At 39.9% G+C, this 576716-nt stretch overlaps 1 protein-coding gene across 7 annotated transcripts; it reads left to right on the forward strand.

The window, feature by feature from the left end:
- The first annotated feature begins 7610 nt into the window (after positions 1-7610).
- On the forward strand, positions 7611-482771 carry SORCS1 (sortilin related VPS10 domain containing receptor 1). 7 transcript variants are annotated; one of them, XM_014844792.3, is made up of 27 exons: positions 7611-8587; positions 183950-184017; positions 262936-263035; positions 305036-305194; positions 321861-321934; positions 349068-349132; positions 364330-364448; positions 366901-366990; positions 373210-373389; positions 383443-383589; positions 391340-391442; positions 391705-391781; positions 393869-393960; positions 395263-395370; positions 396868-396985; positions 398494-398624; positions 401733-401846; positions 415208-415379; positions 434852-435038; positions 443207-443340; positions 445500-445623; positions 450697-450809; positions 455492-455623; positions 464783-464882; positions 477304-477409; positions 477532-477692; positions 479181-479582. In XM_014844792.3, exons 1-27 carry the CDS (start codon positions 8030-8032, stop codon positions 479186-479188), a joined length of 3540 nt encoding a protein of 1179 aa, XP_014700278.3. In that variant the 5' UTR covers positions 7611-8029; the 3' UTR covers positions 479189-479582. The 7 variants fall into 7 exon arrangements, with proteins under 7 accessions (XP_014700278.3, XP_044607098.2, XP_044607096.2 ...); XM_044751163.2 differs by having other exon boundaries at positions 7701-8587; positions 479451-479582; XM_044751161.2 differs by lacking the exon at positions 479181-479582 and adding an exon at positions 482495-482771 and having other exon boundaries at positions 7890-8587.
- Positions 482772-576716: the final 93945 nt, after the last annotated feature.

Raw genomic sequence — 576716 nt, forward strand, 5'->3', positions numbered from 1 at the left:
ATGTCTACTCTGAGCCTGCATTGGGTCAGGTCCTAAGGCAAGGAAATAAGTACATAAGACATACAGGACTCCTTCAGGACTTTGCAGTCTAATGGCGGTGATGGATGAGTAAGAGAGATAATTATAATAATAAAAGTACAGTGTCAGAATAGATACAGAGTGTCAAGAGAATATAAAAAAAGAGATGCTGGTTACCTACTTAGCACCAGAACAACAGCACTGAAATACATATTGTAAGATAATTCACATAATAAGAACTCTTAAAAGTCTATGGGTAAATTCCAAACATTCCCTAATGAAATGTCAAGATGTAGGGAGTGATGCCATAGGCATCAGGCAGAACCAAGAACTAGGCTACAAAGGATGGCTGTTAGGCATCAATTCAGGGTTAAATCCATGGTCAGCAGATATCAGGAAAACAGAAGTAGATGGTGTAAGTCTAAGTAGGTAAGAGAACCAAATTCTAGAAATGTTACGGAGTTGGAGTAGGAGATAGAGAAATGGAATAAAAGGCTTTGGCACAGGGCCCCTGCAGAAGTCCAGCATTGGGATAGCAGGCATGTAGCACCAGCTTCACAATGAACCAATTGCCTTCCTAGATAGGGATTCATGAGACCACCACCCCTCGGACAACAACTGACTGTAGAAAACGGACAGGCCTCAGCCCACAGTGTGACTCAGTCATACCCTTGATAGTAACTAAGCAGGTAAAGGTAGCTGAGCACCTTTACCATCCATTGGAAACAACTGTGGATCCACATCTAGGCATTTATCTAAGTTTATTCATGTCTTCAGACTTTACAATATCTCTGCGTGATAAATTGTATGTATTTACTACATGATGTATTAATAAGGGATTTTCTTTGACCCTTTCCATAGTTAATTTTTTACATTGCAAAGAATAATTCCAGTACCTCGTCAAAGGTTCATTATACCATCCAATCTAGTGTTGACCTCCTAGACGCTTGTGAAGCTCAGGTGCTGATTCCTTGTGGTACGATACACACAGAATACTGGCTTGACAAGAACTAAAAAGATAGCAGTCTTTTCCACCCTTTCAATTTGCTTCCAGAGCAAAACTTTTGAGTTTCAACTCCTGTTTCTATTCCTCTTATTATAGCTTATGGGGTAAGGTAGCCTTCAAATTTTGTTTTATTTCTAAAAGGAAATAATTTTATTTTTGAAAAGTTGCCTGGATTTTCACTTCTCGTCTTTCATCTAAGCAAGCATGTTGGAGAACAGTGTCAAGTTAAAGTTGGTATTTGAAGTGTGAAATAACTTTAAAAACAGCTAATGTGTATTGAGCATTTGCTCTGTGCCATACAGAGCAGCCTTACATGAGAAAGGTGATGCAATTTCCATTTTGCAGATTAGGCAACAGAGATTCAGAAATGATATTGTACAGTTAGAGGGTGGCATACATACTATTTAACACTAGGATTTTGACTTCAAAGTTTAGGACTTCAAGCCCCACACTATACTGCCTCCAAGCACCAGAAGCAGATAGACACAATAAGCTTTGGGCTTTCATCACTTCTCTTCCTTTCCTCTTCACTGTACTTCTGTTTCGCCAGCACTGATTAACATATGGTTGGACACTTGAGGGCTGGAGTGTATCTATTCTTTGTTCAGATCAAGCAGAGAAATGGGAAGCAGCACAAGGTAGTTAATGTCTGCCCAACTGTGCTACTTATTCTTTGATTTGTTTCTCCTTTTTTTTTGCAAGCTATTCTTGTGCCCTGAGAGGTATGAAATTAATAAAAGAAACCTCAACTAGAGTTGGGAGGGCCTCTAGGGGGAGCTCTCATGCCCTATCACATGTCGTCAATTACTCCAAGCAGGAAAAGTAGACCAGCGCTTGCATCTCCCACAGGAAGGTGTTTTGTACCTTACTACCCAGCAGGAGGAAGGAGGATTTCTCTCCCATCTATCAAAAGCCCAGCCAATGAGAGATTGTAGCAACCCAGCCAATGAGAAGCCTCTGTACTCTGGACTCCCAGTTTGTTCCAACGGACTTTTTATTACAGGCCCGCCCAACTCCCCCTTTTCTTTATAAAAGCAAGCTCCCTTTGTTCTCCAGATTTGCCTCTGGTCTGCTATATAGACTGACTATCCTAGATTGCAATTCTTTTGCTTGTTCCTGAATTGCTCTTTTTGCTTGTAAAACAACTGGCCAGTTTACTTTTTAATTTGACAGAGAGAAGTCCCAAAGATCTTATTTTTCAATGGCTACTGTACATTTTATAGACTTGTATTCTGCTGGAATATTACACCCTAGAAATCTGCTGAATTTGGCTTCAATGTTAACCTCATTCATCTTTGGATCACTTTTCTGGAAAGAAGACAAAAATAACCAAAGCCTTCTTCTTGTGCTATGGGAGCTTTTGGTTGTCATCTCTGTGGCCTGTAAAGAATTTGGAGGATAGCTTTCTGTTTCTCTTGTCTTCTCTCCTAAAGAGAGAAGTAGTCTAAGGAAACAGAAGTGAAATGTAGCTCCGACTGAGTTCATTTCTTCCTATGTGTACTTTCAAGGAGACTGAAATCGAAACAGTATTATAGAGTTGGTTTCATGATTTACTACGTCAAAGCCTATTTATGTTGGACTAACAGACTAGAGGAGGACAGGAAAGAAAAATGATAGAAGTTACTTTTTACAGTTTCTGTATCATTTTAAGACTATAATGAATTTTTTAATGCATTCTAAGACTTTTTGGTAAAGGCATATTTTTAAAAGTCTAATAATACCTCTAGATAAACTTACTTAGTCATAGTGCACATTTTATCTATTTCACATTAAGTATGACTATTTAAATGGTAAGAATATATATGCATATATGAGTTCACACAATGACAATGATATTACTACATGAGTCTCTCTTCTTATTTAATTGTATAAACTCTCTTTTGAAACCTGAAATGGTTGTGTAATCAATGCATAATAGCTAAACAAAAATAATGTGGCATTTTAATTCACATATGTACAAATTGAGGGTGGATTTCGATGAGATGAAGGGAAAAAGGATAACAAAATTCAAGTCTAAGATTTTTTCTCTAACTCTATGACCTTGGATAAATTTCTATTCTGTAAGATGCAGGCAAAAACTGCCCCCTACCTATCTTTTGGAGCTGCTGCAAGATTTATTAAACTAGGGGAAAAAAACCCAAAAACTGTTTAGAGGACTGATGAGATCCAAATTACATAAATACAGCACAGTACTGTTATCTCCAAGAGGTATGTGAAGTTGAATTAACTTTTACAACATCCTTATGAGTCAGGTAGATAATCTTAGACCCATTTTTACAGATAAGAGGGCTTAAGCCCTTCTGTTAAAGCCACTTAGCTTGGGTGTATGAGAAGAAAAAAATTACTGGATTCAGACCTAGCCCAGTATTTGTTGATATCTGAAAGTAGTTTAAAGGGCAGCTTTAAAAAAACATCCGCTCATCCCCTTGGCAGGCAATGAGAAAAGTCTGCATATTATTCTCCCCAGTTTTCCTTCTGAGGTTCTTCATGAAATTGATCTGAAATGCAAGACACCTTGTCTCAATGGTATCCAAGGGGAGCCAAGTATTTTGAGAGCTATTAAAAGACATTGTTCTAATGATGAGACATATAATGTGATTTAGTGCAGCTGAAGCCAAGATATCCATCAGCTATAGAGAGACCTGGGAGAAAAGGAAGAAGAAAAACCAATGTGACAGCTACTGTATTTTGTGCAGTAAGGTTATGCGTGTGATGAATACACCACTCTCTTTAACGTTACCCCACCCCCACCAATACAAGAAAATATAAATTGGAGAATACAAATTTTTCCTTCAGCTTAAACAAACTTGCTCACCTGTCCAAAACTGCTTGCTCAAAGTTACTAAAAATGATTCAAAGTGCTAATTGGAGTGCCTGGCACATAGTAAATTGTCAATAAATGTTATCTGTTATTAGTTAGATTGGAACAGAAACAGTATTACATAAAGTCAAGAACATATTAGGGATAAGATGCCTGGGTTGAAGCCTTGCCTCTTGCACTAAGTTGCCATGTGACTCTGGGGAGTTTGTGATCTGTTAGGACACATGATAAAGTGAGGACAATGATAGCACTTAGTTGAGAGAAATTGTGTAAAAAAACGAATGAGCTGGTAGGTGTAAAATCCTTGGCATGGTTTCTGGCACATGTCTACATCTGTTTTACAAAGCGTTAGCTACCAGAAGTTGTGCAGGTAAGGCTGCTACACGAGTGCTGCTCAGCCAGCCAAGTGTTATTTATTGAGCACTTACCTTGAGCCAGGCACTGAAGGGGAGACAGGTCCTTATGCACATGTAGCTTTTTTGAGGAGTATTAACAAAAAACATTCAAATAAAATAATTGAAGGCTATAACATATGCTGGAAGAAACTAATAAGGGACTGACACAGAAAATGTGAAAGGAGTTTCTTCTTAGGTAGGGAGTCAGGGAAAGTCTCTCTAAGGAAGTACATTTAAAGAGAAGATCTCAAAGAAGATGAGTCAACCATGTGAGGTGGAGATGGTGTTGGGCATTCCAGGCAGGTGGAACAGCATATGCAAAGGTTATCAGTTGGAAAAAAAAACTTGGCACATCGGAGGAAGGGATTGCCTAGAGTGGCTGGAATATATGGGAGAGGACAGAGACTGCTGCCAAATGCGATTGAGGACCGAGCAGGGCCCAGCTCATGCAGGCTTGTTTGGCCACGGTGAGGAGTGTGGATTTTCTCCTGTTTACAATAGTAACTCAGCGAAAGATTTTAAACAGTGGCAAGGAATGATATTTTTTATGCTTTTGAAAGACCACTTTTGCTGCTGTGTAGGGCAAGGCATCTGACAAGACATATATATATATTATTATATATATATTATATAATAATATATATAACATATATGTGTTGATCAGTAATTAAATGTTAACAAGGCTATTGTTCTCTTCCTGCACACAAATGAATCATCTTGTGGTACCCTTTGGGTACTTGTACCCCAGTTTGGAGATGACTATTCTAAAGAAAGGATGGAGCAGAGCAATGTGGAGTAGGGAGCGCGGGAAGGAGGCTGTTGTGCTAGTCTAGGTGAGAAGTGATGGTAACTTAGACGGGGAGGTGACATATTTTTCATATACATAACAAAATGTCTCCTTATTGGATTATAGATCTCTCTACTGGCCTTTGATATCAACTATGTTCCTAATTAATGCACTACATTAATAGAACCTATTGGGTTGCTTAGTGGGTTGTTGGATTAAGAACACCTTGAAATAGTCTAGCCCGATTTCCCCTCTGATTAGCTTATTTCTTGAAGTCTTCTGGAACAGGAGCATGGTTTAGGGAATTACTGGTACTTTCCCTTTCTGCTGGTTGACAAAATTCAATGGGGATCAGAGCCATAAGAAAAAAAATGAATTTATAAAAACAACAACAATACTTGGAGCTAATTTCATCTCCATCTGTGTAATTTTTTTCTCAAATGAATAACGAAAATCAGGCATTAGAAAAGTGCCTGCCCTTTACGAATTCTTGGCAAATAGCCTGCAAATGCTTTCACTTTAAAGAGATCATTGTAACAGGTGTGTTTTAAAAGATGGGAGTGGTAAACTCTTTGGGGAGGAAAAATCAGTTCTACTTGTACCAGTTCTTCAGGAAGAGCTTCATTTTGAAACCAAAACAATCTAAATTTTGGTAGGGCAATAATAGACTAAGACGAGAAAATTTGAATCCATTAATTTCTTCTTTTCCATTCTGCCTTTTCCAGTCCTAGATCTGGATAGGAATTTATATGGGTTCTGACTTTTTTATATGGGTTTTCCTCTCTTGGAGAATTCTCGCACACTTATTCAGACTGGAAAGGAGGTGAGCAGGGCATAGAAAGAAGGCATTAAGCAAATGAACCTACAAAGCTCAAAACCTTGCTGAGGAGAGGAAAACAGGTGCCCTGGGCTGTGACAAAGGACATTTGTAATTCTGGGAAGAGCGAGGACCCCTGGCTCTCCTCTCTTCCACCCAGAAGCCACAATCTGCCGGACAGTGTTCCTTTCTCTGGAGGATTCAGGCCCGGGGAGTAAACGTGCTTTTGGGAGAACAGTCTGTGTCTCCTTTAATGACAAACATGACACTCTTTTGTCCTTTTAATTATTCAGTTTAGGGCTGAGAAGCCTGCCCTCCTTGCATTTGCACATTTCTTGGATTGGTCTTAAGAACAACAATTTAAATTAACGTTTTGTAACACAACTCTGGGTTGAACTGATTTAAGAGAAAGTCCTCTTGGACAGGCATCAAAAGGGGTGTCATTAATTGAAGAGTAATCCTCATCACTGTTACTTTCAAGTTGGTTCCATCACAAACTCAGCATTCAGAGTATTCAGTGAGGTTACCTCTGCAAGTGTTGAAATGAACAAAAATGTAATTAGAAACTGGAAATTGTACTATTGTGTTGTGGCATTCATTTATTCAATCAGCAAACATTCATTAAATAATTTAACAGTTAACAGGTGATAAGGCAGTATTATTAAGCACATGAAGAGTACAAAGAAATCTGAAGGTATTTCAACCCTTAGAAGCAAACTTTCTATTTGAAAAAGGCTTCGGTTTTGAGAAGTTCTTTGTAATTTTCAAAGCCCATTCACCTACTATAAATCTTCATCTGAACTTTTGAACAGTAGCAGGGGAGCTGGGCTGGGCGGCCATTATAATCATACAATTATAGAATTGTGGGATTGGAAGGGATTTTAAAGGTCATCTAATGCAACCACTTAATTTTAAAGTGTAGGAAGCTGAGAGATCGCCGCTTGTCTGAGGTCCCACAGCAAACTAGTGGCAGAGCACCCAGCATAGACTTGAAGTTGGCTAATAAGAGTCTTAAGGCATGTGTTAGTAGCTCTGGGCTGGGCACAAATGACACGGAATAAATACAGCACCATGCCTCCTTTCCTGTATTTATTTGCATTTGGATACAGAATAGACTCACAATAAATATTTATGGAATTAACGACTGGCAGATTTCCTATCAGGTAGGGCCCTATGTCAAGCACTGGGGACAAAATGGCAAACAAAATAAGTTGGTCGCTTCTTCCAGGATGCTCCCAATTTGGTCTTCCTGTCCTCAGAGAGTTTGTAGTCTCTCAGGAAGCCAAGATAGAGGCCCACAAAATTCAGGAAGATCGAATTCAGACAAAGTGGGTGATTTAGGAGGTCAGGAAAGGAGTCTAAGCAGATAATTGATGGAAAAATCCCCCCAAACTACACACACACACACACACACACACACACACACACACACACGCGATCATTTAATTACATCATTCTCTGCTGCAGCCTTTTCGGGATCTCCCCCAGGCCGGACACTCAGACTCTGCTCGAGGTAAGATCCAGATGCCAACTCACCGAGACTAAGAAGGGAAAGAGCAGGAGCTCACCCATCCCTACCTTCTAAACTGGAAAAGACCCAGGGAAAGAGAAACAGCAACAGAGACTGATAGAAACAATAAAACAGGAATAGGAAATCCCCGACACAGTGACCACTCCGCGAGCTCCGGGCTGGCCGCCCCCGCGGGAGGGGCGCGCGGGCTCATCTCGGAGACCCGCGGCCGCGCGGGCGCAGAGCGGGAGGCGGCGAGCAGCGGGCGGAGGCAGCGCCGGCGAGCGCAAGGGGAGGGTCGGCGGCGCCTCGGGTGCCCGCAGCCACCAGCTCGCAGCGCAGCTCCGGAGCGGGACGCGGCGCCGGGAGCCCCGGCAGCGCCAGCCCTCCCTCCCGCGTCGCCTGCCAGCGCGCCAGCGCCCGCTCCGCCCGTGATTTCAGTTCAGCTCCACCCCCGCGTGGCGGCGGCTCGCTCGGTCCGAACCGGCGCTCGGCACCAGCCCAGCCTGGACAAGCGGCAGCCACCTGCCCCGCGCCGTCTCCGTCTGCCCCCGCCGCGGCCCAACTTGGATGGAGTTGGGGTCCTGAGCGCCTGCCCCCACAGCCGGCCAGCGGAGAGCCCCGCGCCGCCGCCTCCGTTCCGGGACCTTCTCTCCACTCCTCTCCGCTCCTGCGATGGGAAAAGTTGGCGCGGCCGGCGGCTCCCCAGCCGGGCTGAGCGCGCTCCTCGCCGGCGCAGGGCTCTTGGTCTTCTGCGCCCCGGGCGCCTGCGGCGGCGGCTCTTGCTGTCCCCCGCTGCACCCCAGCCCGAACCAGCGCTGGGCTCCGACCCCAGGGGGCTTTCCTCACCAGGGAGCGCGAGGCAGGGCTCCTGCCACGCCCCTGCCCCTCCTTGGGCGCCCCCTGTTCGCAGTGGCCCCGGGAGACCGAGCGCTGTTCCTGGAGCGGGCCCCCGGCCCCGGGGGGTCAATGGTGGTTGCTCCCCGCTCTGGCCGGAGGAGACGGAGTGGATCGGATCAGGAGAAGGCACAAAGGGGAGACGGCGCGAGTAGAAGCCCCCGGGGAGTGCTAAGGGACGGAGGGCAGCAGGAGCCTGGGACTCCGGAGCGGGATCCGGACAAAGCAACTCGCTTCCGGATGGAGGAGCTGAGACTGACCAGCACCACGTTCGCGCTGACAGGCGACTCAGCACACAACCAAGCCATGGTCCACTGGTCTGGCCACAACAGCAGCGTGAGTAGAATGAGACTGAGGGCAAAGGAATGAGAGATGGAAAGGGTTAAAGTGGGCTCTGTGATCTGAGGGAGAACTTGGGGAAATGGGCTTTCTGGACTTGAAAGATGCTGCAAACTAAAGTCTTGCTTGCTCACCTCCCCTAGAAGTTAATGTTACCTATTAGATGACCAAACACCCCCAGCCCCCAGCACCATCAGAGTCCTCTCCAAACCCGAATAAAGCTTGTAATGGGGCAGGTGAATCTCTATTTCCTGTTTCTTTGGTCTCCTAGGTGTAGTATGGATCTGAAGACCAGGCAAGCAGAGGGGGGTTAAAGTATTCTGAATGCAGAGGTGAAAGGGTTAAATTTCCAGGCTGGCTGACATTCTCTCAAGTGACTTTCCCTTTACTTGCTAGACTTAATGGATGAGCTCAAGTAAAATCCAGAAGGCTTTATTTGTAGGCTTTTAATTTTATTTTTATGCAGAGCTCCTAACCTCCTCTTACCCATAAGGGAAGAGAGATGCAATGCACAGTGGAGGCTAAGGTGCCCTTAGTGTATTCTGTGTTTCTGGGGACCAAGTGGATGCAAGTTTCAGGACGGGAACTCTCCAGCATCTTCTAACGGCACAAGCCAGTGTGTTTTGAGAGCTGGGGCTTTCCAGCCTGTGAATGAGTGGTTGTTCTCTGGCATGATCCGTCCCAGGAAGATCAGATATATCCCAGTGACAACAACTCCCTGTTCTCCCCCACTGCCTGACCTCCTCTAGTGAAGAGCACAAATAAAGGCTTAGCTCTCCCTTTCTGAGGGGACGAGAGGGATTGCTGGATTCCAGGAGGCTGACGCTGGGGAGAGTGTGTGCAAGTCCGTGAGCTTTGGCCACGGCAGGAAAGCTTTTAGATTTTTGGAAAAGCCTGCATGTCTGGAATCTTAGGTAGCTATTCTAGTTTAAAGTGCACCTGGAAACTTCAATGAGCTGAAATAGTAAAGAACAAGCTTTGGTGATGATAGCAGAAGGCTATTTAAAACTGTGGAAACTTCTCCTGGCTTCCATGAAGCAGTCAAGAAAAACATAAAAACCAAGGATGGGTTAAATGAAAAAAAAATTGAAGTTCAGCTTCTCTGACGTTATTAAGATTGTAGTATTGGTAATATGCACCGTCTATACAACCTGGTACCTTTCAAAATGTTTTCGGTTGTGATGTAATTGCCAGAAACCTTGCTAAGGCAAGTGCCACTTCAGTGAGTTGTGTTCGCTGTCAGCTTTTTAATGAAAGTCGTGAACATTTAAATATAATACTCTGTCATTATGCATTTCATGGGTGCATAGTTATAAACTGTGTTAAGGCAAATCGTAATAAGTAGTGTTTTGTATTATGTCTCTGTCTTGAGAACATCGGCAGGAGTTTTCCTACAATTCAGCCTTCGTGACTGAGGCTGTGGTTTTATATGGTTCTTAGGAGCGGTTTAATCAAATAATTGAAGTCGAAATTCTTTTTATTCAAGTTCTGGAGACTCCTGTCCTCACGCCTTACCTTAACTATCGTCTCTTTTATATCATAACCACTAAAATTAATCCCGCAATTTGAACTTGAATCTTCTTAAACTGATTGCATAACTTTTGCACTGCTTTCAGTGATTAACTTGAAGCTTCTGGCTTTAAGGGGAGATTTCAAATACATCAAACATATTAGATCTTATTGTATCAAAAAGTAAAGGACTTTGGACTCAAAATATTTCTGGCTTTTAACGTAATTCAAGCTGTAAAATATCACTCACCCATTAGACCCCTACTTTAGTTCATCTCTTGAAAGAGCTTGGAAAGAGCGAGAAAAGGAGAGTACATTTTTGGCAAATTTGAAACTTCATTTAAGATATGGCCCCAAACACTGCCAGCCTTTTTTTTTTTCCTGCATGTTGCTTATAAACCCAGTAGGGCTTATTAGGGTCACCGCTTGCATAGGCGACGTGCAGGGGAGTCTGAGATAATGTAGGAAATAATCAAGGCATGTTAAAGGTTTGAGCACTCAAATCATGTTGCTAATGAGATTTCTATCCCCTGAAGTCCCATCTTCTGTAAGGACGCCTCTGCCCGCCATCCTGCTGCCTACACACACATTGGGTTTTTTTTAGTATATACGTATCAATGGTAGAGAGAAAGCAGTAGTCTTTATCCAGGTCCTCCAAAACAAAGCTGGCCCAGATTCCTAGGAGGGACAAAGTTTAAAATATTTTTTAAAGGGAAAGAAGGCAGAAAGAAACTTTTCTGGGCAACTTTGTCACATGAAAAGCAGAGTGGAGATCTGAGTTCTAGTTCTGCTTATTTGTGGTTTGATCTTGGCAAGTTAATTGCACTCCGAGTATGAATTTCCTCGTCTCTGAAATGGGGGCAATGCCTGTCGGATTCATTACAGAGAATTGTGTGCCAGATAGACATAGAGGGCATTGTGACTGTAAAGGGCCATACGCCTGTGTGGAACTCTCCTCTCACAGCACTTCACTTTCCCCCAGACTGAGAGATCTGCTATCCCACACCTGAGGACAGGACTGGGGGCTCTCATTTTTTTCACGTTTTGATTTCATCCCCCATAAATCCTCCCTCAACCCATTCAGGGCCACAGACAATAGGGAACTGAACTTGTCTCACCTTTAGCTAAAAAGCCTTTGCTAAGTATGGCTCCTGATTCCAATAACACCTGCATTAACAGTGTAAATGTATGGTAATTATAGGCTGCCTGTCAAACTTGTGAGAAATTCTGATGTTTCTCTCACCCCCTTCCCTCCTCCTTCCTGTCCCTCCGCCGTTGGACTTGTGCAGTTGTGTAAAGACATGACTGCTTTGCCTTCTCCATGGGTGTGACGTGATTGCTTCATCCTGCAGTCTAGCTTGATGGAAACTGTTGCCAGAGTTGGTGGAACACCTGGGGGGATCTTTTGGCATGAAAGGTGCTGGGTATGAATCATTTGTCATGAGCTTGGTGTCATAAGCAAGAACATATTGTTCCTACCCTACTCATCAGAGGCATGCTGTGCCCTGATCTAAATTTATATAGTAATCCTTAGTTTGTTAAAAATATATATTTGTCTATATATGTGTGTGTGTGATGGGACATGTGTTTATTCCTTATTTCCAAGGAGTTTCAAAGTGCCACACTCATTAAACCTTATAAAATCCTTGTTAGGGAATAGGTAGGTGGCAAGTGTTAATATCTCTTTTTCATATTTCTATGCCGGAGTCAATTTGAATATTTCAGTTCACCACCTTGTCCCTTTCTCACTGGAAATAGTATTATAAGATTTGCTAACAGAGGTTTTTGCTTGACATATTTTGCCATTATGATACCTTTACTGCAGCATTTATCATAGAGCATGATGGTCTGGTTGATTTCCATATACTTCTTTGCTTTAGCTGTTCTGTGACTTGACATGGACCATCCAACCTTAGTGAATAAACTGAGTCCCAACCTGGGTCAGGTTTTTTGGTAGATGCCACCATCTCACTTAATTTTCACAAAAATATTGTCAGTAGATGTTATTATTCCCATTACATAGAGAAGGAAATTGAGGCTTTGGAAAGCTAAATGACTTGCCAAGAGGGTGCAACAGTTGAGTGGTGAAGCAGAGACTGGGGGATCTGCCCTCTAAATCCCACAGAATCGCTTGTCTTAGACACTTTAATGTAGGCCAGAGAAACTCAGACTTTTGGAATCTGTACTATAAATAATCCTATCTTGGGTGGATTTCAGATGATGATGGAGGAGGGCATAGTCTTATCTGGAAGCTCCATCTCTTTGTAGAAAAGCAAGGACTGTCACATGTGCCTGTCACGTTGTTCTCTTTCCCTTAAGGAGTGATTTGTTGTTCTCTTATCTGCCCACCTCTTCATCTTTTGTGAGACATGGAATCTGCACCTGGTGATTCATTGAGCACGAGGTACCTTGCCATCATTCAGCTTTCGGATCTGGTGTTCTTCAGGCATAGATTCCTTTTCTAAGTTAGTTACAAATCTGCTTTTATAGCGAGGTTGGATATGAACACTTCATTGGCTATACATTTTGAAATATTTTTTTTACCTTTTTTTTTAAGCAAAATGGTGAAAGATTTAGCTTTCTGTAGCAAGCCCACATAATTCCTTCTCTGATCAGTGCTTTGTGCTATTAATGGATGTTAATGTGGTATGACATGGAAGGCAGTGGGTTTGGAAGCAGACAAGTTTGAGTTTGAATGTTAGTTCTGCTTACCAGCACTTTGCCTTGAGCCAAACACTTCAAGTCTTTGAACTTCAGTTTCCTCAACTAAAATATGGGGAGAGTATATCTTTTGCAGGCTTTTCCCTGAAGATTTGACGTCATGTATGTGAAGTGGCTGGTACACAGTAAGTGCTTAATAAATGCTACTTCTTATTGTAGTTGAAGAAATGATTTTCTGCTGGGTTGAGAGTCCTTGGTTATAGTCCTGGCTGAATACAAAAATTAGATATGTAGTCATAGCCTGTTAAAATTTTGTGGCCTCAATTTTTGTCGTCTGCAAAATGACACTAATAGACTAGAGCACCATTGAAATCCCTTACAGGCTGAAATTAATTTAATAGGTTGTTCAACCTGTAGGTGTTATGCACCTACTACATTTAAATCAAATGCCCTGGGAGAGTTGGAGATGCAGAAATGGCACAGTGACCTATACCTTTGACCTGTAAATGAACAGCCTTTTATTTCACATTCTTCCTTTTTCCATGGTTCATGTTTTTATTTCTATTCATATCTAGGAAATCAAGACATTTGTGATCCAAGCAGGCATTCTTTTCAGTGTGGATTTGCAGCAAAAATAGTCTATTAGGTTTATTATATCACATCTTCATGTTAGAGAATTTCGTTTCTTTGGGCAAAAGATTGCTTAGTATGAAATTGGAAAGTAAAGATCTCTTAAAATATTTAGTGAGATTTTCTAGAGTAAATTAACGTGAATCTTGACTCTGGGAACTGCATCCGGATCCTTTTAAAGAGAGACCCCAGAAACTCATAGACTAGGGCACAAAAGCTGATGGAATTATCTAATTTATTTAAGAGAATAATAAATGCTCACATTTAAGGAGAAATTGCCATGTGGCAGCATTATGCTAAGAATCTTATATAAAGCATGTTTACTTTTAATTCCACAAATATGTACTGAGTCCTACTATTTGTCAGGCACTGATAACGGGATTATATGTGGAACGATGCACAAAGATGAAAAGAAGTAATACTGGCCCTCAGAGTGCTTTCAGCCTTGTACCCATAGAATCATCTGAAGAGGCAGTGGGAGATGTGTCCTATGAGGGCATGTCATGCTGTAGGATTTCAGAGGAGGGATGGACATCTGGCTGGGAAGGTCTTTAAGCTTTATTGCAGAGAAAGTGCTTCAGCTGAACCTTGAAATGGAGAGAAAATTTTAATCAAGAGATGGAGATTATTACAAGGATATTTTAAGATGAATGAGTGGTGTGAATAAAGGTCGAGAGATGTAAAAATTCCTGTCTATATCCAGGAAATTAGCCTACATCAAATGTAAACTATGTTTAACTAAAGTTTTAATCTTACAAATAGTTTTTAAAATATGATATTTAAGCAAAAAATATACACATCCATCTTCTAATGAGTTTGGGTATGTTCCATGCCCCCAAAGAAAATAAAAACCTGTAGGTCACTTAAAGGCATGGCTGGCCTTATTTGCACATTAAATCCCAGCTGGAGTCATCATTGTTTCGTTTTTACCTTAACATTTTCAACACACAGTTTTCTCAAAAGGATTTTCTTTTGTTAAAGTTCTTGGTTAGAAATATCACTGGCCAGGCTGCCTGGTGGGTAAATTAATTTGGCTCCCTGCCAGCTTATGTTAAGTCACTAAACCTATGTAAAATATTTGTCTTGTCTTTGTGTATGTCTCAATTACTGCCCTATATCTCTGGCTAGAAAGGGAGGAGAATGTGTCTGTGTGTCCTAGAGGGGAAAATAGCCAAGCAGTGTGCTGCAGTGGCCGAAGGGGACAGCAGAGAAGAGGGGATGGTGGTCAGTGTGAGGTGGAGCAGGCTCTGTGGAGGCGTAATGGTTACTCTTGAGGAGCGTGCTGTCTTCTCAGATGGGATGGATGGAATAGTCAAACAGTTGGCGGGAAACAAAAGTAGAATCTTAGTGTGTAAGGTTTATATGGAAAGAACAGAGCCTATTCTAAACTGTAAGTAGGGAAAAAAAGAACGTGAGTGCTCTGTAGGGAATCCCACATGAAATTTTACACGTGTGTAAAAGATATTGTGTCTATTTCTATAGCACTCCTGAATGTTGTTATACCACGTTAGATTGGTTATAGCCCCTTTTCCTTTGTAAAATGCTTCAGTTTTCAAAGACTGGAACATTACTTCAGTTTAATTCTCCCAACAGTCCTGAGACAGGAAAGACAAATATCATCTACGTTTTTCAAATAGGGAAACCAAGGCATTGATTAGAGTTAAGCAGGTCAATTAGTGGAAGAAGAGGGTCAAAGACGTTTTGTCACAGTGTACAACTGATTCTTGGGTTAGCCCACTGCTGGCTTTCCACAGGCAAGAGTTAGAACAGCTGCATCCTAGCCTCATGGTTTGCCTGAAGCCTGTGCACCTGTGTCCATAATGTTTGCCATTTGGGGAAAAAGTATGGATATTGGCCCTGGAGCTCCTGAGTTCTAGGCTCAGCTATTCAAGGCATCTGTTCTGGGCTTTGGAGCAAGTGGCCTCATCAAAAGTCATGCTCTTGGCATTGGTTAAACCTTTAAAAAGGGACCTTAAAGAGAAATGGTGGGACTTTCTGCAAGGGAGGTCTCCAGCAACAAACTAGCCACTGTATGTGTTCCCCTGCTAATGGACTTCGGAGATAAGATTACTTATGACTGGGTTTATGGTGGCAGGGAGTTGAGGGAGAAAAGGGAGATAGCCACCCCTTCTGCTCTTTCACTGTTAACAGATGAAATCTAGTTGAAAATAATATTAAGTATGGTCTCAGTCGAGGGAACTAGAGTGTCAGTGTTTGGGAGCCACTGTAGTCAAACTGAAGGGGTCCCGTTTGATACCAATGGGTTTTATTTGCTCAAGATTATAATTGAATTACCAGCTATTGACTTTTCTACTTCTTCTGACTTTTGGGAGTAGGGTTGGGGCTGGGCATGGGGAAGGAAAGTTTGCTGAAGACTAGGGACAGCTCTCTGTAGCAAGATAAGATATGTTGATTATAACAGAAGTCCCTCTTAACAATAATAACAGAAATAACCACAAATTTAGTAAACAGCTTCCCTGGAAGTACATTCTAGAGCATCACCACATTATTCACTTCATCCTCACACCAGCCTTACGAACTAGGTATCATTATCCTCATTCTAAAACTGTGAAAGTCAAAGCTTAACGAACTTGCCTAAGGTCACCCAGGTAGAAGGTGGCAGAGCTGGAATATGATTTTTGCCCTTTCTGCCTCCAAAGCTTTTTCTTTTTGATAGCATTGTCCCTTGGTGAGGGTTTATTTCTGACTTTCTTTAGAGAGAACACCACAGGTCAGTGCAGAGGGCTGGCAGGGGAACTCTTGGCGTGAGCATCCCATTGTAGGGCTTTCCCTTTCACATCGCAATGATCTCCGGTAACTCACCTGATACACCTTACTTGGTAATAAGCTGCTCCAAGACGCATCTTGATCAGAGCCCTAATGTCCGTCCCTCCCCATGAGTGGCTCACCTGGGGTTATTAATGTGTGTCGTCTTGGTCTTGTTATCCCCGCAAGAAGCGTGGGGTATGCTGGTTGGTTTCTCTCTGCTGGCTAATGACCCTAGAGTGACAGTGTAGAACAACTTGTACACTTTTTAAAGAAAGTGCTAATAAGAATCATGTTATCAGACAACCAACTAATCATGTTGTGCCCTGCAGCTAATGGATTGAGGCCTCTAGTCATCTTCTCCTAACCAGAGTGGCAGGGTTTATTGAGATACAAAATAGTGGGCCATCCATCCTTCTGCTCCAGGGCCTGTGTATGTGTGTGGGGAGTTAAAAGTAAAAGGTCTTCCCCTTATGGCAGCATTTCCCACACACACTCTTGATTAGAATCCTTAAAGGGGAGAAAAGGCTATTTTAGACATGGTTATCACCCTGCTTAGAAACCTATTTGCAGCCCTCTTTACCATAACTTGCATTTTGCTGAATTGATGGAAGAATGTTTACCTGGGCAGCCATGGGCTTTCTCCTTGGGCACCTGGGGCAGTGTTTCTCAGAGTTTGTCCTCATGGGACCTTCTTTTGAATCTGCTGATGGGGACTAGGAATCTTTATGTTTTCTAAACTCTCTAGGAGATTGTTAGGAACACAAAAGTTTGAATATCATTTCCTTAAGATTCGTGTGTGAATTTGGGATCCACGAGCCCCTTCCATTATCTACACAATCTTGTGTCAATATATTTTGTTTTTTCCCATGGAGAGCTGAAGCACACAGCTTTTATCAGCTTCTCAATAGAAACTTTGACCCCAGTGGTGAAAACCTGTGGAAGGCTCTGTGGGAGAGTGAGAGATGATTACATGGGACAGCACACATTCCCCTGGGCAGAAGAAGATTATGCCTTCCTGCAAGATGGTGATATTTCTATCACTGAATGTATTCTAGACAATTATCCTTCCTGGCTGTCCATATGACCATGGGAAAGACATGTCTTAATTGGCTAAAAGAGCACTTATTTTAAATATAACATAATGTTTAGTGATTGGTTTGAATTCCCATTCCACAATTTACTAGATATGTGAACTTGGGCAATTAACTTTATAACTTTGTACCTTTGTTTCCTCATCTGTAAAATGGAAATAAAAATGGTATACTCTTTTTATGCTTTCTTATTTTTAAAGATTTTATTTTTTTCCTTTTTCTCCGCAAAGCCCCCCGGTTCATAGTTGTGTATTCTTAGTTGTGGGTCCCTCTAGTTGTGGCATGTGGGATGCCACCTCAGTGTGGCTCCATGAAGGGTGCCATGTCCGCGCCCAGGATTCGAACCCACGAAACACTGGGCTGCCTGCAGCAGAGCACGCGAACTTAACCATTCGGCCACGGGGCCTGCCCCTTTATATACTTTATTGATGGTTAAAGGAGACAATAGATATAACAATGCTTAAAGTGAGACCTGGCATATACTAAGCAATCAATGAGGGTTAGCTATTATTATTATTGTTATTATCACCATTATTTTGTTAGTATTAGTACTGGTACTAATAATGTTCAAGCATGGCCTACTAAAAGATATTTGTAATACATTGCTCATGATATTGCTTCTGTTTCTGCATTTATGTTCTTTTACTCCAGTTCCATTTTCTTATAATGAGAGTCAGAACCCTGTCTTACTCTTTCTGGCATTCCTCTCAACATCTTTAGCTTTTGCATATAATACTTGTAATACGGTTCTGGACCCAGTTTCTGTTGTGTGTGCGGGTGGGGAGGGGTACTGAGGCAGTTTCCCCACACCAGCAAGCAATTCTCAGACACCAGCGGGTTGTGCTACAATTCAACTCAATTCTGACACTGTCTACCTGACTCCACAGGTTAAGAGCTCAGTCCCACAAACTGGGACTGAGTTCAGACGCCAGTTTTAAGCCCAGGTTGTCACCTGTGCCTCTGACTCGCTTGCTATAGAGAGGAGGTTCCCCAGCCCACTCTTTGGGCTCAATTAATTTGCTAGAGAGGTCCACAGAACTCAGAGAAACATTTTACTTACTAGATTATTGGTTTATTATAAAAGGGTATATCAGGAACAGCCAAATGGAAAAGATATCCAGGGCAAGGTATGAGGAAGAGGCAGAGAGGAGCTTCTATGCCCTCTTGGAGCTGGGCGTGTGTGCTCTTCTTCCAAATCTTCATGTGTTTACCAACCCTGAAGCCCTCCAAATCCTGTCCTTTGGGTTTCTTATGGAGGCTTCATTACATTGGCATGATGTATTGAATCATTGGCCATTGACAATCAATTTAACCTCCAGCCCCTCTCCCCTCCCTGGAGGTCCAGGGGGGTGGCACTGGAAATTCCAACCCTCTAATCACATGACTGGTTCTTCTGGCAACCAGCCCCATCCTTAGTTGTCTAAAAGTCACCTCATTAACATAACAAAGGACACCTTTATCACTCTCTTTACAGGAAATTCCAAGGGTTTTAGGAGCTCTGTGGCAGAAATGGGGACAAAGACCAAATATATCTTTCTTATTATAAATCACAGTATCACAAGTGCTTACTAAATATTTGCTATTTTATTTGCTATTTCCATGGGGAAAACTGGCTTTTCACATAGGACGAACAACCCTTGACCTTGCCCATGAGTGTTGTAGAATATTCATCCATTAAAAGATTGCTTAAGTAAATATGTATAGCATATTGAGTTGGGAAACCTTCCACAAAATACCAGAAAGGGAGAAAAAACACACTAAAAAATAGTACAATTGCAAGCCCCATGAAGTCAGGGTTGTTTTTGCCTATGTTCTTCCCTTATATATCCCAAGTCCCTAAAAATATACCTAGAAATAGTAGGAGCTCAATATTTCAGAAAAAATTTATTGTGTACTATAAAATTCCACTTTCGTAAAAAAAAATACAAGAAGGGTACGATTCAAAATGTTTGCCTATGATTATGATGAATGTTGGGATTACAGGTGATATTTTTTGTTTGTAGTTTTTGCTGTTGTTTCTCGATAAACACGCATTGTTTGAGTTCTTTTCAAAAGCTATCTGAAAAATGAAAAACAAACAAACAAAACAAGAGAGAGCAAGCAAGTTTGTGAACTTGGCCTCATTAGAACTGAATTCCAGGCAACTGAAGTAGACAAAGAGCCCATGTTCAAGTTGCCTGATTTGCTTCCAATCACTTTTGTTGGGAGAGAGCTCGTGCCCAGGGTTTTTGCAAAGCAGCAAGATCACTCTGTGTCTCTCTCTTCAGGGTGTGCAGCAGCAGGGGCCACCAGGCCTTTCGTTAATCATCCCCTGTGCTGATGCGAGAGAGAGAGCTGGAGGTAATTTCACCAACCTGACTAAACCTCCCGGAAATTCTAGTAGCCTCCAGTCCCCAGGAAAAGAGCATGTATTTCAGTTTAAATCTCAGTCTGTGTCTTGATCTTGGTATCCTTCTCTACATCATATATGTACATTTGAGTGCATACATAATAGATGTGTGCATCCTTGTGCTTCTCCGTACATTCACAGCAACTTAAGCACTGATGTACAACCTTTAACTCTCCACTCTTGAAAGTAAAATACTAGATAGTGTTGTGGGGCCATGGTGAGGGTGTTTACTGATTGTGAGAGCTGAGTGAAAAGGATCTCCAGAACGAGGAGAGAGAAAGAAACCAGGAGCAAGAGGCAGAGAGACAGTGGAAGCAGAGATGGAGAGAAAGAAAGAATAAGAGGGAGAAGGAGAGAGAATATGAGAGCATGACAGAGGCAGAGAGAGACAGAGTGAGACAGAGACAGCAGAGGTGGATTAAGAAAGAGGGGGATAGGGGCTGGCCCCGTGGCCGAGTGGTTGGGTTCGCGTGCTCCGCTGCAGGCGGCCCAGTGTTTCGTCGGTTCGAATCCTGGGCGTGGACATGGCACTGCTCGTCAGACCACGCTGAGGCAGCGTCCCACATGCCACAACTAGAGGAACCCACAACGAAGAATACACAACTATGTACCGGGGGGCTTTGGGGAGAAAAAGGAAAAAATAAAATCTTTTAAAAAAAAAAGAAAGAGGGGGATAAAGAGAAGATGAGAGACAAAGAGACAGAGAGACCGTGAACAGAGAAAGGCAGATTGAGAGACAAAGAAAGAGTTGTAACAGCACCATGAAGATGTGACATAAATCACAGAAAGAAAGTGAAAGATGAAAACGAGAGGAGAAGTGTCAGTGAGTGGAAAGAACTTGTTATCAACTCATAAAAAGTGCAGAGTAAAACTGATTCCTAATCTTTCGGTACCCTTCCTACTATAGTGACAGCACTTCTCTGCCTTTTTCTCTGGGGCAGGGTGGGGCGGTTTGCACCCAGCCAGGTCATGCTGCTGGCAGAGGCAGCCAGTGTTGCATGTATGACAGCTTTGAGAACCATATATGTTGGTGGCTGGGAGTGGGGTGGAGGGGTGCGTGTAGTATTTACGCATTTTTAAGAATCTCTTGAGTGATTTCCTTTGCGAAATGGGACTGATGGTCTAGATGGTGGAAAGGCAACTGTTAACCTTTCTTTTTATACTAGTCTGCGCTGTTTTGAATTTTTAACATGGACGTGCATTACTTTAATAATAAAAATACTAAAACATCTTTTAAGTGGCTGTTGTGTCAGCACTATGCTGAGCGCTGAGAATGCAAAGATGAATAAGACCTGATCTTTACCCTTGAGGGTGCATATTCGAGTGGAAATAGACAGACACATCAACAGATAAATTGCAATTTAGTGTGGTAAGTGCGTAATAGCTGTAATAGAGTTTTGTGCAAAGTGCTACTGGAGCAAAGATGAGTGAGGGACAACTAATTTTGCTTGAGAGCAGGAGGCAAGGCTTTAAAGGGAAGTGACAGTTAAGCTGGGACTTTATATAAAATTAGGAATTTGGCAGACAGAATAGGGCTGGCCAGGAGGCAGGGCCACTCCTGCCCATGTTAAACTCCCCTAATCTCAGGTCTTGGATTCATTCTAGGTTGTTAGCACAGTCAATAAAGCTGTGACTGGGACTGTCTTTCTTCATTATCTCTGTGACCAACATATTTGAAACCAAGGCTCACAGTGTGTTTACATTATCGGATTATACTCCCCAGTTTAAAATATCCTATTAAGTACTTGGCTTCAAATTGGCCAAAGGAATCTGATTTTCCCAAAGGGATAAATTGTTCCCTTGAATCTTTACACCCCTGTGTGTGTTCACACAAACATACACCCATGTGCACAGATGCACAAAACAATTTTAAAGTATTGCTATCTTCTCTATTCACAGTAAAATTTGATTAAGGAGTGATGGGATTTTTCCTTGGATATTTGATTTTTTTGATTTTAAAGAGTTAAAGGTGGATGTTTATGTCATTTTCTTGGACATGCTTCCCAAATCGCTGTGGGGAACTGAGTACGTTAGGCTGAGTTGGATGGTCGCCACTTAGGACTGCAGTATGATTGTTGAAGGCAGTAAGAGAATGCAATAGAGTGTTCCTCATCACTGTTATCCATGCTTAAGTAGTTATGCTTTGCAAACAGGAGTCAGAGTGTACATATATTAAATGTGTAGAAAATTTCCAAAGAACACCTTTAGCTTTCAGTTGGTTGGCCTCTTTTCCTCCCTCTTGTCTGCCTTCTGGATTAAAAGAAAAAACAATGAGGGTAGTAGGTGAGGAAAGGCATGGTTAGAGACAGAGGGAGCATGTGCTCTCAGAATTGGCTGACGAGCCCATGAGTGGTTGAAGAGACACTTCTGTGGCTATTGAGTTCCACCCTTTACATGCATGTGACTCACACAGACTATGGTTTGAGATGATGTTACAAGGTCTAGATCTGGCTTCGAGGTACCATGACTTAGGAAATTTCACGTAGCATTTTGTGCTACTATGGTACAGTCATGTACCACGTAACAATGTTTCTGTCAACGACAGAGCACATATATGATGGTGGTCTCAGAAGATTAGAATCATACAGCCTTGTTGTGTAGTAGACTATACAATCTAGGTTTGTATAAGTGCACTCCATGATGTTCACAAATGACGAAATCATCTCATGGCGTGGTTTCTCAGAATGTGTTCCATTGTTAAGTGATGCACTGCTGTAGATTAGACGACTCAGGAATTTTGTCATTTTGTAATAGAAATGACTTGAGAATGAACTTTTCAGCTGAAAATAAATATGCCCTGACATATAAATGAATGCCAGTAAAGACCAAGATGAGCTTTGCTGTGGTCTGAATGTTTGTGTCCCCCGCAACCCCTACAATTCATATATTGAAACCTAACCCCCACAGTGATGGCATTAGGAGGCTGGGCCTTTGGGAGGTGTTTAGGGCATGAGGATGGAGTCCTCATGAGTGGGGTTAGTGCCCTTATAAAAGCAGCCTAAGAGACTCCCATCCCCCTTCCACCATGTGAGGACACAGTGAGAAGCACTGTCTGTGAACCAGGAAGTGGGCCCTGGCCAGACACTGAGTCTGACTGGGTGCTGATCTGAGACTTCCTAGACTCCAGAACTGTGAGAAATAAATGTGTGTAGTTTATAAGCCACCCAGTCTGTGGTATTTTATTTATAGCAGCCTGAATGGACTGAGAAGAGCTCTCTTCCAGTCACCTAAGCCCTGGGTTATTTCCTATATGAGATTCCCTTTGGTATTCACTTAACTTAGATTAAAATCTTAGGAAAAAGACAAGGAGAAAATAATATTTGCCTTAAAAGCTTACCAACTTTAAAAATACCCTGGTATCTCTCACTCAACCTAAATGTAGATCTTGAAAATATCTGTAAAGAAGTAACATTACATTTCCCATTGCAGGGAAAGACATTAATTTATCTTTCTCTTGCAGGTGGGCTTTGAGGCAGTTTACTTAGGGCGGGGGTAGGCAAACTATGGCGCGTGGGCCAAATCTGGCCTACCACCTGTTTTTGCATATCCTTCAAGCTAAGAATGGTTTTTACCACTTTTTAGTGGCTGAGAAAAATAAAAAGAAGAGTGGTATGTTGTGACACATGAAAATGATTGATAATAAACTTTTATTGAAACACAGCCACACTCATTTGTTTACGTATCTTCTGTGGCTCCTTTTGTACTACAATGACAAAAATGAGTGGTTGTGACAGAGACTGTATAGATTATAAACTCTGAAATATTTATCTTTCTTTCTTTTTTTTCAAGGAAGATTGGCCCTGAGCTAACATCTGTGCCCATCTTCTTCTGTTTTTTATATGCGGGATGCCTGCCACAGCATGGCTTGCCAAACTGGTGTGCAGGTCTACGCCCAGGATCCTAACTGGCGAATCCTGCGCGACCGAAGTGCAACATGCAAACTTAACTGCTATGCCACCGGGCCAGCCCCCAAATTTAAAATATTTATCCTCTAGTCCTTTACAGGAAAAGTTCACCACCCCCTGATTTAGGAGATTGGAGAGAATGTAAGCAGTGAGGCACAGGAAGATGCCGCAGTTGTCATCTGCATGCTAATTTGAGGGTGGTCCTTTGACCTTGGTTTTCTTACCTCAAGGGCATACATACTCCTAGCCATTGCAAATTCCTAGTCACACATGGGCCTTTCATTCTCTGTTCCTGTCCCTTTGCTTATACTACTTCCTCTGCTTAGAAACTTAATCAGCCATGTCTCTGCCCAGTTAAATCCATTTCATTCTTTAAGTCCTCACTTGGATAGCACCTCCTTTCTGAGAATTTCTCCAAGACTTCCAAGAAGAAGAGATACCTGAATCTTAGGAGAAGAAATCTTATCCTATGTGCCAGGTCACTCTCTTTATGCCTCTCTCTAAGCACTGAGCATCATCAGGTTTGTATTCCAATTAATAGTGAGCTCCTTGAGGGCAAGGCTCTATTTCATTCATTTTTTTTTAATATAGGTAATTTTTTTTTAATGAGGAAGATTAGCCCTGAGCTAACATCCATTGCCAATCCTCCTCTTCTTTGCTGAGGAAGATTGGCCCTGAGCCAACATCTGTGCCTATCTTCCTCTATTTCACATGTGGGACGCCTGCCACAGCATGGCTTGATAAGTGGTGGCAGGTCCATGCCTGGGATCTGAACCAGCAAACCCTGGGCCGCTGAAGTGGAGTATGTGAACCTAACTGCTATGCCAATGGGATGGCTCCTCATTCATTTTTAAATACAAGTATTTGGCACATAGGAGATGCTGAGCATATTTTAAAAAATCAGAATACTAAAGCAGTATAGGATCCTCTTATTGGCCTTTCTTGCTAAGGAAGGGAAATGGTCAGCATGGAGACCCCATAATGATAGGCTGCCTGGATATTTTTCACTGTCCTGATTCATGAAGTATGAATTATCTGGAGTTCCTCATCCATATTGTTCTGGAAAAATGGCCTAAAGTTCAACAGAGAGAGAGACAGAGACAGAGACAGAGACACAGAGAGAGAAAGAGACAGAGAGAGAGAGGGAGGGAGAGACAGAGAGTGGAAGCATAGATTCAAACCAAATAAATCCAACTGCATTGAAGTCACAGCTTCCTTATAGCAGTAAGGGTAGGGATGTGTCTTAATGAAGTCTGATGTTCCAGCTGCCAGGATGCACTGATGGCTGGTAGGGGCTAGCATTGCCTCAGGGCTGAGGGAGAAAATAACTTCATTTTAAGGAGCTGGATTGAGAACCAGCCCCGATGATGCAAAAGTCCAAGCAGGGCCAGAACATTTGAGAAACTGTGAGGACTCTTGCATTGCGAGAGAGAAAATTGCATTTGTGATAATTGACTGAACTGAGAGCACCATGGCAATGAGAAAAGAATAATGGGTTAAAACTACATGTTCTTTCAGGCACGTTTACCTGAAAAGGTAACTCGACAGTTGCTGGCTTTTCCAAGTGAGTTTGGACATCCTAGGCTTTCAGTTAAAGGTGAGTAAGGACTGCTATTTATTGAGGGATCAGTGATAGTTAATATAATAACCAGCACTTTTTGGGTGTTTACAATGTGCCAGGTACTATTCTTGGTAATAAACACATCAGCGGCTATAGAAAGTAGGTACTCTCATTATTCTCATTTTAGAAATAAGGAACTGAAAAATGGGAGGTTAAGAAACTCATCCAAGGTCACAGGGACAGCAGAATGTAGAACTGAGATTCAAACCCAGACAGTTGTGGTCTAAAAAGCTCAGCTCTTAGCCATTATATTCTACTGCATTTGGAACACTATGGCTTTTCTTCTTCAAGGAACCTCAAGTTATTCATGTCTTCAACCATTATTTGTCAGATGCCTAATATATGTCAGGCATATGCGAGGCACTAGAGATTTATTTATTCATGGTCAAAACCAGTAATAGTCCTGACCCTCCATGAGCTTAGAACTTGATGGTCCATCCACTGACTCTCTGTAGGGCTTGAGAGGTTATGATCAGGACTCATTTTGAGAGGTAGAATTTTCAGAACCCCCAAAGCGTAATCATTTCTTAGGAGTTAATTGAAAAAAAATGTGAGGAAACATTTTTTGGAGTGAGATGAACATTGTTAGTCAACAGGTAGAGTGGTGGTTCTCGTGGTTAAAATCATGTAAAAGTATATTCACAGAAATCATTGTTAATCAACAGGTAGAGTGGTGGTTGTCGTGTTTAAAATCATGTAAAAGTATATTCACAGAAATCTCTATCTAAAGAAACGTAAACACTCGGGGTTCTCTTTATCATCGACATTGGCAAATTAGTGTGTGTGTTTGTGTGTGTGTGTGTGTGTTTATGAAGGACATTTATTTATACACACACATCTCTGCTTCTGCCTCTGTATCTGTATCATCAGCCATACTTATACCTATAGCTGGATAATCTCATTCAATGTCTGTGCTTTGTTTTCAACTTTTGATGCAAATTCTATAATATAAGGATATAATGAAACTGTAGGGCTGCTTTTCTATGAAAACCAAAATGCTTGACCCAGTTGTATGATTAAGCAAACATTTTATGTGTAGATGAAAAACATGATTAAACTATTTCAAAGCCAGTAGTGGCTATAGCACTGAATTAAAAATAGAGCTAAAGTGACAGGTATTTAGCAAAGAATTTGGGCTCCTTCCTTCTTGCAGTAGTTCCTTGTCTCACTTGGAAAATGCTCCTTTCTGTTTAAGGAGTCCTTGGTTTCTTTTTCCAAATCAAGGACTCTTTAAGCTAGATAGTGTTGTGTGCAGCTTGCTGTATTTCACCCTAACAGCTAAGTTGCTTTAATTCACTCATAACAAATCTGAATGGTCTGATCTTTATTTAATATTAAAACTATCCTGTAGCAACCTTGCTCGTATTTTTGATGGACTTTCTTATTTTTAGGCCAGCTTACATTTTATTTATGTTAAATTGCTTGCAAAATCATAGGTGTATAATTAGGACATATTCTCTTTCTTTGTTAAAACGCTTAGTGCATGCTGGTTAATTTTCTTGCACAGTTTCTTAAAATGCCATATTAGTACTGTGGTTGAGACAGAAAACCAGGATAGTAAATGGGTTTTGCATTCTTTAGACAAGACCCTTTCTGCAGTCTGCCCATCTGGGATGACTGGCAAAATGTTTCATTCCCAGAAGTTGCTGGTCTCTGGCCTTTCTCCAGTCTCCTCATTTTCTTTTTCAGATGATTCAATTCAGCAACCTTCCCTTCACTATTCCTGGTAGTTCAAATAACTGGTAGCATCAGGAAATGCCTAATGTGTTTGCCCAAGATTTTCCTACCAAATGACCTGCTGTATTCATTGCTTGCCCATGTTTTAACACCACCCACCACTCACATCAGTGTTTGTCACATTGTTTGCTGATGGACATGAACAGGGAAATCAGAATGCTTTCTCACACCTCTCCCTTCATCCAGTGGAAGATAGAGATTATTGCTACCTTGCTGAAGAGGGAGCTAGATTAAATAGCACCACACACCCTGATAACTTAATTCTTTAAGAGAGACACTACAGAAAGCCTTGGCATATTGACATAACAATTCCTTTTTCTTCCTTTCCGAGAGGATATTGGTCACACATATATCCTTATAATCCTCTACAAAATGCAGGCAAGTGGCTGAATGCAAAATGCCTCTCTGTTCCCTCTGTGATGCTATCATTTCTCAAAAATTGTGACCATTCCTTCACTTGTTAGAAGAAAACTGCTGAAGGGGATAAGGAATATCACGGACTTCAGCAGGTGGAGCTGTTCCCTGTGAGACAGTGCTGAACCTGGCTCCTGTGTTGGCCTCAGCTGCTCAGTGTTGAGTGCCGACTAGGGCAAGGCCATGGGCTTTTATTTGTTTGGCAGAGACAAGCTAGCTGCAGGATCATGCTCTGTCTTTAAATTCCAGCAGTGTTCCACATAGATATGTCCTTTTAAATGATGAGATGGGGTCAATGTGTGCCTTGTTCTGTGGCTGACCATTCTGATACTCAGGAACATCATCTATGGTCAATAAAGACTTATTAGAAGGAAGGAGAGGGTAATAGTTAAAAATATGGACTGTGGTGCCTCATAGTTTTGTTTTCTATTTACTAACTCTATGACTTTTGTTGTAGCATCAGTAAACCCTACCATGTGCTTAACTTTTTGGTAGGGTTGAGAATACAGAAATAGTACTCCCCTCAAGTGGTTCACAGTCCAAGGGGAAAAGAAATAGCTAAAATACAGTTTGGTAGGCGCAATGCCCAGGTATTTACAGAGGAAAAGACTCTGGCACACAGGGGTAAAGTGAGGAGATGATGTCAGTGAAGACTTCCAAAAATAGGTAACATATGATATCCTTGGTAAATAAAAAGGAATACTAGTAATTTTCATTGAAGAAGTGGAGAAAACACCCTCCACATGGAAGGATTGGCACATGTGGCAGCTCACAGGCATGAGAGGGAACAGCTGATGAAAGGAAGCACAGGTTGGAGGGTGAGGGAGGGAAATGAGGCTAAAGAGGCAAAATACCATCATGTCACAAAGGGCCTTGGAAACCAGACTGAAGAGCTTGGACTTCATTCTGAAGGTACTAGGGAGGGACGTGATCAGCATTTCAGTTTGGAAGCAAAAATATGGCAACAACAAATTGGATGGATGAAATATTGGAGAAGGAGAGACTGGTTAGAAAGCTACTTGTAGAATTCATTCATCCATTGAGCCCATTTTGGAGGCATTGTGTGAGTAGCTGAGTGCCTGACCGTGGATGCTGATGGGGTTTTGTGATTTTTACACATACTTTTTCAAGATAACACTACAGAGGGCAGGGCCCATGCGCACAGTCTGTCACAGAATGAGTGTAATCAATAGTGATATTTTTTGTGTGTTATGCCCTTCATCCTTTGCCTTTGGAAGCATAAACATACATTACCTCAGCAATGCTGGAAGCCAGCTGGAGGGAGGCCTGTGCTAGGAGTCAGGATGCCTGGGCGTGGGCCCAGTTCCACCACAAATTTCCCGTGTGCCTAACGAAAGTCATTTTAGTTCTCTGGACTTATTTCTTCCATTCCAAAATGAAACTGCCAGTCTGGACAATAGCGAAGGTCTCATCCATTCTATAAACCTGTAAATGTGATCCTGTCTATGATCTAGTGATGAGAAGGATTTGAAATAGTTTGTAAGGAGAGCTGGGAGAAAAGCCACAGCTGAAACTTGACGTTGGACTGAAGTGCTAATGATTGAGAGGGCTTCATAGGGATAGAGTGTATGGATTTGAACCATGCTAAGACATTTTAATATAGATCACCACACAAATAGCATGTAAATATAGGCTACAGGTAAATCTACTAAACCCACAGATGTGTTTAATAAATATTCAAATTAGTTTTGAGCAGCTTTAAGGAGCAGATGACATCTATCTTCCTCTAGTCACCATGCCTAGCACAGTGCCCTTCTCACATTAGTGCCTGAGAAATGTCAGTTGATAAAGATGACTTAAAATGTCTTCTTCTGAGCATAGTTGAACATTTATGTAAGAAGAGCACTTGTGGTTTCAACTGCTTTTCGCAGTGCTGGTTTTCTGTGCCACAAATCCAAGCTCCCACCACAGTCCCCAGTAGGATTAATAGATTCAGTCCCCCATAGGAACTTCCTACAATCCTTATCTCTTGGGCTCACATTTTAATATCTTTCCTCCTCCCAAACCTCTGCTTTGTTTGGACACCACAAGAAAATGGATAGCGGTCCCTGGGAGGCAGCAAACGAGAGGGCTACCCCAGGATCCATTTTTCCCAGAATCGCACAGGAAAACTTTGGAAGACTAAAGCAATTGAATTGTTTGGGGAGGATAATATAAGATACCCAATCTCTTGTTCCTCCTCCACCATCTTTTCCCACTCCTTAAAGTGAAGGAGCTTTAAATGTTTAAGTCATTAAGAACTGTTTTCCCCATAGTGCTGCAAGTCAGGGGGAAACAATGAGGCTATTCTGTAGGAAGGTGAATACTGGTGTTTTTGATTGTGCTGTATTCAGGGAAGTGAGAGATGGTGCCGAAGACAGAAAATGACACTGCTGCCTCAGCATAGTTCCCTCAGCGCAGGACCTGCCGCTGGGACTGTGCTGGGGAAGCTCCTGTGTTCAGCATGAAGCCAGGCAGCTGGGGAGTTGTGATCAAAGGCAAAAACTCCCCTTTGCTACAGCCAGCCTTTAAAATAGACCCAATTAGGCCCTTAACTAGGATCCCAAGGGACTCCTCTGCCCCATGCCGTCACCACTCCACACTACCTAGGACTTCTGCATGCACACAGACAAGAAACAGTAATAATAACTTCTTTGTATTGCATGATAAAGAGCTAGGAACAATTTCGAGTCAATGATCTGAGTGCTGCCCCAAAGCAAGTCTGCATTACATAGCTACTACTTTCTTGAAAAATAGTCCAATAATCCCTGTTGGGCACACTGCGACTTTCTCAGCTTATTCAGCCTGGAGAATAGTAATAGTGCTAACAATTGGCCCAGGGAGGAAATGCTGAAGTTTATGTTTTTACCTAGAGGAGAGAGTAATAATTTTAATTTGTTTTCATGTTAGATAATGTGTGTTTCCCCCACCCCTCCATAGTGTCCCTCTCTGGAAACGTAGCCAGGATAAAACTTTGCCTGAGGGATGCTCAGTGCAGAGTCTTTTGAACTCAATTTGAGTACACATGGGGATTTTGCTGATACTTTCATTTCTTGTTTTTCCATCAATCTGATTTTGGTCATTGAGTGTTGTTAACTGTTGGGTCCCTTACGAAGCAGAAAGATCTCTGAGGTCATTCCCTCCAGTGCCCTCATTTTACAGATGAGCAATCTGAGGACTGTAGAGACTGAACTAAATATGTTGTGAAGGACTTCCAAGTGTAGATGCCCTTGATTTTTGAAAAGAGTTCAAAACACTGGCACTGTAATATGACACTTCAAGACCCGATTTGGATTCTTGGTTCTGCTTTTTACTAGTCGGGCAACACTGGACGTGTCATTTAATTTCTCCAAGACAGTTTCTTCATCCATAAAATGAAACTAATATTGCACCCACCGAACAGGGCTAACCTGAATATTACCAGAAATCATGTATGTAAAGCATTTTGGCTAATGCCCCGTCCAAATTAAGTAGTATGTATGTTAGATGTTGGGATATTGAAAGACGTTTTGAGAGGATGTGGCTATAGATGTTTTGAAAACATTTTTTTACAGGAATATGCATACATGTGTTATATATATATTTTTTTCCTTATCACAAAGGTTGATAAGACAGCAGACCTTCATAGCATAATAATTTTCTACTAAAAGCAGGTTGTAGAATGCATTTCACTTAAAAAGCAGCATTATAGGCATTCACTGAGAACATTCAGAGCTTTAGCTCAGTCTATGACAACATGGTCCAATAAGAACGAATGTGTGTTCATTTATTTGAAAACTCAGCGCTTAAAAGTCAACCACAAAGAAACAAACCACAAAAATGATAGTGTGAAATTATTGCCGACAGTAAAACTGCATATGTCATGAAATTAGAAGTTTGAATTTTAACAGCTTTTATCATAGCACACTTTTTAAAAGCTTTTTGAAACCCTGTGTTGCTGGAATCGATATGTATGAAAGAATTGTGATGGTGGTGGTAAACTCAACTTAATAGGTCTTGCAAGGCACTTTTGGTCGGCCGAGCATGAGATATTTACCATATGTTCAGATAAACATAACTGTGCACTTATTTTGTTTTTGAGTGGTAGGCAGATGAAAATAATGAATGATTGTGACATCGATATTGAGACTGTTTTATTACTGGATTTAATTTGAGTGTTGCTTCAACATTCCTTTTGTTCATATGAAGGAATGGAATGTAATGGTTAAAAGAATGACTAGAGGTCACAAACATAGGTTTGCATCTTGTCTGCACTTTTCACCAGCCAGGTGACTTTAAACAAATTATTTACACATTCTAGACCTCAATTTCTTCAGATTCAAAGTGGGGTTCTTAATGGTACTCACAGCCATGTTGTGAGAGGCAAATGAGAACATACATAAAGTACCTTTTGTTTGGTTAGGTGCTTGGAGGTTCTGGAGACCAGCTGTTATTATTATTGGCTTTATGTCTGGGCCATTATTATTATGTCTTGGTGACTACAGGTTTCTTAGAAAGGACTATGCAATCACTAGAAATAGTTCAAAGAAGAGCCTGCCAAAAGACTAGTCCACAAGGATTGGTTATGTTTTGTCTTGTGGAGTATGGATTGCATCAAAGCAGTCATTTGGCGACAGAACTGCCTAGTATAAACAGGCTTCACTCATCGCTAAGTCTTGGTGTACATGTATGAAGGCCTGACTGTACCTTTAAGGATCTACTTTCCGTTTTTTCCTATGTCTTCTCTTTTCTCTTTCTCTCCCTCTCCCTCTTTCTTGCCCCTCTCCTTTATGTCCTCTGGACACAGGGTCCAGGTGGCAGTGTCCTTATTTCATTTGGAAAGATTTTAGAAGGATAAACAATAACGGAAATTGTGTTTTGTTTTAGCTCCCCCCCGCCTCTCCGCGCGAAGACTTTCCAAATAAGCTAGTCTTCCATCAGCAAGCCTAAAACTCAGTGTACACCTCTGCCTGTTTCCAACTTGGTTTCTAATTTTGAAAATTGTATTCATATGTGTCTTTCCAAAACCAGTGACTTAAATGTCCTTTTTTCTACCTGGAATTTCTTTTTAATAAAGAAAGACTATCTCGATGATTTAGGCAAATGAGAATTTAATTCATCAGATTTAATCTTATTTCTGTGCTTAGATTCATGGCTTTAATCTGTAAACAAGCACATCATTAGGGAGATAGGTAATTACACAAATTAGATTGGAGAAACTTTGCCAGGGGAGATGGATTTTGTTTACCCTCATGTGTTTGGCACCAAAGGAATTTCTCTTTCACACAAAACTGCATCTTGTGTGGCTGGAGAAGGGAAAAAGAGTAGAAAGTCTAGGAAAGGAACACTTTTGTCTCTAGGACTAAATCTTGTAGCAAAGAGCTCTTGTCCAGCCTCTTCACAGGGGTCAGTCTGAAGTGAAGGGTAGCAGAGATTTTGGAGCAAATAGAGGCACTAAGGTTTTCACTTCCCAGGAGCCTGGCACGTATTTGTTGCTCAAAATATGTTCTTTTGACTTAAATGAAAAGTCTTCTAAAATTTTAAGATGTGCTCTACTCATGTTGAAGTACACCCATGAAGAATCAGTCAAATTGCCCTGGGGATCTTTACTCTTAAAAAGAATTTCCAAGATTTAAAAAAGATATGTTGTTCGCAGAGTGTGCATAGTCTATGTGAGAAGTAAAATGTAAATATGAATTAATGTCTCAGTCTGTTTGCTCATTTTCAAAGGAGGGACTGGTAAGAGCTTGATGAGTGGTGTAGACCATCAACCCTGGAAGACGTTTGCAGGCAGATATGATTACTAAGGGTTGAGACAGGCAAGGAAGGATAGGAGGGAGGAAATAAATTCTCTTTGGACAGGTGGATCCTGATGAAAAGTAATAAACATTTTCAAAGATAGTTTGGGTCCTGGACACCAAGTATTGTGTTTCTCTTAGGGGCTTTAGGGAGCAAATAAACACTGTAAGTAAAAAGGGGCCTAAAGAATGTTGCATTAAAGTAAGACTGATCAGGTATGAAGTTCAGAAAGGCTTGGAGGAATAGAGAGATCATTTCGAAGATAAAGCATTCATTCTTTTATTTGAAAAATATTAATTGAGCACCTACTATGCATTAGGCACACACTAGGAACAATAGATTTAACAGTAACAGAACTATGAATTTTACCCCTCAAATTTTCAGAAATCAAGAACTGAGAGAAATTATTATAGCTTTGATGATTTTGGTGATAATGAGACTAGAAAGGAAACTGTTCATCCACCCCTTCAAAAATCTCACTGGACATGCACATGTAGAAAGCTTATTATATTCCAGGAAGATAATAATAGGACACAGAGGTCCTGTGATGAACAGGATACACATGGGCCCTGTTCCCTTGGAAATCAAAATTTAGTAGGTAGAGAAAGATATCAAATACAGAACAGTATTGGTTTTTTTTCTTGGTAAAAAATTGTTGAAGTATAGCATACACAAATCATAAACGGTACATTTTTACATGGTTAAACACTGTGTAGCTAGCACCTAGAGTAGGAAATAGAATATTATTAGCACCCAGAAATACCCTTGTGCTCTCTCTCCCAGTCGCTACTCACCAGGGGTAATCACTGTCTTGCTTTTAAAGGCAAAAAATTAATGTTGCCTATTTTTGAACTTTATATAAATGGAACCATACTATACATGCTGTTTGTAACTGGCCTTTTTTGGTGAGATTCACCAACATTATTCCATATAGTAATAGTTTGTTCATTCTTGTTGCTGCATAGTATTCCGTAGTGTGAATATACACCAGTTTATCTATCCATTCTCCCAATAATGTGCACTTGAGTAGTTTCCAGTTTGGGGCTAAATACTGCTACTAGGAACATTCTTATAAAGAGCAATATTGCAACAATTGTGCTACATTCTGTGAAAGGATGTGTCAGGAGGAGTTAATCTAATCTGGTGGGGCAGAAGAAACTTTCTGAGGAAGTGAAATTTGAGTTGGGGGAATGCAATTCAAGGCAGAAGGGATGGTATATGCTCACATGTGGACGTCCAAGACAGGAAGCAGATTTGATTCAAGAGGTCCTCGAGGGGAAGAGTGAGTGGGGGCTGGGTGGGAATGGTACAGTGAGCCTCACTCAGGGTGCCCCAGAACCTGCGTAAATTACTGTCCATGCAATACCCAAAGTCTGCTCCACCCCCTCTGCCATTCCCACCTCCCAAGCCTATCCTGTATCTGGCTCCCATGCTGGAGGAATGATGGCTGAGGCCCCTGGCTGGGAACTACAGAATGCAGGGATTTCCTGGTGGGAGACAACAGATGAGAGGGGCAGAGGGGAGCTACATGACCACAAGTTCCCAGATTCTTCTGTTGATGAGACACTTCCTTTCCAAAATGGAACCCTGGGCATGCTTTTGCATTAGGAGAGTGGCTAGACCATGGTTTTGGACCTGTCTGGTGGAGTGATTTGAAGGGACTGTGTTCACAAATAGAGTTAGATAGGGCTGATCGGTTCTTCCGGGTTTGTTTTTGCAAATGGGAGAAAGGGAATTAGGAGAAGCTCAGTGGAGTGTAGGGAAGCAGTGGGTGTGCAGTGGGTTAGAGGAAGTGTGGAAAGGCCAAGAGAATAATAGTATTTTATTAGACACTTGACCTGGCATATTTTTCAGTATTGGTGCAGGGCAAGGACAAATGTCTGAATGGCTTACTTAGTCGATACCAGTTCCTGATGAGAGGCAGTGTTGCAAAGAGTCTAAGAAAATGAACCCTCAGATCAGGTGGCCTGCACTTGAATCCGACCTGTGTGTTTACTAACGCGCTGATCTTGAGCATGATGCTTAACCTCTTTGTGTCTCCGTTTCCTCATATTTAACATGGACATCATAATAAATGTAGTTGTGAGGATTAAATGATTATATCCAAGGCATTTAGAACAGTGTCTGCTATATCTCAGCATCGTGTAAGTGTTAGTTATTATTAATTGGGCTTCATCACTCACCAGCTGTGACTTCGGACAAGTCACATTCCCTCTCTGAGCCTCAATTTCTTCATCTACAACCAAACTCTGAGATCTCCAAGGCTTCTTCTGATGGTAGCATCTATGATTCTCCAAAACTAAAATGGTATGATCACACAGCTTGGTGCTGAAGTATGTTTTGTATGCTCTCGATGTTGACAATTACAGCCCCAAATTTGTCCAGCAGAACCCACTGCTTTCAAGCTTTGATGACCTGCAGTCTGAACTTGGTGCATTTTATTTGCACTGCAGGTTGTGTGGAACCCTAGTTTGGATCAGAAAAAGTAAAAGTTTATTGTGTGTGTTCTATTCTCTTACTCCCTTCGGTTTTTAAGATTTCAACAGATCATTTACATGGGGAGAAGCCAGGCGTCTTTGCCCTCTCCCTTGCATGTGGGTTCACAAGCCACTCCAGTGAAAAGTCTGTGATGAAAAATGCCTGATAAGTTTTGCATACATAGATTGCTGGGTTCTGTCTTCTTGATTTCAAGTCATCTTTTCCTTTCAGCCCTTTTTTGTTTCTTTGTTTTTTATTTTCCCCTAGGACTTCAGAATCTTTACTACTAAACAGGATCCACAGTTTACTTTCGTCCTGATGAACGACTTAAAAGGAAAACCAGAGGTTGTGTATCTGAAAACAGGATCATGGTGAAGGGTGGGAAAAAATGAGAGGGAGATCAGGATACGCTTTCAGTTGCTATAACAACCATATATAATATCTGTGTTTTCTTCCCTCTTCGCTTTTAGTAGCTTATCTAATCTATCTTCTTGTTTCTGATTCTAAAAATCATTTTATGAAAGGACATGTGATTTTTAACAACACCTTAACAATACCTTGAAAAAGAAATGCAAATGCAACAATGGCTATCAAATTGTATGGATCTCCCACCTGCCAGGCACTTCACTCAGTGTTTAATATATGTCATTTCATCCTAATTTTCTCTTTTTTATAGAACACTGTAAAAGATATATTGCTTTCTGGAGAATACAGTGTTAACCTGATACACTCATAGCTGGAGTCATTAGGAAACTCCCAATGCGTGTTCAGTGTCTGATCTTCTAGAAGGAGCACCTGTATGGATTGGCAGGTGTTGGATGGGGAGGGTAGTTTGATCAGTGTCCTTTTAAGATTTGTCCAGCAACTCTTATTCGTTTCATACAGTTGAAGTTGTATGTGGTCACAAAATTGTCTGGGTATCTTTCTCATTTGTTGAAGGGAATTCTGATCTGTGTGTATGACACGGTTGCCCCCTGAATGCTTAATTAGAAGAGAATACAGACCATGATTACACTTCAGTGCATCCAACTTTGCACCTACTCTGCAGCCTTCTGGAATTCATATTCCAATAGGGGAGAGACTCACATATGTGAATAATACAAATAATCTTACAGTTGTGGTAAGTCCTAGAAGAGATATACAATGATTAAAGAGGCTGAAGACTTTGCTTACTTCAGAATAAATTTGCCGTAGTGAAGACTTAGCTGTCGTTGTATACTAGTTCCTTCTTACACCCCCCCACCCCCCTTTTGGGCTATTTGAATTCAATTCACAAATATTCAGGGAGCACCTATGCTGTGTTATCTCTGTATTCTGCACAGAATTTACAGTGGTAAACAGGACAGGATCCTCAGTCAAAGATATATTTGTACATATTTACATGTGGACTAGTGTGAGTGTGATTTCCAAAGCAACTTCACCTCTTTTCCAAATTTCCATTGTGTTGTATGTTCTTTATCTGAAGCAAAACCAATCATCCAACTAATGGCCCAAGACATAAATCTAAGCAGCCAGAATTAGGTTTTCAAAGATAAATTTGATATTGTCACTCCCCTTAAAATCTTACTGGGTTCCCTACAGCATATCTGGGAACAATAATGATCTGTCCTCTGCTGACCTTTCCATGGCCCACTCCACCCACCCTTCACATTGTGGTCCAGCTACATTAAACTTCTGTGGAATGATGGAATGTAGATCTTAAATGGTCAACTCTAGTCAGAGGTGGAGGGAGGAAAGGCTGTTCGGTCGGAGTTAGTAGTATAAAGTTTAAAAGTTATAAACTATTTTTAGTAAAATGACAGTTATTTCTTTATGGAATGAACTGTATCCACGTGATTTCTTTTCTTTCTTCCTCATATCTCTTATCCACTCCACTGCTCACTCCTGTTAGAATGCAAGGATGCCACTTACTTTGCCCAGGGCCAGGGAGACCCTCTGACCCCTTTATTATTTTCAGGAGTACCAGTAGCAGCAGCAGTACCCAGGGAGAAGAATCTCAATGACTCACACAGAAATTGTAGCAATTTGTGGCAAAGGTTGTTGGAATCTATAGTTCTTTATACTCTTCCTTCTTTCAGAAGCCCTGTCTCACTCAGTGTGAAAGAGTGCTGGAGGAAGCTTCTCATGTTTGTTAGAGTGATAGAAACAGACAGGAGAAGAAAAGCATTTAACTGGAATCAAAATCTGAGCATCCATTTAGGATTTCCATTCCTTTCGAGGATGTAGCTAGACCCTATTTTGGTTTGCAGATTTCTGGAGTTCTGATTATTAGCGATTTTCAAAAGTTGTGGTTGTATTCAAGGGCCAAGAGCAGTGAAAGAGACACAGAGAAGTATGTGAGAAAAGCAGCAGGACTGAGTTGAAGGGCTCTTCCTACAAAGTCCTTCCTGCCGTCTAGATTTCTAACTCCTTTAAAGACATCTTATATTCCTGACAAGGGAAAAGCAAAACAAAACTGCTCGAAGACTCTTCCAAAAATGTGACTATTTTTTCAAAGCAAAGAAAAAATCTGTGTGTGTATGCTGAGGTAAGCTGTGCAAGAACGCATTTTTCTCGATTTTTTTCTTAAATTATATAGGAGAGAGGAAATAATAACCGAAATATGGTTATGCACATGAAGTAAGAACAGGGCTGTTGACGATGGTAATCTTAGTGAATCTTGTTAATGCTTTAACAAACAGACAATTATCACAATCAGCACATTGATTCTTTGAATGGAAGCAGCCACGGAAGTGTTGCTTAAAATAGTGTGTTGATTTTCACATTAAAGTAGGCCAAACTCTCTCTGTTTACAGTATTAATTTGCTTAGCAAGCCTTTTATTTCATTGACAGTAAGGAGATAAGCTTCAGCCCAGCTGTGACTGAATTTTCAATCAAGCAACAAGTATTTGTTGTCTACTATCTGTGTGCTAAAGATTGCTTGGCATCATGGTGGATACACAATATAAATGATATATAATATCTCCAGTTTTTAAAGGAGATTGAGTCTAAAACTAAGGAGTCTATGTTAACCTATTTAAAAATTAAGTGCTACCTTGTGGAAATGAGCGTATAGTATAGGAAGTGAGAGGAGAGAAGGTGGTATAGTGCTTTCTAGAATAAAGCAGGGTTCTCATTGGGTGTTTAAGGATAGGTAGTTTGGTTAGGAAAAATGTGAAATTTTCCATAAGTGGGTAAAGGCTTGGATATAGGAATAAATAATGAGATTTCCTGGAGTTTGTAGAAACTTGACTCTGTGTTGTAGAGGTGTGGATGAGGGGTGGGGATGATGAAGGAGAGGAGAGAGGGAGAGAGAGACAGGGAGAGGGAAGAGAGGGGGATGGGTAGGGGGAGAGGAGAAGGAGGGAGACTGTCCGGTAAGGAAGTCTTTAGGTGCTAGGCAAAAGAGAATGATCATAAATTCCAACTCACTTGAGTCTGAGAGGTTTAATTTTTGAGGTTTTATTTTACTACTTTCTTCTTCTTAAAGAAAGAAACACTGATGGAAAACAAATTTTCTCTTTTTTGGTCAGTAGCAGATTGTGCTGGGGACGAGTGACAAGGAGGGAGTGGACAAGGAAGATAAAGGATTTTCTCAACTGTGATTGTGCCTCAGCTGCCCAGTTTGTAAAATGGATGGGAGATAACTCAGTCACAAAGAATTGTCATGGTAGTGTCCTTTGTGTAGTATAGACTCCGCTTAGGAATATTCTAAATGATAAATGAGTGAGGTACCTTTTCCAAGGTACCGCAACATCCTGGAGAGGCCTGAAGCTGGACCAGGGGGAGCAGCAGTTTTTGAAGGAGACTCTGCAGTTGTTAGAAGAGGGAAGTGAAACTTGGAGGAGCTGGAATTTGGTCAGAGCATAAAGCAGAGATGTGATCTGAGAGATCGCAGTAAGTAGACCCAGGGAAGGAGGGCATGCCAATGATAGTGGCTATGGCAATAATAATGGCTATGCCAACACCAGTGGACAGACATAAAAAAAGATCCAAATGTGAGATAGTTAGCTCGGAATTAGGATAGATAGTGTAAGGAACAGGAAAGAGTACACAGGGCCTAGCAACTTGTGTGTGCTGTTTGCAACAAGGAAGCATTGAAAGTGAGTTCAACTTCTAGCCCTTTGCACTTCAGGGGGATACCTAGAATAGGAAAATTCTCAGAGACAGAAGGTAAAACTGAGGTTACCAGGGGTTGGGGGGAGGAGCGAATGGGGGGTTATTGTTTTATGGGTCCAGAGTTTCTGTTTGGGATAACGGTAACATTCTGGAAATAGATAGTGGTGATGGTTATACAACACTGTGAATGTACTTAATGCTAGTGAATTGCACTTAAAAATGGATGAAATGGTGAATGCTATGTTGTGTATATTTTACCATAATAAAAAAAAAATCCAGCCCTTTCAGGGTTAGCAGAATAACTGCCTGCTTAGAAGGAAGTCTGGGGCTCAAAGTCTATGAGGAAATCTGTTCACCTTCAAGTTGCGTAAAGGCCAAAAGTGGGAGCAGAGGTTAATATTAGACGGTTCCTAAGTCTTAAGATCTCTGTAACTTTGTGCTCCTCTCATTGTGTGCTGCACAAAACCTCCTCTCAGTCATGCAAAGCTACCATTATGATGTTGAATGACTTGCAACTCTAAATACATTGTTCCAAGCCTTTGCTCCTCTGGGTAGATTTTGGAAGGTTTCTGGTTAATCATTTATAATACAATTTCTCTCTTAAAATTATTTAACACTGTTACTGCTTGGAGAATATTTTACATTTCCCATTTTAGAGATATTTGAAATATCGAGCTTCATTTCAAGAAATGCTGATAATTTGTCGCTATGCAGTCTGTAACTCTATAGCAGAGTCAACTTCTTCCCTCTGCAAATAAAAGCAGCCATAAGACGGAGTATCCCATTCTTTTGAAAAACTTACTCTGCCCCAAAGGGCCCTTGAGCGGCTAGATTTTCCAGATTCCCTCAGTATTGTTGGTTCTACTGAGAGTGTTTGGGTTCTCTTAACTCACAATAAAGTCTCAATTTCAGGACTGCAAAACAGTGATTCCTTCCAGTCGGACAGTCCGTTATTGCATGTGAAGCTCATACTGTGACAGTTTGGTCTTTTTTCTCTGGAATATATAGAAAACTTGGGCCTATCTGAAGACATTATTAAGTTCACTTCAGATATAGAGGATGGAATCTTCTCTGTGATGCAGGACAACATAATTCCATCTCCAGTAAATACACTGACGTTGACACCCACAGAAACTCCCACTTGAGCAGGGCAGAGCTTTTGTGAATTTCAGAGAGTGACCAATGGTCTCTCCTGTAGAACCCAACAATAGCAATCATGCTAGTGATGGGGAAACCAAAATCAATAAAGAAAAGAGATTTCAGCCAAGGCGTCAAAGAGGTTATTAGGGCAATGAGAAAGGAGAAGTAGGAGAGAAGTTGAAAAGGATCTTAAAGATCTCCCTTTGAAGAGGTTTATTCAGAGAAGCCTCTTGTATGTAAGATGATGGTGTCTGCCCTCCCATTTTCAAATTAAATGGCAAGTTGTGAAAAGTGGATAAAATATAAAAACTTAAATCGTGCTCATGTGAAACATTTTCCTAATTAATAAGTTAATCCATTCACCTGGTTTCTCCCTAATGAACCGTGGCAGTTGTATTATTGTTCTGGCTCGTGTGGAGCCTTTGATAACAACAGAGTTATTTGTACATTCTTTTTCCTCCCTCCTTTTTATGCCAGTGAGCAATTGGGCCCAATCATTGTATTTCTTTTAATGTTGAAGGAACTGGCAGCTCCTGCTTGAGCCTGACTGATTTATTCCATGTTCTTTCGTCCCACGGCAACTAAATTCTAGTTAAATTTATTTTTGAACAAAGGTAGTCAGCCTCTCCAAGAGATTCTCTTTTGAATGAATGACAGCAGACAGTTGCAAGACCATTCATTTGCTTATATCTATTTGCTGTATCTAGACAGCTATTATCATGCATGTGGTACTTCAGAGCAATTTCACCCAGTCTGCTGTCAGTAGCAACCAGCTGGAGGAGCCTGCTCCAGCCGGACTTGTGCTTGGCATCTTGAATCTGAGCTCAAACTTTCGATATTGCCTTAATATTTGTACAAGTTCATGCTGGAAGACAGGTGTTGGGAAAGAGCATCCTTATTTGCAAATAATTTATTGGTTAAAGGGAGCTTTAAATGTGCATTATGTGTTTTTCGGCAACCATCTTATAAACAAGTTTGCACAAATGAAATGTGTTCCTTCTCGGAGCCTGGTCACTACCTGGGAGTAAAACCCAGGAAACCTTATCAGATACTGAGCTGATAGCTAAAGGGCAGTAAGGAGAAACGCCAAAGAACTAATGTTAATCAGTGTTATGAAGCATCAGCATTATGAAGCAAGGAGAAGACTAGGGGAAATGCTCCATGTCCAAGTTAAAGGGATGTTAGAATTGATGTTAGAATTGATGAAGTTCCAGCTAGGAAAATGTGTCCTGGAAAAATAATGTTGGCAATTATTTGGTAATCCCCTATGTTGTGGTTAGGATTTTTGTTTGTTTGCTTGTTTGTTTTTGCTAAGCACATTATATGGATTTCATCATTAGATTTAATCCTCACAAGGCACTCTTGTTCCTTCCATTTTACAGAAGAGAATACTGAGGTTCAGTGAGATTCAGAAACTTGTCCAAAGCAAAACAGATGGTAGATGGCAGAGAAGAAGTCAAACACTTACAGACCTGATGGTTCCCAAATCTTAGCTACACTGACCATTTTGCCTTTCCTTCTTGTCCATGCTAGTGAAAGTTCACTCTTGCTTTTTGCAGGCTTCCTAACTGTGAAAGGAGAATGGAGGATAGTGCCAGCCCTATATCTTCTTTTCCCAAAGGACACTTTAGTCTCTTGTTGCTTTTGTGTAAATTCTTTCTCACGTAGGGCATGGTTTAAGCTAAATTTTTCTGTATCTGAAAGAAGGGATTAACACTCCTGAGCAGAAATGTAAATGTTGTGGAATTTGTTTCATGCCTACAAAGATTTGTAAGACCTTTTGCTTACCTTGAAGAGCTTGTGATCTAGTAGAAACATTGGAAGGAAAGTAAAGTAACGTGTTCAGAACCTCCTGAGTTCCAATTGCTTTCATAGCTATTTTGCAGACTACTTTTATTCAATCCTTGAAACAACTGAAGACACTATTAGTGTCCCCATGTTACAATGAGAAAAGATGATGCATTATTGGCCCAAAGTCACACAGCTGGTAAATGACAGAGGCAAGATTTAAACCCAGGTGTGCATGACTCTAAAACCAGTCTTATTGCCATATTCACCCAATCTCCTATTATGTATGACTGTGGGCCATCAAATTCATAGGTGGAAGTGGGTTCTATATACCAGTTGGAAGAAATCAGGGGAGTCTGTATGGCTTTGAACAAAGCCATATGGAACGGCAGAGTCTGAGCATGAGGGCAGAAGGGGAGAGCCAATCTATGCAGGAAGAAAGCATAAGTGAGGTGATACAGAATGAGAAAGGTGTAGGATGCATACAGAAGACATGATTAGAGCTTGTTCTGTTCTTTAAGCTCCTCTGCTATCTTTAGGAAAATGATCCCATCTTTGTACTATCTTGAAAATTAGCCAGACGGTAGGTAAGGTTATGCCATGTGGGAAAGATGCACAAAGAGGACACATGAACATTTAAGAAAATGAACTAAAAGACATGCCAGTTACGTAGAAATCCCAACAAATAACATGTATTCTAAGGAGGTCAAAGTACTGGTGGGGTAAGGACCTGGATAGGGTCAAGCTGATATATCCTGGAGAATTAGAATTTGAAGCATGGTGCTGAAACAAAAAGAGCTGTATTCAACTGAAAGTACCTTCCTTGGTCCAAACAACATAAGAAAAAGAAATGCCCTAACTGGCAACACAGAATCCCAGACCAGTTAGTTTCTCTTACCTGGCAAGATCTGGCTCATTATCGGCAAACTTCCTTGAAGAGCCAATGTACCATGGGCATTTTTTGCAATTACATATCTCCTCTGAATAATCAGCCTGTCACGAACAGGATTGAGGTTGGCATCTCATTTCCTGCCGAAGCCACCAAAGATCTGTAAATCATGTTAACCACTGCTGGGCTCAAATGAGCAGGTGAGTGGGAGGAAAGGCTGCTTGCCCATGGCGCTAAGTTGTGCACTATTCCCTTGCTGTTGTTATTTATGGCAAGCAGAGTGCTTACAAGTATTCTCCCAATTTGCTCATTAGCTCCTAGCAAATCTTTTTAGACTCTTTTTCCTGTCATGGACAGACTGTGTCTCTTCTGCTTGGAATTGATTCATTAATACAATTATGTTGAGGTCACAGATCCTCCTTCATAACTGGGATACAGGAAAATGCCCACAATTAGAGGAGATAAACTCCACATCCATCAAAAGAAGTGCTCTGGCAATGAGCAGAACTGTTGTGTCCCCTCTCCTTGGCGTTTCATAATGAGCCTAGAGGCCTGGAGACAGGCTCTCCACAGACGGGCAGGGAAAGGGTCCTGAGAAAGATTTCTGACTTCATCCCAGAGGCTGAAAAAGGTTTAGATCAAATTATTGGAATGCAAAAGATCACAGGGGTTCTTCTCTTGTAAAGGTCAATAGGAGGTCATATTATTTTTGTTTCTCATTAAAATTTGAGTACAGTCTAGAGTCCAAGAATTTTAATAAGGCAGATACCTGTCTATCTAAGATTTTTCTTCTTTATGACCGTAGTATTCTGAGTGGCACAGGGAAATTTTCAAAGATTCTGACCATATGTCCTAGAAGTCCTCAGAAGTCAGCTTTTTCTAGGCTGATGATCTAAGTGTTTTATCTAATTGCAATTTTTAAATTTAGGAGCAGCCATTGGAGGATGTTTTTGTTGTATTGCTTGTTTGTTTGTTTGTTTTAGACAGGGTGAAGTGATTGCTAGTTTCCTTGGGGGAGGTCAGGCTTAAAGTGAGCTTAAAATGAAAAGGAATTCTGTGGCCCAAGGGGCTCTTCCAGAGCAAAGACATAAACAAGAAGGAAAGAAAAGGGACAAGTAGGTCAAAGAGGAGATAATAAAGTCAAGCAGAGATAAATGTGACCCTAAATAGGTATTTAATCAGATTGAATCATGTTTAATCATTTGCTATAGACATTTGCCGACATGTTAGTTTATTGGCAAATCACCTTAGGGACGAAGGAAGGAAGAACATTCCAATTTAGACGCGTTGGTAGCATTTCTTCTGGGACCTGAAGCATTTCCCATAATGATGGTTTAATACAATCTTGGTCAATTACCTTTCTGTGAGAGCTGGGGATGTGTGCCACCTTGCTGGAAATGTTAAAATCCCATTAAACTTCAGTTATTAGTAGCAAAGAAAAAAGAAAAAACTGAGTGATTCAATTAAGACACAAGCGACCAGATGTCTGTGGCACTGAATTAGTTTTCCTGTTATGACCAAGAAATACTGATTTTCAAGTTGGCTGAAAGGCTATTTTCCCCCTTATTTGCCAATATTATTAGGTTCCAAGCTTTCTGATGCTCCCTCCATTGCCAGATTTTCAGAGATTTAGCCCATATCCAAACACATTAAGCATTATTTTCTGAATGCACAGGTGACATATAGCCACCACCAAGAAGGCAGGTGAGCAGTGATGAAGACTGAGTATCCACACTCCCTCCATTGCTTTCTTTCCAGAGAATGGATGGGGAGATGTTGCAAGGGTTTGGGATATTGCCTCTTGGGACTAGGGAACTGAATCGAGCTACCTGACTTATGTGTAGGGCACATTTCTGTATAGTTCATTAGCAATTTCTAAGAAACAAACAAATCGTGTGTATCTTCAATCCTTTCGCAAAATAAGCCACAAATTGCAGTGTCTATTGGGGAAGGGAGAAAATCACCTCCGAAGAATGTTGGGTTTTAGGTCCAGCTTTACTAATATTCAGTGGTGGGTAAAGTGCTTAATCCTGGAGGATACCTATTTTTTTTTCTTCTATAAATTGAGGAAAGGGTTCTACGTGATTTCTAAGGATCCTTCCAGCAACTGTGTTACATAATCTTGTGAAATGGTTCTATGAACACCAGGAAAGACCAAAACAAACAAATAAACAAACAATAACAACAAAAAACTCTACACAAAAATCTTAGAATCTGCATGTTAGAATCCAGTGGATTTTCCCATAATGATCATTTTTATATTGAATCTCTTATGTCATTGTGTGTGTCTGTAAGTCCCTTAACTATTAATTTTGGAGGAAATCCAGCTTGATTTTAATCATGTTTTGATACTCAGGGACATTGGGTGAATAGAATTATTCTAGTTAGTCATTAGTTTATAATTGATTAATATTACATTGGTAACATAAAATCAGGCTGATCCAGTAAGCGTGAATGAAGCTCACTATCTCTGTCTGTGTAACATATAAGAAGGAGATCCAGAGAGGCAGGCTTTCTTGTCTGACATTTCTAGGGAAGCCCTTCTAGTGAGAGAAGGTACAGCCAGGTGGGATGCTTTAAGTTGGTCCCAAGTTCTAATGGCCAAGACGATTTTTGTGTTGAAGTGGCTAAGTATCACTATAATCCTTGCAAATTTCTGGCTGAGCAAATTGGTGAAGCTTCCAGACCTTTCTGGAAATAAAGAAAAATGAGCATTTTTGTTTTGAGAAAGCTGAGAGGAGTGGGCAGTGAGGGAGAATTCAGCTCTCAGTAATTGCATTTTGTTGACCAAAAGGCTGACAGTTCCCTTGGTCAGGTTGGAGAAATGCTGTCTGCTTTGTGAGTTTTGTAAAGAGAAAATTACACATTTCATACACAGCCTGGCTGGTTATTTACCAGGTTGGGATGTTTTTTTCTCTTGTCTTTTCTTCTTCTTCTTTTTGGTTTTGCTATTAGATGATTCCTCAAGTTGCTGGATCGCTGACTCATAGACTGGATTACCTCTCTTTTTTTTTTGTACTTCCCACCACTAGTAATTACACTAGTGCTCAGATCAAATTGGTTACCAGTTCCCAGGAAAAGGAAGACAAGGAAGAGTTGATGCTATTAATGATACATTTACCTTCCTTTTCAGTTTTCTGTGCTCAGTTATGAATACTTTGGAGTTAACTTAAGTAGTCACTAGTTTGGGAGAAAAACAGATTTCCAAACTGACCAGCCTTGTTTCTATTTTATGTTAGCTGTCTGACAGGTTTCCTTTTATATACTTGATCTTAACGTTCAAATCAGACTGGCAGAGGGAGTATGACAGGAACATCTGATACAGCTTATCTCCACTGCAGACAGTGGTCAAAATTGGGAACTCTAGTGTTGGAATATGTCACGCACATTGGGGCCAATTGCACACATCCCCTCTCTTTTTGAGGCTGCTTTGCTCAACAAGAACAATAACAACACACATTCCCTAAGCACACAAACACTCAGGCATGGTGCAAAGGAGTTTTCATTCATTTTCTTGCTTAATCCTCACATTAATCTTCATTGGTAAATTTTAGTGTAGTTTCCATTTTGCAGATGAGGAAACTGAGGCTTAGAAAGGGTAATGTGCTCACGACATCCAGCTAATAAGTGGTAAAACACAGATTTAAACCATTATTTGTTGTCTCCAGGGCCCCCAAACTTAAACACTTAGCTATATCTTGTAGGTAAAAGAAGATTCTGACATTTTAAGTTAAATATTCTAAAAATTATCCAGTGATAGTATCATTTTCAGCTCTGGACCATCCTCAGATTCTTGTTTATAATCTTGACATTAGTTTATGATATGTCAAGTTTACTGAGTGTGTCTCATGTGCTAGGTTCTGGGCTAATTCCTGGAGTACAGAAAAGAATTTAGATGTATTTCATATTCCCTGCTGTCAAAGTTTTCTGTCTTGTGACTTTCCGTCTATTCACTTCAAGGTTCTCTGGTTGAACGTGCTTTCAAGAATTAACATTCAAATAGTTCTAGGCCATTTTAGTTCCCATTTTACTGTTTATTGAACAGCATGGTCTTCTGCCATATCACTTCATTACCATATGTACATTATTTTATCTATTCTAAGCATTCAACATCATTTATGGGCAAAACTGTGAATGTAGGTGCCAATTATGTCACTTTTCAGTAGGGAGCTGCAATTTCATTTAGAACTTTCTACCATGTACCCACTTCTAAGTTGGAATTGCTTTGCCTCTTTAATTAAACACTTTGGGCCTCATTTAGTTTGTTTGCTTGTTTTCTTACCTTTTTTTTGTGTGAGATTGTCTCTGTCCCATAATTTTTACAAGCTAGAAGAAAGTGAAAAAGAGAGAGGGGAAATTGTGCATGTAAAGGAATATATTGTCTTGTCTTGCATGTGAGTGTAACCATCCCTCGGAAAGCAGTAACAATGAACAGAAGGGGCTTGTCAAAAGGACTGATATTGTCTGGTCATCTCTAACAATGTCTAGAATGACATCAACAACTCTGAGGATTTACTTATCATTATTCCAACTTCAGTTTTCTTTCCTGCTCCTCTTCATGCCCAACTCATAGCTTATCTCCAGCTGCAAATTCAGGCTGGAAGACAAGTGCTAAATTGGTGCCTCACTTTGGACCATGAAACGAGATTTTTCCCCTTTTTGTTTAGCTAGTGAAGAGATGATGGACATTTTATAATGACACTGAGGTTTTCTGGAAGCTGCCAGCATGCTATTGTGCCACCAATATCAAAACTAAAAACAATCAACTTAAAAAGCTTTTTTCTCTGATAAAAAATAACTAAATACTACAGCTATTGATTTATGAATCATTTAAGATTGGGGTCTTGGTTCTTTCCTTCTTCAGATTCACACACACACACACACACACACAAAATCAAATGCCCTATTTTTACCTATAATTAATTTGAGTAGCTTCTTCCCCAACTTTTCTGGTTCAGCGATCAGAGAAGCAGAAGCCTGACATTAGAGCAGAACTCCTGCTACTTTCTGCTCAGCAGTTCTCTTCCTGAATGGAAAAAAAAAAAAGGAAGGAAATGAAAAACAGACTTTTGATGGTTTTACTTGAAGAGAAAAAAACACGGAGGAAATATCAGGGTTGACCAAGGTCAGAAAAGGCAGGCACTTGGGTGTATTGGGCTTAGGGGTGAGAAAGAGAGAAGGAAATAAGGATGTAATTTATAAAGGATGTTTTCCCTTATGCAGTGACCTCTTTGTGCCCTTTGGAGTCGATGAGGCCAGAACCAGGCTCCATAGCACTTCTCTAGCCTGGCACTAAGTACAGACTGCACATCTGCATTCACAGAAGCACCCAGTGGCTGAGCTCCTCCCCTTGGGTCATGCCCTATCCACCAGCCACTTTCTGCATGCACATGCTCTTGCCTTCGTTTCTTTTTCTCCTTTTTTTTTTGTTATACAGTTAATACATGGCAAACTTTCATTGTGAAAGATAAAAACAATCAACAAAAATATTGGTTTCCTCTGGTCCCCTCTCCCTGTGCCCAAACCACAGTTGTTTTGCCAAAGGGAACCACTGTGCATTTTTTCAGATAGTTTATATTTGTTATGTTTATACAAGGAAATAAAAATGCATTGAAAAATTTTCTTTCATAACTAGTTTCAGACTGTATGTACTGTTATGCAAGTTTTGTCTTTTCTCTACATGCTGTTTCTTGGGCAATTGCCATGATGTTACTTAAAGGATACTGTATGATTTTTACTGTAGACTGGTGTTTTATAATGTGGTTAAATCACAGTTAGCCATTTTACTATTAATGTATTTGATAATAAGGTGATAATAGGCACGTGTGTCTAGCCTCCTCTGTTTTGCTTTTCTTGAAACAACTGAAAAGCTAGATGGGATGGTCCCAAACTCATCTTTGTATGAATTTTGCACTGTGAAAGCCTGACTCTTGAAGAGCAGGGAGAATGCTTATGTTCCTACGGTCAGCTCAGCTCTGAACTCCTGTTCTGCTTAAATCAGTGCATTTTATGGGTCTCCTCAACATTGCACACTTTTTTTTTAATCAAAAATGTCTCTGAGAAGAGCCATAAAGGAACTATATTTTACTGAGCTCTTACTGTATGTGTCAGACATGCTAATGAGTGACCTCATGTCATCCTATGGCAATTCTGAGGAATAGGTGATTCTGAACCCAGTTTATAAGGAAATTGAAGCTCAGAGAAATGAAGTAACTTGCCTGAGATTACACATATTCAGTAAGTGGTGCATTATAAAGTTAAATACTCTTGCCCCGAAGACATTAGTGATTTCCACTCTGCCATGTTACCTTCTAACTTGAACTTCATTTTGAAAATACAAAAGATAATAAGAAAATACTATGAAAAGCTATACGCCAACAAATTGGATAATCTAGAGGAGATGGATAAATTCTTAGAAACATACAACCTTCCAAAGCTAGACCAAGAAGATGTAGAAAATTTGAATAGACTGATCACCAGTAAGGAGATTGAAACCGCAATTAAAAACCTCCCAAAAAATAAAAGTCCAGGACCAGATGGCTTCCCTGGTGAATTCTACCAAACACTCAAAGAAGACCTAATACCTATCCTTCTCAAACTCTTCCAAAAAATTGAAGAGGAGGGGAGGCTTCCTAACTCCTTCTACGAAGCAAACATTATCCTGATACCAAAACCAGACAAGGACAACACAAAAAAAGAAAATTACAGGCCAATGTCACTGATGAACATTGATGCAAAAATCCTCAACAAAATACTAGCAAATCGAATACAACAATACATTAAAAAGATCATATATCATGACCAAGTGGGTTTCCTTCCGGGGATGCAGGGATGGTTCAACATCCACAAATCTATCAACGTGGTACACCACATTAACAAAATGAAGAATAAAAATCATATGATCATCTCAAGAGATGCAGAGAAAGCATTTGACAAGATACAGCATCCATTTATGATAAAAACTCTAAATAAAATGGATATAGAAGGAAAATACCTCAACATAATAAAGGCCATATATGACAAACCCACAGGAAATATCATTCTCAATGGAGAAAAACTGAAAGCTATCCCTCTAAGAACAGGAACCAGACAAGGATGCCCACTATCACCACTCTTATTTAACATAGTATTGAAAGTCCTAGCCAGAGCAATCAGGCAAGAAAAAGAAATAAAAGGGATCCACATTGGAAAAGAAGAAGTGAAACTATCACTCTTTGCAGATGACATGATTTTATATCTAGAAAACCCTAAAGAGTCCAGTAAAAAACTTTTAGAAATAATAAAGGATTACAGTCAAGTTGCGGGATACAAAATCAATGTACAAAAATCGGTTGCGTTTCTATACACTAGCAACGAAGTAGCAGAAAGAGAAATTAAGAATACAATCCCACGTACAATTGCAACAAAAAGAATAAAATACCTAGGAATAAACTTAACAAAAGAGGTGAAAGATCTGTACACTGAAAACTGTAAGACATTGTTGAAAGAAATTGAAGAAGACCCAAAGAAATGGAAAGATATTCCGTGCTCTTGGATTGGAAGAATTAACATTGTTAAAATGTCCATACTTCCTAAAGCAATCTATAGATTCAACACAATCCCTATCAAAGTTCTAACAACAGTTTTTACACAACTAGAACAAAGAATCCTAAAATTTATATGGAACAACAAAAGAACCCGAATAGCCAAATGATTCCCGAGAAAAAAGAACAAAGCTGGAGGTATCACACTCCCTGATTTCAAATTATACTACAAAGCCATAGTAACCAAAACAGCATGGTACTGGCACAAAAACAGATACACAGATCAATGGAAGAAAATTGAGAGCCCAGAAGTAAACCCACACGTTTATGGACAGCTAATATTCAACAAGGGAGCCAAGAGCATATGATGGAGAAAAGAGAGTCTCTTCAATAAATGGTGTTGGGAAAACTGGACAGCCACATGCAAAAGAATGAAAGTAGACCATTCCCTTACACCATGCACAAAAATCAACTCAAAATGGATTAAAGACTTGAATGTAAGACCCGAAACCATGAGACTTGTAGAAGAAAACATAGGCAGTACGCTCTATGACATTGGTCTGAGCAGCATATTTTCAAGTCCCATGTCTGACTGGGCAAGGGAAACAAAAGAAAAAATGAACAAATGGGACTACATCAAACTAAAAAGTTTCTGCACAGCAAAGGAAACCATCAACAAAACGAAAAGACAACCTAACAATTGGGAGAAGATATTTGCAAACCACATATCAGATAAGGGGTTAATATCCAAAATATACAAAGAACTCATACAACTCAACAACAAAAAAACCAACAATCCAATTAGAAAATGGGCAAAAGATCTGAACAGAGATTTCTCCAAAGAAGATATACAGATGGCCAACAGGCATATGAAAACATGCTCAACATCATTAGCTATCAGGGAAATGCAAATCAAAACTCCAATGAGGTGTCACCTCACTCTGGTCAGAATGGCCATAATTAACAAGACCGGAAACAACAAATGTTGGAGAGGGTGTGGAGAGAAGGGAACCCTTGTTCACTGCTGGTGGGAGTGCAAACTGGTGCAGCCACTATGGAAAGCAGTTTGGAGTATCCTCAGAAAATTAAGGATAGATCTACCATATGATCCAGCCTATTCCACTGCTGGGTATTTATCCAAAGAACTTGGAAACACAAAGGCATAAAGAAACTTGCACCCCTATGTTCATTGCAGCATTATACACAATAGCCAAGACTTGGAAGCAACCTAGGTGCCCATCAAGGGATGAATGGATAAAGAAGATGTGGTATTTATACACGATGGACTACTACTCAGCCATAGGAAATGATGAAATCTGGCCATTTGTGACAACATGGATGGACCTTGAGGGTATTATGCTGAGTGAAATAAGTCAGAGGGAGAAAGTCAAATACCATATGATCTCACTCATAAGTAGAAGATAAAAACGACACACACAAAAAAACCCCACATAGCATTGGAGATTGGACTGGTGGTTACCATTGGGGAAGGGGGCAGGGCAAAAGGGGTCATTAGGGTCACATGGGAGGGGATGCACTATAATTAGTGTTCAGGTGGTGAACATGATGTAATGTATCCAGAATTTGAAATATGATGTACATCCGAAAAAAATAAAAATTAAAAAAAACAACCCCCCCCAAAAACAAACAAACAAAACAAAACAAAACAAAACAAAAAAGAAAGTGCTGGTTATTTTGCTTTTTGTCCTTTTCGTTTCTCCATATAGACCCTAAGCAAAGCTGTTGTAGCCCCATCTTCTGCCACTCCTCTGCATAGATCAGTGCTTGCTGCTTTTTACATTTGAGGCTTGAAATATGAAACCTAGAGATTTTCTTGCTGTAGTCTCCCCTACAAGGAGCATGTTGCAAGAAGGGATGTTCTATGGAAATTAAATGGGTTTTCTTGAATGTGGTTAGCCTGCTTTCGGTATTTTCAGTTGTAGCAATTTGATGCCACTGATGCATGGCTGCTTTAAGCAATCGTGCTTTGCCTCTCAAGTTCGTCATCTGTGATTTCATGGGAAGAATCCTCCCTTAGAGAAATAACAGGTGGGAAAGATCTATTAGGTTATCCTGTGCGTTATGAGATTGCTTACTGCTGTGAATTTGTTGGGTCTTTGCTTTATCCCTATTTCAAGTGACCCATGTTATAAGTCTTTGGTCTCTTTCTATAAACTAATAAGTATCACTGTTGTGATTTGCTTAGTCTGAATGTCCTCTTACTTATTTTGAATCTGCCAGTCTAAATCAGACTCTTACCGTCTGAGAATAGCATAATATAGTACTATGCAGTACTCTCTTCCAGGCATTTGGCTACAGGTAGGTGAATTTCTTTTATCGGTTTGTTTTGTTATTCATAGACTTATTTATTCAGTCAGCAAATAAAAATTAAGTGCCTGCTACATGCATGACACTATAAGAGAATACCTTGTTGTTAGTGACATAGAGTCGATTCTGACTCCTATTGACCCTGTGTATAGCAGAGCAGAACTCTGCCTGGTCTTTTGTTGTCATCCTCTTACCTTCTGGCACTCTATAGACAATGCTGCGTGGCTATTCACTGGGTTTTCCTGGCTAATTTTCAGTCTGGAAGCTCCACTGAAACCTGTCCATCGTGAGTGACCCTGCTGGTGTTTGAAATACCAGTGGCATAGCTTTCAGCATCATAGCAACATGCAGCCACCGCAGTATGACAAGGGACAGATGGGTGGTGTGGTTACCTGACCAGGAAACAAACCCGGGTCATGGCGTTGAGAGCACTTAATTTTAACCACTAAACCACCAGAGCTGGCTAAGAGATACCTTATGACCTATCAATCTGTGATGTATTTTATGATGTATGATGATGCAAGGTAGTTAACATCCAATACCTACCCTCAAAGAGTTTGGCTTCTAATTATTTCTGATGTTGAATCTATTCACTTGCAAAGGTAATGCCAACATGAAGTAGGATTAAGAACAATGGTAATAGCATAGGAGATATGTTGTAAAGCAGGCCATCCATGATTAAAAGCCTGGTATTCATCCCAGATGTCATGTGCTTTGTGCTTAGAAAAGGTAGACCTCAGAATGAACCGGAAGAGGCCATGAACGGCTCTACTGAATGAGTGGCAGGTTTCGGATGGCTGTGATTGGTCTTGGCTCTAAATGGATAACTCCACATGCGGAGACTCTCCAGCCTCCTTCATTTGCCACAACTGCGTTGTTTTATGATCAACACACATATTATTTTATCTATCTGAAAATTATTTTGACTGAATCTGTTACAGATCTACTTGTTTGGTCCTTGGGAAATATAAAACTATCCAGCACCCATGAGGAATCACAGCATGTTTTTCTTAACTCTACTGACCAGCTCTGGGGTATGGACAACTAGGTTAACCTTTTTGTGGATTAGCCTTCATTTGTAAAAGAAAAAGGTTGAAGGGTTTTCTAACAATTGTTGTTTTTTTTCTTGGCTGAGGATTTATTTGGATTATTTGATTGTCTCAGCCATGCCATAAGAGGCACAATACTCTCTATTTTATTAATAAAACAGAAATCAAGATTAAGCCAGACTCTGTAACTTTTTCAAGGCTGCAGACATAGTAAGGTATTTTTGATTCCAAATCCTGTGCTTTATAATTCCCGTGACGGGTTACATGGGATTACTGCTAGGGAATCTTGAAATGCAGATCTTACACAAACATATCCTTTTTTTAAAGAAAAACTATATACCTCAGCTGAGTGCATGAAATGTACAAAGCAACAAGATTCTGTAGGTAAACAATAACAGCATTTCTAATATTTCTTTGCTCTATCTGTCCATCCTAGTAACTTTTGTCTTTCATCTCCAAACCCTTCCCAATTCTTCTATACAATTTTGAAAGCATACTTCAAAATCTACAATGAAACATTGATATTTTGCCTTCTCCTTTCACTTCCTGTACTAGAAGGTTTGGCTACTTTGGAAGATTGTCTACTATCTTCATTTGACTTGCACTTCACTGCATTTCATTAGGGGATATAGCAGTCAGGATAGGTTATCTCATGCTGCAGTAACAAATAGCTCCTAATTAGGGGCTTAAAATAGGAAATGTTGGTATTTTATTGATACTGTATGAGCAGTGTGAATCACTTGGGGGCTCTGCTCTACATAGTTATTACTCTTGGACCCAGGCATTGAGGAGTCTACCATCTGTAACTTTGCTAGTTGTTGAGGCTGGAGACAAGAGCCGTGGAAAATCTCACTTTATAATTGAATGTTCTGATCTCGAACGTGTCAATTATACATGTCACCACTTCTTTTTCTTTTTTTTCCTTTTTTTTTTTTTTTGCTGAGGACAATTGACCCTCAACTGACATCTGTTTCCAGTCTTCCTCTACTTTGTATGTGGGTCGCTGCCCCAGAATGGCCACGAGTGGTAGAGGTCTGCTCCTGGGAACTGAAGCTGGGACACTGAAGCAGAGCATGCCAAACTTAACCACCATGCCCCTGGGGCTGGCCCCCTACATGTCGGTTCTTTTCACTGCCCATTGCCCAAATCTACTCACATGTCCCCATGGTGCCTAGAAATGGAACAATCAAGATTCTGATGTACGCAATATATCTTTATTTTTACAAAAGAAAAATATGCTTAATGTTGCAGGTATCCTAGAAAACTAAAAGGAAGTGGAGGTAGACAAGGGCATACAAACCTGAATAGGTATTATTTACCTGGTTAGCAATTCCTGTGTATAGTCATCCATTGGTCTGTTTATCCTTTTATATTATATAAACTTTATAAAGTTTCTTACAAGCTTATGGAATGAGATAGGTATATTATTTAAATCAAAGGGCCTTGGATATTAAGTAAAATCAGTGGAGGAAACTAATAAAGTCCAAGGATAAATCTGTTCTTGAGCATATACAGATGAGATGGTCTTATTCAATTGATGGATTATTCCCCAGATTTATTCCAAACTTTCTAGTAGCTAAAGCAAAAAATAAACACATGTATTTATAAGATTAATAATGTTCATTTAATTTAAAAATGTGGTTAAGGAAAAGCATCTTTATTCCTGATACTGAGAGCTGATTGCGATTTTTCTTTGGGACTCTACAGAAGCCATCCTCTCAAGATGTACAGCAGCTCTTTTTTTATAATCACATTCAATATTTAGATGCATGGCTTGTGGAAGAGTGGCACTTCTTTGGGAGCTAAATAAATGCAGAATATGTAGGTAGTTCTCAGGTCTGGTTTGATCCCAGTAAAAGATGTTTTATACTCATCTGTCTATAACATCCATTCAACAAATATTTATTGAGCTTGTGAGATGCTGGGCACTGTGCTAGATTTGGGGAATACCAAGTTAGGTGCTCACTATGTACCTGGGTTGATTGACCTAATGCATAATGACTGATGGGGAAAAGCATCTTGCTCTGGTCAAATGTGGAATAAAGGCAGAGTTTGTCCAGCATAAAATTATCTGAAGAGTGTGTCCTGTTTATACACCTGAATGTACACAGTAATAGGAGAGCACATTTGGTGAAGAGATCCTAATACGACTTATCATCATCTTCATCCAATAGCAGAGGCATAACTGCCTCTTGCTTTGATTAGCCCTGGGGATCCAAGGACATCTAAATACAGCACAGGTTGTTAATGTTACTTTGTCTACTGTTCTAACCTTCTGGCCCTTTTATACTCTGCCCGCCCCTCTTTCTGCCCTTTTCATGCAGTACTCCAGCCATCAAAAAGTACTCTCTCCTCCCTGATCTCTGCATTCTCAGACCTGCCACAGGCCTGTGTATACACTGTGTTCGTTTTCTAGATCAACCTCCCTCTACACCCTGCCTTTTACGTGTCCTTCAGATCTTAACTGAGATGTCAGCTCCTGTCCTAATACTTACCTGTTCCCCAAATAGTTAAATTTGAGCCACTTCTATTTTCACGTCCAGAACTTGATTCCTCATTAAGGTTAGATATGCTAAGCACAGTGTTTGATCCATAGTATTCACTCAATACATGTTTACTGCTTATCAATCTTATTATTATACTTTCAAAATATGTGTTGATTACTGAGAAATAAAATTAAACTTTCTCTCCAGCATTTCTTTTCCATGTTGGTTCTTCTGGAAACACTATTGGCGTTCAGGTCATTCTTGGCTCTTCTAGCTCTGCTCCTCCTGATTCTATCTCCCACACAACTGAGATGTTTCACACTTACCAGCTCACTTTTTCTTAGGTCTGGCCATTAACTCCTGACCTGCCCTTTCCTGCAACCTAGAGCTAGATCTGACTTTTAAAAGGTAACCAATGCCTATGTATCCAGATGGAACTTCCCTGGACTCCTAAGAGAATTTGGTGAACGAGACCTGAGCAAAGGAAAGGGCTCTTCCATACTAGCATCAGATGAGGTTAAGTATTATTCCCAAATGCCAAATCATGGAAGGTCTTTTGGGCTTCTCTCTCTGGAGTGGAAATCTTTGGGTTTTGGCCTATTAAATGTGCTTTTCTTCTGGAAACATCATGCTGATGTTCCCTTACACTTCCCCACTATGTGGTTGCACTAGAGCAGATCCCACACTCCAGATGCTGAATGGACTCGTGACTTTGGTCTGTCAATGAGGGTATAGCATCCTTCTTAACCAAAACATTGATTCAAGAAAAGGAGATGACCAAAGCCAGACTTTTCAAGCCAAAGAGACTCAATTTCTAGACTTTTTCTGAAATTAATGGATAATAGGAACAATTTCGTGTTAGGGTTACTGAGCAGATGAGATATAAACCTAGTGCAAGAAGATGACAAACTGGTGAGAATTTGCTTGAGTATAATCCAACAGTAAGGAAAGCTGAGCTGAGAGGTGGGGAGAGGTTGATTCCTGACAGCATTTGAGCGCCTGGAGGCAACCATACCTGAGATCTACTCCTTGAACTTCTCAGTTGCATGGGAAATACATCATCTTTGTTGTTTAAGCTTGATAGAGTTAAGTTTCTGTCATTTGTGCCTAAAAGAGTTCTGACAGAGGAAATTAAGATTGAGGAAAAACCATGGCTGCAATATTTTTCCCAAATAGAGGAGTGGACTGTGAGTCAACTCACAATGAAATTATGGCGTGTTTAGAGCTTGAGTTTGACCCACTCTAAAATGTTGCCCATGGCAGTGGCCACAGGTGGGCAGGAGGATTTGGTGTTTGAGTCACGCATGAAGGAACATAAAGGGGCATTATATGGCTAATAGATTCCTCTTTGGGATTCCCTTCTCTGCTTCCTACTGAAATGTAAAAGCTTACACAATGCAGATGGCATATTTCATTAATACAAACAGAAGTCCAGGCAACAGATGCTTCTGGGACTGAGGGGAAAGGAGATCTCTATATTTCTCCAACAGCAACAACTCTGATGACAAATTTCTCCCACTGAGCATATTGAACCAAGAGCAAAGAAACATGTAGTTTTCAAGCCTTAGGCACTCTATGGTATTTAAAAGTAGGAAGATCAAAATCAGTATTTTTGGACAAAGAGTGTTTATGCAGAGGAAGCTGTGGTGAAAAGGAATGAGCAAGAAAAGTAAGGCATGCTCTGTGAATTTCTAAGGATGGGCAGGACTTCTAGTGTTCTGTGTCTCTCTGGAGATCATATCTTAATAAACCTTAGTCGGGGCCACTGCCCTCCACAGTGACAAAAGCCAAGACAGGCTGATTATTTGCTCATCAAGGGCTGGGTTAGGATGGCTCTTGTTCCTTTGTTTCTTATATTGTTTTATGGAAAATGTAATGCAGAAATGATTAATTGCAGAGCAGACCCAATTCTCTTTCTGTTTGTGAGCAGGTTAAATCAAAATGCCCAAGTATAAATTATGAAACTATGTCAAGGTGTAGTGATTAAAGAATTATAAAAATTACACAATACTTTCTGATCATATTCCCCTGAGCTCACTGTGACTTTGGACAGCTGCCCAGACAGAAGTGTGAAAAAGAGAGAGGTATGGGGATAGAGAGAATAAGTTAGACACAAAATGCTTCTGCACCATTTTGGTGCTGTTTCACCAAAGAGGGGTTGATAGTAAGCATTTGGAGGCAATATTGTGGCGATTTTTGTGACCCCTCAATAGGGTGGGCATAATGCTAATAAAATATTGTGGACAGTGATCACAGAACATTTTCTACTCACAAAATGTAAAGATTTTACATTACTCTTTATGTACATACATATATATTCCTTAAAATACTTGCCCCTCTAATTGTGTGTGCATTTTTAGCCTATTCAGTTGTCAGAGTAGAAAAGGCTGTGTTAGGCTGAAGAACCACACTTCATAGCTTTGAATCTCATAGGTTTTGCAAGGCTTTTTCTTTCTTTTTTCTTTTTAGTCCTGAAGTAAAACCCTAATGAAATGCCTGCTGAGATGTAGGAAGCAAAATAAAACACCTTTAAGAAATCCCAGTTAGAGTCCCTTTTTATGTGTAATTCAAAAGAAGTGATACCATTAAAAGTATAAGGCACTCATGGTTTGATACCATGCTGCTGCTGGATACCAGTCTTTACTTGGTAGGACTTAACTGCTCCTACTGTCCTGGCCCATATCCCTAATACCTTATCATTTGCCTTGACTTCCCTGAATTCACAGGTCTCCTCAAATCTAGCTCTAGGAAGGTGACCAATGCAGCTTGTTTTGCATGAGAAAGGCCACAAGTTTTTCTTTCTATACTGTAAATATTCGCAAGTCCACACTGCTTGAATGAATAGTAAAATAAAACAATGAAGGCTCAATAATGAGAAGGGCTTAAACTGCAATGATTGTTATCGTTCATTCTTTACTTATTGATGTAACAAATACAAGTTATGCGATGCGTTGTGCTAGTCATAAGGGGAAAATGGTAAACAAGATAGATATAGTCTCTTAAGGTCTAGGAAGGAAAGCTCTCTTTCTGTCTTGTCTAATCCATATTGAAAATGCACATTGAATATTCCATAGCAAGGAAAAAGATAATAAATAGAGTCATTGTAAATCAAGAATTGCATACTCAAAAGACTAAATGGACCAGGTAGGTTACATATATGTACAAATTGGGTCAGCTGAGAGTTGATAGGTCATGATGGAACTTGCAGTTGACTGGAGAATGTCATGCTTGAAGATATTCAGGTTATTTTAAAGACTCTTGAGTCAACTTTCCCTAAATATAAACACACACACACACACACATGCACATTTAATCCATGGAAGACTTGTTTCTGGAAACATGTTATTTAACATTCTCAAATTTGAGGTTATTGCTTTTCATTCAAGAACACGTCTATTTTTTCTCAGCAGACAGATATTTTTTTAACGAGGGGGAATTTTGAAGTAACTAAGAATCTTGGCAGTTAAAGTTTTGCTCTTATATAGGTATTTCCTTTTCTTTCTTCTGAATCCTTTGTAGGAGTTGATCTTAAAGCAATGTTGGGAGAGAATAATCAAGATCCAGCCCACTAACTGCCAAAGTTGTGGGTTAGAACTAGTGCCCGCTCCTCTGAGTAATATTCAGGTTGAATAATTGAAGATAAGAACTGTTCCCCCTCCACTAGGATGACTTAAACCAACCCAACCAAAGGCTATTTTTCAAGCTCTTTTTTTAAGATTCTTACTAAATGCTGTTTTCTCTTGTCCCTAGACATGAGATAGCTTTGACTCTATCATGAAGGCTACTTATTTACTTACCTATTATTACAGTTTGCAAAATTCACCCATGTTTAAAAAACTCTTATTTGAATCTATGTGAGGTAAAAACACTAAAATGCTTGTTAATAAACCCACACTTCAAAAACTTACAGAAATTTCTGGAAGAAAACTTTCCTTTAGGGGCCAGCCCTGTGGCCATGTGGTTAAGTTCACAAGTTCTGCTTTGGTGGCCCAGGGTTCACTGGTTTGGATCCTGGGCATGGACTTATACATTGCTTATGAAGCCATGCTGTGGTGGCATCCCACATAGAAGAATTAGAATGACTTACAGCGAAGATATACAACTACGTACTGGGGCTTTTGGGAGAAAAAAAAAAAGAGGGAGATTGGCAACAGATTTAGCTCAGGGACAGTCTTCCTCACCAAAAATCATACCTTAAAAACGAAATTAAAAAGAAACCAAGAAAACAAAAAACTTCCCTTTAGTTGGCAGGGGGTTTATGTGACTCAGACAGATTCTAACCTCTCAAGAGACAAAAATGTCTGCTCCTCTTTGCATGTGCAAATGTAAGAGAGTTGTCATTTTTTGTTGTGATTACAACAAAATTGGAGGTAGGAGTAAATAATCACGTTCTATTGAAATTACATATTTTATTGTTTGTATTTTCTCTAGGTTTTAAAATGAACAAGTTCAGGAGTCATATCTATTTTGTCCATTATATCTCCAACTACAAGTATAATGCCTGGCATATGGTAGGCACTTAATTCATATTTGTTAAATCCATACAGAACAAATAAATGAATCTAGATTACTTTCAGCTATAACATCTTTATGATTTTCTATTTTATGCTTTTATTATATGAACCTGTGGTTCTTTGGTTCAAAAATTTTAAGGAAATTGTATTTCAAAGATATACGAGTACTATTCGATGGAAGTTTCCACAAGGATAGAAATGTTCTATACATGCTCTTTTCAATATGGTACCCATTAGCCACATGTGGCTCTTAGCAGTTTAAGTGTGACTAGTCTGACTGAGAAACTGAATTTTTTATTTAAGTTTAGTTTTACTTGATTTAAATTGAAATAGTCACGTATGGCTAGTGGCCGCCATATCACACAGTGTATCGACCGTTCCTCAACTTCAGGGAATGTTCATTGATTAGGGGCTCAGTGTTTGGACATCCTTATGGAAAGGGTCACAGTTTAGGAGATGGATGTGTAGAATTCTTGTATTTTCTAGTTGTCCCTCCCTCAAAAAAATTCTCAATCAAAAGTAGATGGGATTTGAACCTGAGTTAAAATGTAGAGAGATGCGTTATGTAACGTATAGTTAATAGAGGAAGAAAACAGACATTTCCTCTGAAGAACTTGTATCTGCCAGTCAAGACCGAACCTATTACTCCTCTGTGGAGCCTTCCTTCCCTGCTTCCTCTGGAGCTCCACAGAACTTTGTGAATACCTCTAACACTGTATATGCCTCTGCTCTGGATTGTTTTCAAGGCAACTAAAACTTCTTTAATTGAATGGATACTGTATCTTATTTATTTTTTGTGCAGAAGCTCATACCGGGCCTAATTCAGTACTTCACATATGGTTGATCTTTCATGAATAGTTACTGAAGAAAGAAGAATGAAGTTTGGAGTCAAAAGATCTTAGTTCTAGTCCTATCTCTGGCATTTCCTTAGTGATCTTGGGTCTAACACTTAACACCTCTAAGTTTCAGTTTTCTTATTTTTGAAACAGCAATATTAATACATGCTTCTCAAGGATAATGCATGAAGATCACGTGGGAGAAAGCATACATTTGCAAAGGTTATCACATGTAGATCTAGTTGTTGTCAGTATGGGACTTCATATTGATATCTCCAAGGAACTGATTTCAGTTCCAGGAAAAGCCCTTCCAAAAATGTTGGGAGTTATGCCACATGCATTAGTTACATTCCTTCATTCCTTATAAAATGGTGACATCTCTAAAAACAAGGTGTTAGGTAAGCCCCAGCAGAGAACAGTTAATTTCCTAATTTGACATATCTCCCTGCCATATGATACACTCTCATATGCCAGGTCCTTTATTTTTATAACAGATGAAGGTAGCTTAAATACCTCATGGGGGAAAAAACAAAACATACAATTATTGATTTAGACCATAGGTACAGCTCCCCAGACCACATTAGGAAAACTGGCTAGTTCTTTAGAATGGCAAGCAGCTCTTGGAAAGCATTGCTTGTTTCTGGGCCCCTCATTATCTGCTGAATGACATTCTAGATGTTCAGAGAAGAGCCACAGGATTAAGGGGCTGGGATGGATTGACTTGGGAGGAAAGATGAAAAGAACTAAATATAGACAAGTTGGCAAAGAAAAACGTAATGAGAAATATCATACCCACCTGCCAATAGTTGTCTAAAATAATATACAGAACAACCTGGATAGTATGCCAGAAAAAAAAAGAGACAGAAATTACAAAATTGGCCTCTGAGCAGCTGACCTAATGATTGTCTGCATACAACTAAGATGTGACCTGTGCAGGGAAGAATCCTTTCACAACAGTGCTTTGCAGAAAATGCTGTTTCGTACGTAGGATTTAACAGATATTTATCGATCACCTTACTGTGTAACAGACACAAAATGGAGCATTTTCACTTATTTTAAATTATTTTAAAAATGTTTCAATGATGTAGACTGTGTATGACCCGATCCTGGCAGCAAAGAGATGTCACAGTCAAATGGAGATAAAGGAGAGTTTAATGAAGGGACTATTCAACGGTTGTTGTCAGAGTTAGCGGAAACCAGTAAGCAATGAGGAAGCACCCAAGCACTAGTAAAAGTGTGCAGTTATCACCTCTGGTCCTGAAAAGACAAAGAGAGAATGTGGGGACCAGAGTTGAGAGGGAGCCATAGCAGAGGATAGGCAGACAGTGGGAGAGCTGCAGGCACAGATAGCATAGAGGAATGTGGCCGTTGCTAATCAGTGGCCTGATAGAGAGGCAGATGGAAAGGAGAGAGAGATAGAAACTTTGCTCTCTCTTTCTAGCCTTGGAACTCCTGCCAGTTCATCCCATTGGCCCAACGAAAGCAGGGCAAGGGGGCCCAGCTGATATAGCCCCAGATGTCAGCATCCTATGGCGCACGTATGGGGAAGGAGGGTAGGAAAGGATCTGGAGGGGCAAAGGAAAATTGTCCAACCAATGTTTTGCCTTTATTTTGCAAATGAGGACATTGAGGCACAGAATAAATAAATCATTTGAGTAATGTCGTGCAACAGAGGAATCAAACCAGAGATTTCTGATTCCAGAAATTTTGTTTTTTAAGTTCTCCATTCTGGTTCACTTCTTTAAAATAAAGTATAAATTGAACTTGGTTCCTGAATGTCATCCCCTGAGCACACACGGTTTCAGTCAGTTCCTTGATTAAAGACTATGTCCTAACACTGCCAGTCATTTTCCAGAAATTTACATTTATTAAAAGTGGATATGGTGAGAGTGAGTGTGTGTTTTCTTATCTTTAAGCAAAGATCTCAATGCTGAGAGAGGTTATTCTCTTTAAAATACATTAACTGTTTAATTGCTTTGGGGTGTTGGGGAAAATTAGAGTTGGGATAGCATAGAAAAATGAATGGGCAAAGGGAGATGGGAGATTTAAGAAGGAATTGGGGGAAAAAATTTGTGGACAAATTCTTGGGTTAAAAGCGAGTGTTGGTCTATTGGTTATGTTAGGAATTTGGCCTTTAAAAACGTTGATAATTTTAGCAAACCTTTACTGAGTGCACATGATATGGCAAGCTGTGTGCTAAAGCTCATTCTTTATGTACATAATCTCTGTGTTCCCTATACTTAGCTATTTAATCACTTACAGGCGAGAAAATGGAGGCATTTAAGAAGTTGAATGTCATACCAATAGTATATGGTAAACAGGATTTGAACCTAGTCATCTAGCTCACCTCAAAGCCAGTCCCTTTGACCTTTTAACGCTTATTGAAGCAAAGTGCAAAGCTTTCAAGATCTTATTCCTCATTAAATATAAGTTAAAAAATAACTTCATCTGTTCTTCCTTCTGCAGTACAATAACTTAGCCATATATTATCTGCCTTTCAGGTGACTACAAACACTGGATACGATGTAATTCATCTATTAGCAAATATTAGTAGCTGTGTTAATTTAGTATTTATAATGGAGATGGTTGTTTCGAGTTGGATGGAAATGGGGAATAGGCATTGAGGGTTTCATAAATACAAGAAGAAAATTCCTGGGCAAGTTGTGAAGTGTGTCTTTATTCTTGGGTTTTTATGCAAATTGAATCCCACACACCACTTGGAAATAGCTGTGTTGGGGTTATATGGTTTATTGTAAGAAGGGGACATACTATTTTTCATATTTGGTGTTATAATATTTTAGCTGAATCACTTTGACCATGCTTTCTTGGATGAGAGGTAACTTTTTTTTTTTAATTCCTCATGATTTCTGCCCTATACTTAGCCATTTGGTAACTTTCTAAAATTTTATTTTACTGTAAAACTCAGCACTGATAAATCACTGGCCTTACATATAGAGCGGATTTAAAATTTATACACTGTGACTCAGGCGGGTAGAAATATAACTTTATTTCTTCATAACTGAATATTGCTTGCTCATTTCTGCCTGAGGAAGGAAAACTCATATGCCACTTGAATTTATCTCACTCACTTCCGGTTTAAGTCTATGGCTTTTGAGTTAAATCCAGCCCTCTGAGGAAGATGTTTACCTTTTCAGAGTTTTTTCCTCTTCCTTCTCTTTCTCTTTCACCTGGGTTCATGGGGACTATGAGCCCAAGGGCCGGATGTAGCATGATGAAGTGGGGAAGAGGCATCTGGTCAATGTGTACCCTCTGGTTCTTGTGGAATTCTGCTGAAGAATGTCACCCCATTTGTCTTTCCTGTTGACTCTGGCTCTGATGCACTTGTAGATAAGATAAAGTGTTTTCTGTTTCCTTTTATGTGTTCCACTTTGAGATCACTCCCCTGGGAAAGTAGGCTTCCATCTTAACACTTACTTGTGCAACATTTTCCCTAAGACTGACTATGACTGCCATTTCCTCACTAGCTTGGGCCCTCTACTATAACTCTTTCTTCACTCACTTTGCCTCTTGCCTAATGACCAGCCAGTGCCCTTGGGAAACGTCTGTGTCCTACACTAGGACAGGAGGAATTTCCGTATCTCTCCACACCATGGGGTTATTCCATGTTGATGTGAGACACTCTGAAAGACTGCACTCTCCCATGTTCCAGAAAGAAATCAGATGAGTCTCTCCTAACCACAGATCATCAAACCCATCTATGAGACTTGTATTATTTCCCCAACTGAAGATTTTCTCTCCAAAAGGTACAGGGCTGGCTGTGCCAGGGACCACACTTGCTAACCATGTTTCTTCTCTAGTTCTCAGGGTTCCTCCCTCCAGGTCAAATGCTTCTCTCATATTTTGGCTGGCAAACTGCTCCTGTATCTTTCCATGCTCAATGCTTATTCTACCCTCTGATTCTACCAACCATTGATATATGGAGACTTTTAAAAAATTCCAGAACAAAAATTACTTCTCTATTTCTCGTATCTAACTATTGCAAGTCAGAAAGTGTTGGGCTCTAAGTCTCTTGTATAGGCTCTGGCTTTGGAAAAAGAACAACTGTTTTTTGGAAGATGCAGTTAAATGTGAATTTATTTCTCTAGTCTATATCTGTTGCCTCCTCTTTTGAGACTATATGCCTTACCCTCCTGGTCTATTCTTAATGAGGAGGACTGCTTAAAGGAAGAAACTGCCAAGAAGTAATCATATAATTTGAGTAATATTTAGAGACATTAGCTAACTTTAGTAATAGATTGGAGCTGCTTAATGTCAATTTGGAAGAATACTTAATAGAAAGGATTTCCCAGTGAGTTAAGATTCTCTTTAAGGTTGACAGATGTCCATTAGACTATTAAGGCTATGTATTATGCACTCTATGACAAGTATTTTCCATGCATCACTGTCTGAGGGCTGAGGATGTAGCAGAAAAAAGAGAAACAAAAACACCTGCCCTCTTAGAGTTGATATTCTAGAGAAGAAACAGAAAATGTACACATGAGAAAAATATGAAGGACATTACACCGTTGTCAGTGTTATGGAGAAAATAAAGTAAGGAAGAATGATAGGAAGTCTGGGAGTAGAAGGGTTTTTTCAGTTTTAAGTAGAGTGATGAAAGTTAACATCTTGAAGAGGTGAGGGAGCGAGCCATGTGTACATCTCAATAATAGTGGTCTAGGCAGAGGCAAGAGGAAAGTTTCTGAGGTAGGAATGACACTGCTGTGTTAAATAAAGGGCAAGGAGACACAGTAGCTGGAGCAGAGTGAGTGACAGAGACAATAGAAAGGGATGAGGTCAGAGAGGTCAGGGAGGAAGAGATAGTGACAGGCAGATTGTGTAAGGCCTTGCAGGTCATCATAAGGAACGTGGCTTTTATTTTGAGGGAGACAGGGATCCAATGGAAGGTTTTAAACAAGGAGTGACATGAAAGGCTCACTTTTTAACAGAGTTGCTCTAGTTGAGAATAGACTAGAGTGAAGGGTAGAATGAAGACATTCCATTCAGGAGGCTGTATCAGAAACTGAAGCAAGTGATAGAGCTGGTTCAGGCCAGGGATGCAGCACTGTAGGTGGAGAAAAGTGGGCACGTGTTGGATGTATATGTGGAAATCACTCATACATTTTGGGAGCCAGTACTGCGTTACGGTTTAAAAAAATGGGCTCTGTGTGAAGGCTGCTTGAGTTCAAGTTGTAGTTCAAGGGCTTACTAACTATGGAATCTTGGAAAATTCCACTAAAGCCTAAGCCACATGGGCTTTTATAAGGATTAGATGAGAAATGGCATGAAAAGCAACATAAACAGTACCTGCTCATAAAGCTCAAGCCATTACCTGGCATTATTATTGTCATGGTTACTTTTATCATTGAACTTGAGAAAAGTGAAGTTGGAAACACAAAGTATTTAGGGTTTTTTTTTTTTTTTTTTCTTCATGGTTTGCTTTCAGCCCATGAATCTGGGAATATTTTCCAAAAAGCTTTCAGCACTTTCAGGATCTGTCTGGTATAGGTGCTTAGAAGTAAAATATAGAGCCTTCTGTTTCTTGAGTCCTGCACTTGGTTCTCAAGTTGAAAGCCACAAAAAGATGCAGTTGGCATCTTAGGGTTATTGAGAAAAGAGGGTGTAAAAATAGAATTGTGATAGGTCTCTCACATCAAGTTACTAAATTCTCAAGCCTGTTCTTTGCTGATATGTAGTATACATTTGGTTCCTGAATGGAGACTCAGTAGGAAGAATGAAGCATATTAAGAGCCATTTGGCTGCTAAGCATATTGGATTGCGTTTTGGATCCTTTACGTGTCCAAGGTGGGGAGAATGATACCATTGAGAGTCAACATTAATAGGTGTCATGCATTTAGCACTTAGTGTGTGCCAAGCCCTGTGCTACATCCATTAACTCTTATCCTGCAATAAATACCACTGATATCATTCCTGCTTTCCAGATAAGTGAGGCTCAACACCATTCAGTTTCCATAGATCTAAACAGCCATCTCCTAAAGAATCCTTGTCTTATGTTCTGGGTTTTTAGAGTTAGCTTACCTCAATCTCAGACAAAATAAGCTCTTGAATTGTTCTTGGCTTCTTACTGTTTAACAGAGGATATATCTAACAGTCAGTGAATCTCCCTCTTTTCTGAGCTCACACTTTTCAGTTTCGCTTAACATGGCTTCCAATCCTCCTGTGAAGGAGCATATCTGAACTTCAGGTGTACGCATGTTCTCCCTTTACCACATTTCTGTAGTTGGCTTAAGTAAGAGATCTTCTCATCTTCCTTTATAAATCGATATACAATTCTCTTAAATTCTGTTTGCAGCTCTTCTTGGAATTCTCTTGGATTAACTGGCATCTTCTGGTCGTGTAGGTGCTCCCGTGTGTACTAAGGTGCAGTGTTGTGCACTCTGATGGTCTCACTGAGGAGCCCACTTGTACACAAAGACAAGATAATCAGAAAGTGAGTGATAGGTCATGAAATCATGTGGCAGCTACTTGGCTGTTGAGGAATACTAAGATTTTTCCATTTCACCATCCAGAAAAGTGAAAGGAGTTGAGGAAATTAAAACGTAGCCATATGGACCATTTAGGCTTTGAGGAAACAGAGTCCAGCTGTTAGAGACAGGTGGGGATCTCTGGTGGTTACTATAACTTTAGCGTTCAAAAGTTTTTAGGCAAGGGGCCCTGAGGTAAGCATTACTGTAGAAGGTGATTGAATCTCAGTGACTTATTCTTCACCTGGCACCTTAATGTAGCAGCAGATGAACTCAGTCAGTCTCTAGAGTTTCAAGCCCATGCCTATGCATAAACTGTTAAAGATGACTTTAAAAAAAGACACTCCATTCATCTTCCCGAGTTTACAGGACTGTCGGAAGGCCAGAGGCATAGGTTTAGAAACGTCAGAAGAGTTATCCTGCCGGAAATGGAAATTAACATCCCATCTTAACTTCACACATTCCCCTCCTGTTTATGTGATCCCACTAAAGGATGAAAGAATGGATTTTCATCATCAGAAAGCTGATTCCATGAAAAAGGAGTGGGAGCAGTATTCGCTTCAAATCCTAAGGCATCAATCATGATTGATGCTGGGGACTCATAAACAAGTGGTGAGGATTATGGGATTTATCAGAGAAGGCTCAAATGGGACTACTCACCAGCTCCATTGCACAGGCAGGAAGGGATTAGTACAGGAGTTATGTCAGTAGCAGCCGCAGGACAAGGTTGGTGACAAAATATAGTAAAGGATGGGTGTATTAACTAGTTTTTTGGTGTTTTCCCAGGTTGCACCATACCAGAGGGCTTGAGTCACCCATGCTTTTTTCCTCCAGGAAGTCCATGGAGGAGATAGTTTTTTTCCCATATGATTGCTCTCTTTTAGGACACTGGCTATCTCTCCTTTCATTTCACTCACCAGATTTGTGTGTGTGTGTTGTGTGTGTGTGTGTGTGTGTGTGTGTGTGTACATTAGAAGAGATTTCTGGTCATGTTGTTTTGGCTAATCAATCCTAGATCAGGGATTCTCCTGACAGTGTCTTTCCATATCGTTTCATCTGTGAGATCTTGGTGTAGAGAAGGGCAGGAGAACACAGAATGAAAAACTGGCTTGTACGTCCCACAGACTTGGGCTCTGCATCCCAGCTCAGCATCTTACTGGCCAAACTTTCTGGAACTCTCCTTCATCAAAATAAAGGCTTTCAGCCAAATTAAATGTGCAGTCAATGAGGCTATTATTATTTATCATTTTACCATCTCTCCCTTGCCTAGAATTTCCCAATCCAGCTAAGCATCCAGGTTTAGTGTTCATTCCACACAGTTGGAAAAGAATAACTAACAGCTACCCACTGCTTTAAATTTTATAAAGTAATTGCATACTCTCATTTAATATCTTAACAAATATTGGAAGATAGAAAGTATTATTGTTATCAGTCATCATCATCATCATTACTGCTACCATCATTTTATGTATGAGAAAGAGGAGGTCGGTGAAGCAGTGATGCAGCCCAAATTACAAATCCAAAGCACTCTGTGCTCTCTTCCTGTGGGGACAGTGCTAAAAAAAAGATTAGTGACAAAAGGAAACACGTAATTTCTCCCAAACTCACATGGTAATTGGAAGCGGATGCCTCCCATTCCGTTTTCTCTCCTACTCTACTTTCTCCCTCAGAGTGCCCAATTGGGCTCATGCTTCCATAGAGTTCTCTCTAGGGATGGACAGACAGTGACAGGCTACTGGTGGGGAAAGTACTCTTGGGGCTCTTCTTTCCCTTTCAAGGAGTTGTGAGTGAGAGGGAAGGAGATCGAGAAGACTTATTCATCCCAGAGAGAGTCCTGAGCCCCTGTGCGTGGAATCCATCCAGGCTCTCCACCTCTTTTCACTCTATAATGCCGCTCTGTCATTGTCGTCTGAGTTATGAAGTGAAATAAACACAGACTTAAGGGATTTGGTGGGTCTGTGGATAATTCTTTTTTCCTAGTTTCCTATTCAAGATTTTACGTCTGAAAAGAGCTTTCAGCAATCTTAGAGTCCTTTAAAACATTGTAAGGATGGACGGAATAAGTATTGCTAGGCTTTGGTGGGTTTATTTTAAGACTATAAGAACTTAGAGGAACTTGAATCTAGTTTTGTGCCATTTTTCTGAGTTCAGTGCTTTCGGTGGATAAAGATGGAGTTTGAGAAGGTGTGCAGGTAACTGCGTTGCATCCATTTTACACTTGGGAGCACTGGTTTGCCTTTCCCTGACAGCATCAGACTTGAATCCTGTTGTCTTTTGGTTGGGTTATTTTACTTCTCTACATCATTCATTTATTTTTTTCATTAATTTCATTTCATTTCTTTAATTTAATAATTGGTTTAATTATTAATTTAATTATTTTAATTATACGATAGCCAGTTTGAGAACTCTGTGCTTAGTGATGGGGACACAGCAGTGAGAAGGACACACATTTTCTGACTCTTCAGAGTTGGGTAGACAAATATGTGTTAGATGATATTAAAGCATATGAATATATGTTTTAGTTTCTGCAGACTTTTCAAGACAAGATAGATTTTCATGTGCCTGGATTAATTTAGACTGGTCTTTCCTGAAGCTCAGAGGAATAAACTATGTACAATATTTGTATTACCAGGGTAAAAATCACATAAAAACTAGAAAAACTGTGCCACTTTTGTGTTTACCCCACTAAACATTCTTAGTTTATGTCAAGTAAGATCAACTTTATTATTTATCAGTTTATTTTATGAAAACTCTGGTTTTAGCTTTTATTTTATTTTAGCAAAGATGCCAACAAAATTAACAAGTAAAATGCTCAAAAAATTGACAAACTTTCTCATATACTTGCATGAAAAATAAAGGAATTTGATTTAGGTGATTATACCTGTTGATGTTTTAGAGGTTAGCCATTGTTTAGTATAGTCTATTTTTTAAGAGTGACTTTTGCATATCATGAGATTCTAAGTCAGATTCTTACTGCAATTTGAGTACAGTTAATAGCAGCAATTAATATTAGTAATAGTAATAAATTATAGTAAAATTAATAGAAATTGTCTCAAGTCAGCTTGATAAACGGGACATTAATTAGGAAGGACATAGATGTCTCTCCTATAATCCAAGGAAAAGCTGAACAGGAAGGTTCCAGGCAAAGGAGGAACCATGACAACTGCAGTAGAAAGGGTGCAGTAGAAGTTGTTCATGAACTTTTATTCTAAGGCCCTACCATTTGTGTTACTTAAACTCTGCATCTCAATTACAAATGACTAGGAGAGTTGCTCTAATTGTCCAGGTTTGCTTCAACTGCCTATGAACTGTGCCCAGAGGGATAGAGGCAAAAAGCTACTAATCACCCAGTACGGGCTGTTAGGGCTGACTTTCCAAGAAGAGGTGAGTCAGACAATCACCAAAACACGTCCTTCATTATGCCTTTGGGCCTGCTGTATCAATTTACACTAGTCTCCCTATGTGTTGAACATACCCCAGCTTCCCACGATCCACTTATCACAGACAAGCAGAATGGCAGTCATCCCATACCAACCAGGGAAAAATTAAGTCCCAACCAGAGGCTGCATCCAGATGCAGTGCAGTGAGCCACCTTAAAGGCTGCTTGTGAGTCACTGAGATTCCTAGGTTTTGTGCTTGCCTTCATAATGTTTATCTCCACCTTGACTCACAGTTCTGAGATCTGTGGATAAAATAGTGAATTTAACTATCACCAGTGCAACCTATATACAATATTTAGAGAAAAGAGTGGGGAATAAAACAGAGTTAAACCATTTTAAAAAATAAAAAATTCAGTTGCTGAAATAATTACCCAACCCATAGCAACTGAGAAACTTTAGGAACTGAAAGAGAAACAGGTAGAGGCTATAAGGAAGGTTTCTGCACACAGAAATCCTTCACTAATATTTATTTTTTTCCCTTCTCTACTCTTCATTCCATCTTTGACATGTCTTCAAGATGAATGAAATGTTTATTCCTCAAACATTTGACTGCTTGGTGGCCCTGCCTATATAAGGTTCTAGTGATCTTCCAGTTAATCCTTATTGCTTGTCATCGTCTTCATTATCACCGCTACTATGTACTGAGCACCCACCAGGTGCTAGGAATCAGGCTTGGTAAAAAATATATATATAGTTCAGTCTTTACAACAATTCAAGAGATCATCATTATTATTATTTAATGGCTATCCAGATACATTAAAAATTTGCCTAATATTACAGCTAGGAAGTAATAGAACCAATCTATTTAAGTCTTTCAGGATCTTTCCATTATACTATGTTGCCTTTTATTCATAAAATGAAAATGTTTTTCTCCAGGAAAACTGAACATATGGAACAAGGATTAAGCTGCTTAATAAAATCAGACTGGCTAGTGCCACTGTGGAGTTTTCCAGCAACAAACGGATTGTTCTCAGCTGCTGATAACGCTCCACACTTGAGATGCCAGCCAGCCTCATAGTGGCAGGTTAAATTCAGCGGGCTTCTTGAATTTCATAGAGGACAAATGTTTGTCCTTACTAAGAACAACACCAAGACTGACAAAGTAAAAGAGGCGATGTCACAGAGGAAGAAAAAAGAAAATCTAAATTTTGTAACTCTCAGTCTAGTGCTTTTTCTATTACTGGTAATATTTTCTAGGTGGAATTAGTGTGACTAACAGTGTTCTATTTACAAACCATGCTGAGAAGTCACTTAATCCATCTAATAATTATAATATACATGTTATTTCTATAGCTTTTTGCTTTTTTTTTTTTTTACAATGAGAAACAAAAAATCCAAGTGGTTAGTTTGCCTAAAGTCCCACAGCTATAAGTGACAAGGTCAAAATGTTGAATCTAGACCTACCTGGCTCCTAATTCATGATCTTTCCACTCTGACATATTATTTATAGTTTCATAAATTTATTATTTGAAGAGATAAAAAATCTAGGATAAAAATTTCAGACTGTCTCAACATTTTAAGCTATTCTATATTAACTTTTCTTAATTATTAAAACTGTAGTCTCTTAATGAGTTTAGACATCCCCACTCACTCCCCTCAAAATAATCCATCTGTGTCATTAAATGCATCATTTGCTCACACTGGAGTTTGAGAATGGATTAATGCAAAATTACTGTATATTCACATTTTGGACTTTCTATGGTCGTGGCTGGGTTTTACTGTAACATACAATGGATTAGGGCTTCCGTGTGAATTGCGAAACTATTAAATGATTATACGTCTCTAGAAAGCAGTGAGCCCTCTAGGTATTGTTCTTATATGAGAGTACTCAGATGCTTCTTCAGTGCCTGAATTCTCTTGACTGGGAAAGCAAGCTTTGCAAATCTTTATTTTGACAGCATCTGTGGAAGTTCTTTAAACCCCAAGTCACTTCCAGGCTTTGGACTTCTTTATTCGGTCACATTCTTCTTTTGAACAATACGGCTTAGAAATTTGTTTGGTAATGGGAAAAAGGCCTTGGTTTGTTTTATTGTCAAATTCCAATTGCTTTGTGAGTGATTGTAAAATGCAGAGCTGGTGTCTGTAATGCAATTGCTTCGACATAATACAAAATGCTCATTGTCAGCTCCTCCTGAGAAAAACATTGTACGGCTGTTAAAGAGGATTCTGCTTCCACTTCTACAATGTTCAGCCAAGTAGGATCTTTAAGATGCATCTTCAACGTGGGACATACATTTGGGTGTCACCAAACTTCTGTATTTTCTGAGTTGGGAAATGAAGTAAATGCTCTCGGGAACTTGATTTACTTGCCCTGTTTCTCTTCATAAGAGCCCCAGGCGCTTTTTCTCCCATACTTTCCCCCATGGTCGCATTGTGTCTCCCTTATTGCAGTCTCTAATTAGGATGCTATTTGATGGAAAATAAATTATTTAAGAGTTTAATAAAATAAAACACGATGTTAGTTGTCCATAAAAGACAAACTGTAAAATGAGCTTTAATCATGTTTCTGTGTTTTGGAAGTAAATTTCTCATTTGTTTGCAGAAGGCTAACCAGTAAACTCTGTAATTAGTCACTCCAGTTGAGAAGACCCATATTAAGTCAGTTTAGATGTTGTATGTTGATGCTCTAGCCAGATTTTGTTTGTTGTTGTGTTTAAATGGGATTACCTAAGGACCATCAGGCTTTCCTAAAAATCAGTGTAGTTTTCAGAGCTCCTTAAGGTTTGATTCAGAAAAGCCTAGATTCAAAAGCGAACTTGAGTGACATCTCTTTCTATGTGCCTATCTCTATCTCTGCCTGTCTCCCTCACTCTGTCTCTCTCTTCAAATGTGAATAAGCTAAAGGACTTGCCTCTCGTGTCCCTAAGATTTTATGTATCTGGAACATGAGATCTCTTCAGTAAAACAGAGGCTTTGGGGCTTCATTCTGCTCTCACCTTTCAGCAAGTCCCCATATTGGTGTTGAGAGATGAGCACAGTTTCAGAAGCTGAGATTTTGAAAATTTGCATGCCCTTGAGTTTATATCGATGGGTCATCAATATTTTAATAGGTTGTCATGAGGATCTCATGAACCATGCTCCCAGTGTTTTTCAGGAAATGGAATAGATTAGAGCCCAAAATAATTTTGGAAACTGTATTCTTTTTAGACAAATTCACAATGTCTTTTGAATAATTTGTCTTTATGGTTTTGTAGCATTTACTTAGTCTCATTATGGGGCAGGAAGTTAGTTGAGAAATATAGCAAAGAATGCGTTTTTGTACTTCTATTTATCTTTCAGATGAAGAAGCCAAAGAGTGCATTCAGTTAGCTTGCACTTGTAACTCTAGTGTAGACCATTATTGACCATTAATAGATGAAATTACATTTCAATTTTCCAAGTCCTATTTTTTACACCAGAAAATTCAATTCAATATTTTCATTCTCTCTCTCTGCCTCTTGCTCTCCTCTCTCTTCTCTTCTCTCTCCATATACATACATACACACACACTAACATCTGTGCCCATTATATGAACTGTGTCTTAAATGAAGGTTTGGCTTCTAACAGTAGGAAATAGTAGAGTTCTTGTTCATTTACAACTTTTTCCCCCTTCTGTAGACATTCACATTAGCTTTAGGAACTATTCCTTACAGTTATAGATGTATACACTTTAAGAAGTTCTTTTAGCTAGAATATGGAATGATATATCATATTCATACACTCAGGATGAATATCCAGCACCTTTCCGCACGTGATATCCTTAATAGCAGGGCAAAAGGCCACAGGCTGGAGCCTGAGTATCATGTGCAAACCCTTAATATGACCTGTTTGCAGTCAGAATTTAAGTGAAATGCCATGGGTGGCCCTGTCACCAACAAATGTTTCCTGTTAGAGCACTCATATACAATTCTAACAATTTCTTTTAAAGATGTAAATTCCTTGTGAAGACGAAAGGCTTTCACTAGAGTAGTTCTGACTCATTTTGAAGACTAGGGGTAGGGTAAGAATCTTCTGAAGATGCGTCCCATTTCCTAGAATTGGAGAGGTCCTTGGTTTGAAGGATTACTGGAGTTCACAAAATGGTTATGAACACCACTAAAACTTCTGCCGGTAAGGATAAAGAAAAAGTATGACCTGTGACACTCTTGTACTTTAAATGGCTTGGGCATGAAGGGAGTTAATTAAAAAGCATGTGAAATGGGATTGGAATAATAATATGAGAAAAAAATACAAACTGATAATAGAAATAAAATCATTTGAAAGTCTAATGGAAAAAAACAGAACACGAGAAAACCAGAAGTCTATTTTGAAATATATGAGTTATAAGATTGACAGTCCTCCAAGATTTTATGTCATAGGATGTTGCTTTAGACTTAAATATTCTCCTCTTCAAATATGCTCATCAAAATTCCAAGTTCCCCTTAGTGATGTGGGAATGAGCATTTCCTTGAATAATATTAGACCTTTTCAGATATTCGAGCATCTGACTCGCATAGATCCTGTCTCACATTAGGAAATCCAGCTCTTAGATTTTAAGAATCTTATTTATTAAAAAAAAATTACTTCTTGGTGTAGTAAAAAAAAAACTGTTTATCTTTGAACAGAACTGTATCTAAAGTGAAAATAAATGAGAAGACCTACCTCAAAACTGTTTAAAAAGTAAAATAAAAGCCCTCTTAAAGAGTAGTGAAATAAAGTTTTAAACATTTGAGCCATTTCACTTCCCCCTCAGAGCCCCTGTTCTGACAGCTGGGAAACCGTGCTTTGATGACAGGGTAATCTTTGCTCTGAGAGTTTCTGGACGTGCAGGTGTGATTCAAAATCAAACAAACCCTGAAATTAAAATGATGCAAAACTGTGCAGTTCCACAACAAATTGGACAATTTAGAAATGGTGCTGTTGCTTCAAACGTGCCAAATGGGAAAGTGCTGCTGTCTCTTTGTGGGATCTCTTTTTATCAGCTTTAAACTGATTTTTTTTTCTTCACAAACATGGAACACAACCATGTACGTTTTATGTGTTGTGAGTTGAAAGACAACAAGAGGCTTTTTCTAACACTTTCCCATTGGTCTGGGTAGCTCACAGCGATGTTTTACTTTGTGAATTCTTCTCTTTGGTTTTCTGGATCAAATTAATAACGCATTACCTGGGTAGCTACAAAAGGGGCCACTCTTGCTTTTTTGCTTATTGATGTTATTCATGTTCCTTCTTATTCTGTTTTTCTTCCCGTCATACATTTGTTTTTTTTTTTTTTCCTTTCTCTTTGTGTTTGTGTATATTTACTAGCTCTGAAAACTTGCTACCTCTGGAAATAGGCTAAGTGATAGCCATGAGCAGGCAATACCTAAAATGTGATTAACTTTTTCTGAAAAGGACAAGATGCAGTTGTTACAGAATGCAGAGAGAGAAAGCAGCACTGAGGGAACCTGGTTCTCAAGTCTTTTACCCACAGGAGGCCAACGTGGGGTGGAGGTCGCTGAGAACAATTCTCAAAAAGGCAGATCTTGTGGCTCAACATTACAATGGTTTAGTACGGTGGTAGGCATGTCCCAGAATTTACACTCTGTTCCCATCAAAAGCGATCAAGTCAACTCTCTCTGTTTCAATGAGTTATAGAAAATTCCCTGTGAAGAAATGCATGATGATTTCCTCTTAGATCATTTTATTTGGGGTCAGCCTGTGACTTGGTGACCTAAGATTTGTTTCACGAGATGTTTTCTTACTTTGGCATGGTCCACTGAGGTGTAAAGTTGTGACCAGATTGGACTCCTGTCGAACAGGGAGGGAAAGATTAAAGAGGTGGCTTAGCAGAGTGCTTAGGGGTGCAGCTTTTAGAATCAGACAGACCTCAAACTGAATTGTGTGTACAGTACTTACTAGCTTTGTGACCAAGTTGACTGACCTCTCAGAATCTCTGTGGATTCATTTCTAAAATGAGAATATTGATAATACTTCCTAGTATGGTTGTGAGACTTAAACGAGATGATGAGTGTAATGCATTTAACACAATATCTCTTACGGATTATATAAGCTATAATTGTGAAAGATAGAAAGGGGGCAATAGAGAGAAGTCTCTAGGTGTGCAATAGCAACCTGGGGACCAACAGTGCCTTTTGAATTTTCTATAACATTTTATTTGAAATATAATATTTTTTAAGCCATTGAGATCAGTCAGTATCTTCAAGTTACAATTAATATAGGAGATTGTGTACTATTTTTATTGCTTTAATAAATGAGTTTAAGGATGAATAAAGAGAAGAACTTGTTAAAATCTGCTTTTCTAGTTATCATAGCAGTAGGGCAATTTTTAGTTCTTGCATGCAAAGCACTTCTGATGGAAGTGCAATACTTAATATTTTGATTACAGAACAGCCAAATGTCCTTCCTGTGCAAAGCTCTTTATAAAATTTGCTCTATTTGATTGAAGACAATCTTATCAATAAGTATGTTGTTACCAGACAGAGGGTCTTGTAGAAAGGATTGTGGGTGGTTGCTCAAAGAGCATGTGATTTTTTTTTTTTTTGGTAAGGAAGTAAGATCCTTAGTGGTGTTCAAGATCCTTTCTTTCTAGTGCTGAAATGACATGGTTTTCATGGAGAGCGGCTCAGTTTACTAGTTGCCTGTAGGTTGCAGAAGATATCTCAGTGAGAGATTCAGTGCCAAGGAACCTTACAGAAAGCTCTTACTTGGCAGGGCGAAGACTAAATACTGAAAAACCATGTTATTGTTTAGTGTCAGCCACTCAGAAAAAGGCCTAGGGCTTTTGTCATTCATTGGAAGACTTTGAGGGTGCTAATAAAATACGTTAGAAGAAGGTTATTCAAAATGGTTCTAAAAATGGAAAAGAACCCAAATGTTTATTGCAGCAATTTTATTGCCGAAACATGGGCTTTATGACCAGTGTTTGTGATATATTCACTTGGGTCTCTGAGGAATTTTAGCCTGAGAATTATTTGGATTGCATGAGCATAATTATGTTACAATTTGAGAGCTAAATCTCCCTTTGTTTTTATCATACATTTTATTTTATTAATCTTTTAGATGAGAGCAGCTCATGAGGAAAATTGTAAGCCAGCCAAAGGCAGGAGCTGGGGTCCATCCAAGATACCTTCACTATTGGCCAGTAAATCCAGGTTTTTTGTCAGCGCAGAGTTCTCCCTTTGGCAATGTTTGTGTGGCATCTGTGCTGACTTCCACCGAGTTGTCGCTCCATGAAGGGTACTAGTCAGATGGAATGTGTTTCTCACACGGGACCTTCCTGATTTGTTTCTGGAGAATCTCTTGCTTCCAATTTTTATTATCCATTTTCCAGAACTGAAGGGCAAAGTTTCTTTGGAGGGTTAGTTAGCTGATATTGCAGCTTGCTCTTTACCTTACACTAAAAGATGTAGCAATAAAAATCTTTGGTAATGGTGGTTACTGGAGCAAGTGGTGATCGTTCACTTCTTTGACATCTACTCCTTCAGGAATAAGTGCTAAGATCACGTGAGGTCAAAGCCAACCCTCCAGTCTAACCAAAGTTATAGAATGTGGCTATTTAAAGATATGTAGTCTCAGTTGCTTCACACCAGTGATCCAATTCCAGGTAGAATCTGTGTTGGCACACCTTTAGAACTCTTCCAAAATTTGGTGAAAATTCTCTATATAGGGAGAGAGATCATCTTCAGAGTATCACCTTATGATCTCACCAGTATGTTTAGTCAATTAACTTCTTGAGTGCCTTTTATATATTTCATAAGGGACACAGTGAAGCAAAATGTGGCTCCCGGGCTTGGCGAATTTAAGGCTAGTTGCAGAGAATACTTTACATAAGTGCAACCACTGTGAAACAACAAATGACCTTACTATTGTTCAGTGCTAAATTTCATGAGATATGGGATGTTGTTGCTTTAGAAGCTCAGAAGAGAGGGATGATGATTAGTCAAACTTAGCGGTGGTCCTGGAAGGATGATCAGGTACAAGGGTTTAGCTAATTCAAAACGTGAGGAGTTCCCTAAACACGATGGAGAAAAATGCAGAGAGCAGCTTGTGCAAGAAGATTGGGTGCTGAGTGAGCGCTAGGGAACTGGGTTGAATGGGAGAGGTATCTCCAGACCAAAGTCATTCATTATTTTTGGAATTGTTTTCATCACCAGAGAACACTTCAGTCTGGGATCTGAGCAAGAATGTGATGCAGAAGGAGTTCACATGCAAAGTTCCTATCCCATAATTCAATGTCAAAGACAAGCTCCCCTCCCTTGGGTGATAAATTACCTTCTCCTTTCTAATCTTGTTTTGAATTCTCTGCAAGCTGAGCTAGAACTAGATTGAATTAAATGAGTATTTTTTATCCCAAATAATTCTATGACTCTAGGGTGGAATCCCCTTTTACTAGCTGTAAGTTATTTAACGCAATGGCCTCCTCAGGAAAGTTATGATTGTTACATTGTTGATCAGTTAATGAAATAGAACCACAGTCCCAAAGCCTCTTATTTAAGGTTGTACATCACATAGGAAAGACATTGCAAAACTAATATTGGGCTTCCTCTAAAATTTTCTAATTCCCTTTTACCCATATAACACTTTATTAATTTATTAATTGTTATATCCATTGATAAAATGGATATAATAATGGCACCTACATAAAACATCGCTGTGAAGATTAAATGATGTATGGCATGTGAAATGCTTAATACAATGCTTGCTTTGTAACATTCGATAAACTTCAGTTACTAATACACTATATAAAAATAAAATAAACACCTAAAATTCATCCTGCATTTCCTTTCATGTGAGCATCCAGAAAATACCACAGTAACATTGTGCCTGTTAATTTATAAATTTGACAATAACTAGTGGTAGATATGTAGTAACAGTTTATAAGAATGGGATGATTTTATAGTATGTATTTTTTAAACATTTTGAGACTGAGTTTAGAATTTATAGAACAGGTAACATTCATTGTGTCACCTAATTTGAGCTTAAAATGTTTATATAAATGGTGTTCAATTTTGAGAATTTAATTACCTAATTATATGTGTACGTATTTTAAAAACTGGAAACATGGCTAAACCACATACAAGACCTCAGAGACCATAGGAGAAACACTAGCAGAACATCAGAGGGGAAAATGAAACAGGAACACATGAAGCTCTAGGTCAGTGGAGACAGAAAGTATGAAGGAAGAGAGGCATGATTGAAATGAAAAAATAGAGCGAATCCCTCTGAGGTAGAGTCATTAGGAGTAACAGATGCACATAATCAACAAGCTACTTTCATCTTGAAAAAGCATAACACATAAAGGATGCATGTCACATGTGAAGGCTGCAATGTAAGATTTTTCACAAAGGAGTTGAATATGTTGAATAAACATACTAACTCTTCTCATGATGAAAATAGTTCATTCATCCCAATGTCCCAGACATCTGTAGTATTGTGAGTATTGCATTAAGGGGTACGAGTGGAATAACAGCCACCGCTAGAACAGTCAAAAAATAAACTCCAGGGAACACCTAGAAGAGTCCACCTCACCATGATGTTCAGCTCAATGGGAGCCCAAATGAAATATTTACCTCTATTTCCTCAAAAATAGCTCTCTGTTTTTTTCTCAAACGTTCCATCTCTGGGCTCATTAAAGGTTGACTCTGAGAATGGGACAGTGAATTATGCTTAGACTGAACCAAGTGAATAAACGACTTCCTTTACAGATTACTAATTATTAGTAAATATTTCTTGGATGAATGGACTAAACCTTGTTCAAACATTGCGTGTTATGCTGGGCACAGCTGGTTTTGTGCTCAATTGGGTACTGTGCTTATTGTTTAGAGGAGATTGCTACAAGGATTATCAGTGCTACAGGTTATTAATGTGTGTTAACGAGATTGTTAGAAAGCCTTCCATAGTCAAATATGTTTGGGAAACGCTGGCTTATGCAATATTAAGAAGATTTCTTGACTGGACGGCTTGAGAAACGTTAATATGCAAGTGTGCACTGTGAATCACCAAGAAGGCTGTATTGCTAGGCTTATTTTCCTACAGCGTGTTTTCTAGAGTATCTCACAGTCCTGCTGTTCTGCTAAACACATGCCAAAAACTTAGCAACAGATTTTGATATTCACAATGTCACTAACTTGTGGGCTGCCCTCAGAAGCCTGTGATCTGAGATAATTTGTCCAAGTTAGTACTTGAATTTCAGGCGCTGTACAGACAGTCACTTAGTTAATTAGTGAGTCTAGCTATTTCCCACATTCTCAATTTTTCTTCCTGGAGGTGTCACCCTTTTGAAGTGAAAAAGCTTTGTTTCTTTATGAAAAAAGGCATCAAAGAAAGTCAGAAGACATGGCTGGTGACAATAATAAAGTGAATGTGAAACCCTCTAAGAAAATCTTAGCCAGCGAAAGGAAACTGTAGAGATATTGAGTGAAAAATTGTGTTCAGCTGTGGCTTCTCTTGATAGGAACGTGTCTACCATGTGATTTGAATGGAAACAAGAATGATTCAAGAGCAGACGTTACTAAGTTCTCTGGCTAGCGCAAAAATTGCCCTACATATACATATAAAAATTGCCCTACATATAACAAATAGAACTTCTCAGAAAGATAAAGAGGTAGATAATGTGTGTGTAAAGCTGTGCATAAGAAGTGCATGACTTTAGAGACATATGAATGGAGAAATTCAGGATTCTGAAGACTGTTCTGTATTTGTGAATCTGGGGATTTCTGACAATCTTTTGGATTTATCCTGTGAGAGTATTAACAGTCTCGCGTCTGTAGGGTGGTAATGTTTATCCAGTTCTCTGTGCTGTCTTCTGAGCCAAGAACATTTACTCTAAAGGAGGTATTGATTTCCACTTTGCAGATAAGGAAACTGAGCTCCGGGGAGGTCAGGCGCTTACATTTCATCACTCAAGGCTGGGATTCAAAGCAAAGCCTGCCTACTTCCGAACTCTCCCCACTGCATCATGCTGTTTTCTAATAAGGAAATGGCTTCTTAAATTAGGGTTAATTGAGGAGTCACTATTTCTGGCTTGTGTTAGCAGAACTTCAAACCCTATATTTTAACATATAAAATTCAATATATTCTGATTAGTTATACAACTGAACTGCCCAGTTTATAAAATCCCCAGTAATTATTTTGAAGATTTCTTCCAGGTGAATGTACTTAATGAGGCTGATTTTTATAGCTGTATACTATCCCATTTTTGAATAGCTATGCCTTGAATATCTGTTGCCTAATGAATAGGAAACATTTGATAAATGTGAGTTATCACTACTGGTGAAAGCCGTCATAGAATGCATCTTATTTAAAAGATATCCAAGCCCAGATTAAATATTATCTTTCTCCATGTCCTCTTCTCTGGTCTCCCAACTAAGAACGTACTTCTCCAGTCCCTCTGTGTCTGTAGTGACATACGACATTTAGCATTTCTCTGTTGTTATTATAAGAGGCATATGGCCCAGGTAAGCACAGGATTTGGAGTCAGAATACATACCTGGGATTAAATGCTGCCTCTACCGTTTATTAGCTATGTGACTTGGGCAAAATAGCTTAAATTCTCTGTGCTTGTTTCCTTATCTGTAAAATGTGGGTAGCAAGACTATCAGCCTTATAAGTTGTTGAGAGTGTTTAATGAGTTAGTACATATTAGACACTTTGAACAGTGACTGACAGGTATTAGTACTAAACAAATGGTAGTTGTTATTGAATTTATGTCCCTTCCCTCAACTGGACTGCAAGCTCTTGAGGACAATGGCCATAGCTGATTCATCTCTGTTGGCAAACTGTGGGCCCTGGATTAGTATTTTCATTGAATGAATGCCTACGGAGATATTTCTCATAGTTTTGCTGTATTTTTCATGTATTTTTAAAGAACCGTAAACATGAGGTGAATGTTCCTTAGGAAATTAGTTGCATCTCTTTACCGTTTTATTCATGGCCTTTCTATCTTGGCTGATCCCATCTCTCCAAATCTTTTTCTCTGTTTAAAGCAGTGTCCTTAGGGAAGAATTATATAAGACTAGCTGTGCTACATGTAATTGAAACTGTAGCTCATTGTAATTAAAAGTAATTGAGACCATACAGTGAATGGGTTTAGGAGGAACACAGCAGGCATCAGCTAGACAGAGTATCCCCGTGCTTTCCTAGCCCACTGAACTCCAGTAACCCCGCGGCATTGGGGCACAATGGGCCTTTGTGTCAGTATCACCGAAGATCACTGAGCACCCTACTGGGGAAGTGGCCTTTCAGACAGAAATCTGGTGTGTCCCTTGCTGGCATTGGATAGTGGTATAGATGGAGTAGTTAGGAGCACTGGGTTGAGGGTCAGGTCTGCATGTGGCTTCTGGGGCAAATATTCAAACTTTCCCCATCTTGCTAGTTCCTTTTTTATTTTGTTTTGTTTAGAAATGAGTATTATACCAGCTGTCTCAAGTTTATCCAAATAATGCATGTGCTCTCATTTTCTTTCTCTCTCTTTCTTTATACAATATTAAGTGTTCTCACTTTTTTCTCTTTTTTGCTCTCTACACATATATCTATATATGTATCTATGAATATATGTATGTTTATATTATATATAGAGAGAGAAAGAAAGGGAGGGAAATTCATGTTATAGAGATTAAATGAAATAATACAGAATAAAATAACTAAATCATGACACTCTTTAGCATGTAACAAGTGCTCAATGCATGTTGTTAGTCTGATTAGGTGTTATAAGGCCTCTGTATGGGTTAGGTAGATAGACACTTGTTTAATTGCTGATTTGAAAATTTTTAGGGGCCACCTGGTGTCATAGTGGCTATGTTCTTACGCTCCACTTCAGTGGCCTGGGGTTCACCAGTTCAGATCCTGGGTGTAGACCTACACACTGCTCATCAAGCCGTGCTGTGGCTGCATCCCACATAGAAGAACTAGAAGGACTTACAGCTAGGATATACAACTATGTACTGGGGCTTTGGGAAGAAAAAAAAAAACAAAAGAGGAGGATTGGCAACAGGTGTTAGCTCAGAGCCAATCTTCCTCAAAAAGAAAAAAAATAACAAAGGAAAAAGAAAATTTAAAAAAATCTTGGGACTCTGAGAGAACTTGGCTTGCCAGTTATAGCTCCAAACCCACCCCTCTGTTCTTTGCTTTTGCAAGCTGAAGCTGGGCCTGGGCTAACTGCCTTTCTGCTTTCTCTGGGGCTCCATGTTAGGCTCTGCCCATAGATGGCGCTAGACAAAAACTGCAAGTGTGGAGGGGCTGTAAGGACTCCCCGCTTCTTTGTTTCCTTCGGGCTCCCTGTCTTCCTGTTACCGTGAGCATCACCCTAGCAATGCTTCTTCACCTGGGCAGCAGGAGTGCTTCCCTGTAGCTGCAACAGAATGCAGTTTTTTTGCATTTCTCCAGTGCTCCAAGACCCAGCTTCATCGTGCCCCTCAGAGATGCCTCAGGAGCCAAGCTGCAGCCCCTTCTCACTGGTAGGAGTTTCGGTCAGAGTTTCTAAGTTTTCGTAATTCCAACCTCTCCCCATTTCCCCTTCAGCTTTCTGCAATTACTACCTCCATGATATCTTTAAGTTCTCTTTGTACACTGTCCGTTACCGAGTTAACAATTTTATACCTAGCTAATAACTCTTCATTTTAAGTTCCCTCTGTTGAAATAAGTGGTGTGGTTTCTGGGTGGTGACTGGACTGACTGTGTTTTAGGACCAGTCTTTGTTAATAGTGCCAGAGTGAGTGCCAGGTGGCAACATGCTAGTTGGGTTGTGGCTCGCCAAGTATAGTTCTTAGATTCAAGGAAGTGGATTAATATGGAGGGATGATTTTCTAGGGTTCTGACACCCTCAATGCTACTTAAAGAAATATCACATTTATCATCCGAAACTAGTGATTATGATCTAGCGATTATAGAGGACATTCTCTTCCACAGAGCAAGTACTAAAAAGGTGAATGACTCGTCCTAAGGCAGGTATCCCTGAGGGGTTTCTTGGGTTGCTTCCAAAGTGTTCACTTAATCTCTTGCAATTGTGTGCAAAAGTGGAGGGCACCAACAGTTTTTTGAAGGAAAAGCTTTCTTTCAGTAGGCTTTTCATGGAGCCCTGACCCATAGAAACTTCACAAACACTGTTGCAGTGGGATTATTTGGAAAGAAAATAACATGGATTTTTTTTTTTAAGCTTAAGAATTATTTTGGGAATGAACATAAGTAAAAATAATTACTTAAAAAATCTACCAGGATATTTCCTGCCCTTGAGGCTGATGCTGGGGAGGACAACTCCTCTTCCCTGCCAAGTTGCGTGCTCCCTCTTTTGGCAGCATGACTCTGAGCCAGATGGACTGGGATTCTGAGTCATGCTGGTCATTCTCATATGCACGACCTCAGACTGGATAGAGCCAAGGCGAATGTTTACATTTTGCATCTTTCCCTTATTCAGTCTTAACACTTAGTAGATGCCAAGTGGAAGCTTCCTGGTCACTTGACTCAGATCAATTGCAAGTCTCATTTATGGGACTTTTTTGGTTTTTTTCTTTTTTGAGATATCTTACCTTCTCTTAAAATGATCATGGGGAGATTTATGTCACTCTCCTTATATAGCATGTATATTCACAAGATAAATATATATATGTGTGTATGTGTCTATATGAATTAGATTATCCAAAATATTCAGTAACATAATCATTAAATAAATAATGATAATTTTTATTTTGAGAATTTTCCAACAATCCATACAGTCATTACAAACTATGTATTATTTGTCTGTATTACTCATGCCCCATGAGAGTTGGTAGAGTGGATTTAAAAAGGAATTAAAAAAATGACAAGGGGAAAGTAAATTATTTGTCTTTCTTGAGTCTCTGATTTTGCAACCACCAAATGTGAACACAGTAGGAAGCCTAGGAAAAGATTCTTTAAATCGAGGATAAGTGTTCAAAACTGAGTTTTTAAATTCTGAGATTCTGCTCTGCTATTTTTCGTTAACTCTTGATTCTTTCAGAGTGAGGAAAAAGGCAGTGAAATGGGAGTGCAAAATGGTTCAGCCACTGTAGGAAACAGTTGGCAGTTCCTCAAAAAGTTAAGCATAGAGTTACAATATGACCCACAATTCTACTCCTAGCTATATACCCAAAAGAATTGAAAACATACATACACACAGAAAACATTGTATATGGATGTTCATACAGCATTATTCCTACTAGCTAAAATGTAGAAACAACCCAAGTGTCAATCAACTGATAAATGGATAAACAAAATATAGTCTAGCCATACTTTGGAATATTATGCAGCCATAAAAAAGAATGATGTACTGATTCGTGCTTCAGTCTGAATGAACCTTGAAACATTATGCTAAGTGAAAGAAGCCAGATACAAAAGGTTACATAGTAAACTATTTCATTTACATAAAATCTCCAGAATAGGCAATTCCATAGAGAATAGAGATAGAAAATAAATTAGTGGCTTGGGGGAGGAGAGAATGGGGAGTCACTGATAAGGGGGATGGGGTTTCTTTTGGAGTGATGAAAATGTTCTGGAATTAGATAGTGATGATGGCTGCACCACTCTGTGAATAAAACCTATTGAATTGCATGCTTTAAAATGGTGAATTTTAGGGTATGAGAATTATATCTCCTTTAAAAAATGTTTTTAAAACAGGCAGTTGATAAAAATTGATTTTTTGCATTGAAGGAGAGAATTTTTGAGTAAGATGTTTGAATTCTGTACTCCTTCCTCTTCCAAACAAAGACTGATTATCTAATTCAAAAGAGATTTTTAGGGATAAGTACATGATTTTTCTTTTTTTTAAAGATTGGCACCTGAGCTAACAACTGTTGCCAATCCTTTTTTTTTTTTTTTTAATGCTTTATCTCCCCAAATCCCCCCTGGTACATAATTGTATATCTTAGTTGCAGGTCTTTCTAGTTGTGGCATGTGGGACACTGCCTCAACGTGGCCTGACGAGCGGTGCCATGTCCGGGCCCAGGATCCGAACCAGCAAAACCCTGGGCCACCGCAGCGGAGCACGCGAACTCAACCACTCGGCCACGGGGCCGGCCCCCAAAGTACATGATTGTTAAAATTTAATCTGCAATTGGATTCCGGAAACCTGAAAATGATAGAGATGCAGACAGGTTTAGTATGAACGTCTTGCAGTTTTGACCATATCCCCTTCCCCAGGTCAGGTCCCTCCATGCTGCTAGTGGAGAATGCTCTCAGCTGGAGAACGCTGAGCTCATCCAGAGGTGCTTATTCGTTCAGTAGCTACACCTACAATATCAAACCAAATTCAAGACACTCTTTAGATTGAGAACTCAGTTTTCAGTCAGAAAGACAGATGAAATAATCAATACCCACAACAAAGTAGCAAGTATGTGCCTTAGGGACTACTGGGAATCTGCTAGTAGTGTGTTCTCTCACCAGCTAGATTTCATATGTACTTAATTATTCTTGTACTTGGATGATGCCCCCCCGCCTCAAGATCATAGTGAGCTTTCTAAGGGAAAAAAACACCCCTCAATCTTTAGAGTCAGACTGACTTCTCCCTAAAGTAATTCTTGTTCAAATTATTTACGAGTCAGGTAGCCTTTAGAAGAGTACTAAGCACGTTAGTACCCAGTTCTTCATGGTTTGTCATAAGATTTAGCAGATATAATGCATCTGTGGCCTGATAATATCTTGAGCAGTTAACCTGTCATCCCTCCTTGTTACCTTCTGCTTCACCAAATTCAAGCAGATAGTATGCTTGCTGCTCAATTGCCTCAGTCAGGAAGTTGGTAGGAAAAACGATGGTTGAGGTTTATAGGTATTCCCGGCCTTCTTTCTAAAAGCTCAAGCCCAGAGTGGACTCAGGATTTGTAGGTAACAGAACAGATTAGAAAGAGATTCCTCCAAGCTTGGGCGGGGAGGAGGATTACAATTACCAAAAACAAGGCAGACCTTGCCTTGTTTCCCAGCAATGCCATTGTGATAGTGGCAAGACCATGGAGAGGGGATGTGGGATGGGGTCTTAAGAGGGCTAGCAAAGTTATTCTGTACCAAGCTTGCCATGGATGCAGCAGAGAGCTAACTTTTCTTCTTTTTCCTTCCTTTTCTTTCTCTTGAAAGCTTTGTGGGATAGGGGTTTAGAATCATCATCATCATCATCGTCGTCGTCGTCGTCATCATAGCCAACACTTAAGGTAGTACTCTTAATGTGCCAGGCATTTTCTAAGCACTTTACATATATTGCTTTATTTAACCCTCTGAACAACTCTATGACATAGATACTCTTTATTATCTTCATTTTGCTAATGAGAAAATTGAGTGAGGATCACAGAGGTACAGTGAAGTGTCCAACATAATACAGCTAATAACTGAAAGAACAGCATTTGAACCCAGAAAGTCTGATTCCAGTTGCTTTTAGGCACCATCTTATATGCCTCTCTTAATGATAAATTAAATCTTGTTGTATAAAATAAGGAAAATAATAGTTCCTAAAAAACTGTATTTATGGAGCAAACTTCACACCTGCTTTGCCTGAAAAGCACACTGCATTCCATCAATCTTATTTATATACTTATATACATACAAAAATTATTCTAAGATGTTTTGGAGTGCTGGACTAATTGATAGCCCATTCCAAAGGAAATGTTCTTGACTGATGCCTTGCAGAAGAGATGAGTCTAGGAGGCCTCTGTGACCTTCCTCTCAGACCACCGGGCAAGGATGAGAAGATGATCATCCACATGGGCATCCAGAGACTGGCCAGCAACTTGTTGCCTGGGAAGAAAAGTGGAACCAACTAACACTTTTCTTCCCAGGATTTGGATCTGGATCCAGGAAAAGTTTGTCAGTTGGTTGTAGGAGAGAAATCAGGCTACATTAGAGAGCAGATGAGTCCATGAATGGCAGAAGCCAAGAGGAATGACGTCAAAATCTCACGGCTGAAATTCCTGGAACTGCTTCATCTCCAGAAGGATTTTGAGTTCCAGCCAAGCCCCTGTGAAACCATGCTGCGCTATCAACTCTTTGTAGTTTTGCCATACCCTACCCACATTCCCCATTTTTAAAATTTTATTTATTTATTTTTGAGGAAGATTAGCCCTGAATTAACTGCTGCCAATCCTCCTCTTTTTGCTGAGGAAGACTGGCCCTAAGCTAACATCCATGCCCATCTTCCTCTGCTTTATATGTGGGATGCCCACCACAGCATGGCTTTTGCCAAGCAGTGCCATGTCTGCACCCAGGATCCGAACCGGCGAACCCCAGGCCACTGAGAAGCGTAACATGTGAGCTTAACCGCTGCGCCACCAGGCCGGCCCCTCACCATTTTTTCATCCTTGAGTTGTTTGAGTTTCTTAGCCTAGCAAAGAGCTGTGTCTAATGCAGTAGGTGTTAGAACTTCTCTGTGTTAACCCCACATTTTTAGTATTAGTGTTGGATAATTGGGTAAGTAAGATCGTATTACAACGGACCCAACTACCACGAGAAACAGGATTTTTCGTATCCCAATGGCAATAAGTCAACATCTATCATTTCTCCTTTTCCTTCACTTACATGGTTGGGAACACACTATTTATTCTCACTCCTTTCATCTCTCTTAATCTTTAGTAGAGGACCCAGTTCTGTTTTGAATTTCTTCCCTAGAAAAATTTCTATAGTGTTCAGAAAATAATAATAGAAATGATTAAATTATTCTAACAAATTAGGCATTTTGAATCTTATGATGTAAGAGTCACGGCTTAATCAGTGTTAACTAAATGATTCTTCATCATTGAAGTTCATTTCCCTGTAGCCTTGGGTCTCCAGTGTCTAGGGCGATAGATTCATTTGTGGAGCCTTATAGCAGATAGCTGGCTTCTCACTTTCAGAAAGCTAATATCTTGAAAAGGAAGATTAAAGAGACTAAGTAATATTTCCAGATTTCTTTATGGTTTGCGTAACACATTCTCATTTCACTCAAAAACAGTTTTATTTGATAAAGCAATTGAAGCATAATGAAAATGGTAGGAACTCACAGACTAGTTTTCTGCCTGAAGGAATCTAAGGCTCTTGAAGCACAGGGTCCAGAGCCAACTCCAGAGTGAAGTGTCAGGGCTGTCTCTTGGCTAAATGGCAATTGGAAAGAGCTCATGATGCTCGGAAGCCCAGTGGTGGCCTCAGAGCTACAAACATCCTCTCAGTTTCAGACAAAATGAGAAGGGGAGCCATCTACATCGATTTGATGTAACCATTAAGACTCGGGGAAAAGTCATAAAAATATTAATATCATTAACATTTCCACTTTTCCTCAAAGATGCAGTCTCCCTGGAGACTGAGAACTTCCTTGATGAGGGTTCAGAAATATGTTTTCATTATAATGAGGAGGTGGTGGTAAAGGTATGGGTTCTAGAATCAAACAGGTTGAATTTGAATCCTGTCTCTACAACTTTTCAGGCTTGGGAGCTTGAGCTTCAGGTGTTTTATTTGTAAAATGAGGGAAATAATAGTATCCATCCTTAGAGTTTCTGACACGTTTAAATGAAATTGTGTATGAGAGTGTTCAGCATAGTATTAGAAGCTTGGAGCACTCACTAAATGTTAACTATTGATCTTTGTGTTATTGTCTTTTGCCACATTCTCATATTGGTTAGGAATGCTGACTATATGCAGAGCTTCTTAGGATTTGTGGTATTGGTAGGGGAGGAGAATACTCTTTCAAATTACAGACATTTCCAGGATTTCAAAAGAAAGTGGTGTTGCCTTTGAGTTCTGTACTCTGCTTTGCCACTATTTAGGTGATGTCCTTAGGCAAGAAGTCTGAGACTCACTTTCTTCTTCTCTTAAATGGGAGTCACAGTAAGTGACACTTCATGGTTGTTTTGAATATGGATGGAGATCATTGTGGTGGAAGCTATTTACAAAAATAGTACTATAGAAATATTACTTTCTGTAATCTGTACTAAGACCCCGGGGGGGTGTATAATAAAGTCTTGTGGACAGAGTTTACAGAGACGGTATAATTACACAAAAAAATAACACAGTGCATCACCAATAAAACAGATTGCTGTCAGCAAGAGAAGAGGCAAGAATTCATGTCTGCTGAGGGATGGGTAGGATCGGGATGGTAGATCCTACTTCTGGATAGATCATCAATAAACACATCTTCAAAGGGATTTCGTATGAATAAAATTCAAGCAGATGAGGTGCAGGTCAATGTGCAGCAGGCTATTTACATAAACTGGAGCTTGCTAGGAGGCAGGCGAGGGGGAAGTCTTCAGAGGAGTCATTTTACTGGTTATTGCTTCTTGCCCTGTGCGCTGTTTCCTTGGGAACAGCTGATAACCATGAGCCGCAGTGGATCTGCTTCTCCTATTTCTCTCCCTCAGGTGGAAAGAGTATAGTTTTGAGTGACAGGCTGTTGATGACCTAAAATTAATCAAGCCAAATGTATGAGTTGATTGTGGGGGTCGGGGGAGACAGGAGTAGTACAGGCAAGTCTAAATAATTTCTAACGTTCCTTCCAGTTCACAGTTGAGGATTTCAAGATGGTAGACCCAACTGCTGGTACCTTATTCAATCTTTTCTATTCTTAGCCAAGATAATTATTTAAAAATGAAAATAGAAATGAATTGAACTACTTGAGAACTTTAAAGCCATAGGTAGCTGCCTAAAAGAATTTTAAACATTTGTGAGCAAAAATTATTAGTGGAGGGAATGGTGGTAGAGTGGGGATTTAATAAAGAAAGTTGGTTAATGTCTTTCAACTCAATGAGGTTTAGCAAGTATTAAACTTCTACTGACCATTTTAAGCCTGGTATCTACTGTTCTGCCCATTCTCCATTTATTTCAAGTATTTTAGAATTCACTCAGATTTCATTGCAACTAAAGAGTTACTGTCATGAGCTTGTACAAGACCCCAGTGAGCTTGCATTTTTAATTGGGAGTCTGGAGAACTGAGGAAAAGGTTTCAAATTCATTCAGGTACTTAACTGTGATATGAGAAAGCTAAGGATTTATGTCAAAATCTTTCCATCTGCGTTCGTATATGTTTATAATATGTGAGTTGATAAATGTATAAAGCCAAGCTTCTTTCATTAAGTATGCAAAGAAGAAATCTCAAATAACCAGGCTTACTTTAGACTCATGGTCAATGAGAACTTCTGTTTATTATTATGACTGTGAAGCACCATGAGGTTTTGGATTGCCTTTCAAATTACCAAAAAGGTATTAAATCATGTTAAGCATCTTTGAGTGTCACACATCCTAGTGTCTGAGAATTGATTTTCTGCATATGGTACACATGGTTACTTTTTATTAACCAGAACTCAAAAAGCTGCTAGCTTTTTAAATGGACTTAAATAGTTTGTTCTGCAGAAATGTGTCAGCTGATTATAATGTCGGAGTGTTCTCCTTTCAGAGAAATAATCATCTAAAGTGTTTAAGTATCCTGATTTCCTCAAAAAGCTTTTTTGTACAGTTTTATTATAAAACTACTACCTACTCATTTTAGAAAACATGAAATAGAGAATTGTATAGAGAACACAAAAGCACCCATTTTCCTGCTAATAAGAAATAAGTCATAATATGTTGGTGCATTACCTTACGTACCCTTACATATTTACATAAATCTATACATATATAAAACATGTGTGTGTGAACATATGTAAGAGTAATTATACATGCACACATACACGCACACACAGACACACACCTTCCAGTCAACTTTCTTGTGTCTAGCGGTCGTTCATCTGGGAAGCTGCATATAGTTCAAGGAAAGGTCATCCACTTCTACTGTCTGATTGTCTGATTTTATGGAAGCATATTTATTCCTGTGTAAAATGAAACAAGCAATATGGAATTTTCCCTTGGCAGAAAGAATTATTTGAAAAAACAAAACATGACACTGAACCATGGTAAAACTCTTATGTCTTCACACAACCTTACCACCAACTTCACGTTTCAAGATGCAGTATCTCTGACCTTGTTGAATTTATGGGAACTGGAGAGAGCGGAGGTACTAACGTAAGGAGAAAGGAAGTGATAAAGGCATGGCATAAATCCAGGTGTTTTGCACATCAGTTCCCACTCGCCTGTGGAGCAACCACATTTCCTTTTGTGGTAGTCTCTCTGGGGTGTTTGAACAACTAATTTCTATTCTTTTCACCCTGAAATTCAGACCTAGTGTCTCAGCCAGACTGTATTAATTACTCTTGAGCTATGGCAGGTAGGTTATCAATAGTTTTAGCATCCTATGGTCTTTTAACATTACATCTCCTGATTTCCATGAGTATTTTAATGCAAAAAGTGCCTTTAGGTAGCTCTAATTATAGTAACCTAAATGTGCCCCCCCCCAGATTAACTTCACCTACTTCACTTATCTGTAATATTGTGATTGAAATAATAGAAAACAATACTATTGAGGTGTTAATAAATTTAGAAATGTTAATATTAATAAATACGTGGTGAAGATTAAAATGATGACTTTTGATTTTTCCATAAACTTCAGAAGAAATTAAATATTCATTCCTTTTATGAATATTAGTGTTATGAATATAAGCTCTTTCAAGTTAAGAAAATAGCCCTGCATTTAAAATCATGTGCAGGTAGCCTGCAAGCTGTGTGGTTTTAGAGAGATCACTTAACTTCTCTGTGCCTCAGGTTCCTCACTGATAGATGAGAAGCTGGGGACTGCTGAACGCGCCTTGTAGGGTTGTTGTGAGGATTCATTCATAGGGTAAAATGTGAAGTACACTTAACAGTGTCTGATGCACAGTAAAAGCTCAGTAAAGGTTAGCGACTAGTAGTATTATCCACACAAATTAGCTTCTAATGTTTGTTTCACATTTATCATCGACTTAACCTTATTCTGTTAATGTATTTCTCTATTGCAATGTAATCAACATATTTGCAATTTTTAATCATTCATGATTTATTATGCCCTGCTTATTTCCAAAATAGTTTTGAGATATTTTCATTACATGATACAGATAAAACGGAACCATATGTTATATGAATGAAATAAAACACCAAACTATTAAAGGGGTGAAACAATAAGTACATCAGAATGTAGGTTCAGAAAGCTTCCCTACTGGAACCCTGGATTTTGCTCTCAACTGCCCACCAAAAGGCAAAAAGGAAAACAGTGAATTATGGAGCTTTTACTATCTTATAAAGGGAAGCATGATGATTTTTCAGTTTTTTCTCTTGTGCTGCGGTCTGAATGGAATGTGTTGCATTGGCCTTTAAGTAAGGGAGGTTGAAAGACCTAACAGTGGGTGTCTCCAGTATCAGTTTTACTATTAAAAGAGATCGTGAATAATCTTCAAGTTGTGTTCTTTGCTTTGCCTTATAAAAGCTGGAAATAAGCATTTTAATTAAATGCTGTATCAATGTAGTATTTTTTTAGGATGTTATGGTGGTATTTGTTTGGAATACTACTTATTTGATTTATTTTCTGTCTGTAACATTATGGATGTTTTTGAACAAGTAATTTTTTCTTTTATCTTTTGACTACTGATTTGTAGGCATTCTTCTCTGAGATAGATTATATTAAGTGGTAAAAATTCTCGTTGAGTACCATTAGAGTACTTGGTAGAGAGTCTGAACTGGTTCATTTTTCTGTCTAATTTTTCTTAAAGTTGTCTTTCGTTTTTCTTGATGGACTACATCCCTGGCATAGCTCTTAGACTTGTCAGACAAGATTACTGTTAGTTTTTACTCATAGATGTATCTGTTGGAATAGAGACAGAAGATAAATTTTCTTGACGTAACTTGGAAAGAGAAAGAGAACGTGTATTTGAAAATGTGAGTACTTGATTCACTATACATTTGTTGAGCCTTTTTAAGGCATTGGTTGAGGTGCTAGTGGTTAGATAAGATTAACTAAAAGATGATTGTTTTAAGCTCCTTAAAAATGTTGTCAAAAAGAAAAGCCAGCCAAACATAATACAAGGCAATAAAGAGAATGCTAAAAGAAGTGGCATTCAGTTATTTTTTTCATGTAAAAAAGACATTGTGTAAGTTAGGGGACACATAAGTACAAGAATCAAGTCAGAGAGAAGAAAATTTTGAACTGGGGGCTTGTGGTCCTAATTATGACAAAGTAAAGGAAGAGGGTTGTTGGCAAAGACACTAAATTGGGCAGCTCACTTTCCTGATCCCATGGGGATGCCTTTGATCAGAGGGGGGTGCTTGGGGGCCAACCGCATGGCTGAGTGGTTAAGTTCCCTCAATCTGCTTTATTGGCCCGGAGTTTCACCGGTTTGGATCCTGGATGTGGACCTACATACCACTCATCAAGCCATGCTGTGGTGGCATCCCACATAGCAGAATTAGAATGACTTACAACTAGGCTAGACAACTATGTACTGGGGCTTTGAGGAGAAAAAAACAAAGAGGATGATTGGCAACAGATGTTAGCTCAGGGCCAATCTTCCTCACCAAAAAGAGTATACCTTTAAAAAAATAAAAGAAGGAAGTGCTTGAGGGCTGAGGGCATGTTGGGGAAGATAAGGATGGAACAGTACTGTGTGAGCAGAGGGCAGGACAGGTCTGGCAGCCTCCGTTTGCAGGTTTGGGACATCTGAGACCTCACTAAGTAAATGACAATAAAAACTATAGCAAAGAGACTTACTTCAGTGTCCACTTCATTATCTTCAAAGGCCTTTCACATCTATTCACTAATTTTAACCTCACAAGAACCCTCCTCAGTCCCGTTATCCCAGTTTCACAGATGAGGAAGAAAAAGAGGTTGGATGGGTTATAAATTATTGAGAGTCCGATAGATAAAAAGCACTGAAGACAGGGGTAGAACTCGGATTTTCTAAATCCTTATTGCCACTTCTATCTTTCTCTCTACATCCTAATACGGCAGTGTCCATGTGTACACGTGTGCTTGGGTACGCATGTGTATGATGGGGCCTGGCAGGGGATTTGTCCTCTACGGGAGAGTTGTGCGCTGTCACGGATAAGGATTCTGTGTATGAGGACAAATGATAAATTAAACATCACCGTGTCTTTGCATTCTTTGACCCTCATGATAATCAAATCTCTGGCATTCTGATGGACTTCGTAATTGAATTTTATTTCATTTGGTAGAACATCTACTGTCAAGTCTGTGAGTAGATTACTGAGTTTTTTTAATTTACCTTTTTTTGTGTGTGACGTCCAAAAATGTAAAATAAAGCAAGATCTCCACTGTCTGGGCTTGTGGAGCATAAGCCCACTTGGTGGCGGGAAGGTGGACTTCTGAGGTCCCTTTCATTTTATAGAATTCATTATGGTTTCATCTCCTATTGCTCCGAAGTTCCTTTCACATTAAAGCTCATAGTCAAAGCACTAAACAGGCCCATCCTTTATACAGAATCCCTGGATTCTTTACAACAGCAGGACCTCAGGTCCTTGAATCTGACATCCACAGCGTTTCTGCGACTTTTTCTTTCATTGTTCGTTATGACCTCGCAGGAATCTGGGCTTCTTGTTTTCCTGAGATGTGAAACATCTCTTCTGCCGTCTGAGCAGTGACCAGGCAGCAGAGGGGCTTTGTCTCAACTGGAGATAATGCCTTTAAATGATGTAAAAGATACCAAAGTAATTGCTTTTGTTTTAAGACCTTTATCTTGGAATAGAAAACATTGAAAACTAAGATTGTGTGGAAAACTATAGCCATGTCATGTCACAGGTTCAGCGAAACTAGAGTGTTTGCATTTGTCACTTTTGCCGAAAGAGTGTCTTTATGATGTGTGCGTGGGATTTGCTTTCGGCCTCGTTGTAGGAGCTGGCTCTGTGGAGGGAAGTCTCTTGTTTTGAGCTTATTGGCTGGCCTGCATGTAACCCTAGGCTCCAATAAAAAAAGAACAGAGAAGGTTTTATGTTCTGTGTTAGAGATGACTTAGATTATGCTAAGGAATTTTCATATAGACACTAGTCATAGGAAACAAATTCAGATCAATGAAAACATAAAAACGGCTGACTGGTTTCCTGTCACAAGATGCATTGCAAGGAATGGTTTCAGCACATGAAAGAAACCTGGGGCAGCACTACTAGCAATGTGCTTTTAGATTGGTGCTTTCCCTAGTTTTCTCTGAAAAGTTGGAAAATCGTGTTTACATTAATGCCATTTGATATCAAATAGATTCAGATTTGCAACACTTTCAGTTTCACTACTGGGAAATAAAGTCTTAGGCAGTTGGAATTATAAGTCAAAATTCTGCATAAGCTAGTACTTTAATGTAATGATATTTAATATTTGCAATATTTGTGATTGCTAACATTTATTTTCTGGTTCCTGTGTGCCAGACACAGTTCTATATATTCTAATTCATCACCATCTGATGACCTCACAGTATTGTTATCATCCCCATTTTACCCATAAGAAAACTGAAGCATGGACATGGTAACCAACTTACTCAAGACCAAACAGATAAGTAGCAGTGCTGGAATTCAAACTTGGGAATTCTGTATTTTTGAGGACGATTAGCCCTGAGCTAACATCTGCTGTCAATTCTCCTCTTTTTGCTGAGGAAGACTGGGCCTCAGCTAATATCCATGCCATCTTCCTCTACTTTATATGTGGGACACCTACCACAGCATGGCTTGCCAAGTGGTGCCATGTCTGCACCTGGGATCTGAACCGGCAAACCCTGGGCTGCCAAATCAGAACGTTCGCACTTAACGGCTGCGCCACGGGGCGGCCCCCAAACTTGGGCATTCTGAATTGAGAGTCCTTGCTCCCTGAGACAGTACAACAAACAGCCTGGAGTCCCTTCTGAATCATCAAAGAAAATTACAGTTAAGGTAACTTTATTGTTAATAATCTCACACATTCTATATTTCTGAATGATAATCCATCTGGATTATTTAGATAAAAACCCTCTGTTAGCCAAAATCTTTATTAACCAGAAATCCCTGTTTCTTTGTCATGTTGAATAAAAATTGCTAGGTGTCTCAAATGTCTTTGAAATAGGGCTGATGCACATATTTCTGCTATAGGAAGATTGTCATTCCTGTTTTATAATAGCTGCACTGTGAAAGGTTTTTTGTACTTTTTCCATTAACAACAAAAAATGTTCTGCAAATCAAATGGGTTTCTTTTCACTTTAAGTGCTTATAGTTTATAACTGAATGTTTGTGACCCCCTCCCCGAATTCATATGTTGAAATGTAATCCCCAGTGTGATAGCATTTGGATGTGAGGCTAGAAGACGGCTATCTGTGAACAAGGAAGTGGGCAGAAGAATTAGTACTCATGTGTTCATTTCAATATACTTCTATTTTCATGTATCATTTAAGTATGTCATTTTAAAGCGAAGTGACTATATAGAATTTGGAATTTCCAAATTGAAAACAAATCTTGTCTAAAATTTAGTATTTTTCCTATTATTGTCCTTTTTTCAGTGATAGGATCTATGGGCAAAATAAGATGTTGAAGCTCAGTTCTGTTAGACACTGTAAGACCCTGGATTTAGAAGAGGGAAGGAAAGAGGGAGGGAAAGAAGGGGAGAGACAGCCACAGATCACGTGTAGAAACTCTATCCCTGACTCTAACAGGAGAAAGAATTGCTTTGTCTGTTTGGGTTCAGGAGTTGAATGCAGTTGGGCCCTTGTGGGAGGAGGTACAAGTTGGAAAGGTGAGCCCAGGATTTGGGGCTATGACTCCATGACTCCAAATAGGCAGAAATGGATGATGTTTCATTATGCCTCTTAGTTAAAGGACAGACCATTATCTTAATTGATTCCTTTTTCTAACAATTAAACTTATTTATTGAGTTATGTTTGTGTTTGTATAGGAAAGAATACGCTCGCTGGCTTTATAATAATGATCCCTTGAAACTGAGATTTGTGTTCAAGATATGCATTTTATGGGAAGTTTTTTTCCAGGGGATACCTCTGTTCCATAAAGTGGTTATGCACTGATTATTTGAGAATAAACAGTGCTGATTTTATCCTTTTCTTGTCGTTTGAGCTCTGGTGGTGTGTTTTTCACTTCTTTAAGTGTCCCAGTGTTTGGAGTTTTTTAATGATGACATTTAGAACAGAGAGAGGTCAGCGGTCAAGCCATTGAGGATTTGGGAAGGGGGAGATTGGATGTTGGAGCTGATAAGGAAAGTTTCTGAGCATATGGTGACGAGAGAGCCACCCAGGGCATGGTGAAAGAGGGACAGACAGAAAAGGCATAAACAGAAGTCAACTTAAAGTGTTTCATCTGTGGGGTTATCAGTTAACTGTGGCTTCTTCATGACATGAACCTCCCTGTATGATTGGGCCATGGATGTTCCCTACAAAACTGTAACACAATTAGAGACAGAGCTCCAGCTTTCTCTCTCCGCCCTGGAAGAAGTTTGGTGAGCGGAGAGTAAATTTCACCATTGCATCAGCCAGTTGGATCAACTTGTTTCCCCTATTTCTTGCCCTCTTGCCCTTTGTCACTTATAAATGAGTTGCGTGAAAAAGACAAACGTTATTTTGCTTTCTAGAAATCTTTGAATTAGCTATCAGTGGTTGTGTGCTGGTTATATGATTAGAGATAGCTTTCTCCCGTCCTCATGAGCCATTTCCTTCGGCAAACTAAAGTTTCTATGCTACCAGAACGCATGGCAGATCATCGTGTTTCCTAGTAATTGGCAGAGAACAATTAAAATGAAAAGAAAAGCTCACTGGCAAAGGAAAGACATTATATCTGTGTCTCGCAGAACAATGGCCCATAGGTCTCCTTCTGTGCTACCCTGCAAGGTGGGGTAGTGGTTGTGCTCCATGCTTTCCCAATGAGGCAAGAAAGCAGTGTTGTAAGTGACTTGTTCTTCCAGGACATGGTGGCTGTTGAGTCTCTCGAGTCCTGGCCCATTGCTCAGCTCACTGAACTGTACAAGTACATCGCCTCATCTAGGCTCTTTTATGAGGTTCTTTCCCATTTCTGAGCACATTTTTTAAAATGGTTGATGGGATGTTTGTCGTGATTAAAGCCCCCCAGATGTCTGTACTCTGTGACAACCAATGTCGACAAAGAGCTAGCTCCGCAAGTTCTCACATTCTTTTCTGCCAAATGTCGTAAAGAAACTACTGGTTTCTGAAATTAAATAGCTTTGTTTCTCCATGGCTGGAGCTCAAAGTGTCAGAGAGATGTGTGTAAAGAAGGATTCTCTCTCAGAGTAATCCCTCACAGGTGACTTCAGCCTTTAGAAGAGAAAAGCCAGTTACAGATTGCATCTGGTACTCAAAACAACTGCTTTGAAGGGAACATCTCTCCTGGTTTCTATCCTGATATGGCCCATGCTGAGGCAGCCTGTGCTCTCTGCAGGCTGGTGCCCGGCGTATCCTGATATCTTCTTTATTTCTGTAGCAACCATGAGACAACTCCAGGTGTTAATTAGAAATGTCTCGCTGTATTATTTTCCCTGTCTCTTGTCACCCTGATGGGCTCCCCTTCCCTTTGAGTCAAACTGCCAATGTTACTATCTGGTAGGAAAAAAGCACAGAACTTTGTGTAGTATTAATAGACGAGTTCAGTTATCAAGTCAGACCCCACAGGACACGCTTACAACGGCACTAATATGCTCACAGCAATATTCTCTGCCCACTGGTAAAGTATACAAATATAAGGTGGATGTTGCTTTTAAAAAGTGACTTTTTTAAAAAATTATTTTTTCTATTGTTATAAAAATGTATCAATCAAAATCATCTTCATTGCAAGTAACACAGGACATCTTTGGACGTGTATTAAGCATGCTTCTTCATTAAATCTTGTCTGTAAAAATCGAAGTCACCAGCTTCTCCTTTATGTCAATATCTGTTTCCCCTGTACCAGACCTCTGCTTCTCTGCTACATTCCTGTCTCACATGAAGGGACACTAGTGCTTTGCTCTATTTAGTACACAGAAAGTAACGGGGATGCAAGAGTTGGTGGTATGGGCAAAATAAACCAGAGGAGCACAGGAAGAGGATGCTATTTGTTCTTCAAGGTTTCTCTCAGACATCTTCTCTCTCCATGAAGTCTTCTCCAGCCCCACGATTCAAAATCAATCCCCTTTCAGTCTGTGCTCCTAGAGAATTTTATTTCACCGTGGTCCTCAGTGCATTCTCTGTTGGATCCGGGGCACCTGTGCTCATGTCTGTTCTCTGAGTACACGTCAGGCTCTTGTGAGTCCTAATGAGAGTACCTAACACTTATTAGGGATGTCCTAATGATGGGGCCTCAACAAGTGTGCTCTCATTCAATCTTTACCTAGTAGGCACTAGGAGGAGAGTCTCCTATTTATTGTGTTTTATAGATAAAGCAAAGAGACAGTAAATAATTTGCTCAAGTCAGCTAGGAAGTAAGTGTTGGGACTCAGTTTGACTCCACAGAACCCACTCTGATCAGTGCGTAGCTCCTGCCCTCTAGTTGCCGCTGGGCTATTGATTGATAAGTGTCCAAGGGAGTAGAGTTCTTGGCTGTTAGCTGACCCGTTTCACCGCCTGCCCTGAGCTGTCATGTTAGTCTTTCAGCAAGGCTCTGAATGTGACATTTCCCTGGTAACCCTTGACTCCCAGTTAAATATCTCCCTTTTGCACTCAGTTCAGCCAGACTTTCCTTCTTTCTGTCCGCTGAACGTGCCCTGCTCTTTTCTGTCACACAGGGAATGTATCTCTTTGCCTGGAATCCTTTGCTCTTCACCTGGTTCATTTCTTCTCCTGCTTTAGCTCTCACTGAAACTTCCTCAGGGAATCCCCCAGCAGAAGCCCCCAGTCACATGCTTTCACAGCACCCTGCACCTTTTCTTTTGCAAAAGTTATTACACTTCGAATTCAGCATTGTCTCAGGGCACACAACTAGTTATGCTCATTGCGGTGTCCTTACCACCTATCATAGTGAAAAATCTTAAAAATAATTAAGTTGTTCACTTTTCCACTTGCATCTTACCTGTTATAAAGGTTTGCACTTCCTGTTTTCCCTTTCTGCACCATATCTCATATAGTTCTCCAACCATCTGTTGTTGAGGCATTTCAAAATAAATATCTTCTAAGTCAGAGGTCTTCAACACTTGATGCATACTGGGGATCTGTACATCTAGGGAGCTTTAAAAAATTTAGGAGTGGGACCAAGGTTTCACTCTTGGTCAATTAAATTGGAATCTGTTTGGGGTGGGTCCCAGGTGTTGACATTGACATTGTTTTATTCCCTTAGGGGATTCTAAAGCACCGCAAGGATTGAGAACTATTGATTTGAATGGTGATTGCACACCATAGGGACTCTGCATAGATGTGCTCTCTGCCAAACAGGTGTGTGCGTTTCATAAATATAGACAAGTTATGTCCAGCTGGAGGTGAACTTGTATGTCTGAAGAACTCTTGCAAACTCCTAGCAGTAATGGTAAGAAACGAAAATCTTTATGAGACACCAGGGTTTCTGCTTATTTGTTTGTAATGAAAACTATTTGACTTCTGAATCCTTTGATTTGCCTCTTCTTTTGCCACAGGCAAATTCTTGCAAGCATTTTCGATGAACTCGGTAGGAGGACTTTGTATTGCCACCCATGAATGAGTTTCGAATATTGTAGCTCTTCAAAGTTGCAAGCCGCCTTTCTTTTCCAGTTTGAGTTACTTTTTCAGTTGACTAAAACTGTTTTTCTGATTCAAGAAAAGAAATACACAAATGGAAAAGAATAAATATTCGTATTTGGCTCACTCTGCATTTCATATTCGATTACCTACTTAACCTTTGCCCATCCAACTTCATTTACCTGGGGCAAAATGTGACCTGCAATTTTTTTTATAGAAATAAAGATTTTAAAGGCTTCCAGTAATGCCAAAAAGCCTGCTAAAAGCTGTTCTTATTTCAATATAGTAAATCATAAATGGGTAAAGTGGATTTCCCTAGAAGTATGTATTTTAAAACTTAAGAGGGGCGTACATATTTGGAGAGACTAATGCACCTGTACTCTGCTAGTGGAAATCACAATTAAGGATTTTAAATAAGAGAATTTGACTTGAGACAGGGTTTCTTAAGCAGTCGAGTGAATGATTGAGTAGCTTTAAGTGAGGGAAAAGCAGTAGTGTTGCATGTAAGCTTTGAATTTACACAAAGGAAATGTACTCGCAAGTTAGATATGTCATTGCCTCGTGATTTTGCCACACCTAGAAAGTAGTTGATTCCTGTTTTGTGCTGAATATGTCCTTAAACTAATAGTGAGCCAAATGGCTTTCAGTAAAAATGCTGAGAGGAGACAGGGGGGAAATTCTTTGCTATGAGTTTTCTATAGAGCTCAATGGGGGGAAAAGATCATTTTCTGCAATTATTGATTTCAGGCATTTTCCTATCACTAATGTTCTAAAAAGGGCTTATTCTGCTAGAATATAATCCATAAAATTTGATGAAGAAAAAATTCCCATTGTAGGATAGAAGTTGAGAAGTAGCAGAACAAAAATTCATAGGGACAAGTGAAAAGAAGACAAGAACAAATCAATGGGAGGCTAGGAGCAGATTTAGGATTTCTGTAATACTCTGTCCTGAAAAGTGCTTCTGTGACTGCAGAGGCTGGAATTCAACTTGTGTCTTTGCATTCTCCTGTAAGGAGAGGACATGTGTGTCCATATATTTATACCTGCCACATAGTGGGTGGTCAGTAAATGCTACTTGAATCTGAGGATGCAGAGAACTAGGGTGACCATACATCTTGACTTGTCCTGGAGAATTTCAGTTTATTATCTGTTGTCCTGGGTAATTATTCATAGCCCTTTTCAAAAACATTCTGGTTAATTGATAACTTTTATGGTCGCTTTCCTTAGAAGCAGAGTCCTGCCTCTTGGGGTTTGATTAACTGACATGCAACTGATTGGATAAATTCTGAAATTTGTAAATGATCCTTGATTTGGACTAAAATGTCATCCTCATGTCTGAGTTTGTCCATAGATTCCCAACAGCTGAGAAATGATAAATGCGTCTATCCTGTAACCATCAGGCCTCTGCAGGGGTGGGTCAGGACCAGAGGGATTTAACAGCTCTATTAATGACCTGGAAGAGCTATGGTAAGCAGCTTGCTAATGAAACCTGCAGATGACACTAAATTTGTAGGTGTTGGAAGCAACAATTGAAGCATGAATTAAAAAGGATCCAAGCCCAGGCAGGGTCTAGAAGAGAAAAGTCCATTTAGGCTAACTTTGTAAAACAAATCTATGCAATATCAATAGTCCATAAGACCAAGGCAGAGCAGGGCACAGAGATGACTTATGTCATTGAAAAGTCTGTGGCAACAATTCTCTTAGTCTCTAAGGCAGGGAAAGGATAGTGGCACGACACAGGGTTAGCATCAAAAGAATTGGGTTCAAATTCTAGTCCTTTCATAGACTAGCATATTTTGAGCAACTCACTGCAACTCTCTGGGATTCTCAGTTTCCTTTTGTAAATATTAAATTAGCAATGTGTCTGAAAACGCTTGGCCAAACATGCAACTTGATACAAATTGGTCAGATCAGATTTTAAAAGCAGTGTCATAAGACCAAAAATCATTCTTTCTTCCACTATATCAAGAGTCCATGAGTCTCCAGTAAATATACAGATGGGCTTCAAAGGATCCATGAACTCCCTCAGATAATACATCAGATATTTTGTGTGTGCCTGTGAGCATGGCTGGGTGTTTTTCTGGGGAAAATGTCTAATAGCTTTTATCATGTATTCAATAGTGTTGACAGCTAGAAATACATTAAGTACCTCTGCACTGGACTGTGACTTTCTTTTAAGTTCCTCTTCAGCATCTAGCCACACATTGAGCTTTCTGTACCTTCAGCATCCACAATGGCTCCATCTCAGAGCCTGGGCAATTGCTGTTACCTCTGCCATCCTCCAGAGATTTTCAAGGCTGGCAAAGTTTCAGCTCCTTGGAAGGGTCCAAAGTATTGCCCCATCTTCAGGAGCTCTCTATCACTGAGCCTTGTTTTGTTATCTTCATAATACAGAACTATCTAAAACTTGAAATTGTCTTGTTTATTATTTCTACTCATTTGTGTGCTACTATCCATTAAGCTACAAGCTCCTTGAGAACAGAGTCCTTGACTCTCTTGTTCACTGCCAAATCCCTAATACCTAAAACAGTGTCTGATCCATAATAGGTGCTCAATGGTTGTTTGTAGCAGGGAGGGAGGGAGAGATGGAGGGAGAGAGGAGGGAAGGAAGGAAGGGAGAAAGGAAGGAGCTTGGGAACTTTTCACATAGAATTTGTCACGTAGTATATATTAAATGATTCAGTGAATGAAAGATGGAAAGGATGTATGAATGAGTAAGTACGATTTACTGAAATTGTTGTAAAGATGTGGAGAGAAGAATGATGCCTCAGCAATGGAAAAATTCACCCTACTCTTCTTTGGTACGACAGGGAGTTTTTGCTCTCTAGCCTGCAAAACCTTTGACGTTATCTAGTCCTTAAGTTGTTCTGGATGGTGCTTTTGGTTCTAAAAAGATAATACCCAGTCACAGTTCCTCTGTGTTGTAAGAATAGACTAAGCTGTCCATTGATGTAATTCTTGGATGCATACAGGAGCTTTGGTGCAACTGCTGATGAGATGAACTCTTTGCCAAGAAAGTCTATCTAGAATTTAGTTTTGAGGAGAGGTTCCACTAAAAGCATTTTGTGCCACTTGCATTCAGCAGGACTAGAAGATTCCAAAAATAAAGCCTAAGTGGAGTGGCATTTTTATCACTGGGATTTCTGTTGAGCTGCTCTACAATCAAAATATATCCTTCAGAATCAGAAAGCCACGTCTTAGGTGCTTCTCCTCACAGGAATCAACCTCTTCTGATTGTGTAAAAGGAATTTTCCTTGTGGCTGAAGCCTATACTCCTGTTCTTATTTGATTGATTCATATCTCACATCTGATTTTCTCTGTCAAGTGTTTAAAAGTGACCATTTTCTCTGAAAGCCTGTCAGCATTGGATAGTAAGTTGCAGAATAAAAGAAAATATCTGACCCTTATACATAAGCATCAACCATTGAACCAAATCTACCAATATCTAAGATTCAGAAAGATTAACTAACAAATATATTTGTTTGGCTAAATCTCTCCCTTAGACTAGTTTTTAAAAATTAAGGATTTTGGTTGATTAGACTTCTTCCCAGAGGAGTGTGTGTTACTGGGCCAGGTTTCTTAAAACTCTTGGGATATTCATGTGTACTTGTGGAACAACAAACCCAATTTCATATACTAATATCCCTTATTAAATGGGCTTGGAGCCAAAATCCTAAACTGAGGCATATTGCATGTGTTCCCTGATTACTCTCTCTTCACACAAGCCATTAGCCAGAGCTGGAACTTTAGCAGTGTCTATCTATGCCAAAAGTACTGGAAAAATTTTTCTCCTAAAAATCCAGATTCATTTTATAATTTTTACTGCATAATTAACTATAATGTTTGACACTGTCATCTTCTTGACAGATTCTAACTTGGAGCATCTGGTATTATTTAGCCGAGAGCCTAGTTCTATTCTCCAGATACAAAAGGGTTCTGATTAATTAATCATTGCCCAATCTGAATAATACATTAAAGATAAACTTCAATGCTTAGTACAAAACAAAGGGGAAAGTTTTCTTATGTTACAGAAGATGGAGTTTCCTATTAATAGAATGTAAAAATGAGTAAGTTTTAGCACTTCCTCATCACAGGTCCAATGCCAGAACTGAAACAGGCAGAGTATCTTCTTAGATGGTTGTAGTTTGCGGTTCAACCAGCAGAGCTTAGCACCCGCCCTGGGGTGTTTATCCCCAGCTCCTCTCTCAGCCACCGCCTCTTGCCTTCAGTGCCTCTGTCTCACATCTAATACATCCTGTTGTCTGTGCCATGAAGGACTCAAGGAGAGGACACTTCATCGAGAGTGTAGATTGTAAATTCTCTATGAACTTTATCTGTTCAATTCTGGTGCCCAACAGAGTCCCTGACACCAGCAGACATTCAGTAGGTGTTTGTTCAATTCACGAATGGGAATCCTTGCTGTGCCAACCAGTGGTGGCATGTAGATTCCCAAGCTATCAGTGCCCTCTTCTTTACAAAGGCTAGAAATTGGTGTAGTTCATCATTTCGTCTGTTTTCCTTCGTATGAATGCGGCCCTGTGACCCACAGGCTGTATAACCACAGACTGTCAAATGCCTAAAGTATGTGATTTGCATTGGGTTAAATACAGCAATAACCTGTTTATGATTTGTGTTGCTTTCTCTCCCTTTTTTTAAGAGTCCTTAACATAAGTTTTTCAAACACAAAGTCTCTGTTACTGTCATTAAACATGGCTTTGTTGTGTGGCTTTGTCAAACTACCTCCTCCATAAAAGCCATCCTTCTGCTTGCTCGTTGTGTCCCTTCCATGGCTTTTCCTTTAGGCCTAATACTGATGACTTTTCTGTTCCATCCCAAAGATCGTCTTCACCTACAGTCTGAATAAGTGTGAAAACTTGTACTTAACTAAAGTTACATAGAAGACATAAGTCAACTCTGAAGGTCATGAGGCATTGTCCATCTTCATACCCCCCAAAAAATTTGTTTATAAGTATTAGTTATTAATTCACTCAAAAATATTTACTTTGCCAATATTACATCCCAGGCCAGATCCTAGCACTGGAGATACAGAAGTGACCAAATGGCAGGCTTCTGCGTTCATGGAGCTTAGATCCTAATTGAAAGACTAATTAACAAGTCAATGTACTATTTCAAGTGGTGTTAAGTACTATGAAGAAAAGTAAGGCACAGCAAGTGGAAAGACAGTGCGATGATATGCTAAGGTCATTGGGTTGTTACTAAGGAGCTTACTGGGCATTCTTGAGCACCAATTGTATTCAATGCTTTGTACTAAAAGCCAGTTCCCTGTAAGGCACCTGCAGTCTGATGATGGAGATAGGGAATGCCTAAAATAGCTAAAACATAAATGTTAAAAATAATCAAGCCAATAAGGGAGGTACAGAACAATATCCAAGGGCTTTGTAAAAAGAGAAGGGGCCCATCTGGGTAGCAGGACTATAAAGGCTTCCCAGAAGAGGGTTGTGGGAGATGAGCCCAGGTGAGGATGAGGTTCCATTTCACAGGGAGCCACCTGAGCAAGGACATGATGTTAGGAAAATATTGGCACTGCACTGAAGTTACAAATGGTCCATTTTGGCTTGAGTGCAGTGAAAGAATCAGATGCTATTGAGAGAACAGTGTAAAGTTCCCTTGTAGCCAAATTTTGAAGAGCTTTGCATGCCAAAGTGAGAAATTTGAATATAAGAGCAACTTTAAAAAAATAAATATTTAAAACATTTTTCCTGATTATCAGAATAATAGGTTTTCATTACGTGAAATGCAGACAGTTCCTTATAATAATGTTTCAGGCAGAAAGGTGAGTGAATCAGAGCTATAGTAACAAAATAATAACCTATCAGTGGTGTGTAGACAACCTTAGAGTAGAAAGAGTTGCAAAATATCATGTAAGTTTATTGACGTCACCTGCAGTAGTTTTGTTTTGTTTTGTTTTTAATTACTTGTTCTCCAGACATCTGGTTTCTATCTAAAATAAAATTGAAAGCCAGATGGGCCTTTTCCAGAAACCTTATGAAATTCAAATATGTAGCCATCATCATGGTTTAGGGACTGTTTGAGAGACACAAGACTTCTTTGCGTAATGCTCTTTCTTGCACCCTTTACTCTAAATGGTTGTCCAGACCATTGTGAGTCCTCGGGGGGGAGGCGCCCTAATTAAAGATTACATTTTCTGGAAGCGTTTTAAATTCCAGCACTTAATGCAGGAATTTAGAAAGCCAAATGATCTCTTCCCTGGAACCAAAGTCCTTCCTTTTTCAGATTCTTTGCTTCCTGTTGGAATAATAAATGTCTCCTTTGACACGCTCTGACGCACATAAGACGTGTCAGTGCCCAATGTAAAGAGTTTTAATCCTTTTGCATTTTCTTATCCTCTCTTTCTGGGCTGCATGTTGACTTTTCTGGGTGGTAGTCATTTTGCCTTTGGGGCTCCTTTCTCTGTAAAAACATATTAAAATTATATTTTATGACAGCATTGATATAAAGACAAATATATGTTAATTTACTTAAACATTTTCTTTGGCTAAAAATTATTCTTTCTTCTCATTTTAGAGTAAAGTAAAACATTGCCTTGGTCCCCTAAAACTAACATGAGCCTTACGAACTCTGCATGCTGCCTACTAAAGGGTAGGTTGGTTCTTCGTCCTATCTGTGGAGAATTGATGATAAGGTAAATTGAAAACCAGTATGCATGGCTGGGCCCAAAGTTGTTCATGCCCCATAAGCCTCTACAAATATGGACTTCAAGTCAGATATTGCATACTTTAAAAATACCTCCCAGTGGTACACTAGGAACATGGAAAAAGGTCAGATCCATTTTACTGACCTTTTCATTCTGGTCAGTAGTGGCAGCTGCAATTTCCTATTTGCAGTGAATTTAGGAAAAATATGGGCCTCAGAGTACTTACATGACAGCCACTGGGGCAGTTAACTAGGGCCCTTTTAATGGAATTTCAACTTCCTAGGCTGCTTTAATGGAATCAGGTATTGTGGATCAGAATCGCAGTGTTTGAGACGTGTGAATCTCATGCACACTTAAGCTTGTAGCCACTGTCCTAAAACAAAAATCTGTTTGGGTTACTCCCTCTAGTAGCTCTCCATTGCGGAATAAAGCCCAACTCTTGAACCTGGCATGCACTGTCCTTCGTTATAGGGTCTCACTCCTCTCAAAGCTCCATGTCTGGTTCTCCAACCCCGCTGAAGTCCCCGAAGTTACTCACATGCTCAGTCTTCTCTTTGGACCTAAGATCCCCTTCTTTCACAGGACTGTCAGTTTCACATGCATTCCTAAGGACTCATCCCAAATGCCATCCCCTCTCCAAAGCTTGTGTGGACCCCTTGGTATAAAATTGGCACCTCCTTTCTCTGTGCCCTGCCCAGATATCTGATTTACCACCTGTGACACATCATTGCATTTGTTTAATTTCGACTTTTCCCTTACAAGTTAGACTGTTCCTTTCTTAAAAGCAGGAGCTATTTCTTCTTTATTTATTTATTTTACAAAATACAATGCTTATTTTTAAAGGCAGAGTACATTTCTTATTTATGTTTGTTTGCGTTTTGTGTTTGTGTGTATATGTGTGTGTTTGCTTATTTATGTATGTTTAATTTATATATATATTTTTTCTTTTTTTGAGGAAGATTAGCCCTGAGCTAACATCTGTTGCCAATCCTCCTCTTTTTACTGAGGAAGACTGGCCCTGAGCTAACATCCGTGCCCATCTTCCTCTGCTTTATATATGGGACGCCTACCACAGCATGGCTGGCCAAGTGGTGCGCTGTCCGCACCCGGGATCAGAACTGGGGAAACTCAGGCCGCCGAAGCGGAACATGCGAACTTAACCGCTGCGGCACCAGGCCGGCCCCTTAATTTATATTTTTATTTCTCAAGGCTAAACGCATACCTATTAGGCATGCAGGATAGGATATCTTGATTCTTGGTTTCTTTCTTTTTTTTTTTTTTATGAGGAAATAGTCAGGCATGTATTGGGTTAGAGGAGATTGAGATTCAAAAGCAAGGTGAAAATCACCAGAAAAATATTGAATGTAAACAGTTAAAAAATAAAAATCCTCTGACTTTGTTATAAACAGTTCTCCATCACAGGTCTTTTATTTTTTTCAGCAAGAGGGAGAGGAGAAGAGCTAGCCAGGAGCCAACATTGGCTATTGTAGGTGATCCGTTGTTGGTGTGAGCAGGGCAGGGAAGCTGACGTGGGACAGGCGTGAGTGCCTGTTGAGAGAATATAAAAATGCACAAGCTCTGTACCCCTACTTTTCTGGAACTCGTAGTCTAATGTAGACAGCATTATCAAAGACCCAGAGACAGAAATGGGTGGGCCTTTCGGAGGGACAACTTAGTTCAATCCGTTGAAGGTTTATTGAACCAATCAAAGATACAGATCTTCCCTCTTGGAGATTTTTCCTCTAGGTGGTAGACAGACATTCAACACCAAATCCTACAGTTATAACTGCAAACTCTGGTGAGCATTATAGGCAGTTTACTGTGGACGGGCTGGGGCAGACGGGGCTGGTGGTAAGTCTGGAGGCTGAAGGGATAAGATAGGACCAGATTTGGGCAGTGAGGAGGGTGGCTTGGAGGCCATGATAACAAAGCATTTTCAGGCAAGGGAGAAAAGAGACACTTAGCAAGCTTTTGGGCCATGGAAGGAAGCTGAGAAAGACCTGGTAACTTGTTGATAATCTTAAAGAAAATCAGGGGGCTGGCCCGGTGGTGCAGCAGTTAAGTGTGCACATTCTGCTTTGGCGGCCTGGGGTTCACCGGTTCAGATTCTGGGTGCAGACATGGCACCGCTTGGCAAAGACATGCTGTGGTAGGCATCCCATGTATAAAGTAGAGGAAGACGGGCATGGATGTTAGCTCAGGGCCAGTCTTCCTCAGCAAAAAGAGGAGGATTGGCAGCAGTTAGTGCAGGGCTAATCTTCCTCGAAAGAAAAGAAAAGGAAAGAAAATCAGAAAGACTTTATTGCTTTGTGTGTCTGGAAAGCTATTCTTCCTCTAAACTCAGTGCAGCTATTTCCTGTTTCCCTTGTGTCTTCATAGAAGGAGCATCATTTCATCTGGCAAGGGAGAACCTGAACTATTCAAATGACAAAATCAACGTGACAAGACTTATTTTCCAATATGAAACCAGCAGGTGGAATAAAAACTTATGACAGAAAGGACCTATTAAACTATCCATTCCTAAGACCTCCTCCCTGAGGACATGAAAGGATTTTATCTTGCTTCTTAGATGCTTTCCACCTCTTTGCCTGGACTGGATTTTAATGACTGTGGATCCAGAGGTCTTAGTATTTCCCTGGAAATATTTTCCTGCCGTCAAATCGACTTGTCTTGCAGGATTATTGTTATTATTATTTTTGCTTCTGACAAAGATATTTTTGCTTAATTTAATTCTTTATTCGAAGAGTGACAGATGAAGAGGAATGAATTAGAAGCCTGGGATCTTTGGCATAATAAGTTGGGAAATCTAGTTCAAATATTTTAACAAATGTATTTTGGGATAGCCACAGAACCTCCAACATGGAGTTTGTGCCCACCACAGTTGTGTCAGTGTTTAATGGCCGGTCATTACTTCCCCTGTAGTAAGATGGAAGTTGGAGGTAAATCAGGGATTTCCTGTACACAGCATGAGAGCTGCGTTCTACTTTCCCATGGCAAAGGCAGACATTGCTGATTGGTCACAGCACAGCCACACTGCTCTAGGATGGCTCCAGAAAAGTATGGACAACCAACAAATTTGAGTTAGCATAAGAGAGAAAAGTTATTTGGCAGCCTGGTTCTAGAAGATCTCCAAGTTCCCTTATAACTCTCGAATATGTGAGTCTCCCTGAGGTGTTTGTTTTAGAATTTGGTAAATTTCAAGCCTCTTCCTGCCAGTTTAGAGCTATTCATTATTATTATTCTTGTTCCTAGTTCTTGTTTTTGTTGAGTTACTGGATAATGTTTCCCAGTACGGTGCCAGAAATGATTACACCTGACTCAAAGGCAGAGTGAAATATGTAGATACAAGTTCTCAACCACGACAGGAGACCTGTAGCCTGTCTGGTTGGTCAGCACCTTTTATTTAGTGGGGTTGTTCCAAGAATAATTATAGACGCTGTGCTTAAGAGTTTGCTATACTTTAGGGTTGATAGCATTGTGAAGTTTTGAAGACTATCATGTCTTTGCTTGAGATGGTGCATTTTTCACGTGTGTGTGTGTGTGTGTGAGGAAGATTGGCCCTGAGCTAACATCTGTTGCCAATCTTCCTCCTTTTGCTTGAGGAAGATTGTCACTGAGCTAACATCTGTGCCAATCTTTCTCTATTTTACATGGCATGCCGCCGCAGCGTGGCTTGATGAGTGGTGCCAGGTCCACATCCGGGATCTGAACCTGCAGATCCTGGGCTGCCGAAGTGGAGTGCGCAAACTTAACCAATACACCACCGGGCCGGCCACAAGATGGTGCATGTTAAAGTTAACAAATCTCTGTTATGGTCTCAGATTGGAACAAGGATTTTAATTTTAAAAAGGTTTACATTTTTCCAAAATGCCTTAAGAGCTGTTCTTTCATGTTTCATCAAAAGCTGAGTGGTAGATAGGGAACATATTATTATTCTCATTGGTGATGAAGAAATCAAGGCACAGAAAGGTTAATCAGTTTGTCCAGGCAAAAACAGATACATACTCTGAAAGCCCTGTTTGAAAGCCATGCCCCAGCCAAAACCAGGCCCCAGCTGGCTAAGAGTTCTGAGGTCTGTGATCTCCTCTCTCCTTATTTTTCATTGCATAGTTAGATTTACATACTGTGTTTTTATGTAAAATTCTATTTGAATGTAGGGTTAAAAATGTTTGAAAACTGTTGGTGCAGTGGCAGGAGAAATGAGCTGGGAGTTTGAGTGTATTTCATTTGCAACTAAAAAACACAAATGAGAGTAACCTGCCTCCAGAGCTGAGGGGATTACTGCTGCTCCAACTACAACATCAAGGGTATAGGCCTAGCTTCAGGCCAGCTTGAATCCTAGGGCTTTAGTCCTCAGAAATCTGCCGTCCCAGCTTTCATCTCGACAGTGCTCTGAATTTGTTTCATTCTCAGCCAGGGTCTTTCAGAAGGTGGCAAAGATAGCCAACAGTCGTGAAATGCTTAACTCACAGCAGGAGAGACCCTCTTCCAGTGGCATAACCAGAGGTCTGGCTGCTTCACATTGTGTTAGACAGGGTCACATGCTCTCCTGGATAAATCATCATGTAGGAATCTATGTGATAAAATATGCCATATTTTAGTGTTTTTTCCCTCCTAAGTACAAATTGTATCATGCTATACGGTTGTTTTGAATTTGCATTTTTCCTCCCATTTAACAATATATCCTTTTTTTTCTTTCTTCTTCTTCTTCTTCTTCTTCTTCTTTTTTTTTGCTGAGGAAGATTGGCCCTGAACTAACATCCTTTGCCAATCTTCCTCTTTTTGCTTGAGGAAGATTTTCCCTGAGCTGACCCCTGTACCAGTCTTCCTCCATTTTGTATGTGGGATGCTGCAACAGCATGACTAGATGAATGATATTTAGGTCTGTGCCCGGGATCCAAACCCATGAATCCCAGGCCACTGAAGTGGAGTGCGCAAACTTAACCACTACCCCACCAGCCTGGCCCCGACAATATATCTTATAGATGTTTTTGTGGGTGTCAATGTATGTAGATCTATTTTACCCTTTTCAACTGTTGCATGGTATTACACTGTACACATGTAATGTTGATTATTTAACAGTTTTACCAATAATGAGCATTTAAGGTGAGTTATTTTTGTTAGAGCAAATGATACATGATATTGACAGCCTTTTATATACCCTTTGGGCTGTATATGAGATTATTTCTCTAGGATAGATATCAAGAGGTAGATCTGCTGGGTCGAAAGCTATAAACTTTTCAACTTTGGTGAGTGCCACTGGACCTCCAAAAAGTTTCACCCGTCCCTTAGATTTTTGGGTTATAATAATGTTCCTGCTGCTGCTAATAGCAAATCCTTATTGAGTACTCACTCTCTGCCAGGTACTATGCTAAGTGTTCTCATTTAATCCTACAATAACCCAAACACGGTTACCCTATGAGATACATGCTAATATTATCATTATCATTTTACAGGAGAACATGGTGAGGTCTAGAGAGTTCTAATCACTTGGCTAAATTTAGAAAGCTATTTGTCTGGTCTTGATAAACTAAAGATGAGCTTTATATTCGACAGTTTGAGGGTATATTATTTGGACCATCCAAGCTGCTCAGGGAAGAAATTTATCCCTGAGTCTTAGGCCAAATACATTAAGGGGCAGATCCACGAATGTTCCATATATGTGATTTGGATGCTTTGCAGTATTTCTGCAGTCATGATCTGGCATAATTAAATGTGGAGTGAAACATAAAGTCAATAAAAGAAAATTGCTGCTGAGGTTCTTACTGATCTGAGCATTAGCGAGAGAAAATTAACATAGCCAGGAGAAAACAAAAAAAGGGGCCTTTAGTTAAAGCAACAAGCACATTTCATAGAGTAGTGCGTATTTCTCAGTACAGTCATTGGCTGGTGTGTAAAATGGTTAATGTGGTGGTGACAGTGACTTAGGAATCTTTGAAGGATGTAAACGTTATCGCTTTGTTGCTGGCTTCCTGGAGTCAGTCGCTATTAAGTAGCCTTACTTTACTTAATCCTGGGAGGAAATGTGTTTATTTAATCTTCAGTTATTGTGGTCAGATGTTTAGCTCTGTTTAACATAGATTGCAGTGGTGGAAGACTGTCTTGTCTCTTTAAAAACTAGATCAACTGCTGAGCTCTTAGGAGGTGGTTAATTGGTAGCTGCTGAGTCGAAAAGGCCCCCGCATGCCTCCCAGCTGAACCCAGAGGAGAGCCAGAGAGGAAAGAAGGCTGCTTCCAACTCTTCCAGAAAGAATAGGCTGAGCTCAGTTATTCTGAGAACCAAGAAATAACCAGACCAGGTAAATTTAAGATACTTTGGCTCACACTAGAGAATATTAAAATATTCTTGGCACATTTAAGTTTTAGAAGTTTCTAGAGAACAAACTAGAAAGCAGCATGATATAGGGCCAGAATTTTCAGTCATTTATAAAGAGGCTTGGTATACTTTCTACTTTATACTTTTTGGATTACCTTCCCATTGCTTAGCTCAATTGTATTTGGTAATTTATTTGTTTTGCTTTTGTAAATGAATCCTGTTTTGGCATAAACTCTTGTGGCATTCCTTTAGCGTTTGTTAGCAATCTAAACCTAAAGCCTGTCATGTTTTCACTTTCATATTTCTTTTCCTGCTATCTTCAAAAGAAGAACCAATTGCTGCTGACCTGTTGGCAAGGATTAGAAGGTAGAGCATAATATCGAACATTATAAATATCTTAACTGATTCAGCCAATGGGAGGCCAACTCACCTCTCATAGATGGGGACTATTCAGTGGGAGCATATATTAGTATCAGTGTTACCCAAGTTTATAACATAACAGAAGTACTAACATTTATAGACTTTGTTGCACTTGAAATGCACGCCGTACCCTGGGCAGTGTTAAACGAGTATTATCACATTTAATCCTCCCCCCGCCCCGCCCCGCCCCGCCGGGAGGTTCTCCTTTCACCTTCATCCACATTTTACCAGTTAAAAGCAAAGAGAATTTCAGCTGCTCACCTGGGACCATACTTACTAAACGGCCGATTCAGAGCTAGAACTTACTCCGTCTGATTCCAGGATTCCTTACACCGCCTTGCTAGGTGCTTGCTTTCTCTTCTCCACACGTTTTCTACAGCTTTAGGAGAAATTCATTTTGTTTTTTTTCTGTTTTGTTTTTCCATCCAGAGAAGCTTGTGAAGTCTCAATTTGGTGCTCTTTAACAAATCTCCTTTTTTCCTCTCTAGCTTTCTTTGGTGACACTGGCCATAAATAACTAAGTGGAGGAATGAACAAAGTGTCCTCAAAACAAAGCACATAGAAAGTTCCTTTGAAAATTTGATTCGGGACTCGTTGAGCAAGGTGCTCCTATTAGCCTTTCCAGCTGAAGCAGTTGGGACTAATGATCCTTTTCTGGTGTTTACCTCAAAGGGACATTATAATAATTGGATGCATTGTTTGCAGGAATAACAATATAATATTCAATATTTTGAGAATTGCACCAAGTTTCCCCGTGATTTCGCCTGGAAATGATTTTATCTGAGAAAGACGCTGGGTTTCCCTACTCCCACAGCTCATTTATAAAATATGCCAATATTTATTCAAGCTTTTTTAGGTCCAGAAGCCAGATAGAAATGCAAGCATATTATAGTTGTTTAATCCTTATTGAGTTACCAGCAGGGCTGTCTGCAGCCCGAAAACATGCACCTAGACCCTTCTCTCCTCTCCTGGAGTCTGCATACCAGTGTGTCCCCTTACACTTCACAGTTAGTTACGTAACTTCTTTCGCCATGGGAGCGTTTTACAGTCATTTAGCCTATTGGAAAACCAGCTTCATTTCTTTGGTTCCTAATTTAAAACATAAATGGCCAGTAGAAAACTAGCCAAAAGGAGAGTTCTTTTTAAATGGAACCCTGAACAATAAAGAGGATGATTATAGCTCTCAAATATTTTAGAACTTGAAATTTTCTTAACCAAGAGATTTCCTTCACCCAAATGAGAGCTGAGTGGTCTGAATCTAGTTATTGTGGTGGGACATTCAGGAGATGCAGAAAAGGAGGAAGCACGAAGTCTAGATCTGAGCTGATTCTAACAGCTGTAGGTCTCACTTGTGTTGAAAGCAACATTACAAACAGTTGTGTGGAACCAGCTCAGAGAGAAACAATGAATCTCTTGATCAAGCAACCTAAATAGCTTGGTGAGGTCACCTGCAAGCTTGGTGGGCCAGAGAACTTAAGTTCATTTATATTAGTATCAGTAACCCCCTCGTCAACATGTTATATGTGTGTGCATGTCTGTGTGAACATGAAGTATACTGGTTAAAGGTTCCTCATTTCTACCTCACAAATGCTCCCTCTAACTGGTGTCTAAAGTGAAAGGACCTAAAACCCAGCATTTCTTATTACCAAAGTATCAAACACTTTTCCCTTCATACTGGGTAAATTAAACAAAAAATATGCATCCAGGGCAGGCTTTTAACATCACTCTATCGCTAGCAGGTGTAACATTATGGCACAGTGTAAACATGTAGGCTCAGGAATCACACTGTCTGGATTCAAATCCTGATTCTGCCACTTACAATAACTATGACTCTGAGATATAAAATGGGGATAGTAATTATAATATCTATCTCACAGGAAGTTTGTGAGGATTAAAGGAGACCAGGTAAAGCATCTAGAGAGTCAGAATTCTAGAAGTGTTATCCCTTTAACTATTAGTCTATTTTAATACTCATTCGATGTTTAATGATCCTCAAATGCGAAATAACTTTTAATTGAGGTGGATTTACCATTGACAGACAAAAACAAGTTAGAAGAGGAAAAACCCAAATTATAGGTGATGTTAGCAATCAGTCAATGAGGCCTGTGTCTCATCTGTCAGAAACTCATTGGTCCTGGAGCTCCAGATGATTAAACACCATACATAGTATCTTGATTAACTTGGTTCCTAATGATAAATATGAGGTTTTCACTCCATTCTTCTACCAAAGCATGGTTCTGCTGGTATAGTGTTGGCCGAGTTGGGGGGCTCTAGGTTCCTGGGTTCAATAGAAGGTACTTTTTAAAAAATCAGTAGGAAGAGACATTCTTGGTGGGAGGCAAAGCACCTGATTCCCTGTGCTTTTTCTCCAAAGAGTAACCCTGCATAATATTATGTGTGAAGATTTTTTTCGGGAAGAATTCGCTGAAGCAAGATGCTCTAAGATGCCTTATGATAACACTGGAACAGAATATGTCTCCACATGTATAAAGATGCACAGAGTCTGGAGATCATCCGCAGGATTGTCTTCCATCCACTGTGGATGTTGGTTGAGATTAAAGAGGCGGTAATAAATAGCCTAAGCTTTTTTTTTTTTTTGATGCTACTAGTGTCCAATTGAAATTGTGCATATATTTGTGTTCTTGATTATACAAAATAGCTAAATCATTCAGCTTTTGGCTGACGTTCTTTTAACGTGATGGGAATTACATTGATTATATCAAAGTGGTCTATAGGTCAGGGTAGCATTTTTATATATTTAATTAATAAAAGTGGGTAAATAGATAACTCACTATATATTTATTAAAAAGAAAAAAAATAGTGTTTATGGGGGACAATTGTGAAAGGAGTTCTGGTAGAAAAAAAGGATAGGAGTCAATGTCCTAATAACTCATCCTCCTCAGACAGTAACATACGTCTTCCATTCTTCAGGTCTTGGATGGAGCTGGAGAGAGGCTCAGTGTTCTCCCTTAGAATTATGAACACTGTTTTAAATTGTCTCACAAATGCGTCTCACCCACACTTCCTCAATCAGCCTCTGTGCTCCTCACTCTTGACTCTTTTCTGATACTTGGAGCATGGCCAACCATACTGACTCAACAGCCTTGAGCTCCCTCTCCACCCCTCCCCACCATTTCTGTTTATGAGATCTTTACTACACAGTCTAATTAAGACTTAAGCAGGCTGCTTCCAGATGCGACAAATAAGAGATTTTCCTGTTGAATTGGTCTGCCTATCTCCATTCTCTCTGAACTGTCCCGTGGAAATCTGTTTCCAAATGTGTTTATGATGCTGATTAACAGTTTCCCCAGCCTACTACCAACGAACTAGGGGATTAACTGACATAATTGCATCTCACTTCTCCCAGAGCATCAGCAGTGATTAATGTGCCACATGCAGCTGCCTTCCCAGACTCTGTATTTCATTATCTGGGAGGCTCACCAGCTCCAGGCTCCCTCACTCCACATGCCTGAAAAGTTCTCCTGGAAGCAGAAAACTCACTTGTAATGTAGACAACAGAACTTTGAAAATATGGGACTGGGGGTGAGGTTTTAAGAAAAGCAGCAAAACCTTACTAAACCTCAAGGAGAGAAAAACAACCAGCTAAACTCCAGAAGCCTTCTTTATGCTGTTAATGGGAGTATATAATCTCTCTCACCTGTAGTTTTTCTGTCTCTAAAATGAGCGATTTTCTACCTTATTGAATTATTACATGATCATTTATTAATTAATTGAAGTAAGAGCTTAGCATAGTTCTTGGCACATAGAAATTAGTGTTAGCTTTTAGATAAGTCAGTGTTTTTGTTCTAGGTCTTTAATCATCACCTGTTGGCTGTAGCGACCAGACACTTTGCACAGACTGTGCCATGCCCCAGACAGGAACCAAACCGTTGCCATTTTGTGGCTGTGAGACTGAGGCTCTTTGGGAAATAAGAATTGGTAAGGGTATAGCATATTATATTGGTTCTTGGAACCAAGTCTCTCTTTAAAAAAGAAGATGATGAGCTGCTTCTGTGGGCGGGTTTTGGAGTGGACAAGTTTAATAGTGATTGTGGCAGAAATCCTTCCAGTGGTCAATTTTTGTTTCGAGATTGCTGGCTGCAGCAGTATGTTTGAGGTTGTGATGTAGTCTGAAATGTGCTGAAGGGGCTGAGGAGGGAGCCTCAAGTGTGTTATTCTGGCCTCCTCTGATTGCCTCTCTCAGTGAACAATTTCTGGTGACAACAGCTCTGTTGTATTTCTCTTTGGCGTTGGACGCTGTGGAGAACCATCCAACTCACAAGACGCCTCTTTTCTGGAGACATCACCATATATCTGTGGGACAATGAGGAGTGGTTTCCAGCCAGCTTGTTTATAGTAAGTAACTTAGCTCTCCTAACTTATAGCTGGTTGACATCATTCTGATTTCCCACCCGAGGAAACTGGGATTGGGACTGAGAGAGAACAACTGTTTCTATAACTGGTGGAAACTCTGAGAGTTCTGGGGTGGCCATTTTCCGTCCAGCATGTGGACTGAATTGCAGGAGAGGGAAGAACAATGCAGATAAGCAGAGAGGAATCAAGAAAAGATATGGGCAAGGAGCACTCCTGGGATCTTCATGGTTTTCATGCCTGGTTTTAGCCCTAAGGCTTTCAATCCATGCCATGCCCCATTATGCAAGTAATAACTTTCCCTTTATTTTCTCTTTCTTGCTTGAGCTAGTTCCAGCTGGTGTCTGTTAATTGTTGCAACCACAAGAGTCCTTCCTATTAGATGTATGTCTGTGTGTCTTATGTGTATTTATGTGTCTGGAATGCAGGTCTGAGTACAGATCCAATTCAGAATGTGATCCCTCAGAGTTGCGGTCCCACAGAGAAGCAGTGAGGCTCTGCTCTTGAGCCTGACTATCAGAAGGTTGCAAATGCTGCCACTGATTCCAGTGGGCTCTCCTTTCTCTCCATTGGCCACCACTGGATTGCGCATATGTCAGAGATTCTGAACATGATCGAATAACATATGGGGGAGAATAATATATCAGAGTTAGTCCAGATTCTGGCTTTGGAAAGCAGAAACACAGGGTCCTAATGCATAAAAGGTAGGAAGGAGAACCAAAAAGAAGCAGAGGAGATGCTGAGTTTAGTGTGGAACACAAATATGCTTTGACATGTTAGAGGGAAGGCCAGAGAGGATGGCCTCTAAGCAGTTAAAAATAATGACCTGAAAGCCAGGGCTAAATGTAGATTGGGTGTCATTCACATTTGGAGACTGTTAATGCAAAGTTCTTCTTTCCTACCAACATCACAGAAAGCTTCCAAAACAGTCAGTCATTTTCAATGAGTGGAAATAATGTCATTCAAGGCACTTTGCCAAATGATGTTACTCGGTGCCTCCAAGCCCTAGGCATTGATTCCTCAAATGACTATGGACATGATCAATTGCTTTCGGATTGCTAATTTGATGAGTATTATGGGCCATGGCTAGAAAAAATGCATTAGAAATGGAAAAAAAAAATTCTGGCAGGGGTTGGAAAGGAGGACTGGAAAGCTACTATTTAATGAAACCAAATGAGGTAACTTAGCCATAAATGAAAGAAGAAACTATTGACATGCCTGATAGTTCACATGATCTCTAATGATTTCAAAGGTTAGGCAAAGGAGAGTTTGTTATATCAATATTTTCCAACAGAGGAAGGAAATTTCTGGCTTTGGATGTGATTTTATCTGTTTAGACATCTGCTTCAGCCTGGATGGTAATGCTCCCCAGGTACGCTAGCTGTCCCATTGGGAAACAGGCCAGTTTCTGGGAAAAGACCAGTTGGAGAACTGTAAGCAGTGGTAATCCCTCTAATTGTTTCTCTGAGGTCAGCGATGAGGGGGATGAGATTCTGAGGTTCAGGTGAATCGCACAAATGTTCAAGAGGGACTCAGTGTCCCCTGTGTGTCTCCACTTTGTGGCATTTCTCATTCCTACTGGTATTTCTCCTGTTCCCTTTTTGTGTTGGTGATTTTGTGACTTTTTCCTTAGTTCTTTATCAGCCTGTCTTTCTTCTCTCTTATATTGTCTTTCCCCCTTATGTCCGCTTCCCTTTCTCTATTGTTTCAAATCTTTTCCATTTTAAACTCAGTATAATATAAAAATGAGTTTTGCCCTGAAAAGGATTGTTGGAGTAATGGAGCAAAGTTTTGTTCCTGTTCAAAATCAAGTGATTTTAAATCTTAACCTTTTACTATGCTTCCAAAGAAAAACGCTGAGTAATTAAAGTTGCTATTTCACTTCTGTAAAATCAGATTTAAAAGTATCTTATTAATATATGTGTATACCTGTTATATTTGTGATTTTCCTTTGTCTGCATAGCAGAGCTATGGGTATGGAGAACTGAGACACACATGGTCAGGCATGGGTTAAAGCTCAGAGGACTTTCGGATTGCGCGAATTTTGGATTTAGATGTGGTTCAGTTACTTAACCTCAAGCAAGACATTTAACCCCATTTTCTTATCTGTCACTTAGGGATAAAAATAATGCCTACTTCATGGTGTAGATAGGAGGATGAAGTACCATGTCATGTAGGTAGAGTAGTTAGCCCAGGTGTTTAAGGCATTCTCAATAAATGATTGTCATTATCATTAATAATGCTATTATTAGGCTTGTCTCAGGTCACCTGGTACTTAAGTATTGGATGTGGGAACTGGTGCTTGAGCAACAAAACAGATGTTCTTATGACTAAAAGAAGCAAAACAAAGTAGACCACACTTGATGCCTTAAGTGTTTCAAGTGGCAAAATGGTTAAAATAATTTTAAAATCTGTAAGTTCTTGTGTGACATGGCAGTCCTCTCTGGACCTGCACACCCCTCCAAAGCTCTCCTTGGGCATGTCTATTTTCTGCTTGCTGCACTCCAAACACACCTTCCTTCTATCAACTCTTCCTTTGCCACGATGTTCTCTCCTGCCTCAAAGATGTCACACAAGTGTTCGCTCTGCCTAGAATGCTGCTTCGGTTTTCAACACTAGTAGGTAAAGAATAAATAAAGACCCTACCTACCAACCTAGAGCTTGGTTAAGAGTGGGATAGAGACAGAATGAGTTTGCATATATATGTATACATACAACTCTGTGTGTGGGTATTTGATTAATGCCTGCTCCCCGTGCTTAATTGTAATGTCTGTGAAGAGACCTACCTTCTTTACCTCCTCCCATATCCCAAGCATCTAGTTCTGGCCTGACACAAAGAGTTCAATACATATTTATTGGGTTATTTGAATGACCCATTGAGAATTTAAGCAATAAGCTTAAAATGGAAAGGTTCTCCTTTCAATCGTGGTGTTTTGTTGGGAGTGAGTGGACTAACATTTACTTCATGTTTACTGCATACTGTGGTTTGGGGGGATTGTGGAGAAAGGAACATCAAGACTGAATTTTGCAGTTGAATGCTTGAATGACTAGTGTTTGTAAGGAGGCAGCGAGTTCCCCTGTGAGAAGGTAGATATAGTGGGATGTCTTCTGTGTACTCCCAAACCAATAAACACCTCTTCCTGCCTAGTGGAAAGGAATATTGATCATAATGTAAATGCCTTTATGGCACTCTCTCAGTATTACAGAAAGATACCAATTTGCTAATGAATGACCAAAACATCTTCATATACACAAAACATAATGTCAGACTCACATAGGGAATTTGTTTTAATGAAGTATAGCTATTGATTGAAATCCCATATGAGAGCATCTAGCACAGTGTCTCTGTATCCTATGGGCTTAATATATGTTAATCCTCATTTTTTTTTTTTAAACATTGGCCTTGAGCTAACATCCATTGCCAATCTTTTTTTTTTTCTTATTCTCCCCAAAGCCCCCCAGTAAGTCGTTGTATATTCTAGTTGTAGGTCCTTCTAGTTTTGCTATGTGGGACTCTGCCTCAGCATGGCTTGATGAATCATGCTAGGTCTGCACCCAGGATCCGAACCAGTGAAACATTGGGCCCCTGAAGCAGAGTGCGCGAACTTAACCATTTGGCCACGGGGCCAGCCCTAAACTTCTTTCCATTAGAGCAAAGTTAAGAAAATTGTAGGGCTCCTTTTGGCTTAATATCTTTAACTGGACTGATTTCTGTTTTTTTTTTTTTTTTTTACTCACATAACTGTTCAGATTTTATTTGGAGGTTAACATATAGGAGGGTTGTCCACTTAAGCTAATGATTAATAGAGTATAATATTTTAAACTAGAATTCACTATACAGAAACAGCATTTTCATAATTTCAATTTATCATTTTAACTGAACTGATTTCTTGATTTGTTATCTAGGAACTATGAATGTTCATTTCCTAGAATGCTAGACCATTGAGCTGGAAAGACTTTAGAGATTACAGAGTCCAACTGATTCCTTTTGACAGTGAGCAAAGAGAAGCAAAGAGAAGCCAAGAGAGGTTAAGTGACTTGGCAAAGGTCACACATCTGCTTCTTTGATTTAGAAGTAAGCATATGCCATCTGTTTATGCCTCTGCATTGAAAAGCAGGGGAGAGAGAGAGAGAGAAAGAAAGGGAAAGAGAATGAGACTTGATTAGAGATGAGAACCTTGGGGGTACACGAGCAGATGTAGCATGTTTCTGCTAGAGTTCACAATCCTATTTCCCATGGTTTGTTGGTTGGTTTACCATAATAGTGCTTAGTTGGGTTGTAAAGGGTTTGCTGAGGGTTTAGTCAATATAGCCAGCCACTCACACAAACCAAGTATGGCTAATCTCTCTCAAGAGAGTGGATTGATAACAGTGGTGCCTTCCACTTAATGAACATTTGCTGAGTCCCAGGCAGTGTGTTAGAACCTTTACACTCAGAATTTCACTTAAAGTATTGTAGTCACTACAATTGAGTGTAGTTTAGAGCGATTTTACAGATAAGGAAACTGAGGTTCTAAGGACATCAACACGTTGCTAAAATGACAGAAATAGGAGGAGGTGCAGATGGGACTAACTGAATCTGTCTGAATATGAACCACTTTCTGTTCCCTGTCTATTTCACATGCGGAAAGGATGGGAAATTCAACATTTAAGGATAGTCAGATGAGAAAATATTTAGTGCTGCCTTCTGATATGTGTTAGCCTAAACCTTGAAATTCCTTTTGCATTGAGTAGTTTTACCAGGTAAAGATACAGTGGCCCCTGATCCACCTGGCAGGAGCCAGTTGATCTAGAAAGCACCTCCCTCTCCATCAGTAACTGATTAATTACTTCGATTTGAGGGATAAAATTTAAAAAAGCAGAAGAAAATTCAACCTCAACTTCCTGTTTTGTTTGGTAAAATAATCATTATCTCATTTACCAAAACTCATTTATTCATTCTTTCATTCACTCATCAAAATTAGTTTGAGAACTTATTTTGTACCAGACACCAGGTGGAGAACTGAGGCTACAAATGAATAGGTCTCTGTTCTTTCCATCAAGGTGTTCATATTCTCACACCTTGGGGTGACAGGCAGGCCAACAAATAATTGTGATGCATGGATATGGGTACCTTAACAGAGATCTCTTTACCAAAGAGCTGGTGAGTTGTGTTTGGGGTCTCCGGTAATTCTTGATATAAGGACCTGCCAGAGCTGTTGAGGAGTTGGGCACCTTCCCCTGCAGCAGTGGGTGATTGAAACTTCTGCGGTGCCCTTGCCGATCCTGCTAATAAATCAGATCGGATCCACTGTGTGGCTTTCTGTGGCTGCCCTTGAGGGAAGGTGTCATACAGCTGCTCGGGGATGAGTGTAATGGTTTATGACTTCAGCACCTGAAGTCCTATCACACAGCAAGTTCCCTGGAGATGGTGATCATACACAACGAATATTGCTTAGCTGGTGATAATGTCACGCTGCCACGCTGAGTTACACGGATTGCCTGATTCCTGCAGCTAAAAAACTCTTGGTTGATTAATCCCGATGCCATGTAAATAGAGTCGGTGTCAAGGAGATCATAAATGAGAAAATAGATGTTCGGATAAGGACATTAGTGAGCAGTAGAGAGCCCCTATCACCTCGCTCATCCCTCCGTCAGCCCCTGACAACATCATTATCCAGGTGAGAGGAGACACATCACTCGGCCAGATTCTGGAAGGCGTCCAAATCTTCCTCCCCCACACCCACCCTCCTGGCCTATTTTAAACTGTAAATATTTTGCAAATCATGTAACCAAGCTTCCTCTTGCTTGCCATGCCTTCAGGGAGGAGTTACAGGACCACCCCAGTTTAAGAAAACCTGATCCGTCGAGCACCTTAATTACTAACCGGATAAATTCGGACATGAGTTATTCATATTGTTAAAGGAGTCATTAGAGAGTTCCTTTAAGAGATGCTCTCACATTTGACTTACAGAAATTTAATTGCACATATAAGCTAGATTTCACATTTGCTGACACTCAGCTCTTTAATTGGGCTTTTTTTTTTTTTTTTAATATTTTGTTTTTCCGTTTTCTCCCCAAAGCCCCCCAGTACGTAGCAGTATATTTGTGATTGTGGGTCCTTCTAGTTGTGGCATGTGGGATGCCACCTCAATGTGTCTTCATGAGCGGTGCCCTGTCCATGCCCAGGATCTGAACTGGTGAAACCCTGGGCCGCCAAGCGGAGTGTGCGAACTTAACCACTCGGCCACAGGGCTGGCCCCTTTTGTTGGGTTTATACCCAGAGACGTACAAGTCCACCCACATCAATTATCTTGTGTGTTCGATAACTTTACTGCCAATGTGAAGGGTCATGGGGAGGTGCCACATCACACTGGGCACCATCTCCCACCACCCCCCTTGCACTTCTCTTTTCTCTTTTTTCCAGGTCCTTCTCTTCTCTTCTATCTGTTTCTCTGTCTGTCTCTTCCTCTCTTGGAAAAAATATATTTTAGTAGTAGCCTCTGCTTCAATCTTTAATCAAGGCCTCCCTTCCCAATAAATCGGTTGCTTTTCCAAGTAAATCCATTTCTCCATTCACCTGAAGAAATTCATATTGTCAAAGAAGTTTAGGCAAATAACATTTTTCTCCATCTTGTTAAACATTTCAAAACATTCCAGTGTATAAATGAAGTTTAACTCAAACTCATTTGAAAGTCTGTGAAGATTTGGAGTCATTTATTCCTTAGCAAGATGCTCAAGATTTCCTTCTAAGGTGGGTGGTCACATTCCTGTGGCAGATGGTTGATTTTCAGGTCGGCAACCAGGGGTTCCTGGGTGGGAGAGAGGAGAGCTTTTAAATTGTGTGAGGAGAGGCTGATGTAACTCTTAAGGCTGACATTCAATTGACCTTCTTTAGCCATTCCAGGGCTTATCTCTTCCTGCCAGGATTATTTCAGCAATCCCTTCACTGGTCCTCCCACTTCTAGGCGCTTGCTCTTGCTTACTGCTGTTGTCAGATACACCTTCCTCAAGGGCTGTTTTTATCCCATCAAAGACTCCTGCGGCTTCCTACTGCCTGTGGAATTAAGTTCCAGCTCCTCAGTCTGACATCTGGGGTCCTCCAGAAATTAACCTTCCCCTGACTGAATTTATCTTCCTGAAACATTCCATGGTTTTTAGATTCCCCTTGGAGTACCCTGGAGACACAGAAATTAACCATTTTTGTTATATATTGTAATCAATTGGTTTTGTTTTGGGTCTTGTTTCCAGTGTATCTGATTTTCTTCATCTTTTCTATATTCAAATACACTAAGCCTTTTAAAACTTAGTACTGTCACACTTCTCTCTCTCCTAAACCCCCCAAATAGCTTATGATAGTTTATATCATGGTTAGGCTTCTGTTGTAATTTCAGTCACCTGATTCCATAGAGGGGCCTTATCCTTGGAAGCTCCCCGAGGTGACAAGTCTTCCTATACGTCTTAGCCACATATCCGGATCTCCTTGAGCCCTCAAGAACTATTTATACCCAGGCTGACATTTCTTGGGTTTGATCCCTTCTTTTAGACGGTTGTTAGTTCTAAATCTCTGTGTTTTAACTAGATTTTCGGCCAGGGTGTTAGTAAATTAGTTTTCTTTATAGCCTAACCAATCACATAGTTTCTTTATTTTTTTTTTTTAGTTTTAACATTTTCAATCCCATTTACTCCCTTGGCAAGCCATTTATTATCAATACACGCTCTTCAGTTTTAGTTTTAGGTTTTGTGACCCCTTATACAACACCTGACAAAAATCATTTGACATAGTTAATATTATTAGTAACATCAGCAGGGAATTTTGTGGGCATTATTCAGCTCCCCATACTAAGAAGAGTAACGCTCAGCTCCAAGCCAGCTAGTTAAATCTCTGCAGATTCTTTCAATATAGAATATTCTTCTTCCTTACCTATTCAAATCCATCCAGAATATTTGATGATAGGAATTATCATATTTTTAGGTGTGGTAAATGTCTTGCAGTTATTATTCTTTTGAAGAGACTATATCTTTTAAAGATGTACCCTGTGAAACAATTACTAATGAAATGATAGGGCATATTGGGTTTCCTTGAAAATAATCCTAAAGGAAGGTGAGAAAGTGATCAGAGGTACAGATAAAACAAGCGAAAAGCCTTCTGAGAAACACATCAATAAGCGATTCAGTGGCTGTCTGAGCATCAAAGTGTGCTTACGCAAACTGAAATGGCATAATCTACTACTACATAGCTAGGCTATATGGTACTAATCTTATCGGACCATCATTGTATATGTGATCTATCCTTGACCAAATCGTCATTATGGGGGCATGTGACTGTATTATCTTTTCATTTGGAAATATTCAGAATTTTCAAAAACAACAGCAACAACAAATTCTTCCCATCCTTCTTTGCCTAACTCAAGTTCCATGGCTTCCTTAAGATCTTTACCCCTCATTTCAGGACAAATTGATTGCTCCATGTTTTAAGCTTCATTAGGCCTTCTAGCCTCTACTATATATTGATAGATAACCATATACTCTCTTGAATTGTTAGTTTAAATTTGTGTTTTATTATTTGTGTGAGACTGCAGATATTCTCATGTCACAAGCTACGCCTCATGTCTTTTGTAGCCTTACTGCCCGAGCACATGTTTATAGGGTTAGATTTGCCTCACAAGAAAAAAAAATGGGAAATATTGCCTAAATTCTGAAATGATAAAATGAATACAACCAACTCAAATGCCCAGAAAGGTTGTTTGGGGACAGAGAGTGGCAGAAAATGAAAGAAAAGTTGTGAGCCTGAGAGAGAGGGCCCTTGATCATTTCCCTTTCAGGTAAGTAGGTCAACATCTCCTGGAAACCATTGTGTTGGGGTGAAGGAGCACTTTACTGACAGTGAGACCTGGGGGTTCATCCTGACTTTATAATAGTGAGCTGTGTGGCCTGAAGCTAATGGTAAATCTCAGTAGATGGTGGCCAGAATTACATGCCACGCTCTAGACTCGGTAATTTACATGCATCATCTGATGTAACTCTTACAATAAGACTGCAAGAAGTTACTATTACTTTCATTTTTCTGAATGCATACTTCACTGTGAACTTGGACGGGCCACTTTTTTTTTTTTTTTTTTTTTACAGATTGACCCTGAGCTAATATCTGTTGCCAATCTTTTTTTTTCTTCTTCTTCTCCCCAAAGCCCCCTAATACATAGTCATATATTCTAGTAGTAGGTACTTCTAGTTTTGCTATGTGGGACGCTGCCTCAGCATGGTTTGATGATTGGTGCTAGGTCCGTGCCCAGGATCTGAACCGGCAAAACCCTGGGCCACTGAAGCAGAGCACGCAAACTTAACCACTTGGCCATGGGGCTGGGCCCTTGGACAGGCCACTTAACTTCTCTGAATCTATGCCACATCAGGATTCAAACCCAGGCTTCTGACTCTGGAGCCCAAACCCTTCAATATCAGGGTCTCACGCTATTGAAAAGTATCTCAGGTGTGCTCTACTGAACACGAGGGAAGACTACCTGGGTATTTCAGCTCCTCCCTCCCCACACCCTCAATCAGCATGTTGGTTGGGAGTGAGACTTATCTGTATTTTAATAAATTCTTCAGATGGAGTTGGGCACCCTAACATCTGAATCACTGCTGTGTTGTTCTTCTGACTGATGCAGCTGCACACACACGTGCGTGCACACACACACATCCCTCAGCTTTAATTTAGACTCTGACTTTCTGATGGCTTTATGCATGCCCTCTGCGTTTGTTTTCCTATCTCTGCTTTCTTTAATTGTTGTGAGGTTTAGTTGAGATTTTATATGCAAACTGTCAGGCACACAATAGGCACTGAATAAATATCAGGACTTTCTTTGTTTCCCCTTGTTTAAATGGCGAGGGGAGAAATTTCTAGACCTTTAAGGGCACGTAGTATGTGTATAGAGAGAGTTAAGAGGGGAGAGGTAAGGTAGATTTAGTTGAGAATTTGCTTTCCTGGAATAAAATCGTTTGCCTGAAAATTTTAGGAATTGCTCCTCTGTGTTGTCCAAAATTTCTTAAAATTGCTTCCTCTGAATCAATCACCCAATCAGAAATGTGAAATTTTGCAAAGCCTCCAAAATGCATCAGAAAGGTCTGTTTCTAAATGTGTAGGAAAGACAAACATGACAGACAAATTGAGTGCATTTGTTTTCCACACTGTCTGAGGGCTGAGGCACAAAAAACAAGTCTTGGAACCGAATTCCCTTAAAATGCCTTTTGCGGAACATTGATTCCCTCAGTGTTAACAGGTGATGTTAATCACAGAGACATTTAGGAATGCCAGATTCAAATAGGTTTCCTCATTGGAGCATTGTTTTCTATCTTTAATATGCTAGCATCTATAGGAACAAAAGTTAAATTCCTCAAGCATATGGACACCGCACATTCTCCCTCTCCATCCCCCCACCCCAAGCATTGCAGAGGACAGATAATCCAGGGAACACATCCCAGCATCAGTTTTGAACCAAATACTACAGCCCAAGTCATTTGAGGATTGTTCTAATTCCATACTACAGTCCATTTACTACATGTAATTCTGAAGAAAGAAGCTTTTTTTTTTTTTTAAAGCCCATTAGTGAAATCCTGAGATTAGGGGCTGTGCATTTAGTTAGCATAAAAGGTAAAGGCATTTGTCCTGTTCATTTCTCCTTTTAGTCCTTGTCTGGGCAGAGTGACTTGGATAATTTGAGGTAAAAGCACACATTCAACATAGTGGTCGTCACTGTTGGGAACATGGGATGACTCTCCCCAGGAGGAGGGAGCAGGATGGCCTTGGCTCATTGAATTTTAGGTCCGTATCTCAATGACTTCATTGCTTCTCGAGAGCCTTCTCGGATTTTCTGCAGTTCACAGTGATTGCTCCTTCCTGGAACCCCAGAGCGCTCACTCTGTTTGCGGCTCTTGTTCTGGCATTTACTTTCCCTGTCAGTCCGACCGATTCCTGTGTTGGAGCTGCCTCTCTAAGTAGATCATAAGTGCCAAAAGGGCAGAGTCATGCCCCAGTGGGCTCCGCACAGAATACCACACACAGTGCACGTCTGATGGAAACCTGCTCTTGGGACCGAACGCACAGCCCATCTGTACTCGCCTTTGGCATTTGAGAAATTCCAGTGAGACATTTTGACTGAAGGGCAGTTCCCGCACTTCGGCTGTTAGGGCTTTAAAAGGGATGCCTTCTAGAAGCAGCCTGCAGAGACTGAAGTATGCGGCATAGGGAAAGGAATGGCAGAGTGAATGGGCTCCCTGTCTGGCAGACCCTGACCTCTTTGGTTCAGTCTGGAACTCTGCAATCCGATTGTGTTTTCTGATTTAGACAAGTTTTGAAAAAAATCTGAATGACAACATTTTTCGTGGATCCCAAACTCATAGTCCTATAAAAACCAGTCTAGCAATAAGAATGAATGGGGGAGACTGGTGAGCCTGAGAAGGGTGGTCCGTTGACAGGAGGGCAGCTACTCAGCATCACTTAGGTGTTGCCATCAGGGATCTGAGCCAAGGATTGTAAGATCTTTTTGTTAAAAACAACAACAACAACAATAATAATCTGAACCCAGTATTTATAATGACAAATCTGATTTTTAAAAAGTTTGTTTATTGAAAGGAAGTTTGTTTACAATCTAGATCTACGTTCTGAATCCATAATTTACCCATTCGTCTTCATCATATATTTATATGGTACTTAAGAGTTTACAAAACACTTCACAATTGTTATCTCATTCAGTATTTATAACGACCCTCTGAGATGGGCAGGGCCCCCTTCTCCAATGTAAAACCTGAGGTTCAGATTAGGGAAGTGTTACCTAAAATTATACAACTATTCAGTAACAGAGCTGGGACTAGAGCCTTGAACCCCCAGTTTTTTGGTTTGGTGATCTTTCCACCAAACTGCTGTGTCCTAGCCTAAATTTATTTTTTCTTCAGTTTTTAAAATATATTTTCTTAAAGTATAGTATATTCATATAAAAATGCAGAAATCATGAATTCACTGCTCAGTGAATTATCACAAAGGGAATGTGCCTATAAAACCTTCACCCCTAGGAAGAGGCGGAACATACCCCCCATCCCAGGAACCCGTGTCATGTCTCTGCCTTTGTCCTCAAAGCTAACCACTCTCCTGACTTCTGACTCAGTAGATTGAGTGTCTTAGGTTTTTGCCTGTTTTAGTTCTTTTTGTAAATAGAATCATCCACTCTGTATTATCTCCTTCTCAGAAGATTCTGAGATTTATTCATGTTTGCTGCTTCATGTAGCAGTAGTTCGCACATTTCAGTGCTTTATTGTATTCCATTGTATAGATATTCTACCTTTAATTTGTCTGTTTCACTGTTTATAGACATGAATTGTTTCTAGTTTTTGGGTGCTACAAGTAGTGCTGAAATGAACATTCTTGCACTTATCTTTTAGTGCCGCATATATATACTTTTGTTGCATATGTGTAGAAGTGGAATTTCTGGGTTATAGAGTAAGCACGGTTAATTTTAATAAAGACTGCCAAAGCATTTTCCAAAGTAGTTAAACCAATAATCATACTCCCACCAGCAGGGTGGGAGAGTTCCAGTGGCTCCACATTTCACCTGCACAATTTTTTCATGTTTTTTAGTTTTAACTATTCTAGTGGGTTTGTTCAGGTGTATTGTTATAGCTTTTACTTGCATTTCCCTAAAGAGTAATAAAATTAAGCATTTTTTCAAATGATTATTAGCCACTTGGCCCTCCTCTTTTGTGAATTCCTTTTCATGTCCTCTCTGTTTTTTAGGTTATCTTTTCATTTTGTTTGAAAGGTTCTTTATATATTCTGGATCTGAGTTCTTTATCCGTTGTATGTGTTGTAAATATCTCTTCCCACTTGACACCACCTCTTTTTACTCTTAATGGTTTCTTTTGATGAGTAGCGGTTTCTCATTTTAAAATAGCCAGTTTACCATTCTTTGCCTTTCTGGTTAGTGTTTTGTGTCCTGTTTAAGAAATCCCTTGTCTGCCCCAAGGTCATAAACATATTGTCTTATGTTATCTTCTAGAAATGTTATTGTGTTGCCTTTCACATTTAGATCTATGATTTGCCTAGAATTGATTTCTGTGTATGGTACAAATTAAGGGTCAGGATTTATTTTTTTCCATATGGATATATCCAGTTGACCCTGCATCATTTGTTGAGAAGGCCATCTTTTCTCTGCCATTCTGCAGTGCAACCTTGTCATAAATCATGCTTCTTTCACTGCGAATCTGTTTCTGAATTCTCTGTTCTTTTGTATTGGTTTGTCCTTTCATACTATCTTAATTATTATAGATTTATAGGAAATCTTAATACCTGATAGTGTAAGTCCTCTAAATTTTCCTTCCTATTTATGATATTCTTGGATCTTCTTGGCCAACTGTTCTTCTCGGTTAATTTATAATCAACTGCTAATAGTCTATTTTCTTGACTTGGGCATTTTCTAGTCCAAAGTTGCTTCTTTGAGACTTTTACAAATTTGTCACCTACAAGCAGAAATGAGAAGAATGAAACTGTTACTGCTAACTCATGCATATTTGCAGGAAGGTAATAGGGAAAATTCCATGCCCAACACCTGTCCTCGTTGTTTAAGACCATAGTTAATTCAGAGAGCCAGGGAGCTATGTGTTACATGTTACTGTATTATTTTAGTTATTATTTTAAAATTATTCAAAGTCTATATGTTATTTTCATATATAGCATATCAATTCTCCATATTTTGATTCCAGGAGAACTGTCCTTGTCTAAGCCAGGGTTGCTTCTGCCTTTGAACCTTTGCAGTGGCTGCACTCTATGCCTGAAATGCCTTTCCCCCAGTTACTGGCATGACTCACTCCCTCACCTTTTTCCAGATCTTGCTTAAAAACCTAATTAACGTTAAAGTTACAACTTCCAACCCCATTACCCTGCTCTATTGGTGTGTGTGTGATTGCGGGAACACCTGTCTAATATACCATCTAATGTACTTCCTGATTAGGGGCCATCTGTTGTCTGTCTCTCCACAGCTGCAGTGGCCTTGGCTTTGTTGGCTAATATATCCCAAGAGAAGAACAGAGTAGGTGCTCCACAAATATTTGTAGCGTGAATTGAATGAATGAAAAGTTTCCTTCTTAAGCCTAATCCATGTCTACCTGTGATTTAGACATATATGGGACGGTCTAGTGAAAGGATGTGGCCACTCTAGAGAAGACAGACAGTGTGTGTGAGGAGACTCCTGGAAAGAACTCATCCTAATCCTAAATATGGCATTTCAGTCCAGTAATCGATTGTCTTAGTGGTTGCAGGGGAAGGATGACTCTGACCACACTCTAACACTGGCTGTTCTTTCCTCCAGAAATTCTTGTCTGCATCCTAGAGTGGGGGAAGATGCAGAAATAAAATGAATTTTTTTTCTACAGAAATTCTGTGGAATAGAGGTTCTTTTCAAACTTGAATGTGAATCAGAATCATTTGGAGGGCTTGTTAAAACACAGACGACTAGGCTCCAACCCCAATATTTGTTTGGTGTTTTTCAAAATTTTGGCATTGGGCCAGATGACTTGTATTTCTGTGTCCCTAGGTTATGCTGATGCTTCTGGTCCAGGAGCCATACTCTGAGAACCATTGGTATAAAGTATCAGAAAACTTGGCTTCAGTAGCACTTTAGTATGACCTTAAGAAGGAAAGAAGTACTTTGGCATTCCCCAACCCTCTCACTTTACCGCAGAAAACTTTCTGAACTTTGACACTTTGAAGCATCTTAACAGCTCTGAAGTATCCACTGGAATGGACAGTGGCACTCGTGGAGGGCTGGTGCCCTGCAGCACTAAGCAAATGCAGAGAAGGGGTGGAAGAAAAAGGTGAATGCCACATGATGGAAGATGTTCCTTTAATGTCCCAACCCCTCTTTTTCCCTTTATGTTTTTTTTTCTTTCTGCTTTTCCTTCCTTCTTTCTTTTTTTCTTTCCTTTCTTGCTCCCATCCTCCCTCCCTTCTTTTCTTTCTTTTTTTAATGAGCATATTTGAATCATCTCCAAGGATTACTGGATATAACTGAGTGGGCCTTCTTTGTGGGCATCTGGAGTTTCTGAATTAGCAGGAGCAGGAGTCAAGAGTTACACGGGTTACACATTTTTACAAAACTTTTCACTGTGATAAGCTTATTAGGAACAAAATCTTCAGCAACCTGGACCTACATCCTTGTAGCATAAGGAGGTCAGGCATGTTGGCAGGAGGAGGCCTGGAGGGAATTTATAGTGTTATTGCAGAGTGGATGTTTTATTTAATTCTATCTCCCAACCACTGGTCAAAGGTAGCCTACAAGCTGACGTGGTTCAGCATTCTAATAAACATCCCTAAAGAGCTGTTTAGGTTTTACCTAGGCTTAATTACAATGTGGAAATGTGCAGACAATCCAGTATTGATGTTAATCCTAATGCTAATGCAGGAAGGGAGAGGATCCCAATGAAATAAAGTATGGATGGGTAATGACCTCTTACTAGCTCATCCAAAGTAAGAGTGAGTCCCCTGGTGGTGGTGATTCGAAGTTACCTCAGAACTAATTATCTTCCTCTTGGTGGCGGTTTCCACCTCAGTGCTCCATGGAGTTCCTGGCTGGATCTGAAACTTTCATGCCATTTACTTTAACTTCTGTAAGGCTTCTTGTTGAATTTCAGCGAGGCCTGGGCTCTGGGTTAAATGCCACTGGAGTTACCCAACTTTTCCCAGAGGTCTGATTCCTCCTCCTCCTCCAAACCGACTGAAGGCAGGTGCAGTTTAGTTTTGTGAAGGGAACCTAGCAGGTGCTAGGGGGCAGTACCTAGACTTCTTTTTGTTCATTAATTCAACATTAATTAGCTACCTACGTGTACCAGGTACGCAGTAAGCCTCTGGGAACATAGAAGTAAATGTTATTTCCCTGCTTTTCAGGAACTCAATCAAGGGAGGAAATTGGGCACGTTGACAGGTAATGGCAGAGACATGAACAGGAATTCATTATAGCAGGGGGACAAGCATCTCAGCCAGAAAGGGGCAGGTGCAAGCTTCTTAGTGGAGGTGGTAACTTGAGATATGCATCTTTACTATTTAGAAGAAGTTAGGGAAATGGGGAGAGACGGGAACTTGCCAAGTGAAGATAAAAAGGTTATAAATTAAACATAAAATGATGAGTCACATGGTATCTATGGGGAACTATAATGTTAAGAAGGTGTTGGAGGAGAAAGGATCACAGTGAGTTAACAGTCATTCTCTTAACAGGCATTGAGTGTTTGTGTATAATATAGTGGTAGAGTACACAGATTTTGGAAGCAGATTGCCTAGGTTCAAATTCTGATTCTTCCAGCAACTAGCTGGGTGATCCTGGGCAAGTAATTTAACCTCTGTGCGGGTTGCTTAACCTTTTTGTGTCATAGTCATTGCATGTAAAATAAGGATGATGATGCTATCTTTCTCAAAGAGTTTTTTGTGAAAGCAAAATAAGTTAATATGTGGAAAGTGTTTATCATAGTAAGAGCTAAATAAATACTGGCTATTATTATTATTTATTATTATTAAACATTTAATATGCATCATGTTCATTATTTCTCCCTACAACCCTTTGAGTTGTAAGTGTCCCTGCTTGGATTTTTTCCCAAGCCTGTCCAACTCCAGGACTTTGGCTTGTAATCGTTATACTACACTGCAGTTCCACAAACCTCTGCTGGTATGCCTCAAATGTCTAGCCAAAAAATCAGCAAGGGTGTGTGAAAGATGAAATTAGATTGATACTCAAGGTTGTTCCTCGAGGCTAAACCCAATTTGGAGTGTGGAAGGCAGATGCAAAATTGAAGCCAAGCAAATGTCCCCATTTCTTTCTTAGGCACGTTCTCATGGGAACTCATGAAATACAAATCCATTGCAGTAACAGTTCACTCGATCTGTTGCCTGGCCAGATCCACATGGTGGTCTTATCATCCTCAGGCAATTGCTTCTTTTTTTTTTTAAGGATTTTATTTTTCCTTTTTCTCCCCAACGCCCCACAGTACATAGGTGTGTGTTTTTAGTTGTGGGTCCTTCTAGTTGTGGCATGTAAGCAATTGCTTCTGATATAAAAAATTACCAAAAAAGAGAATGAAACAGTAAATATGTTTTGTCATTCTTTTTTCCTTTTAGAAATGAGGATCTCCTTATGCCACTAGTGATTGTAAAGATAAAATAGTGAAATCTCCATATTTGGACAGATTCAACTTTTCAATCCAGTGTCTGCTAACCTAAAGGACTCCAGATATGGTAAATTAATTGGTCTTCTGTGACAAATGGTAAAGAAGGCTGGGGAGAAAGAACCCCTTGTACAGGCAATGACTTTTGGTGTTTAGGGAAGTCGAAAATAAATAAGTGGGAGTCATGTAGGGAAAAGATGGAACATTCTGTTATGTTCTCTTGTATTCTCTGATAAATTTCTAAACACCTCTTTGGACCAGGTTTCCAAGAAATGGGAACTTGTCAGGATCTTCAGAGAATTGGAATTCTTCAAGAGTTTGTGGCTAGCTGCAAGGTAAAAGCCTGTGGTTATACAGATTGGATGAGAGTTCACATAGCATCAGGTGGTTGCAGGGCAGAAGAAAGGACATGGCTTTTGCAAGAGAGAGAGCGAGCAATTGTTTGAGGCTTGCATGGATTTCTACTGAGAAGACAAGAACATGCCTTTCTCTCCTTTATGGGGAAGGTCTTGTTTCTTGTAATCTGCTCTTGGTGAGTTATCTCTCTTCCCTCTCAGACTTCCAATTAGCACATTCTTCCTGCAGGAGGTGGCATTTCAATAAGGAGTGAGAAGTGGTTTGAGAAAAAGAAACTGGCAAGTTTTTCCCACTGTGAATGATGCTCTGTGCAAGGGAGAATAGAACTAAAACAGACTCAAAAAGGGGACTTCATTTCGTCCATGGACAAAAAAGTGGAGAGGTCAGTAAAAGGAGCTGCTCTTCGCTGGGCACCTGTCGGCATTACTTGGTGGTTAGGTCAGAATTATTTTTTTCATTCCTGCAGTGGTTCCTCTGCTCAGCCCAGCATGCGGGAATTGCCCTTGTCATTCTAGGCAGGTCTTACAGTGTGTCGCAGAATAACAAGGCTCGGCTCCGTATGTTTCAGTTGACTTACGCATTTTCTGGTGGGGCGTGTGAAAAATCATTGTGTTCCTCTCTCTGTTGGGGATATCTGATTTGAAAGCTCCAATGTGAGAGAAGCTAAATTTACCTGCAAGATGTGTTAGATACAGCAGAAAAAGACAATGCAGGACAGCTCTGCCAATAGACCCTGCCATTGCTTTTTGTGGCCATCAGAGCTTTGAGCTCTGACTTAGAAAAGAGAAGGGAGGCTAACTTATTTAGAGATGTGAGCCCTGTTTAAATGACCACAGCCCTAAAGTTAACCTAGTTACTGGACTTTATTGAGCTAGGCTGATTTTCCAAGTTTTGAGCTTGGTAGCTAAGGGAAGAGCCTAATGGAAGCTGATGCCACGGTACTTGACATCACAGAGCTGTGGATAAACACATCTGCAGGAGAGATGAGCTGAGAGATGAATGTACACCTACACAGGATGTTTAACTGAATGGCATTTTCTTTTCAAGAGTCATTCAGAGAAAATTGGGAAAAAAAAGGCTCTGCCTTCTGAGCAAGTAACTAGGCTTCAGATCAGTGGAGCATGAGCAAGTATCGCTAGAGTTTTCTTTCATATTCTGCTCTGCAGAGCAACTGTTGAAAACGTTTCTGGCCCAGTGGCTTTTCAGACTTATTTAGCTGGGAACTCATTTTATAAGTGAAACCTTTTGTGAAATCTCCCTTACTCCATCCTTCCAAAAAGATTTAAACAGCATTTCATTTAACTAATTTATAGGTTCAGATTTACATGTACTTATAAAATCTATAACTTCAAACATTGAGATTATGTTGAGAAACAAAAATTTGAAAACAGGTTTTATGGGTGACTATTACAGATTTTAGAAATTTCTTTGAATCTGTGGTTATGTTAATTCGGTTTTTCAGAAATGAGCTTATACTGGCTCCTATAGTTAAGTAGTTATAGATCATAATTTTTGAACTGCTCAAATCTAAAGATGTACTTCAATTTTCCTACTGATCTTCTTTCCAAGTGAATCCATTGAATCACTAACATCATTTAATAATTATTTGCGTCTCTCCATAGGTAAAGTCTCAGTAAAAAAAATAAGTTCCTCCGTAAGCTTAAAATCTTTTTGTTAGAAAATACTTTTGTGTATATTATGAGATTGTGATATTTTCAATCATATTTTTTTAAATCATGTATATTTTCATGTGTTTCTCAGTGACTCAGCATTTCAAAGCAGGAAATTTTATTTTGCTTTGCCTGTTGAGTGAAAACTTTAAATTCCATTTCATTCCAGTCACTTTGTCCATAGTTGTAAGCTCAGTAACATGCCCTGCATTGCCAAATTGAGCATGTTCTGCTTACGAAAAACTTCAACAAGATACACAAGAATCTTGTTGCAACTCTTTTCTGTTTCAGGGAGAAACAAACAAAAAAGTAGTGATTTTTTGTCTCTTTTGAAATGTTCATACTTGTACCTTGCATTGATCAAAAGAGCTGAAGAACTTCAGTGAAAAAATAAAAATTGGAACTTTCTACCCAAATAATTCTAAAATGTCTGTAATTTAGCTGACAGTATAGGATGCATTCTCCAACAGTTTTGATAGAAGATGGCCCCTTAAAAAGTGACACTAGTCTATGCAAAAGACAAAGACTACTTGAACATATTCAAGGAATAGCTTTTACAAGGGCCATGACATTTTATAGTTTTTTCTGTTTTTTTTCCATACTAGATCACGTGTTTAAAACACTGATCCAGACCCTTAAGAGTTTCCATTGTGTGAATATAGAAAAGTTTAACCAAATAGAACTTCCTGATATCTCTTTGCTTGATTACAACTTACCCAAATAAGCAAAATGGAGAGAGATCCAGGATAACCCTTTTCACGTCCAGGTGAATTCTCATGATCCGTATAACCCAGACTGCAAGCAAATTTATCCAGTATATGGAGTGCACTTTCTTAGCTCCATCTCTGCACTACATTTTCAAATCATGTTTCTAGTGGTATTTTTTAATGTGACCTATTCATCAGACTACTTATTGCATTGCCGATATCAGATGCATTAATAATAAACTTTTTGTTTATTGTGGGCACATCTCTCTTATAAAGTAATTTATATTGAATAGTGCTACAACTGCATTTTCATCAACATATTTGAATTTTCTTTGCATACATTTCTTCAATAATGTTTATATGTTTAATTGTCTCTGAGAGAATCTAGGATATATGTTTTTATTTTGTGTAGAAATAACCTTGTGACTTGGCTGGAACACTATTTTGTAAAATGACACTATGTAAATTATGGTGAGGGCTCAGACTTATATCACCTTAAAAAAGTGAAACCAATGATAAATGCTTATTGTACTGTCTTTTTATGAGTGACTTTATGAAACATATTGGGGACACTGCTATTTTATGTATTATGAAAGTTGTCATTGGCAAGAGTTGAAGAAATCATATGATGTCAGTATGGTATAAATTGCTATCTCATTTTGAAGCTGATCATTGTCATCACAGTCCTTCTAATTTAAAAACAAAATTCTCTATAAATGTGATGATACATTTCTAATGTGACTAATCACTCTGCAGTAAATAAAATAATATCAAAATTTAGATTACATACAAAAATTATATAATAATTATCATAGGAAGACCTAAAAGTTAAATAAGCATTGCAATTCTATAAGAATGTGTGTATATACATTTGTTATCACATGATTCCCAAACAGTCGTGACAAGGGCCTGAGCCTTGCTTGGCACTCAGTTGGATGTGGCACAGATATGCTTGGGTAGGGCATTCCCTACTAGTATACTCACGTGTAATAGACAAGCACAGCGCTGATTTTGAAAATAATTTTTAAAGACTCATGCAGAATATTCCACTTATCTATTTCTGAGTTACCAACCATTCTAAAACATTATGGCCTAAAACCCCAACATTTGTTTATTTTGGTCATGAATCTATAATTTGAGCAGGGCATGACGGTGGCATTGCCATGCAATATGAACTGGTGAGGCTTAACTGGAGCTAGAGGATCCATTTTCAAGAGGGTGCACTCACATGACTGGCAAGAGGGTGCTGGCTGTTGCCTGGGAGCTCAGCCAGGGCTGTGAGCCAGGAGCCTCCCCCTTTCTCCATTGGGCCATCTCTATAGGGTTTATTGGGCTTCCTCATGCATGGAGGCTGGGTTTCAAGAGAGAGTATTTCAAGAGACAGGAAACAGAAACTGACAGTTTGTTAAGGCCCGGTCTGGAAGATGGCACAGTATCGCTTCTGCTGTATTCTATTGTCAGAGAAGTCAAAGAGCCAGCACAGATTCACTGGGATAAGGCAAAAGACAGTCCTTTTACTTGGGAGTGGTGTCAAAGAATTAGTGACCATTTTTAATCACCACACCAAGTTGCCACCTTGATAGTCAATGAATCTTTGCAGGAAATTCCAAATAATTACACAGGAATTGCAGGAGAAGTTGTAGACTGAAGTTAACACAGGGAAATAATTTAACCTGGAAGAAAAATTAACACTTTGTCTCTACAGTGTTAATATTTGCTCTAGAACACATTGGAGTATGTAAGTTTGTATTTTAATTATAATCATTTAAAAAATGAAAATATAGTTTAAAAAAATGAGAATAATAGAAATGGAGTTCTGTAGAACATAATTTGAAACTTTCTATTTTCACGTACTCCTCTTTCACAGTCCAATTCTTTCTCTTTCCACAAAGATGTGCTTCTGAGTTCTGCTTCTCACCCTCTTGAGTTTCCCTCATTTCCTCATTTACTTATATAGTTTGTCCCTGTGCTATCTATTCTTTTGTTGCTCTGATTTAATATATCTTCATTCATTCAGTCATTCATCCATCCATTCATTCATTCATTTAACAAATGCCTTTTGAGACCTACTGGGTGCTAAGTACAGGTTGAGCTGGGACAGAGACAAAAGGACATAAGTTCAAGTTTTCTGTCTGTTTTATTCCCCCACTATTCCATCACCAGGACCTCGAAAAGGGTCTATGATATAATAAGTTGTCAGTAAGTATATGTTGCGTGCGTGAATGAAAGTTCATAGTCTAACTGAAACCATAACGGAAGAAAGAGAAATAAATAAGTAAAACTTGCTGTTATGTGTATTATAATAGATAGATATTCAGGATGTTAGGGACAGATCAAGGAGGGGGTCCAAATCCAGACTAGATTGTACACCTCAGCCGAAAACAAATTACAACAAAGTTGAGAATGGACAACTAACATAATTTTCGATCATAATAGTATACAAACTGGAATATTTATTGATTCTAATTATCTCTATATGTTCTATATATAATACAAAATAATTCTCTATATATACGGACACACATAAAATGTGATAAAAAGAGGAGAAAATACAATTTGGGAATTATAATGCTCATTCAGTTTTAAAAATTCCTCCGTATTTAAGTTAAAATTCTATACTCAGCCTTTATTGATGAAGTACTTTCCAAAAAATTGTAATTTCTGATATCTATGTTATTGCATTATATAAAAATTCGGTAATTTGATTAACTTCTATTTTTTTAACATTTTTTTTAAAGATTGGCCCTGAGCCATCATCTGTTGCCAATCTTTCTTTTTTCTTCTTCTCCTCAAAGCTCCCCAGTACATAGTTGTATATTCTAGTTGTAGATCCTTCTAGTTCTGCTGTGTGGGGTGCCACCTCAGCATGGCTTGATGAATGGTGCTAGGTCCATGCCCAGGATCTGAACCCATGAACCCCGGGCCACTGAAGCAGAGTGTGAAAAATTCACTACTGTGCCACCGGGCCAGTCCCTGGTGTTTGGTTTTTTCTTTTTTTATTATAAATAATGCTGTGATGAACTCCCTTACACACATATCTTTGACCGTATTTCAATTATTTGCTTAGAATTGTTTGCTCTATCCAGGATTTTTTAATGACAGCCATGAATATTCCAGGACTCTTTCCATGTACAGGCATATTCTTTTTCAGATGTTTGTGTTAAAATATCTGTTCAGGTAGTTACTTGGTTGGTAGGCAATTGGAGAGAGATTCTTTGGGGCCAAATGACTTGCGGTTTTTATTTCTTTTTTGTTAGGTGACTGCTTTAGCATACTTATGAGGCTTTATCTGGTTCATCTTTTACAAACACCTCAACTACAGTGGGGGTGCCATGCTTCACATTTTTACAGATGGTCTGCCCACAACCAAAATATGGGCCTAAAGGAGAGGGATCTAAGGTGGACTTCCCAGAAGAGCAGACACTTGAACTAAATCATGAAGAATAGTTAGGAATTAACCCAAAAAGGGAACTGAAGAATGATTGTAGAGGCCTGTTTCAATCCAAACTTGTATATGGGGAGTTAGTACACACAGTGACAGTAGGAGTCTCTGCTTTCAAAAGGGATATGCTATGGATTGCGTTTTATTTTTTATTTATTTTTTGAGAGGGTTTAAAGAATCTCTTTATTAACGTTTTCTTTTTATGCAATGCTCTATAAAATATACTTGATGGTATGGAAAGTGTTACTGGATAAGTCATTCAATGACACTCTTTTTTAAGTGTGTAAAAACGTTATGATTTATTTATACAATAGAACAGACTATGGGGATTATTGTGGTGAAATACTTCTGTATGTGTTTATAATGGAAACATTGGTAAATTATACATTAAAAATAGATTAGAGAATAGAAGGTATAATTGAATCTCATTCCTTTTTTTTTGACAAATATAATTGTATATATTTAAAGTACACAATGTGGTGATTTGATATACATATATACATTGTGGAATGATTGCCAAGATCAAGATAATTAACAGATCCATCATCTCACATAGTTCTTTGTGTGTGTGTGTGTGGTGAGAATGCTTAAGATCTACTCTTGGTAACTTTCAAGTATTCAATATCAAATTATTAACTATAGTCACATGGATTGCTTTTTAATTGTGAGTTTGTATAGTCATACTATTTCCCTCCCTCTCCCTTCTTCCCTCCCTCCTACCGCTTCCTTCCTCCCTCTTTTCCTTCTTACCCTCCTGCCTTCCTCCCAAATATTCAGAGCCATGTTAGTTATATAATGAGAGGCACAGTGGTCCTGAGCCAGAGGTAGGATCTTCTCTGTGACATGGCCTCCATCCCATACAGCTTCCCTCTCAGCAAGCCAGAGACTCAATCCAGAATTACAGATCCTGCAGATAACATCACTAGCCTGAGGACTGCAGCGCAGTGTGATGGTGCATTTTTATGGCTAGAATTTTAGATCTGGAAGAGACTCCAAGAAAACTTCAGATCTAATATTCTCCCTTGAGCATTTATTTAAATGATTAATAGCAGGAAACAAGTCTCCAGGAGATGGACATATTGATTGCTCGACTGATTGATATTGTTTATATATATTAGTATATATACTGATTTCTATCAGAGTGTGAGTCCCCTAAATGGAATCTCAGTGACAAGCCCCATGCTGAATGATGCATGTCAGCAAATAGTGGCACAAAAGGCATGTGGCACCTTTACACATTTGTTTAAAAGTAACCCATGCTATTTCTTCTAGGATTTAAAATCAGAGGTGCTGGGGCCAGCCCCGTGGCTGAGTGGTTAAGTTCCCACTCTCTACTTTGGCGGCCTGGGGTTTCACTGGTTCGAATCCTAGGCGCGGACATGGCACCGCTCATCAGACCATGCTGAGGCAGCATCCCACATGCCACAACTAGAAGGAGCCACAACTACAATATATACAACTATGTACTGGTGGGCTTTGGGGAGAAAAAGGTAAAAATAAATTCTTTAAAAAAATAAATAAATAAATAAAATCAGAGGTGTTAAGTTATGAAGAGATAATAGTGGAATATACCAGTTGAGCTCTTGATAGATACAGATGAGATTCTCTTCACAGAGTGCAGCCTGGATTTGCCAGACATAATGATCTTAGTTCACGTGTGGGCAACTCTAACATACATACCATTCATGTGATATGCCATCTTCAGGAAAGTCATACTGTGTTCTCTTAAATTCTCCAAGTTTTTGCAGCTGTAGAAATGAGGACTCATTAGCTAGTTTCCACTTCAATATGTGCTGTGTGGGCTGGAAGGAATTGCATACAGCGAGAGAGAAATGGCATCTAATATCCCCAAAGAGTGACTGTTTCCCAAGGCTTCCTAAATTAGTCTCAGGTAGGCACTTTCCCAGGAGCTGGCTCTGACACAGTAATTAAAGGAGACTGGGAAGATTCACTCACTCCCTAATTATTTTTTAGTTCCCATATAGTCTGACCTTACTAATTCAGAATTATTGAGAGAGAGATTAGTTTGGCTTAATGAGAAGCATGAAAAATGTAACATTTTAAATTGAAACACGGCTTTGTTACTAGGGGCTATCTTCAAAACCACAAACTAATAGCTTCACACCTTTTGTGGTGATGCTCCTGGGCCTGCTTTAATGATGAGATAAAGATAATTTGAATTCGCTCAGGGCCATTCTTTTCCCTGATTTGGCATACCAATCCAGTGATCTTTGCTGTGTGCATTAGCTATGTAACACATTTTTAAAAATTTATATATTCTTGGAATTTTTCCCCTCAAATCATAAAAGTGACACATCAGCCCTAAAAGAAGCCAAAGGAAAAGAAATTATATGAAAAAAAAGTTAATACATTCCTTCTCTTCCAACTGAAGTCTTGAATATAACCAGTAATGACAGTTTGGCATGAATCTTTTTAGAGCCAAGTTTAGCTGCCCTAGCCAGAGCACATAGTAGATGCCCCTGCTATGAACAGCTTAGTTCTATCTCTTACAGTGACCCACTTCTTTTCATTCAACCCCAGCTTGAATCTCTGTGGCTTTGCTTTTGACTAGACTATTGAAATGGCTTCTGCTGGCTTCCCCACCAACAAACTCGTCCCCACACTGTTCTGCGTATGACATTTGAGTAACTGGTCTGAAGTGTGCCCTGTGTCTATGTCCCTGACAAGAATCCTCCCGCCACTCTCCTCACTGCCTAAAGAAAAGGATAACATTCCATTTAGACATCTCTACATCTGGCCCCGGTCTAACAGGACCACATTTTTCATGCAGTTTTCTACCTTACACATCTTAAAGTCCAGACAAACTAGGCTTCTGAGATTTCTTGTCTACACCTTGCTCTTTCCTGCATCTCTGCTTATGTTCATGCTGAGTCTCAGCCTGGGATTCAATTAAACATTAATTTTAAGGAAGTACTATGTTCAAGACACTGGGCCAGTCACCCCAGTCATGGTAGAGGTAAGTAAGATTTTTTGCTATCCTTCAGTCTAATATGGAAGGTTTTGAGATAATTATCAAAGCTCTAATGAAGTACTCTTTCCGCCACCTCACAGTATTTTTGTCCATACAAATAACATCCTCTTCTACTAGTCTCTGAAAATAATCACTGAATCTTCCCTTCCTACCCTCCCCCAAACTAACATCGATCCTTCTTCTAGATCTGTCCACTCTTTATATTCTACCTCATATTATAATTATTTGTGTCTGTATCTTATTCCTCCCACTGGATTGTAAACTCCTTGAGACAGGGACTCTGTCACTCATTCCATGGGTCCTCTGAAGCAAGCACAGTACTGAGAATAATGTATTAAAAATATGAGTATCACTTATTAATTTGTATTTGTTCAGTGTTGCCTGTGCAATCTAATTTAAATACTTCGAGTAAGCCAGATAGTAGCTTGACTCTTACTAAAATTCAAGTTTGAGGTAAAACTGACTCCTGCAGTTAATGATCTTCCCAAGGTTTCTTGGGGAGGGTTCTTGTTCTTGGGGGAGGGTGGGAGTATGTTCTCAGGATCACTTTGGCATCAAATTCCTGGGTGTGCACCATGTACAGTAAAAGATACATTTGTCTCTGGCTTCCACAGTAGCAACTTTTAAAAAATCACTTATTTCAAATCTTTGTTAGTTTTGTGGACATAATTGAAGATTTGGCAGGCAGTGGGGAGAAAGAAGTGACACCGGAGCACAGGTTTCTACCATGACTCTGGTTTGGCTTCTCTGTTCCCTCTTCTCCGCACCTCCTCCTCTCCTGCCCTTTCTAGATTGCTCCCAATAACTCCAAACCTCCTCTCTTAGGGCCCAACTGGAATCTGCTGAGATCTTTTTCCAAAACTAACAAATAGGACAAAGCAAAAAACAAAAAAACCCACAGGATCCAGATCTATTTCCAAACAGAGACAAGTTTCCTCTTAAGAAGAATTCTGGTATCAATTGTTAAGATAATAAAATTTTCCCTATCTTGTTCCACTTGAGAAATCCCATTTTCATCATGCATAAGTAAAATTTGAGCTCAGCCCTTGGCTGAATTTGTAAGGCCTGAATTAAGGAGGTATGATCTTGATGCTACTGCCTGATCTGGAAACAAGAAGGGCTCAGAGTCCCTGAAGCTAAGTTATTGTTTGAATGAGCTGAGCTCCTGTTGGTGCAAATGGAAGCAGTTTGTCTTAGAAGTCAACTCGAAGTGATTTCTCTTCTGACAAAGAGAAGAGATGGGAGAGTAAATATGTAGCCTGAACTCCAGAATCCTGTTTCTGCTGTGTAATTTAAGGCCAGGGACGGAGCATGTTTTCTTAAATGAAACAAATGGTGCTATAAATGGTAATAGAAACAATGCATCTTCACTTTTTGATGCAGCGCTGATGAGCTCCTGCTAGTGAAACAGGACACGGCAGATGCAAAACGATCAGAGTACAAGATGGGAGATGGGATTCCACGTGAAATACAGACTCTAGTGCTTGGAGATCTGACCTTAGAGAGGAGAAATGATGTTCGTCTGTGTGTGTGTATCAGTGTGGGTTTTGGTGATGGTGGGGTGTGTGTGTATGTGTGTGTGTGATGGGCTGTGTGTGCATCAGTACGTGTGTTAGGTGGTGATGTGTGTTTGGCAGTATATGTGTGTGTGTGTGTTTGATGGGGTGTGTGTGTGAATGTTAGTGCATGTGTGGTGCTGGTGTGGTGGTATGTGTGTGTTGGGCAGTGTGTGTGTTTGGCACTGTATGTGTATATGATGGCATGTGTGCTTATGATGGGATATGTGTGTATATTTGATGAGATGTGTGTGTATACATGCATATTTAGTGGTCTGAAGGTGCTGGGCGTTACGTGTGTGTTTCCAGCAAACCTGAAGATTGTAAATCTAAAGCTGTGGTTTGACTTGCTCTCTTGGGAAGGCATTTGAGGAGCTGCCTTCATTTAACCAAATGTGGTACTTTAGAAGTTTTGTTACTAGTGATTTCTTAAAGTTTTACTTGGAGTCATTCCTTGCCAACCTAAGATCCCAAGAATTATTCAGCACCGAAATTGTATAGTCAGTGACAAATGGGGGAACTGAAAAATAGTACAAGGAGCTGCTTTTTAATTGCTCGTTTATTGTCTTTACTGTCTGATTCTCCTCTAGAGACTGTTAGCTTTACTAACTATAGAGATTAATTTTTGCAAAGTCTAAAACTTTAGGATCTCAATGTATCAGAGAGGTTATTTTTAGAAGAGATGAAACTGCTGGTTGTTTAAAATGAGGTAATGGTATGTGTGCGGGGGAGGGAGTTTGGAAACATTTAGTGCTAATGAATAATTCAATTTGATTTACTGGAGAAATGAAAGGGGATGGCATTCTGCCTTTCTCTTAATGTAAAAAAGATAATGGCCGTTTCGCTTTAACGGTATATCTGAAAGTATCTAATACAGCTTATTTTTATTCCAGGTCAAGTGATCAGCCTTTAAAAGTAGTTTAAGACTAGCTGTCATATTAAACTGCACTTTGAAAAATAAGAGGAGTCTGAGATGAAATTGTGCTCACTTGCTGCTACACCACACCCTACCCAGGTCTCCTTGCAAAAGCAAAATGTGTTTCTTAATTGAACATTAAAGATAGGGAAAAGGCCAGAGGTTGGGAATCCTGATGACAAGAAAGGCCAACATGAATGACCCCAGTGGTTCAGGTAACCAAGCCAGCTTTATTAGTGCCGTTGTGTTGACACTGCAGAGGTATGGGTTCTCAGAAGCTGAGCGGCTTCTTGTAGCTGTTATTTTCACAGAAACTTCTATATCCCTTGACTCACGCACGTTTTGGTAGAAGACTAACAAGTCACATAAAGGCAGTGGATATGAACATGGGTGAATGCATGTGTTAGGACGTGCTTATGAAATTGTGGGGCCTGACGTTATCAATACAAGGAGGTTTTGTACATTAGGCTTCTGTTCTGACTTCTGTTTGTGAGGCTGCTCATCTGTTGCATTCAAGTGAAGTCATCCCCTACATTAAAAGCAGATGGTCAAAATATCTGCTGAATCTCTGAGGATAATGGTCTCCAACACCAAGTCCTTTCTATCTCCTCTCCCCACCCATGGAGCAGTGAACAGGGAAGTGGGCAGCTCAGAAGGGGATTCTTGGGAAGGGAGAAAGAGTGCTGGGTAGTATGGTGGAGAGAGGGAGTTCACCAAACGGAAGCACAGTTTTGAATTTACTTATAGTTTTTTACTTTGCAAAAAATGGACAAGTCATATTCTCACACTTTAAACCACAGTGTATATATAGACATTTAGGAAAAGCCATTAAGAATACCACACATTTCTCTGACTTCTCACGCCCTTTGAGAGGTTTCCTGAATAAGGGAAATCTCTGTGCTTTGGTTATAATTTTTCTTCAGATGGCTTGGATGTTTGCATGAGTGTAAAGTGCTTGGGGATGAGATGAATGGGGATAGTCATTTTACTGGGGGCTGAGTTGGGGGATTGTTCTGTGGCAGCATCTCCAGTACAGCATGGTCTAGCTATAGGCAGAGAAAAGCAGTGAGTCAAATTCAGAGAGTTTATGCCAGCAGTGAAATGCTAGGAGCACGGCAAAGCTGCAAACGTGGAAAAATGAGTCAGGAATTCAGAAGCAGTGACAATCAGGAGCAGGACTGGGAAACAGCGGGCCACACAGCGAGTGGCTCGGGAGGAAGCCTAAAAACAAGCTGAAGACTGAATTCACACCCATTTGTAACACACCTCCTGTGTGCCAGGCACTGTGGTGAGTGTAAAGATAAGTTAAGTAGTGCATAGTTCGTGCCCTCATGGGAGTTAAATTTACAGAGAAGAGGAATATCAGAGGACTCTTTTATGTGGTACCAGCTTTGTGGTGACAACACCATACCCAACAACTTAAAGGCACCAGGCTATTCTGGTGCAGCTTTGTAAAGAAAAGAGAATGTAAAAAGAATTTTGTGCATTCCTCCTACTCTTTCCTTTTCCCTAAATGAAAAGAAAATCCAAGAAAAAAATAGCAATGGAAATGGAGTCCCATATGCTTCTCTTGTGATTTTCAACTTATTTCCTTTCATCTTTAGAAAACATCATGGATATTCCTTTGTAACTGCCATGAAGGCACTGGGCAAGGTTCCCTGAGTGTTAGAGACGTTGAGTTTAAATTCCTTACAAATTAGGCTTTATCATTTTCCCAAAGAGTATCGGCACTAATCACGTTATGTAGGTGACATGCTCTGGTCAAATCAGCCAGAATGATCACCGCACTGCCTGCCTGCTATTATATCATTGGGATGCCTCATTTGCAAATGGGAAAATTGCAGCTCTGGAAACAATATGCTTCTGATTTCTTGGTACAAAGAAAGCCGGGTGGTGGTCGGGGTAATGCCTGAGAGAAGTTATGCATGCGACTTTAATGTGGAATTCAAATTGGTTTCTAAGGATCCTGGGTTTCCAGTTTTAACTCACATAATTCACTGTTGTAGCGAGAAATCTGTGCCTCAGTGGAAAACTATACATTGTCTATAGCACACCCTTCTGGTAGTTATCTGATGCTGATTTTATAAGAACTCTTTTATAATTCCTTAAATTGTAGATAAATGATAACAGTGCAAAATAATTGTCGTCTACAGACAAGCAAATCTTGTCCTGACCTGTAGAGGCTCCATTGACTTTCTCAACCCCCTCGAGGTAGTTTTGCCTCCATTTGGACATTTATTTCAACATTCTTTTAATCTATATAAATTGGTGTTGTTTGGGACTTCTCCTTTGACTGGTTCTAACATCTGCCAGGTTCCCTCATTAAGAGTTAAAACAAATCTTTAACTCCTGTTCTTTTTATATGTATAAGAGCCATGATTTTAGCATTTTTTGAAAGTCGTCTTTTAGCACTATATTATTATCATTGTTACATCTGTTGTGTCTACTACTGCTCAACACCTACTGTTTCTACCGTGACTGATATTTTTGGGACCATGTTGGTGCCCAACTTCCCATATAGCCCCAACTTAGGAAGAAAAGAGCAGTATAATGCTCTAGAAAAGCAGCACTTTAATTACTTTTATTAACATACCTCACCTGGCAAAGCCAAGGCAAGATTCCCTGCCCTCACAGACTATTTTCCCCTACGCCTTCCCAACTTAGAGGATAACCTGGTGTTCGCTTCATCTGTGGTAATCCTCACCAGGGCAGAGCAGAAAAAAATACAACTTGATGAATGGATCCCATTAGTTCTCCTGCCCACCCAGACAGATGTGTAACTCTAAGATTTAGTACCTTTTGACTCGAATTCCTAATTCATTCCTAAGGCTGCTCTTCTCTTCTGTTATTCTGACCTCACTTTTTAACCCCTAATATCCACCCTTCTCACATATGTTTTTATCCCTCCTTTCAGTTATTACTAATAGCCATTCTATTGACAAGGTTTCCGTTTGATTTTTATGAGACAGACTGATAGGTTCACTTTGCTTTCTGTGCACAAAGGGCGGAGAAGAGGCAAAGGCATTCTGGCGCCTGCCTCTAGGGTATCTGTCAACCCTTAGCCAGATTGCTATCAATGAGTTATCGCCTCTTCATCTTACCCTCTCCTCAGAAATATTCAGCACCATTTCGGGATGTTATATCCTGAGTTGTTAAACCTTCACCAGTATTTTCATATTCAAGTAATGCTAAATAGCACATTTGCCAGCAAAATTTAAATTGAATCGGAACTATTACTTTTACTTCAGGGCAAAAACAGCTCCATGGCATATAGTTCTGTCCAAAATAGTTTTAATCAGCTGCTCAAATAAAAATCACCATTTAAATTGACAGCATTTTCAAGAAAAATAGTTTCAGAATCTTTTCCCAAAGTGTCTGCTGGCTTAAATATGGGTCAGTTGCTATCGTTGTATCTTTGAAATCTTTATTTGCTATTTATATGATATAATCCTATTTTTTTATTCCCTGATTATTTAGAACTGAATTATATACTGAATAGTAACATACTTGTAGAGAAACAGATACCTGATTATAATTTTTCTCTGACTCCTATTTTTTAAGACATTCAGCATATATCCTAAGGATTTTGTCATGCTGTGGTCATATTACATAAAGTGCTGACCTCAAAAAAATCAATTCTGTAGGTAGGAGAATTTCAATATCATGCAGGTTCCCTGAAATTCCTTGAGACCAGATTTAATCAGAATTTTAATGGGCCTATATTAATAGCAAAATGGGTTTATTTTTCTTATCAGAATTATGAATTAAGAATACGTTTGTTTCTAATTTTCCCTTCTATAGATCTTATTTCCCCTTCTTCATGTCACATCCTTGGATGAATAAAATTTACTTAGTTGATTATTACCTTCAAAAAGAGTATTTTTTTCTCCTATATACATTCAAATAAAATGCTGGTAGTTTCAACCGTGAACACTGGGGTGTGATCCCATGCCAGATTGGCACTAATATTTGTTATAGAATGGATAAAATATATCATCTAGTTTTTAGCTTTAAGGAATTGTTTGTTTAAAAAAAGAATTCCTGTACACTCCTCTAGAAGTCAAGAGCTCTAATTCAAAGTTCAGCCTCCATCATTTCCCTTATGTCCTTGATAGTTAAATCATTTATTTCTTTGAGCCTCAATTTTCTCATCTGTGAAATGGAAATGATAAATACTAACAGGGATGCTTTGAGGGTTATGTTAAAGTGTGAGTGTAGTTTGCACTCAAATGTAATAAAAACTTCCAGTGGAGCTTCATGTAAAGTTGGTGTCACAAACCAAAGCAAGTGAGCAGTCTATTGTCAGAGCCTATGCACAAAGACCTTCCGAAAAGAGATGCACAAGAAGAGTTTCCAGCCCCACTTGGGGAACTGAAGAGGAGCGTAGACCCTTGGCCTACGAAAATGTATCTAGACCTGACATGAAAGCCCTATAACAAATTAGCTGGCGGCCGGCCTGGTGGTGCAGCGGTTAAGTGCACACATCCTGCTTTGGTGGCTAGGGGTTCACTGGTTCGGATCCCAGCTGGGAACATGGCACCTCTCAGCACGCCATGCTGCAGTGGGCGTCCCACCTCTAAAGTAGAGGAAGATGGGCATGGATGTTAGCTCAGGGCCAGTCTTCCTCAGCGAAAAGAGGAGGATTGGCAGCAGTTCGCTCAGAGCTAGTCTTCCTCAAAAAAAAAAAAAAAAAAGAAATTAGCTGGATCTTAGAGTTGACAAGAAAGCCTAGTGTAGGGGTCTGTAACACATATCATTAGAAACCACTTTATAGTTTTCCTATCTTGGAAAAAAGCTATCTTAAATGTATGATATTTTTCATTCCATTATAATCCATTGCTGTTAAGTCCAAAATCAGCCTCTATTTTCCTAGCTTGAGACTATACAGAAGACAATTCCAGTTCCTCATTATCTTGACTAGCAGAGAAAGTCTAAGCTCTGTGACTGCGGAAGCCAAGGGCTCCGTTGTCGATGCCCGTGCTTTTACGCCCATGCAGACTCTAGTTCTTGAGAGATGTATCAAGGAGCAAATTACAAACAAGCACTCACAGCCTATCCATTGTGATCCTTTGTCGATTGCTCAGTTGTCACCTTTTTATTTCCTGTACCTCTCTTCACTCTAAGTTATTAAAGGCAGTATTCACACTGAGTAACATTATAATATACAATATTTAATTGCATAAAATATTTCCTCTCTCTCAGATCCATCACTGGTAGAAGTCAAGATAAAAAGACCCAAAAGAGTAATTTACTTTTACCACCAGAATCAGATTCAAAATGTAGAAATTAATGACACGTTTACATAGTTTTAAAATGAAGCTGCAAAAGGAAAATGCAAAAATGACTTGATCCAACCTCAACTTCATTTCCTCTTCTTTCTCTTCCTCTTATCTCTCCTCTTTCCCTCTCTCTTTCTCTCCTTCTCTTCTCTTTCTCCCTCTTTATTCTATTCTCTTTTCCCCTTCTAGTGCTTTCTGTAACATACCTGAGAGTAAAAGTGCAGTTCTGCTCCAGGGATAATGATTTTTTAATCAAAGGCAGATAATTATTAGTGATGTTCAAGGCTGAAAATCATGGATCCACCTTTTCCTGGTTCTGTTGACTTTGTTCCAAAAGGCATAACTACTTTTGTCAGTAAAGCTGGCAGGCGTAAGTTGACGACTCACACAGAGAGGATCTGTTCAGAGAAAATCAATTTTCGAGTTAGAATTGCCCACTACAATTAAGATCTATGCACTTTCAAACACTGCGGCTCAGCTCACCAGTGAAATCCAGCTAAACGTGTTCTCATTGTTTCAAGATTTGGGTTCATATATTTGGGGAATAGAAAGGCCAGGATGAGGGTGTCATCTCCCCATCTAGCTTGTCAAACTCATCACTGTGGGGAGAGTTATTGAGCCATTTGACTTCTGCAACCAGGAAACGTGAAAGCTGAAATAACACTCTTGCTTCTAGAACACATGCTGAGTAGGCATTGGTTTGGGTGGAAAGCTCTCTTGTATCCCAAGGGCTTTACATGTCAAATATAAAACATAAGTCAAGGCAATGGAACATAAACTTCTATGCTGTACCTGGTATTTGACAAATGGCTAAACATAAGCATAAGTCAGATTAGTTAGGCTCATGGAATACTGAACAGGTGAAAAAGTGACAGCTTTCTTTTTGACATGATGTAGAATAACTGAGCTCCAGTAATCAGTGGCTACGGATGAGACTCCCTTTAAGCAAAGCTGTTTTTTCAACAGTTATAACTATGAAAAGCATGAATTAAAAGGTCATTATTCATTTTGCAAAAGGATAATTTGCCTCCGTTAAAAGAAATGTCTATAAATCTCTAAATTATAAACTCTTATAGTGGAATTATAGTCATTTTTGTATTTTAATTGGTTGTTTTTGTTTATTTTAGGAATCAGTTTACTCACAATCTTTCAAAGGTAGACCTATTCATTAAGTATATGTGCATATGCAAGATGAATATGATATAGGTAGAAATGGAAATTGCGAATAATGAAGGCTGAGGTTCTGTGTAGTCTCCTTAATCCTTAACAGCAACCATTTGGTCCCCATTGGCCCTTGTGATTTGTACTATCATACACCATGGGGTCTGTAGCAGCATTCATTCTGAAGAAAGGGCAATTTGAAACATGCAGTAGACTTCCAAAGCTGTGTAGGCTGTGAGAAGGATTTGAGTTTAGGGAATAGGATGAAAGTTTGCTTCAGTCAGGCCTTGGCTGGATAAGATGTGTTAGGATTGAAGAGACCTAAAGAGACTACTTACTCCTTCTACAGTTCTCCCTCTTTACCCTCTGCAGATACCAAAATCCATGGATCCTCAAGTCCCTTAGTTGGTCCTCTGTATCTACAGGTTCCACATTCATTCATTCAACCAACCAGGGATAATACATGTATACTATATCTACTATCTGCGGTTGGTTGAATCCACAGATGTGGAAGCCATGGATACAGATGGCTCACTGTATTTGCTTCTGAGCAGATGATCTTAAAGAGGAAGCTATAAGCTATTTCAGGGGTGTCTTCATTGCAAAAGAGTTTTTTACAGGGCGACTCTTTTCGTACCTGTTCAATAAATGACCATTAATGTTAACAGCAACATGGATGAAGCTGAATTAAGGAAGTATGTACACATAAACAGAAGTTCTGCTTTAGAATGGATTATTTCAATGAAGGCATACCTAGTACCAATTGCTTCAACCTGGAAATCCTATGCTATAAGGGAGAGAAGATGGCCTGTGGTGGGTAATAGGAGGAGGCTCTGCTAGGGAAACTGCATTATGAATGAGCTTCAAAGTGTCAGCAAGTCCTGCTGAGGGGAGACAAGGAGTGCACCAGGCTTGAAGATGGGTGGTAGAGAAAAAGAGTGAGAGAGAGTTAACGCCCCATACATCAAGGTTTCTGCTTACTGTTAGTGAACTTGACAGAATGAGGGTACTGCCAAGGGAGATAGACAGCCTGAAGGGGAGTTTTAGAAATGGCACCTGCAATATTCTAACATCATTTAAATTAGAGGAAAAAAAGCCCCTCCTAGGGACCTTTGATCCTTGTCTCATCAGTACAAGACTGCGTTTTATAGAATAGTGTCTTCCGCTTTGCTCAGTATACTATAGTTTCACATGTTGGGACTTCTGGCTGTTTCCCCTGAGAGGTTATTACAAAGTCCAAAGATATTTCTGTGTTAGAATTGTGTTAAAAAGGCACATTTTGGGACCTGATTTTATTTATTGTAGAGCATTGCAAGCATTTATACTGCTATATGAGTGTTAAATATTAATGCATTTTTGCTACTCTATGGATACCCAGGCATCCTGCAAGTGCATAATTCTGGAAAAGCAGTCAAAAGCTTCCTAGGCGCTGCCCTACTTTACCCTTAAAAGACTGCCCTCTTGCAGAGAATTCTAAAAAAAAAAAAACAAAATTAAAATGATTGTCTACCCATTTTTCAGCCCAGTGGCTCCTTAGAAATGGGTTTCTCTCCAGAAGTAGACAGATTTTCTTGGATACTGAGAAATGAAGCTGAGGGGTTGGCATAATTCTCAACCCTCTAGCTCCAAATTATACTAAGCAGCCTTACTTTAGCCAGTGGTAGGCAGAGACAATGTGTTTTTTCATCTACCACTCTCTTGTCAGCTGAGATATGGATGCTGCCCCTTCTTCAGTACCTCCCTGAAAAAAATCATTCTACACCCACCACTGTTGTAGATCTTGGGGGTGGGTGATAGGTCCCTTTGCCCCGTGTGAATGTGGGTATGGTGTGACTCACAGTGGATAGAGTAAAGGTGCTCTTCACTGTTGACACATGAGATAGAGGTCAGCTTCTGCCTTTCCTTTACTTCTTTGATGACTTAATTGATACAATACAGGAAATTTAGCAGGCATGGAAATAAATGGCAGATTGATAGCTTCCTATATTCTTCTGCAATACAGTGAGGGGGAAGGGGGATGAGTGGAGAAATGACGTTACTCTAACAGTGTCAGTATATTTCTGTTTTTTATCACTTCTTGTTAAAGTTGACCCTGAAGGAATCTACCATGAAAAAATTTTAAAAAAAAATTTAAAAAAAAGCATTCTAGAACATGAGTATGCAGGTGATTTCTATAATATAATCTTCAAGATCATCATCTTCCAAAGCTTGTTTAAAATAGAGTTTAAAAAGAATACGGCACTTTTAAAAAACACAGAATTTTTTTTTTGGAAGGAGCCCTAGGGTGTTGGAGGAGTAGCTTGTATTGGACCGACCTTCTATAGATAATAATGATAAACTCTGAGGAGAAAACAAGGCACTAAAGGAGGGATCAGTGCTTGACGGACGGCACTGGAGAAGGATCAACCACAGGCAGAAACTGGAAGATATTTAACCCTTGGAAGAAAGGAACTGAACTGGGTGAGATCTGTGTATGTATAGTTTTTCCTCTGATAATTTCAACTTTATTTTTAAAATGTTTCATATAATGTTTCCACTTGCAAGGCTTTGCAGGACGTGCATTGAAAGGGTAGAACCCTGATAATTTGCTCATCCATATTTTTAAACAACTTAATGAGAAGGTAGTTCATGTTTACTAATGGTCTCATCGTGTTCATGTCCATGAGGTTTCAGAATTGAACGCGTCTCTGAAATGCATTCGGAAGTGTCTGCCTACAAAGATAAAATTCACCTCTATGTCTTTTAGTACCACATGAATGATGGTGAGAATGGCAATTCTTATGATTAAGAATAGTGATCACTATTTCATTTCTGAAAAATTGGTTTAGCTATGCCTAAAGCTTTGCAGGGAATCTGAGAAATACTTGAGACATTGGGTAGACAATTTGCATTATGGTAAATATTTGTGTCACTGGAAATATTTCTAAATTGGTTAAAAATATAACTAATCCCTCTCACCTATGAATTATTCTAGCCTCTTGAAGTCTTACCTTTTGTGAAATAATCTTTCAGTGGGATTTCTTTGTTTTTTGATTCTCTTTTATAATTGATTAAAATATCTCAGCCTGTTTGAATATGTGGCCCCTTATTACACTCCACTCCTTTGTTACATAAAGTGGGTTGGTAATTTCCATTAACCCAGAAATTGGTAAAAGCCATTAGCTCCTACATTTACAGTTTCTTAACAACTGGGTTTAAAAAAAAATTGTTGGGTGCCAGCCCAGTGGCATAGTGGTTAAGTTTAAGCGCTACACTTCAGTGGCCCAGGGTTTGTGGGTTCAGATCCTGGGTGTTGACCTACAAACCACTCATCAGGCCATGCTGTGGCAGCATCTCACATATGAAAATTAGAGGAAGATTGGCACAGATGTTAGCTGAGGTCCACTCTTCCTCACCAAAGAAAAAAGAAAAAAAATTTCATCTTTCTTATTAATTATCACCTTATTTATGAACACCAAGTTAGATGTGACGTTTGTAAGTTGCCATTAGGGCCCTGGACAACTTAGACGTAACAAAATTATGCCATTGGTCCCCTTGCTAGAAAATTCCCCACAGTTGCTGCTGTTTAGATAATTTAGGCTTCTGTTTTGTTACTGTTGCTGTTTTGTATTGAACTCTTCAATTGGAAATTTTGTGGTAAAGTCAAACACAGAGATGGCAATGCAGTGTATGAACTTAAATAAATGTTTACTAGTGGTTCCTATTCATGAGTGGCTGCTAAGATGGACGCAGTCTGGATTCAAACACCATAGGTAGTGTTGCTTATGGGAACTGTGGTAGTGACAGAAACACAAATAAATCCTTGGGAAGCAGGGAGCACTTTTTACTTGAATGGCTGACCACATTCAGTTATTACTTCACAGAAAAAAAGCATTGCTGTTTTTGGTGGGGTCCTCATTGTCTTATGGAAAGAGAAGAACCACTGTCTCTGATAGTCAGAATTCTATACATTGGGCTGTCCACTGCCTGTAAGCTAGATTATATAAGAAAATAATATCAGGATGCAACTGTATGTGTAATTATTCTGAGTTAGTGAGGCAATAAACTTTATACTGTTACCCAAACAGATACTTAAAAGTCAGCATTAGTTTGAATGGCCTTTTTGGGCACTTTTGGTATTTCATTCATTTTACCAACAGTTGTAATATTAACCCCTGTGCCAGGAAGCTAGGTACTCATGATATAAGGAGAATGTAATAAGGTCTCTGATATAAAACACCCTCCATAGTCTGCCTTCAGGACTCACTAAATGTTCTTTATTTGGTTATTTCCCATCCTTAAAAAAATTAACACTAGGGGGAACAATGTATTAATGGATGAATTTTAACCAAACTCTAATAATATTCCAATAATATTAAAATGCAGTTCTAGTAAGCTGCAACCAGCAAGCCAGAGCTTTGTCTTTCCTTGAATATTTAATTGTCCTGGTTCTATCTTTTACCTGTGAGATGGATCTCTGTGAGGAACTGAGAGCAAAATCAAACCCGTAACAGACAGAAAGCAGCAGAGAGCTTGTCTAACAGCTGAGTGCCTTGAAAAGATACTTTTCCTAGCTGTTGACTTCAGATAGATTTCTGGAAATGGTAATAGTTTGATGAAAGAGAAGCGCCCCCCTCTCTTAAATCTAAATTAGTTTGCTCATCCTTGAAACTGGGCACAGTTCTCTGTTTACATTTCCACATTCCACGGTCAAACATTCTGTGAAATTTCAAGCTTAGCTGTCTTGGCTAGTGAATATACAGTATGTTGAAAACGCATGATCCTTACCTTGGAAGGCAGAAGCACACTTTTGTTAGCAATTCCTCTACATCAAGGGTTATTTAGCTCTAGTTATATATATCCCCCTAGTGTTTTTTATATATTAATATGTATTAATGTATATTAGCGTTATTCTTATAAGTCAGCACAGTGAGAATTGTAGGCATTGAGTTGTGGTTGAGTCTAAAGCTTGTATTTTCCCTGATCAGATTTTGGTCTTGGCCTTCCTTGTGGTTAAAGAATCCAGTTTAGCCTCTTGCACACAACCTAATCCAAGACTATGTTTTAACTCTTTTAATTATATCTGACAACTTCCGGGTACCAAAATCATGCTTTGGCTAATGGATTGATGTCTGCTTCCTGGGGACCTGGGATTTGGAACTCTACAAAAATGATAGAAGTCAGTAGGTTTGAATGGATCTTGGAGTCAGGAACTCAGGAACCGTCAGTGAGTGTTTAGTGTTTATAGCACTTTTTGAGCCTCTCATGGGAGAACCGTGAGGGTTTCAAACCCTAAAGGACACAGAAGAATCAAGTAGCTAGGTGCACATTTATGGGGAGAGAGGCGACAGGAAGAACAAACAAACAAAACAGTCTGTTAAATGCCCCCGGTACTGTAGTGAGGAGCCCTGTCCTACCTGTCTTCTCTTTGGATAACTGGTTATTTTTTGTAGACAGGGAAAGAATTCTCTAAGATGAAAATCACGTATTCTTTTGAATCTTCGGAGGTTATAGGCACTCAGGAGAAGTGATTACATCATCTGCCTCTCTGCTCCGTCTGTTTTGAAAGCACATTGATTGTAGGAGAAAGATTATCTGCATCTCTATAACCAAGGTTCTTTACCCAGAGTTAAATGAATGAGCTTCAGGAGGTTGCCCCAGAATTTTGTTTATAGCCGTTGTTCCTTAGAAGTGGCGTAGTGTCCATAGCTGTCGTTAGATACTCAAAGAAGTTTATAACCTTTCCAAAGAAACCAGATACAAGTTCAGCACTCACCACCTCACCAGAATTCAGATTTAATTATTTTCCCAAAGAAAGCATTTGGACAGACTCCTGACAGTGCACAATGATAGCAGATACATTCTTGCAAACAAGTTGAAACTCCTTTAGCTTCCAGTATTCTGTGCATTTTGGCAATATTTGCCTCCCATTTTATTTATTTATTTTTTGCAGAGGAGGAAGGATGAGCGCTAAGCCTCTTGTATACTGACAACATAAACTCATTTTCTGGATCACTGGAATCCTGGAAAATAGACTTTATGGAATCACTCTTATCTGAACTGTAGTCTTTTGATTGGTTCAAATCTCTCGAAACTTGTTAAGGAATTACCTACAATGTACCATCCCGTTTTGTTTTTTTCCCTCATAAACAAATGAAACCTTCAGTTCAAAGTTCAAGGAATCATGCTTAAATGAAATAAATTTAAACTCTTAGGGCAATGAGTGTTGAAGGAGAAGAATGAAGAATCAGTGACCTATTAACAGTTGTAATTCTCCACCTTGAGTTATTGACAGCATGTGACATTATAACCTTACAAATTGTAATCTATAAACAGCTTAGAAAATATGACCTTTGCATTACAACTGGTCTCACAAAGGCTTCAGCTTATTACAAACAGCTGCCACCAGCGTATTTTCTTGTAGGCTGCAGAAAAGAGGGAATGCGTTTATATAAGCAGAGAACTGGATGCTATTTAGACAGAGCTTGGCAAGGCCACTTACAGGCAGAAGTGATGGATGGTGAGTGGCAGCAAACTTCTCAGCCAGAGTGAAAGTATTAGAAGTTTGCTTGTCATTGATTTACAGTCACCAAAGAGAAAGAACTAATTAGCCGAAGTTGTTTGACTTAGCACTTTTTCTCCTCCACTTTTGAAACAGACAGAGACTTAGAATTCATAAACAGGACAAAGTAGCTCCAGGATATTTTTGCCAGTCTTTCTACCTGCAATTGTTCTCCCGAGTAGAAGTCACCAAACTTTGATATGCGATGTGGCTTGGTTTCTACTCTCTGTCACAAACGATAAAGTGTTTAGAATTCCTTTATGTGGCTTTGGCAAAAAAGTAAGTCACAGACACATAATTATTGTATGCTTGTTCCAATATGGTACATTTGAGTATGACCCATGGAAATGGTTCAACATACTGGCCCATCATCATATCTGACTCATTTTTTTTACTTTCTCTACTTGGCTCAGAACATACCTTTGTTAGGTTTTTCAAACATCCCCGCTGCATTTGTGGTGGAATACACTCAGAGGATTGCAAATAGCACTGGAGTCATGAGAAATGAGTTCTATTACTGGTTCTGCAGCCAACTGACAGTGTGGACTTGGGTAATTCATGTAACTTCTCTGGGCTTCAGTTTTCCATGGTGATAATAATCACACTGTTTAACATTTGAGGGACTAGCATGAGCCAGTGCTCTACATATAATGTTTCAGTTAATCCTCAGAATAATCCTATGAGGCAGGAGCTGACATTACCTCCTACAAGAAGATGGCAGAGCCAGGACACCAGCCTGACAGTCTGACTCCAAAGCCTAGACATTAAAATCCGGGCTCACCAACTCAAATACCTGCTAGGGCCACATGAGTGATACGAGTGAGTGATGGCGTGGAGTTTGCTCCAGTGAATGGAAAGCCCATATTCTGTAAGCAGGAGCTGCGTTGCATCCTTCCAGCTGATGTTGCTGTGTGGGAATGTAAGCCAAGTATTGCCAGATCTATTTTTCTTTTCAAAGAAGTGAGAATTCCAGCTTGATATTTCAACTTCTGATTTTTACATGCTGGCAACTGATCCACTTTGTTTTTAAAACATGTTTAAGGCCAATATTGTGTATGACAAACAAAACATGATTTGGGGCCACTGTTGTGTGACAGTCATCTGCTTAATGATCTGATTTAAACACCCAGCTACGTTATAAAATGACAAATTTGGACTAAATAATCTCTAAGTCACGCCTAGCACTGAAATTCTCTAGAATTCTTTGATTATCTCAAGTTTCTGATCTCTGTATGTGCATCTTTTCAAATTTACTTTCTTCCAAACTTTTTAGGAGAGTTTTCCCCAGATGGCTGACAAAGAAGACCCTGTCCACCTATGCCTCTGTTCCTTCCACTAGTCCTCTTTTCTCAGAACCTTAAAAGGTTATTTTTAGATTCTTCCTTGTTTTTCCCTACAGTGTCCAATTAGCTTCCTCTCTTTTTCTCTGGAATCTCTCTTCCTTTTGTTCTTTTCTTTCCATTTCTACTCCTGCCACTCTGGTACAGCCTCCAAAATTTTACACCAGTCCGTTTAAATAGACATTTAAATGTCATCTTAACTTTCAGCCACTTATTACTCTAATCCAGAAGTCAGCAAACTACAGCCTGAGGGCCAAATTTGGGCCATCACCTGTTTTTGTAAATAAAAGTTTTTTGGCACACAGCCATACCCACTTATAGACATATTGTCTGTGGGGGACTGGTCTTGGCCAAGCCAAGATATGTCTCTTTGGCATGAGGATTATTTGAGGCTGATTGCTTTTGATAAACTGGGACAGGGAAGGAGGCTCTGAGGGGTGGAACTTGCTTGCCCCTTGTTAGGAGACATTTACATTGTAAAAGAAATCTCTATCTGTAAAGGTGCCTCCCTCTCTGTACCAGGAAGAAGAAAGGGAATGGCCTTATCTCTAGAAACTTCTATCAATACAGAATTCAAGGACTTAAATCTGCATAATAATCTTATTCCAGTTTCTGGTAACCTCCTGTAACTGACTCCCCCCACCCCAACATCCTCCTTTGTCTTTAGATATTTAAGGTGGGGGCTTCAGCCATTTTGCTCAGCTTGCCTGACCTCTCCCATGTATACATGTTATGAAGCTTTGTTTAATTTTCTCTTGCTATTCTGTCTCATGTGAATTTAATTCATTCTCCGGCCAGACGAACCCAGAAAAGGTAGAGGAAATGTCCTCCTCCACTACATGTCTATGACTGCTTTCATGATACAACTGTGGAATTGAGTAGTTGTGACAAACATTTTGTGGTCCACAAGCCTAATATATTTACTATCTTGTCCTTTAAGAACAAGTTGATAGTACCTGTTAATCCATTCCTTACATAGGTGTCAGATTAAACTTTGCATGTGCAGGATTGTGTGCATCACCTCTGTGCTCGAAATCTTTCACTGTTCTCCATACTTCACCACACACACACACACACACACAACAAAGACTTCTGGTGATTTCTCAGCTTGGCATTAGAGACTGTCTAGAAATGACCCTTGTCTATCTTTATAGCCATATTTTCTGAACATCACTGCGATCTCTGATCACACTGGTTTAAATGATGACCCACAAACACACCATGTTTGCCCTAACTCTGAACTTCTGAGAACGTGCTACCACTATTCTGCAGTATAATTTGCAGCCCATTGTTCTTTGAACTATGGTATTCAATGGGCATTTATGATTCTAATGAAGCTAATTATTTTCTTCAGAATCTACTATGATCAAGGATGGCAATAGTCTTGCACATATAAGTAATTTCATTTGTCCCATATTGAGTTATATTGTTAAAGACGCACGTCTATACATTGTGTAAATATTCATTTACCGTATATTGGGGATTGTTTTATGTCAGGCTTTATCCTAGGACAAGAAATGATATTAAAAAAAATTGAACAACTAGATCGCAATCTAATGAAAGAGACAGGTAAACAAGTAATAAGAATGATGTGCACATAGTAGAAACATAAAACACTAAAGAAGCACAGATGACGCAACAAACTCTGCCCAGAGAGGTTGGGATGGCTTCATGGAGGAGATGACGTTTGAGCAGGGTATTGGAAATTTAGAAAGCCCCAGAGGCTTGAAAATTCATGATTGTTGAAAGAATAGCAAGGAGGTCAAGATCACAGGATTGAAAGAAAAAGTGGCAACAGATGAAACTTTGTGGATTTGTGCTGTATAGAATGGACCCTGTGTGTCCTTTGAAGAATGGTGAATTAATCCTGTTGAGGCAAGGGAACCTTGAGTGTTTCTGAGCGATGATCAGATTCTACCTAGATTGTGAATTCCTGGTTGACAGAAATGACATTTTACATGTCTCTCTGTCTCCCGTGGGGTCTCCCAGTTCTGCCTCGAATATAGTGAACATTCAATAGAAAGTTGTTCATTGATTAGTTTCTTCCTGAGAGTGAAGCATTTCTGACTGGCTGGTGGCCAGCAACATTTTGAGTTCTCTCGGAGCTTGATAAAATGCTGACACCAAGATGGTTAAAAAAAAGCAGCAAATATCGTTAAGGTGATGAGAAGCGTCAAATTCATGACATTTCTCAGTGCCTGTCACCTTCACTCTAGTAGCCAGAAATGGTGTTTTCAGCTTTCAGCAAATGTTGGGCAAAGTTGAAACTCTCTAAAAGAGGCTGAAAGTTTATTCTTGTATCAACCACTTACAGTGGTGTTGGGAAATACTCACTCTCTAAGTCCTTGAGGATGACATGCTATTCATTGTTATTATTTAAGCCAAAGGAAAATGAGAGAAATCAGAAACCTTTGATGCAGTTGATAGAATGGAAGGGTTGGGCTCTTCCTCCGGATGTGTAAACACCAAGCCCTCGGCCTTCTGTGCTGTAAGTGACAGGAATTATCAGCCTGTAGTAATTGTCACAAGTTGCCAGGAGTAATGGAAGGCTGTGGGCATCGCAGCGTTGAGTGTCAGCCCTCAGGTTATGTTTGTGGCATTGGCTTTTAAGAAAGAAAAAGGCATTTCAAAATTTGTAATCTGAGATAGTTTAGCCCTGTGGGAACTGTTTCTCTTCTTTCCCCAACAAGAAATAGGATTATGGTTTCATTCTGAGAACTTTACAAAGCTGGGGCAGTAGAGGTCTTCCTCCTCCAATTTTCCTGTAAGGAGAGGACCAGGGTCATTCTGGTTTTTGAGCTGAACCAGTTTCCCTTGCTGTGGTTCCAATGCAGATAGATGTGGTAATTGGAAAGGCTGGTAAAGAAGAGCATTAACAGCCTTGCCTTGCAGACTGAAACTGGTTTTGGTTTTTGGTCTGTAGGGCCAACTTATCTAAGAGGCACAGTGTCTAGGGGCCACGAAGATCATTCTGTATCCCTGCTGATCTCCCCTTAAGCCTCTTTTCCTGCCTCCTTTCTCTCATTTCCTTCTCCACTCTCACTGAGTTGTACCACGTCAACATAGAGGGTCTCCACCCAAACGTCACGTGGGCTTCACACTTGCATTTGTCTGCTCCCACCCAGATTTCTTTAGTGAAGGTTCTTCCCCTTTTTCCTAAACCCTTGGCTAAACCAAAGTCTGGATACGATGACACTACCTCTATGAAATCTTTTCAGATTCCCAAGCTCCTACTAAGCAAGTTCTTAACAGCATTTCATATGCACTGCTATCATAATACTTACCACATTGTGTAAAGTGGTCTGAAGCCCCCAAAGTTCGAAATAAACTCGGGCACAGAACTCATTGCTTTGTTTCAATGGTGTATCCTTGACAGGCTCTGTGCTTGACCCATAGTCATTGCAGAAACAAAATAAATAAGAATAGCTATGATGTATAGAAAGTTACTCTGTGCCAGTCATACCATCAGCTACATTAGCACAAGTAGGTGCTCATTTAAACCTTGCTCATAAAGGGAATGGTCTCATTACTGAATCTCATTCAAACCTAGTCTCCTCCAGATCCAAACAAAATCCAGTTATGCAAAGACGTCACCTTTATCTTTATTGTGCCTGCCTCCCTGCCAGGCACTGCCATTCAATAATTCTGCCAAGTGGTATCTTTCCTCGGGACAGAGTGCTAAACAGTGATTTATTGCTTGAATACACATTGCTTTCATGGAAGTGATTTGTTTAAAACAACAGTAAAGCGCTAAATAAATTATTCATTCCATGCTAATTCTTCACTTTTATGTGCTGTAGTAAGCGTCAAAATAAGCAGCCTGTGGGGCATTTTATTTTTGCCACATTAATCTTGGACAGTTTAAAGAAAAAAAATAGGGAATCTAAAGAAGAGGTTCAATTTTCAAGAAAATAGATTTCTTTCTTTCCTGCAGCCTCCTGCGGTAGCCAGGCAGAGAGTTCTGGCAGCTGCTTCCCCTTCCCTCAGTTGCCGTGAGTCACTTACTGAAGCCACTGACTGGGCCCAGCGACCCCCTCACACTCATGTTCATCGTTGTGAACACCTTAGCTCCTTTGCTCTGCAGCGGGATTTGCAATGGCCACTCACTAGCCCAAGGCCAGTAATGGGGCTCTTTCCTGGGGGATTTGCATTTCCTAGGGCAGACAGGGTGTTGGATTTCTAAATTTCACTGGTGTCTTGATTTAGGATTAAAGGATTATAAATTGAGAGAAGAAGCAGTGACATTCTTACCATTTTTGCAACTGATTTCCCAAGTGAAATAGAGATAGCATTCATTTCTAGCCTTTCTTATCCTTCTTTACTGGAAGCCTCATTTCCTCATTAGAGTTAGGGACATTTGAATGACATTCAATTTATGAAAATTCTTCCTTAACAGAGGAGCAGATGGGTGATCTTGTAGATTCTTGGGAAGTTCCTCTCCTCTTTTCTGAACGTGACCCTTCCATGTTTTGTACCTGCTAGTGTGGCAAGGAGAGGTGTGGCTCTCTGACCAGTGGAATCCACAGTGTCTCAGTAAGTGAGCTGCAAAGATCACCCCTCAGCCCAGGATGATAGAAGAGCTAACTCAGTGCATCGCTCAAGGCTCCAGCTCCAGATCAGAAGGCAAGAAGATCTAGGCTTAAATATGTACAACTTGAGCCTCAGCCCATCGCATCTCCTGTTTGAGGATAACAAAACCACCTCCCCAGGGTTGTGAAGTGCATTAAATGCCCTGTTGTGTGTAAAGCATCTGACTTGCTGTAAGACTTGAAAAGGACTCTATTTACATCTAGCTAGGGATTGCTCTTTTCTCTTTATTCCCACAGCACTCAGTTTCTAAAGCATTTGATTCTAACCTGTCAGCTCCAGGAGTCTCTCTCCAGCTGTCCTGTGTAAGGAGGGCAGGTATCTGCTTCCTCTTTTTGTATCCTCAGTAGCACTTAGAACAAATATACACTGTGGTCTGTGCCTAGAAAATCAGTTGGATGGATAGCTAGATAGATGGACAAATAGGACAGATAGACAGTCAAATTGAAAGTAAGAAATATAATCTTTGAAACTCTTTAAAGCTCTTATCTTTCCCTCTCCAAAGAGGCTGTGTAGCTTGGTGGTTAAGCACTTGAGCTCTGGTCTCAGTTTATTCGGTTTTAAATACCAGCTTTCCTAGTTATATGCTAGCTGATGTGCAAATTTCTTAAATTCTCTAATCCTCCTTCTGAAAATGGCCAAAACAAGAAAAGAAATATTGGCTTCATGGGATAGTTAAGAATATATATATAGATTATATCATTTAAAAGTGCTTAGCGGAGCAACAAAAATAAACAAAAGTACTCAAAGTCAACTGGTGATAATAGTCCAGTTAGAAAAGAGAATTCTAATTTTATCAATCCTCTTTAATAAGAAAATGGGTTGACTAAGGTCACACAAGGAATTAAAATTGGCTCTGTAACCAGAATCCAGCCCTCTCAACTTCTAACTTTAGACCTCCACCCTGCCGCCCATACAGACTTTATTTAGCTTTGTCCCCATTGTACAGGAGAAGCAGTTTTGAGGGTCTCACAGGACATAGGTGAAAGACCTGGAATTCAGACTTTGATTTCAAATCTGCCCCCGATATACTTGCACTTATCCGGGGCTGTCCATTCCTAGACAGAAGAAACTCACAGAATGGGAGGTAAATCTGGGCAGCATCCTGGCCACCCTTCAGCTATCTCGCAGATCTGTGCATGAAAGCTAACACTTTTGAACGAAAGGACAGAAAAATCGATAAACCTTTGGATTGGATCGTAGACATGTTTTACAAGGACTCAGGACTCCCAAAAGAGATACACAGCATTGAATTATCTGTAGCATTTAGTCCTTTAATCAGCCTAACCTTTCAGGAGGAAATCCAAAATGTTTGGAATATCCTTCCTAAAACTGGAATTTGATGAAATACCAATGCTTTTCTGTTACAATCAGTCAGGATATTGTGACCTCACTCTACTTTAGAGACTTGCTACAAATAAGTGCTCATATAACTGGAACATGTTGTTTTCACCTGGAAAAGTCCATTACCGATATACTTACAGTCAGTTAGTCTCACCATCAACAAATATTAAAGTTCTTTAGGGGGCCAGCCCAGTGGCGCAGTGCTTAAGTTCACACCTTCCGCTTTGGCGGCCTGGGGTTCAGCAGTTCTCATCCCAGGTGCAGACCTGTACAGCGCTTATCAAGCCATGCTGTGGCAGGTGTCCCGCATTTAGAAGTCTCACTTATAAAATAGAGGAAGATGGGCATGGATGTTAGCTTAGGGCTAGTCTTCCTCAGCAAAAAGAGGAGGATTGGTGGCAGATGTTAGCTTTGGGCTAATCTTCCTAAAAAAAAAGTTCTTGAGGTTGGCAGGAGAACATTATGTCTAAGTTCACATGGACTTGTGAGAGTAAATGAGACATTAGTATGACATTGGTTTGAATGTGAGTGCGGGATCCATATCATACTTGGCCTTGTAGGTCATATTGTAAAATTTAAACTTGATTTTAAGATCAACGGGAGACCACAGAAACATTTTAAAGAGTGGGAAAATGTGACAAGGTTGCAACTTAAAAAGATTTTCCAGTGGTGGCAGTGTTGAGTGATTTGAGGAAAGCAGGGTGAGATGCTGGCAGAGTTGTCAGGGGCCTTACAATAGACCAGACCAAGTGGAGGTGAGCCTAGATGGAAGAGGTATATAGGACTTAGTGACCAATTAAGTTTGGGAAGAAAAGGGGTGGGTAGAATCAAGGAAGATTCTGAGCTCTAGCTTGAGCAATGACAACGGCATTTACTAAGCCTGGCAACACTGAAGATAGAGTAGATTGAGGCCTTCAGCCTTGAATGGTATTACAATGGGCGGAGACCTTACAAATGTGTAGTGTCATCATGGAGGAAACTGAAGTCCAAAGAGGTACGCTGGCTTCCACAGTGTCACAGTGTGTTAGCAGCGCAACTCGGGCTCACGTCTATATTCCCTGATTCGTAGCCCAGGCCTGCTGAAACGGATGGCTCCATTGAACAGGTTTAATGTGGAATCCCACACGAAGGTGGATTTACAGCGAAGCTGATGAAACTTAAGATTCTGAGCTTTCAGAGGCGTGGGTTCCTGTGTGGGCTGGGAGTTCGGGGGAGTTGCAGACTGTTTCAGGTGCAGACGGAAAGCCAGGTTGCAGTCAGAAAATGTTTTTATTCTTTCAATTCTGCCAAATTTCCTGAAGGTATCTCAGAAGAAAAGTATGTGGATCTTTAAGGCATTAGTAATTTGTTGTTGTGATCTAATTTCTCATTCTAATGAGTATTCACTGTTAAAGTCTCATTTTATTCATAATTTTGTGTTATTTTTCTTAAAGAGAGGCCCCCAAATTGTATGACTTCACGAAACCTGGGTCTGTGCCTGATCCTACTGGTTTCAGTCTTCACTCTCCCTCTTCCACCTCTCCCATCTCAGAACCGGCCTAATCCAGTCCTTCCTTCGGTACACGGGGACTCCTGCCTCATGCCCTAAATGACATATGGTATGTTAAGATTATTCTTTACTCTCAGAAGCTCCTTATTCATAGAACTGATTCTTCTAAAAGTATAACCTACACCATTTGTCAAATGAGATGGTTGGAATGAGATGATCTTTACAGTCCCTTCCAGTTTTGTCTTAAGTTTCTTTTAAAAGAGTGGCAAATGCTAATTTTTTTTTTATAACCACCCACCAGCCATCTAAATGCCATTGTAGAGGATTAGAGCTAGCATTATGTAGAAGCAGTTTGGTTCTGTGACTAAATGACAAGGAACATATAAGAATCACTTAACCTCTGTAGGATTTTTTTTCTCCAGTGAAAACCTTTATTAACTATTAGTACATTTTACTTGGGATTTCAAGATGTTATTTAAATTTCACTTTCAAGCCACTTTTGTAAGCTTTGAATTTCCTTTTAAGCAAGTTGTGTCTCATCACACCTTAGCACTCAGAGAAACCAAACAAAAGATTTGCTAATAGAGAAGTCAGTTGTTCTTCCGTCTTTATTGTTTTTAGAGAGTAAAATGTTTCTCTTCCTCCCTGGTCTATCTTAAGACTTTATTTGAACTTAGCTTATTGACTGTCTCCAGAGTTTTATTCTTGTTGCTTTTGTTAGTTGTGCTGTATGGTAAATGAGAAGAGAAAATTAAAAGGTTACCTTCTTTTTATTTTTTATTCCAGTGTCTTATTGAGGTTTATATTCTGACACTTGGATCACCATAATATGCATATCTTTATTTATTAGCTTCCTGTAAGTATGTTGTGTTAATCTTGAAAAATAATATTTAAAAAAATTGAGTTAATTTGTTCAGACCCATGAATAACACCATAAACACCAAGATGGAGAAGTGGAAAAGGAAAGACTTGCTTACTTCTTTGTATTGAAGCTTAATATAAGGAAGCCTGTGAACAGAAGGGCCCCTCATCATTAACACGCAGTTTGCTGCTTAATGGTGTGTTCACTTTGTGTGTGGGTTCTCACATAGGAAGAGTCTTAATATTTAGATAGTGTCTATATTTCGTACCCATAGTGATCTGAGAGCTTGGAGATCTGTCTTTCTCAGGTCGGCACAGCAGAGAAGTTGACAGGGAATTTCTGCATTCCTCAAATCCCCTCGCCCCCTTAACAAACTCAGGTTGTACCCTTCTTACTTAAGCATATGGCAGGTCTCCTCTCTGTTTTCTAGATTTCCAGAGAGAAGATAATGCAGGAAATCTCTTCTTATTGTTTTACAACTCTGCATTAACAATTCTCTGCATTGTCTGTGTTTCTGTAGCCAAGAACCAGGTGACGTAATTTGAACATGGATTGACTTGAAGGAGGTGGTTTGGATATAATCTCTATTCTCTTCTGGCGCTACAGAGGGGAATGAGGAGAATGTGGTATACAGGTTGTTTCTTTAACTGTGAAACAGTGGACTTGCATAGGATGTTTTGCATGATTTTCTTGAGCTGTAGCTCTCAAAACAACCCATTGAGCACTGTGTTGCCTGCTTCTCTGCCCCTCCTCCTTGGCCCAGCTGCTTTCAAGTCTTGAAACTGGCTTTGGCTTTCCAGGCCTGTTTAATTTTTCCATTTTGCTTTCCCTATATAGAGAAGGCTTGTCTTGAATATGCATTTTCGTCTATTTTGTACAATCATTTTAGCTTGGTGCTCTTTGGGGATTACGTTAGTGCAGATATCTGGCTCTTTTCTAGAAAAATTTATTTAATTTAGCATTTCCCTACTTCCTTTGGTTTAATGCAGAGGATTAAAAACAAATATAATTTATGGCAGAGTAATTTAACTAGAGGAAGAAGAATATGAAATGATCACCATTATCCACTAGAAATGGATATACGTTTTGGGGATTGTCTTTTTTTTTATTATTCAAGAATAAAAAGAGGAAGGAGGAGGAGGAGGAGAGAGAGGAGAACAAAGAAAGAAGGAAAGAAGAGAGGGAGGGAGGAAGGGAGGAAGAGACATAGGGCTGAAGTCATCAGTCTGTTTGGTATGGCATTGTGAGATTGATAGATTTTGAAGAAAGTTTTGTTTTTGTTTTTGTTTTAGTTGATAGTGTCCCTCACCTTGGGGAATAGAAGAGCAAGTTGAAGATCAAAGGTTGTATTTTCAAGATTTGCATCAAAAAGTAATTTAGGGCTAGTGGATTTGATGAGCTGGGATTTGTTTGCTAGATATAATGACCAGCCTCTAGGACTAGAGCATATGACTAGGCTTTTATTGCGAGCATTTCTTTGCTTGTTACTAACAGGAAAGAACTCAGTGAGGGAGTAGTGAAGAGATCCGAGTTGCCTTGAGTGAGAGCTGCCGTTTTTCTCATATGGAGGCTCCCGGGACAGTGCTCCAGAGCTCTTGTGCAGGCCGTGGCCTTACATCTTGGCTGCAAGTGACCTCTATGGGGAAACTGGCTCAGAGGGAGGACATAGCAAATTTTACTAAAAACTTCCACTGTCCGCAAGGGCTCTTCCACATGCTACAGTTTGCTCTGTGTCTAGCATTGATTCAGTTTTCTGTACGCCCCTGTTTCTGTCTGCATTCCTGTTGGCTGTCTTGTCTTTTAAGTTCCCCAGGGGAGGTGCAGTGGCTGTTTAACTCACACCATTTCCATGTCGTGGCGAGGATATTACATAAATAAACATCACATTTAATTGTGTGTGGGCTCTTGCAAAATGTGAAGCTTGTTTGGGGATTAAGGCCTTTCCAGAGACAAAGGTCTACTAACTGCTTTCTGGTTGGCCCCACACCCTAAGTTCATCCCACTCTTTCTAGTGGTTTTTCATTTCTCCAGTGTGTTTGCATCCGTTGGATTATCTCTGTCTGATGACTTGAAGTGAACATGTGTGGTTGTGCGTGTGCATGCACATCATGCCATCCTTTCAACTCCCCTCTGGGGGTTTCTTAATCCAGTTTAGTAATTATTGATTTCTCTTCTCTTTGATCACTCAAACGGAGTGCAATTACATATTCACTTAAATCTTCTGAAAATGATGATACTATAAACCACTCTGTTGAAATCTGCATTTAAATGTGTGCACATTCGCTGTCAGGAACCCCTGATCTAGGGGCAGCCAGGTTCTGCAGCGAGTTAAGTGGAAGCATCAGCTCCTAAAGCAAGATTTCACTAAGATTCAAAGAATTTAAAAATTAAAATGACAAAATTGCCGTTGACTTGAGGTTAGTAAAAAGTTAAGCCTCAAGTTTGTCTACAATAAGGAAAAAATACTCCAGGAATGTCTAAAAGAAGGCATAATGAGAGAGAAGGAGTTTGTGACCAGCACCACGTCTGATAGATAATAGGTCTTGAGCACTTTGGAAATTAATAGAAAGGATCCGTCGTCAGTGGTTCCACCTTGCCTCTGGTAACAATCATACTCATATTAGGCAGCATACCATGGGGACAGCTTAGCACAGTGATTTAGAATCTGCATATAGTGTGAGTTAAACTTATCCGCCGCTTACTAGCTGAGTAATTTGAGTTACTTAGCCTCGGTGTGCCTCAATTTCCTCATCAGAAAAAAAAAAAAATCAGATAATTACTTGAAATGCCCTTAATAGTGAAATTTGCCTGGTAAACAGTGTAGGCATCTGATAAATGCTAGATGTTATAATAATATCAACTATTTACATTTGCATAGGACTATAACATTTATACAGAGTTTTTCCACTTCCTATTGTGTTAGCTTCCCACAATTCTACAAGATAAAGGAGAGGGATAACATTATCTTCTTTTTTTTTAATAAGAGAAGACCCTTCAGTACTTAAGTGACTTATTCAAGGTCACACAGTGGCAGACACTACTAGTTGTTACTTAGCAGCCACTCCTCACTTTTTCTTTCCTAATAGATCCCACCTCTTACCATAGAAAATACCAAGGCAGGGCCTGGCCCTGTGGCCGAGTGGTTGGGTTCGAGTGCTCTGCTTCGGCAGTGTGGGGTTTCACCGGTTTGGATCCTGGGCATGGACCTAACACTGCTCATCAGGCCGTGTGGAGGTGGCATCCCACATAGCAGAACTAGAGGGACCTGCAACTACAATATACAACTATGTACTGGGGTGGCTTTGGGGAGAAGAAAAGAAAAAGGAAGGTGGGCAACAAATGTTAGCTCAGGGCCAAGCTTTAAAAAAAAAGAAAATGTAAGGGCAAAACACCATCTCCTCATTTCCGCAGTCTTTATTGCAGCCATGGTGTGGGCAAGTGGCTGAATCCTGGTCATTGAGACTACAGAGATTTTGCTAAAAGAGCTTTTGAGAAAGAGTTTCCTTTCTAATTTAAAAACAAAACAAACTAAAAACATACAGATGCTAGAGACCCTTCTTTTCTTTGCTGGATGTGGCTATGTCTGCACGTGATTGTAAAGAAATGTTATGGCCTCCTTACAAACATGAAGGCAAATAGCAGCAAGTGTTGACATTGTCAGAGAGGAAATATGCACATCACTTGGGTCCTTGATGACGTTGTTAGCCTAAATTAGTCCTGGAACTGCATAAACTCTGGACCTCCTGTTATGTGAGATAAAACATCCCTTACTGTTTGAGTCACTCTTAGTATTCTGTTTCTTGTTGCTAAAGACAGTCCAACAGATATGGTTGGCTAGACCAAGATTCAAAATCTGGTCATTTTCTGATTCTGAAGTCTGTATTTTTTTCACCAGAGCACATTGCCATCCTAATAGTAAGGCCCTCCACAGTAGAGCAAAAGGCATCTCTCTATTCTAATATTCTGTGCATCTCTACCCATAATCTAAACTTTAGCTACACTTGATGACTTGCACTCTTCTTACCACTCTGTGAGCTTTCACACCTCTGGATCTCTAGCCTCATGCTCCCTTCCCTTGGAAATACCATCTCTACAGCCTCTCCCCTCCATCAGAATCACACTGTAGGGGATCAGAATTTGCCACCTCAAGATGTGTCTCTTTGGCATGAGAATTATTTTGGGCTGCTTACTTTTAAGAAACTGCAGACGTGGGAGAAGCTCTGAAAAGTAGAAGTTACCCTTTGTAAGAGACATTTACATCTGTAATGGAAATCTCCATTATACAAAAGTGTCTCCATCGCTGTACAGGGAAGAGGGGGGTGACCTTCTCTCTAGAAACTCTTATCATTGTGGAAGGCAAGGACTTAAATCTGCATAATAACCTTACTCTTGTTTACTGTCCTTTTCTGGTAATCTCCCATAAGTGACTCCCCCACCCCGAATATCCTCCTTTATCTTTAGCTGAAGATGGTATTTAAGGTGACAACCTTGGTCATTCTAGGGAGTTACTCAGCTGTCCTGGGTCTCTCCCATGTATACGTGTTATAAAGCTTGTTTGATTTTCTCCTGTTATTCTGTCTCATGTCAGTTTAGGTCTTAGACCAGTCAGAAGGACCTAGAGGGTAGAGGAACTGTCTTCCTCCCCTACAATACCCAGCCTCTGGGATTTGTCTTGAATGCATCCTTTTGTAAGAACCTATTCCTGATTTTCTTTCTTGCTCTCTGAAAGATATACACACTGTTCTCCTGCTGCATACCTTTTTCTTCCTTATTTTGTAACATCTGTGTACACCTTTGCCTCTCCACTAGACTGAGCTTCCTGAGACTGGTACCAAGTCTCATTCTCCCTTTGTGTTGTCAGAGTACAGATTTTTTATTCCTGCCTCTTAAGAAGACTTCGTAAATGTTTATTGAATTAAATGTGTATAATTTTAGAGCTGAAAGTTCCTTCTTCTGAACAAAGTTCTCATTTCTGGCAATTATAGAAGGTTCTGTTTCTTGGATTCATGACCCCCCTGGGATTCAGGAGATCAGTGATATCATTAAAGTAATATTCATTGTTTTATGCTCATAGCTTTTATTAGATTAGATTCTTAAAGAATTCATAGCTCCTCAAAATAATGAGACCTCTGTTTAAGTTGGAAAGTTGATAAATGCTCGCTGAGACAAAGACATAATCTGGAACATGCATATTTTTAGGAAATATGCAAGTTTACTTCTTTCCTTAAAACTGAAGTGCAGAGGAAACAACCGAAAACAAAGCAAAGTTCTGGCTATTGAACATCTCTCTTACATTTTATTCAACTCTTCAATCCCCGTGGAAGGTTCTTCCAGATCTCTTCAGGCCCCTTATAATTCTCTGTCCCCATATTCTCTTCCGTCCACATCTGTAAAAACATCCAACTGAATGGTTCTGGCAAGCTGCTATAAGCAACAGAGAGGTGGCCATTTGAGATTGGTGATGAGGAAACACCAGAGCCTGCTGAAAGCTGGTGCGGAAAGGATGGAGGTAGCCATCTTCAGCCCCTGCCCCAACCCGCAGGCATCTTCAAGCCAGACTGTGACCCACCTCAGAGGAGCAGAATTATGAATCTTAGCATGATTGAGATCTATGCAGTCTCCCCATGTGTTACAATGACAGAAACACCTGCCCAAACCAGCCCTGAGTCACTAATGACTGAGAGGAATACAAAAGAAAATGTCTTGTTTTGTAGACTAAGACTCCTTCCACCCTCTTCACTATTCAAGATTTGGAACTATAGACCATCAGGAATGAAAGAGACTTGAGGATCTTCTAGCCCAAATTGCTCTGTCAAGAAGCCCAAGGCCATACTTTTGTCCCTGAGATTAGATTCCCTTCCACAGTTGGACACAGAGAAGGAAAGAATGCAAATCATTAACAATTGAAAAATGAAGAGAGGTGTCTTACTTTTCCAAGATTTCCCTGAGATGGAGGTGAGATGAGGTGAAGGGCAGTGGCCGGGCCAAGTGTCCTGGTGGACCTCAAATTTCCCTGAATGTCCATTGAGTTCTCCTAGAACTTCCCTAAAATCATAGTTTAGGGAGAATTGTTTGCTGAGCAAACTCCCTCTTCAAGAAAGATTCTCATTAGCCCTTTGCCTCCAACCAGATTGCTACTCCTAAGCAAAAGAATCAGGAGAGACATTCATAGGAGGAATATATTCATTCCTAAGGAGTTAGGGGAATTGAAAATACACCAACCCCCACAACCCTCCATTAGCCCTTCCTCTGAGGTGCATTCTTTAAGTTATCAAAGGAAAAGGTCAAGGCACTATGTTTTTCCTTGAGAAAATAAATGGAGAATTCCTATGCTGTTACTTGGGAAGTATGGAATAAATTTCAGTTCTCTATAGTACGTAATTAATGTAGACGTTTTCAAAAGTATACTGTGTAGCATCAGGTTACCAGGGAGGTGTTTTAGGGGTTCCTTAACTGTTTGGGGTTTTGTTTCTAAATTATATTTTTATATTAATTAAAAAAAATGTCACATTCACAGATGTCACATGTCTACATCCTTGGCATAATGGAGCCTGCTGACGTATTAACCCGGCATGCTGCCCTGGTGATTCATTCTAACGCATACCTGGAAACAAGCCTTGCCCTGCCCTTTTGATACAACAGGACATTTTTGACTGGCTTTTGTTGTTTTACTAAAACACAGTCATCAACAAACAAGTGTCTTTATTTACCTCTGTGAATGCTTATGTTTTGTAACCAATCGCAGAAAGAAGTTGGTGTTAGAAGGGGGAAGGAAGAGGTTGTCATTTTCCTCCCCCAAGCTCCTTTATGATGGTTTCTTTTGTTTTCCCTCACTTTACTAAGAAATAATTGACAAATATAATTGTATATAATTAAAGTGTACAACGTGGCGATTTGACATACATATACGTTGTGGAGTGATTGCCGGGATCAAGATAATTAACACATCCATCACCTCACATAGTTAACACTCTGTTTTGTTTTTCTTTTGTTTGCTTTTTTTTTTTTTATTAAGAATGCTTAAGATTTACTCTCAGTAACTTTCAAGTATACAATATCGTGTTATTAACTGTAGTCACTGTGCTGTACATTCGATCCTCAGAAATTATTCTTTTAATAACTCAAAGTGTGTACCCTTGGTCTACATCTCCCCATTTCCCTTTCCCCCAGCCCCTTAGCAACCACCATTCTATTCTTTGTTCCTATGAAATTGTTTTTTCTTTGTTGAAGATTCCGCATATAGGCATTACCATACAGTAGTTGTCTTTTTGCTGTGTGACATTTCACTTCGCACAGTGCCCTCCAGGTTCGTTCACATTGTTGCAAATGGCAAGATTTCCTTCTTTTTTATAGCCGATTCATATTCCGTTGTATATTAAATGTAATGCCACATTTTGTTTACGTGGTGGTTTCTTAACGCCTGTGTGCAGAGGTGAGGGATGAGAGGCTGGAGTTGGTGGAATTATTCAGTAGAGCTCTGGAAGACCTTGGGAAAAGGGATAATAGTTTGGTGAGCCCAGGTGGTGAAAATGTGACTCAGCACTGTGGAGGAAGCCCACGGTCACTCCTTCGAGGACCTGCACTCATCCTGGCACTGTTTGTGGCACCCTCCCACCTTCCAAAGAACAGATGATTTGAGAATAGCAGCTTGGTGGGTGGGCTTCAGCATGCTCTTTATATTATGGACAAAGTGAAGTTCACCCCAGAAGCTCCGTTAGTGATGGATATGGCAGGAAGGAGCCACAGCAAAAGAACAAGACAGATGGCATGTGGTGACAGCAGCTCCTTGACTGCCTGGGGGATACTTAGACATGTCACTGCGGAAAGTCCTAGAATAACTGGGCACTGAGGTCCTGCACATGTAGGTAGAAGTTGTTAAGCCATAGTTATTTAGATTATAGCTATTTAAAGAAAGTATCCTAAGATTAGAGAGGAATCTTAAAAAACTACTACCATATGGTCACCACTTATTGTTTTGAGTCAGGGATATTTTGGTACTATATAAAAGAAATGATGGGTATTCCATTGTGTGTGAGTGTCTGTTGATCAAAACAGCCTTGCTCTCATTGATTGGATTTATAATTAAATGCTGTACACTTGGACTCATAGAATCAAATCTATACCTGAAAATTGTTTACTGAATGAATAAAAATAAATTACCACTTATGTATTATTTAAGGACATATAACATTTCACTCAATTAAAAAGTTCCGCGGGGGCTGGCCTGGTGGTATAGTGGTTAAGTTTGCACACTCTGCTTCGGTGGCCCGGGGTTCACTGGTTCAGACCGTGCACACAGACCTGCACACCACTTATCAAGCCATGCTTTGGTGGCGTCCCACGTAAAAACAGAGGAAGATTGGCACAGGTGTTAGCTCAGTGAAAATCTTCCTTGAGCAAAAAAAGAGATAAATTGGCAACACATGTTAGCTCAGGGCCAATCTTTCTCCCCCCCAAAAAAAGTTTCATTGTTTTTTTTTTACTTTGAAAAGTAGGCACAAATAGTAAACACTGGGACAAGAATAGGCAGGCAAGTGTGTTTTTCCCCTTTTTCTCATCTAATAGTGCTGTTTTGGGCTATGCCCCTTTTAACAGGCGCTAATTCTATTAAATAGTATTGCTGATTAAACAGAACAGAAAAACAACCAACCAACCACCAAACAGATATAATATAACGACACCTCACTCTCCAGGAGTAAGGTGCTAAATAATGCACGTGGACAGTGAAGGGAAAAAAGAGAGGAAGAGAGACTTCAAATAATCGATTGAAAACATAACTAAAGGTTAGCAGTTCTCCCTTTCTTGCTCTTGTTCTGAAAACAGAAAGATTAGACTGGTTCAAGCAGATATCCTTTGAAATGCCATAAAGGACACCTCTTCTGGTGCAGTATTGATAAACTGCCGAGTGTATCACTGGCATTTGAGTTCTACTAGCCCAGCAAGAAGAGTCAGGGAGTGGATTTTTACCTCCCTGCCCGCCGGCCTGTGAATTGCTTAAACACTTTGTGTGTGTGTGCTTGAGGGACTCCACACCATTACATGCTGGGTTAAAAAGTTCCTTCTTTGAGGTTCTTCTGAATTCCCTCTGCAGGTGGATGGGAGACGCAGCTTGTGACCAGCTGAACTTCATTATTTAGTTTACTGCCATATTGTATCAAGAGAGCAACTGCCTAGAAATGCTTTATGCCCACAACCCCATTTTCTTAGTAGGGGATTTATAGGCCTATTCGGCAAAATCGTACTGAGGTGGAGCAGCAACACGGCTCTGTGTCTTCAAACAAACAGCTACCCCGCTGCCGCTGATCAGTGTTCCTGGGATGGCGGTGATTGAAATTTAGCACTTAGAGCCACTTAATTGGCACATGGATCTGTTTAGCATATGCCCCCACCACGGGCATGCCATCTGATGTGCCCGTAGGGTGCCCAGCACCTCACACATGCTCACATTTTGCTAAAGAAGCAAGTTTTGAATAGGTCCTTGAAGGAAGCCTGTGCTGCAGTTAGGAGAGGGGTGGCCTCAGAGCACAGCTCCTTGGATCTCTGCCTGCATTTGGGTTACCATAGTTCTTCATTCCCTTGAACTTGGAACAAATCTAAGGTCATGAATTCCAGTTTGCTTACTGTGAAAGAAGTGTCACAATCCGCTCAGTGATGCTTATGCCTGTAATTCGAGCCTTGTGCTAGCACGGTGGATCTTGGAACGATTCAGCACTCCTCAGCAGCTCGCTGCCTTGGAATTCAAGGTTAGAAAGTTCTATGCTCACTGTGGCTAGAACTGATACCTTGGCCTTCAGAGAAAATCCAGGAAATCCATGTCAGCATTTTTCTACTGAGTTGGAAACAGCGGGTCTGGGCCAAATGTTCTAGGTAATGAGTATCAAGAGAGGAATATGGACCTCAACAGAAAACTGAGTGGACTCGTAAGGTTCTTTTTCCTTATGTAAGAAGAACAAGTAAGGGGTCTGAACATCGGTGGTTAGGTACTCACTGCTCTGCTGCATCTTCCCAAGTCTCCTGGTGCTTGTATACTTCAGGTGACCAGGTGGGCCTGAGTTTCATTGAGATGGGCCTGAGTTTCACTGGGACTGAAAAGGGGTAATCAACTGTCTATCAACTAACATTTTCCTTGAGGAACTCATCCTGTCCTAACTGGATCACGGACTCCCAGGCCTCATTTGTATTTATGTCCTCTGGCATCAGGCAAAATCCTGGGCTCCTAATAAATGCTTAATAAGTGTTTGTTGAATTCTGAAAGAATGACCTAAATAGTTTGGGCTCCTCTGAGAGAGGTTGAAAACAGTGATAGGTTAAAATCAGAGGAAGATTTGCTGTGATGCTAATGGAGCTTAAGTTTCAGTGTCCCTCAATTGCATAGGTCCCTTCCCAGGACCTGTTCCTAAGTTTGAATTCATCATTTTATATTCTGTTCCTAGTAGAGGGTTCCCCAAGTTCTGTAAGCTTCAGGATCCCATAAAACATAGATTTGCTCCTGTTAAAATGCTGTTGCTTAGCCTTGTGGCTTTTATCTATTGTCTTTCCCAGAAAAGATCAGGGAGATCACAGGAAACCGTCAAAGCCAAACCCACAGAGAAGAAGAAGGGGGAGGATTAACATTTAAGAACCCCATGGAAATTGAAGAGTAATTTGCATTTCTTACCTAAGTTAACTCCTCCCAGCAGCCCCTTCTGGGAGATAGCATTACTGCCCCCCATGCACCCCCCAATAGATGGGGATATTGAGGTTTAGAGAAACTAAGTAACCTGCTCAGTGTGGTACAGCTACTAGGGCTGGGACCTACATCGTTGACCTTCTTCCTCTCTTCCAACCATGTGCTCAGTAGCTACCTTGCAGGGTGTATATTTAAAGGCTCTGCCAGCCTTCCTGAAAGTGTTAAGCCCACCAGGGTAAGAAATGCCTAGATGGGCAGCTAACTCTTGCTGCCATGGGAGTTGAGGGAGGAGCTGGGGGAGAAAGTTGAGGAGGGGATCTGCCTTGAGCAGTTTAATGGAAGGCATTGGCAAACCCTTCCCCGGTCAGGGTAAGGGAAGGCTGTAACAATTCATTCAATTATGTTAAGCGCCCATTAAAGGAATCCTAAACCCTCCCTTGGGCCGTTTCAATTCTGTGAGACTGTAATTGTTTGAGACTAACCCTGATGTCTTCTTTTGCCTTCAGGTGATTCTCATTTTGACAAAGCTGTATGACTATAACCTGGGGAGCATCACTGAGAGCTCGCTTTGGAGGTACGTGGATAAATTGAGCTAATAATTACTATGTTATTTAAACACAATGACCATGACTGCTCTCTCCGCAAGGTTGCTGGTTATGTGTATGCCTTCCTTCTGTTTGCTCTCTGTCTTAACTATGAATTGGGGTTTATCTCCAGGCACGCCAGATCCAGACCTTCTTTATAGACCCCTTCTTTAGGTCACAGTCAGATCTCTTTGCTAAACTTTTCATTAGATTGTCTTTCTGCGTTTTGGTTCACACACTTCTCACTTATCTGTGAGCTTATTGTAGCAGAAGCGAAAGAATGAAGGTATCTTTGCAGAGGGGATCAACACAACCTGTAGGTCTGCAGAACCCAGGCACACTACCAGCGCAACACTCTTTCACGCGTCCCTTGCGTGGTCCTGAAGGTGTGCGCGCAAACTTATATGCACACCTTTATCTCTAGGATTCACGCTGTATTCCCTCACACATATAGAGTGTGCAAGAAATAGTTTTTCAACATATGATACTAATCCTTTAGGGACAGACTAATTCAATTGGATACCAGCACAAAAGAAAAGTCCCCAGAAACCCAGGCAGGTGCTCTCTCCTCCTTTTTTTCTTGGAGACTATACACGTATGTTCTGTTGTCTCTTTTTGTTTCTAAAAATTGGCTGTATTTATCTCATTCCTGATTGGCTCTTCTTCTCCAGCCTGTGTCATGTGCCTACATCTGAACCAGTCTCTGAAGCCTAAGAGAGCACTACCTCTGATTGGTTAGGCCTGGGTCACGTGAAAATCTCTGAGTCTCTGAGAGGATAAAGACAATCTCAGGGATAATAGTCAGTGATCACTGGCTTGGTGGCAAGCCCAGGGTCTGTCCTGATTGGTCAGTGCCCTTCTCATAACGATGGCTAACTGTTGGATATCACCTCTGATTAGTCCCCGTGCCCCCGAAACACACATACGTGCACACGAGGACTAAGTGGTCATACTAATAACAGAAAAGCAGGGAGTGGTCTTTGTGCGCATAAAAGCTGTGGGTGTCCACCACATAAGATCCGTGGAGGATTCCATCACCTGTCAATTCACATAACTAGGAGAGACTGGCTATCAGCTCTCAGTCTCAGACTGAGGTCTAGGGAGAAAGAGTCCACTTGTGTCAGGTGGCCACCCCTGGTATAGTCAACAGTGACTGGGGAGGGAAAGTTGATTTATGTAGTAGTAATTTGGTTGCAGGGCCTGTCCCTATAGAGGAATGCAGTTGTCATACAAGAGAAGGATCACGGATTGGATAGGTACCCCAGAGGAATCTACCATACTCCAAAAAGGGGATTGTTCATTAAATTTTACTTTTACTTAATTTCTGTTTTCCATTACGCTTGACATTATGTACAACAAGCCCCAAATAAATTGTTCTGTATTAGGAAAACCCTAGTAGACTAAAGAAAAGAATAGAGTCTATTCTTTTATTTGTTGTCAGGCATTTAGACTATTGAACTCCTCCTCCAGCTCGGAGGTCAATTATGTAGAGTTTCTGCCCCAAGGAAATTACGTCACTGAAAAAAAGTGTGGGAAGTTTGGTAAGAGCCTCAGAAAATGCAATTCTTTAATGCATTAAGGGCCTGACACCTGCTGTATTGTTTAAATTCAGTACCTATTCATCAGAATCTCTATGACTCTGAGTAAGCTTATGCTTCCTTGATAGATTTCTCTAATGTATGTACATATATGAAAGTGAAAGCCACCTTTTATTCTGCAGTGCATCTGCCCTATAAAGTGTAGTCGGCATATTCGAAAATTAAAAGATGTGCACTTCTGTCTCAGTGAGACAGAGGCTTTTAGTAGCCATAACTCTCAACCTGAGCGGTGGGAAGGGCATGCTTTAGGACATGAGGAGAGCTTGTCCTAGACTGCTGAAGCTCATGTTCAACGTGCTTCTAACGCTGATGGAGCATTGTTACCGATGCCCCAGTCTAGAAAGAATCTTCTTTTCTGATCGTAAGGGTTAGTGAAATAAAAATGATATCACCTTCCAATAGTATCAGGCCTCCCTTCTGAGCGAACAACCTCCATGGGCTTAAGCTTGGGAAAGTGTGGCAAGAATGACGTGCTGACTTTTCAGTGTTAGAATTAATTTCACTAGAGGAGATATGTGTATATGCACACATACATGCACACATAAATATACATACACACATACATACGTACTTATCTATATACACACATATACATATACATATATAATATACCCACAAACATTCACTTTTCTAATATTCCCACAATAGTCGTTTGCCATACATGTCATATGTTATATACGCCATTATGTTGCAAATGACTACTGTGTGTATTCTATACTATTAGAACTACTTGTTATAATATTTTGATAGAAAAGCAAATGCCTTAGTGAAAATGTAACATAGAAAAGAAGGAAGGAGAAGGAAGAATATTTAGAATTCTTCTCAAGTGGTTTGGTAGGGCTTGCATTTTTGAGTGGCTCCTGAGGCCAATAGGTGGTCTTTAGGTAACCTCTTTGGGGATATTAATATAAAGGAGGAGGGGGACAGGACTGGATGGGTGAAGGATGGGGATCAGGAAGGGAGGGGCTCATGGTTCTGAGTCATCTAGTTTAGCCCTGCTTGACGGAGACTAGGCTGCTAAGTATGGGCTCATTTTCTCCTGTATCATGTCTTACTTTCTTCTCAGAAAACTTACCCATGCCAAAAATTGGGGCCTTGCTGGGGGCACAGGGTAGGTTTTAGATATCCTCATGGCACCCAGAGCACAGAGCACTGGGCTTAACACATAGATGATACTCGATAAGTATCTGTTTTTGAACAGACCAGTGACTACTACAATTTTCTCTCTACTACATGGTCAACAACATATAATTTTCTTTCTCATTCATTTGGTCAACAAGGATGTATTGATTAAGTCCTTTAGGCCTTAGATTGTTCTGGTCCAGGGAGGGGCAGGTGAGTGAGTACATAGATTGACAGCACACAAGCTCTTCCCTTCAGGTATTCATTGTCTAGAGGGGGCAAAGATCTGTGCAGTTAAAGTCAGAGAGAAATGCACTTACATGTAACCTGCTATATCTAATTGTATTAAATAAGATATTTAAGCAGCCACCCAGCACTGCCAGATCCCAGAAGAAGATAAATCTAATGTTAACAGACAATCTGTCATACAACCATAAGTGTTGTAATAAAGATATGAGATAAGTGTTGCTTCTTTACTTTGTTCCTGTGTATGTTTTCTCTTTTTTTTCTTTTTTTGAGGATGATTAGCCCTGAGCTAACATTTGCCACCAAAACTCCTCTTTTTGTTGAGGAAGATTGGCCCTGAGCTAACATCTGTGCCCATCTTCCTCTACTGTATATGTGGGATGCCTGCCACAGCATGGCTTGACAAGCAGTGTGTAGGTCCACACCTGGGATCCGAACTGGTGAACCCTGGGCCGCCGAAGCAGAACGCCAAACTTAACAGCTACATCACCAGGCCGGCCCTATGTTTTCTCTCTTCAACTAGACTTTAAGTTCTTAAACCCAGAACCTTTCTAGTTTAATAATAATGGCAATGATGCTGAGAATAATAATAATGAGAACAACAATAATAAAAATGAACTTTTATTGAGCACTCAATATGTGTCAGGCACAATGCTAAATGGTAGACATGCATTATTGCATCCTCTTAATTCATTTTTATAGTGTGCCCAAGGTCACCAATTTGTAAATAACAGCCCACGCACTTACAGGCATGTTAGTTAATAAGCTTCAATCATTTCACTGTTTAACTGTTGTCCACAATCCCATCTGCCTTCTGGTGGATCTTTCTAGACATAAGCAAGCACAATTATATATATATATATATGTATATATGTGTGTGTGTGTGTACACATATACATATATATGTATATATATATGTAGGGTTTTATATATATATATGTAGGGTTTTATATGTATATAACACTGTGACATTCTGAGCAGCATTTGCCCTACTCCAGAAAAATACTGGGCAACAGGGAAATGGCTTCTTCTCCAACAAATAGATACCTACACTTTTCAATTGAGCCTTTATTCTTTATACAAAATTTATCAGCTGAATAGTCAAGAGGGGGAAAGTGGCAAATGCCTTTGGGGTGTTAGAACAGGAGAGAGACCAAGAGGCAGCTGACCTCGTAGTGATGTCCTAGCGCGTTAAACCTCCCACCATCAGCCATCAACAAGCCCTGTATGACAGAGTTAAGATGCTGCTGTACCAAATTAATGAGCTTTTGCTCCCAGTTGGCCTTGTCATTGATTACACCTTAATCCTGGAACAAGTTGTTGATTTTGTTTTGTTTTCTGTTGTTGTTCACTCAGGAGTCAAACTGAGAGGAAAATGGGATGATGTGACACGGAACAATTAACTACACCTTAGAATCTTCTCCATCTTGCAGTGGATTAAGCTTTGAGATTTAGTAGAGCTGCCCGTTTCACCATACTGAAGCAAGATAAGCTTAAAGGTTGAGATAAATAAAATGTCAAAATCTAGATACAGTATCTCTGAAAAGAAATATATTCATCTTTTTTCCCTCTAGTGCCAGGGTAATCAGCACTCTGAGGAGAGAGGCTTAGCTGCTGAGAAAGCCCCAGGCAATTCTGGCAGGAGCTAAAAGTATCCCCTCTTAAATGGACACATATTCTGCGGTACCTCTGGCTCCTGGAGCTTGCCTGACATGGCTGACTTCTCAAATTCAATAGTATCCCATTTTCAGATCCACACGAAACACAAGCAAGCTTCCAACATATCTTCAAACCCGTGTGCTTCTCAAACACAAGACCTGCTTTCTGGGGACAAAGGAGCATATGGTTAAAGTTAAGAGAATGGGTTAGGCTATTTGATTCTACATTGGAAGCCGGCCCTGTTTCCTTGTCATAGGAGCCACTTTGTTTCTTGTTGGGCGTTACACATAGGGATTTTCAAGAGAGATTTCCCAGTAGAGTCTTTGTGGAGAGAATGGCCATAGAGTGCCTTGAGGCTGCATCTGGTCTGTGTAGTTTTGGCTGCAGCCAGTGCTCTCTGGAGGGCACCAGGGGGCTCAGGCTGACAGAAGCTGACCTGAAGACAGTGACTCTGCCAGCCCCGAGAGTGATTCTTATTACCTGGAAATCTCTTTTCCCTCCCCACTCCTCAACCAGAGGAAGAACAAAGGGTGGCTTGGGACAAATTATTAGTCCCTACTTTGAAGGATGTTTTGCTACAAAATACAGCTTCTAGTCAACTACAAAAATAAGAATATAGAACGGGAAAACCCACCCTCAAAAAGAAAAAGAATAAAGTGACAGTGTGATAATTTCCCTGCAAGAGGACTCTGTGTGTTACACAAATCTGAGGGTGTTATCCATTAGTTACAATTTTGCTATGAGTGAAAATGGTTTCTGATCTCATTGTGTTTTAAGAGGTATTTCCCTGACTACTAGTTCTTTCTTTTTTTAAAGATTGGCACCCGCACTAACAACTGTTGTCGATCTTTTTTTTTTTTTTTCTGCTTTATCTCCCCAAATCCCCCTGATACGTAGTTATATATCTTAGTTGTGGGTCCTTCTAGTTGTGGCATATGGGACGCCTCCTCAACGTGGCCTGACGAGCAGTGCCATGTCTGTGCCCAGGATCCGAACCCGTGAAACCCTGGGCCACTGAAGCAGAGTGCATGAACTTAACCACTCGCCCCTGACTACTAGTTCTGTTGAGCATCTTTTCATATATTTATTGGTCTATAGCACTGTTGACCCTCTGTCTCCACCTCCTCTCCCCACAAGCAAAGGTAATTGTTTCTTTATCAGTAATCCTGTAGTGTGTTACTATCTTTGTCTTATAATGGATATCAGATGTATATTTTTTGGTTCAGTTCAACAAACACCTACTAGCCCCTTATTCTGTGCCAGGCACTGTGCTAGGTGGGCACTGGGAATACAGATACAAGCAAGAAATTGTTCCTTCCTTAACTGAAAATCTAGTGAAGGGCAGACACTAAATGGGTATGTGTGACACATACAGTGTAAAAGTTAGGTGCAAGTTATTGTTGATGTTGATCTATTTCCATACTAGCCTAGAAACTGAAAGACTGTGACCATGTCTTAGTTATTTTTGTTTTATTAGCATCTAAAATAGAACTTGAACATCATTAAGATGTTTTTTTGCCTGGAAGCAGTATATTAAGAAATGGTTTAGGGTCTCTGCAAGCCAGGTCAGTGTCTTATACCTGTTTATATCCTAAAATTTTAACCTAATGCCTTCCATGTAAGAGATTCTGTTTTGAATAATATGCTACATGATCTTGTGAAATGCCATGACATTGCACTCAAAAAGTAAGAACATAGCACCAAGTGTGAAAAGCCCAGATTCGAGCTGGTGAACCTATGTCCATACAGCACAATGCATGCATGTTAGCCCCGTCAATTTTGACAAAGTCTTCTTGTACACCCACATGAAGGCTGTTTCTACTAGGATCTGGCTGCATTCTGCCCCAAAACACAGCAGGCCTTCCTGAGATCTCTGTGAGAGCCTGGCCTCAGATTGCACCTCTAAACTCCTTGTTTGCCTCAGTGATTAGCCCTCTGCTGAGTTCCCCACTTCTCCTTTTAGCAAGTAATGGATGAGATACACAGAAAAGCAATCATCGCCCTGATGTTTATCGATATGAGCCCAGGAAACGAGTGATGAAAATTTTACTAGAGAAAGCAGAGCAACTGGCATTCCAATAGCAAACCTGGTTACAGATTCAGCAAGTATTTGGAATGTTAATTCCCATTTTGCTACATTGCCTTTGAGCACCACATGGTGGAATCTTACATCTGTTGAGTCTCTGGAGATATAGGTCATCCCATCCAATTCCTTGATAGGAACCAAATGTTTCCATAGCCTCATAACCCCTCAGAGGGCTTTCCTACTCACCTGATGATTTGGTCTGTCCTTTGATGTCAAAACTTGAGCTTATTATTAATTAATAACAAAACAGTGAGGATTAAATGCTCTTTGAGTATAGAGTTCTGAACCGGGCACAGAGAAGTTCAAAAGATACTGAGGGCACTATTTAATTCTCCCCTTCTAGCAGCATGCAGTCTTGTTATTCAGTCAACATGACTAGCTCCTCCTCATTTTTCAGGTCTCAGTCTGAATACCACCTTATTATTCAAAAGCCATTTATATCCTCCTTATTAAAAAGAGGGCCCTAATTTCTTTCTCCCTTAGCTTTTTATTTCTTTCACTTCATGGATCACAATCTGTAATGATTTTATTTATTACTTACCTATTGTCTGATGCCACCACTAGAATATAAGCTCCCCGAGGACAGACACGTTGTTCCACTTTCCAGTTTATCTCAAATGCCCAGGAAAGTGCCTGGTATATAGACATTCGAGTGAGAGTTGTCAAATTAGTTGAATGTATAAATTGAGTACAGACCTGGAATCGTGGTAAATGGTGTGAATCTGATATGAATAGGATCCGATTGTTGCCCTCAAGGAATTCACGGTCTGGTGGAGGAGACAGATACATAAATGAGACATTATATTAGTGTATCAATTGCCATAATAGAGGGACCATAATATGCTCTGGGTTGGGGAAGGGAAAGCTTTGTAAATGAAGGATACCTGATCTGAATCTTGAAGAAAAAGCAGGACTCAAACTAGAAAGAGGACTAATTTTTCATTTACTGAATGTGTGCTGTATTCCAGGCACCTTTGGGTGTTGATGGCATCGCGCCTTTAGGAAACGGCACACATCTCAATATAGTCTATGTATGGATGGAGTACTTGGAGATGATTCTGGAAAAATAGAAATGGACCAGTTCAAATTCTTCTGTGCTAAGTATTCTGACATTTATCCCTTAGGAAGTTATGCATCACTGAAAGGTTTAGGGCAAGAGAAAGACTTGATGAAAGGTAAATTTTAGGGAAAAAAAATGATCGTGATGTCATGTTGAGGATTCACTTGGAAAAGAGCAAAACTGGTGACCATGAGAACAGTGGTGGGTAAAGTAAGAAGAGATGAAAAAGAGCTGACTTTTTAGGGCATGAGGAGATGCAGTATGGGATGTGGGGGTTGTGGTGATTCCAGTAGATCTTATAAAGTAAAAATGAACAGAACCAACGGGATGAGTGAGAATGTGAGAGGAAGAGACATATCTACAGTGACTCTCCTGCTTTCGTTTGGATGGTGAGGTTATTTATTGCATACATCTGCTCTACTGATTTCTACTGGGCACCTACAACTGGAGAATGAGAAAAAGTTATGGAGATATCTCTTTCAGGGAAGAAGCTGTGAAGGGAAATAAAGGAAGAAACATGATTTTGCATAAAGGAGGTCATAGACTAAAGGAATAGCTTCCTTGCTTTAAATGAGGATAACCCTGACCATATTGTATGGGGGGGATAAATCAGTGGAGAGAGATTGAAAATATAGGGAAACTTAGTAGGGAGTAAAACTGGTAGAGGATTGAGTGGCAGAGAGGGTATGCATTGGGAGCTTATAGGAAGAGGATTATCCAGCTGTGATAGATCAGGGTTGGGGGAGGGTGGGCAGAGGGGGAATGTCTCTTTCATCAAGCAGGGAAGCCGGAGTGGGTCTTTCCTGAGAGACATAGATCAGCTTTCCTGGGAGACCGGGAGTTGAAGGAGCTCCTGCTATTTGGGTGTATGGTGAGTGGGAAATGGACTTGAGAAGAGAATTGGCAATTTCCAAGAACTGCTGAGGAGGCATGAGGAGGGACTACTCAGGGACACGCAGGTGCTGTGCAGGGCAATGCTTTGATCCCAGCTGAGGTTACCAACTGGGGTTAATATGGCTGTGCTTTTACTCCAGGGAGCTTGTGTAACACTCAAGAAGGCAGTTGGTTATGTAGTTCTGGAGAAGTGTTGAAGAAGGATGAGAAAGCGAGGGGGCTGAGGTGTTGAAGTGGTAGATGAGGAGGTCTGTGCTAAATAGAGAAGAAAGTGAAGCTGGGGGCTGAGAGAGGAGAAACAGTGAAACAGCGGGACCCTCAATCCAAGCATAATTAAAAGTCTAAAGAACACTTAAAAAATAATATCCAGAGGAGTGTGACTTTTTATAATACTAAACTTAGAACATATCTAGCCCCCAGGGGACTCTGGGAAAAGGAACTGGTCAGAGCAGGTGGAGTTAATCAGAAAAGCCTTTTATTAAAGCTGCTATTAAGAAATCCACTTACCTTTGTAGAAGGAGCTGCTATTTTTCTGCGTGTGTGTGTGTGTAACAGCTGGATCTGCTTGTCAAGTCCCTCACGTTCCTGAGATACTCATGAGTGACAACCCACCTCCGCATCTTTTCTCCAGGCAGCTCCTAACTCCAAGACCTAAGACCTGTATATTGACCACATCTGGTAGTCACAGTGATACCTTTGTCAACAGAGGGGGGCCAGCCCAGATGTCACATTGAAGTGATGTTGATTTCTTTTCTGGTCCCTTTTTTTCCCCTTCTCACAATTTGCTCTGGAGCCCATGCTAATGATTTGCTCCTTTTATGTTTGAAAGTCTATTTTTTGGAGTTCAATTTTCTGGATTCTCACTTGACCTTGCCTTTGATTTCTCCTATCCCTTTCCTATTGGGTATTTATATTCCTTGACTTTGATCGCCGCATTTACTACAATTCTTAATAAAGGAGATCATTATATGTTCCAGCAAAGGTGAACTACTTGTAGGTTCTGCCAAATAACATGTGCTCTTGCAGGCCATTCTGGAAATAGGTCACCACTTGGGCTCACGCATAGCACTGCCTGGGCAGGAATCCAGGCTCTGTCCACTGACTAGCTCTGAGATCATGGGGAAGTTTCTTAATTTTTCTGCTTCATTTCCTCATCAGAAAAAGGGGCTATAATAATATTTATCTCATAGGATTATGGTGACACTTATGTTAAATATATGTCACCTAGTAGACACACAGTAAATAATGCAAAACAGACAGCGTTGGATTTTGTACTTCTTTGGTCTTCTTTGCTTGAAATGTCTTTTCCCTTCTATTTTATTTGTCTAATAATTAATGATTATAGCCATTTATACTGACAATTTACTGTGTGTCAGGCACTTTTCTGAGTGCTTTTTTTACATAGTAACTGAATTAATCCTCACAATAACCCTATGAGTTTGGTACTATCATTATACCCATTTTATACATGGAGAAACTTGGGCACAGAGCCACAGGGATGCTAAACGATAGAGAAGAGATCTGCATCTGGCTCCAGAACCCAGGTGTTGAACCCTACAGGGACCATCTCTTGTGTGAGCCCTTCCACACAGAGAATCAATTACTTCTCATGTGCTAACTTTTACTGTTGTACATATTTTCCTTTTTGAATATGTTACTTTGAGTTATAAGGACTTGCTGTATATTTATTCCCCTTACTGCAACTATTTTGAAAGTTGCCTGTTTTCTTATTCACCTTCATATCCCCAGCACCAAGGACAGTTCTTGACCCATAGTAGGTGTTCAGTAAAATGGAGCACCAGGACAAATATATTGGGGAAAGAAGATTTTTAAAAATGTTATGTTCATTGTCTGTGGATTTAATGAATTGTTATAAAGCTTGTCCTATAGTATATGTCACAGGTAATCAAAGGCTAACAGAAGATAGTTGACTCAAATGTCAGGTCTTGCTCTCGTTTATTGTCATTGCACATGAAGGAGGTGACAAATATTTAATGTGATTTCAGCACGTAGACTGACACTGTTAAACTGCGTGTCTATAACGATGCTTCCATGAGTGTTGGAAGCTGGTATGATGGTAAAGCAAGGATGAATTTATTCCTGTTAATGTCCCCTAGTGTCTTTTCCTCTTGTTACGTTTGAATTCCTGGTCCTGAGCACTGCACTTGGTGCTGTCCCTGGAGAATTAACTTTAGGTAGGGGGATATGAGGCATCATTATGACCAGGCTCAACTACGAGCAAAGGGCGGGGAGCTCTGTGTGTCAAGGAAGCCGATATCTAGGGCTGGGGGCTTTGCCCTATGTATCTTAGGGCAAAAGGGATGAAAGAAGCATTACTGGAGAATTTTAGAAAATGCTTTTTCTTATTTCAGGTGAAGTTTCTGAAAGACTTTTCATCCATAAATCAAGCTGGGGCATTTTCGGCTCCGTTTGCCTCTTTCCAAAGGGAAATGGTGTGCTGAAGAGTTATTCCTCAGCACGGCTTTATTTCTTTCTCCTGCTGGGATGTATTAGCAAGGTCATCACCTTTGGTTTATTGGCTTCAAACAATCTGTGATTGCAGAGGATTATGACTTCTTAGCTTGCAGAAGCAGGAGATGCAATCAATTCATGAAAGGCACAGCACTTTTTTTTTCTTTTAAAAAAATGTGTATTTATTTCTGCTAGCATTTCTGGGGACCAAGACTTAAAAGAGTTTTTTTGAAAAGAATTTATCTTTGAATGTCCTGCTTCATTGCTCCTTTCGAACAGGAACATTGAGTCAGGCCAATGTGAACTTAGCTTTAACTCTTTGAGTTTGAAAGAAAAAAAGATGACGTCACAAAAAAGTCTGTCTTCCTCTTCCCCAACTCTAAACCAAATTAATGGGGAAATTTCTACTCATTGTAGTGTGTCAAACACATACCCTTTGAAATAACTGGGGGCATGGGTTAGCCATACTTGCAGGTTGATAAATTAAGTTCTCTTTGGTGGGGCAAGGGAATTTTTTTTGTCTGAAATCCCTTGATTAGTACTATTTTGATATCAGTTTTCTCCTCTTGATGTCATTGCCCGACTTCCTGGATCACCCTTTCTCAATTTATTGCCCTTTTTCCAGTAGGGAGTCTATAATTTCTGATCTCAAAGAAGTGTCAGAATTTAACACTTCTTCCTCTTCTTTCTACAGTGCAGGGGACATTTTCTTTATGGGGGCTGCAGAAAGCAATCCCAAAAACCTGTCTCTTCAAAACTTAATGAGGGGCCCGCCCCGTGGCCTAGTGGTTAAGTTCGCATGCTCCGCTTCTGTGGTCCAGGGTTTCGCTGGTTCGGATCCTGGGCACCAACACAGCACTGCTCATCAGGCCACGCTGAGGTGGTGTCCCACATGGTGGAACTAGAAGGACCTGCAACTAGAATATACAACTGTGTGCTGAGGGGCTTTGGGGAGAAGAAAAGAAAAAGAAAAAGATTGACAACAGACGTTAGCTCGGGGCCAATCTTAAAAACAAACAATAAAACTTGACAAACAAATGTTGTAACATGGAGACTCTACTTTTACCAGGCTGCACTGGGTCCTGGCCTGCAGTAGTCTTGAGAATCAGAATTTTGCTGACACTGTGTGATTCGAGTTACTGCTGCACTCTTGATGGAGGAGGTCTGGCCTCTGACTTCCCTTTTTTTGCAGCTCTGCAGAGGTCAGAGACTGATGCTCTGATGCTGAGATGATGTATGAATCTGTGGACTTTGTCTATACTCACTACTTTTTTTGTTTGGGTCAGTTTTACAGTATCTACAAAACTGGAAGACTCTTAACAAGGACCCTACTTCCATATTCATTGGGCACTCTGAGCACATGGTGCAGTTGTTTCTCCAATCACCAGGAAGCATGTAGGATCAGGGATGGGGACAGTGAAGACAACTACTCTCTGGACTCCAGGCAGCAGGGAACAGCTGAGAATGGCTGCTTCCGTGGCTGTCCTAAATGGCTTAGCTTCACTAGCCAGCATGGCAGCCTGAGGTACATCCAGGTGTCACCTTTGCTCTTGGGTCCTAATTCAACTGTGTTCCTCATTTTCTCCAGATATAACTCTGCAGGATATATTCAGAATAGAAATTAGGGCCATATTTCTTATTCCAACGACCCATTGTAGTAGGGCAAAGGTCAAGGTGCAGATACCAATGTAGTTTATAATGGCAAATATCAAGCTAGTAGGTGTGTGGTGTGTTAAGCCCTGAAATAGGCCCCATAGACTAGAGCATATTGAGACTGTGGCTTTTGGTTCCTCTTCCCTCCACTTTCTGGACTTGCTCTATCCATTGGTTTGACACTTTCTACTATTTGACAGTCCTTATACCCACTGGAAATAATCAGCCCTTCCTTTCTTTATGGATTCTTTATGGAAAAAATAGAGTTGTGATGGTTACTTAATCTATTCATGCCTTAGTTAATGTAACCCTTTCTGGTCCTCATTTTCCTTTTTGGGTAAATTGGGCGATAATACTTCAGCGTTTCAGATTCAAGAGAACAGACATATGCTAATTTAAGATTAGATTGAGTTTCCATCGTATTTAACCACGGGCAGAAATTTATCTAAAACAAGGTGGTCACAAAGAACTGCTAGTGATTTTGTCTGTGTAGGATAGAGCCCTGCCATATCTGAGAAGTCTACTATTTTGATTTTCCATTATGCTTTTAAAGTTGAGGCTTGCATTATATTCAAGTACAATCTTTGCACTTGATGCTTCCTTTTAAGGGAATGAAGACATCTTTTTCCTCTGGGGCTTATGCCAAACCTGTCATCATCAAGGCTACATCTGATCTATGGAGGAAATCGGAGTTCAGTAAATCCCTGAACAATATCTCTGTTTCCAGCTTCCCAGTGTCCATGAAACCTTAATCCCCCACAAGTACATCTCATGTAGGTTTATTGTGAGGAAAAATGTATCTAAAGTTCCAGATACATAGTAGGTTCTTATTAAATGTAAGTTCCCTCTATTAAAAGCATTTTCTATATATTCTTCTTTTTTGATGCCTAAAGGTATTGGTATCAATCCACTGAAAGATGTACTGGGGCTAAGAGAGTGCCTGCTCTTAGATTGGCTAACCAAATCTAAGCTCCTGTCTTGGACTTGAGTGCCTCTTCATGACATTTCATCTCAGTTTTGTGCTGTCTGCTGGGGGCAGGATCCTGGGGAAGTGAGTGAGTCACCATCCTGTTGTTTTGCCTCAGAAAATTATGCAACTAGTGCCCACAAGATGCCAGTCAGGACCCAAGTGGCAATGCAAAGGAAAAAGCTTAGTAAAGCGTCTGTGTCACAACTGATGGCTAACGGAAAGTTAGAGAACAGAGCAGTTGAGATTTTCATCAGTGACTCAGTAGTTAAGAATAGTTAGCTTCCTGCACCATCCTACAAAGATCACTTTTTCAGATTTTCCGGAGGTAGGATAGAATAGTTAACATTCAAATGTGCTCCAGTCAGGTAGTGATAGCGGTGTGTATTCAAAAGAATGGAGGTTACAAGCTCAGTTTAATTCTTAAGTTTCGGCGTACTTTCTAGAAATGTTAAAAATTCTAAGTGAATATGGAATAAACTTCATCTACTTTACTTTTCCTCAAACTTTTGCAATATATTCAAATATTAAATCTATTAGAGATAACTACTTTGATGAGTCCTATGAAACGTAAATAATATATCTCGTCCACGTTTGAGAGTTAGTTTGAGCATGTCTTGTGTTCCAGTCATAGCACTGCCACTAATTGTGTGATCTTATCCAAATTGTTTTATTTCATAGAGTCTTATTTTTTTTTGGCTGAGGAAGATAAGCTAACATCTGTTGCCAATTTTTCTCTTCTTTTGCTTGAGGAAGATTAGCCCTGAGCTAACATCTGTGTCAGTCCTCCTCTATTTTGTGTGTAGGTCACTGCCACAACATAGCTGAAGAGTGGTGTAACAGCATGCCTGGGATCTGAACCTGGAACCCAAGCCGCCAAGTGGTGCTCACTGAACTTAACCATTATGCCACGAGGCCAGCCCCTTGGGCTTCTAATTTTTAAGAAGAAAGGTGTGTGCTAGATGGGCTCTGATTTTCAACGTGGCTTTTAACATTTCATATTTCTAAGAATTGTTGTCCCACATATTTGCCTTACTTGAAGCAGATGTCCTAATATATTTTGGAATGCTAATGAGAAAACATTAGTGCAATCGTGTGTTGCTTAATGACAGGGATACGTTCTGAGAATTGTGTTGTTAGGTGATTTCATTGTTATGTGAACATCATAGAGTGTACTTATCCGAACCTAGATGGTTTATCCTCACTACACACCTAGCCTGTATGGTACTAGTCTTATGGGACTGCCATCATATATGCGGTCCATTGTTGGCCAAAATGTCATTATGCGGTGAATGACTGTGACCCTAGTCTAGAGGATTTTTTTCCCCTTTTAAATGTGTCTATCATAACTCATTAATACTTGATTGGAGGTAAACAGAGGCTGGTAACTCACTAGGTTTTGCAGGTAGGAAGCCTGGTTTTCACAGCTACTAAATTTGAGAACCCATATCCCAAGTTAAAATGATAGAAAATAGAAAATTACCTTGACTCAATTACCTTATGTCTTTGAACCTTGATTTCCATATCGTTTTGGAGATAATATTAATTCCATCAATTGGGTTACTGTAAAGAACAAATAAACTATTTTAAGAACTTAGATGGCACATTTTAAGTTATAAGAGGTGGAAACATAATTGAAACTCAGTCTTCTGATTGTAAAGGCAAAAAGGGAAAAGAGCTAGCTAGCATTTACTGAAAAACCTCTGTGAGCCTCAGTTTCCTCATTTGTAAAATAGGGATTCCAAAAATTCTTTCCTTAGTTAAGGTTGTTATAAATATCTGGTAACCAGATATTTTGATGGGCCACCTGCTCTGCCGGTTAAGACGTGCTCTTTGGATGTTCATTACCCTTAGTTGGAGTTGGAGCAGGGGCAACAACTTTTGCACTTTCCTCCACCATGGCAGGGGCGCCTGTCCTAGATGTAGCTGTCCAGACTTCATTGTAGTTCAGTGGATATTGGACTCCTTGAAAGGAAGTGTTTATTTTGCAACTCTTTTGCCTTGTAGCTCTGGAGCAGAGAATAATGCCTGTCACCTAGTGAGAACTCAATAAGTATCTCTTTAATGAATCAGTGAATTAATCGCTGATTTTATTTTAGCTTCTATTCTATTGATCGTATGGCTGGCAATATGATAAATATATTTCATACTCAGTGGCCCTTAATCCTGGGCACATTAGAATCTCCTGGAGAGGTTTTGGAAATAGTGAATGTGTAGTCCACCCAGAAGTAATTGAATCAGAATCTCTGGGACCGAGCCTGGGACATAGGTGGTTGAAAAGCTACCCAAGTAATTTTAATGTGTGAGAGACAGAATCACTGAACTCTTGATCCATGTTTTCCTGGGGTTTGCTCAGCTGGGCTGCTTGCTAATGTTGCCAGTTACTTGTGGGCATCCAAGTTCCAGTGAACATGTTCTCCCATCTTGCCATTTGTCATGGTTAAAATAATCCACATTAACAAGGATGCAAACTTATCATCCACATTAAGAGTATAATCTCTTTTTCATGTAGTTCCTGAAACCCACTCATGCTGTCCATTTAAATCATAAACTTAGATCCTTTTGTAGTGTGAAAGAAAACAGGTGAATCAGGATGGAGGAAATTAACGTGGACCAAGATCGCTGATAATGTTGTAAATTGCAGAGGCCTGGATCTCAGACTGGTTTCAGAATCACAACCATTGGTAATTGCTCTACAGCATTAGGAAATCAGGAGGCAGTACCTGGAAGGTGGTTTGAATTGGAGGCTAATTCCTCTTTAAGTGTTTGGTTTGCAACTGTGTTGGCAGAAACCGGCTAAATATTGCCATTGCCACTAGGGGGGAGTGTTCCCCTTGAAGGTAATTCTGATTCTAAGGAGGGCAGAGCAGGCAGGCTCATTTTGTGTGTTTGTTGAGGATGGCCCTAGAGGAAAACCTTGTCTGGATTCTTTGGAATTATGTTGCTTTGTTTTCTTGGATGGTTGACATTTTCATTCTTCTTTAGTTCCTGAGTCCCACTAAAGTGTCATTTTGTCCAAGAAGCAAACGTAAGACATGCTGCAGATGGGCATCCACACGTGGTAAGCAATGGGGGAAAGACCGCTATCACTAACGCAGCATCCACCTTTGCTTTGTCACCCAGTGACAAAGTTAAGTTACAACTCAAGATTCTAGTAATAACACAGGGTGACAGCAGTGCTGGGACCTGCTTCAAGGAAGGGCAATTAGATGCCAAATGAATGGTATCAGGGGAGCTATCAGCAGCCAAATGTGAAGTTATTTTTACTCAAGACAGTGATTTCTACTCTGTTTTTAAAAACCTTATGGTATCTCCAGGTATTTCAAAAAATGTCATACAGTTCTCAAAAATAATAACATACTTGTGGAATATATTAATACCATCATATGTGTTTAGCAGTGAGCATGGAGGTGGGTGAAAATTCACATAATGTCAATGCTCCAGAAATGAGGGATCAAATAGGCAACGGATCTACTTGACACCTCATTTCTCTCTGTGAACACCCCCAGAGTATAACTGTCAGTGTCCCCAAGCCCTGTGCTTTCTCGAGCATCCTCAAACCATGCAAGCCTATGACTATTCCTGCTGTTCTGGAAGAATCTGCATTTTCTCCCAAGATATTTTTCCTCTTTCTTGGCACATGCAACCCGGATTTGCAGTTCATTTCTCTCCTGTCACTTTTTTGTTTCTCTTTTTGTTCTTAACTTTGATTATGGAAATGTTTTAAAAATAATGGATGTTAGTTAATAAACAGCATGGCAGGAAGGAAAAAAATGAATAGCTGTGTGCTCATTCTGGTAGACTACGCTGCCTGCAGATAATTTACCAGGGCAGAGTGCTGACATACACAGCCCCACAAGAAGGACTTATCCCTGATCTTAAACCAAAATCATTCTTGAAAGTTTCCATTGTTCATAAGATGTCAGCCATGAAAACTGCAGGAAGCTGACCTGTGATGATGCCTCTGAGCTGGTGGCTCTCCAGTTCAGGAGGTAGCAACAAGCAAATATCTGTATTTCTGCACTTGGGGAGATTGCCAACTTTCAGAGAAAGAACTTTATGCTGGAGTCCAGCATGGTGAAGCAGTTTCCTGCCTTTACTACCAAATATGTTCCATACCCCCTTCCATGCTTTCCCCAGTGAGTTGTGAGACCCTGCTCTTGCAGCTGCTCTTAGCTCCATCATGTTGAATATATTTCATCACTTTTCTGTCTTGCCTCTACTGTAAACCCTTTGATGATAGACAATGTTTCTTTGTGTGTCATCACCTACTGGAGTGCCTGGCACATTAAGTAGTCTCCTTAAAGTGAATTAAATGAATGACTGGCTGAATTGAATGAATGAATGAATAAAGATCCCGAAGAATATTTCTACATTTCTCTAAGTAGGATTTAAGTGAAACCTCCTCACAAATATTGTTGAACCCTGAGAGTCTGCTGGGAGAGGAAGGGGAGGACATGGATTTCCATGAGTTTTCTGAAAATTAGGAAAGAACTCAGCCAGTCAGTATTTATTTTCCTAGGATTCTACTCGCAACATGTGAACGTGTGGCTTTTCCAGCATCACACACCCTGCCCATATTGTGTAGGGATCTTAAGGCTGCAGTATCTGCGTTAATACACCTTGTAGCAGGTTCTACCACAGTTAGACTCTAGGAAATTCTGATGGCAAAACTCCACTGAAGTCTGCTGAGATTATCTTGTCTTTGAAAGGCAGATTCCCTCACGTCTGTCCTCAGTTACTAAGAATTTTGTGCAAATATGATTTGAGGAGGAGGTCGTGGGAAGCATTAGGACCCTAGGCTTCCTGAACTTTTGATAGAAATTCCACTCCTGGTAAGAAATTTCACCAGGTAAGGTAGGAGCCTTACCCGACTAACAGTATGATTTGGAAAAATAAAAGAGTCCTGACTCCTAAGAACCAAACTTCCCAGATTCTATTAAAGAAAAAACAAGACAACACACAAAAAAACCCACAAAGTAAGTTGCACCTCATCCAAGCACATGGGACATAGGTAGAGCTCTCCTGTGTTGGGGCTGTGCCTACAAGCTGGCTGTTTCCTTTAATACAAAGAAAATAATTTATAATGAGATGCACAAATGCACATGTACATGCATATACCTACACATGCGAGCTTCTGCATATTCCCAGTGGCAAAATGAGGCAAGGCTAGCAGAGGATTCTGCAAATAATTTGTATTCAGAAATACAGCAGCCCCGCCACTTATTTTGCAGGGTAAGCTGATGGCTGTTTGCCCTAAGCATAATGACTCTGTTAGGAGTGACCTTTCCTGGTGATTTGTTAACCAGTCAGTCTTAACCCTTTAATTAATTAATTTTCTTAAGGTAAAGGGGCTGTCCCATACCTTCTGTCTTACCATTCATTTTACACCATATTCAAAATTATTAGTTTGAGAATTTTAATGACAGTACATCATTTATTTTCGTCTTTCTGGCTGCGATCTCAGCAACCGAGTGTTCTGATTTGTACTGTGTGTGTGTGTGCATGCATATACCCTTGCAAATGTGTGTGGTTGGTTGTTTGTTATGGAAACCTTGCTGACTGCTCCAAAATTCAGCCAGGAACAGCAGCTTAAGTGACAAAGTTTGATTTTCTATACACTCAGGGTACTAGAACAATGGAGGGAAAATGAACCAGGAAGCCTGCAATATAGCCTTTCTCAGCGATCTGCTTTACCAGAAGCTGATTAGGGCTCTGATCTGTCTCCTTGTGGCTTCATTATTAGAGAGAGGGAAAGAGGAAGAAAGACAGTGCCTTTGCTTTTATAAAAAGGCCATTTTAATCAGGAGGGAAAGTAAACAAGCCGTATCTCGATGGATCTCAGTTTTCTCTAGTGGGCCAATTCACATCTTTTTCTATTCTACTACCCCAGTTTGTTTTTCTTTCTTTTTTTTATGGTTTGAATTTTTATATTAATGGCTACAGGGAAATCTATATGTAATATATAGTGGAAGGGAGATGGAAAAGGATAAGCAATGCACAATTCCTAAGGATTTTGGAAATATTTTGTTCTGGGAAAATTCATTCTCTTCTAATCTTTGATTTAATCCCCTTGTAAGTCGCTCCTTTAAGGCTAAGCCACCCTTGAGCAGGAAATGGTTCTTAACCACTGAAGCATATTCGTGGAGACAAAGTGGCCCAGAAGGAGTCACTGATTTCTCACCTGGGGGAGTCTGTGCCTTTCCTGTGGGTGTTTTCATATCCCTCATGATCAGTATATTTTAATAATATTTTTTAATTGGATGTAACTGCAAGTAAAAAAAAAAATTTGTTGTTTTTTTAAATAAAATTACATACATTCGCACTATGGAAAAACATTTGCAGAATATACAAAGTTTATTTGCTAAGGAAAAAGGCAAAAGTGAGCAAAGTAGGTTTGGGGGGTGAGTTGTTGGATGAAAGCTGTCACCTCCCCTCCTCTATGTGGAGCTGCCTTCCTTTTCCTTCCTCCTCTTTGCCTCCTCCCAGGAGAATGGAACCCCTGCCCAGAGTCTCTTAAAATGCCAGATCACATGCTCAGATGAGGCTCCTCCTTCTGCAGGCCCAGGGCCTGGCCAAGACTGGATCCTGCACTCTCCTCACCTCTGCCCCTCTCTACTATCTGTGTACTTAGCTTGGAAGAACCATGGCTCTAACCTTGTACCATATATTATTTTTCTTTTATGTTCTACTTCTAGTAACTGGATAGATAAACTCTTGTTATGACTGACCTAGGCGTTAGTCATTGTCTCTTGGGTATAGATATCTCCCTTAGAAATGTTTTGGGAAGAATGTTTATGGTTAAAATCCTTGATCTAATATCATCTTAATCCTACTAAAATTATTTAATAATTCTCTTACTTCAGAGTTAACTGTTGGATTTGTGCCTATTTATACTTGTGGATGAGATTTGACAGGCTACTCATGTATCTTGTCTTTTTTCCTAATATTTTGTTATATTAGTTTTAACCACATGAAATTGTCAATTTTTGACTATGAAATGGTTCAATCTAATAATAGTAGTGAGTGCTCAATAAAAGATAACTTTGTCATTCGCTAAGCACTTCACACAGGTCATCTCATTTAATTTTCACAACAACCTGCTCAGGTACTTACTTTTTTTAATCCCCACTTTTCAGATGAGACAATTGAGGCTCAGAAAGTTAAAGTGACTAGTTCAATATTGAATGGCTGGTAAGGAGGCAAGCCAGTATTTAATCTCAGTTCCCTTTGACTTTAGGCTTTTTTTATTCAATGCACACAAATTATTTAAAAAATAGATATTCTGAATGGCCACATAATAGCTCATTGTATGGATCTACTTTAGTATTTTTATCTTAAGATTAAATTCTCTGATTCACATTTACATTGCTTCTGTGTTTTCTTCTTGAAGAATGCCATGATGAACATAACTCTTAGTATCCATATAACTAGATGCTTTAGCTGGGATTGAATGTGTTTACTGTGTTCTCCATTACTGGATTATATCCAACATGAACTGCAACATTTACCAAGAAGGAGCTTATTATCTATTTGTTTAAAAAACGTCATTTTTTGTGTTCAAAGTGTTTTATTTTGGAATCTTTTTAATGGCAGAACCCTGGTAATGTGTTTATATAAAACATTAGGTTTGTGCACAAATTTCCAAGAACACAACTATTTTAGAAAGCCTGATAGACTTGTAGCTTCTCCTTTTCATCATCAAGAAAATCTTAACAAAACTGTTGGCTTCACTTCTCCATGGAACATACTGTCCCTTGGGCTCTTGTATTACCCCCAAAGATATAGGGCAATTGTTTTCTATTGCATTATTTTGCTGAGAAGGAACACTTTTATCATAAAAACACAAATAGACTTGAAGCCATTATACGTGAAACGCTGCATGAACAAATTTCAGGTTATCTAGACATAAAAGGAAAAACTAATTGTCTGGGCTGAAACATTCTTACTTCCTCTCTCAAGCAGTTGTCAAATGGAGGGAACAGTGAGGGGGAAATTGCTATTCAGGGTTGGAGAGACTCTCGCTCTTGTCCTGTGGTCTCGACCCGTTAAGTATCAGTAAGCGAGCTTGAGGCCATCAGGAGGGGCTGTTTGTTGGCATCTGTATTTCAAACCAATTTCATGCTAGGCAGGGAGCCGATGTAATTTGGGTGTTAAGTTTCTGCTGCAGGGACAACCGGTTGAGTGTGGTGGTGGTCCCATCCAGGAGTCGACAAGCAGAGAGTGAGTGCTATGCCTTGTGGAAAACTCATCATGCAGAGGGGGCGAGGGGGCGGCATGAGTTGTGGCTGGCAGTGGGCCCTGGGGGAAATCTGAGGCTGCTCTGGCTGCAGGAGAAGACAGGATAGGGGAAGGGGCCTTTTGTGCCACACAACAGAAAACATGGTGTAAGGCAATCATTGATCCAGGATTGGGAGGCTTTGCCCGCTCTAAATTAGCAATACTGCCAGACTTTGAGATTTTAATTCACAAGGACTCAGTTATTGCGAAACGATATTCTTAGTGCATATGATATGGTACATACTATGGGATGAAGGAGTAAAAGTACAATTTTAAAAATAATTTTTGAAGTACATGTATTCTAGAAAATACGGGGAGATTTCTTGAGTATAAAAATATCTTGTGAGTGAGCAAAAGAATTGTCATTTTGCATACATCAGAACATCTGAAGTTTGTTGAAAGAAGAATGAAAATTTATGAAACCCTGGATACTTATGAAAATTACACATTTTGCTTGTTTGTTCTTGTAGAAGAAAATGTAAATTCATACTACAATCATGTCACCTTAAAATGCAAAAAGAAAGCAAAGCAAAACAAAATTAGTTAAATGTAAAAAATTTAAAAAATGAGTAGAGAATTCTTATTCATCTGTCTCTCGGGATTTCCAGCAGCAGCGTTAACATCCTCAGAAACAGACAGAATCATGGGCAACTCTTAATAACGTTTTTCCATCCCATCCATCCTCATGTTCTTATACTTCCCTTTCTTTTCAAATTCCTCTTTTGCCTTTTGCATACCTTTTGAAATAGTGCCTGCATATTGTATAAATATATATAACAATTTATATGTAATAGTGAAATTTGTGGGATTTTCGTAATATTAAAAATGCTAACAAAATTAACAAATGTCAGAGCTTTTGTTTGTTTGTTTTGATTTTGCTTTGCTCTGTGTTATTTTTTACCACATTGGGCAGTTTTATCATATCAAATAGGCTAAAAGATTCCTTTCAATCGAGCAATTTATCAGACACCTCCCTCATCATGCATTTCTCGCTATAACAGATTGTCTTAATGAAAAAGTAGATGATCGTTTTAAAAGCCTTTATCAAAAGAATGAGAAGACAAGCCACAGCCTGAGAGAAAATATTTGCAAAAGACATATCTGATAGAGGAGTGCTATCCAAAATATACAGAGCACACTTAAAACTCAGTAATAAGAAACTCACTTAAAAAATGCTCAAAATGTATGAACAGACGTCTACCTCACCAAAGAGGATATGCAGACAGCAAGTAAGGGTATGAAAAGATGCTCAACATCATATATTATGAGGGAATTACAAATTAAAACAACAGTATTCCACTACACACTTTTTAGAATGGCTAAAATCCAAAAACATGGACAAAACCAAATGCTAGGGAAGATTGGATAACAGGAATGCTCATTCACTGCTGTTGGGAATACAAAATGGTACAGCTACTTTGGAAGACAGTTTGGCAGGTTTTTATAAAAGTAAACATAATCTTACCATATGATCTAGCAACCTTGTTCCTTGGGACTTTCCAAATAAATTGAAAACTTATGTCCACACACGCAAAGAAACATGCACATGGATGTTTATAGCAGCTTTATGTGTAATTGCCAAAATTTGGATGTAAGCAAGATGTCCTTCAGTAGATGGATGGAAAAATAAACTGTGGTATTCCTAGACAATGGAATATTATTCAGCTCTGAAAAGAAATCAGCTATTAAGCCATGCAGGACATGAAGAAACCTTAAGTGTATATTACTAAGTGAAAGAAGCCCGTCTGAAGAGGCTACATGATTCCAACTATATGGCATTCTGGAAAGGGTAAAATTATGAGACTATATAAGGATCAGTGGTTGCCAGGATCTTGGGAAGGGAGAACAGATGAATTGGTGGAACATAGGGAATATGTAGGGCAGTGAAACTATTCTGTAAGATACTACAATTGTGGACACATGTCGTTATACACATTCGTCAAAACCCGTAGAACATACAACACCAAGAGTGAACCCTAATGTAAACTATGGACTTTGAGTGGTGATGGTGTGTCTATGTAGGTTCATCCATTATAACAAAATTACCGCTTTGGTGCAGATAGTGGCGAAGACTGTGCATGTTTGGAGGCCAGGAGTATATTGGAACTTTGTGTCCTTTCCACTTAATTTTGCTAGGAATCTAAAACTGCTCTAAGAAACAAAACCTATTAACAAAAAAGAATATAAAGTAGTTTTTGAACAATTCTATTATTTGATGGTCTCAATGATTTGACTTTCTGATCAACAGTTTTGTCTGTGTGTGTTGTTTACTTTTATAAGGCCTTCAAAGGGGAAGCAGGGATCTGTCCAGATGACAGAACCTGCTGGAGGCTTCATGTTGACTTGAAGCTCCTAAGTCTCATCCTCCAAGTCCTTAGCAAGGCAACCCTCAAATTTCTTACTCTGTTGAGTTTCTACATTAGTGCTCAGTGCTGACTGTATGTTGAGCACTTGGCACATGGAGACTGCTCAAGGGAAATCAAAACTTTGTCCTTGGCTCAGAATTAAAGTGCCGAAAGTAACTTATCCCTTTCGTTCTTTCTTAAGCCCTAATGTTCACCACCTGAGGACACCTGTGTGCTCCATTAGACTGTCCATTTACAAGTGACATTTTCAGATTCTTGACCTTTTTATATTTTTCTTAGTGTTTTCAACTTCAGGGATCTCAAAAGTTCAGCAGGTCAGAGGGGAGTTCTCAACTTGGTATAAGGTATAGCACACAGGAAAGCAATTTCTTGGATTTCCATTGTGGGAGTAAGGTGCTTGGATTATATGAGGTAGGACCCTTGAGAGACCTTTTCTTGAAACCCGGGCAACATGGAAAGAAATGAGCTTTGTTCAGACTGAATTTGTAATGGGCAGAGGAGGTGTGTCAGCCTGCATACCTGGTTTTGCCTTCCTGGGCACTAGACCTTTAATGTTAGTACTCACAGAGGGTTTATAGTTTCTACTGAGTCTGTATAGTTTCTGCTGAGGTGCCCATGTCATGATTTCGAGGTCAAGTGTGAGATGGATGCTCACCTCCTGCTTCAATCTCTGCCTCCTGTGTACTAATTTATAAGGCAAATGATGTTGTAACCTGTGTCAGGACACTCATACCCTTCAATTAAATAGAGGAGTTGGATAAAGGATATACAAATAGTTCAGGAGAGTGAGAGAATTTTTTAAGGTGGATATCGTTACAAAGGGATCCAGAGAAAGTTATACTCTGAACTCCATCTGCCCAGTTTCAGGAGATGGGTGCCTGTCACATAAGTTGAGCCTGGTAAGGACCAGGGAGGTAGAGGCATTCAGTAGGACTTGCATGTGAGGAGCTGGATGAAGAGGATTTCTGGAAAAAGAATTGTCAGAGTACTGGGCTATTTCCTGTCCTCATCACATGGTGGTGAAGAAATGGGTTTCAAGAGAGCTTCACTTCTATTTCCCCAAATTTGGCGATACAAAGACTGGCACCTGACTCTTGACTGAAACAATTAAAGTGGTTTGTGGCTTGGGTCTGACTTCTGCCTAGGAAATATAAAGCGAGAGGCAAGAGCTGACCTGCTACATAGCAGGTCAGACAGGGCACCATAGCTTTGGTGCATTGGGGCTGGGAAAGTGGGAATGTTTAGAGAGGACCATGCAGGACAGTGTCACTGGGTCCTCTCAGATCTTGTTCAACGGGCCCATCTAAAGGGGCGAGGAGACCTCACAGTGGAAAGGGTTGGAGTTGGGCTTCCAGGTGACCACCCAGCTGGGAAGAGGGTCTCCAGTCATTACTTGGCCTGGAGATACAACTGTACAGATCATGAGAATGCAGGGGTGGGGCCCAGCGGGGGCCTCTGAAGACCTCAGCAAAGAAAGAGTCACTTTCACCATCTGCTATGCCCAGAGTGCTGGAAACCACCTGCCATATGAATGGCCCTTACTCCTTACCCCTCTTTCCTCTCCTGCCCCCATGCTGCAAGGCAGCAGGTGGAGAGTTGGGAAAGCTTGATTAAACTGCTTGGCGAGCAGGAGACCACACCCCCTTCCACAATGCAGGTGTCAGCCTGAAAGGGGTGGGGGAGTTCAGGATGGCAGGTATGGGGAGTGAGAGAGAAGAGGGAGGATGTAATACAGACAGATATAGCTTTTTGATTACTGTCTTCAACTGGACATTGTATTAACTGAATTAAGACAGCACATATGATTTAAAGTGACTTTGAAGCTATCTATTACATTAAAATAAACAGAAATCCTGGGATCTGCCAGAGATTTCATCCAGGAGTAGAGGAAGAGTGCTCCCAAAGAATAAAATTTAAGGGAAGACAGACACAAAACCATGTTTTAAGTCACTAGTCCTATTTGTTTAACACCTGGTTGCAGATATAGGTGTGACTGTGGATGTTGGCCCTAGGTCCCAGTGGGTGGGTGATGGCCCCCTGCAGCTCGTGCCCAGTGTGTGCTTTGCTCTTTGCAGTAGTCATTGTTCTCTGGCACACTGAAGTGATGGCAGTAACAGTGGTGGGAATATAACAGTCCTTTTTTGGGAAATAATATTGTAGCCTCTGAAGGCGGGGGAGGAATTTGTCACCCACTCCCTAAAACCTATCTAATATCACAAACAACCTATGGGAGGAAACAGCCATTTTAAATGTGATTATACTTGAAACTGGATAATACACTAAATCAATCTTGCACATTGTGAAACTGGAGCCATATTTAGCATGACTATCACTTAGCTTTCAAATTGGGACCCTTTTGAGAGGGGACACTATGAATAATCATGTTGAGACAGCAGGAATAAATTGGGATTGTCCTCAGCCAACTAGGACATAAATGGTCATTCTATCTATCTTACGCTTCTCCTAACCTGTTGAGGAAAGAGGGGGTTTTTTTTCCTGCCAGAAGTGAGAGCTGAAATCATGTCTTGCTTTTTGCGTCTTCATGACATTTACTGTGTAACACCATGAAGCATCCCCTTAATCAAGTAGCTCAGGGAGTTGATTACTCACTTCATGCTTGGTGGTTGGGGGGTCACACACACTCCTATCAGAATCCAGTGAAGGCACTTAAGCCGAGGTATCAGATTATGAGGCACCATATAACTACCCAAGAATCCTTACAAGCTCCTGATTACAGGTCCCAGCAGATATTCTTTTCCGAGGCAAACCACATTCAAGAATAAGAGAAAAAGCATGACCACACCTGGCAGGACAGAGGATGGGAGTCAGCAGGATTAGGTGTGTTCCTTTTAAGAGTCAGTGCAATCAGGATGGAAACTATATAAGATGTAAAATCAGGAGACCTGGATTTAAGTACGTCCCATTGGTACTTTGTGAGATTTAGCATTTACTTAACTTGCCCTTGTGAAAAGGCCATTGCTGTCATACCACCCCCTCTTTATAAAGACGTTGAAATGATCAGCACTGTAGAGGCCATTAAAATATATTTTATGTTATACAACTTGCAAGGCAGTCATTATGAATGCTCCTGTTAGTTCCTTTTGTTTACCACTAAAATTAAGTAGAAAACTTTTTCAGCCTTGCCTCCTCTTCTCTCTGCATCTGAGCCCAGATGTTGAAACTTCTAGAAAGGAGATAATTACTTGTTTTTCAGTCCTGCTCACAGATTTTAGACCACTGAGTACACGATTCAGTCTCTCTCTCTCTGTCTTTCACTGTTTGATGAGATAATGTACGGGAGAGTGCACAGCAAATGGCAAAGTTCAACCAGATATTCATCATTAAGAAGCCACTTTGCTCAGGTGCTCTTGTGTCTGGCAGAAGGCGCTGCAATAAGACAGGTGCAGATTCTTACCCCTAAGGAGGATGTAGCGGACAGGAAGATTTAAAAAAAAAAAAGTTACAATGATGAAAATTTAATTGGTGAGTTCAGGGAATAGTAAACAAGATATAAATTCACCTAGTGTTTCAAGGATGTCCAAAATGAGCTCCAGCTATTGAGAAAACCATTACTAAGGAAGAAATTAGCATAAGCTGCTGGTCAGTTTGGCTTCAGTTTCTAGCCCTTGAAGTGAGCACTATGTGTAGGAGCTGTCAGGTATTTTTAGATATTTGTTCTATTCCTTGGTTATAGTGAAAAAATTTCTCTAAGAGTTTGAGGGAGTCTCGAATGCAGAGATTGCCAAGGCAGTTTGCAATCCATTAATCAACCTTGATTGAATTAAGCACTTAACCCAGTGGTTCTCCGTGGGGTGTTAGGGGGTGGATTTTGCCCACAGAGGATATTTGACAATATCTATAGATATTTTTGGTTGTTAGCCCTGAGGGCAGGCCTTGCTACGGACATTAAGTGGGTGGAGGCCAGGGATGCTGCTGAACATCTTGCAGTACACGGGGCAGCCCTGCATGGAAAAGAATTGTTGAGTCCAAAATATCAGTAGTGCCAGAGTTGATAAACCCTGGCCTAACCTATCAGCACTATGGGGCATACGGAGCAAGAAAGAAATATGATCTCTACCCTTGAGAGATCATTTACAGCCTTAATGCAGAGACAAAATGAATATGCCCATCCATTAGTTGAAATAATTCTGCATCCAGCAATATTTCCCAAGCATGTAATATGTGCCAAGGACTCTGCAGGGTTTTAGTAGTATTTGTAGTTGTGGCAGTACCTGTCCTGAAGAAGCTTAGAATTTAATGAGGAGGACACATGTTAAAAAGGAAATCATACAAAAATTTGCTGAGTAATGGGATAAATCATGTTTGGAATGGAAAATCAGTGTTGCCCTGAGAGAGAATAGCAAGAAGACTTTCTTTAGGTTGGTTAGTCAGGGGAGACCTCTCTGAGAACTTGCTCTTTAAGCTGAGAAAGAGTTGGCCAAGTGGGAAATAAAGGAAGAGAAAGACAAGTAGAGGTGAATTCATGTGGCCCCAGGCTCAGAGGCAGGAAAAACCTTCTGGTTTTGAGCGATGAGGGTGGATATGCCTGGATATAGTGGAGTATAGTCAAGCCAGTAAACCTGGTAAGAATTCAGAGAAGGGAGAAATAAATATGAATAAAAGTCACCAGGGAAGATCTGGAGGAGGAAATAGGGAGTTAGAGACGGGGGTGGCACATAGGCGATGGTTTAGAGAGAGAAAATAAGCATCTCTGGATTATAAAGGGAAATAAAAGAAATCTGGCCTGCCTGGTTAAAGGAGGACAAGAGAGAAATAAAGTTTGACTTTCATCAGAGTGCTTTTTAAATGGAGGTCCTTTCTTTGGTGAGATTGTATCTAAGTGATGGGAAAAAATGAAAAATTTGGGAAAGTAGACCCTTCTTTGTAAAGGGATTGTTGTAGTCAGCTTTATGTCGAAGAGATCTCTAGCTGGGAAAAATCATACAATTCGAAGCAAGGACTTGAACCTGGAATGACCGATGGTGTGATGGAAAAAAAATAAAACTTATTGTTATCAGCACCTGTTCACTTCATTCACTCAATAAATATGTTTGAGTACTGTTGATGTATTAGACCCTGGAAACATATTGGTGAGCAAAATCAGAAATGGTTTCAGCTCTCAGGAAGTTTACATTTTAGTGGGAAAGACTCCACTAAAATAAAAATAAAGTATTCACAGAGTTAAGTATTGAGATGAACAGATACTTGTCCTTATTTAAACCTATGATTAGAGGGTTTTACCTAGACCATAATGACAAGGAAGACCTTTCTGAGAAAACGAAGACCAAGAGGCATGTGAAAAATTGACCAGGTGAAGTGGGGTGGACAGGAAGTGTACAGAGACCCCTAGGCAGAGGTCTCAGCATGTGGAGGGAAGAATCATGGCAAGAAAGAAGAAGGAACTCCAAGATGACTGGAATGGAGAGGGCTGACAGGAAGTAGGGTATGAAATGAGACCACACTGATAGGAAGAGTAGGAGGGAGGGGGCAGGATGAGGTTGGGGTGGAGGGGAAGGAGAGAAGTGCGCACACACGCATTTTGGAAGGTCCAAAAGAAAATGCTGCCAAATCATGTAGGAAAATATTGCGGAAAATATTGCAGAAACTCCAGAAAGCGATAATGTGTGGGTTAAGGTCATGGTGTTGGGAATGCATTGTTTTGCTCATATTCTGGAAATGCTCGGGGTGGGGGTGGGGGTAAAAGATAAAACTTGAGGATAAGCCAGTAAAGGAGATGAAGGTGTCAAGGATGAGGGCTAGTGCCTGGAGTGCCTACCAAGATAGATAATGGTACTTTCCACTGAAAGAGGAAACTCCGGAACAGGGCCTGTTTGGAAGAAGAAGATTACAAATTCACTTTAACAAAAGTTGATTTTGAGGTGTGTTTGAGACATCCAAGAGGAGTTATCAAAGGCGGGTCTGGAACTCAGAGACGAGGTTTGGGCTGCAGATAAGCAACCACTGGGCTCCTGCTTAATTAAAAGCTGACAATCTTCCATCTGCAGAGGCTGGTATCTTGCCCCCATCATAGTTCCATCTCTGTTCATCTGCAGACTTGAAAATGGGTGCAGCCTACCCCTGCCAGCTTACAGCACCACTAATCTGAAACTAAACTAGGAACCAAGGAGAGTTTAAATCCAAGATCAATGTTGAGCATGTGTTGAGGGAGAAAGTGAAGTGTTAACAAGTGGATTTGCCAGCCTGAAGAGGGAACACTTCCACCCACATAATTAGGAGAGAAGAGAATTGGGATCTCACATTAGCCATCATGTCAGCCCTGAAGTACTGATTAATGAGCTAACTGGATGACAGGATTGCGTTTTGGAAAGGGATCTTCAAAGTTACCTAGATCAATCCATGCCTTTCACAGTTGAAACAGAGGTCCAGAGAGAATGAATGACTTATCCAGGTTCACTCTACATATTGGTGACAGGGCATGACTGCCATTTATCCCAGTTTATTTCACTGTCCTACTTACCTCTATCCCCTGGAATTTTGATTGTGAAGGCGGTGATGTACAGTATTATTTCACTGTCCTGCACTTTGAGTAGAGATGTTGGTCAAATAGCCCTAGGCCCCTTTAGCTAAAGGAAAAAGTGTTTTGTGGCTTTTCGATAGCACACACTTGTAAATCACTCCACTGAAATCCAGAATAGCTTGGATAATGATATGAACCTTAACTACGAATTTAGCAGTCCGTTACGGCATCTGGCAGTTTCAGTTTATCACTGTCCCAAGGGGAGAAAAGGAGGGGAAACCAGTATAAGAAACAAGCTAATAAATTTGTTTTTAAAACCCCGCATCCTCTTCCCTCCCTCCAGCAAATGTTGTAAATTCCAGGCGTTTATGGTTTGCTTGAGGAAGCAAGCTCACTGTCAAAAGTGTTTTAATAGCCTTTGATTTACTTTTTAAGTGCTTATTAGGATGATTGATGAGTGTTTTGAAGCTGATCACAGACTTGGGAGAGATGAGAATTCACTGCTGTCTTCCCCCTGACTGGATGTGTGTGTTGGTTGGTTCAGTTTGGGGAGAAGTTACAAGCAGAGCAGGGACTCAACCTGCATTTCCTTTTCTCTGTGAGAGGCCAGTGGCTCTTATTTTTCCCTTTTGTCACCTAAAAGAGTATGGTTTTGACACACAAGGGCATTTCTTAGGCTTCTGTCTCTCAAATGCTCAGTTCCAGTAGCTACCCACTGAGTGGGAATAGAGTGGCCTGCTCTGGGGGCTTCACCCCTGCCTTCAAGACTTACAGGAAAAATTATCCTTCTATGTTAAGTCATGAACTCAGCAAGAACCAGCATTCCATCTTGCATGCCTCTAAGTCCTGCTGAAAAGCAAACCATGTGGGTACAGCAGTAATTGGCTTGGGTTTCCATTTGTTCAGGCCATAATAAGTGCCTCACCGTGCACAGCACCCAGCAGGGTGAGCTGTGAAACCCCTCTCTCCTTAATAGACAGAATTAAGTTGCATCTCATCCTGTGCTCATTCTCCAAATCCCCAGTGGCCAGGATAACTGAGAAGGCTATAGATGTGTGCTTTTCACATGTAAATACCATTGCCTCTACGTGCGAATCCAGGAAGTCAGTTCCTGGGTCTTTACTTAAAAGACGTTTAGATGAAGAATCAGTGTATTTCAGTTCCAGCAGCATTTTTCTTCCCTCTAAATCTAGCCACAGTGTTCATCAATTTGTTTAATAATGCCTGGGGGGCCTTTGGTTCCGGCATTGAATAATAAACGTTTGGAGTGCCCACTGCTTTAAATACTTTCTAAATTTGTGTTCCCTTCTGTGCAAAAGACAAATTGACAGGAGGGAGACTTTCTTTTTCTCATTCTAAAGAGAATTGACATAGTGGAGTTTGTTTTAGTAGTGACACCTGGCCAAAGAAAAGATACTTCAGCAATATAGTGGCTGCATTTCTTTTTTCTTTTTTACTGCCCAGCAGCACTGCCATTGTAATAGAGGCTCAGAATCTGTCTATCAGAGTCCTATATGAAGCTTTAAAAAAATTCAGCAGTGCAGGTCCCACACCTGAATGCCTGGGTAGAATCCAGGTACCTATAATTTAATAGCTCAGTTCTTCTTGTGCAACCAGAGTGGAGAACCCCAAAAGGATTACACTACCAGAAAAAGATTGTATAGCTCTCTAATTAATGTAATCACGCAGAGAGCAGTGGTCCTCAACTTGTGTGGACTTAGATGCTCTGGCGAGCATGTTGAAATGCAAATTTCTGGCCCACAGAGACTCTGATTCCTATAGGTGGGGAGTGAGGACCAGGAATCTACAATTTAACAAGAACTTCATGTGCAAGAAACAACAGGATCATCTCGTGAAAACGGGGAGCAGGCAGACTGTCAGGGGTTGTTGCTATTGTGTTTGCTTTTGTTTCATTTCTTATTTGGTAATCCTGACTTACAGGATTTAGTCAATTTAAGCACTTCATGGGATTTCATTTCTACTTCTCTCCACTCTCAGTAGGTGCAGCCTTAGTGTCTGGCCACGGTTAACCTAAAGCAGTGACTCCCAAGCAGGCTTCATATTTGAGGAGCTTTTAATATAAACTGATGCCCAAGCCCCTGCCTCCACCAAGTGATTCTAATTAAATTGGTTTGGGATGGGGCAAGACCAGAGTTTTTTAAAAATTTCCCCATGTGATTCTCATGTGCCACCAGGATTGAGAACCACTGGCCTGGAGAAGTGTGCAAAGCCACAGGAGTTCCCGATCAGCAGAGAAATGTGAAGGGCTCCACTGTGGCTGCAGGTGCTGACATTGCTACCTGGGGTCAGGTCTTCTGTCTGTGCGGACTGCACTGCCCAATATTGAGTTCAAGATCCTGGTTGCCTGATACTGGTGTCGTGAATCTAATCTATAGAGAGAATAGGGCTACAACTGTGTGACAAAAAAAAAAAAAAAAGAAAAGAGAAGGAAAAAAGGAGATTTGCAGGTTTGTTCTCCTTGATAAACTCCGAGGTGATGTTGATAATCTGTTGTATGACGATGGGGAATCCCAGTGTGCCACTGGCTGGCGGTGCACTCTCTTCTGGAACCCAGAGTGACACATCAACCAGGGAGCTTATGGATGAAGGAAACTCTCTTCCCTTGGAAAAGCCAGCTTCTTGGTTGTGGAAGCTTATCTACAGATAAACTCAGCAGCAACAAGTATTTCTTAGACATCTACTGAAAATTAACACTGTACTTGCACAGTGCTTTACAGTTTACACACTTTCACACACATTTTCTCCCTTGACCTTTACGTGAAATGAGGCAAATGAGGCCTAGAGAGGGTTTTTTTCACTCCTTTTTTTTTTTTCAAACAAGGAGTTGCTCTTTTTTTCCCCCAAAGATTGACCCTGAGCTAACATCTGTTGCCAATCCTCGTCTTTTTTTGACTCTTCCCCAAAGCCCCAGTACATAGCTGTATATCCTAGTTGTAGGTCATTCTAGTTCTTCTGTGTGGGACCCCGCCACAGCATGGCCTGGTGAGCGTACTAGATCTGCGCCCAGCATCTGAACCTGTGAACCCCAGGCCAGCAAAGCGGAGTACGCAAACTTAACCACTCCGCCACGGGGTTGGCAAGGGACCTAGAGAGTTTAAATGATTTATCCAAGGGCACACGTTAAGAATATATCAGACAATATAATGGGACAATAATTCAAGTCTTGTGATTCTGCTTCCAAATGCAGGTAATTATCATGGTTGGGACATGGATAGACATATTTAAAATGTTAGTTTTTTCCACTTATTTTATGCACATGAAGCAATGATTAATGGCACATCAGATATACAATGTCATGGTTATTACCTTAGATCAGGCCTAAGAGACATAGTTGTTTTAAAGAAGAAAAAGAAAATGAAGTGAATAATAGCACGTGTTATGGTCCAGAGATCAAGTAGAACCCTGGGGGTGGCACACTTGACCATGGTTGGGGCGATACTGCTCCAGTCACGCCATCATGGTGTGTGTATAGATGTTCTATAGATAATGCTCATTGGATAGGTTAGGTGGAGGAAAACTGTGCAGTGTAAAACAACTTACTAGAGCTTTGTTCGTCTTCTACGGGAGACACTTCTGTTAACTGATGTCACTGGTAGTAATATATCTGAACACTACACTTCTTGCAGTGCCTGATGGGAGAGAGAGATGGGATGAGAACTTGTCTGTGACTCTCTGTGAAAGGCGAACAGTAAAGAGAGTTTACTCTGTGCCAGGCACCTGATGAGCACCTTTCCTGTGTCATCTCATTAATGCCTCATGCAACCTCATGATCACCATTGTCATTAGCCACATTTTTTTTTTTTGATGATGATCAGCCCTGAGGTAACTGCTGCCAATCCTTCTTTTTTTTTTTTTTAGATTTTATTTTTTTCCTTTTTCTCCCCAAAGCCCCCCAGTACTTAGCTGTATATTCTTTGTTGTGGGTCCTTCTAGTTGTGGCATGTGGGATGCTGCCTCAGCGTGACCCAACGAGCAGTGCCATGTCCGCGCCCAGGACTCGAACCAACGAAACACTGGGCCGCCTGCAGCGGAGCGCGTGAACTTAACCACTCGGCCACGGGGCCAGGCCCCAATCCTTCTCTTTTTGCTGAGGAAGACTGGCCCTAAGCTAACATCCGTGCCCATCTTCCTCTACTTTATATGTAGGATGCCTGCCGCAGCATGGCTTGCCAAGCGGTTCCATGTCCATACCCGGGATCCAAACCAGCGAACCCTGGGCCACTGAAGAGGAACATGTGAACCGCTGTACCACCAGGCCGGCTCCATAGCCACATTTTTTATATAAAGAGACTGAGGCGCAAAGGTGTGAAGCAGCTTACCCCCAAATGTCACACAGTAGAAAATCAGGTTTCTTACACCCACAGCCCAATTCTTAACTCCGTTCCTCCACCTCAACCATATTGACGTTCTACATAGGCAGAGGGGGCAGAAGCAGACCTAAGTTTGGAGGGGGGCACCACAGAGAACAGAATTTTTATCTGTTATATATTTAGAGAAGTTATTTTACTTTGCTAAAGTGGAATGGTGTGGCTAGAAAAAAATGCTAGTAAGTAGGTGGGAGTGAGTGAAAATTGCTAGAGAACTTTTAAAGTCATTTTTCCTGCCGTGATATACAACATGGCTTCCTCCCCACTGTGCCAAGCTCTGGAAACTTAACGCCCCCCACAGATTAGCAGCCACATCACAGCAACACCTGCACACATATTGTGCGGATGGGTATTGTTTGTTCTCTGTACGTATATGTGTTGTAGTGTGTGTGTGTGTGTGTATGTGTGCAGAGATATCAAGGAAAGGGGACTGAATTTCATGGATCAGAGGGAAGGGAACAGCTGCTAGAGGTAATAGGTAAAAGAGATGGAGAAACTAGCTTGGAGTTGGAAGTAATTTTGAAAATTAAACGTTCTCAGAATGCGTAAAAATTTTGGGAAGGATGTGGGATAAAGAGATGAAGCTGTTAGCCAGGCTTGATAAGCACAACCCACTGCCCACTACCCTTTCTTCATCCAGTCATTCCTGGTCATTAGAAAAGGCAGCCCATATGCTGTTTGGCAGAGGGGAAGTAGGGGGAAGACTATGTCGACTTCAGAGTTGATATGATGCTGTGGTCTCTCTCCATAACTGTGTTCTTGTGTGGGAGTCTGCATTTCTCTATCTTAGTTTTTGTTCCTGAGTATATTGTCCCCCCTCTCTTGCCATCATTTTGTATTCTCCTACTCTTATAACTATAGCCACTTTGCAAGGAAAAGATGGTGACTTCTGACAAAAGGAAATATATTCTTTTCACCCTAGTGAAATCAGCGAGGGTCCTCAGCATGGGAGCGATAGATTGAGGGCAAGTGAGGCAGGCAGGCAGCCAGCATAAAATTGAATGCAGTCCTCAAAGGCCATGTGTTCTGTGGATTTTCTAAAGGCCTTGTCAGAGCCTCCCTCCCAAACACTGAGGGGGCTAGGATCCTACACTCAGGGAGTGAAGGTGGTAGAAAGGGTAAGATACTGCTTGCCTGGCGGCTGTTGTATGATTAGCTGAGGTGCTCATCTCACGGAAAAGCTGAGCCTGGAAGGCATGCATACATTTCTTCCAAAGCATACCGAGGGGCAAGGAAGACAGGAAGGATACAAGTACTGTGAAGATGAAAAATGGAATACATGGAATTTTTAAAGATGATTGGAGGGAGAGGAGTTGGGTGGTGAAGGCTGAAGATTCCTAGCACAGACTTTAATGATTTCCTTAGATGCAGCTTGCGATAATTCTTGAAATCATACATGAACCACCCAGGAGCTGCCTGGAGGAGCTGAGCAGTGCAGCCTGCCTTCCTAGGATGGCTTCCATTGCCTTAAAGGGAGCAATTCTGTTGCAGAGTTCCTCCAGTGTTCAGGGTGTGCTGTGTGTAAGGGCTAGTGGGCCCTTGGGAAAGAATGGGCACTGTATCTCACTGAAGATGCATCCAGCTTGGGACTGGGAGGGAACAAACTCACCCACACAGTGAAATACTTCAACTGTACAGCTAAAGCAGAGAAGTACTCCCTACATCAAGCTCTCCAGCCCAGAGAAGGGACAAAATTGGTCGTTGGGATAAAAGAGGATCAATGCTAAGAGCTCCTGGAAGCCCTCAGTGTTGATAGGCAAGTTACACTATCTTCAGGTTTGACATCTAAATTCTGTGATTGTGTTGTTCCTGAAACTTCTTAGTATAACTCAGTGGTAAGAACACTTATCCTGTATGTTGGACGTTTCCAAGATTGTTGGGAAGTTAGGACCAGGGGTACTGGCATATGCCCACAGGTGATAACCCGTGGAACTATTACCTGACAATACTGGGGGGGAAATGCAGATACTTGAGTGTGACTATATATAAGCTGCCATACTAGGTACAGGGGGAAGGGGACAGAGTTACAAATACACATGTAGACATATAAATGTCTGCATATAAATCATGATTGCCGACCTCTATAGCGAGACCTCTAAAAGAGAAAGTCGTTGAATAAGAACTCAAGGCAGTGTATGCAGGGAGTCAAATGATGGATCCACTCAAGACTTCAGAGGAGGGACAATGGTCTGTGGCTGTTAAATAAGCTTTCCCAGGAAATTTGGAGCCAGGACTATACTTACAGTATGAGTAGAGTTTCTGTATATGTGGCATAATCTTTTTTGACCTTATTCATAGTTAGGACAAGGGCTACTAGCATATGTCCACAGGCCATAACCCGTGGAACGATTACCTGACAATATTGGGGGGAAGCGCACATTCTTATTTTATTTTCATTATCAAAATAGGAATATCTTGGGGCCGGCCCTGTGGCTGAGTGATTAAGTTCATTCCCTCTGCTGTGGCAGCCCAGGGTTTTGTCAGTTCAAATCCTGGGTGCGGACGTGGCACTGCTCATCAAGCCATGCTGAGGTGGCATCCCACATGCCACAACTAGAAGGACCCATAACTAAGAATATACAACTATGTACCGGGGGACTTTGGGAAGAAAAAGGAAAAAAATAAAATCTTCAAAATAGAAATACCTTTATTACTTTGCTCATTGTCAGAGTAACATTTATTTTTTAAATATTAGAAAAATGAAAGCATATAAAATCGACTGTAATCTCAGCACCCTAAAATAATGGCTTTCAATATTTGTATATATATGATTCTTTATTTCTAAATGTGTAAACACAAATAGAAAGCTAGTTTAATCATAATATATTTGATCTATATCCTTTATTTTTTCTCTTATCATGTGTACTAATCATATTTCCACATCAATAAATATCAATCTACATCATTTTAATATGTGATAATATTCATTTAATGGATATATAAAAAAATATTTGTAGGTAATACTAGGATAAAATCCTTTGACATAGCAATTTCACTGCTAGGAAATAATAAGAAAATCTTGCAAAAATTCTTGCAAGCTGGGGTGAACAGTTGCTCCCCAGAATGGTTACACTGAGTATACACCTACCTGCAAGTTACTTGAGTGCTGTTTCCCCACACGCTTGACAGAAATGGGTGTTATTCTTTTTCCATCTATGTCCATCTGCCAGCTTGGAAAGAAGGCATGGTGAAATGGCATTGTTTTGGTCTGTCTGACCTTTATAATGTCTGGAGGCCAATTCTTTTGTATTATGACAAGTTGGTCACTTGGCACATCCCTCACCTGAATACTCAGTCCCTTCCCCAGGGTGTTACAGCTGAACAAGCCACACTCTGTTGATTAGAGGTCCTTTGGGTCCAAGCAGAACATTGCATTTCTGTGCTCTGGCTTCTCATGTTTCTATTTAAACCAGACTCACCTGTTATTATAACTTACAGTTGTGGAAGCTAAGTGTTTCCCCAGTGGAGAGAAAGGCGCTGACATGAGATAAATAAAACTGGGGCTGTAAGAGGATAGAAATATACGTAGTTATAACCTCAGAGACAGTACAAAGAGGTTGCGATAGATGATGGGAGGGACTGACAATAAGTTGTGACATTGTTTTAAAATACTCTAGAGCTTCCTAACTCTAAAATTCAGCATTTTCAAGGTTAATAGTAGAGTTGGCTGGCATTTGATATAATTCATCCTTCAGACACATAAACACACATATGCATGCACGCATGTACATGTGCACCAATGCTTGTGTTACAGAAGAGGAAAGTGAGAATCAGAGAAGTGGAGTAATTTGAGCAAAGTTACACAATAAATTATTGGAAAACCAGAGCCCTGAGCCCCTAGGCTTGTAGGCAAATTGGTTCCATTTTCCATGATAATTGACCATTTTAATTATAAAATTACTTGGAGAGAAAATAACATATTTTTAAATCACTCACAAAATAGCCTTACACTCTAGCCTTTTTTGAGGAAAAGGAGAGAGAGAGAAGAAGAACTAATAGTTTGTTAACTTTTAATAATATTGCCACATAATTCTGGTAAGATTTTCAAATTTTTCTTTATTACATTTTGATAATATCTATTTTTTTAGAAATGTATTTATTTCACTGGCATAGATGGACATTGAATCATATTGATGTTTTATCACTATCAGCATCAAATTAAATAGAGGAATTTATATGTTATTTACGCACTGTGCATTTATGTTTTTCTTCTCCAACTTTATTTATTTTTCTGTTAATAAATTCAACACATTCGTATATTAATGTTTACTATTAATATACTACTTATATTTCCCTAAGAAACAACAACTGGATTTATTGAGAAATTTTAATTTTTTTTTTCTCCTCTCTAAGTCATTGTTTCCTTCCTTATTTTTATTATTTCCTTCTTCCTGTTTTTGTAAGGATTGTGGTTACTATTCTACCTTCTTAAATTTAATAATTACTTTTTTAACTTTTATTTTAACTATTTAGCTCTTAAAGTGTTTGAGGTTAAACGTTTATTTTACCTGCTCAGTGGAGTTGTGGTGTATCCCATGTTTTGATAGTGTTTGCATTTTCATGAGTTTCTAAGTAGTGTGTAACTGTAGTTTTTTGTTTTGTTTTCTTTTGTTTTTTGCTGAGGAAGATTAGCCCTGAGCTAACATCTGTGCCAGTCTTCCTCTGCTTTATATATAGGACACCACCAGAACATGGCTGACGAGTGGTGTAGCTCTGTGCCTGGATCCAAATCCACGAACCCAGGCCACTGAAGTGGGGTACGGCAAACTTAACCACTACCCCACGGGGCTGGCCCCTGTAACTGTAGTTTTTATTTCCTCTTTCATTCAATATTTCTTTTGGGAGAATGTTTTTAATTTCTTAGTATAACATTGCTTTTATTTAAAAATTTGTTTGATAATCTGATTTGACTTCTTGAAGTTAGCAAATACTGTGGCTCAGTACAGAAGTCATGGGGCCCAACTTTCCCCCTTATTCTAGACTAGATGTCTAAATACAAGTTGGCCAAGAGGGACCTATCAGTCAGACTCATCTATGGGATAAGTAGGTAGGATTTTTCCAAACTTGGCATAGTTTAGCTGTAACCTTTCCCACCTCTATGGCTGTGCATCTTTCTTTGATTTTATGGGTTTGTCCAAGGGAGAGAAGGGAGATCTGGGTGTTGTTAAAACCCTGAAGTTCTATCAAAAACAGTTAATGGTCTATTTGAAGTCTCAGTGTAAGCACCCAGGGGACTTGCCCTCCACTCTCCTCTCAAGCCCAGGAGTGTGATCTGTCTTACCACTAAACTCCTGTGGTCATTAGATGCATTCCTCTCTGTGGCACTTTTTGTTTTTCCTCTCCTGGGGCTAAGACATTGATATATGGATCTGCTCTTCTCCACTAGAAAGTAAGCTCCTAGAAGGCTTTTCTGGGTTCTTAGATGTCTTGATATAGCCCTGAGCATATACCATGCTCATAATAAGCACTGAATAAAGGGTTTATTTTTTGAATAAACATTGAGACCAAGTTTAAATTTTAAACTTGATGTCAATTTGCTTGATTTGGCGAATTTCATTGCCACCTATGAGACTGGTGGCAATAGGCAGAGCTCTATCTTTACTGTATGGAGGATTTCCTTGGTGTCAACTGTTGAAAATATTCCAGGGAGAAATTTAAAAGAGCTGGATGATATGCATGTTTCCAGTTGCAAATATGTGAACATAGGCAATGTCAATTAAGTTTTCTGTGCTTAATCTATAAATAAAAAGAAGCTATGTTTTCCTAGTGCTAAGAGTCCTAATTTCTAGACTGAGTCAGAGCTGGAGGAAGAAGGGTGATTTTTCTAAGTTATTACAAGGCAAACAATGGCAATGATGCAAAACCCATCACTTGTCTCAGAGAGACTGCAGTAAACAGGCAAATAAAACTATCTAGTTCTAGGCATGCAACCATGGACATACATTATGAGATTCGCAAATATCTGCAGTCCAGCCCCTAAAACAAAACCAAACAAATGAAGAAAGGAAACCTTTTCTCAAGCTAATGAGAAATCTCATAGTAAGTAGGATTTGATTTCTTTGTCCCACTGAGAATGTTGTTATTAATGTAAATTAAAGGTAATTAAAAATACATTTGGTTTGGTTGTTGCTTTCTCATCAAAATTTGCATTGTTTCTTGTCTCTGAGAAAGTCATGCTGAGTCAGTTAGGTCTTCCAAAATAAACAATTTTCATTAATTTACAGAATCTTAGGCAAAATTGTTAAGGGATGATGGTGTGGTAAATGCACACAGAGTCAAGTCACAATAGGATTGTCTTGGATTGTATTTTTTATCTTGTTAACAGTTATTGTGTCATAACTTTTAGAGATGACAAGATGCAACTGGAACTCACAGTAAACCTCTTCTTTTTCAACTCAGGAAAGCAGTTTGTTACCAGATGTATGGCCTTGGCTTTGCTACTTTATGCCTCTGTGTTGCCACCCTAATTGAAACTGCAGAAACAAGTGCCTTCATAGGGGTCCATGAGCCCTTAGAATTAACACATTCCCATTAACCATATAACTTTCCAGTGGTGGACATTATGACTGAAAACATTAAAATGGAAGGGAAAAGTAGGCATGAACCACCAGATTTGGAAGATGAGTTAGACAAAGGAAACAACATAAATTATTTTGTTTATTTCACCTGCTAGTATTTCTTCTTGATTTTTGGCATCCTGTTTTGCAGGAATAACCACCCATAGATTCACTTCCCAGGCATAGCCAATCTATATTTTAAAATAACTTCACATAAATATAAAAGTTACGAATATATGTTGCAGAAAGTTTGGAAATGTTATAAATGTAAATAAGAAAATGTCACCCATAATCCCATTACCTATTATAATAATTATGAATCACTTGATGTGTCTTTTTCCTGTCTTTTTTTCTGGTTTATTAACATTAAAGAAAGTAAGTTCATACCATGTATAAAATTATAAACCCTATGCTTTTTAAGCTTTATGTATTATTTTCCATGCTGTTTTGTAGCTTTTAAAACCTCAAATATTAATGTTATTTTAAGTATCTAACATACAGTTGAATAGTAATTTATTTATTTTTCTTCTTTTGGTTGTCATTTAGGTGATTTCTTTTTAATTGGCTATTATAAATAATATTGTAGTAATTTTCAGGACATATTTTTGTTGTGTGTACATATATGTGACTGTGATTTTTATCCTTAAGGCAAATCCATAGGAAAAAAATACTGGATTAAAAGTTAGGGACTATTTTAGAAATTACTGGTTCAAACTGTAGGGTCTATATTAAGGCTTCTATTATAAAAATGTCAAATTAATTTTCAAATATGTCCTACCAATTTATACTCCCACTGACATTGTACCAAGTGCTTATTTTACTAAAGTTACACAAGCATTACACATTATCTATTCTAATCTTTGCTTAATATTTTGTAATAGAACTGAAAAACCTCATTTTTAAAATTTTGTGTATCTTTGATTGCTTAGGAACTTGACAATTTTAATATGTTCTCCTCCCTGTCCTTCATGTTGTAGATAAATTTCTGTCTCTTACATACCTTTCTACCTTGTCTGGTTTTCATTTAAAAAAAAGTCTAGGGGCCAGCCCCATGGCCCAGTGGTTAAGTTCGTGTGCTCCGCTGCGGCAGCCTAGGGTTTTGCTGGCTCGGATCCTGGGTGCAGACATGGCACCGCTAGTCAGGCCACGTTGAGGTGGCATCCCACATGCCACAACTACAAGGACCCACAACTGAAAATATACAACTATGTACTGGGGGGATTTGTGTAGAAAAAAGCAGAAAAAAAAAAATATTGGCAACAGTTGTTAGCTCAGGTGCCAATCTTTGGGGGAAAAAAAAAGAGGGAGTAAAAAAAAAAATCTATGGAAATATATTTTGCTTTGTGTATTGCGTTGGGCTGCTTTCTACTTATTGTGGTTGGATCCCTCATATCCTGGGTGATCACCATGATGGCAACACTGTTCCTGAGACTTTCTGTAGCGATCTCTGTGTTTGGTCCTAACATTCTCTTAGGGAGAGAGTTTAGTTTGCAACTGTACTAATTTGCCAGACTCATCTCTTTTGGATTATCTTTTGGATAAACCTTCCCCAGAGGGCGGCCTTTGGATGAAGGGCACCATTTGCAACTGGGATGTGAACTTTTCAATTAAAGACGTTAAGAGCCAGCCCTGATAGCCCAGCAGTTAAAGTTCAGTGTCTTCTGCTTCGGTGCCCCGTGTTTGGCCCTAGTACCTTGGGCCCAGGTGCAGAAGGTACTGGGGCTTTGTTGGGGGTGGGTAGAGGAGGAGGAAGATTGGCAACAAATGTTAGCTTAGGGCAAATCTTCCCCTGGGGGGAAAAAACAGCAATTTTTTTTTAAATAGAATGTTCAAGGGACCAGTGGAAGACCTAAGCTGGTTCTTAGTTCTTAGAACAAAGCTAGAAAAAACCTGATGCCTCCTACTTATGGTAGATTGTCCTTCAATTACCCTCTCCAAAGTTAACGGAAGTTTAACCTCAGCTTCCTCATATGTGTAATAAGGATAGTATTAGTTCCTACTTCATAGAGTTATATAACTGTTTTTAAACTTTAAAAGAAAGGTAATATCAGATACTGCCTTGGTTGAGTTCCCCTAGAAACAGATTCTGAGTGTAGGATTCTAGCACAAGTCATGTCTTTGTGAGGTGATTCCTGGAGACAAAATTTGGAGAGTGGGGAAGTGAGACAGGCACAGGAAGTCAGTCAATAAATGGCACGTTATCAATCCAGTCAACACTGTCGATGATTGGAGCTTCATCTCGCTGCGGAAGTCTGGGAGTCAGTGTAGAACTCGCACCCTTGAGTTATCCTAGATAAGGGGTGAGGGATTTCGATTATTTTTATATCAACTTTTATCAGTCATTGATGAGGGCTGCTGCAGGGGGTGTTAATTCTCTGGCACCTCCTGCCCACCTTTGCAATCACTGAAGGAGAGGGTGGTCCTGCAACCAGAGAACAGCCATAAGCAGTTGGAAGTCAAGTTATTAATACGTTATAGTGGTGAGACCAACGAGATGTGGGTAGAGAACTGGCAGCTTTGCTACAATTCCAATACCAGAGAGACTAAAGATCCCTGTAGAGTCCACACCTGAACATTGCTGTGATTGTCATGCCCTATCTCAAAACATGCAATATAACTTCTGATTTCAATTCTATTCAACACTCATTGTTGCCAGAGACTGTAGAAGCCACTGGGGATATAATGACTTAGACGTAGTTTCTGAACTCAAGTAGCTCACAATCTTGTTATTACAGAGGAATAAGCCAACAAAAAGTGTGATAAGTGCACAGTATTGCAAATGCAAAAACAGGGTATGAAGAAGATTCATAGGAGAAACAACCATGAGAACTCGTGAGGGAAGCCACATCTGTTTAGTGTGTAGTTTGGAGGATGGTTCCAGTAGAGATGACCCTTGAGCTTCCTTTTGAGATATGAGTAGGTGATAGCCTTTCAAAGAAGGAAGGGATGGGCATTCCAGGGAGAAAATCTATATAATATAATGAGCAAAAGCATGGAATAGTGAAATAAGATGGCATTGCCTGGAGTTTACAGGTACTTCCATATAACTGGAAGGAAGAGTTCATTTGGTCAAGTGGTAGTTGTTGAGTCTAGAGAGCCATGCACGTGCCAGGTCAGAAAAGACTTTGGGAAAGCCTTGGGGAATCATCGAAAGACTACCGAGAGAGCTCTTTGAGTGCAGTTTGGAAGATACTTCGTAGAAATGTGATCCTGGAAGCAACGAGCATTTCAGGGGCAACTGTAGAAACTTTAGCAAAAAAGTAATAAGCCTGGTGGCAGGATGGATTTAAGTAAGAGTAAAGAGTTGGAATCAAAAAGATGTGAGGTAGGCCATAAGGATTGGGGGTAAAATGAGTGAGATGGAGCAGCTCTGGATGATTTTCAGGATTTCATATTAGGTAGCTGACTCCATGGTTATGCCACTCATCGTGTGGGCACTGGACAGAGAGGTTGACAATCAAGGGGATGGAAGACTTGATGTTGTAATAGGGCAGGGTGTTACTTTCTTAACTTTCTTTGGTATCCACCATTCCTTCCCTCCATCTTCCCCTATTCGTGCCTAGTTGAATCCTCAGTTGCAATAGAGCATATTTCACTTTTCTTGCCAAACCCATATTATTAAATCCCCAGGGCTCAGTGGGAATCCATACAGGGAACTTTGTGGTGGCCACTTGAGTTCATGCATAGACTGAAAGGAAGAACAAATGGGTTGAGATAGGGTTAGTTTATAACTACTACAGAGAAAATGTGATTTGGTCCTGGATTCTCATCTCAGTGGTACCACTATCTACCAGTAGGGCTTTGGAGTGGGTCCTTCACCACCTGAAAAGAGTGTTTTGAGAAATGAATGATATAAGGAGTAAAATTCTGCCTGGTAACTTCTTAAGGACCATGTAAATATAAAAGCAATTGATTCATAAATTAAGAGTAAGATTAAGTAAAAAGCCAGAACTACTCTGACAAGAGTAATCAAGACCATGCAGTGGGTCCCTTATTTATGAACTGGGGACATAGTATGAATAATTATACTTTAAGGTTTGTGGGAAAAGGTGATAATAAAGAGAAAGGCAGACATGGATGGCTTAGAACAGAGAAAGAAGCCATCAGAATGATAAATAAAATCAGGAGCAGGTTCTTTGAGAAAAAATAAGGAAGAGAAAACAGAGGAAAAGAAGAATGACGTAATCAGGCTAGCAGCCCCACATATCTTTCACTCCCCCACAAGTCTGACTCTGGCTCCTGTCAGCCACACCACCCACATCTTCTCAGCAGTGTAACCTAGATCTGCACTCTGAGAGCCACCTCCTGGCCCCCCACGCAAAAATCCATCTTCTGATCAGTGACAGTGGCCATTTGTTTGACCCTGGGAGGGTGGATTCCTCTGCCACTCAGATTTTGGAATGGTTGGGCTGGTTATTCTTTCATGAATAAACAGAAGAAAAAGATTATGGATGTGGGTGGTTAACTAATTCCTAATCTACCTGTAAAACTCCTGCATAGAGCCCAGCAGAAGGACAGAAATCCTGCTGAAGGCGTTGGCTGTCAGACATCTAATTAGATGGGAGGCTGATTAGCAGGCTCAGTGCTGTAGGTGGGTTTATTTTAACAGTGTTTGGGACATCATTGGGCAGAAAAGCAGCTGATTGGTAGGGATTTAAAGAACTCTGAAGAGCAAAATGACAAGACTGGAAGTAGAAACATGGAGACATTTTCAAACCTTTCTATAAAAGAACCAGAAGGATGAGAGGCTTTCCCAGTGCTCTAGGAGCTCGTTGAGATGGCGACCACAGCACTGCTCTTTTGAAGTTACCTGTGCAAATAAACATTGTTAAGTAGGATTTTCCATTTGCAAGCTAGAAGAACTAACTTTGGCTGATTGTACTGAAGGGGAAGTTACTTGCAGGATAACTCGTGCTTAAAGAATCAATAAGGGTGAATTCCAGCTTAAGAATGAGTCATGTCCAAGCCTGAACCAAAGGGCTGGAAAGCACGAATTTCAGTAACCCATCAGGTCAGGATGCTGAAAGCAAATGTCCAAACTCCAAGTGTTTCTCCATGCTTATGTTTTTCACTTCCAGTTCAGAATGTTGGGCTAGAGTGCCCCATTGGCTAAGCTTTGGTTACAGGATCACTCTGGCCCTACCGAGTAGAGGGAAAAGGATTCTGACCCCTTTGAATTCCAGAGAGAGAAGCAAACCCCTGTTTTTAACCATCTCACTCAAGACCCTTCTTAGGGGTGGAGAGGTAATTCTCTATAAGGAATTTGGATGTTGAGAAGCAAGAGTGGGTGTTGAGACACACTCACTCACTCACCAAGGCAAATTTCCATTGTGGAAGTGGTATGGAGGTGGTAGAAAAGTCTAACCGCAAACGTTGATTTTTTTATGATGGGATTGTCAAATATTAAGATTTCAGACCAAAAAGGAATGAATAGAAAAGGTACATCCTTTTTCCTGCGAGACATAGTTTAAGGGTAAACTGAAAGATAGAAAGAGGATTACAAAGGGCAGCAGCAGATCGATCGTGGGCAATCAAATCTCCTCAAAACCTTCTGACACTTCTCAGCCCAGGCACATAAATAAAATGATATTTGGGACTTACACGATGGAAATAGAGTGAGTAGGGTGTCAGAATACCTGAGCCTGTGACCTTGAGTCATTTTGCCTTTCTCTGTGAACTTCAAGAACACTGAGATCCAGCTCAAATATCTGTAATGGGTGGGTGTTTTGGTTGGAGAAAGTTTCTAGTATGTAGAAACTAGGCTGTACATCTAATATGTATACAAAGTTCATTTTTATCCTTTTCTAAAATTATGGTAAAAAACATTTACCATCTTAATCATTTTTAAGTGTACAGTTCAGTAGTGTTAAGTATATTCACATTTTTGTGAAATGTATCTCCAGAACTTTTTCATCTTGCATATCTGAAACTCTATACCCATTAAGAAATGACTACCCTTTTTTCCCTCCCCCTAACCCCTGGCAACCACCACTTGACTTTCTGTTTCTATGAATTTGACTACTTCAGATTCCTCAAATAAGCAGAATCACACAGTATTTGTCTTTTTGTGACTAGCTTATTTCACTTAGAGAAATGTTCTCAGGGTTTATCCATGACGTAGGATATGACAGAATTTCCTTTCTGTTTGTTTATCCATTCATCCATTGATGAACGTTTGGGTTGCTTCCACCTCTTAGCTATTGTGAATAGTGTTGCTATGAACATGAGTGTGCACATATCTCTTTGAGACCCTGCTTTCAATTATTTTGGATATATTCCCAGAAATGGAATTGCTGGATCACATGGTAATTCTATTTTTAATTTTTTGAGGAAGCTCCATACTGTTTTCCATAGTGGTTGTACCATTTTATAGTCCCACCAACAGTGCACAAGAGTTCCAATTTCTCCACTTCTTCATCAACGGCGTTTTTATCTTTTAAACAAAACTTACACTATCTAAAAGTCACAGACCATGTATGGAAGAATTACTGAGTGTCTAGCATAGGTGGAGATCCCTAAAATGCTGTTTTATGTCATCCTGGGAGCCCCAGAGACTTCAAAACCCCTGCTACAAAGGGATGGGACAGAGAAAGCCCAAGAGGGACGTGTGGAAGGTAAATAGGAAACCATCTAACTTTGTGATCTTAACTGAACTGCTCAATGAACTAAGATGAGTACAGTCTAAAAGCTTGACTAGACCAAGTTTATAGAGGTATCGCTGTCAGGATTTCTCCCAGCTGACATCTGGATTTACATCTATATGATAAAAGCTAATATGTTGGAGTACTTACAAAAAGAAGACTCATGTAATTCTCTCAGCAGCCACATGAAACACGTTCTCTGATTATCCCCAGTCTATGGGTTGAGAAAGCTGAGGCCTGTGGAAGAACAGCCTGCCCACGTTACACTAACAGGGTTTCTGAATCCAGCCAGAGCTCTTGGCCCTTCCTCCAGAGTTTGGGGTTCTTGGTAATGCCAATAAGGTAATAAAATAACAAATCACTTTTTGTTTTACCTGTTTAGAAAGCTTTGGTTTGCTAGTATTACATATATCTAAACCTAGATATAACTTGGTTTGAAAGTCATGAGCAACTACTTGTCTTGGTGGAAATGGTCAGATTGACAGCTCTCTCATAGGCTACACCGATTTATTCTCTGCAACCTTTGTAATCCTGCATTGGAGGTTTCCAGCGTTGCTGCTGTCCATCTTGGGGTTATTTTTGTCAGTCCATTCTTTTAAGGACCTGGCCTGAGATCACCACATCTCATCTAATAAAGATGGTCTCTCCAGCCTATATAATTGCTTTAGACTGCTCTCAACGTGGGTTGGAACTAGTGACTCAGAAGAAATGTTTCCTACACAGGACATGTAACAGTACCCTCCTCCTTCCCTCGCCTTCACCACATGAGCCTTCCTGTTCTCCGTCTACACAAACTACACACATCCACACACACACATGCCCCACTAACTCTCCATATGCTCACCGATTTCCCCAATTGGCTGTTCACTAAGGTATATTAACTGTGGAAATAAAATATGTCATGTGATCAAAAGCTGTTAGATAGAAATGAATTTGCCACCTGCTGCTTCACTCCTGCCCCTCTGGAAAATAAAAGGAATTGAATTGGCTGAGAAATCCCCATGACTTGTGTTTTTTTTTTTTTTTCCTCCTTTAAGAAGCTTCATGGGAGAGAGCCACAGCTGCAGTAAGTCACTGAAGGTCCATCGCTGTTATTAATGAAGAATTTCTATGCAAATAAAAAGCTCCATGTTATAAGATAAACTTCCTGTTTACTTGCAAACTCATGTTTTATATCAGAACTGAGGATGTATTCAACCTCATGCTGCTGGCCTGACGAGCTGGGGAGATAATTACCCACTTTTGAAGACTACGAAGTGTTGAATAAAAATCTTTAGTTTGTCATATGAGCTGAACTCTCCCTTTTACTCTTCCTTCTCCTATTCTTTTCCACTCACATTTTTTTTTTTTCTGTGAATCTTCTAGGAAAAAAAAAAGAAAATTACTTTTCCTGGCCGTTTGAAATTGTCTGCAGTAATTTTCTACTTATTTTTCACTAGAGTGCAAGCAGCAAGTGGCAACAGCATCTTTTCATTTGAAGGCTGTTTAGGGATGTTCGCAACTTTGGGTGTGTAAGATTATATTGCATTACTTTATGTCATTCATTAATTCATTTTATCCATTCCATAAATAATTGTTGAGTCCAGTATATGCCAGGCATTGTGCTAGGTGCAAATAAAACATTAATGATCAGACGTGTACATAGCTAGCTCTTGTCCTTATGGAGCTTTTAGGCTAGTAGAGAAGGAAAACAATAGATAAATATTAAATATAAATAAATATTTTAGGCCAAAATAAGTGTTTCTCATTCATTTTGTTGACCATACATTATAACCTTTTAAAGTACTTATTGAATGTGACCATATTTGCTATCTGATGACAAATCTCTGTTCTTGGGTGAGGGTTGGGGGATTGCAGTTGATAAAGTTTCAAGTGTCTTTTTTTCCCGTGATTTAATTGAGGGAGTTTTAGAAACTATCAAAAAGACAATAAAAGATGTTCGTTTGAAATATGGAGTTCCTTACGTAACATATTGTGTTAAATTGGCTTTAATTTATCTAAAGCCCTTTAGAATGTTAATACTATACCCTATGATCCCTAGAAGAGTAGGAACTCTGCTTATTTATATTTATATCTTGCCTGAAGGAGACTCCTTGAGAGATTGTGGAGTAGTTGGAATGGACATATAAATGAATGAGAAAATGGATGGATGAATCATGGGCCTTGATAAAGTCCCAATATATGTGCCTACCACCTTTGTTATTCAAGTTTAAAGGCTTTCAACTGTGAGAACACTTTGGTAAATGCTGGCATGAAATAGTGAAATGTGCTAGGTGTTCTATAGAGCATAAGAATGACACAGTCCCAGAGCTTTCCCAGCTAATACAATGACGTGATTGAGGACATTGTTTAGGGACTATTTGAAATGGGTGAACAGCCACATCTGTTTAAAATAAATCAGACTCTAGGTGACTTAGAATAAAAGGTTGTTTTCGAATCAGAGAAATAGCATACAGTTGCAATCCTATTTGAACTGTTGCTTAATTCTAGGGTCACCAAAGAGTGTCAGTGACCTGTTGACAGGTATCCTAGTTGATTTGATTACAGGGGAAATCTTGGTCTATTTCATTCAATTTCACATCTGCAGGCAGCCTAGTTGCAAACTCACTTGGGGTATAAAATTCCAGGAGGCTTTGCTCACAGATATGGAGAAGGCTTTGGAGCAAGCGCATTGATGGTCACATGTAAATGTAGTCTGGCATAGAATGTTAGATTTGGAGCAAACTGGTCAGAATTAGGCAGTGTTGATGCTTACCAAATTGGGAAAGCTGTAGTGGAAGGAATGGTTCATCTCCTGCCCAAAAGGAAATGAAAGAGCAACACGTCTCTTAAGTGAGTTAGACATGGGAGTAGATTATAAAATAAAGCTAGAGGCTTTTTAATTCTCCTTTTTGTCTTTAAAAAAGAGTAATGGATGGATCAGTTTAATTGAAGCTCTAAATTAAGACAAAGTCTGTGATGTTGGTTGTGTTTTGGTCTGTTTTAATCTGTTATTCTGTGTAATTGTCAAAGAGGAAATCATTATATTCCATTTAAAGAAGACCCAAATGGAAACTTCTGACTACTTTAGTATATTTCTGTGAGTCAATAGAACTGTAAATTCAAATCTGTCTGCTACTTCATGTATTTAGCACCTACTGTACACAGACATTGTCATTTATTCTGATCACTCTATCAACTTTATGCTAACTTGTTTATGTCTCATCCAAAAATAATTATTCTTTAAATTTCTAAGGGGCCACTGGTTAATAGTGCCATTTACCAGGTGCACTGTAAAAACAGCTTCCTACCCCCTCCAGACCAATCATCAGCTTGATTAATTAATTTAATCAAACACTCCAGTGTGACAGTTCATCCTAATTAGCTAATAATATTCTATTTCTCAGCACCCTTGGGACCTAGATAGTTTTGTTGCGTAAAATAACACAGTCACCATGTTGCCTTTCTATTCCTGAAGGCCTGGGGGCTACCCAGTTGTAGGATGAGTTCAGAAGATGTGTTCCACTGAGAGTGACTCAGAGAAGAAAATGGATCATAAATAATACTTAAAGAATAACCCTTGAATCTGGAACACGTACTAAGTACTGGCCTTTTTGCTGGAGCAGTTATGGCCTCAATGCTCTGAACTCTGTTTCATAGGACAACTTATTCAATCCCTATTGAGATATGGACCCAAGACTCTACTGTTAGCATAGTTGTCCAGAAAAAAACAAAAACAAAAAACTCATATAACCACAGATGGTCCCAGTAACTGGCAATCTACTTGGGTTCATAGTGCCACAAATGGGGCTAGTAACTAAGCTCTTCCCACCGTAAGCCTAGAGTGGATTTTGTTAATTTCAAAGCTGATGGTGAGTTAAGAATTGAGAAAACTTCCTTAGGTTTCTGTTCAGCATTCTCCCCTAGTAGCCCACTGATTTATTTGGCCATCTTGTGTTCCTTTGTCTTCCTAAGATGTCATCTAGAAATGTTTTCCCATTGCTAATACCTCTCAGGGCTGATTTTACATACTCATCACCAGCGATCACATTTTAATTACATGGGCCTTTGTTTTGTTTTCTCCTTTTTAATAAGGCTGGCAGAGGAAATCTTCCCCTTTCTGGGTCTAATCAGCTTGTCAGATCAATTAAGGTAATTGACAGCAGGTTTATCACATTCCTTAATCAGGAGTGTAGCCATTTTATTAGAGGAAAACAATCCCCACATAATTTAGAGATAGAGAAAAAGGTTCAGTCTGTATAAATAGAGGGAAAAAGAAAGGCAACCTGAAATGTCAGCGTACTGAATGAGAGAGGGAGATGGGATGGAAATATAGCCCAGGGTCTTCAGAGCTGGGTTCCATCGGAGAATACTGCAGTGGTCCCCAGAACTGAGTGTGCATCAGAATCACCTGGAGTGATTATTTAAAAATTCAGATTGCTGCTTCCCACACGAGTAATTTCAGTAGGTATTTGGTAGAGCCCAGGAATCTGTAGTTTTACAAACAGCCCAGATGGTGTCCTCTGCACAGTGCACTTTGGGAAACATTAGTGTAAAGGTATCCAAAGAGCAGAATGTCCTAATATCAAACCAGGCCTAGGGCTGTGCTTCTTATCCTTTAATGTGCCACCAATCATCTGAGGCTCTCTTTCATTAGGGGTGCGTGTGGTATAAGGCTATTCCTAAGAAGCTCTCAGGTAGTAGTGCCATTGCCACTGGGCAGTGGAATGCCCTTGGAGCGGCAAGGCCCTTGAACTTTGGTCTGTTGTTCTTGTTTCCCCAGAGCTGTGCTGAAAGAGGAGTTGGCAGGGACAGTGGCCGGTTGTCTGCCCATTAAAGCTGCTAAAAGTCATAAGGCAAGGAGGTCGGGCCTTCTCCCAATGTCTGGGCTGCCCAGGAAACCAGAGTATGAGGCTTGGTCCTAGGATTTGTCAGCCTTCTGTCTCAAAAAGTAACATCTTGACTTTCTTCATCATTCTCTGAAGCTATAGAAGGATTATATCTAATTTCTGAATACATAACACAAAGGCAGGCATTCTTTTTTTTTTTTAATCTGTCTCCCACTCAAAGAGTTTATTGTAATGACCCTGATGTTTTTCAAATAATTATTCTCCAGTAGTTCTTGTGGCACATAGGCCTTTCCCTAAAAACAGCAACTTGGAATTTTAAATACGTTCAAGTTTTCCAGATGCTTGCACATCTGCAGTTTATTAATTTATTGAATGTGGGTTCTGTTTTGTTCCTCCAGCGCCTGACACAATGCTTGGAGTGAGGTCTAGGACGCGGGTTCTTCTACCTGTAAGAGCTTACAGTGTAACTGAGGAGATAAGACATCATTCCATGCTTGGTATCATTGGCAATATTTTTCATTTTATATGCAAATAAGATGTTCATTCCAGTGGAGAGTAGGTTATTTCTATCTGAGACCGTCTTTGAAGTGACACTGGAAGTGGTCATGGAATAAAAACCCGTGAGGCCAACTAAGCAAAATATCCCTACCCTCATTTTAACTAATGTAACCAAGACTAATTGATTTCCCAAAAGTAAAACTAGAATTGGAGACTTTGATTTGAGAAATCCCTGTTGGTCATCTACCATTTCCAGATGCTCAGCAAAATCCTGACACTATATTGGTGGTAAATGGGCCATCCTTGATTACTTCCCAGTGTTGCTCATCGCCTCCATCTTTTGACTTTGTTTCAGCTCTATTTCTACCATGGAAAAAAAGAAAAAAAAGGCTCTAACCTCCTTAAAAAATGGCTCCTTAACCACAGCCCTCAAATACCTCTGATGGTTGAGCAGGCCTTGGTCAGCTTGGTCTTATTAAGGAGGCTATGAAGTTAGAAGGCTGGAGACCCTACCTGTTTATTAGGCCACCATTATTTTATTCTTTCCGTTCATTCTATAAAATGGATACCACCTCAACCAGCTTCTGAAGAGTGGAGAAGTATTTGTGTCCCATGTGTTTTCCTCTAAGAATCCAAAGAACGTCCTCAGATTCTATTCCGTTTATCTTGGTGACACCATGGAAGGGAGGGAGGAGCCACCATTGTTCTCATTTATAGCTGATAGAACTAAGGCCCAAGGAGTTGGGAATTTGCTTCCTGTCATCCAATAGGTCAGTGATAGAGGAAAAATTAGAATCTTGTCCTGGTGAGCACACAGTTTATGGCTTTTTCTACTCAACCACTCCATCTTCAGATATAGTGCTTCTGTACTAGAGAGAAAGAACACAGAACTACAGGGTATTTAGTAAATTGCCCACACTTTAGGAAACAATGCATTTGTAATGAAAATTGTAGTCATTTAAACGTTACAGAATGTAGCTTGGGAAAGTGAATCTCTAAAGTGTTGAACACTAGATTCTATTTCTCTTTTAGAGTGATTCTGTAAGTGTCACACAGACGAGTATTTTGTAAGCTAATTATTTGTGCTACTAATAAGGGTTTCCACTTATTGAAAGGCTACTATGTGCTAAGCCCTTTATATCTGCTTTTTTTTTTTTTTTTGAGGAAGATTAGCCCTGAGCTAACATCTGTCAATCTTCCTCGTTTTTTTCTGAGGGAGGCTGGCCCTGAGCTAACATCCGTGCCCATCCTCCTCTACATTATATGTGGGACGCCTACGACAGCATGGCTTGCCACGCGGTGCCATGTCCACACCCGGCATCCAAACCGGTGAATCCCAGCCGCTGAAGCAGAACATGCACACTTAACCGCTGTGCCACCGGCCTGGCCCCTATATCTGCTTCTTTATTGGGAGGTTCTGTTTAAATTTAGAGTCTCATGACTCTGTGCCACAGTAATAACATTTTTCATTTTCCAATAACCCTTTAATCCATCTACGATTACTGAATGTCAGGTATGATTTTTGCCGTCTTGATCTCTATTCTTTTTAACTCAAAATACTATAAAGATGATGGTGTGAATTATTGCTGAAATCACATAGTGATGTTATCTCAAAATAGTGTAAATTAGCACATTGCTGCTTTCATTTTCATTTTGCCTTAACAATAGTTACATAGTTTTAACAATTTATTGAACTTATTGAAATATTGCAATCATGATCAATTGTTAATATTGATATTACTTAGCATTAATATATTAATACTGTCTTATGTGACTCATAAGTGTCCATTGGTACTTTACTGGTGTTTTTGAATCTATTTGTAAGACCTGTTGTAACTGGTATTTCTACCTCGTTTCAGAAGGGTTTGACTCTTTGGTCTCTGCAGACCACTATGTTTTCAAGGTTGTGGGCCTCTCCTATGTCTCTGGTCATCTCTTTCTGAACATTCTCTGTTTAGTGCCTGGCATGGCCCTGGACACATGATAGCTTAATAAGTTAGCCTCTGGCTGTTGAATCCGACTACTCCAGACCCGGCTTTGCTCAGTTATTTGAATTGTGTAATAAAGCTGAGCTTCCGTGTCATGCTTTGCAAGTAGGTGCTTCCCCTTAGACCTGCCTATGCTTTCGGACCTTAGAGGTTCTAAGTTCTGGAAAGGGAACGTATCTGCTACATAATCTTTTTGTATGCTTGGAAGTCAGTACATTTAGTTTACTTCTAATGAATGATACCTGCAGAGCAGCTACTCAGGATCTTTAATAACATCTATCCTTCTTTCATGACCGGCCAGGTAAGTTGAGTTGCAATGACCTGAGTAGATCGATAGTAATCACAGGGTGCTTGGAAAGGACAGCCTCCTGTATAATCTGGAGACAGCTTAGTTAAGTGTTGCCACTCAACCCACGAGGAGGGAGTCAGAGTGTGTGTGTGTGTGTGTGTGTGTGTGTGTATAATGTTTGATTTTAGGGATTTTTAACAAAAAATTCCACATGCTTCCATGACCTTGTCTTCCTATTTAGTGGAAGATAAGCATGTAAACAATGCAATGAGCGTGCCTGTTTAGCCTCCCCTGAGGCTGCCCTTCACGTCTTTCCCCCAGTGGTGCTCAGGGAAAGCCTTATTAGTTGTTAGATTTGCTGAAACAATGAATGTGGTTTTTTTGTAAGACCTGCCAAATCTCAGTCCTTTGCTGCTGACCTCATGGGCAAAAATTGTCTTTAGAGGTTTGGCCATAAGATCTTTTCTTCAGAGTAAATTATGAACCATTTAATAATTGAGGACCAAAAAGCAGAGAAAACCAGGACATCCAGTCCTATTTGATCTGAGACTGACCTGAGGAAATTGAAAAAGAATTCTTTTTTTTCTCTCTCTTTTCTCCAGGCTCTCTCTCTCTTTAAAAATTTGTATTATCTTTTTAACAAAATATTCATGTAGAATGTCAACAATTATAAAACACAGAGAAGCAAAAGAAAAAAATGAGCACCCCTAATGCAATGACTGTAGCACTACCTGTCTGTATATCTGTCTATCTAAATTCAGTGTTCATGATATCTTTTCTGTACCATAAAGTTTTCCCCACAAACCCAAACCAACATAAATTTTCTGCTATCTAAAACACAAACAGTCAGGCACTGCATAACGACATTTTAGTCAACAACAGACCCACATATACGACGGAGGTCCCGTAAGATTAGTACCACATAGCCTAGGTGTGCAGTAGGCTGTACCAACTTTGGGTAAGTGCACTCTGTGATGTTCGCACAACCATGAAATCACCTAACAACACATTTCTCAGAATGTATCCCTGTCCCTGAGTGGTGCGTGACTGTACTGTCTTCAGCATAACACGGGAACCATGATTTTATTGAACTTTGTCCTTGATGATGATTACTTCTTAATTTCCAATTGTTCAGGTGTTTTTGTATCCACTGTAAGACTCATAAGATTCAATAAGGGCTTAAAACCTCCCCCCACTTCTTTCCTCAGTAATAGATATTCAAATGCTTGTGGCCTTGAACTGATTTTAATTATCCAGTAAGATAATGTTTTGTTTTGGTTTTCCATTACCATCTTGAGATAGCTTTTTAGTATGAAAAAAAATTCCACCTCATGAATAAATAAATATTCAGATCTTAAAAAATGTTCTCAGTCGTTGTTTTGGGTGGTTTTCCTAATTGACAACCACTGGTGATATTCAGCATTGAACGTGTGCTCCAGACAAGTGGAGGAAAATTTAATTTGGTATGGGCTTTGACTGACACATGTTAGAAATTGACCTTTTCAACAGAAATTTACTTGGAAGTCCTAAGCGAAGCTCTGCTTTAAGCTAAATTTGTCACCAAGACGTGATTAAATTCTCTTAAATGTAGATCAATTGCACATATTATTAATGGGAATTGAAATCTCCCTAAATGGTGTCCATAAATTTAAAAAGGAGGGAAAAAAAAAGGATGTGAAAGTTAAGGTGCCTCATCCTCGAAGTGGTTAATCTTGTTTCACCTCAGAACTCTGTTTGGGGTAAAGAAAGCTGTCCATTCCATAGCTGGCTGTGGCTAGACTCTTCAGAATCTTGTATAAAGAGATTAAATGCTAAGTTTTTCTTATCACTGGAATCCAAGAGCCACACATCTCATAGCACATGGTGGGAATGCCATAAACGTTTAGAAGGAGAGAAGGAAAGAGAGAAGGGAAGAGGAAGAGAATGAATAAGAGAGGAAGGAGTAAGTTTTGACAACTTTCCTAGATGGTAAGTAGCTCACACAATTAAGGAGAGGAAGCAATGTTGTAGAGATGTGGCCCAAGAAACGGCTGATCTTTTTAGTGGGGAAATAACAGTTTATTGGCTCAGAACTCCAGCTATGGATGTATTAGGAAGTTTGAGCAAGACTTTGTGCCTTGATTAGAGATGCCAATATACAAAATCAGTGAACAAACCAGGCTCTTCCTGCTGTGATGGTGTATGAATGGTCAGCTTACCTGGGCAAGGTCACAAACAGCATTATTTTCTTTTCCCTGGTGAGTCAGTAAAGCTTAAGTCAAAGAACTGAGTAGAGCTCGCACCAGAGATGCAAGCAGGACCATTGGTTAACAGATGTGCTAAATGTTTTTTTTGTTTTGTTTTTTATCATTGTGCACATTTGCTCCTATGTTCTTCATTCAGTCTTTGAGCATGTCTTAGAATCTGTAAGATGAAAGATAAATGTAAACTCTTTCAAAGAGTAAAAGAAAAAAAAAATGTTAAGGTGTTATTAACATTGGTGATAATATATTCTAAACTTATGAACCTCACCCCTCATTCAGAGGTACTTTTAAGGCTTATAACATGCTTGTATAGATCAGACACATATCTCAGGTTGGCTGCAAGTGGCTCTTCTAAAAGCATGTCAAATTGAAAGACATCTGCTTGCTCTGAAATGTCAATGACGTTCTACAAATGGCAAGGGCAACAGGCTGGGTGGATATCTCTCAAGCATGCTTGGAACACCTTGTGTTGAACCTCTTCTGTGTCTTTCAACAATTATTTGTTCATATCATCTAGCTTTTGTGGTCAGAGTGATGTAAAGTCTAATGTACATATGGTGACAGTTATTCACTATAAACAGAATGGAACTTGAGTCTATGAAGGTTTTGCTTTTGTTTTAAAATTGAGTCATTCAACCTCAGCAGTTATCAAGAGGTCATTTAGTACAGAGCTCCAAATCCAGACAATGTAATTTGTTGTTTATCCTATTCTTATTAACATTTTGTAGGAAAGCCCTCTGTCTGGAGAACCACTGCTCTTTTTGTTTTTGTTTTTGTCATCCCTCCACACACATTAGAGTGAGTGTGTGTGTGTGTGTGTGTGTGTGTGTGTGTGTGTATGTACTCTCAGCTCTTAGGATAAAAAGCTAAGGGTCAACAACTAGGAATTCTGGTCTAAAAAATCTAGAATGGGATCTGTGAGCTATGCCAAATTCTGCCTACTCCCTGTTTTTATAAATAAAATTTTATTAGAACACAGCCACATCCATCTGTTTACATATTGTCTATGACTGTTTTCCTGTTACAACAGCAGAGTTGAGTAATTGCAAGGGAGACCCTTTGGCCCACAAAGCTGAGCATATTTAGTGTCCGACCATTTACAGAAAAAAGTTGCCAAACCCTGATCTAGACCATATTCTGAACAGTATGCCCAGAATCAGGTTGGTAGAACCAGGTGAATTCTAAGCATTCTGCAGATATCTTATTGAAGATGAGAATGATACATGGGCAACCCAAGAGCAACCTCGGTAAATCCAGAGGCAGAAAATTTAGGTATTTACTGCCTCCACTGAGCATCTGAAAGAGATAGTAACTTAGATTTCACTTTAGGTGAGCTTGCCCTCAGAGATCCCAGAGGGAAGTGGACCGATTCATTTTCATTTCTGTGCCCAAGGTATTTACAAAGCCTGTGGCATATCGTTGAATGTTCAGTACATGTTGGTTGAATGAAAACACGCATATCAAAGGGCACTTGGCCCCATGGTTATTACTAATCCATTAGGGATTGATAGGTTACCAGGTAAGAAATATATTCAAAGAACAGGGGGTTAGTAGAGTGACAGCAAATTTTAATCTTCTCAGCGCTTGCTGTTAAGCCCATTGGTCTTTGACTACCTTAGTTGTCTCATTTTAATTTTTTCTTTTCTCCATAAGTACATGTTCTAGATGGATAATGGGCTTGAGTTTTATTAGGTGGGATTTGAAGAAGGCATTCCTGGTATAAATAATGTTACTGGAATAAATGACTAAGAGATGTTAATGAATTTCCTTTTCTGGCCTTTAAAAAATAATGGGATGCAAGCTCTTCTCTCTGAAAAGGTTATAGAGCAAGGGCTGGGATTAGTCAACTTCGAATATATTTATCAGCCTTGGAAGTTTTGTTTCTAACAGAGAGCAGACAGAATAATAGATATTTATTAAATAACTACAATGTGCCAAAATTATGATAGTTCTTTTAATCTTTACCACAACCATAAGGGTTAGGTACCATTGTTCTCATTTTGCAGACAAAGACACTAAAACTTAGAGAAGATGGAGAAATTACTTGTAGTCACCTTGTGGGTGAACCAGCCAGGACATGAATGAAGGTCTAGCTGTTTGCAAAGACTAAGGTCTTTCTGCTGGGTCATGGTAGCCTTTCTGTTGGAAAGTAAATGGTCCTTTTTGTCCTCTTTGAAGGGATTTGCTCTACTTTTGAAAGTGGGGCTACTGCTTGGTTCTTAGGGTCGCACTTGATTCTGCACACATGCACAAAGAGGGATTCTGATTGTTTTTAATCCATTTTCTTTCTTCTATTTATTTGTTTGTTAGCCTGCTCTTTTTTCAGCCTATATAGTTTCAAATGCTGTAAACCTTTTCTCAAAATAGATTGTTATAAATCTAAGAAGCTTGTGAAGTTGCAGATTCCTGAACACTTCTAGGACCTGTTGGATTAGAAGCTCTAGGGAAGTGACCTAGGAAGCTGAATTTTTAACAGGCTCCCTTCCTCTACCCTCTATCATAAATGTCAGGCACACTGTCTTTTAGAGAGTTGGCCCTTTAAGGCCCTTCAATGACATTATATTTAGGAACCCCTCAAATTACAAATGTTTTCCTAATTGTATTTTAGATATTTTTAACACAAAAATATTATTTTATAGTTGTTTAGTTCCAAGGCTAAGCTAGTTAATAATTTTAACTACAATATGACTGAAGTGCAGTAACTCTTTTTACAACTCTGACTGTCAGGAAAAACTAAACATGCTTGTATAAAAACTAAAATGGAACTCTTGTACACAGATATTTCATTTTGGGCTATCCTTGGAGCCTGATCAATATCTGTCCCAGGTTCCAAATAAGGATACTGACTACACTTTGTATTCCAACCATATTCGCCACCAACTGCCTAGTGCAACATTCTCAATCATACAGAACTAATATCTCACATGAAACTGTATTAGATTTCTGCTGCTTCCTAACAAATTACCGTAAATTTAGCAGTTTAAAAAGTGCACCAACACACACACACACATATATATATATAATACTTCATAGTTCTGTAGATCATAGGTCCTGCTGAACCCGCTGAACTTCTGCTGGTTTGCTGCTTAGGGTTTCACAAGGCTGAAATTGAGTATCAGGCTCCCATCTCGGGGCTCTAGGGAAGCATTCTCTTCCATACCCATTCCGGTAAATCCAGTTCCTTAGGCTGTAGATCTGAGGTTACTGTTTCTTTGCTGGCTGTCATCTGGGCCTCGTCTCTGGTCCCAGAGACCATCCACAACTTTTCTCACATGGTCCCTCCATCTTCAACCCAGCAATGACACCTGTGGTTCTTCTTACGCTTACTCTCTGGTTTACTCTTCTGCTTTTCTTCTTCTGCCCTTAAGAGCACATGTAATTATATTGGGTTGACCCAAATAATCCAGGATAATCTCCCCATTTTAAAGCCAACTGATTAGTAACCTCAATTACATCTGCAATGTTCCTTTTGTCATGTAATCTAATATATTCATTAGAGAAGGACATCTTTGGAATGGGAGGCAAAATTCTGCCTACTATACTCACCTACACACATCATTAAAAATAAATAAAAATAAATTGCCTAACTGTAATATAAAGTAGACATAAAAGAAGTGTTATATATAATAAATGAATGCATTTAAAGTGCATTTTAATATGGGAGCATTTAGACACTGTGCCATTAGAAGTGATGTTGTCAGAAGGAAGAGTGTGATGAAGACTGATACAAGTGAGTAGCGTTGACCACCCAAGTTCCACAAACAGTGTGGCCATCAGTTAGGCGACTTTAGAAATGGTGAACAGCTCTCGGTAAAGTTCTCAATAAAATTTTTAAAAAATACAATCTTCCCTCAAGTTAAATGGGAGTCAGATTCTGTAAAATTTGGTGTATGTTAAAAATGGAAAAAAAAAATGTTTATATGTAAAATGTAGTGTGATTCTAGAGGTAGTTTTGTAGCTACATGAAAGGCTAGTAAGATATTTGAAAATTATGTGTGATGATGTCTAGCATCCCCCAGCCCCCTGCCCTGTATCACCCCAATCATTATGACAATTAAAACATCCCACAAATTTACAAAGGATCCCCTAGGGGATGATGGCACCCCAGCTGAGGAACACTGGCAGAGAAGGGAAATCTTTCAGCTTGGAAATATTGGTTGGTTCTCTCTGGATCTTTAAAAGAACCCCTGTCTGTTCTTGGCCTGCTCATGAAGGTTTAATAACTCACCAAAAACAAATTCTCTATGTCTCGTATGACCTGGCCATTTATACCATAGGGACATGCATAGGTAAGGGGTGAGAGTCAGGGAGACCTGCAATATTTAGTTCATTCTTGGGTACTAAGTCGGGGAGATAGTATAAGGTAGAGATTACTATGTAGTATGGACTTTGGAGTTAGACAGACTGCCATTTGAAACCCAGCTCTGCCTATTATCAGTTGTGTGAGTATGGACAAATTCCCTCAATTCTTGGAGCCTTGTTTCCACCATCTGTAAAATAGGGAAGTATGCCTATAAGAATACCTTGCCAGGTGCTATAGAAGAAGCCCCCTGCTTTTTTCAGGCATTCACTCTCCCATTGCTTCCCTTCTCTGCACCCCAGAACCAGAGCAGGGGTCTGCATATAGCAGATGATTCATCTTTAGGGGGAGGTGTTTGTTGAATCTGCATAGTGAGGTTGGGTTCCCAGAGGGACGGGACTCTTCCAGAATATGCACATTCCCAGATCCTTCTCCAGAATTCTAATCCAACAGGTCCTAGACATCTGCCATGATGAGTAGATCAAATATTTAATTTATTTTCCGCTGCTTACCAAACTTTGCCCATGTTTTTTGCTGAGGGCTATGCCCTTTTTTTTAATAGAGAGAATTCTCCTTCTTCGGAAGTAAACTGATGCTTGCATTTTCTCCTAAAGCCCATTAAACAGCCTGAGTTTTGTTCCCTGAATTTTATGCAAGATTGGTTATTATTCATAATTTATATAAAAACCCAGCTGTAGCAAAAACAAACGGTCTCCTTTAGGATTTTCAAGTACCTTTTAAAGCAAACAAGGGTTGAAATGCCTTTGGAGGTATGAAAATAGCAGCTGATTCTCATTATCCTCATCATTAGTCAGAAACATTTGGTAAAATTACTCAAGGCCTCATGCTAGCCACTGTGCAAAGAACCCGTACAGGCCCAGTCTCTGTCCGCGGGAAGCTCACTCTAGAAAAACCTCTTAATGCTATGAAAACACCACATCTTTGGGTACCGGGATGGAAAGACTGATTAAGCTGGTGCTCATGGTGATGGTATTTGCAAGAGACACAAGAGGTTACATTGTGATGTGGGAGGGAAGTTTAGATGACAGCTAACCACATAAATCGTGCTCAATAAAGAGCTGAAGATTGAGTGAATTAAAGAGTCCTGGAAACTCCTTTCCCAAGGCAATCTCTGAACAGGATTCTGGGAGATCATACTTCATTTTGAGAGAATTAGGCTCATGCACCCTGATGTGGAAATGCCGGGGCTCCTGTCTGTCATTTCTCTGCCACCTCTCTGTGTAGCTTTGACACACAATCCACATCACTGACCATTTTTCTTCTGGGAAGCAGCCAGAGAGTGCATTCCCTTGAACACTCACACTGGCATTAATCTCCAGCTATGTGCTTTCATTTCACTTCCTATAAAAATCCATCTGCAGATCCTGTGCTTGACCTAAGGTTAGATGTCAGGGGAACAAATACTGATTCTCATTTTGAATCACAATTGTTGCTATAAATAGCATACTTTATAACTTGGTAGATCCCTTGGATGCGAAGTGATGGATGAGCTTCTGTTGATTAAAAACGTGTCCGTAACTCTCAAGCTATAGTTCGATTTGAAGTAAACGATAATAATAAAGCACAGCTAATACACTACTGAATTATTCCTGTTGATTATGAACACCGCACCCTCACTGTGAAAGAACCCACGCTCCTTACAGTGTGTCTGTAACCAGAATGTCTCAGGAATTGCCTAGTCCTAAGTGAAAAGGAAGAATCAGGCATGAAATCAGGATTATGCTAAAGAAGAGCATAAACTGAAGAAATTATTGTAAATTATAACAAGAAAAGATTATAAATAATAAATAGAAATTATTAAGAATTGTTAATAAAGTAATTGTAGGTTGCTATGTTTTGATGCAAGTGATAACTCAGTGATAGCCTACAAGCGTTCCTCACTGTCAGATCAAGCCCAGGAATGACTCCTGGCCTTTGTCCCTCATCCAAGGCACCCTTATCACCTAAGTGATCCCTGCTTTTCCTACTTCTGCATTATCTAGTTTACTCTCCACACGGCAGCCAATGATCCTTTAAAAGAGTTGTCAGTTTCTACCATGCCTTTGATCAGTCCCTCCTGTGCCTTCCCATCTCACACGTGAGAAAATCCCAACTTCTTACCCTGCACTCAAGGAAGGCTCTACCTGATCTACCCCTGCCTGGTCCTCTCTAGTCATCACCCTCTAAGCTATAAGCATGCAGCTTTCTTGTGGTTTCTTGAATATGCCTTAAGGACTTTGGACTAGTAGCTTCCTCTGCTTCCAGTGCACGTCCACCCGCCTCCCCAGCTTATGTCCTCTGCTTAGAGAGGTCTTCCAAGGCCATCCAATCTAAAGTAGCCACCACATTGTCATTTTTTACAGCAACACTTGCTTTTGTTTTCATCTGAGTACTTATGTAAACAAGAAAATATCAAATAGTCTTATTGGCGGAATTGATTCTCTTCTGCTAAAATGCTAAATCCTACTTCAGAGTAGGATTCTGGCTTGCTTTACTGAATATTTATCCCCAGTATCCAGAATAGTGTCTAGCATATGTTGTCCTCAATTCACCAGGTTTATTATGTGATAAGCTCAGTGGTACACACATTTTATTATAAGAGTTTATTATGTATACCTTTTTCCCGGCATACAATTTTACCACTTTAACGGACTAGAATCGTTGTTTTCTTCATCTAGTAGGTGACTAAAACTTCACTGCTCTGATCCATTCCTCTCGCTTAGGATGAGAATTCTAAACCATCCCAGGATGATGGTATCCTTAAATTTTAAGAGAAAAGAACCATTTCAGGCTTGATGTCGCCTGTTATTCTGGGGTCCAGAGAGGGTTTTCTCTGGTTATGTAAATGCCACTGCTCTCAGCTACAGTGAGCTCATTGTATATTAGTAAATATTTATAAAGTGCTCTATATTGACTAAGTGTTCCACAATCAGGTTGATTAGTGATTCCTCCCAGCAACCTTGTAAGGTCAATCAGCATTATTAAAGAACAGCCCAGAGAGGTTGGGCAGGTTGCCCAAGGTCACTCAGCACGTCATTGGCAAAGCCTGCATTGGCAACTTCAGAGACTATTACTGTGACAAGCCCTGGCGTTGGCTCCTCTTTGAAGGGTGACCCCTAATCGCTTTTCTTGTAAGGTAGACATATAAACACTAAATGTTCTGAAGTGAGAGGAGTGTAAAGGCCTTGAGTTGAAGAAGTTATTGGTGCAATCAAAAACTGAAGCCAGCTCTTGAAAATTGAAAATGCTGCTTAATGGAGGTGAGTTGGAGGACATATTATTTTTGAGAGAATAGGAGAAATGTAGTTTGAAAAATAGGAAGGTGAAAAGCAGGGATGTATGAGGAAAATTAATCTGGGTGGCTTTGTGGGGTGAGGAATAATGAGTTATAGGGCCAAAATAGTTTAGGAAGAGTCTGGGTCACGGTATCAGAAATAAATTTTCTCCAAAACTATATGCCACCAACTCACCTCCATCAAGCAATGTTTTCTGATGTTTAGGGGGGGATGAAATCTCGTTTTCAAGTGCATAGTATTTCAGTCCTTGAAGCCCAACATACAAATTACACGGGCCCTACACTTGCACCTGGCTTAGTGTCCTTGCACTTGCTTTTCCCTCTGCCTGTACCACTCTTTCTCAACATATGCACTTCCCCACTTACATCATTCAGATTTATTCTCAGATGCCTTATCAGAGAGGCCTTCTCTGACTCTATATAAGGTAGTACACCCCATCTTCACTCTCTATCTTCTTTATTCTGTTTCCCTTTTTTATGGTATTTACTGTCACCTGAAAAATTATTTGTACATTTGTTTATGTCTTTATAATCTGTCTCTTCCCACTAGAGTTTAAGTTCTACAAGAACAGCAATTTTTTACTTTTTTTCCCTTTCTCTGTTTTGTCTCCAGTGCCCAGAACAAGGCCTGGAACATGGGAGACACAACATAAATAATGGTTGAATGATTGAATGAATGAATGAATGAATAGGCTGTCACTGTATATTGCTACACTATGTTTCTAATAATTAGATTAAGTCCATAGAGGCTATACACTATGTCTGGTTATGAAGAATCAAAGTCTTGGACTTTTGGTGAACGTTTTGGAGCACCTGTTATCAAGTATTCAGATACCACCAGTGCCATGGAACGATGCAAGCAAAGAAGGATCTGAGTGTCTTAGTTGATACTGTGTTCATCTTGAAGCATTTAAGAATTCAGGGAAGGGACTGTGGTAAAATTGTGGATGGGACTGCCAGTTTTTCCTGGATTAAGGAAATAATGCTTTGCTTTTTAAGTAAAACTGGAAAAACTGAAGGCAGTGGGACCTGGCAATTCTCCTGGGTACTTGTGGACAAATGTCAGTGTGACCTGGAGTGAGGGTGTAGGTTAGAGCTCCATCCCCAGTTGACTGGACCATCCAGATTTTGTGAAAGGGCTATTGCCTCTGGGACGTCAGTTGGCTATCACTGTATGCAGACTGGAGGGATAAACATCAGTGACTGAAGTGTTTCTGGGCTTTTAGAAAAAACCTCTGTTCCATGAGAAATATTGGAATACATTCTCTGTAGGGATTATATGTAATTTTTCATTTTAATATTCTCTTTCATGGACTACCATCCTTAGTCTTGGTCCTGTTCCCAGATGTAACCACAATTTTCAGTTTGGTGTGATTCCAAAGTATAGTTGTACATAGTTTCTTATACATCTAAGCTTCTGTTATGTATTTTTGTTTCCTCCCCAGAGTCCCAGTACAAAGTTGTGTATCCTACTTGTAAGTCATTCTAGCTCTTCTGTGTGGGACACTGCCACCGCATGGCTTGATGAGCGGTGTGTAGGTCCATGCCCAGGATCCAAACTGGCAAATCCCAGGCCACCGAAGCGGAGCGTGCAAACTTAACCATTTTGCCATCAGGCCAGCCCCACAGCCTCTGATATTTTTATTTGTTTGTTTGTTTTGTTTTTTGCTTTGGAGGAGAATTAACTTTTTCATATATAGTACATGTTCCTTTTTTACAGTATTGATTAATTCTAAGGTGGCCAGGCTATATTTATACAATGTTTTTCTTTCTCTGATGAGATGAAGGTACTTTTCCCTATTTGATAACCTGTAATTCTGAGAAATGTCTTAGCACAAGAATCAGAAAACCTGGGTTCTCTTCATGACTTGGGCCTCAACTAAGTGCTTGGCTTACTCTACCCTGAGTCTCAGCTTCTTCATCTGTGGAAATCATAAGGTTGGACTTACTCTATTGTGTGGAAACCATGCTTTATGGATCCCAAGAAGTTGTGTGAAAATGTTTAAGAGTTGCTAAAAGTGGGAAACTAGGATGTGTGTGGGGTGGGTTGGGGTGGACAACAGGTGTTTCAATGAGGATAACTCCATATCTGTCTAATATATAATTAGATTAGAGCTTAAACTATCCCACTGCCTTAAAAGAAGATGAAAAACAGTGAATAGAGATGAAATCATCTTTAAGACTTTATTGAAGCTCTAACATTCCATTTCCTCAAAATGGAATTTTAAAAAATGGTGATATTTTAAGATATTGCAATGATATGCAATAACGAACAGACCATGTTTTCTGACCATCCTCAATCATTTCATTCTTACAGAAGCTAAGGTGAAAACTGGCAGGATGTAACAAAGAGGATATACCTCCGTCTTGACATTCTAGTCCCTGGTTGGCTCCTACAATTGTGGGATGATAGTTAACTCTAAGCCTGACTTCTTAGAAGTGTGTTGTAGGCTTCACTATGGATGTAGAGTTCCCTAAAACTCCTGCGGCTATAGGAATTCATGAATGTTACAGTCAAGGCTAGAGAGCACCTGGTCCAGTCCTCTCAAGTTACATATGAGGAAGTAACTCACTCATTTTCTACTTCACTTAAACTTTGAGAAAACTCAAGGTAGCAAAAGCTAGGTTACACACTTGTCTTGTGAGGCTGGGGCTCCCACCATCTACAGAAAAAATCTAACAAGCTAACCTTAGACCATGACATGCAGAGAACAACTTCCACACTTTAGGATAACTGAATCATTTCATATCAGGGAATCAAGTACATACCATTGTCACTGCTAAATGTTATTTGCTTATTCTTCCAGAATACATTTTTTCATAATTTTCATATGTATGTTTTGGAGGACAGAGTAACATTAACTTCATTTGATAAGTATTTTACTTACTTTTGCACATTCCCAGGCAAAGTAATCACAGTGCTCTTTCAGCCAACCCAAGCACCATATGAGAGGACAGTGAAGCCCTCAGGCAGAAATAGCAGATGACAATGAGCAGTTGCAGCTTAAATTAATTTTATGACAAGGATTCTAAAACAAGGGATATGTATATATGTGCCATTTCATGTCTGGTACAGTGCATTCTTCACAACTAGGGGGAAAGTCTGCAGTACTCTAGTACCATCAATACCTTGGTTTGTTAAATGCTTGGACAAGGGGTCCTCATACAAATAGAGAATTGACTTTAGTATGATAACTGGCAGATGTTATAAACAGTGGTTGTTCATTGCATGAGAAGCAGGTGATCTAAGTTATGAGCTCCACTTGGAAATTCATTTTTTTTCCCCAAACTGTCTATCTTTACCATCTATAAAGAACACGACACTTGAATGGATGAGCCACTGTGTCTTTGTATTAAGCATGCTGGCTTTGGAGACTGACTGCCTGGGTTTGAATCCAGGCCCTGCTTATTATTGCTGTGTGGCATTGCACAAGTTGGTCATCCTCTTTAAGTCTTAATTTCATCCCTAAAATGTGGATTGTAGCAGTACTTAACTCATAGGATGTTATGAGAATTAAATGATGTAATCCTTGTAAAGTGCTTAGCCCAGAATGTGGTATGTTTTAAGTATTCAATAAATGTTCAATTGAATTAAACATAAACTTTCAATAAATGTTCACTATTATTATTCATAAACTATTTGGTACAGTTATGGGTATGGAATAATGCAGCCTAGGAGGATGTCACTCAGCATGTTGATGGAAGCTCTATGTGTTGGGTCAGAAGTGCCTGGGGATTAGAGCTATATCAAAAGAGAGAACCCTTTATAAAGCTGATCAGACATGCCCCACCCCTCCCAAGTTTATATTTACCTGTATAACTAAGTGCATATTATGTTTTTAATTGCTGTTTTATATATAATATTTTAATAAATTAATACATAATACATTTTACATATGTATTTGTATGAGTTTTTCCTAAGTAAGCCCCTAAATTTTCTTATATTTGTGTCTCATAATTACTCTTGACTTATACAATCTCAGAAGGGAACCGCGAAGTTTTCTTGCTCTCTCAGCCTCTCAAAAAAAAATGCAAAAACCAAATGTGAGGGGCTGGCCTAGTGGCGCAACTGTTAAGTGCACACGTTCTGCTTCAGCAGTCCAGGATTCGCCGGTTCGGACCCTGGGTGTGGACATGGCACTGCTTGGCAAGCCATGCTGTGGTAGGCGTCCCACATATAAAGTAGAGGAAGATGAGCATGGATGTTAGCTCTGGGCCAGTCTTCCTCAGCAAAAAGAGGAGGATTGGCAGCAGATGTTAGCTCAGGGCTAATTGTCCTCAAAAATAAAACCAAATGTGAAATGTCTCAAATTATATTTTCTAGTAATAGAAGAGAACATTTAAGAGTAGTGTGTTCAATTCAATCGACAACATTGTTTGAACACCTTCTGGACTGTACGAAGCTGCTACAGTGTTGGAGAGAGACAGAGGAGTAAACATAAATGCAACATGCTCTCTAGTAGATGGCCATCAGGTAGGGGAGATCAGACCCATATAAGGTAATACATGGCAGAATATAAAAAGCAATATAGGACAGGTTCAAATGAGTTACATTGATATAAAGGAGAGGGTCATTCCACTCAGCAGAGGGATGTGAGAAAGTTCAGTGAAGGAAGGGACATTTGAGTCCAGCCTTGAAGTAGATAAGTTAATTTTGATGGGCAGAAAGGGGACTAAAGGATATACATGAACCAGTCCTGCCTTCAGAGAACATAGTCTATTAGCACAGAAAACTGTGAACATCGACAATTTCAATACAGTATAGAGGGGTCTGGGATGTCATAGAAGAAAAAATAAAGTCCACTAGTTGACCAGCCTTGTCAGGAGAGGCATCCCAGAGAAGGGGACTGTGGAGTAGAATGTTGAAAGACGAGAAGGAATTATGTGCCCACGGCCCTCCCCACCACCAGCTTGTCTGTCAGCAGTTGATGTTGCATTTGCAAAGACCTGGAGGTGTGGGAGAGGCTGCATCTGTGAGAAAAAGCAAGTAGTAGTTTTGCCGAGACTACTGCAAAAGTTCTAGCCATGGCGCAGATGGTAATTGCCTGCCCCGGGGCGGGAAGAGCTGAAGTGGAGGAGACAAATAAGATACTGGGGGACAGACAATCATGTGTGTGTGTGTGTGTGTGTGTGTGTGTGTGTGTGTAAGGAGGAAGTCATGGACATCACCTAGTTAAGGATAATACTCTGCCCTGTACCTGCTTCCAAAAAAGCTCACCAGGAGACCTCTGCTTCAGTTAATTTGCTTTTCCTTTCTGAAGCAAAGTAGTCAGACCAAGTATCAACTTTGGTTATTTTTACACTCAAAAAATGAACTAGCAGACGTTTCAGAGGCAAAGGTAAACTCTTATCTTTAATACTCTCCATATTATAGACCAACGATTTTACCTACAGCAGAAAAATATGGCGCGTGTGTGACAATGTCTTGTATACCTCATTGCCACCTCTTCCTTGGAGCAATATGCAGATGGTCACAATCAAAATACATTCAAGTTTCTTATCTCAACTGCCCTGTATGATAGAAACATCAAGAACGCAACCTGATGATATAACAAGGAAAAGAAGACAATGGAACAGAAAGATCAGAAAAATGAAAAAGAACTTTTCCAACTTCTTAACACATGGTACACATCCATTACATTTAAAAAATAAAAGCTTTTTTTGTGACAAATTCCAAATTCCGTGACATGTGGCAGAGTAGAAATATTATCACATTGACGCACCTCCCCCTGAGCCCAGTGATTAACCCCCTTCCCTCTAATTCTGCAAGTTAATCTGGAAAGCTCAGAGAATCCAAGAAACAGAGGGAAGCTCGCCCAGCTCACGGGGCACCCTAATGTCTCAGCAGCACGTTTAAATTCTCTGTTTAGGCTGACAGGCGCACGTATTTCAGGGCAGAATCCTTAGAAAGCAGGAGACAATTTCCTTCAGCTCCACGTCATCGTTTGATGTAGATTGCCTATTATATTCTCAACGTATTATGAAAAATGGATTTGGAGATATTTTCTTGACAGTGGGTAGACTAATGGAATCGGGTGACTGTATTTAAAATGTGCAGGGGTTTGTTATAACGTGGTAATAGAAATATCAATTGCACTGACAGGTAAAAAAAAAAATCTGTCAATGAATGATAATGAAGTTATTTAAATGTCGACTCACTCGCAAACATTTTCCAAACCCTAAATTATTCTCACTGCTTTAACCTCATGCATCCTAAGTTAGTAAGGAGCAGAGTCTGCGATGCAGCCAGTGCGCCTTTGGCTTTGGAAGCTATTTTTATGCCGTCAAATGCACTAGGAGCAATGACAGTGGCTGCTCTTAATGATTTTAGGAAAGAAACAAAAGACAGAAACCCCAGTTGTTTGATTTAGACGTACACGTTGTTCCCCAGTTGCTTGATTTAGAGGTAAACATTGTTCCCCAGTTGCTTGATTTAGAGGTAAACGTTGTTCCGCTTTCAGGACATCTTGTTGGCGCCGATTTGAGTAATGCCTTCATGCTTCCTGTCCCCACGCTTCCCTCTACAGCTCAAGTCCTTGTTTTGTGACCTTGGCAGTGTGGTTTGGCATGACGGGGGTAGAGCTTCTTCCTTCTCTGGGGCCTGGAGGTGGAGAAGGAGGAGGTCAGGTTATTTGGATACTTTCTAAAGCCTTTTTGAGGAAGTGGCCTGGCTCATCCATGGTTCAGAGAGTGTCCAGTGCTTCATGCATTCATTCACCCTCCGTATGCAGAAGGCACCTGATGTGCCAGCACTGTCCTGGGGACTGGGGAGTTGATATGTCCTACCCTTGTGGCACTAGAGCAGTCAGGAAATGGGTTTTAGGCAGAGGTTTCTTGATTAAAAAATAGAGGAGCACAGAACATGCTCACCACGCTAGTCCCACTGCATCACACACAGCTGATTGTGTCTGCTAAAGTGGGGACTGCAGTGTTCCTTGACAGACTATGTGAGTTCTTCATTTTGAATCTTAGGAATCCAGTGGGCCACAAAGAAGAGCAAGCATCTATCAAGTCAGCCAGTCAGTCAAAAACAAATCAAGAGTGCCTGCTGTGTCCGGGCCTCTTCCGAGAGGTAGGGAGACAGCAGTGAAAAAAACAGACATTTTTCCTCCTCTCATGGGGCTTGGATTCTGGTGGGGGAATGTAAACTTTTTATTTTATAAGAGGAAGTAAGTAAAAATCTATCAGATAGGGGTAAATATTATGAAGAGAAAATAGAAGAGGCCAACGAGGATCGAGTGTGCTGGGGGAGAGGATTTGCTATTTCATATAGCATAACTGGTGTCCAGAAAGAAGTGAGGGGGCCATTTGTCTGGGTATTTAGGGAAAGAGCTTTCCAAGTAAAGGGAAGAGCGAGGCTGGAGTGGGCAGCGGGTGGGGAACGGGCAGAAAAAGCATAGAGATGAAGGGCTGGACGTCTCACAATTATATAGCTAAGGTATTAGATAAAAACAGTAAATGTGCCATGTCCGTAGCAAGTCTGCAGTTTATTTGTTGAGGAAACCAGGCACTGACTGGTTACTCAGCTAGCGAGTGTCTGTTTGACTTCAAGTACTTGTAAAGAGCTTAGATCACATTGTAAGCACCCAATAAACGTTGGTTTTTATTATCTGTTGGGTTTCTTAAGCACTATAGAATATTCAGCAATGAAATCCTGGCACAATTATTATAGAAGCAGAGTGTGGAATCTTTAACTCTCAAATCTATTTCTTACCTTTACCTGTTCGATACAAGTACCAAGCAAAACTCCCTGGCACATAGCCTTTCAACTACGATAGACTAAATTTGGTTACATTTAAAAATGGTAATAGCTTCCCGAGAAACCAGCCCTGGTGGTGTAGTGGTTAAGCTTCAGTGCTCTCACCACCACGGCCCAGGTTCGTTTCCCTTCAGAGAACCACACCACCTGTCTGTCCCTTGTCATCCAGTGGTAGCTGCATGTTGCTGTGATGCTGAAAGCTATGCCACTGATATTTCAAATACCAGCAGGGCCACCCATGGTGGACAGGTTTCATCGGAGCTTCCAGACTAAGACAGGCCAGGAAGAGGGACTTGGCCACCCACTTCTGAAAAAAACTGGCCCTGAAAACCCTGTGAATAGCAGCGGACCATTGTCTGATATAGCACTGGAAGGTGAGAGGACGGCGCAAAAAGACCAAGCAGGGTTCCACTGTGTTGTACACAGGGTCACTAGGAGTCCGAATCCACTCCATGGTACTAACAACAATAGCTTCATGAATATCTTCTCTTCTAAGCAAACTAAAGCTAAATCATTTTCAGTGGTTGAGATTTTCTTTGAGGTTTCATGTTATGGGTTTTGGTAGGTGTTGGGCAAAGAATGCAAAGAAAATCAAGGAAAACATGAGTGATAAAATGAACAAAAGCTATCATTTACAGATTGCTTATTAAATGCCAGTCATTGTGCTCAGCACTTTTTATGGATTAATTTAGTTTACAAATGATTCCATATTTATTTATCATTTGATGGTGTAGGATTATAATAGAAGAAATCCAATCACACATTTATTTCTGCCACTCCTGGTGGAATCTAGTCATGCCCCATATTGATCCCTTCTTCAAGTGTGCTGAGAGACTTTGCTGTCTCAAAGAGGTCATATGGTCTTGCCAGGTAGGTGCCATGCCTTGAATGTGGTTTCTCCACCCCTCAGAGCAACTCAGCTCTATGTGTATAGTAAATATTGAAATAAAGACATGCTTTCAAATATTCTAAAAGTCGCTGTTTGTACAAGGGTAAAGATTAAGGATCAAAAGCAAAAACATGCCTTGATTTAATCACCTGCATATTTATTTTCCTGGAATGCTTATTTTTTAAGCTTTCCGCTTCTTCTGGCACAACATAGATGTTGACAGAAGCTCTGTTTTTCATCTGTAGATAAGTCAACCTGTAAACAAAAACTGCAAAAAAGATGCTTGCTTTGGGATGTTTTAAAATTAATGGTACAAATTGAGAATTCAAGGCTGCTTATATTGCATCTTAAATATGTCTGCATAGGATACATTTTTTTTAAGATTCTTTTCTTTTTTTTTCCCCCACCTTAACAACAGTAAGTCATTTTATGGTTAGCATAGGCTGGCATTTCTCTTTGCAAATTTGATTTGTTTTAAATATTTTTATTATTCCCCTTTTCTTATGAAACCAACATCCATAATCTTTCTTTTGCTTTCTTTATTTTGTCTTTGATATTCTTTCCCAAAATATGTTGCTCAGAACACTAATCTCATTACATATCTCTCAAGAATGGATCCTATAATCAAATGTGTTTGGAAAATACTTCATTACATATGCGTTTAAGAGGTTCACAGTATATGTTAGGATGATAAAATTTATGTATGTATATAAGAATAATAAAATTTATAAGTTCTGAAGCAAAGGAACATTAAATTTTGCCTAATCGAGCATTTCCTAACATTTTTGATCTTGGATAACACTCCTCTCCCCTGTACCTAGGGATGATACTTAAAATATTTAACAGCTAGTACTTTGCTCACCAGCCAGCCTGATGCTCAACTGTCTGTCTCTCCTCTGCTCTTCAGAGCCCACGTTCCTAGGACACTGCAGTTCCTACAGTGGACCATGCAAGGATAACTGGAAGCATCTGTTAGCTGTGAAGGGGAGTTTGCAGATGGGCACTAGGAATTGCCTTCCAGAGTGCAGTGCCTCCTCCGAAGTCACTGTCTCCTTCACTGGGGCTCAGGCTGATTAGCATAGGCACTGACCAATCCAAACAGGTACTCATCCTAGCCCTACAGCAGGTTTCTTGAGGACCTCTGCTGTGCCAGCCCTCAATCTTTTGATTGCTGGAATGTGAGGAGATCTAGGAGGTCTCCAAGGGAGAGACCATGTGGTGAGGCTGGCAGGAGCATTACTCAGAGAACTTGGTGCAGTAACTATTCACCACCTGGTTTGTAAGCATCAGATATTTTCACTTCTGTACCATTGTACCAATGTATCCCAGCTGATCGTTAGTTTTACTGATGACATATGCCAGTGCTCCATCTAATTCTAGTTCTGTGAGACAACCTTAGACAACTGCTAGTCTATGTCATTTTGGGTGTGTGGAAATGCATCACTTTTTCTCTTACTATTTGTTGATTATTACAATGCCATAATGCTTAAACATGTAGCTGTGCTGGAATTGAGAATTAACAAATTTTGATTCCGTTTTTGAGCTTTGAACAATCAAGAGACAGGAGATAGCACAAAAAATAATGGCATATATCTTGAAGGATCTGGGTTGGTGATGTTATAATAAGAGAACAGTGTCCAATAAGATATTGTAGGGGCCGGCCCCATGGCCGAGTGGTTGGGTTCGCACGCTTTGATTCAGCAGCCCAGGGTTTCGCCACTTCAGATCCTGGGCGTGGACATGGTGCCACTCATTGGGCCATGCTGGGGTGGTGTCCCACGTGCCACAACTGGAAGGACTCACAACTAAAAATACACAACTATGTACCAGGGGGCTTTGGGGAGAAAAAGGAAAAATAAAATCTTTAAAAAAAAAAAAGAGACCTTACAATTAAGGTCTCTGAAAAATGTTCCTAATGTAAATCTGAGGTAGTTACTCCATTATCTTATCACGTTGGGATTCCAATTAAACACACACACACACACACACACACACACACACACACACACATACAAATGTACAGTTTGCCCTTGTAGAGTATCTTTTTTTTAATGTAAAAATATTCATTGAGTAGAGTAGCTCAGGGAACAAGTTAATATAAATTATAGGAAACTGATTATCACCCCTGTATAGACTGGTCTCTACTTCTTTAACCCCCTTTCTCGTTATCTCACTAGGAAAATTGAACCATTCTCTCATCTCCCACATAGTCCTACTGATTTCCATCTATCTCTAGGAAAGTTTATTAATGTAGCAGTGTTTGCACATTCCATCCTCCTCCCGTTACCCGCCTAGATAGATTTTGCATCTGTTACTTCTTGAACTTGTGCGTATGGTTCACAATAATGAATAGAAGCAGTTATCCAATAAAAGGAGCTAAAGAAAGTCTAGTGAAATTTTGGAGACAAGCAGGTTCTAGTAAGAGAAAGTTCTCTTCCTACCCTTCTTACTTCTTACTTACCCAAGTAAAGCCAGGGTAAGAATGGAAAAAAATGCCCAACACCAAGGTTGGACTGAGTAAGGAAAGAAGTCTCAGCTATTTCTTAGAGAGTAGGAGGAAATTTCACATCAGAATGAGTTTGAGGAGAAAAAGAGGAATGTGGAAGGAGGATTTAAAGAAGTCTGTTGTGGTTCATGGGTAAAATCTCCTGTGAAAGAGTTCTGGAATGCCCTTCAAGTATTCTTGGTTATGAAGCCAGTGTTTGATTGGAATAGAGCACACACTGATCCTGAAGAAAGGCAGTTATACTTTGGGTTACACTGGCACCTTCTGGTTTACTGATTTGATGATACTTTTACCACCTCCCTTTTCTAAAGTCCTACCCATTTTCTATTTTCAAAGTCTGTACTTCTTCCAAGAAGCTTTGCATAACACTGTAGTAATTTGGCATACCATCTAAATTCTATAAAGTATTGACTATTTGTAATATATACATATATAATATATGTAGTTATAATAATATTATATTATCTATAATATTTATATATAATATATGTAAATTTCAGGGGAAAATGCCCCAGATCCCTAGCCAGAATAAATTTTAAATTCCTTCATTCCAGGATCACATATTATACAGCTTTCTTTTTCCAGTGCCTGGTCCAGAGTAAGCTTTTAATACATGGTGATGAGATCGTTAAAACAAACTTCTTCTGTTTAGTTTTTATGACCTGTAAGAATTTGTAACATCAGAAATGAATTAAAATGATTACATTTTTGTGTTTTTCTGATTAAACCGACTTTATTGTCTAAGCCTTGTTAATTCTTATCTCTGTCATTGCACTTATATTATAACTTTATATTTCTGCCTCTCAAGTAAAGCTGTTAGATTCTTGAGAGTAGGGGCAATGTGTTGTATCTAAGGCCTGGTACATTTTAGAAGCTCTACAAATGTGAATGAATGAATGAATGAATTGCATTGGAAATCACTTATATGTAAAAAGAAAGCTGAGGTATATCTGTTTCCTTTAAATTGAAAAAAAAAAAAGCTGTGGTATAATGTAAATAACATAGGGCTTAGGGCCAGAATACCTAGCTGGCTGTTTATCACCTGTTGTCTTTGAACTTAAGTTTTGAACTTAAGTTCTCTCAACCACTTTCTTTAAATACAGATAACATTTCCTGCTGAAGAAAGTTGTAATGACTACAATTCTGAAATACACAATACTTTTTCATGGAGAAGATGATTAAGGTTTATTTATTTAATCTGAATTGATAAGTTATTGATCAATGTTTAGATAAAGATGAGAACATCTCTAAAAAGATAGCATTAGTGCCAAGACGTAATGTCTTCCAAAGTCCAGGTTGCTTAACAGTAGAAAAGGCCACTGAATAAGACTGTGAAATTTTGCTTATTATTAAGACATTTTCTTACTCTTAAATAATAGGAAAAGACTGAATGACCTTTGGAGGGACTGACCCACCATATTTTCTATGACTCATGAAAGAAAACACAGTTTGTAGATAAATCAGGAGAACCTGCTTTTCCACTGTGCCAAAGATAAAGCAAAAGTTTGCAAATATCAACTCTCACTAAAAGCTCCTTATTTCTTTGGTCAAGTCAAGGGACATCCTGATCTCTTAATCTTTTAAAATTACCCACATTCTTCATGCAATGTGCGTACATTAAGGAGCAGTAGAGAGATGGAGTTTTAATTTTTACCAATTCAATTTAAATGCAAATGTTAACCACTCACATGATGCTACTGTGTACATAATTAAGCTTCATTATATACTACATGAATCATTTAGAAACCTCCCGAGAGTCGTTCTGCTGTGTAAAACATGCATTATATGGACACACAGCCAAATGACGTAACTTCTGTCCTCATTAATGCTCCTTTTGAATTACAGGTCAACTGATTATGGGACAACCTATGAGAAGCTGAATGATAAAGTTGGGTTGAAAACAATTTTGAGTTATCTCTACGTGTGTCCTACCAACAAGCGTAAGGTAAGAAGTGTGTATTCAGAATGCTACTTATTCATGATGTGATTTCTGTCTTGGTTGGCTAGCCTCTCTAGCTGCCTAAAAATCCATTACAGTTAAATTGGGATTAGAGGTATAAAGATAAGTTGATGGATGTTAAGGTGGTGAAATGTCTGGCACATTGTACTTTTCACATCAGCAAGTATAAATGTTGGAGGGCGAGGGGTGGGTATATCAGTGCCACTTCTGAAAGCCAGCTATAGGGGTTGAGTCTGGTTGAGTGGAGTCTGCTGACTCCGTTTTAAGAGCTCTGACCAATCAGTGAAAAGAATCACAGTGAGCTTTGACAAAAGAAAACGTGGGATTTTCATCTGATGTCCTCGTTTTCCCTTGACGTGGAGTAGACAGATGAACTAGAGTTGAAGTGAAGGTGTGGTCCTGCAGCAGGTTGGAAGTTTCATTTGTAAAGTTTATTCAGCCTGTATACAATGTCAGGAAGGGGCACTGCTGGAAGGAACCTTGGAGATCCTCACATACCACACCCTGACTTTACAGATGAGAAAACTAAGGTTCAAAGAAAGGAAATGGTTTGCCCCATCACAGGGTTAGGGGCATAACTGGGAATAGAATTCGGGTTTCTTGGTTGGCAGTCATACTGTTTCTACTACATTATACTGCTCCTATTAAGAGGATTTATCTAATCTTCAGAGAGTGATGTTATATTCCCAGGAAGAAAATGTTTGCTTTTAAATGAGAAAGACCTAATTGTCTCAGGAGGAAAGAGGTGCTACATCCATTGTTTGGTTTTTATAAACTTACGTTGTCAAATTCTGAATTCTGACATATCTACGTATTACATGAATTACATGAAGTAACAGTATCCATCAGGAAATAGGAAAGTGCTGTTCATTAATATGTCCTAAGCCATGTTCTATTATGCTGGTAGCACCAGTGTCCAGGTTCTCATTTCAGATCTGTCAGTAGTTATTGTTAGTGACCTTGTGTAGGTTCTCCATTTTGTTACCTAGATTGTGGCAGGTGGATGAGAACATCTCTAAACAGTCATCCTCAACTCTGGCTGCACATCCAAAGCACTGAGTGGTCCCCAAATGTACAAGCCCTGGTCCCACCCCTGTTGCTCTGGCTTAGGGCTCAGGTAACTGTACCTTGAGCAAGCTCCCCAGATGCTTCTGGTATGGACCTAGGATGAAGAACCACTTATGTAAAGTGTAGTATCCCCTTTAGCTCTAAACATTTCAGGTTCTTCAGTAGAAGCAGCATAACTTACCAGTTGCGCACAGACTCTGGAGTCACATGGCTTGAGTAACAACCTAGCTAAGCCAGTTAACAAATGTACAACTATGGTCGTTTACTTAATCTCTCCAAGCACAGTGGCATCCAATTTAAAATAGGGAATAATCATAGTACCTACCTCCTGAGGAAACTTGTAGGGATTGTATGAAATAAGGCATTTCAAGTGTTTAGCACAGAATGGTTAAGGCTTAATCAGTGTTTTCTCTTCATTTCTCGTCTTCATCCTTTTCCTTTTTCTTCTAATTATTGGAAGTATTAGTAGTGATTATCCTCTATAAGCAGCAGTGTTCAGTAGAACTTTCTGCAGTGATGGAAGTATTCCTTTAAGGGGTCAAATATTGTAAACACTAACCACTTGTGGCTACTGAATATTTGAAAGATAGCTAGTGTGACTGAAGAATTACATTTTAAATTTCACTTTTTAATTAATTTAAATGTAAATAGCCACATGTTGCTGATGGCTACAGTATTGGACAGCACAGCTTAGTAATGTCAACCTCACAAATTTAGAGATATACTCTGAACATTACTGTGTTCCCCTTAGTGGCTAATTACTGGTCCATCATCAGCAATGACATGTAAACAGTCATGTAAACTGCTGTATACACTCCTAAATTGAGGAGCTGAACTTCCATCCTTTATTTTTATCGTGAGATTTAGTCATGTTTGTTGGCTTTGAATCAGTTCTTATAATTCCTATTGATTTTTCCTCTAGTTCACATTTTTAGTAAATTTCGTTTAACAGTCAACAAACTGTGGGTACCATAGAATGCAAAGAGAAATAAGCCAGCATTCCACCCTCAAAGGTCCTATATTCTGATAATAAATGCAATATGACTTTTTGTAATGACACTGCTTCCACCTAAGAGGGGACTTTGGGTGAGACATTTATATTTTCCCATTTGTAAAGTAATATAGGCAAAAACAAGGGAATTTATAGCTGGAAGAGACCCTTCGATTGTTCTAATCTAGTGATAGTCTCTGTTTTATTGATGCCATTAGAGAGAAATATGATAAAAATAAAAAAAAAGAAAAAAGGATGCCAAACATTGAATGTGATCATATACTTTGCTGTAGCTGCAGAATATGTGCTGGTGATCTCGAGACTCCAAGCTTGTTTACAGGAGCAGGACTGGAAGATGAGACTCTTAAGTTCAGATGTAGCTCCTAAGACTGGAAGGAGAGCTTAGAAAGAATATAGCAAGGAGCCCTGCTATCAAATCCACTCATGTCAATACAGCAGTATCAGTCAGGCTGCATACTTAATCTGTTGTTGTCTGGAGGACCTTAGAAAGGGTATTTGGCCATGAGCATTTAGCTGGAATTAAGATTTGACCTACTCTATTTCCTGAAAGAGAAGTCATTGCCCATGACTATGAGAGAGCAGCTCTCTCTGGCCTGGTTACCTTCCAGAAGCAGAGGCAGGCCTCAGCTGTTTAAATCAAAAAGTTTATGGGTGAACCTAAGAAAAGGGATCTTTTCCTCTACAGAGAAATGAGACCTTCAGGGTCACTTTCTGAAATGCTGATAGACTTAAGAAATATTGGAGGTCGATGAAGGTCTTTACAATGGTGCAAAAATCAATAAAGTTGACATAGCAATATATTTGTGTACAGTTTTCCTACTTATGAGGTGAATTTATCACCATGAAATATGTACTTTTCCCCTAAAAGGACATACTTAAGCCAAAGAGGGGGTACTTCCACAACATTCTAAAGAGTGGATATGTTTCCCCCACTCATTGATAGTTTACGTAAAAAAAAAAAAGAAGAAAAAAGAAATATCAGGCTCTATTAATTATGTAGGACAAAGGCTCTCAAGTTCTCTCCAGCTCTCCTAGGACTTCTGGGTCTTTCACTGAAAAGGCAGGCTCCTTTAAAGGGTTGGATTAATTCCTTTAGGTCTCTAGGGTGCTATCTAGCAAGTTAACAAGTTAACATCTTTTGTACCAGATACTTCTCTCTGCCTTCACATCAGCGGGAGCAAGTGGAATAAAACTGACGTCAGGGTAACTGTCTTGTTTTCCCAGAAACTTGTTTTGCCTTCACGTTCTGCTGTTTTTAGCTGCTTGTGAGGACGAGCACAGTTCTTCAGTCAACATGTCTCCAACAGCGGGCATCATGCCCTGGCTTTGCAGGCAGCTTGTTAGGGGCATTAGTGGGATCAGAGTCCAGAAGAAAACAGGCCCTTAGTTACAGTTTGAATTGATGACCATCCATTGGCTGTTTCTCTGCAAGCCTGCTGTAAATTACTGCAGCTTTCCTTGGATATGTCTGTTACAGTAAAACCTATAATCTCATCATAGGTCAGTCTAGGAAATATTGACTAAGAGACTTAGAAAGCCTGCTCCCAGGTATTATCCTAGTTCATGCCTACTCTTTCGAAGGATCCCTGCACCTGGCCTCTGATATATCAGGTAGGCCCCCCCCAAAATAAGGATGAGTGGATCCTAGTGCCAGAAGCAAGGCAGGCTAGCTATCTGTCACCATGTCTCTGAGGGAGAACACTCCCCCACCCCTAGTCCGTGATAAATCCCGAGGCTTGTTGGTGTCTGCAGTGGTTTATTGGCTACGTACATATAATCTTCTGTGAGAAAAGATGATTTAACCTGCACCTGAAGCGAACAGCTGGGATGTAGAGAGTGATGGAAAGAACTAATACAAATGTAACAAAGAAAAAAAAAAAAATCAATGCCGAAATCTCCATCTCACTTTTAAATTCTCACTGAGTTTATTTGTATTCTGTCTAAAAAGGAAACTTCTTTATACTCTGTGTATCTTTCCCATCACCCCCGACCAACCTTAGCTGTTCTCCCTTCACGAGGTGTTGTATAACATCTTCAAGGATTAAAGAATACAATATCCCAAGTGGAATTCATTGAGGAAGAAAAGAAGAAAAAAAGTGTGTTTTATTTTAGACTTGGAACAGCCAATTCATTTAGTGGTTATATCCTTGTACTCCCTGCTCACTATGTTCCCAGCAAAGAAAAAAAAAATCTAGAGTATTGTTCTTTATATTTTCTGTGTCCCCTCCATACCCCCGTTCCTTCTCCTTTCTGTGTTATCACTCCTTGATTAATATCATTCCTGCTGAGAGAGGCTTCTAAGACTTTCATCCTATAAATAGGACCCTAGCTCCTCAGAGCACATTGATCATTCTTGCAGGTCTCTTGGTACATGCCAACATTAAACACTGTTTGCATTTTCTCCAGATGTTTAGGTTTTAATTACCTTACTGTATGTGGCACTTTCTAAATAAGCTCTTGATTATTGACTCCTTGCTTCTTCTCTTTATGTCCTGGGCATGCTTAATTCCTCTTGTCACTTGCTTAGGTGGCCTATATCATGGATGTGACCTTAGGGGACAGATAAGTGTGGTTGATAGTGTCTGCCAACTTCTTTTAAGAAAAATTATGGAATCATTGAATCAAAACCTAAAAGATATTGCAGGTATTAAGATTCTGCTTTTTCATTTAACCATATATGGAAATTGAGTCCTGAGAGTTTAGTCACTTGCCTGAGGTTGCTGAAACTAGTGAATGAAAAGCTAAAATCATCAGACCTTTAACATAAACCTCAAATGCCACCTGTTCCATAAAATCTAATAAATTCCACTAATGAGATTTTTTTCATTCCCCCTTATCTCCCAGGCATCTGCTTTTCTTTTCTAGCACATTTCTCTCACTTCTGATTATAGTTGTTTTTGACATGTATAATACTCCACTTGGAATGCCAGGTCCTAGATGGGATCAAGTGCCTTGATCAGCTGTGTAGTCTCTAACATGCCGAGCATAGGGTCTTGGTTTACAGTAGACGTCCAACACGGAGCTGAGGATTTGAATTGAACTTAGGCTGGGTTTTGGACTCCTAGGCAGTAACTAGAAAAGGAAAGTACATTGTGAAACCAGCTTTGACTCATTTATTTTCTCTAATTATAAAATTAACACTTTCAAGTGGATAAAACAAGGACAGTAAAAAGTCCCCATAGGTTTTAGTCATTTCTAGGTCATAATATATAATTTTATCTTTTCTAGCCAAGAAGAGCATGATTAATATTTAAAATGCCAGGACTTTGCATAGCACTCACTTGACATTATCTGGCGAGGCCAAGGGGAACCAGTGGATTGTATAATACATCAAAGGGGGTGCATGACATTTCCCTTGGCGGACGCTCAACACTTGCTCATTACACCCTAACTCTTTCATCTGTCCCTTTGTACACAAGATTATGCGTTTGCCTCTAATCTTTTAGAAATAATGTATGTTTCATTCATAAAGAAGTGCGATGCATGAACTCAGAGACGTAGTGGAAGTGGCATTTTCCAAACTTCAATAAAAATGATTTTTTAGCAAACAAATGCTTACTTCCCTACACTTAACCTGGGCAATGATCTCTAAAGGGAAAGATCATCTCCTTTGATCCTTCCTGGGTACAGCAGAGTGTTTATACTCTTTCAGTCATCGAACATTATTCTGTTCTCTTCTTGAGCATACAAAAATAAAATCTAATTCAAGAAAGCATGTCACATCTACATTTTTTTTTAATCTTGCTGATTTTCCAACAGTCATCCAAGACCCTGGGTTTCAAACAAGCTACAGAATAATAAGTGCAAAGTGCTCTGTTTGAAATGGGGTTAGAATGCTAGGAGCAGTCCCCACTAGTGTCAGCCCAGGGTGGCTCAGGGAGCCCTCTGGAACTCTGGGGCTCCACAGAACACAACTGGGAAAAAAACATTGATCTGGACCATTCTCCTCTGTATGCTGAACTATACCTGAAACTGACGTGTACATTGCGCTATTTTATATAGATCAAAGCACCTATAATAACATTCATAAATAAATAAATGCTAATAAAACCACAGTCTTTTTTATTTTAGCACAAGATGTTATATAGCAAGTACTTAGTTGATTTTTATTGACTCTTATCTGTGTCTGTCTAACACTAATGTTTCAAAAAAAGAAAAAAAGAAAAAGATAGGTTCATAATGTACCTGGCTTCTCAGAACTGATCAGGTTAACTGGTAGTTCACTGTTCTATTTCGTGTAGCACTAAGTAGTGCTAAATACTTTTTGGTTGGAAAGAAGCTTCTTGCATAATTAACATCACATATTTGTCATTCCACATTCATAAGATGTTGTGTCTATCACATATAATAAGCATCTAATACATTAAATATTAATCGTGAATTGCTGATTTTAAAAAACTAAGTTATATCTGTATGAAGCTGACGTTTATACCGTGTTGTTGTTATAGTTCAGTTTTATTATCCACATTTATGTTTCAAAAATACATGCATATAACTAGCTAGATAAGTAGGTAGGTAGAGAGATGATTGATAGATCCACAAATCAACCTTTTCTAAGTTTAGGTAATGCCTTCTAGTTGGCTTAAGGTGGTATTTCTTTACCAAGGGGTGGGGGTGATCATGGAATAGAAGTCTGTCTTTTGGTTTTGATTTGTTCTTTGAAGATTGGCCGTGAGCTAACATCTGTTGCCAATCTTCCCCCTTTTGTTTTTCCCCTAAAGCCCTGGTACGTAGTTGTATATCCTAGTTATAAGTAATGCTAGTTCTTCTATGTGGGATGCTGCCACAGCATGGTTTGATGAGCGGTGCGTATGTCTGTACCCAGGATCCGATGCGGCAAACTCCAGGCCGCCGAAGCAGAGTGTGCAAACTTAACCACTCAGCCATAGGGCCTTTTGGTTTTATTTCTTTTTAACAAATGAAGTTATCAGGATAGAGGTAACCTGAATTAGTCTCCAAATATTATGAAGTAAGATTGATCCTGAAACTGCATGTTTCTTATACTGCTGACTGCATCTCAGAAGGAAGGTTGCTTCTGTGGCCAGGTGAACAGGAGTTCTCAAAAATGAAAGGAAGCCTGTGTCAGAGGCTGATCATCCTCCAAATATGCATAATAGATTATCTGTTTCTACTTATTTATTTTTGCCTCATCATCTGTCCTCATTAGAACTGGTATTCTCTGAAGTCTGGCTGGCCTAATGTTAAATGCCCATCCATTACCCTTTTATGAAGGTCAAATGTATTATTTCAGGTTGGTTCCAAGTTATGCTCTGCTGTGGAAAATGGTCAGAGGTCTTTTCAACATTCTGGTCTGTTAGCTTCCAGCTTACTCCCTGTGGTTTCTCAGAGGTTTCCATCATCCGGTGTTTGACATACTGTATCTAGAACATTTGTTTCTAGTGAATAGCCCATGCTGCTCTCATGATGGATGGAGATGAATGCTGGCTGCTACAGGAAATTTGCCATCTTTAGTAGGGTGGGGATGTTTCACTCCAATATATCAGATCGGCCCCAAGCTTTCTCTTGGTGCTGTCAGGAAAAACAAAGTCAGTGTCGATGAATCTTTAATAAAACTACCTTTTTCTTCCCTGGAGAAATTAAGAGAGCACCACCAGCCTCAAAGGCTCAGTTGTTTCCATTTAAACATTGCTTTTTCTGACCTGACTTTTCTCTTGACCAAATCTTCTTTTGATAGTTTTGTCCCTCTGTTCTCTAGGCATCCTCCTCCCATTTTACTGGGTCCCTAACTGCTAACATGCTTCTCATTCCATAACCCTCCAAGTCAACTATTTAAAATAACTTTTACAGAACAAAATGCTGTAGCTTTTAGGTAACAAGATGGGCTTAGATCTTCATAGGTAAAAAGGCCTGCAGTGTGGGATGTACAATTTGGTGACTGGGAAAGAGCAGTCTCTTCTTTTTTGGCTGCTTGAGGCTGTGTGTGTGTGTTTGGGGACTGGAATACTAAGTATTGCCATGATTGACAGCATCTGCCACCAGGAAATGAACATGCCTGTAGTGGAGAAAAGGGTGATATGGATGCATCCAAAAAATAAAGAATGAGGAAAAAATGAAACACCATGAATACAGTCTCTCACAGATAAAAGAAGGCATAGGAAGAAAGGCACAGATGTTAAGCCAAGAGGGAAGATGGCAGAGATTACAACAAGGCATTTAAAGTAACAAAATAATGATGAGAGAAAGCTAATACAAGGAACACCATGAAGACATAGGTAGAAGAAAAAGAAATAATAAAATCACAAATATTTGCAGCTGTAGATTAGGAATTTCTTGAGGTCTCTCAGAAAGAGCAAGGCTAATTTACCTGGAACTTATTAAGACTTTAAGAGGGAGTACAATTACCCTTATCTCTCTGTTCTTCCTGAGTGCTTTCAAAGGGGTAAAAGATGCTGATGACTGTGGCCGAAATTGGTTTTGCCAGGAACGAAAACACAATTATGACTCAAGTGTGGGAGAGTAGCAGGCCTAGATCCAGGCTCCCTAGCAGCAGATTCAAATGTCATTGCTGCTGCCTACACTTAATGAACTTTTGTCCTTTTAATGCTCTCTCCTGTCTACTCCCACATCCCTCTGTGGAATGGCCTCTTCTATTTATGTGTGCAACTTGTAGTTTCTGCACTTGTCAGGTATAGCAACCATGCACCTCTTCACAGTCATGGTGGAGCTTTACTTTGTCACTGAAGGCAGTCATTGTGAACTTTTGCCTGGTGGAGTCATTAGTTGTGGTATAATAGTTAATATAATGGACCTTGTAGCCAGTCTACCTGGCTTTAAATTCCAGCTAAGCCACATACTAGTTGTATGCTTTTAGACAAGGTTTTATTTGTGGATTTGTTTGTTATTAACCTCTCCAAGATACAGTTTTCTCATCTCTAAAATAAAATATAATGATTGTGTCAATATCATAAGGTAGTTATGAGAAGAGTCAAAATAAGCAAAGAACAGTTCTGGACACACAGCAAGCTTTCGATAAATGTTAGTCGCATTGTTATCATTATTATCTGTTTCAAATTATATGGCCATGCTTTATTCTGTCATTTGTCAACTCAACCGAAATTATTAAATGCCTACTTTGTGCCAGATCTTTTCTAAGGACTAGGAAGTAGAATAGAAATATAAGACATTGTCTTGGCTCTTAAGGATTGTGCAGTCCAGTAGAGGAGATGAACATATAAACAGTCAACTATTGTAAAGAACTTATGTATCATAATAGCTATGTATATAGAACTCTATCTTTGGGGACTTAGAGAAGCCTTCAGAGAGTGGCAAATATTTGTCAAAGGAGAAGGGAAAAAGAAGATGAAAACTGTCTTTCAGCATGTGTGTTGTGAGAAACCAGTGTTCACAGACCACAGTGCATATATAGCTTTGATTGGTTTGCAAATATTAAATGAATAGTCATATGCCTATTTTGACTCTTAAAACATGCTAATTTCCATTTATATCTGACTTTACTAATTAGACCAAAAAAAAAGTCTCCATGATCCAGTTGAATTATAATTCTAACAGAATAACACAGTTTCTTTCAATTGTTCTAAACTTTTTCCTGTCTTACTTATAAAATCAATACATAGGCAGTGATGACATTATTAAGATTAAATTAATAAAACTAAAATTTACATTATAGATTTGATATATTCAGCATTTATTTTAAGTAACTATTAGTCAGAACTATTGATGAGATTTGGAGGTGCAATCTTAAGAAATCAGTTGATACATATTTTATTGAACACCTGGCTTGTGCCCAGTTCTTTGCAGGCACACTGGTGAGTGTGAAAAAAAAAGTATGAACTTGCATTGCCTGTGTGGGGTTTACCATCCTGCTGCAAGGATGCAATTAAAGCATGGTACAGACGACAAAGGCTCTAAGAGTTTGGAGAGGATTGTGGTCAAGGATAGTCAGGAAAACAGCATGAGTGGGCTTAAACTGCTCAGTGAAGCAGACTGGTATGACGTGGGGTCATGACATTCACAACAGAAAAATTTAATTTAGTTGAACATTTATTGAGTGCTAGGCAATAGAGATACAAACATGCATAAAGCAGGGCCCTGTCTGCAAAGACAGGGAGATGGAAGGGAGAGGTATGTAAGTTGAATTGAGCATGGTTTACACTTACAGGTACTGTACTTTCATTTCCTGAAATCTTAATAATTTGGTAATATATATTAAACATCCTTCTCTTTAGCATCCTAAAAGTGCTCCTTAAAATGCTTCTTTGAAAGATTGTTTATCTTAGTTGTAGATTTAGAAAATATAGTCTCCTTAAACTTCTTGATGTTAGGAGAGCACATGGATCAGGGCAGTAGGTAGATATTGTACGTGACTGGGAAGTGAGAAGTGTGGAGTGAAACATGACAATAAGAGAAGCAGTCAAGCATTTGTGGGGGATCAGGAGGGGCTTCTGGTATTCCAGTGACTTAGTAGTTCATATTTTTCTCCACTACTTTCTAAAAGGGCCCAAATTCTCTTGAAAAAGCAGTTACAACTTCTTAATAAATGCTGATGTTTCCTCCTTCAGCAAACCCAAATTTCACTGGGATGGCTGTAACTTTAGGAACCAAACCACCCATCCAGCTTGACTTAGATAATTATAGTGTTTGAATTCCAGAGGATGTTCAGGAAAAGAGCTGGACTTGTGCTGGGGAAGAAGATGTTGGATCTTAGGAAGGCACTTGTCTGGTATTGGAAGCAGTCTACTTTCCTTTGAATTTATGTTATGTGATGTGTGTGTGTCCACCCTTTATGCTTTATTAATGCATTATTTAACCAACTGATCTACATATTTTCTCAACTGGCTAATTCTTTCTTTCTTGGGCCCAAGCCCTTTGTGCCTCCATTTGGAAGTGCATTACTGACATTTACAAACTCCCACAGAGGACTCAGTCAATTACCACCACAGATGCCCATTGTTCCAAGAGAGCTGACCTTTACCCCTAGGCGCCAATTAAAATCTATTGCTTCTTACCCCTGCAGAGCTTGCTGTAATTCTGGCTCAATGCCCAGTGTAACTGGTGGGATGCATTCTTCTTAGTCTTCTTCTTCTTATTTTTCTTCCCAAAACAAGAAGAGAATGACCTGTAAATGGAAATGTATGCTTTCTTTGGAAGAAGAAGGGACAGACCACCAGAGTTAACCCCAGTTTTCAGTTAAATCACCTTTTATGTCAACACTAATGAAGCCCCTAAATAAATAAAATAATTAGGCAAAATTTGGGACATTGCCTGCAGGTTTATCCCAGATTCACATATCAGCAGAGCTCTCCAATTACTTCAGGATGGTGATTTCTTCCTAATTGCGGGGCCTTCTGCCCTAGGCATAGCTGGCCTGCTTCCATGTGAGCTGACAGAGAGAGCAAAGTCCCAGAGTGCAGATGTCAGGCACGGAGCCCTCCACATGTCAAATTATATGAGTTACTAGCACACTGCGAGGATGGTAGCCTTTTAGGTAAACTTAAGTTCCTTTATCTAATGGAATTTGATATCCGGGCATTTGAAGCCAGAAGTAGTTTGAGATCACAGATGTCCGTCATAAGATTGTTATTTCTGGCAGACCTGTGGCCTTAAGATGTGCTAATTTAGGGAAACAACCGTGACAGTGTCTTCAGAGGTGTATCATCTCTTTTGTAACTCCTTCCGCTCTTTCCTTCTATTTCTCCCACCTTCTGTAGTGCTGGGGGTATGATGATGCTGACATTTTAATGAGGTTTGAAGCCAAATTCTATCGACCTAGTTATTTTGGTAGAAATGGCCATAGTGTGAACACAGTGGCCCGGGAACAAGTTTGTCTATACTCAGATTGAGACAAGAAGTCCCGATTTGCTAAAAGTAAATGGAGCTTGAAATTTGCCTTTCCCTATTTAGTTTAAAATTCCAGATCTAAGCAAGTTAAAGCTTGACAGAAAGCACTGTCCTTTGCTTGTAGAAATAGCCTCTTCCTCCCAGCTCCTCCCTGCACTGTTGGTGCGAATAACCAGGCCGAGAGAATGCAATTAATTCTTTGATCTGCAGAGAAAATGGTTCCTGCAGTTATATTATCCTCCCCCTTTTTCCATCTCTTTACTATTTGAAATTTTATAGACTTGTGAAGATTATAGTTGTATGAGGGTTTAAAATTTCCCAAGAGCCACAACATTTTGCTTTTCCTACCCCACAGGCCTTGGTACAGCCTGGGAGTGGAACAGGGTGAATGGGAAGTCATCTGGCTCTCTGGAGATCCCTGTCAGCATTCCATTACCCAGCAACCAATGGAAACTTGTTAAGCTCATATGATAAAGCTCAGAAGATAATCAAACCCAAACCATTTGGCTCCATTTATTACAAATACAAAGTTTTGCCCATGGTTCATTATGTTCCTCCCAGGCAAACCCAACTCAGGGGAATTACAAAGAACTCTGAAATAAATATGTGGGAGAGAGCTGTGTTGAAATTGGATATTACCTGTCTACAACTGCTTGGTTTGTTTCTTCTTTCATTTCCTTACCTCCTTCCTTCTTTCCTTTCTTCCTTTCTCTCTCTCGTCTCTTTCTTCCCTCCAAAAACTCATTTATATAAAAGAGGGGGTAACAAGACCATCTTATATATTTAATACAGAATATATTTTCAAAATTATCACAAAAATATGTGTGTGTAATCAACTCATCCATACAAAATCACTATGAGGTGGATAGGAGAGGTTATGATATTTTAGACCTGAGACCTAATTAGTGACTAGTGATCTTTAAGTAGAACCCAGGTCCTTGCAGTTCTGGTCTATGTTCCTTCTATAATAGTTGACCATTTTCCAAATGTTGTTCCAGTTTTCTTGTCTGAGAGTGTTACTTTTTACTAGTGTTCTTGAAGTTAAGTGCTGGTTCCTTTATAGACCTTTAATAAATTTCATGTTTTAAATATGAATTATATAATCTCAAATAAAATGCAAAGCACAGAGAAAATTTAAAGGCAGACCATATGTCACATTTTCAGTCTGCTTGTATAAACTCAGCCTCCTGCTTATCATTTCATGATAACAGCCCGGACAGCTCTACAGGATAAGCCTGGTGCTTTTAGAAATCCAAAAAGGACTCCATGTAGAGGGTTCCAAGGAAACCTTATTTTAACCCCAGGTCCCAGTTCCGGCTCCCAGGAAGAACTCAGTAAATCCTTGCTAATATATAAATGAATAAATGAATGAATGATAAATGAATAAATAAAAGGAAGTTTGTGAATATTTTTCTTTCTTAAAATTTCTAAGATTAGAGTTGCAAACAATAATCAGGATAGATTTTCTGTGGCAGGAGGGTGGACAAAATAACCTCATAGTACTTTTCAGCTCTGTCATGCCATTCCTGTCGCTGGCACTATTCCTTGTCCTGTCTCTGAGCTTTTCTGGTGGCCCAGTAGGCTGCCCCTTTTTATTCACAATATGTATTTGTGTACTCTGGATTACTTTCCCCTGGACGGAATGCATTTCAGAAATACACCTATTCATCCATCACACCTATGGCCAGTGATATGAGGAACAAGACAACTGGGCAATATTTGGTGCAAGGATCTGCTTAGAGATAGATTCCCTTGTCCTGAATGATGATCTTTAGAGAAATGACAGCTGAGAAATGGCTCTTCTCTCAGTGCATGTACACACTGGGATGGGCTTGTGCTTTCTCTTGTTCAGCTTTATTCGTGGGATCTGTTTAGACCTTGTGATGCCATCATTGCCTTTAATCTTTGACATATACCATCGTCAAATCTCTAGGCATCTACTTTTTCTGCAGGAGGTACTGCTGCCTCTCAATGCCTTAGAAAAGAGATCCTCTTCTTCCAGTCAATTTCCTCTGGAGCAGCAGTGGCACAAAAAAAAAATTTTACTCTGCTAAGATTGGACATGTGGGCCCGGTTATGAGTGGACATGGGGATTCTGTGCCCCCTGCTTTTTTTTCTACATCAAATGTAAAAAGAAAACTATTCAAACTACAAGAGAGCGAGCTATAAAAAGATGTATTAGAAAGGAATTTATTTAAACTAGACCTAAATTGGAACTGGAAATCTCCCTTTGCCTCATGAGCTAAGTGGTGTTTGAAGTAACCCAGACTCACACTTTAAAGAAGGAACAGAACAATGGTTCCTGCTTCTCAAGGCAGGGAGTATAATGAACTGGACTCTGGAAGGTGCGCATATCTGAAATGTACCGAGAACATTCCCACGCATGATTGTTGATGCAGAAACAAGACAAAACAAAGCTCTGAAATCAGCAGCATAAGCCCCAGAAGGTCTGTTTTAACTTTGAGAAGACTAAGGCTCGGAGAATGGGCCTAGATCATGTAGATGGTAACTGCACAAGGACCCGGCAACATGAAGATTCTCCCGAGCTTCTTGGTTAACATTCTCCTTCCCTATATAGTTAACTAAAGAGCATAAACCCCCTAGGGCCACAATTATTTCTCCTAAGAGTGCATGGGAGATAATGACATCTGTTCAATGGAGTGAGCAGTAATAGTAATTCTAGTTTTTAACCATTTATAGAAGAATGCCATAGCTTGAGTGTTTTAATATCTTTGGGTTTCTCTCATATACATGAAAATCCTTCAAGATACGTCCACTTTCCTTTCAGAGATTAGTGGAATGAAGTAGCCAAATTAGTACTGAGGTTCTTAAACCTCAGCATATATAAGAATCATCTAGAGAGCTTATTAAAGTGTAGATTCTGAAAGCCTTTTCCTCAGAAATTCTGGGTCAGAAGCTCTGAGAATCTGCATTTTGGCAAGCGGGTACCACCTCTCCATCACCCCGTAATTCTGCTGCATACAATCCTAGGACTACACTTTATTGAGTGGAGATGAGCTGTACTAACAGGAAAGTATCATTTTTTAATGAACCTCTTGGGTTCGTTTTTCTTTATAAAAATAGATATATATCTATATAGAGAGAGATGCAAGTATAAAATATTCATTATGTGTTTGGAACTAGCCGCCCTCTGCTGGATAAGGGGAGATTTGTTGGAAATTAGACTGTTTCTCTCCATTTGTCTCGACTGACCATAAAACTAGGTTCATTATTCTCCTTGCAGAAAGACAGCTGTATGATGCACTTGACCACTGGGTGGGATAAAGGTGGAGAGCATGGAGATACTCTCCAGGCATCTTTGAGATTGAGGGAAATGGGTTCGCCTTTAGGAGTAGACTGGGAAAGCACAGGGTGCAGGCAGCGTGTTGCCCTTTTTCATGTTACTGCTTCACCTAGGAATGAAGTAACTAGGGGCTGGCATAAATAATTCTTACTCACTTCACGGCATAGAGCTGCTTACTAGCAATTTAACTTTGAGGAGTCGTGGGAGACTACTATTACAGTGTTTTCAAAGACGTTTGTTAAGCTCCGGGAGGGGGGCTTCTTGAAATTTTATTTTTGTGAGTTCCACTCCAGTATTCCAGCGTTCTAACTTTGTTCCTTGGCACAGCAAGTAGCTCTGTCTTGATATGAAACACAGGCAGCCTACACAGACTTATTAGATACAAACTGCTTTTCAAAGAGCCTGTGAGAGAGAAGCATGAAAAAAAAAAAGCAGATATTCTTTGAAAAACAGATTTGGGAATAAATTCTAACGTGTCATTGTCTGCAAGATGAATGAAGGGAGGGGTATCAGTGCTTGAGTTTGGACCAATGAAAGGGTAGTTTTAATAAGCGTGGATGCGTGAGCTCTCACCTTGTCACTGAACCCGCTGCCCAAATGAAAGAAAGATAATACTGAACATTCTGAACATGGATACTTTTTATTTCACTCTTCCGATCCCCTTTTCCACCCGCAAACACTACATAAGTGAAATAAAAAGCAAAGGAAGAGGAGGACTCTTGTTTGAAGGAGGCAGACAGGAATGCACAGAGAGGGTTCTCTCACTTTATCTCGAGTCAGACATTCCTATCAGCCCACCAAACAGATTCTGGAGATTTTATGAAGGAGATTCTATGAAGGCTGTAGACCAAATGGAAGAATAAATGGTTCAGATACCACCGGATGCCCCTTTTCCAGTCCCCTTTTACTCAGCGGTTCAGCCTCCTTCTGCCCCAGCACTGCCAAAGCATGGCTGTCACTCATCTCCATTTTGCAGTTTGGCTGTCATGTTTTTCAAGTTCCTGCAGTGACAAGTGGAATTGAACAGGGCTAGCAGGGGCGTCCTGGCACGATGAGAGGGCCTTCCTGGGAGAGCAGTGCAGATCAGATCCTGCTGTCTTCTGAAAAGGGAAGCCTGGGTGCAGAGCCTCTCAGCCAAGAGAAGAGTGAGTTCCTCCATCCCTGACGCCATGTTTCCCTGTGCCAAGCCCGAGGTCAAGCTTCATCTACGATGCCCAGGAACTGGGAGGAGACTTTTAGTTGGGAGGTTTTTGTTTTTTAGTTGTATACCTACATAGTACGCCCCCCCCCCCAAAATAAAAGAAAGGAAGAAAGCGAGAAAATGTGCCTTGGCTAGAAAAAAATATGCAAAGATTGAATCTGAGTCTGATGACTTGGCTCGAAGCCCACATCTTGTTTTCTTTACAACTAACAGTAAAAGGGACAACTGCTTCAAAACCCTGTCAGCTTTTCTCTGAAAAAGTTCAATATTTTTTTTTTTTTAAGATTTTATTTTTTTCCTTTTTCTCCCCAAAGCCCCCTGGTACATAGTTGTATATCCTTCGTTGTGGGTCCTTCTAGTTGTGGCATGTGGGACGCTGCCTCAGCGTGGTTTGATGAGCAGTGTCATGTCCGCGCCCAGGATTCGAACCAATGAAACACTGGGCCGCCTGCAGTGGAGCGCGCGAACTTAACCACTCGGCTACGGGGCCAGCCCCTCAATATTCTTTTTATTTCTTTTTGCTCTTCTGGTTTAGCTCTAAAGTTTTGTAGGAAAACAAGCAGCAGTGTGACTACTGTATGTGACAAAAGGAAGGGGCAGAATGAACCAGGGGACCTCGTAACTTCGTCCTACTTGCATTTAGTTGAGGTCGAAGAGTGGGTAAGAGCGTGGCTCCTGGGGCAGCCAGCCTCCACCCAGATCCCAGCCTCAGTGACACTGCTGTGTGTGCTCAAGAATGTGCTTCTCTGTGCACTGGGGAGATGACCTGGATGAGAGGTGTGGTGAACACTAAATGAAACAGCACACACAAAGCCCATGGTGAATACCTTTCAGTACTGATTGCACTAGACACAGATTTTATTTCAAGGTATAAGTTTTGCCTTTTGTGAACTTAAAATCCATTGGACATTTTACTCTAATGTGCCCTTTGTAGGAAAAACTTAAGTGCCATTGCAAAGGAGGAGAGACTATAGAAGATAGTGTACCCCTGCTATTGCAGGGAGCTTTTGCTGCAAGAGGTAGATGGTCCTATTTTAGGCAGGTGTAAACTAGTGGGACCAGTGTCACAGAAAGTGAATCCTAGAGGGATTTGAACCATTTGTTCTGAGTTGCATAGTAGGTTGTTTCATTTCAGAACCAGTAGTAGAATCTTCAACAGCTTGTTCCATCAAGAAAATGGAGAAAATACTAGTTCTTCTGCCTCTCAAGATTATTAAAGGAAAAAAATGTAATCATATATGAAAAGACATTTTGATATTTGAAAAATAAGGTTCAGATGTACAAGATCGATGTTATTATAGTTATTTCCGAGACAACTATTCGGAAAATGTCACCATAGGGAAGGAGGGTGCCCTTTATATGGAAGAGGCATTAATCAAGTTATGGAGAAACATGTATATGGAAAAAAAAGTAGGAAGCAGATTCCTGGAGGATTACACTTTGCAGTCATCTTTTTTGGCCTGGTTTTGCAAACACGTAAAAGAAAAGTGCCACCTACAGAGCAGAGGGAATTTCAGAAAAAGAACAAAGATCCCTAACAGGGATGAAAGCAGCAGAGTGTTCTGATTTTAATTACCACCCCAGCTAACAAAAGACTTCCATTCATCACTTTGGCTTAAATATACTCTTCTCTGATGTACATGCAAAGCCACACAGTTTTGGGTGCCACTATTTCTTCATCTGTGAATAATGATAATATCAAGTATCTGTTAGCTCATGGCATGGGAGCGAGGACCAGGAAATCATAAACACAGAGGGATGCATATTTATTGAGCTGAATTCCATATTTTAAAACTGCATTAATAGCATGAGGAGGAAACTTGCGAGAGGGTGTGATTAATCCCAACAGGACAGGCTTTTGAAGGACTCTTTGGGAAAAAAAGAGTCTTGAGCTGGACCTCGGAAAATGAGAAGATTTACAGGGTGCTTTGACATTGCAAGCTAATGCGAGAATCACTGCAAATGACAAAGGAGGCTGTGGTGATCGGGCTCTCTGTACATATTCTTCAAATGACTTAGCTCCAGAAACTATGTTTTGACTGGAAAATAGTTGGAGCTCAGCAGCTGGTATGTTATTGGTAAAGGAGCCCAAGAAGACAACACAGGAAGAAGCTTTTGTTTCAAACTGCCTGGTGGACTGCAATTACTTGGAATGGAATCTGGCCAGGGCAATTGCTGTTAATATCACTACCCTTCCAGAAAGTTCCCAGGGAGCTTTAATGACTCTGAGTGGTCAGGACCTCTGTTTTACATCTCAGTGAAAAGCCTGCAAAATCACAGCCAGGAATCACCAGTCAGGAGAAATCACTGTTTTTGCATAGATCTACACTCAACATCTGAGGCCAGAGGGAAGGGGTGGGGCAGTAGGGCCTTGGGGCTCTTGGGGGAGAGATGTAAGCCAGAGTCCCAGTGTTTAGTCAATGAAACAGTTTATTATATCCTGTCTTAAGCGCCGTTTAAACAGAAGTTCCATTTTCAAAAGGGGGCAGCTTCCCTTTCAGCTTTGCTATTTGGTCTTAATCCAGATGTGAACATTAGAAAGAGAAAGTTTTTTATAACCTGCCCTGCATCATCCTAACTGATGGGATCCCTCTCCCTCACTTCTTTCTTTCCTTTCTTCTTTCTCCAAAGCAGATCATCATGTTAGCAGAAAACCTTTTGATAGTGTCGTTGACCTACATTACAGTACAAGCTAAGCAGCTAAAGAGAAAGATGAGAAAGAAAGGGAAAACTGGTTGGATTCCCCTGAGTCAATTTCATTGTGCTAAATTTCCAAGGGAAGTAGGACGGTAAACCTATGTGCTTTTCCCCCATGCCTTTATTGATATTCGGTTCAGGGCTATGAAAATTAAAATACAGTGTCTCAGCTCCACTTATGGCATGATAGTGAGTGAGTGGGACAGGATGTTGAAAAGAGGCAAGCAATTATGCATTTGTCATGGGTAATAGGGAAGGTGGAGTTTTCTTCTTTATTTAAAAGGCTTCCTCTCCCATCAAATGGAGCTCTAGTCCCATAGGACTTTGCTTGCTGGATAATTTGTAGTTTTCATGTTGTTCTGAATACTCAAGCGTAGAAGTTGCTCCACGAAAAACACTCTTTTCTCTATTTCCTTTAGATTATTCTGATATGTGAAATATATGTATATATATTCAGAAAATATGTCCATATATCCATATCTATATCCAAAATATTCCATATCCAGAAAAAAACTAATAAATACCATACCAGATGCCAGATGGGCATGTAAATTAGTCCTCTCACGGACTGAGTTCACTATTGGAAACTCTGAATGACAAGCCAGTCAACAGGCTGAGTGGCCTTGGGCAGCTTGTCTAATCTTCCTGGCATATGGGAATAAAATACTTAGCATCATAGGATTTTTTTTTTTTTAATGAGTTTAGATAGTAACCTTAAGATCTCATATAAATGCTATGGGGTCCTTTCTACTTAATACATTGTAGTTCTTTTGATGTCTACTGCAATCTGCTCTCTTTACCTGACCTTTGCTTTGTAAAACTAAGTAGTAATTTGCAGTTCCTGGCTTTCTGCATGGGGGCCCTGAAGGTAATAGATTCCAAGCCTTACAAGATTGAAGTACTTCATCAAAGAGTTAAGTTAATCCTTTCAAATCTCTACAGTTAGTTCCTTATCATTCTTATCAGCTTTCTGATACTTGTTTGATAACATCCTTTAATCTGACCAATTGATTTGTTGTCTCTAAATACCATTTTAGTCTAATTTGCAGCTATGACGTCCTTAGCAAGTAATTACAGTGAATGAACTTAAATGCTGTATATTGAGATAAAATAACTTTTCAGGTCCCTTGGAAAGCCTGGGGGGTGTAACGCTATAGTGCTCAGGAAGGCTTAAACGGTCTGACAATTGGATCCTGATTTTGATACAAATGGTTTTGAAATTGAATTTCTCATATTTATAGTTTGCATATAATCTTAGGGCATCAGTGAAAGGTCATTCTGGAAATACTGAATAACCAGGAACTAGTTTGCAAAAGTAAATATAAATGAATACCCTTTTGCTACTTTAATAAGGAATTTTCAAATCTGAAATGGGAAAGAAATGAAAGTTTTATAAAGACTTAATTTGAAACAATTATTTTTTGATTAGTCTCGCATTAAAATGAAGGATTTCTGTGGACCTCTTATCTGGTGCCTCCCATTCTATCCTCTATCATCTCTCTAACAAGGAGGCTCATTCTTTTTAAATGCCGTGAATTTTCCCTGCCTGACTTTCCATTCCCAGCACATAACACTACCAGGTGGTGGTATCTGCTTCTCACAGATGTACCACCAATGAAATTCTAGCTTCATTCACCCAAACTTCTAGGATGCAGGTTTGCTAGAGTGATATCTATATTTGAAGTTCCATATAAGATCCTCAGAGCAGAGTCGCCCAGTGTGCCTGAAGCTGAGAAGAAATGAGTACCTAATGAATGAGGAAAAAAACAAGGAACCATCTTCCTATACCTACTTCCATCTTCCCATTCGCCTCCAGAATAGATGACAGAGCCCCGCAGAGATGGACCTTGCTTCTATCAGTATTGCTTTCCTAGACTGAATAAGAGCCTTCTACTAAAAAAGAAACATGACACCAAATCACACCACATTCCCCCCACTGGTGGCACTGGGCTAGAAGACTTGATGTGGTTCCCACTCTGTGGTGGGGATGGTAATGATGGGCTTGAAAGAAAATATAAAATATGTTTGAAGAAGGGAGACAAATCCTACCACGGGTTTTCAAATTGTTTTCACGCTACTCAATTTAAGATTTTATAGTCCTGTGCCAAGCTCCCAGCTCTGTCACAGACAAGGCCATACCCTTTGGTTGAGCACTTACTGAACATCTACTGTATGTGAGGCAATAGTTTAGGTCTGGGATAAGATGGGCAGGGTACATCTTCTCCATAGTTTGCAATCTAGTGAAAAATGCATATTATATAGTAAAAATTTAATTTCTAAGGGTTATGCCACATAGAAATCAGGGTTCCTTAAATAAAAGCCCACGAGAGGAGTACTTGACCCAGATTTAAGGTAGGCAGAGAGTCAGGAAAGGTATTCCAAGGGAAGTGATGTCTAATAGGATTAAGAAAAATCCAGAGGAATTAGTTTCCTCCTAGGGCAGGATAACAAAATATGTCTGGCTGAACAAACAGCAGTGAGAAAGAGCATTCAACAGGCTTGCAGACGGTTCATGAGAGTAACTTAGAGTTGTAGATGGGAGAAATAGAGTTATTTGAGGCCAAAGAAGGAGACAGAAGTCAGATGATACAAGGAGTTTAATATTATGCTGAAAGGGATGGAATGCATTGGAAATTTTAGGCAGATAATGGACATGATTAGACATCCTTTTTGGAGAATCACAGAAGGGCAGGAGTGGAGGCAGTGCAAGGATTTAGGAGCCCTAGGCAGCAACCTCTGAAAGAGAGGATACATTTCTATCCCCCAAGGCAACTGACTTTTGAGAGAAATAAATTAACAAATGTAACTTACTACCTAGTGGAAACACCACTGCTATGTTACCCACCATGGATGAAACAGGAAGAAATACCTGTAATGGATTGGAACCTGGGAGTTGATCAAAGAGTATAAATTCAAGCATTTTGAGATATGAAAGCTTGAGATTCGGGAAAACCAGGAATAAAACCAATTATATTCTGGAAAGTCCTGGTGTAAAAGGCTAAGAAACAGGTGGAATCTGCACCCTACAGAACTTCAAGAATTCCCATATTTATGCCTTGCCCTTCAGAGCTTCTGAGATGAAAAGCCATTGCCCACTGATAAAATTCTTTAAATACCTGATGTTTACATAGAGACTTCTGTGGAAGGATTTTGCTTTGATGATTTAAACACAAAGTCTTCTGAATCTGTGAATAGTATTACCTGACCTTAGATTTCAGAAAGATTTCAGGGATACCTTTAAATGTTTGCTTCCCTAGAACAGAGTTCTGTTAGGGTTTTGGGCAGTGTGTTTAGCTAGCATGCCTTCCTTCATCTCTTGTCCCAGGGTGACATCCAAGGAGCATGCCTGCTGGATCTGTGACATCGCTGACCTAGAAGTTTCTCCTTCTCGGGCATTATTTCTAGATGTCCAAATTCCAAAACATAATCCTCCATTGTCTGTTCTGAAAAACAACATTTCACTATATATTTTCCCAAGAGTGTGAGATTAATTATTTCCATAGACACAGTTGTTAATTATGTTGCCACACTGCAGCTGATATGGCAACTAGCTGAATTAGTCCTCGGGCACACTGTCCTCTTTTTAGAATGAGAAGAGATTTTCCTTAATGTAACAATTATTACAAGTACTTTTTCTCTCCCATCAATTTGTTTGAATTACCTGTGCCTTGCCCAACATTCTTCTTTCTAGTGAAGCACCAGGTTTTTAAATGCCCTCCTTTTTTGATGCTATTCCCACAAATTGACCCCATAGACTCCTTGAATATAACCTGTAAGATAGGCTGATTGTTAAATGGTTGCATGTCAGTTTCACTCACATGAGTCATCTGTACAGAAGATGTTTGGAGATTTTTATATGAAAAATGTCCTTGTAGAAATCAACTGTAATAGGAAACTTTCTCCAGCAATTCTCGGCTGCAAGCCTAGATTGGGAGCCAGGGAGAAGATGCACAGTGTCTATCTCATTGCATCCGTTGGCTGTTAGGATTCCGACAGTACTGCATTCAGAACCTCTTTTATCAGTTGTTCATAACTTTCAGAGAATGTTCTACTCTCCCTACCTTATTCACATCAATCAATAAACAATATACTAGCTGGAGAGAGGCCAAGATGTGTCATTGAGATAACGAGGCCTAAAGAGCTGATAGATGTTGGAGAAGGGATATTGAGCATTACCGGTACCCAGAACAGCTTGGATTCTAACTAACAACCTTCAGCCATGCTAGCAAGAGGACAGAATCTTATCGCTCAAACATACAAAGTATTGTGAGAGTGAAAACCACTGCCAGGCATCAAGATTGTGCGTGTTTTCTGTGTGTGCATGTGTAGATGAATAATTATAGCCTCTTACCATAAATACACTAATAAGTGTAGTTAGGTGCCCTGATTTTGCATATTTCCCCATATTCAATATTTTCCAAATAAGTATGTGCTCCTTTTATAATGTAAAATATAGTTCTTTGTAAATGCATAAGTATTCACAGGAATGATTGTGTTGTCATAAATGTTTCATCAAGAATACTACCCTCATTCTCAAACCGTGATTTTCATCTCTTAGCACATTGGCTAAGAGTCTACTTTTAAATCTTGCAATCTGGGTTATTTTGCTTTGGTGAACAGAGGTCTGGGCCCAAGGTCTGTCCTCTAGGTTGGTTTCGATTTATGTTGTAGACAGTGAGGCCATCACATGGGATCAGGTGAAAAGAGAAGTGGCCCAACCTTCCTACCCAGAAGGGACAAGATCATCTCTGAGTGAAGGGTGATTCTTTCCATCCTGTATCATCTGCACTTAAACTATCTTTTTCCCATGGTTTTTTTTTTTTTTTTTTTTTTTTTTAGCTGTATGAAGTCAAGTTTTGCTAAGTGTCTACTATTGCATTGTACATGCTTTTCTCTACAGGCAGATCCTCCCTGAAGCCGAGCTTACTGTATCTCCTTGATAATAATTTCTACGATTACCCAATCCTCAAACCTTTCTTCTAACTCTGTACTTCTCCAATAGCTACACCCTTTTACTCTCAAGATGCTTGCTTTCTATTTTAGAAGATGTGACATGTAGTCAGTAAAGAAACTGACAATGTAAGGCATTGTAGGGGAGGAAAACATTTCCTCTACCCGCTCTGGGTTCTTCTGGCTGGAGAATGAATTAAATTCACATGAGAATGAAAAACAGGAGAAAATTAAACAAAACTTTATAACATGTATACATGGGAGAGGCTCAGGCAACCTGAGCAACTTGCCAAATGGAAGAATAAAGTGTCAGAAGGCAATTCCCCTTTTAGGACTCATAAGAAATGGTACCTCATATTTCAAAGAAAGGTCAGGTAAACTTTCTAAACTTTCTAAACTTTCTGCCATAGCTTTACTTCTTGGCCAATCTGTGCCTACTATTCCTTCTTAAAAATATGTATATTTTAGAGGATTGTGAGATTAGCTTTACTTTCTGTGTCCTTGTGCCACTCTGGGATGCTCTGTGCCCTGAGTGCCCAGCCTGCTCAATCTGAGCCCCAGCCTGCAAAAGCCATAGCAAGGAGCAGCTGGCTGCATGGAATTGAAGGTGGTAGAAACAAGTTGGCCATCTGTCTGGGGCTGGTGTAGACATATAACAGAGATGATACTGAATACTATTCAGACTGACGTTTCACCCAAAGGGTGGTTAGAGGGCTTTTGTTTTGCATGTTCTTTAGCAGACCTGGTTTAAAAATTCATGGATGCACCTGGTTGTTTGTTCCTATTCTCTGTTTTTCACATATTCTGGCATAGCCAAAAACCTCCTCAGCAAGAGACTAAATTGGAAAAGAGTTGTATTCAGAGCTTAGAAGATAATCTTTGCAGTTTTCATGAAAATCGCCTAAGTATAGGTGCTGTGAAAGGAAAAGATGGGATGTTTTCCAGATGAAGATTCCCAAGAGTTAGCAGCAGTGTGCAGTTTACTTTTCAATCAGTCTTAGAGCAAAACAGGCTTTAGCCAAATGATATATTTGAAAAATGGAAATTTGAGCTGGATCTTATTGCCTATGAATTCCAAAATGCTCAGAGGTGTTTAATGCACTAGATACAGACAAAACGAGCCTGAGCAAAATGGCACTGTTTTCCCAATAAATAATCTTACTGAATCTCTTAGAGTAAAGATGATAGATCAATGAGAAAAACGGTTGTTATCTGATCAGAGAAAGGTGCTCTCTCTTCTATGTAAGATTAATTCTTGGTTCAAAGTGAAAACTCTAGTTCAAGTATGGATGAGCCAGATTAAATTTAGTTAGGATCCAGAGAACTCAGTTTCAGATCAGTTAATCAGTAAAAGTTTCTATTTCCCAAGCTTCTCTCTCTCTGTCTCTCCTTTTTCCTGGGAAAAGTGAAGAAAGATATTTAGCCTCAAGGCTGAGCTTTAATAAACAGAGTGACCTTTACATTTTAGCTGAGAGAAGTAAATATAATCTTACAGGTATCGTTGGCAACTGAACCTGGGTGGGATGGGACTTACGGGTAGAATGCAGCACTAGAAGAATTTACCTCCAGAGGAAACACAAATTTGATAAAGGGACTGGTGAGAAACGCTGTACGTCAAGAAGATGTACATCTCCTTGAAAATTTGCGATCTTAGATTTAGAAGTATGCTGAAGTTTCTACAATTTAAAGCCTCCATTTAGCACAAACATTCTGCCGTCCTTGTAACCATAGGTTTACCTTGATTTCAGAAAATCCTACCTGCCAACGTGTAAATTAACAAATTCTTTCTCTACTTGACACAAAGAAACAGCACAGACTTCTTTTAAATAACAGGTGTTCCTTGTACGCTTCACTAATTAAGGGCAAAACTGAAGACCCAAATGCCAGGATCTAGAGCCAAGAAAAGATCAATTAAAGATGAAGAATGATATTTTTGGAAAAGATAATATCATTTATAGGTGTACAGGATTTGATTCACTAAAATTTGTTTGCTCGTAACATCACTAAAATGTCTCTTTCACCCCCCAAAAATTATATAGTGTTTGAACTGAAAGAGACACTAGAAACTATCTTGTTCTAATCCGGTGATTTAGGATGATGAAATTTGTGCTCAGAGAGGTTAAGTGACTTTCCCAATGTCCCAGAACTAAACAGTGGCAGAAATCAACCAATTTCCCATTCCGCTGCACACCGCTTTCCCCCATTGCCTCTCAAGCAGCTCACCCATCTTCACAGAACATTCCCATTTGGAACACCAGACCTCTGTCTTAGTCCTACAGGTGTAGCAAATTTTTTAAACTTAATCATGTTGGATAACTTGAGTACATGTAGCAAACATAAATGCTGAAGATAAAAGACAAGTCCATTATTCTAAGGCTCAGAATAGATGCAGATCTGGTCATCTCTCCAAACAGGAAGGGTCCTCAGAGGCCGAGCTGCTTTCCACACCTGTAGCCAGTGACAGCGCCACCTGATCTGTTCCTCAGTGTCCCCATTCTGATTATTTTGTATCTCGTTCTCCCAGATAAATTTGAAAGTGTTAGATTTACCTAAAGCCACAGAAAATCTACCCAGTTATAAGAGCGAACTAACAACTGTTATGCTTCTTCTATGAGCTAACAATGTAGGTGGTCGATGTTCCTCAGAGCTCGAGTTTTCTAGAAGCTCCATGAACAATAATGGATTCCATATTCGAATACATTTGACAAATGTATCTCCTTTTTGCTTCAAAGTGTACTTTTCAGAGACTTTAATAAACCAAGAAATCTTTTTAAAAATTTTCTGTATTCTAGTATCCCTCAAATTTACATGACTATTGAATCTTTATGATGTTATAACTATTAATTTCACTTAGAAAATGGTGTGCTGTATTTAATCATTATAAACACCTACTTTGTGAATTGGGCATTTTTCGCCCCATTTCATAGCCATGAAAATGAAGGATCAGACATAATAAGTGATTTCCCAAGGTCACGTGACTGGTAATAAAGAGAACTGGGATTTAAAGTTATGTCTGCAATCAGAGCTCCTACAGGAGTCTCACTTCAAATACCTATTGGCTGGAACAGGTCATTGGAGATGTGACTAGAGATTCTTTGGGCACAGGCACTTTATTTCAAGTAAAAAAATGGGGCCGGCCCTGTGGCCGAGTGGTTAAGTTCCTGCACTCCGCTTCGGTGGCCCAGGGTTTCGCCAGTTCGAATCTTGGGCGTGGACATGGCACCACTCATTGAGCCATGCTGAGGTGGCATCCCACATGCCACAACTAGAAGGACCCACAACTAAAAATACTCAACTATGTACTGGGGGGCTTTGGGAGAAAAAGGAAAATATTAAAAATTAAAAAAAAAATTGTGAAAAGTATATGAATTAGGACAGATGAGGAATATCCCAAGTGTCTAATGTGCTCCCCATCCTCTCAATCTGCTGTTTGTTATCCCATTTTGAACAACAATAAGGATACAGTACTTATCTTTTATTTTAGCTCTGAATTTATACTGTTTATTTTTCTTACGTTAATGACAAATGCCAACAGAGGCCAGCTTTTAGTGTTGAGAAAGCAATGGAAGATGATGTGGACTGTGGTAAACTGAAAAGCATATGACCTCTTTCTATAGGGGATGGCAGCTGTAAAGCTCTTGTGGATTGTGGCCATATGCGAATAGGGTCCTGGTACGTCTGGGTGTCATTGGAAAATCGGCTGATAAGCAGTGCTCTTTGGGCCGATATTATCTACATCAAACAGAACTTGGGTTCTGGTCAGAGTCAGCCTGTGGACCATGGGGATTCAACCTCTGCATTTCACTGTGCTACTTGCCAAGGAAAAAAGTCTTTCACTGAAATCATCCTTTTTAGCTTGATGGTTTCCTTTGTGGCAGTCCTACGTTCTGCTGCTTGAGGAATTCCTTGAACATTGAAAAGGCACATGTGCTCATTTACATTGGCAAGTGTTAAATTGGGGAGACATATGTTTTCTTTATTCTCCCCTCCTGTTAGCTCCTTGAAGAATGCTGGTTGTCAGACTCAGCTCCAAGTGTTGTGTTTCTGAAAAATATTTTTCAGAATCTCCAGGACTTATAAATTTGGCTGGCAGTAACTATAAAGTATGATTGGGATCCCAGTAGATTGGAATCCTTGTGGCAATGGTTCACTGCCCAGCTTTCAGAATACTTTTGTTCGGACTGTCTGTGTGTGTTTCTGTCACACTTCTCTCAGCTGAACCAGTGCAATAACCTCTTATGTGAGTGTCCCAACTCCATCTTCCCTTCTCTTTAACCCAACTTTTATATTACCTTCAAAGTCGTGATTCTAAATGAGCTATAGTCTTTCATTCCCTTGCTTAAAAATCTTGAATTTGTACATGTGGCTCAGAATAAATAGGTTTTCTGGTGTTTAAGTCAAAATCCCTTTGCATAGTAGTGAAGCTCTTTCAACTTGGATGTAGACTACTTTAGCGAACTTCTGCCAGACTGAGGAGCTTGCCGTTACCCGACCATGTAATGCACATTCACACATCCCCATCCTTGCATATGTTGACTCCTTTGCCATGAAATCCCTCCTGCCCCTTCTATCAAACACCTACCTATCCTTCAAAACCCATTTTAGTGTCAGATGTTATTTGGCTCCTTCTCTCATTCAAACAACAGGAAAAAGAGTGTTTCTCTGTGTCCTCACAATACTGTGTATGTGTCAGTACTCATATAACTGTACTTTTCCCACCAAATTTGGCCTATTATTTCTGTGTTGGAGCCAGTTGTAGAAGAACTGAGTCTAGTAAGGCATTCAGCGCCTCATTTATCTGTTAATCCGCAGTCTTAAGCACAGTGGCTATCACTTGGTGCCTAAAACTACATAAATAAGTTACGGAGAGTAAAAAGAAGATGAAATGAATGGTTAAATGGTAAATATCTGGCCACCCTACAAGGAATGAAAAATTGCTCTAAAAAAACCCTCTATGTTCCAAAAGTCATGTTTTTCTATTTGTTCTTGAAGTGCCTGAAAAGAGATTCTAAGAATTTTAATTTTTGAGAGTATTTCTATGCAGTCACACATCGGTTAATGTTTTGAGAAAGGTGTCATTAGGCGATTTCATCCTTGTGTCATGAAATCATAGAGTGACTTATACAGACTTACATGGTATAGCCTACCACACACCTAGGCTGTATGGTACTAGTCTTATGGGACTACTGTCTTATATGCTGCCTGTCATTGACCGAAATGTCATTATGTGGCATATGACTTTTTTTATTGAAATATCCTAGAGATAAGACAGATTATAAGGTTCCATTTAGCGTCTCACTTATAACTTGAAAGAAAATAGTATCAAAGAGGGAAAATTCTGTTTAGTTTACATTTTCTTTTATGTTTTAGACAAATTTAAATGCATTGGTTAATAACTACTCCCAGGCCAGCTCACTGTTAGAAGACCTGCTTATTATGTAGTCTAATGTTTAGAATGCAGATTTGAGAACAGGTTTTTAGGTGTGAGCCATAGAAATGCCAAAAATACTCTTGAATTATCTTGGAGAAACCATCATGCCCCGCCCTGTCTAATTTCACTCTCTTGAGGGTTGCTTCAACTCCCAGTTGGAGTATCTTAATTAACATTTGTAAAGTGCTGTGTAATGCTTCAATGAAAACGTCACGTGTGTATAAAGTCTTCTTAAATAGTTCAACAAATCTGAATTTCTTTGTGCAGTGAACTATTTTTTAACATCTTACAATTTGTAATAAATGGATGACAAAAAAGGTTTGCCTGTGAATTGATGACATAGTCAAAAATAGAGAAATAATATTTAAAGAACACAGTTACTGACATGTTGTGCAGTTTAGAGTTTCTAATCTCTTAATTGTCTTCAAACTTGAAATACTCCACGGGGTCACCTCTGTGTATATGTGCAGAATGATACTTTACTGCTTTTTTCCGGAAGCCTAGATGAAGATAGAAAATATGCATAAACAGACTGTTATAAATAGACTATCAAGTAGGAATGGCAATTTATACAAACCAATAAGAAAAAGAGAAACAACCGTGATTTAAAATGGAGAAAAAAATATGAACTGGCAGTCTACCAAATGAGGATATTCAAATGTCTAAACGCAAATGTCAAAAGGAAGAAAGAGAGGGAGGGAGAAAGGAAAAAATCACTATTATTAGCAATGTGTATTGACATTTTCCTCAGTCAGCTTTGAAAATATTACAAAATGAGAGGAAAAACCCTAGCGTTGGTGATGGGTACTTCCTAATTCCCTGCCAAGGAACTATGAAGTAATAATCTCTTTTTTCTGAAATACCTGCAGGAAAATGTACCAAAAGGAGTTACAAATTCATATTCTTTGATCCATAAATTCTGCTTTGAGGAAATTACTTGAAGAAATACTAATCGATGGATAGAAATATTAATCTACATTAGGTCATAAGATTATCTTAATGAAATTGGGAAACCTTCTAATAAGGTATTAATTACATAGTGGTATATTGATATAATCAAATTCTGTGGTCAATAAAACACTGATCACACCGAAGAATAGTTAATAGCCTGGAAAATGTTTGCAGTGAAGTTTTAAAGTGGGGAGAGCAGGTTACAGGCAGGAAGTATCACATGATATTCTCTCTTGCTATATAAATCTCTCTCTGCACCCCCATTTATGTATATGTGTGTGTATCTATATATACATAGAAACAAAGATTGGGAAAGCAGACCTCAAAATGTTATTGATGATTATCTTTGCATTATGTTGTTTGAGTGATTTTTCTTCTCTTTTTTCTAAGTCCTTTTGGGGGGGGCATTTTTCAAAATCTTCTGCAATGCATACATGTTAATTCTTGTTCATATTTGAAGAAAATCACTGAATTTTAGCGAAAATAAGATGAATAATTTAAAAGAAACAAAATTATTACATCATTGGCACGTTCGCATCTAGCAAAAACTAGACACCTGCCAGGTAGCTTAAAACAGTGTCTTCCTATCATTAGGATCCCTTTTGTCTTCATCCCTTTTTTCTGAATGGAAGGAATTAGATTCAAAACCAGCCATCTATGAAGGACCAGGTTTGAGGGGCTCCTCAGTGACAAGACGAAGCTGCAGCCCGACACAGTTAAAGATGCCCTTCGGAGGAAAAGATCGTGGTTGGTGGGAGCTCTAAGAAGAAGCTGCCAGTCTTGTAGACTGCTCCAAACAAGTGAAAGTCTAGAATGTCCAAGAACTGGGAAGTAGCCACTCAGCGTTTTACAGGCGAGGCTTCACTTGGTCATCAAGATATTTGAGTAAGGTTTCTAGAAAAACATAAATTTAAAATAGATTTTACTTTGAAAATATGTTCTTAATTTCATGAAATACATCATCCAAAGAATTATTTAGATTGAAGATGGAAGAGATTTCTATTATATTAGTAGGAGCCTGTCTGACAGTAGAAAGGTATGGGAGTCAGGGTGAGGTAAGAAGAATCATCTGAACTCAGAAAACTATTTCATGTTCAGGGGAGAGCTCAGCATACTTCAGTAGTTCCAGAAATCATTACTATATTATAGTAAAATGAATTAGTTGAGGTATATTTTCATGACCCTGAGTTTCAGGGAAAGGAAAATGAGTCTGCTATTTTCTGTTAAGGAAGGTGTGGATCTATCCATGAGTTTGAAGATTTTTGTCTTTCATTAAACACAGTTACTGTTTTTAAAAATTTGCTCAGTTATCTGGAAAATTCACTTTTGGGAGGAATTTTCTGAAGGTTTCAGATAAAGAAATCTTTGTCTTAGCTAGAGTGACCATATAATTTATCATCCAAACCACACATTTCTGAGTGTCAGTAATAATATTTATGATGGTGCAATAGGAGTAAACCAGGACTGTCCAGGGCAAAATATGACATATGTTCACTCTATCTATAATCCATTCAGAGAAAGCCAACTGTCTGTGAACTGTCTTTCATGTGGTCAGAGCAGCTCCTAAAGCAAGATCAGCGACTTGGTAAATGATACTATCTTTGTGGGTGTATTCAACCCATCATGAATATGAATCTCAGTCTCAGAATGCTTTTGTACAATCATGAAATAGACTGGCACTTTTATAATTGCATGATAACGCCTTGATTAAGAATCAGTCTGATTGTTAAGAATGCTAACTTCTGAGCAATTGTGGTGACTGGATACATAAAAGGTATTAGCCCAGATGCATAAAGATCATGTTGTTTGCAAAGGTTCTATAATGGTAAAATTTTTGTTCTTTTTGAACCCTTTTTTGGGAACTCTTTTGTTCCCTTTGAATCAGGATGCTGAGAAATACCACTGAAGTCAAGTGAGCTGATTTGGTGGTTATTTTCTTAAAGTGTGGGTTCCCTGTTGGTAGTAACTTGGAGCAGATGAGTGTTTTATAGGGTTGGCATAGTAGCAAAAGGAATTGAGCTACGCAGCAGGATGCATATAAAATCAAAAACATAAAATAAAAATTTTGGATGGTTCTACACGGGCCTGTGCATGATAAAAATTGTACTTGCTGTATGTTTCTGGGACACATTTACCCTTCGACCATTCACCCTTAGAACCAAATGGACTTTTATTTTTTTTTGTTGGTCCAAGGCTACCTACCTAAAGTCAATTTATTTTAAGACCAAGAGAACAGTAAGTATCCTGTTTTCAATTGCTAAGTTATGTTGTAATTGATATTGGTGCTTTTGTTATGAACATGAAGGGACATGGACTATTTTGCTCTTAAGAAACCCATTTTTTATGGTATCAGATCCTTTATTAAATGATGGGATTGTAATGCCTAGATATGGGCTCTTATTAAAGAGTTAGTTATGCACACTTTAATGCACATTTAGCAGATCTATCCTTCTATAATTTAGTCTGAGTAATTTGTGCACCCTGAAAATCCACAGACTGGAATTTCTTGACCTTGGATCCCTTGATGTCTCTGAGACTGACTAACAATAAAACTCATTTGGTCTTCAATAAATGTTCACCTTGAATTGATACCAGATTAGGAATTTACAGCTTTTAAAAGTTCAACCTTGTGAAACCCAATGAAAAATCTGATAATCTCAAGTTATCTACACCCCAGATATGTTATGATTATGAGAAGACTTTGTTATTCATATTGAATGTAATAATAATAAACTTTTTTATCATACCCCCTTTTAATTATAAGTGACAAATTGTGCAGGAAATTGTTGTCATATATCTCTGAGATGGCTGCCACCAATTCTCATCATCCTTTTGTGTGTGTGTCTATGTGTCCTTCCTCCTTTAAGAGATGGAGTCTATTTTACCCCTCCCTTTAAATCTAGCCCAGAATGGGTGACTTGTTTGACTAATAGAATGTGGCAAAATGGATGTCCTGGGATTTCTGAGGCCAGGTTATAAGAAGCCTTGCAGCTTCCACTTGAATCACTTGAAATGCTTGCTCCTGGGGTGCTCACATTAGAGGAAGCCAGCCACGAATTAGCAAATCCCACAACCATGAAAATCCAATATTATTTAAGGTCCAGGCCATGTGGAGAGGATGGGATGGCATGTAGAGAGAAAGAGAGAGGCTAAGGCCAAATACATGAGTGAGGAGCCATCTTGGAAATGGAGCCTCCTGTTCTAGCCACCGCAGTTGACGTCATGTGGATTTGAAACTAACTCTCCAGCTGAGCTCTTTTCCAAATTCCTGACCCACAAAACCATGAGTTAATAAATGGTTGTCTTAACCCACTATTCTGGGGTAGTTTGTTACACAGCAATAAATACATGGAACAGGGTCTTTTTCTCTTTAATATACTGTACCAGTTCTGTTGCTTCTGAGATGGAATTAGCTCAAGATATAGAACCACCTAGAAAATGCAATCATGAGAAATAATCATCTTCTTAAAACACTGTACTGCTATATTGCCTACTCTGACTGAAAGAAAAGAAGAAAGCAGAGGAAAAGCAGCAGATAATGTAATTATGCTCTGGGGCTTGTTGATTAAGTACATTCATCATTTTCTGCCTCTCAAAAACAACTTGAGATGATCAGTGTCTGTCATTAAATAATTGAAGAACTAAGAAAAAATTTTACATGAAATAAATCTCCTGGTTATCAGGAGGCACTTCCTCCTGGATGATCCCCTGCAGCCGCACTTCCTGAGAGCTCTGCAGTGGAGCTGCTGACATGATTCTCACATCACTAATCTGCAAATCCTGTTGGAGAGAAGTCTCTGGCGGTCTCCATAGTCTTCTCAGGAAAGCTTTAACAGCCAAATACATTAGCAAGGTCTCATGTGGCTAAGACTTCATTAATCTTCCCCAATACTCCCTGCTATATTTGCCCATTTACTGTGAAGCATTAATGTAAGTAGGTAAAACTAAAACATACTTGTCAGGATGATGGTACAAGTAGAGCAAGGGATGAAGAATGTGGGTAGGTTCTGTTCTCTAATTTTTAGAATGGATTCATTCCTGCGGGCTCTTCTTCTCATTCTCCTGACTTTCAAACTGATATTTATTCAAACTCTAAAATCAAATGCACAACTTAGAGATTTTACCAAAAATGGTGTGTCCCTCACCTAAATCAATGTTAAAATATACTGAAAGCTCCTTTTTCTTGCTCTCTCTTCCTCCCCACCTCCTCTCCTTTATCATTTCTGGTGGAATAAAGAGATTTCTTATCATTAAATGAACATCATTTCTTGCAAGGTTTCCCCCTGAGCAAAGAAGATGAATGTCCATTTCTCCCAGCATCGCGGCTCCTTCTGATAGCAGCTAACATTTTAAAATGATGTAACCTTTTGGCATTTTATAGATCTTTGGGGATTTAAGAGAGAAGTTCCTCTGGGACTTATAATGACCATGGAAGTGTGTTCTGATTGAGTGTGAGCAAAGGCTATGGGATAATGCTGGGCTTTTTAAGGGGGCTCAAGTATTCTCAAGGTATTTAATCGGTCTCCATGGCAACTGCAATAATAAAGATGTCTCTCAAATTTGTTCGTCATTTTTTTCCTCTAAAATACCATTTTTTAAAACCAGGTGACACAATGCTAAGCATTAATGAGTATTCCATATTCCCCACTATCTACTTAGTATGATAAAAGCTATTTCTCTGGCAAAAATGAGTTTCTTTTTTAGATGCCAGTTAGACATAGGATCTGTTTATTAGGAAAACAGTTACATTGTAGTGATTCTTGTTACTTTTAGCATAAACTTCTTTGAGAATTAGCTTATGGGGTATTTTTTTTCCCACCTGTACTATTGTTGTTAGAACTTTTTGCCCATTTCTATCATTTTTTCTCACCTATACTTTTGATAAAACATAAAACCAGTCTTACAGAGGAGTGATGCTAGAAGGATAAGGACAAGGTGGCCAGGGCCATTTTGAAAGATCTGAGTGTGAACCAGGTCTGGGTATTTTAATTTCATAGATTTATATTTATGGCCAAAAAAATTCTCGTTATTTCTTCAAGAATATCTCACCAATCATCTCGTTGTTCAGAGTCTCCATTATCTAGCTCCTAGTTCCTTCTGGCCAACCCCCATTTTCCCATCTACTTCCTTATTCTCATCTATTTCCTTATTCCCATCCCAATATGTTTATGAGATATTTGCAATACAAGGTTTATCTCTCTCTCTCTGTACAACTCAAGTATCACATTTTAGCAAAACATATAGTACTGAATGTGCCATCCTTTGTGCAATACTAATAGTAACATTTGCACATAACTTAACATTGCTTTTACACGGATAATTTTATTTGCTCTTTACATAAACCTATGCAGTGTGTGCCACAGAGCTTTACCACTGTGTGACCTTGAGGAAATCACCTCATTTCTCTAAGCCTCATTTCCTCATCTGCCAAGTGGACATAATTATATCGACCTGGAGTATTTTTTAACAATTTAATGAAGTAATATATTTACAGGTTTAATAGAGTTCCTAGTATACAACAGATGCTCAATAAATGTAAACTTTTTTGTAGTATCACTATTCTCAATGAGAAAACTGAGGCTCATCTAAAGATTAAGTGAGCCATGAGCTCTTCAAAGTGGCATAACTGATATATAGCAGAGATAAGACTCAAATTGGTCTTTGGAGTTAGCCCCATGCTATTTCCTTTGATTATAGTATATATTTATAGTTTGTTTTTCCTTCTTCTTCTCATGGCATGAATGGACTTCACTGAACACACTCTCTTTCTCTTTTCTGGGAAAGTGCACACATCCACAGCAACATTGACTAGGGTCAAGTTTAGGATTTGGTCATGGCTCTTCTTGTGGAAAACAAGTCTGTGGTTCACAGTCCCCATGCTCAGCCCTGCAGATCAACCCACCCATGTACATGGGCATATGTTTCCTTTGTGGAGTGTCAGTGCCATCCACAATGACGGAAGCAGAGTTCACGGTGAAATGTTTTTTAGTTTGAGATTCTCTAAGTTGACTCAAAGGACAGAGTTGTAGTAGTAGTCCCAAGAGAAATAAGAAGAAATCTTTCCTCTTTCTTTCTTGAATTGTCTTCCAAGGAGTGTAACCCATATGTTGTCAATCTTGGTGGGCTTACTCTTCTCCTCTGTAGTCTATAGGGTTGGGCAAAAGGAGTATTGAATGAATTATCATTATTGTTACATAATAATTAATGGGTAGAGTCTTCTGACAAGGCTATTAAGAGACTTGTGAAGGACTGAAATTGTATTACACACTTCTTGAAAACTCTTCCTTGACCTAAAAAAATCAAAGTCCTTGGGCCCTCATTAACAAAAGGAGGTTAAAAGTAAGCTCACAAAATAAACCGTTTAGAATACAATGCCAAACTTTTCGTGCAATTTCACTGAATCAACTTTCAGGTCACAAGTAGATGGTCTATTGCCCAAACGTTGCCTTGGTCGCTTAGTATTGAATGACCCTATTTTGTGTTAATGAACATGGATTCTGCATTAGGTGAGCTTCACCGAGTTTGGGGGAGTGGCAGAGAGTTTGGGATGAGTGATCGCACACTGGGTCCATCTTTCTAAAGATTGTTTTCTATCAGTGTATACTTATTTGAGCCTTTTGCTAATTAATCAGTTTCCTCTCTTTTTCTCATTATTGTTTGTACAGCAGTGATTTCCATTTCATGGGTCATTCTGGGATCCTATGTGACTTGCCCTAATATTGTCATCCAAATAGCTGCAAATTGATGAGTACTTATTGCTCTCACTCTCAGCTCATCAGGGAAGGATAAATGCTAAGCTCACATTGGAAATAGGCAGCTTTTCCACTCACAGTGGTCAGCAAATTATTTACTTGCTCTGATTACATTTTGCTTAATTTGCTGTTAATATTGAAGCCAGAGGTTTGCAAATAGCCTCTTATATTGTTTATAGATAGATGTTTGTTTGAATAAAGTGGTTAGATAACTGGAGTGCCCAATTGCTCCTATGGCTATTCTTCTTTGTCATTGTCATTATCATTGAATGTATTTGTTATATACCTGTGTTATGGGCCTCTGGGTCTGAGTTAAGCCTTGAGCAAAGCAAGAGAGATATCCGCAGCACATTACCTCTTCTTGATTCCAGTCCATGAATGACAAGGAGTAGAAAAATGAGCAAACAAATAATGAACAACACATAAATTAAATACTCTTTTCTTTAGGACCAAAGAAATGGTGTGGAAAATTATATGCATAGAGGTGGTGAAGTTGCCCCATATTAACTCCACCCCCATCTAAACAGGTAAATGATGGAATTCTAAAAACAAAACATCTAGGAAAAGAATCTGGAAAACTAAATCGTAGCAGCATTCCTCTGGGGGGAATGTCCTCAGTAGAGACCGGAAGGATCAGAAGGCTACGAGACAGTCTTTTGTAGAATTACATCATGTAGCCATATGTTAAATCTGGAACAAGTCAAAGAGAGCGAAGATGCACTTAATTTTTGAGGACACTGAACTGTCAGAAGGACTAATACCCAAAAAAGGAAGAAGTGACGTATTTGAAATCTATAAATTGCATTTCGTGTTCATTTGTCACCTCTAGGAAAAGCAAATAAAGTTTCTTCCTTTTCTCAATGTGGGTGATGAATGATTGCTTAGAGTTGGGTGGCAGGAGCCTGCGTCGCCATTATTGACTTTCTATGGAAAACAATTCATCTGTAGATGTAGTCAGTGCAGTGTCTGCACACCCTGCCGGGCATCAGTAGACTGGTTCTAATCACTCATGGGCTGATGTGGACAGAGAATAATTACTTTCCTGTTAGAGACAGACTCTTCCCCTTTTTTCTACCCTCCTTTCCTCGAAGTAGAACAGCGGGGATTTGTTTAAAAGGGCTCAGACTCTTAATATCACGGGGGACTGTGGAGAATTTGGGGATGAAGAGGACTCCCTCCTTTGTTCATTCATTTGTTCATTTACAAAGATGTATGAACCTACTATGGACCAAGCTTTATGCCAGGCAACGATGACCCCTCTTTTTAGAGAGCTCACTTTAGGAATTGTGCAGAGTTTGGATTCATGCATTTTACAAAGTCCTCCTAAAATTCTGTCGTTCAAATCATATTCCAGAATGCAGAGGATTAAACACAGCAAAACACCATTTATTCAAAGTCACATAAAGAGCCAGAAATGGGGAGAGGACCAGCAAAAACAGGGAACATTGGACATGTTTAAGAAATATAATCTATTATTTTTTTGAGGAGTATTCACTAATTTGAAGTTACTGTTTTGATGGTATTTCCAAGTAGAATTTATAAACGACATCATTTACTTCTAAAGATTGGATCGCATTTATTATTTATGTTATTTCTTTTTCTCAAATAGGTTAAACATTTTCTATTTAGATCTTGCTTAAATTCTTTATTTACTGGTTAACTTATTTACGTTTAATAACGTACAAAATGACAGAGCAAACTTCAACCCATTTAAAATAAAATTACTAAAGAATTTGAATTTGAAGACTGAAGTAATAAGATTTCGCTTATTCAGTTAACAGTAATTCATTAAGTACTTACTGCAGTTCAACCACTGCACCAGTTGTAACCTAATTACGTTGAAGGTTGTGATTAACTAATTGAAATACATTGTATACAATGGCGTATATTAACGTGTGTGCATGCATTTGTGTGTTTATTGTTGAGTTGGAAATGAACATAGGCCATAATAATAAATGAAAAAAATCTGAATAAAATACTCAATCCATGATATGATATATAGATGTGGATAAAGAAGTAGAAGGAAGCACAAACATGATTTAACTTGTTGAAGGAATAGGGTCATGAACAATTTATATTTCTTTTACTTTGAATTCTGCTGATGGTCTTACAAAATGTTTTGTGCAATAAAAAATGGCTAAACAAAAATGGATCCAGACTGACCTGTTTGTTTTGAGTGGATTTGAGCAGAGATTAGAGAGAGGAACCATTGGAAGGTTTATGTAATACAGACAATACACCTATAAATTTTACAGGGGGAATTTTCTGACATCTTCTATCATTTCCAAAATTTCAAATTCCCATGTAGAGGGTTTCAGGTGAGGACTCTCTAGAGAAGGTGATTTTGGGCTACTTATTTTCAGTACCCAGAAAAAAGCCAAGGAAGCCAGGAGTTTTATTTATTCCGTATTAAGTATCCATATGTTTGAAAATATTTGCTTTATTCTACCTCCCCTGATACTCTCATCCCTTCATCTGATCCCCTGATACCTCATCTGATATTATCTGAATGCAGAATATCTCACACAGTCTGATGAGTTAGAGCATAAATGTGTATCCAAAATATTTTAAGTAAATGATAAATAAAAATCAGCTTGATTTGAGGATATTCTGCCGGGTGTTTTTATTGTGATGAAGTATTCTTCCAGGAGGAGCAGGTGGTGAGATCTGCGCTCATAGGAAGAGAGGAAAACATATTCTGGTTAACAGGGAACAAATCACCTTGACCAAGACAATAGATACTCTATAAAATTGAGCCTCTTCGTATTATCATGGAAATTACTTTTTGGCAGTAGTGCCAAAAGTTGTTATGTATTATTGTTAATTGTGGTTGGAGACACAAAGCAATATGATCATTTGATGACTTATTTGTTATTTGGAGAATGACAGCTTTTTTGTTCCTGTAAATATGAAATCACCTGGAAATATTCTTGTGAATTTAGGAGCCATCTGATCATTCTTGCTTAACGCATAGACAGATTTTAATGAAGCTTTGTGAGTTTGTACTTAAGAGATTACCTGATGGCTCCGTGTCAGCCATCCAATGAGGGAACACTGCTTGTTGAATGCAAGACAGAGAAACCTGTAACTTTGACAGAATTTCTGGTTGGTGGACAGTGGCTTCACGGACATGGTATGAGAGGCAATTAGTCTCCAATTTCATGTGTGCTTTCCATCTTGTCCGGAGTGCGGCTGACAGCCCCAGCATTCTGCTCACTGAACCACATCCTTTTTCTGCTATTCAAGAAGGGGAAGTTGAAAGAGCAGCAAGGAACCTTAAATTCACCCTGGATAACGTAAATACGGTTAGGCTGAGTGTGTCTGGTGTGCGATCCTCACGTGCCATTTCCAGTGACAGGACACCACTTTCGAAGATGACACTAACTATTCTGAGGTTTTAATGTGATTGCCTCCCAATGCTTGAGAAAGCTCTATATGTTTACCTGGCATTCTACTCTTTTATGGCATGTGTCTATTTTTTTCTCTTTCTCGCTCTCTTCCTTCCCTAGAACCGCTGCGTCCTTGGCTAGTAATCTTTAAACCCAGGCTGCAGTGATTTCTTTTCATACAGCCACACATTAAGCCCATCTTTCATGCTTCTCTGAACAAAACTCAGAAAGTGCCAATTAATAAGTTGATGGGGAAGAAGTCAATGCGTAGCATTAAGGCTGCCTTTCTGGAGGCATTAGGTGTGCACTTCGACTGAGTGAAAGGAGACCTGCAGGGAGTCGGGAAAGAAGCACTTTATCACACATTCCTAGAGGCATAAAACCAAAGAATAAAACGCAGTTTTCAGGGCAGCTTCTCCAACTTGTTTCTATTGCGGTTGGTTCACACTGCTCTGGCCGCGTATAACGATCCCAATGAAAGAGTACGAAGCATCTGAAGCCATGAATTTTTACCCGTGTACAGCATATTCTCTTGCTGGTAGGCTAAAGATTGAGAAGGGCATCCAACTACTCCTTCCATGGAGCTTCCGCTCATATCTGCTCAAACTGTTGTGACATCTTTCTAATTCCACGTGACTACTCTGAAAATTCTTTTCATTTATTCATTTTATTCATTCATTTGGCAAATATTTATTGAGTATATAATATATGCTGAGCCTTACTCTAGCTTCTGGGAATACACCTGTGGGGGAGAAAAATCAAATATCCCTATTCTCATGGAGTTTATGTCCTATTAGAGGGTGTATAGACGATAAACAAAATAAATAAGTAAATTGTATAATAGGTTAGAAGGTGATAAAATGGCCTCTGTACAATTCCCAGAGAAGGTTTTAGAAACCCCAGCCTTTGACTCAAGACTCAGAAAATCAAGCAGGATGACATGGGATATTATTGATTAGAACAAGAGGGCTTGTGGTAGAGAGAAAAACCAATGGACTCTGTTTCTTTCCACATGTCCCACAAGAGACTGACAAGTTTTGCTCTTTTATTCACCCAAATGGAAAGTAGACAAGTCACAATAGGAAGGAGGGTTGAGGTTAGGGGAACAGTGGGAAATAGTCAGATTAAGGAAATAACCTTGGAACAAAACAAGCGCCCTGGAGAAGAGAAGAAAATGCAGTCCTCTATTTCTTCTTCCTTCCTTCCAACTTGTCCTGCCTCTTTCATTTCTTAGTGAAAATAGTTTCATGGCATTGGTCCAAGGCAGGAAAACAAATCTAACAGAGTCAAGGTCCTTGTTTGGCCTACTCCTTTTTCCTCCCTTGTCTAAATTTTAGTTCATTTTTAAGTTTTATAAATTTATAAACTTAAGTTTCTGTTGTTTTCTTTCCCCAACAATTCTTTGCTGCAGATCATGTTACTCACAGACCCGGAGATTGAGAGCAGCTTATTGATCAGCTCAGATGAAGGGGCAACCTATCAGAAGTACCGGCTGAACTTTTACATCCAGAGCCTGCTCTTCCACCCCAAGCAAGAGGACTGGATTCTGGCATACAGCCAGGACCAAAAGGTGAGCCTCATTACCTTGTTTGAGACAATGGTGCATGGTTCTCCAGAGAAAAGACCTCTGGTTAATCATCTCTATGTTTCTTCTCAATGATTATTTTTGTTCTGTGCGGTATCCTGAACCATGTGCTGGTGGAGCAAGGGGCAGCCAAGAGGATCTCACATGGCCTGCTTGAGCTGTGTAAATGTCTGAGCCAGCATACAAAGGAAAAGCTTGATGATAAGGAAGATATTGTAGAGAAGCAATTCTGTTATATATCTGTGTGTGTGTGTGTGTGAGATATGTGTATATATTTTCTGGGATACATACTATAAAATATACCATATATTCTATAAAATACCTATAGCCCCTGGTTTTAAGGAACTCCTATTCTCAGAATATAAGGCTAGCAACAGCAAATACAATTAAATTAAAATCAAAAGAAACAAAATATACACAGGCAAATGTGAGACCCCAGTCATAAAAGCCAAAAGGAATATAGGTGTGATATTGGAATGCTCGTTGTGACATACGTGACTCAGTGAAGCATTCTGAGGATTCTCCTTAGAGGAATCATGTGTTGGAAATTACATATATTTAAAGAAATACTGGACTGACGTGGGTGAGGAGGTTGTTCTAGGGCTTTGTCTATCAGGGAGGTTTAGATGTGTGGAGGCCTTCCTGAAGGGAGGGGAAAGCTGTAAGCAACCTTCCAAGGTCTCTATTGACCCGAGCAGTGGGGAGGAAGCAAATTAAAATTCTTGGGATTGGAGTTTTATTCATGCTGCCCTTACTGCCAAATAAACTGCACATTAAGCCTAAAAATAGAAAAGATTTACAATTAGTATTTTTTTCCTCTTGAGCAGCCTGGCTACCCTTTCAGCAGAATGTACAATTTCATTCCTGGAGTCAAGCCACAGTGCATCTGGTCCAGGATGGTGCAGTTACCAGAGGCGAGGCTGAGCGGCTCAGGACACAGAGTATTAGTCATTTAATCCACTGGATTATTATATTTTATTTGACAGTTGGTTAATCTTCCCCCGATGCCAGAGGCCCAGTGAAGGCCAGATTTACCTGGCTACATAACTGTGCATCTTTGCAGTTATGTTGCAGGAGCTGCCCAAAAATGTAACCCTTCATGTCCCAGCACTTCAAACAGTTCCTCTTGTGATCACCATGAAAGAGTGGATAACCCTGGAGGAGTTAAGACACCTGGTCTGTGGTTCCAGCTCAGCCACTTATGGTGAATAGTGCTCGGTGTTGGCTTTCTTTGCCTTAAGATGTGTTTGTACGGATAACTATAATTGCAGGTGCACTTCCAATGAGATTGAAAAGAAAAACCAGAAACAAATATTAGACTTCACATCTGTTTTAGGTGCTCAGCATGGGGCAGCGTTGGTATAAAATAACTATATCAAGGATCATTCAATCCATCTGGGGAGAGGAGATAAATACTCATGAGTTCACCAGTAATCTAAGAGAAGCCAGAAAGGCAGTGCCCTCTTTCACACATAATAGGTACCCAATCAAAGTAGCTGGATGCATTCTATGAAAATGACAGCCCAAAGTTCAGGAGATGGAGATCTTATGAAATGATTCCACCTGGACCTTAAAGAATATGTCATATTTCTGGGGTTTTTTTTGTGTGTGTGGGGGGCACATTTTACCCAAGAGGAATGTCATAAACATAAAGTTAGAAAAACTATGTTTACAGGCTCGTGAATGTGTTTGTTTGGCTGAAACTGAAATTTAGAAAGTTAATTATGTATGTATACTTTGGGAACCTAATCTTGATTATTTTTGACCGCTTTGTTAGGCAAAATAATTTTTGTTTTTCTAATTAGGAGCCTTTTGAAAATTTTGGTCAGTGGAGTGATGTGTTCAGAGCTGTAGATTACAGAGATTAATCTGGTATAATATTAGGATGCATTGTGGTAATATGAGGTCAAAAGCAAGAAGACCAGTTAAGATGATATTGCAGTAGTCCTGGTCTGGACCAAAAAGAATCTTTTTTGATGCTAGATAAATGAATCTTATCATTTTTGAGCTGGAAGTAGCCTTAACAGCCGTTGTTCTCTATGTAGTGAATGAACCAAAAATCTGAGAAGTTAATGAATTTTCCCAAAGGGAAAAACCACTCATTGCTATCATATGTCAAAGTTCAGTGAATAGAATAAAGCCTTAAATGAAATTTGGTAGGATTCTCATTCTTGCTGGTGATATCTTGAGATTAGCAAGTGGGCAGAAGCCAGCCTTTCTGCTAAGCTCTCTGTTTCTCTAGGAGAAAATGAAGAAATCATCCTGGAAAAAATTGTGGATAACTTGCTAATCTGATAGGGATTCAGAAAGAATTCCATATCTCACGGCTTGAATCACAGAATGAGGAGTGGGGCATTAGCTAGGAGAGGAATGGGCTGCAGGCATCAAATAGCCATTAACTGATGGTGTTGGCTGGAAGTCAAGTTGAGAGGGGTCTGTGGCCACTCAGGTGAGTCAGTGATATGGAAATAATACCTGGCAATCACCCATGAATCATGGAGCTTTTAACACTGACGGAATGCAGCAATAAGCTGCATCAAGGAGGGCCCCATGCTGGTGTTGGCAGGCCAATGAGTGTATTCGCCCAGGCAAAGGGAACATTTATTCTTTCATATAAGTATTGCTCACCAATTTTTCTGTGACAGCTGCTGTTGCTGCTGCTGCAGAACTCCCAGCTAAGATCTTAGCCTCAGTGCTAGTGTTCACTCTGCTGGATGCTGTTTTACACCAGCCTACGGTGAGCAGAATCCTCAGGCAAAAGGTACTATCTCTTAGAAAGTATCTTATTGAGCTGGCAAGTCCTTCAGAACTCACCTGTGGAGAGTCCTCTTCTCTTCTCTCTGTCCTTGTTGTCTTTTCTAGCATATTCTCCCACTTTTGAATGCATACCGACCTTTATTCTTCCCTTATTTCCCTGCCATTGCTTTTTCTCTCCTTCAGTGAGTGAGACTTTTAAGGCCCTGAGTAAAGTCTGGATCTCTGGCTTGCAGGATAGAGCCCATATGGGCTGTGATGTTCTGCTCTGACTGCATTTTATCTTGAATGCCTCAACACCTAGTGGAGGCTTTTTGATGTGAGCATTTTAAGGGACTCAAAGAGTTTTGTTGAACAGACTGTCTTTTCTGGCCCAAGATGGAGTTTTACTGGCCATCAGTTGCATGGGAAGCCAATTTTTTAAAAAAATAGCTTTTAATCAGGGAGAAATATAAATGGCCAAATGCCCTCAAAATTTGTAAAAGCAGGATGTTTTAATGTTTTAGCCTTTATTCTTAGAGAGAGAAATGTATCTGTGATATTCAGTGTCTTGGTGGTTGCCAAGAAATGAAAACTTTCAGGAATAGCCATGTGGCTCTCCAGGCACCACTGGAATGGCTACAGGGAAAAGGTTTGGAGACTTTTTTCCCTTTGAAATTCTAAAGAAGTAGACTGAGTACTTGGGAAGCCCTGCTGGGGGACTAATATAGTATAGACACAGGAGCCAGACACCTGACCTCTGAAGGGTCTATGTGAGGATGTGCCCTTGGAAAGCCCTGGAATTTCCAGAAAAATCAATATTATGCACATTATGTGAGTTTCATGTCAAACCGGCAAAGGGACATTGGACCTATAAAGTCACATTCCTTAGACTTCTTACAAAACAGCAGTAAATCACTATGGACACCATGAAGAATTCCACAGCATTTGTTATAGGTGCACCAAAATCTTTCCTTCCTTTATTTATCTTTTTATTTCTGTAATTAAGCAGTGGGCAAACCAAACATTCCACTCATTCTTTTTGTTTCCTTGCATTTGGAAATGGAGCAGGTAGGGGAACATGGGCAGCGTTCATCTCTTCCTGGCTGGTTCTCCCTCCCTTTCTTGCCTCAATACAGGAAAACACCCAAGGAAGGCTTAGCAGCAGGCTGAGTCTACCAGATTACATTTTTATTTTAATTTGGCAATAAACTAGTGTACAAACTGTGCTATAAAACATTGCCTCCAACGACATCTCCTAGTCTGTCTTAAACACCTCACTAAACATGATGTGTTGGGAAACATTTGAAATGAGAGAAAACAAAACGCAGATGTGACTAAAAGAAAAAACAGGAGAAAAGGAAAAGAGTGTGCGTACACCTCAACTTTGCTGACCATCCTGGGGTGCCTGGCTCAGGGCCTTTCTGTTAGGGCTTGCTCTGGTGGTGCAATTTGTAAAGGGCAGAGTCTGCAATGTTGTGAAACTGACATTAACACTCCCAGAACACTCCCAAAGAGGAGGTGAGGCCTCTTTGCTCTGCTTATCCAGGCTGGTAAGGCCTCTTCCTCGAGTACCTCTGCAGAAGGAGCTGCTGCTGCCCCTGACCATATGCAGGAGGGACCACTTTTCTCTGGTGCTGTACAGTGTGCTTCCTTTCCCCACCCTTTAGGATGTCCGAGTCCATCTAGGCCATGAACTCAATTCCTGCACAGAAAAGCCAGAAATCTAACTGAACAGAGTGGCTAGGTCTGAGCTGCGGGAACCTGGAGAGCAGGTGTTCATTAAGAAGGGTGGGGGCCTTGGATGTTGGGAAGCTCCAGCCTGCTGTTCTTACCACTGAAGATGGCTTGTCACGTGTCACCAGACCTTGAGATGTTTTCGAGCGACATAATCCTGCTTTGTTTGAAATGTGATATTTTCTTATTTTTAAGTGTTTATGACTAACTCAAAAATTTAAAACAGAAAACTGCAGGGCAAGAAACCGCTTCTGCTGCCTTGTGTTGGTCCCCAAATCACTTTTTTCTTCTCCTTCTGTCTTTCTCATCATTTCTACTTCATGGATCTCCCTGTCAATTTTATTTCAGGAGACATTACATTGTTTTGTGAATTTAAAAAATGCAAATGAGTGATCAACTCTGTAGAGGGAAGACAAAACCTTTAGGAGAGTTTGGTGGGCCACTCTTCATTTTGTAGCAGTTCTAGAATATTCACTAATTTATGTTGTCTCCCTTATTCTGGAGTTCTATGAGTCAGAAGTCCAAGTAATATCACTTGGGGACCTGCATGATTCCTCATCTCCTCTACATTACAAAGAATCACAGTTTATGCAAGAAATGAGAAATCCTAAAGCTTGCACATTGGCCTCACCTTCAGTATTTTGTTATATGTGGGTAAGATACACCCACAACCTTGGGGACAGGCCTGTGGCCAAGTGGTTAAAGTTCTGCACGCTCTGCTTCAGCAGCCTGGGATTCGTGGGTTCCTATCCCGGTTGCGCACCTACTCCACTCATCACCCATGCTGTGGAGATGTCCCACATACAAAGTTGAGGAAGACTGGCACAGATGCTAGCTCAGGGCGAATCTCCCCCCTCCCCAAAAAAGATACACCCAAAACCACAACATGGTGTTAAAGGGGAAAAACATGTGTTTGTTTTTTATTTTTTGTTTTAAGTAATTTTATTGGGATTATAATTGTTTATAACATTGTGTAATTTTGGATGTACATTATTGTTTATCAATTCCTGAATATACTTCATCATGCTCACCCGCAGTAGTCTAATGTTCATCCATCACCATACATATCTGCTACTTTGTCCTGTTCGCCCACCCCCAACACCCTTCCCCTCTGGTAACCACTAATCTGTTCTCTTTAGCCATGTGTTTGTTATCTTTCACATGTGAGTGAAATCATGTATTATTTGTGTTTCTCTGTCTGGCTTATTTCACTTAACATCATATCCTTAAGGTCCATTCCATGTTATTGAAAATGTGCTAATTTTGTCTTTTTTATGGCTGAATAGTATTCCATTGGGAAAATGTGTTTTGATAAGGGAGATTCTTTTCACAAATAAGTGAAAGCCTAAATATTAACAGTCCATATTCTCTGTACACCTGAAGGCTGACTTTGAGTTAAATCATATATTGATAGAAAAGGAAAAATATATTGCCAATGTGTTTGATAGCACACTATAGAATTTTAGTAACTTGCACAGAAGAAAATTTAAGGAAAATAACTAGTTTTAGTTCTCTCCCTTCTCTCTCTTTAGCAGTCCAGCAATTTTATTTAAACGGTTTCATATCAATTCTTAACAAAAAAGTCTTCCCTTTCTTCCTTTGTAATCTTTCCTTCCTTTTCCTGACTGGACCCTAACAGAGAAGCATTGCTTATCATGGCTACTTAGAATGCCAGGCATTCCCTGGGAAATAATGGCCACTTCATAAGGGAATACATGTCATTTTCCAAAACTCAGTCATACTGGTTTCTCACTATTATAGAAAATAGAGCAAGCCAGGTAAGAGTGTCAGCTTCCTGCTCTGTCAGGCCCTACCAATGACTGTGTGACCTTCAGCAGGTCACTTCACTTTATAGTTTCTCCAACTGTGAATACAGTAAGAATAAACAGTACCTGCCTCACAGGACTGTTTGAGGATGCTGTGATAATGTACATAAAACACTTAACGCAGAGCCTGGCACATAGCAAGTATTGCATGGACGCTAGCCAATGTATTATTCAACGACCTAAGAGATAGCTGACCTGGTGTGGCATAGCTGGATTTAGACACAAGGCTGCCTCAGCAGTAGTCCAGGGTCTTCCCAGTAGCTGAAATTATAGGCACTTTAGTCAATGTTGAATGCCTTCTTAGTCGTTCACTAAAAAGCACCAAGGAATCAGAATGAATGGAGCAAGGAAGAACCGATATATATGGTGCTTAAAAAATATTATTGATTATAATAACAGTAAACCATTAAATATTAAAGTATTTGTTGTCACAGTTACTCTGTTTTGAATAGACCTAGACACTCCTTAATGTCAAAAGGGCAAGACTGAAATAAAAGATAAATGGATCCTTGAAATTCAGCCCCCTGGGGATATTCAAATGATTTCCGCACAAGCACAAACACTTAGGAAACTGATATCTACCTAATGCCATCACCTTTCCCCAAGGCACTGCATTAAGTGAAAAGGCACTCAGTTATTTATAAGAAATATGTTGAGCATTATATACCATGCTGGTTTGGCAGGATTTCCATGTGCTTGAAATTTCCCAGTGTCAGAGCTGATTTCTAATCCCATGAATATGTAAATAATTTAAGTATCCAAGTACAAAACTGGCAATTAGAATGGAAACCAGGGAGCTTGGTAAATGTCAACCCCAGTTCTTGTTTATAAAACAAATTCTCAAGCTGAAATGCCATCATATGCAAACAAGGAAGGCCTGTGTTCAGCTTCCATACCTTGTTTAACCAGGTTGTATCATTATTTTTCATTGTTTCCTAGAACAGTTTGATATACCTGTTCCCAATGATTTGAATGAAACATGCTGCAAGAATAGGGAGAAATGGATAGTTTAAAACGAGTGATCGGGATTAAGGTTTGGATAGACACAATTATGTTATTTGGTAGCTATTTAACCTTTAAATAGAGTTACATTTTTGATTATACAACTTTTTAGCCAGCTCTCTTGATCTGTTCTGTGCTGCCAACATGTGTCTGAATGGATTAAGATGCCTCTTTAATCCATACACCAGGCTGGGGAAGTTTGAAGGACAGTTGACCTCAAAAGAAATCATGGATCTCTTTCTTAAATGAACTCAAGAGATAACCAGAAAAGACCTAACCCTAAGGATGGCCCTTGAATAATGTAGTAGTGCTAAGATTTTCCTGCACCTTGTCAAGAGTGGTCACAACCAACGATTTTGCCAAGGAAGGTAGTGGTTTTGGGAGGAGGAAGTCCTGGCCTTGTGAACAGACATGTTTTGTGAATTTATGACTCTATGGTTTTCATACTGAAAAAATAATTTTAAATGTTACGTTGTCCAACCTCCCATCTTCAGTGTATAGGATATTGTAACTTCACATTACACATGGCATATTCAGTGTCCCAAGAGATCCAGAGGCCCAGCCAGGATCTTATAGCTGGCAAGAGGAAGAGAAACCAGAAGTCAGATATCCTTCTAAAATTACCAGGTTCCTTTACTGAGCTATATCTTTAATATAAAATATTCTCAGATGGAAAGCCACCAATTCAGGTCTCCAAGGGTCTCACTCTCCCAACTTGCTTAACACTCGTGCCTGCCTGGCTGGTCTAACTACAGGCATGATGAGAAAATATCCTGGAACAAGACTTGTGATCCAAAGGCTGCTTGCTCCAAGAACGACCATGCTAAACAATACTCAACCTCAGAGGATGGGAACATGGAAGCATTGTCTGAGATCCTTCCTTTCTTCCCGAAAGTCTGGAAACAAAGACAGCTAAGGCTGCAGGCAATAATCAGCAGCAGAAATGGGGGAGAGAGAGAACTAGTATTGGCCATTTACTCTGGAGCAAGCACTCTGCCAGGCTTTTCACATCGATCACTGAGCTTTATTCTTATACCAAACAGATATGTCGTTATACCTATTTAGCATTTAGGGAATCTGAGGCTCCAAGGAGTTAAGAAAATCCTGCAAGGTAGCATATCAAGTGCCTGGTAGGGTTAACTAGGGGTCTAGCCCGGTTTGACTGTCTTCGCACCCAGTCCTCCTCGCACCAAAACATTTGCCTCCCTAGAAAAGCCACTGTGATATTGTTCCTTTTCTTTAATTGCCATTTTTTTTCCTATTTTTATTTAACCTTTTCCTCCTGGCCCAACCTCCCATGAGAGATGCTGTTCCCTCATAGATGCTGCAGTACCCATTTCAAGAGCTGAGTGTCATAGCACAGGGAGGACTGTTGTTTGATGATCACAGGGGAGAGGCTGGGAGAGGGAGGGACCTGCGAATAAGAGGGAACTTGCCCCTTGCTGGCTCCCAGGTGCCCAGAGCCCCTAGTGATTCATCACACCAGCTCGTGACAATTTGAGAGACACGAGCACTGTGACCTCTGCAGATCTGTTCCTCCAACTTCGCACCAGCTCTAGTCCCAGGGGTCTGATGTAAAACTCGCCTGCCCAGGCAAAATAGCAGGGGCTTTCAGGAGTGATCTTCTCCTAGGCTGTACATCTGGCCAGATGTTTTTCTGTTTTTTAAAATTTTTTGTTTATTTTTTTAATATTGTTCTCTTCCTTCCTTCTCACACCCAGGGGCCCTGACTAACCCAGGCCTCATCTCTTCCTTGCCCTGTCACAGTCACCTTCTAACTGAGCTCTCTCTCCTCCGTTCCGTCTTCACACTGCTAATAAACCCATCTTATGAAGGCACAGTTCCAATTATGTTTCAGGTGATGATTTTCTCCTTCTACTTATTTTTGTCTCTCAAGACTGCTGAGCTTTATCATCTATGTATTTAAATAATGGTGTGATTATATGGTTATTGAGGGCTACTCATTTTTTTATGAGTGTCTTGATTTTGAGGGATTTGTGGGATAGATCCTTATCTTAGCTTCTAATTATTTTATTGATCTGGTATTTATTTCTCCATCTATATTAGAAAAACTTAAAGGCCAAGATTCTATCTTATCATTTTCCTTTATACTTTCAGAGCCAGGTGCACAGGAAATGTCTGCAAATCTAACTGACGCACGGTCTCATATTGACCGTTCCTTTCCAGCCAACCCCAGTTCCATATGTCTAATCCCCTACGCCTGTCTCAGAGTGCCAAACCCAACTGTGGGGTGTGTGATAGACTTCAGTGACAGCTGGGGAATGGCCAGTGACAGATTTGATAAATCCAGCCTCGGGAGAGATTGATGGAGCCAGTGACATGTCATCGTTCCTGCTCCCTCTTCATCGGCAAAGCCTAAATGCTCAGCCTTGATGTTCTTGTCTTTTGGTCTCGTTGACATTTGGTTCCAGTCTACATTAGCTCCCCAGAAGTTTTCCTAGCATTGCATCTATCCAACCTTCTCCCAGTCTCTGTTTATAGCCTCTGCTCTCACTTTTCTTTCCATATCCCAGCCAAACTGGGTCTCTTGCAGTTGACAAAAGAGAGAGAAAAACACCACGCTAAGCTTTACCTCTCTGTTTATTTGCTCAGACTGACCCATCCATCCCTGAACACTCGTTCTTCCCATATTCATATTAAGAAATTTTAACTGTACTCCTAGGCCCACCTTGAAAGCTTTAGAAGATTCCCAGCTTTTCCTCTCCTACATAGGCCGCCATAGCACTCTGAAGAGTATTACATGTTACTATACATTGTCGGTGATATATCCTGGTGAGCTGCTTTTTCTTTGAGGAACTTAGATCTTTGGAGGATGGGGGAGCTAGTCTGGGATGGTCATCGTGGTTTTCTCACTAGACTTAGGTGAAGACTAGTGGTGAGCAACCAAGAAGACTTGGGTGAGCACTTAGTGAGCTTCTAGGAAATTATTTTAGGCTGTATGAAATTATTTAGGCGGAATATGGTTTCCCCTTAGAGTGAGTCCTGCCTTTCTCTTGTGCTGTGAATCCGGAACATCAGAGCACACTTCTGAAGACCACAGGTTTCTTTGGACTGATTCTCTGTCTTCCTATTGAGCCTGGTGGAGGAAGGAACTTGATATTTGTAATGCCTCAGGCCTGGCATTAGAAATTTATTTGAAGTCCTCAAGGTACTGTCAGGGAGGGGGAAATTTCCCCCTTTATCACCTCTTGAGTTCTTCTGGCTGAACTAATTAATAAAATTGAAACAAGTGGGGCCAGCCCTGTGGCTGACTGGTTAAGTTCGCACTCTGCTTCAGTGGCCCAGGGTTTGCCAGTTCCGATCTTGTGTGCAAACATACTCACCACTCATCAAGTCATGCTGTGGTGGCATTGCATGTGGAAGAGCTAGAGTGACTTACAACTGAGATATACATCTATGCACTGGGGCTTTGAGGAGGAAAAAAAAGGGAAGATTGGCAACAGATGTTAACTCAGGGCCAATCTTCCTCACCAAAAATTCACTAAACAAAAAAAAATTGACAAAAAGGAAGATCAACAAGAGAAAAACCAATTTAATTTCATGTGGATGGGAGATCTTGAAAATGATGCTCAGAGAAATTACCAAAGTAGGCATCTTTATATCTTTTTACAAAAAGAAACAATAAATTTGTGAGGATTTGACAGGACGAAGAAACTTAGGTTTGGGTACCTAATTAGTAAAGAACCTAAAAAAATTCTAAGCAGAATTTGGGCTTGGGGTAGTAAATTAGTAAAAAGTAACAAGGCTTGTTTATACAGGCTTTCCCGTCCTGAGTTCCCTATCTAGTCATAGGGATCTCTCTCTCAGCATCCTGGTGCAGGGAGGGTTCCTGTCACATGAGAGATTTATTTCCTGCTTTCCGGGGAAGGGAGAGGGTCAAAGTGTTCTTTCCACACCAGTTGTTTCTCAAGTGATTTTAATTCAAAGTAATTAATATGCCATTGTGGCATTCTTTGGGGTGGCCTGCCCTGGGCCCCAACAGTAGGTCTCTTTCGTGCTAAAAAGAATACAGTAACAGCAGTGAGAACTGGAGAATCCTGAGGTGGGTGAGTCTTGGAACCCATGCCATCCCCAGGGCAGTATGAGGATGAGGCGAATAAGATAGAATGGGTAGGATTTTCTGTCAGCCTTTTCAAGAAGTGCAATTTGCAGGCCTCCTGCCTCTAAAATGTTAAGGGCAGAGAAGCAAAGAGGAGTGAGCAGGCAACCTTAAAAAGAGCCGACTGCAGGAAGTGTTCCGCCAACATGGAAGCCTCTGAAGGAGCCTATGCGGAGGAGACCCAGGGACCTGCCTCCTGACTGGGGACATCGCCATGGGGAGCTTTGTGGTGAAAGCATCCACTCCCATCAAGCAAAGACTGAAAACATGTTATGTTATCACTCTTCCCTTCTACCAAATTGTGCTTTTGTACTGATTTCCTAGCTACAAAAGAAAATTCCTAGTGTGTGCCTGTTGAACAATCTGGAGAGAGGGGCTACATTGACCCAATTTAGAAATATTGAGAAGACTTGCCAGAGACAGCGATGATTGCAAGCTTTTGCATCAACATAAGGAAGTTGGATTTCTCTTCCAAGAAAGATGCTACTCTGCTAGGAATTTCTCTTCAAAGAAAGATGCTGCTCTGCTAGGAATTCAACCAAAATGTGAATGGTAAGAAGTTGGAAAATGAAAGTTGGAAACAGCTGCTCTCATACCCCCTTCTCTCACCCCATCTTAATCTGCTGTAGATTAGAAATCCTGAGCAAAGCCAGTGAATCTCTCTCTTTCTCACCCCCCAGCTGTTTGTCCCCCTGTGGCATCCCTCTTTATTCTCCATGGAGCCTGTGCCCTCATCCAACTTGCAGCTCTCCAGGCCTCCTGAGGCTGGCACCAGAGAGGATTGAACAATTGGTTAAAAGCTTATAACAAAACTAACCCTTGCAATTGCCTCCTTTGTAATTAACTGTATTTTTATCTGCATTCTTCTCATAGCAGACAAAGGCAGATGGCGAGAAAACAAGCCAATGCGAGAGATGTCTGAAAGAAAAGAAAAACCCTTCAGGAGAGAAGCGTGGCAGGAAGGAGAGTGTTGACAGCCCCAGACCAGCATAATGACAGAGTGGAGGGTTTGGCCCTGAGGCTGCTGATAGATCTAGAGCATAGATGAGCATTAGACTCGTGCTCATTAAGTTACATTTGCTGAGGCAGGGAAGTGGTCTCAGAGACTTCAGAAGGATTTTAGACAGGAAGGATTTTCTTGCATTCTTAGTTAACCAAAGTCCTTTCCCTGCTCCCATTCTAAAATTTCTGCTCCTTCCATTTTTTGCCAATATTTTGTACCAGTGTTAGCAAACAAAACCAAAATCAAATACTCTCCAAGAATGGCATTTTGAGGTTCATGATGGAGAGTTAGTAGCTGAAACTTGTTATCCTCCTAAAACTAGTTCAAATGTTTTCTCTTCCTCTCCCTAATCTCTCCCTCTCTGCTCAGCATCGCTGGAGAACACTGCTGCTGCTTTTTCTAATGTGACGGATAGTGTGATAATTCTCAGTTCTGTTTTCTGACAGTCAAAAGAAACCTTGGAGCTGGGGAGACAGACAGGGAGGGAAATAAATCTTATTTAGGTGCTGCCAACACTAGAATTTTCTTAAAGGCCATTGACTCGGTCTACACGAGAAGCCTTCCACTAGCGGCTGAGACAGAGTCATTGGATAAAAGGCTTTGATATCATTCCCTTCTTTGTGGAGGAGAACTTTGCTGTCAGACTCTGCAGGTTAGTTAACACATTACCTTGAATGGCTGTGAGTGGTTGTTTTCTCCCTTTCTTAGTATAACACCAAGCTGGACAATTAGCTTCTTGGGGGAAATGTTTGAAGTATTAGGTGCGGCATACAGAGCAGCTTCGTCTAGGGTTGAATATGCAAGACCTGCTTGCAAATCCTTGGGAATTTCAAATGTGCTGGTGTTTGTAGATTTTTTTTTTTTTTTTAAATATATGAACTTCTAGCTATGGATCCATGGAAGCAAAACATTTTCCTCTGATAAATTACCTTTGTCCATTCATTGGGAAACCTGGGTACTTTACTAGGTAGGTTCATCACTAGGGGATTTGCGTGGTACAAAATCGATATGTATATATATTTTTTTTTGAGGAAGATCAGCCCTGAGGTAGCATTTGCCAATCCTCCTCTTTTTGCTGAGGAAGACTGGCCCTGAGCTAACATCCGTGCCCATCTTCCTCTCCTTTATATGTGGGACGCCCGCCACAGCATGGCTTGCCAAGCAGTGCCATGTCTGCACCCAGGATCCGAACCGGCGAACCCTGGGCTGCCGAACCAGAACGTGCACACTTAACCCCTGCTCCACCAGTCTGGCCCCCAAAATCAGTATTTTTTTTCTTGATCATCTACTCTGTGCTAGGCACTGTATAGATATAGAAGGAGGGGATTCCTGACATATAAAAACTTTGTAATCTCATCAAAGAGGCAGGGAACAGTTTCACATGTTTTAGAATGATTTTAGCTAGGAAGGAATTTCTGCCTTGCATTGGTAGAAGGCCCTCTTGAAAGGCTACTAAGAAAATTAAACGTAAATATGTGACCTGTAGTTTGATAGCATCTGTTATTGTATCATCTTTCTTTGGAAATGAGGCTACTAGGAATTTTCGTGTGTAGGAGAGGGTTCATAAAGAAGCTGTCCTTTGATCTGATCTTGAAAAGAAGACTGACATTGAGGTAGACAAGTCTTGAAGCCACCTCTGCCAGAGCGGGTAGCATCAGTGAAACCATGGGAGGGGGAATGTGCCCAGGTGTGAATGGGAAGGTGAGTCCACCAACACCAAAGGCTGCCTATGGAGAGAGGAAACTGAGAAGGATGTTGCTGAGCTGAACGAGAGAGGCTTGGTTTATTGGATTGTTTAGTATACTCACTGCTTGAGGGGCCTCTGGATGCTCACAAATAACAAAGCAGCCCCTTGAAGAGGATAAAAACAAATATCTGGCTGGGACATACCTGTCTGGCCCACAGATTTTGAGTCCAAGCCTAGGGGCATCAATTTAAAAAAACATAGAGGAAAAAAAAAAACACTGATGCTGGCACCAAGTGTTTCCTCACAGAGATGAATTCTGTGGGGGAGCAGGGATGGCAATCCCTTGGTGTAGCCACATGAGCCCTCAGAATTTATGTGTGATTTTCAGGATATGTCTGAGTTCAGCCTCCACACACATAATTATTATTACTTCACACCACCCTGATTGTGTTATACTTGCATAAATCTTTGTATGTAAATCTAGATATTAACATACATTTATATGTAGACATAGGCACACACAAATGATATGAACTCTGTTTCCTTTAAGTTCATAGAAACAAGTGCAGCCTTGGGCTTAATAAAAGCTAGAGCAAGAAGAAAGGCAGAAGCAGACACTCCCAGATCCCAGATCAGTCCCTACTGTGTTATACAAGTCTGCATATTTAAATGCAAGGTGTTCAGGACATGCTGGAAAATAAGAGGAAGGATGTGCCTCCCCTAGCTGCTTGGGTTCTGCATTAAGAGGGAATGAGTTGTCTCATTCTCTCTTATCTCTACGAGGGGAGCTGCCTCCCCATCTCTCCTTGGCACTCTTAAAACGAATCAAGCATGAAATGCACCCAGGAAACTTTTGTCCCCCAGGCATGATGGGGCAGAGAAAAATAATAAGGCTTGAAAGAAAAAAAAAACACAGTTTCTCCCTGGCCAGATGCCCAAATACTGTATAGTTGGAGCCAAATGACCTGCTTGCTTTAGTAGCCAGACTTTTCAGCTTTTTTGGCTTCAGAATGTGTTTTGATCCAATGGACATAATTCCATAGCAAGCTCTTCCGAGGGTCAGTAAGTACTCACTTGAGTTGACTTGTTTCTTGGACATGCCTGGTACATCTGCAGCCTTGGTGAATCACTGGGTGAGTCATTTGACCCTTCAATGAGTGCTGGGGCTGGAGAGAGGACAAGGCTGGACAGTCATGGTACTCAGTACAGTATGACTCACCATCCATTCACTGTGGATTTGGCAAGTGCAGTGGTGGAAGATTGGGGTATGAGCGGGTTACAGACCAGGCACAGAACAGAAAGGAGACGTTCCAAATGATATTTTTCAAGTCCGTAGCCAAATGCCCATATGAAGCCTAGAGGAACGGGAATCTCTGGGCTGCCAGCAGAGGACATTTCTGGAAGCAGAAGAGGGTTCCATGGTGCTGTAAAGATTATTGGAGCAGAGTAGAAGGGTGGAGCAAGCCAAGATGAAGAAGAAGACTGAAGAGAAGAAAGGCATTTGGAGAGGATGGAGTATGTAGAAGGTTAGACTCTGTCCCATGAGCAGTATTTCTTTGCAGTTGCCTTTGGAGAATACTGAAGCAGTGTAGCAAATGGACTGCAAATCTTACCAGCTGTGTAACCAACTGTAAAATGTCCATAGTAACGTCATATATCACAGGGATAGTGTGTGGATTAAATGAAATAATGCATGAGAAGCATTTGGATCATAGTAAGAGCTTAGTCCATGTGGGCTGCTGTTATAGCCTGAAGTTCCTCTGGTTACTGTTAAAAAGATCAACACTGACTCCTCTTGCCTGCAGGACCAATTCTGGTCATCTTAACTTTTTCCAAGTTGCCCTCAACATTTTCATCTAAATTTATTTAGCTAAGCCAGGCTTATTCATATCCTGTCCTTGTGTATCTCACCACTTTGATCCACATTGTCCCCTTTGTGAGTAATGACTGTCTTATTTTTGGCAGTTTGTATGTTGTCATTCGTTTGGATCCCAACTGAATCCCCATACATTTCTGAAACATCCCTAATTGACTTCTGAGTCTCCTTTGCATTCATTTATCACTGGTGGCCTCAAGCATTTCTCATTATTCTAGTCAGGTTCAGGTTATACTCTCTGCTCTTCAAGAGCCAGGCCTGGATTTCGCACTTCTTTGTGTCACACACAATGGTCTGCATATCTGCATGTGCTAGGCCAAGTGGTACAGCTGATTTTTTTACCAAGCAGAACAGAGTATGAATCTTAGTTCATTCTAAGATTTAATGGGCATGTGATTTCCAACAAATCACTTAATCTTACTCAACCTCAGTTTCTTCAACTATAAAATGGGGATATTAATATTTACCTTGCAGATTGTATGTGGGGAGTAGTGATGATGTGTAGAACACTCACTCGGCATATGGCAGGAGCTCAATAAATAGTAGGTATTATTGTCATCATCATCATCATTATTATTATTATTATTATCACTGACTCACTGAAGTGATGTTTGTGCATTCAATGCACTATTAGGTCATGGTGCTGAATAATTTCTCTTCTCTACAGTTATACAGCTCCGCTGAATTTGGAAGAAGGTGGCAGCTTATCCAGGAAGGGGTCGCACCAAACAGGTTCTACTGGTAAGTCTTGCTTTGTTTTGTGCACTTTATTAAGCTATCACCTAGTAAATGAGCATGGGATTCCTTTTCTCACCCAGAGCTCTCACATGAGGTCTGTTCTTTTTGGGATATGCCCACATCCCCCACGGCAGGATGTGACATTGGAGTAGTAAACATTTTATGGGAATGTTAAACAGTGTCACAAATGACTTAATGAACCCAAAATAAGTGACTGAGATTAGGGAACAGCCAGGGCTTTGTCACTGCTGTTTTGTTATATTTTGTTGAGACTTGTGAGACAGATACTTGAAAAACGTTTTAATACTGATTTTTATTACTAAAAGCATTATACGCACATATGTTCCATGTTCAGAATGAAGGTTTTCAGTGTAAATAAGTAGATCGTCTTTAGTCTAAACGTAGATCTTCCTCCCATTCCTGATTTCAAGGCTTCTAGACCTTCTTCCTGTCATATGGGATGCAGCCAATGTTCTTAGTGTCTTACTTATCCTTACAAAGACGTTCTATGAATTACCAAACACGTATATAGATATGTGTGAGAACTTGGTCAACTTGGACTGCTAATAACAAAATAGAATAGACTGGATCGCTTAAGCAACACATTTATTTCTCTCCGTTCTGGAAGCCAGGAAGCCCAAGATCAAGATCAAGGTGTTGTCAGATTGAGCTCCTGGTGAAGACCCGGATTTTTCAGAGGATACTGCAGGATACTGCAGAGGGCTGCCTCCTTGCTGTGTCCTCACACGGGGGGAGACAGAGAGGAACAGCAAAAGAAAGAAGGACACAAAGAAAGTTTCTTTTTTTTGCCACCGGAGGCCATCCCCCTGATAAACAGAAGTGGCCTCCCTCCATGGGGTTGGGCGGCTACAAATGAAAAGAAGAGAAATAACACGAGTTCCTTTTGGCTTTGGAGTTTCCAAGGGCCTAGATCCTGGCAAAGCGAGAACAAAGTATGAAGCATTCTAGTGTAATTTCAACATTACTTATCCATCCCTTTTGAATTTACAACCTAACCCCTGCCAAAAGATATGACTCTATCTTACCCTAATTTATGTAATCTGCCTGGGGAAAAGACATTTAGGCTGTTTCCAGACTTTTGCTAGTGTAAAAAGTGCTATAAAGAACTAGCTCAGACAGAGTTTAAATATCCCTCGTTCACATCATTCAGAATCATTGGGGCAGTGACCTTTCAGGAGCCAATGAGCTCCTGCAACTACGACAGTAAAAGACGTCTCCCCTATACTCCTCCTAAAATCACGCTGCCTCTCATCAGCCTCTGCACTTACATGCTCCCAGTAGCCCCCCACCCCACCCCAATTCTCTCACTTTGAGGAGGAATGCATTTTTATCTTTCTCGTTTTCAAACACTGCCCTAAAACCCCTGTGGGAGTTGAAAGCCAGAGAATTGCATTAGAGAAATCTCTTAGAACGCTAGTGAAACTGCCTGAGAAAGTGAAAGACAAGTCATTTGCAAACAAATTGGCTCCAAGATAACATGGAGAGACTTCTACATGGAGTGGTACCTGTTCCCCCATCATAAAGAGACATTTATGATTAAAGGGTTTTTTTACGTAGAAGCTATTTGACTTTTTCCCACTGCTGCTCTTGCTCAGGAGCGGCTTGAGCCTTGCTTTCCGTGTCCAAACCAGCTTCTTCTTTTCTCTGGGAATTCAACTCTAGCTACCATTGAGTCATCCTTCTCTGATGAGCGCTTCTTCTCTTCCCCTCTTACTCATCGTGTCCCTTATTCACAAGACACCTTGTACCTCTGTGTTTTGCCTATAAATTATAAAATCACTTTTTTGGAAAGAGGGCCCATGTCTTTTTTTTTTTTCATTCTCTCATTTACTTGGTCTTATATGTGCATAGAAAGGCCTCAGAAATAAATAAAGGAAAGACTAAAAGAAATGTATGTGGTCCTCCTAATTTAACCTGGAAATGGAGTTGATGAGAAAGTGTGAGGGACAAATCTATCCTTAAGTCCTGCTTCTAAGAGACTAAAAATTTGTGCAGATAGACCCAGCAATAGAAGGTAGAAAGTTGCAATTCACAGAGAACTGGACGGAAGTTTGTTCCTACCAACAGAAACGAAGAAAAGCATTGACTAAAAGGATGCACAGAGAAAAAGAACTGAAATGAGAATATTTCCCATGTAAGCGGTACATGGTCCATAATATTTTCCAGTTCACTGGGGGTCATATTTACACACAGCATTGTGAGGTGAGTGGACTGGTGTTAACTGCAATCCATTCTTATCTCTTCTTTGAATGGAGGTCTTCTCTGTGAAAGGCTGATTAGCAAAGTCCTTGTAACCAAATGTCATAATATACTATCTTTATAAAAACCTTACACTTGACTGTGTATGAATTCTAATTAATCTGTTAAGTAAAATAAATAATACCCCTCCTTCTGTCTTTGGGAACAGAGAATTACATCTTCTTTATTCAAGCCCTAACATTGTGATAAGCATTGTTCAAACTTAATCCTCATAACAATTTTATGAAGTAAGCCCTGCATTATCATCATTAACAGATGGGGAACACATGATATGGAGAGGTCAGGTAATTTAGCTAAGATCACACAGCTGGAAAGTGGCAGAGCCAATATTCAAACGCAGGCAGTCTGGCTCCAATGTCCATGCTCTACTGAATCAGTGGACTCTGTTGCCTCTGCCTCATGACCTTTTTTCTGAGCTGGGGTTGTGATCTCTGGAAATCCAGCCCATTCAGGCAGATGAGAAGAGAAAACCCAAAGCGCTTTTGGCCACAGTGCCTGTGTGTGTCTCTCTCCAACTTGGCTTGGCAATGGCCCCTGCAGATTCTTTAAATTTGGTTGGTTTTTCCAGAGAAGGCGAGAGACCTTGTAAACTGCATAGTGTACATGACTGCTGATGAAAATCTCATGGTCTCTGGCCACATGGTCTGTAGTTTCTGACTCTGAGAAACTTCCCAAGGCTTGCAGAAAAGGTGTCAACCACAGCAATGATTTTTAGACTCCCTCCTGGAAACCAGTTGCTTCAAATTACACAGGAACTATGGGGCTATCTAGGATTATTCAGTAAGCTTAATTAAAAGAAGCCCCGTTTAATCATTTCTTCTTTGAGCCTGGATGTGGGGGTCTGGAAAGGACTGAGGGGAATTTTCCTAGTGCGAAATCAAATTGTTAAGTGACCCTGGGTAATAACATAGTGTTGCCCACAGAGAAAAGTGAAGATGAATTTCTGTTTTTTCCTCATCACCTAATAGACTCGGGAAATATCTTAATTATGGACAGCAATAGTAATGCCACCCCTGGAAATAATCTATGGCAATTGTAAAATATTTATGGACTGTAAGAGCCTACTTTTATGTTATCACAGTGATTGCTGTTAGTACTACCATAGCTAACATAAATTTGAACCCTCCTCCAAAGAGTTCAAATTGTTTCTAAAACCAATTTACATGTACAGGCCATCTTATAAAACATATCTTAGCAGAATATTGCCCTTAATAGAATAGGTGTCCTTTTGATTTAGCTAACTGTGATAAGTCTTGTTCTTTACTATGTCAGAAATCTTTTATATCGGGAGGCACTACAGCCTGGAGGTTAAGGGGCTCAGAGATACTGAGGTGTGAGTTCTAGCTTTGCCATTTGCTAAGTAAGGGATCATGGGGAAGTTACTTAATTTCTGCATGCAGCAGTTTTTTCTTCTGTACAGTAAAGATAATTAATACCGACTTCATTAAATGAGATGTTTCTTGTGAACTGGTTACGTGCCTGGCGCCTAAGAATTGTATTAAGTGCCCGCTGACTAGTAATAATAATAATATTAATAGCGGCTGACTTTCTGCATCTGTTATTCTTGTGTTCCTCTGTGTTGGCCTCATTCACAGATTGGCTTTCCCCTTTTGTGGCAATGATGAACATCATCAGCTTTAGTCTTACGTTCTGACAGTTTAGAAGCCCCGTCAAACCAGTTGGCCTCTTTCCTTTTATTTCCCGAGATTGAATCTGAGTGGTCTAGCTTGGATGAAGGCTATACAAGGTGGTACATTACTTATGTAGGTCAGACACTTATCTACCCTGGCAACTGAAATAGAAGGTGGGGTTGAGTTCCAGTCAAACTGCATGGTTCAAGGTTGGGAGAGAGATGATTCCTAAACAGGGAAAAAGATGGATTCTGTTATCATAAAAAGGGAGAATAGATTTTCATTAGGAAAAAACTACAGGTGAGAAAACTCAGTGTCAGCAAGATAAAATTCCATAATAGGGATTTGTATTTGTCAGGTAACTACAGTGATCTGAGCACATGATAAATCATGCCGTTTGGTCCTCATAACAAGGTTGTGAGGTAGGGATTTGTATCCTCCTTTTGATGAAATAGAAAAGTGAGGTAGTTTATTCAACATATCACACATAGTATGTAATACGGCTAGGTTTTGAAACGTGGTCTGTCTGTGTCCATGGCCCTTGCTTGCGGTAGTTAAGATTAGCCCCGAATTCAAGACTTATTTCCCACCTGCATCCCCTAATAATAACTGAGTTTAATAGTCCAGTAAATAAGGGCCAAGATGTTGCATTTTGACATTGAAGAAGAACGTGGAATTGAAGGATCAGTGGTACTCAAATGCCTTGAATAAGTGAAGCTCCTGCCTAAAGGCAAATTCCTTATTAGAGGTTGATGAATGTGGTTTGTTGGGATCTGATTCAAGTTCAGGACAAAGCCTTGGGAGGCAGTTTTCATTATAAACCATTCAGCAGTCTATTATCTATATAAAAGACAAGGCAATCTTAGAGCCATTTCACTTAATTAAAAATAGGTTCAGACTTACCTTATTGATTGTGTTGTTCTGACATCTAGGGGGCTGGCTGGAAACAGGGATGACTGAATGATGATTACATATTTTATGTGACTAAGTTACTCATAGAAAACTAAGAGTTGGCCCCACAGTGAACCTTTGTTGTTCTGGTATGCCAGCCTTGTTTCACTAATGTCCCTCAGGGGGCATATGACAGCTGTATTGTATAGCAAAGAAGTACAGAAATACTTACAACTCCATACTCGATGTGTTTGAGCATGTACACATTCTCATTCATTCTCATGGTTCAACGCCAGCCAATATGAATGATTTCTCATTCCACAGTTTTGGCAACAAGTCCCATTTATTGAGCACTTACTTTGAGCGAAGCTCTGTGCAAACTGTTTTGCCTGATTGTTTCAAGCAATCCTCAAATCAATGATGTGAAATAATTTATTGATCAAAACTCATTTTCAAGACAAGAAAAATGCAACCTGTTTTAAGAAAAAAATTTAAAAAGAGATACTGGCTCATAGATCTTGAAGGTCAGAAGGTCTAGCTTTACCTAGACTCTACTAGATCTAGCAGCTCATTAAAGTCATCAGATCTTGATCTCTCCCCATCAATCAGCACTACTCTCCTCTACTTTAGCTTCCCTCTCAGGCCTACTCTCTCCTCCTGGTGGTCTCTGACATCTTATGTCTTCCCAGATTCACTCCAATGGAAAAGAAAACACCTTCTTCCTTGTTGTTTCAGCAAAACTCCTGGGATTACATGTTATGGACCCTGATTAGGTGACATGTTCACATCTAGTCCTAGGGGTAGAATCAGTTCCAATAAACCACATGGACAGAAGGTAAGGAATGGTGAGTCCCAAGAAAGGCTGGGGTACTTTTACCAAGGAAAGGGGGACGTTATCAACAGGAGATGCCCATTGCTGGGAGATGTTTTGATTCCCATTTATACATGAGTAATAAGAAGATAAATAAGAAGACAAAATCCTGAAGAGTTTAAATAATTTTACCTAATGTCACGCATTAGTAAGTTTTGGTGATGGAATTTAAACCTAGGTATGTCTGGCTAAAGAGCCTGTGCTGTTTCAGCACCGAGCTATGCTTTCTCCAGCTTACCTCACCACCCCCGTTATACTAGGGACCAATAAATTACTGGTTTGAGCTCCAGATCTCCTGGAAGCTTCTCTGAGGACCCTGCTCCACAGAGCTCTCTTCTTACTCAGAACTGCTCTGTTGGCAGATATCTCCTGTTGACCTCGTATCCATTGGGCCCTACACTCAGTCATTAAAGTCACATTTATCTGTATACCTGGCCTATGGTTCTCTGCTCTAACCTCAGGTATGAGAGGCAGATCCATAAACTTTTACCAACTCATTTGGCTATGGTCAGAAAACACTCCAGGACTTAAAGTAGTTTCTCTCTCTGATTCTGACTCATATCACTCCCACTCATCCTCCAGTTCTTGTTGAATATTGCTTCCAAGACAATTTCAAGGGGTTTTTCCTGTTTGTTGTTGTTGTCTTTTTTTGTAAAGATTTTGTTCCTTTTTCTCCCCAAAGTCCCCCGGTACATAGTTGTGTATTTTTAGTTGTGAGTCCTAGTTGTGACATGTGGGATGCTGCCTCAGCATGGCTCGATGAGCAGTGCCGTGCACACACCCAGGATTCAAACCAGTGAAACCCTGGGCTGCCAAAGCGGAGCGCGTGAACTTAACCACTGAGCCACGCAGCCAGCCCCCATTGTTGTTGTTTGATATACACCAGATCACCATGACCATTTGTCTTCTTCCTTCCCGGCCATAAATAACACAGCATCTCCAAGACTTCTAAGGTACTCAACCAAAGGGCCTTGGAGGATATGGCATGAGATGGCTGTGACTCTTTTCTCTTTCCCTAGATGGGCTTAATGGATTCAATACCCAAAGAATCCACTGCACTTTTCCTTCCCCAGATCCTGAAAACTGGAAATGGAATGGAGTCTAATGATGTTACAAAAAAAAAAAAAAGGAAAACTATTCTATCAAAATAACAAGATAATTTGGTACTCTATTTGGAAGGGGTTATGGCTATTTTTTTCAAGATACTCTGCCTCATCTTTCACTCAAAGCTATGAGGCAGGCCGTTGTCTGCAGAGAACTTCTATAGGAAGACCAGTACTCACTTTTGATTTGATGTTGAGCTAGGAGTGGAACATGTCTCCATTCAGAATCAGCTTTTCTTATAGGCTTCCATATTTCTACATTCCCCTTATCCCAGCCTCAGCATTTAGAGTCACATTCAATTTTGTTCTCTTACTCACCCCCTCTTAAATCTTTGAGTTTCTGTCAATTCTATGTCCATGAAGTTATGCCTGCCAATTTTATCTAACATTCTCCTTAGCATTACACTGGTTCAGCCCTCTTCTCTCACTAGGAATAGTGAGAAAGCCCCTCCATTCATCTCCCCATATCACGCTACTGCCTAAGCAATCATGTAAGCATTTCCCTGTTCAAGTGTTTGCCTTGCTCCTCAGTGCTTACAACGTAAAATTGAAAAGAGTAAGAATGTAGCTAGGATCTTGCCAACCTAGGCTCCAAGTTCTGTGTTCTAAATTCCAAGAGGCCAGGTAAATAATTCTAAGCCCTGATTAGTCTGTGGACCAGTCCATACCTCTTATCTTTATGGTTTTATACATGCTTCTACCTGGGGATAAACTGTCCTTATTTGTTTTAGGAGTGATTAAATTTATCACCTATTATGTGTCAGGAAAGTTTGGTCTTTGACTACAGACATAATGTGTGAGGATCTTTGTCATTATTGGATCGCAATATTGGACCTTTATGACCTTAGACTGAAGTCTGCCTCTATCACGGAGCCTTCTTTGGTTCTTGCTACTTGTTTTTCCAGGCAGGAAGAATCTTTTTATTTTCTGAATTTAAATGTGATTATTTCACAAATAAAATGTGGTGCATTGTAACATCCATTGTATTACAGGTCCGTGTATGTGATTGACAGAACATGGGCTTAGAGTCAGCATATGCAGGTTCAAATCCCAGCTTCATTATTTACTAACTGAGTGATTCTGAGAAACTCCTTCATCTGCCCAAGTTTCAGTTTCCTTCTTCCAAGGCTTATTTTGAGAATAAAAATGACAAATTATCATAATTATTATTAAGTAACTTAGCACTTGGTATATTTTCTATATCTATCTTTTTACGTCTTCATTTTCCTCTTCTACTACAAGATAAGTTCCTTAAGGACCAAGACTCTGTCTTTAAAATGTTCCTATCTTATGTACGATAGTAAACAGCAGCAGAAACTTATGTGTACACATCCACACACACATATAAGATACTGAAATTCATCAGATGCACACATACATGTGTATGCACACACACAAACCCACAAACACATCCAGATTGAAACACATCTTGAGTGGACTTCATCTGTTAAATTAGGGAGCCGTAATAGGTGACCCGTGATGAAAAGGTTAGACTTCTAAGCCATCAAAGAATATATTGAAGTGGGGAAAATTCTAGATCAGTAAAATGAACACTTTTCTATGCAGTAGGCTATTTATTAACTCAGCAGGCTGTCCTGAGGAGTAATGAGATCCATATAAGTAGAGAAATTTAAGCAAAGCCAGAGTGACTGCATCCTAGACTGCTCTCACAGGGAGTACTGCCCTGGGCTGCCCAGATTCACAGATCCTTTACACATTTCAGAATATGGGATTAGGAAGAACTCAGAACCCCACTTTCTGTGGACTATGGGCTTTATTCTCTCTTCTCTTATACTGTCACTCCTCCTCCCTAGCAGTCTCCTGTGGTTCTGAGCCCCCTACCCTCTAAGCTGAACCATGTGTGTGGTTTGGGTAAGGAGCAGGGAGAAGTGGTGGCAAACCATTCCTGAGACCACCCCAAGAGCTGCAGTGGAGCATTTCTTGTACCTGGACTATGGGTGCTAGATAAGAGGATTTTCATTATCTTGAGAGACCTAGTGTTTTGTTTTTTGTTTTGCTTTTCTGTTAATTATCTCCACATGAGTACTGTTTTGCAACCCACTTGCACCTTCCTCCACTTCTTCATCTCCTCCTATGACTAGCAAGTTTTCCCTACAAATTAAATTAAATTTCCCCCGCTAGAGTGTGAGCCCATCGCTTTTCTCGTGACCTTCATTCACTAATGGCCACCGTTAATTCTTGTCCTCCTTATCTTGACAGTTTTCTGTCTCCATGGACTGCACCTCCTCTCTCTGAGCAACTGAGATTTGATCGCTTCTCTAGATTTCCACTAAGAACTCTTATGATGGCAGAGTGCAAGAGATAGCACTGACTGAGAATGAAAGAGGGGAAAATCCTCATAATTTATGGTTTCTTAATTTAGAATAATATTAAAAGAAATGGACTTATGCCCTAGTGGTCAGACCTCACTTAGCCTTCAAGTTCAAGAGCCTCTGGGTTTGCACAGCATCTACATGTGTGATTTCTCTTGCTCATTCAATCATTGGCCACCTTTGTATGTTGCTTTTAGTCAGTAAGAGATGGTGTCTAATGTTTAAGAGTGAGAGCTCTGGATTCAGAACACTAAATTTGTTAGAATCCTGTTTTCAGGGGGTGTGGTGATGAGCTATTTGGTTAACTTCTCTAACCCTTCATAGTCTTCATCTGTATAATGGTCATCATAATAGTGTCTTCCTCATATACTTGTCAGGGTAAAAATAAAAATTCAGGCTATACACTATGCTGAATAAATATTAACTATTATAAAAAAAGAGGAATAGGGAGGAGATGGATATTAAAGAGTTTCCGAAATGTGGCAATCTCATTTTGATATTCAATTTAATAATTTATATTTTCAATGAGAATTTTAATGTGTACATGCATTTTACTTCTGTGTTGCCCCAGAATCAGGAACAATGGATAGAAAATCAGCTTACTGTTTTGTTTTACACCTTCTCAATTATTTGAAAACTCATGTTACTCAATTTATTTAATTTACATCAGCTGAGTAATTTTCAGAGCCGCCTTTTGGCCATGCAGATGGAGGAACCATCGTCCCTTCCCTCAGGGGGCTTGCAGCTGCTGGGGGGTGTGCCCGCAGAGGGAGCGCCTTCAGAAGTATAAGAAAGGGTATTGCCCCTGCATAGCTGCCCCTCGGAATTTGCAACCAAGCATCTGGCTTTGGGCCTGAGTTCACAAGGCTGGCAATCTGGAAGAAAAGCTGGAGATGCAATTGGGAGGGAAGGGTGAGGACACACTGGAACCTATGAGCGCTTCTGCACTGCCTCTCATCAGATCTAAACAAAACAACCTTCGGAGTGAAGTGGCTTCTGCTTCTCTCCTGCCTTCCAAACTGTACATATTTCTTTTTGGTGGGTTCTAACTCGGAACCGTGTAGAGACTCTGGAAATATAATTGTGGCTTGTCCAAGTTGATCCAGTGCAAGATCACCATAGCCTACCCCTTGAAAACTTGGCACCTATGCACATCTTTTGAAACTACATATAACTTTCAAATAAAAACAAAAACACAACTAAGCTTCTATCTGGAATAATGAGATTTTCTCCCTGTACAATTTAAAACGTGATAAATAGCTCCTCAAAAAGATGAGAAAAATTTGCATATGTCACATTATCTCTCTTTGGGTGATATTCCTCCTCTAATTGAGTCCTACTTCCCCTTTCTATATTCTGTAACCAAACTACCGAGTTGTAAGGTCAGCCACTATTAATACATCTTATGTTGAAACATAGAGGGATGAGAGAGAGGAAAAAGAAAGGAAAAGATTTACACACACACACAGATATATATTCTTATTGAATTATGACGGGGGAGTTTCTAGGGAATGGTTTCTAAGGAAAGGGATTTGTCTGTTGATAGGCCAAAGATGAGAAGAAACTGACCAAAGAGCTAGGATAGAGAAGTGCCTAGAACAGTGCCTGGCACATACTATATATCATCAAATCTAAAATTTTGTCAAATGAAGACACACCCTTATTTTATGTATCTGTCCAAAAAAAATTCTGCCAATTAAACTTTAATATTTTAATGATATAAGATACCTACTGATTTAAGAGATGTTAAAATGAAAAAAAAAGGAGCCAGCCCAGTGGTGCAGCGGTTAAGTGCACACGGTCCACTTCTGTGGCCCGGGGTTCACCGGTTCAGATCCCGGGTGTGGACTTGGCAGCGCTTGGCAAGCCATGCTGTGGCAAGCGTTCCACATGTAAAGTAGATGAAGATGGGCACGGATGTTAGCTCAGGTCCAATCTTTCTCAGCAAAAAGAGGAGGATTGGTGGCAGATGTTAGCTCAAGGCTAATTTTCCTCAAAAAAACAAAAAAGTATTTGGGAATTGATGAAATGAGTTGAATACTCAATAAATATTTGTTGAAGGAGTGAAAAATAAGGAATAAATATTAGAGACGAGGCAGCCATAGATATTTATTTTTCAAATCAAAGGTTAGATAGGGTTGCCTTAGTAGGTAACCAATTAGGATGTGGGATGGTAAATTCCAGACAAAAGGGTAGAGAAGACCCAGAAACTGGCTCATTTGACTGGGTGGGAATGAAAGGCAGAGGAGGCGGAGGAAGATCCTAAAACCAACTGTAAGACAATGACTCCATGTAGATGACTAACCATGATGTGTTTAGCCTCAGAATCTCAAGATTCTTACAGAACTTAGAAGCTATCCTATCTGACCTCCTGTGACTTTCAGGCCATCTCTTCTACAAAATTCTAGATAAATGGCTGAAAACAGCCTTTTAGATTGAGAATGGAGCTTTGTCTATCTATCAGGATCTTTCTTTAAAGAGAATAACTACAGGAAATGGGCTTGTCCTACTGTTTTTTATTGTTGGCTCTGGCACTTAAAACATCAACATCTCTAAACAGAGCAATCCCATAATTTAGAGAAAGCTGTCAAGGTTTTCACAGGCATGGCAAGATGTGCCCTAGGGTGGGGGACAGAACCTGCTGCAGCATTTCCCAGATTTATGGTAAAGGGTTTTACATGAGTGCCGAAGTTTAAGGCATATAAATCCCAGAAGACAAATACCACCAATAATTGAATTACAAAGCCATTATCATGTGCTGAACAGAGCAACTTTATGACTCTACTGTGACAAGATGAAACTTGTTAGAATATTTATGTGCCTGGGATAGCGTCTGCATCACCAACCTAGGGAACAGGCTGGCTCTTCCATGTGCCTCCTATGGGCAGTTAGCCTTCCTGAGTAATTCAGTAGCCGAGGAAAACTAGATGCCTAAGACAGAGGAATCCAAAACAGATATAGCCTATGGCCACATCAGGCACAAGCCTTACATTCGACCTCTCGTTTTAACAGCTCCTGGGCCCCACATATTTATGTTGTCGGCTGGAATCAGGCTCTTTCCATAGTAACCAGGGCAGCCCTGGAATGAGTAAAAAGTCTCTCTGTCCACATTGTTTTCTACTTCTGAACAAATGGAGACTAAGAACATCCAGTAATAAGAGCCACTTTTCCAATCTTTTCATTTTTCGAAAAATAATAAAAGTTGATTTTTTTGTGATTTTTGAAATCTATGAATCATAAACTTCTGACAGCTGAAATGCTACAGTAGTTTACCTGCTTTACATGATGAAATGACAACATACCCATCCATTCCACATAATGACAACGATTTAGTGAAAATAGATCACTTTCCTATTTATAATAGCTTTGGTATAATTGAGTATATCCTTACGAGATTTGAGTATAGTTTGTTTCCCCTTAACTTTTTATTTTGAAATAATTTTAGAATTACAGAAGACTTGCAAAGATAAGACACAGAGTTCCCGTGTACTCTTCACTCAGCTTCCCCAAATGTTAACATCTTATGTAACCATGGTGCAATATTCACAACTAAGAAATTAACATTGGTAAAGTACTATCAACTGAACCGGAGATTTTGTTTGGATTTCCCCAGATTTTCTACGTATGTCCTTTTTTCTGATCTAGGATCCAATCCAGAATCCCACACTGCATTTATCTGTCAGATCTTTTAGTCTCTTCAAATCTGTGCCAGTTCCTCAGTCTTTCCTTACCTTTGATGACCTGGGCAATTTTGAAGCCTACTGGTTAGGTGTTTGGTAGAATGTCCCTCAAATTGAGTTGGTCTGATGTTTTCTCATGATTACAGGGTAATAGATTGTTGGGAAGAATATCACAGAAATGATGTGCCCTTCTTATGACATAGTATCAAGGAGTACAATGTATCAATATATCTTATTACTGATAATGGCATTAACCTTGACCACTTGGTTAAGGTAGTGTCTGCCAGATTTCCCCATTGCAAAGTTACTGCTTTCCTTTCCATACTCCATTTGTTAGAAGTAAGTACTACGTCCAGTTCATACTCAGGGGAAGGAGAATTAAGCTCCAAGTCTTGGCAGGAGGGATATCAAAAAGTGTGTGAACATATGTTAAAATCACCACCATAATTAATAATATTTTGGGAGATACACTTTGAGTCTATGCATTTCGCCCACTAATTTTAGCAATCATCAGTGGATCTTGCCTACAGCAACTATTACCATGGTGTTCTAACTGAAATTTTCTGTTTTGATCATTTCATATATTTAGTAATTGGAATTCTTCTGTAAGGAGTGATTGCCCCCTCTTGACCACTTATTTGTTAATATCATTGTTTCGTAGCTCAGCCAAGAGGAGACCAGAAATGGTGGTGAATAAGCCCAATTCTGAATTATAGTTTGTTGTTTCTTCTTCACCTCAGGTACCTCTGTGCCCTGGCTCTGAGCTGGTGGCCAGATAATCCCTGTTGGGCATTAATGTGCCATTAAGGTGCCATCTGCTAATTCAGAGCAAGACCTCTCTGCCTAGTAAAGTTCTTTTTAAAGGAACATTTTAGGATCTGACCTGGATGAAGAACTCACCAGGAAATGCATTTTCCCAGTGATGCATTTGCTTGATTGGCCATGGAGGGGGCTTCCCCCCAGGAGTTCTAGGCTCTCCCCTGTTGGTTCAGTTGGCCATCTCACACCTTCACCACAAAGAGGGTGACGTGAGGATACTCACCATTACACACACACACACACACACACGCACACACGTCTCTCTTTCCCTGTCTCTCCTTGTCCTAGCCAAGGAAAAATGCAAGGCTTGCTGCTCCCAAAAGCAAAACAAACCTCTATGAAGGGTGCTGCTCTCTGTCCTTTAACAGTGATTTAATTCCCCGAGTGAACAATGCAGCTTCTGAATTGACCACTTGAAAAATGTATGAAAAATACAGTACAGGACATGGGTAAATATCCTAAACAGTTTAAGCACTGTTATAAATGAAATACTTGAATGAAGATATCCATATAGATATAAAGACTAAAAATGTGAACAATTTATAAAAGCAAAAAATGTTAATTAACATAAAAATGTTTAATCTCACAAATAGGAAATAAAATGTGAACAAAAAAATACGTATGATTTATTATCCTATCAAATGGATAAAAGTTTTGGGACAATTATACTCAGCCTTGGTAAGGGCTTGGGAAACAGACACTCTTATATGCTGTTCCTAGGAGCATAATTTGCCTAAACTTTCTGGAAGACAGTTGGACAATATCAAGAGTTTTAACAAATGCCCATTCTCTTTGAGCCAGTGAAATTCTCTCTTTTAATAATTCTTCCTATTGAAAAAGCAAGAGGTCAGAAAGACATCAAATATTTACCTACAAAGATAATCAGTGCAGTTTCGTGTATAGACACTACCAATACTCCATGGTTGGAATATCAGTTAAGTGAATTATAGAATGTGGTACAGCTGGCAAAATCGTGCATTCCAATGTTATAGTATGTTACGCTATGTTATGTTAATGGAGTGATGCCAAAGTTGTTTGAAAAATGGAATGCCTACACAAACATAGAGAAGGACTAAAGGATCAATGACAAAATGTTAAAGATGGTTGTTTCTAGATGGAAGGATTGTGTGAATATTTTATTTTCCTTTTTATACTTTGGTACACTTTCTATTATATTTTAAATGAATGCATATTACTTTTACAATTAGATGTTTTAAATCAGTGTTACTTAAATAAATTATAATAATTATAATAATAATAAAGCAGTCAAGTATATTTCCCAGTTTGGGGAGGTTGGGGTTGGTGGGAGACAACTAACAGGAAGGCACTGTGACCACTGCAGAATAGTCGCAGAGAATGGAATCTCTTCTCTCCTGCTCCTCCTCCTCCTCTCCCCTTTGTCTTCCTCATCATGTCTCCAACCCTTTCTTCTACTCCTCTTTTTCATCCTATCTTCTCTTCCCCGTCTCCTGTTTCACTTCCTCTTCGCTTCTCCTCTCCTCTCCCCTCCCATTCCTACTCTTCCTTCTAATTACCCCCCTCCCCCTCCTTCCTCTCTTCTCCTGTCTTCTCTTTCTATCACACTGAGATCTTTCCAACTCTAACTTTAAGAATTTGCATCCATAATGGAGTGCTATTTTTTTTTAAGGTAAATTAAAAGGTGTGTTTTATGTTTTGCATCATCACGTTGGTTTCCTTGGCCGGACAGTTAATATGAGTTCCAAGGCAAACTGGCATTGCCTTCAAAGTATTTTCACAGGACAGCATCTCCACACTTGCCCAGTTCCAAATCTCTTCACACCTTATACTCAGAACTCCAGAAATTCTTTATAAATGAGTAAAGTACTAAGGAGAATAGCTGCCATTTGACACCCCAGGAATTTTTGTGTCTGCTGTGAAGAGGAATCTAATTTCCTCCTGTATCTAATCCAATTCTGTCCTTGCTCCAAACTTTACTGACTGGATCACTTTCCCTTCTCCACTGAGGGGCTTGTGGGCAATAACTTCTTATGGTATTTTTTCAGGGGTATCAATACCCGGCAATAAAGCAGGAGAGTGCTTTTGTGTCATAATAGGCTGAAAAAGTATGGAGGAGCTATTCAAGGATGGTTAAATAAGCCTTATGTGAGGTCCAGGGACCTGGCTGTTCAATGTGGAGACTGACATTGTTTCTGAGAAGGGTCAGGATTTATTAGTCATTTTGCAAATAACTACAGAGAAGTCACCTTCAAACTTAGAAGACCTGATACTTGAGGGTCTGAACTAAACTTAATATCTACTCTGTTTCCAGTCTCTGAGACATGGAAGCCTCTCACATGTGCCTAACCCCACAGTACCCTCATCCCCAGTACACATGCCTTAGTTTGTTCAGGCTGCTATAGTAAAATGCCACAAACTGGATGGCTTATACACAACAGACATTTATCTCTCACAGTTCTGGGGACTAGAAGTCTGAGATCAGGGTGCCAGGATGGTGGGGTTTTGATGAAGGCTCTCTTCTGGGTTTCAGAAGCTACCTTTTCACTGTGTCCTTACATGGTGGAGGGGGCAAAGGAGCTCTCTCTGGCTTCATTAATAAGGGCACTAATCGCATTCATGAGGGTTCCATCCTCATGATCTAATTATGTCCCAAAGCCCCCACCTCGTAATACCATCACGTTGGAAGTTAGGTTTAAACATATGAATTTTGGGGAGACACAAACATTCAGACGATAGCAACACATAATCCTTGCAGGATGTCAAAATGTCTGAAGATTCCCTGTTATTTTTCCTTATCTTTATAGCGTAAGACACACACATTACCTTCTGAGTTAACACTGTCTTTCCTGAGAAGGGGTAAAAAGAAAAGGAATGTTGTGTTTTCATGAGAAAGATCACTGGGGAGAGTCAAGAACCAGGGTCAGTAGTTCCAACCGTAACACTATCTGAGTGGTATGACCTTGGACAACTTGTTTGCTCTCCTGAAGCCTTGGTTTCCTTAATTGTGACATGAGGGGTTTGGATTGGTTAATCTCTCACAGTCTTTCCATCTCTAAAGGATCCCTTAATTCATACTGTTGACCATAGTGGGAGCTACATATACTCTTTCTTTTACTCTTCACCACAATCTTATTATTAAGTATTATTGTCATCAACATTTTCACAGACGGCACATGGAGCTGTAGAGAAATTAGAAAGCCTGGGTTCCAGTCTGATTGTATCATTTATTAGCCGTATGCCCTTAGGCAGGTAAATTGCTTTCAGAGCTAACACTACCTTTCTCTTACCTCATCATTATTTTTCCTGAATTTGTGTCATGTGTGAATTTTCTAGCAACACAAGATGTATCCTTATCCAAGTTGTTGACAATTGATGAGCAGGACACCAACAAGGGCACAGCCTCACAGGCCCTATATGACATCAATCCTTCACTTAACACATAGATAGCAGCGACTGATCAATATCATATGACAGTAGTTTTTTTGATGTAGTTAAAGCCCCGTATAGTTTATGTATATACATTTTATTCCTACACAACTTTCGAGAAATGTTATCCCCACTTGATATATTATACATTTATATTTATACACTCCTTGCCTTCTCTATTGGAATGTAAGCTTCATTAGGTACAGGGATTTTCCTCTGTTTTATCCACTTCCAAACCCTCAGCACCTAGAACTACCACTGGCACGTTGTCAGTATTCAGTAAATATTTGTTGAACTCATCCATTCATTAAAAAATTTAATTGAGGATCCACTGTCTGCCCTATTAAGTTTCAACTGTTAAGGATACCCCCAGAGTCCTCAGTCTAGAGCAATAGTCTCCAAGATGAGTCACATGCAACAACACCCCAGGGGTGTTCAAGATGATTCATTGAGATGGGAGATAGATGGGAGAAGATATTAGAATTTCTGAGGTTTCTTCCTCCTATTTTAGTTTCTATTTTGTGTGTATCTTCTAAATTTAATATATAAGTACTCTGGTGCTTTTCCACAACTTATTTCTAACAGCATCATATATTGTACATGTGCTCATTTTTTTTTCCTTGCTTGATATGTTCAAACAAAAAACATGGAGATTGCTGTCCTTGGAATTCTCTTATGGAATATAATTTCTCTGGGTCAAATTGTCTCCAGCAGCAAAATGGTCAGGTTTCAATTCCTTGACGCTCATATTTGCTCTGCCCTCTAGTATGAAGTTCTTTGTCCTTATCAGAAATGGAAAGAAAGGGGAATGGAGAGGTTCTCTCTTCTCCTGGTCTTCTGTTAATTTGGCCCCTCCAGTCCCAAGCAAGACCTCCACACCTTCCTCCTCTGACTCTGAATTTAAGATCAACAGAGACACACACCTTCTGTTGTCCGAGGCTTGTTTTTCTCTGCCACAACTCTTTCACAACTGTGGCCTTCCTGTGCACTTTTAGTAAGATAGTGTCAGAGGTGTAAGCATTCTGAGATCTGAGAAAATTCCAGATCTCCTCATACAAACTTCACTCATCTCTTCTTTCTATTCCTTCGTGATTTGCACACATTGATTACATCCCTCCTTAGACTTTATTTTCCAGACTGGAGAAATTTTCTTGTTTTTATTAATAGTACAGATTTATTAATATTGAGTGATGCATAAATACATCTTCCTTCCTTATAAAAATTTTAGAAGTTCCTTCTGAGGATAATGATCCCTTTGACTATCACTCCCAATTCCAAAACCTCCCGGAGGTGGCTTACCATTGTGAATTTTGAATGCATATTTTCAGTAGCATTTTTTTCCATTTATACGCATTTTGCTTTGAGTTAGTCAATAGACAATAGTTAGATAAATTGGATATTTTCATTTAGCACATTGCCATAAAGTCGTTGGAGATACTATCTCAATTTTATGTTCTGATATGGAATAGTCTCTAAGATATATTATTGAGTAAAATTAACAAGTTGCTAAAAATGCATAGGGTATGATACTGTAGGGGAGGAAGACATTTCCTCTTCCCAAATGGGGGTTCGTCTGGCCGGAGAACGAATTAAATTCACATGAGACAGAATAGCAAGAGAAAATTAAACAAAGCTTTATGAGGAACCATGGCCCGGGGCCTTTCTTCCCGAAGGAAGAAAGGGCACCGAAGAAGTGAGGTGCACATAGTGGTTATATACCCCCAAACAGGGTGTTTCACATGTGATTGAAATGTCCCTCCCACAATAGTCACAAGATTGCCCTGTCGGCACAGTGCTTGATGGACACAGCAGGTAATGGTCCGCTATCTCAGTGGGCGTAGCAGGAGGCAAGTCTATTGTCTGGAGCTGGGTGGTCACAGGTGAGCGCAGCAATCAGTTCCTTCCCTAAGGAAAGATGCTTAATCCTTAAAGAAATGCCAACGTTGGGAGGGAGAGGGAAGTCAGTTACAGGAGGTTACCAGAGAAGCACAATAAAATGCAGATTTAAGTCCTTGCCTTTGGTATTGACTAAGAGTTTCTAGAGAGAAGGTCATCTCCTTTCTTCTTCCTGGTACAGAGAGGGAGGCACCTTTACAGATAGAGATTTTTTTTTTTTTTTTTTTTTAAAGATTTTATTTTTTCCTTTTTCTCCCCAAAGCCCCCCGGTACATAGTTGTGTATTCTTCGTTGTGGGTTCCTCTAGTTGTGGCATGTGGGACGCTGCCTCAGCGTGGTCTGACGAGCAGTGCCATGTCCGCGCCCAGGATTCGAACCGACGAAACACTGGGCCGCCTGCAGCGGAGCGCGCGAACTTAACCACTCGGCCACGAGGCCAGCCCCAGATAGAGATTTACCTTACAAATGTAAATATGTCCTAACAAAGGGCAAGTTCCATTCCTCAGAGCCTCCTTCCCTGTCCCAGTTTATCAAAAGCAATCAGCCTCAAATAATCCTGATGCCAAAGAGACGTATCTTGGGGTGGCCAATTCCAGGTCCCCACAATACCACAAAAATTTAGAAACATAAAAAGAAACCTTATTAAAAAAAATATTGTGAGCTCCTCCTTTACCTCAATCCCAAACTCTTTGATCATTTTAAATATATTTCTCTGTATCTCATTGGCATCATGATTTCCACTTGGGGATCTGGTCATGTTCCCTGGTGTCTCTCTAGAGCCCCTCACCTGTATTCAGGAAACAAGCACAAAGTTGGGGAGGGGCCACAATGTGGAGAAGTGAGAAAGAAACAGGAAATGTAGTTGATGGTGTAAGAAGGAAAATCGTGCCATTAGGGAAGGGAAAGGAGAGGAAGGGGAGGTGTGCACCACGGAGCGTGGTTTGGGTCTTGGCCAATCTAGGCCTGCTCCTTCTGATGTAGGGAGAGACATGTTGCTTCATTCTAAGCATTCCTCTTTAAGCTTGCAGCTTTATTTCTACCAAACACTTTGTGCAACAAACATCCTTACTTCCCAGGACCCTCCTGAGCTTCTGTATTCCTTCTTTCTGGGTCAGAAGCCCCATTCCTCACTTTGCTCTCCCACACACACACACACACACACACACACACACTCTCTCTCTCTCTTTCTGTCTGTCTGTCTGTCTGTCTCTCATATACTTTGTTGCAGTCATCCTATAACTAAACAGTCAGGCTTCTGGCTTGGGGTAAGAATGATGAAATGCAGAATTTGATGAGTTTGAGGATGTTGGCCATGCTGATTCTCAGGAGCCATTATGCATTCAAGAAACTAATCATTATTTTTATTTGTCTGTCTATCTTTTTATTTATTTGTACCGTCTACCTTTGGTTCTGGGAAACCAGTGTGTCAGTATGGAGACAAGAAGAAAGCAAGCAAGCATGTTTCTTAGGCTTAAGGGAGAGGTTAAAATGACAGCTTCACGCTGCCTTTTATTTTTTCTAGCTCATTTCCCCCAGGTGGGCAGGAGATGAGACCACAGGCTAAGCTGCTTTGTTCAAGAATAAAAGTTGTGACATTAGGGGCCGGCCTGGTGACGCAGCAGTTAAGTTCGCACATTCTGCTTCGGCCGCCTGGGGTTCGCCGGTTCGGATCCTGGGTGCAGACATGGCACCACTTGTCAAGCCATGCTGTGGTAGGTGTCCCACGTATAAAGTAGAGGAAGATGGGCATGGGTGTTAGCTCAGGGCCAGTCTTCCTCAGCAAAAAGCGGAGGATTGGCAGCAGTTAGCTCAGGGCTAATCTTCCCAAAAAAAGGTGTGACATTAGCCAGGACTTTCCTGATGATGTTTGTCTTGAGAGGCTGACTGTGGTGATAGGTGAAGGGAAACCCTTGACTACAGAAGAGGAAATCCGGGTCTCAAGCCACTAATACCTGCCTGCACTTCGTTTCTTCTCTCTTGAGCAGACAGGACCGCGTGCTTCTGTGTGCTTTGTGTATGGAGAGAGCCTGTGGGAACAGGAATGCTCCATCTAAAACAAAAAGGAAGAAAGCAGGTATCTCCAACTCCCCAGCCTCTGCTCCACTGCATATCCCTCCTTGTTCCTCCCTGTGCCGTTAACTGCAAATCTAAATCTGAATAAATAGGTGCCATCCCGTCACGGTGTTTATTTTTTTAATACTCACTCTGTGGTTATCTATATCAGGACATTTTGTGGCTCTGCGGCATTTATTGAGCACTATATTAAACTGGTATAAACTCAGACAAAATGCCAGGAGAGTGATGAACTAGTGACATTTCTGAGTTGCTCTGTAGAAAATGTCTACAAGGCTGCATTTGGCTGATTGTATTTCAGAAGGCTGCTGTTGCTCTGCTAACATCACCCTGTACTGTATCAGGGAACGATTGTTTTATTTGCATTCTTGACTTTGGTAATCCTTAGATTGTATTGCAAAATGGTTCCTAAGTGTAAACACCAACTTAAGGAAGTGTACATGCTGGCTTCCTCTTGTTTTCATTAACAGAGCTACATCTGGCATGGCCTGAGGGCCTTCACCTTATACTTTCCTTGGAGAGGAGGCCTACACGTAGATAGATGGGGACAGAAGTTCTTCTTTTAGCTCTTTATAAATTTACACAGTTAACTTTCTTCAGTGGCATCCTGGGGCTTTTAGAATTAAATCCAAAAATTTAGTGTGACGCACGTGGTGCTTCATGATTGCATCCCTGCCTCACTTTTCATTTTTTCTCCTACTGCTCTACTCTGAAACATTAGACCTACCCTGTTGACTTGCTAGTAGAAGCCTATATGGATCATCCTCTCTCTGACCTAGGGCCTTTTTACCGGATATTTATCTCTAAGTAGAATACTCTTCTACCCCCTCTATCCATTTGATCAGAGTATTGCATATTCTTGAAGATTCAATCCATTTACTCCAAAGGCTTCCTGTACTTTCCTTCTCGCCCAGGTCTCTATCTGTAACTACAAGGATGTTCCTTCCATTTCTTCAAATAGCACCTGAAATATAGAATGCTTATGTCATTGAATTACTCTCTCTTCAGTGGCTCTAAAGCTTGTAAGGGGGACCAGCCTGGTGGTGCAGTGGTTAAGTTCATGCACTCCGCTTCACTGGCCCAGGGTTTGCTGGTTCTGATCCCAGGTGTGGACCTATGCGCCACTTACCAAGCCATGCTGTGACAGGTGTCCCACATATAAAGTAGAGGAAGATGGGCACGGATATTAGCTGAGGGCCAATCTTCCTCAGCAAAAAAGAGGAGGACTGGCAGTGGATGTTAGCTCAGGGCTAATCTTCCTCAAAAAAAAAAAAAAATAAGTAAATAAATCTCTCTCTCTCTCTCTCTCTCTCTCTATCTCATAAGGTCAGGGAATCTGTGGCCCTTATTACACCTTATTACATAGTAGGGCATTGGAATGTTTCATTCAATAAATAAGTGATTGTTTTTATTCATAAGTTCATCTCTGGGTGATTGATTCTTTTCTTTTTGTCTATTGATTTATCATGGTAAATATTTCTGGTAATAGGGTACCCATGATATCCCAGGAAGCTTTTATTACCAACATTCATTTTAATTTCAGATGAGTATTAATATTTCCCACTATCTCCTGAAATAAGAAATGGAAAGAAGAGAGGAAAGAAATCAACTGCATTTCTGAGCCCTTGCTACGTACCAGGAATCTGCTAGGTGCTTTAAGATGTATATTCTAGGAAAACTTATTTTAGCCTCATTTATACATTAAAAAAATTAAAGCACAGAGATGTTAAGCAATTTTCCAAATGTCATCTATACAGATAAATTGAGAAATGCTGATATGGCTGGTTATGCATTTCTCCTTTATCCAAAAGTGTTCAGTAAGCATTTCTTGACTATCTATACATGACATGCATGGTACCTGGCATGGAAATACAGAAAGGTTGAGCTTATCTGTCAATAAAAGGGATAGGTAAATGAGTCACCAATTGAAACATGGCCTAATTTATGCTATGCAAAAGTGTGTGCAAGGTTGTGGAAATCTCAGAAGGTATAACCAACTTAACTTAAGTGGAACCCCCATTGGGAAGCCTATTTTCAACTTCACTCATCTGCAGCTGAGCCACAGACCATAAGAGCTAAGAAGGCAGAGGAAAAATAAGAGGGAATTCCAAGCAGAGACACCAGTACAGTCATGTGTCACTTAATGATGGGGATAAGTTCTGAGAAATTTTTTTGTTAGGCGATTTCATCTTACGAACATCGTAGAGTGTACTTCCACAAACCTAGATGGTATAGCCCACTACACACCTGGTACTAATGTTATGGGACCACTGTTGTATACATGGTCCATTGTTGACCAAAATGTCACTATGCAGTGTATGACTGTGTGTGCAAAGATGTGAAGACTTCCCTTCCCTTCCTTGAAATTCAGTTTAAGAAGAGATTGCATTTTCCAAATTAGACATAAAGGTAATATAAAGATATACAAGATACAACCACCTATTGCCTTTTTATATAATTAAAGGATCCTGGGCCAAAATTTGTCATCTCATATTCATAGAGAGGTTCTTTCCGAGGCCCAGACTTGAACAACCCAATATATTGGATATTGTAGTAAATATTGACCAGTGTGAAAATGTTGTCTATAAATTTACTGGGGAAACATTCTTCTCTCTGCTCTGGTAAGCACAGAGAATTCAGTGATGAAAGACAGAGTACCTCCCTTTTGGGAGCTCAGTGAAGTAAAAAAGCAGTTATGCAAAGAGATCCAGCAAACCATTATGAACCGTGGCAGGGATGTGTACAGGGCAGTCTTGAAGCAGAAAGCACAGATGCCCAACCCTTTGTGCTTAATACCAGAAGTCACACTTACTAACATGATCAAATAGAGATACTTGAAGCCATTCTTGACATCTCACTCTCAAAATAAGATCATCAAGAGGATATTTTGGATTAAATTTTATGTGTATGCTGGGTTTCTTTTTTGATTTATGATTACTTTTTGAGCTCTATTGAGGTATAATTGACAAATAGAGTTGTAACATATTTAAAATGTACAATGTGATGATTTGATAAACAGATACATTGTGAAAGGATTTCCACAGTTGACTTAACTCATCCATCACTTCACCTATTTACGTTTTCTATGAGAACACTTAAATTCTACTCTCTTCGCAAATTGCAATTATACAAAAGAGTGTTATCAACTATAATCACTATGTTATACATTAGATACTCAGTCTCTATTCATCTTAGAACTGAGAGTTTGTACCCTTTTACCATTGTCTCCACATTTCCCCCTCCCCCCAGCCCCTGGCAACCACCTATCATCATCATCATCATCATCGTCATCATCATCATCAATCATCATCACTCATCATGATCAAGCACAACAGTTTGTCTTAAAACATGCAGAAAACCACCAAACTCCATAGTTCCATCTAACATGTATAAACGGCCTAGAGAGTGATACTTTGTGGGTGAGCTGCAGCAGTGTGCTTCTTCACGGTGTCTGGTCAATGACAGGACCATTAAAACCAGCACCTCTGCAGACATTTAGCGTTGTCTGGCTTCAGCTTTTGAGAATTCACCAGTGCCGCAAAGTAAAAGCTGCCATAGTTCTTTGTAATCTGTGCCTGTAGATCTAGAGGTCCTCCTAGGCCACTAGGAAAGGGGCGAGCACATCAGCAAATAAAAATGGTCAAAAACACTGTGATCTGACTGTAAAGTTTTATTTTGTTGTTGTTTCAGTTCTTTTACTGTAGATGGAAAAATTTTAGGTAGGGTAAGGGAGTTGCTTAGCCACAGTAGACTTTGGAGAAACAAAAGACTGTTTTGTCCCTGTCTCTTTTTGTTAGTTGATAAGAGGGAAATGGCAGTTGAAACAACAGCTCCTGCCTTTGCTGGTATTGATTTGGGGCCGTGAGCACATGGAAAGATGCAACTGGATGAAGGGTAATTATTTTGCCTCCTACTGACAGTAACCATAAGCCAAGCAGGTAGGTTTGCCGGCTAGTTTCAATATTGTGTTTCTGGGATGCCAGTCATCTTGTGGGAGTAATACGTGCTTGTCATTTCAAGGAAGAAACTCTCAGCAGGCAAGGTGAGAGGTGAACAACATGTAACTACCCAGTAATAATTTGCAAAAACCAGTTAACTGCTGAGCTTTCTAGTTTGAGGGTTGTCAGGAAGCTTGCTTTCTTTTTTAATGCTCATGAGTGTGGCCTTGTCAGAAGAGGTCACCTGTGGATCCAGTCAAGGCTTCAGTGTGGGAAGTGGACAACCACTGACCCTGGTCAAGCAGCTGCTACAGTACTTAACTGAAATGATGGGCAAATGGGACCATCTGCCTGTATTCAGATTCCAATCAGGTAAAATGGCCAAGTGCATGTCCCTTGTCTCTTTGGGGGAAATTATAAAACCTTTATGGGGACATTTCTCCTTCCTGGGGGAAGAAGAAAGCAGGGTTTAATGTTTCAAGCATAGACTCTGAGCCTCAGGTCATGTGTCAATCAGAGAAAACTTACTGACAGTGGTAATAGGGCCTTAAGGAGATGTCTTTTCTTAAGATGAAGAAAGACTAAGCTAGTTAGGCTTTGCTCTTTGAGCTGAGGAAATGAGTTCAAATAAGAAGATTTCTGGGAATGCCCTTAGGGCAATGATTCATTTACTTATTTCAAAGAGCTCTCAGACCCTTAGGCACCTCCTTCTTTCCTTCCTTCGTTCCTTTCTTCCTTCCTTCCTTCTTTCATTCAATGTTAGACTATCTATTATAGCTCAGGCACTACATATATATTTAAAATATAAAAATATAAATGAAATATATTTAAATATATTGAAAGTATTTAAAATAAAACTCCTCCGGTAGCTCTCAGTTGGGGGGGGTTGTGTGTGTGTGTGCTCCTGTGCTCACATTGGGTGAGGGCCTGCTTTTACATGGGAAAAGACACAAAAATAATTATTTATAACAAACTGTTACAGGATTTATATTAACAAAATATTTGTTGGTAGGAGGAGAATGATTTTCCTGGTATGAATGGGAAATATTTAATGGAAGAAGTGACTTTTCAGTTGTGTCTTAAGAGGCAAAGAGAATTGAGTGGAGCTGGAGAAGAGCATTTCCAGCTGAAGGGAGACACTAACAGAGGGTTACAAAGGGCTGAGGAGATGAGTGGGGCACTTTGAGGGAATGGCAAATATTCAGTGTGGCAGGAGATGGGGCAGCAAAAGCAAAATGGGACCTGTTAGCGTAGGGTATTGGGTACCACCCTGAGTCCTGAAAGTGATGAGTGTTTTTAACATCTGCAATTTTCTTGCATGGATTTGACAGCTGGACTGAGTGTCTTGGGGCAGACAAAGGGACCAGTTTTGAGATACGTGACTATTTTCCATGTAGAAATGGAACAAATTAAATGAAAGTTCTGCAAATCTTGGTGAAAAAAATTATGGATGGTCTGAAGTTTAATTAATCTTGCTGTATAAAAGTCGTAGAGATAGAGTATGATTGCCCATGTTATTCCTATATCAGAATAATTATTTTCTCTCTGATGTAGCTCACTGCAAGATTACACTAAATAAATATGTGCCTCCAGGGCATTTTAAATAGGCTCTTATTTTACTTACACATGCAGTTTTAGGCACATGCCATAGAGAGGTGCATCTGTATTTTCCCCTCACACTGGTACAACAATACAGAGAATGGTCACTCTGCTATACTGGTCACTACACATTGCTTGGGTCACATGCTGTGTTCATAGTTCATAGGGTCATAGTAGCTGGTTATGCAAATTTCAAATGAAAAAATTAATTAGATCAAATTGCTACGTAAATTACTGTTCAAGTCACCCAGCTAAATCAGCCTGCCTGGCATCTGCCTGATAGACTTTGAAAGTTTAATGCACTGTTGGTGAGATTGTTGCAAGAGGACACATAGGCCAGGTGTAGAACTTATTTGCAAGTCTGAGCTGATAACACACAATATCCTTGCCAGAGTTAAGCCTGACCTTCATCAAATAATGGCTTGGTTTTTATGGTTTTCATTGGAAGAGGAAATTTTACTGTCAGGCTATATAAATAAATATAGTAGACATATTTCAGGGATTGTGGTTTTAGAATCCTGTGGACATGAACAGTCTGTGGGCTCAGTTGAGTTTCTCTAAGGCACGTGTGAAGTCATTAATGGTGATGTTCCTTTTCATGTTTCTCCATGTTTTAGGTCTGTGATGGGATCGAACAAGGAACCGGATCTCGTGCATCTAGAGGCCAGAACTGTGGATGGTCGTAAGTAAATCAACTTTCCCTTGATGTTCATAGAAATATTTGTGTTATCAGTTGGCCATAAACGGCATCTGTGTTTAGGGAAATCACAGTGGCAATATTCCAAGTCATTTGGACCTGAGGAATTTTCCTGTCCCCGGTAACCCAGAATTGTCTCAGTAATTTTCAACAAATCTCATCCCATCAAGGTCTTTTTCTTTCTAGGTGATGGGAAAATTCCAAAATTCCTTATTTCTAAAGCATTTTGTTGTTGGCATTATTGTGTTACTGCTGCTGTTTTGTTTTTCCAGTTTCCTTAATTTATCAGACATCATCCAGGCAAGGCCTCACTGATACACAATACACGATACACAGGAAAGTAAGTTGCAGATCCAGAATCCTGAATGACTCAAAAGTCCACTCACTAATTGTGTGACCTTGAAAAATCTACTTAAACTCTTTATGCCTTAAACTCTTACAGTTTCTTCATCTGTAAATTAAATAAGTTAATAATAATGATTCCTGCAGCAGCTCACGTTTACTGAGCACTTACCCTGTACCAAAAATTATGCTAAGCACTTTATATACTTTGTCACAATTAGTCCTTACAACAACTTGCCAGTTGTTATTCCCACTTTAAAGATGAGGAAACCAAGGCATAGGAAGTTTAAGTAATATATTTAAACAACAACAACTTAAGTTTCCTTCCCATTCGTTGGTCTTGAGGATCTTCCAGAAGGGCTAAGCATTTGAGGGGGTACCACAAGACCTAAGATAGGGTGCTCCAGGTGAAAGAGAGAAAGGAAAAAGGGGAAAATGTATAAAAGAAAAAGGGGTGAGAGGAGAAAAGACAGGAAAGAAAGAGATCTCTAGTGTACAGGAGGGAGAGAGAATGGACTGTCCACAGTTACCATAGAGCAAGGTCCAGCACTGAGCCGGAAAATGATAATCTAATTTATGAGACATTTCCTACTTCAAAATTATCCCTCACAATTCAAAAACTCCATCATTACTGTCACTTGTGCCTGTCTACTTGTCCTCAGCTCCTCTGAACACAAAAATAGACGATAACTACAATTTATCAGCTTGCAACTAAAAGAAGCCAGCAAGCCTGCAACCCAAACCCTCCAGAAATCACACGTATTCCATTGCTATGCCCACATCGTGAGACTTTTCATCTCCAGAGGTTTTGCTTCCCCTTTGGGGGAATGAATATATTCTTTGGCAGAATCAGCACGGAGGACAGATCAGTGTCCAAGCTGACCATCACCTTCCTCCTTTATAAGCTCAGACAGGGCTGCCATACGTCATATGCCAGCACTGTGCCTGACACAGAACGCGCTCAATGGTTTAGAACTTCTTTTCTTGCCTCTTCCATGGGCTCTCTCTGGTGTTGACCCCTCCATTTCCCCGGAGCTGTTTATGTTATCTTGGATTCCAAGGTCTGGTTCTTACTACACAATAGCTAGAGCAGTCTTTTCCTAAGGCAAAAGTAATCATGTCATTTGTTTAAAACTTTGATTTACGTCTCTTTGCTCTGATGACAAAGAGCAAAGTTCTCATCTTGACTTCAAGCTTCAGCATAATCTGGTTCCTGCCCTTTTCCTCAGCCTTATCTCATTCTGTCCTCTCCTCACTCCTTGCCTGCAGACCTGTGGGCTTGCTTTCAATTCATGGACCATAGGGTTCTGTGTCTTGATAAGACTCCAATAACTGTTGTTTCCTCTGCCTGGAATACTCTCCTCCCCTCTCCCTTCCCTGACCGACTCAGTGTAATTAATCCCTGAGGATGGTTCAGATCTCAGGTTAAACGTCCATTTCTATTTTTTTAATTTTTTTATTTTGAAATAATTTTAGACTCAAATAAAAGTTACAAAAAGTAGTACACAGAATTCTCCTGTACGTTTCACCTAGATTCTTCCAAAGATAACATCCAATATAACCATAGAACAGTATCAAAACCAGAGAAAACATTCATTTCTTAGGAAAATCTTCCTTTTTTTGTGTGAGGAAGACTGACCCTGAGCTAATATCTGTTGCCAATCTTCCTCTTTTTCCTTGAGGAAAATTGTCACTGAGCTGACATCTGTGCCAGTCTTCCTCTATTTTATGTGGGATGCCGCCACAGTGTGGCTTAACCAGCAGTGCAAGGTCCGCACCCAGGATCCAAACCCACAAACCCCTGCCAAAGTGGAGCGTGTGAACTTAACCACTATGCAACTGGGCCAGCCCCAGGAAAGTCTGTCTTGAACTCCCAATCTAAACCAGTTTCTTATTTTGTTTGCTTTCATCCAAGTCTATTCTTTTCCTTGATTGTGCTCATCTCAGTTTGAAACTACGCATTCCATTTACATGATTATTTGATCACAACTTTTCCTCTCCAGCAGTCTGTAAGTTCTCTGAGTGCAGGGCCTTGTTCAATATTGTGTCTCCAGCACACGCCACAGTGTCTACATGTACATGGAGCTTAATAAATATTTACTGGATGAATGAATGCATAGTTGATCGGTTGTCAGGGCTACAAGCTGGCTAGCTACATCACTTACCAAGTTGTCTGAAAATTTTAAAGCATTACATCTCAAACTTTAACATGCCTATGACCCAGCTAGGGATCTTGTTAAAATGTGGATTCTGACCCAGTAGGGGCCTGAGAGTCTGCATTCCTAACAAGCTCCCAGGTGAAACCAACACTGCTGATCTGTAGAACACGCTTAGAGTAACAAAGTCCCACAGTGAAAAACTAATGAAAGAGCTTTAGAGTCTGTCTCCCATGACTAAACCCCTTGTTTAGGGAGCTCTGGATGGAATTGCGAGCATCCCAGATTGCTTTTGTTTTCAAGCTTTTGGGGATAATGCTGCTCTCTGGCTTGTGGCATCTAATGCATATAACCCCCTATCCTGAAAACCACAAGGCCATCACTTTCCCTGAGCTGTACATCTCCTTTGACCCGGCATTCTTCCTGTGCTCCCTGCAGGTGTGGAGCTTGATAATGCCAGACTGTCATCGCGGGCTCAGCTTTCACAAGGCGTGAAATATATCAGATTTAATTTTATTTATTTTATTTTACTTTTTTGCAAAGGCAGCATCTTCAGAAACTACCCAAGAGTGAAAATTCAATAAAGGGATTTAATTTGAAAAGTTATCCCTGTCAAAACAAAACAGAAAAAAAAATTACCTACCAATTGAAATAAAGGATCTAAGCATAACGGCCAACCTGAGTGTAAAAAGATGAGATTTCTCAGTGTCACATTCTCTCTCTCTCTGTCTCTCCCTCTCTCTGCCTCCCTCTCCCTCCCTCCCTCCCTCTCCCTCCCTTCCTCCTTTTCTCTAAGGCAGTCAGTACCGGGACTCCAGGTAAAAGCAACAGAGAGGAGAAGGAGGGAAGCAGAGAGCACAGAGAGGTCAGAGGAGCAGGGGATTAGCAGATGTAGCTGAGAGTGTATTTATCAAAATCAGGTTCCAGGCTGGTCGGTTGCTCCAAGATTTCCAATATCTATATGTTCTCTCTCTCCCTGTTGTTATCCCTGTCATTTCTCCTAGTACAAAATTTAAGATTATGCAACCCATTGTTTATATTCTAGGTCATAATTTATAGGGTATAGGCCAGAATAATATATTATTTTTGACTTTGAACAAGGATTTTTTTTCTGATTTTCATGAGTTTAGCAATTTTGTAGCCAAGGCACTGAGACACTTGACACAGGAAAAGGCCCTCACTAACTTATTTGGCTCATCTCCATGGGGTGGATTGCAATGGTTATCTGGGCTTCTTATTCAAAGTTTAGTTTTAGTTTCATTTCAAATCTCCCTAGATTGCATTTTATAATTAATTTCTGTTTCAATTGAAGTCTCCATAGTGGAGGGGAGATAAGCGCTGGAAAGCTTTTGCTCTATGAAGGTCTATGACTGGCCTAGATGTTTTTTGCCAACTATGCTCTGAAATCCAGATGTCTTGTAGTTTACAACAGGGACAAGGATGTTATTCTTTCTTGTGTTACATCTCTGCCTTGGGAGGCAAGCTGAAGAGAGCAACCTCAATTGCAATCAATCACAGGAAGTATTGTGGAAAAGTTTTAACATATTTATTGGATATGGCATTTGTTATTGGCCCCTGCATTCAACTGAAGACAGCTTGACAGGTCCTCATCCAGGAAACAAAGATTTTACTGTTTAAATATCATGTGTGTGTGTGTTCATGCATGCATTGAAGGTACCTAGGATATTAAAACTGCTACCTGGTACATTAAAACAGTAATTTACATTGAATTGGTTTACCTAATGTAGATATATTTGTGTGTGTGTGTGTAATGTACATAGTTAGAAAATGTTGACCAAACTGTTGGATTGGGAGCTTTGTGAAAAGCTATATCTTGTTTAATGTTGGTTCTATATACAAAACATAGCTCAGAGCCTGACACCTTTAATGTTTCTTGACCTAATAAATATATGTGTGCGTCAGTGTATGGGCATGTCTTCTTAAAGAAGGGCCTGTAACCATAGGGTCTAAGGAGTCCTGCAGGGCTAATGGATGAGCACAAGAAACTCACTAACTCGCTTGAAATTGTGTGCCACATGTCTATGTGATTTTGGAGGAAAAGAACATAACTTTTATCAGAATCCTTCACATGACAATTACACCTGGATGTATAGTTCTGTATTTATGCTCATCTGTAAACATCATCTTGTAAGAGAACCTGCAGTACTAAGTTTGACCTTGACTGCTTCTCCTTGTTCTGAAATGAAAGTCCTGGACAATGACCTGAATGTTTCTGTGCTGGTGGTGATCCGTGCTAGCACGGACAGGGGACAGGGCACAGTTACTCGTCTCTGTGTCTATTTGCATGAGTAAGTAACCTTGTAACAACTTGCCCAAGGACTAATCTCTTTCACCGGGGAAAAACCACCTTAGCCCTTTAACCAGCTGTAAAAATGACTGCCAGAACCTCTTCCTGAAATGGACCTCAAACAAGCATTTTACAAACTGAAATAAAATCAAAGGAAACTTGCAACTTTATATAACCATCATCCCACTGATCCTGGTCTTGGGTGAGAACTGGGCACCTCATTTCTACATCCCAGTTTCCAGCCCTCCAGTCTAATTTCCATATTGAGCAGCCTGCTTATCAATATCTGGATAGGGCGAGCCTGCTGAAATGCTGTGGGGAGGTGATAGAGACCTCAGTTCTCATCAGTCCTCAAGATGTCAGTATGGGGTGTTTTGAGTTTCTACTGTAAGCATAGAATACTTTTATACCAACAAGAGTAGCAATGACAACCATAAAAAGAATAAGCAGTACGCAGGTGTATCAAGTGAAAAGTAAAATACACTTCCTGATCTGCATTCCCATTCCCAAAAGGTAATATTTTTAAAAAATATTTCTTGTATATCTTTCCAGAAATTGTTTGAGCTTATACAAATGAATATGGATATGTGTACACATACATACACACTCACAGATGTTCATGTTGTAAAACCGTTATGCCAAATCCAGTGTTGGTGAATACAACAGCAAGTAAAAATTTTCCCATAGTAGCAAATATGCCACTTCATGGCTAATCACTACATAGAGCCCCATTATACAGTCAGCTGTAATTTAGTTAATCACTCTCTCAGTAATGGATATATAGATGTTTGGCTATTTCAAACAGTGCTAATATATACGCATACATACATATTTCTTGTTTGGTTAGTAAGCATTCAAACTCGTGCAGGCAGTAAGCTGGAAGAGAAATTACCAAAGGGAAATCTCTGGGTCCGAGAGTGTATACATTTCATTTTCAATTTTCAATACATTCAATACATTTTCAATTTTCGTAGAGGTTGTCACATTGCCCTCTGAAATACTTGCATCATCAGTGCATACTCTCTCAATATGAGAATGCTTTGTTTGCAAGCCCTCAATAGTCCAGGACATGATGAAAGATTTTCTAAACATAATCCCTCTGATGAGCAAAAAAGCAAGGCGTATTCTTATTGTTTTAATTTGCATTTATTTAATTCGGAGTGAGGTTAAGAATTTTTACATATTTTTCTTGGCTATTTGTATTTCCTCTTCAATGAACCTTCAAAAGGATCAAAAGAAGAATAACACTTTGGCATTTATATACAAATCTAAAAAATATCAAACTTGCCACCCCCACTCCAGCCAAAGTCCCAACATTAGCACACCAATTGGCATTATTAGGCCCTCTCATTTCTTTAACTTTCTTTTTCAATCAGTTTATTTATCTATAGTTTCTAGGGGGTGCCCTGGGGAGAGGTTAGAAGTTTCTGTTTCTGGTCAGCCTCAGATTGGGATAGCTCCCCGCCACTTCCCAACATGCTAAACTGATGCGTTCTCACCTCTCTTCTATCCCCAAATCAGGCATCAAGGATTTGATAGCACAGCGGTACCTAGAACTTAGCTTTTCTTTCCAGCAGTGTTGTTCTGTCCTTGTTTTTCATATTGCAAAAGTCTCTTGATTTCAGCTACTAGTGTTTTCAACCTGGCCTCTTGGATTTAGTAGCCTAAAAACAGCCCTGAAAACCAACTGGAAAAGCATGAAATAAGATAACACAGGCCTCCCCACACAGCAGTGAGAAGCCTGACAGTGATTATGCCATAGCAGGCTCTGCTGGGCAGCTTTCAAAGTGGCTTCTTTGTACCCATTGTGTGCTACTTCCCCTGCATCCTGTGTGCCTATCCATCTGCGAGGAGGTTTGTGCCCTTACCTCCCATCCCAAGGAGAAGAGGACAGAGGTGCACAAGAGAAACTTATTAACCCTTGGCCTTAACTCTAGGACAAAGGTCTGGCTTTTGGTTGGGTTCTCAGGATCCCCCAGGACACAGCAGCACCAGTCCACATAACATGTATGTGTGGCAATTTCCAAGTGTTGGGAAAATTGCTAATGCTTCTGATTCCTGCTTTAAAAAAAAAAAAAAAAAAAGTAGCATCTAAAGATCTTAGCAGTTACTCATACATCTCCTTCCTGTGGATTGTATGTTCTCAAACAACGATGGTGCTACTATCATGCATCATATTCCTATTATTTGCCTGGTGCTGCTGCACTAGGTACTTTTCAGCTGCACTACTTACAGCTCTTGGAAGTAGGTCCTGTTGTTATTTTATTTGTTTTAACTATGAGGAAAATGAGGCTTAGAATGATTAAATGTTTTTTGCCATTGCCGAAGGGCTAGAATTTGCAGCCAGGTCTGGTTCACTCCAGATCTATTAGTCATTCATTCGACAAACATTGTTGGACATGCTCTGCTAGGCATGAATGAGGGATGGTAGGGAGCTCTGCAAAGGCCCTGCTCTCACAGAGTTTGCCTGTAGTTAGAGGAGACAGATTATAAAGAAATATATACTGCCAAGTGGAGGTAAGTTCTAGGAAGGAAAACAAAGCCAAGTAGGGAGAATAGATAATGATTGAGGTGGACAAGGTTGTCAAGGAAGCAATCTGTGATAAGGTAGCATTTGATATTTGACCCAAGTCCTGATGGAAGTGAGGAAGAAAGCTATGTGTCTGCCTAGTGGAAGAGCATTCCAGACAAGTGGAACAGCATATGTGAAGGATATGGAGGATGCGCATGCTTAGCAGGGCTGAGTTATAGCAGGAAGGCAAGGTGGCTCGAATATAGAGAGGACAGGCAAATGTGTCATCTGCCTTTGTTTATTCCACTATGGAAGGCAGGGGTTGTACCATATTGATCTTTGTTGACCCTGTTCCATGTTCCAAGTATGATATTCAATATTAAGGGAGATAAAAATAGAAAGTTATTAAGTGAAGAAATAGTGGATTGACTAAACCACATGTCTCAGAACTGTCTTTTTGAACTGACTCTGTCTTGGAATTAATCATATAACATGTGAATACATTAGGTAAATTTTGCATACCCGTGCTCAAAGAAGCCCTGGAGAAGAAATTCTGTGTATTTTCTCCCCCATGCACAAAACTGCTTTCATTTCTTCCTTCCTTCCTTCTCCTTGCCACTTCCATTCCTGCTTTCCTTCCTTCTTTCTTTCCTGCTGTTTGTCCTTCTCTCTGTCTCTCCCCCGACCCCCTTTTTTTGGTAAACTCAATTTGGAAAGTTACTTGAAGAAATGTACTTCGTAGTTTTTCATGGCTGGGCATGTGTGACCTTATGGATAACTTTCTGTCTTTGCTCAACTTAAACTGCCTTTCCAATGTGGCTTTCTCACAAAACAGACAGCGAGTATTCCCCAAACATCTCACATTCTCTCATGCCCCTATGCTCTTGCCCAGTGCTCCTTCTTTCTGGAATGATGACTCATTCTTGTTATTGTTCCAAGCAGCCGCCCAGGCTTTTCTCAGCTCCTCCACGCAGCCTTTCACGGGTATGGCCATCCTCACCCCCACACAGGTAATTGTTCCCTCTGTGAGTAGAGTGAATAGTAGAATAGTCTCTATTCTCAAAAGTGCTATAGGCCATTCCGTGTGATGCAAGTAAAATCAATGCAGAGTCACAGGAGAAGTCCTGGCCCAGAGTAGACCTTCTGTGGAGAGGTATGAAGGTTGGATGTCCCTCACCTGTGGACCCACAGCCTCTGACCTCTCCTAGATACACTCCCCACACTGCATCGTAACTGGCGAGTGACTTTTCTGTATTGCTATTAAATTATTATGTCCTCGTGTTCTCTTTCATGTCCCCAATTCCTTGCACTGTGCTTGGCAAAAAAATTCATGATCCTAGAACTTTGCCTGTAGTTATCATGGCTTTCTGAATGTCCAAAGGTTAACAATAAGAGACAACACTTAGAAAGTGACAGAGGACCAAAATCAAGAGATTCCTAGAAGAAAACAATGCCACAAGCTCATCATGCTGCAACAGAACATTTGATCTAAGTTTATAATTTTCGCAGAAATTTCTTGTCCTCTACATAGTCTTTCAGGGGCCAGGGCTGAAGATCTCGATTTCTAAGAAGTGCATGCCGCAGAAGGCTCTAGAACCCTGACAGGAATGAAGATTATATGAGCATGAGCATGTTGACACATGCGTGCACTCATGTGTGTATGTATGTGTGGTGAGTGGGAACATTTAATAGGAAGGTTCTAAAACAAAACAGCAGAACAATAGAAAGAACAAAAGCAAGACTTCTATGCAGATATATGGGCTTTGAAAACTGTTTTGGTTAAAGTTGAAAAGTACTGGGGGAAGGGGGGCTTAAAGGCTTACCCTCGCCTGCGTAGATTACGGTTTAACTTAAAATTAAATTTTTGCAATATTAAGGCATATTAAAGGATTTGATGCTAAATAAATATTCGTCAAATTATAGAATCAATGGATAGAGTCCTGGAGATCTGTGACATATTTTTGGCTCTGTCATTTACTAGCATATGAGCTTGTACAAATCTCATTCCTGAGTCTGGAGTTCTTCATCTGTAAAAAATCCCTCTTTCTGGACTTTTTACAAAGTTTAAAGGAGAAAAAGCGTGTGATCCATTTAGCACAGTTCCTGACCCAGAGGGGAGGTTGCTCTGGTTATTTTGGAGGTTAATGCTACTGCTGCTATCAATGGAGACTTTCTGGGAAGGGAGACGTCTGCCTGAGCCTCAGGAAGACCTCCACAGAAGAAGACTCAGGAAGTATTTATGTAGGGTAACAGAAAAGGAAAGGGCAGTTCAAACCAGAGAGTTCTCTGAACGAATGTAGCGTGTCAGCCAGGAATGCATGCACTGTTTAGAAATAGCAGAAGCCCTCAAGATGCAAACTTGCCAGCAACACTACACAGCTTCCTTTGGGCGGGAGTGGGAAGGAAACAGGTTTCAGTGGGTAAAGTATGGTAAGGACCTGTCCAATCTTGAAGTAATAATCTGATATTTAACATCTTTTTTAGTTCTAAAATTCTAATAACTCTCATTAGAGAGAGAGAGAGAGTCTGAAGCCAAGCTTGGTAAATGACCTTCTCAGAGTCACACAGCATGCTGGCGATAGAGCTAGGACCCGGAAATCCCTCCAAACAGGAGAGAATGCCTGCAAAACCATGGCTGCCGCCTGGCCAGCCCCGTGTGCTGGGCGCCAAGGTGACCTCCACGTCCTCCTCATGGCCCTAGTTATTTTCCAGTTCTGCCCCAACCACTACCTCACACTGCCTGCACAGAATATCTGTTATCTGTCAATTATACAAGGAGTATATTTTTCATGGTGTCTTAAAAAATTACTTTAAGAAAAAACTTTAACCCAAACTGAACATTGAACATAAAGACATTCTCTCAAGTAGAAATGTCTGTAGTACTTTACAGTTGGTTCCCTGGAGACAAGGTGAGCCATACTGGTGATTAAAGAGAGAGAACCTCAATGACAGCTACAGCTCCCACCACAGCCAGGCATGAGACTGAACACATTTCATGACTGAGGTCTTCGATCGTCACAAGCACTGGGAAGACGGGTCTCATTTGATCCCATTTTACAGATCAAAGTTTAAAGAGGTCAAGAGATTGCTTAAGTCTACCAAGCAAGCAGGCCTTGCGCCTGCATTTAAATCTCTGCTCCTCTGCTCAAAGCCTGGCCTTTTAAAGGCAGCTTCCTTTCTCTAGATGAGCACAGATTTTGGGGGATGGGGATTGTATTATTCTAAGCAGCAGCTGTTGCAGAGAGTGAGAATGCTTGAAAAGAGCAGCACAGTGTCCTAATTACCTGTGGCAAGGCAAACATCTGTGTGGGAAAAGTAATGAAATTAATTCTAAAGTCTAGCAGTTGCATACATTAATTGACGTTAATTAATGCCAAATTACAAGATACTTCCTATGGAATCGCATCATACACTCACCAGAATTGAATATGGAAAGAGTTCATCATACTTAATGCTATTACAGCAAGCCCCGAGGGGAATAAGAGTGATTGGTCCCTCATTATGAAGCACAGCCAGTTTCTTTCTGTTTCTATTAGGAGGAGAGACGGAACAAACCTGGAGCACTTTACCAAGGGCAGGCAGCTCCGAATTGATCATTTCCCCTTCAGCTTGCAAATTTCACTTTGAGCCACTCTGAGCTAGAAATGGTTTCCAGACCTCTTCCAGGGGCTTTTCTTGTGTCATCCAGTTATATATTTTGTACTTCTCAGCCCAAAGATAGGCTCATTGCACAGCTCCATCTCAGTATGTGGCGTGGGGAGGAATTAGAGATGATTGTCTAATTCTTGTGAAACGGATCTCACAGGCCCACCATGCCTCTGACTCCCTCCCTGCCCCAGCTGAGAGGTGCTGCCCAGAGATTTGCACAAAGGTTGTCCACCTCTCTCACGTCACTGCCTCTATACTATTGTTGACATCTCATATATATCTTTTATTCATTTTTCCCATACAAGCATACATAGATGGATATCTATATATACAACTTGCACAAAATTGAGTCCATATGCACATATTTTGGTAACCTACTTTTGAAAAACTTTTATTTTGGAATAATTTGAGATAAACAGAAAAGTTACTAGGATAGTACAACTTTACCCCGCTTCCCTTAATGGTCACATCTTATACAAATATGGTCTATTTTTCAAAACTAAGAAATTAACATTAATGCAATATTGTTAACTGGCAACCTATTTTTATAATATAAAATGTATTAAGCACTTCTGGAAATCCTCATATACTCTTTAGAAGCAGGATTTTAATAGCAAACTATGCATGTTCTGCAGTTTAGTTATTCCTGTATGTTGTCCGTTTTGTTTTCTCTTTTTTTAATTATCAACAACACTGATGAATATCAAAGTAGCTAAATATTTGCATAGATCATTAATTATTTCCAAGGTAGAAATCTCAGAAATAAACCTGAGATCAAAAGACACCCTTTTTAAGGATCTTGATCCATATTGCCAAACTACCCCCACAAAAAATATGTTTACAGGTCTTCTTTTGTATCTAGGTATATCCATTGATACTTAGATCGAAGGCAAAATACACTTAACAAAAATTGGCCCCAAACTTATTGGCGTTTTCGTTCAACATAGATTAGTGGAAATAAACCAACCAACCAAGTTTGAAACCCATAACGCCGTGTCTATAAAACACTATCTCTTTGGGCTTCATTCACTTTATCTGAAAAATGAGTTGACATATTGTACTTTGTAGTATTGAAGATTAAATGTACTAAATAAATGTGAACATGCTTTAGAGTACCTGGCACATAGATGTTCCATAACTGTAAGAATCCCTATTCTTTCATTTTCTCCCCAAATCTCTCAAAATCATAATTTCTGTATAGTTGAGTTATAAATATGAAAAGTAGATTTTTATATTTTCCATCTTATGCTTGTTCAGGAACCTTTGAAGAGGAGACCGAGGGCTTTAGAAAGAAGCTCTTAGACTCCATTACAAGTAAAACAAGCGCTGTGCATTTATCAAGAAGTCCTCATTAGGTGGCAGTCCTAGAAATTCTAATTGGAAGTTGTATTTGTAATTTGAAGCACCAGACTTCCTAATTAGGAACCTCTGAATCAATTTGGTTAATCATTGTTTTTATTCATTATCTCACATAGCAAGAAGCACGGAGAAAGGGCAGTCTAGGCTCAGTACAATCAGTAGCTCAGGGACATCGTCAGGGAACAGGTCCTTTCCATCTCTTTGTCATACTCATTATGTAAGCTGAACTTTAAGACTGGCTCCTCCACGTGGCAAGAAGGCTAGAGCAGTTCCAAGCATCACATTGAGACTCAATGGGGTACACAGGCAGAAGAGAGTCTTCTGCTATGCCTCCTGGTACATCCCTGACGCCCCTTAAAAGACCTCCTTCACTTCTCACTAGAACTGGGTTTAAATGCACTTTACTTAACCAACCAATGGCTAGGGGAGTAGAAAGACCTTGAGTGGGCATAGACCCAAGAGGATTAATCTTTGCGTATGGGAACTTCTGAGTTACCTGGAGGAAGAATAAGGTGACAGATCTAGTATTGGCATTTCTAGGAAAGACACAGGGAGGAATGAGTATTGGACAGGTCACCAGCAGTACCTGATACATAAATGGAACTGGAATACTCAAATTCAGTTTAACCAGTCTTTTTAAGAACCTACTATGTGTCCCAAACTGATCTAATAATTGTGAAAGGTAGCCAAAGAGAAAACAGGAATATTATCATTAGTGATAATAACAACTGACGTTTGTGCAAGTTTAAATTTCAAAACATTTAGCATATATCTTATTTCAGTTAATTCTTAGAACCAAACTACAAGATAGTTGACATTGGCATCTCTGTTTCATGGATGAGGGTGGCAAGACTCAGGAAGATGAAGGGAATTCCTTGCAGCTAGTGGTGACCACAACAGAACTCCAGCCAGGTCTCATAGTCACCAATCTCCATTCTTACCATGACCCCAAGCTACCTTTTGAAAAAGAGAAGTCAACTAAAAGTTGTAAAAGGGTCTGATGGAGGGTGAAATTGTGAGGTAAAGATTGTGTATATTATGGGGGAGGACCAATCTGGGAAGCAACGAGTCCCAGAAATTGTTTTCAAGGAGAAAGATCTTGAGGTATGCCCTAAAATCGAATTGTAAGAATGTCTGAAAAAGGAGATAGGGAAGAGTGAGTAGAAGGCTCTTCTTTAGTGTATCTTTGGAGGTGGTATCACCAGAACTAGAAGGGTTAAAGTACTTGAAAGCTAGCCCCGTTTGTCCCCACCGTTGGCAGCCAGATGGAGGAAGATTGTTGTTAAAGCTCTCCTCCATTAGTCTCCTGAGAGCTTATCAATAAATACATCAGTGGTTGGTCATATGGAGCAAATGTGCGTGCTGCCCCCTAGTGGTGCTCCTGGTAGAATACAGATGTACTCAAGTTCCTTAAGGAAAGATGGTCCTGGAAATTTCCTTGAGGGAAGTCATTAGTGAATCCTTATATCCAACTCGACTCACTATTGCCCACCTTCATTTCATGTAAATAATCATCTCCTCATTTTTTTCCTTTGTAAGAGTGGATTTCTGCATACATCTCTGATGTCATAAAGTCAAACTCAGCACTTATTAGGCATTGAAAAAAAGTGAAATAACTTCCTTTTCATTTGAAAAGATATATACCAATGAAGAGGCATGTTCCAATGAATATTTATTTATTTACTGGCTACTATATGCCAGGAATGATGTTAGACCCTAGGAGTACAGCAGAGAACAACAGCAAAAGATGTCTCTGTCTTCATGAAGATTATATTTTAATGGGAAGGAGGAATGAATAAGGAACAGGGGAATTTTAGATTGTGATAAATTCCATGAAGGGAATTAACAGGGTAATGTGTGGTCAAAAGTAATCACTGAAGACCCTCAGAAATAATAGTGAGCTGAAATCTAGAACCTTCCTTGGGAATAATGAGGAGGGGCATTTTAGGCAGAGGGAATACAAATGAAAGTCTCTTAAGTGGTAGAAAGTTTGGCCAAATTTCTGAACATAAAGTAGGCCAGATTAAAAAAATCCCAGGGAGAGAAGAAGAGATTAGAATGAGGGGGGATTGGAGTGATAGGTGGTGGAGGGTTTGAATTTACTCTAAATGCAGGAGGCAAAAGGATAATTTTAAGTAAAGAATTAACATCTGATTAGTGGAGAGGGCAGAGTAGGCATGGTTGAAAAACAGGACAGCCTCCCTACTACAATATTGGCTTCCAACAATACGGATCAAATCTGTGTAAGAGTTATTATCACTGATGCGTTTATTGTCTGCTGCACCGTCTCAGGTGAGATTCAGGGTCTTAGTTTACTCATCTATAAAATGAGAGCAGATTTTGACTCAAGATTCTCCTCTCTACCATGTTATCCTTCTAATTAGTAGTAGAAGAAAAATATCTCGACATAGAACCCTCTTATTTATAACAACAGCGCTTCTAGCATGGGATGATTGCATGTATGTGTGTGTTTCCCTATTTGTCAGTCAAAGGTCAAAGTGTAGAGGTAAAGCCTATGAATGAGAAAAAAATAACTATGAAAGCACAAATATTATTGCCAGTTTTTGAAAATATTTTCATTTGGGTTTGGGAGAGGAAAAATTAATAAGAATTTAGTTTTCTAGGATGGCAAGAGTTGGTGGAGGCACTGGGAGATGATGGTGGTGGTGGTATTGTTAGCAAGTGAGTAAAATAATACTCATAATAATTTTAACATGATAATGATAACAGTAATGTAGCTAACAAAGAATGTGAGATTTGTTTACAGATTGGAGATAGCAAGGGAAATAGAAAACGTCCAGTCTGACTCTAATACTCTGTGTGTATATCACCCGCCACTCCCATTTTTTCTTTTCAGATTCCCAATATCTAACTTGCCGAATGCAGAACTGCACAGAGGCCAACAGACATAAACCTTTCCCAGGCTACATTGACCCAGACTCTCTGATTGTCCAGGATGATTATGTGTTTGTTCAGGTATGAAAGATCCACTTCTACTGATTGTCTCAGACACTTCTCTTCCCTGTTTCTGTCCCTAATGCAGTCCCTTTTGCCTGCTTACACTCCCATAAGAGTAAAAAAGGAAGAAAGAAAGAAAAGCATTATCTTTTCAACAAAAGGAGCTTCTACACTAACAGAATATTAATTAGTTCCTCTGGGTACTGTCTGGAGGACCTTATCAACACGGAGTCCTGAGGCACTGCTTAGAGTATTAAGGTTGTCTCAGAATGAGGCACACTTCCATTCATACCCCTCATCTGCATTCAAAGAAGCTCCCAGCAGTCTTCGACAGCACTGAGCAGATATGTCAATGTCTTCCCATCAGGAGAATGGTCAGCCAATCAGCCTCCTCCCCAACCCACCTTAAAAATAGAGAGACAGGTGGGAACAAGAAGCTGTGAGGAGGCTGGAGGTGGTGGGAGGCAAAGGCGAGGTGGAGAGTAATCAGCCATTATTGTCATGCACTGACTGTGATTGGGATAAAGAGAATTTACATGAGATGTATTCAGACAAGTTTTTCACCTCCAGAGAGAGTGGGAAACAATTTGAGAAGCTGAAATTTCCTGAGTGGTTAGAAGACACAGGGAGCAAGTATGCTTTGCTGCTTTTTAGCATTTAAGGAAAATTTTAGGCTTCTTTGGACAGGCATTTAAAAATTTGGTTATTGCTTTCCATGTTAAAAATGACAAAGGTACAATTGCTAAACAGTTTATATATATATAGACACATGTATAATTTCACTGTGATTGAGACACATTCTAGACACTATTTATTTAGAAAGCAATAATTTAAAATATTTAATTCCATGTTTTGAGGAAGCAGATGTTCAAAATGCCTAATATCAGCCTATGTACTTTTAAAATGTTTCACAAATGATTACACACACACACACACACACAGACATTTCCTTTTTCTTCAAGGAAATGAGTAATGAGTACTCTGAATAACTTAAGCATCAAATTATCAAGTGACATTAAAATGGTTACACATATTGGTTCTATCTATAATTCATTTCTCTATTAGTGTTGCTCCTACGAACCTTTTCTGTTTTCAAATAACAATTTATAATCCACATATATGACTTAAAATTAGAATCAATTCTGCGTTTAGAGTTTCACATATCTTCTACCCAGGCCACTAGGAACGTGATCCTGTAATCCATCACTAGCACTAAGAGGTGATCTGCCCACAAAATGGTGAATATGGTCATTTCCAGCCACATTTTTATGTGTCTGATGAATATTCTCCCAAAGCATTTGTTGACATTCTGAGTATGCAAACACCTTCTAACATTCAAACTCCAGGTATTTATATGGGTTAAGAGTAGCTACACAAACTCATAGAAGCCGAAAGTAGAATGGTGGTTGCCAGGGGCTAGGGCGTGGGAGAAATGGAGAGATGTTGGTCAAAGGTTACAATCATCCACCTGTAAGAAGAATAAGTTCTGGAAATCTAATGTACAGTATGGTGACTATAATAAACAATACTGTATTACATACTTGAAAGTTGTTAAGAGAGTGGATCTTAAATGTTATTACCACACACACACACAAATCATAGTGAAATGAAGGGATGGAGGTGTTAACTAACTTTATTGTGGTAATCATTTCACAATATATATGTGTATCAAATCATCGCATTGTACAACCTTAAACTTACATATGTTATATGTCATAATATCTCAGTGAAGCAAGGGAAAAAAAGTGGCTGCAAAGGAGAGAGAGAGATTGGCAGTGGAGCCCTTGACTCTGCACCAGATGGTGCTCATACTGAGGTGGGGACCACACCTCTTCTCACCCTCCCTCACACCCAGGGGTTTCATGGGACTATGCATCCTGGACAAACTTGAAGAGGTGGCCCACAATCCTATTCTGGAAGACAGAGCTCTGGAGTGGTTTTGGACCACGATCCTGGTTTGGCTTTCTGTCGAACACGTCATCAGCAGTGCTGTGTGCGGGACCTGCTCACAGTCATCAATGTGACAGCACCAAGCTGGAATTCAGTGCCCAGAGATGTGAGGCTCCAGTTCTGCCACTGTTTGACCTGGACCATTTCTTTTTCCTGTGGCATGGGGACCTGTTTATATGGCTATGGGGCTAGAGAGCTGGGCTGCTGTTGCACATTGAGCCGATATACCCTGAGGCTTGTGTCATTAAAAAAAATAATAACGGAAAATGTTTCCTGGCTTCTGAGCCACAGTGCAAATTGAAGAATTTTTTTTTGTCCAGTGGGTTCAGTTTGGGCCTCTGACCAACTCACATATGCTGTATAAGTTGTTTTTGAATTGAACGCCAATTCTTTACTCTTGTTGACAATAGTCATTCATGTTGTTGTGTGGGCGTCTACCCACTTCCATTCAGTGGCTCTTCTTCTATGACCCGTAACTGTTATAGTAGCTCCTTTTACAACCTTTGTGTTTATGATCCAGCTGACATCAGGAGGACGGCCACATTACTACGTGTCCTACCGAAGGAATGCATTTGCGCAAATGAAGCTGCCCAAATATGCTTTGCCCAAGGTATGACCTGAATTGATGTCTTCATTTCAATATTTCCTCTGATTCACGTATTCCCACTTTCACCCCATTTCCTAAGGATCCTTTCAGTCTCTTGTAGTCATTTATTTCTTTTATCCCCCATCTCTGTTTCTCAATTTCGTTTTCTCCTCCAGTCCCCTGGAATTCTTGCTATAGCAGCATCTGAATAAATTGGTAACTGATTTACTTTTGCTTTTCAGTAGTAAAGATTTTTAAGCAGTATGTATTAGGACAAGAATATTTTCTAGCTAGACATAAAATATGCTTTGGATACTTGGTATATATCAGTGCAACAGGTGTGATATATTTCTATACCATTTTATGGTTATCAGTTTACTGAGATGTGATGCAGCATTATATGGCATCCAACGTTTGCTTTCTCTCTCAATGGAACTTATGAGACTGGTTGTCTTTAGTTTTGAGGCACAGCTAATTTTTTAGATTTCTCCAAAGGCATACTCCTTTGAAAATAGTGGCAGATAAAGACTCAGCAACTGCTGTCCCGGGATCGTTCCATAAACACTGAAGAACTGCGTTAATATGGAGCGCCACCTAGTGGAGGTCAAACTGACTTAGGAGCGCAAAGCTGTGGGTTTGCCGTCTTGCTGCCATTGTGATGTATTTTAAGTGGGCAGAAATTATGTATTATGCCTTGATCTTAGAGCAAGGGAGATGTGTGTGGCTGAAAGAAGGGGACTCTGTAGGTTTAAATATAGTTATATCTCATATTTGAAACCTTTGGGTTGAACAGAGAACATAAAGAACTTTTTTGATTGAGTTTTCATGACTTTCTCATATGCTGTCTTGGACCAACATCGGCTGGTTGTCCAGAAAATCCTGTGATAAATACAGCACAAGAGCATAGCAGATCTCTTCTCCCAGGAGAGCAAATGGTAGCTAATTGCTCTGGCTTCTGCAGCGGAATTCTCCGTCTTGACCATCACTCTGCCCCTAACCCTAGCATAGTGAGAGGTGGGACGTAAACCTCAGCCCATTAGAAGTAATAACACACATTAAATTGCACTATTAACTCTGAAGAGCTATATCCATCTTAGTAGTTATTATTATTTTCAGCTGCTAAGAGATTAACAACAGTGGTAATTGCCCAGAACTGTATGTCCGTGCCTGTATATATTTAAATGCCCCTTGCTCTTGATTTGGCTTAAAGTGTTTTCCAAAAAGACAAGTACTTACAACATTGGAGATCTTCTTTAGATGAGAACTGGGTAAAGTCAGTATATAAAAGGAAAGCTGAGGGTTGTTAAAATTATCCTTGAGAATCTTTTAAGAAGGTCTATGAAGGAGATGGTCATGTTACCTCAGTAAGTCCAACAGAGCTTGGTTTTTTCCCCCGAGTGGTGAAGTGAATTTGCCGTTTCTTTGATTGACCAACAAATGAAGTAGTTGGGTTGCAAGATTTACACCTTTAAAAATAAGAATTATGCTCAATTCAGTGAGATGCTCTTGTTCAGGAGGCATATGGGAATTGAGACCAAATCAGGAAGCAGCAGCTTCAAGTCACTCATCTCATGCTTGCTCTTGGGAATATAATGTTTGAGTGGAATAAGTTTTAGCAAAATCAAATCCTGTTTGCCACAGAATTGAGGGTAGAACTCAAATCTCCTGACTCCCAAACTGGAGTTCTTTATATCATACTTTTCTTCCCTTGAAATAAATTAATAGATTCTACGATTAAAAGATAGCAGTACCCCCACCCCAAATTTTGACGGACTGAGTGGCATCAGGAAAAGAAGTTCCATTGACCTAAGCAACCCCAGAAACGGTAGTTTAAAATCAAAGAGATGTCTTTGGGCCTGTGCTGGCATTAGGAACCACACGTTTTGCATTGCTTGTTCATATCCATCACACACATCACTGTTGACTGTCGCCCCCAGTGGCATCTAGCCAATCTGAAAGGAAAAGTTTTACTTTGAACCTAAATTGGGTGTCTGTCCCCTCCCCCTGCTCTCTCAGATAAGCACGTTCCATTACTCAGCCTCATCTGAGGTCTGAGGGTAGAATGCAGTGATTAATTTAGCTTGTTCCCAGAAAAATAGGAGCCAGTATAGCAAATAAATGTACTACTTGGTCCAAGTGGGTGTTTGTTATTTAAGGCAATGAGATGCCTCATTATAATCCCATTACACCTTCAAAGAGAAGCCCCAGCTTGGGTGGAGTGGTCCGTGGCAAGGGTGAATATATTTCATGGCCTTCTATCAAAGCCAAGGTGGCTGTGGCTGGAAAAGAACAAAGCTTCATGCCCTCCAAAGGAATTAAGACGAACCAGCGCTTTCATGCTCGAATTTTCTTTAGTCATCCATTGCCATTGTCTCAGCTCTTGAAAGACCATGGTTACCCTGAGCTATGTCAAAAGAACGATTTAATATAATTGTAAAACTGATCAGAGATGGGGATGGGGAGATTTTAATATTGCTGTTGCCATTAAAAGCACGAGGCCCTCCAGACAGGGACACATAGTGACAGTTTCCTTCCCTTAACTTACTTGGAGCTCATTCTGGGCTACTCAAGTGAGATAAATGAGGCAATACATATGAAAGTGCTTTGAGTGTTTTGGAGGACAGATACTCTATAAAAGCAAGGTAATATTATTATTCGTGTGGATCTAGTTGTCTGTGTGGTAGAAGATGGATGTGAACTGGGATGTGTGTGGTACAAAGGCTGCTTGATTTGTGGCGGGAGACCCAAATTCCGGACCTAGATCTGTCACCAACCTGTTTGGAAACCTTGGGCTGGTTTATCAATTTCTCTCTCTCTCTCTCTCTCTCTTTTTTTTCACACTTTTAAAATAAGGAGCTTAGATTCACAACAATATTTTCTCAAGTGTGTTACTCAGAATAAAATGTCTTTAGAGATGGTTCATGAAAATTTGGTTCTATGATCAAATAAGTTTAAAAAAAGATATGAACTTCATTCCGTGTTCCTTGCCTAGAGAGTAACAGTAGCTCACTGGTATGTTGAAGGATCTAGGATGACCTGCAAGCAAGAAAGCTAGATAATTCAGCATTAATCCAAACATTTTACAAAGGGATCCATTTTTTTAAAAAAATATATTAAAATCCAATAATGCTGGTGTCCTATGGAACAGACTTCGGACAATGCTCTAGTAGAAGATCTCAAAGATCACTTCTTGGTCTAAAATTCTGTCTCAGTATAAGCATTCAACATAAAGTGCCATTTTGGGAAAAAGAGCATATTTTCCTCATAGAGGAAGATATACACAAGAAGAAAAAAGAGAGATGATATTTAAATATGTTAAATGTTTCAATTAAAATATTTAAGACCAACATAATTTTTAAAAAGTCTGTTCAATGTAGTTAGATTATGTGGAAAGAAATCTGATCTTGACCCTTATCTAGAGATGGCCATTTTAATCTGGTTTTGTTGTATGACTGTTTTTTTAAGTGACTTAAACACTTGATGCATCTGTGTTTTCAGTTCCACATCTACCAAATAAAGGTTTGAGTGATCTGGGACAGTACAGAGGGTTTACTCTAGCCCCTAGGATTATTTAATGAGCTCTCTACTGTGACCCAGGCCTCAGACGTTTACCAGTACACAAATTCGCTCCAAAGCCACAGAGGTGGAAATTAGTGATGCAGGGACCAGGTTAGTGCTGAAATATTTTAACTTGAATTCAGGGATGATGCTACATCCTGCTGACAAGGAAGGAAACATGAATTGGGAATAGTTGTTTGAGGATTGTAGATGCCCGGGTAAGGATTTTGATCTTTGTCCTATAGGAAACCGGGGGAGGGGGGCAGGGAGGGCAGTGAAGGTTTGGCTCTCCATAAATGAATGGCCTTGGGCTGATTTCCACAGCTAATTCCCTCCATTAGAAAGAAACAAAACATTTGGATGAATCACTTTTTGTTGAGTATATTAGTTAGCACCCTACGATTTGCAATGAACAGAAAGGCCAAATCAGCCTTGCTTCATCAACAAAGGGGATTTAAGGGCTTGCTTAACTGAAAATAGCTAGCATGTACAGAGCAGAAGCTAAGTGCCAGGCACTGTTACACATGCTGAACACTTACTAACTGATTTAATCCCCACAACTCCGTGGACGGCATCCTATTATCTCTATTTTGCAGGTAGAAATTCTGAGGCACAGAGTTCAGTTCATACAGCTAAGTTACAGAGCCGGGATTTGAACTTAAGTAGTTTTACTTCAAAGTCCGTTCTTTTAACCGTTTTGCTCTGCTGTGCTGTCTAACTGAAAAGGTACAGGTGGGAAGGTTTCTTAGATAGGCACATTCAAAGACTCAAAGAATGTTACAGAATTTGGGCTCTCTTTCTCCACCTTTTTAGCCCACTTTTTTGGGATTGGCTTTATTCCCTGCCTCCAAGATATGTGTCCATCATAAATAGACATTTTTTTTTATTCTGATTGCTTACAAACTAATAGTAAGATATTTCTCTCTCTCTCTCTCTCTCTCTAATTATTCGACAGTCATTCTAGAATCATGTCTTACTGACTTTGCTTGGGTCACCTAGCCATCATTGATCCAATCACTATCATCAGGGAAATTGAATTTTTTGAATGCTAGGTTTACAAGCTCACTTCTGGTGCTGCGAGTGGAAGAAAGCAGCAAAGACTGAATATTGGGAGAAAATTTGTCTAAGAAAGATGAGCATGCTTTTCAAAGAACATCAGGCTACGATTGCAAGAAGAAACATAAATAGGCATTGGGAAGATACAAGACACGGCCAATTTTTATGCTAAACCTTAGTTTAGTATAAATAAACCTTAGTTTACATTATTGATCACGTCGAATTCATGAGCAGGTCTTATTTTTGGCTTCCCCCCTCTGGATTCTTTCTACAACAACATTATCAAACTCTAGAGTATGGCATGTAAGGCCTGAGTAGGGGTAAGGGCTATGGAACCCTTTGGATAAGGGTTCCTTCTTTGTTCACATGAGTTCACTATGATCAAGGCTAAAGAGGAGGGAGAGACTCATTCCCATATGTCTAAAGCAGAGTCAGAGCTGAGTTGTTGATTGATTGATTGAGAGAACATGGGCCTATATTACAATGAGAAATTTAGGTTATAAGTTAGGTAGAACCATCTGAGAAGATTTAAGTACTAAAACAGACAAAGGCCAAGAATCTTTCCATGTTTTTCTTCTACCTTTGTGCTTATGTGTAATTCTGTTTTGTTTCGTTTTGACTTTTGCTTTTTGAAAGTTACACCAATATCTACTGCCTTGGGCAAAGGGTGAAAAGCTACCAAGAGCATTTGAGCAGGCATCCCCTACAGAAGACAGCAAGCCTTGGTCTGAGACTACAAGCTTTGGTCTGTGCCACTATCTCTGAGCATCCAGTTCTCTGGAGTTCTGAATGGGAGAAGAAAGGATTTGGAATTCCCATCCCAGGGCTATCAGCTCACTACCTCCTCATTACCTTTGCATTGTTTCTATCTTCCAGGACTACCAGTCTGAAAACATCGTCAATGATGCAGACTATTTTTTCCCTCTTTTACTTAAGGTTTCCTACTGAAATGCTCAAAGTTTAAATAAGCAGATAAGTCCTTGAGCACTCATTAACATGGAGATTAGTGCTCTGAGATGTTTCCTCTGGGGTTTCAGAGCCTAGCCTTAGGACAGTGCTTCTCAAATGTTAATGTGCATATTAATCACTGAGGGATATTAAAATGCAGATTTTGATTCACTAGGGAGGCCTGAGGTTTGTGCATCTAATAAGCTTGCAGGTGATGCCCCTGATGCTGGTCCATAGATCACACTGAGAGATGCAGAACTTGTCTATTTTCTCTCTGTCTCTTCATCTTTTCCTCCTATTTGCCCCATATAAGACTTCTGAGCATGTACCCTGTCTGTGCTTGGCAAATGTATCAGGATGACTGATTCTCCAAAGTCATACATATTTGAGAAAGTATTCTTCAAATTATCTAATGAGGCAATTAAATTATAACTCAGCTACCAAGCATCTCTCTGTCCTATTTTCTCATGACCTTACTGCATAACCCCACAAGTGACAAAGGAAACATATGATTAACACTTAAGTAATTATTATTTCACAAATATGCAAAAGGAGAATCTCTATCTTCCATTACAGTGCCTAAGTGCCTATTCTGGTATTCCTCATTAGATGCTACACTGCACGCAGTCCAGGTTGACTTAATGAAACTCTTCTGCTTCACTTCCTTGTGTCTTTCCTCAGGACATGCACGTCATCAGCACAGATGAGAATCAAGTGTTTGCAGCAGTGCAAGAGTGGAACCAAAATGACACATACAACCTCTACATCTCAGACACCCGTGGTGTCTACTTCACCCTGGCCTTGGAAAATGTCCAGAGCAGCAGAGGACCTGAGGGCAATGTCATGATCGACCTCTATGAGGTATGTCACAAGGCATATGTAGTCCTGAGTCACTGCAGTGCATGGATTGGCCCAACACGAGCTGTTTCCATGATCATTTTAATTACTGATTCCTTATATGGCCTCATTCCATTTGAGAGAGGGAGGGGTTTGGAGACTATTTTTATCAGTTAATTTGCAATCCATAGATCATTTTGGGGGAGGGATTTATTTTTGACCAAGTCCACAGTCCATGAACTGTTGGAAGACTTGCAGAGTGTCTGGAGAAGCAGTCAAACAATTAAAGGGTTTGAACAAGAGTGATCCTAGTGTGAAATTTGAAAAATTGTCTTAAAGGGCCAACAGTGTGTCAGGGTGTGAGCAAAGGGGTAGTGGACACTCTCTCTGAAGAAAGAATAAAGATGACATCTTTGTATTGGATCAGAAGGCATTCCTATGGGACTTGAAGACCTTTCTAACTAGATAACCTCCACTCCCTAACTGCTATCCTCTCAGAGGGCTAATGAGTGAGATAAGATTGATAGGTTTTTCTCTCCTAAATGAGGAGAAGCAGGAGAGACAAAAAGTAGAGTTTACCATTCTTCCCTACGGGAGCTATGGCTCTTTGTTTCTCAAAATGACCAGGATTCAAAATAAAATCATGTATGTTGGATCAGTTAACTTTCATGACAAATGATGTGGAGTTGGTGAGCCGAGGAGTCGAAAGAAAGATTTCTTGGACTCTCAAGATCTGGCAGCAGTGCTCCTCTATCTAGAAAATACTGTGGAATATCATGGGGACAGGACCCATGGGCAGTCAGGCTGCTGCTTGGGGACAGGGCCCATGGGCAGGAGGAGCCGCTGCTGCCCCCGCTACTGCTGCCATGGGGATGGGACCCATGGGCAGTCAGAGCTGCTGCTGGCATGGGGAGCTGCTGCTGCCGCGGGCATGGGGACAGGACCCATGGGCAGGCAGAGCTGGTGCGTGGGGACAGGACACATGGGCAGTCAGAGCTGCTGCTGCTGCTTCTGCTGCAAACATGAGTGGAGTGTAAGGCTAATTTTAAGGCATGGGTATATGAGTCATCTCTTTATAAGACAAAGGAAAGAACATGAAAAAAACGTTGAAATGGTATCAGTGCAGGTGGGGTCTGGTCATTGGGTGATCCCATGACTTTTAGACAAGAATCAAATCAGATTAAGTAAAGGTCAGAAGCCACCACCCTAAATCAGTTACATGAGATTGCCAGACAGCAACCAACTTAAGTTCTTGCCTTCCCCATTAAGAGTTTCTAGGGACAAGGTCATCTCTCTTCTTCTTCCTGGTACAGAGAGGGAGGCACCTTTTACAGATATTTACCTTACAAATGTAAATGTGTCCCAACAAGGGCAAGTTCCATTCCCCAGAGCCTCCCTGACTGTCCCAGTTTATCAAAAGCAATCAGCCCCAAACAGTCCTGATGCCTAAGAGACATATCCTGGGGTGGCCAATTTCCGGTCCCTACAAGGTCATCCCCCCTTCCTTCACAAATGCAAATATCTCTCAAAGAGCAAGCAAATCCCAGTCCTCGGAGCCTGCTTCTCATCTGCAGTTTTAAAAGTAACCAGCCTAAAATCCTCATCAACAAACACCAACACTTTAGTTGCCATTTAAGGCACAGTTAGGTAGAAAGAAAGCTGGTATTTGGGGATGGATTTTAGCCATTCTCAGTCTTATCCTGTGCTGTAAAGGATTTATAATGGGTTTTAATGAGCCATTAAAAAACATATTCAGAATTTTGGAAGTGCAATCATATACTTATATTCTATCTGAAAAAAAAATCCTAAAACTGATTCAAATATGTACAGTCATAATGATGCTACCGTTTGCTTGAGTCTAAGTTCACTGAGTCAAGAGGTTGTTTGTATAAGGAGAAGCAAGAGACTTATGTCCAGTCTGTCAAAGAAAGAAACCGATTTCACTTAAGAAATTTAAACCTGTCATTGTAATTCCTTTTAGTGCTGTCTGTATTCCTTCTCCTTTAGGAGTTCTTAGGGCTTTACTTCTAGTATCTAAACTTCTCTGTATATATGTATAAAGAAAGGCATGTTAACAAACTGTATGCCCAATTTAGAGCCCAAGTATTTGTAATGGAAATTATGGCAGACTAGCATAGGACATAGTTTGTGTGTATATATTTAGAAAAAATCACTGCAGACTTTTTTATACATTCACAAGTTCCTTCCACTTCCTTTTATGCCCATGTTCCAGATAAATATAGTATCATATATCTCAGCCTCAAACTGAACGTGTTTTCTGGAAAACATTTACATAATCTGGTGATTTTGTTTCAAATTCATGTTGGGTAAAACTGTGATTTAGAGTATAAATTTTGGAGTCAGGCTGCCTGCATTTAAATCCTAGCTATACCACATGTATGTATTCTTGAGACAAATCCAATAACTTCTGAACCTCAGTTTCCTTGTTTAAAATATGAATATAAGCATGGTATCTACTTGAGAGGATTTCTCTGAGGACTAAATAAGGTAATCTTCTTAAAGTACTGATCAGTGCTTGAAATACAGCAATGCTCAACAAATTATAGGTAGCATAATTAATATTACATTCCAATGAGTTTAAGCCCCAATGCAATGTTCCATTCTTATAGTCTTAAAATCTACCCACATTGTTTAAATGTCCAGCACATTTCCGCTCTTTTGGGTCTCTACTCTCCCCATATTGCAATTAGCATGGCCATATGACATTCTTTAACACGAACTAGTTGTCTTAGAAACAAGTGTAAATTGCCACATTCCTTTCCTCATTTGTAAATGTCTTATAAACATTTAAACTTTAAGTGTGTTTTGTTGAAATGCCATGTGTTATTTTGCCTTGATCCAGCACTCTCAATGGAAGTATCTTGCTCTGAGTATCTGGCTGGTATGAAGTCAAAGCAGCTGATTTTCAGGTTGCATCTTTCCCTTCCTTATCTTCTTTCCTCCTTTCAAGTCAATGTGGAATAGCTTCTCTGGATAAATTGTGTTTTCTGCCAAAATGGAGACCATTTTAATTGGTCCCTTGATGATAGAAAAGATGACAGGTTTGGGAAGGAGTGACTTTCCAATGTCACGTTATTTGCAACTGTTTTCTTGAACGGTTTTTTGAATTCAAACATCACTAACAGGTACAGAATGAGAAAAGGAAACGGTGACCTCTGGACATGGCAAACCATTTTTTGGTTAATCCTTGGGTTGCGCCTTTATATCTCTCTGGCAGTTGACTATCTATAGGGAAACTGCTGGCTCTCATTATCATCACTGTGAGCAGTGGTGTGACTGCATTATGTAAAGGTGTTCTGCATCCTGGGAAGAGCCTTTGTTTTATTAGCCTGACAGTTCACAGCAACTCGAATTGAAATTAATGTGATCAGAACGGCAGTGCCGTTTCTGCTGATTACCTAGATAGAAAGAATATTGGCTAACATGGAACCTGGCACAAAAGTTCCTTAAATCTTACAGTTCTGGCTAGCAGGAAGCTGAAAGCCATCCAGCATGAATTTCCCAGTAGAATTGCAACGAATGATGAGTACTTAGCGATAAATGAAAAGTAAAAAAATCCATAAATGAATTAATAAAGAGCAGAGATGAGCACCAGATGAAGTGGGGGTGACAGAGATAGAATACATGGAGTGCACGTCTGCTCACATTTGGGGTTGACTGAGGAGGATGACGTGCGTTCTTTGCTTGAATGCTTCTGCATGTCAATTACCTGCTGTTCCTGTATCTCTATGCTCTTTAAGCTATTTTAGCGGAGGCGAACTGTATAATATATAAGTGTATGATGAGTCTGTGTATTGAGGATATATATTGCTGATGAGTCTTTGTGGGAAATGCAGAAGGTAACACAGTTCTCATTAAAATCAATCATTTTGTTCACACATACCTAGGAACCTTGTGACAAATGTGGTTCTCTCTACTCTAGAACCGCATGTGTGTATGTAACAAGATAGGGAAATATTGGGGACATAGTCTTGGGGAAACATGTTACATGATTTAGTTATTGAAATACCAGAATTTTCTCAGTATGAATTGCTCATTGAACATGGGTCCCATTCAAAAGAGTCGAGAAATGTGAACCTGGAAAGTTGGCTGCAAAGCATAAATGCTAGAAACTGATTTTTCTTGATGAAAGATCATAATAACAATAGCTAATGTTTGGGGTGCCATCATGTGCCAGGTACTGTGTAAAGAACCTTCCATAATTATCTCATTCAATCCTTATATTAACTTTTTGACGTAGGGACTATAATCACTCCCCTTTCAAACGTAAGTGGTGGCAGAGAGAGTACAATCATTTTTGCAAGATCGCAAAGCTTGTAAGTGGCAGAATTAGGATCTGAATGTAGAGTGCAGAAACTCTTAACTACAAACCATTTTGTGTCTCCAGAAAGATCAGTATTTGCACTGTATTTGACTGTGGCCAAGTAATATCCCTAAGATAGAGATAGAAGGACATTGAAGAGCAGGATGAGTAATACTAGACTTTACCTAGCAGAAGAAATCTGACGGGAAGAAGAAAAGGGTCTGAGGAAAAGCCAACATGAACAGAATCAGCAGATGACTGCTCTGGAACCATTCACCACCCTCTGAACCAAGTCCTGAGCCCACAGTGGGAGCTAAATTCAGACAGTGTTATCATGTGCCTCTCAATTTTGTGTGGCGGATGGGTTTGTGTAAGAGAATCTTAGAAACTAGTGTCCTATAATTCTGTTCTTCCTGAATAGCACAAATGTCCCAGTGGCATCATGTGGGATGGGTGACAGAATACAGCATGCCTGATGGTGGCCAGAGCAAAAGAGATGTGACGAGTGTGTCCAAGACGTGTGATTCCTAGTGTATTCATCTGGTATAGATGATGAGAGGGGGTCTGACAGATCTGGACAATATCCTCCCTCCTCTGGGAAGGGAATATTAATTAATGATGATGAAGAGCACTTTGGTTTAATGGACAATGACAGTTCACCCCAGCCAAGTGGAAAGAGTTGTATTGGGAGTGAAGCAACCTGGCTGACAAATTCAGAATGCACAGAACGTGTGCATACGTGAATGAGCCACAGTGGGCATCATGAAAGATATAACCAATGACCAGTGCATGTCCTGCTACACACATAGTGTCTTCTGCCTATTATAAGTACCCTCTCTTTAAGAGAAAAAGCTCAACAGTTGTGATAATGTAGCTTACAGCTTGATTTCTTGGGGAAAGACTGCCTTTTACAATCCAGCATAGGAGATAGGGAAGAAAAATGCTCTCCCATCCAGGAGATATTTATTACAGGACATAGAATATATTGTAGAATTATTTAAGGCTACTCTCTCCCTGCGAAGAGAGTGCTGACTGATCAAGGCACCAGGGAAGGAAGGAACACTTAGAGGTTTTTTTTGGCAATAGGTTCCCTGATTACAAGGGCACTCTTGGCCCTGCTGTGTATGCATCTCTCCTGGCTGGGGCCCTCTCCTTTGGACAGAAAAATTTCCTATCCCCAAAGCCCAAAGAAGTCATGACTGTGTTCTCTTTCTTGCTACAGTTGTTGACTGATTTTTTCATTCTCTCCAAATTTTGGCACTTTGGATTTGCAATTAAAGTCTGAGGCAGAGAGGGTGGGAGGAATCATCTCCCAATCAGCATCAGAGACAGAAATAAGCAGAAACTCCTGTGCCAGGGTCTTCCCAACTTAGCCTCCACATGGAATACATGAGAGATTGGGACAGGTGAGGAACCCCTAGAGGTAAATATCAAAAAACAAAGGAGATATCTGGAGTTCTTCCTTTAAATCACCAAAGAAATCTAAGTCCCAGCACTTAGCACATTCTAACTTTCAAAAACCAAAATCAGTTAAATCAATGTATAGTTGCCTGGACATTCTAGGTGCCGCATCCCCAAAGCTTAGAAGAATGCATGGTAAATAATAGATGCTCAAAAAATGTTTATTGAACAACTATTGAGTAAATGTCCTGAAGAATGAATAAGAGGCAGCTTCCTGCAAGTATGATATCCATTTATATTTCTCTCAGTATACTCTAGGATGAAGGAGAAGTTTGAAGAAATAGTACAACCAAATGGTTAAGTGTGTGGGCTCTAGAGTGTGGACTCTACAGACTGATTTGGAGTCCAGCTCTGAGCTTCTCCAGGAACTGACCTTAGGCAAGTGGTTGGCCACATCCAAACTTTGGTTTTCACATCTGTAAAATGAGGATACCATTGACTCCACCACTTAGCATGCATGGAGAGATTCATGTGCTCATGCTTGCAAAGCCCTTTATTTAGTGCCTGACACTTCATAAGTACTCAAAAAATTTGGGGTACTGTTATTGTTGTTATATCTTCTAATGCAGGATTCTTACTATTTTATTAAAAACAGAAATAGGACTTCTTGTACAAAGTGACTTTTCTATTATTCATTTTAATGAAGAAATATGGTGGATTGAATGATAATCCAAAAGGTGTATTAGTGTGAATGGCCATAGGGTGAGAGATGGCAGGAGAAGCTGTGGTGAATTAACTGGTGGTAAGGGAAGTGTAAGGTGTACTAGAGAAGTTTTCAAGAAGACATGCCCGTAGGAAGCTTACACAGTTGTTGAGAGCCAAGATGTAGGTCCTGTCTACATGAGAGACAAATTGGAAGACCAAGAAAAAGAGTTGGGGACAGTTCAGGATAAAAAAGAGATGCTGGTTTCTGGAAAAAGGCTGATTGAGCTGGGCCTTGAGGGATGGATAGGTAGAGACATGTCAGGATGTTATCCAAAGGTGTTGGGAGTAGTCTGTGTGATCAAGGAGAGTAAGTATGAGAAGGGAAGTTAGTGCTTTGGGGCTGTCATTCTGGGGCACAGTAAACGTGCTGATAGGCTTTGTGTTGGCTGGAGGTTTGAGCTATAACATGTCGTATTTAAAGTCTAATCAAAGTGATATTTTGGCTTACATGATAGTAGGGAATAAGAAATAATTATAAATTACCTTTGAGACTTCCGGTATCAAATTCTCCCATATGAAAGGCAAAGAAAGAAAAGTAGCTTCTCAACACATTCCGCATTCTCAGAGATCTTTGTGCAGAATTCAGAAAGGCAGAAAAAGTAAGAGGTCTTTCCCTGAAGGAAGACAAACTTCCAGCAGTGGGACGTATCATTCCCATAGGAAGATCTTCCTTGGAAACTCTGTGTCTATGCGAAGGCATGTCTTCATTGGGAATATTGCTTTTCCCTACCCTATCCCATCCCACAGCCCCACCCCATTCCAGAAATATGCACATACTGTGGATATAGAGGGAGGTTGTCTGGGAACAAAAACATGTCCACTCATCCTCATCGGAACCCCAGACCTTACACACACGCATAAACACACATTCACATACATACACACACGTGTGCACCCATACAAATTCCACATTTGGGACACCAGTGCTGCTTCTTTGATACCCAAAGTCCTACAGTGAGAGACTAGAGGTTCCAAGAAATATCTGATGAGGCCTCATGAGAGAGCCCTTGTGGAAAGTTCCCCAGGCATAGGGTTGCACTGAGTCACACAGAAAGATGGACTTCTCAGGCTGAGAGTGACAGGAACAGTGAATGGCAAAAACCTGACAGCAGGGGTGACTATCTTTACAGACCAGGCCAAAGAAACAAAAAAATAAAATGACACCTCAAATGGGATTTTCACGGACAGGGTACCTTGGCCGCCAGAGGAAATAAGCAGACCCTCTCTAGCTCTATCCCCTGTTGTCACACATTCCCTCTGCTTTGCCAAGTTTTTATTCTTCAAGATAAACCTGAAGGCCAAGCTGCCAGAGATGAATTACAAAGTGCAGCTCTCCGCTCAAGTGGCATTTAATAATGCCAAGCAGTCGGGGGCCAATAAAGTCACCACTTCTGCAAATCAAATGAACCAGCTCCTAAACACACATAACCCTGCTCTGACACACTTGCCAAAAGTGGGAGAGGGCAGGAAGGAAAATGGGCAATGAAACTACCCGAATAGGTAATATTTTTATTCCTTCTGTATTTATTGTAACCTCCTAGAGTGTTGAATGGTTAAGACAGTGTTGTTTCTCACATATGGGTACGCCGTGGAGGGAAGGCAAGTATGACTTTGTGAAAATTCTGACTTATGAAATTTAATTTTTAAAGAACTGGCAGCTTAGTCTTATTTAAATATGTAACAGCCTCTTGAACATATGCAAAACCAATATGGAATTCCCTGGTGAGTAGTCCTTATGGAGCTGGTATAGTGAATAACTAAATATTATTTGTAATTAACATACCATCATTGGGAGGTAGTGTGCTCCTGGAATTGATGTCTTCCTCATTTGTTGAGGGTCAACAATGCATAACAAACTGTTCTGGCTGCTCTTGATTGCCCCAAATGAGGCTTGTTTTCCTAAGTAGTTCAAAGTATTCCTCCTAGCAACTCGTTTATACCATTTATTTGCTTAACAAACTTGCCATTCCAGAAGAGTATGAAGTTGGCCCAACTCTAAATTATCCCAGATGCCAGATCAGCAGGTACAAACTAATGAGGTTGGATTGTGTCAAAAGCAAAGGCAAAACGTGTGTATTCTGTTGGTTGAAACCCAACCTTTTTGAACTGAGAAGTTCACAGCTGTATTTGTTGAAAGAACATTGGAAGTCAGACAGATTTGAGTGTGGACCCCAACTCTCTGTTATCTTAAGCAATTAAATTTGTTTACACCTCAGTTTCCTCATCCATAGAATTGAAATGATTGCTGTTAAGCAGGTTTGTAGTGAATATTGAGGTTTTGTATCTAAACTACTGGACACAGGGCTTGGTACTTGGCAAAGACTGATGTTTCACTCTTGTGCTTAAAAATTTTTATATTATAATATAAAGGGCCTGAGTTCAATTAAATGGGTTCAAATATGCTTGCTAACTTATTCACTTACTCCCTATCTGTGCTCCAGAGAGCCACTTAATCTGTTTCTGTTTCCTCATCCTCAAAATGTGGCTAATGAGAACTATCTCATGGTTATTGTGAGCATTAAATGAGATACCTATGCATAGTGTTAGAATGCACCATTCAACACATTGCAGACCCTTTTCTCACTGCCTTCTAGTTTTCTTGCATTGTCATAATTTCAAGCAGAGTAAAATATGTAGGAATGTGTTTAGTAATCTCTTAAACACATGAAAAATATAATGCACAATTAATGACTTGTTAGTGCACAGCTTGGGAAATTTATGAATTGTTACCTCTTTCCTAACGTATAGAAGAGAAAAAGAAGTCATATTTTCACAGCCAAATAATTAATAAGGACTGTTTATAGTGGGAACAAAGGTATTATAGGAATGATGGAGGGATTATTTGACATTTTAGGGAAACCACTCTTCTTTAAGTTTAAAAGCTGTTCTCTTTTGTTCAATGTATTTTGGTGGTGCAACAGAGCAATCTTTTACAGAGAAAAAAAGCACTAGTAATTGGATCCTGAGCTTTAACTGACCTCTTTCAATTGCACAAGGCTGTAGAAAGCTCAATGATTTAGATAGTCTTTAAAAGAATGGGCTGTGAAGCCAGAGAGTTCTGTGTTAAAATCCCAGGTCACCACTTATTATCTGTGTGACCTTAGGCAAGTCACTTTACTGAATGAGCCTCAGTTTTCCCATCTATAAAAAAGAATAAATGATACTTACCCAAGAGGACTGTTACAGGATTAAATGAGATATTTAAGATTGTGGGTGCCATGCCTAACATGTAATAAAAGTATCTCCTATTTATTTATCAATTACCAAGAAGCAGAACTGAAAGCACCAGAGTTTATCTCTAGGCAACTGCAAGCTCCTACCAACCTACCTTAGGGAAATAAGAAGCCTCTATCAAACTTACATTACGGCCCCCATGCCCTAAGGGGCACTAGTCTATTGCTTTCTGTCCCACAGCCCAGGAAGTCATCATCCTTAAGCATCACCCCCTCTTCCTCCATCCTTACCTTCTCCTTCCTCCAAGAGAATTGCTCACAGCTGAATTTGACAGTCTGCTTTCTTTTTTTTAAGTAAACAAATATATCCATTCTCAAATTGATGTATTTTTCAGCCATGTCAATTTTTCCCAGGTAGCAGGGATAAAGGGAATGTTCTTGGCTAACAAGAAGATTGACAACCAAGTGAAGACTTTCATCACGTATAACAAAGGCAGAGACTGGCGTTTGCTGCAGGCGCCAGACACGGATCTAAGGGGAGACCCAGTTCAGTGCTTACTGGTGAGTCTTCATATTGGGGCAGAATGTCCCACCCGGTGAGGGCTGGAAATGGATGTTAAACAAGCAGATGAAAATGGTTTCAGGGCTTCTTGCTCAACAGTTGAACCAAAGGAGACAGGGAAGGTTGTGAAGCCTGAATGTGTATAAGAGTCACAGCGCTGCCTTTTGTGATGGACCAAAGAGGTAAGAGAACATGAGAAAGTTTCTTACTCACTTAGAAGGTTCTTCAGCTGCGGCCCAAGTTCTGATGAGGACCTCAAATTGTAGTTTAAAGGAAGACATGATAATTTCCATCTATGATGGGGATATACACTCTTATTTTCCCATGAATAACCTGTTACAGGTCTAATGGTACATAAATTCAGCTGTAGAATTGATGAACTGAATGCAGAATTGTGTAGGTGTATTTTCCAGCATAGATATTTAATCATATTTTGAAAGGAGTTTATGCCTCAAAAAGGGTAAGAACCAGTCATTTAGACCCTTATTGGTAATCTTTGTATGTTCCATTCATTTATGTCTCATTCTATAAAGCTGGGATTGGTGAGTGGGGTGAATATAGCCCACCACTTGTTTTTGTAAATAAAGTTTAATTAGAAAACAATCATGCTTATTCATTTATATATTGTCTATGGCTGCTTTTGCTCCACAATGGCAGAACTGAGTAGTTATGACAGTGACTGTGTGGTCCACAAAGTCTGGGATATTTATTATCTGGCCCTATAAAAAAAAGTTTGCTGATGCCTGCTTTGAAGTATGGCTTTCTTTTAATGTCTAACATTTGGGTAATAAATAGATCAGCCTGAAGTTATTTATATGTTTGATTATATGATGGCATCCGAGAGAGGGATCAAAGATGAGTCGTGCCTTCAAGGAGTTTGCAGTCTACTTGAGAAAGACTAGATTAATAAATGAAAGATTATAGGGTCACGTCTCACTCCTCTTAGTAGTTCTAGTGCCTGCCTTGTACTTGACACATGGATAGATACTGAGTGAATGCAGGAGGGTGGGAAGAGATTAATTACAAAAGAAAGTATAGTTAAGTGCTAATTTCTGTAAAACAATTCAGAAGTTGTATTTAAATTCATAAAAGGGAGAGAGCAGTATATAAATCTAGAGGGGAGACCTATTCTTATTTTAGTAAGAAGGGCTTGGGATATATACATATATATATAAATACATACATCAGTGTTCACGCTCTTCATACAGTTCTGACTTTGATGTTATCCACGTTCAGCTTGCATCCTTCTGTCCCATGAAGTCTGAACAGTCACTGTGCAGGTTCATCTCATACAGCTATAGGTGGGTCACCCTCCTACTCGAGAAGATGCCAGCAGCCAAAGCTTGACCTTATTAGTGCAGAGGATATCACAGTTGTCACTGTGCATCAGGGAAGCAGTCTGAAATTCAGCCTCCCACTCAGCTTCTATCATTATTACTGGCAACTTACAGAGGGAAAAAAAAGCCAGTTGTTATAGTAAGTGCACAAAGCCGGTGGGTGACGGAGTAAGTAAATGTAACAGTTATTTATTGAATACCCACTCTATGCAAGGCATAGTTCAGTAGCATTTTAAAAAACAAGGCCACCTTCCTAGTTTAGCTATTTCAAGTTGGAGCATCATGATATTTAGCCAAAGATGCATGAGATGCACCAGTGCCTTAATGTGGTCCTCTGTCCCACCGTGCACTTTGGAGATTAAATGGTCATGAGAGAGAATTAACCATATCACCTCTAGAAGCTTGCCTGGATGCTCTGGCATCATAAATGGACCATTAGAAATGCCTCTTACACAAAGTAGTTAGTGAGGTGTTCCCTGTTCCAGCCCTTGCTCAGTGTTAGGAGGTCTTATTGCTGTGCCTCCAATATTGATATACACTGTCAGTTTACTTCTCATCTCCGCTGGGACCATGCTAATCCAAGCCACCATCATTTCCCACTTCCCCTACAGTGACAGGCTCCTAGCTGCTCCTCCAATGTCTCCCAGGCGATCTCTTCTCCACACAACAACCAATTTGAACTTTGGTTTTTTTAAATCCAATTTGATTTGGGTAAGACATATTTATGTAAAAAGCACCTGTTTTATAAGTATAATTTGATGAATAGTGACAAATGTATATACCCATGTAACCACCACCACAGTCAAGATGGGACATTTTCATCACCCTAACAAGTTGCTTTGTGCACCTTCGCAGTCAGTGTTCCTAGTCTTGGCCCTAGACAACCACTAATTGCTTTCCTTTACTGTAGATTAGATTTCTCTTTTCTAAAATTTTGTGGAAATAGGATCAACTTGAGCTTTAAAAATTCAGATCATTACTCTCCTTTACTTAAACCTTCTAATGACTTTCTGATTCAGGTAGAATAAAATGCAAACACCTAAGCATTGCCTTCAAGGTCCCATATGGTCTGGCACCTGTCTGTTTCTCCTGCCTGTTCTTCAGCCTCTCTCTTTCTTCCTTCCTTACACACAGGCCGCGCTGGGGAAGGATGGTGCTTCTTTCCATACCACTAACTCACTGTGCTCATCCTTGTCTTAGACTCTGCACTTGCCATTATTGCTCTTAAAATGCCATTCTACTCTGGCTTTTTCTTGATGTTCACATCCTTGCTTGTTTGCTTTAGTCTCAGAGAGCTTTCCTGAGCATTCTCTAAAGTTGTACTTGTTCCAACCTTTGTTATTCATGACCGCTCTCATTATCTGAAATCAGCACGTGCATTTGTTGACTTTCTTGTCCATCTTCCCTTGCTAAAGTGGAGCTCCATGAGCATAGAGACTGTGGCTCTTTTTCAGCCACTCCAAAGAACCAGCTCAAGAATCCTACCCGCCACATGGTAGCTTCTCAACACACGTGTTGTTGTTGTGGGTATTGTGTCTGTTTGAAGTGGATGCCCCATTGATGGGTTTTGTTTGTGTTACACATTTGGACTTCTGTGAAAGCCTTTATTTGCCACTGATAGCCACACTGAAGGATTTGCCGTAATATCCATCTCTGAAGCTCACGGGCTCAAGTTGACCCAAAAGTTGACAAAATCAGTAGGCTCCTTAAGGTTGAGGAAAGATGAATTAATGAGCCCTAGATGTATAGTACCCAGGAGTCTTTTGGCCTTCCTCCATCATTAACCGTATTGTATAATGTACAGTCATACATCACTTAACAACAGGGTTATGTTCCTATAAATGTGTCATTAGGTGATTTTTGTCATTGTTCAAACATCATAGAGTGCCCTTACAGAAACATAGATAGTACAACCTACAATACACCTAGGCTATATGGTACTAATCTTATGGGACTACCATCCTATATGCAGTCCGACGATGATCTAAACATCGTTATGTGGCACATGACTGTAATTTCAATGTGAGCTTTAGAAAACAGACAGCAGGGTGAGGAGGGGAAATGACAAAGGGAGTGGGGAGGAGAAACTAAAATCATTTTATAAAAATCTGCCAAAGGCACAAAACAGGAAAGAACATCTTTGAGCTACAGGAGACCCTGACTGTTAAAAACCTTCTTTAGACTGGGGAGCTGGTGGGAGAGAGGAGATAAAAAGTGATTTTAGATTGTGAGTACGTGGAAAGTGACAGTGTCACCAAAAGCACAGCTTAGTGATTAGAAAAGAGATTTTCCAGCAGGGCTGCTACAAATGTGGAACAAGTTCAGAATTACAGCCCCAAATGGAATGTTCCTGGTTAAATGTGTTCTATAGAAATAAGACATTCAGGGTAATTTGGGGCTGTATTTTTAGGGCTTTTATATTGATTGCCTGGAGGGCTCAGCTGGGATGTCTTTCCTCTGAAGACTGCATTGTACAATTAGATGGGGTATTACAGGTCATGGTCCACCTGCCTCCAAAGCCTCAGGATTGGGCTCCCAAGAGGCAAGATCTGTGAGCTGAGTCTGTGACAAATCATCGGGCCCCTAGGGAAAGCAAAGTGTTTCATGGAGAGAGGTTGTGACTTCTTTGTGGATGCAGTTGGCAGTTTTCTACTAGAGCTAAGCAGCCAGCTACCCAAGTTGCTTCTTGACTCTGCTTTCCACTTCCTTTGCACTGTCTGTGAATCTATACATTGTACTAGATTGGAGCCGAGCTAGATGCCCCATACCCAAGCAAATGGCCCAGGGGTCTCCCTCTTCTTTCATATTGACTCCTTACTGAAGATCTAATGGATTCCTAGCTCCAAGCGAGGCCAAACAGCGCAGAAACAGCACAAGTGTATATGTGTGGGGGTGGATTTGGGGGACATTGTTTGGGAATTTACCTGCTGCCTTATTGTTTATGAATGTTCTGATCTGGCTTTTCAGCAAAATACTGAGATTAGGAGCCATAGGGATAAAGGTAACATGAAGATGAGATCTAAAGGCTATTAATACAGAGAGCGGGGAGGGGTGAGAGGAAGTAAAATGAGTAGCTGATTGACCTTCAAGTAATCTAATAGTTGTTTAAGTTGATTTATATTGTGGTGGAGGAATGTTCTGTCATTTAGTAATTCTCTTTGGGCCATCCACACTGCTAAGAAGACAATAGCTATTTAATGGATCAATTAAATCCAACAGACATTTCTCAAACATTTGTGATGGCCAAAGGATTTTGTTGTTTGAAATAAAAAAAGAAAAGAATAAAGCAAAAGAAAAGTAATAGGGACCTAGAGGTCCACAATGGGCTTGAAGAGTTTGTGACCTCCCTGAAATTGAATACAAAAGTGTGTTCACTTGCCTTTGTGCACTTTTTCTTGGGAAAGAGTCCTTAATTTGTCTCAGATTCTCAAACTCTGTACCTGACCCTGAGAAGATTAACGACTAAAGCTCTAGTTGCTCCTAAAATTGACCAGTTGATGACATTCCAAGCCCTGTGAGTAAGGGCACAAAGTGCAGCTTCTAAACATGCATGCTGGTCCCTCTACTCTGTGTAAGTCCACTCTTAGGTCACAGTGGTTTCAGGATGTAATTCTCTATTTTCTGAACGTGCAAAGGGGTAGAAAATAGAGGAATGCCTTTGGAACAAGCTGTGCTTTGATTGTACTGAGATGGAGATAACTCTGGAAAGATACTCAGGTACTCAGTACACGTTTGCTAACAGAAGGAAAGAAGGCAGGAAGGAAGAGAGGTAGACAGATGCCCACTGCTGGGGCAAAATGTTCCTAAAAATTAGAAAGCCTTGTCTTGTATCCTCCAGGAGTTTGCAGTGGCTAGATAACGATTATAATAAACCTCTCTATGAATTTTTGGTGACTTGACTTTCACAAATATCCAAAACAGGTCAGGTACAAAAGCTTCAGTTAAAAAGGTGAAGATGAATCGTGTAACATTGTTTTTCTTCAAACATTGATGTAGACTATATAACTTCCTTGAAAAAATGGAAGAAAAAATAGCCACAGAATATTCTCCTTGTACCAGCTGGGGGCAATCCAGTACTACAAATGTGAGAGTGGAAGAAAAAGTGCACCAAAAAGATCATTTCTAATGTTGCTGCTACTGCATGAGCTAGTGTCTTTTCTTCTCAGGTTAATTTATCTCAGGCCTCTGAAAACCATAGCAACAGAGCAGTGCTGAGATGGCCAATTGAAAATGCCCTCTTTCCTTTGTAGACAAGTGCCCTATATTACATAATGCCTGAATGGGGTGGCAATGAGCTTCACAGTCTTCCAGACCACTGAGTGATGACCGATGTGGCAGGTGGCTGGCTCAAGATTGCAAACTGGGTGCTCCCTTGGCCAGGGATGTCCTGCTCTATCGGGTGGTACAAAATGCCCTCCACTAAATCCATATGACTACACATAATCCCCAAGGAGTGAGGAACTTCTCGGAATGTCCTGGAGATACTCACATTACTCTGATAGTGTGGTTTATAAATAAACTCATGTACTTCTGCCATGGTTCTGAGTAAAATAGTAAAGTAGTGTCTTTCATGTCCTAACATAAAAGTATTGCTTGATATTTAAGGCATTATGGACTGTCTTTTAGATCCTTTGCTGGGTTCCACAGAAGACACAAAGTAGTAGTTGATGTTTTCTCTTTGTTTTTAGAGTATTCCTCTTAGGGAGATAAAACTGTACATTCCTCAAGTAGATAATATAGCATTTTGCATGGTTAATAAACTGTTGTAGATCAGAAAAGGGGAGATCCTGATAGACTGCAGCTCTCGGGAAAACTTTCATGAAAAATGGTTTGACACCTCTGGTGCGTCCCGTCTGAGTGTTGTGCAGTGCTGTCCTGGGACCCCTGAAACATACAGCAATACCTATTCTAGTCTTCCTCTTGGACAAAGGCAGCCAAGTGTTTGGGTCTGACTATTTCTTCCTTTAAGTTCTGTCTTCTTTATTCTTACGGAATCTTACAAAGTAAAAACGCCTTTTTTGAAAACTTTACATGAAATTTTCATACAAACCCATAATTTAGTTCTGTCATTATTCCTTGAGACTTTACTCAATGTGTTGGGAGTGAGGAAAAGACCCTATTGTGATCCACTGTTTTATTTTATCAGTATTTTGGCTGCTTTTATTCCTGATTTTCATTTTTATTTTGTCAGTTACTCCATCCCATATAAATTTAATCATTGTACCTCTGTAACTCTCTGAATATCTGCTGGCTGAGACTTACAAGGCAGAATAAAAGTAATATCAGAGATACATTGGTGATTTCAAAAACTCAAGTCGATAAGACTAGAAAATAATCTTCCTGAGAGATGAAAAGAAATGTGAGTCCAGACACAAACTTGTAGTTTTTGACAGCTCAGTACAAGAACTATTTTAAATGAAATTAATATAAGATGTACTATCCTGTTTCTGAAAACTGTTGATATCTTAATCAGAGAATTTGATCAAGATTTTTATGCACAGTAAACAAGTCCCTTAAATTTTCATTTAAATTATTACACATTTTGTGTACACTTTGTCTACACATATGACCTTTATATTGAATAATACTGAATCTGATAATACCCTGATAGAAACACTGTGTAAATTATCTAGTAGATGTTAGGACACGTCATACAACTTCTATCCAACTGAGACCAGGATCTCAAATGAAGAGTGGCTACGAGATGCTGCCTGACTTCTTCCAAGCCCTCCCAGCCTGACCAAACCTTCTTTCCTGGCTTCATATCCCACTTCTCCTCAGTCTTTCCTGACTACGTACTGTATTGCTCATACCTCGACTCTTCTGCTTCTTTTCTTTGTTATTAATATTACTCAGGCCTGAAATGTTCCTTATCCCTGTGAACGTCTCGTTGGCAGTTCATATCCTACCCATCTCTGCCTCAGGCATCATTTTCCCCTGGAAGTCTTCCCTGATCCAAAGTTGGCCGTAGTCCTGTCACCCTCTAGAATCTCATATTTTGTCTATATTGGTCTTATGGCTGTTAAAATATTCTCTCTTTATAGTAATCAATAGATTTTCAATTATACACTCTGTAATGGCAGAGACCAAATTTTGGTCAATTAACTCTTTCATAAACTACATCTAGGGTTTTACAGGTAAAATACTAAAATGTTTGTTGAATGACCAAATGGCAATTAAGGCAGTAGATCATACTTAAAATGAAGGTGCTCTCTCCATTACCAACTTGGCAGCTGTCTTATACTGAGTGGACACCAGGTATTTGTGGAATGAGAAGATAGGTGAATGGGTGGGCACATGGAGGGACGGATGGATGGGAGGGGTGGTTGTTTGGACAGATGCTCTGAAATCTTGGCTGTAAATGACCGTTTAGATTATGCACTTTTATAACACTCATCTCTCCTCTTCACAGCCCTATTGCTCACTGCACCTTCACCTTAAGGTCTCTGAGAATCCCTACACATCAGGGATCATTGCCAGCCGAGACACAGCTCCCAGCATCATAGTGGCTTCAGGTAAGAAGGTTTCCTGCTTTGCTTGCTGTTGTAAATTGTGTTTATTTTAAGGACCTAGCTATCTGTGCTTGGAACTTAATGGGCAAGCTAAAAATATTTTTGAAAGGCACCTAAACCATTGACCCTGAAGCAAGTATGCTGAAAAGCCCTGCTCAGAGCTGTTTACAGTCTAACTCCATCTCAGGCAATGCGGACACCAGCATAGCCCGTTGTTAGCTTTTGCAGAGAGTTCCCTTCGCTAATGGTGATGTGCTCTTTCTAGGTAACATCGGCTCTGAACTCTCAGATAGCGACATCAGCATGTTTGTCTCTTCCGATGCAGGGAACACCTGGAGGCAGGTAAGAAAGTATCCTGGGTCCCATTTCTGAAGTTTAAATGACAGAAAAATTGCCCAAATTTCAATTCTGGGACCTTATTTAGCTCCACATAAATCCTACAACCAGCCAATGTGGTTATTTTCCTTTTTGTTTTATGAAAGTCTTGAACAAGTCTTTGAGTTTAGCAAATATTTATGCAATTTGATTTTTTTGCCTTTCAATAAAAATGAACCTTATTTGGAACCCAGGTATAAGAAAGTGTTTAAGTGATGATGAAACCGAATTAGATATCTCTGAATTTTTCCTGTAAAAGAAAACCAGAATCCCAAAGAATTTATCGTACAGGGAACATGGTGCCTAGATGGTGGATTATATATCTAGCACTTAGTTGCCTCCATAAGTCCCCTTGTCTTGAAGTCAGAATAGAGAGGAACTGAGTGATAGAGAAAATAGCCGTTACCCAGGTGGTGTTCGGAGATGTTTAAATCTCATGTACAAAAGACAGAGTAATAACCATCAGGGTGCATATGTTAGGAAAGTAGAAATGGGATCACTTTAAAGCAATGTGTTTAGCTTAAATGCTTCCTTTCTTTCTTCTGAATGAAAATTAGATACCCATAGCTCATAAAACAGGCATTTAATGAGGTTTAGCAATCATAACAAGATTTGTGCCTAATGCATGGTTGTTACACTTCAATAAATATGTTTTAATAACCCACTGACGTTTAATTATCATACAATAACTAGCACCGTAAATTGAAATCTAATGCACAGGTAATCACACAGCCATGAGAACACTCTGCTTTAAATTTTAGACAGAGATGTTCATGTTATGGTCCAGTTACTATTTCCTAGTTTCAGACCCTTTGTAGCTCCTCAGTGTGATTCACATGTTTTCAGAAGAACAGGGCAGTAAAGAAATTTGCTTAAGAAACCCAAGGGCTATTGATCTTGGAGATATGTAGGAACAAGGACTATTAAGCTTCCTCTGGAAAATAGTTAGAGAGCCAGGATCCCATTTTTTTCTTTCCACCACCCCAAACAAAGCAAAGAAGGCTCTACTTCTGTATTCTTAGGATATATACTATAGTCCTTATTTACATATAAGAAGTAAACAAAGGGGAAAAAGATTATGTCTGTAGTGTAACCACAGACAAGGCTATACTAACAATGTGACTCTGAGAAAACAGAATGCATCTTATAGAGAGGACTCGCAAATTGTTTTCAGCCTGTCTCCATTTGACTTCAGATTAGTTTCTCCACATTTGGAGAAAGACTCAATGACACATATGCTCAAAGATGATGATTTCGTTTTTGGTTTTTTTTCCTTCTTCTTCTTCTCCCCAAAGCCCCCAGTACCTAGTTGTATATTCTGGTTGTGGGTCCTTCTGGCTGTGCTGTGTAGAATGCAGCCTTAGCATGGCTTGATGAGTGATGCCGTGTCCACACCCAGGATCTGAAACTGTGAAACCCTGGGCCACCGAAGCAGGGTGCACGAACTTAACCACTCGGCCGCAGGGCTGGGCCCAATAGTTCCGTTTTGATCAGAACTACTTTATGACTTAGTAGAGAATCTATGAATTAACAAGAACACCTTTCCTCTATAGTACTTGGAAACTTTGAAATAATTACATGTGGAAAGGGCACTGTGGTGCTGTAAGTCCCAGCTCCATCAATTACTATATACATGATCTTAAGCAAGTCACCACATCTCTCTAAACTGTACTTTTCTCATCTGTAAAAATGAGAAAGTTGAAGTAAAGTATCTCTAAGGTTTCTTCCACCTAACGATGTTACCCAATGTGGACAATTATCCAGTATTCTGACATCATCATGAATGGAGATTAAATAACTTACCACAAAAAGACAGGGATATAGACATGAAAACATAACTATTTATTTTTTAAATTTCTTTTGTGGTGCACCTAAAATCATTTTATGTAACTCCAGTGGTATATGTAGCCCACCCTATGTAGTTCCCAAAGATTTTGGGAAACCTAGTTCTATCATGGGAAGGATTTTTCCCCTCATGTGAAGCCTACTTCTCTGAGTTCTGGGTATGCATGGATGTGGATGTGTATCCATATGTCTGTGTTTTCCTCTTTCAGATCTTTGAAGAAGAGCACAGCGTTTTGTATCTGGATCAAGGCGGAGTCCTCGTTGCTATGAAGCACACGTCTCTCCCAATTCGACATCTCTGGTAAAGGCACCTATTACCTATAAGTCATGCACCTGATAGTTCCACACTGCGAAGACTAGTTTAGGAGTCAGGCCATCAGATTGCGACTGCGTTTGTAGTAAAATGTCAAGGTCTACTCAAACATTATTTATACCTTTGCTCTATTAAAATAGGATTGTTGCCTTCAGTTTCACAAAAGGTGGAGGAAAGGAGAGAGGGAGGGAAGGAGGGGAGGAGGGAGAGAAAGAAAGAAGCTGATTGATTCTGCCCCTGAGAGAGGAATTGCATTATGGTTTTTGAATGTGACAGTATCCCGCCCCCGCCCAGTACCTTATTCCTTCAGCGTAACCATGGGTAGAATGGTGTGTCAGGTATAATCTCTGAGTAGCTTAACTCTTGCAGTCACCTTTCCCAAATAACGTCTCCTGGAGTTTAATATTTGTGTTCATGATATGTGTTCTGCACAGACATGAGCTGTTCAGGACACTTCTGCTCCTATCTCATTTCTCCTGTTCCTACCTCCTTAGATTCCTTTTCAAGGGTGACATTCTGCAACTCTACCTGTAGGTCTTTCACAGGTGGACATGCAAGGCCTCACTTCCAGAGGAGTTTCCAATAGACTCCTTCATCTGTGTTTTTAAAAGTGTCTCTCTCCACGTGCGAGCTTGTTCAAAGTCGAAAACCTTGTTTTGCCTCCACTGTTGGTTACTTTGTTGACTGAAGAGGAAGCTGCAAAAATAAGAGAAAGAGAGGCGTAGCTCGGGGGAAGGCATCCATAGAGAAAGGCAGAGCAAAGGAAACATCTTGTGTGACCATCAGATTTGTAGACCTCTCTCCTCCTACTCTCAATGAGTCAGCTGGGATTTCTAACAGTGTAAGAGGGCTTCTGCCTAGGGTTCCATCTCTTAGAGGGGGCTGCGTCAAGTCCATCTAAGTAGGTCCCATAAGGCCATTGCTCTTCAGAATCAACTGCAAAGCTTGCTGCTAGATTACAGAGAGGTTTTTGAGCGGGTCACATTGAGATCTAAGACCTAATTAAATATCCAAATTAAAAAAAAATTCTTTCAAAGACTTATTATTATTCCCGTTTCATGCAGTTCTTCCCTTATTGATGTTATAACACATTTGGGTCCCAAATCACTTGGCTAACTGTATTTCTACCTTCTTATGTAATTAAGAGCACTTATTCATATAAAAGGCTCACTTTGACAATGCCTCGGGTACTTTTTAAATGAATTCTCTCCCTGTTGATAGTATCTTTCCTTTGAAAGGATTTTTTTTTTTCTTTTGAGATCTGATGGCTGTTATTTTTTCTGTCATTAGGTTGAGTTTTGATGAAGGGAGATCTTGGAGCAAATACAGTTTCACATCTATTCCACTTTTTGTGGATGGGGTTCTGGGTGAGCCCGGGGAAGAGACTCTAATCATGACGTAAGTGGAAAACTATGATGTCTTCTAGTCTTAGTATCAATCCAGAAACACGTTATTTTTTAGCTGAGCCTGTTAACTTTGCTACTGTTAGGTTTGAAGTGGCTAGCAAAGACAGTGCATCTAACTTCATGATTCTCCAACAAAGAGGAAAGAAAAATGTGGGCGGCCATTTTCTTGGCTCTTTATTCATTATGAGGAAACCCACACTGAGGGCTGGCAGCAGAAGGGCACAGCTTATTTCTTCCTGTACTGAATGGGCTTAGGGAGACTAGAAGTGATTATTTCAACAGAAAATAAAACTACAAATTTACAACTTTAATAATATACTTGATATAGAGAAAATCACAGGCGTGCAAGAATGATTTCACTTTAAGACAGAACACAAAGCTTGATCAAAACCCCACAAAGGATTTTATTTTTCCCTGGCTCTTTACCTAACCCAATTGTGAGGCATATTAGGAAAACCATGAGAACAATCTGTTCTTGTGAAATTATATTTGCAGTCATTCTTGTCTGGAAAGTGATGATCATTAATTCGTGAAAGACGTGATTAATGACTTGCCTGCCTATGGGTTTCAAAACATGAGCTTTGAATTTAAAATATGAAGTGGTAATTTTTTTTTTTTTCCTCCTGGAAAATTGGACATGGAAAATAGAGAGGGAAGCTTTTAAAGTAGTTGATCCTGTCATCAATGAAAGTTTAAAAATGAAAGGAAACAATTGGTACATTTTCTAATTTTTTCTTCCCTCCTTTTTCTAATGATCAGAAAGATCAACAAAAATTTAATATGCCTAACATCTACACTTTTGTCCATGGTAAACATAGCTAGAATAGTAGTTTTTCAATATTTGTCTTTATTCAATTTTTATATTTCCAAAACATAGATGAAAAAAAGCTGACTGAAAAGGCTACTTTGTGGCTTTTATCCACGCCTACAATTGATGATTCAAACACCTCATTAACTGCCTGAGTCTCTGTGAATAAGGAGAGCAGAATGCACTGTGTAAGAAATATATAACTTCTTGGCTCTGCTGCCGACTTTCCCTAGGGACGTGGGAATGTAAAAGAGCGTGGAAACTATGGGAACCTGTGCCTTAGCAAGAGAAGCTGGAAGTATAGTCTTGGACCACATAGACTGCATCATTTGTGATTGTTTTCTCAATCTTTTTTTTTTTGACAACCATTCATGTGGTATAATATATAGAAGTGGGCTTTTAAGTCAAACACCCTGGATTCTGACACTACCAGTTCACAGTGACTTGATTTTGGGTTTTGCATGTTAACAAAACCCTTTAAGCCTCAAGTTACCCACATAAAAGTGGAACCAATAATAGTACCTTCCACATAAGTGTGTTTTGAGGATTAAATGATATGATCGATGTAATGTGCTTGGGATTATGCTAAGTTCATCATAAACACTCAGCCAATGCTTGCTGTTGTTATAACTGTTGGCATTGTTATTATTGTGATTATTTTTGTCATCATTAACTCTGTAGAGTGTTTGGACACTTCAGCCACCGCTCTGAATGGCAGTTGGTCAAAGTGGACTACAAGTCCATTTTTGACAGACGGTGTGCCGAGGAGGACTACAGACCCTGGCAGCTGCATAGCCAGGTAGGAGGAAGGGAGCTGCAGTTGAGTCGAGTAGGAGGCATGGGGTGTGTTGGGGGAAAGCTAATCATTAAAGTGTAGGAATTGGTGTGTTCTAAGCTAAAATGCCCATCTCATGCTTTCTTATGTGTTTTGTGTTCTACAGCAGTGAACAAACTCAATATTTATAACTGGTTGTGAAGTAATTTCTGTTTTTATTGTACTAGGAAATAATGAGATAAAATTCAAATGTGCTTGGCTTAGACTTACAACTCAAAATGAAATACTAACTCTGCACAGAGATCTGAACATAATTTATCTAATGTGTCATGTGATTGCAGGGTGGGGGCAGGGGTGAGGAAAGGATCTTCAATTTTATCTAGCAATGCAAACGGTGACATAAAATAACAAAATTACACTGGCTGAGCAGTGCCAGTAACATCCTTCTTCCCGACCGCTGTGATCCTCTGGGATTAGGTAGGGCTTCTTACCTCCTTCCAAAGTACTCATGGTACAAGTGTGCAGAATTATTAATAGGAACCTTGCCTTCGTCCTGGCCCCTCAGCTGTTCAGCTCATATCAACATGCTTGGCTGAAAGCATCTATCCTTTGATTTCCTAAGGCAGAAGTCATCCTGCTCATCTCTCAAAGGACATGGCAGAGACTCTTGCTGCAAAGTCATCACTATCTTTAGGCAGTGACCTGTCATATACCCCAAACCTTGACTAAGTAATATGGTTACATGTAGATGTGTAACGGAGCCAATTAACATGAGTTTGCTCAAGAAAGATAGTTGATAGTAGCTTAGACAAATCTCTGTTCTGGTCCTTCAGACACACAAAGAGAGCTCTATTTGACAGTGAGGGCCGCATCAGCCAGAATCACGTACTCTATTCGGAGACTTAACAGTAAAATTATTACTCATTTACATGGCTGATATTTTCCCCTTCAGAATGCACAAGCATTGTGATATTCAAAGGTTTTACTTATTTTGAGGAGAAACACTGAATTTAGTTGTCTCACTTGTCTGGTAGACAGACAGAAAATCAGTGGTATAATGTTGTGCGGGCAGAGGCATAATACATCGGGCAAAATAGATCTTTATATTTCTTAGCAGTACTCTTCTTTCATGTCCTCTTAAGGGACCAAATGTATAACTCTTTTATTATAGGAGAATTGAGCTTAATTATTACATATTTGTTGGTAACAAACTTGTTATTAGCTGAGTCTTAGTTATCTGTGTGTCCCTCATAGCACTGTGCCCAACACCTGGCCAAGTAAAGGTTTGCTGAATATATAGAGTTAAGGATTTTTTTTACACACACACGTTCAACCCTTCTTAGGATTGCCTTTATAGTCACATTCTATAATAAGGCTCTAGATATTGAAAAGAAAATTCCATTAGAACAAAGCAGGCTACCCAAGTCCAGATTACACTGAAGTTTGAGAACATCTCCCTGAACTGTCTTGGTATGGAACAGGGAAGGTCCAATCTGTGTGCCCAACTGCGTGAGATCCTTGTCTCCTTACAGGGGGAGGCATGCATCATGGGAGCAAAGAGGATATATAAGAAGCGAAGATCTGAGCGGAAATGTATGCAAGGAAAATACGCAGGAGCTATGGAGTCTGAACCCTGTGTATGCACAGAGGCTGATTTTGACTGGTGAGCTTGTGCTGTTATCCCATGCAGTCGTTCTGTGAATCAGATCCATATGAGCCTTAATGAAAACTTAGATCTGAAGTAATAGTAACATACATAGAGCTAAGTGACAAGCTTCATATTCTTGTGAAATTGCCTCTTGGGGCCATCATGGCTTACTAGCAATATACATGTGAATATGGAAAAGCCAAGAGTTTCTTTAAACTTAAAGAGGATTCAGAAGATGGCAGGTAATTATCTTCACATATTTGTTAGATCTTAGGACAAAAAGAGAGACCAGATCCACCCTGAGTTGCTTCAGACAGCAACACTGAAAATAAGAATTGGACTTTTCAGAGAGCAAACATATCTGTACTTGAGATAGAAACTTTCTAGAATCTAGGGTTCCCCATGGTAGAACAATGGCCTTATAAGATAGTAAATTTTCTATCCCTACAAATTTTCAGTCAGTGGTTAGCTGACTATTGCTATGCAAGCTGTGGCAGACGTTTCTGAATTCAATGCAAGGATGGATTCAGTGGCATTGCCAATCTATGGCTCTGTGAACCTAGTGGTAAAGGAGACTTCTCCCTTTACCAGGACTATACTGATTTAAACTGGAATAATACTGAGACATTTAGAAGTTAAATAAATTCAGAGTGCTGTAGCATTCTTTTTGGAGCATTCAGTAAGCAGAAAGGTAGCTTATGGGGCCAGCAATGCCCTCACCTTGTTCTAGGTCAATGTTAGCGTTCAGGTGAGGTTGACAAATTATTGAGGATGAGTAGCTGGTAACTCCCTTGGTCATATCCATCTATTTTCTGTTCTGTTTTTTTCCCTCTTTTTTCTTTATATATTTTTAGTTTAGAGAAAACAGTTGAAAAATATATATGTCAATATTAAACAATTGAAACTTAACCTGAGAACCAAAGTCATTCCTTTAACCGTTTTACTGTGTAGCAACCACAGGTCGCATATCTAATCATCAAAACATCAGTGACTAGGCTGAGATACTGTGTACATATCATGTATCTTAGAAAAAGTAAGTCTTCTCTCATGGTAGACCTCTGGAGATGTTCTCTGAATAAATAGTGTTGGGCAAGTCTGGCAAAATTGATCACCAGCAGTCACACCAATAAGGCTGTTCCCCTCTCGTTGGTAGCCAAGGCAAGCCAACAGCCAGTGTGGTATCTCCCTGGGCTCAGCCAGAGGGCACCAGAGCTTCAGAGAAGTTCAAAAGGAATTCTACAGGGGCCTCCTCAACCGTGAATTCTGTTTCAGTCAGTGCAACATTATTAAAATGACACAAATATTTTATCCCTGTCCTACCTTTCGAGACTGACACCCTGAAATATATTCACAGGGAAAACTTTCATGGAATTTTTAAGTCATTTGTCACATCCCTCTTTCCGAAGCCTGACTGCTTCTCCTTCATCCACTCTCATCAAGGAGGATTTGTAAAGGAAGTTAGCATTTTTCCCATAGTGGTTTAACTTTGGCTTTTCCAAACAGTCAATCTTTTGCAAAGAACAAATTTATTCTTTGGTAGAAAACCAAAGAGAAAAAGTGAGGTAAGAAGTCCCAATTCCCTGATATTTCCTGGACACGTTTGTTCCTTTGAGAATCTTTTTGACAAAGTTCCAAAACAAGCCAGTCTTTTGCTGTTGTCATGGTCATTGGTTGTTTTCTTTTTTCCACATTAAACTGTCTAGAGTAAAGGGAATGCATGGTAAGGACAGCAGTTAGGTTTCTCCCCTCCCCCGTCTCTCACTCCCCTCAATCTTGGCCCAATTCTTGCATTCATCTGTGATTGGAATTTGCTACTCATCCCACTAACAAATGTCTTATGAGAAGTGGGAAATGAATCATGAACAAGGCCATTGTAAGGTTTTCTGGTCAAATGAGATTTTTGTAACTGCATGATTTCTGAAAATATTTTGGAAGGCTCGCCGTGACCTTGTTGAGTTCCTACCAGTAGCTGGAACTTTAGTGATTCCACTTGACTGTAGCATAATGAAAGGTGGTTGTCACTGAATGTTCTCTCTTGACTTGGCTCTCCCCTGGTCAGCCCTCCAGATGACCTTGCCTGTCATCCTCCAGCATTTGTAAGGTAATTCCCTGAAATGAACGCTGGGTGTAGGGAGCAATCCTGAAGTCTTCCTGCCCATGCTGTGTTGAACCAGCATCAGATCCAGATGGTAAGTGCAGAATTCTAAGTGCCAGCTGCCTGGTGACAGGCCCCTTAGCTGACCCTATTTCTCCCTTCGTGACCCTCATGTGCCAGCATCTCACCTCCATTACACACCTCCATGGGTCAGTTCATAGTAAGGCTTGCTGATTGCTTCCTGCGATATGTCAGTGCATGCAGAGGTGCAATTTGTTGTCATCCTCTGTGCCCAGCTTGATCTTCCAGAAGCCAAGAATATCAGGCCACTCAGTGGCCCCTGAAGGCAAGAATGAAGAGGCTAAGAGAAAAGGCTTTTACTATTTCCAAACTGGAGAGAAGATTTAAAGCAATTAGTCCCATGGACAGTGCTAGCCACCTAGGACAAAAGTTTTCCTTGGGGGAATGCTCGCCACACTCCTGAAGGACATTTCTTTTTCTGCTGTGACTTTGAAGCATATGGCTTGTGCACAGAGAGACCTGGCTCAGCTCTTCTTGCTAGATCCAGATGTCTTGGAAGAGCACCCCAAAGACATCACCAGAAATGAGGATTGTGCCACATGTGGTCGTGTTTAAACTCTTCAATGAAGTTTTACACTGAGATTACAGCTTTCTCTGGGCCCAACCGCAATCAGTATTGTGTATCCTCCTAATGAGAACATAATCTACTCTCTCAGCTTAAAGGAGTTTAATTAGAATTATTGGGCATTGAGCCTTAATCTCTACAAAGGCATCTCTTTTGCTTCGAGTCAACATTTCTCAAAATTGGTTCTGTAGGATATTTTCATGGGTAATTGATAAGTAGTCCATTGGAAAAAAACGTTTCATTTTTGGAAAGACATGGACTCAGTGAATGCCTGTTTTTTGACTAATTGACTAGAGTCGAAGTTGGCTATGGACTAACATGAAATTGTTCTTAGTAATTTTGCCACCTACTGAGAGGTTTCTCTTGGCTCTTTCCCTAACAGTGACTATGGTTATGAGCGACACAGCAATGGTCAGTGCCTGCCAGCATTTTGGTTCAATCCATCTTCTCTGTCAAAGGATTGCAGCTTGGGGCAGAGTTACCTCAATAGTACTGGGTGAGTGTCTGAAGCAGTGACCTTGGGAGGTCAACCTTTGCTGCTTTTCAGAGTATGTTAAACTTACAGAATTACTTCTAATCAAAGACCAGGCCTATTTCATTACTGCACCATTTATTTGCTTTTGTTCATTTTAGTAACATAACACAGATTTGCCTTACAGTGCAAATTTCTTCTGAGAATGACCCCAGTTGCAAATGAAGAAACAAAACAGTTTCCTTAGATGAAGATGATGATGATGATAATAATATATAAATTTCTTTATTTTTTAATACTTTATTTCGGAATTAATTAATCATGTGAAGCTACCTTTTACTCTCACTGCATCCCTGGGCAGAAGGCCAAATAAATTATTTTATATGTGCATTTTCTGTTTTATAGATGTGGAGCCTAAATTCAAAAAAGAAGCTCATTGACTTTTCAAGAGTGTTAGTAGGAATATGTTTCCTTTTCTCTCTATATCCAATCTTGACACATTTAAGGCATGCATTCTGATCTTTATAAATATGAAATCAGATTCTAAACTTTTGTGTTTAATGTTCTGATTTGTGGGGCTTATTCAATTTTATTTAAGAAATACCATAAAAGGGAAAACATTCCATGACTTTTCCACAACTGTAACTGATTGTTTACAGTCTTAAAAAATAGTGTGTGGAACATATTTGGATTCTAATTCAAATAATCTGTAAAAATACATTTTGAGCCATTTGGAGAATTGAAACATGGACTGATGATTAGATGATGTATTAGTCAGGGTTTTCCAGAGATAGGTTTTTATGTCTCTATTACACACACATACAAATATGTAAAGAAATTCATTACCAGGAATTGGATGACGCAGTTATGGAGGTGGGCAAGTCCAAACCCCAAGATCTACAGGGTCACTTGGCAAGCTGGAGACCCAGGAGAAGTGACGGTTTGTTTCCAGTCCCAGTCTGAAGGTGTGAGAACCAGGGACGTCAACACTGTCGGTCCTGTCTGAAGGATAGCAGGCCCCAAACCCAGGAAAAGCCAGTGTTTCTGTCCAAGTGTGAAGGCAGGAAAGAAGCCAACATCCAGTTTGAAGACAGGCAGGAGGAATTCTCTCTTCCTCAGCAAAAGTCAGCCTTTTTGTTCTATTGAGGCCTTCAATGGATTGGGTGAGGCCCACCCACACAAAGGAGGGCAATCTGCTCTACTCAGTGTACTGATTTAAATGTTAATCTCTTCCAAAAACACCTGCACAGAAACACCTAGAATAATGTTTGACCAAATATCTGGGCACCTTGTGGCCCAATCAAGTTGACGCATAAAATTAACCATCACAGGTGATATTAGGGGATACTTAATCAAAATATAAGTATTTACATTTATTATACTAATCAAATACTTATGTATTTAGGTGTGATAATGGTATTTTGATTAGGCTAAAAGAAAAGAAACTTTATCTTTTAGAGATACATGATATGTGAGATTTGTTTTAAAATGTTAAAAAAGGAGAGCAGGCCCAGTGGCATAGTGGTTAAGTTCGCGTGCTCCACTTCAGCAGCCTGGTGTTTGCAGGTTTGGATCCCAGGTGTGGACCCAGCACTCCTCATTAAGCCATGCTGTGGCAGCATCCCACATACAAAATAGAGAAAGATTAGCACAGATGTTAGCTCAGGGACAATCTTCCTCAAGCAAAAAGAGGAAGATTGGCAACAGATATCAGCTCAGAGCCAATCTTCCTCACCAATAAAAAAAAAAATTAAAAAAGGAATAGGTATTGATAATTTGTGAAGATGAGTTAAGGTGGGCACAGGGATTTATTCTACTATTTTCTCTCATTTGTGCATATTTGAAAATTCTGATATTAGAAAGTTAGTGAGGGAAAGAAAGAAAAAGGAAAAGAAGAGAGAGAGGGAGGAAGAGAAGGAGAAAGACAGGGAGGGGTAGAAACCTCACCAATAGGCCAGTTCTACTTGGTAATTCCTCTTCTCATTTCTCAGGGCAGTCGCAGTGCAGAGGTGAGGAGTTCCATGTTTCCACTTGTGTACTTCTATATTTGAAATTCTAAAGTTTTTTTTTTGAAAAAAAATTGACAAAATAATGTATGCTACTCTTTTAAAGGAAGGGAAAAACACAGACATGTACCTCAAATATTATCTCTGACGTTAGGGATTTCTAGAACCTTTGAATGAAGGAATAAGTTGTGCTTTATTTGAACCATAACACAAAATCTGAGGAAAATACAAATAGCATTTTTACAGTACTGGGTCAGCTGGGTCTTCAGCACCTAGTACTGTGGGAAAAAGATTGAAAAGGGCTGATGAAATAAATTAACTAATGCCAAACAAAGGAGTTTTATTACTTGCATGTACCAGCATGTTTAGACATTACAAAGGGCATCTGAAACCCCTAAAGCTAATTTCAGAATCGATTTTTTTTTCTCTAACACAATCAGTCAAGGAAGTTCTCTTTTTCTGTTTTTGATATTTGTGAGAGGAGGCTGAAGTACAGAGGGGTCTAAATTGTTCCAGATGTTACTCAAATCCCTGTACTAAGGCCCAAGGAGGGCACGTGATTCCTCCCTTTTCAGTTTATGGAGAATACACACACACACACACACACACACACACATTTTTAGCTGCCCCTAAATAGGCTTCATAGAATGTGAAATCCAAATAAATCCTGACTCATATAAAAGAAAATATCAGAAATGGTTTAATTATAATATCCTATTCAGTGGGATTTTTCATTTATGCCCTATAAAATGAAAATTTGAGTTAGAATGTGATTCATCGATGTGTCCAGGTATATAAATATTTTCAATGCAGTTATGTTTATGAATCATAAAGTCCCAGACATTACTTTCTAGGGCTCTACCTCCACGCTCAGAGGTTGCTCATATCAGTGGGGACTGCGCGATGGCATCTGACCCCAAAGGACTTTTGTTAAGTTACACATCCACTGGTTTCATCTTCCTGTTCAAACTTTTTCAAAAAAAGTATCAGCAGCAGTGAGCAAGCTTTCATAAAGAGAACCTACAATGAATACGAGCCATCAGCAGGTAGGATAAATGCCCTGCTCTCAAAAGTAAGGTGCTCACAGGTGGAGGCATGACCACCTGCATAGGACCCTAAAGTTGGGAGGAAAGGTGACAATAGTGACCCCACTGATCAGCATATTGTGCAAACTACACATTTTGCATTAGGAACAAGAAGACCCTTAGCTGGGACAGGGGCCTGAAATCATCTTCAAAGAAGGCCCCATACCATCAAGTTCTTATTTGCAGTGTCTGTAATCAATTCAAGAGTTGGCAAGAGTACAGTGTAGATGAAATTGGAAAAGAACTTTCTGCCATTCTTAATGGCACTCCAGCCCCTCACCCCAGATGTCGCTTGGCTATGTGTTGATTCAGGGGCATTTCATATGTACAGATTCAGTATTTAATGTCGTAACCACTACAATGCTGCAATTAAGCATTTAACTTTTCACTTAAAAACATTTATTTACAAAGAAATATATATATGTGTGTTCTACGTTTAAAAAGCCAATTTAGATCATCACCCCTATCCTGGCCCCCTTTCTCACACAATTCTGATCTGTTCAATATGCGTGCTTCCAAACACTTTTCTTTGTGTTTGCCAGTGAATAATCATGCCAAGAAAAAATATGCAAAACTAATTTGGGAAGTTATTCTTGTATGTCATCTCCTACTAAATATATTGTTCTTCTATTTACCTTTTTCATTCAAAAATATATCTTAAATATGTTTCCAAGTCAGAATATATAGATCTGCCTTCCATCTAATTTCTTTTAATTCCATAGTATTAAACACCTAGGATTACTAGTCATCCTCTTTCATAGACATTTTGGTCATTTCCTGTTTCTCCTGTTATAAACAATGCTGCAGTTAATGTTCTCATACCATAATAATTGTTATTAAAAACATATAACAGTAATCTGGGGCTGGCCTGGTAGCATGGTGGTTAAGTTTGCGTGCTCTGCTTTGGCAGCCACGGGTCTATGGGTTTGGATCCCGGGCATGGACCTAGCACCACTCATCAAGCAACGCTGTGGCAGCATCCCACATAAAATAGAGGAAGAATGGACAGACGTTAGCTCAGCAGCAATCTTCCTCAATTTTAAATAAATAATTTAAAAGAAAGAAAAAAACCCAAAAAGCATATAAGAATAATTAGAATCTCTTTTGGCAATTGGACGTGTTTCTGCTAGCTTCTGGAGCAAATTCCACCCAGCCAACTGGTTACTTCTTAGACCTGAGGATCCAGGCACTGCCAAATAGCTCCCCCTTAAGGGTTAAGACACTAGCTTCCTGGTCACACACTGCCTGTGAGTCTCACACATTAGAGTTTGTATTAATTGCCGTCTTCCTTTAAAATACAAATGCCAATAGATTCTGTAAGGGAAAGCCGAGAGGAAGGGGGAGTAGGATTTCCCCCTTTAACAAGGTGAAGAAGACCATTTCGGGCAAAAGAAGCAAGAGATGACCTGGGTGAAAGGGCCACGCTATAGTTTTCTCAAGAACAAGCCCCAGTGTCAGTGCCTGGAGGTCTACAGAATTAAGGAGCCACAGTGCACCTTCAGTCTCTCCAGGGCCAGTTTGAAGCCATCCATGGCCATCTCGTGCTCAGTCAGTACAGAATGCGCATTAGCTTTAGGCTGAGCTGAAGTGCAGGGCACTCACAGTGCAAGGTCAGCTGAGACTGAGTGCCTCCAGGAATTTTGCTTCCCGGGCGCCTCACTTGCCTCACCCTACCCCTGCAGCAGAGCCCCTTGTGCAGTCAGGCAGTAAGGACTTGAACTGAGTGAGGTCTGCTAAGCAGTTCTCCCATGTCAGTCAAGCTTAACAAGCAAATCTCCCAGCATCGCCTTTCAGAGAGTTTAGTTGGAAGCATGCAGGTAAACCTTCCTTTTCCTTTTTTTTTAATACCTCCCTTTATAAATGGTGATGGTTTGCTTTCACAGTCAGCTTATTACCTTGTATATATAGCGGTGTTCTCGGGTTCCCTACTTCACCATGATGGAAACCTTCTAGCATCGGTTATTATTATGCCCAATAGAGATGCTGTTTTGAGGAGGTGCCAAAATTTGTATCAGCTTCACTGTGTATAAGTGAATGGTTGTGCAATTTTTGTTTTATTTTTTGGCTAGGACTTAGAAAAGATAGTTGGACTAAGAGCTGAAATGGGTGCCAAATGTCCCTCCAGGTGGCTGTAACTACCAGTCCTCAGTCCTTGGTCCAGTGAAGTCAGGTTTTTAATGATTACACTGTGGACCAGTGTGTGAGCAGTGCTTGCCGTGTTCTCCACTGTCGGCTCCCGCCTCTTTTCACCCTTTGCGCTCACACCTTCCGCAAGCCATTCCAGGGAAAACAAGGAGGCTGGTACTGGGGCCTCAGCCTGTAATGGATGGAGAGTGAAATATAATGAGGGATGTTTTATTTGGTGAAAAGCAGAGTTATTTTAGAATGAGACAAATAAAGGTTTTAATCCCTCTGCCATTAACTGTTATCTTTATCAAGTGGCTTCTCTTCTTTAAGCCTTAGTTTTCAAACCTATAAAACGTTGTTATTTGCTTTTGGGGTTTGCTTAAATATGATACTATATATAAAGCATGCAGCACAATGCCTAGCAGATGGTAGTCACTTGACAAAATGCAGATGCCATCACCAATAGTCATCATCTAAAGGCTCCTCTGGAGTGAAGGAGAAAAGAGGGGGAAGACTTTATTTTATTCTGTGTCTATAATCCAAACATTTATTTGATACTTAATAGACACTTCAGTACCGAAATCTAGGACATATTTAATCTAAGGCCTTGTTTTCTCATCTGTAAAACAGAAATAATAACCTGCATAGGCTCATAAAGTAATGAAATTAGAGACCACTATACACCAAAACACATTTCTGGCCCTCGGTACCACTGAGGGCAGATGACACATTTACCTGGATCATGAATGAGTTCCTTTTGTTCAAATAAAATGAAATCAGTATTTATTTGTGTATTTTCTTGCATGTTAGTACTGAAATAACCCCAAATCCATTCCTCTTTGTTTCTCCATTGGTGCCTATAAATATCTCAGTTTGTACGCACACCAGCACAAGCCCATTTAGTTGTACTTATATATGGTTATATCTTGTTTATACTGTTTGGGATCCAGGGAACATGCTGCAAATTTTAGTTGCTAAATTAACTAGGACATTGCTTGTTTCATGTCAACCATAAAAGATTCTGTAAATATAAAATAAAATGGGCATTGGGCTGGTTTATTCTAAGAAACCAAGATAATCTTGTCAAGGGACAGATTTCTTCTTGCTATTAAGCTAGAGATATTTCTAGATGTGTTTAAAAAAAAAAGTGTGTATAGAAATTTCTGTCTCTGGAGTTTCTTCAGAAGAACCATTAATCCCTCCTGAAAGAATGTACAGTGCCAGCTCTTATTGTTCCTCGGGGTTAGTTTCTCAATATACAGTGGGGATGTTTACTCAAGAAGCTTAAAAATATGATTTTATAATAGCATTAATTCAGTATCTATATAAGAACATGTAATGGGTCCAGGAAGAAATACATACACATCAGTTCTCTCAAAATAGTAATCTCCGTACTGTCAACATACATTTGGAATGTTGTTAAAATGCTTTCTATAAATGTATTCCTCCCTATATCAACCATAGAAATACTTAGACCTTGGCTAACCTACCATTGTCCTGGAGTTCCTATTTCCAGGGTCCTTGGGCCTGTGGTCTTTTCCTAAGTGACACCATCCCTGTGCCTGGAGGGGATTTTGGTGTTCAGTCTGATCTCCTCAGCAACATTTTGCAATGTGCATCACGGAGAATAACTGGCCCTAAAAGGGGTGCATGTATTTAAAGCCCTCAGAAAAGAAATCACTTGCATTACTTACAGACTCAGTACTGCAGGGGCCCATGTAGCTGTTTTCTAGAAAAGTGCTGTTCAGTCTCACAGCAGACGCTCAATAGGTGTTTGTTGCTGTACAGTTGACTCTTCAGAGGACCTTTCTTAGATGTGGTTTTCCATATTTTCATGAGTTGGCATTGGGGTTGGCAAATGAAGGTAAAAGTCACTGTATGTGGAAGCATATTTCCTCAGGTAGCTGCTCTTGGCCACATCAATGGTATTGGCATTAATGATCCTCATCCAGCTGGCATGGCGTACATAGACGGAAGAGAACACCAGACTCAGTCCACAGGTGCAGAACCACTACTTGTCCCCCATGTGACCTTAGGAAACTCTCACACTGTATCTCCTTTCCCTTATGTGCAAAATGGAGGGATTGTGTTGGATGGTCTTTAAGACCCCTTCAGGCGCTGACATGTCTGTGACCAATTTGAAACGATTCAGTAGTAGGCTTCGTTGGACTGCAGGTGCTCAAAGAAGGGAAAATTTCCTTATATAAATTAGTTGTACAATTAATTGACTCAGCTATGGATTCCATGAAACATTTTCATGATTCTTGATATTAAATCATTCCGTTTTACATGGCCATATGTCCCATTTCATCAAGCTGACATTCAAAATGAAGTCACATTCCATTTACTGTTCTGACTAAATGTCTTGTGCTTCCATCCTGCTAAATGCAAGAAAAGTTTTCTTCCCTCCACCTGGTCTTCTGTCTCCTGACAGCTCCCAAGGCCTGCTTACTCAATTTAGGAGAAAAGTCCTGGGAGCTATCGCCTTGAGTGGAGAAACTTGGGGAACCTGCTTAGTCAGCTGTGGAACCCCATTCTTTCTGAATGTTGGCATCATGGCTGCTACATAGGATTATTGTTGAAATACAGGCACATTGACTCTAGGAAGATTTTAAGTCTTAGCCATACACGTTACCCAGAACTAGCCCCTTCTCTATCACCACGCCTTGCTCCATTTCTTGTTTTGTTAATTCAAGTGTCATTGTAACAAGGCAGTGTTCTCCTGAAAGCAAAGGCACGTAGTACAAGCCAAGAAATTAAACAACTTCAATTCTTCTCATTGTGAACACAAGTGAGGGACACCATAGCTCAGTAACAATAGACCTGCCTTGGCTACAAGAAGACCTGGAGTTCCAGCTCTCCCTGGGTCATTCCATGTTATAACTACTTTGAAAAAAGGGAAGAGACGACCTCACAGAAAAATGTGATTTCTAAGCTGATTTTTAAAGAATAACTAGAAGCTTGACAGGAGGAAAGAGCATCCCAGGCAGCTTGAGCAGCAGGCAAATGAAGGCAGGTAGACTTCAGTGTAGCCTGAGCTCAGGAAGTGGAAAGAATGGAAGGTTAAAAACTGCACTGGGGGGGCCGGCCCAGTAGTGCAGCAGTTAAGTGTGCACATTCCACTTTGGCAGCCTGGGGTTCGCCGGTTCAGATCCCGGGTTCAGACATGGCACCACTTGGCAAGTCATGATGTGGTAGGCATCCCACATGTAAAGTAGAGGAAGACGGGCACAGATGTTAGCTCAGGGCCAGTCTTCCTCAGCAAAAAAGAAGAGGATTGGCAGCAGATGTTAGCTCTGGGCTTATCTTCCTCAAAAGAAAAAAAAAAAAACCTGCACTGGGGGGGCCAGCCCAGTGGCATAGTGGTTAAGTTCATGTGCTCTGCTTTGGCTGTCCAGGGTTCACAGGTTTGGATCCCAGGCGTGGACCTAGCACTGCTCGTCAAGCCATGCTTTGGTGGCATCCCACATGAAACATAGGAAGACTGGCACAGATGTCAGCTCAACAACAATCTTCCTCAAGCAAAAGAGGAAGATTGGCAACAGATGTTAGCTCAGAGACAGTCTTCCTCAAGAAAAAAGAGGAAGACTGGCACAGATGTAACCTCAGGGCCAATCTTCCTCACACACACACATACACACACACACAAAAGTGCACTGGGGACAGATCGTGAATCTCTACTTTAAACCTGAACTTAACCCGTTAGATTAAGCCATAGGGAGTTTTGAATGATTTTAAGAAAGGAACTGACATGGTCTAATCTGATTTTAAGATAATCTTGGCACTAAGAGATCAGCTTCTATTTTCAGGGAACTTGATATATAATAGCAAGTTAATATTTAATACTTCAAATACTAACTTTTTGCTACATTTGGATATTTTAATATTTATTAAGTTCTTACAATGTGCCAGATTCTATGCTAAGCCCTTCTGAATGCATTATCTCATTTAATCCTCCCAAGAACTTGATGAAAAGATTTCGTATTTATCCCTATTTTACAGACAGAAAAGCCAATCATTAGAGAGAAGCTGGGTAAATTGCCCAAGTACATATAGTAAGAGCGAGCCTGAATTTAAACTCAGGCAATTTGGTTCCACAACACTAGTGTTAACCGCCAGGGAGGTGGTCTTTAATCCTGGCCGCACACTGGAATCACCAGGGGAGCTGAAAACAAACACAAAAACACACTGATGCCCAGAATGCTCAATTAAATCATAATTCCTGGGACCTAGGTCTTGGCATCCATATATTTTAAAAGTGTTGCCAAATGATTGTAAAGGGCAGACAGGGTTGCAATCTACTGCGCTAGACCATACTGTTACCTTAACAATACACTGAATAGTCATAAACTTCTGTATTCTACCCCAAAATCACAAGGAAAAAAATACTAAATAGCAAAATCACAGAATATGAGGTCTTTCAATATTTTTTCCAGTTTTATTCTCACAAAGAAAAATGATGACCTTCATCTTTTTTAAGATTGGCAGGCAGCAGAGAAGCAAAATGAAACAAGGTAGGGGTGAAAAGGAGAAGGTGACAGAGGAGTGTCAAGACAGGAAGGAAGAGAATAGATGGAGTCAGAGTTGCTGAGCTAATAAGACACCATCTACTGATGAGCAGTCGGTAGTATCAAAGGCACATTTGCAGAATGTTTCCTTTTCAGTAATTGTACAAAGACTCCCTTGCCATTACAAAGCACTTTTCTTCTTGGCGGATTGAAGAATGCTTTCCCAACGAAATGCATCCCAGTAATATTCAGAGCTTAGGTCCAACATAATCATAAGTTGCCTTGTTATTACGGAGGTAGCTGCCCCATTTAATAACATATTAAATGCATTATTCATTTATGTAACTCAGACCCAGGGACAGCTGCTGGGATGAAAATAGAACCATTCTGTAATGCAAAAAGCAGGTGTGTGCTTACTTGAGTAAATGAACTCTGTATTTTTGCACAGTTTTCTTATAAATTTCAGGACCAAGTCTGGTGGGGCTAATGTGATACCATTTTCATCCAGGAAATAAAATGGTTTCAGAATGATTTTTAATGAGCATTTAAAAAAATTACCACTGGTCTTCTCTGTGGCAGAATCCCAGGGGGATGGATTCGTGCTTTGGATTTAAGCAGAACTCCTGTTGCTGCAGGATTCAGGAAAGCAGGGTGTGATTGGTCAGAACAGTGACAAACAAAAGGAATATTCTCTAGCTGATGATGCCAATGGTGATGGTGAGCCCACGCCTTTATAGCTGCTCGCCAAGACAGAGTCACAGGTGTGCTTGGATGCTAAGTGATCAAAGAGCATAAGCTGCCTTTAGTTTGATAGCGCCTTGCCTTTGAAACACACAGGGAATTTCTGATCCCAGTTAAATTCACCGGGATGCCATAATTACTGCGTGACATTGCTGGGCATTTTCTTGCTACCTTGCCAGCACTAGAGTTCCACCATTCTCCAATGCCTGCACTTTTTTGTTTTCTTCTCTCTTCTACCTGCCATTATTTTCTCTTTTAATCAACATACACTCATAAGCACCTACAATAGATTTCTTAAAATATCAGATGAGGTCACGTTAAAAATGCTTAGACGTGACAAGGACCAATCAGAATAGGTAGGGATTTTAGCACAGGAGCAGCATTTTGGAGGCTGCCTGATGGTCTAGGTGTTGACTCTTTAGTTGCTGGATTGTAAGGAGAAGTGGGGACTCCAAGGATAGGGATCAGCATAGCTGGGTTGGTAGGTGAGGTGTTTGAAGGGTTTGGGGCAGTGGTAATAACCAACTGCTCTGGAGATACTTCAACCTTTAAAATGGTACAGCCATCCCAGGGTGGACCTCCTCGTTATCAGCTTTATGTGTTCAGGACACAGTGATGCCCTCAAGGAGCTTAAAGTTCACAGACACACATAGGAAGACAATCATACAAGGCACAAATGGTTCCTATCAAGTAAATCATAAAGATTTCTTTAGGAGTTTAGAGGAAGGATAATCCTACTCCATTTAAAGAGGCAGTATGGTGTAGTGATAAAGAACGGATATGTTCTAGAGACAAATTGTCTAGGGACCTAGCTGTGTGATCTTGAGAAAACTAGTTAACTTCTATGACTCTTAATTTCTTCATCTGTGTATTGGGAATAATAATACCTTTCTTATTAGAGATACTTTGAAAATAAATGAGAAAAGTCATGTTAGGAACTTAGCACAATGACTAGAATATAGTAAATACTCTCTAAATATGAACTTATTACTGTTTTACTATCTTACTATTTTACTATCATAGTCAAGGAAAAACAGGAGATAAGCTGTAAATTAAAGCATGGGTAACTTTTAGGTAGCTGCTAGAGCATGTGAGAGAACATAGAAGCAGAGAGAGCAAAAGAAAAGAAGTACTTTTAAGAGGATTGAAAAGAGAGGTTTGGCTAGGGCAGAATGAGCTTGTTGGAGAGAAAGAGTCCAGAAAAGTAGAATGAACTTAGCTTGTGGAGGGCTTTGTGCATTAGATTATAGGATTTGCGACTTACCCTAAGGCCATTATCCTAAGAACAGGTAGGATAAATAATAATAATATTAAATAAAAATAATTGGTAATATTTCATAAGTACTTGCTAATCGTCAGGGTGGTTTTAAGTACTCTGTGTACATTAATCGTTGCAACTACCCTATGAGATGAATTAAATGTTAGTAATTGACCTTGTAGTGTCCATAGTATTCAAAGCACTATCCCACACAGTATTTAATTGGACTTTCTCAATCATGCTTTTAGGTAGTCAATCCTGAGACTCAGGAACAGAGGAAAGGACATTGGCTAGAATTGAAGGGGTTGGAAAACTTTAGCATGCAGGACAAATCTGTCACACTGCTGGTTTCGTAAATAAAGTTTTATTGGAACCTAGTTGCATCCATTCTTTTATACATTATCTATGTCTACTTCCATGATACAACCAAACAGTTGAGTACTTGAGATAAAGACCAGATAACACACAAAGCTAAAACATAGACTGTCTGGGGGGCTGGCTCCGTGGCCGAGTGGTTAAGTTCGCGCGCTCTGCTGCAGGCGGCCCAGTGTTTCGTTGGTTCGAATCCTGGGCGCGGACATGGCACTGCTCGTCAGACCACGCTGAGGCGGCGTCCCACATGCCACAACTAGAGGAACCCACAACGAAGAATACACAACTATGTACCGGGGGGCTTTGGGGAGAAAAAGGAAAAAATAAAATCTTAAAAAAAAAAAAAAAAAAAAAAACCATAGACTGTCTGGCCCTTTATATAAAAATTTTGTCAACTCCTGGTCTAGAAGAGTGGAAAGACCTTGGGCTTTGATTGGTTCCAGTTTGTGTTCTACCAGTAACTCTAGGCAAGTAGACTGTGGAAATTGGTTATATGACTACATAAAATAGTTACTGTGGATCCCACAGAAAAAGATAATGAATAGATAACACTGAGCCTCAAAAGTCCTAAGGATGGGTCATCCAAAACCCACAGATTCTAATTTACTATGAATCTGATAAATTATGTAGGATAAATTTGTAACGTAATTTGTTTTTTTCTGTTAAAGCTAAAACAAGAAGAAATAAGCAAAAGAGTAGGAAGGATTTACTCAATCTGCAGACTAAAGTCTTCTTAATGTGAGGTGTCAATAGTTTAGCCAGAGTAACCCCTCATGAACTATTGAGTAGAAAGTATCAAGCATAGCCAGCTTTGGGCACCATACCCTTATTTATGGTCCTCTATGAGATATAATGTTAAATCATATAATTCATCATAATCTATTCTTTCTCTGAATTGCAAATTCCCTTGCAAGAGATGTTACTCATTCTAACTCTAGAAGTATCTCCTAGATTATCCATTTATGTCTCTTCAACTACATTATAAATTTAGTGAGGGAAAGGACTTTGTCTTCTACTGCTGTGCATTTCCCATACTTCTGAGGCAAAATGATTCAACGGTTGACTAAATGAATAAAAGAGGTATATTAAAGTACTAATGATAGGTACAATGTGTTACTGTGATGATTTCTCTTTTGGGTGCTTTGTATGAATTAGCTCTAATCCTCAGAGCAACATGAAATGTAGTTATTGATAGCCCTCAGGGCTAGGCAGTAGATCCAGCTTAAAAAGTTGGGAGTGATCTGAATTATAATGAACTGGATTACAACTTGAGCTTTTCTCCATTTAGGTATAGGAAGGTGGTTTCCAATAACTGCACTGATGGAGTGAGAGAACAATACACTGCCAAACCACAGAAGTGTCCCGGGAAGGCCCCGCGGGGGCTCCGGATCGTCACTGCTGATGGAAAGTTGACAGCGGAACAAGGGCACAATGTTACTCTCATGGTACAGTTGGAAGAGGTAGGACTGACTCCTGTCTCACTTCTGTCTTCTGGGGCCAGTGAGTTTTCCAAAGAAATCATGATTTGTTTACATATCTTTTTGTTTTTGTTTACATATTTTTAAAAAGTTTTAAGTGCTTAAAATTTTTGTTTCATTCTACTCTTAGTTCCTTGGTTTTTTTTTTCTTGTTATTGTTATCAGTTCATCTTCTCAGACACATTTCTTCAATTATTTTCATTTCACTTCAAGTTGTTCTTCACGCCTACTTAATATCTCACTTCTTGGGGGTTCTGTTTGGATTTAACCTTGCCTTATTTGCTCTTTTGTAGCAAAAAGTTTTCCCAGAATATATTAATAGTATTCCTGGAATAATTGAACACACACAAATACTCAACTAACCTAAAAGATACTACAGTCACTCATCCCTTGATGACAGGGATGCATTCCAAGAAATGCATCGTTAGGCCATTTCATCATTGTGCAAACATCATAGAGTGTACTTGCACAAACCTACATGACACAACCTAATATACACCTAGGCTACTTGGTACTAGTCTCTGGGACCACCGTCATATATGTGGTCTGTCATTGGCAGAAACATCGTTATGGAGCACATGACTGTAATGCTATCCTCCTCTCTCAACCAGAAGTCTTAGCTTTTCTTTTCCAGTGGCAACTTGCTGGTCATACATATGGCACTAAGGCCAATATAAACATAATTGAGTATATTTTCTTTGGCAATTGAGCTTGTATTTTTGTAGCACCTCAGGGATATCCTTATAAACATCAATTATTATTTGCCAAATTATGGTTGTCTGAAATTTATGAATATTTAGATGGTGGATAACATGAAATTTATACTATGTATTTTAGAATGTACACAGGCATTTTTGTCATTTTGTACATGAGGAAGATGGTCTATAAAGGAGAAACACTTTTATTAAATGATTTCAGTTATTAAACTGGACGGTCCTACCTTCAACCATGTTTTCTGAGTCTTTAAAATATGGTCAGCACTGTGCTAGGCCTCGTGCATACAAAGGGATTTAAAAATTAATAATGACACCAGGACTAATATATGCAATATTGACTTCCAGCTTCCTCTTCTGCTAGCCAAGTGGCTTTCAACCTTTAACATGCATAAGAATCACCTGGTGAGCATGTTAAAGCAGGGATAAAGGGACAAATATGTATGGTGACGAATAAAAACTAGACTATTGATGGTGAACATGATGCAGTCTATACAGAGCTGACATATAACAATGTACACCTGAAACTTATGCAGTGTGATAAGCCAATATGACCTCAATAAAAATAAATAGTTTTCTGGGCCCCATCTTCAAAGATTCTGATTCAGTAGGTTGGGGCTTGGCCCAAGAAAATGTGTTGCTAACAGGGTCGTAGTTTACACGTCATACTGCAAGAGAGAAAAAAAAAAAAAACAAGGGCAAAGTCAAGGGGGATAGAGTTGTCTGAGAGGCTCTGGAGTATGCCTTGAAGGGGAAAAGATGAAGCAGTTAGGATTGCTTTGTCAGGTTGGATCAAAACTATTAGTATTTTAATTTCTGTAGAAAAACCAGCTGTGAAATAATGAGTTTGAAACTCTGACTTGGGTAATGCTGATGCTTCTGGTCCAAGGACCATTTAGAACTACTGTTCTAATACTCCTTTCTATTATCTCCTTAATAAGTGCCTTTGGACCATGCCCAGTCTTCTAAATACTGAGGTCTCCCAAAATTCTTCAGTTGGAACAAGAGAAATATAGGCCAATTTAGGCCACAGTTGCTCGCATTTCACAGAAATAAAATCTTTGGGAACTTCTGCCCGAGGCTATGACAGATTAGCTTGCAGCAAACCAAATATATATGTATCAATTTAGAGCAAGAGTGAGAGAGAGAGAGAAGGAGGAAGATGAGCATGAGGGAACCATGAAGAGGATTTGAGAAGCAAAAATTCTTTTCTTGAGAGATGGGAAATTCCTTATGGTGAGTCCAGCATTTTCTGCTGTATTCCCCCTCAAGAACTTTGCCAGTTTATACATCACACCGTAAGGAGGTCGGATTCAGGTTCCCAGTACAAGGCCAGATGGAAAGTGTTGGCTGAACAGATCTTGGTGGACTCACAAGGCTGGAAGTATAAAAGCTGGACTTGGAGACCACCATGGCCACTGGGACTAAGGAGGTCAATTCTAAAGAGAAGGGAAGCATAAAGAGGAAGCACAATACTCTGTGCCCTTTTTCTCCTTGAGTTATTTGACAACACTTAAGTGACACAGGCAGCATGTAAAGTCGTCACTAAGAGGACAAGAAATCAAGCATAGTTTTAGAAGTAATCCTGTTTTGGGAAATAAAAATTTGAGTTCAGGGACTGTGAAGGAGGAGAGCCCTGGTGAACAACACAACACAAGGTTCCTGAGACTCTTAGAAAGCTTAATCCTAGAAGTAAGGACAAACCAGAATTTGAACAGGCTCTCTAAATGCTGAAATCCAACCTGAAATTATTTCAGTCTCTGAATAGATCAGAGTGACTTTCCCCAATTTTAAATGTCTGTCAGAATCTAAATCAAATCCTCTTTACAGGAAAATAACATAAATCAGAGGTCATACCTATTTTTAATATAAAATGTTGGGCATTTCATTTTTTAAAAAGTTATAGATATCTCAAGAAACAGCACCAAGAGGGAGAAGAAAGCAGCATTGTCTGAGATACAGTTGATTGATCATTGAAAGAACAGTTGTCTGAGATATGATTAATACGTTCTTGATTAGGGGGCAAGGTAGCAAGTTTAACCCTATAGTAGGAATCAGTCAAAAGCAGTGATCAAACGAAAGTTGTAGAAATAAAGATATAATAACTGATATTAAGAACTTAGATGAGTTTAAAGCAGATTGAACCCAGATGAAGATGACCCAAAAGGATCAGTTAACTGGCAGAAAGGACAGTAGGAGATATAGCATTTGGAGGATAAGAGTGAAATGATAGAAAATAGAGAAAAGAATAATCAGAGACAAATGGAAAATGGTGAAAGGGAGGAACATATATATAATTAGAGTCCCAGAAGGACACTCTAATAAAAAGAAATATTGAAGGTAATTTTTCAGGCATAAAGAAAATGACCTCAGACAAAAGCACAAACATCATGGAAAAAATGAAGAGCAAAAAAGAGCGTTTATATGTGGGTAAATTGAAATTAATAACTTTCAGACAAATAATGATAATAAGCTGTTGGATTTAAAATATATGTAGAATTAAAATAAATGAAAACAAAATATATGTATGATAATAAAATATGTATGACTATAAAATATATGTAGAATTAAAATACATACATAACAATAATATAGTATGAGGAGGGAATGAAATGGAGTTAAAGTGGTTTAAGTTCCTTGAAATATCCATGAAGAGGTAAAAGGATTAATTTATATTAGACACCGGCATGTCCAGAATGTATGCTTTAATATTTAGAGTAACATCTAAAAGAATAGTAAGAGAATATTTAACTATCAAGCTATTGACAGGGGAATTGGAAGAATATTAAGAGTGCCTCATTAATCCAAAATAAGGCAAAAAAGAGAGAAAAAGGAACATACTGCCTTTGAGACAAATAGAAAAAATACTGAAATGGTAAATATAAACCTAAGTATTATCAGTTATTACATAAAATAAATAGTTAGTGATTTTTGTGGCTTGCTTAAGAAGTGTGTGTCTAACTCAAGGTTGTGAAGATATCATACCACGAGTGTTCTCTTTAGCTTTCATATTTAAGTCTATGATCCATCTTGAATAAAATTGTTTCAGGCAGGGGCCAAGGTTTGTATAGTTTTTCATATGCATATCCAATTTACCCAGAAGCATTGAAAAACAATTCTTTTCACACTGAATTGCTATAAGTCTTTGTCGTAAATCAATTGACCATACACATGTGGGTCTATTTCTGTATACTTTGTTACACTGGTCTAATTTTCAAACCTGTGTTAATTGCTAATTTCAAACACATTTTAATTATGCTATATTTAGAGTCAGTCTTGATTTTGAGACATAAATCCTCTAAACAAATAGAAAACCATTTATAATTTATAATACCATCAAATTATAACACATGCTTATAGACTAATATAACAACTTATTTTCAATAGGTCTACCCAGAAAACTACAACACATTGGGAAAAAATTTTGAAAAATAAATGAATGGAGAGAGACACCATGATCGTGGATTGGATGATGCGATATTATGAAAAGATGCCAGTTTTCCCCATGCTGATCTTAGATTCAAGGCAATTCCAATAAAATCCCCAGCATATTTTTGTATGTTAAAATTGACAAGATGATCATAAAACTTATATGAAAATGCAAGGGCTCAAGAATAGCAAAGATAATCTTGAAGATAACTCACAAAATTGGATGGCTTACATTACCAGATGTCAAGATTTATTATAAAACTATAGTAACTAAGAGAGTGTGGTGAGGGCATATATATATATATGTTTGTAGGAGATATCTATCTATCTATAATATATATAATAGATAGATATCTCCTACATACTGACCAAGAAAGGAAATAGTGAGTCAAGAAACATAACCGTATGTGTACCTACCTTTTTGACAAATGAGACACTGCAGTACAGTAGATAAATTATAATCTTTTCAGTAAATGGTGCTGTGACATTGAATATCCACGAGGGAATACATACATCTTGACCTCTTGTGACACACAAAAATAATTCTAACAGGACTGTTATTGTAATTTTGAAAGATAAAACTAAATTGTTTAAAACAAAACACAGAAGAGTTATCTTCATGACCTTGGGTTAGGCAAAGATATTTTTTAAACAGAAAACAAAACCTATTATGTATACAGGAGAATATAATTTAATTAGACTATTAAAATTAAGAATTTGTTTTCTTCAAAAGACACTTTAGAAATTAAAAAGGTAAGCTGTTTTTAAGAAAGAAGGTTTTTGTAATACCTTCAATAAAGGACTCATACCCAGAAAAATATCAATAAATCCTACAAAATAATAAGAAAAATTCTGGCAAACCAATAGAAAATACACAAATGACTTAAATAGACTTCTCAGAGAGGGTAACCAAATAGCCAGTAAGCATATAAAAAAATTCTCAACATCACTACTCATCAAGGGAATGCAACTTAAAACTATAATAAGATATTACTGTGCACCCATCAAAAGATTTATATTTTAAAAATCTAATAATATCAAGAGTCGTTGTTGGGGCAATTCATCTTTCATACATGCTGTCTGGAGTGTACATACATGGGTACCACCACTTTGGAGATCTGTTTGACATGAACCACTGCAGCTGAATATATACACACCTATGACCCAGCATTTCCACTCCTAAGTATATACTCATCAAAAATGCATACAGATAGGCACCAGAAAATATGAAAAATAATATGCATGGCAGAGTTATGATTCATAAGAACTCAAAACTGGAAACAAACATTCATCAACAGTAGAAGGGACAAATAAATTACAGTATACTTATTAAGTGGGATACCTTACAACAATGAAAAAGAAAAAACTATTGCTACCTACAAAAACTTGGATGAATCTCATATCCAATATTAAGATAAAAAAAATCAGACTGAAAAAATACATATTCTACGATTCTATTTAATTAAACTGCAAAAATAGGCAAAGCTAATTTGTGGTGATAGAAATGAGAATAATGATTACCTTCGGAGGGGGAGTGGCAAGGGGGATTTAGGGGATACTGGACATTTTTCATTTCTTGGTGATCAATGGATGCATTCACTTTATAAAAAATCAAGTTGTGTATTTAATGATTTGTATATGTTTCTTGATGTACATTATCCTCAACAAAAAGCCTACTTACAAATAATTTTGGAAATTCAAATAAAATATAGTGCTTTTTATTTAGGTCTTTAGAGGCAAAAAGGAAAAAGAAAGAAAACTTTCTAGGGACTTTTAGGGAAGGATTCATTTTCTGGGCCAATTCTATACCCTGTGTTTACCTGTGTGGTGAATATGAAGGACCCTTTCCCAGAGACATAAGGAAACGGATTATGATACTCAGAAGAACATCATCTTTTGAAGTATCAGATGTTTATGTTGGAAGAGGCTTCAGAATTCAGATTTTTGTTCCATTTCTAAGAACACAACAGAGCAAGATCTGGAACAAGAACTCTCTCCTGGTCAGCTGCATCTTTGTACACCCTCCAGGGACAGAGGCCAGGCTCTCATCTGTTCGACTTTGCTTTCCATGTAACAAAGATCGTCAGGCATCTGAAACTTGGCTGAGTGATGTGGGAACAGATTGGGGAATCTGGTTCTAAGATGTGTAAATTCATGCCTTCTGGGCGCAAGAAGGGAAAAAAATGCAAGTCAGTTCGTTCCACTTGAGTGGACAAAGCTACAATAACAGGGATGAAATCTGCTGCCATCAGCTGTCAGACCTGGCCCCTTGATGCTTTTGTCTCCTAGTGCAGAGCACCAAGCTAAAAGGACCGTCACCACGTCAGGAGGCCCTGGGGACCTCTCATTTGATTGTGGGATTCTTTGCTAATGATTCACAGGCTCTCTTTACAAAAACAACATCAGTTTCTCTGCTAACTCTGGATTATATATGTAGGAGTGGGTGATGCCTATGATGAGCAATATAGAATAAAGAAAGGCAGGGTGTCTCTGAGAAGGTGGGGAGCATTGAAATTTGGCGCAATGATAATAATTTGAATATCCAACATTTATTGAGACTAACTACGGTCCAGTTTGTGAGTGCTTTCATGGATTGTCTTACTTACATCTCACAGCAACCCTGTGCAAGTAGCTATTATCATCACCATTGTCATTTTATAGATGGCACAGTGGAAGCACAAAAAGGCAAAATGACTTACCTAAGATCACACAGCTACTAAGTAATAGAGCCAGAAGTCAAATCCAGGCTCTATGGTATCCTGCTTTTCTATTGGTTCTCTATGATGGAAAGAATCATTTTCTGGGAAAGAACTTCGTGTAGTTCCTAAGGCTCCCTAGAAATGCTTGGCTGGGGGCAGGTAGTAACTAAGATCAAGAATAGGCAAAATTATGTACGCCCAAGCCACTCTGGTCTATGGCTGCTGCTGTATTCTTAGACACTCGTCAATATATAAATCAAGATTTTCCTCCTGGATTTTCCAAGCATATTCATGGTTTGGGATCACTGTTGAAAATCATTTCAGCAAAGGGAGATGCTTAATCCTATCCTGGGTTTCCCCTACTTTGCAAAACTATGCCTTTACTGAATGGCTACTGCATATCTGAAGCTGTTTTATCCATTCTAAAGAATATTGGAAAACATAGGATGGCTATGACTGCAGCCCTTGAGGAGTCTACTATCCCTGTATACTAAACTTCTCCAGAGCCTTGGATATGAATTCGGCTATAATGATTTTTTTTAAAAAAATAAATCCAAAACAAAAACCCCATGACGTGCCACTGGCAATGCATGAGGCCTCTATAGCCTCCTCAAAATCTCTGAGTCCACTTCTCATTTGAATTTGATGCTCCTAAATTTGTTTTGAATATAGTGTCTGACTCTTGCACCTATTCCTCATGCCAATTCTTCATAACAATAGAGATTTTAATGCCATGCTTCTGATGCCTCTAAAGCGGCAAGTCCCCCAGGTGCCAAAGGGGCCAGGAGGGCCTGGCTACATTCTGATGTGACACTGCAGCGTGATTAATGCAGAGGTGGGCAGAAAACTCTCCAAGTCGGTATATTTTGTCATTTGGGCACCAAAGATTATGCCTCTGTGTCTCATGGTTTTACTCATGGTTCAGCTTCTCCTGTAGACTTGTCTTCTGTCTCTGGGGCTAGATTGGGCCAGTGACTGATGCAACCCACCTTTCTTTGTCCACACTTGTATACAAAACCTTCATGTGGGCTCCATCTCCTATGTGTGTCAACTAAAGCATCAGAGACCTGAGGAATCAACTGCCCAACCAAGTAGTTAGACGTGTGTGTTTATTTGTTCTTGAACAAATATTTTACTGAGTTCCAATTTTACATCATGTACTTTTCATTCATGTATAGACATACTTCAGTTTGTGGAAATAGATGTTTTGGGTTAATTAGGCCCTCTGCTGTATCAAGTTTTAAATAAAAATCTAACCACATGAAATTCAAAATACTTAATATTTTGTATTCATTCAAAACAAAAAGAAAAACTAATTTGCTGCATTATATTGTAATTCTTTTTTTTGGCATCCCCCAGTAAATTATAAATATTGTTAAGGTAAGAATCAGACCATGCCCGGTTGCAGCTCCAGCACCTCTGTTCATGGTGCCTAACATGCTGATAGGAACTCAATAAATGTGTGTGAATTTGGATAGGCTTCCCCAAGGAGTGTAGGGATAAACCCAAACTTAAAAGGAAAAGACTCTTGAATTTCGAATATCATCAAAAACATGTTAAAGTCTTCATCTGAAATCTAAATCCCTTCCTTTATTCTGTAGTAATGTGTGTCCTAATTCTAACGTAAGAATGTCAATGAAAACCGTGATGAAATCAGGGCAAAGAACTACTTATTCACAGAAGATACTCAAAGGCTAGGTTCACTGATGCCAGCCTGTAACTTCATGTCAGTAGTGTACACGCAAGCCAGAATCGTGCAGAATTGACGCATGCAAGATATGGAATCTCTTCCTGCAAATAGCATGTAAGGCCACTCTCCACGTCTAGGTGACAAAAATGACTCCATAGCACAACTCCTTCAGAATCTCACAGCTTGGCTCATCTGTTTCTCAGAGAACCACATAATTCTGTTAAAGTTGATGAAAAGCCCCATTGTCAGGAACCCCATCCTTGCTGCTTTAAGGGTTCTCTCCAAATATACTGTAATGAAAGACTCCATCCCAGACTCGCTCATTGTGGCAGATCCAAGAGCACACACATGCTGCATGAGTGCACCTGCATGCACACACACATACACACACACACACACACATACACACAATGCATTTCTGCATCGTTTCCTTAAGGACAAAGAACAATTGATCCAGGGACCAACCAAGGGGTGAGGGGAGGAGCCCATGGATTTGTGTCTGAGGAGCCAAACATTTTTCAACTACACCTGAATTTTAGGAAGCTAATCACAGGTGTGCACTGAGACCTAACCATCCAATGAGAGGTGGCATCTCTCTGTCTGGCGGCTCCCTCAAGATGGATGTCCTCTGGACATCTAATAGCCCCTAATGAACCTATAGGCTTTCAACGTGATAACTCAGCTTCCCAGAGAAATCCAATGGAAGAAGCTGAAGGCACGGGATGGATGACAAAGGGCCTAATCAGTCTTAAGAACTCAACAAAACCAATTTTGGAAGCATTCATTTGAGAGGACTGCTGGGCAAAAGTAGTGTCTGCGTGTTAGGGAAGATAATTAAATCTGTTTTAAACAGCTGTAAGAATAAAGAGATGCAATTCACTGCATAATTTAAGACTTTTAAATTAAATCTGAGGCAAGGGACTAAAATTAAAACTTTGATCTGTATCTCATTGTTTTAATACTTCAATTTACATACAAAGACTGGCGCCTAATAAGGAAAATTCATGATTATAACTTCTGTGAGATTTAACTGCAAAATGTGAAGGCTGTGTCCTCATTAGATGAATTTCAATGATCTGTAATTTCACATACGTTTAAAGACTTATAGCCGCCTGAGAGTAAGGCTGAGAGTAACCACAAGGTAATAACACTACATAATATTGCAGGATGCTGCCAGCGTCAGAGGGTAGAAAGATGACTCTTGATCAGTTTTTTCATGAGACATTCATTTGTTGAATTTATGAAAGAATTTGACCTACTTTTTCATCTGGAGAAAAATCGGGGCTTTTAGAGATGGCACAAAGAGTTAGCAGGCAGTGTTAAGCCTAGGCGGGTATCAGTCTCTAAGCAGCTCAGATCTGACTCAGAAGTCTCAACTATTTTCTTCTTCCACACAAAGGAACAGGAGCTGATTTCAATGAACCGTAGAGATTTAAGAGGCTTTCTCATGTATTATTCCTTACTCCATTCAGCTTTATTCTCTTTGACTCTAGCAAGGTAATTGAGCCACTTCATTGCTTCTCCCTTGTTGTTTCAGATTAAAAAGGAAGAGAGGAAATGACGCTGGCGATGTAAGTTGTCTTTAGCCAAAGGCCTAGTGTCTGAAGTTCAGGTTGGATAGGTTTGTGACTCTTTCTAAGGCTTCACTTTCCTCTCCCCTCTGTACTGGTCCACATACATTGGGGTATCGCTATTCTTTAGGGTTTCAGGGAGTAGATGTTTGCAAAGAACTTGAGTCTGCTTTGACAAGCAAAGAGAGAGAACTGGCTCATTACTGAAAGTTCCAGTTCAGTGAACATTCTGAGGGCTGGAGTCATGAAATAGTCTTCAGTTTGAGTTTTCAATCTCTCAGCCTATCTGCTTTAAGCCCTGCAACACTGAAGTCCCCTTTCATCCACATGAGTGGCCACCACCCCTGATTCAGGGCTTCACCAAACCACATGGTTCTCACCCAGGTGTATAACTTCCTCAGGTTTCTGGCTTCACACTTTCCCACTCGCTATTCCTTGACTCTCTGCCTTACTAGCTCAGTCCTCACTGTAACCTACCATTTATGTGCAATGGAAAGTCCACCATGTGACGATAGCGCTTGAATAAGTTCTGCATCTTCACCTAAGAGCTGAGATTATTTCAGCAGCCTGAAAGGATGTGGGAATATGTGTGGGTGTCCAGTAATGCCAATAACAAGAATACTCAATTATAAAAATCGCAGGTTATCTGGACTAGAAATGACAGTTTGGATCATCATCATTCTGCCCACCTTTAATTTACAGGTTAAAAAAATTGAGGTTCAAATGTAAAATGCATTTCAAAGGGCATGTAACTAGGTCTCCTAACTCCCAGGTTTCCACCTGACTTCTGTAGAGCTCCTCTTCCACGTATGGTACCTCTGTAAAGTCACCTGCATCACAACAGACTCATAATTTGGAAGTGTTAGAGTGACATCCGGGACAAGAAATTAGATATCTGTTTCATAGACAGGATCTTATGACTTGGTCAAGTACACCAAACAATGCTAGATATAAAAATTTTGAAAGCTATTTAAAAATGCTGAGAGCATAATGTAAAACAGTGCAATGATTCCAGTGTTGTTGTGGTTGTTGTGTGTGTGTCCACATGCATTCTCATTGGTTAATATGGTATTCACCAATCTAACAATGTCATCTATGGGTGGTACCATTATGGGTGATATGAATTTTCTTTTTCCTCATTTTATGTATTTTCTGCATTTTCTCCATGAATGCATCATGCCTTTTCTTCTTTCTTCTAATAAAGCTAACAAATTTCTATTACATATTTTACTCCTAGGAAAAACTCCTTACATAGGTTTTTTTTGCTAAATGAATCTTCCTACTACTCTTTAAAAAAAAGTATAATTTTTATTAAAAAGTACTATTTTGTTCTTATTACGTACGTAAATGTTTAGAGTGATTTTACAAACTCATTCAAAACCATTTATAAGATTTATGTTATTTAGCAGCCCCATAATTTTCCTGCTGAGGTAATTCCTAAAGCTACCATGTAGTGGTAACAGTATAGCAATGTCACTTTATCACCTAAAAAGTGTTTACAAAGCCCAGCAGGTCATGGTTCTGACCTCTCCATACCGCAATATCTAGATGGAGGAAAGAGGCCTTGGCTAACAGTCATTTATCTGCTCACAACAAGCCAAGTGTTCCTCCTGCCTTGTGGTATTCTGTTCTGTTCTAAGCCAGAGACCAAGTACAGAAGACATAAAAAGGAAATTTGGAAATTTGTGGTTCATTCAAACACAGGTGCTATGGCTCATTTGCAAGTGAAGGATTAAACTATTTTGTGATGTTCCAATTGGAAATTCTTGGCCTGAACCTTCTATCCAGAAGTATTTGGGTGTTTAGTTAGGCAAATCCCAAGGATTATAGTCCTTGAAGAAGGACCCAGTCATTTGCATTTCATCAGCGAGAAGGTGAAATATCATGTTTCCAGTTCAATGGGTGGGTGGGTCCCTAGTCTGATCTCCCTGGCGTCACTGGCCTTGTCAGCCCTGAGCTCTTTAGTGAGTCATAAATCCCCATGCACCTCCCTCCTCACTGTGTGGACCTTCTTCCCCCAGCTCAGAGCATCCAAGTTCCCCGTTGCCTTTGCTTGCAGAGAAGCTTGGGGGTCTGTGCATTTGGAGAAACACCTGTGCTATAGGAAACCATCTCTGAGTAGGTGAGGGGAGGAGGATGACTCTCTCTTCAGCAATTAGGCCACTATCCAGATATCTTGGGATTGTTGTCCAGAGCTCAATTTTGAAACTGAAAAGAAGTCCAGAGGGTGATTGAAACAAGAGACCCAAGAAACACTCTCCCAGCTGATCCAGAAAGGCAGCCTCAGCTTCCGGCAATGTAGCACCTCTTGGAAGGGATACCAGAGAGGACCAAGAACTTGCTTAGGAACAGAAGATAGGGCATGTGCAAGTGCCTGTTATCATAGACTGGTGATGGTCTGTGCTTGAAGGGCTCAGTTTGCCTTTATAAAATGGCAGGTCCAACACAGTTACAGCAGCTGTTTCCTGTTTAGAGTCATCTCACTCTTGGTTGAACACTCACATTACCAGGGGTCTTCATAAACACGTTTTGCAGCTCCCACAGTATTTTATAGAGCCTGGTATATTACCCTGGGCTCCGCTTACATCACTGTGTGATGAAGAATTCGATCCATGTTGGCATTTCTCTAAAGGGTTTTAGTTACTGAAGCTTACAAAAGCTCTCTGGTTTCACCTATGAGTGAATCTAGTCTTCAGCACCCACCTGGGAATAAGCACAATACAATAGTTTGAGTGTCTTCTCTGAACGAGTAGTAGAAGTGCTGAACTTGGAGTGAAGAAAAGCTTTGTTCAAACTATCTTGTGCCTCTAGGCAAATTTTAAGTCTTTCAGGTCTGAGTCTTTTAGCGTTGACGATTAAACAAGATGCTACATAGAGAGCAGTTGTTATTATTTCTGGCACAGTAAACTTTCAAGAAATGTTCTATCTTCTCCCTTAGTGAGCATCAGGGAATGTTCTAGAACAGTCTTACCTGCACACTTTATGCAAGAAGTCACATGCAAGTGTTCGCTCTTATTGGATAAGCACAAGGTGGATAGCACTTCTCTCCACATACTCGTCTCTTCCAGCTGATGAAATCTCTTCTCCATAGCTATCTCCTTTCCTGTTTCTTGTCAAGACTTTGCTCACCTGAGTCTAAATCTCCCTCCGTCCAGTAGAGTATGCAGGGCAATAGTGGGCTACTTTTATTTCACGCACCGCACCCTGACTAAATATCATTAACCAGGAGAAGAAAAAACTAAAATGATCTGATTTTTGTTTCTGTCACTCAATTCTGCTTAGTGATATTTTTTATCTTACTTTGTGGTCAAAACAGCATTAAAATACCAATAGAAATCCAAGACCAAAGTTGACTGTAGAGCATCATCAATGTAACCAATGTCTGTGTTACCTTCTGGTTATTTCCCACATACTTTATCAATATTTAAATATGTCCAGGGTCAGTGAGATAGAATGTGGTGTCTTGCGATGTTTCTTGTGCTATTGTATACTCCACGCCCTCTCTAAATTTGGTGAAATCTTTATTTCCCCTCATTTGCTTCCTCTCTCTCTCTCTCTCTCTCTTTTTTTTTTTTTTTTTTGGTGAGGAAGATTGTCCCTGAACTAACATCTGTGCCAATCTTCCTTTGTTTTGTATGTGGGGTGCCACTACATCTGGGCTTAATGAATTGTGTGTAGGTCTGCACCCAGGATCCAAACCCGTGAACTCCGGGCCACTGAAGCAGTGTGAAAATTTAACCACTACACCACCAGGCCGGCCCAGTGCTTCCTCTCTCTTATAATCCTTCTGGGATTTAATCTCCCTCTGCTCCTCGCTTGACCTCGCCCCCAGGGTAACTAGTGTTAGCAGGCTGGATTATATTTGCCAGCACCTTTCTCTGTGCATGCACAAACACACACAGGCTTATAGTATATATACTGTGTTATTTTTGCTTTTTTTTAATATAAAAATGGGTTAGACAATAGTCCTTTCTCTATGATGTAGTTTTTGCTGCATGGACTTTAAGGCCCCTTTTGAGACTGACTGTCAGTGAAGCCAGCGTCGGGCGCCCTCTAAAGCTTTGCAGGGGCCAGTGTCTGATGTATGAGTCCGGGTTCTCTCTGCGGTGGGTCCCGAAGGCCTTCAGGAGCATCGTGGAGTCTCACTGCTGGACTGAGGCTGTCAGTGTGGAGTTACTGTAGTATTTGTTTCCCACTTCTCTCTGAAGCCCTGTTACAGGAACTGATAGGTTCACACACCTTTCATTCCTCAGGTTAATCTTGGCTTCATCAGGGCCATTTTACATATTTGTTTTTCTACTAGAGAAGTCAGTGATGCCCTTGGAGAATCCCCATATGGATTTCACGTGACTTTTCTGCCTTTCTTGGGCACTTCTTTTGCGCTAGTATTCTCAGTTCTCTGTCTATATTAGGGCGTGTGCCTAAAGGGCATTAGATCTAAAGAACTTTATGTGCTGGTCTAGATATTTCCCAGCCTGAGCTCTGTTGCAGGAGTGATGACTTGTGATTTATTAGATTGAAGTAACTCTCAATTATACACATGAGTTTCTTGACTACTGATTATGAATACCTATTGTTTCCTGTTTTCTCTATCTTCTTTATAGATAGAGAACCTGATACTGCTTCACCAGAGGGAAGACATAAGAGTGTGGTTCGTGCAAACCCTTCTTTCCACTTCTTAGCAAAAATATTGTCAGAGAGGGAAACAGAGTCAAAGCCAGTAAGAGAGTCTAGAAAGAAAAGAAAGCGATGCCTCTCCTTTGTTACCTCCTTCCTCCCCCTCTGAAAGGTATTACAAGTAACTCAATTAAAGAGGCTCCACAAGCACTGAGCTGCATGGGTAAAGTTAACCCACAGATAATCTTAAACCCTTTCTTAGGTAAGTCTCCTACTAGCTGTGGGCCCTTAGGCATCGTTAACCTCTCTTTGCCCCAGTTCTCTTGGGTATGTCAAAAGGAAATAGCATCTGACCTTGCCCTTGTGTCAGGTGCTGAGGATGCACAAACTACCCTCATTATCATCCAGCAACACCTTTTCCTAGAGAAGTTAGCTAATCTTGACCGTGTATATTATGGAATTTCTGTGTGTGATGGTGCACCAGTCACTGACAATGAGTTTAGTGCTTCCCTTCCTGGTTTTATTAATGCATCCTTGGCACTTTAGAATCCTGAAACATCTGGGAAAGCTTTATCATCATATCAGAATGGAGTAAGAATAGCGTCAGCTTCTGCTGCACTATCTTCGTCCCTAGATGAGTTTAATCACAGGAATACCTAACGTTCAACAATCTGAACCAGAGAGCCTCAAGCTTCGGTGCAGCCCAGCGTCAGCTGTGAACCTTCTCAGACCACAGCAGGAACGAGCATCCTTCCCAGAGCCTTTGAGCCAGGAGGTGGGTCTTGGGTACCTGGGCATCAGCATTGTTTTCTTTTAATTTCTATAAGAGATGCTGATAGCAAAGGCTGAGATTCACTGATTTCAAAACCAATAAACTGTGGGAGTTAATTTTGACAGGAAAGTGCATGTAATTTCCTGTTGCAACTCATATTTCAATCTGCCATGATCTGCCCTGATTTACCCCCTAATTGGCTTCCCAGCATGCTTGAGCCTTGTCCTAGTTCATCTTCCCTATGGTGGCCAGAGTTATCTTTTTGAATTAAAAATATCATCATGCTATATTTCTCCCAAATTCCTGTTTAAAACACTTTAACGGCTTCCCATTACTCCTAGGAGAAAGATCAAAATCAAAGACTCAGCCCACAGGTTCTAAAATGTCATTTTCTCCCCTCCAGTCTAGTTTCATAACATGTTCCTACTGTGTGTCTATCTTCAGCTTCCTTAATACCATCCCCCTTCTGCCACAGGGCCCTTGCACATCTCGTTCCCTTTGCCTGGACTCCTCACCTCGCTCATGTTCTTTGTTTGGTTAATTTACTTCTTTCCTTTGGGTCTTCTCAGGTTAATATCACTGCTTCTGGGAAGCCTTCCTTGAAATTCTCAATCAGATCAGATTTTTTTTTTTTTTTAAGATTTTATTTTTTCCTTTTTCTCCCCAAAGGCCCCCCCCCCCCCCCCCCCGTACATAGTTGTGTATTCTTCGTTGTGGGTTCTTCCAGTTGTGGCATGTGGGACGCTGCCTCAGCGTGGTCCAATGAGCAGAGCCATGTCCGCGCCCAGGATTCGAACCAACGAAACACTGGGCCGCCTGCAGCGGAGCGCGCGAACTTAACCACTCGGCCACGGGGCCAGCCCCGTCAATCAGATCAGATTTTAAGTCTCCACCTCTCCCTATTGTGAAAGCTTATAACACTGTGCCCCTCTCCTTCATATCATACCCTGTAATAATTTTTTTTATTATTTGTGTGATTATTTAATTAAAGTCTATCTGTTTCACTGTATGCTCAGGAAATCCGAGATCACACATGTCTTGTTTGGTTCGGTTGGTTATAATTTACATAGCAGGGTTCTCCCAGTTAGTGCCTAACACAAGATAAACACTCAATAGATATCTGCCGGTTGGTTGAGTGAATGAATGAATGACCAGATAGCCAGTTAAAGCAGGACAGGCATGCCTAATTGATTGGTGACCTAGGACTTAGGCTCTTCCCTTTGCCTTCTTTCTTATTCTCTAAGAGGAACTGGCGGCCCTGCCTCAGATGGTAATTACAGGCCAAGGAAGTCAGATGCTGATGACAAATGAGCCTCACAGTGATGCAGTACCACTGTATCAGGCTTGCCAAGCACCTGAGAGCCCCTGAAGGCAAAGGCATGGGATCTGGTTTGCTCCACTTGAGTAGGCAAAACTGCAACAGCAGGGATGAAATCTGCTGCCTTCAGCTGTCAGACTTGGCCCTTGATGCTCCTGTTTCCTAGTGCAGAGCACCAAACCCAGAGGCCTGCACCCATGTCAGGAGGTCCTGCGGACCTCACATTTGACTGGGGGGGGGATTCCATCCCTTTGACTACAGGGGCTCTCAGGTGCATGGTAAGCCTAATACTTTCATACCATATATCCATTATGTGTATATATCCTGACCTAATACCCTAAAAGCCTGACTCTGTAATGGCAGCCTTACTGATGCACTAGTCCAAACACTGTGTAGCTCCTTCCTTTTGTCTGCTATATAAGCAGAGAACATTGTCATGAGTGGAGAATTAGGAATGCTGTCATGCCAAAAGACTGACAAGCCATAGACATCCAGACAGACAGAACTTGGGTTGGGGTACTATGTAACTGACAAGAGATCTAAGTCCAGGGCTACAAAAGGAGAATAGTGAATACAAATCAGAAAGGGAAGGCTAGGTAGACTCAAGCAATGGCAGCCAAAGTTGTAGTTTTCCAAGTTGTGCAGGTAGCTGCTCTCTCAGTGGAGACTGAAGTGGAATCAGCTAAAGATGTGAATCTCCGTTCTGCCCTTTTGCAAACGATGGTCCCTACTGGATGTCCACTCTGTCCCCAAAAAGACACCTAAACCCCTCTACCTCCCTCTCTCTCTTTTTCTCAGAAACTATTGTGCTTGTCATATTGTATGATTAACCCTAGCCCCTCCTGATGCTTCCCTGGAGCATTTGCCCCAGATGGTGTGAGTGGGTTATAAGGGGGGCTCTTCCTCCAGGCCCAAACATAGAGCTGACCTGGCAGCAACTCTGTTGAAGGTCCAGAAAACCTGGAAGTGGAAACTGACCAGGAAGAGGATGAGAAATTGATCGGTCAGTCCGCTTTGGTTGTCCAAATGAGGGATAAGTCAGCAGGAATGCTTGACATTTATGTTTATTAGTGAAGGGAATTCAAGTAATTGCACAGTGTCTGGGCTTGTGGATATCTGTTTTGTAGTTTTGAAGCGAGTTTCTTTTTCTACCCTAGGGGAGAGTTTTTGCCCGTGTCCTTACTGAGAGTCAGCTGTCGTGTGCCCCCCACGCAATGCTTGGCTGGGCACAGAGCGAAGAGTAGGTCACACAGATTCATAGGATTTGAACTGCTTTTCCATTCCCTGTGAATTAATCTTTTAAATGTCAGCATTTTAAACTTGGCCTTTTCAAAAAATATGATACCATATGAACCTTACTTAATCGAAAATACATTTATAGTTCAAAAGTTTTGTGTCCCCCCCGCCTCTGAGAAAATGGATAAGCTAACCAAACAAATAAATAAAAAAAGGTGTTAAAGGATGGGCAGTGTGAGAGGGAACCTGGTTATTGTCAGTTGGGTCTAAGAAACTTTGTTCCTTAAGAATCTCAACTGTAATTCCAAAGGCCATTTTTTTTTTTTTTTTACAGGTCTGCGATTTTATAAAGCAGACTTTATCTTCTCCTGCCTAGCTGTGGGAAATTTAGAATCATGTGAGTCCAATCAAGCTTGAAAAGGAATATTACAGGTCTTTTGCAGCTGCATTGTTTTTATAGTCATTTATTTGGGTACAGAATTTTAAGGATTACTGACTACATGTCTTTTATAACAACTTTTTGAATTAACATGGTAAGGTATTATTATGCCCATTTCATAGATTAGGTAACTGAGACCCAAGGAAGCTGAATAACTGCATGAAGTCATCCAATTTGTGAATGGCGCACTAGGATTCAAGCCTGGAGGAGCCGTGCATCCTTTACCCACAATGCTATGTTCCATCTGTAATGAGTGAAATACAAGTCCAGGGAGATGGGTTCGAATCCCAGAACTACACTAACTAGCTGTGTTAACTTTGAGCAAATGATTAAACCTTTCTTGACTTTAGCTTCCTCATCTGTAAAAGGAATGAACATTGCCTGCTTTCTCTCCAGACTAAGATTCTGTGAAGAATAAAATGGGGTCATTTTGAGAGCATAAAATGCTGAAGTAGAAAAGAATTCACCATCATGATCTTAAATAATAACACGGCTGAGTCCAATGTCATATCAGGTGTAAGGCAAGGTGTCTCCCATCCCTCCTCCAACATGGTTAGGGAATCAGAAATAAAGGGAGGGGGGATTCAGGGGTCCTGAACACATAAGAAGTGGTCAATGACCATGTTAGGTATGCTGAGTTTTTAAAATTGCGTGTTTATACCTTCTAGTCGTGTGCATGGATAACACCATAAAAAAAGCCTTCAGAGGAATTGAATATCAAATTTGAGCTGATCATCAAACACTTAATTTTCCAAACCTTGAAACTTTTAGTAGTTGATGCCCTTCAGATTTGGAGAGCATCCATCTTAGTAAACTCCTGTCTGCCAGGGAATGTCACAGGGATTCTGTCAAACACAGACAGATGCTCCCAGCTGCAGGAGGGAGCCAGGGCTGCCATTGTCCCTGAGCCAGGGACCAACACAAGCCCCAGCACTGACTCCCTTTCCTCTGATGTCGGGCTGTTTTTCAGGGTGATGTTCAGAGGACACTCATCCAGGTGGACTTCGGTGATGGCATCGCTGTGTCCTACGTCAACCTCAGCTCCATGGAAGATGGGATCAAACATGTCTATCATAATGTGGGCATTTTCCGAGTGACCGTGCAGGTGGACAACAGTCTGGGGTCTGACAGCGCCGTCCTGTACTTACATGTAACTTGTATGTTATTACTGTTGTTGGTTTATGAAATATTTAAAATATTGTGTTCCTTTTAAAATATAATCCAAAATTTTATATCTAAAAGAAGCTCCCTAGTTACTACTTAGCGGAAAGGAAAAGGAGAATAAGAGAGCCAAGTGGGGAGAAAGTAAAAAGAAAATCAGCGAGTGGAATTTGAATAATCCTGGAGTCTGGTTTGCTTCAAAATGTTCTCATTGCCTTTACTATGCCTCTTCCAGGTGCCTCTGAGATATAACACCTGTGTCTGGTGGATGGTCAATTTGCTGAGCTATTTCGTTGAATATGAATTTGTCCTTTTTTTGGGTCATAAATGTTTGGAGACGATCCACATGTACGGCTCAGTCTAAGGCACTGAGAATTAGCACAAGTCATGGAATTTCTCCCCATCTGATTAGTCTCCTCTTCCCATGTTATATCTCACTATTAATAATTCTTTTAGACTTTTGCTCCCTTTCCTTAAAGTGTGTTTCCTGGGCTTTTATCTGTGGATAAGTTGGTGTCAGAGAGTAGGTGGTGTTGAGGGAAAGAAGGTAAACAATTTTAAGGAAGCTGCATTAGGAAATTGTTCTAAGCAATGTTAAAGCTTTTACCCCATTGAGGAATCTAAAGATGGACTAAGAATGATGACATCATGATAACTCCTGAGTTATGTTTAGTAAAAATGTGTGCCATGAATGCCTCTTAGGACAGGAGTGTGGGTGTCCCCACACAGGAACAGGACTTGTGTAGGTTGCTAGAAAAATGGTTTATTTTAAAATGAAAGTAGCTCCTTTATATGAATGGTCTTGTTCAAATTACTTCCAACTTCTTGTCTAAGAGTGTTAAGGCTGAGCAGTATTCCAGGCCTCTCACCTGTCCCTTGCTCGTTGAACCGAATTGAGTACAGAAAGTGCCACCTAGAATTTTTTAAACTGCTGTGGTCCAGTGGAGGACAAGACTGTTTAGGGATCCCCAACAAACTTTGTTGGTTACCGAGGATTCCTGCCATATCACGAATTCTTGATCTTTATCTTCTGTACACTCATGACAGAGGTACTTTGAAGAAACACACCCTCCCTTCTTTGGGTTTAAACCAAGTTTTACAAGATTCCCAGTATGCTAACTCCACCTCCCCCTTTTCAGCTAAAGTTTGTTAAGCTCTTACTGTGTGTGCCAGGCTTTGTGCTAAACAAGCTCTTATGTGTATGGTCTCACTTCTCAAAACAACCCTATGAAGGAGGCACTATTGGAAACCTACTTTTCAAAGAACAGTGAGGTTCAGAGAGCTTAACCAACCCATTTGAAGTTGTAGACCTTCTAGCTGGCAGAGCCAGCCTTCAGACTCGGGTCTGCCTGTCTCAAGAACCCCCAGGTCTTGGGACCGGCCCAGTGGCATAGCAGTTAAGTTTGCACACTCCGCTTTGGCAGCCTGGGGTTTGCCAGTCCGGATCCTGGGCGTGGACCTATGCACTGCTTATCAAGCTATGCTGTGGCAGGCAGTCCACATACAAAATAGAGGAAGATAGGCACAGATGTTTGCTCAGGGTTAATCCTCAAGAAAAAAAAAAGAATCCCAGCTCTTGATCACTAAGGTTATTGTCAATAGTGCCAATGGTGGCTGGGGTTGGAGGAACTAAGTCTCCCTCAGCTCTTATCTCCTCCCACATCTTTGCAGCTCATCCTGAGAAACATGAAAATTTGTGTTAGCAGCAGTGTACATGCTGTACAACTACACAGGTTGAAGACACCTTTCAGAGGCTCTCTTCCTGCTGACTGCTCCCCTAGCTGTCTTATGTAGACTTTCCAGAGTTGCCTCTTACTAAGAAATAATCTCAAGTGCTGATAGCATCATAATAATGATAAAATCTTTCAAAAATACATCACAAACATTGGTGGCTATTAGTAGCAAAAATAACTCGCGACACAAATGACAGTGCATTTGCTGAGAATGGCTGCTTACCTAGCAGCCTGTCATTTGCCACAGCTTATTCTATAAGGGAGATTTTTGTGAGCGAGCTACTCTGCTGCAGAATCACAGTAATTTCATTCTATCTCCCGTACATGTATTAAACATCGCCCAAACTCCAGCCATATGTAAATACTGCTTTAAAATTCAGCGGCCACTTTTTGTCTCCATTTCTCAGGGTCTCCCATGCAGTCATCCACAGCTCACCCTCCTGGTCACCCTGTGGATTCTTCCTCCCCCCTAAAAATGATCACATCCCCTGAGGGATCCCTCCGCACCCCAGCCCACTCCTGAGGTTACTACCTCCTGGAAAGGAAAACAGCACAGAGCTTGCCTCTGCCCAAGATTAAAGGTGGCTGATGCCAGGACTTCTGGAAGAAATGAGCCTCTCTGTTTACATGCGATTTTTTAAATTGTCTCATTAGCCTAGCCGAGTGGCTAAACATTTTGACCTTAACCTTAGTGGCAGGTGATTTGTAATGGAATGTTCCGTGTTCTGATTTTAATTGTGTTAGCCTCATCTTGGGTTAAGTGGTTGGATGAGCATGCCTCATATAATAGAACCCCTTTCTAACCTGGCCTTGGGGACAAGAGTTAACTCTTTTTTACTAACTGTATTAAAGCAGGATTATTTGTAAATTTTCATTAACTCGCAGACATCGAAAACCACGTCATAACAGTTTCGGCAGGTTCTGACATGATGGCATAGCACCCCTCTCCTGGAGGAACCACTGTGCTCTACTATGCATGTGAAGTCGTGTGCAGTCCTGACCCCTCCACTGTGAGATGCAAGCTTGGTGCTTTCGTTCAGGTGGAGGAAACAAGAATTGGAGAAGCACTGTGATTTTGACACTGTTTTACACTAACAGGAAGTCAGAACAAGACCGTAATTGATTCACACTCCCCAAAAGCTCAAACCTGAAGGCTATCATAGCATTTTTTGATGCCACAATGCCAGGATATGGGAAGGAGGTGGCTTTGTAGAAAAACAAAAACGAGCGCTGGACAGAGTTGGGAGTTGTTAGGTCCAGATGCTAGCCTGAACTCCTGGCCAAGTCACTCCATTTCTCTGAGCCTATGTTTCCTTCTCTGTCACATGAGGAATGCATATCTTGTTTCCCAAAGGTTCTATGAAGCAGAATATGCTGTGCCCTGTCACCTAGCAAAGCTTGATTTTTTGTAGCACATGCATTTGTACCTAGTGAGTTCTGAACAGCAGCTCTTAGCTCAGCATGCCAAGCCTGCCCTCTGCACCTTTCACCCATCCCTCCACCCCTGCCCCAAGACTCTTCCAGAAAGCCCCATTGCCTGTCTAGAAAACACACTCCCTCCTCTCTCCAGTTCAGAAAGGGGATTTGATTCCAAGTCAGAGGTTTTCAATATGGGTTTGCAAAGGTCATCAGGAACAAATGGAGATGATGTTCCTGCTGTAACATTTCCAGGAGTGGGCCAGCAGCGCTCAGCAGGCGGATGGGTAATCTGTTGTAGCCTGACAGGTGGAAATTCCTTGGGGATAGTATTCACTGTGCTCTGCTAGTTTGCAAACTAATGAGACACGTGGTGCAGCCGGTGTTGCCTTCAGGTGGATGGGGCAGAGAATTTAGAGGACATGCAGGTTTTTGTTCAGAAAGCTGCCCTGTCTCAGCAAGTCTTGCAGAAAAAGATCACTGAAAACGGTGCAAATGTGCAGAATGGCAGGAAAAAGAAAAAAGATGAGGTGGATTTTCTAGTCTTTCCCAAATCCCTCTCTTCAACTGCCTCCTCATATGGGCACCATTTCCAGATGTCTTTCTTTCCCCAGCTTAAGGGAAAGTGATCAGTTTCTTGAAAACCTCTGTAGCTTTGCAGCCTTTCACACGATGGTTATAATGGCCAGAAAATGTCAGACTCGGGTTTTGTAAAGTGTGATTTAATGAGTCACCTGCCCCAGAATTACATGAGGAAAATGTAGCGTCCTGGGCCCCATTCCAGATCTACTAAATGAGAATTCCTGGAAGTGTGGCATCATAATCGGCTTTGAACAGATGAGTGTGGTCCTTATGTACGATGATGTTGAAGGAACTCTGTTTCAGGATTTCATCTTCATGCTTAGAGTCACTTTTATTTCTTCTAGGGGATTTTTTGTACGTTTCAGACAAACAGCAATGTCATGCATACGCGATATTTAATTTTGTGGTTGGGGGAGATCTCCAGAACAAATGCTAGAGGCAGGCCAGGACAGTCAGTGTATATGTGCACACGTGCAGAGCCACACACACGATGTTCAGTCTCACAGACGTCAGCTGTTTCCTGCGGCACAGGAGGGCTAAACAAGAAAAGAGAAGGGAAACCCAGTTCACAAAAGTAATTCCCCAGTCCTGTCAACCACTGTGCTTGGGAAGATTCATATGGAGTGATGCAGCGCCACCTGCCGTCCCTTTTGTAGATCACAGGCACCTGACTAATGGAGCCGCATCTGCCAGTTGGTTCAGCTCTGGGCTTGGTGCAGCCAGCCAGCTGGGGGCCTCCCCAGGCTGGAGGTTTACTTCCGTGGCTCCATTAGGACAGACTGCACCATCTGTGCAGAAAAGAGATGCCTAAAAGATAGGCTTTGGGGCAGCAACAACTAGATATATTAGACACATAAAAAGTGAATGCATGCAAGAGGGCGTGGGAACCTGAAAGATAAATTCCACACATTTGTATGAATGTAAAAACATGCAAGAATGAACTCATACAGACACATACATGCATACTTCAGGGCCTCCAAAACCAGCATGTTCGGTGTCATGAAAACCTCTTCGATCTCATTGACTCCCACTGTTTCCCTCCAGCTCTCCACTCAGCCATTTTTTGCTATTTCTCAAACATGGAGAGCCACCTCCTCCCCAAGGTCTTTGCACTTCCTCTGGAGCATCCCAAATAGATATTTGGTGCACTCCCTCACTTTATTAAAGTCACTGGTCAAGTGTCACTTCTGAGAGACTTTCCTTGACCACCCTATCAAAAATAGCACTCTCTTGGGCCCAGTCCAGTGGCATAGTGGTTAAGTTCAGAGTGCTCTGCTTTGGCAGCCTGGGTTCATGGGTTCAGATCCCAGGCATGGACCTACACCACTCATCAGCCATGCTGTGGCAGTGACCCACATATAAAGTGGCAGAAGATTGGCACGGATTAGCTCAGGGCTAATCTTCCTCAGAAAAAAGAAAAAGAAAGTACTCTCTCACTTACCCCTACTTTATGTGTTCAATGCCTGCCTCCCTCAATAATACATAAGCTCCACCAAGAGTCAGGTGTCCCCAGCACCTAGAATAATGACACATACTAGCACTCAAAAACTATTGAATGAATGAATGACCATATTGCACCAACAAGATTCAATATTTGTCATTAACAGAAAACAGAGGCATCATCCTTACTTTGATGTTCTGACTTTAAAATAATTATTAAATATTCATACGTGAGAGACACCTTTTAGAATGGAACCAGCTTGTCTAGCAGAGCTTCTCTAGTCCTTGCCTTCTAACTGGTTCAGTTAAGTCAGATCATGGGAGTCAGGAGGAGAATCACAGAGGAGGAGACGCTGGAACTGAGACTTGAAAACGACGGGTGCCATAAGAAAGGTAGATAACTCAAGGCCTTGGGGTGGGACAAGGCGTGGCCTGCTGGAGCACACCATGTGATGGGGAGATGGCCAGAGCGTGCAATAAATGAGAGCATGTGTAAAGTGCATTTCCCAATGGCTGGAACATATTTAAGTAATCAGTAAGTAGTGACTCTTATAACAGCTGTTTTTCTCAAATGGGAAAGCTCTTAGCATTTGTCAGCTGGCCAGAGCATGGGTCCTGAAATCAAACTGCTTTGGTTCACACCTGGAGTGGATGTTTCCTAGCAGTGTTACCTTGGGAAAGTCGTCTTCCTCTGCTTGTTCCTCTCTAAATGGGGATGCTAGTAGTGCCTACTTCATAAGGTGATTGTGAGGATTAAAGGAGAATAAAATGAGCCATTAGCGGAATATGGGGTCCATAGTCATCGCTCAGTAAACATTGCCCTTTTGTTGTTGCATTGAACCATTCTGACTGCATATCAACTACTTCTTATCATATGGCTTATAAGCTAGAAAATTAATTTTATTCTACATGCCAGTCATCACGCCTCTAATTCTATAAAGAGAGAGAAGCATGGACAAAAGTAGGAACAGGAAATTCTGTCATTATTAGTTTGCTTACGCAGTGAATGTTCAAGTACCTACTGTGTCCCAGGAACTGTGCTAATCTTTATGCATAAAAATATATATGAAAGCTTGTTCCCTCAAGAAGTTTGCAGCCTGCATTCTCTGTCTCATGAATTTTGGATCAATATGTGGTAGTTATCATTATTATTATAATTAGGTAATGGGAATTTTAATTTTGAGCAAATGAGTGGCATGATCAACTTGGTCTTTTAGAAAAATCACTCACAACAATTTGCAGGGTGAGAAGGTACATAATCACTACTGTACACGGATTGCTGTATAAATGGATAGTGTATCAGTTTGCAAGAATGAACTTATACGAACACACACATCCATGTTTCAGGGCCCACAAGACTGACATGCTAGATGTCCTCACTACCTGTTAGATCTCATTGGCCTCCACTTTTCCCCTCTATCTCTCTGCTGCAGCCACTTGAGCTTTCTTGCTATTCCTCAAACCTAGAGAGCCACCTTCTTTTCAAGGTCTTTGCCCTTGCTTTACCCTCACCCTGGATCATATATTTTATTCTAGGTGCTGGGGACACCTGGCACTTGGTGCAGCTTATGTATTATTGAGGGAAGCAGGCATTGAACACATAAAGCAGGTGGGTGGATTAGAGTGCGGAAGGGTTAGGGGCAGAAAAATCTGTAAGAGTTGTAATGGTCCAGATGGGAGGGTGCTTAGTCTATGAACCAAGGCAGGATTGGGGAGGGTGAGAAGCTCTAACTGAAAGACATTTATGAAACCCAATCAATGGTTTCCTCAATGGATGTGGGCAGCAAGAAATAAGGAATCTAGATTGACTTTCTGCTGCTGGCTTGGGCCCCTGAATAAACATTGATTTTATTCATCAAGATATGGAGAATACAGAATGGGGGACATAGTGCATTTCTTAGGAACATTTGGCTGCTAATTGGGTCCAGAGTCAAGAGGTGATCTTGGAGTCCTAAGCATGTAGTTTATAGTTGGTGGTCAAGGTATGGATAATATTACTTGCAGAAGAATAAATGGAAGGAGAAAAAGGCCAAAAACAGTACCCTAGGAAACACACTTAATGGTCAAGCAGAAGAAGAGGCAATGATTGAACCAGGTGGAAAGGCTGGAGGTAGCACTTTCTTCTCCACCTCATGGAATGGTGGTGAGGATGACAGATTTTTGTCTTGTTCACCTCAGAGGAAACTGCATTTTGCCTGGGAAGAGTAACTAAAGAGAAGATCAGGGGTCACAGGAAAGGTCCTGGTGGTTGTCTATGAAAAGGATATTCATATCCTTGTGGGTTTGTACATCTGATTAAGGTTTCTGGTCTAATGGGCCTCTGTAGGGAGAATCATCCTATCTTTTAGTTGAGCACATCCTGAGAACTACAGGGCTCTCTCTGCTCTTTCATGCTTGCCTTTGTCCCAGACAAGCTTAACTCAACCGCAAACACAGTTTGTCCCATGCTTGCCTAACCAGGTGGTACCTAACCTGCACTCACACACAAACATACACATTTACACATACTCGCGTAGGTCTTTAAAATCCGATAGAGAGGAAAGAATAATTCTGTGTACACTGTTTTGGGGATTTTTACAATAACCAGCCCCCAATCCCCCACTCCCTAACACAGACTCTCTGAGTTTTCACGATCCTGGTTTACCACCAAGGATATAACCTCTTGGAAAAACTTTGCATGTCTCTCAAATCTCATATTTACCTGTTCATTTAAGGACTTCATAAATTACTTGTAAATTTTTAAACCTTTGCACATAAATAAGTCAGATTTTAGGCCTGGAAGAAAGATTGGTAAATGGGAAGTGTTGAGACACAGTTGTTCACGATATATCTTTTTCTCCAAAGTAGAGAAAGTACCTGGGCATTTCCCTCAGGGAATATGGTGTGATATTTTGGAGGGTTCCAGAATGAGTATGTGTTCTCTTCAGAGCAGGGAAGGTGAAGTAGAGGAAGCTCTTCCTTCTCTATGCCTCCTTTCTTTTCTTGTGCCTCAGGTCCCCTGGAGCATGTACACCTGTCTCTTCCCTTTGTCACCACAAAGAACAAAGAGGTCAACGCAACTGCAGTGCTGTGGCCCAGCCAAGTGGGCACCCTCACTTATGTGTGGTGGTACGGAAACAACACGGAGGTGGGTCGGCCTTCCGCATGGGGTCTAGTGGCAGCTCAACTCAGATTGGTTGAAGCAAGAGGAATAAAATGGCTTGTGTAACTTAAGAGTCTAGGGGTAGTCCTGGCTTCAGGGACCACAGGCTCATAGGGCTCCAATAACCTCATCAGTATGTTCTCTTTGTCTCTCTGTCTTCCTCTGTCTCACCCCTTCACCCCCTCCCTCTTACCTCTGCTTTCCTCTGTGTGATGTTCCTCTTCAGTTGGGCTTTCCTTCCATGTGAGCCTTAGCAGCAGCCCGAGCTTTTACTCTCATACCTGAGCAGAGAAAAACTCACTTTCATAAAAGTTCTACAGAAGTCTTGCATGGAATATTGTTGACCAAGCCTTGATCATGGTACCAGGGGTAGAAAGAGAGGTGTGGAAGTCAGCCTCCTTAGAACCTCGTGGACCAAGAGAAGGGAGGGAATGGTCCCTAAAAGGAAAAGAAGCCAATGGCTACCAGGCAGCAAAAGCATCAGAGGCCTGCTACATCCTAGCCCCCATGGCCTCCTCACCCTGAATCAGACATGGCCACTTCTTTAGCTCAGCTTTACCCTTTATGTTCTCCCCAAACATTCCCTGTGATCAAAACTCAGCAGCAATTTTAAAACCAGTAGAGACCTTTAACCTCGTTTCCTCTAAGTCCTTCATTTTACAGATGAAAAAAGTGAAGATGATGCAGATGAAGTGGCTGCTCCAATCTCATTCAGCTGGTTCTTGCAGAGGCCAAATCCAAGGCCTTCTCATGCCTACAGGAATTTTTCTTCCCCCCACGCTAGGCTGCATGTTCTCCTTCAGTTTTGAACTCACTCCATTCTTGGAAATTAAAATTTGCTTCCAAATGTCAGTTAGGGCCTTAAGGCTACAGCCAGAAGCATCCCTCCCCAGAGGGCACTGGGATGAATGCTCTGGTCTGGAGCGCTTCCTCTTCTTCCAGCAGAGTTGCTTTTCCATGGTGATGTTGCTCTTCAAATGCAATGCATCTTATTTTAATGCAAACCTTTTGCTACTCCAGAGCTGAATTTTGGCTTTGTAGATATAATTTTGCACAGGCCCGGGGAGCAAACCTCTCTTGACCCCAGACCTGCTAACGTCTGACAGTAACTCAGTGGAAAAGAGACCCTTTTTTTATTTTTTCTAAAACTCTATATAAATTCGGCCCAAATTGGACCCACTACCCACAGAGGAGCAGGAGAAACTCATGTTACAGCCTGAAAGCTAGTACTAGAAGGTAAAAGTACTAAACAACTTTCTTCTGTGGCTCCTATTTTTTTACCTTTTAGCAGAAAACCAAATTCACAGCAGATTATGTTGAGTAGACTTCTTACACTGGGCTTTAGTCTTCTCTCTGCCATACGTGGAGTTAAATGAATTGGATTTTAAAATTCATAAGAAAAGGTAGAAAAGCAATGTTTGTGGAGAGTGAATTGAGGGAGGTTGGTAGGCTAATAGTCTTTTCCTCCAGGACCCTGGCCTCCCATTGTATTACAGCCACCACTCCCAATCTTTTTTATTTTTGAGTCCTCAAACCACTATCCAATTAGTACTTGTTTTCATAGCAGCTACTTCCAGGAAACTGCTGGTAGGGCTCCTCAGAGGAAGCAAAGCCACACAAGGCCACTCGGGTCTAACTTGTGTACTTTTGGTGTCCATGGTTGCTGTGTTCCATTGTAATTTTATATAAATATATATACCCTGGAGATAAACAACTGGCAGCTTATAGATTTTCGATGACTACTGCTTAAGTCTGGGTTAATATGAGCTCCCTCATTTGGTCTGATTGGAATGTTTCCTTGGATTAATGGATCTGTTTGATACGAGTAGATTATCAATAAAGACAGGCACATATCCCACCAGCGAGCAAGACCTGTCAATCTCCCAGCCCTGAATTAGGATGATACCAGAAGAGAAGTGTCAAATTCACAAGGAATGAGCCGAGTCACTTGGAGTGATGACTCTAATAGCCCCTTTCTGGCCTGGACTTGAGATGATGGGAGGCGTAGGTGGAGTCAGTCACACTGGGGTACACCAGAAAGAGCCTCTGCTGATTTAAGTAGCTTGTTGGTGGCTCAGAGCTACAGGCTGTCTCATCTGTAACTGAACAGCTTTCCCTTCACTCTGTGCCCTCTTTTATTTTAGCCCCTGATCACCTTGGAGGGAAGTATATCATTCAAGTTTACTTCTGAAGGGATGAACACCATCACAGTGCAGGTCTCAGCTGGGAATGCCATCCTACAAGACACAAAGACCATCGCGGTGTATGGTGAGTGCTCTGTCTTCACTGATCCATCACTGCCCTCATGCTCAGATGAGATTGTTTGGTACCATAGTGCCAGAGGCCATCCTGGCTTCTGACCTCTACTCAGAGAACAGAGGGTAGTAGTGAGACAGAGCTGAGTCAGGTCTGGTCTTCTCCTTTGGGGAACGTGTGGTTCATCAGCAAAATAGTGGTCCTGAGATCCCAAGAGGGTTTATTGTTTTGTTTTCTTAAAGTGGCTCTGGTGCACATAGAGCAACTATATGCTCACATACCTTAGCTAGGGTAGAGGAAGTTTCATTATGTGTAAGGCTAATTCATTCCATTTGGTATTTTGGGGGTGTTCAAATAGCTAAAACCTGTTATGAAAAAAAAAGGTTAATATTGAGGCTTTTTTTTTAAAGTTTAAGTGTTTTGATTGTTAAGAGGAATCTACCAATACTAAATACTTTGAAAACCTCTTCCATAAATATATATCATTAAAAAAAACTCTGCTAGATTAAAAGTGATGGAAGGGTCATAACAAGCAGATGTTGTGCATCATCATAGACTCAATATTGGTTTGAACAAAGAGCTGTACAGAACAATCTGCTAATTAATTGGGGAGGGTGAATATAGTCAGAGTATTACATGGAATGAAAATTTACTGAAATGGAAGGTGGAATCATTGATTGAAAATGGGAGATTAAAAAAATCGTTTATTCAAATTAATCTCACTTTGGTAATTTTTTTCTGCATGGAAAGTTTGTCAGATGGATATGCACCAAGTGTTATTAGTGGATGGTAAAAATGTGAACTTTTATCGTTAAAATGAAAGTGGTACAGATGCATCATGGAAAATTAAAACTTAGAAAACAGGAACTTAAAAGTAGATGGATGGGGAAAGTAAATGCTGTGCAGAGAGAGAGCAAGAGGGAGGGGTGGAGGGAGGGAAGGTGTGAGAAATGGAGGCAAGGAAGGTGAGACAGAGATTGAGAGAGAGAAGGAGACTAGCCAGTGATCCAAGTAATATCAATTGCCCCAGTTCCAGAATTAATTGATTCTGATGCAGGTTCTGTTTTTTATTTCCCATCTTGCCAACTTGACCTTCAAATTCAGAAAGAAATGTGTAAGCAACTTTGAACATGTCTGAGGACACTGTTCCTCGCATGGCTGGGTGTTACATTCCATCATGTTTCCTCCCTTCTCCCTCCTGAAGAGGCTCGGGAAGCCCAAATAGTAAATGAAAGTATAAACCAGGGCTGTGGTTTTCCTAACAAGGTCCCATCAGTGAGGCGACCTCTCAGCCAGGTGGCCAAAATGGAGAAGGGAGTTTGCTTTTCTTTCCTTCTCTACCCCCTATCGTGCTCTAAGGATGCATTTAATCCTCATAACAACTCCAGGATAGAGTAGGTGATATCATTATTCTCATTTTTTTCAGAGAGTTAATAACTTGCCAGAGCTAGTAAGTGGTAGAGCTGGGCTTTCAACCCAGCCCATCTAGACCCAGGGCCCATGCTCTGAAATTACCCTCCATAACTGGCTCTCATGTCTTTTCTCTCTGATGCTCTCTTTCCTGTCTCTCCCTCCTGGATGTCACAGGTGTCACTAGTGGGCCCTGACCCATGAGTCCAACAGATGTCCTTTTGCTTAAGCACCTCGGTGACCTCATTAGAACTACAGAGTGAACTTTACACCTGGAATGTCTTTGGGCTTATCTGGTCCACCCATTATTTTACAGAGAGCAAACTGTGGCCCAGAAATGGGAAATTACTGGCTTAAAGTCATTCTGCTGTTCAGTGACAGATGCAATAACAATAATGGTAATGGCAGTGGTAGTAATTAACATTGATGAAGCCCTTATCAGTATCTGCTTGATGCACTTGATGTAGATGATCTGTTTTATTGAATTTTCTCAACAGACTTATGAGAAATATGTTATAATTATCCCTATTTTACAAATGAGAAAATATAAGTATGATAGAGCACAAGAATTCTGGATCCAGAGGCAATGTTCTAACCACTTTCCACCCCCTTGCTATGATTGGTTCCTCCTCTTCCTTAGATCTCTTTAAGGGCATCATCCAAGAGTGGGTCACTCTCCATCAAATGGGTTATCTTCATTAAAAATGTTTTCTCTGTTAAAAGCTTGAGCAGGGGAAGTCATCTCCTGTTCCTCTAACCAAGTTCCTGACTGATGCGACATCCTTAATTGGTCTTCAGTCAGATGGCTTGTCCAGAGGTTCAAATATATGACTAGAAAATTCTAATGACAGGTGTGACCCATTAAAGCAAATTGCTTCACAGGGAGTTAAACAGGCAAGATTGAGCTCAACTGAAGCAAAAGGCAGGGAAATTTTTGAACTCTGGGATGAGCTAGTGGAAAAGTACTGGAGGACATTTAGGGTGATGGGTTATCAATGTAATTAGGCCATCTGTGCTTGCTAATTGGTGCTTATGGAAGTTAGTCTCCTACCCTCCCAGAGACGGGGTCCTATCTTTCTTGATGATTCCGTTTCAAAGAGGTGGCTCTCAGGTCCTTGAGAAAGGCTTTTCTGGGTTGTAGAAGATTTACATCTCAAAGGTGCAGAGAAAAATTTTACAATGCAAGTTTTCTAAAGTAAATCTTCTATAAAAAGGGGGATCAGGGGCCTGCAGGCAGGAAGAAACCTGTCTAAACGTCAGTCAAGGTGAGGGGAACATTACGACCATCACAGTCAGACCAAAGGAGGCATCATATTTGGAAAGTTGACAGAGGAAAGATCATCTACCCAAGCCACACAATAGACTGGAGGAAAGAAAGTTTATGTTGCATTATTTTCTTTAATTTGCTTGAGGGCACAGGTTTCCTTTAAATACAAAAAGGAAAATGCACATGTGTAGAATTCATCTCTCTCAGCAGCTGCAAAAAAATATATATATATTATTGGTGTTTACCTTTTTCAGTCCTCTCACATGCCTCCCATATTTGTTGAATAAACTTAAGTATAACATTTTTCCGCCTTGCCGTTTAGCATGCTAAGTAATTGCAGACGGAGCTGCATCATTTTTCTCACTTGTGTCCTTTTATTAAGGTAAATATCTTCTCTTGTAGCTGACATCTCCACAGTTTGGTTAAGAGGTTCCGGGAAAGTGAAAATGGCATAAACTTGCATCTTCCAAGTGATAAGTTAGGACTCGATGGGTGGTTCCTTGGCCCCGCCATTTACCATTACTAGTAATTAATATGCATTTCATTATTCTCCATCAGAATGGAAACGGCGATATTCACTTCGGTGACCATAAAATAGTCAAGCTTTGAGAAATATGTCTTTGGAATAGGCTAGCTGCCATAAATACACACCTTATAATGCAAGAGTCCTCAAAACCTGTGTCTGATGAGTCTTTAGCATTGTTAGGAAATGCACAAGCGGGCTTTCATGTTTCCCGAATGTGTAGTTGACATTGCCAATGTGGCTGAACCCATACTAAAATACGAGGACATGCTTGAAGCAAGAAAGAAATGGTTGTTGAAGAAGTAAATGCATAAATTATAGAGATCCTCCACTGTAATTTATGCATGTATTTATTCAACAAAATTTATTAATGAAGTGACATAGATGGTAATTGAAAACCTATCATGAGCTGGGCAGTATCCCAAAGGGCTAAGAACACAATGCCCCTGTCCTCACTGAGCTCATACTCCAGTGTTGGAGACAAACAATAAAAACAAAATAATTTAAATAGCAAGAAGTATCAAGAAAACAAATAGGGTCGTATAATAAGGGGTGTTTGAATTGGCAAAAGGGAGGCTACCTGAGGTTACTGGTGGGAAGGAGAGACTGAATGATGAGAAGGAGCCAAACATGCTGTCATCTGGGAAAGTGGAAGCGTGCTAATGTGGGAAGGAGCAAAGCAGACTGAGCAACATGGGGAAGGACAGTGCAGGTACCCACCAGGACATGAGTCAGGAAAGAAAGTCCTTACTGGGCTGTGTGGGACTGTGGAGGCCACAGTAAGAATCTGAATTTTATTCTAAATGTAGTGTGGAGCCACTAGCAGATTTTATAGGAGCGATGTGATCTGAGTATACCATGTGCCAAACACTGTGCTGACTTAAGGCCCCCAGGGCTGTGCTCTGAAACCCATCACCATGCTAGGGCCAAGGCCACGCCCTCCATGGGCTGATCCCAGCCAATGACTGAATGCACCAGGGATGCTAAGGCAGACTTGTTCCTGGGGCACAGGGGACTCCTCTGGCCGTCTTTGACTTCAAGACCCCCAACAGTCTTGCTGAACCTTCCTCAGACAGCAGAGCAGTCACCTATCCTTCCTCCGTCTCTTCTCCTGTGTCATACATGCATCGTGGTCTGATGGTGCCTCAGGCTCCTCTGTCTTCCTCCTCATATTCTCTCATAGATGATGGTCCTCATAAGATCCTTGCTTTTCTAGTTCAGTCTACTTCCTGGAGGACCAGGACTAACTCATGGGCTACAGAGAAAACTAACAAAATCCTTGAATTAAGAAGCTTACAATTCCATTAAATGAAACTTGCATGCAAATGAAAAATAGCAATAGAATGAATACAATAATAATTATAGTTATGTAATCATATAATAGTTATGCAATCACATAATGATAATGAAAGTGTGTGCAAAACACAGTCCTGTCATAAAAAAGAAAATTAAAGCATGGTGGGGCAGGGTATTCAGTCAGTCAATGCTCGAACTAGAGTTTGCATGTTGTATGTGTGGACAGTGGGAAGGATGGGGCATTCTAGGCAAGGGACAGTGAGTGTAAAGTCCCAGGGTCATAAATCTGAAATGCATTCAGGATACTCAAGGTCATTTAGCATCCAGGAGTGAAGAGTCTAGAACTGGGAACAATGGAAAAAGGCTGCAGAGCTAGGCATGGGCCAGAGCCTTGGGCTTTGGTCTGGAAAATGAGGAGCTAGGAGATAATAGGGATGGGATATTAGCACCTGTGATGCTAGTAGGGTCTCTCTGGTAAGTGTGGAAGAGAAGGACCCTCCATTAGGGCTTTGCATAAAATATAAAGGATCATAGACTTCTTGAAATAACTATTTGACTTATAGCCATCACCCTACTGTTGTATCCCCAGAGGAATTCCGATCTCTTCGCCTGTCTTTTTCTCCAAACCTGGACGACTACAACCCGGACATCCCTGAGTGGAGGCGGGACATCAGCCGAGTCATCAAAAAGTCCCTGGTGGAAGTGAGTGCAGACAGTTCCTTCTCTTTCTCAGGCACATTTCCTCTCTGTCCTTGAAGAGCTTCATGGCAAGGGGACCCTTGTGCAAAGAAATGACAGGAAAGAGCCGGAGCCCATGAAAGGGCTGGCTGATCTGTCTGATATCTGCATAGCTGAGCCCCATGCACGCAGACACATCATAGGTGCTATGGGGGGAATGAAGCTGAACAAACAGGTAAAGGTCCTTACCCCTTATGAAACTCTTGTTCAGCTTAGAGAAGAAGAACATGGGAATTTGTGATATATAGCAGAGTTCATGATTAGCCCTTAGTAAGTGTGAAATCAGCTACTGTGCATAATACCAAAAGACACAGCATGAATACAATTAATAAGATCAGCCCTGGGTTCCAGCTCCACAAAGACCTAGCGTTAACAGCACAGTGAGCACTCAGCCCTCAATAGTTAGCCATATTTCTGTGTCCCAATTCTTTTAAGGGCATTTCCCTCCTACAACAGCCCCAAGAGAAAGGTATTATTGTTCTCATTTTGCAGACTAAGCAACTGAGGTTCAGAGAGGTTAAGTAACTTGCCTAATGTCTTGCAGCTAGTAAGTGATGAAGCTACAAAATTGAAGTGAAGGGTTTGAGTTCAATATCTGGAGTTTTACTTCCAAAACACAGCCCTGTCAGGTTACTGGGAGAATAACAAGGTGCTGTGGTTTATCCCACTCTGAGCGAATGTCACTGACAATAAGACACCTTCTTTTAGACACATTTCCCTCTGCATACTCCACTTTCATGAGTGATCAGAGGAAGGGGATCTCTGCTCATGGACTGCTTGGACTCATTGCACAAACCCAGGGAATCAGAGATGAGAGACTTTTCCCTAGGGTATAGTCTTAGCCTAAAAGGAAAGTCAGTTTAGGGTTTTTTGTACATTTTTTCCTGCACCCAATCCATAGCGTCTCATGACACAAAGAGATGATGGGAAAAAGGCATTCAGATAACCCCTGCTCAGAAAACAGATCTCACATCCAGCCTTTTGGTAAAAAGTTGGGCTTTCCCATATTTACACCGTTGTCTTTGTTGGTACTTATTTAGCACTTACAATATTTCAGAAACTCTTCTCAGTGCTTTGCATTTTTTTAAAAGATTTATTTTTTTCCTTTTTCTCCCCAAAGCCCCCCAGTACATAGTTGTATATTCTTCATTGTGGGTCCTTCTAGTTGTGGCATGTGGGATGCTGCCTCAGCGTGGTTTGATAAGAGGCATCTTCATGTGTCTCTGGGTAAATGCCATCTCACCTTTGTCTTCATGACTCTCAGCATCCGTGATGATATTGGTGGATAAACATTAGGGCCACCGGAGTGGGGCTACTAGACTACAGTCCCAACTGGTATAGGCTCTTCTGCCCTTGGAGCTGTTTGTTTCTGGTGTAACAACTGGTTTCTTTCCTCTGTTGGCCAAGAGAGATGACTTACACCCTTCCATGAACCCGTGGCCCACCTCCTTCGTTCTGCAGTGTCCCAAAAGATCTCCCAGGCAGCTGTCCAGCAGCCCCAGGTGATTTATCAACCAGGAATTAGCTCAGCAGGGACCAGTTTTCCAGACTGATTTCTCTTCACATTTATTGTTTAGGGATCAGATGCCCTGGGCCTCCACCTTTCCAGCATCTGTCCAGTAGGCTAGAAATTACTGCTCATCAATATTTCTAGGCTGCTGCATAGCATAATCAGCTAAATGGAGAATAAACAGGCTGGCTCAACATCCCTCAGGACAGGTTGTGATGGGGTGGAGGCAGTTTTGAAGACTCTTGGTTACCCAGTCCTCAGAGGCAGCTGACCCAACCTCTGGTTCCTAGTGTCCCACCCTCTCTTCGAAATCAGTAATTACACTTGGCCGCTTCCTTAAGCCCTGAAGTACTACGTTGCCAAGTGTACCCTAGTAAACTCTACAGGAAGTACATCTTGGGGTCAACGTATTTGTAGTTTTCTTCCTATTCATTCCACAACAGAATTTGATATAAAATTGGTTGCCTTTTCTCATCAAATAGGGTTTATCTATTAACATTTCACAGTGGAATCTCTAATTGAATGTCATTCAGTAAACATTTTTGTATATGATGGGGGTGGTTTAGACATACTCTTTGAATTTAAGATCTAGTAGGACCATAAAACGGTATTAGATTAGCTGTGATGGGAGCTGCTGTGTGACAAGTATTGGGAGAAGGGAGGCAGTAGAGCCCTGGTTAAGAACATAGGCTTCATGGTCAGACAAAGGTTCCAAACTAACGTCAACACTCACTACCCAGACGGCCTTGAGTCACTGTTTAACCTTCCTCCATCTACCTTCTGTCCTATAGCAGAATAGAGATGCACCACCCAGATCCGCACTCAGAGAGAGACTGTTATCTTAGCTGCTGGGAGTGCTGTGGGCAGAGGCTTGAGCTATCTCGCCCTGCGTCATGTCCCTTCCCAGGGCCGCTCACATCCAATGATTGACTGATGCAGTTCTGTAAAGGCCTGGCCATCTCAGCTCAACCTCAGACATCCTGAAGGGCCTTTCTCACTCCCTGCAAAGTCTCTTGAAGCTGTTGTTGGCCTTCGTCAAGGCTCAGCTTCTCCCTCTGTCCATTCCTGCTTCCTTCCCTTCGCTCCCATAGATGTTGATCCAAGAACACCTCTTAATAAACCCTCTGCAGGCTAGACTCGGAGTTGGCTCCCTGAGGACCACAACCTGTGATATGCCTTCACCTGCAAAAAGAGGCATAACAATACTTGCTTCAAAGTGTCATTGTGGGGGTGGCACTACATAATATTAACAAATTGCTTAACACAATACCAGACACGTGGTAATGACCCAATAAATGGGATTTCTTACTACTTCAAAAAAGGTATAAATGTGGGGTTCAGAAACAATGACCTAATTGAGAAGTCATGAAAAATGTGCTGAAAGAAGTGGGCTTTAGGAAGACTCATGAAGGATAAGTAGGGTTCCAGCAGAAAATGTAGGGAAAAGAGATTCTGGAGGAGATGGCATGCACAAAAACAACTGCAGGAAAAGGCTGGAATACTGAAAAATTGTACATGATTCTACTTGGCTGGAGCATAAGATGACTGTGTGAGTTGTGGGTAGTTCGTTTGGAAGGGAAGGGCGGGACCATATTGCAGAAGGCTTTGAATATACGTTTAATCCAGTTAGCAATGGGAATCATTGCAAGAATTTGCACAGGGAACAGGATCTGAGCTGGACTGTAAGAAGATACATCTGGAAGTAGTAGCCTGTCTCCTGGAGGTGGGGAGGCTATTGTAAAACTTGAGGGGAGAGAGTGTAAAGGCTGTATTAGGATACTAACAGTGAGTATTTAAACAGGAAGGAGGGGCCAGCCTGGTGGCATAGTGGTTAAGTTCACACACTCCGCTTTGGCAACCCAGGGTTTGTGGCTTTGGATCCCAGGCATAGACCTACACACTGCTCATCAAGCCATGCTATGGTGGCATCCCACATACAAAGTAGAGGACAGTTGGCACAGTTGTTAGCTCAGGGACAATCTTCTCCAAACAAAAAGAGGAAGATTGGCAACAGATGTTAGCTCAGGGACAATCTTCCTCACCAAAAAAAAAAAAACACTATATAAAAAAAATACTGGAAGGAATCAATAGGATCATTACTGTAGAGGTCAACTTGTCAGGATCTCATAGACTGATTAGGTGCAACATGGGAGGGAGGGTGTAGTGTCAAAGGTGAACGTAAGGCTTCAATTACCATATCTGGGAAAGGACTGCTTTGAGTCATCCAAATGTAGAATGAAGATTTGAGGGGTGAAAATGAGTTCTTCTTTGACATGTTTGTTGGAAGTCCTAGTAGACAACCAAAATGACATTGTGACTGACCGCTGGAGAGATTAGCTAGTATTGTAACTGTTGATTCTAGAATTACCTAGAGAGTGGGCTCAAGGGAAACCCTAGGATATAAGCTCAAGAGACAGCAGATGAACTAAGACAAAGAGGCAGTCCTTGAGTGACGTCTATAATTTTAACAGAAGATTCAGTGTGGCAAGTGAAGGGCTCAGAGTGCTTCATGAAACAGGGGCTGCTCATCATGTTCTGATGCTGTGAAGTCAACAGGTGCTTGAGGGTTGTGATTTGGGGGGAGTTCTCTTAGCTTAGGTGATTAGGATGTGACTGGTCAATTTGGAGAGTAACTCTAGTACTGCGATGAAGGAGGAAGCTGGGTTAGAAATGGTTAAGGCATGAGGGGCAGATGATAAAGTAAGTGAGGGTCTCTGACTGGCACAGTCCATTTACTAGAGATGCCCGTTAGGAACAAGAGTGAGCATTTGAATTCTAGGTGCCACTACGAATGTTCGTGTGTAACTCATTTAATTCTCAAAACCACCCCTTGACAAGGCAAGTACTGCTATTATTCTCATTTCTTATTTGAGGGAGTGCAGGCAGAGGAGATAAGAAAATTGTTTATGATCTCACTAGTATCAAACCTCAGACAGTCTGACTCCGGAGCGTGCACTTGTAGCCCAGTGCTGTCTCTCACATCCCTTCCTGTCTGGAACACCCGGGACCCTGCTTTCCTGGGCCCCAACCCCTGTGTCTTCTTACCACCCACCTCCCCCTACTTCCCACTAAATACTCAGTCTCTTCTCATCATCTTTCCTGCAGGACTTACATGTGCTCTGTGTCTCTCCCTCAGGCCACAGGGGTTCCAAGCCAGCACATCTTGGTGGCAGTGCTCCCTGGCTTGCCCACCGCTGCTGAGCTGTTTGTCTTGCCCTATCAGGATCCGACAGGAGAAAACAGAAGGTCCGCTGAGGACCTGGAGCAGGTGAGTCCTCCAGGCCACATTTCAGCTTCTCCCGGCAATCTGAGCCACACCCCTGCTAGTATTTGACCACCACAACAGCAGCTCTGAGGGGTCTCCGCTTGAGAGGGAGGGCACCAGCTCTCTGTGGAGTTTTCAACCTTCTGGTCCTCCGTTTAGAAACATGATCTCATGATCCTAACTGCAGCTTCACCCCAAAACACGTGCAAGAGTGTTTATGGTACATAGTGGGGAAATTATTCAGGGTACATTCACACTATGGAATATTCTACAGTGTTTACAATGAATTGGATAAATCTATGTGTACTGACATGACAAACTGTCCAAGATATTCAATGGGAAAAAAGCAAGTAACTGAACAACACTTAGAAGTTGAACCCACTTATATCTTACTTCACATACTTTCATCACAAGAATGTTATGAGAATCAAATGACATGATATCTTTTTAAAAAGGTACAGATTTTATACAAATAATGAATCCTCTTTATCACCACCATGCTAAGATGACTTGATGTATATTTATAATAAATGAGTAATATTGACTCTGAGCATCTCTCCATCTCCCCTGCCGCTGGAGTATTAGAGTATCTGTGTGTGTGTGTGTGTGTGTGTGTACGTGTGTTTCTCTTCTGCCCCCTGAGATCATTTTTTTTCCTCGCTCTCCTCCTCTTAATTGCAAAAGATTCTCCAATCTCTGTATTGGAGATTATTATCATTATTATGTTATTGTTTTTGATCTTATTCTTCATCTACTTAGTTAAAATGATCAGTCTTGGTCTGGTTACCCTGTTCGAAACTACATGATTTTGGTTTCTTAATTCTTTCTGGTGGATAGATTAAAAATAGGATTTCTCTCAGACGCTAAATAAATATTGGCTTTTTCCCCTCCAGTACTGGAGCTTTTCAGTTTACTTAGAATAAACCCATAATCTAGTCCCATGATCTCTCGTCTTTCAAGATGGCTTGAGAGTCTCTTATAACAACCTTATTAACAACAACCCCGAATGACAGCCTGGCCCACGTCCTAGCACAGCACACCCCCCCCTTTCAACTGCCGCTTTCTCACTTGGCAGAAGACTTGCCTCTATAATTGTCTCCATGTGCAAGTAATGAGGAGCAGAGCTGTCATGGAAAGCCCTGTTGAACCGCATTTCCTAGTGAACTGCAGTTGAAGGTCGGGCAGCACGTAACCCGTCAGATTTGCATCTGGCTTGGCTCAGCCCTGGCGCTCAGCTTCCCATTATATTCTACGAATTATTATCTGCACTTGCAATTTAGCGGGAGAAAGGATGGATTATTTCTTATCACAGAATGGCTGATGAGAGCGGAGAGGGGAGGGAGATCACTGTCCCAGGCCTTTAGGTACGAGCATTTACAGTTCCTCTTCCTCTGGAAGTCTTATTGATTGTCCATGAAATCCAGATTATTATCTTTTCAAGTATGGAAGAGTCCAGATTTAGAGCCAGAGAATTTCCTAGGCACCACATCATCTGTGCATCTTTATTTCTCATACTTTTCATTTTTCTCTAAAAGTATCAGATTTTCTAGATGTTTCCTTGAGGGGAAATGTGGAAAGAAGAGGAGTATGTTCTGGGAAACTTCTTTTTCTTGTGTAGGAATGTTTCTTGCTTTGACTGTCTATGTTCTCTGAAATTCTTGTTTCTCTTTATTTTCTGTCTTGTCTGAGTGCCTCCCCCAAAGACATTCTCAGAGAGTTGAGTGCTTGTTCCCGAGGCAGCCTGGTATCAAGTACTGATGAGCCATTTACTCAGAGATCCGAAGGCAGCTGGCTTATTTGAAGGCTATGTGACTTGGCATTTGGTACATATATAGAGTCCAGGCATTTTATTAGAAAGAGCACAGATTTGGAGAAATATAAACCAGGTTTCTAGTTTCATCTCTGATAGACTGTCTGTTTTATAGTTGAGGAAAATTAGGCCAGAAATGTTAAAGAATTTAGCCAAAGTCACACAATCTATAATACCTATCTCATAGGTGTTTGAGAGATCATTAAAGAAATGATACAGCAAAGCACTTGGCCTATAGCATATGCTCAATAATTGCTGAATAGATGATGGTTACCTTTATGGCCATTTTATGATAGGAGGAGAATATACGGGAAATGCAAAAAAAAAATTCAGGCCTATTAAAGACTATTTGGTATAGTCAAGGGCATATATTAGAAGAAAGACAATAGTAGGAGTAAGGAAAAAAGATTAATGAATGAACGTACACAAGAGAATAAGAATAATAAGAAATTGATAGAATGTATGTGAATGACTATACTGGTGGAAGGATGACCCATCCAAGTTATCATGCAAGTTTATAGCATTAAAGGAAAACAAAGTACCAAGCTAGAGATTGTAACTCTGTTTAAGGAAATGGCCAGTGTATCAGCCTTATCCAGTACTCAAACTAAACTAAATACAGTGAGCAAACAAATGCTAAGCCAAGCACATAGGTAATCAGTGTCTTAGTGGTGAGAATATCACTGCCCTGATTTAAAAGTGCATTAATGAAATCGACTTATAAAAATCAGCCATTTGTCAAGAACCTATGAAGCAGGGGCTGCCCATGAGAAACCTGTAGTTTTCATACTGAGAGGGGTCCTTTGATTCTTGTCTCTGACACAGTCACTTTAAAATGAAGAATTCAGGCCCTAACATGGAGAGGTGACTTGCGTGAGGTGACACAACTCTTTAGGGAAAATGAGATTCCAGATCTGTTTCTGCAATTGACTCTCAAGCCTAGTGGTCTCCCCAGTCCACCATGGTCCCCCTGCCCCGCCATGCTGCAGATGTGGATTGGGATTCCACTTTGCTTCTGTGAGGCCAAACATACCAAGGCTGTTGCACTAGGAAATGAATGAGAGGTGTTTTGCTTTGTTTTGAGTTTGTATGCGTGTGTGTGTGTTTTCTGATACAATTAACAGATACCTAATTCAAACAAATTTAAGCAAGAAAAAGTGAAGCTATGAGCTTACTTAGTTGGGAAGTACAAGGATACAGTTCAGACATGGATGAATTCAGAGCCACTCAAAAGTGTCGCCAAATTACTCCTCCTCTTGCCTTCTCCCTCTTTCTCGCTCTTGTTTGCTACCACATGGGAAATCTACCTGAGAATGAAGCCATCATATAGGAAAGCAGGAATCGTCACAGGAAGCCCCAGCTTCTATTTAGTCAGTCTGTACACCCTATCCAAAAGACAGTGCCTCTTTCCTGATTGCACCACAAGAGCCCCAGGTGGACAGTTCTCAGTGGCCTGACTTGAGTGAAGTGGGCACTGCTTAACCAGCCCCTGTAGTCAGAGAGATAGGGAGCTGTCAGTGGCAACTCAGATATTCTATACCCTCCCTGCATCAGGGGTTTAGGGAACCTCTCCTAAATCAAATGTACTGAGAATAATGAAGAACATAGTTCCTCAAAGAAAAATGTCGGGCAGAGAAAAGGAACACCAGGCAACAGCAATTGACTTCCTTTGTAATAAATTACACAGAAATTTAAAAGGATGCCAAGCAAAACCAAGCAACAGAAAGGAAGCCCCTCCTTTGAAGGCCGTGCTCCAAATCCCAGATGGAACTTGGGAAGGACCAACTTTATCCCCTCTCTTAATGCTCTGGCCCCTTTCTCATAAAGATACAGCACAGAAAACCCAGCAGGGGAGGAAATGGGACCCTGGCCAGATGGACCCTGAAGACTGTGAGGGCAAGTCCCCGGCAGAGGGCTCTTCCTCTCCTCCCCTAGCATCGTCTAATAGCATTCCCAGGGGAGCAGGGATGCTGGCTTAGCTCGAGCTATCCTGTCTGTGAAATAAATTGAAAATTCTTCACACTGAGAAGTACTTGACCTTGTTATCAGGATAACGTGGGCTGGGTTAATCAAGTGACCTCTGTCTGGGAGGGTTCCACCAGTCTTTATTTCAGATCTCCGGTGAGTGAGAAAAGGCTCACTTGCCCTTAGCTGGCCCCATCAGGAATAGCACATCCTCCTACCCTGCCATCAGCTGCTCAGGTATGGAGCGCCCCCCCCATCCCCTCCACCACTGCGCCCCCTTACTTCTCTGAGTCCTCAGAGGTGAGCAGATTTGTATCTGGCTCTCCTGGAGGGAGGAAAGACCATCCTGCTCTGTCAAGGTTGCTTGTGATGCTGTGCTGGGGAGATAGGGAGCCTGCATGTCATCTTGCAGAATCTTTAAAGGGCACTAAAACATTTAAAAGAAACAAAAAAGACTATGGAAAAAATATCATCCACCAGCAATGAACTTCCTCCTGGTCTGTTTGTGTTACCATATACATTCGACAGATGCAGAATCTGAAATCCAGGGGCAGGAAAACTGCTTCTGAAAATGAAACAGCCTATTGGCAGCATTTTTAGAAATTAAAGATTTATTATGAAGGATAATTAATAATACTGGACTATTTCATACATGCTCACATAGTCTGCCCTGGCCAGAGTTTTTAACATTGAATTGAATTATAGAAATATTCCAGAGTTCACAAGGAAGGTTATTAAAGCAGGAAACAATAACTGCAAGTAGAGTAAGTTAAGAGTGGGACCAAAAGGAATTTTGCAAAAGAAAGAGGGAAGCTTAGAGCTGGTGATGGGGCATACAAAGGAAGGAAGTATGTATGACCAATTTGTGTCTACATTATACATCCAGGAAACGTCTTGGGCACTTTAATCTTCTGATTCTTTGGTGGTAAGAAAGAAGAGAATTGGATAAGCCAGTGTTAACTAGAATTAGTGTTTGGCTCCATTGCTTTCTCCATGATTTAATCCAGAAAGTATGTGGTATGAATTGGGAAAGATTTTCCTCTGTGGAATCCAAAAGGAATGGTATCCAACTACTAGTTGAAGGGACCTTAATAATGTACAAGAATCAGGACTGATTGGACTGGGTCAGCTCCAGGGTCATCCCAGGCAAGTATCTCTCTAAACATGGCATCAGAATGCTGTTGATGTTCACTAGGGTTTGCATTCCTCCTAACACCCTTGGAGATAAGCATTAGTTTTTTGGCCCAGCGTAGCCTTGTCGTTGAGAAATCTTCCATTTCGAATCTATAGTTCCACCTTGTACCACTTCTTCGAGTTACATGTTTCATAAATTTACAACTACTCTGTTATCCTTAAACTTGTCTTTTTTTCATGTTTCAGTGTTTGACACTTCCATTCTAATAATCTGAGACTGTCCCCTCTCCTATTGTTTTCATTAAAAATTGCTTAGATGTTGAATGTGTTCTTTGTGTGGTACCCATCACTGCTCTTGCTAAATATTTCCAGCTTGCTGCCTTCTGGATACATGGGAGGGTGCTACCCACACATCTCTTCTGTAGGCAGAGCCATGTGACTAATTCTGGCCAATGAGTTGGGAGCAGAAGTGATATGTCTCACTCCCAAGCTAAAGTACTCAGATGCCTGTTGCAGATCCTTGAGAGCACCTTTTCCCTCCTATGGTGTTGTGAATGGAAATATTTGAGGGAGCTGCTCCCCCAGTCTGTGTCCGTGTTTGACCATAATAAGCACAGCACCACCGCCTCCCTGCAGTGTATATATAGGGCAAGCAAGAAGTAGACCACCTTTGTTTCCAGTCCCTGAGATTTTAACATTGTTCCTTAGCCTAACCTAGCTTATTCTCATTGCTATACTCAAATTTCCTATTTTGTGAAGAAGATGGGGAGAATTGTTGTTTTCCCTGTAGCAGATCCCTCCCACTACCTCCTTTTAATGGCAGCTTTCCAAGTATGTTTATGGAGTCCTCAATGTCCTTCTAAGTGGTACTTTAAGTCAACTGTGGGTTGCATTTGAGTCACAGGCATATTTCACCAAATAGATACCAAGAATGATGTGTTGTGTCTTTGGTCATGATTATTTAGCTGAAGGAGAATAGGAAATGAACTGTGTGGGCGAGTAGAAGAAGAAGGATGACAGCACAAAGGATAAATGAAATTTGCTAAGACAACACTTTCACTGGACAGAAGAAGAAAAGTAAATTCAATTTGCTTCAGCAGGTCCAATCTCCCAGCAATCGCACATTGTTTCACTTGAGTCTTTATCAATGCAAGTTTTTGTTCTTCTCATTTAGGCTGTCAATACACTTTTCTGTGGATTGCAGTTTATTCTACTCCTTTCATACCCAAAGATTCTCCCAAACATTACAAATTACATTAACTGATAAACAGAATGTGGCAATCCTGAGGATAGAGTTAGGAACTGCCTATTCCCGTAGTTCATATTGGTCAGCTGACATGGGACTGGTGTCATAAGTTGTGTGCTTCACAGATGAAGGGGAAATGGCAGCATAAATAATGAAATGCTGCATTTTTTTAATCTCTTAAACCCACTCAGCCAGACCTCTTTCCAAATATCTTTTGCTCTTTCATTTTGTCAGCCGGTTCAAGGAAAATGTTTTTAAAGGGAATGCCCTAGGATTAGGGGTCAAACAAAACTGAAGTCTAGTCTCAATTCTTCAAATATTAACTGAGTAAACTCAGGTGTGTCCTTTAAGCTCCATGTTCATTTCTATGGAGATACCAGCACTGACACCTAGAACAATCTGTGTTAGAAAAAATAGTAAGAAATATGCCACTTTACCAATATAAAGTGTTCAATGCATATGTAATATATATAATATACTTAAAAGATATATCGAGACATGATCTGGTTAAAACAATAGAGGATAAACACTTCTAGAAGTGGCATGAAAAACATTGAAAACATTATCAAATCCGTCACAGTTTCATACTCATTTGAGTACAGAAGTATATGGTTTTAGTTGAGATTATTCTTGTATGTGATGTAAGTTTCACTTAGTTTTGTTCCTGAGCATAATTTCTTTCCCACAAAGTATGTGCTCTTTATTGAATATCCTTTGATGCAAGTTAAATACATGAAACATATTTTCTGCTACTAGATCATTTTTGCATAGCCTGCCTAATTTTGTAAATGATACAGATAAGGCCAATGAAGCAATGATATAAACCAAAACAAGCCTGGAAAGTTAATTATTTTCACAAGGGACTTTCCCAAAGACTATAAATTAGAAGTATCTTTGTCTGATGAACTCCATTTTCTGGTTTAGTTATTTATATATCTCACTTGAGGAAAAGACGCTCTCAGGGATAAGAAATAAATATCATTCAACCGGTTGAACAAGAAAAGTCTTTCTCTTGAAAATGCTTAGTTTCCTTTTGTCAATGTGATGGACTCTGCAAAATAGGGAAATTCCTTAATTCTTTCTGACAAGTCTTTTCTATTTGAGTTCAAATATTTTTTCTGCAAGTATACGTGTGTGTGGGGCGAGCCCCGTTGCCAAGTGGTTAGGTTCGCACACTCTGCTTCGGCAGCCCAGGGTTTTGCTGGTTCAGATCCTGGGCGCGGACATGGCAACACTCATCAGGCCATGCTGAGGCAGCATCCCACATAGCACAACCAGAGGGACCTACAACTAGGTACTGGGGGGCTTTGGGGAAAAGAAGAAGAAGAAAAAGAAGAAGAAGAAGAAGAAAGATTAACAACAGATATTAGCTCTGGTGCCAATCTTTTAAAAAAATGTGTGTGTGTGTGCACATATAAGGCATATATATATATTTCACACAAATGTAATTATACATATTTCACATATATTATACATTTCTGTACGTGTATGTGAATGTAAGTATATTTCATAGCCCAAACGTTTCTGATGGACCTTTACTAAAAATCCACTGTCAGATTCCCGTAAAGACTTTACCAATCGACTAAAAGTAAGATAGGATAGAAACTTAAGCATTGCAGCACTTTAGAGAACAGAGGAAAAACATTCTACAAGGCCTGTGTTAGAAATCCACTCTTCCTATAAACCTGGAGCACTCTGGAAGATTCCCAGTGTCCAGGAAAAAGAGTAGCCTGATATAGAGAGTAAAGTTGTTTTCAACTTGATTTTATTGCAACCTTGTTTTTCTGCATGGCTTGTTTGCCAGATGAAAACATTTGAGAGGCTGAGCTTGCACTGGATCTCAGGTGCTCAAACAAGGGTCACCGACAGTCATCTCACATTCCTGTTATTAAGCAAAGCAGGTCGTCTACAGGGCGGTTCAGTTCCATTACCAGTCAGGGACGTCTGCAAGGGACTCTGCTTCAAAACAAAGCCATCAGGCTCTGCTTAATTGATAAAAGGATCAAAGGTGTCATTTTGGCAACTCTTGTGGACTAAGTGCAACTCAACAAATATAAAAGGAAAAAGATTAAGAATTTAACTAGCAGAATGATGGTCAGGAAGTACCTCGTTGTAGTCTTAAATGGCATGTTAAGTTCATGATTAGAGTATTAAAAATAAAGCAAGGAATCCAGAGAAAAGTAATAGGAATGTGGTTTTCCCTGATACCATTTTGGAAATTGCTCAAAAGGATAAGCAAAACAGCAAATTGAGCTGGGTTTCCTACTTTAAACAAGTGACTAGAGATTTACCTTTTATAAAACCTTACCCTATGCTATTACTACCCAGACAAGTTTTTTGCCTCATTTTAGTGTTAAATATGTCATGGCCCAGAATTCCACGGGTCTGTCCAATACAGGTTTGTCAACATGAGGAGCAGCCCAACTAATGTCCCTAATCAGCCAGTTCATTACTTAAGTTGTGGTTACACTTTGTTTCAACTGTATAGTATTTATTTTAGCAGAGCTATATTTACCATTCAATATATATTCAGAAAGTATCTATTCTGTGAAAGCCACAGGGTGTGGTTTGGGGAAGGGGAGGGAAGCACAGAGAGAAATAAGATGGAGTCTACTATCAAGAAGTAAAATAAATGTGCATGAATCTCACCAGAATGTATAAATTGTACATGTCTACTTCTTTAAAGTCCTTGTGATAACAAATGCTCTCTCCAAAAATGGGGGTGACTTTTCTAAGATAATATAGGACAGTTTTTTAAGAGTAGAAATTATTTGATTTGTTAATTGTCCTATTTTGTAACAATTAGGATATGAAGTCAGATCATGCCAAAAAACAATTATATCTACATATTCTGGAATGAAAACTCAAAATCATGTAAAACTCATTTGTATAATTCGCAGGTATGATGTTGGGATGCTTGGTAAATATAGTAAATATTTCTGAGTGTGTTTGCTTATAGTCAGTATAACAATTTTGGTGACATTTACTATGACGCTTCTTCTTTCAGATATCAGAACTACTGATCCACAAGCTCAACCAAAACTTGGTGCACTTTGAGCTGAAGCCTGGGGTCCAAGTCTTTGTCCATGCAGCCCACTTAACAGCAGGTCAGTTTCCATGTCTCTGGGTTCTAGCAAAGAAGGATCCCAATCTATTGTTTCAGCGTGCCAAGACTAGATGGTGTCACTACTAAAGGGAAATAGGGCATCAGTCTTTGGGGGGTCCCTTGCTTGCCTTTTTTACCTTAATGGGAACCCATAAGGAAACAGAATAAGGTGACTTTCCTACTTAGTCCCTGGCAAAAACCATCAGCGAATCACCTAGATACATACTCCTCAAATGACAGCATACTTCATCTCAACTGAAATCTTGAAAGTAAAGTTAACCCTACAAATAACTTTTCACAGTCTTTCTGCAAAACCTCATTTTCAAATCATTAATGTTACAAAGAATTTTGTTTCTCCTTTTGGGATAAAGTACTACAGCAGAAATAGCTGGACCATGAGTTTAGAGGTTAAAAACAACTGAGCCTGATAAACCACTGAACTCTGGGTTTGAAGGGATGTGCCCATCTAGTCCATCCCTTGTGCTGCAAAATTTGCTTTGCAGCATACTCAGTTTCTAAATGAACACTATCTTCAGGCAGCATATTTTGCTGTAAAGTAGCTTAATTTATTAGAAAACACTCCCTTACTGTGTACCAGGGCCTCTGTTGGAAAGAGGAGCATCCTAGGTCAAGCTAGGCAGAGAACTAACCCCACTTTTCCATTTCTCCAATTCTGGAGGCCACTTGTATTTCATACATTTTTTTGTCCCAAACTTCTCTTCCATTGGTTATTTTTTATACCTGGTTTTTGTTTAACTGATTGTCATATCACATTCCAAAGGTGGTTCAGATTATTTTGCTGAAATTAGAACGTTATTTCAAATGTTACTTAAGGGAGCCTTCCTGTAATGACAACTGGTAGAGCTGGATCAAGCTGAAAAATAAGGATCAAAAAAGTGGGTAATTAGCTGAAACTGGTTTGACCAATGGCTTGCCCAGGGAAACTGATAAAGCAAAGGTGTCCATGGATCCTTAGTTCCCTGTGGCAAAGAAACTCCATTCCTGGTAACCCTGAAGGGTTTATCCCACTGGTGTAAGCTCCAGCTGACAAAGAATAATGCAAAGTCGGGAAGATCTGGAAAATTTCTCCAATTAATGTTCATAGTACATTCCATAGTTGGGAATTTGGGGAGCAAGAGTCAGATTCCTGGGAAAAGGGGCTGGCAAAATGGAGGTATGTTACTTGGAGCTCAAGTAAGCACACTGAGACTTGAAGGAGAGACCCCGCAATATAGATATGTATGATGAAAGGTTACCAAAGAGTGAGAGAACAAGAACAACAAAAAGTACAGTTTGAGGCAAAAGCTCAGTCTTAAACTGGGCCATTTTGGAGAGAATGAGAAAATTCTTTGATGTCCAACCATTGTGGCTGTTCAGGGTTCTTCCCCGTTGGATTTGATATTAGGACCGTTTGGTGTTGTAATTCCAAACCTGATTGACTAGCAGTATTGAGCTTCCTATTATGACTGCTCAGCCTCTGGAATAGATGTAGACTTATGTGAGGATAATCAGGTGCAGTTTGAAGAGTAAAGGAAGAGAATGTCAAGGGCTGACATAATAACTGAACCTTTTGCTGTATTGCATTCAGCCATGTTTGTCGTAATAGCATTAGAACTGGAGGTACCCACATGTGCAAAGTCACCCTCAGCCAGATTTTATATACAAGAGACAAGGTTTACGTTAAGGCTAGCACTCTTCAGTGATTGAGATGAGGAAATAAAATATATGAGGGATCAGTTTCTCATTAGAGATGGTTCCTAAGTTAGCTGTAGTTATCTGATTATTGTTTTAAACTATTTGAACGGGTTGGTAGACTATATCTACCAAGACAGTGGAGGGAGTTCTCCTTTCATACACAGAAAATCTGGTACGTTGAGTAGGGGTCAGTGGATTGAGACACTTGCCACAATTTCTTTTGTTAAGTTGAAATTAAAACATTTCTATTTGGATGGGTAGGAAGAGAAAGGAGGAAGAAACCTGGGGAAAAGAAAGAACAGTGAGGAAGAGAATTTGAGACAGAACTTACACCTCAACTCCCTTTCCCTTTCTCTCATCCCCCTGCAGGTGGGAGAAAATAAAAATTAAAAGAAAAAAGGACCACTAATTGCAAGATTTCATGTCTCCTAAGCAGGATTGCTAATACCTTCCCAGGGACCATTACAGCACACTCCTGCGTTCCATTAATTGCTCAGCAGATGTTCAGCAGCCTTCTTTTAAAAATGTTTGAGCCAGAGTATGTTGCTAATGAGAGAGGCAATGCATAATTTGGTTTGTCTCCAAGGAACAAGGACTGTCTCCTTTCAGGAATTTACTAGCCTTACTTTGTTTTTCAAATTCAGTTCCCTATTGCTTTTATGGAAACACAAGGTAAGCATTTCCAGATACCTGGATGTCATTAGAGACTGGATTTAGTTTGTTTTCTCCCCCGTACCTGCAGGTTCTATTTGGGAATTCATTAACTCTGACATCTAAGCTGAGCTACACTTTGAACGCAGTCCTTGTTTTGTTCTTAGTCATTCCTATGCTTCTTGATTTCTATGCAATCCTCTTGAGGACCTAACCACTTTTGACAGCTATGTTTTGGAAATTTCTCTTTGCAAGGAGAGATTTGAAAATATATGAGACTAGAGGGAGAATGAGAAGGTGTTACTAAGAAGGCTGAGGGAGGGCCATGGCCTGAGTGTCTCTCTTTGACCTTTAGGACCTGATGGCAGCTGACATCCATATTTAGCAGACAGAGCTCATGATGTTGCAAAAAGAGCCAGAGAGTTGGAAAAGGGAATAGAAATCTATCTAGCTGGGGACTGGAAATAGTGGTGTTTTGACTGAAGTGTTCCTTTGCTCATGGTATTCTCGATCAGAGCATTTCTCCACCCTTCTCCACCTCTCTACATCTTCTAAGTCTCTTTGTGTTTTAAGGCTCAAATGCCAACATTTGCATGACATCTTTCTAGAGACCTTTACCTGGAGACATCTATCCCTTATCTGAACTCACACGGAGTAGAGTCTTGAGGACACAGTTCATCATATCTTTATATTGTCTCCACCATTGTGCCTAGCAGAGAATTTGCACATGTCAGATGCTCAATAAATATTGCTTTTATAAATAATTAGATATATAATTAATTTATAATCTGTAGAGATATATTCAAAATCCCATTCCCCCAGTTAACTTTGGGATTCAGTTCATTCAGTTGTGAACCTGTCTCCACGACATGCTTCTCACCAATTAGTGAGTAGAGCCTTGCATTGATTTATCCAATAAGCAGCCAGGGAAAACCCAACTCTGTGTTTTTCTTATGTAATGTATCCGTTTAAGATGTTTTATAATCGTTTATATACACATTGTGGGGAATGGGTATGTTGAAGGAAAACTAAAGTTCTGTCTGTGTCCCAAAACAAGAGATCCTAGTGAAAATAGGAGAGGAACTGGCAAGAAAGCTGTTCCTGAAAGACCCTGAAACAAGTATCACTTATTGGCCCTTATTTTACTGCTCTGGTCACTGGCAGGAGTGTTTCCAATATCAGAGAGCAGGCTACTTAATGACAGAGCTCAGGGTCACACACCTTCGACTGCACTGTCTTTACCTTATCAAACAAAGCAGACCTTCTCCACATCCTTTGTGACATCTCCCTTGTGCTCTCTCTCTCCCGTGCTTTTATCCTGGCCTTCTATTGTTTACTTATTTATTTATTCATTTGTTCATTTGTTTATTCAGTTATTTATTTATATTAGTCTTTATTTATTTATATTCTTCTATATTTTAAGAGCTATGATGTCATCCTAGAGAGAGTTTTTCCAGCAAGACTCACAGGAAGCCTCTGAATCTGATGCAGAACGTTTGACTTCTGTAGGGGCTTATGAAAGAACAAACCTGAGCCGTTAAGAAAATATCCCTAAAATGCCAGTAGTTTTCTCATTGCCGCCTAGTCGCCTGGAATTTACTCAAGAGCAAGGTCCATTTCAGACTTATGATCTTATTTCTCGCATGACTCCATGCCCCTCTTTGCCATTATTCCTTTAAAACTATGGTCCATCTGGGGATATGAGATAAATAGGCACCCTCACTCCACACTGGCTAGATCTGAGGCACAAATACGAGTTGCATGAAGCTTTACTAATTCTAAATGAAGAGAATGAAAAATATTCCATGTAAAAAGTTTAATAAAGATGAACCTTAATGTTGGATGGGAGTTCGTCAAAAAGAGAAAATAAGCATGACAGGTTCAAGAGCTGTGTGAGCAGAGGCATAGCAAGGTGACATGGTATGGTTTCTGTATAAAGTGATGCATAGTTTGACATGTTTAGGACATCTAGATACACACCCTCAAGTATTCCTATTTGCTATATTTACCGAAGGTAAAATTATGAGCAGAGGAAAGAGAGAAGGATAAAATTCACGGAAAGCAAATATGCCAGTGTATTATAAACTTTGTCGTTCATCCTCCTGTATGCTAGTGAGAAAAGTTTCACTAATGCAGGTTTGAGATTACAAAGTATGATAAACACGGAAAAGAGAAGAAGTACCAGATGAAAGGATTTTTTAAGTAATAGGTTTGCACAACAGTCAATAATCCTTTCTCTTTTTAACAAAGTATTTACACATTTTACAAGAAATTTTCAACCCAGGTGGCAAGAGAGGGTGTTTATTAGATAGAGATGGAGACCTAGGAGTAATAGCCTCATTTTTGTCTGCCAAAGAAGGTAAGTTTAGGGATGCATGTTGCCTTTGATGTCATAAGACATATAAGGAGGATGGAAATAGGGTGCTGAAACTCAGGTGAACAGACCAGAACCAGACTATTCATTAAACTATGGGCTTTAATTTACCACCTTTTAGTAGATTGTCAGGTGAGAGGAATCTGCAGATAAATTAAAGCCCCAATTGCTGGTACACATCTTTCAAGTTACGTCAAACTCTGTATCTTTGCTCCTATGAGGACCCATGGTCATGAGTAAACTTGGTTGTTAAATTTGGAAGTGGGGATGGCAGTAGCGGGGAAGCAGCTTAAAAACTTGCTGATTCTTCTGTGGTAGAACGGATTCGAGCCTACATGAGAATGGAAGTTAAGGACAGAGCAAGAAAGGCATGAGAATGGAAGTTAAAGACTGAGCAAGAAAGGCGTAACACTGCCGCTTTATTTGAGAGCACAGAACCTAAATAAACTGAGTCACACTAAATTACAAGCAACAGCACCTCAGGGATCATTTGCGTTTCACAGAGTCGTTTATTGGGCAAATAAACTGAAACTTGGGTGGTGGGACTGCTACAGAGATGCACTGGAAGAACAGGAGCGGACTGGTTCCCTCAAAACATTTGGGATAAATGAAACCCTGTTCTGTGGTTGGAAAAATTCTGTGTAAGGCAGTGTAGGAGATCCCTGCTGTCAAGCCGCTGTTCTGGAACCCGACTCTACATCACAATCACCTAGGAAGCTTCATAAAAGTAGAGATTTTTCAAGCCTTGCTGCGCACACCCTGAATCAGAATCCCAGTGAGCGATATCTGGAAATTGCATCTTTAACAAGTTCCCCAGATGATGCTTATGCAGCCAGGCCTTTCACCAGTCTTCACTATCACTCTTCCAGAGCATTCCACGAACAGAAATCCATCTGCGTACTAAAGAAAGGTTCATGTCTATCTCCAGCAGTAAATCTGATTTACAACTCAGGGCATCCACTAAAACAGAGGCATGCATTAAAAAAGAAGAGCTTGTGATATTAAGTGTAAGAGGAAATTAGTAATAAACATTAAAATCTAATTTCTCGGCATATTTGGAGCCAATCTAATTGGCAGAATGGGTAGACAACAGTGGGAGCAGGGAAAAAAATGAAGCATGTCTCTGAATCTGGGATGTACTATATCCATAATCTAGATGAATGGGAAAGGCTAGCCAAGAGCTGTGGCCATGAAGCAGTTGAAAAATGATTAAAGTGTGAACTAGAATCTTAGTGGCAGATGCAATTGCATAGCCATGCGTTTTATGAAAGCTAAACAAATGATATTATCTAGATGCAATTAATGTGCTAGTATGAGCAGACAATGATACATCAGCATCTCGCTATGTTTCTGCACATGTTGGAGAATCAAGGGCTCTTCTACCCTTGGCTTTCCAGTAGGGTCACTGCTTTCCTGGAGTTTTAGATACATATGATTTTTAAAAAAAGTGAAAGGTTAATATTTCTTAAAGGAAGAGCCTTAAATCCCCGGTTGAATAACAGAAAATTTTGAATACACAGTAACACTGCTCCGACCCCCTCCTGGAGCAGTTGCCTTACTTAAGCTGTTAAATTTAGGAAAACTGTCCTTTGTCAAGGGTGTGTGCAGGTTTTTAATAAAACTCTTATCCTGTGTTATCTTGGCCTTCTTGGTTGCTGCTGACTGGTTCAATTTCTTTTTCAGGTGTAATAAAAAGATATTATCACAGAGATATTAGAGAATTAATATTTCCAGGCTTCAGTTGCTACCGCTGGGTGTGTTATGAGTAAATGTGGGATGGGATAGGAACTTAGAATTTCAGCCTACGCCAGGATACATCATGAATCCTGCCCCACAGTTTTACTTTGAGAAAGACTCTTTCCACTTGAAGGCAGAATTAGCATTAGTCAAGAAGCTTTAGAAAATACAATATAACTTAAGCTACGTCGTTATAGATGCAGATGCCAAATCGTGGAGTTGTGGAGCTCTGAACTATAGAGTGAAATAAATTGTTGCAATAACATTTTCCATTTAGGGATGAAATTAGTACTAGTGAAATTCTTCCACAGCCCATAAACTTATCTGTCTCGTTAGTCTCTGGTTGCCTTATTATCTACACAGTTATCCTTTACAAGTCTTTTGTGAGTAAAATCATGCTAGTAGTAGTTTTCCTTCTTTCAGTTTTTCCCCAAAATAAATATTTTTTTTTCCTTTACAAGTAATTAGGCTGTTTCACAGACACATAGACCCAGTGGCTTTTGACAGTTATTAAGCTATTATGATGTTATGATAAGTAATAACAGATGCCAAGATATCTAAACATATCCCTCTCCCCAATGTGATTAAATGAATGTGATATTTTCATAAATATACCAAGAGCCAGCAGTGAGGTTTAGCTGCTAAGAGAGTCTTTCTTCACCATTTTTTCCTAAGATTCCCTGGGCCCATAAAAGGGCCTGAAATGACCACTGGGTAACTGGCCTGAGGATATACCTAGAAACTGTGCAGAGAATAGTTAGTGGGAGCGATCAGATGAATGGTTCAGAAACAAGGTACGCACATACATCAGGCTGGAAAAAAGTGGGAGTTAGGATGCACGAGATATAGTTCCCCAAGGGGAAGACAAGGCAAATAGTCCAGAGAAATTGACAGGAAAAAAAGAAGGCAAGAGAACACAATTGAAACACAGAGAAGATACCAGAACCCAAAGCAAGCTACCTTTTAGACACCAATTCCTTATTCCTGTCCTGGGTTATATCTGTTGTGTCTGCGTAAGCTTTAATAGCATTCTCTTTCATTCTTAAAGTATCTGGGTTTAGAAGTGAACATTTATAGTCATCTTACTTATACCATGCCACCCTGCCAGTGTTAGCAGAAGTCCATAGCAAGAAGTGGGCAATGTAGAGCCCAAAGGTAAGAATTGCTAACTGGATATTTAACCAGTTGAAAGAGAAGAGTTCTTTGAAAAGAGAAGGTATTAGTAAGGTGTTGCTGTGTAACAAACAACTCAAAAACTCAGTGGCTTAACAAAAAAGCATTTATTATTCCTTATGATGTGAGTCTATGGATCATTTGGTTGGTTCTGGTTTTGTCTATCTTCGCTTTTTGTCTGCAATCAGCTATGAATTATTGGATAGAGAGTTCTACCGATCTTGATTGGGGTATCCCGCATGTTGGGGCTCTGCTGGCTGTAGGCTGCCCTAGAACAGCCTTGGCTGGGATAATTCAGCTCTCCTCCAGGTGATCTTTTATCCTTCAATAGACTTCCTTGGGCTTGCTCACACATGGCAATGATAGGATTCCAAGAGAGAGAGCAAAAGCGCACAAGGCTCACAATTGGCACACCATCACTTCTATTTCATTCCACTGTCAAATCACATTATTGTGCTAGCTCAGATTCAGGAGGTGAGGAATCAGATATCACCTCTTGGTGGGAGAAGTTTCAAATTCCATAAAGGTTGCACACAGTGAGGGGTTGATTCAGCAATGCAATTAATTTATGTGAGGCTGACCATTCTCTTAGGGGAGACTTGAAATGCTTTTAGGTAGTTTAGAAAATTGTCCTAGAGCTATAACCAGATTGAGCTACTTACTATTAGCAATCAAGGGGTATGTTTTGTTTGTTGTGTTTTGTGACCCAGGGAATAGAAAGGTCAAGCACACTCTAAAGATAAGGACTAGAGGTTTTATGAATGACAGTAGGTGGGGCCTACCATGCCGTGCTCTCAAACTTGTATGCATAATATTGCACCATATTGTTGGTGTTAAAACTTGGAAATAAACCAAACAAAGGGGGAAGCCAGTGGAAGGAGGTGCTCAGGGTGAGGCATTTCCTAAAGCGTGTTGTGTGGAACTGTGGTCTGCAAGGGTCTGTGGTCTAATGAGTGTGTGAAACACCGTGGTACAGTTAAATGACTTTCTTTCCTGCAGGACTGCTGTGAGCTTTTAATATACTGAGGACATCAGGGATCTCCAAGATGGGAAAACACCATATATACCATTTCCCAAAATTATTTGAGCGTGGAACTCTTCCATCATCTTTCAGGGCTTGTTTTCTATAGAATATGCTTTCAGAAATGTGATAACAATGATATGACAGTGATAAAAATATCGAGCACATACATGTGCCAAACACCATACCAATGCTTTATACATTCCATCTTGTCTTATTCACACAACTTTCTAAAACAAGCATGTGTTTTATCTCCATTATGCAGGTGAGGAAATTGAGGTTCAGTGTAAGTTATTTAGCCTGTAAGTGGCCAAGTCAGAATCTCAGTCCAAAAAGGGACCATATCAATTACTTTACTGCAAACGTGGAGTTTTGAGTTTGCTCTCATACATGCAACCTGTGACCATTTATGTAGCACTCACTGTATATCAATCACTTTTCACAAGAAGACTGTTATTATTGCTGTATTATTATAGTCAACCCAGGTCCTCATTGAATAGAATATCATAATTCAATGCAGTTCTGAGTTGCTTGCAGGATTTTAGAAATGGTGTGTATGGCACCAGACTCAGAAATGTTGAGTCACTTGCAGTACTGTGGTGTCTGTGCTTTACTCTGTGCATGGATAATGGCAAAGAAGCTCCTCAGCACTTTCCCCTACACTTCTACCTTGTTTAGGCTGCAACTGGAGAGGGATTAATTTATGCTAATTCCACACAACAAGCTAAAGCCCATTTATCACAAGTTTCCATTCCTCAGCAAAACACACACAAACACACCTAAGTATTGGGCACACTAAGATATGCAACTGCTGTTGTGTGGAACGATAATAGGCCCGTTTATATTCAGGCACAGATCAGCAAGCAGAAGCCACCCACGGAACACAGAGGGCAGTGGTACTCAATCTCTCACCGCTGCTGCCTGCCTGCCTCTGAGAAGCGACTAAGTGATGCAGAGCTGGGGAGGGAGAGCAGAGAGCACACGTTTTAGAGCTCGGGATACAGAAGCTCATTTTCCCAAAATAACATGCTAATTACTTAACTATGTTAATGCTGCTTGTTTACGAATGAGGATTTGAGTGGCAATGATTTAGAATTGGAAGATTTAAGCTTGTGACGGGGAGAGAGAAGAGGAGGAGGGGAAGAGAGAGGAATAGAGTCCATTTGTGTGTGTGTGTGTTTGCTTTCTGTGTTCGTGAGAGCCTGGCCAAAGCAATCTCCTCTCTTTAGTTTTCCATTTGTTTCAAATACTAACCCTTTCAAGCATCCTTCTTGGTTGCTCCATAACACTGATAACTCTGCTTATTCTCAAAGAGCAGTCAGGTAGGAATTAAAAGTTTAGCTAACATAGCCTACCTACCTTTAACCCTCCTAATAGTCTATGGCTCCTCTCTGGGCCTCCATTTGTTCTCTGTCAAATTAAGGGCTTGCATTAGAAAATTACCTTTAAAATATCTTCCTGTTATCATTTCCTTAAGTGTAATAATGGTATTGTGATAATATCGAGAGAAAGAGAGAGACCTCATCTTTTAGACTTACAGATGAATTTATATGACAGCTGAGATTTGCTTCAAAATAAGCCAGTACTTGAGGGTTGTGGGGACTGGATGGAGGTGGGAATAAAATAATATTGTCTGTGAGTTATTGTTGTTGAAGCTGGATGGCGGGTACATGAGACTTCGTTTCTCTGTGCACACATACCACCCATATGCGTATATGTATACAAATACGTGTCATCCAAGTTTGAGTATGTGAGCTATGATTCCAACTGGTCCTTTTAAAACTTAGCAATCTTTTAACTTGTGTCGCTTGTTAATTTGCTTCTTGTGCTATAGTTTTAGCCCTAATCCGCATCCTCAGAAACATCTTTTTAAATTTCTGATATCTCCCACTGAAATTGGCCCAGGTTGAATATATAGAAAATGTGTATGTATGTGTGTGTGAGATGACCCGGGTTCAAGTATTAGTTCTTGCATTTACTAGTTCTGAATCCTTGGAATGACACTAATGAGAATTTCACTGTTTTTATCTCTTCAATGGAGATCGTAGCCCCTGCCTTCCATTTGTGAAAGTCAGTTGCGATAATATCTATGACAAATGGAAGGTCTTCTCCCCTTGATGACATCCTAACAGTTGTGGCATGAGTTCCAAAGTATTTCTGGACCCCTTTGCTGATGGAACGCTGTTTGCCTGTGTAAATGAAGGAGACCTTTCTTTTCTAATTTTGGGCTGAGAGCACCTTTGCCTTGGATGCTCCACTGCAGTGGAACTACACCCGTCTTCTCACACACACACTCACACACTCGCCCTTCACAGCTTAAGCACCACTTAATTTACAGAGAGAGAATCAGAGGGATTGCTTAGTTTTCATGCTTCCTGAAAGCTGATTTGACTAAAACAACTAAGCCTGTTTTCTGAGAACCAGGGCTTGACTTTTGTTTTTCACCAAAACTATTTGGTATATGGAATATGCTTTCCAGCAGGGGTTACTGAGTGGCTGGGATGTGATCCTTCAATAACCAAAGCAGAAGCAGCCTCAAGTCTTGTCTGAGACCATCAGTATTACAGCCCCCTACTCCTGAACCTTTGTACCTGGGTGACCAGAATGTTGCCCTCTTGGTTCTCAACACAGAAGAGCCACAGAAAATGATGCTTAAAGGTCACCTGCATTTCTGGGTATGAGGCTTTGCTTAAATTGACGGATGGTAAAGGTCAGCATTCAGGCTTCTAAGGGGTACATGTGGCTTGTGTTTTATGCTTGAGCTATGCTATATTTGCAAAAGGTCAGTTTTCAAGAGAGTGAAAATTAATTGCAAACAAAGTCATTAAAGTACAACAGGTTTGACCGTGAAATGGAGGAGGGTTTGGAGGTGGAGACATTTGTTCCTCAGAGCTGCACTCTAAGGGCAGGCTCAGGGAGGGGGAATCTTTGATAGCTGCAAAGGCATCTATTTAGTCTGAGAGGAGCACTCACTGCCTCTGAGAGGCTGGGGCTTCCTGGCATGAGCTGTCAGGGCTCTGGGAAGTTGAAGAGACAACACTGGATTGCTCACCCCTGCTCCAGCCTCAGAGTGGCTGCCTTTGTAAAATATTCACTTAGCCATCAGTATCCTGTGTGCAAAAATTATAAGCATGCTCCATGACTCTCCCGTTCTTTCTCTCACCTGACAATTGCTGGGATAGGAGTGAGAGAGAGTAGATAATTCATAAAAATATTCCTTTAGGGGGTGTTTCTGGTTATTTGCATTGCATAGAGAGAAAAGTTTGCATTCAGAGTATATGAAAATTTAATAATTATGTTATTGTAAATATTGGTTAAAAATAATAATATCAGCAACTGTAGCAATAAAAGCTAATACTTATGGAAAGCTTAATATGTGCCTGTCACTGTTATTAGTGCTCTACATACACGAAGTCATTTGATCCTCACAAAAACCCAATGAGATGTGTATTGTTCATCTCACCACGTGAGGCACATTAACGTGAAATAACTTGCCCAGGATCACACAGCCAGCACATAGTAGAGCTGGCCTGAAATCCAAGCTTTCTGGCTCCGGGGTCTGTGCTTTGAATTGCTTCCCTGCACTTTTTGAACAGGCCAGCTGGAGCATTCTGGGAGCTGACACAGGCTCAGATGCATGCACATATGGATATATGTGCATCCCATGTGGTTTTCTGGGACTCACCATGCCTCTTGTGAACAGTGTAAGCCTCTTACAGAGTCACACCTGCCCATATCTCTGCTCATGACCATACTTTTTTTGTTCCCTAGCTCCACTCGTGGACCTCACTCCAACCCACAGTGGATCTGCCATGCTGATGCTGCTATCAGTGGTGTTTGTGGGGCTGGCGGTGTTCGTCATCTACAAGTTTAAAAGGTACGTGTCCCTCCATCCACTTCTCCCCTCCCTCTTCCTTCTCCCTGACAGGTTCAGAAGCACGTGTTGCAGTGACATACGTCTCCCGGTCATAGCAGTGATGGTTTCTGTTAATGTTTTAGGAAGATCCCGGGGATTAATGTTTATGCCCAGATGCAGAATGAGAAAGAACGAGAGATGGTCAGTCGAGTCAGTCACACTGAAAGCAGGTCCCATATCCCTCAGACTGAACTAAGGAGGCCTGGCCAGCTGATAGATGAGAAGGTGGAATCCCAGCTCATAGGTAAATGATTCCCAGTAGCCATCAGCTGTCCAGCCAAGTAGTCAATGGCTGATTCTCTCTCTAACCCTTTTCTGGCTTGATGTAACCACTTTCTTCTGCTCTAACATCCCTGAGAGAAACAGCTAAGATGCCTCTTTCCCTGCTTCCTTCCATTGGAATAAGGAAAAAAAGCCTTCTTGCTCCTGTCTAGTTTTTTTCTCATGAGTTCATTCTTCTTTTTGCAAAAAATTTTGCTAAAACATTGGCCTTCAAAATCTTCATGGGCAAAGAGCAAAGCATTTACTCTAACAATATACAAAAAGGAGGGGCCTCAGAGGCTGGATCTGTGGTCTGGAGGGCTGGGCAGGGTTTGAGGAACAGGTTTTGTAATGACCAGAACAAGACATGGCAGCCTGACCTTGAGACAGCTCCAAGGATGGCAGATCACTCCAGAATACTCAGAGAGGAGAGACATCATGAGACTAGTAGAGAAGGGACAGACTCATCACCCTGGGATTTTTTTAAATCTAGCAGTAATCTAAAAACTATCCCCCGGGAAATATGGAACCTGAGAATTTTAAGGACAAGAAGCATAAAGCTTGCAGGACATCCCAGGAATGGGACATCCTGAGAGAGACCACTGGAGGGTTAGACTGTTACAGAGCAGAATGGCAGATCTCTTCCTCTTTTCGGCTGCCCCTTACCAGAAGTCTTAACATGGACTTCACATTTCAATAGAGCTCTCTGCCTGTGAAGTAAGCATGGGAATCCAACAGCTAGGTGTAGGGAGTCTCAAGTGAAATTGTCAAGTCCTACTATTTATTGCAGAGGAAATTTTCCAGGAAGTTAGACAAACCCGAGGAGACACTATTGTGATCCTGTCTTTTGGCATCAGGAGTTGAAGCTGTAAATGTTCCCAGGTTCCTGCATTGCTGACTATGATGCATAAATTATGATATAACCATTCAGGCTTCACTCTAATGGGATGTTGCCAGACCACCTAGAAGGCCTTATAAGATTTTTAATCTGTTACTTGGGGAAAAAATGAGTACCTAAATGGAAACATAACCCTCTCTTTAAATGGATATGGGAAAGTTCTGTGGCTGCATTAAGGGGAAATTTAAATGCAATAACTGGCTCGTATGGGAGGTAATAATAACAACTACAGCCACATCTGGTGTCCAATTTTCACAGTGTGCTTTCCTTTATTTGGGGAGACAGGGTGATAAATGCGTAATTGCTTTGGGTTAAAAAGAAAAAGGCTTTTCTGTCTTCAAGTCCAGAAAGCGTTCACCCTGTCTATTCACTTCTAAAGCTTCTAAGTGCATTTTTGTGGGTCATTTGGTTTTCAATCCCATTTCCACGGGGTACGAAGCACAGCCGCTGTTTACGTTATTAAAGTAGCAAGCCGTCCTTCTCCAGGAACGTCTCTCAGCACATTGCAAAGTCTCTGACACCTTTCCATTTCCAGTGTCATTAAATGAGTAAGTGTTACACGTTTTCTCTTAGGAGAGTAGCTTTACCCTCCCCTCCCTCCCCTTCTACTCAACCTGGTGACTCATCTCTCCGATTGCAAAGAGCAAGACACGCCACTCCACCTTCAACGCCAAAGCGGGGATCTGCTGGGGCACAATTTGCAATTTAAGGAAAACCCCCAAAGGCTACAGGCGACCTGCTGATCAGGAAAGAATTTCGCTCTTGTCAAGTGCATCATCCTTCATGACCACTAACTTTGTGTTTTTTTTCTTTCCTTTGTTGTTCTGTTTCCTATTTCGCCAGGAAGTATTTCCATAGTTGCTGAGAATCAAAGCACAAAAGAAATCCCTACCTATGTAAATGTTTGAATGGAGGACGCCAGTAAAAACAAAAACAAACAAAAAATAAAATAAAAACAGTCCAAGTCCAAACAAACAAACAAACACTCACTGCATCGGGACTTTTTAATTCTTCAGACACAGACAACAAGGGTTTTTAGCTTTAAGCCTGTGCATGTGGACAATACCTTGAGAACAGGCTTGGAGGGCAGTGTACAGGTGCTGTATTTTACTGGAAAAACACTCCCCTCCCCCTTTCTTCTTCTCTCTCTTTTTTCTGATCGGTCGTGTTTGTAGAAAATTCATAACATATAAAAGCCAAGGAAATCTGCATGTATTTTTGGAAATATTCTTGGCTCTAGATTTAACAGCTATTTTAGCACTCCAGGCTGGCGGGTGGATTAGCCACCCCGGCCCCTTTCATAAGACACAAAGACATGCACAGGAGTCTGAAACCCTGAGCTGTTTCTCTGTTCCGCTTTTCTTATTGCCATTTTCCCTTCTCAGTTATCTTTCGTGGCCCTGCGGGCCAGCAGTGGCCACAAGGCTGCTTTCTCCACTGCGTGCAGCCACAGGGACTAAGAAGCGACTTGAAGTTTCACATATGCAGGCAGAGTAGGGAAGAAAGGCAGGCAAGGGGCAAGCGTGTTGGAAGAGGACCTTTGTTTCCTGTTCACCCCTTCCCATCAGGGCTGCTTTCTCTGGCAGCTTTCCCCACTCCTGCCCCAAAGTAGGTAGAAAACAGAATCCCAGGTACCCATTGTTCTACTTTCCCATTGTTTGCTACCCATGTGTATTCATGATCTGTTGATGTCTTTGTATCTCTTCCTTCCAATCCCCAAGTTATCCTTCAACTGCTCCTACTTTTTGTCCCCAAACATGTTGCTAGATTCTGGGCATTAATCCTGTTGTTCCCTAAATACTGACCCAGCCCCTGCCAACCCTGCCTCCACCACCCACAGGTATCTGATCGCTCCGTTAGTTTTGTCAGTTTTATACACTCCCAAGCATGCCAGCTTACATACACACTGACCAAACTGCATCCTGGCCTGCAGGGTTCCACTTCCTGTATCCTTTGTCTCCTCCTGTAGAACCTGCTTCTTCCAAATATCATCACTTTTCCCACCTAGAAACACGTAACGTGTGTGAAAGAGTTGAGACATGCAAAGCAATTCAAACCTGGCCCTGTACATTACAAAAGAAAGCATCCAGATAGATAATGGTATTCTCATACCTTAACAAAAATCTCATGCGGTCAGATTCCAAAAGGTTCTTGTGAGAATTGTTTTGAATGTGTTACCCTGTGGCAGGGCAGTTTCCTCCTGTGATGGTTGCTCTTACTGAGTATTTCCTCTCTCACAGTAGAGTAAAAGTATTTGTAAAATAAAACTGATTTCAACCAGAAGAAGAAGCAGGCTAATGGATTTAATGTTTAGGAGTCTCAAAAAGTCTGAGAATACACAGAGGTCTTATCTTCACCAGGATGAGATTTCGATGATGTAGGATGGTCCCCGACATTTCACAGGTGTGCCCTCTGATCTCTGAGTATCACAGTATCAGCAAAAGACAAATCAATAAGCATAAAGCCGGGGGAGTTAGCTGACTAACTAAAACAGAGGGGCTCAAAGCATGAAGAAATCCCTGTTTTTCCAGGGCAGTCATGAAAGAAGGCCCAGAGAAGGGAAGGAGCAAAAGTATGTCGAGCAGAAGCCCTTGGAGTCTTAGGAATTGGGCAAAGCCCGTCTAAAATCTAGGAAAAAGTGGTTTTGAAAAACCGCTCAGAGAGTGCAGCCTCCTTCTTGGCCATGTCCCCAAGCCACCAACAGAGTATAACAGGGCTCTGTGGTCGTGGGGGTGTCCTGAAGATTCTGCAGATCCGTGCCCCTTTGTAGCTCAGCAAGGGAGGAGAAGCCAAGCGGCAGTCAGAAGTTAATCAAGCAGAAGGTTTGGTGGTTGAGGATGCCCGGTAGGAATCTGGGCAATGGATTATGCCTGAGGCAGCCATCTGTTTGTAGAACTCAATTGATCCCCAACCTGCCAGGCTTCCTATCCCATAGGAAACATCCTCATTGATCCTCTTCAGTTGGAGCCTCCCAAATTGAATCTGGAAGACAAAGTGTTTGGAAACCAAAAGAGGCTCACTCAAAGCAGCACAGGGAGTCCTCAGAGTTGCAGTTCGGTTGATTTTAATTGGAAAATTATGAAAAAATGGAATAACAATCTAGCACAGTGCCTTGCCTAGAGGAGGTATCAAGAAAATGATTTGTTTAAAAATAAATGAATGAATACATGAGAAGACATAGGGAAGAATGGGCTTGTAAGTCCTAATTAAAAACAGAGGTGGACATGAGACGCCTGGCATTTTGGAAAGTGATCAACGATGGCCAGCTCTAGATTCTGCATCTCCAGGGTCCTCATGTGCCTCTCCTCAAAGCTCCCTCCCACCTGTAGGAGATTCCTGAGGCCAGGTGCTGCTCAGAGGGGCCCTCATTGTTCTCACAATCTAGCTCCATGCTTCTCAGGAGTATCAGCATCACCTCGGACTTGTTAGAAATGCAAATTTGGTGTACCCCTCTCCCCAGACCTACTTAATCAGAAACTCCAGGCGTGGAGCCCAGCAATCTGTTTTCACAAGCTCTTAAAGTGATTATGATGTCCACTAAAGTTTGAGAACCACTGAACTAGGCCATTCGAGCTCAATCCCAAAGAGAAGGTAGTAATGAGAGCCTGCAAATGGGAGGTATCCAAGTGCCTACCTACTCCCTAGCAGCAGGTGCAAACACAATAGGAGTTGGGTGGGCATGAGGCAGAGAGTGGGTGGGGAGAGATGGATGTGGAAGGTAAGATTCAGGGCAAACTAACAATCTGACATTGCCGCCTTTTCCAAAATCTCAGCAGGCAAACTGTGCGTGCTGTACCCTGAACTACCCAACCAACATTTTCTCCTTTGCGTTACTCCTAATTGGATTCACTGTCCAAAATGCAGAGGTTTGCTTTGCTTTTTTTCAGAAGTTCCAAACAGCAACTTTGAGAGCAGTGGGGTGCTTGGCAGCTGTTCTGTGTTTTCCAGGATTCCAACTGAGCATTGAAATCCCTCATTTGCCAACTTATTTTTATAGGAAGCCAATTAAAAAAAGAAAAAGTTTTCTTATAGTATCGGAACTATGTCTAATTTTAAAACAACTTTTCTGATGTATTTTTTGTTAAATACTATGTAGTGTAATGTATAATTGCTCTTGTTTATTGCTTTTACAATCATATTTATTAAACAGATAATGTCTCTAAAGTCTTGGGCTCAAGGTGTTTATTTTATCTCAAATCTTTGTATTCAGTCTTGATATAGAAGTAATGCATCTATAGGATTTCATTAAGGCTAATTATAGTAAGCACCACAGGCTTGAAGGGTTTGTTTTTTGGGGGTTTTTTTTGGTAACAAAGTAGAATATATTCTACTACTTGAATTCTACCTGCATTTCAGTTTACTATTTAATGTCTGTTACACTATTAAATTACTTTATTCTCTTTAAAAATCACTCCAAACTGGTTACTTTGGAATGACTAACATGCTCATTATTGTTAGTTCAAAATTAGAAATTATTAATATGCAACAAACCCATTCAAATTTGTTCATAGTCTTGTAGTTACAAAGGACCAAACCTGCATGTACTGAACTGAAACTTGGGGAAAGGTGAAGGCTCACATGAAATCATAGAAATGCCTTTGAACCTGGAATTAGGAGAGTAGAGTTCTCTGGCTATGCCAGCTGTGTGACCTTGAACAACGCACTTTAACATATGTTAAATGCTAACATACGTTAGTGTGCTCATGCTTATAATTTGAAGGAAGAGGATACCTCCCAGCTTTGGTATTCTGAGTGGGTGAGTCATTCCTGAGAGTCCCAAATAACTGATTTAAACTTGGTGGAAAATAAAGAGGTGGACTGGATCCACATCTTTTCAGCCTTATGGCTTACCTAAGTAAGCGGTGTCTCTTATTGGGTAACGTTTTGCCCTTATATTTGGCTGAAACATCTGTGCAGACACAGAATCCTCCTTAGTCTTCCCAAAGACCTGCAAGGTTCGGAAGGGCACTGCCTCAATAGCACAGTTTCAGCTTGCATGAGAATTCCTGTTGTTTTTAGGTGGCCTTTAACCCTTCCTTTCCCATGGCTGTATCTTCCTTCCTACCCTCCATTCTTTTCCAGGACAGAGCCTCTGTTGCTCTTCCCCATCAGGAGCAGTTTCTCTCCTGTGTCACTGAGGGTGCAAGCAGTCAAACAAAAATCGTCCCTAGAGATTTCCAACAGAGGGGATTTAATATGGGGAATTTGTTAAGTAATTGAAGAGCCAAGATGCCAAATAGGGGAAAGTGAGAGCACCCCAAGATTAGCATCAACAGGAAGCCCCTCCCTTCCCTGGGCTGCAAGGACACAGGGATTCCCAGAGCCCAGGACCCAGAACCACAGGTTGAAGCTGAGGTCATGGAGGAAATGTCTGGCGGTTACTGGCGCCATAGAAGAGCCATGGAGGAGATGAGGCCATAGCTGGTGATGCTGCCCAAACAGAGGATACAGAGAGGGTGCTTGCCTTTTCCCTTGCTCTGGTCCTCCCATCTCTAGCCCATGCTTCCCATTGGCCAAACCCAGCCGCAAGGCTGTGGGCAGTGGAGCCTGGGAGACATAGTTTCCTGAAATACAAAGCAGAGCAGGAGAGGAGAAGGGAGTGGTCTTGAGAGAACACAGGCAGGCACAGCACCTCTTTCAAGTTCAGCCCACATCAAATCCAACAAATCTCCCCCAACCCAAAGGCACTTATGAAACTGTAGGTGCTCCTTGCTCTGTGACATTCTTTCACGTATTTCCCTTTAAACAACATGTATTTAAAACTTGGCTTTGTGTTCATGTCCGCCACTGTATGCCTTTCTCACCAAATTCTATGCTCATTTAGGAGAGGATCTTTGTTTTTCCTTTCACTCTTTCAGCCCCTAGCACTGGACATTGCCATTAGGGGGCACTAGATAAATGTTTGCTGAAACTCAACGCTGTATTTTCAGCTTTGTGTTGTGAACAAGGCCATTTTATTTAGCAGTGATCTCTGAGGTGCTGTCTCGGGTCCAACTCCCTTACCCAGCTAGCACCTCTAATTACATGTTCAATTGGTGTTTGTCAAGAACCAGCACATCCTTGCCCTTCCTCTCTGTTACCACTCAAGCTGCTGTATTCAGGGAGCTATTCTTAGATATTAATTTAAGTGAAATAATTGCAGTTTAGAAAAGAAAAAAACACTGGCTAGAAGGTAGCATGAAAAAGTCCTAAGTTTGGTTTCTGAATCATTATGTAATTTGTTTCCCTATTTCTTAGGCATTAGTAGTATTTTGAACATGTATGTTAGGCTGATGCTTTCACTGTGGGGGAATCCCAGAATAATTCCAGATGGACATATACAAGGAAACAGCTGTTGTCATTTTCATGTTAAATGCATGAAAAGAAATCCTTGGTTTACAGAATACAAATATTTATTAATCCATATGTGGTTCAGACTTCTTTGGATGGTGATAATATAACTGCGAACTAGGCAGATAAGATATCTACCTTCATGAGCATGTATTCTAATAGGAACAATGAACAAATCCAATTTAATGTAACAAATACAATGCTATCATACATATAAATAATTTGAAGATATTGTAGGGGAGGAAGACATTTCCTTTACCCACTCTGGGTCCTTCTGGCCAGACAACGAATTAAATTCACATAAGACAGCATAACAAGAGAAAATTAAACAAAGCTTTATAACATGTATACATAGGAGAGGCTCTGGAAAACTGAGCAACTCCCCAAAATGGCAGGAGTTCTCATCTTAAATACCATCCTCAGCTAAAGACAAAGGAGGATGTTGGGGGTGGGGGAAGTCAGTTATGGGAGGTTACCAGAAAAGCACGGTAAACAAGGGTAAGGTTATTATGCAGTTTTAAGTCTTTGCCTTCTGCACTGATAAGAGCTGGTAAAGATAAGGTTGTACCCCCTTCTCCCTGGTACAGAGAGGAGACACCTTTACAGATGGAGATTTCCTTTACAAATGTAAATGTCTCTTACAATGGGTAACTTCTGCTGTTCAGAGTTTCTCTCATATCTGCAATTTTTAAAAGTAACCAGCCCTAAATCATCCTCATGCCAAGGAGACATATCTTGGGGTGGCCAATTCCAGTCCCCCACAATATTGATAGTAAAAATAAAACATAATAGGGAGCAGAGTGACCAGGAATGGGGAAGGAGGGGGGGAGTTGGTCACTTCTCTGAGCTCTGAAAGCTGAGAAGGAACCAGCCATTTGGGGACACATACATTGTCTCAACTTGTTCAAAGTCAATCTTAGAACAATGTCAACCAGAAAAGAAACAATTTTGGACCTCAACAACAATTAGAAATGCTTCTGAGTTTAAGGAAAAATAGCTTTCAGAATGTTAATGCACAGGAATTTCCCCAGGGAATCAATCGTATATAAAGTCGGTTCTACTATTATGTGACATATGTGTTCCTAAAAATCACCTCAATAAGCAAAACAACACCATAGAAACCACAAGACTCAGAAAAAAAATGGGACTGGGACACAACACACACAAACTTTCTCATGTCAGTGTGATGTGTAATGTCAGTGACATTAAAAAAAGATACAAACTTGCCTTAGTCCATTCAGGCTGTTATAACACAGTATCAGAGACTGGGTGGCTTATATACAACAGAAATTTATTTCTGAGAGTTCCGGAGGCCTAGAAGTTCAAGATCAAGATGCCAGCAGATTCCGTGGGCCTGTTTTCTGGTTCATAGACAGCACCTTCTCCCTGGGTCTTCACTTGGTGGAAAGGGCAAGGAATCTCTCTGGAGTCTTTTTTATGAGGGCACTCATCCCATTCATGGGGATTCTGCCCCCATGACCTAATCACCTCCCAAAGGTCTCAGCTTCTAATACCATCACCTTGGACATGAGGTTTTCAGCATGTGAACTGGAGCGGAGGGTGGAATACAAACATTCAGACCATAGCAAAACCTAATAAAAATGGTAGCACAGTTTTACTCATGTTAAATGATTAGGAAATACATGAATAAAACACTTATCTTGAAAAAAGACTTAAGGTTCACCAATAAAAGTGGATGTTGGAGTGCTTACAACTTGTGTTTTCTGTAAAGTAGTCGAAAGAAAGTTATGAGAAATCCAACAGAAAGTTGTACCACCAAATGGATGGTGTGGCTCATAAGACAGGAGGCAAATGAAGGTAGCTAGTAGATGTTTGAGAGGGGTGTGTGTGTGTGTGTTCCATGTATTTTCCACAGCTGAATTCAGCCGAGTGTAGATTTCTGTGTTGACCTAGTTCTGTAGTTTTCTCATTGGCAAAATCACACGTAAGCAAACATAAAATTTGCATTATCCTCAAATTCTTCTCTCATACATCAGTCACATTAGAACAAATTTACGTCTTCAAAAAAAGCTTTTATAGCAGAACTGACAGCAATTCAAATGTTAGTTTAAAAGCAATTTGGATATGCTGGTAGAAGGAAGAAGTCTAACTTGGCAGTGGAGGGAAAAGATAAAATAGTGCCAATCCTCACTGGCAGCAGCAGCCACCGCAGCCTGAGGATTTGGGTGTGGAGACTAGCAGCCTGCCCACTTCCACAGACCTTAGAGCATCACTCAGTTTCCACCAACCCCAACAACTAATCTTTAGAAATATGACTTTGGCCCAAAGAATGTTATATTGTGGTCAAAACTCTTTGTTAAAGAAGAAGATGATATGAAAAATAAATGTATAAGGTATTCCCTGAAAAGCAAAACAGGTAAAACAAGCTTTGAAATGTTTAAAAATAAGCTTAAGTTGTCTAGATGATAAAAACTCTATGAACAAGACTATGTAAAATATTTCAATATATGCATGTACAGATATCTTCATAAAATCTTCCTTCCAATTAAACATTAATAACAGTTGCAGATGCAGGAAAAGAATTCAGTAAACAGTATTTATGAACTAATTAGCAATAAATCATAATATATACCCATATAATAAAATAGAATGCTTCCATTAAAACTATTTTTATAAAGAATATTTAATGGCTCGAGAAAATTCTCATGTGATGTTAAGAAAAAGCAGAATTTAAGACTTTACGTAGTATGAAAGCAGTTTGTATGGAAAATATATAGGGACAGACTGAGGGATTGAAATACAGTAACACTGGTTATTTCTAATTTGTAAAATTCTGGATTTTTAAAATTCTCTTTCCTACCATTTTTGTATAGTTTCTAAATTTTTCTAAAATGAACATATATTACTTGTATGATCGAAAAAATGCTATTTTAAATAAAATCTACAAAAATATATTGTGAAGTAAATCTAAAATATTATATGTGCTTACTATATTATATGTTTAATTATGAATGATAATATACTTAATACAATATGTAGAGTTTATAGAAAATTCAGAATTGTTGACAGTATATACTTAATCTTTTTCTTTTTTTTCCGTTGACCCCTGAGCTAACATCTGTTGCCAAAGTTCTTTTTTTTCCTTCTTCTTCTCTCCAAAGCCCCCCAGTACATAGTCGTATATTCTAGCTGTAGGTCATTCTAGTTCTACTATGCGGGACACTGCCTCGGCATGGCTTAATGAGTGGTGCCATGTCTGCGCCCAGGATCCGAATTGATGAAACTCTGGGCCACCGAAGCAGAACAGGTGAACTTAACCACTTGGCCACAGGGCTGGCCCCTAAATTTCTTTAGTAAATTAAAAATAGCTTCTCCAGACAAAAGACAATTTTTATCTCACTTTTATCAATTTAAATTCATATTAAGATGAAAACTTTATTTTGCTGTTATGGTACCTGCAATCTAATTCATAAAGTTTCAAATGTTTGAAATTTTTAAACTGTATAACTTTGCTCACCATGTGTATATGTATTATATATGTATGTACACACATACATACACATGCACATGATTGATAAAATTTTACAGTCTGTGTGATATAATTATGTGTGCATACGTATATACACATTATTTAGATATACGCACGTGCCCGTAGAAATAAACCCACACACATAAACATACAATGAGGTAACAGTAGTTAGTTATGGGCCTTCGACATACAGAAACATGTTCTGTTAGTGAGTCTAGACCCATTGCTTAGACAGTGTGTTGAGTATGTATTGAGTATGTGTGTGTTGTGCTCCCTGAAGATGCTGTTCTTAGGTACTCGGGGTCAGCACCCAAACTGGAGTAGGGAGGAGAGGTGTAAGCAGAAGAGTTACTTCTAGAGGAGAAAATGTGGAAGCTGCTGGAGGACTCCCTCTGACTTAACTTATGTGGTAAACTGGTTAACTGTTCAACTAGCAGCTGCTCATTCTCCCTGCCATCTTCTGGCCACAAGAAAAAGTATGCCAACTTTACTTAGTAATAGCACCAACATATAATACCTCACATGCACACACACACATACACTTGAAGAATGACTGAGACTGGCTTAGCCAAGTGTTCGCTGAGTGACCAGGAGCAGGATGTTCTCATTGGCTGAGGCTAGCGCACAGAGGGAACACCGACAGCCAGAGGTGTAAGCAAGCCGAATTCATACTGTAAAGTCCTGGTCCAAATGCTGATGTGAGCATATATGGACACTAAATCCAAAGGGCCACAGGGTATCACGATTTTAATTCCCAAGCCAAGAGATTAGAATTCCATGAAAAGAGATGTGAATGAAACAAAAGTATAGGATGAGGAAGTTATGAATGGGAAATATGGTAATAAAAATTATAAAGGAGCTACTATTTTTGAACATTACCTATGTGTCATTATGTAATTTTCTGCATGTCCATTGTCTTGTTTAATCCACACAAGTTCCCAAAATAAAAATTTGGTTTGGTGAAAGCGAGGCTCAGAAAAGTGGAATGACTCACTCGTGATTGCAGGTAGCAGTCTTTATGACACCAAAACCTTTGCTTTTCCTTCTGTGCTGCATTTCTCCCTAAAAGATGAGTAATGTTTAGGACTCATCTCTATAGTTACTGGGTGCCTGGTTTGATGGTCTGGGCTGACTCAAGGGTGGGTCAAGACTAAAAACTAGACAAGCCTGGGGCTTTGGCAGCTTAGAAACACCAGTGAATCTGTTCCCAGTCAAAGCCCTCTCGTGTGCTGGATTAAACAAGAGAGAGCTGCTCAATGCAATGAGGACTGTTTTCCGAATCCTTCAGTGTGCTGCATTTCACATGGCTCAAAACAAGGCAGACACAGTGGACCTCAGTAACATGCCTGGCCAAGTTACGGTCTGGAAGAATGCCCAGAAGAGAGTCAATTCTTCCTTCTCGCTCTGCAGAGCTTTTCTCTTGGTTAGGATTGAATAGATGTCCCTGAGGTTTTATGGAATCAAATCTGTGGGCATCTAGGAAGGGAGGGTGAACATAGGTTGGTAAAATGGATTTTTCTTGCACACGTGCACTTTTTTTTTCGGACAAATTGCTAGACACAAGGGAAATAGTTAACATAAAATGAGATGTTTTTCCATAGAAATAATCTGAAAATGTTCCCAGGAAATCTAGAAGGACAGATAACTATTGATTTTTTTTTAATATGGCAGACAAATCAAAGTTCTTTGGTCTGCCTAGTGTATTATTCTCAATTTCTAGATGTATTTCCAAATATACTATAAATATCATTCCTTCTTTGTAGCCTCTTGATTTTATGTAACATTACAAGGGTGCTGGGGCTATGGGACAGATGGATGTGAAGGGTTTGATATAAGTAGGGGACAATGAGCTATAAAAGAAGAAAAAAGGTGATGATCATGTGTTACATGTGCTATATTATAAAGAATAAATGATTTAAAACATGCAAATGCTTTAAGATAGGTATGTTTAATAAGGCAGAAATCTTGGTCTGGAAAGTTTAAGTTGCATGTCCAAGGTCACATAGCTAGTAAAGTAGTAAAGTCAGAATTTCAACCCAAGACTCCTAATGAACATGCACACTCCTCTTTGCACTCACCGTCCTCCCCTCCAGTCCTCTAGTACAGGTAAGCCACAAATAGGAGACACTTGAAAAGAAGAAAATTGCATGTTCACGCCATTCTCTGCATGAACAAAATGTGGTTGTGGGGAAGAGTTTACACAAGGAAAACAGTTATCATTCTTTTGAAAGCAGACATCAAATCGCATCTCAGCCCTGGCTCTTGAGTTACACAAATAAAGACTTACTCCTTTTGACCTTACTTGAGGTGGTACACAGGGAAGATAGGCCGCCTAAGCTCTCCCAGAGGAAAGAACTGATATTTGCTACTAACTTTGGTAAACAAGTGGATATAGAGGAAGTGTTTTCCAAATATCAACACTAAGAAATCTAAACCCCAGGATCTCAGAGAGCACCCAGCGTGCCGCACGTAAACCGTAGACGTGGACATGGCTTAGCCTGTTAGAGATCGGTTTCCTTGCTGCAATTCTCATGGCTCTGCATCAAGTTTCTTCTCAGGGGCCTCATTGCAGGGTAAAATGTTCTTCCCCCTGGTGTGGCCCATGGAGTGAAAAGTATTTTGTAATAACTCAGAATGAAGCCATGGGGTTCTATTATATGTGAACACATTTGACCAAACGTGTATTTGTTTTTGTTTTTGAACTGATGAGAGTCTATAGTATTAGTGTAAATAGAAAAAAACTGGCTGGTTTGGGATGTCCTGCTGAGTCATCAGGCATCATGAGACTTAAGTTGGAAGGAGGAAGAAAGCAAGACTGGAAGGGACTGGTGAGCAGGACTGACCCAAGTGAGTGGTTGCTTCTTGAATTTAATGTAGCATCCAAAGAGACGTGAAAAATTGAGATTGTGTCGGGCCCAATCCTATAGGAAGAAGAAGTTACCTGAATATTCCAATCAGCGATTGTACCAGAAGTCAGGGTGGTGGCCATGATCCAGGTGGCTCCTTGGTGTCCTCTATCATCAGTGTCAGTTTATTACAAGTAAGACTGTACTGAGGCATCTGGGGTTAGGAGGTCCTCTAGGTCTGGCCCTGTAGGACGGGGGATGGCAGAAACAATTCAGGGCATCTGGGTTCCATTTCAGTGGCTGTTAGGAGGACAGAGCAGGGGTCTGGAGTCTGAGCGAATTACTGACGTGAAGGCCAAGTACCCTGCACTGAGTCATGTGGTGGAGACAAGAAAATAGCTAGGATTCAGTAAAATCATAAGCACCAGAGCTACTCCTAGGTACACTGGGCCCACAGCTAAAAGTGTCCCAACTTCTTCTAAAGATGTGAGCTGGTTACTCCTAATATACTCTTCAATCCTGGTGGCCTTGGTTCTGAGACATTGTGGATTCCACATCCTCCAAACCCTCTGGGAATGAATGGATTATCTGGTAATTTCAGAGCTTCTTTGACAGTGTCTCAGAAAGTGACATGAAGAAAAAGCCAAGTAAATAAGAGTAACTGCCCATTTGTCATCAGACTCAAATAGATTTTGTCTGTACTTTCTTCCCACCACGTTCATTCTTCACACTATTCCTCTTCCTTTGGCATCAGAACTGATCTGGGTCCTGGCTGTATGGTTTTAGGAGACCACAAATAAAACCAGTGAACATATAACCAACTCTCCTTGAACTCTTTTGCAGGGAAAACTTTTTAGTGAACAAGCATGGTTGTGTACTTTGTGTATATGCAGAGGCACTCTTTTTGGAATAATGTGTGGTAGGCAGTTTCTGGAAACAAAGGAAAAGCAATGCCAGGATGGTTTATTAAACATGTTACAGTGGCCCACTCGACATAATTTTAGAGACATTACAAACGGGACTGCCATCCATTCAGTCAAGGGAAGCAGAGGCAGAAAGTAACTTAGCCTGAGTCCAAATTTTCAGAGCTCAGGGGACATCTCTATTAAGAATTACGTCTGCCAAAACTGCTTTGCTACAATCATAGACTCGGAATTCTAGAGCTGGAAGGGAAATTAAAAATCATTCTCTAAGTATTTCTTAAGTGCCGTGCATCATGCTAAACCATCAACTTGGCCAATCCCCTCATTTAACTGAGGTCCAAATATTTTCTCATGGACACATAGCAAGTTAGAGCAGAGCATTGACTCATGCATCCAGATTAAATCCTCATTCCTACACCAGCTTATGAGCCTCTGTTATTTCCTCTGGGGAACCTCCTGCCATTCCCATCTAGGCAGAACAGGGCAAGATGCTTGGAATGAACAGAAAAGGATCCAGGAGAAGTGAGAAAAATCACTGTCACACAATTCAGGCTTTGAGGGTGTCAAATGGCCCTCAATCCATTAAAAAGAAAGGATTAGTTTATCACTACATTTGTTCATCTGTTCATTCATTTATTCAACAAATAATTTGAAAAACTACTGAATCACAAGAGAATCTCTGAGTTATGTAACTTTTAAAGAAGAGTTTAGTCATTAACAAGTAATTTTAAAAGAAATTCTAACCTTTGCTTGCGTCTTTCAAGGAATATTATTAGGGATGTGATTCATAACTCTAGCAATAATTTTCAAAAGCACTTTTTGCATATCCCGGTTGTCGCCTTCTCACAATTGCTGTGGAGTCCCTTACAGCCAACCCTGAACTCTTTCTATTTCTTTATTCTGCACTCCTGCAGCACCCACCACCCTGGGTTCTTTGTTGTGTAAATCAGCTGAGATTGCTGCCTAACTCCAATCTCTGGCCAGACCTCTACCTATTCACTTGGGTCTGCATTCCAAAGATCTCTTTTAGACAGGTGAGTGAGGGGAAGGGAGGAGAATGCTTACACTGCGATAAATCTTGTCTGAGCATTGTATATATTAATAAGTCATAAGAATTAATAGCAAGTAGTACATTCAATACAATTTGGCAATATGTTAACATGAGAAACAAGATAAAGAGGAGTTAAATAGTAATATGAAATTTAGAGCCTAGAGAATAATGATGCTATTTGAAAAAGAGGATCTTGGCAAAGATAATGATTTCAGATTTAGACGTATTGCATAAAAAGGTAATAAGGACCCACAGGCAGCAGTGGTGAGCGGTACCAGCAGATAGTATGAGGGAATTGAAACAGTATAAGGAGTAGATGAAAATATAAAATCCCAGATATTCAGAGCTCTTTAGTGCAGAAAAGAAAAGAAATCCTAAATGCATCATTAGTTCTGGAAGATGTCTCTATGAACAAAGGTATATGGTCATGATCATGATCCTATATCAGAAAGATGTGTTTGGATTACGTTAGAGTCTCTTTTTGGAGGGAGGAGAGTAGCGAGTGTAGTATATTTTAGAAAAATCCACTGACAATTATTAACAAATATTTTGCCATTTAAAGTGGTATGGTTCCATTGTTTTAAAATGAAAATAAGAAATCCTCATTTATGCAAAACTCTTAAGGCCCTAATGATGCTACATAAGTAAACTAAATGGGGTGTGAATCTTCTGTATTTAAATATTCTAAAGAAACCAGCAAATCTGGAGGTTTGATTTGTAATTGTCTTTGGATAATGACTGATCATCCTTATTTTTTTAGGTTCATGTTTAACCCATTTCTTACCAGGACCAGTTACTTAGAAATTGCCCTAGTAATGCTGGTGAATAGGATTACTAAGCTGGATTTCTATCCATGTGCTTGGAGTCCCTAACATTGGAACCTCAATTCACAAGTGACCAACGGATTTTCCTGCTTGAGATCAGTGCACTGGTCTCAGTGTGACTTTGGAGTCAGATCTGCGTCAGTGTCCTGGCTCTTCCTCTTACTGATTGTGTGGGCAAGTGTTTCTTTTCTTTTCTTTCCTTGCCTTTCCTCTCCTCTACTTTCTTTTCCTCTTTTCACCCAATTGTATAAGATGAAATATACAACCCCTTCAAATGGTTAATTATGGTTTAAAAATAGAATCTATGAAAAATATTTAGTGCAGAGTCCAGTATGTAGTAAGAATTCAATAAGTGCCGGCCAGGAATTCTAATAGTGGTAAGCAACACTAGTAGCAATACAGTGGTACCAATGTTTCTGTATCTGTGTTTAAGATAAATAAGCATGGCTTAAATGCAGGATTATCAGGGTCTTCCAGAGAAACAAAACCAATAGAATATGTACATAAAGTCAGATTTTAATTGGCTCATGGGATTGTGGGGTCTGGCAAGTCTGAAATCTACAGGACAGACTGGCAGGCTGGAAATCCTGAGGAGTTGATGTTATAATCTTGACTCATAAGGGAATCTAGAGGCACAATTCCTTCCTCCTCTGGGGAACTCTGTCTTTTCTCTTAATGCTTTCAACTTTTTGGATGAGGTCCACACACATTATGGAGGATAATCTGTTTTACTCAAAATCTACTGATTTAAATGTTAATCACATCTAAAAAATGTCTTCACAGTGACATCGAGACTGGATTTTACCAAATAACTGGGCACCATAACCACATTGACACATAAAATTAATTAATCATCACATATCATCTGTGTAACTCCCTGGAATACGCATTGTCTGGCAATTAGGTAACTGTGTCCCTTTGATTTCCCTTTCCTTTTAGTGTCCTTGGTCAAGTCGCTTATTTCTCTGAGCCTCAGTTTTCTCCTATAGAAGATGTTGTCCTTCCCATTTCTCATGCCCCTTTCTAGGGATTGTCTTCATGTAGGAAAGTTGGTAGATGGTCATTGTGTAAGAAATGTCTCACAAATATGTGACAATCTTGAAGAAGCAAGTATATACATTTTTCTCTTCCAGATATAAAACTAGTAGAGTCTGATACTTCAGGAGGTTAGAAGTATTTACAAGTCACTGCTCACTTTAAGGGCATATCACATGGCTGGCTCACGCCTGACTACGCTGTTCTCATGGGAGAGTTGAGCAAAAGTACGCCTTAATTCATTCATATGAATAAATTAAGATGATTTAAATAGACAGTGTACATCAGGCCTTGAGAAGTCCTCATCGTGAACTCAAAGGCACCAGGCAGGAGAAGTCGAAAGTCTGTCCTGCCTACAGCAGCTGCTGGTGCATGAGGACTGAACTACTGTTTTATTTTTTTACCTAAAATTAAAAATATCAACTGTTTTTGCTCAAGCACATTTTTCACAGGGTGAAAGCATGAATAATACTAGTTAAGCGAGAGAGAAGGAAAAGACAGAGAATAAAGGTTAAAAATTGAAAGGAAGAACAAGGAAAAAGAGAAGAAAGGAGAGAAACAAAAGGAGTAGAGAGAAATTTATCTAGGCAGATGATGTTTCAAATGATCTTCATCAACTCTGCAAAGTTATCACTCCATGTATGGTGAGAAGCATCTGGAGCACAGTAGGGGACACCCACCACTTCTCTTTCTGTTGTTTCATGAACCCCCAGGCAGGGTGGAGATGGCTAGGAGACCCTCTGAAAAAGAGGAAGCATGTGTTATGCACTTTGCTTTCTAAGAAACCAAGATGTTGAAATGAATTAAATTACAAATCTAAGTGGAGAAACCATAGAATTAGAAATTGCTAATTGAAGAAAAGAAAAGGTAGCCATTCCTACATCAAACTGGGGACAGAGTAATTCTCTAATATTAGGGAGGTTGGAATAAAGTGTCATGAACAAGCAGGAGCCAGGGTGGTGGATGTTCAGACAGGGTACTCCAGAAAGCGGCAGCTCAGGAGGAACTGGGCCCAAGCCAAAGGCAATAGAGGCTAAGAGCAGGGAAAAGAGGACAGAGTCACACTCCTGACCAGTCAAAAGAGAATGATTCCAGTGTCCTTAACTGCAGAAATACCAGATGACCTGAAGTATATTCTAATCTTTATCTTCCTTCTGAGGCTCTATCCTTCCACTATACTTAAGGGAAGCATTAACGTCTGGATGTCCTTAAGGAAGAGGGTTTGAAAACATGGAGAAGCTAAAAGTCTCTGTAATCACCATAACACAGCCACTACATTTCCCTTCAGGAATATGAATGGGATAGGAAAGACAGAGCATATCATACAGAGAATGGATAATTCTCCAGATTGGCTAAAACATGCACTGCAATAGAGAGTATTCTGGGATATAAAGTTGAGGAGATGGGTTGTTGATATATTATAGAGAGGCTTGAATACCAGACTCAAAAGACACAGCTTTATCTAGTAGAAAATTCATTTCCAAAGCCTTTGGAAATTTTCACCATTGAAGTGGCATAACGTTTATTTTTAAAGTTTCCTTTGGAACAGAGTGAAAGATGGATGGCGTATTAGTTATTTATTTCTGCATAAGACATTACCCCAATGCTTACAGTTTAAAACAACAAACATTTATTTATCTCACAGTTTCCAAGGGGCAGGGATCCAGGATTGAGTAAGTTAGTCAATTCTGACTTAGGATTCCTCATGAGGTGGCAGTCAAGCTGTTGGCCAGGACTATAATCCTGCAAGAACTTGAGTGTGCTGGAGGATCTCATGGTTTTCACAGTAGAGTCTCATCACACAGACCTTTCTACAGGGCTGCCTGAATGTCCTCATGACATAGCAGCTGACTTCTCCTAGTGTGATGATCCAGGAGAAAGTGAACAGGGAGGAAGTCTGCTGCTTTTAATGACCTAGTCTCTGAAGTCCCACACTGTCACTTTATTCAGTTCCTTAGATGTGGGTCACTAAGTCCAATGCACACTCAAGGGGGAGACAGCAAAGAATTTAAGGACCCAAGTTAAAACCAACATTGACTGTTTAGCATTGGAATGTTCTAGGGCTTTTCTGCCTTACCTCTGGTGCCTCCTATTCCAACAGGTATTTGAGAGAGGAAAACAAATTAGAAGTCTAGTGTAATGGTGAAGAGGACCAAACAAGCAGATCTTAGCTAAAGCAGTGTGGTGATAAGAGGAATATCATAGGCAACATGTGTGATATCATGGAGGAGATTTTAGGAAGATGTGCAGTAAATTAGATAAAAACAGTAAGGAATAAAAACATTATTCAAAATTTTCTTATTTATAGATTACCTGTGATCATCAGGTATGGTAGATGGGACTAGTCTTGTGATGATATCATTGGCAAAAATAAGGAGGTCAAGGGGCCAGCCTGGTGGCGTAGTGGTTTAGTTCACATGCTCCACTCTGGTGGCCTGGGGTTTGTGGATTTGGATCCTGGGTGTGACCTACGCACTGTCATCAAGCCATGCTGTGGCAGCATCCACGTATGAAAAATAGAGGAAGATTGCCACAGATGTTAGCCCAGTGACAATCTTCCCCAAGCAAAAAAGAGGAAGATTCGCAAGAGATGTTACATCAGGGCCAGTCTTCCTCACCCCACCCCCTAAAAATTAGGAAGTCAAAATGTAAGCTGAGGGAAGATGGGGAGATAATGTGTTTGCTTCTGGAAAGGCTGAGTTTGTAATATTAGTGCGCTTACCATGTGCAAACAATAGTGGGCTGTTGAAATACTAACCCAGAATTGGACTATGAGTCTGGGAAATAAGGGTTGATGTGGTCATCATCTACACTGAGCAGTAATATAAACCAAGCAATGAATGGGTTGGCCATGGGAGAAAGAGTAAAGAAGGCTTAGCTCAGACTCATGAGAAATATTCACATTTAAGGGGAGGAAGGAAGAAACAGAGCTGTTGAAACTGACCAAGAAGAGAGTTGTATGGTGACCCAAGAGGTGACAGTAGTATGGGAGGAAAGAGAAGATGGAGTCAGTTTACACTGTCAAATGCTGAGAGGTCAGGAAAGATGAAGACTGTGGAGATAACTGTATTTGGAAATTATGGGACTGTGACATCCAAGGGAGGGTTATAAGGGGGATGGAAAGTGAGGCAAAAACCTCATGGTATGGAGTGAAGTAGTGACTGGAAAGCTTCAGTGGTGTGCTGAAAACATTTAACAATTGGCTGTCTGGGTGGGTGGCAGGAGGAGGCCTGTTTTGTAGCATTTGCTGGATTTCATGGTTTAAATATTTCCATCATGGCCAATTTCAAGCTACCAGTGGTTTAACAATTGTCTCACAAGATTCCTGAAAATTTAGCAATTGGTTCTCTGAGCCTGTATGAGCTGGTTGCAGTACATCACTGGAAGAACAGAAAGATGAGTGGGTATATGTAAGGTATTCTTTTGAACTTTTTGGAAACAAACACAGGAACTTACATTTATGCTCTATAAATGTGGAAACGCATGGCACCCTCTCAGAAAGTTTCCAGGAACACTCATAGTATCCAGAGGACAGAGGAAATCGTCTTTGCTCCACTCTCTGTCCCACTTCCTATCAGGGTTACACGGCCACTTGGAGTACACATGGCCACCTGGAGTTCACACTTTCTCTTAGTTTCTCTTCCTCTTTCCTTTTCACCACTCTTCCCCTGCGGCCAATTTCACCTCACAGCAGCTATATTTTTCAAGTATGAATCTTTTGCCTTCAACACTCACATTCTTCACGGTTGAAGTACCTAAAAAAACAAGCAAACTTCTTACTTTCTAATATCTGTCATCTCTCACAGTAGAATTTTGATATGTAATGCTTAAAACCTTCTTCCACATCAGGGATAAGAACAGCGAGGACTAAAGTGACAAAGGAGGGAGGAGAATCTTTTCCTTCCATAATTAGAATACGTAAAATGAGACTTCACAGTAAAAGACTAGCTACCCACTACCTCCCTCTGCCAGACCACGGTGTTTCTCACCATCACTGTGATTTTGGTCAGTGGTATCCTTGGTTCTGAGCCGCCACCCCTCCTCAAAAGAATCCCAACAAAGACAAGGCAAAAACAAAAGCTCTCTTCTAACCTGTAACTGTTCTTCTATGCCCAAGGATAATATGCTTACTGGAGAGTTTTGAAGAAACTCAGTGCGAACATTTATTCATGATGTATGTTCTTCCAAGCCTAAAATTACCAGACTTGAAAGCAGTGTGATTTTAAAGCAAATTGATCAAGACCACAACTGTTAATAAAATGCATGACTACAGTTTGTATGTTAACTATGATCTCGGAGGAAATACATTTGGGGCTCCCACACCAGTATTTTGTATTTGAGCTTAGAATCTTCATTTTTTTTTAAATGAAACTTTACTGTGGTTATTAACCTGCAGAAATTTTAATTATCCTTTCAATGCTTGAAGGTTCATAATGGAGAGGTGCCAGGAAAATCCCACTGCTAATTAAATCCAACTGAATATTTCTTTTACCGGAAGATATAGAAGTGCTTCTTGTTTGTCAAATCCCTTTCAGCCAAATAACCACTTACCTAATCTCAAATTGAATATCTTATTTAAGATTTTGAATTATCCTTTCTCTCCAGGGAGCTGCTATTGAATATTGTAATAGCATCATCCAGGGAAATATTTCTTACCCTCCTGACTGGAGGAAAGGGAAAAAAAAAAACCCACACATTTCTTTATATCTCTGAATAGATTGAAATCTGAAAGAATGAACAAGCTGACATTTTTAAGCAAAAGAGCATTCGTAGAAGGGAGGAATGGCTTCCATCACCACATACAAATCTTCATCCTCAGTTCACAAAAAAGAAGAGGAGCTGGATCTTTTCATATTTAGACTAATTCGACTCTTCTTTCTTAGAATTCTAAATTGTGGCTCTAATAATCATGACTCTAAATCACCAAATAATGACCTGCAGACTCTTCAGGTTAGAGGAAGGGGCAGAGTGACCTGGACGTCAGCATATTGTATGAGGAAAAAGAGAATCAGATCTGCTTTGTCACTTGCTAGCTTTATGACCTTCAATAATTCACTGAAAAGCTTTGAACTTCAGTTCAAATGACATCTGAGACATGTCTGAAATAGTGCCTGCCTTTCTACCATCTAGGCTTATTTTAATTGAAATAATATCAGTAAAAGCATATTGCAGAATGAACTCATGTTATTTCTCTGCTCATACCATGGCATGGCTTGCTATTTCACTCACATTGAAACCAATGTCCTTGCAATAGCCTATGGTCTGACTCCACATTCTCACTCTGACCTCAGCTCCTGTTCCTCTCTCCTGTGCTCTTGCTGCTCCAGCCATGCTGGTCTCTTCCCTGTTCCTTAGAGAAATATGCTCCTGCACTAGCCCTTTGTACTCACTGGTACCTATTCTTGGAATGTTCTTCCCCTAGTTTTCTACAGAACTTGCCCTTTCACTTAAATCTTAGTGGAGTCTTCAGAAGTCTCAACACTTCACTACTGCTAGCATTTCCTACCCCTCTTTTTAGAAGGCAATTTATAAAATAATTCTTAATTCTCATGTGAACATCTGTGATGGTCAATTTTATGTGTTAACTTGGAGGGTGTTTTTGGAGGAGACTAACATTTAAATTGGTGAACTTCGAGTAAGCAGATTGCCCTCCATAATGTAGGTAGGCCTCATCCAATCAGTTGGAGGCCTGGATAGAATCAGAAGACTGAGCAAGAGAGAATTCTCCAGCAGACTGCCTTCAAACAGGAACTGCACCACCGGCTCTCCTGGGGCCCCAAGCTGCTGGTTTTTAGACTGGAACTGAACCGTCAGCTCTCCTGGATCTCCAGGCTGCTGGCCTCCAGCCTAGGACTGCGCCATCGTCTCTCAGGGGTCTCTAGCCTGCTGTCCCACATTGCAGATTTTGGACTTGCCAGCTTTTGTAATTGCATGAGCCAATTTCTTATAATCAATCAATCTCTCTCTATTTCTTTCATTCTTTCTCTATATGAACATATATATATATATATATATATATATAAATATATACTATTGGTTCTGCTTCTTTGGAGAACCCTAACTAATACAACATAAAATTAATGTGTCAAATATTTTATATAACTTATTAATCAATGAGTGAGCCAGTAAGATGTTAAGACAGTTTCTAATGAAAATTGCTCCTACAGTTTCTGTGAATCTGAAGTCTGGGTATGGCTTCATCCCTGTTTAGTGTCTCACCAGGCTGCATGCAAGGTGTTGGCCAGGGCTAGGTTATCCTATGGAATATCAACTGGTGAAGAATCCATTTCCAAGTTCACTCAGATTGTTGGCAAAATTATTTTCCTGTGGTTGTGGAACTGAGGGCCCTGCCTTCTTACTGGTTGTCAAATAGAGGCCTCAGCTCCTAGAGGCCATCCACAGTTCCTTGTCATGTGGGTTTCAGCAGTACTGCCACTTTCTTCCTCAAGCCAGCAAGGAGAGCCTCTAGAGCAAGTCTGCTAGCAAGACAGAGATACATATAACATAAAGAAATCATGAAAGTGACACTCTACTACCGTGTTACAGATCCTGGTCACACTCAAGTGGAGGGGTTATTCAAGGTCATGAATACCAGAGGTGTGGATCATTGGGGTGGGCCTTAGAATCTGTTCCCCACACAATCAATGTCAATCAAAGGCTCAGACTCCTGTAGAATCACATAATTCTCAGAAAGTCCACTAGATAAAACCCAGCATTCCATTGGGAGGATACTCAATAATATTTTGCCTGTTTTAAAGTATTCTACAAATTTTCCTAAAATTCTTCCCTTCTTATTTTTCTTAGACTTATGGCTCTCTAAATAACAATAAAAACAAGAATAAGATAAAAAAAGTAAAATACACTACCTATCTCCTTCTTCGCTAGAATGTGAGCCCATGAGGGCAGAGATTTCTGTCTATTTTCTTCACTGCTGTAGCACAGCATCTAGGACAGTGGTGGACACTAAGTATGCAAATTTTGAAAAGTCATATAGAAGTTCAGGAGAATCCTAAGATGAGGTGCAGAATCTGAAGTGAATTAAATTTATTCTCAGGTAAATTTTCTTTTCACTAATGAGAGAATCGGTGGTGGGAGAGAGGAAAAGAAAATTTTTGCTTGCCATCAAGTCATAGGTCCTTCACATGTTAGCATGTTTGGTCACCACAACCATGCTCACAGATAGTTCTTATTATATCCTCATTTTACAAATCAGGAGTTTGAGGCTCAGGGAAGCTAAGTCAGTTTCCCAAGGCTGCATGTTGAGTATGAGCAGAGCTATTGATTTTGAAGTAGATAACTCCTGTTATGTACTCCCATCCCTACTACACAGGTAACTCCTGTGTCCCTAACTTTTCTCTTCCTGTTGATGTTCCTCATCTTGTGATATGAGATGTATTAACAGTGACTTGGAAGAAATGTTTTCTGTGTCTCTTTTATTAAAAAAATGACCTCACCTGTGTTAAACTTAAATTTGAATACTACTAATCTACACTCTGCTTTCTCCTAGAAAAACCTTATTTCTTTTTCTTTTTGTTTCTTATGGTCCCCTTACCCCTGAAAAAAAAACAGAAAAAGGACAAAGGAGAAATGGAAATACAGCCACTGGCTTTGAAAATAAGTAGTGGAGCAGCAAAGGAAAAAGTGCAAATTTGAGGGCAGATGAAACAAGGCAGTGACGCTGATGGGATCAACTAGGAAAGGGCAAAGATTGATTCCTTTGTTGTGATTTCAAGGATGAGTCCCAGCACAAAGACCCACTCAATAAGTTATCAACCACTGCCTAAGGGTGAGCCAAGAGAAGTTCCAGAGCAGCACAAAGTCTTTCCTAGTCTGTTAGCAGCCATGGAGCTGGCACTGATGGAGGAAATATCCTGCCTAAATGGGGTATTTTCCTACAGTCCCACTAGTCCCTCGTACTGAAATTAAAGTGAGAATATTGTCTTTGTTTTAGTTTTCCTTCCCTTTAGCCTAATGCTATAGTTGAATATTTGCGATCCTATCCTGATTATGTCTAACTATTTATCTCCTTACTCCGTGTTTTGTGATCCCTTTCTCCCTTTTTTGCTTTTTTCAGGTATGAGGGCCTTCTTGAGGATTTCTTGTTGGGGGAGTCTCTTGGCTATGAAGTCCCTTAGCTTTTGTTTGTCTTGGAAAGATTTAATTTCTTGCTCATATCTGAAGGATATTTTTGCTGGATAGAGTATTCTTGGCTGAAGATTCTTGTCTTTTAAAGTTTTGAATATGTCGTTCCATTCTCTCCTAGCTTGTAAGGTTTCTGCAGAGAAATCTGCTGAAAGCCTGATAGGGCTTCCTTTGTAGGTTGTTTTCTTCTGCCTTGATGCCCTGAGTATTCTTTCTCTGTTGTTCATTTTTGCCAGTTTTGCTACTATACGCATTACAGTAGGTCTTTTTACATTGACAAATCTAGGACATCTGGCAGCTTCTTCCACAAATATTTCCCTCTCTTTCCCTAGATTTGGGAAGTTCTCTGCTATTACTTCTTTGAACACGCTTTCTGCTCCATTCTCCCTCTCTTCACCTTCTAGAATACCTATAATTCTTATGTTGCATTTCCTCATTGAGTCAGATATTTCTTGGAGACGTTCTTCATTTCTTTTTAGTCTTGGTTCTCTCTCCTCCTCTGTCTGGAGCATTTCAACATATCTATCTTCAATTATGCTGATTTGCTCCTCTATGATGTCCACTCGAGCATTCAAGGAATCCATATTTTGTTTTATCTCTTCCATTGTGTCTTTCATCTCTAATATTTCTGACTGATTCTTCTTTATAGTTTCAATTTCTTTTGTGAAGTAGCTCCTGAATTCGTTGAATTGTTTCTATATATTCTCTTTTACCTCGTTGAGTTTTTTTATGATAGCTATATTGAATTCAATTGTCGTTTAGCTTACATATTTCTGGATCCTCAGGACTTAGTTCTGGGTGGTTGTCATTTTCTCTCTGGTCTGGAGATTTCATGTAGTGTCTGATGTTGGAAGCTCGGCTCTTTCTCATTCTGATATTATTCTATTGCAGTTACAGTCTATCACCACTGAGTGGGGGTCAAGAGTATTCTGAGGCCTCCACCTTCAGCTGAGATGGTGCAGCGTGGGTCGGGGGAGGGGCACTTTCTCCAGTGTGCAGTCTAGGATTTCTCAATCTGCTCTCGCAATGTGGTCTCCTGGAGTTTTGGCTTGATGAGGTCACCCCATGGGAAAGCTTTCATCCCTTTAGAAGGCTTCCCTCTAGGCTGCAAGGGCCCTAGGGAGTCTGGGGTGATCCCATGAATGTGTGACCCCTTCCCAACTCCTTCCCTCATGGATCCTCCTGCGGCAGCCATCTCAGTCTTTAGGGGAGGTAGTGAATGTCTCTCTTATCCCATTCCAGCTCCTCCAAGGGGGGCTCCAGCCTCTCTGCCCTCTGTCCTGTGGCTGTGTGTCTCTGAGATTTTTGTGTTGTTAGGATATCTTCTGTTGGAGTATGGTTGCCCCTTTTTGTTGTATGTAGGAGGGGAGAGAGCCCCGGGCAAGTTCACTCTGCCATGATGCTGACATCACTCTCTCCCCTGGTACTGAAATTAAAAGAAAAGAATCTGTAGCTTTCTCTAGCCTCTAGTAAATAGTATCTTGCTACCGCAGCAAAGAGAAAAATGTGTACAGTTTCCATCAATAATGACTTTTACCGTTCTTTTAAGGTAGGGAAAAGAAACATGGCACCTCAGGATAGACACAAAATGATATTCCCCAATCTGGGGCATCAGCAAAGAGGTTCTTAGTGTCAACTTAAAAAGTAAATTTGGAGGCAGCCCTGATGACCTAGCAGTTAAAGTTCAGGGCTCTCCATGCTTTGGCAGCCTTAGTTTATTTCCCAGTCATGGAACCATAATACCTGCCTGTCAGTTGCCATGCTGTCATGGGGGCTCACATGGAAGAACAGGGACTTACAACTAGGATATACAACTATGCACTGGAGCTTTGGATAGGAAAATATAGAAACGCAAATTTGCCTGTCATTTTATCTCAGATGCATTTATTTGGGAATAGCCAAAGGTATTGCAATTTGGGATGTGCATGCTACTCAAACCATAGGCAAATCCAGAAAAGAAAGGATAAGAGTGGCTTGTATAAAGAAAAAGGGGGAGTAGAGAGGGGCTGTTCTAAACTAAAATCCATTGGGAGAAAGTAGCAGTTCAGGGCAGCAACAGCTTCTCATTGGCTGATCGGTGGTATGTCTTATTGGCTGGGCTGTTGCCGGGGGGAGAGAAGTCTTTCTTCAGTAGTAAAGTAGTTTTACTTCCTGTCCAAGATGCAAGCCTCCCTCTCTTCCTGTTTGGTGTAATTGATGATGTATGATGTGTGCTAGGGCATGAGAGCTCCCCCTACAGGCCTTCCTGACTCTGATGTAGTTAAAGTTTCTTTTATTAATTTCCACATTAGCAACTAGGGAACATGTAGGTAGAAGCTACACACAGACACATCTCTTGCTCATACATTTTCAGAACTGCCTTGTTTTTCTCCAGCCTGTGAGGGAGAAAAGGGAAGAATACTTTGGAGGAGTTGAGAGGTGTTTGTTTGTTTGTTTTGTTTATTGCATTCATCTTTAATTTAAGAGGATTTTCCTTCCCTATGGAAAAAGCCTTTACTCATCCTTATGTTCCTTTACAATATAAAGCAGATACTTATTAAGAACATCCTCTGTGCACTGTTTTAGATATCTTATGTTTGAATTACTTGATCCTCACAATAACTCCATGAGGTAGACTCCATTATGAATCCACTTTATGTATGATAAAATAAAGTCACAGGAAGGCAACATACTTTACTCAAAGTCATACAACCAGTAAGCAGTGATTCAAACCCAGCAGCTTGCAATTTAACACTCAATCTCATCACCAGACTAGAATAGGACCAGATAAGCACTCCCTGCCATCATGATATCGCTTAGATCACTTCATTACCTTAAAAAATTGCCATGCCTTTTGTTCTGCATTTATTTCTTTTTCGTTTTTGATTTATGAGGAAAACCTATTGGAGAAAATAGGCAAACTCAAGTTATGTCCTCAGTAATCCACCTACTCCTGGCCTTCTTTCCTTTGGACCTTAAAATATCAATTTATCATCTCCTACTTATTTCCAGAGATATAAGAAAGTGAAGCATGTTAATCTTAAATATTTGAAGCATTTAATAGAAACATCCAGCACAGTTAGAGGGTAAGTACTGGACTTGGTATACTCATGTCAGGATTACTCAATTCCTTGTAATGGAAGGCAACGTTCAGGTCATGTCTGCAGTAGAAGATTTGGAACATGAGACCTGAGAGTTTTGGCAGAGACAGGCTGTACTCAGATATGGAGATGTCTAAAGGCATTGATTTCGTTCTTGTGGGTTTTTTGGGGGAGGTGCAGAGTTGATTTTAATACAAAGAAAAACAATACATCTTTCTAAAAACACACACTCAGAGTTTCAGTTTTGTGAGAAAGGAAACAAACAGAAAAACAAAGAAACAAAAAAATTAAACACCCAGACACCACCACTATTATGTACTACACTTAGAACTTTGAACTCTCAAACTCAGGAATGATGAAATCGGCCTAGAGATGGTTGAGGGAGACAGAGTGTAGTCACCAATTCTTTGCTGAGCATTTCTTATATTGCAGGGATTGTGCTATGCATTATGATAAATCACGGAGGAGATCAAGTCCTTCTTAGAGCCCTCTGGGAAACTTCAAATCATTTGGGGCATGAGACGAAGACATATGGAATGAAGAGAAAGGTCTATGGAATTATTTAGCTTCATATAGTATTGTTATCAGATTACTTTCTCTTTTAAGTGGCAGAGTACCAGCTCAAATTTACTTAGGCACAAAGGGGAATTTTGAACACCTGGACTTGGTACAGCCAAATCCAGGGGTCACCTGCAAATTACCTCTATCTCTTGGTTCTCCTTCACTCTGTGTCTCTAGAAACTTATTATTTTTTTTCCAGCTTAGTAACTACAGCTAAAGGAACATATCTTTCTCATAATTCCAGAAAATTTAAATCTAGTGTGCCTAGCCTGGGTTATGTGTGACCCCCGAATCCATGTTTGTGGCCAGTAGAAGGAAATTCTCTGATTGACAAGGCTTAGATTGTTTTTTAGCCTAGTAATGGAGTGGGTCAGCATCATCCAAACTACATGGACTAGGATTGGGAGTTCCCAAAATGAAAATCAGATGCTCTAAGTGGATGAGAGAGAAGTGAATGCTGCATGGGCATAACAACAGAATTCTCTCATAAGACTACAGAACCCTGCGTGTAGTATCATGTGGCCCTACTGAGGGAACTTCAGGATTGTCACAGCAACATTAACCTGGCAAAATATGCTCAATTTGTAGATGACATGGAAACTTTCTTTGGCCTGAGTCTAGTGTGCAACTTCTTCCAGGGCCAATTGGCTGACTTCCAGCACAGGACATTAACTTTCAAATTTATACTGGCTCTTGGTCAGCTTCCAAGTTCAAGTCAAGGTGTTGATTTTAATCCAATGTAAAAACCTCTGAATCCTTTGCTGCTACAGTAGCAACAGCAGAGTTTGCAGTTTTGGTTCTGCAGAACCACCTGCCTCAGACTGATGGCTAACTTATAGCCTCATTTTTGGAGACCCTACAGAACATCCTTATTCCTTTTTTTTTTTCTCCCACTCAACAGAGCTCTAAAATAAGGTTTCATTTGACATATTCATTGATGGGAAGCTCTAGCATTGAAGCCGACAGAATGAAAACATTGTCATGAGCTCTGGAAAAGACTTCCGTTTTTGCTTACTGCTTCAACTGTCTTTATTAGATGCACTCATTGCATCTAATTTTGGTAAAAAACACATAACGTAATATTTACCATCTTAACCATTTTTTTAAGGTTTTTTTAAAAATTATTTTTCCTTTTTCTCCCCAACTCCCCTAGTACATAGTTGTATATTCTTTAGTTGTGGGTCCTTCTACTTGTGGCATATGGGACAGCGCCTCAGCATGGCCTGATGAGTGGTGCCATGTCCATGCCCAGGATTTGAACTGGTGAAACCCTGGGCCGCCACAGCAGAGCACCAGACCTTAACCACTCAGCCACAGGGCTGGCCCGCCATCTTAACCATTTTTAAATGTGCAGTACAGTAGTGAGTGTAACAGATCTTTAGAACTTTTTCATCTTGAAAAACTGAAACTCTATATCCATTAAACAACTCCCCTTTTCCCCCTCCTCCTAGCCTCTGGCAAGCACCATTCTACTTTCTGTTCCTGACTGTGAGTACTTTATATAGCTTATATCAGTGGATTCATGCAGTATTTGTCTTTTTGTTACTGGCTTAGTTCACTTAGCATAGTGTCCTCAAGATTCATCCATGGTGTAGCATATGACAGAATTGCCTTCTTTTCTAAGGCTGAATAATAATCCATTGTATGCTTATACCATATTTTCTTTATCCATTCTCACATAAATTGACATTTAGGTTTTTTCCACCTCTTGGCTATTATGAACAATGCTGAAATGAGCATGAGTATATTAGTTATCTGGGCTGCCATAACAAAATACCATAGGCTGGGTGGCTTAAACATTAGAAATTTATTTTCTCATGGTTCAGGAGGCTGTAAGTCCCAGATCAGCGTACCAGGGTACTAATGACTGGGTTCTAGTGAGAGGTCTCTTCCTAGTTTGCAGATAGTCACCTTCTTGCTGTGTCCTCACATGACAGAAATAGAGAGAGAGAGAGAGAGAGAGAGAGGGAGAGAGAGAGAGAACAGTCTCTTGTGTCTTTTCTTATAAGGGCCCTAATCCCTAATCACATGAGAAATAATTGAGGGACACGGAATGCTTAATTTGCACTTGAGTATGCCTAGGGAACTTGAGAGCTATTCTCATGCCTCAAATATCTGCCATGCAAAGCTTCTAAATAATCTGCTTCAAATCTGATTTGGAGGCAAATAGGATGTGAATGATATAAAAAAAAATTAAATTCTCTGGGGCCAGCCTGATGACATAGTGGTTAGGTTCACACACTCTGCTCAAGCAGCTTGGGATTCACAGGTTCAGATCCCAAGTGTGGACCTACACACCACTCATCAAACTATGCTGTGGCGGCATCCCACATACAAAATAGAGGAAGATTGCCACAGATATTAGCCCAGCAACAATCTTCCTCAAGCAAAAAGAGGAAGATTGGCAAAAGATGTTAGCTCCTGGCCAATCTTCTTTACCACAAAAGAAAAAATAAATAAATTCTGGATGATTCCAGTGGCCAGCATAAGGGTCAGGTATGGGAAAGTAGAAGAAGAAAGAATTTAAGTAAATTTAAAAAGGCACGTTGTAACACAGCTGTCTTATCATGGGATGAGATTCCTCTGGAAGGATGGAGTTCTACATCATTACAGATGTTCCAATATAATGCTAATAAAATAGAAAAATTTTGTAGTAGGTCTTCTGGACATCATGCGAGGATAAAATTAAATGTTCCCTTTATTCTCTCTTAACAATGAGATTTCTCTATGGCTTTGGAAAAGATAGAGACCATGGTTTATTAGCTATCTGGCATAAAATAAATACAACATTTGGTGTTATATATGAAGTCCAGAAAGTAGAAAACTCAAACTGTCTTGTGAATATACACAACCATTGTATACTTTATCAAATTTAAAATACATATGGGCCATATGTATATTCCATAATGAGTATAAAGTACCACCATAAACAACTATGAAACTGGGCAAAATATATTAACTAACTGTATTCATATGTTGGGCACTAGGAAGTGCTGGAATATTATGACTGAGAAGAGGGAAATAAATGTAATGAGTACTATAATTTCCCCAGATCTCCAACTAGTGACAGTTTTTAAACCATGAGTGCAGGGAAGGGCGAACAAACAGAGCTTGTTGATCTTGCTGAATGGAGGAGAGAGAGAGATCAAAATTCAAGGAGGCTAAGCATCTAGAATTGTGGCAGAACTCTACAAAAGATAGAGCAGTGTAGAAAAAAGAACTCTAGAAATCTGCATAAGGGTCCTGCTGAGTTATTACTGAATAATAAGCCATAGTTATATAGGGTGAAACTACAAGGATGAACAAATAAGGACCACAGAGCAGTAAGGTGAACAAGACCCAAAGATCACAGAGGGTAAAGAGATGTTCAAGCTCCAATCAGCCAGAGTGGAGAGTCCTCTATGATCCCCCAGAGCAATGAGTGAATTCCCTGGAAATTTCATGCTAAAAGAGGAAGGCTGAACTATCCTGGAATGAAGTCTACTATAGTTCTAGACTCACCTAAAAAAAGCTTAAATCACACCATTAAGGGGTCATATGGATCCACAAGGAATCTAACTGCCTGACAGGACAAAGCCCAGTGCTCTTTAATGAAAGACAATGAAATGTAGACATTTAATAATGTAGCATTCACAATATCCAGCTGTTACCAGACATGCCAAAAAGCTAGCAAATGCATTCCATAACCAGGAGAAAGATCAGTCATTAAAAACAGGTCCATCAAAGAAGAACTAAATAGATGGAGAGATACTCCAAGTCCATGGATAAGAAGACTCAATATTATTGAGATGTCAGTTTTTCCCCCAAATGATTTATTAATTCAAAGAAATCCCAATCAAAGTCTCAGCAAGATATTTGTGGGTATTGAGAAACTTAGTCTAAAGTTTGTATGGAGAAGCAAAAGATCTAAAATAGCCAACATGGTATTGAAGGAGAAAAACAAAGTTGGAGGACTGACAATACCTTACTTCAAGGCTTACTATAAAGCTACGGTAATCCAGACAGTGAGATATTGGTGAAAGAATAGGCAAATAGATCGATGGAATGGAATAGAGAGCTCATAATAGACCCACAAAAATATAACCAACTGATATTTAGCAAAGTTGCAGAGACAAGGTGGAGCAAAGATAGTCTTTTCAACAAATGGCATTGAAACAACTGGACATTCACATGCAAAAACATGAATCTAGACACACACTGTACACTCTTCACAAAGATTAACTCACAATGGATCATAAACATAAAAGTAAAACATAAAACTATAAAACACCTGGAAGATAACATAGGAGAAAACCTAGATAAGCTTTGGTAGAGCAATGGCTTTTTAGATATAACATGTACGGCACAATTCATGAAAGAAATAATTGACAAGCTGGACTTCATTAAAATGAAGAGCTTCTGCTCTGTGAAACACAATGTCAAGAGAATGAGAATACAAGGCATAGAATGGGAGAAAATGTTTACAAAAGGCAAATCTGATAAGGGCTATTATCTAAAATATACAAGGGACATTTAAAATTCAACAATAAGAAAACAAACAAACAGATTAAAAAATTGACCAAATGTCTTAACAGATAACTCATAAAGAAGATATATAAGTGACAAATAAGCATTTAAAAAGATGATTCACATCATATGGCATCAGGGAAATGCAAATTAAAACAACAATGAAATTCCATCACATGCCTAGTAGAATGGCCAAAATCTGGAACACTGACAACATCAAATGCTGGAGAGGATGTGGAGTAACAGGAGCTTTCCTTCATTGCTAATGGGAATGCAAAATGGTACAGCCACTTTGGAACACAATTTGGTGGTTTCTTACACAACTAAACATACTCTTATATGATCAACAACCACACTCCTTGGTATTTATCTAAAAGAACTGAAAACTTGCATGCACAGAAAAACCTGCACCTGGATGTTTACAGCAGTTTTATAAGTAATTGCCAAAACCTGGAAGCAACCAAGTTGTCCTTCAGCAGGTGAATGGATACATAAACTGGTACATCCAGACAATGGAATATTATTCAGTGCTGAAAAAGAAATGAGTTATCAAGCCATGAAAAGACATGGAGCAACCTTAAATTAATATTACTAAGTGAAAGAAACCAATCTGAAAAGGTTACATACTGTCTGATTGCAACATTATGACACCCTGGAAAAGGCAAGACTTTGAAGACAGTAAAGAGATCAGTGGTTCCTAGGGACCAGGGGTAGGGAGGGATGAAGAGATGGAGCATAGGGGATTTTTAGAGTAATGAAAATACTCTGTATGATACTATGATGATGGACACACACCATTGTACATTTGTACAAACCCAGAGAATGTACACCACCAAGAGTGAATTGTAATGTAAACTATAGACTTTGGGTTTGAAGGATGTGTCAATGCAGGCTCCCCTGTTATAAGAAATATACCACTCTGGCAGGAAATGTTGATAAGGGGAGAGTCTATGCACGAGTATGGGCAAGGGGTATTTGGGAAATCTCTGTACCTTCCTCTTAATTTTGCTGTGAACCTAAAGCTGCTCTAAAAAATAAGGTCTTAAAAAAAAAAAAGGATCCAGAAATGACAGAGATAATAGAACAAGCTCAGAGGGATGTGAGAACAGTTTTTATAGATATGTAAAAGTTTAAAGGTTAACATGAGAGAAAGGGGAGATATATAAAAGAACCAATGGTACATCAAGAAATAAAAAATTAGAAGTAAAATATCTGAATTGAAGATTTCACAGCATGGAATTAATGGAAGATTAGAAATTGCAGATGAAAATGTAATCCAACTTGAACAAGGAGCAACAGAATTTATTCGAACTGAAACAGACAAAAAGAAAGGCTAAAAGAAGACCATTTTCTCAGTGACCTATGGAAGAATACCGATGGGCACAATATATCTACCATGCGAGTCTCAGAAAGAAAGGGGGAGGGGCAGAAAAATATTTGAATAAATAATGACCAAAGTTTTTTAGATTTGGTGAAAACTATAAATGCACAGGTTATACAGAACCACACCAAGGGACATCAGAGCCAAATGGATAAAAAACAGTGACAAAGGAAAAATAATGTAAAAGCACCAGGAGATGAAAAGACACATGAAATATTGAGCAACAAAGGTTGGAATTACCACATGGAAAAAGGATGTACCAATGCAGAACAAGGATAAGAATTACTTAAGGTGTCTTACCGAAAATTACACAAATCGGAAGACAATGGAGCAAAATTGTAAAGTGCTTGTGGGAAAAAATCTGATAACCTAGAATTCTGTATCCAGCAAAAAAAATTCTTCAAAAATTAAGGTGCAATGGAAAATTTTCAAACAAAAAATGCTGAAAGAATTTCATTCCAGTGGATTTATACTATAGGGAATATTTTAAAAGTTCTTCAAGTGGAAGGAAGTAATACAAGAGGAACACCTGGATTTACATAAATAAATGAAGGCCACCACAAATGGTAATCATAAAAGATTTTTTCCCTCATTTTTAAGTGTCTTTAAAAGAAAATTAACTGTTTAAAACAACAATAATTTATTGTGGGGTTTATAATATACATACAAAAATGTATCTCAAGAAAAACAGAAAGGACAAAAAGAAAATGAAAGAATATTCTAAGGCTTATACATTTATATATTTCGAATGCATGTTGCAAACTCTGAAGCAACCACTAAACCAATAGAATAAATTAATTCAATAAAAGGCAAGGAAAAAGGAAAGAAGCAGACACATGATCAATAGAAGCAAAAAGATTGTAGATTTAAACCTATTTATATTTGAAAATCATGAATTTAAATGATGTAGATACTCCGTTTAAAAGGCAGAGATTTTCAGACTGGAAAAAGCCATACCAACTGTGTACTGTCTGTAACAAAACACCTATATTTAAAATATAGATACATAGATAGGTTTTGATAGGGAGATAAACTTGGTGTGATTGACACTTTTTTTAAAGATTTTATTTTTCCTTTTTCTCCCAAAGCCCCCTGATACATAGTTGAGTATTTTTAGTTGTGGATTCTTCTAGTTGTGGAGTGTGGGATGCTGCCCCAGCATGGCCCAATGAGCGGTGCCATGTCCACACCAGGATTCGAACTGGCAAAACCCTGGGCCGCCGAAGCAGAGTGTGTGCACTTAGCCACTCAGCCATGGGGCCAGCCCCTGATTGACACATTTTTGATCTTGATTGTGGTGTTAGTTCCATAAGTATATATCTCTGACTCCTCTAATTGAAGTTAAATGGGTGCATTGTCTTGCATGTAATTTGTTACATTATATATGTATTATATTACAATATGTATGATAGACTATTTCATTAAATCTTAAATAAATAGAATTGATTTTTAAAAATCAAAACAAAACAAAATCCAGTTAAAAAAAGTATGGTCAGAGATGTTCTGCTTCCATGCAGCCAAAGCTCATTCAAGTCTTTGCAGTAAAATTTGTCATATGGCCTAGTGGCCTCTAGGACTCCTCGGAATAAAGACTCTTCCGTTTCCTCTCTGACCCTAGAGCAAGAGTACTGACATTTCCCAGGATTAAAGCTGAGTTGGACGGAGCCATTTCACCTCTGCTCTGCTTGTGCCAGGGAGTTCCCATTTATATAGGGCTGGTTGTGATACAGGCAGATAGAGCAAGATCAAGCTACTCGTCTGCCTTCCCAGGACTTGGTCTCTCTCCCAAGCTCAGGACAATTAGCAGAGTAAATGGCTAGAGTTCGAGAACTCCTAGAGAACAAGAGAGCCACAGTAGCCAATACCTGATACTCAAGTATAAAGTAAGGGCCTGATCCTTTCTACCATAGGTTTAACTGAGCAAGGTCTGTGCCCATAAGCCAAGGCTGTTCCATCATGAAAATCTACACTGTAAGTTTTGCAGTTAATTAAATGAATTCAATATAGTGTGGTTTAGAAAGTCCTTCACAACCGAGTTTTGATCCAAGACTTGTTTGTAATACTGTTGATAACTTCAGGTTGCTGTCTCTCTCCCAAAGGGAAAAGGACTTCCTTGAGCTCTGCTCTCTCAGTAGTCTAAAACCATTAAGTGATAACATTGCTCTGTGTTGATATATTGCCTTTCAATCATAGTGTATCTTCTATTGGATTAACTGATATAGTCTAGTTGTCTCATATATTAAAATAGTTTCCTAACTAATTTTAAATTCCTAGAGGCCCCTTACAGGTCTGAATTCTGCAGCAGATCCCCTAGAAGTGATCCACCCATTCAATCTTGGAAGTACAATAGGCAAAAACGTTCTCATCAAGAACTTAGCTTTTTCGTATTAGTGTAATGACCTTCAATGTCACTGATGGTGAATCTTTTAGAGCAGTTTCCCAAGGTTTGGTATACAATTTACTGCAGATAAACACACAATTTTAGATGCTACCCAGATCATTTAAAAAAAATTTCAAGAGTTCTATGTTTATTGTAGTACACATTATAAAATAGATAAGCAGAACATAAATTCTATAATTTCACAGGTGATGTTTTTAAAGATAAGGCTTGGGGGGGATATTGAGTTAAAAATTGAAATGCAAGTAAGATTTAATTAATATATGGGGAACACAGATGTGGCAAAAATCATAAAGGTGATATGGAAATGCTTGGATTTTGTGGGTGGGGAAAGTACTGTGTGACACATGCTGGGAAGATTTATTACCTAAACTTAAGCACTCTGGTTTTTGGTGTTATATCACGTAGCCACCTTCTGCGACTCCTTTCCTCCTTTCTCACTGTAAGCACAAACAAAACTCTCCTGTTGGCCACAACCACAGACAGGCGCACACATACAGTTCCAATAGTAAACTTTCCAACCAGCCAGTGTTTTAATGATTGAAATGACTTACTCATGAACCTAATGGGCTCTAGGAGTGGAGCCCAGATCTCTGAGTTGATCCCCTGACCTCTCACAGGTACCTAACTGTGGTTTACCAAGAGAAGGCTCCAGCAAATGGGTTTCAGGGTGTTTGGTGTGATTTATGAGCTTACAAAGTAGGTCATGAGTAGGAAATGTGTCATTTATCAGCTCTCCGGAATCAATGGCACAGAGTTGGAGAAAGAGCTGGCTCCTATGCCTAATGAGCAAATAGCTCCCCCCTAGCCAGGAAAGACAGGGAACACAGCTTAGCAATAGCCAGAAGCAGGGACTTCATCATATTTCTCAACCAAATACTACTTTTGCCAAGTAATTTTTCAATTCCAGATGGAAATCTAAAAAAAAAAAAAGGATATGTCAAAATTAATGTTGAGAATTGATGTTATGAATAAAAAATCGTGCCAAATTAGCACTTCAGATTTAATTTTATGTGTAGCATGCTGCCAAGCAACTTGGAACATTTGTAGGCTGTTGGGAAATAGTTACAATTGGCAAACAGCTTCCTCTACCTCCTTCTCCCCCATAGGCATAGCATCTCCCCCAGGAGGGATACTGATACTGGATCTGTGTGTGTGCTGGAGGGGATCAGGAGGATGATAGACATCAAAGGGACCTGGTGTGATGGTAGGAAATTCTTAGATTGTTTCTAATCTGCATTCCACATGAAGAATTTTTAGGTCCCAGATTTTAAACAATGGGAACTGCTTAAATTCAGATCCCTATACTTGAATTCACATTCCTTGGGACAGAAAAGATTGAAAAATCAGCCTATCTTCATAACCTGCTCTGTCCAAGAACGTATAAGAATAGCATTGTCCAGTGTTTCTCTCAGTTAAAAAAATCTTCTTTTAACTTTTGAAACTCTTTTTAAAAATCAAGAAGTAAGTTAAGTTTTGCTTTTTATTTATGCTGAGAACTATTCTGAAATAGGCTCTGAGTTGTATCATATGGGACCTAACCTCTTTTCCTTTGTTCCCCCATTCCGACTCCAAATCATGTGACTGTTTGAAAGTGTCAAATCTTGACTAAATTGTATGAACTTCATCCGTTGGACTAGGGTTTTCCTAAAGTGGACATCAAAATATTTCTATTTTTAACCCCTCCCTTTTTCATGCTGGTCTAATTGATTATGCTGTGCTTTATTATATGTATTACACATTTTAGATTCATATAACTGTACATTTTGAAAGAATCTGAGAGGATACCTGGTTTACCCACCTTTGCCTGAGGGAACCTGAGGTCCAGAGAGAAGTCACTTACCCCAGCTCACATAGGGAGTGATACAGGATTTCTGGTCCTTCTTGCTTTCATGCTCAGGCTTGGACATTTTCTATGACACGCCTTCTTCATATAGCAGGGGTCAGGTGTGTATTCAAGAGAAGATTCTGCTTTGTTCCCTCTACAAATAACATCTTGGATGTTCAGTGAGCACATTTTCCACACTTGACTTCAAAGCTACTCCTGAAATTTTAATGGGTTTTCTTGTCAATCAACCACATGTCCAGACTCCTGTTCTGCTTGTGTGCCCTGGAGTCTGCCTTCAGCCCTGTCGATGTGAGTTTTGTCCTTTCTTAATAGGCCACAGTGGTGTGAGAGCTGCCTTCTTCATGAAGCAGAATATGAAATGGGAAGGAGCTTTCCACAGGCTGGGAGATAATGCAAATATCAGACTCTATCAGAAGAATCAACAAGTGAAATACTCAGAGGAAGCTTAGCCAGAAGCCACATGCCAGGAGGTAAGTAACCCATTTATTCATATATTCAAATAACAAATATCACTGAGCTCCTTTTATATAAATGCATTCTACTAAATGCTATGGAGAATGCAAAAGAAAACCCTCATATTTTTATCCTCAAAATTGCATTACAGGGCCACATCTGAAAAAAATTCTAGACAAGGAGCTGTCAAAAATAGAAAAAGTTAATGCTAACAACCAAATGAGAAGCACAGGCAAAAAAATGTATAATTTTCACATAGTGGAAGCATTTATTAGGGATTTGGATACTACGAGTTTCAACACTAATTGACATTTCTTGTTCACTTATTATGTGTCAAGCATTGTGCTAAATATATTACCTTATTTAAATTCTTGCAGTTGACTATACATTTCTCCTTTTAAGGACACAGATACTAAACCTTGGTAAGTTTTAAGTAACTAGCACAAACTCACAGAGCAATAAAGTATTGGAGCCAGGAGTCAACTTCAGGGCTTTTAATTAACAGCCAAACTCTGACCAAGGAAAGGCACATGGAAGGGGTGGCAGCGAACCAAATATTGTTTGCAATTTGAGTAGTTGAGGATGAAAGAGAAGGGCGAATTACTGGAGGGAAGAAGAAGGGCCAGAGAATGCAATGGTTTAGGAAGCTTGTAATTTATGCCAAAATCACATCTATTGGGATCATATAATTGGCACGCTGGTAGTATAGCACAGCAGGGCCCAAAAGGGTGGTTGTTTGGAATACTGTGAAATGGAAGCACAGAAATGGATTACATCCCATATCAAGACAGATGACTTGTGGAGTTACTCTCCATTTGCTACTTCAACCAGAACAAAAGAAGGGCAAGCTGGTTGAATCATCCTTTTGTTTGTCTTTTATCCTGTAGGCTCTGGATAATAGCACTGATCAGACCCTCTCCGCCTAAGGAAAATGAGCCTGGAGAGAAAAAAAGACAAAGAAAAAAATTAGATCTTTTCTCCAAAAAAAGACACTTTTCATCAAAAACAGCACAAAACAAATTAATGTTGCAGCTGTTTAAAAGTAATTCTTACGCTGTATCATAGAAGACAGAGATGAACTGAGTTAGGTAGCTGAAACTAGAGATATCATCTTACAACTGAATGGTGCTTTATTCTTTTTCTAAGTGGTTTTTGATATATTTTACTTATAAGTTTGATCTAGCAATCTATCCCATCTTCATAGATGAGGATCTGGGGCAAGAGAGTCAAAGATTTTTTCAAGGTAATGCTGATGGTAGTGACTACAGGTTTTCTAGGTTCTGCCTGCTCAAACTATATGGTGTATGCCCTTGCTATTGATTTTCTTCCATTTACATTATTGTGTCTCATTTTAAGGAAAAAATATATTCTTCAAAATTACCACTTTCACTCCTTACAATCAAAACGTGTATTTGTTAAGCATTCCTGTCTTCTTACATTAGGAGTTTCTTTAGCATTGGGACCATGTCTTAGTCATCTTAGCATTTTTCACAGCCTCCAGCCTACACCAGGGTCCTATGTAAGGATGTCCTGCTTTACACATAGAATGAATAACTAAATATACATATACCACTGAAGCAGAAAGTTAGCAGAACATAGTTAATCACATTAGGGTTAAAAGGCAAACAGACCCGACTGTTATTTACCATTGGTAGAATTTGGGGCAAGTTGCTTCACCCTTCCAATTTTTAGATTTTTTTGACCTGTGAAATGGAGATACTAATAGAACATAATCTCTCTCATAAGATTATCTGAGAATTGAAATGATTTAATACGTATGAAGTTCTTGCACTGTTTGTGGCATTACTAGGTTTTTAATTAGTTGTAGCTGTTATTACCTATCCCTACTCAGATTTGGGAAAACAAGAGTCAAAATGTCTTGCTTTGCTACAGTTGGTTACTAACCAGTTTGAATATGTAATATTTCCATTGAGTCAAAAACCCACTCCTCTTCAAAACAACCATTTGAACTCAGCAAAATGGCCAAAAGGTGAGCATTAAGTTAGAAAGAAGTGCACTGTGTTCATTGAAAACACAGTCTTGAGTTTTCTGTCGTGTGTGAGATAATTTAATGCTTGGTTTTACTTTTATTAATGCAGTAGAGAAGATTCTTGTGACTTTTTGTCTTTTTTCTGTGGTAGCTCAACTTAAAGGGGATAGTAGTGTGTCATGGTGATATTGAATTGATGGTACCAACCAGCTTCTCTTCTTGTAGCTCTGAGTGTCTGTTTGGTGTTCAGATCAGTGAGCAGAAGGCCTCACTGCTCTTCAGAATGACATATACATTGCCAGTAATTACTTTCCTAAAATGGAAAAGGAATTAAAATAAAAGCCTGGATGTAGAAGGGGATGGCAGGTTTTTGGAAAAGTGTATTGGCAATTTGAAGCATGAATAATTAATTTTGTCTTGAGATTAAGTTCAGACTGTGTTTATGATCTGTTGGGGAAAAAAAACCCTCTAATGGGTTCTAAATAAATTCAGTATCAATTTAAACTATTAGAGGAAGTTAAATCAAAATAATTAGGATATTAAAATACTTTGTGCATTTCCAATCACTGCCTTATTGAGGCTCTGGATCTTTTCCAGGGAACAATAATAGCATGAATATATTAGGATGTTTGCTTCCCCTAGAATGTGACTGTTTGCTCATGTAGAGATGATTGAGAACACGCAGGAGACGGAAAGCCAGATTGATGTGTTGACGTATTCAAGGGAGTGGGTGCTATACAAATGATAAATTATTTTGTACATATAGATTAAAAACTGCATAATGATGGTTTACTGTTAAAATAGTTGAACTTGATTACGCCTAATTGCTAATTTCACACCATAGTAAAGGAGGCATTATTTTTGTGACATTTTGAATTACTATGGAATGAGTTGGTATAATCTGGATAAGATTAAGGTGAATTCCAGCAGAACCCAGAGCTTGATCATTTGTTTATTTTGCTTAAGGCTATCAATTCTCACTGCAATTTGAATGGAGATCAACTGATTCTTCCTCTATAGGTTACTTATTAGGATTTTCTCCCTTTTATGCTTGCTTGGAGCAGAGCAAGTGTGGAAATTAGAACAAATGTACAGAATTTTCGGATACATTTTGCCACTTTTCTGAAGCAACAGATTGTTTGTAAATAACTTTGGTGAATCTATTTAGTGACTGTCATGGTGGAATGCCCATCAATATTCAAGAGCTAATGAACTCCCTGGATTTTATTATTCGGAGCTTAGAGGAATTGATCTCTAAGTGATATCTTTGCAATATTTCAGTGCTTTTTGTTCATTTTCTCCTAAGAATTATTCAGCTCATCTACAATTAATATTGTCTCTTGAAAACATTATTAATTAATCAGGCATAAATATAATTTGATAACTGAATATCAGAGCTGCCAATTATTATGACAATTTATAGTTTGCTTCCCTATTTTTTTTTTCAGAGAGAAGGAGAAAAGACAGAATTTCAGGGCACATTAAGTAACTTATTCTGAAATTGAAACATTGCACTGAATACTCTGTTTTCTGGAGAATCAGAAAAGATAGTCAGGATTTGCAAAAATGGATCCTCTCTTCTACAGACATCATAAAGTATAATTCCTAGTGATATTAGAAATGATCCAGCAAAACATTAGCAGTTTGAGCTCCAAGGAGTTCAGTGAAACTGTAAACAAAAATTAACAAGCAATTGCAAATTATTCTTAGTAAAATTATGAAAATGTTTGTTATGTATCCTAATGAGAATGAATAATGGATACTTAATTCGCTATTTATACAAATATAGTGAATTTTCCCTTGCTTGGAATACCCTTCCCAGTTTGTAATGTTAATGGAAATATATTGTCTCTCCGCCTCATTAGAAAGGGATTGTTATGCTTTCCAAACAGAAGTTTTTATATTTTCTAAAATAGAGCGAAGCATTAGCAATTGGAAAATTATCTTTAAAGGCTATTGTCTCACTTCCGAGGATTCAGTTGAAGGAGGTATAGAATAGATAAGGGCAAGATTTTTTTTCTGAGTTAATTTCCAGGATATTTCTAATAGAGGAACAGTGTCGGCATTTGTCCCAGGACCATGCTTAGTCATCTATGTCACTTTCTTCCTTTGGGGTCTGCCTCGGTTTTGATTCTTTTGTACAAGAGAGCTAAAATCATCCTCTTTCAATCGCACTCAAATGTGGATAAATATCATGTGAGAGAAGCCAGAAAGGTTGACAAGAGGAAGGGAGGTCAATTTGGTGCAAAAGCATTAGGTTTGGAGCCAGATAGACTTGTTTTCTTGCTGACACCATCACTGACCGTGGGCAAGTGGCTGTATCTTATTGAGCCTCCATTTCCTCATTTGTAAAAGAAGTAGATGAAGAATACCTATCTTGCAAGTTTCTCATGAGTAATAGACATAATTTATGTAATGTGTATCTTCCAGTAAATAATATGGACTCAATAAACCTTGGCCAGTAGCAGTAGAGGTAGTCAAGATCATCATTGTCACAATAGGAACGTTAACATCCAGGCTGTGTCATTTTGCAACAGGTGATCGCCAGCCATGTATTCACAAATTTATTTTTTAAGATTTTGAGTCTTTTAAGTCCGGTGCCAATACGGGCCAGCTAGATAGCTGAGATGAGTGTCTCAGATGAGATGTGATGCCGGGAATGATATGTAGCATTTAGGCTCCTGATCAGGGAGGCAGCAAGCAGCTGTGGAGCCTGGAACACCAGAGAACACATGCCCTGTCTAAAGAGAGCAGGCACTACTTGCTTCCAGCTGATTTTTTTGCTTTAGTAAACAGAGGCTTCAGTGTTAACTAAGCTTTCCATTTTTTCTAAGAAAAGCCAGAAATCTGGATTTTAGTGCAAAATATCCTCCTTTAAATGTTGGCAGCAAATGAAAAGTATTGTGTGTAACAACAGTGTGAGTCTAAACACAATATGATTGCAGGATAGATTCAACCTGTCAATGCCAATTTGAAATCTCTCATCTATATAATAGACAGTGATACAGTTAATACTTGCTTAGCATATACTGTATGCTGGGCGGGCACACTTTTAAGTACTTTACATGTATTAATATATTTAAGCCTTCCAATGACCCTGTAAGATAGGTATTAGTAATCAGTATTATTATTATCACATCCATTTTACAGATGAGGAAGCCAAAAAATAAGAGAAGTTAAATAACTTGCCCAAGATCTATCTCTCAGTTATTTAGCAACAGAACTGAAGTTTAAATTTAGGTAATCTGACTACAAAGTTTTTGCATTTGACCCTGGGTTTGCAGACTAAAGCAAGGAATTCCTCTTATTTATAGGAACCATTTTTTAAATGGAGTCTTGAAGGACGAAATTCTATGGGACTTAAATTTCATTTTCAGCATACATCATTCAATAATGTTTATTGAATGTGTTCAAAATGCAGAGCTCTGAATGAGGAGCAGTGATGAGGATAAAGATGTAAATCATGGAGTCTGTCTTCAAAGTTCTATTAGTTAGTAAGACAGGAAATGCATGACTAGCAAACTTCCATGAGATGTTTCTAAAGATTTTTAGTATTAGAAGGGAGAATTTGATTAGCAATTAATGGATGGCTTGACAGACATGGTGGCACTTTACCTACATCCTGATAAATGGGTTATATTTTAATGGATAGATAGGAAAATACTAGGGGTCAGTATAAGCAAAGATTCTATGGCAGAAGAGCTACATTTTAGCAAATACAAGGACTAGCCCAGTTCTTCTATTGTTAGGATTTGTAGAGGAACAGAGAAAGAAAAAGGTGAAAAGATACCTGTGAGCTAAGATGTACCAGCTAATGTGTTGTAATTATGAGTCCATTCCCTAATCATCACACACACACACAAAGACACACACACATTCTCACAAAAACAATAATACCACCAAACGAACATGAAGTTTCTAGAAGGGCCAAAATATCTCAAACAATTCAGCAGGATCACTTTTGGAAATGATTTGCTATTAGTACTGCAACAACAGCATTGTGAACAATCAAAGACAGAGCCATAAAGCATCCCCTTTCTTTGCTTTGTTTGTAAAATAAAAATCATAGGAAACAGAGATATTTCAGAATGAGAGCATAGAAAGGAAGATACATTTTAGTAAGAGGGAAAGGGATTATGAACAGCCATGAGTGTGATCTGAGAATTACTGGGCCACTACCTAGATCAAATTGTAATTCTTGTTCCTTAACAAGAGTAACACAAGCTCACTGTAATCTATTGTAAACACAACACTGTTACGTGGTCATAGTGCTTTCAAAACTTCTTATAAGTAACTGTTAGCTTCTAGAATAAAGTGTTCATGGTTAATTATTGCCACTAAATGGATAGAGGTTGTTCTTTTCCTTTTTATTATATTTAAAAAAAATTATTTTAGAAATATAAATGCAATTTCAAGTCTAACCGGTGTGAGGCTATTATGACCCAATACTCAATAGAAAGAAACTAAGACTGTGAGGCAAGGTTCTCTTTACTTTTTGGCTCTTAAATCTCCTTGTTACATCATCTCTTCAAGCAAAAATGTTTTATGTATATTGAATATTCAGCACAGTGCATGGCATAGAAAACTGCTTTGTGCGTTCGACTATGATAACAATATTACTTGTTGTTATTATTTCTATCAGCAGCAGCAGCAGATCTCCTCCCACGCTGCATTGGAAAAACCATACCCTAAATTTATCTTGGTCATTAACCTCTCCTGAGATGGTGCTGGATTCATAAAGTCTGACAAGGCAGAATTTGGACAAAATCCTGTGGAAGGCCATTGAATTTCAGCGCCAATCACCGTGAATCTATTTATTTGCTGCCAAAGCCTTTAATTTGCTGTGTTAAATCACAACTGTAAAAATTGTCAACCCAAATTTTCTCCATCAAATATGAAGCATTAAAGCACAAATTACATTTTTAAAGCACACATTTCTTATTTCACTTCTTACTATGCCATTTTCCCCAGGGGGTGGGAAAAGTGGCTCAAGAGGGGCCAGTCTTTGAAGTTATTTCAATCTTTATTCTGTCTAGTCCTTTCCTGGACTCATTTAATCTGCTTGATTTTTAAGTCATGATTATATCCTCCAGATACCAATTCATGACATCTTTCCAAAGAATTGTTCATTAAAATCTAATTTTTACCTTCTAATGCTGGCTTTTTAGCTAATGAAATCTACAGTAATTATAAATATCCATCTCGCAAAACATCAGAATTATTGGCATTTATATATAAAGGCAAGCAATGAGAGAATGATACTAACATTGAAGTTAGCTTTTTCCTTTTCATTTCAATGACGTTAGCACGTATATAGTTATGTATATTTAAATAAAAGAATCTCATTTGGCTTCTTTCAATATTTTTACACTGTCATTAGAACTCTTTTGAATGGTACCCAGGGGAGACCACATCTAATTTAAACTTCATAGCAGGAAAGACATCAGGAAACTTCAGATTCATTATTTAGCTTGATGATCTGAAAAGACTGGGGAAAAGTTTCTGTGATACTGTGCTCTGATCTACCCAAGGTGCCCTGTAGTGATAGCGTTTCCTCATTTTTTATGAATTATCAGAAGAAATTTTATCAAAAGACAAATCATTTATGAAAAGCTGGAACGGTTCCCTAGCTCATGAGTTTAAGCTCTGCATAAGCAGAAAAATAAGCTCTAAATTCCCCTGGCGATAACAATATAAGAGCAAGGGTACACAGGAGTAAATCCGCAGAGAGCTCAGTGCTGATCTGTGTCCAGTCCAAGGTAAAGTTCAGGGGTTGGATGTGGAAAGTCCACATAATATGAGTTCCATTGCAGTCACCTGTCGGTTGGAGGTGAAAATGGGCATATTGTGGTATAGTGGAAAGAGGATGGACTTTGCCCAAGGACACAGGGTTAGAAAGTGGCAAAACCATGATTCAAATCCAGGTCTGTTGGATGCCAAATATATGTAAGGTGTCTGAGCATCCATTTCATTATCTGCAAAATGAGAATAATATTTCCTACTTCAATAGGACTGTTCTAAAGTTTAGACAAGACGTTATCCACCGTTTATCGAATGCTTTCTATAGGCCAGTCTACTGTTTTCATTTAATACCAAGTATGCCCCGGGGACTAGAATGGAAAATTGGCCACTGTTCTTCAGTGATTGAATAATGTCCATTGCCCACTAGAACGAAGCATGAAATGAAGCTTGTTGTTCACAAGCAGATAAAGCCTGAGTTTCTTTCCCTTAGGCTAATGCTTCAGACTCATGCAAATGTATACTTCATATACTTTCCTTAGAGATAATTGAGTGGGAAATACAAACTCCTGGGCCCCTGCACTGAACTTCTGGTTTGGGAGGGCAATTGAATTGACATCAACATCAAAGGATACTTTTGATAAAAATAATTTTTATTCTTCTAGCATGAGATGAGAGAAGACTTAAACAGGTTAATGTACTTCCTCTTATTTCCACACCGGACTTAGTTTCAAACACCGTGGCTAAATCTGACAGTTTTCTATCTAATATTTCATGAGGGGTTATACTGGCTAACCTCTGAATCTCACCAAGAAGACCTCAGTCTTCGCAGATTGGGTGAATCTTTCATATTATTTTGCTTATATATTCCAGTTTTAGATTTAATAGAAATTATTTTCTTAGGGCTTTCTATACAATTTATAAAATTCATAGTAAATAAAATCTATGGTTTTAGGACCACCTACTCATAAGAATTTTGAAGTTCAGTGTTGTTTATTCATCATTTCTTTATGTGGGGTCCACAGCAAGCACTGTATTTATTCATATATATATTCATTAACTTAGCTTATATTTAGTATTAATTATGTGTCCATGCAGAAATATGAAGAGTAAAAATAATAAAGAAATAACTTGTCCTTCTTCTTGCCCTCTAAGCTCTTAGATATGATTCAGGAAGACATGATTAAAAGGTAAAACTGAGTTACTAGAGAATAAAAAAATTACAAATGTAAAAACTGCAATGTATGATTAAAAACAACAATTATGACTTAATAAATGGTAGGTACATGCCTGGCACTATGCATTTATTATCATATATAAAAATCACATATGATCTTTACCAAAATTCAAGAAGGCAGATAAAATTAGTCTCTTTCCCAGGGAAAGAAATAGAGATTGTGAATGATCACAGGGCTTGCTAAGGCCACTTGTCGAGTTAGTGGTAGAGAACCCTTTGAAAAACAAGTTATTTAATAATTTGTTTATACCGATACTGAAATGATGCATTTTTCATAAATATTAGGGCCCTTGGAGGTCTATGGATCAGGAATATGAATTCATTTACTGTATAAAGTGAGAATACATCTGCAGGTGGGGGACACGTGAAACTGAAAGACCACTGAAATCCTAAGGTTGAATCCTTTGTTTTATGATCAAAGAACTGAAATTCAGCATGTGTTCAATTCTATGGACACATTGTGGGAGGGGAGTTGAAAAACTGGAATGTGTTTAAAAACAGCATGATATTCACGAGAAACATTTTAGTGTTTTTGTTTAGTTTATTCTATTCATTTACCCATTCCTTCCACACACTTTTACTCTATGACTCTTTGGTAGATGCTGTGTGTATATATTGCTAAACAAAACAGTGTGGAGCTTGCAAGTCTGCTCAGTAGTGAAAAAGCCCCGAGAGATGTGGGTTCCAGTCAGGGCTCTGCCAATTAATAGGTATGTGACCATGGACAACAATTTAACCTTTGTAAGTTAAACTTGTGACTGACACTGTGGTTTGACTTCCCCTAAAGCCATTTTCCTCCTCTTTTCCCTCCTAACAGAAGACTGATTTGGTTCAGGTACCAAGCTGGGTAATGTGCTTGGGGGAAGGTAAACTCCTTGTCTGGCTCCAGAGGACGAATCATCTTTATTTAGGCCAGTTGTGATGATCCCTCACTCCATTCTCTATCATTGGTTTAGGGGAGGATGTGTGACCTATTGCTGCCCAATAAGAAATAGGGAGATGTTCACTGAGTGAATTCTGGGAAATATTTTCCATCCCAATGAAAACAGAAGCTTCAGAAGGAGAAAGATTTTCCTGCTTTATTTATCCTTCCTGTGTTAAGGGCTGTCTATGAGCATATGATATTGCTGTAGCCATCTTGTGAACAGGAATAGAGATATTGCTAGCAAATACAGAAGAGTAAAAAGTTAGAAACTCCAAACTATCTATCTTACCTTGCATTATTGTTCTTAATAGTTATTGCTACCTGCCCTAACATGCATATGTGTGTGTGTGCATATATGTGTGCGTATATATACACACGCATACATCTATCTACATCTATCTATCCAATCTATCATCTATTTCTATTTGCTTCTTACTTCCAAACCCAAAACTGACTAGAATAAAAGTTCAAGGGAAGAACCATTATTTTGTTCACTGCTGAATCCCCTCTGGGATAAATGAATGAATGACTTTCTGACAGCATTGTTGAGTTGCTGTACATACCTCCAGATTTTTTATAAACCCTTATTATTTAAATGGCTTTTACCCAGGTGTTCCATTATTTACTAACAAATATATTGTAATTTATATAATATATAACCCAGGATATTCTAAACCTGCAAAATTTTGTATAAAATGGTATCTGTTGATTTATTTTACACAGCTTTAACAATTTGTAAGGTTTAATATCTTTCAATACTTGTAGTTTCTACTTGCATTTTCCTTGTATAAATTATATGCTTATTCCCTTAGTGTAAATCAAGAAATTTTTAAAACATAACGTATTGAAGAATGATGTGAAAAATAATTTGTTTTAATTTGTAATAGGTTTTTTTTTTTCTATAAATCTAGGCATCCATGGGGAGAAAGGGAAAATCAACTAATAAGAAATGCTGTGCTAGGCAGTGGGGAGAACACACAAATACAATGCAGTCAGACATTGTTCTCGTCCTCAAGATGTGTGTCCTCAACCTGAAAACCAAACTGAACACATACAATGTCAGAAAACAACAAGGCAGTAAATAAGCAATGCATTCTCAAGTTTGTGAGATATTGTAAGAATTATAAATGTACTCTCATCTGTATACCTTCAGGTTGTGCTTATCTCTCTACATTGTAATTATTTGTTTACATGTTGATCTTTCCCATGAGAATATAAGAATTTTAAATCTTGGACCTGCATTATACTAATATTTGCATCTCTGGCAGCTGGTAACTTTGTATCTCAGCACAGACTAAATTAGCAGTGAGTGAATGAGAGATCAATGAGACATCCATAGTTGGGAAAGACTTCACAGAGGGCCTGTCTCTAAGTATTGAGGACTGAGTAGGATTTGAAAGGACAGAAGGGTGGAAAGAATATTTGTAGTGTGGAGAACTTGACATAAATCGCAGAGATGGCATGATTGTTGAATTGTCATGGATTAGGGAGATGTGAGCACTAATGCAAGAAAAGAGTAGTCATGGGAAAGATGGGAAATGAGGTTCACTAGGCCACAGATCATGGAAATCCTTGAGAGTCACGATAAGAAAATGACATTCAGGTGCTGCAATAGGAAATGAATGGCTTTGGGCAGAGGAGAGAGATGGTGGAGACAATGACCAAGCATGGAGATTAGACAGAAAGGTGCAGAATGAACAGGGAAACCAATCGGACAGATCCTATGTGACTGGTGTCAGCAATAGAGCAGTGACATAATGACTAGAGTAATCCTACTCCACCATCCATGTTTCGTCCTACAAAGGCTATTAAGTCTAATAAAAGTAGACATTTGCAGACTCCGTTGCACTCCTAAATTGAAGGATTCATTTATTCTCTTATTCAATACACATTTCTTGACCATCTATCATGTGTCAGGGAATATGCAATTTATGGGGATTCAAATGTTCAGAAACTGATTAGGGATATAGAGCTGTAGCACTCTGCCTCAAAATGTTCAGCTCAAATCCCTAATTAATTTTATCTATAAAATTTTGAAGAGAGGAAACTTCCTTTTATAATGTCTTGGAATTGATTATGCGTTTTGTAACACGGCACCAAGCTTAGTTGTGTTATATTGTCATGGCACAATTTTGGGGGTCCTGACTGATGACGTTGTAGACATGAATGTTAGTTAAAGCAACAATAAATGGAGCCAGCATCATTTCAGCATTCAATTTTCTGAGAAAATGACAAAACTCCAGTTGTAATAGCATGTTAAAAACCACAGAAATGGGACTGAGCAGAGAAGCTTAAAATATGCATCATTTTGCTACTGCTGTTGGTTTCACTCTGCTAGTGACATGAGATTATATCCCAAAGGTCAGTAATCACTGTGTTGATTTCTCCTGGAGTGGGAGATTGCTATAGTTTATGTTAGAGAAATTCAAGAAAATAGAAAGTAAGTCAAGAGTCATTAGCACTCAACTAAGAAAAGAACAGATATATTTGAGGCTGTCTAGATACTTTTTTGGCCTTGTGACTCTGTGTTGCCTAGATTTACAGATATAGACATGACCAGAAAAGCCGATTTCTAAGTAATTAGGGGAAAATGGCTTATTTAAGGAATGAGTCATAAGACATAGGGTCTATAGTATGCTAATGTGAATTATGAAATTAACAAGACTACCCCAGTTAGGAGTAAACATGAAACAACAATTACAGTCATAGCATTTTGTTATGGTTATTGTTGTTTGCTGTATTCACCTACAAGAACTCCACTTTCCTATAATTCTTCCTGATTTTGATAAGGTCACATATGAATTATATTTGCCATAATTTGTGTCTTTTCTATTTTTTTCCTACACTGTTTATGTATTACTTATAAAATCAGGAAAAAAAGTTACAAAAATGTAGTTCAATCCAAATAGTTATTGAAGTCTCCAGGGAGTCCTGCATGCTCATGAACTCATGCGTATTTTTATTAGATGTTTTCGTTTCTCCTCTGTTTCATTATCATCTGCTGAGGCCATCAAAAATCTGTTGGTATGCTATGTCATCTCTTTCTTTCTCTGGTCCATCTCTTGGCTCACACTAACTTCCATTTTCACATTCTCCAATGCATCAGACCAAGAGAGATGATATTTCACTCCCCTATTTTTGATTTATTTTGTTACCCAGGTTACAAAGTAGAACTACCTCATTTCCTCAATGGTTTTACAAAGTTTAGTAAGGCAGTTCTTTTATTGTTACTGATTTTGAAAATTCTAACCAATCTACTCAAGCTTTAGATATAAATTTCTGAAGACTGGATTACAAAGCTGTAAGTGATCAATACTCTGCTCTACTCAAGACCGTTTTTCCTCTTCAGTATTATTTTATTGTTTTGGGCCAACCTAATTCTCCTCAACTCTCTTTTCACTTGGGACAAGTTATTTCTCAGAAGGTCATTGGATCCATTTTATAAATAGCCTTCAGGAGGACCCACCTTGCTCATCTTCAGACATGAGCAGTTAAATCGGAAACCTTGAAAGAACATAGTTTAGCTCCCAGCTTGGAAGCACCCACTTTAATATATAGGTGCACTAGTATCAGTTCATGTGTTTTACATTTAATATATTTTTCATTGTGTTCAATTATGCACATGTAGACCAAATTTCAATTGCAATATTATCACAGAGGCCCTGAATAATATTATTTCATGTATTATGCATTTAATGGTTAATTATGAATAGAATGAGGATCAAACCTGGATTATCGTTACTTTCAGTTTTAATATTTTAATAATTTAAACATTCAATGGTGAGTTTAGTTATCTTGGTATATAGCTCCACTGAGAATAGCATAGTTAATATCTTCTTACCTAAATGAGAAATAGGGAGAACACAGACTGATATATGCAAAGACTTCCATTGCTGATCCTTGAGTCTGGATTGTGGAAGAGATTTGTATCTATAATGTCTTAATACAGTGTTCAGTCTCAAAAGTAGATGTATCAGTCGATGTATAGTAGGTCAAATCCTAAACTGTACAATTGATAGAATTATTTGCTGTGGCGTCGTATAGCTGCAATACTCATATTAAAATAGTCCACATATTCTTGAATATTCATTTGAAATTTAATAATTGTGGAAACTATGTATCCCTTTAAAATTAATGTGAAAATTGAGAGTGAGGTTAAAGGCACAACTTGTTAGATGCTGTAACCAGCACTCAGTGACCCACAGTGCAGGTCTGATTTATTATGCAAATAAAGAGGCAGAATAATATATTCGGTTTAATCATGCAGAATTTTTTTTGTTTGATAGAGTGTCCAGGCACACAAATGAATATTCTATGAATCCAAAATCTATTTCAGAAAGGAAAGTATTTATATGGGGTTGTAAGAGCAAGCTGCCAGAACTGTGATTTACAGAATATGCTTGGTCGATTTTAGAAAACAGTTTGTCTTTAAACACCTGAATTTTATAATGAAAAAATTACCAAAAGCTTTTAGCTACTCGGGTTATTTCAATGAAAGATGAATTCATCCATTATGAGCTATAAAACCCATTGATTACTTGACTTGATTACTTCAACCTTATGGCCTGAGAATCTTGTCTGACTGATATATCCCCCCTTCACCCAGAATGTCTTATTGAAGAATGATTTTATGATCCTGCAGCATTTCAGGTAAGCACTGTTCTCTCCACAAACATGAGGAGATAATTCACATGAGCAAATGATAATACATTTAGAGGCCAGCAGCATTTCTTGGCAATTAACTGTTCCCACACCAATGCCAAAATTCACATCTCAAGTCTTAAACCTGAATGCAGCAGGAGAACCATGAATAATTTTGTTTCTAGCATTTTTTCCAGGGTCCAAGTACCTTTCAGCAAAATCATCTTTTTTTATATTAGGACTAATACATATATAGGAGAAGAGTAATTGGGAAAATGATGGCTATGTGAATCACTGCTAGGAAGAGGGGATGTGGATTGTTTGGTGAGAACAAATATTGTAAAATGACTTTATTCCTTTATGCTAACCTTTAAGGTGGGTGCTATTATCCTCATTTTATAGATAAGAAATCTTCAGAGAAGTGAGGCAATTTTTCCAAAGACATTAGGCTGAGAAATAGCAGAGTTAGGATTTCAAAATGGATTCTCCTTCTTTTTGCATGCTCTTAGAGAAGCATCAGTGATTTCCGATCTTGAGTTTTAAAAATTATAAGAAGGATATCATCCTAAAAGTTATATAAATATATATAAGGAAACAACCTCCAAAAATATAAAAATTGCACTAACGTATTGTTAACACATCAACACACTGTGGACCTATATAATTTGATGATTGTCTTCTAGTTAATTTAAAAAATCAGATCAGAGATTATTACTGAGTTAGTAAAGATTGCAGTGTTCATTGCAATTATCTAAAACCCAAACTGAGGAGACTTCTTCCAGATTTTCTGCTATCTCTACAAACCATGAGAGACTGATGAATTCTTTCAAGAAGAAAATTTGGGGGTTTATTTTTTTTTGAAAAACAGGACATAAAATATACAGTTTGCACTCAAACTGGGAGATTTTAAGTTGCATCATTTTTAAGGTCTGAAGGAAGCCAAGGCCAAGATTAACTATGATGTTTTTAAAATTATGATGACCATCTGCCTTCCAGTGTGTTAATGTAGAACCAATCTCTGAAAAGTGCTACTTGTTACTGAAATAGTAATAATGCAGAGTGTTGTGCAAATTGTGTTTATTTGATTTCTGCATCTCAAAGATGCAGCATCTCAAAGAGCCTTTGATGCTTCAGGGCCATCTCTAAAAAAATAGTCAATAGTATTTTGAAACAATTCTGCCTATTTACTACACCTAGTCTTGTTTATATTCTTTTTTGGGGGGTAATTCTTTCACAGAATGGTTGAATGGAGACATAAGGTTTTGTTTTTGAAAGTTCATCTATTTCTACTACTCTATTACTACCTGCAGCTACAAATTTTTTTCTGTTTGTATCATTACTTGCCCTGAGGATGAATGAGCTGCTTTGTTCTATATGATGGGCAGCTTTCTGGTTCTGTGGTTTGGGGAAGAAGAGGATCAGATTTCACAAAACCCCCTTCATGTCCTTGTTTAAAATAAGGCCAAGTAAAATAGGAATGAGAAATAGATCCCTGGTAATGGTTGCCCAAATGACTTTTGCTCTTGTATTTCTTCTCTGTAGCAATACTATTGTGAGCATGTCCTGCCTTCCATGGTACCACATGTGCCCTCCTGGGGCAGCACCAGATATTGGGAAACAAAAGCACTAATAGGATCCAATAGTTCGTCAAGGTAATGCCCCACTGAACCTTAGCCATTAGACTGTGATCGCTCTGAAAGTAGAGACCACTGATGTTTTGCTTTTGTCTCTTCAGTGCCTCGTACATGGTAGGAAGTCAATAATTTTTATTTAGAGAATGAAATTGGCAGTCCCACTCTCTTCCTTTCTCTACATCTAGGTGTAGTCATACCATAGTTTGGGAATCCTTATGCTTTAGGTAAGGAACTGGAAACTTCTTGGGAGTAATAACCAGACTGCTTGGTGGAGCTTGTTGGAAAAGGAACACCAAAGTTTGGGGTAATGGTGTGTGTTGTCAAAAGAGATAAATTTGGTGGAGGTATGGTGGAAGGATAGACAGAGAGAGAAATAAATTGCAGTAGATTCTTTAATAGACATATGAGCACAATAGGAATAGACAGCCAGAAACTTTCAAAGGAGATTTGAAACAAATACCTATTTCAGTGACCTCACAGGGTTATTATGAAGGGTTTGTGCTCTGAATCATAAAAAGAGCCGTAAATATACAAAACAGTATTGTTGGGGGTTTGAAGCTGCTAGTTAATTACGTACATTTCCCCTTCAAATTCCAAATCAATGGGGCCAGCTCCATTTCTGCCTATTTTGAATAAAGAACATAACAGGAATGTGAACTTAGAGTAGGTTTCCTAAGAGAGCCTCTCTCCTCCCTAGTCTAAAATTCAGGGGAGAAGACTGCATCTGCAGAGCACACACTTACTTAGCTGGCCACATGGAAGATAGTGGCCAACCCTACACCTTGTCAAGCACAGGAAAGCCAAGATCCCAAGATTCAAGTGGCACATTCATCCTTTAACATATCAGTCCTGCCTAAGAGAGAAATAAGGACCAATGGCTGCAATTGCTTTAGTGGTCTCACCATCCTATAAGTCATTCTCCCCCAACAGGAGAAGCTATTAACACAGGCAAGACAAGGAAGAAGAGGCAGATTCTTTCTACCCATTACCTCTGAGCAATACAAATTCCTTAAATACAGGTTGGCAGGAATTATGGGCAAGGAAATTATTTCTATTAACATTATTTTTTCCACTATCATTGTAGCCTCCCCTCTTTATTCAGTGACAGCCTTCAACTCTGTGAGGATCCTATGGGCCTAGGCTTACTGACCTAGAGGACAGTGGACATTTTCACAGCAAGTAGAGGAGCAGCAGTGGGGGCTTTTAGCATGATTCCTCTCTGGCTATCGCATCACATTCTAATGACACCAGACAGAAAACTTTAGACTCTGGTTGTTCCATACTTTGGCTATTCTTCCTGGTGTATTCTACCTCCACAGGAACTCCCTACACCCTGTAGGAAGGATTGGGTGAAATGATCTTTTATGAGCTGGGTAAGCGTGAAAACTCTAGAGAAAGCCTCTTCACAGATTGATCCCTCTTTGGATCTCTTTTCATAATTCACAAAGACCACCACATTGCTATAAAATTAGAAGGACACAAGCCTCAGAATTTAACCTTAGCTTGGTTTAGGTAGTTTCTCATGCTCTCTCTCTCTCTCTCAAACACACACGCAGCTAAAAAGTTGTGATTGCATGATCTATAAACCTTTCTACATAATATGGACTGGAGGTTGTGTTCGTGTGGAGGAAGGCTAGTCAACAATCATTCTCTATTATGAGATACATATGACAACAGCAGCTACAATTATAAGCAGATTAGGTAGATAATTGACAACCCAAGTGCACTAACGTTGTGTTCCACTTGTTTCAACTGTGTTTAATATAAGCGGCATTCTGTATTTTTAACAAAATGAGGCTTCCAATCAAGGCACAAATGATCTTCTAGTTAACTGCTTTGTCTAATCCCCTGGGATAAAATGCAGTTTTGTTTAGGGAAATCAAGTAGGTGTTAGAATCATCCCAGCCTTTACCATGAGGCTTCTCTCTCCACTTTCCGATGGCTTTGTCATCAGAGCCAGAAAATGAGTGCTTTTATATTGCGAGCCTCATGCAGTCACTGAGTAAATCATGCCAGTATCTTTACTAACCAGGCATATTACAAAAGTCTAAATCGTGACTTGGTCATATTTTCTAGTTCTGTATCCAGTGGCTTTGATTGTCATTACAATCAGTTTGTAAAAGTCTTTCCTAGCCAGTGATTCTTAAGCCTGATTGTACATTAGAATCACCTGAGAGGTTTTTTAAAACCCACAAATGCTCAAATTCCCATTCCACAGCAATGTAATAAGAATCTCTAGAGGTGGGACCCCATGGTAGGTGATTCTAAGCTGCACCACAGTTAGAATCACTGACATACACCAAAGATCAGCATTTTCTTCTGTAAAGTGCCAGATGGGAAATATTTTAGGCTGTGTCACAACTACTCAACTCTATCACAACTATGCAACTCTGCCATGAAAAGCAGCCATAAACAATATATAAACGAGTGGGTACGGCTGCATCCCATAAAACTTTATTTTTAACTGTGGTATGGTGGTTTATAATAAGAAATATACATATTTGATTTTCCTCCCATATCTGGCACAGAGCTCTAAAATCCTTGGAATTTCCCAACTGTTGAAAATATAAAGATATCTCTTCTTATGTCAATGAGATGACTTTTGGACCACACCTGAGGATGGGGGCTGGCTGCCAGGAGAACCAACCGTGCAATTAAAGGGTTGGAACTTTCACTCCTCTCACCCCCCTGACCTTTGGGGAGGGGAGGGGGACTGGAGGTTGAACCAATGGTTAATGGCCAGTGACTTAAACAATCACGCCTATGTAATGAAGCCAAACAAACCCCCCTAAAAACAGTTCAGAGAGATTTTGGGTTGGTGAACACAAGGAGGTTTGGGGAAAGTGGTGCACTCAGAGAGAGCATGGAAGTTTGGCACCCTTTCCCCATACCTGGCCCCATGCATCTCTACCATCTGGCTGTTCCTGAGTTATACACTTTCATAATAAACTGGTAATCTAGTGATTAAAATCTTTCTCTGAGTTCTGTGAACCACTCTAACAAATTAACCTAATGTGAGGCAGAGGTTGTTGGAACCTCCAGTCTGTAGTTGGTTGGTTGGTCAGAAGCACAGGTAACAACCTGGGCTTGCAACTGGTGGCCGAAGTGTGTCCTGTGGAATCTGAAGGTATCTGCAGGTAGAGAGTGTCAGAGATATCCAGCTAGTGTCATAGAGAATTGCTTGGTGTAGGGACACCCCTGCCCCACACACGTTGTAATGGGGTTCTAGAACCCTTTCAACAACCAAAGACAGCAGGTCATTTTTGGCCTGATGTTAAGGATTTGGATTAGAAACTCATTAACCCTGATTGTAGCCTCAGAATCCAGTAATTAATTAATAAAGGAGCACCCACTACTATGAGTTGATAGGTAGTGAAATATACTAAAGAGAGCGTTACCTTTATAGTGAAAAATATCTGGGTTCAAAACCTTGCTTTCACTGCCACGACTTGCCGTATAAAAATATGGGAATGTCATTTAGCCTGCGTAAGACACAGCTTCTTCACTTCTAAAACGGGCATAACAATACTTAAGTCAAGGGACTGTGGTGCTGCTGGTTTTCTCATGAAAATTCAATAGTTCCGCTAGCTAATAATACCTCACCTTTATTGAGCATTTACCATATAGGAGGCACTGTTCTAATCATTTTATATTCATCAACTTTTTTCGTTCTGCTTGGAAAAAGAAAGATAGAAATGGCACAGTCTTGTCTTCAATGAATTTTTGCAGTGAAGAAAAAATATATTCACAAATCGCTACATTTCAAGAGGGAATGTGGTAAATGCTAAAAGATTTCAACAATATATTAGGTATTGAGGTTGGAGGATCACATCTAGGTGGGTTAACTAAAACCTTCAGAGAAACAACTGATAACAAATATTGACAGCTGAAGGCTAGGTGTCATTTTATTTTGCAAATCTGGGATAAGTGGAAGGAGGGGTGTGGAAAAATGGTGTGGAAGTGGGAGAAGCAGGAGCCATGTTTAGGGCAGGAGGCCTGTGGTATGGAGTTGTACTCGTGGAGTAGAACATGATAAAGCAGGAGAGTTTAGCTTAGAGTCAGAACAGGCAGGGCTCTGATTTCAGGTTCGCTAGTTGAACTTATTATAAATCAATAGAGAAATATTTAAGGTTTTTAGAAGTGAGTGCTATGCTTTGAGCTGTGATTTAGAAAGATGAATCTGACAGTGGTGGGAGGGAGCTGTGGTATTGTCCCTTTATTATACTCATTACATAGAATTGTTGTACTGATTAAATGAGTTAATATAGGTAAAGCTCCTAGAGCGTTGTCTGGCAAAAAGTAAGTACTATGTAATTGTTAGGAATTATTTCTGTTCCATAAATAATATGGAACGATCATTCAACCTTTTTCTTATTTTTCTTTCTTTTTGTCTTTTTCTTTTTGATTTGTCTGGTTTAACATGGCTCTAGAAGGGAATTATAGATGTATGTGCATTTTATATTCTTTACTGATTTTAAGGAAAAATGCCAAAACTTGGAAATAAGGCAAAGAAGATGGTGACAACCCTGTCAGTGTCATACTGGTGCATGAATAGGCCTGTACATTATTTAACTTAGATCGAATATGTTTGCAAATGGAATCACAGGAGACTTTGAGAAAAGGCAGGACCCGTGCCTGGAAGTGCAGGCGTGGAATGTTCATTGGATGCAAAAAGGAGTGAGGAAACCAGAGCTCAGAGATGCTTTCCAGCTAAGAAATTAAGAGAATCTTAACTAGTGTGATGGTAGCAGAAGTGTAAAGGAGAACACAGATTTAAGGGTCTTGATAACTTTAACGCCTTTAAGAAGTAGAGGATGATTGAATGGGAAGAAATAAGGAAGAAGTCTAGATCAATGTTTTCTAAATAGTATTGTCAGTAACAAAACTAGGGAGGTCACGAGGAGGAGATGATTTGTGGTAAAGTGGTGGTCGATTCAATTTGACTGTGTTCAGTCGGAGGTATTCAGAGCAGAGCTGTCTTGCAAGCAGCTGGAAATGTGGGAATTAATCAAAACCAAATAGGAACCCCGAACTCTATAGGCAGGTTGACTGTGAAAACCATGAGCAAGTTTCCCTGCAGAGATGCCCTGCTACTTCTTCCTTTCCTATTGGCTCAAGTGTTGGTCAGGGCAAGGAAATGATAGAGGATTTACCTGATTATGCAAGATGCTAAATTCTCTCCAGCAAATCACTAATCTAGTCTAACTATATGTCTAGGGTAAGGTTTTTTCAACTTGTCTTCATTTATGGGAGAGTTTTACTTAGTACTTCTTTGGACAGATCTCAGTTTCATAGTGAGCTAGTTAATTTTTCCTGTTTTCTCATTTCGTGGTTGATACAGTTGATACACTTCTTTTATTTACTCGAGAATGGACACCAAAAATTTGAAGATGTCAAAACAATCAGTCACAAAATATTAAAATAGGAAAATATGCAAAAAGCTCACTCAGTTCTCTGCACCTTTTCCTAGGGAATTGTGGACTTATCACTGATGGAGTCTAACACTTAGTATTGGCTGAAGGTCTCATAAGAAACAGTGTGGATGAGAGAAGTCTGACGGAGCTGGGAGTATTTTTTGAGGGTAACAGGAAAAGTTTCTGAGATGAGAATTTGTACAACCAGATTCCTTTAAGTGTGTGATATACACCATATCACAGTAGACAAGACTAAAAAAGAGACAGGTGAGTTAGAAAGCTCTTGAAGTGCGACATGAGATTGTGAATAATGGAAAAATATATAAAAGACACTGCAGAAATAGAATTGGTAATGTTTAGCAAATGATTAGATAAAAGGAAAGGGTAGTGAGAAACATGAATCAAAGGCCACCACATTTTCTAAGCCTGAGCGCGGAGAAACGGTGGTACAATTAAATATGTCAAGAAAGCTGGCAGGAGAAGACAGCATTTTGTTCTTTGTTCTGTAACAGGGGGGCCTTTGAATGTGAATGTTAGATTATCTTTAAGGACATTTAGAGAAAGGAGAGATGAAGATTAGGGAAAATAAGAAGCCTTGGGTTCTTCTTTGGGTTGGATTTGAAAAGAAGAAGAAGATGTCTTTGTTTATCTGGTACACTAATTATGTAATCTACCAGTGGATTCCAAGCTCCAGTATAGTGAGAAAGTTCCCTAAGTCGAACCTCTAGAAAGTGTCATGATACAAGACAGAGCATCCGTGGTGAGCCCTTGTCCTGGCGAGAACACCACATACATACTTCACGGGTCACTGCCCCAGATCACCAAGGGTAGGGCTGGCAAGTGTGTACGTGCAAGTAGTTGGAAGCTACTAGAAAACTGTAGGCTCTTTACTCAAGGCATATACCATCTCCTAATATTGTTTGAATGCTGCTTCTTTTTTTTCATTTTTGTTTTAATTTTTATTCTCAGACAATTCAAGACTCCCCACAATATGCTTGCCAATTTTTCCAACAAACAAATGTTTGCTAATATCACTGTAGTAGTTCAATAAAAATGCAAGCTTTGCTCCCCTCTCAAAATATCTATAGAGCCAACTCTCTGCATTTACCTCCCTGTTTCATGGAAAAATTTGTTCTTTTGTTTGAGGAAAGCTGCATTTTTTTGCTAAGCTTGTTCTAAACCCATAAGAAGCCTAGCAAATGTAATGGCTGCTGATATAGATTGTGGTTAAATTAATTGTAGGATGGTGCTGCTTATTATGACCTATAAAGTTCATAAATATAAATTTAGGGCAACTGAACTAAATCTTCCATTGTTCTGTGTCTATAACCCCACAACCCTTCCCCTCCAAAAAAGAGACCTATATCAAAACAATGCAAAAACATACAAAAAAGCAGTAGAACTCATGAATTCCTATACAATCAGTTTTAAACTAGTTAGTAATCAGTTCTTGGGATAAATTCAGCTGGTATTATTACCTAGCATTTTTGGCCTGTAATTTATTTTCTAGACCTTATTTATAGTGAGCACCTTTCTGAGTTATGATAATGAAGCTGGTACTGGTATAATCATTTTTTTCTGCTTCATTATCTAGCTCTTTTGAAAAATCATTCTTCAAATGAATAATATGGGAATTATTGTCCCCAAATATATTCTAACCATGGCTTATACAGTGTGTCTTTAACAGTTGCTGTTGGTCTAGTTACTTTTAAAATAAGCAATTGTTTAATTGAACTAACCAGATTTTGTTGGTAGCTAAAGGCATTTTTATACTTCCCCAAGAAGATTTATTATTAGGTTAAAGAAAACCGTTCTATTTGCTAGAAACAAATACCTTCTATTATCTTCTCCTTTCATTTTTTACTGGCATTGTTAGTGTCTGGTAGGTTTCCAGTTCAGTAACAACTTCCAGTTCTACTATCCCTCAAAGCATGCAAATCCTTACCTAGCTGTGTCCTTATCTTGTTCCCTTAAAAAAAAAAAGTAGCTTACAGATTCTATGTTGAGACAAATAGCCTCCTGAAGAGGGAGATTAAGTAAAACCCATCTCTATTTTGTTGCAGCTAGCGACTTCACCACTAGGCCCTTCTCATCAGTAATTATTATGTGCAGCTTTCATTGCAGAAGGTACCAATGAATGGAATCACACCAATCCATCTCTAACACCCGCTGGCATGTCAATGAAAATAAGAGAAATTGCAGGGGGAAAAAACCCTATGTCTGAAAGAAAATGAATGAAGCATACAGCATCCCCAAGAGGGTTTTTATCAGCACAAACAGTATAAGTTTAGTGATGATGATGCTCGGAATTAGGAATAAAGGAATTCCTGTTCTTGGTTGGTGTGTTATGAAGGCAGAATATATTGCCACATGCCAAGTGTTGCTGGTGACAGTACTTTAAAAATATAGGTTTTATCTTTGAAAATTTCTTTCCTTGTTCACTTAGGACTAATGTTATCTTCTTATATTTTGACTCCTCATTGAGAGTCACGTACTCATCATTAATTCCTGATAACACTCAGCATTTCCCACTTTTAATTGAAAGCAACCAATTAAAAGGGGCTTAAGCAAAAGTGAATTTCTTGGACATCTCCTTCTCCTTCCCAAATTTCTGTCACCAAAAAGCCCAGTATTGGAGTTTGCTTTATTCACAGCTAGATTCAAGACCTCAAGTCATGTCATTAGATCTTAGTCTGTTTCTCTCCATATGTCAGTTCTGTCCTCTTCTTGGGTTTTATTCTTAGGCAGGTTCCCACTCTGTGATGGTATATGCAGCTCCAAGGTTTTATCTTATCAGCTAAGCATAATCAATAATTCCCACACCTGCATTTCATTGTTCGGGTTCTAGGCCCATCTCTGAATCAGTTACTCCACCTGGATGGTTTGGGGGTGTATCTAATTGACCAGGTATGGATCATTTGTCAAAACGTGGAATGAAAGTAGAAGAGGGTTGGTTTCCCACTGGAAAATCAGGACGTAGTCATTGTATATGGGTAGCATACGGAATGGATGCCAGAGACGCACAAACAAATAATGTCTAAAGTCTACCAGCCTTTGAAATATTTTAACCAGTGGATTTTCTGACGTCCTTTGTGAAGAAAGCCTTTTTCAGTCTTTGGGCAGAAAAAATCCTTTACCACCTGGCATTTTCATAGAAATCAAATGTGTGTGGACCACAGCCTTTATTATATTGTCACATAATTATCATTGATATTACTATTTTCTTAGACATCTTCCTGTACCATAGAATTGTGAGATCCATGAAGAGAGAGAAAAAGTACCTTTTGTTTTCTTTTGTATAAATTCCAACAGTGCCCCCAGAGTAGAGTCTCAAAAAATGTTCACAGAACACCTAAATCACTAAATCTCATGTCATCTCCTCCATGAAGTCTTTCTTAGGACCCTAGTCTTTATAGATTATTGCCTGTTTATTGTGTGTTGATTAATAATATCCTTTCTTAATATCTTAACACCATTTTATGTGTTTTTATATCATGTCAACTGTATTGAAATGCCATATCTTACCTCATATTCTTCGGTAGCTCTTCAGAGCCATTAGAGTCATGTGTCACTTAACAATGGGGATACATTCCCAGAAAAGTATCGTTAGGTGATTTTGTCCATGTGTGAACATCATCGAGTGTACTGACGCAAACCTGGATAGTATAGCCTACTACTCACATAGGCTATATGATACAAATCTTATGGGACCACCGTTCTATGTGTGGTCTGTCCTTGACCAAAACATCTCTATGTGGCAAAGGACTGTATATGATTGCCTGGTAAATATATGACATATTGAAAAGTATGAAACACAAGGAATAAAGGGGAAGAAAATATATTATGAAGTTTGGGATGGCTGAAAAGTCCTCAGCTAAATATATGTTAGTGCTGTAAACTACAATACCAATAGTCAAATCTGTCTGAAGGTAAACATGGGTGACATTTCTTCATTTCCCAACTTTCTACCACAGATATGTTTTATTTATGTAGTTAGAAAAACAGTAGGTTTTTAAAAAAAATCAAAAGAGGGTAATTTGGTGTTATGTTATTCATGTTTATACTAATATTATAATTTTGACGTTATCAACTATCCTGTTGTATGTGTATCTATTTGGGTGATTATATAAGATTTGTAAAGGTAAACTACAAATCAACTTCTGGTCATAGATATTTCAAATTCTGAGTTGTGGTATTTCAAATTAACAATGACTTTGTACTCTTGGATTTACTATTGTATTAATTCTCATATGAAATTCAATAGGTAATGATCTTCTTGCCTATAGCTCTCCAGAGATAAAGGAATAGCATTTAAATAATATAGTGATTACCTTAAAACATGCTATCATATCTCAGTGGAGAAATAGAAGATGTAAAAATTGGATGGTATTTTCTTAAACTCTAGGTTAAATGTTAGGTAAGGAAAAGATCACAGTTAATTCATGATACACATATCTGATGAGTATTTTAAGTGTCCTATAGTCTTCAATTTTGATTAAAAAGAGATCCACATGCTTTGGAATATGACATGTGGAGGTGGAATACATTTATATTCTACTCCTATATCCTATTTATATTCTTCTTGACTAAATAAAGAAATAGGAGAATCAAAGGGATAAGTTTAAATTTCCTGGGTAAATATTCAGTTGAGACTCCCAGAGTTTTGTGGTATTTAATGCAGGAAAGACAATTTATACATGACAATATTAGTAGTATGTGTTTCAAACTAGCTGCCTTGACTATATGACTAGTTCTAGGGGGCTTATATGATCATTGAAAAAATTCACAAGTTTTCTATTGGTTGCCTGGCTCTAAGCAGGATGCATGGGGCAAGTGATAAATAATACATAGTAACTGTCATCAGAGACCTGAAAATACGATAGAAGGAACTAATATAATAGAACTTGTCACATACAAAAATGACAGTGGGTTCAAGAGACTTTGGGTGGCTGTGTTGGGTTCAGTGGACAACTGACTCTGGAGTTAGGTCAAAGGGACCTATAAGAGTTCACCAGTGGGCTGGGTAGGGTGAGCAAAATGCAAAGAGGCCATATAATTCCCAAAGGACATCTGGTATTGAGAACTCAGAATTGTGCTGTGCCTATTAGCATGACTTTGACTGCAATTAAATTCTCAATAGTAAACAAAGTAAAATTAAAATTATTTGGCATTGGTCGTTGCTTTTTGGAGAATGTCTACTAAATATACCAATTTTCGTTTTAATTTAATTTACCAGTGAATCCAATATGTTAAGAAATCTTGAAACTTCCTAAGGATTTGATTATAAAATCACAAATCATCATTAAACTATTTTTAACTTTTATTTTCTATAGCAGATAAACGTGTTTAAATGATCTAACAATTACCTCAAGTTATTTAAATATAATTTTAAATATATGGGTGAGTATTTAAGATTCAGATGGACATTTTATATTGAAATATAAGCTGCAAATGTAATGTTTCATCCATTTCTGATCCTGATCATCTTTTTAATAGGCAGACTTTTGTGACATTACACGTTTGGGCTTTGTACTAAGATGATAAAACTTGGTTTAGCTGGTAGCTGTAGAATCTAAGGCTGATAAGAGATCAGGTAACAGTATAAACAATCTTTCTTTGTTCTTATTCATTTTCTCAATGAGGTTAAAGAAATTCAGGAGCATTTAGTAATGTAAAACTTGTCCTTTAAATCTAATTGTTCCTTATGAGTGGCATTAGATTAACAGTTCTAATCTAGCATTTTTTAAAAAAAGAACGTCGATATCAAAGTTTAAAGTGCTCTTGCATATTAATGAGCTCTAACCTTTTTGAACACATGTGTTAGGAACATGGTTTCCCCGCTCTTGATGTTTCCGGAAAGTATGGAAGGAGGTCAGCTAGTAAGATATCTCTCACTTCTCTTTGCTTCTTTACTCATTCTGCCCCCAGTAGAGGAAGAGATAACATGACTGGTGAGGTTGAAAAAAACTTGGTAAGTTTTTCCTAGCCTCTTTGTCATCTCTCTACCAGAGTGATAGACCAGAGGATCATCCTTTCTCTTCTGCTCTCCATGCCATATTTCCTATAGGCGTCAGCCTCTGACGTGGGAGGGGTGGGAGATGTCCTGTCCATGGCTACCTGAGACTAACGGAGTAGCTGTTTAATTCTGAGGTCATTGTTAGGAGAGCCATTTGCCCACAGATAGATATAGCTACTCACCCACAGATATTAGTCAGATTTATCAGTAATAAAAATATTTATGGTCCCTATATGATTTGCTCTCTTATAACAACTTTTAATTGGCTTAGAACTCTGGCGGAAACAGGGGAGCTTTTTATTTGTTATCCTCAAACTCCACCAATGGGGTTGGTTAAAAGATCTGTTTTATTTTATAGTGTCTCAGAGGCAGACCATGAGACAAAGATTAGAGAGCAAATAGTTCAGTAGGTAAATGAGGGAAGTGAGAAAGAACAGGGAAAGAGGTGAATAAAGAGCATGTTATTAAGGCAGTTTCCACAATGACCAACTGCAGCTTTATCCAGCTGGGGAACTGGGGAAACCGTGTAGAACACGGCCCCAGAGTTATCCCAACTGAGAAGTGAGAGACTTGAACTATTCATACATCCACTTCTACCACTTATGATTTGGGAGCTGCTCCTGATGGGCATTAATTCCCTGACACTTCAGGCCTGCAGTGCGTGTGGGCAGCGAGACTCTGGAGCCAGATAGACAGATGCATGGCAAAGATGTTCAAGTGCTAGACTTGAAATTCGAGGCCATATGCACTGTAATAGAAGAGGGTAAGATGGTATGTGTGGGGGCCCATGATGCCTGCTCTAGAGCTAGACTTGAAGGCTTTATTAGGGTAAACTGTGTAGTGGGCAGTGAATCCCTCAAGTAACACAGGATCTTGACAGTATTGATGTTGAGATCCCCTGAAAGCTACCTGCTTATGTGACTACTAGATATTTTTAAATTGATTACTATACCAAGTCTATGCTTTGAAGAACCAATATACAAAATTTGTAGAACTGTTTGTAAAGTCAAGCTGCTATATTTAGTTAACAGTGAATGGTGACCAGTATCAGTTATAATATTCTATACTTTTCCTATACATTTCTGTATTCAAAATTTTGTGAGTCAGCCCTCATGCATTCCCTCTGCAAGCCAGTGTGGTAGAGCTGAAATCAGAGAGATTTTGGAATCAAGCAGAACTTGATTCAAATTCTAGCTATGCTGTTGAATAGCTATTGTCTCTGGTCAAGTTATTTAATGTATTTGACCATTAGGTTTCTAACCTATATAATGGAGATAATATTAAACACCCAACAGATCTGATAATGAAATGAAGTAATGTACATGCAGCACCAGCATGGAGCCTGGCATGTAGCAGACATTCAGCAAAATATTGGTTTCCAGCACTGTGAGGAAACTGAGTGTTAGAAAAGGAGACTTATAAAGATCATACAGGTAGTGCACGTTGGAGCTAAAGTTAAATCCAGATCCCTGACACTAAGTACAGTAGTCATTTCACATTAACAGTCAGCAATAGAAATCTTCCTCTGCTTTTTCTCTTGTAGGTACCTTTCCATTGGTGACTATACTTATTGCCCCTGAAGAATGAAACCAAACCTCCCATTGAGATCTAATATAATCCAATTTATGTTTCAGAAGTTTAAATTGCTAATTAAGTGATTTAAATACAGACTTTTTATTTGAATCTTAGCTTTGTTTGAAGTGCTATTGTGCTGTAAGTATCTTGTGATGGAGCTGGCACATATTTAACCCTATCAATAACACTGGAATATTACTAAAGTGATGAAGCTTGGAATTTGGGCTCTGAAACTAGACTGTTTGGGTTTGAATTCTGTCCTATGGTTTATTAGCTGCAGTTGTGCCTGACTATTCTCATTCATAGAATATAAAGATTCCCTTCACCATAGAGGTACTCAAAAGATCAAATGAGTGAACACATATAAGTGCTTAAGATGGTGCCTGTTTCCATAGTAAAGGCTCAGTAAATGCTAGCTATTATTTGAGAGAAGAACTTCCGAAAAAAATGTGGTGTGATGATACCATAAGATTAATCCATAAATAAATGTGGGGTTAGGATGCTTGGAATTTAAGTCCTTGGAATCATAATTGAAAAGAAAGGAATAAGAAGATGATCAGGACTAAAAATGAATCTTCAATAGTCATGAGAAAGCCACTTAGACAAAGAACAAAATGGAAATTACAACCAAAAGAATTCAGGACTGTTGCCTCCTGGCATAATGTTTCCATAAGCTTTAAGTCAAGACCAGGCTCGTTGGCATGATTATTTAGTGGCCAGTAAATTCCTTAAAAAATGAGAACAAAATCAGATAATTGAATGAGTGCTTAGGAGATGATATCAGATGTGACAGAGTGAAAATAGCAACGCTTTGTGAGAGATCTGATAATATATTTGCTTCCTTCTCCCAAGACAGTATATACATATATATATATATATATATATATATGTTGTGAATGAAAGTTAGTTCTGGGAAGGAATGAGTCACATCACTGAGAAACATATGTTCAATGGGCCTCAACTGATGGAAGTAGAGCGTGGGTAAGGAGAAGGTGAGGCACAGTCTCACAGCATATTTGAAATCACTATCCTCTTCTGGCCCTGTTATTCAACCTGTTCAGTTCTGTGATGACAGTGTCTATACAATGGAGATTTTCTTTGTTTCTCTCCTTCAAGGCTGAACTCCTTTAGTATACCCAGTCCACCCTGGAACTTAACTTTAGTTTTTGGTGGAGTTCTTTCTCACAGGTCTCCATTGACATCAAGGACCACAACTGGGAATTTCTGTCACAGATTATTTGGGGAACTTCATCATAGCCACAGAATGTTCAAAGAGAGCGCTGGTTGGCAGGCTGCCACATTTATGGAACTCAGAGGACCTCTGAGGGCAGTTGTCTGATTCTAGAAGCCAGCCTAACGGCATCTTATCTCTGAACTCATTGTACTGTTGCACAAAGTGAATTTATTGTAATGTGTATGGATGTTACTAGGAAAACATAAAAGACGCTTTGAGAGTTCATTATAGAGGGGATGTGATTTAGTCTGGGAGGGGATGTTTAACGGACCAACGTGAATAGGAGTGAAGTAAGAAAAACGTTCTAGAGGTAGAACACTAGAAGGGGAAGACTCATGGCATTTGAGGAATTAATAGAACTGTGGTTCAGCTTTATGGGGTCTGTTTAAAGGTAGGTCTAGTAGTCAGACTGCCAGAAATTAACGGTGAATAGATCTCCATAGCCAGGACTAGAAGCAAATTATGTGGCTCATTGGCTTGTCTAAATTCATGCTGCCCCCTAAACCAGTGCTTCCAAAAGCGCCTTCTGGGTGGGATGCATCTTGCACACCTAAATGAGTAAGGGAGAGGGCATCAAAAGGTCAAAGAAGAAGCAACAGTATGATGCTAAGACCTCTAAACCCAAGCTTGATCATCTGCTCGCTCTTTTGGGGGTTGACTGTTCTTAAATGGTGGTGCATTTATTTTGATTCTTATGTTAATTCACAATTAAAATTTACCATATTGAATAAACCACAGTCATTGTTTTACCATTCTCTTGGACTCCAATATCTCTTCCTGAGTAATACCATCTTCTTCTGTCTATTGTTTCATTTAATGCCAGTTTCTTATGGGAAGCAGAACAGTCAATTATAAAATGACCCAAATGAAATCCTGGATTTATATGCACTTTCTCCGTGATTGTGGATGAAAATGCAATGATAGTAGGAAGGATTGAATGAAGATGAGAAGAAGCTGCTAATGTCAGGATTTGAGCCAATGGATGCATCTGCAATGAACATGGTAGCTCTGTGGGAGGGGGACACACCCATAACCATCTATCAAACCATTAGTCCGTAGAACATTATTATAGCTCTGGAATTTGGGGCTTTCTATGCCTTTTTATCTAGCAGTATGGCTTAAATGATAGGTGTTTGTACCTTGATAAGCTAAAGGGTAGTCATCAGTTATTATTTAACTGATATCACATGATAAACTCAGGAATAGTCACATCACCATGAAGTAACCAACACCATGTGGAAATGTTATGTTCAGAAAGGAAAAACTCTCTTGCACTGAATTAGCTTCTCTGTAAGGGTGAGGTCTATTTCCATCGTCTCTGGCCAGCCTATGGGGCCATAATATTCATGTACAAAATCTCAGGGCAGAGCATTTAAACCCTGAACACATTCTTTTGTGGTTTTAATGAAGTGATCAAGAATAGAAAGTATTTTGGATGAATTACAGGCAGATTCAATAAAACAAAAACAGAGAAGTATTCATGATACAGTGATACTAACATGATTACTTATAAATGGGTATAACCAACAGAAACACAGTCAAGGCTATGGTAATTTGGGGAAGGAAAAAAGGTGTGCTGTATCTCTTGTGTTTCAATCATTTTCCAACATGTTTGTCATGGAGGTGAGGCACCAACCAGGCCTATGCCATCCAGAGTCAGTTATGTTTGGGAAAATTGTTCCATCATGGTGAGTACAACTGGAAGATGTATAATCTGTGTCTGAGTGCAGAAGGATTCAGGATGCAATTTACACACTGTTTTTGTTCCAAAATGTGGTTGTAACTTTGTTATTGCAAATTCTTAACACATTTTCTTCAGAATGATATTTCCTTCATTAGGTCAGGACCAAAAACTGATTTAATGTATAATGCAACCGAATGCGTGTAATACTGGTTTGGTCGTTGAGTCTTTGAATCAAAGAATCAAAATGGGGAAGGAAGAGGAACAGTGACAGGAAAGGACGAAGCAAAAGTGAAGGAGAAGAAAGGTAGAAAGCAAATAAAGAGAAAGCACAGACAGGTAGAGATTATAACAAGAAAGGAGTATAATTTCTCCCTATTTTAGAGCAGATGGCTGACCCCAGGCAAACTGAACAAGAAGAGTTCTCCTGGGAGCATCCTATGTCTCTATAGCTCCCTCACCTTCTACTAATCACCCCAGGCTTTTATATGTCTCTAAACCTCCCACGGTAACACCCATCTTTGCCTGTTCCAGCCCACGGTATTTTATGCTCCAGGAATATATCTCCCTCTCAGGTCCCATCTCCTTGGTACTTCTAGTCTAAACTATTTGTAAAAGAAAAGTAAACTGAGCTAACTTACACTAAATTTAGAGCTACTAGTAGGATGAGAACACTCCCAAAGCCACTTCTATTTTTCAAAAACTATTTAATCCAAAGTATATATCATTCATGGAATGTCACATGGTTTAGTGAACAAATTCAGGTAGTATGGAGAGAAGATATTTTAAGGCTTAGAGGCCTAGAAAACATACAGAACCTTTCAAGGAGGTGATTCACATGCTAGCTGTCCTTTCTTTTCATTATTTACCCAAAGAATCTCTAAAATTTCTAAGATTTTTCAAGAGGATCTCCATGTTATTTCTAATATTTTCTCTTTTTCCTCCTACTGTACTATTAGTGCCATTAACGGTGGGACTGTGTTAAATCATCTTCATGTTCTTTTACCTTTCCCTCCATCTTCTGGTCTCTACCTGACAATGTGTTCAATATCCAGTTATCCTCAAATGTGTAATGCATTTTCTCTACTTCCTTTCTAAGGGTCGACACATTAAAAAAATATTTCTCTCTTGTTTTCCAAAGAAAAGAAAACATGGCTTTTCTTTTCCTTCTCTTAAAGATAGAAAGTCCAGGTTGCATTTATCTATGATAAAAAATTGAAGCTTCCTGGGGCTGGCCCAGTGGCATAGTAGTTAAGTTCACGTGCTCTGCTTTGGCGGCCCAGGGTTCATGGGTTCAGATCACAGCCACAGACCTACATCCTGGTCATCAAGCATGCTGTGGCAGCATCCCACATACAAAAGCAGAGGAAAGGTGGCACAGATGTTATCTCAGTGACAATCTTCCTCAAGCAAAAAGAGGAAGACTGTCAATAGATCTTAGCTCAAGGATAATCTTCCTCACCAAAAATAAATAAACAAACAAATAAATAAATAAAAATAGAAGCTTCCAATGAAAGTATATAAAAACATAGGGTCTGCTTTTATAACCTGGGCCATTTTCCCTAGATGTGGAGTTGAGACAACTTAAAATCCATTTCCAAATTGAAAGCAAATTTATCTCGTCTTCAAAATAATGGCAACTTTGTGAACAGCTCTCTTTTAAATAATCAAAGGCATCAAATTTTCAAAGAGCTCACTGTCATTCTCACAGCATTTGATATAGGAGAGGCTGGGATGAGAAGGGAGACTTCCAGTCATTGGAAAGATCTGTGGTCTGAAATGATATTGGAGGCATTTAGTAAAGAGGAAGATAAAAGACCATGATATTGAAACGCAGAGGGGTTTTGATTATCTCAGCATGTGTTCTAATAGGCAACAGATTCAGCAAGATGAAGATTAACATAATGTAATGAGACTAGAATTAAGGAACCAGAAAACCAAAAAGAGAGTAGTGAAAAGATTCTTCACTTAGGCAAAACAGGTCAGGGTAGAATATGAAAGAAAGGAGAGAGAATTCCTGACATTCAGTCACCATAGTCTCTTAGAATTGCCCCCATGCTTAAGAAAGAATGCCTCTGAGGGCCAGCTCAATGGTGTAGTGGTTGAGTTTGCATGCTCCACTTTGGTGGCCCAGAGTTTGTGTGTTCAGATCCCAGGTGCAGACCTACGCACCCTGCTTTGAGTCATGCTGTGGCAGTGTCCTACATGCAAAATAGAGGAAGATTGGCACAGATGTTAGTTTAGGGACAATCTTCCTCACCAAAAAAAAAAAAAAAGAATGCCTCTGAGGCAGGAGTGTCATAAAAGCTAGGATATTTCTCTGGGTGTCAGAATATTTACCTTTCTTATATAACTCAGACAACTTATGGAAAATGGGACTTTTTTTTAAAACAAATTAAATTCCATTTGAGAATGGATCAGTAACAGTGCCAAGTTGTCAGAATTTTAAAACCTCTCAGGGAAGAGGGAAGACATTTGCTTCACAATTATTGGAATTTGGGTGACATCACTGGGTGCTAATTGTTTCTTCATAAATGAAGAAGGGGCTTGTTAAAATTGATTTACAGTCACGCATCACTTAATGACCAGGATATGTCCGAGAAATGAGAAGTTAGGCAATTTCTGCATTGTGTGAACACCATAGAGTATACTGAAGGGGAACAAAATTTACCACCCCAAAATGTGTCTCTTTAACATGAGGATTATTTTAGGCTGACTATTTTTAAGAAACAAAAGACTCAGAAAGTTTTTCATATTACCTCCCTCCTACGTGCCTAAAACAATTATCAGATAAAAATCCCTTCTCAGAAAGACAGCTATCATCTTAGCGTAACATGAACTGGTAGTAGACAGGGAGGAACCTAGAAAAGCCTGTTTGTTGGGCTTCCCTCTGTGTTCTTCTGTTTCTGTGTGGCCAAAACCTTGTTTTCCAAATGTTTGCTCCTTTTCACCTACTTGTGAATTGCTTTCCATCCCTTTGAAGTCCCTGACCCCACTCCCAACATCTTCTTTTGTATTTAGTTGAGGATGGTATTTAAGGTGAGGGCTTCAGTCATTTTGGCTAGTTACTCAGTTTTCTTGCATATCCTGGTTTTTTTCCTCCCCTATCGTACTTACACAAACCTGGAGGGTGTAGTGTACTTACACACCTAGGCTATATGGTACTAATCTTGTGGGTCCACTGTCGTATACGAAGTCCATTGTTGACCGAAATGTCATTATGCAGCTCATGACTATAGTTGGATTTAGCACAGTCCAAGAGCAGGTGAATGGAAATGATGTGCCCTGTAAAGGGGGTGCAAGTAAGAGAAGCAGACTGTTGATCCTGATGGGATTCCATAAAATAGGCATAAAGAGGTGATGAACAATGACAAGCCAGAAACAATTGAGTCATGTCCTAGGAGTAAAATGGGAATTTATAATGTACTTTTGAGATCTTAATGAGGAATTTATACATATTCCAAGCCAAGTGTAATTATTTTCCTTTCCTTTAAAAACATACTGATGTGTTTTATGTGGTTTTTTGAATATTCTTACCAAGTTTTCTCTTTGCCGATCAATTTCCATAGCAAGGACATTCACAGTGATGGTCAGAGAGGAAGGGGTGAGATATTCATAGTCTTGTCTTTTTCAATGCAGATATTGTACTGCGATATACTTCATTTCAAGAAAAGGAACGTCTTAAATGGTCTCTATTTTGTTCCTAGAGTGATTATGGATCACTACGTAGTTGGCCCATCAAGTTTTCTTAGGGATTATCTTAGCATGCAATCTCATTTGGAATGACACTGAGAAATTTACAATAGCCTCTGTGTAAGGCTTGGCAGCAAAGACTGGGAAATGAAGTCAAGAGAAAAGTTCTTTTTATTATCAGTGTATCTCACACTTCATGTCCTTTCTTTTCTGTTTTTGGACAATGAAGCATTTGGGGAAATTCATTACATCATGCAGCTCTTGCACCAGAATGAACATGCAAGGCAGACTCTGGCAGCTCTCTCTGAGATGCACTAAAGAGATGGGCAGAACATTCCCAAAGATTTCACAGGCGGGATAAAACATGCACAGAAGTAATCTGGGTCTCTGTTTGCTTTTGCATATTTTTAGATTGTGAGTAGTTTACCCTTTTCTTATAGGAGCCTAGGGTAGAATCATCACTCTTTCCAGCTTTTATCGTGTGGTTAGAGTTGGTATGCTTGTCTTCCTTCCTCCCTCCTGCCTACATCAGGCATCAGATGACATAAATTAAAGGCAACTCCAGGTCAAATGATCTGAAAATTGAGGTTGTACATTATTTTGTATTCTTTTGTTGCAGGCAATAGAAACTAAGAATGTTGAACTTTACTGGAGACCTGGGATTCTGGAAAACATCAAAGTTTAAGAAATCCTCCAACCTTTTTATGTTCTGGGACACAGCGTACTGCAAAGAATCACCCTTCCCCATAGGATTTAAATAGACTCATGGATGCTCCTCCTGTTCACTTATGACAAGACCAGATACAGACCCTCCAAATTCCCATTCTTTTTACCTCCTAAATGATAAGCTGAAATGTCTGTCCCCAGGGATCAATTGGAACAAAATGTTCGTTAATCAAATTTGGTTAAGTTTCTTCCCTTCCCTCAGGCCCCTGAACTTTGACCCATCCTCAGCCAGAGACTGCAAACAACTTCTCCTTAACAGCCCTCAGAGAATAAGCTGGACTTGGGGTAAAACATTCTCTGATCTACTGTCCATCAAACCACCCATTTACCCCACTTTTCTACACCTGGTTCTTTCTAAACTTGTCTACTCCTCTCTATAAAAGAAAACTGTGTTTGCCCAACTTTTGAGAAGACTTGCATATCTTATGGTCTGAGTATTCTTCATAATGCAACAGTCCACCTCTCCCTATTGCAATGTGCCTTCTCTACCTCCCCCTCCCTTGCAGTTGCAATAATCCTTTTGAATAAAGTCTTTCTGGATTTTTTTTTATTTGACAAAAACAATGAAGATAAAGTGAAAGGAAGATATGGAGCAACTCAAGGACATAAAATAGTTAACTGAATAAATGCGTGATAAAAAGGACAAAGTCTAGGTGGAGATAGCAAGACTCAACACAGTTGGTTTAGTTATCCACAGCTGGGACTGATCAGCTCAATACATTTCTTGCCCTTGTATTGCCCCTCTTAAGAGACAAGTTCCAGGCACAGAGAATTAACCCTGCCTGACTCAAGTCACCAATTGGCATGCAGGGCTCCCTGACTAGAAATCCCACCAACACCAGAGGCAACTACGGAGGAAAGGTGAGTCCTCAAATAAAAGCTGTGATCCTGTTCCAAAAAAGGAAGCAGAAAAATGTTGGGTAGGTAAACACAACAGTGGTTTGCTACAGGTATGATACCTACTCGGGAAGCTTGGCACATTTAGATTTTCGACAAAAACTGAAATAAAATATGAGTGTCGATGCAAAATAATCAATAACCATTCTATAGATAAGAAAAATAAGGTGAGTTTTACTTGAGCCAGAGTGAGAATTATAACCTGGAAAGGTCGTTAGAAAGTATTCTGGAGAAGCATGGTTTTCAGGACAGTCTTAGATCTTTGTAGAACAAAGAACATACATTAAACACACCCAGGATACATTTTCATCAAAATTTCAAAGAGGTATTCAGTTGCAAATTAGCAGGTCAACATGACCCTGATGTCAGGAATAGGATGTTACCAATAGGGCATTATCCAAAGGTTGTAGGAGGGGAAGTATGCGTTCTTAAGAGAGTGCATTCTTTAATGGTAACGCAGATGTACAATGTATGTTTGATAAACCATCAGTCAGGCTTTTTCCTTCAAACGGAATCAGTTTTGAACCTGAATATTTACCCCATATACCTCAATATGTGAAAATCTCTTGTCATGAGGGAATTACAGATTTCGATATCCGTACAAATGTGGCTCTATGCCAAGAATTCTCACGGCTAATCTGCAAAATAGCCACTTGGTGTCACTTTGATATATACATTTTCATTCTTTGTCAAACAGAAATAAAATATTAACAGTTATATAAGGTAATTCTCTCTGTATACTTATATAACATGTATCTCAGGAGCCCAGCCTGTGAAGCAGCAGCAGGGGAAGTCATTACCATGCAGTGGACTCTGTGTAAAGATGTGTAATCCATGTGTCTGCATAAAAGAGATGCAATGTCTTCCAAGATTTCTTGACAATCTTCAGCTTTATAAGCAACCGTGCAGAACTATTTCTCTCTAGCCTTACACTTTCTCTCATTTATTTTGGCAATATACAGGCATTGGATAAATTATGGGAGCTTTGTGCCCCACCAAATAGCATGTTATATTTCAAATGTTTAATAACTAAGCTAGGGTAAGACACTTCAAGAAATTTCTTCTGTATGGAGGAGAGAGAGAGAGGGAGGGAGAAAGTTTTTCATTTAGAAAGAACTAACAGTGATTTTTACGAGGGGCAGATTGTCACTAAGAGTTGCTTAGAAATCACATTTTTAATGTGGGGCAGTTGTTAGAGCTGTTCCAGAGCTGAGTCTGGTAGTTAATTTCAGGTTAGGGCTGAAATGAAAATGGAAGGCATGTGTCCTTCATTTGTGAGGTGAATTATGGCATAAGTCAGGGTTTAGTTTGGCTGATTCACAGACCATATTAATCAACTCAGATTTAGCGGATATGAACTCAGCAGATTCACTGCTCGGATGTAATACTCAGCAAACTGATTGACCCAGCCGAGGAAAATAAAACAAAACAAAATAAAACGACAAAAGGAAACAAACTACTTCCGCTGCCAAATCTCTGTGGGAAGAACTAGAGAAGAAAGAACAATTGGCAAGGGTTAGAAAATGGTTACATTGACTTATGGGGCTTCTAGAAAGTGGGAAGTACTACCCTAATATTCATAATACTCAGTAAACTCTTGAAAATTGATTAAAGCAGATCTTGCATAGCTGCAAAAACAACGTTACTGTAATTTGTTCTGCAAATGTAGACTTTGAACCTAAACTTCTTAGTTCAAATACTGGCTCCAACATTTGCTAATTGTATAATGTTGGACAAGTTGCTTAAGCCTGTCTGAGATTCTGCATCTGGCAAATGGAGATAATAACAGCAGCTACTTCATAGTTTGTGTCTGAGAAGGTTAAATACATTAATATATCATAGAATGCTTCAGAGTGTCTGTCACATAGTAAATTCCCACTAAGTGCTAGCTATTTTTGTTACTATTATTATTATTGTTATCCCATAAGTACCCATAGATAATAATTGTTTGCTTTGGAAAAGGCTGCTTCTCCAAACCTGAGTTGTCTCTCCTATAAAATGCAAAATTTTAACCATTGATCTCTGTGTGATTATTTCTAGTTTACAGGACCATTTCAAAATATGATCTCATGCAACCCTCACAACAACTCTAGAAGGTAGAAGAGGCAGGTAAGATTGTTTTCCATTGGATAAGACAGTGGAGGCCCAGAGAGATTAATTGACTTGCCCAAAGTCATTGTATCACCGTGATTTAAATGCAATGTTTGTGGCATAAAGTTCTGTACACTTTGTACCATGATTTCTGGAATCTCCACAAACAAAGATGCTTATGGAGTTTCAGTCTTGTTGAAGCTTTGAAGTTAGCAGGGTGAGCAGTCATTCATTAAACGTCTCCGTCTCTCTCTCTCTCTCTCTCTGATCCCATAGTACTGCATGACTATGTAATGTTATCATATTATAGTCTACTTAAGTCAGTTTGAGCATAAGACCTTGACGTATTGCCAAGAGCATTGCACCCATGTGATTCTGCTCCTCCGGTTTATGGAAAGTCACTCATTTTCATACACATGCCAAAGTGATTATTTTGCCAATACCTCTGGTGTCAACTGATCTTGTGATGAAGCCAGAGCATGACTCAGTCCCCTGCTGTGGAATAAAACCAGTTGGAGATCTTTAAGAAACTTGTTCAGTCTAATTTCTAATGTCGTGGTTCTTCTTAATAGCATAAACGATAATGCCAAAGCATTTTGCAATGGTTTATTAACCTGTCACAAGCATATCTATGAATAATAATGAAGTCAAGGAAACGACATTACCTTGCAGCTAAAAGAGTGTGTTGAAGAGCATTTCTTGCCCTCAATTTTATCCTATAGAAGGTAATCAAATGTAGCAGTAGCACTCTTCCTACTCCCAAGCTTCCTTGCCGTCTTGCTTTTCCTCAACAAGGCAATACCAGTGTCCAACGACCAAACAGTAGCGTCAGATTATAACCAATAACTTGTTACAAGAAAGGAAGGCTTCCTTTAATTTCTCAACAGCACAGGTGTGCTCTCTATCAGCAGGAATGTCAAGAACAGTGTCAGTTATGCTGACAGAACAAGCGCAGATTGACAGAAAATGTTACACAGGTTTTCAACGCTCTATGAAAGCTTTTATGTACCATTATTCACCTTTAAATAAAATACAGCTAAAGCTGACACTTGGGTTTGTAACGGGACAAACACTATTGATGTTTTCTATATAGCAAGACAGGGAACACATTCTGAAAATTTCCAGAGAAGAAGAGCCATCATTTTTAATGAGAAATAGCAGTCATCAGGTACTTATTGGGTACCTACTGTATTCAGCCCTTGGATAGATACTGTGTAGGAGTCTTAGAATAAGTAAATGAAGCAGAGTTGTTTTTTAGGAATTCATGACTTCTCTGGGGAGGTGAAATGTATAGGCTGGAAAATTTTTAAGAATCATAAATGAACTGAATACTAAATTGAACATAGGCAAGTGTGTGTTTGTGGATGATACAGGGAATACATGTTCTGAATGATCAAGAAGGGTACAGCTATCCTGGGGGAATAAAGCATGGTCAGTAAAAGAGATTACGTCAGTTCCTTCCTGACCTCTACCATACACAACGCTATGCGTGCTAAACATTTTGTTTATACTGGAAGGGGGAAGGGGAAGGGTATCATCATGAGGAATACCTAGGTAAATTGAATGAAAAGTCCCAATTTTTCACTTTCCTACAATAGAATTATACATCTACACTCACACTATGGTATATGGTGGGTGGATGCACCTTCCCTTCACTTTGGTCCTGGCCATGTGACTTCCTTGGCAAATGAGTTGTTAATGGATATGATGGGCACAGAAGCTTGACATGTGCTCATGTGGTTGAACTCGCTCCCTTTTGTCTTTAATCTGCCAAGTAAAGCAGCTTGCTTAAGGATTTCCCCTTCTGTCCAGACCTGAGAAGGAACCTACATGGAGCAGGTTCAAGCCCAACACTAGACTGTTTCTAAGCACAGCTGGATTCTGTTATCCTGAAGCACGACTCCACAGCAGAGCTCAGATGAGATCAGCTAATTTGTTTTTAACCTCAGACCAAGAGCAGAAGAATAAATGCTTCTTGTTATAAGTCGCTAAGATTTTGGAAGTTTCTACTACACAGCAAAAGCTGAATGATATAGAAATTAAGGTTGCTCCTGTACAAATTTTAATCTAGAGGGGAAATAATGGTTTGCGTTTAAATAACTATACAATTCAGTAAATAGGCTAAATGCATTGAAATAAGTATAAAGTATTCTGGGGAACAGGGGTCACAGAGGAGGTGAGAAGCCTTAGGTTTACAAAGACTTTAAGAGAGTGAAAGCAATACCCTTGAAGGAAGGGTAGGACTTGAGCAGACTGTGAGGGCAAGGGAAAGATGAAGAAGGTATCTGTAGTGCAAGCACCTGGCAGTTGCTTTTTATTATAACACAAGTGTCTGACATTAAGCTTTAATTGCTGAGGCATCCACTTCAAAGCCAGCAATCTCGAATAAACACATTGCCAGATCCGTGACTATATAAAGAGCCAGGCTGCCCCACCCTGAAGGTTTCCCTTGTTTTAGAGATGATCTCTGGTTGACTTAGTACCTGACCATTTGATTGCTTGTTTTCCCCCTCCTAGTCTTATGTTTTAATTTACCAAAAAAGAGTGAACCTGCAAAACCTGAGGAATTCTACCCTCAACTCCAATCAAAGCTGAACTGTAGGCCTGCACACCCTCTCTCTCCCCCAGACCATGCTGGACGGCTCCAGGAGTGCTGTGTACCTCCAGGACTTGTGAGTAATAAACCCTCTTTTTTTTTTTCGAAGTTCCCTGATGGTTGTTGCTGAAGTGTGTCTTGCAATCAAAATAAGAACCACAAGAGCCAGTCCAGCCACAATATTGGCTTCGAAAGGGGGAATTTTTATGGGGGCTCACCTCGGGCCCAGGTGAGTGCCTTAGCCATTCTAGCTGATAACATCACAATGGATAGGCTGAGATTGGCACAAAACAATATCCAAGTTTAGAAAGTAGAATACACTGGAAAAGAAAGCAGCGTATAATTGGGGTGGTGTCTTTGATTTCTATTGCTGCCATAACAAATGACCACAAATTTAGTGGCTTGAAACAATACCCATTTATCAACTCCTAGTTGTGAAGATCAGAAGTCTAGTTGTAACATCTTTTAGCTAGGTACTCTGCTTGGGGTCTCACAAAGCCAATAGCAAGGTATTGACAGAGCTGTGTTCCCTTCTGGAGGCTCTGGGCATGTATCCACATCCAGGTTCATTCAGGTTGTTGGCCAGATTCAATTCCTTGCAGTTGTAGCACTGAAGTCCCTGTTTCCTTGCTGACTGTCAGCCTGGGGCTGATCTTTGCTCTTAGTGGCTGCTTGCATTCCTTCATGCTTTCCGTGTGGCATCCTTCCAAAAGGCAGGTGGGTGGGTCTGTGAGTGGAGTCTGTCTCATGCTTTCAAATCTCTCCTTTTTCCTCTTCCCCCATATCTCTCTGACTGGCTCTTTTGCTTTCCACTTGGCTTTTAAGGGCCCATGTGATTACACTGTACCCACTGAGATAATCAAAGATAATCTCCTTATTTTACTGTCATCTGATTAGTAATCTTAATTCCATCTTCAAAGTCTTTTTACAGCAGTACCTAAATTAATATTTGATTGAATAACTAGAGGACAGAAATCTGGGGTTGGGGGTAGCGAGACTTCTTTAGAATTCTACCTACGACAGGTGGTCCATAAGACAATTAGTCCGATTTGAATAAAATGAAGGAAACTGCTAAGGAAGTATGGAGAGAGAAACCTGGACAGATTAGGGTTAGGATTTGAAATTGGGAAAGCTTTATAGGCCAAGACAAAGGCGACAGGGGGCAATGAAAGGTTCTTGTGCAGAACAGTCATGAAATCAGAATTATACATTAGGATAAGCGATTGCTGAACATCAGCCCATTTGGTTTGGGAGAAGTTGCAGGAAATAGAAATTCTAGTTTATAGGTTATTGCAATCGTCCATGGTCATTTTAATAAGATTTTAATTTTGTTTTTGGTAGTAAATATAGCAAGAGGGATATATATGAAAGCCTACCAGGGTAAAATCTAAAATGCTTTGGCCCCTAAGTAATTAGAATGGAAATTAAGAGAGAAGGGTCAGGGATAACTGTGATTTCAAGCATCGGTGATCAGAAAGAAGGTCATGCTATTAACTAAAATAGGGAATAACATGTGTGGGGACCTGGAATTGGCCACCCCAAGATATGTCTCTTTGGCATCAGGATTATTTGAGGCTGATTGCTTTTGATAAACTGGGACAGGGAAGGAGGCTCTGAGGAATGGAACTTGCCCTTCATTAGGACACATTTACATTTGTAAGGTAAATCTCTATCTGTAAAAGGTGCCTACCTCTCTGTACCAGGAAGAAGAAAGGAGATGACCTTCTCTCTAGAAACTCTTAATACCAAAGGCAAGGACTTAAATCTGCATTTTATTGTAGTAGTCTGGTAACCTCCTGTAACTGACTTCCCTCCCCCTCCCAACTTCGGCATTTTTTAAGGATTAAGCATCTTTCCTTAGGGAAGGAACTGATTGCTGCACTCACCTGTGACCCCCCCAGCTCCAGACAATAGACTTGCCTCCTGCTAGGCCCACTGAGATAGCAGACCATTACCTGCTGTATCCATCAAGCACTGTGCCGACAGGGCAATCTTGTGACTATTGTGGGAGGGACATTTCAATCACATGTGAAACACCCTGTTTGGGGGTATATAACCACTCTGTGCCCCCCACTTCTTCGGTGCCCTTTCTTCCTTCGGGAAGAAAGGCCCCCGGCCATGGTTCCTCATAAAGCTTTATTTAATTTTCTCTTGCTATTCTGTCTCATGTGAATTTAATTCATTCTCCGGCCAGACAAACCCAGATTTGGGAAGAGGAAATGTCTTCCTCCCCTACACATGCCTGAGAAGAAGATTAAGGTTTGGTGGGATGGTTTCTGAGAGGAGTTGCCCAACAGGCAGCTGGAGATACAGTCTTCTGGGCCAGAGATGCTGATTTGGCAGCTATCTGCAAAGAGGTGAATGCCAAAGTTTGGGGGCACATAAGAGCAGTGAGAGAGATTTGGGAGAAGATACAGAGGGAGCAAAATGAGATGTTGAGAACAATACTTTGAAGAATAGGAAGGAAACTAAGAGTAGTGAAAGTCATAGAAGAGATATAAGGAAATTCTATTGCCAAAAGAAAAGTGAAGAGGAGAGAATTTTAAGAAAGAAGTGATCAACAATGATGTACACTGAAGAAAGATGAGTTTAGTCATATCTTTGGTGAGCATTAGAAATAGACCAGAAATAACTTTTCTCTAACAGAGGGAAAAAAGATCTCAGGTAAGTGCATTATGATCTCAAACACAAGTAGCCATGTCTTTAAATGTGCCCTTGTTTGCAGAAAACTCCTAGATGTTGCCCACTTAGAGTCCATGATAAACAAAAGTCTCTTGGCTTCAGAAATATCTAGATAATTCAGGAGACTATGAGGAAATAGAAATTACAGATTCCTTTTCCTTAGATTTTTAGGGGACAGAGGTTTCTCTGATAGACATTCTTTGAGCTGCCAGAGAGCAGCAGTGATTTTTTCCCTGGAAAGAACAGTTTCAAACTGGAGTTGCATGTTTTCAACATGTCACAGGTTAGTGTTTGTCAAGTATTTCTGATGTAAAAAGAAAAACAGATCAAAGTGATTCTTAATTGGTCATTCCTGACCAACGAGGAAGCACACAACTCCTCTTCCACATTATATAAGGCTCTGACGTACTGCCCACCCGCCCTCAGATCAAACATGTTCCTGAACAAAGTGCTTCTGAGCAAAAATAAAAATTGAAGAGATGTGGCTACTGAATGTAAAGGGAAAAATATCCAGACTCTTATTTTTGCCTATTTTGAATATATATTTTTCATAATAGAATTGTTCACATGAACTATCTGGCATTGTGTGTGTGTGTGTGTGTGTTACTGGCGTTTGCAATCAAACATGAATTCTGTTCTATTCAGTGAAAGCACAGTCCCCAGCTTAACCCTCGTACTGCAACAGACATATAGACACGGCCAGTTGCCTATCCAGTAGATTCTAACAAAACTATGCCTCTGTTTGGGTAATCTACTCTCCCAAGCATGGCCATTTGTCTTATTAAGCCAGTGCAAGAAATCTCATCCTTCTCTCCCTGTAATGGTTTGGGAATAAGTGTGTGATATAATTCTGGCCAAAGGCAGGCAAGGGACAATCTTCTGGGGAGACTTCCAGGAAGGCTTGCTCTACGTGCAATAAGAGACACAAGAAAGAAATTGTCCCTCTTCTTCTGTTGGAAATGTTTATGTCTGAAAGTTATACCTGAAATCGTGGAAACCATTTGGTGACCCTGAGGCAAAACCAACAGGCTGAAAACGGCTAAGGGGAAAGAGAGATGACACATGACCTTGTGGTTAAGCTGATGAATGAACCATTTTGGAGCTGCCCTACCTTGGGATTTTTAGGAGTTATTTTCCTTAACATTAAGGACATTTTGAGTTGGATTTTGTGTTATACAAAATGCATTAACCGATCATCTGCCGTCCCATTCTCTCCAAGAAGACAATTGATTGTGCTTAAGGAGTCAGTAGGATAGAACAGGCAGAAAATCTGAAAGTCTAGGCCATGGGATCATTTCAACACTGGTTCATGGAATAATATTCTGCATTGCTAGAGAGGTAAAAGCAGAGAAAAAAAACTCCTGTCACTTCTTGTTGACATACATAGCTTCTCTAACTTGTAGAAGTTCCAATTTGTAAATGAGGAAATGTAGAGAAAAAGTCTTTGAAAACTAAAACAAAGTAAGGCCACCATATGGTATTATTGAAATCCCATATCAGGGATTGAATCAAGCAGGATCTTGAATGCTGTCATTGTTTCAAAGCAGAAGGTTCCGGGCACAGAGTTCTCTGAAAAGGGGTGGGAGCATAATGAGTATGCAAAACTCAAAACAGTGAATAATAAAACTTTCTAGACTTGTGTAGTTTCAACCAATTAATTGAACTGTACTTTGACCAGAAACCAGAGACGTTAGCACGAGCTTCACACATGCTTAATTGGGGTAAGATGGAGGTTAGCACACACATACAAACATTATTAATCCTTTTGAGGATAGCTTTCACCTGAGCAAATAGTTTAAATTAGAAATTGTCACAAAAATATGTGCCATTTTGATGCAAGCTGAACCAGGTGATTTGATGTAATTACTGGTTAAAATATAATTGCAAAGGAACTGTACTTCTGATAAACTTCTAAAACTTCATTGAGGGGTCAAGAGAGTATGTATTCTTAGACATAAGGTCAGTAGAGAAGGCATATGGAAGGCACCTGCTTCATCAGATTTGTGTTGGAAGCTCCACAAAAAAAACCACACATTACAGGTCTAGGGCAAAGAAAGGACAAACAAAACATAGTATAGCATTGACATCAGGATGCAACTTAACAGAACTAATAACCAATCCTCATAGCAGCCTGATGAATGGTTGGAGAAAATTTTACCTTGCTTCAATTTAATTAAAAAAAAATTGACAGTCCTTATTTTGAGGTCCAGACCTCGGATGATAATTAGTCTCTTTCCTTTTAAAAGTTTAGTTAATCTCTTATTGAAGCCCAGAAGTAAAGAAGTCGAATTCATGGTGTGTGTGTGTGTGTGTGTGTGTGTGTGTTGTTGTGTGGTTGTGCTACTGTATTTCAGGGAGAAGCAAAGCTCTTTTGGTTTAGGTTAAAGTAGGTCTTCAGATTTTGCCAATACATCTTATTAACAACCAGGGGTTGTAGCTACCATATTGGACAGGATAGGTTTAGAGAAAATATGAATTAGGATGCTTTTGATGGACTCCCTGAAGAAACAACTCACAATGGACAAGAAATACAGACATAGGGTGGTCTTAAGGCAGGTTCCATGACATCACTAAAGATTTAGGTTCTTTCCATATATATGTGTTCTTTCTCTCTCTATACATATTTCTAAACATCTAAACATCTATATTGCTAACATCCATTCCCAATCTTCCTCTTTTTGCTTGAGGAAGATTGTTGCTGAGCTAACATCTGTGCCAATCTTCTTCTATTTTATTTGGGATGCTGCCACAATGTGGCTTGACAAGTGGTGCTAAGTCCTCACTCGGGATCCAAACCTGTGAAATCCAGGTCACCAAAGCGGAGCATGCAAACTTCACCACTCCGCCATCAGCCTGGCCCTCCTATATTTTGGTTTTGCATTCCTTAGGAAGTTGGCTTTGTGCTTGAGGCCACTCCACAACACAACTGGAATGCCACTGAATGATTTGAAAACCTCTGAACTAAATGCATTTTCACGTTTATTTAAGTTTAAAATTCTGATTTACTCTACCCAAATATAATAAAAGACCCATACGCCTTTAAATCTAGAATCTCCCTCTGAGCCCCTTCTGAACCAAACTACAATGCTGAAGGTTTTAATTCTGAGACATTCTGGTAAGAAGGAAGACATGCTTGGCAGAAATAATAGACCAAATGTGAATTTAATAGCACTTTAATGTTAGTGAGCAAAGAATTAACAGAAATTATAATGGAAAAATTAAATTCATTCAAATAATTATAAAATAAAATGAATGTTCAGCATAAATTTAAGATATCTGAAGCTTATATTATAATTTGCAAAACTATCGCAATATCAGCAAGCTTGAGATTTCATTTACCTGCTACAGAATGGCCAAAAAACCCTTTCAGCTCTATAGTTATAGTTGCCATGCCAGATTTTAAAGGAGACTGTTACAATTTGATAAACCCACCCATCACTAGGGATCTGAAATAGAGAAGGTATTAGTACTCTTTTGGCTCACATGATGATGATGAAAAATATTCACTATTCTTTGTAGTGTATTTATTGTATTTTGACAAATTCACTAGCTACACTTAGTATTTGGAGTGTGCTCTGGGTGAATTTTAATTCAAGGAAACAAATTTAAAAGCCTAGAGGGGCCAGCCTGGTGGCATAGTGGTGAAGTTCACATGCTCTGCTTCGGCGGCCTGGGGTTTGCAGGTTTGGTTCCTAGGCATGGACCTACCCACTGCTCATCAAGCCATGCTGTGCCGGCATCCCACAGAATAGAGGAAGATTGGCACAGATGTTAGGTCAGCAACAATCTTCCTCAAGCAAAAAGAGGAAGACTGGCAATAGATGTTACCTCAGGGCCAATCTTCCTCGCAAGAAAAATAGCCTAGGAGCCGGCTCCGTGGCCAAGTGGTTAAGTTCATGCGCTCTGCTGTGGCGGCCCAGGGTTCGGATCCTGGGCACGGACATGGCACTGCTCGTCAGGCCACGTTGAGGTGGCGTCCCATATCCCACAACTAGAAGGACCTGCAACTAAGATATACAACTGTGTACGGGGGGTGGGGTTGGGGAGATAAAGCAGAAAAAAAAAAAAGATTGGCAACAGTTGTTAGCCCAGGTGCCAATCTTTAAAAAAAAAAAAAAAAAGAAGAAAGAAAAATAGCCTAGAAATATATATCATCCACATGTATCACACTGGTAAATGCTGACAAACTATCACTGATGATTCTAAACAATAAAAAACCTCCATTTTCACTGCTTATAAATAGGGTATGTTTAGTGTCTCATGGTTTCCATCAATCTAGAAATGCTCAAGAACAGCTGCTCCAACAGAATTTTGGCTCATTGAGTGTCTGTCAAAACTCAGAACTACAAATACTGCTCTGGAGATAGGAGGTGAGGGAAAGCTTCAAAAGTGAAAACGATTTTCAAGTTCAAAATAGTTCATATTGACTTTGGCACTGGAGGGTTTTTTAAAAGAAGCTTTTTGTTCCAAACTCAATCCTATTTAGGGTGCTTTGGAAACAAAATAGAGTTTGCAACTTCCATCAAAAATCTCATCATTATCAAGCCTAATTTTTCATTATTCTTTTACCGTGGAGGAGATAGAGAGAGGAAGGCACTCCTCAGAGGTAGCAGACACAGTGGTTAAGTATTTGGGCTTTAAGACGAGACTGCCTAGGGTGAATTCCAGTTCTGCTGGAATGCTGGTGGTATGATCTTGGGCAGGTGCTCAAGCCCTCTGCATCTCAGAGCAAAATGAGACCGGTGATAGAGCCACTTCCTAGAGTTGTTATGAGGGTTAAGACAGTTAGTACATACAGAGAACAGTTCCAAGCATGTAATAAATACTCAATATCCTTAAAGCGCACTTTTAATTTAGTTTACCAGAAGTCCCTTTGCTTGCTACACTCGGCTAACTCATATTTTTCTCTCTTTATTTTTTTTTTTCATGAGTAGCATTCACTTCTTTAGAACTACTTGCCTTATCAAGTCATGTCTTAGCAATCTTGATGACATTTCAGTCTTAAGTGGCTAGGAGTCAACAAATCCACTGTGGAGAGCTCTCCAGCCTTCTGTCTCAAAGATAAATGCACATCTTTGAGAGCGTGCGAAGAGCCAGCTTGCTGCGGTAGAGTTTGGCAAAAGTTCTGGAAGGAATTGTGAAGTCTTTGGGTATGGAGACAGCGTGTTATTTTGATAGGGTTTAATCTTTCATCAGGGTTATGTTTATTCCTAAAGACATTTTCAGTTCCTGAAAGAGTACTCATTTTACTCTGGACATATAGCCAGAGAGGTTGGTATAGCTCCTTGTTCTCTCAAATTCTCTGGATATGAAATTCCTTTCAGATAACATTGCTGACCTGGAGTGAGCACTAAGTGATTTGTTACCACGATAAAACCAGTAAACCCCAGGAGACAGGGGAGGCCTCTGGGGCCTGAGATTTCTCCCAGAACTTTCACTTTATGGCAGTATCTTTCATCCAGGGAATAGATTTGATTATTTTAGCACCTTTTAAAGATAGAGAATTGGAGAAATGGAAACTTGAATAGTTTGGCCCATACAAGGTCAGATTCCTTTTATTGAGGTGGTACTCTTTGAACAAATGCTCTTATATCTTTGCTTCTGTTTTTTTTTCTACTGAGGCTGAGAATAAATTTACATTGAAAAAATTCTGACTACGATAGTTTTCAAGAAAGATACTTTTATACAGCTGTTTAGAAATGGCAGATATTAATTAATTACCTGATTTTTCACAAACTCCATGTCTTCAGCTACAGCTCTTTCAGAAGACTTAATAAAATGTCCCTGGATGGATTTCTCAGTCACAGCCCCCATGACATGCAATTAAGTAAATGAAGTTCAGATGTTTAGGCAGGGCTTTGTGTTAAATTAGAGGTAGAAGAAATGACTGAACCAGGCTTCACATAACGAAAAGTGAAGATGTGTGACAAGGAAGACAATGGATAGAATGACTAATGAACCTGCTCTTGTTTTAAATCATAACGTTATGCCTTGAAAAGAGGTTAAAAAAAAGAAAAAGAGGCCAGTAGTTGTGTTGCTTTTATTTACATTACTGACTCTATTGTGAGACCTATAGCAATTCTTCTCAGATTTGAATCTTCGTAAGAATCACTCCTGATACTGATTAAAATGGCAGATTTCTTTTCCTATCTAAGAACTACGAAATAAGGTATCTGAATTTTTTTTTTCTTTTTGAGGAAGCTTAGCCGTGAGCTAACATCTGCTGCCAATCCTCATTTTTGCTGAGGAAGACTGACCCTGAACTAACATCCGTGCCCATCTTCCTCTACTTTTTTCTATGTGGGATGCCTGCTGCAGTATGGCCTGACAAGTGGTGTGTAGGTCTGCACCTGGGATCCGGGCCGCGAACCCCAGGCGGCCGGAGCAGAATGTGTGAATTTAACCACTGCACCACCGGGGCGGCCCCTAAGGTATCTGAATTTTATGCATAATGAACTTTGAGATTAGCTGACATAAGGTATCCTCGCGGCCACCATTTCCCTCATTTTTTCTCGTCATCAAATTTGCCTTTGCTAACTCTCTAACTGGAGTCATCACCTTCTCTTTTTTTTCCCTATGAGCTTTACTGAGATAAAATTGACAAAATTGCATATATTTAAGGTATACAATGTGACAATTTAATATACATATACATTGTGAAATGGTTTCCACATTCACGTTAATTAAAATGCTCATCACCTCACATAGTTTCCTTTTTGTGTATGTATGGTAAGAACACTTAAGATCTACTCTCTTAGAAAATTTAAAGTATACAGTACAGTATGTATTAACTGTAGTCACCGTGCTGTACATTAGATCCCCAGAACTTATTCATGCTGTAACTGAAGGCTTGTACCCTTTGACCAGCATCTCTCTATTTCCTCCACTCCTTAGCCCCTGGTAACCACCATTCTACTCTTCTGTTTCTATGAGGTTTTTTTTTTTTTTTTTTAGATTCTACATATAAGTAGGATCATGCAGTATTTGTCTTTCTCTGTCTGGCTTATTTCACTTAGCATAATGTCTTCCATGTTCATCCATGTTGTTACAAACGACAGGATTTTCTTTCTCCTGGCTGAATAATATATATATCTTCATTCATCTGTTGATAGACACTTAGGTTGTTTCCATCTTGGTTATTATGAACAATGATTAATGAACATGGCAGTGAAAAATCTTTTCAAGATTCTGATTTCAATTCCTTTGGATATCTACCCAAAAGTGGGATTGCTGGATCATATGGTAGTCCTCTTTTAATCTTTTGAGGAACCTCTGCACTATTTTCATCGTGGTTGCACCAATTTACATTCCCACTCAACAGGGTACAAGGGTTCCCTTTTCTCCACATCCTCATCAACACTTTTTATATATTGCCTTTTTTTAAAATCCATCCTAACAAATGTGAAGAGATATCTCATTGTGGTTTTGATTTGCATTTCCCTTTTGATTAGTGATGTCGAGCACGTTTTCATGTACCTGTTGACCATTTGTACATCTTCTTTGGTAAAATTTCTATTCAGATTCTTTGTCCAATGTTTAATCAGATTATTTATTTTGTTTTTTGTTTGCTATTGAGTTGTATGAGTTCCTCATATGTTTTGAATATTAACTCCTCCTCAGATATTTGGTTTGCAAATATTTTCTCCCCTTCTGTAGGCTGCCTTTTCATTTTGCTGATTGTATCTTTTGCTGTGCAGAAGCTTTTCAGTTTGATGTATTCCCACTTGTTTATTTTGCTTTTGTTGGCTGTGCTTTTGTGTCATGTCCAAAAAATCATTACCAAGACCAATGTTAGGGGGCTTTTTCCCTATATTTTCTTCTAAGAGGTTTACAGTTTCAGGTCTTACATTTACATCTTTAATCCATTAATTTTTGTAAGTGGTATAAGATAGAGGGTCCAGTTTCATTCTTTTGCATATGGAGATCTAGTTTTCCCAGCACCATTTATTGAACAGACTGTCCTTTCTCCATTGTATATTGTTTGTGCCTTTGTCACAGATTAGTTGACTGTATATATGTGCATCTATTTCTGTGCTCTCTGTTCTGTCCGTTGGTCTATCTGTATATTTTTATGCCCGTACCATGCTGTTTTGATTATTAAACCTTTGTAATATAATTTGAAGTCAGAAGGTGTGGTGCTTCCAGCTCAAGATTGTTTTGGCTTTTTTGGGTCTTTTGTGGTTCCGTGTGAATTTTAGGATTTTTTTTTTCTAGTTCTGTGAAAAATGCCATCGGAATTTTGAAAGGTATTGCATTGAATTTGTAGATCACATTGGGTAGTATGGACATTTTAGCAATATTAATTCTTCCAATCCCTGAACATCAATTACCTTTCCATTTATTTTTTTCTTTCTCAATTTCTTTCATCCATGTCTTATAGTTTTCAGTGTCATAGAGTTTTCAAGAGATCCTTCACTACTGGCAGTATTTTTTACCCTTTTGAAAATGTTTACTCTTAGCTGTTCAGAGCTGCTCAGATCAATAGGAACTTAAGTTTAGTCTAGTTTTTGTAACATTTATTTAGTAATGATCTCCTGTCAGGTACAGAACATCTGGTCCTGAATTCCAGACAAGCATCTTGCCCTCAAGATGCTCATGATTGAGTAACAGATACCTGTGTCTTGTCAGTAAACTGTGAGAAGTGCTTACAGCAGGCCCCAAGGGAAGCACATTTAACCTAGCATTAGTGATGCAGAGAAGGTCAGGAAATACATTCTGGAAGAGATAACAGAGGTAATTCTAAAACGAAGAGCTGCCTTTTGCTAGGACAGGGTAAGATGGTAAGGCAGTATGGGGGGAAAGTCATGTTTTTGGAAGTAACATATTAGGTGATTCTCGAGATGAGTCAAGAGAAAGAAGCAAATCTTTGGATGTCCTGTTTAGGGCCTTGGACTTTGTCCTAAAAACAAAGGGAGGATTCACAAGAGTTTTGTTAGACACACCCATGTCACAGATGGCACATAATTGCCATGTAATAGTATCAAATGGTGGAACATTTTGCCCATCAAATTAGTTTCCATGTAGGGAACAAGGCATAATTCTTCCTCCTGTTGTTGTGGATAAGAGCTAACCTGCTTTGGCAGTAATCACTGACAAGTCTCCTCTCTGAAATAAACAGCAAGATTAAGGCGTAGTATTTACCTCTGCTGGAGTTTTATACAATTTTTGGGGTAAAGATATCACAGCATGCACAGACAATGCTGCAATAGAGAATGTTCACCAGCACAGCCCAGGCTACATGTTAAAGAAACTTCTTATACATAGAGGTAGTAGAGTTTGGTGGTTAGGGACTCAGGATGTTGATTCAGATGCCCTGGATTAAATCTGAGCCCTGCCATGTTCTGTGTGACCTTTGGTAAATTACTTAATCTCTCTAAGGCTCACTATTCATTTCTTTTTCTTTTTTAAGTGTGGATAATACACCTACTTTTCAACAGTAGTGAGAATTAAATGAGGAAATATACTGCTATGGGCTGAACGGTACCCCACCTTCAGAAAAAAGGTATATTGAAGCCTTATCCCCCTCAGAATGTATCACTTTAGAATGTGACCTTATTTGGAAATAGTCTTCACAGAGGTAGTCAAGTTAGAATGAGTTCAGTAGGGTGGACGCTAATCCAATACAACAGGTATCCTAATACAAAGGGGGGATTTGGACACACAGACAGGCACAGGGAGGACAACCTGTGAACATGAAGGCAGAGATTGGGGTAATGTATCTTTAAGCCAAGAAACACCAAAAAGTGCTGGCAAACCACTAGCAGCTAAGAGAGAGGCTTGGAACAGATTCTCCCTTATAGCCCTAAGAAGGAACCAACCCTGCTGAGACCTTGATCTTACACTTCCAGCCTCCAGAACTGAGATAAAAATTCCTGATTTTTAGCCATCTAGTTTGTGGCATTTTGTTACAGCAGGTGTAGCAAACTAATACGTACACATACATTTCCTGGCACACAGTAAGTGCTCAACAATGATTAGCTTCTCTTATTGTTGTTGTTAATACTGTTTTGTTAGTCCCAGCTTCCTACTCACTCTGCCTTATCCAACATTGGTCATTTGCTGAGTGGACATTGTTCTATGAGACAAGGGCAGGAAAACCAGAAGTACAATGCAATATGTGGTGCACAGATACCTCATAGGTATGTGTATAAAGCAGGGCCATTCTGGAAGCACTGGAACCAGTTATTGACAGTCCAAGGGTGGGTTGGGATGTTGACATGACAGACCAGCAGAAAAGAGCAAGGGTTTCAGAGATGAACAGACTAGGCTTGACATCTTCAGAAAAAGCAAACTAATCACAAAGTGAAATAAAACAACAAAACACGAAAACCAAAACAACTTAATGATATGAGTGAAGGGGAAGTTGAGCACATACTAATAAGAAAAAGGTCTGCTTATGTGGTTGTGTATCTTTATTTTTCTCTGAATTAAAAGTATCTGCTTACTATACAGGATTGACCACAACTAAAGATAGTTACAAGAAGCAGAAGAAAAAGAACAAAGACAAAGGGGACTAGGAGAAGGAGGAGAGGTGGAGGAGAATGAAAAAGAGGAGTGTGCGGGGCGACCAGCCCTGTAGATGGAGACTGCTGATCCTCTGTGAATGAGGCATTGGGCAGAATTTCTCTGGAAGGTGTGATGGAACCTTCATCAGTGCAATTTATTCTCAAGGAAGGGCTCTTGTTTTGAGGTTTGTGAGTCCTTTCACTCTGGGCTTAACATAACTGGGCTCTGCCTGCACTACTGACCAATCAACAAGGGAGAAGGAAGAGGAAATAAGTGGGAGCATGTGTGTGTGATGGGGCCAATGGGGAGGAGTGATGAAAAGAGCAAGAATGTAGGAGGAGGACAGAGAGAAAAGAAGCGAAAAATAAAAGGATAGGCAGGCATCATGAGTAAGTACTCCAACACTGTGACTTTGGATAAATTACTAACCTCTCTTAAGACTCTGTTTCCTCATCTATAAAATGAAATTAATAATAGTACCTATCTCATTGAGTTATTATGAGAATTAGCTAATATGCAAAATACTTATGTTGTTTTTATTCTGGTATTATTACTGTGCCAGGAATCCATCAAGATGAGATGTTTAAATACGTCGCAGTACGTCTAGTCTATGACACTATTAAAAATAAACTGGTAGAACTTCATGTGCCAATAGGGTAGGATGTTCAGTATCAACAGTTAAGTGCAAAAAACAAACTGTAGAAGATAGTGTACAGTGTCTGCCCACTTGCATGGAAAATGATCTTTTCTTGCATATTTATATATATGTAGATTATGTAAGTTGCCTGGGACATGGATCGTAAGAAGAATCATATTTTACTGTATTCCTCTTTGTTCTATTTAAATTTTATTATTTGCATTTATTACTTTTTCAATTAAAAATGAAATTAAACAAAATGATAAAAGAAAACCTTGAGTGAGAATAGCTCCTGTCCCATAGGTTGAAAAGATTAAATAATAATAATAAAAAATGTGTATATATATATATATGTTAACATTGTCTCTGGCAATTAAAAGTCCTCCCAAAACATTGACTGTGGTTACTACTACTATGGATAAAAGAAGTTACCTTTGGTTTTCAATGTAAATGTAGAATGAGTGAAAATGGAATGATTAGGGAAGGATGCGGCAGGAGGATCACGAAGGATGTTGTCTGTGTTGATTAGGTGCCTCCCTTCTGGGGCAAGATTAACTACACATTTTATGGTATAGTTTATATGCGTGGTGAATGGTGGTTTATCCCCGTGGTTTCCTAATCTTCTAATGACCTGTAGTTCTGCCAGCGAACTCATTTTCATGTTAATCAGGCTAGAAAGGGTTTAGACAATGGGTCTCCAGGTGCTCCTGAGATTCTCCACTGACAGGAGATTTCCTGGCCCCAAGGTTTACAGAATCTCTCCTATGGGCAGCTGTGATCCCGTTCCATGCTTGGGTAAAAGTTTTCAGTTTCAGGGGGAAGTCTCAGAAGAGGAATCCATGCTTTGGAGCTAATAGTGTACGAGGTAATTTTGGTATTCCAAACTAGAATGTCAAAAAAAGTTAGATTCCCTTAAGCTTTGGTTTGTTGCCATTAAGCAACCATCTAGCAAAACCAGAATGATTATGGGTAGCTTGAAAGTGTTTAAATTTTTCACTGGATAAATTTTTTTTCTAGTGTTAAATTAGAACAGGAAAATTAGAGTCTTGAAGGGGCAATCCTTAGCTAGGTGGCTCGCTTAGATCATTCTTCTCATCTTGATCTTTCACAGACATCTCTTATTTATGGATTGATTCAAGGAGCCGCTGTGAGTCTATCTATATCCCACTTAATTTCAGCAGACTGGTGCTGGGAAACCTGTTTTGTTTTCTTCTGCTGTGCCTAGACCAACAAGAGGCTACCTTTAATCGGTGATTTGTGGGAAAGCAACTAGACTGGTGCTCATTAGTGGCTGAGCTGGTGCCTTTGAGGCCATCCGTTGAAAGTGAGCTGAGAAAGTTGCCCTCCATTGAAAATTTGCTCCCATAGCACAATCTAACATCATGACATGTAAAAACAAAAACATTTAACACAGAAAAATACTTTGTTTTTCTTGAATGTTTGTGCTGTGCACAGTCAAATATACTGCTGCTGTAGATATGCATGTGCTCATGAGACCTGTTTCACCGTGATGGGAAAATCTCTTTCCCTCTTGGCAAAACACCATACTCTAAGAGAACAAGAGGCCTGTGGAACAGCAGTAAGGCTAAGTTTCTTTCCTTGGTGTCTTGGGATCTTCTTTCATCACTCTACAGTTTTTAGTTGGTTACTTGTATTTTCCAGTCTGCACGTCGCATGGCAAATACAAAACCCATTTAATGTAAGAGCATCTGTCAGTTGTTGTTGTTGGTAAAACACTCAAGACGTTAGTTACCTTGGAACCAGAGCAAAGGATAATGAGTTTGGCCGTTCTCTTCAGTGCTTTGGGAAGTATATGCTGTGGAAAGACAGCCATTAGATTTTATTTTCTCAAGGTCCTACAACAGAGATAATCTGAACTGTTTCCCAGATAAGTCTGTCTATGTTCTTAAGTGTCAACTAGGAAATGAAATTCTCGTTTCTAAAATTGCAGCTTCAGGCTTGCTTAGTTCAATGCTTCTTTCAGAATCATATTTTCATGCATTTATTCATGAATGCATGTTTCGTTTTCAACCAACATTTATTGAGTACTTATCATGTTCCAGGTGCCAGTTGAGAAGCTGGAGTTTTATGAATGACAAATAATGCAAAATCTGAGATGAGGAATCTTTGCTTTAGGAAACTGACAAGTAAACAGATGCTTCTACCACAGTGTCTCAGTAGTAAATACAGGGTTCTCTAGGAACGTAGAGGAGGGGCATTAGGGTGAGGTGGGGAATGAGGGAAAGATGCCAGGGAAAATTGACGTCTAAATTGAGTATCAAAAGATAAGTAGGTGTCAGCTAGGTAAAGAGTTGTTCAAATCTACTTTTTTGAGACCTCTTTTTACTACTTAAGGGAATATAGTGAAATTAAAATTCATTGGAAAAAAAACTCGTAAGAGGGAAAAAAATCTATTTATGTAAAGAAAACATTGAAGCTAGAGTATTTGGCAGAGAGAATCTGAAATGAGACTCTGGGTAGAAAGGAAAGATAATGAAGGCAACACTTCTGAGTTTTAACTTCCCCTTGGGACTTAGGATCAACTTTTAATGACCTGAAGAATCACTTGGAATGCTTTTTAAAAAGAATGATTTCTACATTTTCTCCATGAATTCTGATTGAGGAGGTCTGGAGAGAGGCCCAGGAATATGAATTTGTAACAAGCCACCCAGGTGGGTACAGGATTTCCCTCACCTTAATTTTTATTCCCATCACCATACACAGACTCTTTTCTATCCTTCTACTAGCACATCCACAAGAATCTGGCACTTTCAAAAAGAATTCTTTGAAATACTAAGCATCAATAGAAAGGACATAAAATAAGAGACTCATACAATTAGTTAAGTTTATGCAGCACAAGATCCTGCTGCTAATCTAAGTACAATCTAGGCTTTAGACTTAGAACAGCTTTACAAGGCCATTTGTAGATTTCTTTCCCTCCCAGCAAATTCCCCTGTGAGACAGCTCGCAGCTTATTTAAACTGAACCTAAAAGTTTGTCAATTGCTCATTTTACCTCTAACTCATTTGAGCATAAACATTTCCTTTCAACTCTACCACCTAGCTGGAGTCCTTCAGCTCCATTTGGATTTCCTACTCAAAGGAACACCCTCATCCATAGCTGACTCTAAAGGGCATATTGATATCTCAGATCAGCTGACATTCTATTCAATCTATACAATGAGGGTCCTTTGTTGAATCCTTCCTAGTGACAGTGCCACAGGTTAGAGATACCTTTCCTGTGAAATAGCAATGCCTATAACAAAGCACTTGTCACCCCAGGCATGTCTTGGTACTCAACTGATCTTTGTTGAAGAATGAATCAAG

This window comes from Equus asinus, chromosome 2, assembly GCF_041296235.1.
Source record: "Equus asinus isolate D_3611 breed Donkey chromosome 2, EquAss-T2T_v2, whole genome shotgun sequence".
Lineage (NCBI taxonomy): Eukaryota > Metazoa > Chordata > Mammalia > Perissodactyla > Equidae > Equus > Equus asinus.

What these genes read in the sequence shown, in the direction of transcription:
- SORCS1 (XM_044751161.2), top strand. Translation starts at nt 8,030, where the DNA reads ATGGGAAAAGTTGGCGCGGCCGGCGGCTCCCCAGCCGGGCTGAGCGCG. An exon ending in ACTGAGAGCTCGCTTTGGAG is followed by an intron (nt 184,018 to 262,935) that starts GTACGTGGATAA and finishes TTTGAATTACAG; the next exon opens with GTCAACTGATTATGGGACAA. An exon ending in TCATGGTACAGTTGGAAGAG is followed by an intron (nt 415,380 to 434,851) that starts GTAGGACTGACT and finishes GCTGTTTTTCAG; the next exon opens with GGTGATGTTCAGAGGACACT.